Genomic DNA, 433,164 nt, shown 5'->3' with positions numbered 1-433,164 from the left:
TTAAAAGCATCATAAAATTAGTCCAAACGACTCAAGTCTTTTTAAGTCATAGCAAATATGTCATTGAATGAATCGTAACTCTCACGAACCATTAGCTGGAGGTGGGTCTTTTTCAATCTTTTGGTTCGACGGGAATTGTTTTGTTATGAGAACTGACTCGGTTCTCAAACTCAACTCACTAATTCAGTGATTCATTCGCAGCGGTTAACGCCTCACTAATGTAGAGGATTATCAGGCAATTATTCGCTAATATATGACTTCATAAGGCTTGACACTTAGCCTACCCTACCACATAACTCATAATACTTTTATGGTGATTTTGCATCGTTTTTGAAGCTTGACATCTCCCAGTTATTGACGATGTCTCCTAACAGGACTGACTTTTCTGACTACAAAAGAAGTCATACGGATTTGGAAAGAGGTTAGGGTAAATGAAAACAGAATTTTAATTTTTAGAGTGAACTATTCCTTTAAGAGGACTCTTTGCATAGCTCATAATAGTAAAATACACAAATTGACTGGATGCCTCATTTTATATCATGCTCAGTTTTATTTATTTAATTATTATGCCCAATACATATACCCGAATTTGTTGTTTCTTGTGCGTATCCCTAAGAAGGGACAGGACAGATCTTGTTTGGCACGTGCACGCGCGCAGCAGTGGCATTTATTTCTTCTGTCATCCATGCGTGCGAGGATGCTGTGGCCAGACAAGGCGCTCTATGTTGACAGGGACAAAACTGCAGGAGCTCAGCATGGATAACCAACAGGCCTCACACATCAGCGCACATGGGCTGCAGCAATAGGATACCTTTCTTTAGCAGAGAAAGGAGGAGTTTAAGATGATCACATTCTGTTTAATGTTGTCTGTGTGTGTTGGTCCGGTTTTGCTTTTACTGTATTTTGGAGATCATATATTGCAAGGATAGTCAAACCAGAAAACACCTACACAGATGAGATCTGAAATCTGTACTGAATGTTAAAAAATGGTACAGAAAATCTAAAAAGATTTCATGAGGGTTAGGTTACTTAGATGAAGTTAGGAGATATCACAGTAAAAATATAATTAGCTTTGTACCAAAACAGTATAAAGTATAAAACGAAAAGTTCCCATGATAGAAAACCAGAAGTTTGCAAGTGCATGTTAGTTTACAGTTACAAAAAGTATGCTAAATCCCCCTTTATGGGGTGCTGTGAAGGGTGAAATTGATTCATAAAAAATAAATATTTCATATTTTCACAAAGCATTTTGTTATCCTGAAAATGCATTAAATGCAATAAATTGCTTTAATTTGGCATTACCAGTCAGGAAAAATCCTAAAATATAGTGTATTTCTGTGCTCTTCTCCAGCCCGGGGGGAACAAAGGAGATTGTAATGATAACAGCTAAGCGCTTACGATACACATTCGCTCAAATTAGAAGGAAGATGGATTTTTGCCCTCTCCCGCTGTCTCGACACTAACCCCTACTGGTTACATTATGCTGCAGATTACAGCTGGGCTGAGGTGGCAGAGTACTTGCAGGCAGGTGTCGGAAATGCGATTAATACGGATCTGAAATGATATTTGAGTAGATAAGATTTTAATCTCAGGCAATTAAGCACAAGAGAGTATATTCTGAAATTGACTGTATACGCATAAATGCATCTTTATTTGCATACTGGTTTTCTTGCATGCACAAAATTGGAAAAGTAGGAAAAACAATGACGAACAATGGCTATGTATTTCAAGAAATAAATGTGCGATGCAACAAATGTGCATTCATCAGAAAATGGCACATTTATTTTGCTGACTGCTAGCTTTCCTCTTAAATTCGAAATCCGTAAACCCTCACTAGTGACCTTTTCGCATGATCTAGACTTCCCAATATAAAAGATTTACAGCCCAGGCTATTGATGGCTCAAACATGTGGTTGATACCTCTAGTAAAATGGCAGTTCACACAAGAAATCACTGTTTTTCAACACAACTGTTCTCTCGTCATGATTACAAGCTGCAAAGGTCCCATTTTTAAAATATACTGCGCTCAGACTGAGCAATAACTTCCTCTGCCATGTTGGATCATTCCCTGAAAATAAAGACTTGCCTGTCTCCAAACAACAATCAAGGCCTCTTCAGGACATTCAGCTGGTCTTGTTTCTACAATCTCAGTTGGCTGTCGAACAGTCGGATTGTGTATTTTGCCACCCAAAGCTGCTTTTAAAGCTCCATTAAAATGTAGTACCAAAACACATTTAGTCAGGTTTCTCTTTGTTAATATAATTGTCACACTGTGCATTAGCAGTGGTAGCTTTGACAGGTAAAATCTAACTGTATGTGTTCAGCGCTGCTTAGGAGCACTTAGGTTTTAGATTGTAAGATTAAGATAGAATATTTAGCTCATGCTGGGTAATAATGCTTTTTTTCGTTTTCATGAGGGAGTGTTTGACAGTCTGAGCAGAATTTTAATGGCCAAGATGCTCTAAAGAAGAATAAAAACACCTTTGGAAAGAGTCACACCCCTTTGGTCCTTCTCAGCCTATATGCCCAAATATTTTCACGAATCTTCAGAACTTCATTAAGCAGTGAGCAGAGAGAAGCTCATTCTTCCACCTCCTGTGCCCTTGATGAATTTTATGCAAAACTTTTTTACATTTAAAGTCCCAAATCGTGCAAAGATTTAATGCCACTTCACATTGTACCATGTGGGATGGGTCTAAGCTATTGGATTCTCCCACACTTAAGTGACTAGGTTGTGTTGTTTTTATATAAATATTTGATATAAGCCAAAAACAAGTTCTGTTTGTTATGTTCTTGCAGATCTTTATCACATCACACGCCAAAGACTGAAAAGATGTTATTCTTTACCAGACTGCCCCGCTTTCTCACAAATTCATGCATCACTTACAACTAAACAGCCTGTACATAAATGATGTGTGCTCATGCGGTTTTATCTCCCTCATTCCTTCCTAATTAAACTGTAAAATGTCTTGCACCTAGACAAGGCAAAGCTAAAAAGCCGCTAATAAATTCTCAATGGATTCCTCATGCTCCTCACAGATTTTTACCAATGATTTGCACCAACTTCATTTACAATGTGGTTTATGGATTGAATATTTTCAATAAGATAAGAGGGCAATGTTCTGCTGAACACATAAAATATGCATGCTGTTATTATTCTCAGTTGTATAAATTGAACTCTTAAGGACTAATAGGTGATTTGTTGAAACTGCCCTTTAAAACTAATATGAGAATTTAGTTAGTTTTTTTTTTCTTTGTTTTTCTTTTTTTCTTTTTTTTAAACCCCTCTGGCCAGCCATTACCTGCATCACAACTCTGGACAGCAAGGAGAATGCAATGCTAAATACAAAAACATAAACTGCATCTGACATTACTTGGCAAAATAATAGGCTTATCAGTTTAGAAAATGTAGGAGGAAACACCTCACATATCTTCTGTTGTCAAAGGCGATTTGTCCAATCAAACTCTAAGGTACTTTGGCACAGATTCATCCACTTGGTGCCAGCAGAATGTGGTAAGTGCCAACATGAGCAGGTTGCTCATACCCTCAAACTTCAAAAAAAAAAAAAAAAAAAAAAAATCAATCATTCATTTGACATTTGCCCATTTTAGTAAAAAAAATAATAATAAAAAATAAAAGTAAAAATATATAAATAATTAATTTTGATGGGAAAAAAAACTCATACATTGTATAAAACAAGTTTTGGCTTACTACAACAAACATTTCTATAATTTGTCATATAAACTAACTGTTTATTTACAATGCCGTTAAAATATTTTGACCCTCTCTACAACATTTTTCAAAAGAACCATTTTAATTCAGTTTAAAGAGCACGCTTTTGAATCAACGTATATCTAATCTCTGTTTGCCCGGGGAACACAGCTGGTGAGCTCCTCAGGGTTGCATTTCTCCAGGGCCATTTTGGAAGCATTGGCATGTCAAAATGTATCTCCATCCAGTCAATGTAGCCTGAGGGAACAAAGCCTGATCGAGAGCTGTAATCAGAACACAGCTGGAGAAAAAGAATTACAAATTGGAGACTTTTCTTTTAACATACCCATCACAACCAAGAGGGAGATTATAGAATTACAGATAGGAGTAAACAAGATCAAAATAAAAGCTAGACTCTGAGAAAGACTTGTGGAGGAGTTCTATAGAGAGAATAAAAAGATTGCAACAAATATAACTTTGACATTTTGATGTTATTATGCTTCACAGGTTACAGTTAAGAGATTGTCTTTCACTTTCAGAAAATAAGGCCTTGCTTATCATTTATGTACTTAAGCTAAGACTGCATTTATTTCCTCACAATTACTGTAAAAACAGTAATACAGATAAATATTTACAATTATATTTCATTTAAAAATGTTTTGAGAACTGTTTATTATTATTATTACATTTTTGGATATAGCTAATATAATATATATTATATATTGTTTTTTTTCTGTGATAGTAAAGCAAAATTATCAGCAATTTCTCTTGGCTTCAATGTCACATGATCCTTCAGAAATCATTATAATATGTTGATTTGGTGCTCTAGGAATATTTTATTATTACCCATGTTAAAAACAGCTTTGCTGCTTAATAATTTTGTGGAAACCATGATCCATTCAACATTCTTTGATGAAAAGAAAAGTCAAAAGGTCTGAATTATTTTCTTGTTGTTGTTGTTTTAATATACATATGAGAGAGAGAGAGAGAGAGAGAGAGAGAGAGAGAGAGAGAGAGAGAGAGAGAGAGAGACTTAGTGAAGTAACATATTTCTGTCCATTAAATCATTTTTCACATTTTTATATTAAATAGTGCAACATCATTACACATTATTATTATAGTTTCTGAAGTCTACTTATCATAAATTATGAAAGATTATGACATTTATTTAAAAAGACATGGTTTGTTAAAACTTTATCCTTCAATCTAAGGCATTTCTGAAACCTTCCTCACTTGCATAGAGTTGTCAGTTGAGCCGTCAATACAAATCTACAGCTGGCCAATTGCTTGTTAATGGAATCGACAGCTCAATCAAGGCATCATTGGGCACTGCCAACCCAACCTTGACAGGGGACGCCTCTCATATTCAGTTAAGTAGTCCTTAAATGGGGAAAGAGTCTAAATGTCCAAATGTGCTTTGCAAAAGCCCAGGCAGAAGTCACTTGGCTCTAATCTTTGACCAGACGTCCTTCTAACACAATTCCAACTGTAACAATCATAAGGTAAACCGCGTAACCGTTCTTAATTCAGCACTATAAGGTAACTCCTAACTACAGCTCTTACCCAAGATTTCTTCCTCTGTTCGGAAAGTTATTTCATTACTTTGTGGATTTGGAGGATGCTTTCTACCCTCAGGCGAAGTTGTGTGGGTTGTTTTGAGTCCCTGTCTTAATTTCCCTGTATGTTTGAAAGAAGAGTTTCGCTCTTGACATATCCGACTCTAGCGTGAGTTTCTTCTGTTGCTTATAAAATGCAGTTTTACTCACATTCGCTCTCTGTGGAAAACCAGAATATAAGAAAATAATATTTTGAGGCAATCTTTAGGGTGTCTGTAGGGCGTTTTGCACTGGAAACCAAGTATACATTACTTAACTGACAGGGTGATTCACAAGTTAGAAAGACAGTAGGCCTATATTACAAAATCCTTGAGGCCAAAATAATATTATCTGATGGAATACTCACTGATTTCTCTGACTGGTAGGGTGCTGTTGTACATATTGAGAAACTTTTTTTCCTAAGCACTCAAAAGAAGGTCATGATTTCCTGGGTTCTCAGAATTAGCAGCTCATGAATTAAATAGATTTGCGCTGAAAAGCCATTCCCATCAATGTCACAAAGGTCTTTTGTCATTTTATTTAATGGCTTTGTTTGTTTTAACAACAATTTGCCTTTCTCGCCCTTGTGGCAGGATTTGCAAACACATCTGAGGTCATCATATAACATCAGTGTAAGTGATTACAGTAATAGTCACACTACAACTGCCATTCACACCGTCAGCTGCATGCTAGTTCTCATTAAAATCTTATAAAAATCTTTCAAAATGACATTATGATTACACAGCAACATGGAAAGGGGGAAAAGCCAACGATTACCATGTTATTTGCTGGTTATGGCTGGATCCATTCAGCACTGCTGTGTTGCTAACAGGCTTATTTGCTAGTAGCAAGCTGGGGAATACACACTGAGGAAAGGATATCCCCCAACTTCCCCCTAGGGCCCTCTCGATGTAATGCGAAACTTATTTGATCAGCCTGTCTGAATCAGGATGAGCTATTCTGTGCCAGGATTTGAGCTACATGTGAACCGCTCCCTTAATACACAGAAACTGTGCTGAAATAGACCCACAGAGGGGGAAAACAGCACCCATTACACTTATCATAGGGAGCTGACACAATTCACAGAGCCCAAGATGCACCTTGATGTTCGACAAAGTCACTGATAACATTTTAAGAGAAAAGTTGAGTTTCTAATGAAAGTTTTGGAAATGAATTCAGCCTTTCTTGATTAATTTGTAATTGAACATCAATCAAATTTCAGTTTGCTAGAGGCAAAATGCCTACAAATTCTACATAATAAATATAAAAAATAAAAAACAAAAAAAGGCCTTTGAAGACAAAATATAATGCATTAAAATGATCATAAATAACATTCTGCATTGTCGCATCCGTAGCTTGCATTTTGAAAATTAATAAAATAAAAAATTGGATCGTCCGTCATTTCAATCCATATTTTTTTGATAGGAAATAAATACAATACGAATACGAAACCAATCTTTCCAGTAGAAAAATAATCCATTCTGCATTGTTGGCATCCATGTAGCTTTAATCATTTTGATTTTTTAGGAATAAGGACCTATCGACGAATACCCTCCCCTCGAACACAGATGAAATGGCCTAAATATCACTTGCAGTAACTGGTAATCGGACATCTATAGGTTTGGTTTATTGTTTATGATACAAAAATGTAAAAGCTTGTCTCTGTATTTCACTTTTTATATCATGCGCAATAATGTTTATCCTAAACCCAAACAAAAGTGAGCAAAATAACCCTTAGCATTCCCCCCATCGAACACAGAAAAGCCAACATTCATGGCAGGTTGAGTATCAGTTGTTACATTTTCACCTGCTCAAAAAAAGCGTTAATGACATCTTGTTAGGGTTTCATTGGTTTGATAGTAACTTTTATGCTCCATGCTACAAAAAATCTAAAAACACTGTGATCTCAGGTATCATGAGAGGATGGGTAATGGAATCTATCTTATTCCATTTCCTAAACCCAAACAAAAGCAAGCAAAATATCTGTGACATGAGTCTACTCCCATTTGCACTGTGATCTGTATTTTTACATATTTATTTTTAAATCTTTTATCTATCCCTCCATAGCATACTTAAGTCCCACTTGAATGATGGTCCTTCTGTATCCACAATTGATCAAAAACATCTCGGGGCAAGGTTTTCACGCTGACAGCTGTCAGCAACTCCGTTTGTATGTCCAAGGGAGCTACAATAATGGACTCAAAATAATTCTGTAAAGCTGTATTTAAAAAAGAAAAGCATTTATCATTCTTAAATAAACTATTCCTTAAACTCAATTAAACATATTTTGTATTCTAGGTCTCTGTAAACATATTTTAGTAAAAGTACATTATGTTTAATTTTGTCTCATATTATTGAAAAATGACTGCTTTTTACTGTCTTCCTTAGCATAATAGCATCACAAATCAAACCTACTGGCCTAAAACTAGAGCTTCCCAGTCTATATTTTTCATCACAAGGTGGGAGATGAATGTAACAATGTACAGTAACATCTAGCAGGAGGTACATGATAATATCCTATAACGATGTTAAACTCTGTGTCATAAAAACCAGGTGATTTCTCTGTATTGAGGAGCTGTATGAGAATTATGAAATTTATCCATTTATCTGCAATTGTTGATGATAATCCAAGCACATTAAATCCACTTAGGCATGCTGAAAGGTACTCAGGGTTAGTGCATTTGACTGGTAAAAGTAAGAATAACACTATAAAGGCATTCATGTCTGTGAGCACCTGACCACCCTCGTCTCTAATTGCAGAAATAGTGCATTCCGATTCATCATACTTCAATCACAGAGCCAGAAGCCTTGCCTTGCTTTTCTCTATCCACATAAAAATGCCAGAGATGGAATGCTATTTGCCTTTCAATGCAATAAGCAAGGTAGCTATTTCCTTTGAGAGATCAACAACGTGGCTGCTATATTCCAGCAACTTTATTTCAAGATCAGTGTTAGATTATATTATGCTCTCTGCCAGATGTTTCTGTGAGTTTTCCTCTCTTCAATCCATCCTCCCTTCTGTGCTCTCTCTCTCTCTCTCTACTCTGTCTTACCTCTCTCTATCTCAATCTATACACACATGCGCACACATGTATATTTCCTCATGAGTTCAGATGTTCAGACCAGGATGGGGGCTATAGGCCCGAAGGTTATTGAATTCGGTCTGTCCTTCTGCTCAGAGTTGAGGTATCCTTGGCCAAGTGTATGCCTAATATGTCCAGAACTTCCTGGCCATACTTCCATTTTATATAACATACAGATATAATCTAGATTCTATGGGCTCTAGAGGCAGCAGGAAAGAAAACCCATTATTTGCTAGACATTCCTATGTGATGTAGTCTACAGTGCTTATTGGATAAACCATTACATCAACCCTTGCAATGCAACTATTTAATGTGTGAATGTAATAATAAACGGGGAAGAAGTTTGTTAGCAGAATAAAAGGCTTCATGTTCATTTACTTCTTTCCATGAGCTCATGCAAGGACTGAGAATGGTCGGACGACATCGAAAGATAAAGACAGAATTATGTGTTATTTATATGGAAGATATGGAAGGATGGGACAAAATGCAACACAGTTCCCGCTAATAAAGCACTTTGCAGTTTCTAATAATGGTTCTGGGCATTATGATCTCCAGTATTCAGTGTTTTCTTGGTGAGCAAAGCAGTGTTAAACTTCCACCTCTCTGTCTGGTGGCTGTCATTAAGACATATAGGCCCTATGCAGAAAAAAATTAGAAATTAATTAAAAAGAAAGTAAGATGGGCATAATCTCTGCCTGAACACAAGGGGATATTAAGAAGGGTCATATGAATTTGTAATCATTTCTGAATTGAGATTTATGATGAGCAGAATAAAAGCTGCACCACCTGACATTAAGGCTTTAGCACAAGCATAAGTCACATTAATAAAAGACATCAATGAAGAGTGACTCCATCTTCTCAGTCTGAGTTACTGATTGTCTACTGCTACACAAATTAAGATATGTGTAAAATGTTGGAGATGATTGGATTCAGCATAATTATTTAAACATAGGTATGGATGGAAAATAATCTGTGAGTAATACATAATGATTTTTTTATTGAATCTTTTTATTAAACCCAACAGTCATATATGTACAGCAGATTATATATTATGGAAATGTGAAGATATTGGTGGTTTTGAAATACAAACATGTCATTCTTTGTCAAAAAATAAATAAAATAAAAATAAATAAATAATAATAATTATATTATAAAATTACACAAACACACACACATACATACATACATACATACATATACAACAACTATTTACAACAAGAACAGTTTCTTGCGCAGCAAAACAGCATATATGTGGCTTAAAAGTGCAAATAATTTTTAAAACCACTTTTCTTTTTTTTTTAAATACGGCTTTCCATAACATTATTTTTAATAATTTAACAAGAAGTCTTTAATTATTTGTTTCACATCTTTCAACAGCAATAAAACAGCTAGCATTTAAGGAAATGCTTTCTTTTTTCAGAAAAATATTATTTGATATACTTTTTGTTCTCTCTGCACTCTTTATGTGCATCATGTAGAAAAAAAAAATAAGAATGGAGTAAAGCATGACTGATTTATCATATGTTATTACATTTTTGTGTTAATAGCGTCACACCATATGACTCTGGGTACTTCAGAGGCACTAAGCGCATGGAAGTTTGTTTCCATCAGTGTTTAAATTACAGTGGTTGTTACTTTTTCATTCCTGCGATTTTAACTTCGAGAACCCCATTTGGCAGAGTGAATGTCAAGCTACTGCTTTTACTGTCTTATAAAAACAAGTACCAAACTGTCATCAGAACACATGATGTGCACTTAAAGACAACTTCTTTATCGCTCTAAGAGAAATATTCATCATCACAGCCTTCATTCTTCATTTGTCTTAGTTTTACTTACAAGCACACGCAAAAGAAAAGAAAAGAGAGGGGGTGTTATTTTGCAATTTTGAATTATTTATGCCACGTTTTCCTTTGTTTCTGAGAAAGCGCCAATGACAAAGGGCTTCTTTTTTGCTTAAGGAGGAAAAGATGCTTGAAAACCTGCCCTCTTCTTCAGCCAAACATATAGTAAAAATCAAGTGAAGCTAAAGAAATGTACAAACAGCCTTGATCAACCTCCCCCCCCCCCCCCCCCCCCCTCCTCCGCGTCTTCATCCCCAAAGTCCCTAACAGATGCTTTGGGAAATAAAACCAAAACTAAAACCAATCCATGTGTGCTGCAGATGTCAGCTCACAGCTTTCAAAAAGACAGTGCTGTCTAAAGCCAAACACCTCTGAAAGCTAAACCTCCATAAGTGTGTGATATATACACTGAGACCACAAGCTGTTAGCCCAGCAGAGAAGAGCCTTGTAATATTTATGAAGTTTGTGGCTGAGAAAAAATGTCTCTATAATGCTCACAAAGGCTGCATTTATTTGATCAAAATACAATCCAAACAGTACTGTTGTGAAATATTATTACAATTTAAAATAAATATTGTCTATTTGGATAGATTGTAAAATGTGATTGTTTCACTTGATGCAAAGCTGATTTTTCAGCATCTTTACTCCAGTCTTCAGTATCACATGATCCTTAGGAAATTATACTCTAATATGCTGATTTGATGCTCAATTATTATTGGTTCTATTATTACCAATGTTGAAAATTGTTTTTGCTGTTTAAATATTTTGTGGAAACTGTGAACAATTTTCTTTAATAAATTACCCCAAAAATCTTAATAATATTTAAAATATAAATTTAAAATCTAAATCATCAAATACTAACCCCAAAACTTTGAATACTAGTGTACGTAGAATGGTAATTTCTTAAGCAGCAAATCAGCATAATGATTTCTGAAGGATCATGTGAAACTGAAGATTGGAGTAATAATGCTGAAAATTCAGCTTTGCATCACAGGAATAATTTTTTTTTTTAAGTATATTCAAATAGAAAACTATTATTTTATTAAGTTGTAATATTTCGTATTACTGTTCTGTTAGCAGGCTTGATGAAATTCTTTCAAAAACATTAAAAATAGTAATGTTTCCAAACTATATATATATATATAGATATATTATAGATATATAGATATATATATACTGTAATCGTATTTTACAATATTATTGATTTACTGTATTTTTGATTAAATAAATGCAGCATTGGTGAACATAAGTGACATTTAAAAAAAAAAAAACAAAAAAAAAACTTATTCATCACAATCTTTTAACCTACAATGTAGACTGAGATATTGTACTAGCATGACGTCCTGCAGTGGGTGTTTGAAAATAAGAGGAGAAACAGAGTGGAGCATTTATGAAATTCAATGATATTCCAGCATAAATATTAATGTCACTGTATATGCAGGCCTGCTTTGAATCTGAACTGTTTTCGTTGACCTCTGCCTTTTTAAACTCATGCCTTAAATTATACTTTTATTTCCTGCTTATTTCAAGCAGGAACCTAATCAATGAGAACGGGTTTAGTAAAAAATGTCCACATGTCTCTGAAACTGTATTCCCTCCAGCGTTATTCAAATCTAGTACTCCATTTGAAATAAGTGGAGTGCAAAGTGCATTTGCAATCATTTGGTTCAGCCTTTAACACCATATATTTAATTCAAGTTTAAACATATTAATGAGTAATTTGCTTAACCCTACAGTATTTGTCTACACTATAGTTCATTCAACTGCTCACAACTTTACAGAGAAGTTGCTTCTACAGATCTTAATACATGGTTATTTAGTACTTAGCACATCCTCGAGGTTTGCTTGATTTGATTCATTATAGTAACTTGCACATGAAAAAAAAAAGCATTTCTTTCCTTATCTGTGATAGATAATTCACTGCTGTGGTATCAGGCTTCCTTTAAGCAATTTATGGCCTTAGCCTCTGCCTTAGCCTTTTCTGGGCATGTGGAGTCTCTATTTGTTGTTTCCACGCCAAGTTCTAAGCTATTGTCAGTGTGATAGATCCATTCGTGTTGTTTGGGGAAGTGTAGCACGTCTGAACCCAGGCTACTTTAAATTCATCACCGTTTGGACCAGCAGGAGAAATGCACTCAAATCATGTCTCAAGAATGCACTCCCAGCCACTCTAGGCATGTTTACAGGGAATATCAAAAAGAGCCTTAAACCTGTCTGTGAAGTAAGCTTACAATACTACGTGTTGAGGAAATATATGTATATTTTTTCCTTTTTTTTTTTAGATCTGCCTTTGGCATGAACTTATATGTTTATAGAAACCGCATCAAAGATCATGCAATAAAAACACTAACAACTACACAAATAGTAAAAAATTAGAGTTTAAGACTTGAGAATGCTAGGCTTGAACCCTGAAGTCAACATTGATTAAACAATTGGTAACACTTTACAATTAGTCTCATTTGTTAACATTAGTTGTCCAGCACAAATATCTAAACATTTTGAAAATGAAGATATATTTACTTTAGAAGCAAAATGACTTGAAAACACAAGTCTTGTTATCTGTAAATAAATAAATAAATATTCATACTTCCAGTCTTTTTGGCAGTGTAAAACATTTGACTTAAAAAAAAAAAAAAACTTATATTATTATGTAAGATATTACATGCTGTAGATGTACAGTTCTTTGCTAGTTCATGTTAACTAATGTAATTATCAATTATCAACAAATGAAACCATATTTTAAACTGTTACAAAATAAAAATCAAGTGGTCCTACTTACTTAAAATGTCATGTCTTGGAATTATAACTCAAATATCACAACTCTACAGACTTCATAAACTTCAAAATTCATTCAATTTATAATTTAATCATTAATAATTTAAGATGATCAAGTAGAGAATTGCAACTATGGAGAATACCCATAAGCCCTTGAATAATTTATGTATTCTTGGTCAAAGCATGGGAATTCATGGGGACATTTGATATCTATTCTTAATGTTTTTATTATTTTTCCCCTCTCTCTTTTGACTATTGTTGATGTTTTTTTTATGTATGATTATGTTTATATATATATATATATATATATATATATATATATATATATATATATATATATATAGAAAAGAAAAGAAAAGAAAAGAAAAGAAAAGAAAAGAAAAGAAAAGAAAAGAAAAGAAAAGAAAAGAAAAGAAAAGAAAAGAAAAAGAAATTGCAGTTAAGTCTATTTGCAACTATCCTATCTGCAATTTAAATGATTTATAGATACATTAGGTAACTGGATGACCAAAGCATTTCTATGGATGCATAGACAAGAAATTTCTTATTCATTTAAATAGATTTACATCCTTTATGTATGATTATCAATCATTTTACAGTGTATTTTACAGTAAATGTACAATTTCAATCATAATTGAATTTACTGGGTTGGTATAACCACCAATATTTATCCAATACATTTCTGAATAATTGTGTAATATAACTAAAAACAGATAGCTTCACGACTGCCTATTAAATGTGCCCCTTTATCCACTAAATAACAATGACTGTTTCAGCACCTGGTAAATTGCACATTTGAATCTTTACTTAACTGCAAACAGATTAAAAACAGAAGCCGAAAAACATAATCAGGGAATAATAAACAGCAGGACAATAATAAATGGGGATTAATGGCTATTTGTTGCTAATGAGACTTTTCACAATCTCAGTTGTGCTCGTACGGCAGCATGAGCTGTTCTTCTACAGATATTTCACTTCAGAACAGACTCGCTAAAAGTGATTCATTTTGACCAGCAGGCACAAAATTGGGCTGGAACTGTCCAAGGTGCTGGCCTTTCATCTGCAGTCCTCACCTCGTCTGTCTCAAGACACCCAATTTAAAGAGAATAATTTGGAGGGAAAAATAGGATCATGGAGCACTTTTGTTAAGGTAAGTGTCTCTCCAGGCAGACATTCTTAATTTGTACCCCAAAAAATGAGGCAGAGAGATCAATTAGAATGTGGAAATATAAATCCATTTAATGTATGGAGCAGGATGACCAGAATGCAAAATAAGCTACTGTGCATCGAAATGCATTTAACTCTGCATTTGAGTGAGAAATACTGAATGCCAGGAGTCTATTTTAATTTGCATTAATAATTAAACTATGTAAAATGCAGTGTGATGAGCATTTGTGTTTATCAAGCCATTAAACACACTCACTCCTTGGACATGCACATGATGTATTTAAATTTGCTTATTAAGATGTTTTACCACTCATCAACATAATCAGACACTTTACGAATAAAAAGTATCTCTACTTAGTGCACTTTCAAGGAAAAAAACACTAAATTTGGAAGAAAAGAGTGGGAGCGAGACAAGATAGTTAGACGAAATTCTGATCAAGGCATTATAGGACTTTGCATTGGATGTAGCTGGGACCATCATTACAATGTACAGAAAATGAGGAAAGACTATAAATCTAACCAATAAAATGAGTGTAATCAAAAACTTGGTGTCCATGGCTGCCCATTAGTTCTTGCCTGAAGATTCTTAAAAGTGCCAAGGGACACTTAAAATAGTGATTCTATAGTTTGACAAGACCAAAACTGAAAATTGGCCTTCAGTGGTAGTCTTGGTGGTGATAGCATCAGGTTTAGGCATGTTTTGTTGGAGCACAACAAATCACAGACTGTGTTACTATATGTCCAGAACAAGTACAACAGAAGTGACCATGAACAATTATAAAAACATTAAATTCTGATTGCATTAACAATGAATGATTAAATTATGCCGGGATTGCCTAAAATGTCCCGACTTTTGCTTTGCTTGCTTTTTGATTGCATTGCTTTGACCGTTTTCTGTAGACTTCACCTTCTCACCAACCACAAGTGGTCAGCTGTATACAATGTCTGCATGCTATTGGTCAAACTACTTTTTAGTCATTACCTTCAGCAAGTATGAAAACAATATTATAACAAAGCCAAAACCTGAATATTTTAGGTAAGTTAGAAATCCTAGCTAGGACATGTCAGAAAAAGAGGTATACGGTCACCCTACTAATACACTGTTACTAATTGTTACACCCTTTCCCCAGTCTTGTCTATACTTGATATGCATCTAATATATTCTCACATATAATCATGGCTGTATGCTATAATACATAATAAAGTGAAAAAGTAGAAGGGAAGAGAACATGTTTTCCTGGAACTGAATACAGAAAACAGTATAGTGTCATTACTGACATATCTTTTATAAAAACAACGTCAATGTTTACAGTGTTGCCTATAAAAAAAGAAACTAAAGTATAGTCTACATCACATGCCATGAAAAAAAAAATCTAAATCGTGAATACACGATATATATATATATATATATTATATAAGAATACATATATATATATATATATATATAATATATATATATATATATATATATATTTTTTTTTTTTTTTTTTTTTTTTTTTTTTTTTTTTTTTTTCAACAAGTTTCTCAAACACTGTCATTGGTCAGGCAAGCAGAAGCCCCATCTCATGTCTTGCCATTGGTTGAGCTAACGTTGTGATGTTGGGCTGGTCAGAATCCTCACAAGTTAAAACCTACTAATGGCTTACTTATATTTGTCTTTGCATATTAAGCTGAAAAAAAAGTGTATTTTAAACATTGAAAATATTTCCACGCTTCCACTATAAAGCGCACTCACCTTTGTAAAAGGATTTGATAGTGCTTCAGAAAAGAGTGAACCGTTATATAAGTAGCTGTATTTCCTGTTCTTTTAACATGGAACTTTGACCTTTTTATTTCTTGGATATAATTAGGCTAACCTTTCAGAGCCTATATTCGGACACCAACAGACTTATTAACTCTCGAGCATTGGAATGGAGACTCTCCCTCTCTCCCTCTCTCTCTCTCTCTCTCTCTCTCTCGCGCTCTCGCTCTCTTACAGGTCTGAGCCGAGTAGCCAATCTCCTGCCCAGTCAAGGAATTCATTACAGGTCAAAACAACCTAGCGCTCTTTGAAGCAGTGCCCATTACTCTTTGCTAGACATTTTAGGAGGTCTTACTTGCATGAAGGAACACAACAGCTCTTGGGAATCTCGTCAGATCTAGGTCCAGCAGAGTGGGCTTTGCCCCTTTGAACCCAGCACTGAACCAGCTTCCCTTCCCTAATTTTTCATGTTAACCACATAAAAAGAAGCATTCGAACTGAACTGGGGTCCGGTGATAAATTCTTGAAGACCTACTTCTCTAAATCCGGTTGTTGGCGTTTGGTCAGACGTAGGCGTTGAAGTGAGACTTTACAAATATCTTTGTCTGAGTCAAGAGCCAAATATGCTAATGGTTTGAGTGTCTAAAAACAGGCCATTCACGATTTAGATTAATATTGCATAGAAGAGCACTGATTTTGCGCTCGTTACGTCTCTCAAGCTAAACAGCTTTTGACTGCTGTTTATATTCTCGCTCAGCTTGTTCCAAGTGTTCGCGACAGGCCCTCACAAAACAATGGAAAGCCAAGGCTAAAGTTAGCTAAGCAAACAAGCCATCCAACGAGACCTAATTTCTATTCTAATACGTGGAAGAGATTATCAAGGTCGCACATGCTAAGCTAAAAGCTTCCCGCTCTCCCACACGCTGGCGTTTAACCATATGTAGTGAGTCATGGGTGCCCAATCTCACAGCACTCCGAAGCATAGCCCGTTTGTGTTGGTGTGCAGCCAGCCATTCTTGTTTTTTGATAACCCTTTCAAACGGATAGCGTCGTATTAATAGGCACCAAGCAGTGTGGCAGCTCAGCCATTTATATATTTATATCTGTGCACAAAAGCAAGCCGCCGTCTGTCCCTATTGATTTATAGCATTATGGGCAAAAATTGCTTTGTTTGAACCTCTTCTGACCTCGTGGCCATTCTGTGATACATCTTTAAACGCTCGCTTCCTCTGTTCACGACCTGCCGCTTATACGTTCTGCTGTCAAATCACAGTTGTTTAGCTTATCTCTACCCCTCCACGGTAAGAGGGGCTCATTTTGGAAATAAACCGAGACTTTGCGGCTACAATAGCACAAAAGCGTACATGGCTGCAATGCTAATGCAGCGATAAGAGGGGTGTTCAGATTTACAGAGGAGAGACAGATGCTGAATTTGGACATCCTTGCATATCAATGGAGATACTGCGAGCAGAGCCCAAAAATCAATGCCACTGGATTGAGATAATTACAGAAAGTATGCAAATACCAAAGTTATGGATCGAGGATCCTGTGGGAATAGATCATCCTCGTTGGGCTGGATGGGTAACAGCCTGTGTTCATTATGATTAACCTTTTAGGGTCATTCGACATTAAAGCACAGTCAGTTATGGCCTGTATGAGGTAAGCTAACAGTGCAGATGTACAACAACCTCCATTATCATTGAAACGACTGTTCTGTATTTAAGCAAGAAAGTACTGTACAACAGCATAACCATGAGGGCCTTATTGCATTCATAAAAAGGCTCATGCTTTTTAAGAATTATACAGAATAAATACATTTGTATTTTATTTATTTTTTTTAATTTTTTTTTTTTTTTTTGTATTGCATTAAATAAATGCAATTTATTATTCGCCCAAAAATGAATACTCTTTGATGTACTCACCATGTTATTCCAAACTTGTATGACTTTTACATAACATAAAAGATTATATTTTGAAGAATTAAGTCATACAGACTTGGAACAACAAAAGGGTGAATAAAAAACAGCATTTTTACATTGAGGAGATTTTTAAAATTCCTTTCTTCCACTAGAAGACATAATTGTTTCTTGTAAAATATGTTCAATGTAGTGTATTCCAAAAGTCTGAGAACACTAGTAAAAATGCTTCTATTTTGATTTTTCCTTCTATATTAACAATTTCTACTTCAAATTATATTGGTTATACTTACTGTGTTGCTCTTTTGTTTTAATGACAGCAGCATTCAAGACTGAACTCCACAAGTTTGTGTAAATCTTCCAAAAGTTTAAAAGAGCAAGAACATCTGATCTTTTGTGTTTCACATGAATAAAAGTCACAGAGATTTGCACAAAACATTTCATATTTTACACCAGAATGTTTTCTCGCATTCCATTATAGGCATGCATGCATGAACGAATAAATAAATGCACGAATGCATGAATGAACCAATGAACCAATGAATATTCGGTGTAGTTTCAGACTTTTGATTCCCATTGTGCATTGTAGTTGGATAAATGTGTTTCACATAATAGCTGTTACTCTGTGCATTTTAACACAGCTGGAATGTAATATTGACCAATCAGCATTCATGAATGAAACTACAGTATAATCATATTCATTAATTTAACCGCAATTCACAATTCAAATACTCTTGAATTATTACCATTGATTTAGATTTAGATGGGAAATCATTAAGAATAAAGTTCCTCCCACTGTAAACGGTTCAGCGACTAATTCATTAAAGCAATTATGCAAATCAGGTAACGGTGCAAGCATTCCCATAAACTATAGGCTTTTACCAGGCCTCTGGAGTGCTCAGTTGTGGATGATGGCGCAGACAGCTGTGATCTGGCATACTTTACTGTGACTGTGTTTGGATATATAACACTCGTTTCATGAATAACCGCTTTCTGGATCAAAAAAAAAGTGCATGTCTTTTAATATAAAATACCCTTTAATGCCTGCTTTCCACGGGTGGTAATAGCATTAACTGCACCAGGCAAAAAGGACTCTCACAAAGGCTTTGGTGAATAAGGCACAAACTAAGAGCCTAATTTACATAGAATGGAGGCGTGTTTGTGCTGAAAAGAATGACTGACTTAAATACAGGTGGACAACGAAGACGCAGGTTCTCACCAACTCTACCATGGCGCAACTGTAAATTCGTGGTATTTAATAGTTAAACTGCACCGATAACCCAGTCTTCAAAATCTTTATTATTCATCTGACATTTGTCATGCCAGGCGAAACAAAAAATTTTCAGAAGAACCACTCAGGGAAATAATTTGACTCTCAATGTGGATGTGATTCAAACACGACTCAATGTCTTTTCAGAAGTCAACCACTCTGCAGGAAAATATTGTGACTCTCAAATGTGATGCTGTGAAGAGGCCTTTGGAGCCATGAGTCAAGTAACATGCAAACACAAACCATGGCTAATCTGCAGCGAGACCTATTTTAAGTTCTCTCTCTCCATATCCATGTGAGAGACACCAGTCTCCTCCTTATTTAATGATGAGGCTTTAAACAGAAGAGGCCTTTGGAGTCATGCATACAAACATCTGTTCGAGTGCTAATCTTGCCAATGAAAGCAAACGGAAATGTTTGTTGATGCAGGATTTCTCGATTGGAGACTGGAGTTAAAAAATAAAAAAAAGTTGAAGAACAGTAATGGTGCACTAATAAAGAAAAAACATAATTGACTCCAATAATGTTGATGACTGACTTATGTGAGCTAAAAGAGCTGAACACTGATAATCTGAACTAACCTGTTACAAAAAGTTACACAAATAAAATACTTTAAGCAATCTGTTAACCGCAAGCTAGTCTTTAGTTGCTGACTGTTCATGTTTAACTTAATGAATGTTTGTCATTTTCAAAATGTTAGTCTGACAGATTTTTCAAACTAAAATTGTAATTTGAGAGAGAGCACTAAGTAAATTAATAATGACATGAGAAAATATTGAGTAATTTACAGGACGTGATTTCTAAAAGACAAAACCGTGACTGAAAAGTATTTAAAAAAAAATTCACATCATCTGTTGCAATACAGTTATCATCTGTGAAATCAAATACCCTGCAATATAATTTATTTAATTTGTTATTTACATCCATTATGACTTTGAGAATGTGGCATACTGACATTTGATGAAGTGCATCTGCTGTAATTTCCTCTCTCGCCTGCCAGTGTTTATAAGGGCCCAGTAGGAAGCTACAGTAACTTACCGCAGTTCACAGAGGTGTTTGTAACTGCACTTACAAAATCTTCTAATGTCTCTAAAATCACCTACTTACTGTCAGCAGTCAGAGGTGAGAGAGACACTCACTCAAGTATAACACTAAGCACTGCAGCATAAACAACACAAATGTGCACCGAGCGTATGCTTCAGAAACTGCAGATTTATCTAGATATAGATGACACATTGGTATTTGACAGATACTATAAATCTGCAGAACTGAAATCATTTATCTAAACATGCCAAAGAGGAAATGAAGTGATACCGATCAGGAAGCATCAAGTGTAATATTGTTTTGCTTATAAGCCAAGTAATTACCAAATGCTATGATTTTAAATCAACTTTAAATTGATATTATATATTTTAGATAGATAGATAGATAGATAGATAGATAGATATAAAAGGATAAATAATGCATTCAAATTAGCATTTATATTATAAAATATAATTATATTATAAATTAAATATCTTATAAATTAGGACTGCAACAGTACATTGAAAGGGGAAATCATTAAAATCTATTCCAAAAAAATGTCTTATTGACTTTTTAAAAATCTAATATAAATGATATATGTTACATATTTAATAAATAGGAATTTTATACAATATTTAAAATATCACATATTTAGACTGGAACAGTAAATTGCCATTGAAAACCAGAAACATCTGTTTTAATATATTGAAAATTAAAATTATATTTTAAATGTATTGCAGATTTTTTTAACAAATAAATGCATTTTATTTGGAATGCATTTATTAAAAGCAATATATATTACATATTTTATATATTACATTTGAAAATCAGTAATTATGTTGTAATATATTGAAAATTCTAATTTTATTATGAAGTGAACTGTTGATATTTTTAAATAAATTGATAAATCATACACAATATGTTAAAACACATGCATTAAGAAACAATGTGTGCTGATTTTAAACACTAAATTGATTACTGAAGAAAAATACCAGTGCACTAATAATGTTTTAAGAATAATATGGAAAGAATTGACTCCAGCAATCCAGTCATAGTACAGTATACTGATAACTGACCCGCATCATGAACAGTAACTCCAAGAAGAAGACCAATAAAGAAAGTGTGTAGATTTTTAGGACTGTATTGACTTAAACTATCCATTATTTCTATGCATTTGCTTTTACACAAGAACACCTTTGTGTAAGGCAGAAGAAAAAAAAGAACAGGTGATAAAGTTTTGGCAAGCTTAAGGTTTAGGTGATGCTTCTGCATAAATAAAATGCTGCATCAGAGCCTAAAATGCTCTCAAACCGTTGTCATGACAGTCAGTGCACATTTAGTTTTCTGTCAGAGCTCAGCTTCTGTGCTGCCTGTACAGAAGAAAAAATCAATCACAGTTCAGCATGCAAATGAATGCAAGACCAAATCAGAAACTATAGATTTCACTAATAGCATCACTAAATGCATCAGAAGGAGACCTATCCAAAAGTTCTTAAGAAGCAGGATGCTTACAGAAACCAAAATTGAACTTATTTACCACTTTAAACCTATGTTTTTAAAGTATATGAACATTTTTATCAAAGGCCATGAGAGTGACACACTCAATGCCACAATGCAAAGACTGTGTTATCTACCAAAAAAGTTTGAACCGAGTGTAATAAGAGGTCCAAGCTGAATGCATTTCAAAAAATTGTGGGGAAGAAAATGAAAATGATTATAATACACCAAAACTACTTTGTTATAAACATGAAATGTCGCTAAAATGCTACATTTCTCATTGAGGCAGCAAGGCTGACTAGGACAGTTAACATGTGTCCACTGCAACTGACATTAAGAACAAATACTGTACATTCTCAAAACCCTCAGTGTCGTCTTCAAATAGAGCGCAGAAAAAAAAAAAGAAAAAAAAACCAGTGAGTCAATAGCTTCTGAGAAAGCCGTTTAGAAGCTAATTGAAACAATTTTCCCTTGCTGCAGGGAAGGCCAAATTACATCGTCTTTGAACTGCGAGATTGGGAAAAGGAAATTCTTTGAGTGAACTTGGAGGTTTGCAATTGCTCAGAGACTGCAAGAAAAGGCAATTGTGAGAGCGACAGTTGTAAAGCAAATGGCCATTCCTCTGTCATTATCATTGCTTTACATTACACTTTCATCATATGTGACACATCACCACTGCCTTTAGCATATCTCAGATGGAACAAGAACAATAGCAAAAACAATAACGTAAATAAATATTGAACCGCAAAGAGAAGTCATACAGTGACTCCATATGTAGAATGTAAAGTGATATTTGTGGAATTCAGCTGGGAAAAGTCTGGAGCACAAGGCATCACGTAGACAAGGTAAGCATCCCATTATAACACTGAAGGCTACTCAAAAGTTAATGGGGATACAGCAGTGCCGACTGGTTAGAGAACGAGGGAAGACATTTGCATTTAAATTGGAACAACTTCCAAAATCCTATCGACCCACAGAAGTCGAGTGCTGGGGAGGATTGAGTGTATATAGTGATGGTGGGATGAAGGAGTGATTGTAGAGACACCATCAATGTGAATCCACTCTGAGGCAGGAAAGAAAGACGTTCATCCGTAGATCCTCTCTAGAGGGCAATGGATATACTGATGACTCAGAAGAACATTGTAGCTCCAATCGTGTGCACTTCTGTACTACTTAAACTACACTTATTTTTTCCTCCATCATGGCCCTGTTACGCCTCTAATGTCTCTAGTGGCAGACACCTTATTGATTTATTTAATTTAATTAAATTTTTTATTTTATGTAAAATATGTTTGATAATATATATAATATATATATATATATATATTATATATATATATATATATATTATATATATATATATATATATAATATATATATATATATATATTAAAAATCAAATTATATGATGATATTTATCATGCATAAAATAACTTATTTACAAAATAATATATTAAATATAAAAAAATTAACATGTATCTTTATCTTAATATAGAAAACATATATTATCATATAATTTGAATTATGTATAAAAATAAATTACAAAATGTTTAATGCATTGAAAAGATTAATTGAAAACCAATAAATATGAAAACATTTGATTTGAAGCAGGCATACATACATATATACATACTGTACATAATATTATATATAGTAATGAACCTTAAGTAATTATTTGACTTTTCAATTATAAATGAAAAATATATTATATATATATAATAATAATAATATACAAAATATTATATTAAATATTTTGGCAAGGAACATTAAATTCAATAAAAACCAGTAAAATCTGAATTTGTCCTGCATTGATGTCCCTGAGGTGGCACACAACTAATTAATAATAATAACAATAATATTTTTTGCCTGTAATGTTTTGAAAACTGAATTACAACATAAAGTGTAATATTAATAATGCATTTAATAATATATACAGTACACACACATATATGTATATATATATACACACGCATTCACACATATATACTTCTACATAAAATAATTAATGTGTATATACATACGCATATAAGTAAATACATAAAATACATTTTAAAATAAGAAATTATGAAATATATTTGAAATCGAACAGAAAAAAAAACAGTAAAACCTGCTGTGAATCATTGCAAATTCAAATTGTATTATTGATTTTGTAATAAAAAGAAATGATATACACTCTTTTTTTCCCTCTTTATGACAGTAAGTGAGACTCCTACCTCTTGCCACGTATTGACCTTTTCTGGTCAAGCTTTGGTGTTTTCCTCCCCACAAAACAATTCACTAGTTTTTCAAAATCTAACTGTCTGACAAGGTCTGTTTTTATTGACATAAATGTAGTAAATGTGTGTGGGGGCCCCAATGGCCATAAAAATCCATCCCTGCTTCCTTCTTCATCTTAGATTTTTTCTTTTCATTCTTCAACCTTCCTTCTTTCCTCATTTTTATCTGAAGTCTTCCAAGCCTCTTTTTTTCTCCTCAAGTTGCTGTCATATCTAATTCACTGGAAGGCACAATCATACAGACCTGCAGCTGGTGTGCTAAAGAGCGGCGCCGCTTTCTCTTATCTCTATCACTCCAGTTTTGCAGGGACACCCGTCGCCAATGAGACAGCCGGCTGCTTTGACCCGACTTTATCTTGCCCCCACTGGACCCTTCTCACCATAGCCCAGCTATTTGCTACTCTCTTGAAGGCAAATAGCGGCTTCCTGCTATGAAATGGCCAGAAATACCTCAGGAGCCCGTCTGTAGTAAAGGGCAAACTGAGAGGACCAAATGAGTTGATGTGTGAGATGATCATTAGCATATGGTAATGAAGTGAGCTGTTGCACTTATGACAGATTATTGCCATGTGTGTGTGGGGTGGGGGGATGAACAGGGATGTTAATCAGATTTAGATTAAAAGAATATTGCACCCTCAGGTCATTCCAAGCATTTGTTACTTTCTTATGGGACAAAAAAGCATCAGAAAAACAATGCCATGCAAGCAATCAATTTATCAATCAATGAATGTTGTAAACAGTGCAGCTTAACGAAACCAAAATATGTTTCAAAATGTATTTTAGATGCAAGCAAAAACTTTTCCAATCTTACAGGTCCTACATTTAGACTAAATCCAATGTGAATGGAATATAGAGTAAATATTTACAATTAATTAATAATGCAATATAACACATTTGAATAAAATTAGCAAGAAACATATACTTTACAAACAAATATGTTTTGCTGTTATAGACAAAAAATGTATCGTATTTTCTTGGACTGAAATATATAGAACAAAATATATTTTTAAATATGTTTTTAATTTTTTTAATTATTTAAAACTTTAAAATACCCTTTGAAGCAGTACTGGCACAGTGACAGTTTTATACCTTTTTTTTTCTGAGAGCTGTAAAAGCTAGAGTATATGGACAGTCCGGTTTTCCTTAGAAAGGTGCAGCATTTCAAGGCTGGATGCAGACAAACTGAGAGCGGAGTGACCTGAACCCTTTCCCAGGGAAAAGTTCTCCATTGCTCTCTGTTAATGTCTTTCTGTAACTACCTCCATCTCCGTCTGTCTTTCTAGCTGATGGGCTCAGCTTTCTCGCTTCCTTCTTTTCCTTTCTTCTTTTCTTTCACGCCGGTCAAACCTGCTGAGTGCCCTGACGAGCTCTTACAGACAAAAGCCATGCTCAGACTGCACATTAAACAACCAGCCAATTAAAAACAAAGAATGGATTATTAAATTACAGCAAATTGTAGGGTTTGTAAAACATCTCTATAAAATATTACAGGTTAAGTCGCTTGCATAAGCATTCAGCCTAGAAAAAAGAAAAAGAAAAGAAACGGAAAACCATTTTCTCCAAGGACATTATTCAGTAATTTTACAGACATTTCCATTAACCCTAAAACACAATGAAATGAAAAATTCAAAACATAGGTACAACACCTGTTAATAAATAAATACTGATATATATATATATATATATATATATATATATATATATATATATATATATATATATATATATATATATAATATATGGGTTTACAGATAAAGCCTAATTTAATTTAATTTAATTTAATTTAATTTAATATGATGCTGGTATAATACAATATTTATAATAGTTTGGCTTTTTTAATATAAAGTAAAATAAAATTCAAATTATCGAAAAAGTGTTAACTATTGCAATTAACTATTATTAATGAATATTTACCTATTAAATAATATTTATTTAAATATAATACATAGAGTAATATAATGAATAATATAAAATAATCCATAACACTGATATAATATCATATTTATAATACTCTGACCTATTTTGGGAAAAACTCAAACTATTAAAAAAATAAATATTTATTAAATAATATAAATTATTATATATAATATGAAATATTATGTGCATAAAAAATAAACACCTTAGCAACTGTATAGCAACATCATGGTAACCAGTTGTTTTGCACAGCCAGGCACTCATCATTTAAACATATATATGTCATAATATAAATTAATAACACATAACGCTGGTAAATTAAAGTAATATTTATATAATAGTCTGAATATAATATAATATAATATAATATAATATAATACAAAAATATAATAAAATATAAAATAATATAATATAAAAAAAAATATTAAATTTTTAGCATGTTAACCTGATGCACCCAAACATAAATAAATAATATAAATACCTGTATATATACAGGAAGCAACCACTTAGCAACACCTTAGCAACCATGCTAAAACACCTTGGCAACCACTCACAACAACCTACCATCATAGCAGTGCATTTTGCACATTCAAGTGCTAATAATCATGTGAGAGACTCAGAACTACATAGAATCCATATAGAGCTCAGAATCGAGTTCCACTTACAAAACATACACAAGCTCTTGTTTGATATAAGCAGGAACACAGATTGATCTGGTTTCTATTGACCCATATTTTATGTATTCAAGAGCAGCAGTCTTCTGAGGTCTCGTTTCAAATCACAAACATTTGACGTCAACACTCTTAGACAGATGTCATTTTCACTTGAGAAAGGACATGACACTCCCGTCCAAAGAAACCAGTTCAGTCCAGTGTGCCACAGCCTCCAAATTAGATCTGGGAGGAAAATCATTACACAAGTAGATGGACGATCGAATCTTCTGGGGCCTTCCAACCTTCCCTCAGTCCCAGCCGAAATTTGTTTATTTGTATCCTAATGGCCAGCGTGACATTGCCTGTCACATGCCATCTAAGATATTTGACTGGTTTCCATCTGTGTCTACCTCCTCTGCCTCTCAGTATTTCAGCAGCATTAGAAGAGGGGCAGATAACTCCCATGACCCTTCTGGACATGAGAGTCACTGATAGCTGACCGATGCGTGGACTGCTGTACTCACCCTTGTCGAGTTGTTATTAGGTACATTTTTTTTTTTTTTTTTTTTTTCAAAATAGTTGAGATGGGATTTCAGGACAGAAGATATGTCTAAATAAATGGAACATCCTATCTGTGCTAAGAGATGTCTCAATAAGTCAATAGTGATAAGCTACAAAATAAAAGGCCTCTGACAAGCATTCAGGAAAAAAAAAGAAAGAAAAAAAAATTAGGTGCAAAATTCTGATTGGATGAGCCACATTCAAAGCCTTTTTAAAATAGCTTGTGACAAAACATGAATTCTGAATGTAAAACATATCTGGCTAATGGCCTAGATTTCCTGGACAAATAATTTTCTGTTTTGATTTTATTCATCAGGAAGGCTCAAGTATCCTTCATCGACATCAGCGCATTGGTTTTTAACTCATACTTGGAATCATTCAGCAGCATTATTATTATTACAGAGGGAGAAAAACGACTTGAGGAGCTTCATCTCCCTTTAATAAGGCACTTGAGCTTGTTTGTCTAATCACATGCTTTGACAATTCTGGGTGCAATCATGGGAAAACTATCCCTGAGAAAGCAGATTTAGTTGTAAATTAAATCCAGATGGAAGGCTTTAACAAATGTAAAAAGTCATTCGAAGATCAACAAGTATGAAATTTCACCCTAAGGTCATACAAATTACCGCCCATGCAAATTAACATGCTTAGCTTATTCGGTTTTATTGAAATATAGTCAATTTAATTGCAATTTGTTATTTTAACCTTTGACCCCGAGTCATAATTTCTGTTGTATATGTAGATTTAGCAAAAAGAATTTGGAACAGTATATATTACAATTATAATTTCTGCAATATCTTTATTTATAGTACTGTAAGTATATATTATTACAGTTAATACAAAAAAATTATTCCAAATGAAAATATATAAGAGAGTTTACCATACGAAATATATTGCCCTATATCATTGAGAGATAATGCCATATACTGTATGTTACCATAAGGCAATATATAATTTTCACATATGTTCTCTGGATAAATTAAAAACACATGAAATTCCCATAGTACATTTTTTAAATGTACATAGGCCTATGTACCAGGGGCATTTCCTCGGCGAATCCAAGGGAGTCATTGCCTCCTCAAAATATTGGATGATAATTTAATTTAATTTAATTTAATTTTTTTTTTCTCATGTGTGCAGAGAGTTTGGGGGGAGGGGGGGCGGGGGTCAGCTTGGTGACAGCTTGGTGACAATTAAGGTCAATCTCCGTGTCTGTGACCAATATTTACTGAGCTTTGATGACTGATGATCAGTAAAACTCAAAAATAATTAACCATTAAAAAGAATAGTTGAGCTTATGTTCAAACATAAAATATATTGTTCAAATTGTTACTGCCTCCCTTGCCTTCTCAGAGTTATTATTTTGTAATAATGTAAAATGCTTAAAAACGCTAACTTGATGAGCTTCATACATGGCTTTAATAATCAGAATATTGATTTCATTGTAATATATATATACAGGTCCTTCTCAAAAAATTACCATATTGTGAAAAAGTTCATTATTTTCCACAATGTAATGATAAAAATTCAACCAACTGAAATATTTCAGGTCTTTTATTGTTTTAAAACTGATGATTTTGGCATTTAACACACACACACAAAATATACATATAACTCAAATAGAAAAGCCTGAGAGACAAACTATGTTTTGAATGCAAAGAGAATGGGGTTAAAGACATGCTACAATGCTTACACACACACACTGCATAGACATATGCCTTGTTTTGTTAAGCATAATCTCTTGTCAGTGCTTCCTAGCATGTAGAATGTAACCTGTCTTAGACCACCAGTAGAGAATTTAGTCCCTCTGTCCTGTGGCTTATACACTGAGAATGTACTAGAGTCAATATGTTATGACAGCACTGGAGGCAGAAAAGATAAATGCAGACATGGTAAGAAACAGTGTACAGTAAATATCTTAATCATTCCTAAACAGTAGGTGTACTGAAATACTGAAACATTGATTTATAACAATGTACAACTAAGAAGGGAAAGTTTGACACGATTTTCTCTAATGGCATTTGAAAGAAAGGAAAATAAATGTAATAAAGTAATATATTTTAATAAAATAAAATAAAATGTATCCACAAAAATATTAAGCAGCACCACTGTTTTCAGCATTGCTAATAATAATAAATGTTTCTTGAGCAGCAAATCAGCATATTAGAATTCTTTCTGAAGGATCATGTGACACTGGATTATAGATGCTGAAAATCAGGTTTGCATCACAGGAATAAATTACATTTTAAAATATATTCCAATTTAAAACAATTATTTAAACTTGTAATAATATTTCACAATATATTGTTTCATTTGTAAGTGCGAGGGTTACCATACGTAACTGAGATTTTTCCTTTGAGTCGGTCACTCTCGACGTCACGTCGGTGACCGACGAATTGCGATATCCCCAATTTGTCGGTCACCGACGTGACATCTCCGTTCCCTCCTTCAGGGAACGAGGGTTACCATACATAACCAAAACGATCTCTCCAATGAAAACAAATTAACATTTTTGTGAATACCTATCATAGACATATAAAAACATGGATGTAGTGTTCGTGACATCACCTTTAGAATTCTGAACAGTGTTTTTGAAGCTCAAAGTAGGCAGAGCCAGTCGTCGCCATCTTGGCAGCGCGTCAATGCCGGATAAATCGAAAATGGACAACTGTCACTCAAGTGACCACGCCCTTAATTATGCAGAACTTTAAGGCTTAATATCATTTAAACGGATAAGTTATAAAAAATAAAATCACCCCCCTCCCAGTTGTCATGAATGGCAAACTTAGCTATATAGACCAAAACCACTTTTTGTACCAGGCTGTAAACATTTTTTTCTGCTGTAAATTTGGGCATTTTAACATGGGGAGTCTATGGGACCGACTCCCTTTTGGAGCCTGCCTCTAGCGGCCAGTCGATGAATTGCAGTTTTAGTCACTCACGAGAGAGAGCAGGAGGTTGTCGCTCGGTGCCTATACAACACTTAACTAGAGCAAAAACCTTACATGACTACTAAAGTTAAAAAATAAATAAATAAATAAATAAATAAATAAATAAATAAATAAATAAATGTGAATGCTAAACACTCAATATACTCTCCAAAGTTTAGACTAAAGACCTGCCTGCTCTATCAAGCATTCAATGATCCATCAAACAGTAATGGATCATGATGCCTTCATTCACCTCTGCCGTCCTCTGCACCCAAAAGAAGTTTGAATAGCATTTTTTTGCGCTGTAGACATCTCTTTTTGTCAAACATTTACCCACTACTTTTCTATATTTGTGTACTCCTCCTTGGAGTTCAGTAATTCGATTTAGAAAATTTTAACCTGCCATTTCAAAACCAAAAGCTGTAGGAACATATCAGAGCTATAGATATAAAGATCAAAGCAATGGTGGGGAAAATGAGTTCAAAACAATGGCTGGCCCCTGAGAAATTACAATGAATAAAAAAACTGAAGTGAAGTGAAAATAAACAAAAGATACAGAGACAACCTCCAAAATAATTCAACTTCCTGGGGTGAAGAGGATCATTATTCACAGAGCATACAAACAAACTGAAAATGGTGTCAAAGAGATACAACATCTATTAAAACAGGCGCAGGGAAACTTCAGCATCCATTAAAACTTATCCAGTTCAGCTCCAATATGTCTCTATAATTTTGTCAAATGCTTTACTATAATTCTGAAGCTATTAAAGCAGACACATACCATAAGCTAATGTACTGTACTGTAAATATTAAAAACCATATTCTAAAAGAAATGTTGTAAGAGACGGAGGGAGAAAGAGAGCGAGAGAGAGAACAGAAGGGATTATTCTCAGGAATTGTATTTATCCACAGGGTATGAGTTTTGAATATTTTATATAATCATTCACACATAACATTTATTGCTTAACTAATATTATGTATAGTATTAATACATTTGATCAAAAATTTGAAATGTGATAAACATAAGACAAATGTATAAAAAATATATAATATACATATAAAAAACTAATTTAGAGAAAATATATAAATAAATATATATAAATTTTTGTGTTTAGTTACATTAGTAACTAAATAGAATAGAAATAAAGCAACTGACTAAACGCCCTGTCTTTTCACAGGTAGCTAGGACAAAAACATCGATTTACATCTCACAAATATATTTTAGTGCTTGAAAGACTGTCAACTGTAATACTGCCTGTATCCATATAACTATTAAAACACCCCGTTCGTTATTCTGGTATAGCCTAGCAGATAAAGAACTGGGCTGGAAATCAAAATGTTCAATGTTCAAAGCCAGCTAAGGTCGATTCTTCAGCCAGCCTACCCTTGATCAAGGCACTTAACCTGAGGCAACTCCAGAGGGACCGTCCCAGTGTCTTAACATGACATTGCTCTATGGCGATGTTGCATGAAAGTACATAAAGCGAGCTCAACTGGCCCCAGTTGTGTGGTGATAAATAATGAGCCTCAGTTTTATTCCCCTGGGCTCCAGAGCGGCTTTACGGTCTCTTTCTCTCCCAGCTATCCTAGACATCACAAAACCCAAAACAGATCTAGGCAAAACCGTCATAATGAAGCACAAAGAGATGAATGCTGCAATCATCAGCCACTGATAGATGACGGGAATAGAGCTCACTTTAGATGGCAGCCGCTGCTCTTTAACAAAATATCATAACATTTGATATAAACTTGGCACGAGCTGTAACCATTTTATGGCACATCTAGTCTCTTTAAAAGGTTTTAACGCTTCAAAAACGATTACGGCTTCAACTGGGAAGAAATTTCCAATCTTTCCTCAGTAAAAGCGCTAATACATCAAAACACTAAAATATGTTTGAACAGCTATTTAGACTGAGGCACTCAATAACTGTGATGTTTAAGCTAACTGGATCCAAAAAACAAGAGGGAAAGACAGGAAAGCGTCCAATTCGCTCATTCATCCACTTGCTTATGTTATATCTGTTAATAAACACATATACTTCGGAAATGATTTGAACTTTCAGTCATGCAGCACATATCAAAACCTGAAACTGACACACTTGACATTTCATTCTGCTCAAGTGACTCATCAGTTCTGTAATCTGCAAGACAGAATTGAGCAACCTGTCAACAGTGGCTCTTTTTTCTAAACCTGGTGAGGTATCTATGTAGGCAGCCTTTTAAGGCATCAAAGCTGCGCTTCCAAAACGAAGCCGGTTCAAAAGGTATGCAGCATGATTGTGTTGCCTTCTGTAACAAAAGCTCAGGCAGAGCGAAGTTATAGAACCCAAGTGCAACTGTTTGAAACGAACAAACTACAAAGCAAAAAGCAAAAAAATATCAAACAACAAACAAGGAACCAGAATAACCCTAAAGAATACACAATGATTCACCAAAGGGCCTACAATACAAGCACATACCTTCAACACTTAAGTACAATACTAGACAAAGATCTGTGACAAACACTAGAATGTTTGTGTGTATATGCATTACCTGAATGCAGCTATCCATTAGCATTAGCATTCATCTCAATGGTAGATCTCAGAAGCGCATGGCTTGCATGCTGTCCTCTTTGTTCAAAGGGCACATTTTGGAGGTGCTGGAAAATTACAATGCTGATTGGCTGATGGTACCACACGAATGTGAAAAGGCTTTCATTAGTGACAGTGAAGAATCTACTTCATGCATTTAAGGATCCATAATATAGGCAAACCGGTTTGGGAACGATAATTATACAGAGGAACGCAGGAACAGAAACGTTAAGATATCGATTCTGCTCGGAGTGAACCGATTGTGTTTTTTTTTCCAGCTTTCAAGCTCTGATTAAAATACACCGTTAACCCAATATTTGTGTTATTTTTATGCATATTAGAGTATTTTGCCATAAGCTTTGCAGAATGCTAAAGCCAAATTGTGCCCTTTATGCGAAGAGTAGTACTTATATGATGCAAAAGCTTCTGTTTATGTAGAGCATTCCAAATTGGCGACTTATGAGACATTACAGTTAGCATGCTGCATATGTAGGCAGTTCACACTAAGTCAGCTCAATAGGTTTTGGTATGTGATTGTATCTCCAAAATGGCTTAGAAACAATTACAGTATGTAGGCTCTTAGACCAACCAGAAAACAATTCACTGCACATACTTACAAATCCAAAAAAGCCCATGTTCCTAAAAAAACACATGTACAAGGGTGTTGAGAATGGCAACAAGTACACCCAGTGTCATATTATATCCGGCAGCCAACAGCACCTGCACACTAGAAAACATAAGTACACTACATCTGAGAGTGACACAGACAAACAGAGCGACAGAGGACTAGCGAGGCAAATAGAGACAGTGTTTGTGTGTGGATTTGTGTAAATGTTTAGTACAGAATGAAACAGAAACTTCTGAGTGAAAATAATAGACTTTATTTATTCCAGAAGGCAAAAAGAACTGACTTTAGTGCATGACTTACAGCAGCTGACTGGGTAGTGGGCCAGCACCAATAGAGCTGAATAAATACAAGAAAATACGGTCTATCAAGAGGTGATGATGGGTGAAGAGGGTCCTCAGATGGCTCTGGCGGGCATCAGGACTGTTGTTCCAGAGCTTGAAGTGTCATCCTGTTGTGCTGCTTAAAACTGAAGCCTCCTCCAGTGAATCTAGCGCCGTCCGGACGCTGAGGCTGGATCACAGGCTGTCCTGCCTGGGAGAGATTTCGCTCCTTCTCCCTGCAAAGAGGACAGAGAGTGGAAAGATACAATATTAGGGGTCATACATACAAGATGTGCTGTCGAGTTCTGTCTACCCTGTCTGAATTTGTCTTCATGTGCACATGCATCAGATGTTTATTTTATTTTATTGATTTATTTTTCTTTGTAGTATTATTAGTGTCTCACTTCATTAGGTTTGAAAAAATAAAGTTAATAATAAAAAACACAAATATAAACAAACAAACAAACAAATATAAAAACTAAACACTCTGAAGTCAATATATTAAGTAAAAATAATGGTATCTCTGAAGTCTAATTTTTAATAACCGTAGCAGCAGCATTTTAGGTTTTACAGTTTTAAATAATGCAATAAACAAATTAGCTAATATAATATAAAATATACCAACCTTAGATGTACAAAACCTTTGTAATGTACCCCCAAAACACATGTTAAGACACATGATGACCAAAGCCCATCACAAGAAGAATATATATAGGTTAGTTTACGCAAACAAAACAAATGGTAACATATAAACTGAAATAATGCAAACGGAATTCTGGGAATGTCAACTGGTGGTTATTCAATGTAAATTATACATTCTTTTTCCACAAAATTTCATGTAATGTCCAATAAAGTTTTTCATCGTAATTCTTTTTCCACAAAATTTCATGTAATGTCCAATAAAGTTTTTCATCGTATATAGTAGGGGAATTTACCATTAATTTAACAGGTTTTTACTGTAGCATTTTCACAGTCTTTTACCGTTAAAATTTACTGTCATATTTTACAGTGATATGGAAGTTTGGGGTATTAAAACTGTATTTTATTATAAAAACAGCACACTAAATGTTAATTATATAATAATAATCATATGGCCTTCACAAGACTTAAGATACAATAATTGAGAAATTCCAATAATAATAGGCTTAATACACTTAAAACAGCATGTCAAAAAAAAGTTAAATGTTTATCTTCAAAGTTAATTTTAAATACAAAAGAAGCAGGCAGTGGGACAAACATCTTGAGTGTACAGAGTGTTCACACTGTAAAATGTATGTCTTCATTATGAATAACTAGTGACAAGTTGTTAAAATGTCTTGAGACCCTGAGATGTTCCATTCCACTGCACTCGTCTAACAGCTGTTAAATGCAAGAAAGCATCCTGAGTGTGTATGACCCCTTAAAGTGCAGAAAGATGCACGGATGGGTACACTTTTCTATTATCGTCCCACAGATAAACATCCACTGAGAGGTGAAGCACCCACATCTAAACAAATCACAAAAAAACATTTCAAGCTACACACACAAACTCACATTTACATACACTTTCTCTGTCCTCTTGTAGCTTACGCTCCTGTCCAACACCCACATGCCAGACAAAAAGAGCCACACGCTCTTTCTGTTTCCCAGGAGAAAACATCTGTTACTTTCCAGCTCACTTTCAACTGTGCTCCAGTGATCATGGATCTCTCATTCAACAAACTATTATTCCAGGACCTTTCAAACACACACACACACACACACACACACACACACAAACACACACACACACACATCTCTCACTTACTTTGTTTGTCCAAAACCAAATGCCATCAATTAATATTCACTGACTGTGTAATGCAATTTCACAGTGGGGCCGATGAAGACATTTGGCAACAAGCTTTAAACACGAGCAAACATACAACTCGTCCAACCTTTGTTTCTCCCACTGGTAAACAAACAGAATTAAATGAATGTTGTCGGTAAAATGAAATATGCTGATTTCATGTGCTGATATGCTGATAACATTATCTTCTATGATGTGTAACACACACCTTTGTTTAAATCTCAGAAAATGTAGTTTCATGACCCTTTGAATTGCTTGTAGTAAAAGAACAGTTTTTTTATCTTGCTAAAAACCTGCTTTTATCGATGATCTCCATCTTTTACAGCACAAGCAGACTTGTTGACAGATGCTTGAGCTCACAGGTCTCCTCTGTGTCAGAGCTGCACACTGATTCAACAGTATTTCTAGTTCTGAGTGTGACATACTTGAACTAGTTGCTGATATCAGAGCGTCTCAGCTGTGTAGTGGGTTAACCGTACATGTCCACTGGCGCAGAGTCGAATGTGCATTTCTTCAATGCATTCTCTAGTGGAGCTGACTCACGCAGAGGATTATGGGACCGACAAGCGGGGAAAGTGGAGAGAACGTTAAAAAGTTGATAAATGCTATACGGTGGGTGTCAGATAGTGACTGTGAGATGAAGGCAGTGGATTCTCTCATAAGGAAAATCTGTCAATAATGATGGAGATTCTTGAGGGTTTAAAGCTTAAATTGTACAAGTTAGGGTTTTTTAAGATTTTTTTTTTTTCTTTTTTTTTCAGATGATGAACATGTTTAGCAGCCATTACTCCAATCTTCAGTGTCAAATGATCTTTTAGAAATCATTCTAATATGCTGATTGGCTGCTCAATAAATATTTCTCATTACTATCAATATTAGATTGAAGATACACAGATTGAACTCTTATATACATGTTCAAGTTTGGCAAAAATATTTCTTTTCATTCAAGAGTTATAGTCGTTTTAGCAAAAGCATGTGTTTTATCCATCCTGAGCTAAGGAGTCCAATGATATAAAACGCCTGAGTCTGCGACTAACGGTTTAGGAGTTATGAGTGATTTCATACTTTTGATGGCTGTAGCGCCACTGTCAGGCCGATTGGGTCGAGTCTTAGGCACCGTTTACACTAGTGCGTTTTCGTTTTAAAACGCATAATTTTTTTTATGGTTACGCCTATCGTTTACACTACTCCGGCGTTTTCAACCTTTTGAAAACGCTGCAGATCCCGTTTTAGTTTAAAACTCTGCGGTTGCGTTTCAGTGTAAACGGACCAAAACTGATACTTTTGAAAACAATCGGGTGGCTGCCCACATTCTCTCTGCGTATCCTTGATGACCATATAAACAATAAAATCATGCGCATTGTTGTACCCATAGATGTATAGGAAGATTCCCCATTTGATCGCTCCAAGCGCGTAGACGCATCCGCAATCTAAATAATAGGGAATCTACCGATTCATATTTATGAATGTTCCTGCATGAATGGTCATGCCATTTTAAAACGAAAACGCACTAGTGTAAACGGGGCCTTATTGACATTGTAGACAGTTTGAGTACTACAATCCCTCTAAGTTTCAAGTCCCCTACGACTTACAGTTGGGTCTGCCCGATCAGTTTTAGATGGAGATTGCTGATCCTTGGCCATTCTAACAATTACAGTAGAGTTTCAGTGCTATGCGCTTGAACCCCTAAAAACAGTCAAATTTTTAAGTCTACAGCAAGTGTGGAAAATTAGACTATAGCAGCATACAAGAAAAAAAAAAAAAAAAAAAACTCAGATACAAACAGCCAACATTTTTGTCTGTTTTGAATAAAAGGTGGCTGAACACAGCTCTGAAAAATTCTGGCCCAATTTAACACCTGTTTATTTGTTTATTTAAAAAAAAAAAAGATATACCAGCAGTGTTCCTGCTGTCCCTGGTCTTTAATTACACAATGGCCTTCCATCAAATTACATCCATCTATTGTTTATTAAACGCATGATTAATTTATTGGAGCAAATAAATCAATCAGCATGTTTAGCAGTGCTGTAATAACAATCTACGGGAAGTTTAATAATCAGTGAATTAGGAATTTGGACATAACCGTATTATATGGAATTATGCAGAAAGCAGTTACATTACGTGCCAAGTTTATTCAATACATCCCCATGCCGGCAGGAATAATAAAGGGAAAGATATGATTATTTGCCTGTCTTTCAAATCAGTCAGCTCACTCCATCTGGCTGATTATACGTCCCCTCTACCACAGTAATTCAATTATGATCTATAGTTCCACATAGGCAGGCAGAAAGAGGGAAACAGAGAATAAAGTAAAGAGGAAGGGAGGGAGGGAAGAATGGCCGCTCTAGAGATTATAAATCAATAACAGATGGTGATTTGTGTGTGGCTGGAATGTGAAGGTGCTACAGAAATAAAAACAAAATCCACCCAGAGATGAGCATGCTGGTAATTTTAGTCCTCTACAAATAAATCAACAGATAACTGGGATCCATTTGTGCTATTTAACATTTATGCTAAAAATAAATGTAAAAATCGTTAACTTTAATTTGGCAGATGCACTTCTTTGGTCACAGCCAAAAAATAAAAAGATCTTGTTGCATCCATATTTTTAAGAAAGCTTGTCAAGTTAAAAATAGTTTCACAAACAATAGCAATCAGACTACAAGGCACTGCCACTCATTATTTTACAATTCCCCACTATGCTGCTAGTAACGACATTACACCACATTTTTAATCACACTCCTGTGTGTGTGTGTGTTTTGACTTTGCTGGTTCATTTGCTAAGACAATATAGATTTGCCATCACAAAACTCTATGATCCGGCTTGCAAAATTCTTCTCAAAGAAGCAGCTTCTTCTATGGACATCAAGGACGTGTCCCATTCCGCTGGAAGAGGTCAGAGCAAGACATCTCATGCCTGAGAGCAATTACACGGCTCTCCACGAAGCAGAGAGCTTCAATCCAGCAGACATCATAATGAGAGTCTATTCAGGAGGGGTTTTGATGTAGATTATAGTTTTTCAGTACCTTCAGCCTTCACATCAATGCTGGTGGCAGTTTAATGTAGCACTGAGAGTGTTTATGTGTTTGGTGTGAGCAATCAAACTTCCAACTTATTTTTCCTTTTCTACTAATTTAATGTCTCTGTGTATCGATGTAAGCAAATCTCCCTTTACAGATGAAATATCTAAAACTGATCCCACTTTAAATGAAGTTCACAGAGACGTCAAACAAATCTCTAAAGTCCAGGCAAACAGCCAAACAAATGATTCCTCTTTGAACATCATTGGGCACGTTACTATCAACCGAATACTAATGTAATCAATGTCAATGTCAGCTAGACATTGAAAGCTGCCGTCTGTGGAATGTAATTTCTCCACAGTGCTCAACAGAGGATCATTTGCATTATGTTTTGGCACAAAAACACTGACTTAACTGGAGGTTGCTCCAGACAGACAAGAACCATCTCGCCATCTTTCACTTAATTTCACTCTTCAATTTTTTTTTTCTCTCTCTACATCTCTCCCATGAGACTGTGATCTTTATTGTGATGGCCTAAAAGTGGCTACAGCCACATCCATGACTCAGCGAATCGCTAGAGTAGATTGGAGTAGACTACTCTTTAACCACAAGACTTGGCTAAATACCAAGATTCATTCCATAATTAAAGTGGAAGATGCTGCTTTTCATTCTGAAGACAGTAGTGGCACTATGGTTAGATACAGAGTGCCTCATCCTAATGACAGAGGAGGATTGACTGAGCCTGGTTCCTTTCAAGGTTTTTCCATCCATTACCCAAAAATGGTATGCTTTTTTTTATTCCCTTATCACAGTTGCTACAGTTTTTTTTTTTTTTTTTTTTTTTTTTCTATACACATGAACTGACCTGATCTTAATGCTAGCTAAAAAATACCAAAAAGTCCAAGCAAACCTCCCAAAAACCTTATTTTTTTCTCTCTCTTTTTCTCAGTATTATCCCTGTTTGGTTATTTTGATGACATCATAGACAGCATCAGGTCTAATAGGCTGCATTTACACTAATGTGCAGATCTATTTTAACATATCAAATGCTTTGTCCTGTGCTAAAGACATAACTCTGTAATTTTGCATTATACAAGCACTTTGAGATGGAAATGCATTTTACTGCACAAGCAGAGTTACACAGCAGCATACTGTAAGAAACACACACAAAGTATTTATCCCAAATGGCATGAATGATGCCTTCATAGAGCATTTGGAAGGTAAAACACTGAAATACTAGTAAGTGAAACTGCACACTGCCAAGTAAAAAAATTCTCATAGCGCATATCCTGTGCAACAAAGCCCATGACTGGCCTTTTAAACTGCTTCAACCATGAAGCTTTATGCAAGTTTATATACGTGTGTGTGTGTGTGATTGGCAGCAAGCAGAATACCAATCACATAGTGTATGGAAGTGGATCTCAAGGGCCAGATTTTTCTATGTACACAAAAGGCCTATTTCTCTCAAATATTGTTAACAAATCTGTCTTAATCTGTGTTAGTGAGCACTTCTCCTTTGCCGAGATAATCCATCCACCTCACAGGTGTGGCATATCAAGATGCTGATTAGACAGCATAATTATTGCACAGGTGTGCCTTAGGCTGTTCAGTGTATGAATGGCTGTTAAACAAAGAAGTGAAATATATTAATGCAATCAACACATAAAAATATTACGTCCATTTACACATTAAACGTTCTGTAACAGCATTGTTAGGTGACATTATTTAGAGAACCACCACTCTAAGAGAACCACTTTAAATATACAGTGAGATTTTTATTTTTATTTTAACTATTTTTTTTTTCACCTGCTGACAGCTGAATTTATCACAATTAATTGTGATTAGACTCCAAGGGGGAGTCTAAAGAATTGCATATACAATAGCATATTCTTGTGTCCACAACATCTTGTGAAAACAATGTGAATTCCAACAAATTCAAAAGGCTCCAAAACAGAAAGTAAACAAAAACAACTTGCATATTGGAAAATGTGGCAGCTGAAAGTCTTACAAGTAAGTAATTCTTATTTAAAACCTCCGACTCTGCTCTCAACCAAACCTCCACAAGATATTTCCAGTCAGTAAGCGCTCACTCAACTATGAGCCAAGAAGTTATTCCTGAAGGGCTGTATTTGCGCATTTGCTTATATGCACGCTGAGTGTTTCTGCACCTTGTCACGCTTGATCAACTCTCATTACTGCCTCTTGTTTGCATCACACCTCATAAACATGGCTACCGATGCTGCCTGTCTCACTCGCTACCCAGAATGCAATAATCCACATGTCCTCATTTGCATGCAATTTATTGTGAACTTGTCAGCGTTGTGGTTGCCTCCTGTCTATTCTCTCATTTCAAATGAAGGCATCAAGACGCCATCATTCATCGCACGTCATCTGAAACAGAGAATTTACAAGCCGAGCCAGCTTTGATTACATTTCTCTTGGTTCCATTCAGCAAGCAAGAAAGTCAGAAAATGAATGATTTGATGACAGGCAACATTAAAGGCCCAGTCAGAACGTTTAAAATGTTTAAAGTGATTTGTTTGTTTTGCAGTGGTTTGCGAAATATTGATGGCTTGCGATACAATACTGTCTAGGGACATAGAGCTGTTAATTGACAACACAAGTTTATTTCTTCTGCTGTGCTCTGATTCAAAAGAAAACTTTGAGTAATATTACTTCAGTGTCCCAAACTAAAAAAATAAAAATAAAAACTTCATATAACGTTTAGGACATCAAGCAATGGCATTAAAATATTCCTAATTGCTATTGATTTCTTGTTTTGCCATTCTGACATTTAGTTTAAACGGCCTACATTTCTTTGAAAGAGAGAGGGGAAAAGCAAGGTCTATTTCGATGTGCGGTCTGTTAGGATTTATTCAATCAATAGACTGAAAAAAATGCTTGGAGCTTATTAGGTATTTTCCCTAGGAGACAAGAAGGAAGCAAACAGTGTTTATTTGCTTTGCTCTCAATGTGTTCTTAACGGTTCTATAAATCCAGTATAAAAATAAAATTCGGTTGACTATTAATCCTGTGTGTGGTACTGCGGTTCAATACAGAAACTTCTAAGAAATGAAGGCATTGCCACCCACTCCCCTTTTGAAAATTATTTCGTGGTATTGCAATATTTAATTTGGACTTAAATGTCCAACATTATGAGTTCTCCAGCAATGCTAAAAAGGAAATTCGTGATCTGGAAAGAAAAAAAAAAGAAAAAGAATACATGAAAGTGTACACTGAAATAATGGTACTACACAGCAAATTGAATCCAAAAAGTAAAACAGATTACTCTTTGATAAACTTCTACTCAGATTAGTTCTTAAAAGAGCAAAATGGCCTGCACCGTTTTTTTTTTTTTTTTTTTTTTTTTTTTTTTTTTTTTTTTTTTTAGGACAATTTTGTTTCTTTAAGGTTCTTACGGTCAATTTCTTTAAACACTAAACATTTTAATTATTTATTTATTTAATGGATTTATGCACTCTGAGTTAGTAGATTACAGTGATGTTATCTTGTTGTTGTTGTTGTTCTTCTTCTTATTATTACAGATTAGCTCTTAAACCATTCTTCAATATCTAGATGAATGGTAAGATACTAGCTGTGTTATGCAGTAGCATCAGAAAAAAAAAAGTAATTCATGTCTGTGGGCGTCTAGCTTACTCTTGACACGGCACCAGCTTGCCAAGCCTTCATGTTTACAAGCAGGTAGCACTTTTTGCATGAAGCCAAGGTATATGACAAAAAAATACCACCATTGTGTGGTTAAAGCAGTTAATCCAAATGTCCTGAGTGAGCCAAAATGTCTTCCGGAGTTTTGGAGCAGATGGAGCCAGTAACCACACCTCAGTAGAGCTGAACCATGCAAGCAGAGAGAACAGAAAGGGCTGGTCGAGATTAAGTTTTAAATGGTCTGTGAGCACATCTGAAAAGCGAAGGAGAGAAAATGAAAAGGAAAAAAAAGACGAAGACAAAAGACATTTAATGGAAAACAATAGCATGAAGCATAAAAGCCTTTAAGTGAAAGATGGAGAATAAAAACCAACAGGACAGGAAAGAATACAGAAGAATAAACACACTTGAACCTATCAAAACAAAAACACAGTGGCTTTAGCTTCTGCTCTGTGCTGACAGATTATTTGATAGCAGGGGGAAAAGCTGGTGCAACTATTTTTAATCTAAAATTAATTAGGGGAATTTCATTTGGTCCTGAAAGCAACCATGCAATCATTAACATTAGGAGCAAAATTACACAGCGCCAAGCTTTTGATCAGCAAGAGACTGCTATTAGGAACAAAGGGAGTGTCAGTGTTCATTTACTTTATAATGCCATTGTCGATTCTTTGAAATGCCATTCACAACGTATGTACTGGAGTTTAAACCTTTTCCATTCCCCAAACTCCCCAAAAGCTAAACATATAAATGTGTAAATGCATAATTCAGAGTAGATTGTTACAATGCAACACCACTGATTGCTTTATGGCAGTGAACTCTGCCCCATCACATTTACACATACACTATCTGCTACAGACAGTCAGTTTGGGATTCAATCAAAATATAATTTAATTTTTTTTTTTTTTTTAAAGAAGTATTAAGATCCCCAAAAAAATCTAAACAAAGAAATGTCAAATAAATAAATAAATATTCAAAATGTTTTATTTCTAGGTCACTAGTCAGGAGTAAATTTACTGTATCCAGGTCAGCTGGAGTGCTGGTGCTGTTAAAGCAAGACAAGGACATACTGTACCAAACACTAAGAAATTAATGTTAATTTTTCAGTTAAACTCTAAATAGAGTGTGAAAATTAGAAAGTCTCAGGTTTTTGAACCCAACTGTATTAGGCTTAGTTATTAGGCAATCCACCAGTCAGTTACATTTACACACAAAGGTCCTGCATTATTTATTCAACCTTTTAACCATCAAAATCCATCCATTGACCCGTTTTGACCCATCTAAATCTATTCACTGATGTTGCTATAATTGCTGCTTTAAGCTATGAAAGATTTTCTGCCCATTACGAATGTAGACGGGCTGCAACATGCGCTAACCAGAAAGATTCAAACAAGCTAGGCAAGCAGATTATCACTCCCTTGATGCCGTGCGTGTGTACCTCTCATCTCCTGTCTTATTCAGGAAACACGACCATCTCTGTCTCATCCAGCATACTGAAAATGTGAAAATGCAAAATGCATAGCATGCAGCATTTGGCGTTCCCAACCACTTATTATTTAATATAAATAATTTAATATAAACATTGTTTTCCCCCAATATTTTAACGCAACTGACACTGTTTGTAAATGGTCAGAAAAGCTAATTATAACTTCCACACAAGCAGGACATTTACATTGGATTTTGCACTGCTGGGGATAATGAAATTGAATTGTACTACGGAGTCCTGCACATGACATGTGGGGGAAAAATAGATATTAATAATTTGTTGCTACAACTTCATTTGTTCCTATGATTTATGAAGTCGTGGCCACATTTTATTAATTCATTCCCTTGTTAAATTAAGATTAAGGAACAAATTACTACAACATGCCCCCCCACCCCCCGCATGTCATGTCTAGGGCTCCATACAAATAAACTTGACTAAATAATAAAAAGCTAATAAATAAAAAGCTAAAAGCTCGAAACAAAGAATAAATAAATACATTCATGGCACAATTACTCCATAACACTGATAGCATTGCGCTGTGAATGCTGTTTTTAGTGACTATACTGCTTTAAAAAAACTGTTTAATTCAGTCAAGATTCAGTTCGATATCAAGGTGCTAGTATTTTATAACAGAGCTGTTTCAGTGTACAGAAGCTGTTTTGTCTCAAATGGCCTTTGAATCACTTGTAGTGCTCTCCTTAAATACCTCTGTCCTTCAGCTAAATGTCTTCATCCCTCTGCTGGTGTGAGGAAAAAACAAGACCTTCTCCATTACTTATGAACGACTTGTTTTACTTGGTGTGAAAACACTGATGTGGGATTTGTGTAGAATTAAGTCATTGGTCTGAGCTCACGAGATGTCAGAGGGGGGAAAAGGAAATCAATATGCTGCCCATCAGCAAGGCTTAAGTGTAATGTTTAAACATGCAGCCAGGAGAATTCAAAACAGAGGAGGAAGTGATGTCTGTGCTTGGCCTGGACAAAGAGTTTAAAGCAGTATATGTATAAAAAAAAAAAAAAAAATAGACAAAGCTATGAGATTTTTTGCAGCATAGTCTACTTAGTAAATAGCATTAAGCCCCGTTCACACCAAGAACGATAACTATAAAGATAGCGATATCAGCGTCTAAGCACACACTCATCTGCCACTTTAAATTCTCAAGCTCGTTATAGCAGGATGGATTCTGATTGGCTGTCAATGTTTTTATCGATCATCAGCTGAAAAAAAAACCCTTTGAAATTGATTCCAACGATATTGTTTCTCTTGTGCCTTTAGAACTATATCTTTATCATTATCTTTATAGTTATCACACTTGGTGTGAACGGGCCTTTAGAAGATTTTGTGAAAAATGGTTGCAAGAACATTATATTAACTATATGAAACCTTGGTAAAATGGATAAGGTAATCGCATTTCTTGTTATATCTGATACATATGCAAACAGTTCTCCTGGAAAAGATAGCGGGAGACTCCAGCAATATGAACCTAATCTCATGGCACATTACTTCATCAGCATTTCACAGTGTTTATAAAGCCGAAAAGCTATTATTTTATATCTAAAAACACATTTAAAGCTCACATTCATTGTGTCTTATGTTTAGATTTTCAAGCCCTGCTCAAAAAGAAAACTGGTTTAACCAAGGTTATGATAGTTTGTAACAGTAACAATAATGTAACATTTTTATTATTATTATCAGTAACATGGTAACTATTATTATTAGCTTATTAAAATAATATTATAACAGTATAATACATATAATATACATATTATTTTTTATATATAATTTATATATTTTTTTTTTTACAAAAAGAAGTGAGGAAGTAAAAGTTAACAAACATTTATACTTTTTAGAACATTGGTACTTTTAAGAATATTCCTACGTACATTATTGTTGAGGTCACCATTTTTATTTTTTTGGGTGGTGTGCCGGTAAAAAATTCTTAAGCAAAGACACATTAAACTGATCAAAACTTGACAGTAAAAACAATGATACTATTACAAAAGATTTTCTATTTTAAATAAATGATTAAAAAAGTTCCACAGTTTTCATAAAAATACTGTTTTCAACATTAATAATATAAAAAATTGCTGTTTGAGCACCAAAACAGGGTATTAAAATGATTTCTGAAAGATCATGTGACACTGAAGACTGAAGTAATGGATGCTAAAAATTAACATTTGCCATTACATGAATAAATTACATTTTAAAATACATTAAAATAGAAACCAGTTATTTTAAATTGTAATAATATTCAGCTGTTTATACTGGGGGTTTTGATTTTTTTTAAATGCAGCCAGGTTGAGCATCAAAGACTTTTTCAAAAACATTAATATATCTTACCGACCCCAAACTTTTTTTCAACGGTAGTATACGTATTTCTTCTTCATTACTTTGATTAATAGACAGATCAAATGCACTGAATAAATCTACTGTGAGGACTGATAGAGAAAAGTAAATCATTAACTCACCTATATATCTCAATTAGAAATCAAGTCATTCTCTGGGATACAGTTATGAAATTGTAGATCAGCAGAGATGATGGATGCTATTAATTTCACTCTTATTAAGACACCACACAAAGTCAACCAGGCATTTTCCTTAGACTCCTACTGGTCAACCATGAAGTCTGAAACCTGTCCAGTTAAAACAGTGGGACATTCTGTGATGTGACAGGAAGTAGAGCAGTTGTGCTTCTAAACAAGGCGACAGAGACCGGCCAATCAGATCCATGCAATCTGTGTCTGTTGCCGTAGACGTGCCAACCTCTACCTGAAGAAAGCTTTATCCACTTCTATTTTGTTTTGTAATCAGCGAATCTGGTTACAATATATATATCGTTTGAAAAATTGGCTTCCTAAGCTTAATGTACTTTACTTTTTATTTTATTTTGGAATCTGAGGCAGATCGGCAGCGTGGCCTAATGGTTAATGTTGGACTTGTAACCAGAAGGTCGCAGGTTCAAGTCTCGGTGCTTGGCAGGAGTTGTAGGTGGGATCAGCGCTCTCTTCCACCCGCAATACCCACGGCTGAAGTGCCCTTGAGCAAGGCACTGAACCCCCGTTGCTCCCCGGGCGCTGGATATAGCTGCCCACTCCTCCGGGTGTGTGTTCACGGTGTGTACACTTCATTGTAGGATGGGTTAAATGCAGAGCACCAATTTCGAGTATGGGTTACCATACTTGACAAATGTCACGACTTTCACTTTCAGAAACCTACATTGTATGGGCCTTATTCAAGAAACGCCTGCAGAACTGATCTGTCGTTGTAAAAACATTCTTACATAAATCTGTCCTATTCAATTTAACAACGTAAGAACGGATTTTCACACAAATTTGCTCTGCTCATGTTTCAGAAATAAGGCCCAATGTGTGTGTTCTGAAAGATTCAGAAAGAGTGGCTGATGTGAGAAGTGTGCACCGTATGGGTAACAGCAGTGTTTAGAAGATTGCATACAAATCAATCGTCAACCCCCCTAAAAAACATCCTCTCCCAAGCAATTGCGTTAAAAAATAAGACTCCCCAGGATAAACAACATACATGCTTCCAAAATACCACACGATTAGTCATAATTTTATTAGATCGAAGGCCAATAGCAGTGGAATCTGGCAGGGTCCTACTAATCAGCGAGTAACAGAGAGCGTTTTTGCATCACTATGTAATTTTCAGTGTCACGATTTGCTCCCAAGAACACAGAGACGAAACAAGAGAAATCTTTCCAATTCACTGGCTCATTGATTTCTCTCCAAATGCCTTTTTCCTTTCTCACCGTTATCTGAGGTATCATTTTCATCCATGTCAGAGGGGGCTGTTCTTGTCTGCTTGTTGGCAATATCGAAGGTCGTTTGCTGTCAGGACCATGAAATATATGGATACACAGACACCACACACATACAAACACTATAAGTGCTTTCTGCCGGTCTGATTTATACTGTGGGTATAACGTTACATTTTATGCTGATCTGGGATTAACGTCTTGCACCTGAACCCACATGCACACACACATACACACTCAAATACTGGCACACAGTTGATTTTAAACGCTTATGAAAATTCAGTCATCATTTACTCACCCTCATTATTGGTGACTGATGCTTTCAAGCTTTTTAAAAGCATGCAAAAGCACCACAAGCATCATAAACGTGGTCTATACAACTTTAGACTTTATGAGCCATTTGGACTACTTTTATGATTGTGCTTTTGCATCCTTTTTTGAGCTTGATTGCTTTGGTCCACATTTAATGTCAATTGAAAAAGTTGTCTTTTGTTATTCCACAGAAGAAAGTCATACAAGTTTAGAAGGACATAATAATGGTGAGTAGATGATGACAGAATTGTCATTTTTGGGTTTCCGCCTTCCTTTCTCACCTGTGCTCCTGGTCTTTTCGTTTCTGTGCGAGGTATTTTTTCTTGACTTCTTGGAGTTCATGGGCCAGACGTTCGATCTCATACTTGTAGTCTTCTGATTGGGACTCGTGCATGTTGAGCTCTGCTGTTAGGACCTGTGAAAGAAAAGGTATGTTTAAAACTGAGAAAATAGCCTGACTTTACATGTAAATTCTATATTTATGCACTTGGTTGCTTCAAACTTGCCTGGCAACCATAACCGGGTCAAGTGCACAAAAACCTTCATGATTTAATTATATGCAATGGTACAGTACATATCATCATTTGTTCCAATTAAGTTAATTAAAGCATATTTTAATTCAAACAAACAAAAAAAAAATAGATGTATCTGGACAATGAGATTTTGTAAAGAGAAAAACACTGAAAAATTAGTAGGAAAATGTGTTAATTGAATTAAAACAAATAGGATTAATTTTCATGAAAAAAATAAATATATAAAGTATATATACATATATATATATATATATATATATATATATATATATATATATATATTAGTTTTTTTTTTTTTTCGTTTAATTCAGAGCTTAACGGCCTACAGATTAACTATATTGCTTTGCAGACTAATTGTTTAGTGATTAACAACAGTGATTATTTTAAGTACTTTTATAATTAATTTCACTGGAATCTTTTTTCATTTAATTATATACTGAACATTAATGCTTTTAGTTATGAAAGCAGTACATTCTTACAGTGATTTCAGCATGATTAGGTGCTCCACATAATCATGGTAAAACACTGTAACAACTGCCACAAGCAGTTCATTGCTTTTGTGCTTCCAGTTATGTTCCAAAACATCTAAGAGCCCATTTATCAATTACTTTGAAATGATTCCTAAAGCTGTGCCCACCCTTCAGTAGGCACCTCTTTGCTATAAATGTGTCCTAGTTGTACAGTTGTGATGTATCACTGAGGATGTGTTCCGATTGACACGGTCACCTCATCTCTTCCTCTGAGCAAGGAACGGAGTGATTTCCTCTGCGGCATCTCCTTGATCTCTGTCAATCTTTGCACATATCAGTCAAGCTCTAATTGTCATTCATCCAATGTGCTCCAAACCACCCACATAGTGCAGGTGACCCAACAGCCCAGAGCTCAGTAATCAAAGGAACAGAGAGAAGAGAGATGCTAAAGAGAAGGAGGAAGATGGACAGAAAGTGAGAGAGGAGGGAAATAGAGAGGAAGTAATAAATGAAGGAATCTCGGATGTGCTCTGCTGCAGAGCTGGCTTTGGATTGGATGATTTGCGAAGGGTATTGCACATGACAGGCATTCAAAATGTTTCTGCTCATTGAACGTTTTTTTGATTTAAATGTTTTTCCATTTATACAATTAAATACAAATAATTTAAAATAAAATAATTGTATTAAATAAAATAATAATTTTATTAAATAATATCATTTTAAAAAGCCATAAACAATAGTAATTTTTTTTTTTTTATGAATTCTATTGCATAAAATTATTCAAAATGTTTCTGTTCATTGATTATTATTGGTACTTTTTAATTACATTTATTTGCAATTTTTATTTTTATTATTTAATGAACACGATATTAATTGAAACAATTTGGAAAGATATTGCATAATTTACGGCAGCCCTGATATATATATATATATATATATATATATATATATATATATATATACATTTTTTTATGAATTTTATTGCATAAAATTATTCAAAATGTTTCTGTTCATTGAAAGCTTATATATATTATTATAAAAAAAATACAAAATAACAAAAAATAAAAAATAACTTAATAATAAATTTAAGTTATTATTTAGGGCTGTCAAATGAATTATCACATCCAAAATAAAAGTTTTGTTAACATAGTATATGTGTGTATACTGTGTAATATTTATTATGTATATATAAATACACACACATGCATGTATATATTTAAGAAGAAAGAATATTTATGTTTATATATTAAATATATTTTTATATATAATATACAATTAAGAATATAACTATAATAAATGTATATACATGTAAATATTTCTAAATATATAATTTATGTGTGTGTATTTATATATACATAATAAATATACCCTGTACACATACATATATTTGTAAACAAAACTTTTATTTTGGATGTGATTAATCGTGATTAATCATTTGACAGCCCTAAAAAAAATACAAAATAACTTAATATAAATTTAAGTTATTATTATTTTTGATTTATTTATTTATTTATTTATTTTCAGCAAAATTTGCATTGTTTAATCAACTTTCAAGCAAAAACTGCACTTTTGGCACATTTTTAAATGATCAAAATACTTCATCTGTTGTGAGCTTTTCACACAGTGTATAATAATATTCAGACTACTGGGTATTTTACAAAGAAAAACTCTGGAAACATCTTCCAAGCAAGCATGGAGAGTCAAAAGACCGGTGTTAATTAATGTTAATTTCCTAAAGGGGGCTGGAGCGGGAGGACATGCTTCAATCAAAACAAAGAATGGGATGACTTTTCTGTTTGGCTCATTAGTAAGGCTTCTGTTCTAATGTTAATTACGCAGAGCTTTGTTTATTTAAAGCTTTGCCAGTGATGCCTGCGGTGCGTAACTCATTTTAAGCTTGGCAATAAATTATCAGAAAGCAAAACCCCCCTATGCCTACCTTCGGGCCATTATTTTTAAGCTCAAGGGCGGGAGAAGGTTTTATACTCCACACTGCAGATATTATAATAAAACATCACCTAACTTAATCCCAGCCAAGCTAACTACTTTTGAGTCTTTAAAGTCTGTTACATCCATTTTTGTAAAGAATGGCGGATGTAATGGAGCACTTTCTACTGTCCTGACTGGTGTTTAGATCCAGGGCTAGTTTCCTGGATCCTAATGTTCCTGATCAAAACGCAGCTCAAAGATCAACGTATATCAATGCCATATGGACATTATAAGGTCACCGAAGGCTCAGCAAAGACTCATAAGTTTTTAACTGCTCTCATCTCTGCCTCTTGCCTATTTAATAGGACAGGACGAGGCAGCTTAAACCGAACAGACTCATTAAAAATGACATTAGTGGTCGCTGTCTCCAGATGGAGCTGAACTCTTAATTAAGTGGTGAAGTAACTAATTATTCATGGTGAGAGGGGGAATAAGGAGATGAAAATGATGGGAGAGGAGTGAGAGAAGGAATGATTTATGTGAGAAAAAGCCCTCAGTGAGTGGTACGCGGGATCCGGCTGACATATCATATAATCTTATATTGCTTTATTTCATTTAAGAGAAGAGAAGAGAAGAGAAGAGAAGAGAAGAGAAAGGAGAAGGAGTAAGAGAAAGAGAGAGAGAAGAGCTAGAGAAGAGAAGAGAAGAGAAGAGAAGAGAAGAGAAGAGACAAAAGAAAGTGTATATTAGCGGACCTTCAGTTGTTTGGTCTTCTCCCGGAGTGTTCGCTGATAAACCTGTAGTTTTTCCGCTGCTTCCGGACCAGGCTGCCGCGCAAGGATGTGTTTCAGCTCGACGTAAAGTTTCTCTTTCTCCTGCAACACAAAGTAAAACAAAATCAAATTCATTTTAAATATGAAGTTTCATAAAATAACACATTTAATTTAATTTAATTTAATTTAATTTTAATGTAATTTGTCATTGTATTTCATTTTAAACACAAAGTATCATAAAGTACCAAAGTTAATTTAATTTTATTTTATTTTTCAATACAATTTTAATGTGCTATTTTTTTATCCTGTTTCATTTCAAACAAAGTATCATAAAGTACCTGATTTAATTTAATTTAATTTTAAATATTATAAATCATATTATTTTAATTTTATTTAATTTAATTTAATTTTTACTTCAATTTAATTTTTAATAAAATTTTAATGTAATTTTTTCTTTTATTTAATTTTAAAGTATTGTAAAGCACCAAATTTAATTTCATTTCATTTTCATAAACTTGAATTGAATTGAATTAATAAAATTTTATTGTATTTTTTATTTAATTTAATTTTAAACAGGAAGTATCGTAAAGCACCAAATTTAATTTAATTTAATTTAATTTAATTTAAATGTAATTTAATTTTAAACAAAGTATTGTAATTCACCAAATTTAATTTAATTTAATTTAAGTTTTTATACAATTTTTAATGTGATTTACACATTTAAATTAACAAATAAAAAAATGTTTAATGTAACTTTTAATTTAACATATCATTTCATTTAATTCACATTAAATAAAGATGTACTTTTTTATCGTTTTTTACTTTATATAAAACAGTGAAAAATCCCGTGATATTATTCTACATAAATAAGTATTATAACTAACTCTAAAATGAATCAAATCCTCTAAAACACTGTGAAAATTCTCTGAATGTTCTAAATGTGTCACTCTTTTTCTCTTCTGAAAAGAGTTCAAAGAGATATTTGTTAGTTCAGAGTATGAGATCTTTTACCATCAGTTGTACAATTATAAGCAATGATGCTATTTTTCAGTGTCACATCACTGAAAAAAAGCTATATCCAGATTCAAGGGACTGACAGCTAATTCATTTTATAAGCTAGGTGTTAATTATCCAAGTGTGTGGAGGACAGAAATATGGACAACCTAACACTAATCGCAGCACTGACCATTTAATGACACACACACACACACACACTATCCATATATGGATCATCAGTGTCACTAATTAGGAGAGAGGGAGTACTGTCCAGTTTAAACTCATCAATGCTAATAAATGCAGACTGTCTGGTGTCTAAAATGATCACTAATATAAAGGCTCTAAATTTTCAATGGAATATAAATGATGTGCCACAGGAGAAATCATGAATTCAGGGGGCTTAGGATGACTGAAAGAAGATTGTTCATGATCAAAAGGACCAGCATTCAAAATGAAGACACACTCATGGCCTCAACAACCACAAAACAGTTCTTTGTCTCAAACACATTACGCCACACAGTACACACACACACATTATAGATTTATTGCAAAGCTGAAAGCTTAACACATTTTTCCTCTGAAGCTCCCAGTATTTTTCTCAAGATATTTTCTGTCCTTTTCTTTTCGCTGTTTCTTCTTCACAGCCATGGTGGCCGTCTCTTCATAATTTCATCAATAGTGAAGTGTGGGGAATGTTGTGTGTGTGTGTGTGTGTGTGTGTGTGTGTGTGGTGTGTGTGTGTGTGTGTGTGTGTGTGTGTGTGTGTGTGTGTGTGTGTGTGTGTGTGTGTGTGTGTGATAGAGAGCGAGTCAGCCAATGAATGATTTATGACTGAGAGGCGTCTGGGCTTTAATACACTGACTTTTATAAGATGACAACAAGGCTGAGATCAAATCCAGTCTCAGACTCCACCTTTCACCAACTCTGTGTCTCACGCAAACATCTGCACTCATGGCGCATTATCAAAGAATACATCACACCAGCATCCAAAAACATTTCCACGGTTTGATAATGTTAATCAGGGCCCTGAACCGGTTCAAGGAACGAGAACGAAAACCGGAAGCAAATGAAATTTTGACAGGAACAGAACCAGAAACGAAATCAAAGTTTTATAGTTCCCAACAGAAATCGAAAATTTGAAATGGCCATTAACCGGTTAATAATACGTTTATTTTATCGTTCCATGTAATATATGAAATTTGCTGTCAACCAATCATGAATTCCAGTAGTACGGCCTATGCAAATGTGACGCTGAAGCCAATGAGTGAAATGTCCACTCAGCTGTGAACTCATCATAGGCAAGTCGTTTATCTGAGGATAGTGTAAGATGAATTCAACAGATCACACGCACGTGCAGCGCTTCTGTGAATGGAGAAAACAGGAAAACTATAGGCTTACATAAAAAGGAATATAGGCATATACACTAAATATATTTCACTTAAATCATATTGACAGATTAACGAAACAAAAGAAAAAAATGTGCTAAATTCAGTTCATTGTGAATGTTCCAAAGTTTTCAGAAGGGAAAACGTAACAGCAGAGAGTGAGTTTTCTTATTCAGTTTTAAATTTTTATTTTGCAAAGCTTGACCGCTTTGAATAATGTCTTGCTTCTGTATAACCAATATGACTACATCACGCTGATGCCTTACGCACACACACAACATAATTGTTTGCTGTATTGAAGCCTGTCATTATCAAAATAAAATACAGTTAAACAAACAAAATAAAAGGTTACACTGCTCCGTTTTACAAAATTTGTCAGCGTGACCGCGCCTCACTGTGCTGATATAGCCGATGTGAAGGATGATGTTTTATGTCGATGAAAGTACAAACATTAATAAATAATATTTCAGCATCCAGATACGTCGAGAACACTGAAACATTTGGATTCATACCGAATGAGAGAAGTAGGCATCAGCTTCACCTTAAATCAATTTTGTTTTGGATTGAGGTTTTTATAGCCTCAACTTTAGAGTATTTGTTTCGGAGAGAAAAACTAATAACTGGTTTATAATGTTTACATTTTGCTTTAGCCTACAGGCATTTTATCATTAATTATTTCGGAAAGTAACAGGGCTAATAAAATGCGACGTGAGCCGTGACTTATGTTTTTTTTTTCAATCTCAAAACACAATCTTATACAAGTGTTTTTGTTTTTTTAACAATGCAGCAAACATTATTAAATATCTTAAAAATATTTTGATGTCTTTAAAGGTGTGGATAGAATGAATGTTTTTTTTTTTTTTTTTTTTTTTTTTTGTAGCCTAGCCTACATTTGGCCAAAATCTAGAAAAGATGATGCTGTATTTGGCTGTGACTAAGCTCAGCGGGTTATGGCTAAAGTGACCGAGATCTCTCTTTTTTCCTTTTCTTTTGAGTAAAGAAAATGATGAACTTTATTATTATTATTATTAGGCAATATTATAGGCAAAGAATTATTATTATTTTATTTATTTTATTTTTTTAAATAACGCTATTAACCCGGTATTTCTTCCACCCGAACCGGTTTTCGTAACGGTAATAGATCAGAGAAACGCAGAACAGAAACGTTAAAATACTATATAAATTCTGCTCGGAGTGAACCGATTGAATTGTTTTTTTTTTCTTTTTTCGTTTTTCAAGCCCTGATGCTAATGCAGTTACACAATGTCCCTCACGGAGACCCAGCAACATGTCTCGCACGTGTTCTGTCTGCTGTCTTACTCTATTTATTCATTGAACTATACACTAAGAATAATGTCAAAATACATTTTGGAGCTTTATTTCTCAGAGAAAAACAGGAGTTTATTGCTCTGAGGTTTAGTCTTATTGTGGCTCCACTCCAGATGGAGTTCAAACTAAGTTAAAGCTCTATCAATTATTTTTACTCAGACTGTCATCGCAGCAACTTGCCATCCGTGAGCAAATCTGAGTAAGGGGTTAGTGACATTGCTGAGATTTCTTCTGAAATCTACAAGGGACACAACGCTCCATATTAGACATTCAGTTTCCCTGGAGAAATTAACCAGGAATTTATCCATGTTTGTTTATGCAATTTTTTGGAATATTGCATAAAAAAATGTAGGATAAAAGTTCCCCAAATACCACACAAAAATAAAAGTACATTATCATAAATTGGGGAATGAGCTGCTGATAGTTATTGAAATGTTTGTACTATGAATAGGAAAAACACTCACTAGAAATACGGACTCGGATATATTGTATCATCCTCCCAGAGGAAAGTGAAAGAATATATGTTTAATGACCACACCACAGGGCCCTTCAAACTACTCATCTCCCATATCTCCACTCACTTTCGTTCTCTTACTCCATTGCCAATCTCTTCCCCCAAAATCATATTTAACAACAAGTCTACAGTCATCTCTTACGAAGAAGAGAAGCGAAGATACGAAGAGAAGGAAGAGAAGAGAATATAGAGAAGAGAAGAAGAAGAAGAGAAGAGAAGAGACGGAGAAAGAGAAAGGAAGAGGGAGGAAGAGAATGAGAAGAAGGAAGCCCAGAAGAGGAAGAGAAGAAGACAAAAGAACGTGTATATTATCGGACCTTCGTTGTTTGTTATTCTCGGCCGGAGTTGTCGCTGATAAACTTCTAGTTTTTGCCGCTGCTGCTTCCGGACCAGGCTGCCCGGGCGCCAAAAGGATGTTTTCAGCTCGACGTAAAGTTTCTCGATTCTCGCGGCAACACCAAAAGTAAAACAAAATCAAATTCATTTTAAATATGAAGTTTCATAAAATAACACATTTAATTTAATTTAATTTAATTTAATTTTAATGTAATTTGTCATTGTATTTCATTTTAAACACAAAGTATCATAAAGTACCAAGTGAATTTCATTTGATTTTAAATTTTTCACCATACACCATTTTAATGTGCTATTTTTTTATCCTGTTTCATTTCAAACAAAGTATCATAAAGTACCTGATTTAATTTAATTTAATTTTAAATTAAGTATCATAAAATACCTAATTTAATTTAATTTAATTTAATTTAATTTTTACTTCAATTTAATTTTTAATAAAATTTTAATGTAATTTTTTCTTTTATTTAATTTTAAAGTATTGTAAAGCACCAAATTTAATTTCATTTCTAATCTTACATTTCATTTTCATAAACTTGAAATTGAATTGAATTAATTAAATTTTTATTGTATTTTTTATTTAATTTAATTTTAAACAGGAAGTATCGTAAGCACCAAAATTAATTTAATTTAATTTAATTTAAATTGTAATTTGAATTTTAAACAAAGTATTGTAATTCACCAAATTTAATTTAATTTAATTTAAGTTTTTATACAATTTTTAATGTGATTTACACATTTAAATTAACAAATAAAAAAATGTTTAATGTAACTTTTAATTTAACATATCATTTCATTTAATTTCATATTAAATAAAGAGTACTTTCTTATCGTTTTTTACTTTATATAAACAGTGAAAAATCCCAGTGATATTATTCTACATAAATAAGTATTATAACTAACTCTAAAATGAATCAAATCCTCTAAAACACTGTGAAAATTCTCTGAGATGTTCTAAATGTGTCACTCTTTTTCTCTTCTGACAAGAGTTCAAAAGAGATATTTGTTAGTTCAGAGCATGAGATCTTTTACCATCAGTTGTACAATTATAAGCAATGATGCTATTTTTCAGTGTCACATCACTGAAAAAAAGCTATATCCAGATTCAAGGGACTGACAGCTAATTCATTTTATAAGCTAGTGTTAATTATCCAAGTGTGTGGAGGACAGAAATATGGACAACTACCACTAATCGCAGCACTGACCATTTAATGACACACACACACACACACACACATATATGGATCATCAGTGTCACTAATTAGAGAGGGAGTACTGTCCAGTTTAAACTCATCAATGCTAATAAATGCAGACTGTCTGGTGTCTAAAATGATCACTAATATAAAGGCTCTAAATTTTCAATGGAATATAAATGATGTGCCACAGGAGAAATCATGAATTCAGGGGGCTTAGGATGACTGAAAGAAGATTGTTCATGATCAAAAGGACCAGCATTCAAAATGAAGACACAATCATGGCTTCAACAACCACAAAACAGTCCTTTGTCTCAAACACATTACTCCACACAACACACACAAACATTATAGATTTATTGCAAAGCTGAAAGCTTAACACATTTTTTCCTCTGAAGCTCCCAGTATTTTTCTCAAGATATTTTCTGTCCTTTTTCTTTTCGCTGTTTCTTCACAGCCATGGTGGCCGTCTCTTCATAATTTCATCAATAGTGAAGTGTGTGTGTGTGTGTGTGTGTGTGTGTGTGTGTGTGTGTGTGTGTGTGTGTGTGTGTGTGTGTGTGTGTGTGTGTGTGTGTGTGTTGTGTGTGTGTGTGTGTTGTGTGATAGAGAGCGAGTCAGCCAATGAATGATTTATGACTGAGAGGCGTCTGGGCTTTAATACACTGACTTTTATAAGATGACAACAAGGCTGAGATCAAATCCAGTCTCAGACTCCACCTTTCATATCACCAACTCTGTGTCTCACGCAAACATCTGCACTCATGGCGCATTATCAAAGAATACATCACACCAGCATCCAAAAACACATTTCCACGGTTTGATAATGTTAATCAGGGCCCTGAACCGGTTCAAGGAACGAGAACGAAAACCGGAAGCAAATGAAATTTTGACAGGAACAGAACCAGAAACGAAATCAAATTTTATAGTTCCCAACAGAATCGAAAATTTGAAATGGCCATTAACCGGTTAATAACGTTATTTTATCGTTCCATTTAATATATGAAATTTGCTGTCAACCAATCATGAATTCCAGTAGTACGGCCTGTGCAAATGTGACGCTGAAGCCAATGAGTGAAATGTCCACTCAGCTGTGAACTCATCATAGGCAAGTCGTTTATCTGAGGATAGTGTAAGATGAATTCAACAGATCACACACACCGGCAGCGCTTCTGTGAAAGGAGAAAACAGAAAAACTATAGGCTTACATAAAAAGGAATATAGGCATATACACTAAATATATTTCACTTAAATCATATTGACAGATTAACAAAACAAAAGAAAAAAATTTGCTAAATTACGGTTCATTGTGAAATGTTCCAAAGTTTTCAGAAGGGAAAACGTAACAGCAGAGAGTAGTTTTCTTTATTCAGTTTTAATTATTTTGCAAAAGCTTGACCGCTTTGAATAATGTCTTGCTTCTGTATAACCATATGACCATCACGCTGATGCCTTACGCACACACACAACATAATTTTGCTGTATTGAAGCCTGTTCATTATCAAAATAAAATACAGTTAAAGAAACAAATAAAAAGTTACACTGCTCCGTTTTACAAAATTTGTCAGCGTGACCGCGCCTCACTGTGCTGATATAGCCGATGTGAAGGATGATGTTTTATGTCAATGAAAGTACAAACACTATATAATAAATAATATTTTAGCATCCAGATACATCAGGAACATGGAAACATTTGGATTCGTGCCGAATGAGTGAAGTAGGCATCAGCTTCACCTTAAATTAACTTGTTTTTGGATTGAGGTTTTTATAGCCTAAACTTTAGATTATTTGTTTCGGAGAGAAACTAATAACTGTTTTTATAATGTTTGTAAACATTTTGCTTTAGCCTACAGGCATTTTATCATTAATTATTTCGGAAAGTAACAGGGCTAATAAAATGCGACGTGAGCCGTGACTTATGTTTTTTTTTCAATCTCAAAACACAATCTTATACAAGTGTTTTTGTTTTTTTAACAATGCAGCAAACATTATTAAATATCTTAAAAATATTTTGATGTCTTTAAAGTGTTGATAGAAGGAATTTTTTTTTTTTTTTTTTTTTTTTTTTTTTTGTAGCCTAGCCTACATTTGGCCAAAATCTAGAAAAGATGATGCTGTATTGGCTGTGACTAAGCTCAGCGGGTTATTGGCTAAAGTGACCAGATCTCTCTTTTTTCCTTTTCTTTTTGAGTAAAGAAAATGATGAACTTTATTATTATTATTATTAGGCATATTATAGGCAAAGAATTATTATTATTTATTTATTTTATTTTTTTAAATAACGCTATTAACCGGTATTTCTTCCACCCGAACCGGTTTCGTAACGGTAATAATATCAGAGAAACGCAGGAACAGAAACGTTAAAATACTATATAAATTCTGCTCGGAGTGAACCGATTGAATTGTTTTTTTTTTTCGTTTTCAAGCCCTGATGCTAATGCAGTTACACATGTCCTCAATGGAGACCCAGCAACCTGTCTCGCACTTTGTTCTGTCTGTCTGTCTTACTCTATTTATCATGAATATAACACTAAGAATAATGTCAACATACATTTTGGAGCTTTATTTCTCAGAAAAAAGGATTTATTGCTCTGAGGTTAGTCTTTTGTGGCTCCACTACCATTTGGAGTTCAAAATAAGTTAAGCTCTATCAAATTATTTTTCTCAGACTGTCAATCGCAGAACTTGCCATCCGGGCAAATCTGAGTACAGTTAGTGACATTGCTGAGATTTCTTCTGAAATTCTACAAGGGACACAAGCTCCATTATTAGCATCAGTTTCCCTGGAGAAATTAACCAGGATTTCATCCATGTTTTGTATGCACATTTTTTGAATATTGCATAAAAAATGCTAGATAAAATTTCCCAAATACACACACAAAAATAAAAAGTACATTATCATAAAGTGGATTAGCCTGATGATAGTTATTAAAAATGTCTTTTACCTACTGAATAGAAAAACACTTACTATAAATACGATACTCTGATAATATTTCATCCTCCCAGAGGAAATGAAAAAGAATATCTGGCTTTTAATGACCACACCACAGGGCCCTTCAAATACTCATCTCTCCATATTCTCACTCACTTTCTTTCTCTTTACTCCATTTCCATCTCTCTCCCCCAAACTCATATTTAACAACAAGTCTACAGTCATCCTCTTACGTAAGAAGAATTTTGAACATTGTTAACAAACCGGAAGTCACGTTGCTTAGTCATTCTGACTTCATTTCCTTTATATGTCAGGCTGAATGATCAGAGAAAGCCTATGTGACATGAAGAACACTAGAAGTAACCGGAGTAGCTCTGCTGTCCCTGTTCAGTGTGATCGGTAGACGACAAGTATGATTTAAAAGCAAACAGATGTTCTGTGTGTCACTCCATTCAGAGATGAAGAAGACACGCTGTGACTGACAGTGATGGGAACACGCTCAATTTTCACACCCCCGCAACAGTTTTCTCTGCCAAAGAATTCGGACGACAATTGCACGTCTACCGGCTTCAGACCTGTCTTACGATGGAGACATCCTCCCTTGACAGCTAAGATTTTGACAAACACAAGACTTTATTTTGTTGCTCCTGCTGTCATGGCACAAGTTGTGTCACAAATGAGTGGAGAAAAGCTTTTGTGACTTCAAGCAGTGGGTCTCAATCAGTGGGTCGCAGGTCTCATAAGGTCAACAAAAAAACTTATCTTTAACTGTCAAACTTTCTTCATTAATCCGTTTAACACAATGCTAACACTTAAATGTTTTTTTTTATATATATATATATTTTTGTTACCAGAAGATCTTTTCATGTCTATGGCACTTAACATAACTCATAGTAGTGTGTACTAAACAGGTCTGTGTGTGTAAGCAGTGAGAGAGTTAGGACCAGAGTATAGTGTCTGAAAGACAGGAAGTGTTCATAAATGAGCTTTGGAAATAAGAAGTCACAATCTCTCCCTGAGTGCTGGATCTCCTGCGATACAATATTACCTTCCTTTCCCTTTTACCCAAATGAAAACTTTAGCTCAGAAAACTCAATCTAACTCTGTGGCACCCAATGCAAACCTATCGCAGACCTTACGACCTATCTGTGTTACAGCGTTATATTACATTAACTGTAGGGCATAATAAATTCCGCTGTTTGTTGCAGGTAAAACAGACCTTCCTGTCATACCTCAGCTTGTAATTCGGTGAGTCACTGGGCCATTTCTTACGGCCACCATGCATGAATAAATAGTTAACTGCTAATCGCCTGTCCAGATTTGCCTGCACGAATATTAACTGACATGACATGTTCTGTGCCTCTTTTATTATCGCACTGCCTCAATGCAAATAATGCAACAATTAGAGTCTGTTTCTGTGCGAAAAACAGCACCTACTGTTTGTTTGCCATAAAGTGCTGCATTGTGAATACTTCAAGATCGATAATGGGTATTATATTCAAAATGGAGCCTGTCTCGCATCATTTATGAATCACCACTGTCCCCCGTCTACAGAAGTGCAGCATTGTCTTGACTGCAATAGCTTTTTGCTATTGTGTCCTAAACGGTGCTATATTGCACACGCTGTCACAATTTTCACAGCAAACAGCTACAAAACTATACAACAAAGCCCTGCTGTCTAACAACTGTGGGGGGGCTGTTTTAGAAGGCATCAAAGGCAGCTCAAGACTCTCACAGCATCTGAGCCGATAAACAGAGCCAAGTTGAGCAACTTCATAATCACACAATGAGTTATATGGGTGTTGTAAGGCAGTCAGCTTTAACCTAATAAGCACTGCATCCCAATGTTCCTTCGAAGGTGGGTTCATTTCTTCTGCAGTCCATCGGCATATTCATTGATTTTCAGATTGGAACTGAATTTGTGAGAAATCACAAAATGCTGATTCATTCATGTATTCTAAAAGAAGTTCATAGCTGCATCAAACAGAATTGTACAAAGAATATAAAGACAACAACTATTTCCAAACCATACAGAAGCACATAGAGACTAAAATATTTTAAAGACTTCTCTTTCATCATTCAGAAGTTTTGGGGTAGATTTTTTTAAGTAATAAATTATTTTACGCAGCAAGGATTAGTTAAATTTATCAAAAGTGACAGTTAAGGCATTTATAATGTTACAAAAGATTTCTATTTCAATATATTGTTCATCAAGGAATCATGAAAATATATCAAAATGAAAAAATATATCACAAAACATTAGGCAGTACAACCATTTTTAACACTGAAAATAATAATGCTAAGAAATGTTTCTTGAGCAGGAAATCATATCAGAATCAGATCATGTAACACAAAACACAAGACTAATGAAACTAAAAATAAAACTCAGCCATCACATCACAGGAATAAATAAAAAAAAAAAAAAGTAATTCCTCAAAAAGAAATGTGGTTTATTTGACATTTTTCTAACTTAATACAAGTAAAAAAAACAATAAAAAAAAAAAAAAAACAATGCCATGGGCAAAGACGTTCTTATTAAATACATATCTTTACTGTATGAAATGAAAGACTGCATGGCTCTGGTAAAAGGTTTGTCCAATAGAAATAATGTGGGACACTATTATACTCTCCACCACAGCTTGTGTAAATATCAATAGTGTGTTCTGAATTGAGTTTAGGAAGAAAAGGTGAATCTAGTGACGACCTGAAAGAAATCAAACACGTTTTGATATGATCTGATCCCTGAAAACTGCTGCTCATGTCCTAAGATTGCGATCCAGTCTGTTAAGCTTCATTTGATACAGGCAGTGAAAGGAACCTTTTTAAACTGGCTGTCTGTCTGTCTGTCTGATGTTAATGGCATTTTGAAAGCCCATTTTATCATTTCCACTGCATCTGAGCTCAAGATCCGAAAGTGAGAAAAAACTCTTAACACATTATCAAACTGAACATCACAGCCCATGTCCACCCATCTCATAATGGTGAAAGTAAAGTGGACAGTTACTCCTAGAACATTTTGTCTGTCTCTTTCAGACAAACTGTGAACTTTTTCGTCTTAATTTTTTTCCCCTCTCTCAGTTCAGTAACATTTCTGATTAGTTGCTTTGGAGCCACCATTATAGTCTTCAAACAAACAAACCCAATTAAAAATCTCAAATACATAACCAAGAAAGCATAAAAGTTACCCTAGTCACGCAATCAGCACCTCTCTCCATCTCTCCATTCATAACCTAATCAGAGATTCCAAGTGCATTTATGTAAACAATCGTTGCTCCCTCGAGAAGCTCTACATCTGAGCACCTGCTACATCTGAGAAAACACATGTGTTTCTAGACTGAGCAATGAACAGCACAGATCACTTCATTAAAGATAATGGAGGGCTCTCTGAATACTAGACCATACACAAGGACAAAGAGGGAAAAATGACTAGTTCCAGACTATAGTGCAAGTAATGTATGGCTAAACGTATAAATGATAGACTCTGCTTGTTGTATATTATTAAACTGAATGGCAGGGAGGATATGAAAATTGGTCTCTCTCAGGATAAAGTACTTTAAAAATGGACTCCAGTAAAAATCACAAATTATCAGTCCAGACAGAATCTGCAAAAATTCTGTGGGATGGATTTTAATATGGTAAAAGTAGAGAGTACTTTAATGTTATTAGGAGCTGGAAGAATAATAAAATTAGTCCAAATATGTAATAATGGAACAAGCAAGGCACAGAGGAAGAGTAAAACGGTGGACATTTTGATTATGTGAAAATCTGTGGCGCTTTGTGCAAAAGTGCTACAGGCACAGAAAAAAAGTTATTCAGTAACCTAATAATGAAATATCACAATCTTAAAGTACAGTAGCACAATCTGTATTACTTTTAGATAACTTTAAATTGCCTTAAAGCAGCATATGCAAATGAAGAACAGAGAAAATCAATATCAATTAGATAACTTTCAAATATAACTAATCTATTTGTAACTCATTTAACTAATATGTAGTTATAGTTATCTCTAAGATTTATTAAAAAAATCAAGAAAAAGTAAAAACAGTAATGTTGTGAAATATTATTATAATTTTAATATAATAAGTGTAAACTGTTTTCTATTTTAATGTATAACTGTTATAACAAATCTGAATTTTTAGCTTTTTTTTCTTTCTTTTTTTTTCTTGTCAAAGTTGAAAACAGTTGTGCTGGTTAAGATTTTTTTTGGAAACCATCATATATTTTTACTGTCGCTTTTGAGAAACATAAATGCATATATAAATAAACAGATCTCTTGACCCCAAATGTTTGTGTATATCATTTTAATTTCTCTTTTTTCTATGTGAGCTCTGACTTTCTGTTTCAACTAATGATTTGAATCTGTTGTGGGACAATGATTGGCGAGGCAGAAGGGGCACTAGTACTGTTCCATTACTAGCACCATTTACAGAATCTTCTCACCTGTAGCATAAGCTCTTTCTCCACGACCTCCTGAGTCTTAGCTATCAGCCTGCGCTGAAGAGAATGAATCTTCTGAATCAGTTCAAAGCTGCTGGGATCACTCGCCTACAAAGAAAGAGAAGCAAAATCAAACTATTTTGGAAGACTGTATTATTTATACAACTGTTCCCGTAACAAGCCTATGCAAGCCCATACCTCTAGTTTTCTCCAGCGGTGTACATTCAAGGGATTGCCAAGCTCATCCTCTAGAGCTCGACATCTTGTCCTCTCTTTCAGCAGCTCCCTCTGCATATGAAACACTTCATGTCTGCCATCAGAACAAAGAAACAGCAGTAGAGTAACTCTGACTCTGATTTCCAGGCCACAATAAAAGCAACAATAATCTACTAATTTATAGTCAGTCATTTAAATTTCCTGCATTCTGGCAGGATGCACAGCACTTTGAAAATGAGTTTGCGTGAGAGGTTCTAAAAGCCTGCACTTCACTTATTTACTTATGCACCACAACACGCACAAACAGGGAAATGCAAACAAGAGGGTGAATGGAAGCGAGAGGGAGAAACAAATCTCTTGGATCTCATATCGACAGGTTATGGCTCACAGCATAATCCTAACTGACCTTTCCCTCTCTGCGGGAAGCTTGTTTGAAAAGACACTTGTAGACATGTATGCTTTTCTATAGGTGTACACACGATACATTCTAGCGTTCGCAGCTATTTTATGGTTGGTCTATGTACATATTTGCTGCATAGTCTCATAATTTTTCAGATTTGTTGTGCATCAATTTGAGATTTTTTACATTTTGAAGAAATTCTGTATTTTAGCATTAAAATTTTGTCTCCAAAACTGCTGTGCAGTTAGTGTGTTACAGGTGGTTGCTTATGACATTTTTGTCGCAATTTATTACTACACAATTTACAAAATTTATTCCTTTAAAATGCAAAAAATAAATTCTATTAATTTAATTTTTATTCTTTTAATTAATCATAATCTGATTTCTCAATAAATAAATACAATTAAAAATAAAAAACATAAACTTAAACATAATTACCATAAATATATATATATTTCAAAAACAAAAACCAGCATTACTTTAAATGTATTTTTCATCCAAAAATGAAAATTTGCTGAACATTTATTCACACTTAAGCCGTATAAAATGTAGCTGAGTTTATTATTTCATCGGAACATGACATCACTGCTTTATCACTGGATCCTTTGTATCTAGTAGGTGCTGTCAGAATGAGAGTCTACACAGATTAAACTGATAGAAACATCAATAATCCACAAGTAATTCACATGATTCCGTCCATCAATCTGTTTGTAATAAACAAATTAATAATTAATTAAGATATTTCAAATTTCAAAGCTCCTTTATCAAGAGTCCTCTATCCAAAATTGCTTTCTCCACTGAAAAGGCTGTCTTGTCTGAATAAGGAAAGAAATATGCAAAGATTAAGCACCCTTTACAAGCAAAAATTATCTAAAACAGATATGGTCTAAACAAATATGTCGTTGGATTTTGATGTAAGAGGAAAACAGAGAATGGACTTTTTCACTGGAGGAAGTGTTATTATGGATTATGACCTCATATTTCAACGTTTTCAAGGTAAAATGCCTCAATGATGGACATTTCTCTTCACAAGACAGTAATTGATGGACTGGATATATGTCAATTGCTTATGGATCATTGGGATGTTTTTTATCAGCTGTTTGGACTCTCATTCTGACAGCACCCATTCACTGCAGATGATCCACTGGTGAGCAAGAGATGTAATGCTTAATTTCTCCAAATCTGTTCCAATGATAACAAACTCATCTACACCTTAGTTATAAATTTTCAGCAAAATTATTTTTTTGGGTGAACTATTCCTTCACTGAACAAATCAGAAAAATGTCAGGGGTGGGACTAGAATTTCAAGGGTTTACTGTAGTTTGTAACATTTGTCTGTTACAATGTTTGATGTGTTGTGGTAATTATGGACAACTGGAGAAAAGATCCCAGTGCTCTGTTGCGTTTCGCTGGATTGCACCCACCTGTTATTTTGCACAACAGCGTATTCTGTGTGTACTTTACCCCTACAACAGTGTCACTTATGGCAAGTCTAGCTACAGCTAGTGTCTTCCTTTGACCTGCTACAGTGATTCAACTCCAGTAAACAACTTAAAAGCTCCTTCAGCCAACCTATAAGCACTAGTGGCTTGACAGAGTCTGGAAAAAGAAATTACGCCATTTCAGCCACAATAGAAAAGCCTCTTGAAATGCATTGAAAATAAATAAATGGCAAAATCGTCTCTAAGGAGATCTGAGGACACACACAACTCTTCATGGAACACAGGAACAGAAAAGTTAATGAAAGGTAGATAAAATAATACCCTGTCTATACCAGACACGACTGGCACAACACAACAAAACCATGAACACCCATCATATAATCAGTCTCTGTGTCCAAATATGCCTACTTCCATACTACATAGTAGGCAAAAAAAGTATGTAAATCAGGTGGTATGTCATAGTCATATGACTATTAATTCTACTAATTCTAGTCACTGATTCATAGTAACCATTGACTTACAACTTCCAGCAAGATTCTGAAAGGCACATCTGATGGATCTTTTTACTATCCCATGAGGCCACGGTAGAGGATTTGTGAATGGTTATAGAGTGACGCAATTGATGTTGGTAGGTCACCGGATAGTAAAACATGACAGATGTAGTACTGTACATCCGAATTTCATTCATACCACACACAATCATACTACTGTATATAGAACAAACTTTTTCAAACCGAATGGAGCACCTGCGTGTACTACACAGTATGCAGTTTTGGATGAAGCATGTAATTCTGGCTAAACTGGATGCAGAGTGATGCGATGCGACACAAAAAATAGTGTTAAAAAAGAAAGAGGGTAATTAAGAGGGTCTTTTAACCCTTGTATACTAGAAATAACAGAGAGCCATACTGTAAACAGTTGAATTCTCAACTGAAATGATATGAAGCTCTGTTTAAACAGTATGTCCTAGAACTTTTTCTGTGAAGCAATGGAAAGAGATGGATGATCATAGCACACAGCTCATTTACCTGAGCGCAATGCAGGTTGAGTTTATGAGGGTGTTAGCGATTAGCATGCTAAATTGATCAATAAGTCATTTCCTTTGGGGGGGAAAAACTATTACCAAAATCGTCAGTGTACTATCATTTGTCTAGCAATGTGAGTAAACTAAAGAGGTTTTTGCATATGTTGTTGTGCTAAAAGACAGTGGAATTGCTTCTAAATGGCATGGATAGATTTCTCAAGGCTTGCAAGGTCTTTTTTCGTCATTGATGATTCAGACAAAATCAATGTTGTTAGTGTTTGCTATGTTTGAGGGAGAAATATTGGCATTAGCTCTTGTTTTGGGTTGCTCGTCATCTTTAATATTTATAACTGTCTCAATGGCTCCTTTCCAAAAACCTACTGAGCTATACAGAGACTGTATGTTAAGGTGTCACAGCCATGCTCCTGACGCAAAAGCCTGTCTTAAATGGTAAGAAACTTTATTAATTCTGCCACATAAGACACAAATTAAGTAAAAAAAAAAAAAAAAAATATATATATATATATATATATATATTGCTAAAAAATCAACAAGCTCTGTGAAAACAAATACATTCAAAATGTTGAGCTGGGTCACACTTTATTTTAAGGTACAATTCCAATAATTATGAATTTTGCCTCAATAAACTTCTAATTGGCTGCTTATTAATAGTTAGTAAGATAGTTGTTAAGTTTAGGTATTGGGTAGGATTAGGGATCTAGAATATGATCATGCAGAATATGTGTTTTAAAAGTACTAATAAACAGCCAATAAGTTAATAATAGGCATGCTAATAAGCAACTAGTTAATAGTGAGAATCAGTCCCTAAATAGAAATGCTCATTACAATCTAGATTTCATTAAAGATGTAAAATTATCAATAAAAGCTGTATAGTGTAAATGATTATTTTATCTAGTAAATATTAGATTTGCTTATGCTTAATAACATAACTCCATTCTTTACCATGTGGTGCTTGGTGACTGTAAGCTCTCTATTACATATCAAGTGTTCATGTTTAGGCCCTAACCTGAGTATTTAATAAGTGTCTTCCTTCATTAAAATTGATGACAAAGCAAACAAACAAGACCTGAGGCACTTTGATATGAAGAGGAATCCTCTTGTACACCTGTTGCATCATTGTCAGACAGCGATGTACACACATAAACAGTTGCTGTTCTCTGATTTTGTTGGTGTACAGGAAAACTGTCTTTACAAAGAAAACATTACATATTACACATTACGTATTACATGTGTCTTGTTCCACCAAAGGAAATAGTTCCATACAAATCCACAACAGAACCACTGCACATATCAGAGCAACACACGGTTGGTGGTGTTTTATTCATAAATTAATTGTTTTGAATGGATAAGCAAATTGAATCAATGACTCACTCATAACCACACTCAAATGTTTCATTCCTGGATGAATCAGCTGTACTAAACAAATCATTTGGTGATTTGATTAAGTGATTAAATTTTTTGCTGAACAATTTTTTTTTTAACCAATCATTTAAACAAATGATTCAGAAACTTTATAAACTGTATGGTTCACACCCTGTGTAGGTTGCATTTGTCTGCCATATACTGTGCATTTCACACATGTCCTTTCAGAAAAGTAACCATTATTCCTTTTGAAGCCTAATTACTGTAATTTCTTATCTTCTTTGGAATGTAATGGCTACTTTTCTGAATTGAGACAGCCTCAATGAAGTATTCGGCTGACAAATGTGGCCTACGGAAGGTGCAGCCTTCTAAATTAGACACAGCAATAGGCATGTCGTCTGATACTGGTGTGCAGATGTAAAGTTCAGAAAGAGTCACTGGAAACCCCAACAGACAATCTGGAATGGAATGTGGATACACACAAAAAGACATGTATACATATTTTTTCATACATGTAGTCAATCTACTATTACAGCACTATTAAGATCAACCAAATGAGAAAACAACTTTTAAAAATATCAAAACAGGGATCAATTGGAAAGCCACAATTGCCAGTGCCCCTTCCATTTACTTCGTCCAAACTTTTATTAGGTGAGAGGAAGTATTCTTTGATCACTTTGCTCAAGACAGGTCTAATCCGACCTTGAATCACTAAGACTTCTTCACATTGCATTTCGATTACTCCTGTTCTCAACATAAGTCTGTATGTGGGAAATCTAGCCAGCACTTTTTCCTGGAGCTTTAATAAAATACTTTTAGTGGCACTGAGTTTGTTCTGTTCCTAAGAAAAGCTACTTAGTATTGTGTGTACATAAATGCATGATATCTCTTTGAAAAGAATATACTGTATAAGAAAGAGAATAACATAAAATGTGACACAAGAGCATACAGTAATTACTGACATCAGTGCTCCAGGGAAACCGTATTAATCTTAGTCATTGGTCATTTTACTACACCTTACAGCAGACAATAGAACCCTGAAAGGATTTCCTGTTCAGATTGGGAAAAATAAAGCAGCCTTTCCATTTGCTTGCCTTTTGCTGGCTGTGGCTTTAATTTATGCATTTTAATTGTGTTTTTGGCAAAGCTTTTGTTTTTCTGCTCTCACTATTCTCTCTTCTCAATTGTGTTTTGCATAAATACATCACTGTCCACTAAACGAAAGCAAGCCATCCATCTTTCGCCGTCAACAAATTAATTCCACTATGACAAATAAATAACTGATTTAGAATAGAAAAAAGAAACCCAGATGCATTTTATCCATATCTTTCTCTTAGTCAGTGTTTTAGTTTGTATTCCTCCTTTTTACTGTTGCTTCGACTGAGATCTGCATGGAGATACGGAAGGCGAGAGAAAGAGTGGGTTGGGTTATATAGATTGATTTATTTACGAAGGCAGGGTTGATATCAGGGACTTAAACTTTAATCAACAAGCTTCTAGAGTTCAGGACTCTCGCCCACACACACATTTTCCTGTGTTGCAGAACGTGGTCTTCCCAATGAAACTACACATATTTGCAGGCAATAGCAGAAAATGGTAAAATAAAAGGCAATGGTGGCATGAACTGGCCTTGCTAATATGTACAGGCCTAATTATCATCAGCAACATTAACACCAGCATCTTCCCACTAAGAAACATTAACAGCCACCTCCTATAGGCCATAGCACTTCCACATGTACCACCCTAAAGCTGCCGCAAGTGATTCTTATAAACGCAACACATAATGTATCTATCACCTGACATATATCACTGATATAGGTGTCTTGAGATATCCCACCTGTCTCTGTGACAGCCCCAGGCTCTGTAAGCGGCCAAAAACAGAATGTGAACGCAAACTGATGATATTCACAGTGTCAAACTAGTTGGCATAAGCTAATTGGTTCATGTTGCATACACAGCCAATTAGCTTGCTGCTTTACATTTAAATGGCTGGTTAGCATTCACTAGAGCATTTCCCAGCATGCTTTCAGGGTTCCTCTGAAACCCTCCACCTTCCCCAGCTCCACCTGTATGGATCTGCTATGGGTTATTTTATTTGCTATTTGTTCAGCAGTGGTATATCTTAAAAACACACAGAACCATATCAGCGTATGTATTGGCAGTACTTGGTACTTAAGTTCATGTACTTGCTTTGCAGCAGCAATAATCTACAACAACAGCAGCAGCAATTCAGCAACATACCAGAAATACTCCGCCAAGACCAAATACATTAACACTGTCATATCCTTTACCATGCTAAAATCTTCTGAGGGTTGTCATGACAGAACTATAATAACCCTGGTTTGGAAACAGCAGATTTGAATAATAATAATAATTCTGGAATACTTATTTTTGGTCAATCTCTGCAGTACTACATATCTATTTTATAGCTTTTTGGGAATATAGTCATGCAACAAGCTGGACCATCTTCAATCAGTTGGTTATTATTGCAAAACAACTTCAGGATGATGTAAGACTCCTCTGCTTTGGGATTTATTTTGCAATAATGACCGGCTGACTGATTATTTCTTGCATATACCAATTATTCTTTTTTTTACTAAAAGAAAGCTGGCATTTTTCTCTCCCTCATTTGATTTCGAGTTTTACCAGCTGCCATGTGTAAAGACTGCATGCATAAAACCTCTAATATCTGAGGGATTATATCTTGGTTTGTTTGAAGAAAGCGGCATATAATGCCAAGTTACAAGTTAGCGCAGCTAGCAGTTAGGCAATGCTTAAGGTACATTTATTTAATACTTATGAAATATTCATGCTGATCTTAATGGAAGCGGATTACTGGGAATTCATCTGTCAGGATGCCACTCAACTGCTTTTCATGTTTCCATTTTTTAATGAGCAAGAGGATGGGAGGAACATATGGTTCTGAATGCGTCACCTAGCTCAACCAGAGGTGAATAAAAGATGGAAGTCAATTGTTGACAGATTTTTTAACTTTTGAAATTTTTCATACTAATGACAGTTGGAGCATATTGTTGCCCGAGACAGGGATCTAAATATGCTAAATAATAATAAAAATAATAATAATAATAATGCCTAAACCATGGTTTCTAAATGATTATTATTATTATTACTACTATGTTTATTTTTACTGAGAACTATTGTACTTTTTAGCACCATGCCATGCAACCCTAGTGTGCAATGTAGACTAAATGCACTTTCGAGCAGGGTGAAAGAGCATAATCTTCCATACTTGATCAAAGTTCACATTTGCCATGATCGACACACACACACACGCACACACACACACACACACACACACACACACACACACACACACACACACACACACACACACACACACACACACACACACAATCTTCACCATTTTTAATTTGTAGAAAGTGACATATTTCAATGATATACCAACCGCTAAATTACAAATGTTCACGCTTAAGAGAAGAAATAGAGTAATAAAGGTAGAAAGAATGGAAGACAAGTGGTACTGGGCACCGGTATGAGACAGATATGGAGGCAAAGAGAGAGAAAAAATAGAGCAGTTACAGAAATGTGCCTACAGCAGTACACATATAAAACAATGAGCTGTGATAGAGTCCAAGGCCTCTGTCCGGAAAATGTGCAGCAGTGAGCTAAAATGTCAAAGGTAAGGTCTTATCTGTCGTAACCTCTCTCTCTCTCATTCTGTTTTTCTTTCTATTTCTGTCCTTATTTCAGAGAAGCAATTATATAATGTTCCTCTAATGCAATAAAAAAGGGGGGATGGAGCGAGGGAAAGAAGTTTGAGAGCAGTAGAACACGTACTAACGCTGTTTTAATTGACGTGAAGTGCACATAAGGGTAACCCTGTGATTCAGGCAGAGTTAGCCATAATTTATTTTGGAGTATGGGCTCTTTGAAATCATTTAAAATGGAAAGACCTCCTTATTACAGTAGACAAACACACAACGCATGAAAGCAATGCAAGAATTTGGTTCAAAGCTGGATCAAAGAAAAAACACACACACACAAAAACAAACACTTTCACATCACTGCTCCATGATCTGTATTGTTCATTCCACTCTGTGGTTTGAATCTTCTAATGAATATTTCAGGCAAAATGCAACAGAATTTAGTTCATTATGGTATTAATTATTATGGTCTCATTGACTGCAAAACATGTTAAGTTAAAAACCCGTGCTAATACTGTTCATGCAATAATATGAGCTCTGTCTAGAATGTTACTTTAAAACTTGCATGGTGTGAAACAGCACTGAACACTTCTGGTGGCTTCACAGTCTAATGATGGTTTAGAATTATATGAGTCATTTATATAGAACAGTGGCTAATATACATGCTTCCAATTGACCACTGCATTCATTCACACAATGGACATTCAAACAAACACAATAAAATGCCTTGAATGCAATCATCACTTTTCAAGATTTGTTAATCACAGCAGCCCCAATCTCAATGATTTATTCTAGCAATTGTGCAGACCTATGGTTCTATCTTTCTAAAACTTAATGGGAAGGTGCCAAACCTTATCAAAAGAACACACATGTTATCTCTCAATTGTAATATACATCTGTTACAGGAGCAGATTTTAAGTACAGTACCTTATCATGATACGGGGTGACCTTGTGGGTAGCATGAAAGGTCTGAGCATGTATCTATGTATGATTTAAAACTGTATACATTATCATTATGTATATGAGACTTGATTGCAATCTCTTTTGAGAAGTAGAGTTCAGTCGGCTGTCATAATTAAGAAAATGGTTGCATTTACATTCCAATCATTCTCTGTCTCTGTTGAGTGGATGTTGGGAGGAGCTTCCTTAGCACATCTGAATGCAGTTCTTATGGCCCAGAGTTTTTGACCATCTTTTCTACAGCTTTATTTTTGGTTGTATATAGCACAGTTTAATTGCTAAGTTGCACAGAGGCAGATCATTATTTGTGACTGAATCACAAGCTTGTTGACAAGCATTCAGGGGCCCATGAGTTGACAAACTAACACAGAGATGTCAAGTCAAAGTTATCACCCTAGCACCTTCCGCCTCAGTAGGTGACAACAGCGGTACAGCAACTCTCCTTAGGACACTCTTCAGGAATAGATGAACTCCCATCTGAATGTGTTAGGGTCTTTTTGGAGTATCACTGACATAGACTATTTTGAAATGGTTCAAGAATCTTTTCCTTTGAGATTCCTGGAGATTCTTCTGTTAAGTTGGATTCAAAGTTTGAAAGTTTATTCAAAAGTCTGGGTTAAGATTTTTTATTTTATTTAATTTTATTTTATTTTATTTTATTTTATTTTATTTTATTTTTATATTTCATGAAGGATGCAGTTAACTGGTCATAAGTGACGGTTAAGACACCTTTTTTCCTCAACAATATGAAGCATCGCAACTGTTTTCCACATGAATATTAAGAAATGTTTCTATTAGAATGCTTTCTGAAAGATCATGTGAAGTATACCGACCCCAAACCTTTCAATGGTAGAAGGAATTATTCTTGACATAGTTTACTTGTTTTGCTCCAAACCATTCTGTGGACGACAAAAGTAGATTTTTACACATTTCTTGGTAGACAATGACAGTTCACAGAGAGCATGTCCATCAAGCTTTAAAGTAATTAAAGGTGCCATAAAAGATTCTCATTTTCTCGAGAAATGTGAAAGCAACCATTCATTTTTAAAGGATCTACAGTATAAATATATATGCTGAAAGCACAGATGTACATTTGAAATGAGCCAATCACACAAAATGTGCAAATGCATTTCATATGTCATTTATGTAGTATCCTGAGCCATGAGTAACCGTGTTTCAAGAAGAGTTAAGGAGTATTACCAATAAATAATTAAATTTAAAAAAATCTGGTTAAAAGGAGTAAAAAATAAATAACCACACTATAAACACACTGTTTGCTTCTGTTGTGCTCAATCTAGCTGCTCTATAATGCAAGAAGCAGTTTTGAAACTTTGTTGTATTTGTGTTGAATTCCTCATTTGTAATTTGCTTTGGATGAAAGCGTCTGCTAAATGTATAAATGTAAACACAGAAGGATGTCAGTTCCTCATGAGACTTTGCTTTCATGACTTGTCCCAGAAACCCTTAAACCTAGAGGAAATATTGCTCCACAGCTAGGCACCGATATGCTACAGTCAGCGTCTTTGAGGGAACTACATTGCACTGATGACAGCAATAATGACAAAAATTTGCCACCTGTTTACCATAGAGGCTTGTATATCAGCAGAGATCTTGGCATCTAAGCTCGGGCGCCAAGTCAACCCATCTGGCACAGCGGCTGCTGACTAGTCTCTCTGAAACCTTACCACTAGCTCATTGATTTTCACATATGTTTCAGGGTATAGGAAGCACATTGATACGTGTATATTTTCTGTTAAGAGTTTAGGGTGCTATGGGGACATAGGTGATTTGAAGAGTGCTCATTTTTTAGCAGAAGGAAAGATGCTCTCTAAAGTGAGAATGCCAATCCAACTGCAGCCGACTAGAATGTAGCAAACCATAGTTTGCAGAAGTGAAATAAATTAAAGTCGATGCATTAATAAAAAAGAGCAAGCCCTTAAGTTTCCACTGAGCAACACACAGTAGTTTCATTCTTGAATGAATCAGCCATTTGAACTAAATCATTTGATTGATTTATTCATTGAGTCACTCATAAAGACAGCTGCTTCTTGAATGAATCAATGTTTTGCATGAATCATTCAAGCAAATGTTTAATTGACTCACTAATAAAAACAGTTGCTTTGTTTGGTTTTTGAATCTGTCAGTGTTGTGGACAAACTATTGGAGTCAATGATTCAATTACTCACTCATACAGACAGTAGCTTATATTCAATGACTTGCTTATAAAGACATTTGCTGAATTCAGAAGCACATACTAGAATACTACTCTTACTTATTTATCATATCTAACTATGGCAGAATCAGTAAGAGTAGCATGCTAGTACATGGTTTGAAATTCAGCAACCACTTGTTTCATTCATGAATTAATTAGAGGTGTGAAAGAAACATTTGAGTGAATGATTTAAATACTCACACATAAAGCAAGCTGCTTGTTTTCCTCTAGAATCAATTAGTGTTGTGAATGAATCGTTCAATTGAAGTATTCATTGACTAGCTCATAAATACAGGTTAAATTTAGAACCGTGTACTGCTTTTTGTTAAATAGTTATATGGCAGAAATAGTAAGAGTAGTATGCTAACATGTGATTCTGCATTCAGCCATAGCCAGTTATTTCTTTCATGAATGAATCAGAGCTGTGAAAAATAATTAGAGTGAACGATTCAATGAGGCACTCATTAAGTCAATAAATGATTCAACAATTCAATGATTCAATGACTTGCTCCTAAAAACATTTTGGTTGTTCCTGAATCAGTGTTTTTGAACAAATTGGTTGCTTGTTATCACTTCTTTTTAAATTTCTGAATGTATATAGAGATTTTTGCTCAGTTGAGTAGTTGATAAAGATCATTGAAATGTAACCAAAAAAAGGAGAAGAAGAAAAGTATTTTTCGGTGACTGTCTTTCTTATTCACGGGAGAGAACCTGGTTAAATTAATTAAATCATTTTGGGGCGATGGAAATTTCAGTACATAATTCAGGCTCTGACTCACTGAATATTTAGAGATTTTGCATTGGCTTGAGATATGGAGGAGAATGTGAGGTCATCACCACCCCTTATGTTCCTAAAATAACCAACAGGAGCTTAGTAAAACCCATCTATTATAGATCTGGTTTGACTTCAGATGCGAGACCTGCCAGTGCTTTCAAGCGCTCCCTCATTTTCCACAGCGAGCTGTTGCCGCCTCCTTTTTACTCAGCTAAGAACTCCATTAAAAGTGATTTTTATCGCACTTCTTTTGTGACCGAAAAAGTGACTGTTATTGAGAGTGGTGAATTACAGCTTTTGAAAACATCAATAAACATCTAGCGGGGGTCAATACTGACAAGAGAATTATCTGACAAGCACTCAATTAGCTCCATCTCTTTGTGCTGTATGTACCTGTGACTGAGGCATAATCATTATGTCATTATACCTCTGAAGAGTATACATGAGTGTAGCGGAAAAGCAATCAAGCACCTGCTTCCATAAGGTTTAAGAGCAACAGATGTTTTAAAAAAAGAAAAGATAGCTGTATATAAGTCATAAAGTGGTTCAAAAGTGCATCAAGACTGATTCACTTATATGACATCAAGCCAGATTACTTTCAGGCTTACTCCATTCCACATGAACCGTAAACAGCCTTCACACCAACCAAATGAATCAATCTCTGACATCACACACGTTTTAGTGTGAAACAACTCTAAGCCTATTCTTAGTGTGCAACGTCAAACCGAAACACTTCCTTATGTGGACAGATACTTTGAAAAGAAATGTGTTACCTGAGGTCCTCCACATTAGAGACGGTTTTGTTGAGGATGTTCTTTTCTCGTCTTTGCTTCTTGATCTCTAGCTTCAGGAGTCTGATATCCTCCAGTCTTTCATTGTACTGAATATCACCCTTGTTCATGATGGAATGCTGGATTTTGATCTTTTCGTACAGTAATGCCAGTGCTTCGTTTCTCTTCATCAACTGCATCCCTAGGAGGTCACGCTCATTTCTCACTTGAAAACAAACACAGAAATACACAAATCAATACACAAATGTACACAAGTGTGTACATACTAAGTCATTAGTTAAACCAAAAAACAGTGAAATTTCACTATCCTGTCAGTTAATAAACATTGATTGTTTGTAAATGCTGGTTCTTTTGTTATATTCCCTTTATTTTTTAAAAGCTTGGTTCCGAAGTTCTGGTTCTTTTAACAGCTCTTCAAGCATCTGTGAGAAAACCTTACTTTCACCTCTGACTGAGGTGAGACAATATATTATAGAAATAAAAGGCAGGCCAGTGTTTTCTGCAAAGATTTGATGACTCAGCAGTGTTAGTCTTTTCAGGATAATAGCCAAAAACTTCATGCAACATGACAAATGTTGTGAAGGTTTGGGAAAATTTCTTATAAAGAAGTTTTAGGGTGTTTCTTTAATGGATTTTAACCAAAAAAAAGTCAGTCTGGAAACATTTGGAAGGCCATAAGCAATACATAAATATAACATTTCCTTTTACATCTAAATCATTTTTGTGTTATTCTAAACACCAAATATACTAGGAAGGAAGTTATGTAAAATGGTAATTGACTTTCTTTCTGAACTTTCACTAAACTAAACTTTATGCACAAAATTCTGCAATGCTGAAATGTACAGCTATATGTGTAATGCATGTTATGTATAAGGTATTAGTTGCATCACATACAGTATACAATACGGTTTGGGGAGCTCAGGGATGTACAGATGATGTAGCTTATTTAATGTGTATGGATAGCCAGAAGAGTATGGAAGCTGGTGTCAGCAGAGGTGACTTGGTCAGAATGCCCTTTGAATGGGTTAACCTTTACCAAAGAACCAATGTCAGCAATGTACAGCAGCAGATATTAACATTACATTCAATTTATGATCTCTAATAGTGACCTGAATGACTTACCAAAGATGCAGTGTAAAAAAAAAAAAAAATGATGTTATTGAATGTGTTAAAAAAGTATTTATGAAGCCTTTTTTTTCTTCTACATAAAAACTAATAGTCAAGCCTACAGCCAAAGCTACATACACATCTAAATTTAATTCAGCTAAAAGACAAACAAGGATATCTGAAATAAAATTAAGTCATCTTTGGCTTCATACATTTTTGTTATGATTTGCTGACTTTTCCTTACATCTTGAGTCTATGTAAGTGTATTCATTTTTTATCATTATGATAGATAAATTAATAAATTAATACATTTAAAGGTAAACAGTATTTAGTACAAATATTATCATTTTTAAATCTTCAATATCATGATGTTTTAATAAGGTCATTCGCTGAATGTATTTATCTGAAAGCCTGAACTAATATTGGCACATCATGAAAAGGGAAAAAAAAAACTGACTGTGATACACAAACATACCCTCAAAATTTTCTAAAATAATAATAATAATAATAATAAATGATAAATTGGAGCGCAAAAAAACCAACAACAACACTTTTAAGAAGATATATTAATAAAAGATTAGGCTAAACTTCTTTTAAAGCCTTTCTGTAACTCAATAAAGCCTAAAAATAACTTATTTTTTCTTCAAAACATTCTCCTGACATCACCTAGATTTTGTCAGGAGACGAAATATGTCAGGAGATGTCAGGAGAATGTTATAAGAATATAAAACTAAACTTTAAACCAGTAACTGAAAGTATGTTCATCATAAAAGGCATATTCAAATTGTTTTTGCATGAACTTAATAGATTTAAAGGAGCATTGCGTAGGTTCTGAAATTTCTAACCGTTACTGACACCAGTGGCCGTTAGAGGAACTGCAGCCAGTCTCATGCTCATTCTCAGTGCGCACGCTCTCTCTTTTTGCCACACTAGATACGTTTTTTTTTTTTTTTTTAACTTACGAGGAGTGTCCGTGGGGTCTGAATTGTGCTGCCGGAGGCTGGTCGCTTCTTTCCATCCACAGAGTCCATCTGAAAACACTATTGCCGCTGCTTACTATAATGGCTGGCGTGCCGTACGGTTGTAAGCCCAAGTAGACGAGAATGTGCATGACGTCACATTTTGTGAATTTTCGCGCCAATTCGGGCCCGACACCTCCACACACAATTGAGCCTACAGGCTGATAGAGGCAACCGTGGTGGGGCAGTCGAGGTGTCTTTCTTTTTTTTTACATCATGGTTGGCTCATACATGTACAAATGAAAACTCTATCTTAAAGATTTTTTTAAGTAAAAACCTCCACATAGCTCCTTTAAGACACACACACAAAAAAAAAAAAAAAAAAAAAAAAAAAAAAAATCACCACAACAGTGCCTACTATCTGAATGATTTGACTTGTCATAGTTAATCATGTTCGACTGCTGACTTACTGAGATCAGAAGCACTAAATGTTTCAAAATGCCAAGACCAATTTAGGCCTCCCCAGTGACTCAATTTCCTTTTGCTGTTTTAAAGAGAGGTTGACCCTGTTCCCGCTGGACTTTGTCAGAAGTGATATTCCAGATCTAATAACTTTTAAGTGAACCTAGATTACTGTCTCTTTAATCTTTAGCGTAAACAGCCTATTGAAGAAGAAACACAAGGAGAGGCGGACACTCACTGAAACCTTCCACCTGTCTGTACCTGATCGAGCTCTTTTTTCTGCCGGATCCTCTCAGCATCAGCCTCTGCTATGATCTTCAGCAGCTCGCGTTTCTCTGCCTCCTGTTTCTCAATGAACTGATTCGTCTCCTGAGCCTGTTGCCTCATCCTCTGTAGCTCGGCCTGTAGAAACAAGGCAATCGATGCAAAGGAGAACAGAATAAAAGTTAAAAACAAAACTGAGAAATTACCTCTCTTTATGTCAATGTGTTTTTTTTTTATGCTCTACATGCTCCAGTCAAAGTTTATCATGTTGTATTCACTATAAAGTGCTGGGTAAATTACTTACAAATCGTAGTCTGTTACTGATTACAAATTACATGATGGAAATTATAGTTTGTTGGAAGACTTTCCAAATGTATAAAAGCGGTAACATTTTGACAGAGATGAAAAAAAGAAGAATTAGGCTAATCAAATTATGAATAGTTTACTGCCATTGTGTGAATAATATGTAATCATGTAATCTATAGTAACTGTAATCTGATTATGAGCATTTTAAAATGTAATATATTGTGATTACAGGTACTTTATTTCTGATTATGTTATCCAGATTACATGTAATCACTTAATATCCAGCACTGTAATTTTTTCATTGGATTGCATTGTAAATTCTATATATCTGATTTATGTTAATGAATACAACTCGATTCTGTATTTTTTTTTTTTTTTTTTTTTCTATGTCATTTTCATACATCTTAATTTTTTAAAAAGCATTTCACTGTGTTAATACAATGTATGGTTGTGTGTGTGCGTGTGTGTGTGTGCGCGTGTGTGTGTGTGTGTATGTGTGTGTGTGTGTGTGTTTGTTTTTGTGACATATCAGGACACAACTTTGTATAATGACATGGGTATGACACAGGTATTACAAGGAGAGGGTGACTTATGAGGACATTATTTTCTCATCAAAGTTTCCTGTAAGGCGCTATAAACCATACAGTATTAGTTTTTTTGAGAAAGTAAAAATGCACAAAGTTTCCTGTGAGGGGTAGGGTTAGGTGTAGGGTTGGTGTAGGGCCATAGAATATACAGTTCGTACAGTATAAAAACCATTACGCCTATGGGATGTCCCCACTTTTCACAAAAACAAACATGTGTGTGTGTGTGTGTGTGTGTGTGTGTGTGTGTGAGAGAGAGAGAGAGAGAGAGAGAGGCAATTACAATGTGAAATTTAGTCCAACTTTAATAGGACAATTATTTAAAATATATATATATATATATATATATATATATATATATATATATATATATATATATATATATTAGTCAACAAAAACATTTAAGTTGATTACAGTGTTAAAAATGACAACATTTTCATTTTTTTTTTTAAATCTCATAATTATTTTCATCTCATATTGATTATTGCTGTCAAAATATATATAAAAAATCTGTATCACATAATTTTGTTTGCCATTTAACACTGCTATTATTATTCTCTCCTCTCTCTCTCAAGATTCAAGATTAAAATGTGCTTTACTGACATGATAAACTGGTTTAGATTGATGGAGCATTAGTAAACATTACACATACATGCACAATAGATGCTCTTCATAGCGGTTTGCATAAGAAGGACAGAATATGTTGCTGATTTATGTGTATTGAGTGAGGTTCAAAATTGCAATTGTGTCTCATTGCATCTCATTTTGTGTGCAGCAGGAGCACAGTGTGTCTTTCTTCAGAAGCAAGGAATGTCTGTGTCTGACTTTCTTTGTGTGTATGCTACGTTTGCTGAGTCTGTAAACAGTCAGAAGTTTAAGTTCAGGGTTGGTTACGGTATTCTGTTATGGTGTATTCTATTACAATTTCTCTCCTTTTGTTGTAATTTCCGCCTGGAGTACAAAAGAAAACCTGAAATAAAAATGGACTCTAATTACTCTCCTAATAAATGTCCCTGGTTTTATTATGTGCAATTCATCAGTGCATAGGCTATTATTCAAAAGAAAACAATGTTTGTTTTTTATAGTCATTCATCAAAAGGCAATCATTTTCTCTTCAGCTTTAAAAAGCTTTTCTTTTTTGCTGATGTATCCAAGGCAGAACCGTGTGAGTAAAATAACTTGAACTAGTAATAACAAAGCCTTCACTTGTTCACTTTTTAAACCTCACCCTGCATTACTTCCTGATGAATACACACTATTAAGAACAAATTGCATCAGCTTTAAGTAGTTTTGTTTCATTTCATGATAATCTAATTTGGCTTGATTAATTTTTTTTTTTTTTTCCTAGGCTCAAACTGAACATGTTTTGCTCTGACTCGGTGAGAACAAGGCTATTTTAAGGCCAATTCACACTGCACCGACAGACGGCAAACGACATATTCAGAGTGTTATGCCTGTTGCCACTGGTCAGCGCTTATTTAGCCAATTAAACATGTTGAATCTGTATTTGTCGGGTCTTGGAATGTCTGAGAAGTGATTTACTGTATTCGGTCAGTTATTGGCATTGGTCTGCGTCTGATGGTGTGCTCTGACCTGATCTCATGATGAAAACATTCATGTGGGAAATTTGTCGCGAAACGCAAAATACTTACCAATAAGTACATATCACTGCAGTTTCCAACAGAAATGAACTTTAGATTTAATCGATTTCGAACACAGTTATGATTATAGCTCCATACAGTATGTTTTACTTTCCAGATGTAACAAGCTTGCTCGGTAGCTCAGCCGGCATGGAATTGGACTCACAAAGAAAGAGCTGAAAGATGAGAGATCAATAAACAAGCTAAAATGACATGTTTTTATGTCACATCAGCTTTTGTTTATACTATAAGTAAGGTTCAGGTGTAGTGCAGATGGTATGTTATTTTAAAACGTCACAGAGCATAAAAGTTGTATGGACATTTCAATGGACATTTCAAGCCAGATTTGCGGTGACACGTAAAAAACCAACGTCACATAAAAAAGTCCATGTGTACATTTATCTGTTCTGAAAAAAAAAAAAAAGACTCTTTTAGCACCACTTAGTGGAAATTTCACGTCAAATATATCACGAAACGCACATGGCGGTACATAGTTACCACAGGTACGTTTTCATCATGAGATCAGGCTCGTTAATACGCCTTCAGAGGTCACAGCCAAAATTTTGTTCTGCAGGTATTATCTGGTGTTTTATGTTGCATTTTTGCAGAATTCCACTTGCAAAATTTTGTCTCATTTAGTAAAATCTAAAAATGCTACAACTCTTAAGTAAATAAATTGAATCAGTTAATTAAAATGAATCCATTAATTTAGTCAGATTCTGATTGTGATGTCAGTTTTTATATTCTATTTGTTGGCAAACAAGGCTCTTTGTGCCTTGTCTTTAAATTTATCCATTGCATGACATTTCATTTTGTTCAATATTGTAGTTATGCACAGAGTTGACAATAAAGTAGTGTTTCAGAAGTTAATAAAAGTGAAACTGAATGTTTCTCAATATCTATTTTGATACCTATTGAACACACTACAATTTATATATTGGTAGAAAGTGTTTAATAACTTTTTTATCTACATATTAGTCACTCTTTGTTTATTATCCTTTTGCTCATGTTATCGGTAAAATAAAATAAAATAGAATAAAATAAAATCTCTCTAATAAAGTTACTATTCAAGAGGATTAAACAGAGCCAGTAATAAAATGAATGAATAAGTAGTCATATTATTTGCACTGCATGAATCATAGCTTAACACATTAATATAGATTGAACACTGTCTGACTTTGAGAAGCAGGAGGCTTGTAATTTAAATTAGCTTTACAGTTATTTCATTTAGACTTAACTATGTGTTCATGTTTGGTTTTAAAGGGCTTATTAAAATGACTAAATTAATCCATCCAAGAGCAGTGGGGGGTTTCTCTTTTTTCTGCAATGTTGTTTAATGAATATTAATGACATAATAGATGCTGACAGATCTGTTAGGCAGATTCCATATTCTGACATCTGATTTTTCTTCTGTTTCACCTATTCATAGAGACTAAGCTTATTGTGTTTAACCTAATTTCATGCCAAGACAGGCATTTTGACCAAGAAGTCAGGATGTATGTCTGTCAAAAGTTGTGCAAGAGGTCGAAACGTTGCAGTAATTTCCCCTTGGTGGGAGACTGTGGTACGTCATCAAGACATTTGACTTCAAATCCATCTCTGTCTCTCACCCCTCTTTGACACTTATTTGGTCGCCTGCGGCAGATGCAGTGGGGTAAACATATAGGTCTGCCAAGAAAGTAGAAAACAGACAAAAAAGGGAAGGATAAAAAGAGACAGAGGGAAGACAGGCGTGAGTGCTTTACACTTCATTTGATACAAGTCTTAACCTTTATCCCCTGAGAGAGAGAAAGAGAGAGCAACAGAGCCATAGTCAGGCTGCAGGAGCAGCAGGTGGGTTCTTTTAAAGACCAAAGATCCTGTTTTCAGAATCAGCTCAGGTGCGTGTCCCAAACACTAGGCCCATGTTGACACGTGTGATAAGTGATAAGTCTTTTGTATTATAAATGTCTTTACTGTCACTTTTGATCAATTCAATCTTTCTTAAGTAAAAGCATGTTTAAAAAACAAAACAAACAAAAAAAATACTTGAACAGTGTATATAAAAAGTGAGACTTGTAAAAATGCTATGGCATATAATTATACTATGAGTGTTATCTACACAAATCAGTGAAACAGTTTCTCCCTTTTTTCTTTTTCTTCCTTAAAAACTAAATGAATGTGTTAACTACAACAAATTATTAAATTAATTGCAATTTTATAATTTAATAGATGGACAGCCATTTGTCTTATTTATTTTTATTTTCTCATATTAAAATTATAGAATGAATTTGGGCTCCAGACCAAAATGGTCAATAATTTATAAACTAATCACCACTGGCAACTATTGGGGAAACTTTAAATCTAAGCTTTTTTATTCAGCTTTAGGCATTTTTATGTCTAAGGGTTGATTTTTATTAAAACTAAGCGATTTTTTGTTTTATTTTTACTTTTTCTGTTACAGGATTATTGTCTTGGGACATTTTTCATGCCTTTTTCATTTCTGCTTGGTGCTTTTAAAATAATAATAATAAAAAAAAAAGTTATAAAATATAAATAAAATAAAAGAGTTTAAAAAAAAATATTTCTACTTCAAAAATTCACAGTTTATTCAATAAGTTACTAGCAATTTCTGAGGGACAAATGTTTCATATCAAATCCTACATTTTTTTTTTCTTTTTTTTTTAGTGTATGTACAGATTATTTTTTTTACACGTGTCCCATAAATGGACTTTCTATCTTAAAATATTACAATTCATTATTAAATTGCCCTTTTATTTTAAAAATATAATAACACTGAAATATAATATATCATTGGAAAATGGTATGTATGTCCACTTTGAACACTGTTAGCAGACAAATTAAATAAATGTACTTTCAGAGACTTCAGAGGGTGTTTTCTTCTTCAGGAGCATTGATGAAGGGGCTCTGACAGCATAATAAATGGACAACAGTGTGCATATAAGATGACAAGACCTTTGACTCCGTCTAAAATCTGGCTTGTTAACACTGAACCGGGAACAACTGCGCAAGGTCATTTTAAAGGTCGTTTGCCACATCTCCCGTTTACCGTGAAACGCTGATGAAATTTCAAAAGAGTGGAGAACATCGTTTAGAACCTGGCTGCATGCTTTACACATCATCACTTCCTTTTTTACGACATTAAATTCTGAAACTTTTTCCCCTCCACTCTCGGTTCAGTGCTAAACATTTGCAGACAGCGTCTGGAGCATGTAATAAGATTTCTCCGAGATCGATGTCGCCTCTCAGCATGCATAACAACCAGCTGGACGGAGCTGGTGCTGAGAGCAGCCTCTCCCCTCATTACCCCCTGCCGTAGCCTCTCGTGATGAGAAAGTGTAGCCCATTCATTAACATGCTAATCAATTCTTATGAAGTGGCCTAATTGTTTTTTCATGGGGTGAGGGTTAGCCAGTAGACAGACTCGGTGCTGGCCAGCTTCAAAGAACACAAGAGCTTCTTTCTTGGTACGTTTGTGAAGGCTTGAGGTAATAAACAACAAGAAGAGCTGAAAGGTCATTGTCTTGGCACAATAGTCTTTGTGTGTGGAGACAGGAGACCAGAAGGACAAAAGAGCATTGCTTCCTATGAAGCCGTCTGTAAGGGAACCCATAAATGCTTGAAAATGTCCTTTAAAATAATAGTTCATATTTGTATTTGTACGTAACTGTGTATGTGACAAATAAAAATCTTGAATTTGGAATCTTAAAATCTTGAAACAATTTTCATTCAGAAATTGCTAGTAAATTCCAAAAATAATTACAAGGAAGTGGCAGGTAACACATTGAATTAAAAATGAAATTCTGAAGTAAAATACCTGAAATAGTATTTTTGTCTGTGTAAAAAAATCTATTTTAAACTTTACAATGTAGTCAATATTTTGTCAATACCATATCCATTTTACGAAGTATACACATTTAATTATGCATCAATAATTAATATGTTAATTTACTTCATTGCTTGCAAAATGTAAGTTTTAATATAATGTTTATGATGTGGATATAGCTTATTTATCTTATTTATAAGCAGTTCATATCACAGATCATGCAAATCTTTCATCTAAAAATATAAAATCTAACATCTATAAACATGTCAATATACATAAATATTCACCTAATTATGCATATTATTGTGATCAGCTAATTTTCACGTTATTAGACAAATTATTCATCACTCCATTATGTGCAGTGTAGGAGGCATATTATGCATGTCTCCTTTGTCAGACACACCCGTTTTACCATTGGAGCCTCTATTAATGAGCTGATGAGTTGAATCTGGTGATTTTAATTAAGGAAACATGCAAAATGTGCAGTGTAGGAGGCTTCAGGAATGTGGTTTAGAAAAACTGGACTAGATCACGTTGCAAGCATTTGGAGTAAAATACGCACCCAGATATCTCTGATTTCAGAAAGATTTCAAAGCAGATACTTCAGAGCTCAACCTTCCTCTTAGTTTACTGCATTTCAAAGACACAGAATGGACTTCACAGGGGAAAAAGGCAAACAAGTGGATGAAGCAATAGAAAAACCATGTATTTTTCATTTCTCATTTTTCGTATGTGGTAAATGTAAATCTGAAAACTGCTATTCTAGGTAAAACAAAGATTTCATTGAAGCTTAAAATTAGGATGCATATAGTTTTATGAAACATAGAACAAACCCTGGCCGACATAATGCAGAAGAATATCCAAGCCAGTATTCAAGGTCAGTACAAAGAGATCAAAGATAAATCAAACTATGTAAATGTATTTTTAAATTCCACTGAGAGTGCCCTCTGCTGACCGAATGAGGTTTTGTCACAACTACCATCGATCTGCTATTTTATATATGCAATGTTCACAAACAAATACAAAGATTAACAAGAATGCACCTGGCTCTCCAAGAGTAACTTTCACACTTTCCCAAACTTTACATGGTATTGTGACAAGTGTGGCAATGACTCCCATCGGCTGCCTGGGTTATGCTTTGACATTGACGCATCCTGACAGGATTGGAGGTAAAACGTGAAGCCGAGAATGAGCTGCTGTGACAGCTGCTCCATGGAAATGTAATGAACCCAAGTTTGTCACCATTTACCAAAGGGTGATATTGACTTTCCGTCATAGGCGTAATATTGCTGACAATTGGTAGATATGTGGGTTGGCTGACAAAGTGTATCTGACAAATGAATACCAGAGGTGACAATGACGGAGGTGCAAATCACCTTTTTTTAACCAGTCAGCCTGAAGAAGTGAACGAAGCGTGACCTTTTACACAAAGAGTTGTGTAAAGAAAAACACTCAGATGTCTTACAATCAAGTCTTCCAAGTATTTTTTCCACAATGAGTTCCTTGACCTCATTTTTTAAATGAGGGTTAAAACACTAGAAAAAAAAAAAAACATTTATCTTTAATGTAATAAATTATTATCAAAGACTATAAAATACCCAAGACGTGTCACTTGTATAGTTTTGAATGGGGAAAAATGGCGTTTCAAAGATGGCGGCCGAGTGACATGACTTGTCTAAAAGGGACTTTGATTATTATAGACTAATTTGTGAGATGATCCATGTTCTCCAGCACGATTTGAGAATGTTCCAAAGAGCATCTTGTGCTTCAATGGAAGCAAGAAAATCTGACCTTTTGTACAAAAGAGTTCACATGATCAGTGTCACAAACCTGCTTAGTGAAGCAAGGTTTTCTAAGGTATTTAGTTATATATTTCCCTTGCTAATTCCATAGACATTGTTAATTTCTAGGTTCAAATATAAATAAACCTAGATTTTCAATGTTTTCTAAGAATTCTGAACCCCACTGCAGATGTATATACTCCAATTGTGAGAAGTTCAATCGGTTAATCACAAAATCTGGCCCAAGCTTGTCAAACGTATAACATTTCCTTGCTTCCCATGTCTTCTTTCACAGATCATTATGGGCACAAACCCAAGACTAACCAAGAGACATCTCATAAGAATAATAAATTAGATCAATTAAGGTTTTATGAGAAAATGGGCAAATGGCATGTTCTCCTGCCTCCTTCCATCTGCATGTGGCTAAGATCTTTATTGAATAATGAATTTCTCACATTTTATAGCCTTTCATCTGAAGCAAGTGAAGCAAGGGGCAAATGACAAATCCAGAAGAAAAAAAAAAGCATTATGAAGTAAAAACTAAACAGAAATGACTGTTAACGACATAATAAAAGGCTTCCAACCACTTTATGTAATTACATACTCTTCAGAGTACAGAGGGTGAAATGGACAATGACTTCCTATGTTTGCAGTGTTTGGGAAGTTGCTTTAAAAACTGAAACATCCCAAACTACAAGCTGCTCTCAAATCAGTAAAATTACAGTAAAGCTACTTTAGAAACCGGACTCTGCTAAAGAAGAGATCCTAATTGTACTGAATCTTTTTAAGTACTGATTTTTTATTTATTTATTTATTATTTAATGATAATTTTTATTTAAAATTTACGGACCCAAGGTTTCCAGCAGAACATTGGCCAGAGCATAACATTGCCTCCATCGGCCTGGTTTCTTCCCATAGTGCATCCTGCTGCCATCCCTCCCCACACACATACCCAGCCGTCCACCTGATCTAAAAGAGAACATGATTCTCCAGACCAGGCTACCTGTTTTTTCACGGTCCAGACCTTTATTATTATCCTTTATTGCACTACAGCATACCAGGAACTCCCAGTAGGTTTGGAGATACCCTGACCCAGTCGTCCAGCCTTCACTATTTGGTCTTTGTCAAATTCACTCACTCATTCACTTGCTAATTTCCCCCCCCTCCAAAAACATGAAATTCCAAAACTGACGGTTCACTTGCTTCTCAACATATTCCATGCCTTGACAGATGCCATTCAAACAAACTGATGGTGAAGTGAACCACTTGAACAAACTGAATCAGTCTAAAATGATTTAGATTTCCCAATTGTGCATAATGAGATTAGACAGTTTAGAAGAAACTTGCAGGATTTGTAGCATTCCACCAGTATCCCACTTGTTTTGAGAAAAGCTAGAGTGTTTTTAAAAGATTACTAAAAATATAAGCAGTAGCGTCACTAGTTTTGGCAAATGGTATAACTCTAAAAATGCTTCACAAGATTTATGAATGCACAGCCTGTCTTCATTCACATGTTCTGGATCTTTCTTCCTCTTGTTAAAGAGGGAAACGGATGATGGTTTTGACTTGAGAAGTGGTGGGAAACAGGAAGGAGAAGGCAGAGGAACCAGAGAAGAAAGCAGAGGTAAACTGCAGCTCTGGGGCACCTGTATGCTTTAAAATACAAAAGGCAAAGGGTGAGACACAGGCTCACAAAAACCAAGAAAACAAATGAATGAAGGTGAAAGAAACGAAATGCCAGAGAGGGTTACATAAGCCTGCAGTGAACTCCCTATCAATTTAAAGTTTTCTGCATCATGTCCCTGTAGCACCTCAAAACATGAAAGATTGCCTTTGTTCGTCATTTCTCTCTCTCTAGTTGTTTGTCGATCTTCTTTGCTCTGATTTTCTTTCCCATCAGTCTATTTAAGTTCCGTTTGCTTTTTGTTTGTAAAGTGATGCCTGAAAAAATTATACTCGGATGACAGGAAAAAATGAGTAAGTCAGGTTTCCATGCAACACAATTTTACAGTGTTTGAACAGTTACAGCAATTAGAAGAGGCAATTGCTTAACGTGTTTGTTAATTGTGCATTTACTTTCATTTTAACTTTTTTTATTTATTTATTTATTTTGGCCTTTAAGTATAAAGTATTTCTTTCAAAAACATTTTAAAAAATCTTACCAATCCCAAACTTTTGAAGGGTAGTGTAAATCTTGGTGAATGTTGATTTAAATGTTAATAATGTAAAAAACTGAAATAACTGCTAGCATTGACTTTAACATCTACTTGGCGTAAGGCCAGACTTATCATAGGAAAACAGCTATGGATGAAGTTGATTTGATAAATGAGAGAAAGAATGGAAGAACGAATGAAAGAAAGAACAGATTGAAAGTTCAACTTCTGCTATTTTTGCTGCAGGATGTACAGACCTTTATGACTCATGAGTCTCCATGATTATGAATTGCATGACTATGCATAATGTTTACCAAAGGATCTTGTCTGAAATTCTCATCCTCTAGAAGTTATTGGGAGTGCTCTTCTGTTCTTGATGATGACTGGTCTTTCTCTACTGTTCTCTGTGGCTTTCCTTCATTAGTACAGGAAACGAAACACAGGGAGCACTGAGCTTGGCTGAAACATGCCTCTTACTTTGATTAGCAAGAGTGGCGCGTGCTATCCAAAAATTATTTGGATATCTACCATTAGAGCATCAGCATCTGTCAAGTTCACAGACTTTAGTTTGCTCTGTAAAGTTTCAAGACGTTTCAGTCTTCAGTGTATTTTTCGTTCTTGTCTCTCCTTTTCTCTTCCATTGGGTGTTTTGCCTTTTCACTTCATGGTTCAAAGGAGAGGTGAACATCACAGCCATCATGCTTCCTGAGAACCAGTCAGGGAGCCAGACAGCACCTCCTGTGGCATGCTGGGTAAGCTGCTCAAGTTGGGTAGCTGCCCACCAGCCCTCGAGACCCATTTTCTTTTATTAATGAATCTTTCTAGTTCCTTACTAATGCACACACCATATTTCACCCAGAATGAGCTTTTAAAGATCTTCAACAGTGCTTAACGCAGTCAGATACCAAGAGAGGATGTTTAAGAGCATGTGACTATACGCTTCCCAAGACAGCATTTGGATTAATCAAAACAGACTTTCAGTTATCCAGGGATCTGTTTAGTTCTGAGACAGCTCATAATCTGTGATCTGATGAAATTTTCCATCCGTTTTTGTCCAGAACTCCACAACCTTCCACCCCATGTGTAGAGGAACCTTCCAGTCTGAAACCATCTGTTCAGACCACTGGTCCACACTCCTCTGAAACAATCTGTTCAGGCTAATGGAGCGATTTCACCATGCTCCAGATACAGTATTAACATACAGTGGGGTCCAAAAGTCCAGGTTTAACACTAGATGGATCTTGAAAAAATAAAAATAAAAAATGGCTAAAAGTGTCTAGCACTGGTCTGTATTCAGTGAAAAAGGCATCTTTTCTACTTTGCCTTATTTAGGGATTTGATTATACACAAACATTTAAATGTTTCTGTAATGTTTTTGTTCACTTTCAATTCAATACAACTAAAACTAATCACCATAGCATGATGAGTCAGCGTTTCATAGAAATTGCATATGCATTATTCTAAATCCGTTTTACTAAAGTTTTGGGATACTGATGATTTGAAAATGTTATTTTTCCTAAACCTATGACAAATACTGTACATGAATAACATTGCTGCTGCTCATTTACTTATGAAGAATATGTGGAATATCAAGAAATTTTAATATGTTAATGAGAAGAAGTCCATACATTTTTTTTTATCTATTTTATGCGTTCCAGTGTAAAATAAAATACATTTTTAATAATCACTAAATTTCATTGTGGTCTCAGATGTTTGGAGTATCAATCCACCGCTTCATGTATTTTGTTATAAAGGTCCATGATGCATGTGTGCATTATATGCTACATGTAGAGCTAATCTAGGATTAGTGGCTACTTTAGATCTGTTGCATCAGTCAGTGCTGGGCAATCACATACTCAAGCTGTTTCTCTCTTGCTTTGTCTCTCTCTCTGTGACCACACCCCTCAGTCTATACCTCAGAACAAGGTCATATATAATTTACAACTCCAATAACCGCCAAAAAGCATTGCATATTCATTAAGTCTTTCATGTCAGATGTTGAATTTGAAAGTGGTTAGAGTCAAAGCCCTCTCTGAACTCACATTTATATTTCTGTCATAAAATATGGAGTGATCTTTTGTGTTTTCTTTTATTTCTTTCCTTTTTTTGTGCCATACTATTTGATATTCCAATATTATCCTTTTTGAGGGTGATATTGAAAGCTTGTGACAGAGAGAAGAAGAGACGTGCCATTGTATTTAATAAGCACAAAGATCTGAAAAGTAATAATGAAAGGATTATGAAAAATATCTCCTCGAAGTTGAATGCAAGGTAACTTTTCTTATGCTGTCTGGTTATTTTAAGCACCACAAATGAGCACCTTTATGGACAGTGACTAGTATATCACTAAATTTATACAAAAAAATAAAAAATAAATAAAAAATAAATAAACATCAGCTTCACCCTTAATAATCAACCAGCTAAAGAAGTAAAAATAAAGGATGCATATCAGGTAATCACAGCTAGGATCATAGTCAGAAAAACAACAGAATTGTGATTGTGACATTACTTGTATACAATAGTGCAACCAACAAGAATTTAATATTGATTAACTTCATTTTAGATTGTGTTGTTGCCAGATAATTTGAATCAGTGTTTTTGAACCAAGTTGTTGAATGAGGCAATGATTTGCTCATAAAAACTGTACATTTTTGCCATCCACTAGTGTAAATATGCCATGTACAGACTGATAGTTTAAATAAATACAAATTAAATTAAATTAAATTAAAATACAATACATTAAATTAAAATAAATGATGTAAACCAAATATCACTCCATAAGGCTGAGGATACACAGGGCAACTTTTTGAGCAATTTTGCTGGCCAACTTTTTTTGAGCAGTGTTGCTTTGGTTCTTTCCCACTGAAAATAGGTAACAAATTTCTATATGGATACTTTAGATTGGTTGTGAGCCCTGTGTCTAACACGGTTGGCCGTTGATGGCAACATTGCCAAGAGCTGCCCGGCAACATTGCTCAAAAAGTTGCCCCGTGTATCATCAGCCTATAGTCAGAGAATCACTAAAAAATACTCGGCGTAAACCCAGATCATTTTTAAATTGTTTGAATGCTGCACAATTTAATGAGGTAAAAAATGCATTCAACTATGAATAATACTGTAAGTACGAACAAATTGTGAACTGCACTTGTGATATTAATATGTGAAAATCTTATACTTTCTTGTCATTTAATTATATAAATTAATTTAAACATTTTATTATGAATATTTACTAATATATCATAACTGGAGTTGGAATGACATAAACCATTTTTTGCATTTTCTCATTAGTTTAAAATCCAAAGTTGTGCATTTCTACATGCTTTATTAAAAAAATTGTATTGTATTTCCTAGTAAGGAAACGGACTAGGCATAGTAATGTTAGATTTGAAAGTGTACAGAACTAAGATGGCAGTAACGGATGAAATGGGTTACCTTGAGATTTTCCCTTTCTCTCTCTACACGCTGGAACTCCTGGCGCTCCTTGTCTAGAGCCACTTCTTTTGTGGTGATTTCATCTTTTAGCTGTTCGAACATGTGGTTCACGATCTTCACCTTGCGTTTCATCTCTGCATTCTGATCCTAGAAGTGAACACAGGGTGGTGTGTTAGAAATTGGCCAAACTTATGCACAAAGACAGCTTGGCAGACAGGTAGACAACCACCCTAGCAGATTCACACTCAAAACACAGCAGGAATGGGTCATCAGCAAAAAACCGACAACAAAGGACAGTCTATTATAGACCTGAAAAATAAGTCTTATACTTGAGTTTCTTACTGCAGCTTTCAAGGTTTCCTTTCCTGTGCTGACATATTTTCTATTGATACAGAAAGTTTTGGGCTTTCCTTTTTTTTAAATATATATAGGCAATAGTCTTTGTTCATATCACAGCTACAGTATAAATCATGATTTGCTTGTGGTTTGCATGTGTCATTCGAATGCTGAATATTCTCATTGTAATCTGATTAGGTAAAAATTTGTGTAGTGCAGGATGAGTCATCAATATACTGATCCATTTTCCTGAAAGAAAAATACTGTATATTTATGCATAAATGCATATAGTACAATTCAAAAGATACTACCAATTAAAAAAAAAAATAAAAACCACTAAATCAACATAAAAAAAAATATATATACACATATATATATATATATTTCTGAAGGATCATGTGACACTGAAGACCAGATCCTCTGAAAATTCAACTTTGCCATTACACAAATAAATTACTTCAAAGCTAATAGACATTGGCTAAAAGCCACTAAAATCAAATTTTCGGACCTGGATTTTATTGATATCAGTGAATGGACTAATTAAGGTTTCATGACTTCTGGAAAATTTTTGCTATTTCAACCAAAAAAATTACTGAAAAGACGTGGGGGTGAGCAATAGCAGCATTTTCATTTCATGGTGAACTTCTTCTACTAACTTGCATAGCAATAGTAACAGAAGTGGCAGTAGACATTCAAACCATGACAGTATCGGACCTGAAAGAGAAAAGTGACTATAGAAAATGACAGTTCACACTAATTCTCCACTATTGAGCTCCTCACAGCAATGCTGAGAATGCAACTTGTGTTGCATTTTTGAATTGCATTCTGACACATTTCGCAATGCATTAATGCGTAAAAATGGGTTTTGTGTAGCTAGAAGCTACATTAGTGTACTTTTGTAGTTTCAGGCCACACAGCAGGGAGGTTACCTGCTATTTCCGACTTTGCACAAATGGGGCGATTTCCTGGACAAAGATTAATGTTCACGCCACCCTACACAAGCTTCATTTGGGCGAATTTCCCAAAGAAGTCATCCCATGGATCCACTGGCCTCTACAGTATATCTGCTCTCATGCTCATGGGGAGCAGATCTGTAAGATGAAGGTCTATACACACACACACATATATACACACTTACCTTGGCCTCAATCAGGTTCTTGCTGAAGAGGTTCCTCTCTGTCCTGACATCCTCATAGAGGTTCTGCTGCTGCTTCAGTTTTGTTTCAGCTTCTGCGATTCTCTTCTTATACTCAAATATCTGCATCTCCTTCAATTTAATGTCCTCAATATTCTCAAGAACCTGAAAAGACAGACAGAGACAGTGGGGTTAAATCTGGAAAACTGCAACTAGTCTTTAGGTCTGTCTGTTGTCTACAAAGCAGCTAGTTTCTAAGCATCCTACTGTACCTTATGATTGACAGTACAACGGTAAATCACATTCACACAAACATAAAGAAAATTTACATTTAAAACAGACAATCCTAAAACCAACAATAAAATCAAAAATACCAAACAAAATTGTAATCTTAAAACCAGGAAGAAAATTTACATTTCCAAACACAGAACTGTTTTAAAATTTATGTTTAAGTCACGACTGTGTATGATTTATGTCGTAGAATAAAACATGACAGTCACTTTATATGTTAAACACAAACCTTATTTTACTCATAAATCAAAAAACACCATTCTAAAAAGCCATTAAAAACTTCCACAGGGTTCCCATTGCGAATTAGCATTACAAATTAACAACACGACTAAACAGCTCTATAGAGTCAAAAGTTAACATGTTGCCAAGCTAACACTCTAATCAGCACAAAATCAAGTACTGAGATACATTTTATTTAAATAGAACATTATAGATGACATTCTTAACTTAGATCATCACAGTTCATTTTGGAATTGCAGATAGATAGATAGATAGATAGATAGATAGATAGATAGATAGATAGATAGATAGATAGATAGATAGATAGATAGATAGATAGATAGATAGATAGATAGATAGATAGATAGATAGATAGATAGATAGATAGATGAATTCAACTCAACACTCCCAGTTTCTATTAATAATATATTATAGTTAATGTATAGTTAATGTATAGTTAATATTATATAGGAGGCTTTCAAATATTGTTGAGAATGTTTTGAAAGAAAGGTAGGCCACTGTAATGTATGATTGCTTTATCTGTGAAAGACAAAAGTGATGCGCCCATAGATTTTGGTCAAAACAGGGTATAATGTGTAGCAACATCATTTTGTTGCCTGTTGCTTCATACAGCCTTTCTGCCAAAATATTGGAAAAGTGTTTATGTTATTCATCGAGAGGTTATGCAACCTTGCACTGATGCAAAAACAGACCCAGAATTGCCTTTACCTTTCTCCTCACATGTCATGTTTTGATTTGCTTTCTTTAACTCCGATAAATTCACATCAGGAGAAGTTTAGACAACCAAACAACTTGCCTTTATTGAATTTCACTGCAGTCTGAATAGATGCCAATTCTTGTTAACCTTTACACTTTCGCATTTATCAAAGCGAAAAATACAATGTTTCAGTGCGGTTTGATTGAAATAACACAAAAAAATATATTTACTTTGTCCTTCGCACAGGCTTCAAAAATGCAAGGGAATTTAAAAGGGACATTAAATTGATAGCAGAATGTGTCCAAGACAATGCCATTCAAACTCATATATGCTACTGTACATTGCGGGTTAAATAGCTTGTGTAGTGATATTTTAACAACAGCTTTCAGACATACACACCAAACACATTGTGTCTGTAGAGATAATAAAGGTGCATGTGTCAGATGAGTCCACTGGTTGTAAATACTCAGCCCTTCTGAAAGTAGTGAGTATATAATCAACCAAAGCATAAGAAAATAACGTCAGTCACTTCCCGTAAATTCAGCAACTCACAATTCATAGTCAGCTTCGGGGCCTTATAAATCAAACTTGTGAACACTATAGAGTTTCTCCATCATCTCCTCTATAAATCTAGCTAAATTCACTGATCTGAACCTGGCAAAAGTCATACTTTTTATCCCCTTAAATGTCATCCTGTAGGACAATACATTGGTTTTGTCCAATGGGTGATTATGTGGAGCACCTCAATCATTACAGACATCAAACAATCCAAACTACAAAAAATCAAAACAAAAAAAACACAACAGAAAAATATCATTACATTACAACAACATCACATAACATATAAAAACACAAGACCTCTTCTAAACACAAAATCTTCTAAAGGTAAAATGAATTATATATCAAGATTTTGTGCTCAAAAGCCTCACTTCATCACACAGCTTCACATTTACTGCTCATATAATGTTTACAAATGATTTTTCATATACAGGAGAACATGCATGCTCTCATTATTTTAAAGGTTCACCAATAAAATGCTAAGAAATTTTTATCAGTCTTATTATTCAGGACTAAAAGACGATTACCCTTAATGGTTTTCTATAAATAACATGCCATTAATGATGGTGGAACATTGGTGAAATATAATGAGACAGTCTGGGGATGATATGAGCTGGCCTTATTACAGACTGAAGATCTACAGATTTGCATTTAAAATGATATTTGTAAAGACAGCTGTTTTCTAAATAATTACTGTATGTAATACAATGCTAGTGTGTGAAGGGGGCAACAGATAATTCTGCAAATAAATGTTTAATATCACTCTGTTTTTATGAAATGTCTCTAAAACTTCTGTGCCAAGAATTGAGAGCAAAGACGGCATTCTTGCACACTTCCTGCACCAGCTGAATGGGAATGCTAACGAATAGCTTCTAGACTTATAAACCTACTTGTTTGAACCGTGTTTCTTATTTTAAATCAGAAGAATTTTTATTCTCTGCAAAGTACGAGCAAGCTATAGTTGTGAAGTCAGATCTCAGGAGGCAATCTCAAAACCATTAGCTAAGAGCTTTTTCAACACGTGGCTTACGGCTGAGCTTTTTTTTTTTTTTTTTACCTGGAATTAGATTATTAACTTTTCAAAAAATCTTGCTGAAAGAAAGCAAATGTTAGCAATGCTGAATACATGAAAGCGATGTTGTGTCTCAAATAGCCTCTGGTTCCTAGGAAACTGTGATAGATGTTCCAAAATAAACACCTACTGCAGCGCAACCTTCATGTAGCTGAAAACTGAAGGCGACTGCTTGCACTTTTTGGTGTGTAAGACAGTATAATGAGTGCTGTAAGTAAAGGCAGAATCTATAAATAGAAACAGTATGTCTGTTTTTACTGTTTACATTGTGAATACACACTGAAATATATATATATATAGTAAAATTCTGATCATTTTATTGCAAAAAAACACTGTTCAGTTTTGTAAAAACCTGGCAATATTTTACAGTGCAGATCTTTGAAGGATGATCCAGCTACTTTACACAGAATCAGGAACACTATTATATGGTATATATTATGTTTGGTCTTATCCAAGACAGAAAAAGAGTAAGAAGATGTGCCTGGAGCTGAATGTAAACCTGAATCTTCCTGTTCATGCTGCAGTGCACTTTCTCAACATAAAACCTGAGAAAACAAATGTCAGGGCAAATGCCAGGATGCTAAGGGGTGTGTCAACAAAAAAAAAAATAAGACAGATTTTTCATGGACTACTGTTCAAGACAGATATTTTTAGTACAAAGCTATTTAATGACCATCACATCATAGTCTGTAATTATAATTAACACTACTGCTTTCTGATTTGAAAAAAAATAAAATAAAATAAAAAGCCAACAGATGGTTTTAATCACCAGAACATTTAATTTAAAAGAATAACTTGAGAGCAGCAGAAAGTTTCTAGCAGCAAATTAAATGTCTTACTAAGTGACTCTATCTGGCCAATAAGTAATCTTAAAAATACTTATTTTTTTGCATCTAATGCATTTCCACAAGTACATTATTTAAATGAATGACACATTAACTGAGAATAGCAGGTGATACATTAACCAAACTCAAATTTTCTCATGTTATAAGGTCTCTTATAAAAGGTCATGGTGAGATAATGAAGTAAACTGCAGAGCTCATTTACAGGAATAGTTTACCCCAAAATAATAATACTGTCATTATTTACTCACCCATATGTCGTTTCAAACCTGTATGACTTACTTTCAACCATGGAACACAAAATAAGTTTGCACAGTACATGATAGCAGAATTTTATTTTTGGGTGACCGGCGCTTTGAGAAATGTAGATTATCGATATAAATTTGAAATACCATGATGTAATTAAAACATGTTAAACATCAGACTCAATCAGACCGTTCTCTAATTATGTTGTTCACGGCACGCTTGACTTAACTTGATAGTTCCCCATTATACCTAAACAAGTTTGCTGTAAGTGCCTAAAAGTTACTGGCTTGAAGTGTGTATAGAGCGGCACACACACATCGCTCTGTTGCGATAGCAACAGTTTTATAAAGTCATCAGTAAGATGACTCACACAAGCATGCTAAAGTACTACAGAGTGAAGAAATGCCTTCAAGGATTACAAGACAAAAACCAAGAGACTCTTGACTCTCAACAGCTCTTAGAAAGTAAAACATCGTAAGAGAAAGAAATGTAAGGGGATTTGATTTTTTTTCACTCTTAGGCCTATAACATACTTTATGCAAGTACGAATGTAAATACACCAAATTACACAAGCTATATTTAATTTATCATGTTTTGAAATGGGTTCAAATTCAATACACATCTGAGTGCAATTATGTGTTGCATTCTCAGTACTGCCACAAGGGGCGCTATAGCTTACACTCAATGTTCAGATAGATAGATAGATAGATAGATAGATAGATAGATAGATAGATAGATAGATAGATAGATAGATAGATAGATAGATAGATATGACTAAAAATGAACAAAATTAGCCTTCACTGAGCAATAGCTAACTTGTGTGTAAGTGTATGTGTGTGTGTGTGTGTGTGTGTGTGTGTGTGTGTGTGTGTGCGCGCGCTGTACCTTCTTGGTGAGCTCACTGGCCTCGTTTATGTAGCGATCCCTCTCTTTCTCCAGCTGGTAGATGATCTTTCGCTGTTTCTGGGCTTCGTCCCTGTAGTTTAAAATCTCCTGTTCCAGACTCTTCTTTGACTGTTCGTGTAGCTTAACAATGGTCTGCTGTTTGTCTGTTTCATTGGCCGCCTTGATCATATTCTGGAAGAAACACGTACACAGAGACACAAAGAGGTTATGCAAAAGATCAATTTGTAAATATACTGTACTTAGCAATAGTGACTCAAGATTTTCAGAAAACAGACGCAAAAAAAAAAGGAGCTTTGGAATAGGATGATTTTATTCTGTGATATATTACTGTTCAATAGATCAAAGGAATGATTCTCCAAGGTAAACTGATATCAAAAGCCGTGTTTGTATGCCACAGTGTGTGTGTGTGTGTGTGTGTGTGTGTGTGTGTGTGTGTGTGTTTGTGAGACAGAGTGTCTCCTGTGCAATTAAATATGAATATCCTGTAATTTTCATACGCACAATAGCAATGCAATATTCAGCATGTCAGCAGAAACATCATGCACCTTCTCTTGTTTTCTGAAATCCATCTGTGCATCATAACAGCGTGGGGAAGCTATGAGAACTGTGAAAATGTAGAACCGCTGCAAAATATTAGCCCTTAGGATAAAAATATAAATCATAAAGACTCGCCGAAAAGCTTACCTGGTATTAATATTAGTTTCAAGACATCCAAAGCACGTCCAAAACATTTAAGATCAGATCACTCAAACTAGCAGAGCTAAAACAAAGATTTAAAGGGATAGTTCACCCAAAAATGTTTAATTCTGTCATTTATTACTCACCCTTATCCATAGACAGCAAGGGTCCTACCACAATTAAGGCACAGAAACGTTTCAAGGACATCTTTAAAATAGTCCATGTGACATCAGTGGTTCAAACGTAATTTTATGAGGCTACAAGAATACTTTTTGTGCGCAAAAAAATAATAATAATAATAATAATGTATTAATTCAACAATTCTTCTCCTCCGTGTTAATAGCGGCATTTTGGAGAATATCACGATGCATGTGCCTGCTTTTCCTGTACGTAAACAATGCAAGCGCATGGTACTGCTGACATAGAACACACATACATGGCGGAAAGCACGCACATGCGTTGTGGTATTTTCCAAAATGGCGCTATAGGTTTGCATATAAAAAGTATTCTCATGGCTTCGTAAAATGAAAGTGAAAAAAAAACAAAAAAAACACTGATGTACTATTTTTCTGATGTCCTTACTATGTTTCTGTGCGTTAATCGTGGTTGGGCTCTTGCTGTCTATGGGAGGGTCAGAGAGCTCTCGGATTTCATCAAAAAGGTCGTACTGCTTTTGAACGTACTGCTTTTGAAGTTTTACTGGTTTGAAATGAATTATTTTAAATAATAATAATAATAATGATCAAATAATAATCCTAAATAAACAGACAGGTTTTAGTGGCTTTTTGGTTTGTGGTTCATTTGATTATTTAATTGCTATATTATTTAATTACTAAATAATAATCTAAATAAATAAATAAAGGTTTTAGGGGCTTCATGATTTATTTGATTAGTTGATATATTGTTTATTTAATGAAATATTAATCTAAATAAACAAATAAATGTTTAAGGGCCTTTTTATGTGTGTGATTCAATTTAATTATTTGATATACTGTTTAAGTTTGTGATCCATTTTGTGGATTTGAGATATTAATTTATATTATTAAATTTTTAGGGGCTTTTAAACGTGTGATATATGATGTTGTTTGGTGAGTTAATTTGATTAAGCACTAAACAATGTAAATCTAATGATATATTATTTAATAAAACAAATTTGAAGGGCTTTTTAATGTTTGTGATCCATTTGATTAATTATTTGATATATTATTTAATAAAACAAAAAATATATATCATAATGGAAACAGGTATATAATCATATATAACGATATAACGCGAAAATGACCAAATTTTTTTATTTTTGGAACTGTTATTTCACTAAAGGGGCTTTTAACGTGTGATGTAATGTGTGTGTATGATTAAATAAATTAATTAATATAATACACTAAAATACAACTAAAAATAATGTAAATATATAAAGATGAGAGGGCCATAGATTGAAACGGAGACTTCGAGATTTAGGAACAAGGAAGCCGAAGGCAGAGAAAGTCCGGAGCCTGCGTCCTCGCATAGTGGGAGCAGGCGGGGAGATGAGCATGAGCCTGGTACCAGGGGACCGATGCGGGAGCCGGAGTGGGAGCCGAAATTTGATGAATTAGGGGACCCCGAGCCGGAGGGCGAAGGACCGAGACCGGAGAGAGTTCCAGATATATTAGGCGGAGGTGCAGGGAATAGGAGCCTGACGCTCCGGAGTGGATGGCGCGACGATGCGGCGAAACTTACTGACCATTAACGAGGGGGAGCCGGTTTGGCACCAGGTGGGATTGCGGGCCACGGTGGAGATGAGGGACGGAGCCAAGTGCGGAGCCGCCGGTCTAAAGGATAAAGGGAGGATGGAGGCTGAGGCAGGGAAGACAGTCCAGAAGGAGGTCTGGAAGTCCTGCGGCGTAAGGCTATAATGATAAACAAAAGATCTGGTATGGGCGGAATAATCAAAATAAACTAAAGAAGGATTGTATTAACCAGCGCGAAAGTTATTAATGGCGGAACAGCGGAGATGTGTGTGTGTGAATCAGTGGGCGGTGAAACAGAAGTGACGGAACCAGCGTGTGTGAACTGTGTGAGGGGACGGGGAGGGAGGAGCATGGGAGGGAAGCAACACAGAAGGATGTGGACGTGAATAAGGCGGTTGCGGAACCAGCGGAGAAGCAAACAGAAGGATGTGTTTTTCTGTATACTTCCCAGAAACCGCCCTGCCATGCAGCTGTGTGGGCGGGTGTGTGTGTCCCACGACGGCACGGGGGTTGCCGGCTCCACACTCTCGACCTGTCAAGTCGCACTCTGAGCTCTCCCAGCGGCGAGGCTATCCTCGTTCCTCTGCTGGTGCTAGGCTGCGGGGCTCATGCGGTCTGCGGCGGTCTCTAGCTCCGTGCAGCGGGGTGATGGCTGGCTGGTCCTCTGGGTCGGGAGTGGGCTTTAAGGTGGTAGCCTATACACCGCTCGCTCAGGCCAGCATAGTTATTAGCGCGCGGTCCGGGAAGTTAAGGCACGCCAGATCGAAAAAGTACCTCCAGCGAACGGTCCAGTTGCTCCAGGCATAGGAGTCGGACGCCTGGGATATCCATTCCGAGAGGGGGCAAAACAAACAAAAAAAAACAGAAAAGAAAAAACGCCGCTTAAACTTTAGGTCAACCAGGGCTGGGGGACGCTCGAAGAAGAAGGTAGAACAGGGGTTGATAGCGGACCAGGGAGATTTATTTAATTAAATAGTCTAAATAAATAAGTAAATCTATAATGATAACAAATAAAAAAAAAAATAAACAAAATAAAATAAATAAAATTAATAAAGATAACAAATAATAATCAAAATAAACTAAATTGTATTAATAAAGTTATTAATAAAATGTGTGTGTGTGTGTGTGGTGTGTGTGTGTGTGTGGTTGTGTGTGTTTTTTTTTTGTGTGTGTGTTCATTAAATTTAATTTATTACATATTACACATTTTAAACACAATCAGAAATCTTTTTCAAGACATTTTGATAGGATAAACATTAGAAGTTAGAAACACATGTGCACACACACCTTATTCAGGATGTCCCTCTCCCGCACCAGTTCATCTATAGCCTTCTTGTCCATATCCATCTGCTTTTTTGCAGTCTCCATTTCTAAGAAAAACAGAAAATGAAGCTCTTATTATTTATTTTTTAGTTCTTCTTTCAAAGCCAGCGGGATATATTGCTAATTGTTACTTTTCTTTTTAAAAGGCTTTCCGCTAATAGGGTGGTTTTCAGAAGCACTTTCCACAGTCTGTGAAGGACCAACGTAAAATAATTACACAATTCAAAAAGCCCATTATACGGCTGCAGGCATAAGAAGGTAGAAAAAAGAACTGGGACACGGAAAGACTAAAAGGAAGAGTGGGAATAAGCAAAAGAGTGTCTCGGCTGTCAGCGAGCAGGCGTGCATGAGTGGACATCGCGGGGCCGCGCTGTCATGTGAAATGGCCATTCCATGTTCTGTCCTCACATGACCCCGCCTCCTCTTCTCCTCGGACGGCCAGCTCACTGACCCCACTGTCACAGCCCATCTCATCAATCAGCCAGCCAACCCTGATTAAGATGACAACATCCATCACCGTGGAAACCCCGATTAAGATGACAACAGGGCTCTGGCTCCATCCATCAGCCGTCAAACACCCTCCGTTCGAACCGTCCAATCAGAGCCTGGAGACTTTCACTAATATGAGGATTTCTTTATAAATTACTGGCTTGATGACAAGTCTGATCATTTGTCAAACTGCACAGATGGGATCAAGGACACTGCGATAAATTAAGTGCAGAGTAAGGAGGCTTTGTTTTTGTTGTTCCATGAAACTTCCACACATACTATTTCCCCTCCTTATTTGGCAATTCCAAAGAGCATAAGAAATTAGAAGAAATGTTACAGTGAGTTCTAATTGGATCACAGAAAAGCAGGGAAAAACATGCTAAATGCAAATAATAAGAAGCAATTAACCATGTAGTAGATAAGAGCAAAATTAATAGCCATAACAACTGTTAAAGGGGAGGAGAAATCTTTCTCTTTTGTTTTTAACATCATTTTGCTTCTCTTTTGTTGTTAACATCAAAGGCTATGCATCCAAGAAACCTTTACTGTATTTTGGCACAAATGTTTCTCATTTATTTAACTAGGCAGATGACAAGAAGAAGAAGAAGAAGAAGAAGAAGAAGAAGAAGAAGAAGAAGAAGAAGAAGAAGAAGAAGAAGAAGAAGAAGAAGATTTGTTATGTGTGGTGAATTATCATCTGCCAAAAGCAGGAAACCAACAAAATTCAAGAGGCATTTAAAAAAGAAGATGTCCTGTTCAAATTTTCTGATGCTGTTAATAATAAATCATTTAAATAAATTTTATCCATTATTTATTTTATATAAATTATATTATAAATTATATTATTTTGATTTAATTGTATTATTTTATACATTGTATCGTGAATATTGTTGATCATATAGTTCAAATTAATATATTAATATATAAATATTAATATAATTAATATATAATATATAAAATATATATATAAGATATAAATAATATATAATTATAAAGTATTTTTTTTTTTTTTTTTTGACCCTTGACCACAAAAACAATCATAATTAGAACGGCTATATTTATAGCCAAAAATACATTGCATGGGTCAAAATTATCGATTTTTCTTTTATGCCAAAACCATTTGGATATTAAGTAATGGTCATGTTCCATGAATATATTTTTAATATCATCATGGATAATTTTAATAAAAATGTCCTACCCTATTTTTTATTAGTAATATGCATTGCTAGGAACTTAATTTGGACAACTTTTTTGCACTCTCATATTGCAGATTTTCAAATAGTTGTATCTCGGCCAAATATTGTCCCATTCTAACATACCATACATCAATAGAAAGCTTATTTGTTCAGCTTTCAGAAGCTTTATTAAAAAATAGTTTGTTTGCTTTTTTGTTTTTATATTCATTCATTCTGGTAATAATGAAATGTTGAAATTCCACTTTATGTCCAACACAAAATCTTGATTCAAAAGCCTTAAGCAAAACCAGCTTTGTAGATCCACTGTATAGATTCGTAAACATAGAGCACAAGAAACAGTTTCTAGCCACAGAGCATCATGAAACAGCCACATAAAAAAATTCCTTGAAAGTTTACATTCACATCAAAGAATAGCAGAAGTTCGGTCTTTTGTGCAGCAATTCTACTAACAACCTACTCAGACAAAGCTCTCTGGATTACAGGTCTTATAGTCAATAATTGATGCGACTGATGGAAGTGTCCAGCTACAATGGCCCTAGGGTTTCCCTGAGCAGTGCAGACTGTATGGTGTGAAGATAAGACTGAGGTTAAGCACCAACACTCCACAGACCTCGTCATTTAGCCAATGCTTTGATCTAAAGTGACCAGCTTTACAGGGACAGTCCCACTGCAGCAACCTAAGTGCTGTGTTCAATGACACAATGGTGACGGCTCAACCTGCAGCATTCTGGTTACCAGACCAGAGCTTTACCTCTGTGCTATCTAGCCCATCAGACACAGCTGAAGCCATTAGGATCCACTGTCTGTCCTGCACTGAGTCTGCTGAGAAATCTATCTTCTCATACTCAGCTGGGATGGACAGAACATGGTTATAATCAGGGTAATGGATGCTGGTGTTGGTGAGAGGTCATAATGGTTGGAAGAAGAAAGACGGAGTAAGCAGGTGTGGAGGGGAGAAGCAAGAGAAGAGAGACCAATCTGTCAAAGAACAGATTCAGATCATATGTCATTTACCGCAGGTGTATTTCACAAACTACTAGAAAATTAAACATTTACACATGTTTTAAATATATAAGCACATGGATCTCTTTAATAGTGGTTTTCAAATGGTTTTGCTTCACAGCTCAGATTTTACTGGACATCAATTTGCAAATTATCTACTGTATAAAAGTTACAAAAATGCTCATAAAGACTGAAATGGGTTAATAGATTAAAACATTAATATTACCATTACCTGCAAAACAAAACAAACAAAACAAAACATTCTATGGAATGACTAGAACAATAGTAGCATTACATAACTAAATATACTGAATAATATAATAAATTATGATTAAATTCAAACTGCTTTATTATTAGCATTAATATTACTATGACCTGCATGGCCCATATGCATTGCATTGCATTGCATTGCATTGCATTGCATTGCATTGCATTGCATAAAATAAAATAAAATAAAATAAAATAAAAAAAAAAAAAAAAAACAAAAAAAAATAAAATTAAACTTATTATTAATAACATAAAATAAAATAAAATAAAATAAAATAAAATAAAATAAAAATATAGCCTTAAACGTTAGGCTATACATTAGGCATTGTATCAGTATGGGGTATGGTATTAAGTGATACATTTAAGTGACGCATTTGCCTTTGAAGTGCACAACCACAGATTTGGTAAGTTTTTCCTGACTAATAGACCCATTTATTTTTGCTGTCCTATGCACAATTATATGGTTAGATGCATTTTATCATCTGCATTATTTTGTCCCTTTGCCCCTACACAACATTTTTAGAACAGACCTGCGACCCATTTTTGGGTCATAACCCACTGATTTACAACATAATCCCGCATGATCCTGTAAACATTGCTTTTAAAAATGATTTTGATAGTTAATGCCATTTCGCTCCATTCATTTCCCTTTTTATTGTTTCGTTATATCACCCCTGTTCAACCTTACAAAGCACAAATAAACAAACCCTTTTATGCCTCCAGATAAGCAGTCTTAGCTCTGAATTAGACAGAGAGGCTAAGGTCATTTTATCACCCCAGAGTCCAATGTTTCATTTCCCTGAAGACTCTGGAACTGCTGCACACACACACATGGCCTGTAGGGGTGTGCAAGGAAATTTTTTTATTTAACTATAAATTAACAGGTTTGACATGAGCTACTGTGTCACACATGTCAATGTTTTATTGAAAAATAAAATCAAGCATTATGTGAGTGTGATGTAAGTGTTTTTTAAGGCTACAATGTAACAGAAATAGGTATATCACACTTGTCTCTGTGACAGCCATAGGCCTTCTTAACAACATAAAAGAGTCAGGTGCCCAAGGTTTTTTTAGCTAATCGAAAAATTGGTTCTTAATCATTGTGTGACTTTGTGTTTGGGCGGGATTTTGGATTAAAGGCATGAGATTGACTCGGCCTGGCAGAATTTACCAAAACATGAAATCCCAGCCTTCAAGACCTTGCCTCAGTGTCAGCTACTGTTAATTTTATTACCAACACTTCTGTCACAAATGTCTGTGCCTAGTTTCATAATTAGCACAAGAGTTAATTAGTAGCCTGTGTCATTAAAATTTGCAAAAATACACAATTAATTACAGGTGGACGCCCTGAGAAGATATAATGATAATAAGACATGATTTAAAAGTGAAACTATCAATTAATCCCAATTGTTATGAAGCTTGCACTACCATGTAGATCTGAAATGTCTAAATATTCTCTGAAACAGAATGTTTCAATTTTGTTTGTTTGTCCTCAGTGTGAAAAGATGGATCTCAGAATTCTACAGTCATTGTTGGAAAGGGTTTAAATACACAAAAATGCTGGAAAACCAAATAATTTGTGGGAGTTGAAGGATTTTTCTGAAGAACAGCAGGCAGTTTAACTGTTCAGGACAAACAAGGGACTCATGAACAACTATCACTAGACCAAAAAAAAACAAACAGCTATGGATCATTCAGATAACAAAACAGTATATGTATATATGTATATATATATATATATATAAACTGAAAGTTACATAAATTTAAAAAAAAAATTGCCCATTAAAATAGCTTTGCTAACTGAGACTTGTTATACTGTAGCACTTGTATATCATTGCTCTTTTGTTGATTTTGATTCCTTCCATTGTCCTCATTTGAAAGTCGCTTTGGATAAAATCGTCTTCTAAATGACTAAATGTAAATGTAACTTTGAAGTAGTTTGTTACAAACAAGTTTAAATGTATGCTATTATAAATAACAAGATGCTTGTGTCTAGTAAACAACAGTTTAGGGTAAACCAACTGTTCAGATCCCTACTAGGGATTGATTAAATTAGAGGATTCAGAAAGACAGAGAGAGACAAAGAAACTATAATTTATCTAACCAAATACCTGCTATCTAGATTTTCAAATTAGTAGGAAAGAACAGGAGACCAACAGGAAAGTATGTGCCAGTGGAAATTAAAATCAGGCATGTGGAGAGCAGAGGAAAGAGGTCAAATGAAGGAAAAAAACTACATGTATTCATTGTTTGAATGTAATTACTCTCAGTTCCATCTTCCTTCAAAACTTATTACCTTTGTTTAGAAAAAAAAGAAAGAGAACAAAGAAATGAAGATGATGGCTTTTGAATAGATGTGGAAAAGAGGTCTTAACTCAGGTTGTCACCCCAATCAAAGCTGCCCAAATATGCTATTTCATTTGATGAAACAAGCAGCAAAAGAGAAATATTGCGAAGTATTACTACAATTAAAAAAAAAACAGTTTACTATTTTAATATATTGTAAACTATAATTTATTAATGTGATGACAAAGCTGTATTTTCAGCAGCCATTCCAGTCTTCAGTGTCACATGATCATTCAGAAATCATTCTAATATGCAGATTTGCTGCTCAAGTGTGATACGTTATGACCATTATGATTTCTGAATGTCTTATTTCTTAGCTTGTCTGCATAAAAACAAAAAGCATCACAAGTTCTGCTGTCCATGATATGGCTCGTTTAAATAAATTAGACCCTGCATGGAAAGAAATAATGTAGGCTGGACAGTACAGTACCAGTACAGTGGTAAAGATCTGAATAGAGCTGTGGAATTGTAAAGAATTTGAATAAATGTATAACTATGCTGTATGACTATGGAAATTAATTTTACTACAGTGTCATTTTATATTTATACAGATTTAAATAATACATTTATGGTGTAGAGTTCAACTATGGGTAAGTGTGTGTGCGTGTGTATGTTCTTGCCTCTATCCAGTCCAGTAATCTGATTCTTCAGTGTTTCTCTCTGATTCTCCACCTCCAGTTTCTGTTCCTCCATCTGTCTGAGTCTCCTCTGTACCCCTTCTCTCATTTTGGTAAGTTTAGTGATCTCCTGTTTCAGCTGGGTTACTTCCTCTTCTTTCATCTGAACCACACAGGACATGAGCCATTAGTGTACAGTATGTCGCTGTGTGTACATGTGAAGCCCAAACTAGTCATCACTAGTTAAAAACAACCAGGTTCATGCAGAAAACCTTTAAAAAAAACTCATAAATCAAATATATACACTACCATTCAAAAGTTTGGGGTCCGTAAAAAGTTTAATGTTTAAAAAAAAAAAAGCTGCATTTATTTGACCAAAATTCAGTAAAAACAGTAATATTTACAATAACTTTTTCTATTTATCATATGTAATTTATAACATATTCGATTTTAAAATTTAATTTATTCCTGTGACACAAAGCTGAATTTTCAGCAGCCATTACTCTCACAGAAAACTCTTGACTGACACTTTTGTTTTGATCAATTAATGAATCCAGATTGGGAAAAAATATATATTAATGTATTTTTTTTAAAAAATTATATACTTTATATTATAGTGTACATTAAATATGTAATTTTTACATGCTATTTTACACTATTGCTTCTGTGGGCTTGGAGTGTGCATTGTGGATTGTGTTTATATCATCACTGTGAATTGAATAACTGACTGATTGACTAATATAAATGCCAATAGATACACAAGATGATAATTGCCAGCGTATAAGCTGAACACATGTACATGTATTAGGAGCAAGAATGCTGTAGAATGCTAAAACTGTGCCCCCTTGTGGCCAACATGAGGTTTGCGATCATTACTCATTCACACTGACTCACAGGGCGAGCTGGGAGTGCCAACACTACAAGCAGGGTGCAATAAATTAGAAATTAGATTCTAGTTCGCAGAACTGTTGCGCAGGTTGACTTTGCCTCTCTCTCAAGGGTCCTGCAGATAATGAAGATAGAAAGAAAGCCGCACGTGTTCAGTCAGTCTGTGTGAAACAGAGTTTGTCTTTTTGTTCCCTTATTGGTCAATAATACTACACTACAAAAGATGTGCCCATATTAAACTGAATGCCTAACAATGCAGCTTCAGCATATCCTGCAGAGAGGTGTATTCATCCCAATGATCTCCCATCAGACTCAAGCCACTAGAATACAAGCCAGAACAAAGAGAATACAGGGCATTTCATTAAATGTAACATTTGCTGTATTAACCCCCACAGTGACTCAGTTGGAAGCCTGACGGAAGTTTCGAGCAGGAAAGATCCATCACTAGTCTGACGGGAGAGGAAGAGGAACGGAAGCCTTCGTCCTCTAGAGCTCTAATTATATAAGAGCGAGAGAATTTTGTCAGATTTAAAGAGGCCAGCTCCATAAATCTGTAGGTTTGTGTGTGTGCACCTACAGTTTGATGTCTTGAATTGATTGCCAAGTACTGTGGGGTAGAGATGTTTACATTCCCCTCTAGGAATTAGGTAAAGTACTACAGTTTTTTAACTGCTTACACACAAAATTTTTACTTGTCACACAATTTCTGAAACCTGACACTCAAACACCAGAACCACATACCAAATCTGCAGAACCATACACTAATTCTCAGTCTTTGATTCAGTTTTCAATTTCATAAAACACTTTTTGCAAAACACAACACACAATTCTCTATGTAACACAAAAATCTAACAGGAATTAATTTTATGATTCTTTTGAGATGTGTTTAAAAGTGCTTAATTTTGCAGGAGATGTGAGGCATTTTGCATTCTGTGTGTGCAATTCTGGAATTTGTGTGTAAAGTTTTGAAAAAAGAGGCAAAGTTTTGAAAATGTAAGTAGTGGAAAAAAACTGTATAATGATACTGTAGAAATAAAATTGTCCCCAGACTTTAGAAATTCTGGTCTCAAATTTAAAATGCAAAACATGTACACAAGTATATGTAATTAAAATGTAAAAAATACCTACATTATCTGAAACCAATCAATGATCTCTACTAGGAAAGATAGATGAATAAATTCTAAATAATGCTGTAATGAAAACCTAAAACTGCAAAATCCCATTGTGGGGCATCTTCATTTGGAAAACAAATCAAGTCCATAGTATGCCCTCATTTAGTTTACTAATTAAAGATGTCTGTGTGTGTGTGTGTGTGTGTGTGTGTGTGTGTGTGTGTGTGTGTGTGTGTGTGTGTGTGTGTGTGTGTGTGTGTGTGTGTGTGTGTGTGTGTACCTTCAGGTCCGATGCTCGCTGTTGATTCTGTTGGGAGAGTTGCTCTAGGCTGTTGCCATTTTGTTCATTATCCTGCTGGAGTTTAGTGTTTCGATGTTGGAGTTGTTCCATTTCTTTACTGGTTTTCTCATTTATAATCTGTCAGAAAGAATACAAATTACTTTCACAAGTTCTGCATGTGTGTGTACATTTTTTTTCCCAGCCTAGCTATTCTTTATGACAAAATAGTTGAAAAATGTCTTTAGATATTAGCTAAATTTGACAAACCCTCGCTCTAGAGAGATTCTTAATACAGAAACTTTTTACATAAAGTTAGTGTTTAATCCAGAAAGTTTTCTGTTAAGGTTATGGAAGTTAAAATGAACTAAGATGCCCTACCATTAACTTTCATGATACTTTATATCACTTTTTCACCCAGTGACCCTAGATCAGAGTTCCTTACTTTGTGTTCCTGGAGCTGTTGTTCCAGTTTCTGCTGATCATCCTGCAGACGCTGACTCTGCTGAGTCAGTGATTTAATATCAGATTGTTTGGACTCCAGGTCAGTTTGAAGCTGCTTCACTTCTTTTTCCAACTTCTCCTTCCTCCTGGTTTCCCGATGAATCTCATTCTGACGCACCTGGATGTCCTGCTGGAGCTGTGAGAGATAGAGAGAGTTTTGTTCCAAATGGCATAAATTATACCTACAATGGGCACTATCTATCTATCTATCTATCTATCTATCTATCTATCTATCTATCTATCTATCTATCTATCTATCTATCTATCTATCTATCTATCTATCTATCTATCTATCTATCTATCCGTCTAACTAGCAGCAGCCAGTCTGTGCAAATGACCATTACTTTCAACCCTTCTACCAATTTAACTTTTGGAGGCACTTCTAAATGGAATACATTCAGAGTTTAAAGTGGTTTGTCAGACCACTTATTGATTTTCTCACTGTGCTATGCACAGTAAACACTTTAAGCTAGTTTATTTTTGCCAGGGAGGTGACAGAGGAATCAAATCTTTCCAAATTTACAAGTTTAAGTGCCACATTCACAGGTTTTATGTTCCATTTCTCACAACATACAAAGATACAAGACAAGAACTGCTAGAAATTCCTATACGTTTGAAGAGTAAAAATCCCCACACACCATATTTCAGATATTGATTTGCTGACACAGATGGACATTTGAGACAAAAAATGCTTTCATTTATCCTAAAGCACTGCTGAAACTGATGCCTGATACATTTTTGAATTCATGTTTTTGCATGTTCTTGTACTTGCATATCTACTCTGCACCCTCACATTAAATTATCACAAGACCCACACTCTTAAAAAATAAAGGTGCTTCAAAATGTTTTTCAGCGATGCCATAGAAGAACCTTTTTGGCTCAACAAAGAACCATTCAGTCAAAGGCTTTTTAAAGAACCATCTCTTTCTTACCTTTTTATAATCTGAAGAAACTTCTTTTGCCACAAAGAGCGTTTTGTGAAACAGAAAGGTTAAAGGTTCTTTATGGAACCATTTAGACAAAAAGATTATTCTATGGCATCATGAAGCACCTTTATCTTTAAGAGTGCAGTGGTGTCATACACAACCTTTTTTTTTTATGTTATACCTGAGCAATTGTGTCCATCGCTTTGTTCTTCTCAGCCTCTATCTCCTGCTGAGCATCAGTGGCTTTAGTGAGGTTCTCCCGGAGAGTCACCACCTCTGACAGCAGCTTGTCTCTCTGTTTTGTCAGGTCCTCTTTGATCTTCAACAGATCGCCAATGCTAGATACATTCAAAAAGGTTTATGAACAAGCTTTGTTCTTCATCCTCACCAGAACACCTCAAAAAGCTTCTCTGAGGGCCATATACCATACATTACATACATTTTAAAAAAGAAAACCTATCTGTAAGATGAAAGCGTGTAACTGCCTCTATTCTACTAGAATCAAAAGAAAAACTGAGAATAGACTGAACATAAAGCTGTATGTTGTTCACCTGTATTCTTGGCCCTCAGAGACCCCAGCTCCTTTTTCAATGAGCTTGTTGAGACTGGTTATTTCCTCCTTTAGTTTCTGGATTGTTTCTTTTGCCTGCAACTCCTTTGCATGTGAAGCTTCAACCATTTTCCAAGCCTTGTCAATTTCCTAATTAACATTAAAATATACAGATTATTTGCTAGGGCAAATAATGTGATAGAATTAAGTCTAACATGAGGACATCATGCAGAGGTCATCATGTTTACTTCTGAAGACACAATGAGTACAACATCCATTTTAGAGTGCAGTAATTTCAGGCTAATGTACCATTTTAAGAGAGGTGATTGTGGTTTGATCTTCATCAGCTAGTTTCATGGCTGTAGAAACTTTGACGGTGTTGGACATTATCTCTGCGTTCAGCTCCCTGCATTTGGACATCAGTCTCTTTTCGTTCTCGTGGGACTTCTGCAGAGCTTTGGCGATCTTCTCATATTCCACACGGAACTTCTCGAATTTTTCGTCTCCTAATAGCTCATTCAAAACCTCCTGGATGTCTTTTTCCAAGGCTTCAAAGGTGCTTTCCTCAGTCTGAGAATCAGAAAATGTACAGTAAGTGATATTATAAGAGGTTGCTTGGTAGCTTAGGATCTATGCTGACAATGTTAATGTTGAAGATAGTCTGAAAGAGTTGAAGAGAGTCTGGCAGATTTGTAACAGTTTGCAAGTCTGCAGTACCACTGCTGATGAAATAAAGTACTAAAATATATGATCAAACACAAAGAAACAAAGAGGAGACAGAAGGTGCTGGTTTTAATACAGCTGTTGGAGATTTCACTGCAGAAACATCACAGAAATAAATGAAAGGAATAAACCAAAAAAACTCATCCAAAAAAACCTAAACAAACACATCTAAAAATACACTAAAGCTTTTATTCAATTGGCAGAAAAGAAATAACTGGTGAGAAAAGTAAAAGAACTGTTACTTTCAATTTGCAATTTCTGCTGTATAAATAATAATAATAATAATAATAATAATAATGCTTTTATCCTAATAGCAAATAATGAATACAGTTAAAATGGGACACTTTCTGATAATTTTCCATTATGTTGTTTCAAATAAAATTACAAATATCTGTCCCACTATCTGTATTTTGAAACCATAAGCCAAGTTGTTAATGTTGACAACAGTGTTGACGATTGTACAAAATGCAGCCTAGGCCTATACTTCTATTAAAAAAAAAAAAAAAAAAAAACCTTATCAAACTGGTAAAGGCTTATAAAATGAGGTAATTTAAATGTTTTGTTTTTTTATATTATTATTATTTGTTTGTTTTTAGCATATAAAATACAATTATATTTATAGTAACTTATATTTCAGCTATTTCATCCAGCATTGACTGTAGACTACTTTAAAAACGTGACTTCACTTTACTGTAACAATTCGAAATGCTTCAGGATATAGTGTAAGGTAATAAATATTGATGATATTTCCCTGGGACCACAGGAAAAATTTAGTGTTTGAAATGCTATTAACTAACTTAGTCATTAGCATCTCAAACACTACATTTTAGCGGTCTTATTCTAAGATCTAGTAGTGGTTATGTCACTCCACACAGTGTCAGATCAACATACCTCCATTGTGGTCGCTTGTCGTTCCTCTCTTAAACCCAGTAAGATGTTGTTGTTTTGTATTTAGTGAACTGTACCACACATAATATCCGTGTTTGGCTTTAACAACACGCACTGCACTGTTTTTGGTCACCAGGGATACGCGTCCTCGTTGCCTGGCAACCGAGACCCGCTGAGCACTTTGGTTCAACTATTGTGCCTCACAAAATGATTGTAAGCGCTCCCAAATATTATGGAGTGAATATTATACAGAGAGAAGACACTTTGAAATGAAGAATAATGAGTAAATAATATATAAGGTTCATCAAAGTTTTAGTGCATACACCCTGCTTTGTTTGTGTTGTTCTTTACACTAGGTGGCAGCTTTACACAGTGCAACGCCTTGTAATAAAGAACAGTGAAAGATATTTATCAGCTGCCAGTATCACCGAGTTTCATTAAACATGTGTATAACATATGTAGAGTTCAGCAAATATGGGACAAGTGATTATTATGACCAACTGCCCTTTAAAAATTGTAATTAAATTATCATTAATAATTGCACAAGGACACTGTCATTCTGGAAGTGTTTTAATTGATCTAACATCAAAATTTTAATTATTATTAAATAAAGTATGTACCGTTATAAGGATATGTTGTAATACTGGCTGTAGGGTAAAGGTGGAAACTTTTTTAAACTGTTCTGATGGATTATGGTCGTTGGTAATGAACATTATCCATCAGAACAGTTTTAAAAATTAGTCATCAAACTTTTATGAGCTTATATGAACCATTTTATTTAACAGTTGCAGCTTTGACATTTAATGAACCTGAAGGTTTTTTTTTTGTTGTTGTTGTTGTTGTTGTTGTTGTTGTTGTTTAATTATTATTATTATTAATATTAATTTTTTTAGGCACACTTTGCTGAACTTTTACAGTCATCTTGACCAAGCTAGTTAGGGCTGCTGACAAACCATCTATTGTACCAAATTCCAAAAAAAAAAAAAAAAAAAAAAAGGCATGGGTTGAAAAAAATTAAATAAAAATAAAAATCATAGACCTATGCCTACCTGATTGATTGATTGATTGATTGATTGATTGATTGATTGATTGACTGACTGACTGACTGACTGGTCGGTCGGTCGGTCGGATGTATAATTCAAATATATATTCTTATTTATGTTTTACATACATTAACATTTACATTTAGTCATTTAGCAGACGCTTTAATCCAAAGCGACTTACAAATGAGGACAATGGAAGCAATCAAAAACAACAAAAGAGCAATGATATATAAGTGCTATAACAAGTCACAGTTAGCCTAAATGCAGTATACATAGCAAGTGCTTTTAAATAATATAATATATAAAAAGAAAACAGATAGAATAGAAAAAGAATAGAGCAAGCTAGTGTTAGAGGATTTTTTTTTTTTTTTTTTTTTTTTTTTTAAATAGAAATTAGAATAGTGAGTGCAAAAGTTAGAGGGTCAAATAAAGATGGAAGAGATGTGTTTTAAGGCGATTCTTAAAGATGGCTAAGGACTCAGCTGCTCGGATTGAGTTGGGCAGGTCATTCCACCAGGAGGGAACATTTAATTTAAAAGTCCGTAAAAGTGACTTTGTGCTTCTTTGGGGATGGCACAATCAAGCGACGTTCACTTGCAGAACGCAAGCTTCTAGAGGGCAAATAAGTCTGAAGTAATGAATTTAGGTAAAGGGGTGCAGAGCCAGTGGTGGTTTTTGTATGCAAACATCAATGCCTTGAATTTTATGCGAGCAGCTATTGGTAGCCAGTGCAAATTGATAAACAGAGGTGTGATGTGTATACTTTTCGGCTCATTAAAAAAATTAATCTTGCTGCTGTGTTCTGGATTAATAAAGGTAACACACAAGACTGAAAATATAAAACTTTATCAGTGGTCCATCACAAACCAAAACACTCCACAGTGACATTTCTGGCTTTGAATACCTCGAAAGCTCTCAGTAAGACACACGTATCGACAAATCTGCAGCACATGTACTCAGGTACGCAACCGGCCCATTACATAACATGGATATGTTATTAATCACTTATAATTAGCTACACTTCACTGTCCCTAGCCACGCTGAATGACGTCAGATGACGCAACGAGAGGTGTGGAAGTTCCTAAAAACCAGCTGAGTCACTTTTAGATTGTGTCTAGCCTAAATGTGTTTTCTGAGATATTATATGGAAGACAATTTGTCATTTAAAAATTAAATATTATATAAATGTGATTCAAATAGTTTTTTGGCATGACTGTAAGCAATCAAACATTACCAAAGCTTGGAATATATGCAAAATAAATAAATAATTTTGATATTTGACCTAAACTATATATAATTTATATATTTGGTTGGTTTAACCATAATAAAGCCCCATGTTCTGGATACTACTTCTACTAATATTACTACAGTTGTTTTATTATTGTTATGGTGATTATTATGATAATGATAATAATAATAACTATTCTTTTTATTATTATTATTATTATTATTATTATTATTATTATTATTGATAATTTGTTTCTAATTTTAGACACATTCCATATTAAAGTCCAATGAATACTTAATAGCTTAAAAGAAGAAGATTGTGAAATGTGTAACTTCGAGTGACTATTACTGCGTGTTTTGGCTGTTCCCTGTTCTGGATCTCCCTTGTATGTTATGTTCGTATTTTCCTGAAGCAATGTTGAGTCACTGACGCCAATAAAAGTGACACATTGTCATCAGTTCGTGTGTCTGCACCTGAGCTTTTAAAGATCTCCAAATAGTGTTCATATGCAGAAGTTTTGATTGGTTGGCTAGTATTTAAACGAAAGCATCCAGTAGTAGCCAAATTGCATAGGGGAGTGGATTATATACTTACGAGGATACATTATGCTGATGGTTGAGGCAGTATATTGGATCTAATCTAAAGTAGAAGCAGGCGCGACAGATGCGCGTTAAATCCCCGATAACGGCGTGCGTAAAAAACTCACCAGAGCAGGATAACAAATCAAATATCTGAGGGAAGAAAAGTTAGCAAATCAAATTGAGCTGACCTACTTAAATTATCCGATTTCGTTCATTGCAAACCTCCCTCCGTGCCTTTTTTGTGCGTTTTCCCAAAGCGCAAACCCGCGTCTTCCCACCTGCAGCACGAGCGCATTTGGGCAGCTGATGTTTTTCAATGACAGTTCATCGAGCAGAGAAAAACTTGTGGATCTGTAGTCGGTTCACACCCGACTTGTCACGGACATAATAGCAACAACAGATCAAGAGAGGCACGATAAGGGAGTGTTATTAGATTAGAGCCTGACGCTCGAAGTGCAACATCTGGAGATCAGCAGCAGCAGGAGTCATGGGCAACAGTGTGTCCGGGATCAGAGCACTGCACAGGGGACAGCAGAACAGATTTCAAAGACTTCCAAACTCACATAAAGGTAAGTACTTTGTTATTGGATTTTTTTTCTACTCTTTCTGTGGTTCAAACAGAAGCGCATGAAGCCAAGTTCGTGGGCAGGAGCGTTTTTAGAGTTTTGGGGGCCCTAAGCAAGTGCTCCCTGGGGGTCCCCCTCGGTAGAAATCTCGTTTCGGGGGTGGGGGGTTAGCATGTGGATGGGGCCGCTGAAGGTAGAAATCAACTGGTTACATGCTACTGGTCATGGGTTCGATTCCTGGCAAAAAATACTTCGGAAAAAAAAGAGTCAGTCAAATTCATAAATGTATTATAATGAATTGGATTTGTACTACTCGAAAATCAAAATAGCTATATTATGGAATGTGGTTTTAGTTGGTCCAGTTTAGCTGCAATACAGTAGTTGACTGGTTTCCATGGTGATGATCCATCTTCATGATAGTTGGGCCAAGTTAAAGGATTAGTTCACTTCCAGAATAAAAAATCCTGAAAAATTTCTCACCCCGCATGTCATCCAAGATGTTCATGTTTTTCTTTCTTCAGTCAAAAAAAAATAAGGTTTTTGAGGAAAACATTCCAGGATTTTTCTCCATATAGTGGACTTCAATGGTGGCCAACGTGTTAAAGGTCCAAAGTGCAGTTTCAGTGCAGCTTCAAAGGGCTCTACACAATCCCAGTTTGGGAATAAGGGTCTTGAAGTCTTGAACATCTTGCATGACATGGGGGTGAGCAAATTATCAGGAAATTTTATTCTGGAAGTGAACGAATCCTTTAACTAATAGCATGTTCCAAATCAGAGTAACCAGCTCATGTTTTTTTTTTTTTTTTTTTTTTTTTTTTAGGAAAGAATACTTTTTTTTTCTGTCTAACGTTAATCATTCTTCACCAACAGAGTATTTTTAATTATGTTTTACTTTTTGTGTCTATCAAACATGCTTATTATGATATTTCTCATAACTGTTGAATTGATGTGGGTGCTGAAGGACAGCGCTCGGATAGGCCAAAGTATCTTTCTCTTGTGCCACATTCATCAGCTTCTTATGGGTGAAAGCAAATAGTAAAACTTTACTTTGTCCGTGTTACTCATCACAATACTGTAATTAATTATTACAGTCATAACAACAATAACAATGTGCAATTACGAGCAACTCTGCAAAACAATTAAACACTCAGGACATCATGTTCATTCATACTACTCAGCATTTACACTTATGTAAATACACACTGTATGATTATTGTACTGTACAGAGTGACCCAAGTTATAAATTATGAGAGCAATTAAGAAGTCCGAGCTATTACGTTGACCAATTTTTTCTTTCTGTGCCGGAAGTTCAACTAGGCCTGGTTCACCAGGTTAAAAGTTTAATGGTCTGACCGAATGTCCTTCAGAAATATTATTTTATGTAAGCCTCTCCTGAACTCCTCTCCAACTCCTAGTGGTGTTGCGTAGGAGGTTTGCGGCGATGGAGGTAATTTTTGAGATTCTGTTCTGTTTCAAAGCTCTTCTGATTCATGCATAACCGAGCATCTGATTATGAAGATTATGCCAGTGCTGATATAATTGCGCCCCTCATTAGCAAAAAAGCCATTATATTCAAATAAAGACATGCTGAAGAGGGCTTTAATTATCTGTGCCAATGACAAGGCACTCCGGCACATTTATCGTGGGCACCAGAGGGCCAGCAGCAACAATCAAAGGGTGACACAAATGATTTGTAAATGTAATGATTTGTAATTTATATAAAACACAGCATGAGAGCACATAAGCTGGGTTTTCCCTTCTAATGACTTTCCTTTCTTCGTCGTTACAGGAAGGCACAAAAAAAAAATGTGAGGTTATTTGCAAACAGATTATGCTAGAGGTGAATCAAAGTGCTTTTTTTAGGTGTTTATCAGGAAACACACACGTTATTAAATTGATAAATAGTGAGGCCATTTGCTGACAAATTTCCTGATTACGTGTTTGCATTCATGCTCTCTTGTGATGAATTGTAACGAGAGGCAGAAAGGACAGTGGAACCCATTATCCTGTCAGACGAGATCTCCTTGACAACAGGGGATAGCATGTAAACCGTTACCATGGTGATTGTCCCTCAGTATTATAAGATAACAGGCGGAAGGTTAGGTTCTTTTACATGTGTGTATTTGTACTGCTTGTTTTGCACCAAAAATGCAGCACACAAGATTCAGAGCTGGATAGATTACTTACAAATTGTAGTCCGTTACTGATTCCAAATTACATGACAAAAATTGTAGTTAGTAACGTAATCCATTACATTAGGCTAGATATTTTAGGTAATATAATCAGACTACTTTTAGATTACTTTTGACCTAACTCGTGTATCACATTGATTTAAATAGGATAACCTTATACCATATTGGTATAAAAACACAAATAATAAGAAAATGTGACCCTGGCTGTGAAAATCCAACTAAAGTCTTTTATTGATTTTATTGATCTCTATTGTGTAAATAATATGTAATTATGTATGTCATCAATAAAAAAGTACTTAAACGTAAAGTACTTAATTTTTGGAATCTGTTTACATAATCCACATTCCATGTAATCTGTTAATAGCTCTGGCAAGATTATTACTTAGAACCTCATTTTTACTTTAAAGAGTGAAAAGAAACATATTTAATGTTGTATTATAATGGGACTGAACTGTCCCCACATCCTTCTTATTCCACTCCGTTAAAAGTCAAATTGATCCAATTTCCCTTTTTCTAATGGAGAGATGTCACATTTCAAGCCTGTTTGTTTCTCATCATAAATGATCAGGATAAAATGTTTCATTTCCATAGCAATTGGCCCCACTGACACCAGCGACATCAAGACTCTATTTCTGGCCAAATGACTCACCGCAACGTTACACTTAATATAAATTTGATGTAAATGTGTGTCTGCATATGAAGTATATCTGCACATGCACACAACAGGGAGATATGAGATGATCCATGGCTTTATGAAGGGAGGGAATGTGAGAACAGGAGCACAGTAACCAGTCCAGAAAATGTTAGCCTTGAGGGATGAGGGAAGATTTGTGTTTGTGTGTGATTTGTATGCAGATGTGTTGATGTCTCTGCATGTTTTGTTTATTCGTGATTACATATAGCCTACGTGTTTATTTAGCTGTGTGGGTGGGTGGGAGGACACATCTAAAATAGAGCAGCTCTAGTTAGTGTTGTGATCTAGCAGTTAGGGCACATAATTTGATGCTAGTTCAAATCTCTCTTGTGATATTTTCTGATCCATCTTCACTGTGAACATTGGTTCAATTGGGAACAGCATACTAGCATAGTATATCTGTCATACAGAGATAAAGCCTAGCTGAAAAACAGTAAATATTGGGTAAACATTGTAAAAAACAAACCCACTTTTATTATTACCCAACCCATCCCTGGGTAAATATTGGACAGAACACATGCTGGGTTATTTTGACCCAGCTGGTTGGGTTAAACGTTTTTACCCACCATGCTGGGTTGTTTAATTTAAGTCATCTATTGATTAAAAATTATTATATTGCTGGCTTAAAATGGGCTGGAAATTAAAAAATCACACAAAGAATTACTATAGGCAACAGTAATAATCAAAAGATAAACATTTATTATTAAGGAAGAAAACCCATGAACAAAATACAAGACAAATTGAATTTATCTGGGTGAATACAGTTTACAATATTACATACATTTAAACTCATTTAACAAGCATTTTAGAAATTAAAAAGGCACATTTAAATGTAGCATTTTAATTTAAGTGTATTCAACCGTTCTCTGTAATCGCTTTTTACCGAAATAGTACTAATTCTCGTGCCGGTGTGTCGCTGAAATCTGAGCCGGTGAAGGGCTGCTGTTCGCAGGGGAACTGCGAACTTTAGACTCGTTTCACTCGTAACTTTCATAGAGAGATGCCGCGACTGACACAAAACCTGCCCAAAAACAAACAGTACTGTGATTAGAGAACATATTTAACTTACAAACAAAATTAAAATCAATAAAAAAAAAAATAAAGTAAAATCAAATGGCAATTCAAAGGGCGTTTCCAGAGCGAAACGACCGCTGCTGACGAAGCTTACTGGCTCGTCATTATGTTGCATTGCATAAAATAATATAATTTACACCACATTTAAGACTTCATAAATGAAATAAAATGTATAAAAACCTTTATTTCCTGGAAAGAGTGCACCAAATAGGCGGTGGCGGCAGCCTGAGAACCGCTCTCTCCTGTCGACTTAAAAAGCCAGCTCTCTCAGCAGCTGCGTTGAGAACTTTCACAAACTCAGCGTTAAAATGACCCAGCACCTGGGTAAAAATATTAAAAATAACCCAATAAGTGACCCAACAAGCTGAAAATATGAAAAACAACCCAAATAAAAAAATGACCCAAACAGTCTGAAACCAGCATTTGAGTTAAAAAAATAAATAAAAAAACAAGCATTTTTTTTATTTTTTTGAGTGTAATGGTGCGTTCAAAGTCATCTCGTATCGATCGTATTTACGAGTTGAATGCACAAGAAACGCCACCACAATATCGTAAATACCAGTGGGGAGCTCGGGATTTTCTTTAAGCCCCGATCTGTACGAGTTGGGGGCGTGTCAGTGATTAACATGGCGAAATCAATGGATGCAACGTCTGTAGTTGACGGTAAATTTTATTTGAATTTCAATGTTTACTAGTCTATAAACTGTCATTTATCATGATCATCATTAATCTTGTTATAAGCAGCAAGTTAATGAATTACAACTAAAAAATCCTAACATTTGTGCACCTTTAGACGAGAAATGGTTTGATTCGCAACATTTGCACATGGCTTTAATATTTTTTTTTTATCTCTCCGTTTAGCATTTTTCCATGATAACCAGTTGTAAGAAGGTACAGCGCCATCTTGCTCCGACGAAACTGACTTGAACGCACCTCACGTCGTCAGCACGACTTCCCTCCTCGTACGTACGAAATTCCAGGAGGACTTGAACGCACCATAAGAGTATAGCATTATAGTATGCTGTTAATTAAGAAGAATGTGAATTAAAATGTGATTATTGTGCTACTAAATAAATTTAATATCTAAATAAAGTGATTTTAATTAAGAAACTTAAATAAACACAAGATTAAACTAAATAAAAAAAATTTTACAACTAAAAAACATAAATCTTAATAGAAAATGCAGTAATCTTAATACTTGGCATATAAAATAATAGGCTGACACACACACACAAAAAAATCTAAATTCTTGAAAAGGAAGAGTATCATATTTGATACATCAAGATTTTAGGGTTTATTTAAAAATAAAATCCACATGCTGAACTTCAACTTAAAAACATTAAAAACATTTATATGGCCAAAATGTAAAATGAAATTCTGATAGTTTGTAAATGTAAATCAATGAGATCTTTAATACAGTTCAGCAGACTACTTACATAAAATGCATGTAAATTTCAGTTTTTAATGTAAGGGTAAAACATATAAAGCAATGCAATACAATGATGATTGAGAAATTTCTAAAGCCTGATCATATTTCATACTCAAATTTTAATATGATTTGTCAAAAAAAAAAAAAAAAAGAAAAAAAAAAAAAAAAAAGAAGTATGAATAATCAAGTAAACCTATTGTGCTATCTATTAGCTTATTGTAAATCTTTATTGAATCACATAGAAAGCAATTACTATGAGAAATGTGTTTCAGTATCCTTATTGCCAAGCTTGACAATCAGCCTTTTTAAAGTATTTGCAGATTTTATGCAGAATAAAAATGTTCTAGATAGGCAAACCTAACCATACTACTTTTTCCCTGGCAAAGATCTATTTCAAATACATGCTAAATATATGTTGTAAACTACACAGCTTAAGGAGATATATATATCCAGCTGATATTCTGTGAACAGTGACAGCCACCATGAAATTTTGTTGCTCACTTGGTTTCTATGTCTAAGCACAAACTCCACTGATGCTGGCAGAACTCACTCATTGCACGTTGCATTCATAATCATGTGATTCAAATCAAAGCTTGCAAGGCAGAAGGAGGCCATGAGGGAGATTGTTACAGATTGCTTTTTTAACATGCTGTACAAGCCCACACATACATTTGAATATGAGGACACACACACACACACTCACATAAAGACACAAACCAACATTTTATATATAAAATGTAAAGATATTCACAGATGAAGTTTTCCTTTGGGAACAACAGTTTAGTTCCAGTACATTTGAAGTCAGTTTTTAACATGAAAAAAAAAAGGTGCGGAAGAAAAATCACAGTAATCTGCTGTGAACTGAATGAATAATGGCTCACGGCTCATTTCTGACAGCTGCCTGATAGGCCTCAGACAAATTAAAAAGGTCAGACTCACAGAGAGTTGTTAATAGCTCAAAGGCTTTTTGTGGTTTATTAAGCATTGAAAAGGTGCACAGAATTGCCTGATATGTGAAATGAACTCCTGTGCAAGGCAATTTAACTGATCTGAAACCTAAAAGATTGGTTTAATACTGATGATGTCAAAGGGATAGTTCTGTCATCATTTTTTTACCTGCACATTGTTCCAAATCTACATGACTTTCTGGAACATAAAATTATTTATTTTGAAGAATGCTGGGCTCCAAACAACAGTGGACCCCATTGACTCTCATTTAATGGACAATAAGAAAGAAAGAAAGAAAGAAAGAAAGAAAGAAAGAAAGAAAGAAAGAAAGAAAGAAAAGAAAGAAAGAAAGAAAAAGAGTTACCCATGCAAAACTTGCTTAAACGAAACATCAAAAACCTACCAAAGCAAAAATCTCATCAAAGATGCTTGGGTGATCTTTTGTGGATTCAATCTCATGAAATCATCATCTGCCTTGCACAGCATCAATCTCATGAAAACTAATAAATAATCTCTCCTTGAGCCGAACAATTTAAGCTCTTGCTTGAGCAATAGCTAAACTAATAAAATGTTCTAAGAGTGTTTTGCTAACGTTTCTGTTAAGTTATAAAAATTTTCACAACTTTCCTTTTTTTAATTAATTTATTTATTCATTTTGGTTCTTCAAACATTAAGGGAACATTCTATAATTTCCCAAAAAAATATGGGAATGGAATGTTACTTTTGAATGTTTTTTGAACATTCTATTAACTAATATCTATTCTAATGTTCTATTCTATTCAAATGTAATAACTTTGAGAGAACCTTAGCAAGCATTCATGAAGGATGAACCTATTTTTTGTGTGTTCTATTGCTCAGTACATGGGCCTAGTTGTTTACTTAGCAGGTACTCTTGAATAAAGTTCTCATCTAAGACCAAGGTGTTTTCCATCCAAAAGAAAACACTCCACAGATCTGTTGGCAGCTCAGGGCTATTAATCAGCAGACCTGATTGTGGAGCCCAAGGCCGTTGATGGGAACATTTAACATTCCCACTAAGCTCATGAGCTGAAATCTTGCAACACACATGGCTAACCTGACTTTGACTGCGTCCAGACTGCTCTCATTCAGGTTGCCTTAACTGTAAGCAGAGAAATTACAACTAATCAAAGCTTGACCCTCTCCTCATTATGGAAATGATGTTTGTTTAGTGATTGTGTAGCGCTGCAGACACCAATTACCCACAAACTGAGTGTTTAACATTCAGAGTGTTGAGACTGGAATGCTGTGATTTATCCCCAACTCGCTGTGATTTCTTCTATAAAGGTGAACCTTGTAATTTTGGTAATATCTTATTGGCACGAATGCTATAATGTCGCAAAAGAAAAATCCTCAGTCATTTTTAACCAGTTTTTATCACATTTTCTTCACAATTCACAGACTAAAACAAATCTACTATATCTGTTAACTGAGAAATATGTGCTATATGTGCTAAAAGTAAAAGTATAGACTAGTAAGGTCATAGTAAAACAATACAACACAAATGCTCACAAAAAAGCAATAAAACAAAATCACACAAAAAAATTATTACAAATAGTTACAAATATGAGCACATATCAAATTTGGTCAAAATTGGTGGTGAAATCATTGTAAACACACTGGAAAAAAATGGTGTAGAAAAGTTTTCTTTCAGAAACTGATAGTAAATTTCACAAATAGTTACAAAGAAAGTAGAATTTTCTTTTAAACTACTTCAATAATCTTTTTTTTTTTTTTTTACATTACAACTTCAAAAAAAATTATTTACTGTATATTTGTAAATGTATATATATATATATATATATATATATATATATATATATATATAACATTGTGTGGATAAATAGGGACTTTAAAAAAAAAAAATAGAAAAAGCACAATAATTCCACATCAATAAAAGCCAGTCTGAGAAATTGCTGTAGAGGTTAAATGTGCACCATGTGCAGTAGTTGCACACCAGGGTTTTTTTGTATATTTCTGTCTTTAAAGCTGTTACGCAACACAATTCACCCTCCATTTCTCTTGCCATTACCTCAAAGAAACCCAGAATGAGTATGAAAATAGACCTCTGTTTCTCACAGCTAGTGATATAAAAGCTCTGAGGTCACTGCAGTACTCAAAGACACAAACACATGTCAAAAAAAGAGCTTCCAAATAGAATCAGTCATCTGATTAAGCCTTTTCATTTGATATTACATAAACAGAGTTGCACCGGTGAGCCAGGACATATATCTTGTGACAATTATTGTATTCAGTGCTGAAGTGCATCGTGTTTGTCTCAGTCTCAGAGTCTGAGATGACACACCAACAGTCCATGTTTGTGTTTACAAGGTGCCTGTATTCATACATTGGGCCATACTCATGAGACAACAGTGTAGCAAATTCTGTGTAATTCATACAGAAATTTGCACTCAATTTAATAGCATAAAATATGTACAGTTATTTTGTGATCGCTCAGTCAAATCAATTCAAATTAATAAATAAATAAACAAACACATGATCAAATGAGTGAACTAACAATCTGCTTTCATTTGAAGAATAAGACAACTTTTGACAATTTAATGATGGGCTGCCAATTTTGTCAGATTGGTGGCATATTTTTGACATTTAATTTACTGCTGGGTTGCCAATGTTTGTCAGGTTGGTGGCAATTTTTTTGACAATTAATTTACTGATGGGTTGGCAAATTTTGTCAGATTGGTGGCACTTCATCTTTGAAATATTATATGCTATATAAGTAACCATTCATGAGCAGAATTATTAGCTTTGACATGGACAGAATTTTTAAATGCAAGGTCAATACACATTTTACAGTTATTAAGTCACACCACTGCAGTGATATTTTAATATTATTTATATTCTATTATTGTATTTATTCATATTTTGAATGACCTTTTCTTTTTTATATTTTATATTTAATTATTTATTTGTTTGTTTTTATTTATTTAGTTAGTTATTTTAGTTTTAGTTAAGCTTTTTATTTTAAGTTTTAATGATTTTAAGTTTTTCTTCTAATGTTTTAATAATGTGTTGATATTTTTTTTAAATCAGTTATCAGTTCAACTAATACTTATATCTTAAACATTTCTTTGTTTAAATTATTTAAAATGTTTTTACTAGTTTTAAGGAACAATAATAACACACTGATTAATTTGTCCACACTCTTACTGTGTTCAAATCTATCATCAAATAAGCTTACACATAAAACAATACAAAATGCATTTATTCACTTTATATATCAGTCAAAAAGTTTATGGTCAGAACAAACCGTACCTTACATGTGTGTATTATAAGCAGAAGGTGTGCCTGCACAAGACTGCACTATATTTGTCCAGCTTATGTAAGCGCATAGGAGTGTGAATCATACGAGGCATACATGTGTGTGATTTGTTCTTTGACAGATGATTGATTGATTCTTTGTGATGTCTCAAGATGAAAAGTTATGTACTGTATGTAATGTACATACCACATAAGAGCACACACGCTGAAACATCCATGCACACACACACAAACACACAATATGTTAGATGTGTCTCTTTGACTATGCATTGTAATTATTATGGGTGTGGTGTTATCATGGCTTTATTTACTTGTCAGTTATACTTATCTTAGCTTGTGTAAAAGGTCATGTGTCTGGTCATGTGACCACGTCAGTTAAAGATGATCCCACTTTCCCATAATAAAACGGAACTGTACCATCTGCTGCTCATGGAAACAGTACAATAGTCCTTTATTTACTTTCGATTTACTAACAATCAAGTCTAGTCAGCTTTATTTGTATTGCACTTTTCACAACGCATATCGTTTTAAACCACAGTGACTAAACTAAAGACCACAGTTCCTGTATGAGATAAATCTTCAGTTCCAGGTACAATCAGACCAAAAAAAAAACGGTTGATTTTGTTGTCTGCACCTTACCTTATGCAAATATTTCACCAAATGTATAATGTGAGCTAATAGCCATAGGTAAGGTGATTCAAAAAGCAGTGCCTTGAGGATATTTACTGTAGCATGTCATGAAGTTATTAGCATGACTTATTGACTTTATGCATTAAAAATACATTTGAATCTTGCATACTGACCCTTATGGAATGCCAGTTCCCTTTCCACATGAAGAGCACTTTCTGTTCTACAAAATTAATTTATCAAGATTAAGAATATAGATGGTGGGTTTTCCATTTTACGCTGTTAAAGTAAGTGAGTGCTGTGAGCAAACAGACACATTATAACTAGATAAAATGGAGTTAAAATGAAAGATGAACAAGACAGGACAGAGAAAGATATGTAGATTAAGGCAGAGAGACAAAAATGTGTTCTTGACTCATACTGACCAAAAAACAAAAACAAAAAAACCAAATGCCACTGTTCTTTCACAGTCATCTGACTGAGTGTCTGAGTGTGCAGCTTTAGGCCCAAAACATACAATGCCAGTCAATTATGAAATCAAACATGCTTACTGCATAAATAAAAGTTTGATGTTCACCTTTAGACATTCTGTTAACTTAATAATATATATTATTAATAATAATGATCTCTGTTACACTCATGGTCGGTACATATAATATTATTAGTATCTAAAATAAAGCTTGAGCAAGCTTAAAACCAAATAGTCTTTTCCAAACCATTATCTAGCCTTTATAAATACATACAATACAGCCTTGATGAGCATAAGAGACTTCTTTAAAAAAAAAAAAACAACACTGAAAATCGTCCTGATCCCAAACAGCTGGACTGTCTAGGTAACTCAAAAATTTTGTTTTCTAGGCTTTAGCAGACTGAAAGTATAAAGTAGATGTACACAACAAGCACTATAACAGATGGTAACTCACAAAGTGAAACATCTTAATCCCCAGTTTTGCTGGACTTTTTACAAACTTTGTGTTTTGAAATCTATAATTAGATATACAGAGACAGAACGATCATTGTTCATTCCTCTGAGCTTGGGTCCAGACAGATGATACATGAGTTTATATTTGTGAAGCCGTGGCTATGAGTAACGGTGGGAACTGACTCAACGGAGGAACCTGACAATATGATTAAAGAGCCCTTAAAAGCAGCACTTATCTGACCCCCTGGCTGCAACAAGCTCTTTCGGAAGCCAAAAAGTAGATTTGTCTGTTTGTAAAGAAGAGCTCTGAATGCCAGCACAACACAAAGCTCATTTATCACAAGCAAACCGCAGTGCATAAGTAAGATTAATCAAAAATGTTAGATAGTTATGAGTTTTCCTCTTTTCACAAATGGTGTTAGTCTTATAAGTTATGTTCAAATTTGAAAACTAGTGTTCTGCACAATATTAACTGAAAGTATGAGAACTACTGTATAAAGATAACTAAGTATATAAGTCTACCACAACTATGACTGTAACTCTATAGATGAACAATATCATTGGAATAACTTTCAGAATTTTTTATGTATTTTTTTTTCAACTGATGAACTGATGTTCTCAAAACTATGTTCTGGCAAGGTTCTCTCTGTTATGAACAAATGTTCTTCCTATAAATTTAACAGCATGTTCATTCAAAGTTATGTGGTATTTCATAACCACAAAATATTCATTTTGCTTCAATCATGGACAGTTTTATTTCTAAAATGTTTTAGTTGGATGTTTTTTCCAATGTTACTACTTGTTTAGAGAACATTTAAAAGTAACATTCCAATGTTTGCTATGATAAAACTGAATGTTCCCTTGTCCTTTGCATAACAATGAAAACTTTTTTAAAAACTGGACATTCAAGAATTTATTCAGAAAAAAAACATGTTCATAACCTAATGGGAATGTTAGCAAAATGTTATTTTTGTTAGCTTTATAGTTATCATTCCTGTGAATGGGGCAACATAGTATGTTATATTGTTGTCATGTGAACTCATTGCATGCATGTTTATTTCCATTGTCATATTCATTGCAGACATACTGTAGTCTGAGTAGTAAGGTAGTATGCAAAGCCTTAAAGGGATAGTTCACTCAAAATCGAAAATGAAATTATATTCCTCCTCGTTTTGTTCCTGTTCCAAAAACAAACAAAAATTCATGTTTTTAAGAATTTTTAAGAATTTTTCACCCATTAAAAAACACATTAAAAAATAAATGTCATTAAAAAAAAACAAAAAAAAACATTAAGTATACATTTACCAAAAAAGAAAAGAAGAAGAAATGCAAATGGTGTGGAACGGTCATTTGATGGCAAAATTTTCTTTTTTGGATGAAATATCCCTTTGAATCGTCTCAATGTACTGGATGTGTATTTTCATAGTTTTAAGTAATGCCAGACTTGGAGTTTGCCTGTTGTTTATTTGCCTGTTGTGGGAGTTTCTTGCCAAGTTTCTCTTTAGAGTTGAAAGGGATTCTCCGTAAGTTTAGTTGGGTGATTTGTCCATGTTTTAATGCATTTCAGAGCTTTATAAGTCATGCATGATCAGTCAGGCGTTCGGCCCCCTGGTGAGACTCCCTGTTGGGGTTTCCCCCACCACGTCACAGGTGGAGTCCAAACCAACCAAGAACCAGATGCAGAAACAGATGATTTTTCCCCTCTTAGAGCACACTGCCTTCCCTACAAAGAAAAATTACTGTCAGATTTGGAACTGTTTCTTTCCATGCATATTTACACTAAGAATGTTGAAAAAGGCTGCACACCAAACACTGTTCGTTGAAACTAACAGGGCACAATAATTCACAGCGTTACAGTACACTGTGTCCACAGACCCAATGCCATATAACAACAACTGATTGAAATCTCTTCCGTAACTATAGAAAAGTAATAATATGCTTTGATTGGTTTTGACTGTCAATATAACATTTCTTTTTTCCAAGTCATGTGGCACTTTCAAGTTATATATATAGTTCAACAGTTATTTATTTATTTTAATTTGGTTTATGTAATTTTGATGTTTAGCACTAAAAAAAGAATAATATAATGTTGGTAAAGCTTAAGTCATCTGAAAACAAAAGAGCATGTATAATAGTGCCTTATATTTAGGTTATGCACTTTTCTCTGATCATTTGCTGAAAAGTTTTAGGCCCATTTTGTTTTTTATTCCTGAAAATTCCCATGCAATTCATATTGAAATGTTGTTTTGGCGATAAACAGTACTGCATTGTTTGTTGTGTAGGTGGTTCTTGGCGACACTGACAATATTTGTTGTGTCTATATGTTGGAGAACAGAAAAACCTACCATATTTTGAGTCTTTGGTAATATAACTGCCATATTGTGGGACATTATCCAAAGAACCAGCATTCTCTCTTTTCCTCCTCATCGCTGTCTTTATCCACCTCCACATCCTGGCCCTCGGGCCTAGACTGCACTGCGTGGGCCCTGGCATGTGTGCTTGTGCGTTTTGACCTATAGATGCCGTGTTGACATAGTGCTCAGTACTGCATAAGCTGATAAAAATACAAGCATTTGGGCTGCTGTACTCAGGTCCTGCAGTATTACACAATCAGAGCCCTGGCCCGTGTATTGTGATATTTTAATATCAGGGATTTTAGCACCGGAGGCATTTTAAATGATGTTTGTACTGCAGTATTCTTCAAGATAAAACTATATAAAGGAGTAGCTAGCATTACACAACCACTTCCCATGAGCCAATGGTATGTAATCTTTGACTTCACAGTAACTTTAATGTCTAACTTTAACATCATACGCAGCCACACACTGATGCTGCTTCAAAACCTAGTGAGCTGAAGTCAGAAGCAATATTTTAAGGAATTATGGCATTTACAAGCAAAATCCATTATTATTATTATTATTATTATTATTATTAATATTATTATTATATAAAATTTTGAAAATGTAATTATATTATATATATATATACATTTTGAAATATGTAATATGTATATATATATATATATATAGTTATTAATTTATTGTAATTATTAATAATTTACATTACAAATTATTATTTATTTATTTTAATAGCCTTTTGTCCATTCATTCTTTTAAGCCTCCTCTTCATCTATTTAGGAGCCAAGAGGACAACAATTCCTGCCTTGCCTTTGCCATTTACACTATACCTTCTCCACATCCTCTCTCTCTCTGATAGGATAATCTGGCGAGTGAGTGTCGACCCATGTGAGGACGGGATTACACTTTTTATTTGCAGAGTTTTTATCCCGCTTGCCATCTGTCAGAGGTACACGAGAGAGACAGAAAGCGGCTTTGACTTTCAGTGTCCATTTCTGACCACTCTTCTCCAAAAATTACCACCTCATGTGTGCGCAGAAAAAAAAATTGTAATCGCAATAATCACATTGGGACTTATCATAATACAAAAAAAAAAAAAAAAAAAAACTATTACTTATTGATTGTATTATTTAAATAATAATAATAATAATAATAATAATAATAATTCCTAAGAGGTCTTTAGAATTTTTTTTTAATTTTATTATTTTATTTTATTTTATTTTTGTTTATTTTATTATTTTAAATAAATTATCATCTCACATTAAAAAATAAAATAAGCTTAAAAATTGCTATAATCAAACTAATAATACATTTTACTTGTTGATTGTATTTATAAACAATGAGAAGAAGAAGAAGAAAGAAGAAGAAGAAGAAGAAGATTATCTTAGATTATTAATAAATAATAATATTATTATTATTATTATTATTATATGAATTTTGCTCCCAGGATATGTCATAAACATTAAAAAAAATTTAAATAAGATGTTTTTGATTTTATTTCAAATTTTCTGGAAGAACCTTTCATATTGAATATTAAAGTGTGTCTACACTGCCTTTTTTTTTCCTTTTGTGTGTGTGTGTTCAAAAGAGCTAAGAAAATCAAGTCTTCCATGATTATGTCCCCTTTAAATCTTTTACCCACTGTCCTTAAAGTCCTCCTGCAGCGCAGCTCAGCTAGAGGTCAACACTTCACCCTTCAGGATCTGTCTTGTCCTTCATCGCCTGCAATTAACAGCACTGCCTGCAATCTGATCCTGGAGCCCTACGGGCGACTCCTACCATCAGCTTATCACCTCCCCTGCCTTGTCTGCTTCAGTTCCTACAGCGCTCCAAAGTGTCTCGCAGGCAAAGGCTATTAGATCCTATAGTCCCCTCAGTAAAAGAGATTTATCCCTAGATAATTAAGTCTACTGATGTACGTCATGTATGGGGTTGCTACAGGTCCTGGTGTTTAATGTAATGAGAATGCCCCCTTAGGTGTGAACAGAAGATCTAGAGAACTAGAGTAAAGAATTTTCTCAGAGTGGAAGAGAATATGATATCTGACATATGGCATGGAGAAATGCAGAGGCATAGGCAGGTGTCAACACAAACACTCACAGTCACACCTATTCTTGTAAAAATCTTTTATAGACTTAACATAAAATACAATTATAATGATAATCTGTATTTATTTATTTATTTGTTTATCCAAAACCATTTTAGTTAAGAATAACCCAACATAATCAAAGCCATTTAAAATTTATAGTTATGAGGAGAAGGATTCTGGACCGATTTTACTGTGGGCGGAGCTACCAAACACAAGGCAGCTTTACATGGAAATCTGCCTTACACCTTTTTGCATTATTTACAGTTTAATTAAGACATAACTTGAGCCAGGTTTTATATTTGTGAGGAGACATTTGGCTCTCAAAACTATAACCAAACACTCTCGCCATCAAACACAGACACATACAAACATTTCACAACAAGCAAACCAAAACAGAAAAAATAAACCAAATCAGTTTTGTAGCTTTTGTGGACGTTCTGTGTCCATTTTAGTACATCGCTGTCCTCAGAAAACCTGCTTGGCTTGTTTGGAAAAGCCTCAGAGTATAAATGTTCTCTTTGTCCTTTCAACAACTCACTCACCTTAAACAATATGTAACATCAGGCTCTCCAGACCAGAACTGTGACCAACTCAATCGATAATTATGAGAGCAGCATTTGGCATATGCTTAATGTGGCTGTCAGGCCCTGACCAGATTTTTAAATATGTAACAGTTTTCTTGTATGCGCAGGGTCTTGAGGGAATCTGGGGTTTGTGATCAGATCTGTTGTGGTTTGTAAGTTTGACTGTTGAGCTTCTTCCACCGTGGTTTACAGCCAGATTTCAGTGACGGATTGGCCCAAATGTAATCCTGAAACCGCAGAGTGTATTAGAGCTAATACTTGTGGCTTCACCTCATTGGACATGCTTTAGCACCGACTCACAGTCAGATATATGTCCAATGCTTAAATCAGCGTGCCGCCAGAGAGTTTTAAAGAGAAACAGACTTTCTTTCTTTACTTCTTTCAGCTCTTTGTACGCTTCAGTCACTAGTGCACATAGCTATGCATTAAAGCCTTTGTTTGCAGTACTGTTTACTTTAGTTGATAGTTGTTCAATATTTAACTTTCTTTTTTAAAGTAAACACTGAGGTCCAAAGCTGAAAAGTTGAAAGAAATTAATAATGTTATTCAGCGAGGATGCATTAAATTGATCAAAAGTAACAGTAATGACTTTTAAACATTTATTTATTTACTTTTATTCATCAAAGAATCCTGAATTAAAACACATCATGGTTTCTACAAAAAACAATATTAAGCAGCACCACTTGTTTTCAACATTGATAATAATAAGAAATGTTTCTCGACCAGCAAAAAAGCATATTAGAGTGATTTCTGAAGGATCATGTGACACTGAAGTCTGGAGTAATGATGCTAAAATTTCAGCTTTGTATCACAGCAATAAATTACACTTTAAAATATATTCAAATAGAAAACTGCCATTTTAAATTGCAATAACATTTCACAGTATTACTGTTTTACTGTGTTTTTGATCAGATAAATACTGGCTTGGTGAGCATAAGAGACTTCTTTCAAAAACCTTTTTAAAAAATCTTCAACGGTTTTGAATGTTTCAGTTACACACTACCTTTCACTACTGATCTCAGGCTGAACCTGCGCCCTGTGTACAAGCCAAAAACCCTTTACTAAAAACCTGAAACATGTGCAGCCCAGTAAGCTGATATAACATCCATGCGGTTAGATGTGAGATAAGGTTGCTCTAACTGCTGCTATAAAATTCAAAGTAAAAGCTCTGCATGATTTTGTGGTGCATTATAATGCTAACAGAAAAGCAATCACAAGTGGTGCTAAAATCACAAGACATCAATTCTGAAAATGCTCATCTTGGTTATCTGGTCCAGTGCTTGCAGGCCTTTTCAAAAACCGCAATCATCAACACAGCCCATGACTGATGAAGAATCAAATTTACCTCAACGCAATATTTAAAAATATGGAACAGCTGGAGTGGATTAACACTGATATAATGAATAATAAACAGCTTGTAATGATCAGATCGGTCATTTCCATGATACACATGACTTCTGCAAGTAATACCATATGGACCTCAGGACGTAGGCCCAGCAATAATGGCTAGTAGACAAAAAATCTATCTATTCATCCATCTCTTCAGTAAGTATTTATCATTGCAATGATCTATGCTTTAACTTTAATAATACTGATCCTCCTTCTCTAGAATATCTTATTTTTAAGTCTCATACAACCAGCCATAAGGCTCCTTTTAGATATAATCCTGCTCAATATGTGTGCATGTGTGCGTATTATTAAATCTCAATGACAGATCCTATTACCAACTGACTTTCATCTCTGGTTCACTGTTAGCTCACAACTCTCTTTTCTTTTATTAAGTCCATTGAGTACAAGCCTCCACCCAGAATGTACTCTGAAATAAGGGCGCATTATGCATAAAATTAACACTAAAGAGAGTTTAAGGCGGGGATATTCCACAGGCAGTTCCCAAATTATAGCATGATCTTGGATTTTTTTTCTCTTAAACCTTTTGTGAAAAAATTACAATGTGCAAAAATGCAACATTCAATTCAGCTATTTAATTGCATATGAACAGACTGAGACCATGATAATTAATCTGATTTTTATTATGGTATGTAAATTATATTTGAACATAATAATCATTCATCTGATTTTTATTACCATTTGATACCACGGTTGCACCACAGTCATTTTTGCAAAGGGAGCTCCAGTATTGAGCTGTTTACTTCTCTCTCTCTTCCTGCACGTCTGTAATAATGATAATATTTTGCACATGGTATGCTGCTGTACTAGAGATCTGTATTTGAATTTTAATTTTCTTTATATACATAAACATTATGAGTGTGTGTGTGTGTGTGTGTGTGTCTGTCTGCAGTATATACTAAAGTGTGTGTGTGTGTGTGTGTGTGTGTGTGTGCATGTGTGCCTATAGACTATCCTCAGCTTCTCTCTGCAGCTGCCTCTATATTTGGTTACTGCAGTGACTCTGCAGAGAGAATAATCTTTGCTACTCTTGCTATATTGGATTTACTTCACCTACCTGTACACCATTTACTATGGTACGGTTTGCACACAATACAATGTTTTTTAGTATCATGGTAACACCAGGATGGTAATACCATGGTATTCTTTGATGTACCTTGGGGTACCGACAACAGTGGAAAATCCAGATGGCCATACCTGGCTGGTTTTAGATGGGCAATGCTGGTTATGAACAACATCACAAACCTGTGTAGTTAGAACTACAAATCTCAACCTGTGGTTAGAAGTCTAGTTTCCTTTAGGCATGAAAAATGGGGCCACACTTTATTTTAAGGTCCAGTTCTTACTATTAACTAACTATTAAGTACAACTTTTTCACATTTCATGTGAATGTACAGTGTATTTCTTTATCTGAGTGGACATGTGTGATTTGAGCACTGTGCAACCGTGAACGCTGGTTGTCGTGGAAACCTCCACTACTCTGCAGCTGCTGTTAAGCAGCAGATGATGGCTGTAAAAATGAGAGCATGCATACACACTCTCATACACCCAACATTACACACAGAGACATGCACCTTTGGGGGACAGCGAGTGTTTACTTGATACACTCCAGCTTGCACGGCATGACACTAGCAGCAATGTCTGTCCTTGATCAATATTATCAAGCTAAATTTGGCCCTGGCCTGCAGTTTTCGCATCTACCACCAAACAACAAAAAGGAGATACTCAGCTTGAGGCATCGTGACCAAACATATCATTCAAGAGTGTACTATTCACTCAAGCTCACAATAGCACATAATGGAGGCACATGCAGTCCAACACATCACCCCAATTGGACATTTAATTTATTTAACATCAGCAACTAAAGAACACTCAGAGTCAGACAGTGCCAAGCCATAGTGAGATTGATTAGTGTTTATCTATATGTCAGGAAAAGTCCCCCGTATGGCCAACATAAACGCCAGCAATTGGAGACAGATGCAAAATGCAGTACCAACAAGGGGATATATAGGGAGAAAAAGTCAAACGAAGGTGCTTATGTAATCAGATTTATTATGAAGAAAGAAATGTGGCATGGACTGTGATACAATAGTATCCATGGCTGAATTCCAACACATACAATCTGATGTATATTGGTAAAAATAAGTAATGGATAATGTATAGTCAGTTGCTGCAGCCGAAACCCAGAAAAAGTCATCTTTCTTAAGGGTTAATTTTGCAATAATGAAGGAGATACATTATTTTGCTTGTCACATGCCCATTTGTCAAATATATAGAACATAGATATGAATTATTAAATTAGGTTGAAATTATTTTACTATGTGAAAAGAAAGATATTGTGGAGCAATGCAAGATCAAAATGTTCAGAACTGCTTTTCTGTGCAAAAAGCCTAATGAATATAGGTTTTTGTGGAATAAAATAAATGCCAGTTCCTTACTAAAAACAGTTTCAAAACAATCAATTAACTAACTGACTGTCAATGCATTGTAAAACAGATGACATTAAAATAATTCGAGGTTGAGACTGTGTGCAGGTTTAATGTAATTATGAGGTGTAATTATACAATGTAAACTGAAGTATTTTGACATAGGATGTGGAATATAATAGATGGCTCTATTAGCAGAGTCTCTATAAAACATTTTACTCTCTCTGAGTGTATTATGTAAGAGAATATGTATCTGGAATTTAAAGGAGAGAGGGGCAACCTCGTGATAACCTTACACCGCATGCACAAACACAATACACACACAAATATTCAGCCTCAGCAAACTCCTCTGTGACTGCAGCATTGATGGCATATCTGCAAAGGAACATCCCCACTTTTGGATCTGAATCCTAAAGGTCAGCATAATAGGGCTGGGCTGTCTCCCCAGCACTCAAATGCAGGCTGGGGTTCAGCCGCAGTGCTTGTCAAGTCATCTATAAGTGCTGTTCCTGCATTGCCTGTCTCTTGGTTCTAACGAGGAAGGTATCTCACTTTGGCAGCCAATTTCAATGTGCTTCCAGTCATTTCAGGTTTCAGAGTTTATTCAGTTTTATAGGTACATAAAGCAATTACCATAAATCTGTTTACCCAGAGTATATGGTGGTGAGAGTTGAAATCCATTTGCTCTTTGCGGTGGCGCCATGTAGCAGCTACTACTTCCTTTTCAATTTCAACCTATATATAGAGTATATTACATAACAGAAATTGTATTTAGTAATGAACACATATTAATACATATTATACATGTATTGTGACTACTTTTTGATTACCACTACTATTTTTTGATTACTTTTACATAATTAGTAATATTTTTTTCTGTTATTTTTTATCAACATCATAAATTACACATTAAATTATGCCAAGGTTTCCCAAACTGAAAGAACTGAATGGTTTGAATCATAATAATGACTAATTTAAGGAAAACTAAAAGGAAAACTTAAAGAGAAAAAAAGGGAGAAAAATTAAGGCAAATAAATATCTTATAAATAATTTACTGCCATTGTTTAAATAATATATGTAATATATAAATAATAATAATAATCTGATTATGCGCACTTTAAAATGTATCATACACACACACACACACACACACACACACACACACACACACACACATATATTATATAATATAGATAGATAGATAGATAGATAGATAGATAGATAGATAGATAGATAGATAGAGCCTTATGGAAAAGAAAAAGTATTTTAAAAAATCTCATGAAAATAAATCAGCTGCATGGCCTTTTGTTACCTCTCAATAATAATAATAATAAAAATAAAAACACTAAATGGCAAACATACACTGTCATATTTCTCAGAGGAGGTTTTTGTAAGAGCATCGCTAATTTAATTTTGTCGTGTATTGTAAAAGGATATCAATTCATCATTCATAGCGGTGCTAATGAAAGTCGTATGACAATCCCCTATTCCTGAAAACAAAAGTAGCACAAGCGCTTGTGAGTTTCAGGCATGGGCTCCCAAAAATGTGTGCACCATGTGTGAGCGAGAGAGCACCAATCAGCCCATCATTGTGGAGCAAGCGATGATTTCATTTTGATCAAAGTGGTGGTGTTCTGGAGCGAAGGCCTGTGGTTTGTTATGGTTCCCTTCAAAATTCCAATTGTTAAAAAGGGGAAGGCAAAAAAGTAAATATTATTGCTAACGTGATTTTAGTGGATAATGTTTTCTATATAATCAGAGAGGCAATAGTGAGAATGAGTTTAATTGAGTTTTTGTCCTCCCTTCCCTTTTTTAATCACATGTATTTATTAACTTGTAACAGCGAAACTCTCCAGCTCTTTGTTTATTTATGCACTTGTACTATATTTATATCTTTAGGTAACATAAATGAAATTCTGCCATGTCAATTCTAAAGTGTAATGAATTAACCACTCTTTGAACTGTGTCAGCGATAGTACTGGCTGAAGAAACATTTCTTGAAGCAGATGAGGTTAAAATCTGGGTTATGAGAACCTGGTCCCAGATCAGTGAGGCCATTACATTAAGAGGTCATAATTATTAACAAGGGTCAAAGAAAAGAGAGAACAATATTCCCAGAAAGTAAGGGAGAAAAGAGTTTTGGGGTAACAGACTAACTTAGCCATTCTTCTGATATGTAGAATAGGTTATCCATGTGTACTTTTTAGAGTTTGGAGTTTTACTGTATCTTAAAGACGTAACAGAAAATGTCCATAAACATCATCTGCCCATGTTTTTTCCATTGTTTTGTGTTTTCTTAAAAATATTCCTCTTTTGGCACTTCCTCTTTTCTTCAAATTGAAAGCTGTGCTTCCTCTTGAGATATTGCTAAAAGTCAACCGCATCAGAGAAGTGTGCATATACCACATCCTCCTGACACGCAAAAGAGCATTTTTGTTCACTATATGTTTTTGTTAATACCTGAGAACAAACAAGCCATATAGTAATATGGTAATATAATAGGCTATATATTTTCATTTATTAAACGATACAATATTTCATTAACAAAGCAAGGGTTGTATATATATATATATATATATATATATATATATATATATATATATATATATATATATATATATATATACACAACAGTTTTCAAAGTTCAAGACAAAATGTGGTCAGACAAAATGATTAATAAATTAACACTGGCTGTAGTTGAGGGGCGTGACTCCCAGTGAAGCGCTCTCAGACTCCGCCTTCTATGTAAATGAGTCAGTGTGGCGCTGGGTGTCCGCGCGCTCAGTCAATGAGTACCGAGACAGGAGGAGTGTCCGACTGTTTACATCTCGTTTCGGGGGCCGAGAGATCTTTTCTCCAGCATGATGTCGGTGTGGAATTATCGCACTCTCAACCTTTGAGAAATAAAGGCGTCCAGCGCAAAACAGTGACCCTGCGTTGAGTCATGGGAGGCCAGATAACCCGAAACGCCTTGTACGGTGAGGAACTGCGTTAAGGATATCCATGCAACCGCTGAATGATGTTCATTATGTTTGCCTGCTAATGAACGCTCCGATATAGACAGATAGAAGAACAGATAGATATAAGAGAATTTAGAGAGAAGATGTCTGCCTCTAAATACCACATAGGCATCAGAATAATTGGAACACAAAACACAATCGAGCACTAGACGGCATTTGTGTAGCTCTCTGGAGATTTTGCGCTCCAAGGAACGAACATACATGTGAATGCGCCTTCACATCAGACGTGTTTCCCCCACAGCAGCGTGAAAGCGTGAGAAAGGGAAAGGAATTTGTGGGGATTCCCTCTGTTGTCGGAAATAAGAAGGATTTACTGCGGGTTTTGTATTTATTTATTTATATATTTATATACAACTTTCAAAACTATCAATAACAAAACCAACAAACACCCGATTCAAAAGATAAAAAAGAGAACCAAATAAATCAATAAATCAGTTGAATAGTTCTACATAAAAATATACGGTTGTTGGTTGCACAGAGTCTCAAGTCTCAATTTATTTATAAAGCACAATTAAAACCAACTACAGTTGACCAATGTGCTAAACACAGTTGAAAAAAACACTTAAAAAAACCAAAAAAACATCAGACAGCAACATGTATACAAACCAAGCAAACATCAGACAGCAAACAGCATCACAAGTCATAGACTACAGTGAAGAGATACGTTTTAAACTTTGATTTATACTTTTCTTCTTTATTCTTTTTATACTGATATGTCCAGAAATTCATGTTCAGGCTGTTGTGCTGCTACAGTATTGGTTCTGGCAAGTCGTTCTAACATGTATTTCTTGTTCAACTTGCAACTACTAGGCTATTTATGTCAGTGCTTTTTTAGTAATCCACTAGTGACTAATCTTCTTGAATTTTTGTCTACTAACTACATAACTACTCATTAAATGCTAAGACTTCCAGTATGGATTAGTATATTTATCCAGTTAAGCAGTAGTTACTTTACCAATTCATAGCAAAAATGAATATGTGGTTTATAGATGCGGTATGCTTTAAATGTCAGGAGTTGATCTGGTATGGGATGTTTTGGCCATTGGCCTGCAGGGTGAATGTGTTGGACGGGTGACTGTGAAACAAACATGAGCAGTTGGTTTATGTAAATCTCTCTGTCTTACTCTAGCTCTGAGTGCAGCTGATTGGCCTGGAGTTAATCTGAACCCTTGGTGGATTTGACCCACTTGATCATTAATTCTAATTAAAGCACTAAATCACATCCAATTAGGTAAACCGGGACTAGAGCTATAACAGTCCAGAATGTGTAGTAGCACCTGGTGCTAGTAAAAAGCGCACTTACTCTATATTTTCATATCATGAGGAAACCCCTGAGGAAATTTATGAATTAACAGATAGGCTTAATAAATCACAATGAAAAACACAAGCAATGTGAGTGCAATAGCTTACATTCAAAACAAATCAGTCAGCTCTGAAACAAAAATATTACAACATTTGATTAGAAGCAAAAAAAAAAAATGTTTTTTAAAAAATTTAAAACATACGCGTTTGTTTGAGGGCTTGAAACTTGAGCTGAAATCTTTTTAATTTTATTTTTGGAGACTATTAAGAAGACAAAGGAAATGATGGGAAGAAGAGGTGGAAATGGGATTGGGAAATAACGCAATCCAGACTCAAACGTCGTTTTACTAGCTGCTGCTCTGAAATTTTTTGAAGTTTGTCTTTCTTTAAAAAATTAAAAATAAAAAGCATTTACCAGGAGCACAAATTATTTAAAGATGTCTGTAGCTCCTAACATTCTGGTTTCACCTTCCAGTTCCCATTTCTCAGTTTTTTATTTTTTTTAGTTCTTGCAGCAGACTGACAGTGGATATAACTTGCTTTTCCAGATACGCACACGTCTTTCACCTTAAATACAGTAAATTACAGTGGTTTATCTGATCTTTGCATAAAAACAAAAACTCACCAGAACTGAGAACAAGATAGTCTGGTTTGTAGTGTTTGAGCTGGATACACACGCTTGTGTTTGTGTGTGTGTGTGTTTAAGACTACTGGGAGATTCTCATGCACCTCTGGAACACATTCTGGCCTCTGAGGCAGGAAAGAGATGAATACTAAGTAGCATTTTTTTCATAAAGGCTGTTAAAAATGGAACATTACGACAGTTCCAGATATTTCCCACTGTCACTAGACCAAAAACAGCATCAGCTCTCCAAAATTTTTTATTTTTTGCAACGTTATCTGATTTGCATACGCTTATATAATAGATTTTGTACAATAAATGGGGCTATCAGACAGTGCAATTGATTTTAAGTAGGGATGCACCGATATAATAATCGTAGCTGGTACTGATAAACGATAAATGGCAGATATTGAAATTGTATAATATTTTGTCTAAATAAATTAAAACCAACTAGCTAAATAGAAAATCTATTATTTTAAATTCTTAAAGTGAACATCACATTTTAGCGTAAAATATGAAAAAAAAAATGGATGTTAATTTTGAGATTTGCTAAAGATTACATTCAGTGGGCATTAGATGACAACAAAGGTATGGAAGGTAAGAAATGAGCATGCGTAATTAAATATCCAACATAGCCGATATACAGTAGTCAGCTTTGAAGTGGATCAAAAAAAGTTCATCAAAGTTGTCCTAAGACAAGTACGCATTTTGGTTTTAAGTTTTAGGACAACTTTGATGAAAGGTTTTGATCCACTTCAAATGTTGACTAGTGTATATATCCAATACTGACCAGTGGCGGTACATTAAACCTAATTTCGGCTAATAAGCAATATGGTACCAATATATTGAGCATCACTAATTCTTAATCAATTCTCCTCTAAACATCAGCGTTGAATCAGTTATTTGCTGCTAATTTGTTTATAACGGCATGGAAAGTATTGAAATTACTGAATCAATTACCATGGTGTTATTCTATTGAATTCACAATAAGACAGCCATGCACAAACAACATGAGGAAACTGTTAGAACTGGAGTTTGTTTGGAGTGGAATTTTTAATGGGGCATGTTGGGATTGATTATCAGTGATTGGTTGACATGCAGACAAGGAGTCAATGCGGTGCGGTGACAGATTATTAAAAGGCAAACAGAGGAAGTGCTCTTATCTACAGTCCCTGCTTTGGTTACATCGCTCAGTTTCTATGTCGTGACAGAAACATATGTCTTCAGGTCAGGGGCTGATGCTGCTAAGTAACCATCCGCTGCACCTCTGTGAAGCACAACATCACTGATGAGTCATTTAATCCACCGCAGAAATGAAATGACACCACCACACACTGGTGTTTATGTACGGATCAGATCACTTACTGTAGGAGCAAGCCATCCACGGCGGAAGACCACAGCGCTTAGTATGTTCTGCACTCATTCACCATACTTTATTGCCACCTGACCAGATAGTTGCTAATAAGCTTTAGAACACAACTGCAAACATGGACATGCACTCCCAGGAACAGAAAAATAAAAGTGTTGACATTTATGTAACCAAAAATGTCATTAATTGTGAGTAATCATGAAAAAAGTCACTAAAATCTGCAAAATGTCTTTATAAATTATATTTTGTTATACATTTCAGCAGTCATTATTACAGTCTTCAGTGTCACATGATACTTCAGAAATAATTCTGATAGGCTAAAATGGTGCCCAAGAAACTTTTCTTATTTTTATCAATGTTGAAAACAGTTGCTGCTTAATTTTTATTTTTGTTTTTTTTTTTGGAAACTGATACACTAGTATGTTTAGGGTTAGTAAGAAATTAATACATTTATTAAACAAGGAAGCAATTAAATGAATCAAAAGTGACAGTAAAGGCATTTACAGTATAATTTTTTAAACGATTCCCAATTTTAAAAAAAAGTTTTCACAAAAACATTAGGCAGCAAAAACTGCTTTCAACACTGAAAATAAGAACCATTATTAATAACTGAGGACCAATAATAACTGAGAACCAATTCAGAATATTAGAATGGTTTCTGAAGGATCATGTGACACTGTAATAACTGCTTAAATTAATAACTTTTTACAATATATTCAGTTAGAAAATAGTATTGCACAATATTATTGTTCTTATTGTATTTTAGATCAAATAAATGCAGCTTTGGTGAACATAAAAGTCTTCTTTCAATAACATAAAAAAAAATTAAAAAGTTATATATACTTGTTTAATAATGTTCTGATCTGTTTGAATGTAAAATAAATGAATAGATATTAATGTATTCTTCTAGTGTTGATGTTTATACTAAGTGTGACCGAGTGTGTTTTCTGAGTTGAAGTGTGTGACGACACGTGAGCGAGGGTTTTGTATAAAGCAGAGGCTAAAGGGTGTTTGCTATGTTATTCTGTTTGTTTTTAACCAGAATAACTAAACATATTAGCATATGAATCTTTAGCCAAGTTTGCTACTATGCTCATGTGTTATGATCACATGATGTGCCTCTGACTTCAGATGGATAAGAAGCATTTTATAGTTGCCAAGTACGTGTACATGTTGCTTCCTAAGATGCTGCTTATGTTCCCATTTTATATAATTACTTTTATTTAAACATTTAAGCAAAAAGTCTCTTTTGCAACTACATTTTCAGTATTTGACATACAGCAATGGTTTTAGGATAATCTTTTACATGAGTTAATGAAATCTAACTGTTTAATGATTCAGGAAAAACAGATTCTGAAGTAGATTATTTACATTCTGGTGTCTGATACCTAAAAACAACTTTACTAATAAAGTTATATTGAGTATCAGGGGACATGTACTTACAGAAGAACATCTCAGGTTATGTTTGTAACCATGGTTCCCTGAGTAGGGAACAAGACACACTGCATCCTCTAGGGGTCGCTGTGGGGAAACTATAGGATGCTGTTCGAAGTTCCCTTGAAAGGGAACATCTCAGGTTACATTAGAAACCATGGGAACGAGATACTGCCTTCCTAGTTTCCCCATAGCGACCCCTAGAGGACGCAATTCAAAGTTCCCTTGAAAGGGAACAGTTAATGTGATTACCAACAGAGAAAATTAAAAGCTAATTCCTAGATAAAAGATTAGAAAGAAATTCAAAGCTTGACATAATTAAACATAAAATACATTTATTATGACAATTGTTAACACTTTTTAGAGTTTTAATTTATTGAAAATATTTGATACATATCCACTGCAATATATTGTATGAATTTAAAATCATTCTAAAATGTCCTCAAAACTTGATGAGAATGATTTTGCAAAAAAAATATTTTATTTGCATTTGGCCTCATGTGGCTTGACACTACTAATGCATTACAACAGGACAGTGTATTTTCCCACTAAAAAATAACACACGTCACCTTTAAAGGCAGATCTAAGAGTATTTTCCTGCTGTTGAACAGATGAAACAGAACAGATATTGTACTGTCTGCTTGTTGAATATATGTGGCTGTAGACTTTGCCTCCTTGTGATGTATGTAATAAAATACTCTCAAGTGCTCCTTTGCAAGTTACATTGGATCAAACTTTATGTATATTCAGCAAACGAAACTGTAGAAAGTCAGCCTCCGGATGTTCTGTTGTAAAAACAGTCCAGGAGTGCTGCTGGCCAAGCAGTTTTATTTTAACATTGAGTGTGTGTGATGTGAGGTGTTTACACATTACATGACATTCTCTGACCTACAGTCAGACATCTGAACCTGCCCTGAACACTTCTGCATGGTAATGAGGATGTAATGGGGATAAAGAAAGCAGCTACCTGACAACCTTATTCCATGCAACGAAGTTAAACCTGACCTTAGCATGTGAAGGTCCTCTTCTATAAAAAATACACAAGCATGCTTTACTAAACCTCTTTCCCAGTTTAGAAATGATCCAAAAACCTTTTTAAGACCCAAATACTGGCTTCATTCGGATTTTTTAATGTTTTTTTAAAAAAGTATCTTATGCTCACCAGAGCTGCATTTATTTGGTCAAAAATACTGTGAAAACATTAATATTGTGAAATATTTTATCATTTAAAATTTAAAATGTCTTTTATTCCTGTGATAGCAAAGATATATTTTCAGTATCATTGCTCCAGTCTTCAGTGTCACATGATCCTTCAGAAATCATTTTAATATGCTCATTTGCTGCTCAAGAAACATTTCTTATTCGTATCATTGTTGTACTGGGTTTGTGGAAACTGTAATACACTACCATTCAACAGCCTGGGGTAGGTAAGATACAAAAAAAGTTTTACAAATATTATACATATTTATATTATATTGTATTATGTTATATAATGATAAAAAAAATTTAAACACAAACTGATAAAAAAAAAGTCAACCTGAAATAAAAGCAACTCATAAATGATAAAAGCATCTCCTAAATGCATAAATAAATATTATATTATATTATATTATATTATATTATATTATATTATATTATTAGAAAAATATTTAAAACATCAACAGTATTCAATAGTCTGCTATTGGGTAGGTTGGAAACCAAATCCTTACGTGCTAATTCTATGCAATGATTATTCATATGCTCAAGTGTGTTGATTCAGACCCCCAGGCAGTTCTTTATGGGATAAACTTATATAAGAATCATTTTCTGTCCACTGGTTACCTTAAAAAAGAATGTCGTTACCATAGAAATAGCAACATTATGATGTGTTTGGTAGCCCAGGGTGGAATCTGCTTTTTGTGTGTTGGGAAACTGTTTATGGCACTGGCTTCTATTACTTAGAATGTTTGTATGTGTCTCTGCAGGTCCTGCAGATATTTTATGACTTGTATCTATCTTATATAATAAAATTTAGGATGACAACAGAAAGTTATTTTAGTCAATGTGAATTGCTATTCACAACAGATTTTACTGGGAAAAAATGTGCGGTGGGACCAGGAAAAGATTTCATCATAAAAAGTGGGTGTTATATTAAAGAATGGAACTGGACTTAATATGAGTTTGCTAAATCAATACCTAAAGCCTTTTTTGGGGGGCGGGGGGATTTGTAGCGATGAATGTTCACAAAAAGACCAGGAACATTGTTAAGAAACACAATAGGGTAATTTTTGATTTCACAGTGATTGAAATTAAATTATAAGTGAATTATTATGAATCTTTTGCAGTAAGACCAGAAACACCATTAAGAAGGTCAATTTTGATTTCATGTTGATTTTAATTAAATTATCATTTAATTATTTTGAATAATGAACCTACGTTGTTTGAATGAACATTTAACATTGTTTACGCCATACCATAACTTGTTCCAGTAATTCGTACAATGTCTCTCTTCTGCCTCAAACCCAGTTTAGACACAAAACAGAATTTACAGATATTTAAAAAGACATTAAGCAGATTAAACCGATCTGGGATCATCTTTCAAGACAGACTAAGTGAAAACACAGACACTGAACTCAGATCAGCAGAAAACAGAAAGCTCTCACCACGGCAGCGTTGCTAAGGAACATGAGCTGCTACTTAACCTCCATTTTCTGTCTGACAGCTGCAGCTCTTGTGTTAGCTAATGTATTCATTTCAGTGTGCTCAGACTATGAGTGTTACACACTATGTCCATCGGCTAACAGACCTGCCCACACACACACACTTACAGACACATCTATGGAACTTACAAGGCTGAAAAGACACCTGAGGCATATTAATGTTTTGATAATACAATATTTTGTCATAAAATGGTTTTATATGAGCCTGTGGTTGCCAGATATAGAAAAAACATCTAGTCTTTATTCTCTTCTCTTGTGACATGCATTATCTGCATTGCTCAGGAAACATGTCATTGCCCACTATCAGCTTCTACAAGGGAGCCACAATAGCTGAGAGGACTGGTGTCATCACTGACTGCTCCTCCAACTGTGCCATTACAGACCTGTGAGGGTGTGTTATCTTGTTAAAGGAGCCCCTTGCCAACTGGGTGAATGTTGGACATGAATGAATTGAAAGAGGAGCTGAAACTGCTTACGGATGACATTGTCCCAACTGAACCAATACTAAATCATAACTGTGCCTCTAACATAGATATTCACCTTCTGTTAGATCAAAACTGCAGAAATCATTACTTTGGCCACACCTGCATCTAGTCCACTATTAATGTTGCTGTGTGTGCCCTAGGGGTGGGCAATTTACCAGTAGTCAACCGGGAGAGATTTTGGACTATGGAGAGATTTTGTCTCTATCACGGTTTACACATTCACGTGATGTTCAGTCTCTTGCACATGTTTTTAAGCATTGCGGTTTAAAAACAAGTGATTTGAAGGCATCGAAACACAATCAGCAGCAAAAGAGAACTCATTTTGCTCTATGCATGCACTGTCAGAGAGGTGTTTTTCATAGTTCACGGGTGTATTGAATGGAGTTACTTTTTGCCGCTTTATAGGCCTTGAGCAATTAAAAACACAAACTTTCATGCGTCAAATTGCAAGTCTTTGCAAGTATCCTCGTAAACACAGTAATTTAGGTCAAACATATGTGTAACAGTATATTGGATTAGCTTTCAGATTAGCATAAAAGTGCACCTCTATTCAGGCGTGGAACTTCACACAAAAAAACCTTGTGAGCTTGTAAGTGAGAAAAAGACTGTTATGAATTAACACACGGCAGTGTTGTAGTCGAGTCACCAACTGTCGAGTCCGAGTCGAGTCTCGAGTCCCAGTGTTCGAGTCCAAGTCCAAGTCCGAGTCACCAAAGAAGAGTCCAAGTCGAGTCACCATTACCAGAGTTCGAGTCCGAGTCGAGTCTCGAGTCCCCAGTATTCGAGTCCGAGTCGAGTCTCGAGTCCCGTATTCGAGTCTGAGTCGAGTCTCGAGCTCCCAGTGCCTACATGTCTCCACTCTGGGACCTTCAAAGAACTGATAAAATGTATTAAAGAGGTTCTACATTAAACAAAAATGACACCACTGTCACAAATGCAAATTAATTACATATACTAAATATACACATACAAACACAAAATGCAACTTTACGACGCCATCAAAAGCATGTGTTTACTTCCATTGTGAACTTGTGATTGAGAACTAGCGTAGAAAATTTACAGATTGCATGTTTAATCATGCTGCATTTTCATGTTGCATTTTAAAAGTATCAGACACAGTGACTATCGCAACAGACAAAAAAAATCATGTAATCTGATCTGACACAGTGACTAGTAAATTATCAACAGACAAAAAAAATCATGTAATCTGATCTGACACAGTGACTAGTAAGTTATCTGATGCCAAATTGTCAAACATCGCCCAATCCTAGCCTTTTCTGTTTATTATCATACATGCATTAGTCAATAATAGTTTTTTTAAAAGCTAACGTTAGCCAATGGAAAGCATTTTACTTACTTTTCTGGGTGCATCCGTGACAGGTTTCTGTTAAAGTTTGAAGTTGTCCCAGTCTTTTCCTCAATTGTGCGATTACACACACAACATTTAGCGCTGCTCTTTCCAGCATTAGATGCAAAATTCGTGTAGGCGAAATTCACGATCCGGGGCACATCTTTCTGCATTTTCCCAAATGTGAACATTGAGCCCGCAAATCATGCACGAGCGTAAAGTGAGTGACGTCAGTGAGTGTGTTGTCAAGCAAAGAGAGCGAGCGGTAGCAGTGTCTGTGAGGGAAAAAAATAGATCCCGGCCGGTCTTGGGCACGAAACAGGAAAAGTGTAACACCTTATATAATTTTTTAACATATTTAGTCAAAAACAACGTGATGAATGCTCAAGTCCGATTTTATATATCCTCGAGTCTGAGTCCAAGTACGAGTCATCAGTCCGCGAGTCCAAGTCGAGTCACGAGTCCAGAGAATGGAGTCTCGAGTCGGACTCAAGTCCAAAGAATAGTGACTCGAGTCGGACCCATCACTGATACACGGACAATCAGTCAACACAATTTTCCATTACGTGACTACAAGCAAAGACAAATTTGCAGTGCAACATACTGTATGATTCATAAACACATCACAATAAAATGCTGAAATTGTACAGTTCAGTACAGCCTGTTGGGAAAAGCAAATTAGATTTATCTACAAAGCTAAAAATCACTTTGTCCAATGAAAATGCTGTACACAAATGCTGTGTGAAATGGGGTCAGACAAATCTCACCATGCAAGGGCTGATGCTGTTTTATGCGGTTCATTGATTTGAAAGTAAAGGCCAGGCTTAGTCATACCAAGCTAAGGTTTTAAACACGATTATAGCTGAGAGAAGACTTATTTTCACACCAATATGTTTTTATAGATTAATTAAAATGATAATTTGTGCTTTTTAATTACACTGGCGGACCATGTTTTTTAAAGCAGCATTTCTTTCTCTCTCCTAGACTCTCTGGGTGGACCATTCCCCTCAACAGCTCACCGATGCCACCACAAACCCAAACGCTGTTTACCCTTGCATCCATGCGGAGGTGTCCCTGTGAGCCCCCTTCTCTTCCACCCCAATGCTAAAGGCTCTCAGATAGTCATGGATCTAGCACAAAGGAGCGTCAAACGGCAGGCCAGCTTCTGCAACGGCATCACTTTCAGCAACCGACCCATTGCTCTTTATGAGCAGGTCCGCTTAAAGGTAGGAACAAGAAAAGGCGTAGATGAATCTAGGGCATGTTGAATATTTGGGAACAGTGGGATAATCTGGGGGAGGGGTGAATCGGGAAAACTCAAGTGGACGATACACACAGGAGGATGTGAATACCTCTGAGGGTCTGCTACAGCAAAGACAAAGTTTGTGTTACAAATATTTATCTGTCTTGTCACTGTAAAAATTTAAGTACTGTACAGTTTAGGCTTTAGGAAAATGGGTTTTCGCTTTCTCTATCCTTCTTAGGTGGTTCCTCTATTGTTAGTGTACTTTAAAAACACCATCCTAAAGAAGTTGCACAAGTTCTCGCTTCCCAGGTCAATGCAGTAACAACCCAAAATAAACACTCTTATCCCAGACTATGGCACTCAATCTAGCCCAACCAGTTATTCGACCAGCACACACAGATGGCTTTGTTTTTATACTCACTAGTTAGTCAAGTCTTAACCCTGATGTTTCTTAGCAGCGCAGAGCCGCTGTGATATAAGTCATTGTGTTCTTGAAATGTTTGTAGTGCTCATTCCTGGAGTTACTGTAAATCAAATAAAACAGAGCTTCTTTACTCCAAACACACCACACGACTACCTCATACATCCCCTCAATTGTTCCCTACGCTCAACCATTTATGACCATCACACAACATGCCCCTTTTTTGGCCCTCAGCACTGCTACAAAAGGAAAGACAAGTCAAACTTGGATAGAATTAAGTTGAAACTAATCACAAGGTTTTAACGAAATGAAGTGGAAACTAGCTTCAGCCTACAGGAAAGAAAAGACATGAAAGAAAGGTAAATTAAAATCCCAGTTGTTTGCCCAAAACTGAAATGAGATTATAAAGAAAGCGGATGAAGAATTTTGTCTTTGGGAAACAAAAAAAGTTCTGTCATGACAACTCTCAGAAAGTTTTAGCATGGTACTGTACATGGCAATGTTTATGTTTTTGGTCTTGGTGGAATAGATCTGCTACGCTGCTGTTGCTGCCAAGACTTGCTATTGTCAATACATCCACAGACATGCTGCTGTGAGCATGTAGGAAATACTGCTTCTGCTGTTGCTGCACATATAACATATATGAAATAACCTCCATATGTAATATACTGTACATGAAAACACCCCGTAGCAGATCTATACAGGTGGAGTTGGGGAAGGTGGAGGGTGGCTGAATTGCACTACAACTGCTACAGCAAGCACTAGCCAAGTATTTGAATGTTGAGGAGCAAGCTCATTGGCTGCTGATGTGTAAGAAACCAGTCAGCTGTGCCATGTGAATAATGAGATCAGATTGAGTTAGAATCTGTCGGCCTGCGCCATCTAGAGTTTCAGAACTTTGTATTTACAAAAAAAAAAAAGTTTTCTTGCTGCTAGTGGTACCATTAAAAAGTAACTTCTGCATAAAGTATGTCCCATATTTCATATATTGTATTACAAAAAGAAATCAAAGCCATGATTTTTAAACACTGTTTTCTACCTTATCAACCCTAAAAAGGTGCATATTAGTATTTCTGAGAGTAAACATTTATATGCTATGCAATGACACATAAAGAACATAATTTTCTTATAACTTTCACATAAAGTCTAATTTTGTAATGATAACAGATCCATTTTTTTCTTTAGATAACTAAAAAGCAGTGCTGCTGGAGTGGCGCTCTCCGCCTGGGCTTTACCTCTAAGGACCCATCTCGAATCAATCCCGACAGCCTGCCCAAATATGCCTGCCCTGACCTGGTATCCCAGAGCGGATTCTGGGCCAAGGCTCTGCCAGAAGAGTTTGCAAACGAAGGAAACCTCATTTCCTTCTGGGTGGATAAGAAGGGGAGAGTATTTTACCGAATCAACGATTCCAGCCCCATGCTGTTCTTCAGTGGCGTTCGGACCACAGAGCCACTGTGGGCCCTCATCGATGTCTATGGTCTGACCAGAGGAGTGCAACTGCTGGGTGAGAAAAATAACTGTCTGCATACAGCCATTCATGCCAAGTCTAAATGTTCTGCTCTAACAGACTGTAAAACGAAATACTGAAGTAGTGTTTTTTTAATGCTAGTTTGATTTTTAAATGGGAAAAACTCAATCAATGATAATTTACATAAGATTTTTACAATTTACCAAGATTTTTTCTAAAACATTTTTCGAAGAATGGTGAAAATTAGACAATCTTTTTTTGAACAAATCCTTCAGACCAGTTTCGTGAACTAGGGTGCATTTCCTCCAATTAGGTAATGTGCTAATGCTTAAAAACTTTTATTTTTACTGTTTATGTAAGTGTATGATCAAGAATAGCTCTTGCTCCAAACACATAGTAAATCAGAGAGCTTAAGCTTGAAGGCAGTGGTCTAGATGTATTGCTGTATATAATCACAGTCAACATTGTCATGAGCAGAACATACCATACGCCACGCTTTGATATACTGCCAAGTCTTTGTGCATGGAAGGGGGGTTTGGCAGTAAGAGGCGAGACATTCACATCTCACACGCATACATGCAGCAGGCTTTAATGCTGTCATCCCCCAGGGTTAATTATAGAACCAGGTCACATACACCAGAGATAGCTCCATTTATCCTAATTGAGCTCTGTGGCAATTGACGGCAGCCTCTCTGTCTGCTATCTGTCCACTGTGTGGGATGTGTTTCGTTACGTGTGCGAGTAACTTTATCTGTACCTTTGTCTCACGAAGGACAGTGTTGACATGCACTGCTGAACCTATGTTCTTCGATGGTCTACTGCCATGCTGAAACCAAAGAATGTGTGTGTGTGTGTGTGTGTAACCCGTTTCAGACTGCATGCAAAAGCAGTATGTATTTATTTCACCGCCTATCGTACCAGTATTAACACTGTGTACATAAGCAGTAAGTGTGAGCTCTGAAAGTGCACAATAAATTTATCAGCACAATTTTTTGTAACATAAACTATGAACAAACATTAAAAAGCAAACTAGTCATCCGTCATTTGAAACGCGCGTGTATGCACTCTTTTCACCTCCCAGCAGTACGTCACATTTTCTCTTCTTAGAAGGGTTTGTTAGTTTGCATAGAGCCTACGGAGAAAGATCAAAAGAGCTCTTCCTGTATTTCCATCAAACGTTGCTCCTGGAGTGCTGATGTCAGAACTGAAACAGTCACATCTGAGTCTCAATTTCCTGTGGGCTGACATGAAATGCCTTTATTTACAGGGCGTGGGAAGCAAGAACTTGCCTGAGGAATCGAAAACTTACCCTATGTATTATTTACTTTATTAATACGCTGTTTTGGTCTTGTTAAAAAACACACACACACAAAAAAAAAATATAGAATGAATAAATAAAAAAAGATTTAGTCTTTGTTTTAGGTTGCTTTTGTCGGTAATGATGCCTTTCGAAATAATTAATTCATTCTGGCTGATGTTAATGTAATTAACAAATGAACAAATTGCAATAACTTAACAAATAACAAAAAACCATTAACATTGGGATACATTGTGATGCTCTTGAGAGTGAACTTGACCTTCAGCCACCACGTCCCAGTTAAAAGTGGCTCCCAGCAGTGTTTCAAGAAGGGGTAGGCCTACACAATCAAATGCAAACGCAAAATCGGGTCTAGAACGCCCACTTTTCTCGAAGGATGAAAATCCCAATGGATAAAAGTCCTGACCTACATTTTTCTTGTTGAATATAATTTCTCACTCAGAAATGTCGCATTAGAGATGAAAAACAGGTTGTGAATGCAGTTTCATTTTAATCTTAAAGAAATGCTTTCCTGTTTTTCTCAATTCATGTGCTAGATAAATACAGCTTTGATTAGGGATGGAAAAACTGGTCTAAATTGGTGGTACCATTTGTAAACCATTAACAGAATGAGGTTTGAAGATGAATTTGAACGCTCTATGGCCCATTTGTACAGATGCCATAAATTGTTCTTTGTAATTCTAGCCCTTCTTATCTTGTGAAACTGTGTTTTGAGTGCCTCAGGCTTTAATTTATGATGAAATTTTATCATGCACCTGTGAGTTCGAAACACACACACATACAAATGATTAAACTGTACACAATAACAAACGCACACACCCACACTAACGACACAGCTTTCACTAATGATTGAGATCATTTCAGGTACCAGCATACCATGCTATTTATGCTGGTGTGTATGAGAATGCTTCGCTGAAACTTAAACTTGCCTGAAGTTGATGCTACGGTTGCCAGACATGCATTTCAGGATAGTAGTATGTGATTGATAGCACTATGATAAATTCATGATTTAACACACACATACAGTTTAAAGAAAACAAATAGTGAAATAATTAGACTATGATAAATTCATGATTTATCATAGTCTTGAGAAATGGTTCAAATACAGTTTGGAGAACACACACAGTGTGTGTAAGGGTATTAATTACTAGCCTATTTAGAAATTCAAACCAGCTTTGTTAAATTATTTTTTTTCTATGGTCAAAAAGTATATTTTGTCATGTGTGTATGTATATATATATATATATATATATAGATAGATATAGGGAAACATGTTTAAATGCAATTCCATTTTGTGATACTAGTAGTTGGCAGGGGGTTTAGGGAAACATGTTTAAATGCAATTCCATTTTGTGATACTAGTAGTGCAGAAATTACACGTTTCACCTTTAAAAGAAGGATTTTGAAGACATTTTAAAATAAGCAGTGACACTGACATACTGTCTCCTGGCTTCTGAATGGTGCTAAAATTCTTTCCATCACTAATAAAACTATGACTGGGAAAAATATAGCCATAAGCAGTAAATCAGCCTCCTGCATGTAAATACCCATTCCTTCCTTAGAGGCAACACTCACTCACTGTGATCTTCTGTCTGTCCAACTTCCCTTTCTCCTGTAATATCCGCTCCTCAACACTCTTTATCGCTCCTGCAGCTAGGAGGTGATACCACGATGATCCTGCGGGCTTCGTTCTAGTATGATTAGAGTCTGGCTGGACCTTGAACCTTGCTAGTGTGGTGTAGTTTTCAGGGTTCTAGAATGTATTGGTGAAATGAAATCGTCCCTTGAGGCATTTGGAAATGCAGTGAAGCTGGAATCTTGTTTAATAAATAACCCAGCCCTCAGTAACCCTCTGCTGAAACACTGGCCAGGCTAAATGCAGTAAAAGCTGGTGGACCAACTTATTGGGAAGCACCAATTTACAAAAAAAAAAAAAAAAAAAATAAATAATAATAATTGTCTATGTAATATTAGTAGAATATTACATAGAAGTGATTAACAAGACCAAAGTCAGAAGAGCCCACAGTGGACTAAATCTAGTACTGAGTACAATGAAGATTTTACAGACTACATACTTCATACTGTGTGTCAGCCATCTTTATCTTATGACTCAGACAGACTTTATGGCTCGTGTTGGGGGTTTTCATGGTACATTTCATGCCTTTAACTTCGAGGCTTTGTGCTTCCAGTGTCCAAGCAATGTTGTCAAAGAAATCCCTCTCTTAATGCACATCCAGAGCAGCTCCTAATGGGATTTCAAATAGCTTGTCAAACATCTGGTCTTTGTAGCAAGAGCATAGTGTCTGGTTTCTCTAGCATTACATAGGCTTAACTGGACCCTTGTGGTGCTAAATGTAATTTGGCTACAAGAACAGCTAACTACAGTCTTAATGGAATTCTATGAATGGAGTTCTAAGTTTACAAATATGTCTGTATACATTGTGTTCATAAATTTTGATTTAATATTGAAAGTGGAAAAATTATAAAACTGCGTTTTTCATTTCATGTTCAGGGGTAGAAAAAAGATAAGCAGGGCTTTCTCCTGTTATGAATGAAAGCAGCATACATGGACCACTTCTACCGTATAATATTTGTTAAGAAATATGCAGATTATACAGATTTTCTTGATTTATTTGATTGACGTGCAAGTTTGACTTGGCTGCGGAGGGTCATTCCAGGCTAATAAACCTAATTGAAAGTCCCCCGCTGAAAGCATAATCCTCCAAAAGTAATATCTTAAATATGGACTATTTAACCAATTCAGCCAGAAAGAGTGAATAAGTGAGACTGATGGGTTGTTTCTGTGCTAGCTCACATAATGGGTATTAACAGAAGTAATTGCATTTGTTTGGCTGGCCAACTGCTTTGGGGTGGAACAAATTAAAGAAATTAGAACAACAGATGTTATACCATTTGGCTATTTGACAGTATTTCATGTTTTGAGTACAAAGGATGAAAAAAAATGAGAAGAAATGCTTGTCAAGAGGTCAGATTCTGTTTTTAAGAGCTCGAACCATCACAGGAAGTTCTGGGAAGAGTGCTCAAGGTGGCGGGAAAGTGTAGCGTGACCCCTTCCAAGACAGAACACCTTCCGTTTCCTGCTGTTAAGTGTCCTTGTATCCCTTCTCCAAACTTAGAACCCCCTTTTCCTTCATTTTGCTCGCGCCAAGGCCTCGGGACATCCAAACATGGACAGTGCTGCTGAGATAAAGTGTGGCTGTCTTATATATAGGCAGAGCTCTTCAGGGCCTCTTTGAGGGAGTTATGGGCAAACATCAGTTTATAGACTGCTAGATAAACATCCACATATTTAGGACTACACAGACCTTCTCATGTTTCTTGGGTTCAGATTCATAGTGCAAAATTTCAGTATGTCTCCAATCATCTAGGTTAAAATTAATAAGTGGTACAGATGAAAAAGCCTCGGACTGTGAATGCTGTTGGGGAAAACAAGTAACTGATCAAAACAACATGGAAGATAATAACATAATGGGTTTATAATCCATAGCCTTTTTACTTTTTGTGGCTTGAAGTGGTTAGTGTGATTTCCAAGATCCCCAAAAAATTAGATCAAATATTATCACGTATTTCTTCAGAATTAGCTTCACCAATGAATCGTTCACAATAAGACCAAGAATGTGTATTATAAAAGTAAAATGGGTCAATTTGCATTCCGTGTTGACTTCATCCTTGACATGAGGCACGGAAACCATAGTTGGCCTGCTTAAAATTTGAATATGATCCACACAGAGGGTCTTTTGTGGCTTTCTGAGTGTACTTGGCTGTGTACGTGTGTGTTTCTGAGAGAGAAAGTGAGAAATGACCTCAGGGAAGGAGGTTTGCGACCCAGAGATCATTTGTCAGTGGGTCCACGTGTTGCCTGTTTGGCCATTATTCCAAACAAAGAGACCCAACAGCCAAGCATGGTATAGAGCCAACAGGCTGCACTGAAACCTCTCCTGTCTCCCCCTACTGTTTCCCTCAAACACACACTTACATGTACCATATGCATCAGCATCACACTGCCCTGCAGGGCCCCACACTCTCTTCCCAGTTTTTTTGTCCACATTGAACGTCTGACAAACTGGGATACAACCTTGAGATTTGTAAGACAGAACTAAAACTTTCCTTTCATTAAAATGGAAAAATGATATACACAAAAAGAGACATAGTTACTTGTATAGTAGTAGATCAAACAGCAAAAAGGGGAAATGAAAAATCAGTAAGAACAACCTTGTACAGTGCCTCGAAGTAAAACAAAAGCAAAGAACGTGCACTTCCATTTTTGGGCATTTCAGTCCTATCCAGGCTCTTTCTGCCTGAACCAAGAACCGCTTTTGTTTATCAGAAACCTCATCTGCTTATTTTCCACTGCCTTTTGTGTTTAGCCCAACAGGTGCTGGAGCCTGGTGCTAAATAAAAAAAAAAAAAGGACAATCAAATTGGGTGTTTGCTTTTGGTCAGTGCAGCTGCGTCCCATCACTAAGGATTCATGTCTTCTTTTTTATAGAGATTTATAGTTTCAAAGAGATTAGAATCTGGTCTCAGCCAGTCATATTGCAGAATAGCCAGGACTTGTGTGAAAAGCTGCCAATAAGACAAAGGAAATGTGAGGATTGGCAGCGAAGCAGGTGCAGGGCAATTAGAGGGGCAGCAGCTGCCACCGGTCACAGACATCTTGGCATGAACGCTCTCTTGTTTTTGCCCCTCCCTTGGTTTTTCCCATCTCCTTTCCTTTAAACTTTCCACTCCAAGCGTGCATTTAATGTCCATGCTCTCTCAGAGTGGCCCAGCGAGTCCATTGAGTAATTAGCACTCACTTGTTCGCCAAAATATCAAACAGAAACTTTAGGCAAACCTTCAGGCGTTCTAACACCTTTTTTTTTTAAGAGTCTGTTGACGAATGGTCAAAGCAGACAGATTTAAGTCAGCTTTATCAGACATCCTGTCATGACTGACAAAGACAATTTGTGTCTCAGCTATATAAAAACTGCAATGACCACTAGACTCAAGAGTAGACTCACTAGACTCCAATAGACTGTTATGTGTTTCTGCAAACTCCCGTTATTTGATACTAATTGTCTGTTCGAATCCCTGTGTGAATGTCATCTTTGAAGACATTTAAGAGAACTGAAAAGGGTTTGACTTTGTTTATTTATTCATCCTGACAACATTCAAACTACTGTAAGCTATTGTATAATCGAAACCATTCAAGTCACATATTTTAGCAAATATGAATATCCATCCCAAACAATGCATGTGTAAATGTAGACGTTGTCACTGTAGAACTGATCTCATGCCTTGTCAACCATTAGTTTCCCAGTCCATGGTGCTTCCCCCTTTTTTCTGTTATGTGATTTATCCAGAGAGAAGCATCATGTCTGTTCAAACTAGACTTAGGCTTGCGTCAGTGCCTCCAGGTGTAGGGCAGTGTGGGACACTGAAGCTTGGATTAATCCTATTTGCAGCATGGCTTTACTCTAATGAGCCTGATCTAAGAGACACACTCCAGCCAGACGTCCTGTGGTGATGTCATTACCTGCTTCTCTGCCCAATCCAACTGGGTGGGTTCAGCTGTGTGTCCATTTTAACTGTGTCAGTTCATCCAAAACGAAAAATTCTGTCATTATTTACTCACCCTCATGTTGATCCCAAACACTATGAAAGATGTTTTGATGAATGTGCATGCTGGTCCTGGAGCTCAACAGTTCACATTTTGGATGTCTCTCTCATCTGACACAACAATTTCCGATCTTTAAGTCATTACAAACGAGCTGATCAGTTGAATCGGGTGTGTTTTATAAAGGGAGACATACAAAATGTGCAGAGTTGGGGGTACTCCAGGACCAGAATTGGAAACCACTTTGAAGCTAGCCATTAATAATGGATAAACAATGGATAAGCTGGGCGTGGATTGAAAAAAAGGCAACTTAAAAGCCTTTCATCAGTCAGCAACACCAATACCTTTTTGTGGCAAGTTTGAATATGTGCGATTAACAATACAGTTTGAAAGCTATGGCTGAAGGCAAGGAACTTGACAGCACCTGATCATATACTTTTGTTAAATGATAAAAAGCAATGTGAACATTCTTCAAAATGCATCTCTTTAGAAGAAAGGAAGCTGGTTTGGATCGACATAAAGAAAAGTAAATCCTTTTCATTTTAGTTACTGGGTGAATTGTTCTTTTTAAATTCTCAGAAGCCACCAGAAAGAAATTTGTTTTTTTATTTGCAACTAGAATTTTTGGGTGGAACATGATGCTGCTCCTATTATGTCTTCATTATCTCCTGTGACTTTTCTTCTTGCCTATAAATGACTGTAACAAGTTTAAATTCATCTTCATCTTGCCTTTAATAATTTTGTAGTTGTCTTAGAGTTAGTGCCCTTGGGCCATCCCCACGCTCTCCTTAGGAGTGTTTAATATTTTGCTAATTAGCACAGACTGCCACACAAGACACTTTGAAGCTCTTAGAAAATGTTTTTAAAGGATCAATAAGGAAAATTAAGTCCTTATGTTCAGACACTGATTTGCAGTTCAGAGCACCTTATGCAGCAGGCAGGGTTTTTGTAGGCAACACTTTACAAAAATAAACTTTGTGTTAATGTAAGAGCTAATATGAAAGGATGATGTACATTACTTTTAGAGTATATATTTATATATAAATTTCTACATATACAAATTCATTTTTAACATTTTAACATTTCATATTTAGTTATATTAGATCAGTGGTTCCCAATCCTGGTCCTGGAGAACCCCCAACACTGCACATTTTAGATGTCTCCCTATTCAAACACACCTGATTCAACTCATCAGCTCATTAGTGAAGACTCCAAGTCCTCAAATGTGTGTGCCAGATAAGAGAGACACCAAAAACGTGCATTGTTGGGGGCTCTCCAGGACCAGGATTGGGAACCACTGTATTAGATAATTACCTCAGTTAAAAAATAGTGCACATAGTTTTAACAAAGTTAACATAATTGCAAAGCTTTGCCAATGGAGATCTACAGCATCTGTTGTGATACATGCACATGCATTTAAGTTTCAACCTTGTTCAAGACCAAGACAAATAGGGTTAAGAAAGGTTTAGCAGCCTTATTTACATGTCCAAAATATTAATTCACTTAACCTTTTTTTATTTACACTTGCTGTACTATGCAAGTATTTCAATGCTTTAGTGATAAGTGTAATCCTAATTCTAATCCTTTGTTGACTCTTATTCTGAAGGATAGAAAGAAAAACAGTTGTGTCAGATATTACTTCATTCTGTTTGCACAGTAGCTTTGCGTATTATTAGGGAATAAGTCATTTGCTGACCTGTTCGCCTTGTATTTTAAGGATTAATCTCTAAGCATACCATCTTGCGTCCTTCATCCTGGTTGAAATGTGTTACATCCTTATAGAACTAAATATAGAGGGTTGGAGAACTGCTTTTTCTCTTTCGCTGTTGTTTGCTGAGCCACTCACACATACTGTAATGGGTCTAAGAGGGTTTATCTGAAATGAGAGCTAATCAACAGTCTCTGCGGGTCATTGTCGATATATAGAGACAGACACAGGAAGAGAAAGAGAGGCCGAAGGAGAGAGAGGCCCTCTGGAGGTAAAGCCTCTCACTTTCCTTTTATCTCCATCTATCACACTTCTTGACCTCCACCTTCTTTTTTATCTTCTGGTCATTTCCTTCTCTGTGTAACACTCTCTTCTCTCTCTTTCAAACCAACACTGATGTGAGTATGCTAATGCAAAGCAACTTACAGAGTCATTTATTCACAATAAATTTTGTAAACAAATATTGCACAGGGTCGATATCAAAATATTTAAACATCCATCCATCTATTCTCCAAACCTCTTATCTTAAATATGTGAAATTTTTTTTATGGATAGAAAACCTTTTTATGTGGATTTATATATATATATATATATATATATCTGATGCAGATGTTTAAGCTAAGAATGCAAAATCCATTTTACTGGGTAGGTTAAATAATGTTCTCCTTCTCTTTAAAAAATATCAACGGTGTGGCTCTTAGGAGGAATGGCTAATTTTAACAAGCTAATTAGCACTGGCAGGCTACTTTTAGTGCTAATATTTTTGTCTGGGGTCTGACTGTCTTCAAATGCACAGATGAGGTCTAAATACAGGGCACACTCCAGTGGGGCTATCAGTTACAAAAGGAGGAACGACAGTCTTCAGTTTGTTTGAGTGCTGAGCTACGATAAACTAAGTTAGCCTACCTCTAAACTACTGTAATATGCTATTTTAGGCTACTAGGAGAGGGGTATTAAATTTGGCGTCCACAAAACACTTCGCTAGCGAAGCATTTCATTCATATTTTGCACTATTTTTGGCAGACGGGCGAGGAGCCGTGGGTATGTTGTGCTTATAGTACTATGCTAGCCTACTATTACATTACTGTAAAGTTCTATTCATGGCAGCCAATAAGTAACTGGTATAAATGGTAAAGAATGTAAAGAGACACTCCCTAGCAGCAATTTTGGAAACAGCTTTAGCTCATGTAAAATAGTAATGCGTTACATGTATGCTAGCTGTCTTGAACTCACTTTTATTGTTTGCGTATTGTACTGATCCATAGATGTGAACAGTAACTAGGACTCAAGTTAGATTTCTGAATTTGTTTTTTATGTTTGTTGAACGAATAGCCTCTGTAGCATGTACATTTTTGATAGTAAAAGACTTGTACTGTATCTCTATGCTTCTGAAAAAAAAAGAGCATAAAAAAGAGCAAACCATCATAAAGTGGTCTAGTTTTTCTCACAGCCTGGTCAAGCTGATGTTTAGCTGGTCTCCTAGGTTTGCCAGTTTACAAATGCCTGAAAACCAATAATAACAACAGAAAAGAAAAAAAAAACATATCCTGGTTAGGTATGTTTTGAAGCATGGCAGCTGGTTTAAGCTGGTCCTTAGTTGGTCATGAGCTGGTTTAAGCTGGTCCTGAGCAGGAGTTAACTGCTTAGGACCAGCAGATGACCAGTTTAAACCAGCTCATGACCAACTAAAACCAGCTGCCATGCTTCAAAACATACCTAACCAGCATATGCTGGTTTATTTAACAGGGAACCCTCTAAAACAGTTGAGCCAGGGCCCACTTCGGGGCCTCTGCAAAAAAAAAAATTTTTTTTTCAGCATTGCATAATTAGTGTTAGACATTTAAATCTGCAGGGCTGATTAACCCCCCAGTTGTTGTTTATCATCTAAGATCAACCACTGAATAAAATCATACTGTGTAATACAAAATGCTAATCTGACAACTGATAGCTAACTTTATATACCACCTCTGTCCCACAGACAGTGAAGTCGTCCCTCCAGACCTTCTTCATCCACGATCCTTCACCACAGTACGTGGATCCACCTCGTTACGACGTGAAGCAGACACCTCCCGCCTGTCTGTCAGTCTTTGCGATCTTAACCTGCAACAAGATGATGCCAGACTTCGGCTCCCTCCTGCCCCCGTCGCCTGTCCCATTCCTCAAAATTCCATGAACTCCCAGCAGTCATCACTGCTTCCTCACACCTTGGAATGTGACCTGCGTTTCCACCAGCTCCGAGGTGCCCACATCAAAACCCTTAACGAACAGACCGTGACCCGATCCGAACACAACCGTGAAGAACGCACGCTGGTCTTCACAGATCGCCCACTGCGAATTGGCGAAACCATATTCATCAAAGTCATTAAGTCCAGCCCTGCTCGATCTGGATCCCTCTCATATGGTGTGACGTCGTGTGACCCAGCAGTGCTTCGCCCTAGTGACCTCCCTTACAATCCTGAGGCACTGGTGGACCGTAAGGAATTCTGGGCGGTTTGCAGGGTGCCTTCTGCTTTGCAGAGTGGCGATATCCTGGGTTTCCTGGTCACACAGGAAGGGGAAGTCATTCTGAGTCATAATGGCAACAATGTGGGGATGCAGGTGTGTGTAGACAACTCACGACCACTCTGGATGTTCTTTGGACTGCATGGTGCTGTCACGCAGCTAAGGATTCTAGGTAAGCATGCCAAATCTATAGTACTGCATTACATTATCTAGGTGTGTTAGTCCACTTTGGGTATTCTTAGACTAGCAGTTTAGTTCAAAACAGGGAACGATTCACATTAAAAACTGATCATCTGAAAGTTGTCATGAACTAGAGACTCCCTGTAGGAATTCGGTTGCACTAAAACTGTGGTGCATTCAACTAGTTCAAGTGTGGAACGTGGGTAAATGAAGGAGGAATGTGTTAGTCATTTACATATGCCACACTTCCTGCTGCCAGAAGGTGGCATTATGAGTATACAGTAACTGATTATTGGCCTTTAGATGTGTTCAGGCCAGGACTGACTTTGGGGCAGATTAGACATTGCATCTTTGAGTTACAACTAGGGTTGTCAAAAGTACAGACTTCAGTACCATTTGGTACTAAAATTTTAAAAACCTCCATTTCCTGCTAACATTTGAGCACTGTTGAGCGAATTCTTGAATACCGCTGATTGGCCATTGTATTCACGCGCTCAACAGATATGACTGTAATTGGCTACTATGATCATCACTTCACACTCTTCACCAAGCGCTCACACAGAAGCACATGAGAGCGTTTGAAATCCATGTCTATCAGCGGATCCCTAATATTTCTGCACATAGACGGATCCGCTGACAGACACCTTTTTCAAATGGCTTTTGTGTGAACGCTCGTTGAAAAGCATGAAGCGATGATCATTGTAGCCAGTCACAGTAATATCTGTTGACACATTGGTCAATCAGTGGTGTTCAAGAATCCGCTCAACAGCACTCAAATGTTAGCAGAAAATGGACATTTTTAAAATTTCAGTACCGGTTGACAACACTAGTTACAACAACTTCTGGTTTTATGGATTTAATAGCATGCTTTAACACTTATCTAAGTGTTTCTAGCATGGTTTAGCATGTTTATAGCATGTTTGGGACTTAATGACATATTTTAATATGTTGCAGGGAGTGCATTACAGTATAAAACATGCCATTTCCTGTTGCAAGCAGGTGGCGCTATTACTGTAACTGAATAGTGGCATGTGCATGTCGTCTGGCCAGGACTCTTAAGAAACCTGTGAAGTTTAGGGCCGATTGAACATTGTATCCCTGAGTTGCAACAGCTTCCTCATTCTGAAACCCAGATGTAAATTTTCACCACTTCCGATGTGCAAAATTTTATGAGTTTTGGAGCATGTTTAGGCCCTCAAAAATGCATTTATTTCAGATGAGGAGAAGAAAAAGATATAACCCCTAAGATATACAAAGTATGTAAAGAACTTTAAAACCCTGTGCTGTTGCTATTGTTGGTATCAACAGATTCATTTCAAAACTTTGTTCATTTGATTTTAATCACTTGAATTTTGTTAATACCACAAATACAGGCACATTACAGTAACCTTTCAGAACAGCAGACAGTGCTCCAGGTCTTACCCACGCACCTGCGACTGACACGCTCCCAGTAAAGTTTGAACTCAACAAAGTATGTGCACACAAAAACATACACAGCTAAAAACAGGAAGTATAACAGGAGTTTGTGTGGGTGGTCTCTGACCTCTGTTAGCTTTCTATGCACTCTCCAAGATGTCGATGTCACTAGAAGTACAGTACATTCCCCTCCCTCCACCAACGCACTCACCCCATCTCATTAGCATGCCGTGAAGGAAAGGAAATGAGAAAGTGAAGAGGAGAGTGGGCGATTCACACTTCATTTGAGAACATTCATTTGAGAACATTTCTCTCGTTTACATCTCTTCTCTCTATTTCTTATTCCTATTTCCCCTCTTAGCATAATGTTTTTGTTCTTTCAAGATTCAAGGTTTAAAATGTCATTGTAATAACACTTTACTTGTTAGAAAATGGTCTCATTGTGCTCATTCAACAGTAACGGGATGGGGAATGTACAATGAAGTCATGACAAATGAGGAAACCTGAAAGAAATACCAAAGCTTGCAAAATAATTAAGTTTTATGTAAGCTTAGGCTTTAGGTTTTGGTTCTAGGTAAATGATTCTAATTAATATAACAATATTAATCAATATATTATTACTAATCTGAAAGTGGATTACCATTTTAAATCACAAAATAACTTGCGAAAAAAGAGAGACAGCATAATGATACTAAAGATGTAAAAGTTGTAACTGTGTTGCCATAGACAATGGTTGATCAGGAAAATCCATGATTGATGCCATGATTGATCAGGAGAATCAAGTATTCCAGAGAGCTGTGTAATAAAGATAGCCACCAGAAAGACTAATCATAATTCAAAATGGAAATAAATCCAAGTAAGAAGACTGAATCGCAATTCAGCATGCAAATATTGAATGTTGGTATGCATACAGTGACTGTCGGTTAGATTTTATCGCCCTGCATCCAATTTAATTAAATCTAGTTGTAATAAATGAAATGCACAAACACATTCATGTAATAGACACAATACAAACACTTCCTTCTTGATGGTACAGTGACGGTAACAGAGACTATATGATTGGTGTAAAGACAGAGACTGTACATATGAAATATACATCAGTGTCAATGTTCACTTGTTCAAATAGTGTGAATATTTGAAACTGACTAAGTGTGATATTTACTTACTGTAAGTACTATTCAATTTTATGTAACAAATCGCTTAAACACTGAATGCAGTGCACTGCCCCTATTAGCCACCAGTAATTTCAGTTCGAGACCCCTAATGTTGGACATTATGTGAAGACATGCAGCTCACACCTTTACTAAAGCATAAACAGAATTATTTGACAGATGCACAATGTGACTGTTTATGCCATGCAAACTGGTATAGTCAGTACCCCTTTGGTGTTCAAGATACTGAAAAGCCTTTCTGCTATGTTTGCACATAGTGCTCATTTTACACATGACAAAAGGCTTTACGGAGGCCTTACTTTCTCTAATAGGTTTTTTGAAGTCTTTCCCGGGTGGAGGTTAGAGAGACTTAACTGTTCATGTGTCCCTGTTAATCTAGTAGAGATGCTCTTGAAGAGGCCTGGCCCTTGTGATCCAGGGCCAGTTGCTGAGGCCTAGAGAAGGGGATTTATGATATGTCTATGTGTGGAATGACAAAAAGGTGGAATGGCATTTTTAGACTCACAAAGGATCATGCTCAGTGGACCCCACCCCATATATAACCCCTCACCCTGTCTCCATCTTAATAAAGGATCACGCTGTAGGACTAACATACTGTGTGCAAACGTGAACACAAATGTAAATCAAACCACTGACGGACCTAAAACAAGACCTTGGGGAATCCCACTGACTCCCATCTAATATTGTCATAGACCTCATCTAGAGTAAATGCACACTACACACACATATAGACTAACCTCAGAGGATCATATATTCATGGGTTTTAGGTCAGGTTAGTTTCAGTTCAGCCAATTCTCCCTCTCATTTACGCACACATATATCAGAAGATCCAGTAAACTAGAAATGAGGTCAGTTCAATTTAATTCAATATCAGCTCTACAGACTACATTAAAAGGCGCAGAAATATTACCGTGGCCCTTATTAAGGGTGGAAATTGTTAGCAAATTAATGAGTCCAGTTCTGATTCAAATTCCAGTTAATGACTTCCCTAATGATTGCATTAACATTTCTATTAGAACTTGAACAGAACCCACCCCTCCCATAATTGATCATATATGTACACCATATTTAATCAAATAATCAAAACAATCTGTATCAACATGTTTTCCTTATAATAAAGTACTATTTAGTTCAAAACGGAAAGTGTATTTTTCACTACATGTTGCTATATGAGCAACCAAACAGTAGGCTGAATGTATTTGCAGTTCAGTGAATATGTCAATAAGTGCCCCAAATGGTGATCTATCACCGAGAGAATTGCTGTTCTGTTTTATTCAAGCTGTATAGATTTGGTCTGCTGTTAAAATGCTGGTTAATGCAAGGTGGCTTCCCCATTTTGTTGCCTGAGTGTCAGATCTGTTAATGAATCATAGGCGATCATAGTCTTTAAAGGTGTCAGATTCAGATTTCATCCTAAGGTTCTGCAGCCAGAACAATGTACTGAGATTAGTGAAACAAACACCTCCATAACATTCACAAATGCAGCACCTGTGCCATTATACAGTACATTATGTTTTATGTAATTCTGCGAAGAGGTTGACATTGTTACAATAACAGCTTCAGAAATAGGCTACAGCTCCTTGAATGGTCTCTTTTTTTAAATGTCATTCTCAGTGTTCACTGACCATCTAATCTATATTACACACACACTCAAAAAAAAAAAAAAGATTAAAACAGTGATTGGCTTTACACAATATCTGAGACTCAGCACAGGTCTACGGGTCAGAAGCCATGTTTAAAGTACAGGGTTGCATTGAAATGTTTGTGCCATTAGAATCATAGTCAAAAGTTTGACCCTGTCAGCTAATTACATACAGTTATTTAACATTATTTATAATAACATGTATTTTTCTTGTGTACAGAATATACACCATTATTAGTAGAACTAAAAGGAACTGAATCATCTTGCCTGTTTATATACTATCTGCATTTTCAGGCTCCACTTTCTTGGGTGATGCTCGTGACCCATCCAGTCCTGGCTCGCCCTCTGCCTCGCCCCTCTCGCCCTCAGGCCTGTGCGGTGGAAGCCCAGAGCCCAGTCTCAATGAACGTGGCTGTTCTGCTGCCTTGTGCAGCTCTACTGAAGGTCTGTATGTTCAGATAAACTGTATTTCATAACTGCTCCAATTATAAATGAGTGAATTGTAATCAATTTTTTTTTTCCTGTCACAGGAACAACACCCAACTCACCCGTCAGTCTCCCCAAATCTCCCACTTTCCCATCTGCCTCAGGCTCATGGCAGGACGAGTGTTCTATCTGCTATGAAAACACAGTGGACACGGTCATCTATGCCTGCGGACACATGTGTCTCTGCTACACCTGTGGCCTTCGCCTCAAAAAAATGGCCAACGCTAGCTGTCCTATCTGTAGGAGAGCTATCAAAGACATTATAAAGACCTACCGGAGCACTTAGGGGGGCCCCCTCACCCCCAAACCCAAGTCTCATAAGGGACATTAAGGATCTCTAATGGATCTCTGTTTCAAGAGAGGGTTGGTGTCACAGTTCAGGGACTCGCTCTGGCACTGCATGGGTCTCCTTTCCCATGGCGATGACTTTTGAACCCTTGAACCTTCAAGGCTCAGGCATCCATTCACAAAGGTCTTTTGTATTTCATGCTCAAGTCTCTGTTGCTATGGTAACCAGTGATGTTGCTGCTTTTTAGAAGCATCTGGCTTTTCATAGAAAAATCATAGACAGTATCTCATCGAATTCAGGACATTTCAGGTGACACAGGAGATATTCAAGGTTGCACATCTCCCATTTCTTCTACCTTCTCCATGAGCCATAATAGACTCTTATTCATAGCATAGCTGCATATCCTTTAAAGCTGGAATCATATTCAATAGGGGGTGTTACAGTCTATTATTTTTTCCTTCTGCTGTCATCTCTAGTCAGACCAGCTAAGGCACTTTCACCATTGAAATTCAAACAAAAACGTCTCAGTGTTTCACAATTTTTGTCTGTGCTGGGCTGAGACTTAGGCAGAAAGACAGATATAAAGGTACGGCGCTTTTCATACCTCAACATTTCATGCTAGTTGTATAACCGACAGCTTGCCCATATTACATGCTATAAAGTGAGTTGATCTGGAGGTCTTTGTGCATTGATTACTATTTGATCATGTGTTTTGTAATGTAATATGAAGCTTTGGTAGGTAGCAGGTAAAGTCAGCTAATGATCCGCTATAATTTTGCTTATGTGTGCGTTCAACAAGCAGGACATTGTGGTGGAATTAAAGAGATATAATTTGTTAAAACAATACACAGGCATGATTAACCAATGAGTCATGTGGCAGATACACATATATTCAGTTATATAACAACTCATTTAAAGAACATTAATATTGGATATCTTAATTGATCCAATGTAATCGCCACAGACAAGTGTGGTTAAATAGAGCACCTCATCTCACGACCCTAAAACATGTTGGCCTAATCAAACCTTGATTTACTGTGAACTTGTTCTCGATTGTCGATTGGAACACGCACACTCTGGGTTTTCTGCAAAAGCAATTGTAATGTTGCCATGGAGAGCAAAATCTAGGAAGAAGGAAAACAGCCTTGAGGCGTTAACCAGTGAAAGAGTCATTTGTGGTGAGAGGATATTTGATTTGCCCGGTTAATCCATATTTCTCCCAGCCCCCCAATGCCAGCATTTTCTGTTGGCCAAAAATGGTGTGTATTGGAATAATAGCGAGCACAGGCCACTGATGAAATAGCAAATTGATTACAATGGAATATGTTTGGGAAACAGGCCGGCTCAATGTTCCTGCTGGCTTTGAGAATGAAAAAAGCAGGGTCAAAAAGATGATCAATTTCTTTTTGACTCACCCCCAAAGCCAAATTCATGTTAAAAGACTTAAAGCTGCATCCAAACAGCTTCTCAAGGTAATTTAAGGACAATTAAGGTATAGAAAGTATTGCTGCTGTACCATTGACCATTGAAAGGTGAACTACAGTACATCCCTTATCTCGCTGAGAGATTTAGTTACTACAGTTTTATATTGTAGAGGTGAAATGCATAGCCATAGATGAATGTCACAAAACAGGTCAAGAATATGTCTGTCATATTTCACCTCAAATATCTAAAGAAAGAAATAGGAAATTGTATTTTGATTTCAAGACAATGAAATAATTAACATTTGCATTTACAGTATTTATGACAATTAAGCAAATATTCCCTCTTAATTATTATTATTTTTTTTTAAATTAAATGTCCATTGCAGTGCATAGTCTGCACACTGAATAATAATAATGATAATTATAATAATGGTATATAGCCAAAATTGTATTTATTGTTTGTATATAGAGTATGTATAGTACCTTTAATTTAAGCAGATACAATCATGACAATCTATAATGAAAATCAAAAAAAATAAAGCAAAACATGTGGGAAATATGCTTAATTGTACATTTGTATGTATTTTTTCATTGTCTTTATAATCTTGAAAAATCTTTGAATGTGACATGACCATGTTTTCATGAGATTGGTGAGGTCAGATCTTGATGTGACAGATAATTTGCATTCAGGTCAGCGGACAGCAGGAGCAGGTTTGATTTTTGGTTCTAGACCCACTATAAACATCACTTTAATATCCCGCACAATCCATAATCAATATTTTTTAGAAATACTATTTTTACTATTTATGGAAAATAAGCAAAAGAGGGCACAACAATGTGCATTTGTGTGCGTGTGAATGCTAAAGCAGCTCAAGAGTAATATCAGTGAACTACAGTGGACCGCGGGCTAATATTCTTCATAACTAGCCAGTTAGCTTGTGTAAAGCAATTGTGATGACTGGCGCTTAAATTCATGCTGCTATTAGTATTAGCCAGCTCTCCTTCGGGCAATGCTAACACCGTGTCGAGAAAATGTCCTGTCAGTCTTGACAGGATATTCTGTTAAGAGTTTTACTCTATTGTTTGAAGTGGTGATTCACTTTTGAATGTTAATTTATGTTAATTAGAAGAACCTATTAGCATAGCTGTATCTGAGGTGTTGCTATAGCGCTTTGTTTTTATTATTATTATTATTTTTCCTCTTTTTTGAATTATTGGACCGAAATTATGATTGTATAGTTTGCTTGTCAGTCCTCTGTGGTTTATATGGAAGTGTATTTCTTGAATTTTGTGCTGGTTTTCTTGTACCCAACAAGCTGTGAGCAGTACACCAATCAGGGGCTTCGCAGTAAACAATCATAACCAGCTTTTAGTCGGGAGCAAGATGAACTAAAGATTATGTACACTCCCTTTTGATATCAGGTGTTTTTGATTTCATTCGGCAACATATTTTCTTCTGAGGTGTCTATTTATAGTGAAATTTTACTGAACTTCATACAGTTCTGAAAAGGCCCAATATTTAAGTTTAGAGCGTTTGTTTTAAAGATTTTTGAAAAACTTTATAAACATTTTAAAAAACCTTTTGAAAAACAGCAAAATGACAAAGTCTTTCATCAAACAAACCTTGCACTTTTTTTTAAATACATTTCTGTCACTTTAAAAGAATCAATATTTTTCTTTTCACCCCCCGTTTTGTATTTATGTCTTTTGCACAATTTAGGGTGTAATATAAGGGCAATCTTTGTGTTTCTGTCACTTTATAAAATTTGATTGTAGTTTGTTTTGAAAACATTTACCAGTTTTTGACATCATATTTCTGTTGATATTTGGACAAAATGAAATGAATCCTGTTTGAATAAGTGTACTAATCTTACCCCACATTTAAATCATTTTATCATTTAAATGTTTCCAATGAAATTTCTATAGAATGGGATCATTTATTTTACATTCTCGCTACTCCACCTTGTTTTTCTGAAGACCTTCAGTCCTTACCCGTGCGCCACAGTTGGATTCACTTTTGATTGTTGTCGACCCTGTAATGTACTTCATTTATGTGTCGCGTGTAGAGTACGATGTGTTGAATCTGAAGTGTGTTGCAGATTCTGTGGTAAATGTTATTTACCTTATTTAGCTTTCCTGTTTTGGAATTATTTTTAAACAAAGCTATAGATAGGCCGAACGAAAACAGCCATATTCGCACACTGGACAATAATTTTGTTTGTTTCAGGAAAAAAAAAAAGTAGGTTTTGTGAAGTAACCACAAATGGGATCAGGGATTGCATCAATTATCACCCCAACCTTAAATAATTTCAATTTCAATGTTGAGAAAAAATCTGAATATTTTTTTCAATGGTGATAAAAACAGAAGGTTTTTTTTTTTTTTTATCTTATTATATATACTTGTTTTTAAAAATGATTGGAATTGTTTTTTTATCCTAGTAATTGTTGTTTCCAGTGTGTTTCGTTCACTCATTACCCATTGGTGAACAGTGGGACCAAACTAATATTGAATCAAAAAGGTATGATTCCTCTTTCCCAGGGTTCATTCAAGGGCTGTGTTAACTGAATCATTGATTCGTAGAGTCCATGAGGTCGGTAGTGATTTAGTCATGAGAAATGTCTCAGCTTTTTGTGGCATTTAGTTTTTGACTCAAACCCATGTTCAGATTTGTTTTCTTCTTAAAGTCTGTGATCAGTTTATGAAGCTTTCTTTTGTCTGAGTCAAAGATGATTGTCAATAAACTTTGCAGATGCGTTTCAGCAAGTGGTGTCTATTCTGTGCCTTCTTTGTTAAATTTATGACACGATTGCGCTTCAAGTTTCATTTATAACACAATACCCACATTCAGCTGCACCTCCTATGAAGTGATCTATAACTCACCGCATCTGACCAAGAATCAATTCAAAATTAAGTCTGAAAATATACAGTATGAACAGTGAAGGCAACCTGACCCTGAATCATACATTCAAGGTGGATTAACAGGAGCACTTGACATGCCAGAGATCAGAGGTGTGCAGATGAAGGATGAAAGGTGTCTTTGATGCTGTGGAGCTGAGAGGAGGAGGAGGAGGATGAAGATCTCCCCTCATAGTTAGGGTTTCTGAGACCAACCATGGCGACAACCCACTGTGAACACACTATTTCCATCTAGAGTTAGTCATTTGACATGTTGGTTCAAGCCTGTTAAAGGCTGCCCCCTAGTGGACAAAATTAGTGTGTCCTGCTCTACTTTATCTAATCAAATCTATCCCTCATATGACACTTATGACAGCGTCCACAAACAATTAGAAATTATTAAGTGACTTAATTCTTTACATATTAGATATGGTTCAGCACAATGTGTAGAAACTGACAATTCACCTTAAAAGCTGCACAGATCATTGTGCTTCACAAGTCCTTCTGTTATGGCACTGCAGTCAAAGCTTTTTCGTATTCGTACGCGTCTAGATCGGTCACGTGAAAGGCGAGAACCAATGGGTTGGCATCTGTGTTAAACTGAGGAAATGGAATGGACGTCAATTAACTGCCTACTTATTGAAACAAAACTGAGTATCTGATATTAATAAATTAACTTACATTTAGGATTACACTTATGCGTTTGGCAGATGCATACACTGCATTCAAGGTACACTTTATTCTTGTTTTTCCTGGGAAACGACCTTAGCATAGAGTGCTGAAGGGATGACATATTTCTAGGCCAAAACACAGATACCAGTTAGCATTTTAGCATGTCTGGTTTCGTCCTTAATTCAGTGGGTTTTTTTGAATAGGTTTTTGGTTATATGACTGACATAAGAGCTTCAATCTCAAGATATTTTCATTCTTATTTTATTCTACTACATAAAATACATCAGTAGCCCCATATAGGCTACCTTGTGTTTTTAAAACTTGTCTTGAAAAAGGCAGTTGCTAGCAAGTGGCTATGTGACTAGAGGTTTCGGTGACATGAAAACTTATCCACTCTCCAGTCCACTTTCACAGTTTATTTCTGCACTCTTGCAAACCAAATTCTAATTTAAACTTTCAGGGAAAATGTTCTTGAAATAAGAGTAAAAGAGTTGCTGGAAGTAGTAAATGTTGAAGTCGTGCAACCATCGTTTGTAGCATATGTTTAGCTTTTTACTTCTGCCAATTGTATAGGCTTCTAAATTAGTTGTGTTATCATGAGGATCAAAACTTAAAAGAATAGTAAACTTTTGCTAGTTATAGAGCTTAATTAAACTTTCTGCATTTGCAAAAAAGAAATAAACCAGTGATGATTCTAACTTTCACTTGGCCTAAAATAATTATAGAGCGCCAGAACTCTTTTCGCTAGTCCAAAAATAATATGTTCAGTCACTCATAACTTGGTAGGGAATGCATTTTGCCAGACATGACGGCTTCAATGCGGCGTTGTAATCAGCCTTCAAGGAGGCCCAGGTGCTATTCAGAGTGTTCTGCAGCTTTCTCTTCACAATATCCCACATTCTATCTTTGAGCAGGTGACAGGTCGTGCTGAAAAACACTCTGCTCCAAAATCTTCTGATAGCTAGCTGCATTGACCCCTGCCCTTGATAAAACACAGTGGTACCAACATAAAATATATCATCACTGGCCTAAAATATATCATCACAACACCACACTCATACAAAAGCAAAATACACTAAATATATATACCTTATTAATACTATATGCATAAAAAATCCAAGTAAACAATATATAAATACCTATGCCTGGGTATATAAAATATTTCAGTATATGTTTACAAAAGCTAAGTAGCCTATATATAAGTTTTTTGAGAAGGACCGCATATATCTTAATAAACAAGAGGTATATCACGTACTGAGCATGCTAGCCTTTATGCTAGCTGAGCATAACCTTTAGACTGTACTATACTATGCTAAATCATTGTTACATGGCCTCATCACGTACTGTATGTGAGTGCTGTCTAGTTTTCATCTTAGAAATGAATTTGGTTAGTTTGTGTTTCTGATTTCATTTTATCCAAACATCTTGGCAGTTCAGTTAAATAAGTCAAAACAAACGGTTAACTATCACTGGAATTTTACTCCATTACTTCTCACTGGAAAAGGAAAGACAGTCGTTGTAGCACTGCATTGTGGGATATTGTACTCCACAATGCTATTACAGTTTTGCAAATGTCATTAGGGTAATCCATGCCATGCCAATAGAAATGTGCATATTTTTGTTTAAAGTATACATACTACATACTGCAGAAATAGTAAGAGCAGTAGGCCTATGTTAATATGCTATTTCAAATAATACATGATTTTATTTTTATTTTTGTGAACTATCATTGCTCTATCATGTTCAAACGAAAAAGACAAATGGTGTTGTTGGATTTAGAGACATGATACCTAAATCCTTGACTGTCTAACACCTGACTCCTAAATCTCTACATATAAATCTATGAAAGATGAATGTTCTCTGCTAAATGTAGAGCAAAGCATGACAGTGAGATATAAGAACAAGGAGGATACATTTTATTGTGTTTTCCTTTAGGACAATGCAAGATACAATGAAAAACATAAAAAGGTACAAAAACAAAACGTAAAGTAAAAAAAAAAACAAAATGCTGAAAATTAAAACTGAAGCTTAGACCTTTAGAGCTTTAAAAGAAATGCATACAAAATGTAGATTTGGCTGAGCGCTGAATAATATCAATGCAAGGCCTTTTCTCAATATGTCCAAGAGTACACTTTTAAATATACCTTATGACAAGAGGGTTTTGCAAATATCTAGCCAAACATTCCTTACATCCAATGTTCTGTAACAGAGAAACATTGTGGCATATTATTTATTGTAGGCATTTTCACTTCCTGTCTGAGAATTCAACTTTGTTTGAAAAATCATTTGAGGAGTACTTTGATTAAAAAGTCTTTTTTGAAATAGTCCAAAGTCTGTCCAAGAATACGTGCTATACATGTAGAAGATCACATTTAGAAAAAAATAAATGAATAAGAACCCTTATAAGCAGTCTGTTAAGTGGATGCGTGATGAAAGCAAACCTCAATAAATGTACATTTCAGAGTGATGCTCATCAAAACATTCTTTTAAGCAAGATGTCACTGGCCCCACGTGCTGTTTTTTCGTGACTGTTAATTAAGAGGAGAAGAACGGTAATTAGTGCAGACAGCCAAGCAGAGACAGGGACAGAAAACAGCAAGAGATTAGACCGCCGCAGCATGTTCCCTTTTTGCACTTGTTCGCATCAAAGTGAACACATAAACACACCCTGCCGCCTCACACCAAACACTGATGCATCTGATCAAAAATGCAGATTAACACAGAAAAAGATAAATCAAACCTACCAAACTCCTTTCAAGCACTTCATACATCACAGCTAGCACACATACAACTCTCTCCACCGTAATCCATGCTTAAAACAGGCCTACTTCCTTCAAATCCAGGTAAGGTCACATGAAATATTAGTCAAATTAATGATAAAATGTATCAAATGTTTTCGGAGAAATATAACTAGTCACAGGGTACTTCCTGTAAGTTTAGAAAAATTAATTTCCATGAATTTTCCAGCAACCAAGCATTTCAGCAAATAAATGTTTTCATCCATGACTTTTCCAGGCTTGAAACTCACAATTGGTTTTCCAAGCCCTGTAAATGACATCTGATGCAATCGATCACGTACATTCTTTCAACTTTTGTTGTACACCAACACGACATTTAGATGCCTCAGTAAATCAAGCCATTCGCTGACGCAGGAAGCTCAAATGATTCCTCTTGATGATGTTAATACATCTCGACATGCTGTGAGCCATTAGAGACACGATCAATCTATCTCGGCATCTGATCTGAGCCCCCGGCAGCTCGACATCCACAATCAGTGTGACATTTGTATTCACGGCGCTCTTCTCAAGCATCTGTAATTAACCGAGCACTCGGGTAATGTGATTTCACATCGCGCTTGTACTCCTGACACCACGGTGGGTGAGCTGGAGACGAGCGGTCCTATTCTTTTACACATTCTGTCAGCAACTTTTTAATTGTTATAAAGAGGTTTGCAGCAGCGGCGAGCTCGGGTGGATATCCGTTTGCAAGTTTCTAAACCTCAGCATGTGTACTCAAGCACTAAGGCTTGTTTTGAGAAACAATGGCCTTGGAGACAAGGCTGCTCGATCGCTTGAATTAAGTTGCAGTCAGTTTTCCAACAGAAATAACTAGTGTGTTTCAAGAACACCGCACCTCACTAGTGCTGTTATGACAGTGCAGTGCCACTGTGACATCATAATGAGCTGCTGCTAGCGGGAAGCTTCTCTGAAGTGCTAATTATCGTAAAAAGACTTGCTTTTATTTCCACGGGGAACACTTCTTCAAGTCCATTAGAGCGGTTTAATCATGTCTAACCTTACCTGACTGCATTCTCTTCTAACCAAACATATAAACAAACATTCCCTCTGTTCACCTTCACTTTCCACCGTTTAAAAACTCCCGTACACAAACCACCAGAATACACCAAACAAACAGGAAAAATACACTCACAATCTTATTTTCATAAAGTAACGTTCTTCTATTTCAATTCAGGAGCTTAAGGGATGTTCCAGGTTCAATACTAAGTGTCTTGTACAAACACATGGACCATTGAAATCACGAAGGTGGACCTTCATGCTAAGATTTAGCCAAAAAAAAGTATGTTTCCGTATGAATAACATACAAATTCACGGACCTTTGAATTCCTAAAGATGGAGATTTGATGTTTAATTTTTCCTAAAAATCGTAAGTTTCTGTACAAATTACAATGTACAAATTTGTGAACATTCATGATAACTTTTCTATATGAATCATCCACATGAAGATCGTACAAATTCATTGACCTTTGAATTCATGAAGTTGGACCTTCATACTAACTTTTTTCTACAAACCATCTGTTTCCGTACAAATCATGTCATACAAATTCACTGACTTTAGAATACATGAAAGTGGACCTTCTTGCTAACTTTCTTTTCTTAAAATCGTAAGTTTCTGTATGAATCGCATCATACAAATTCATGGATCTTCAAATTGATGAAGGTGGAACTTCATGTTTCTTTCCTAATGACATTGTACAAATTCATACAAAATCACTGTAACTCATGAAATAGTTACATTTTCTCAAGAGATTTGTTTGGTTAAAATCATTTTCAACACCATGTCACAGAACCTGGAACATTCAAATATATCCTATACATTCTTCCAACATAAAATCTTAATATTTAAATGTGATAATACAAAAGGAAAAGAGAAAAGAAAACAGCATTAAGCAAGAAACTATAGCAAACCTACATCTGAGAGGGCCATTTTTAACAAGGAAAGGTAAAGACATTTCAATTCTCATAAAAGGCTTTTCTTGACCAGAAACTCAAAGACAGTCACTCATAACCCTCCTCATTTTCAACCAAAGTGAAAATCTCTGTTCTTATGTTCATGCTCTCAGTAAAAGCATTCCAATTCAATGGCGTTGTAAGCTCACATAATGAAATCAAACAGGAAGAGAAGCGAATATATGCAGCCCACACTGTTTTAAGGTGTGGAAAGTTAAACCTGGATTTTGAGAATAAACCTAAAGCTAAAAATTAACTTGTTAGTAGACCAAACAGATCAGATAAAGAAATCTGTCAGTGATACAGTATGTAAGTCGATTGGGATTTAGGATAGAGTTTGCCATGGTAACAGTGGAATGTAGGGGGTGGATGTAGAGAAGTTGGCAGTGTGTGGTGCGGTGCTTATATACAGTAGCTGCTGATGGATTTGCCCCAGCATCTCAAATTTGTAATTTGACAGGCTGATCTGTCAAATGCCTCAGAGAATTAGATATGCCCATGCTTCCCTATTATTTCCATACTGATTCACCATGGGTCTGTGAGGTCACTGAACCCCTTAAAGCAAGATGTGGTTCAGTAGGTAAAAAGTATGAATACAGAAATCAAGTCATGGTTGGCTGGCAGACTGAAGGTGTTCATCTATCAGGGCATTTTAACATTCAGCATAGCATACTGTATTTGAACACACATTGATATATTTTGACTTGGAGGATTAAAAAAAAAAACTATGGAACAAAACCAGGCATTATTTGACATAAAATTATCAGAATTTTAAGTAAAAACAAATATTTCTCCAATGCTATGGTTCTTGACTGGTGAGATGCCTGTTTTTGTATTGCACATTTCCTCATTCCATCTGAGTAATGTCAAAAGTGAACAGGAGAAAGAAGAAGAAAAAAAAAAACAGTAAAATACAATACTGTTCCTGAAAAAAAAGCATTAAATTTTAAATAAATAAAGAACACATAATACAAAGCTAGCAGATACACAAGTAATATAAGAACTAGTTTGACACACAACAGTTCCCTTGTAAATTGTATTGGCGCAAATGAAGAAAAAGCAAAGTGTTAATGGAGCTTAGCAACATCCATCACAAGCGCTGCGCTGTAGTGAATCGACACATTTCTATAATGCCATCGTCAAAAAGAGAGTTGCAATTGAGAGTGCAATGGCTTGATTTTCATTTTCAAATTTAAAAGTTAAAAACAAAATCACCCAAATTACAACTTTAAAATCCCATTATTGCGTTTTTTTGTTTGTTTGTTTTGTTTTGTTTTTTTAAATGATAACATTTAAATGAAACATTCAAATCAAATTTGGTCCAGTCACAATTAGGGATCCACATATACTATATAACTACAGAGCCCTGCTGTTTTATTATAAAACGTTATGTCATTTGATCATTCCCATTTTACTGCTGGCTTTTAATTAGGATTGACTGATTATTATTCAGATTTTTTTTTTTTTTTTTTTTTTTTGAATGTCAATTTAAAAAAAAAAAAATCTGGGAGTGATAGGATGATGTTACAATGAAATAAAAACTTTTTTTCTTTTTTTTAATAATCTGGCATTATATGTGGATCAATAACGAGAAAGGAAGTGTCCATAGTTGCTAAAGGTGCAGCAATCAGCTTGGTTGAAAATGCATTTCTGATTTAAAAAATTATGTGAAAGCATGTCCACATAATGAAAAAAATGTTCATAAGAATTGTTTTAAAAATCTGCTTCCAGTTTTAAGACAGTAGGAGACATTATTCATCTTCCTAATTAACAGAGGCCTACATAAGAGAAAAAAAAAATCTTGGTAGGGAAAAAAAAACAAAATCAGAATATAGCAGTAGCCAATTACTACAGACCTACCAAGAATTTCAAGTTTTAAAAGAGATGGACAAATGACAATAAAATGGCATCTTCTCAAGACAGAATTAAAAAACATTTAAAGAAAAAAAAAATTAAGTATAAATACTACGAAAAATAAATTAAATGCTGATGAAGTACACTGCATCTTTAAACCAGTGCATTCAAGAAAAAGCTAAAATGCATTGATTCACAACAAATGAACAACTTCATTCATCATTATTGTCCATGTGTGATCACACAGCAATGAACAAACAAGACATAATAAACAATTTTCTGCTTAATAGAATATAACTGCAATCTAGCAGGTAATTAACGTTTTAACTGTTTAACACTAAAATACTGTCCAGCAGAAAACTAAATCAAATAAAAGTAGTGTTAAACTCATTTAAGAGTTCACACTGTTCATTAGAAAAATATTTCAGCAGTCTTGAACATCAATTGTTTGATGCTGTTAGTGAATATTATTTGACTGAATAAGGGGGAAGTAATCATTCTGAGTTCAGACATCTAAAGAGAAGAGAATTAGAGATTGGACTATGGACTAAGATAAAGTTCATGAATTTATTTTAATATCTTTGTCGAAAATAAAACACTGTGATAGTAGTTTAAACTGCTTATTGTCTAACTTCAGATTCAATACTGCCCAGCAATATCGTAACGTAAAAATTATCCTTGCATATTAATGTGCTTTTCTTTGGGTAAAAAAAAAAAATCAAGTGCTTCCAGATATAATAATTAAATATACTTTGTTCTCAGTTCTGAAACCTCGTTTAGGTTTTGCTGAATACACTGTATTTATTTGTAGCCACAAAATAAATACTAACTCTAAAACAAACTAGCAAATGTGTCTGTAATTCTTCTTTGGTTTGATCACATTTTGGGCTCAATGTTCTGTCACTACTTCCCTGGGATAAAATGTTGAACAAAACAAAAGATTTTCCAGTCCTGATTTCTTGAATGAACAGATTTAGCACACAAAGAGCAGCAATATCTAAAGTCCTGTCCTCTCAAGCTGTCTACCCTCCTAATATAAACAGATGTACATTGTAAACTAAACCCAATAATTAAGTGGGTATGAGGTGATCTATGCATGTAGCTTTCACAGACTATTTTCCTTTAAAATGTTTTATTCATTTTGGCCTGTGCATGTTTAAAGAATGGGGAAGACAAAAGAGACTTAAACAATAACTTGCAACTAATCAGGACAGGATGTGACTCAGTGAACTGTTTTGACGTGTTAGGATGTTACAAGAAAGCAGAAATACATCTCTAAGGAAGATATAACACAAACATCAACACAAAACTATTTAAAAAAAGGATAGTTTTTAAAAAACGACAATCAAAGTTATGCTTTGTTTCTTTGAGCGCTCTCAATGCTAAGATAACATTTGACGTTGGTTATTTGTTCAAAAATTTTTAAACAGGAATTTCTTGTTTACAAGTGCTTAAGATTGGATTTGCACTTTTGGTTATGCACCTATGCTGAAATGATCTTTCTCACTGGTATTTGTTGTAACAAAAAATAAGTTTGTTGCTTTCTGTACTTGTAGGCCTATGGCACTAAGTTGAAGTTTGGTATTTTCGTTGCTTCACTGGTATTTGACCAATTCCTCTTAACATTCAGTGAAAGATGTACGAAGGCACCCATTTGGCATAAAGTTACGGCAGGTATTTTGCTAAACATTCACCTGCATTACTCTAGTTTTAATGTAAACTCCTTTCTAAAAGGCTCTGTCCCTCTCGTTTCAAACCAAAAGTCCTTCAGTCAGTTCGTCTTTTTACATTTTGTTTACAATTGTGCATGTTTAAAACATTTTTGGGGAGTTACTTTTTTCTCTCCAGGTAGTTAGATGGTACCCAGCCTTTACGTCCCTGTAAGCCATCGAGAACCTGGCAGTACCACCATCCATTTGGATTCTTCTCCAAAACTTCAAGACTAGTGCCCTCAGAGAAACCCATGGTCTCTTCATCGCCACGGTAGTCAGCGATAGATAGGTAAACCTCTCGAAGGTTGTTGTGAATGAGATGTGTCTTCTCGATGGGCTTGGGTCTTACTGTTGAGATTGGAATTCCATTCCTCTGGCCAATCAAGGGGCTTGAACTTCCGGCGGGTGCTGTAATGGTGGTCCCAGACCTGACCCGTACATCAGTTACCGCCTGTGGTCGAACGGCAGTGAAGGAGGAGTTTCGCCTTACACCGCCTGTGGACCTCAATTGGTCGCCTGCACCCAGTGATTCATTTCTTCTCAAAGACCCTGTGTGGATGTTGGTGTCCTTCAGAGGCTGTGGTGGAGATACATACACTGACTGTGGTCGCACTGCTGCTTGACGGACACCGTTCCTCATCCGTACGCCTGAACCGTTCAGCATTGCGGTTGGTTTGCTAAACCCCCCCGGTGGTTTGGATGGGATTGGTGGACTAGGGTTGCTCATACTCCTCAGGTTCTGCTGGTTTAGGTTGTTAAGGGCCTGAACACGCTGCTCATTTTTCTCGAGGCTGTTGGACTTGTTGGTGCTACCAAGATCAACAAGAGGGCCATCACGGGATTCTTGTACAGTGACATTTTGGGTATGCTTGACTGGCTCGAAGTAGAAAGTAGGTGCCCATCCCTCATCATTGCCCCAACGGACATACCACCATCCACTTTCCTGCTTCTCCAGTACCTCAACCTCTACACCAGCTGGGAAGCTGACCTCTGACTCTTGGGTCCGTTCGTAGGCATCTGTGGTCCTGTAGAGCACATTTTCATGGTCAGATTCCCCACCTCGGCTACCTTTGGAATAGACGCTGGAGAGATCGGAGGTACTTCTTGAGGAGATGGAATCCTCAGAGGACACAACAGAAGCAGTCTCGGAATCTTCACCACCACGTACTGCACGGATGGGGCCTTGACGAAGACTTCCGGTGGGCCGAAGCTGCCGGCGTAGGCTGCTGATGTCCATTCTTTCAGGACTTTGTGGCTCTGATTTTGTAAGCAGAGGTTTGGGTCGCACCACTGGTTTGGGCCTGGCTAAGGGACTTTGACCAACCCGGATCTCCACATCTTTTCGCATGACAGGCTCTCTTTTGGGATTGCGTCCTGATTCGTCTGATGATGACTTGGGGCTGTGTCTCTCAGCACGGCCAAGAGAGTGACTCCGGCTTAGATCTGGCGTTACTTTCCGGAGGGGCTTCCCTCCTCCAGAGGAGGACCCGAAGGGTTTACGACCCAGTGTGAGACTCCTTGGGGTATCCGAATCGCAACCACTGGCAAAGTCATCGGAGGAGAACCTAAAGCCTTCATTTTCATAAATGACTTCCTCCTTATTGACATGCTCCAATTTCTCCAATGAGTTTCTTTTCCTCAAGGGGGAGGTCATCACTTTTAGTAAAGGCGATGCTTTGCCAGCCTGTGCAATTCTTTCGGCAGCTGCTGGGTTGCTTTTAATTTCAAACTTACGGGGCTCTGGTTTTGGGGAATTATTTATTTTTTGTTTTGGAGGATTACTGTCCAGATCAGAGTCAAAACCAATGGCGGGAACATCATATTCCGGCTCCTCATAGACACGCTGAGTGGGAGATTCTGGAGCTTTGGGGGCAGAGCCAGCCAGAGAAGGGGATTCCTCTGAGTCTGGTTTCTTGACTGGTGGAGCAGGTGGTGGAACTTTAGGGCGAGTAAGTGTGCTGGTTCGCCGGCTCAGGTTGGGCTTCTTGCGTTTATCGATAAAGGAGCAGGGTGCCCATCCCTCCATATTCCCGATCTGGACGTACCACCAACCACTAGAATTCTTCTCAATGACCTGAAGACCACATATTACATGTTTACTTAATACAATTATATGGCATATATTTATTATACAGTGGGTTTCAAACGTCACTAATGACCACTAATTAATATGCTTATCTTACAATGAATGTCACAAATTTGTTTGCATTATTAAAGTGTGCATAAAACCCTTAAATAATCCTAAATATTTCTCTTCAGAAATAGTAATTTTTAATTTTCAATCCTGAAAATTTGTTTATATTAAGGTTTAAATTTATATATATATATATATATATATATATATATATATATATATATAATTTAATTTATATATATATATATATATATATATATACAGTTTATTTATACTTTTTAATATTCTCATTAGTCAAAAGATGTTCCTATTTAGTTTTTGCAAATTAAAATAATCACATTTTATAATAAGAATTTATCTGCCTTACATCAGCCTTTTGTCCTCCACGGAAGCTGATGCCATCTGAGATACTGGATTGAAACTCTGCTATGGTGTAGTACTCCGCTTCCACAGTAGGGGCCTCTGGAGGTTTGGGCAACTGGAATGCCTTGAGTATTGAAGAAAAAGACAGTACTGTCTAATAAGTAAATGCTGCTCTCTATGAATTCAAAATATCAATAAAAGATTTTGGTCTGCTTACCAGATTTGTATCTCTTCGAGGAGGAGGTTTCTGCCTGAGGTTTGGAGATCCTGCCAGGTGAATACAAAACATTTTAGGAACTGTCTCTCAGGTCAAGGCAGCAAATATTACTGTAGCTTAATCAAATTTAGAACTTGGAAATTAGGATATTCAGCATTCCTTTCCTCCAAAACAAAATTTTATTAACTTAAAAAAAAAAAAGGTCAAATTGGAGCCAAACTGGATTACAGTGCCATCAGTAATCCTCATTAAGAGAGAGAAGTTTAGAGACATGTTCCACCACACTCAAGCATGCGTTCACATCAAGCATATTAAAAATATTGTAAAACAAATATTGTAGTGTGAGAAATGCAATGGCCTGGTTATGACTGAGAATAATGATAGCAATAGCCAATGAGAAAACAATAAAAAAAAAAATTAGAAGCTTAAAACGAACATTGCCTCTTTAAATTTCATGTTTCGTCTTTTTTGTTTTTTAGCACAAAGTGCCATGCATACAGCACATCAGTCACTGCAAGTTTTAACCAACACCAGGATTTTAGGGGAATATACTGTATGCCGTCTGTTAAGAACCTGTTAAGGTGAAATAGTAGTCTGTTCATCGTACCATCCACAACAAAAAAGATTTAAAAGAATGAAAGTCATGTAATGTGAGCAGTACAGCACTATGGGATTTTTTTTTCTTTTTTTCTGTTGTATAGTGTACATTTGGCATTAGACAAATAAGTAAGCACAAGAACAAACAAATAGCAGTTGACAGGCTGAATGTTGAGCAACAGAGACAGTGAATGTGTCACTATCAAGGTACACAACACCCGGACAAAATGTTAGGAAACATCTGTTTACCAAAAAGAAATGTTACCTATGGCATCAAATCCTATGTGCAAAAATAACAGGAAAATAAACATAATTATTATATAAAATTATAATTGTACAATTATATAGGAAAAATAAGATAATATTATAGCTATATATTTTTATTAGAAAATAATATACAATTTAATTATAATTGTCAGAAACTTTCTTTGAAGTGAATAAATACTTCAAGTTTTGTGTGTATATATAAATATTTTTTCTAACATTCTGAACATGTGAATGCTGTATATATTTAGTTAAACATGTCTTAACTCTTTACTCACCTATTTCAACTCTGTGTGGTGCCACCCGGGCTATAGCAGGTGACCCCGGCTCTGCCCTGCTCTTGTTCTCTTGTAGGGCAGCACTAGATCCAGAGTTCATTCCCAAACCAGTGACCACTGTGGGTGCCACTCCAGCCTCTGGGGCATATGAGATAGGTAAACTGATTTCACTTTTGGAGATGTGGCGCTCGGGGCTGGTGGCCTCTCCATCAGTTTGAATGTCCTTCTCGCTTACAGCCTTCTTGTTGAGGAGGTTACTGATCTCCATTATGTTTCCGATGATCTCAACAGGGCCTGTCAGAGTCTTCTTCCTTGGGGAAAGGTCATCTTTCAGTTTCTTCAGGTATGAGGCTGGGGCCCAGCCCTCTTTACCCTGATACCTGCAACACATTAGTAGCAGTATTATCTTTCCAGACATGGAAATAATAAATAATTAAATAAATACCAATGAATTGTATAACTCCATGAATTTACCATTCTCATACTGACCACTAGATGTCAGCATAATGTTTTAAGTAAGATGAAGTTGTAGTGCTCTTTATGGACACATTATCTCGCCTTATGTAAAACTGATGTAACATACACACTGATGTAACTGATGTATAGGCTCACACAACTTGTATATGTACGTCATGTAAAACATGTAAATCATATTGCAATGAGGGAATTGAAAAAAAAAAATCACATCTTAAACATCACCTTAAAGTATGAGGACCAGATTGATTACCTGATGTACCACCATCCCTCCAGGTTCTTCTGGATGACCTCCACGGTTACTCCTTTCTCGAACCCGATCTCATCTTTTCCCTGACTGTTATATGGCTGGACAGTGACATATTTCTCCTCTAAAAAGACAGATAAGGGAAAAAGAATGAGAAAGGATTTTTTTTTATTCTGTACTTGGGCATATGCCTTTTCTGCGGTCTGAAAGGAGGTCGACAAATGGATTCAAATGCTAACTTTCAAACCTACAAATTTTAGGACTTTCTTTAGGAAAACAGAGCAGAAGTAAAACCACAATGTTTGCAGTAAGACCCTTCCAACACTCACCCTTCACCACAGGTACAATAACACAATCATCTCACAATCCGTCATTAATATTAACCCTAACAAATCCTCCAGGAGACAGTGGGCTAAAGTAACTAGAGCAACACAGCCCAAGACACAATAATAATGGTAAGCCTCCATAGAAAATACCTAGTAGGGTCAATCAATCAGAAGTCAAAAGAAAAAAAAATGTATGCTTTGCATTAGAAAATGTGAACCTTTTTAGTAATATAAAGTCTTTTTTCACTGTGACATTATCATGACAATTCTCTTCCAAAATTCATCCCAAAATACAATTACTGCAATGCTTCTGGACATTTCCCTACCCCATATATTAAAGGTAGGGTACAGGCAATTTCAGAGAGGCTAGCAATAGCAAGCTAGCTTTGAATGCATAAGATACCACCCTCCCTGCAAATCACTCTCCAAAGTCATGCCCCCTCCAAAACACATGGATGAACATTTTATGGTTCTAAAACTGGACATCATTTTCTTTAAGTGTAATATAAGTCTTTAATATTTATTTTTACCTTGTGTTGAAATATGATCTGGACAGGTTTAGTTGGATTCACCCAGTAAGAGAAATACTTCAATTTTGTATTGAACCCTCCTGAGATCCTATAAAGCATTTCCCTTCCCAAAAAAGCTCACATAAATCATCATTCAGTATTGTTTACATACAACATAACTATGTTTAACATCTACATATCAAACTCTTTTTCCTTTATGACTAAAGCTTACAGTCTGTTCAGAGCAATGCTATAAATTTAGATTTAGTGAAACCGCAAAAGAGAAATAGAAATAGTGCTGATAAAAGTTATATTAGTAGTGGGAGAATTTTTGAAATAGATAAACAACTACAAAAAGAGATGAATGTCTAGTATATCTAGTTTTTCTGAGCAGTGAATAACTTAGTCTGCCAACAACAGATGACATGAGGTCAGGGCAGTCACTCTCACACTTAATGCTTTCCCACCAGCAGACAAGCTGGGAAATCTGATAATTGAATATACAACAGAGAAAAAACTACCCAGTGCTGATCTCATCCTGAATTTCTGACCTACAACCAACACTAAACTTGAGCACAGGCATCTCCTTTCAAGTTCCACAGAAGAAAGTCATAGTGTGGATTGATAAAGACCAACAGGAGTGAGAAATGTCAGGGTAAAAATGCAAGAGCCTAAAAAAAAGACATGCACTTTTTCCACCAGTCAGCAGTATTTTCACAGAGGACTGTTCTGGATGGTGGAAAAAGTCAGGTGGGTCCAGAACACATTACTTCAGTTTTGCATGCACTTTTGCAAGGAATTTTCTCCCTCAGCCTCTGTGACCTAAAAACCACTGCTGTATGTACAAACGAGTTGAGAGAGAGAGAGAGAGAGAGAGAGAGAGAGAGATATTGTGGACAGATCATTCTAACTATCACACTGATCTTTCTGAATCTTGCTTGCTTAAACAAGTCATACAAGCTAACCAAATGCTTTACTGGATCTAGCAGGCTCTGTCTGAATCTGAGCTGTTCCCACTGCTGAATTCTACACTCATAAAACAGAAAAGGAGAAGCTTAGGAGAATGCTGATGTTGCTGATTGAATGTGACCATGTTTTGTCAAGCTCCAAGAATGACAAAAAGGACCATGCAGCATTTTATGCTACTGTATATTCTGAGTTAGTCTCGCCTAGCCAGACCTTCAGATTGAAGGTCTGGAATTCATGGCAGCTTTCATTTGCCAAGGCATTGAGGCCATGAGGCAATTTGACCGACATGTTCGTCACAGTTCGTTCATCACGTTTCGAGGCGTGGAAATGTCGCCACAATAAAAGACTGATGTGTAAAACTCTCAGACATATTTTAAAGATTCTAAACTTTAAATATTTCACATACAGCGTTTAGCTGATCCTATTAAGCGCTCGTCGTCACAGTTGTAAACACTAAGGCTTTCTTCTTTCGTGAGGGGGTTTGGTGCCACGGTATCTTTGTTTCCAGGTGGAACGTTAAAGAACGGGACACACACGTCTCCCGGAAATCCTGTAGAATTCAACCAATCAGATGACGACTTCGACACTTCTGAAGTGTTTCCATTTTTTTTATCCCACATGCATCAGATGTTTAGCCAACAGTCCGTGGGCATGACGTCTGAGGCTGAGACTAATTCTGAGTGTACTAAGGACATATAACTTTGTATGAGTAAAATACAGAAGTTTAAAGGGATAGTTCACCCAAAAATTAAAATTCTGTCAATTACTCACCCTAATGTCGTTCCAAACCAGTAAGACTTTCATTCATCTCCATAACAAAAATTAAGATATTTTTGATGAAATCCAAAAGCTTTCTGATCCTCCAATTGACAGCGATACAACTACCACATTCAGGGCCCAGAAAGGTAAGAAGGACATCATTAAAATAGTCCATGTGACATCAGTAGTTCAACCTTAATTTTGTGAAGCTACAAGAATACTTTTTCTGTGCAAATGATTTTATTCAACAATTGCTTCTTTTCCATGTCAGTCTTCGACGTGCAATCTTGAACCTTTTAGCCCTTTAAATCATTATCCACTCGTAAAATATTCAACATCATGACTTCTGTGGTGTTTTATGGTGTATTTTTGTTATTTCTGGAATTTTACAGCTCCTGGTCCCCATTCACTTTATGGAAAAGAGCAATATTGCCTAACATCTCTTTCTGTGGAATATGGAAGCATAATACCTAAAAATCAAAAATGAAATTATACTGGTTTGGCGCATAAGGGTGAGTTAACAATAGAATTTTCATCTAAAATCAAATGTATTTTGTAAGAACTTGCTTAGTTGTAACTGAGGCTCTACAAAATATGAGTTTTGAAACCAGTGCTTTACAAAAGACAAGTTTTTTTTTTTTTTTTAATCTACTCTGAAACACTCACTACCCCTGACCTGTTTTGAAGGTTGCAATTTGCGTTTATGGAGAAAAGTTCCCTCTGAAACCACTGGCTGCTCTTTGTCTACAGATCATCCATGGTGCTCTCTGACTCAGTATGTATACAGTAAAAAAAAAATCAGGATTAAATGCAGTCACATACAGCGAGCCAATGACCTACTTCTATACTTTCCACTGTGAGTTTCCAACAACTGTTCCAATGATGCAGAACAAAGTAAGGAAGAAATAATGAGGGAAAGGTAGCCACAGAGTTACTGTAACAGTGTCACATTGAATCTGAAACCAGATTTTTTTTCCAAATCTACACAAGTCCCTATCAAAAGAGAAGAGAAAAACAGTCCATGTAAAATTTTAACCCGATTTCATCCAAAATATCAGTGGTGGTTTCTGAAGAACAGCTATTTGAACAGACTCATCCCATAAAACCTGGGATTTCATATCTTATTAGTGTCGGTAGATATTCACCTAGTCCCAGACAGGTTATTATTCATCCACCTGCCAATAAAGCATGGAAAAGCTCTTAGCATGTTCTTCCACCAATTCCAGATCCAGCATGCTCTACTTAGAGGCGTTTTCATGGTGTCCATGGTATGTTAGAATACTCCAACGCTACACAAATGGAAAACTGTGGAAATTACAACTCTAAAGCTTGGAGGTCCATTCTTCTTATGACTCAACATGAAATGAAAGATCTCCAAGGAGACTCATGACCATACAAACACACATTTCCAGCAAAGGTCTAGACATTAATCCTTATTTGAGGTCTGGGTGTTTAGAATCAAACACTGTGATTTTGAAAGGTCAAACCTCATGCATGATTCAACTCATCCTCTACCTCGAGTTTAGAGTTTATGCACTGTTTACATTCAATTATTTGACATGTATCCAAACTGCAGGATGCCAGATCTGACTAAATGGCATTCTATCTCTGGCAGAACACCAACAAAAGAAGGATTTAATTTTAAAGAATGTTTTTGCCCATTCAGTGGAAGTCAAAAGGAGTCCAAAACAACATTGGTCCCCATTGTTCAAACATCTTAAAAATAACTTCTCTGCTTTATTTTAAAACTGTTTTCTTCATCTAATAACAAACTTATTTTGAATTCATACACATATAAACACACGCAGAGACATAAAGCAAGCAAAGTATAATAAAGATTTTATTATGGCTTGCATATGAAACAGGCCACCCAGCATGATCCAGAAGTTGGATCCAGAAAGAGAGTTTAGGTTTCTAAAGAGTGTGTTTGTGTGGATTTTTAAGCTAATCACTGTGTAACACAGCACAAACACACAAACGCACCATACAGATTGGTCACACAGGTGAGTGCTTGCATGTGATCAGTCTATGCAGGCATGCGTGATTGCATGTGTGTTCACCTCGACTCTGTTGGCGGTTGACTATTCCCCCTAGTGTCCATCTCCGGTCGAGCCTCTTCAGATGAGCCTTACGTCTCTTAGTAACTGACACGGATGAATGAGGACAGCAGAAAAAGAACAGAGACATGACAAACTCAACATAAACAACTCAAGAGGAACACTGGTATTAGTGTAATGAAGACATTATTACATGAAAGAAAAGAGTTTTGTGATTGGTTAGGAGGGTTCTTGGCTTTAACAATGATGGCAAAGCAAAGGAGGACTTGGATTAATACATGTGTTATTAGATTTTAGTGGCGCACGTTATACGGTGGGATGGTAAAGTCTGAAAAATTTATGGTGTTTAAAATTTTTATTGTGTTTACAGAATGGAAACTTAATATATTTAACAGAGGCTTTACCACTCATCAACTCAACTCATAGATTCAGCACCAAAGAAAAGTCGAACTAAAGACAGTCTAGTTCAAATAAAGTTCAGCTTCAAAAAAACTGCAGCTGCATCCAGAAATCAAGCCGTAGTGGCCATATGGGAAGGTAAATCTCCTCAGGGATCAATAAATTGTGTGCATGTGTGAGGATGTATCGATCCATCCTAGACAAAGATAGTAGCAAAAGCTTTATCTCCGGCCTGACGACTCCTTATCTTACACATCGAGTCTTTCAGCTGCATAAATTTCAAGACGCAGCTAAAAATGTGGTTGGCTTAAACAGGAAACTCAACCCAGGAAATGCTGATGGCAGCAGATGATTGAAGTTTGGACAGTAGAGGAAGACATATTTATAACGATACGATTCTTAATGTGTGTTACATTGCAGTGAGATAAATGGGTGTTTCTTCAAATTCAGTCAATTTATGTTCCAGGAGTTGATTTTTATTAAAGTTGACATGAAATGAAAATCCACCATATTTCTTTTGCAAATACATGTTATGGATCTTATGATGAATGATTCATCCATGTATACTTTTCATTTTTATTTGATTTGGTTGATTTATTTAGACATTGTAGTGTTTAATCAAATTGTCAATCTTCCAAGTCAGAAAACTCTCTCTCTGGTGACGTATGCCAGACATCTCCAATCCAAATGTAATTTTCTTAAACCCTGTCCCTCCACAACCAACCGCAAACTCACATTCGTTTTTGAGCACAAATGTGAAAATCTTGTTTACTTTTGTAAACTATGGACTATGACAGAAATGTTTGAAACCACTGTCATTTCAACCACATAACGCTAATAAATACAACGTAACTTAGAATGTGGTAGAAATGTGGTGGGGATTTTCATTAAACAAATAAATACTTTTGGGTGAAAAAAACTATTAGCAAATAAACTAATTAATTTAGATTTCTGTCTAAATGTCCACAGGGCCAAAAGTTCTTATAGTTGAAGAAGCACCCAGATTCAATGTGGTGTTCAGTTATGACATGCTATGAAATAAAACCAATGTACTAGTGCAACCTCTTAGAGAAGTTGTTTATTACGTAGATTAAGTAGATTCAAAGAAATAATAGCAACACTTTCATGAAGGAGCGAGAGAGCCTTCATTCTTTCCTTAATTTCTCCTTCTGCAATTGATGATCTCTCACAGTCCCAAAGCCTTCACTCCTTCTCATAATCAAGTGGAAGTTGCTCAAGGAAAATTTGGGATACAGAATTTATCCTCCAAGATTGGGTATTGATTGTTCAATAAATGTGAAGCAAATCACTGTATACTGGTGTTGATCAAGCCTTCTTGGGGTATAAGAATGTTTGTGCAGATGTATAGAGTATATTTAGTGTGTCCTACCTTCTCCAGATCTAGATGTTCCCAAGTCCAGATCATCTCTGGTGCCGCTCTGAGAGTCCAGGTACGTGGCAGGAACCCAGCCTTGTTCTTCAGCTGTGCTGACAAACCACCAGCCTACAGACACAACAGAAGAAAAAAAAAAACATAAAATATTATTTTTGACCTAATACAATGTCAAATACTGAGCCCGCATATGATGAAATGATCCTGTTTTAACCACCCGGACAGAAAGACTATATTTACAGAATGCTTTGCAAACAAACACTAATGCACAAACATTTGGTTTTCACTAATCTGATGGAAAGCAATGTTTTGGCTCCAGTCATGCTCACAAACACACTCTCTGGTGTTATTTAGTTTCAGGCGATGTGTTTATGAATTCTGTGCACTTACTGTGTAACATTTGGGATCAATTAGACCTGACACTATCATAAATATCAAAGCGGGTGGACATGGTTTTATTTGTATGCACAGTCAAACACGAGGAAGGCTGGATGTGTCTGACATGTTTTATGAGTTAATATTCGTGTGCTTGCGTGTTTTGGGCCAAAAAAACTTCATCGATTAAATTTATGTCTTTCGTTTCCTCCTTGATGTGTCTGAATAAGTGCTGAATTTGTTAAATGTAGTGTCAGCATTGTGATTTGTTTCTGAGATGTGGATTATGATGTTTTTACACATTTCCACTATTACTCAAAGATGATTCTAAACAGCTTTAAAAACAAAGAAGCAAAAAGTGATATACCAAGAGAGACCCATACAACCTTCATGAAAAGGTCATTTGGGTAAATCATTTGCGTTATGGAATTAAAATCATATATTTGGCACACTTGCATAAAAATGTGAAGCCAACATAAGTGAACGCCAATGGATGAAAATTCAAAACGGTTCTCCAGCTGAAAACCAGATCCTTCTGAACGAGCCTGTTGCCAAGGTAACAAAGTATTACTGGCAAGCTGTTCATAACAGTGTGATGTCATCAGTCAGCGATAATCCAGCTCTGACATCATAATAATACAGAAGCAGGTCTTTTGACAGGATGCTAAGTGATTAACACCAAATGTTCTAAACTCCCACTTGGGCCAGTAATGACGTCACAATACCGTAAACTCCAGAATACATGTATTCACCCACATCACACACATCAAACATGTAAAAATACCTGCATATACTGTATATATATATATATTGCAATATGTACCCTTCAAGACCAAGGCCCCATATTCAGTTCATCAATATATATATATTGCAATATGTACCCTTCAAGACCAAGGCCCCATATTCAGTTCATCATCTGAAATGAGAATTTACTGCATCTTTCCTTTCAAACCATACTTTGTACAATGGCTTTGTAACCGTTTACAGTCATGGAATTCTTGTATATCCTTTGCAATGGTGAAAATGCCGCACCGACCTGTGGTGGACATAATTATCATGTTCAGTGTGTTGGAAATAGACTCTGGTCTTGTCTGTGACCATAAACCAAGATCTATATCCATACCAAAACTCAAGTTGAGACCCAGACCCAGACCATGTTTATGTGGTCTCAAGACCACAAGATAAAGATTTCAACTTTGGTATAGCCTTTTATAATACTGAAAACAAAACAACATCCAAATTCAGTGTAGGGGACTTTTTTGCTCATTTATTTAAAAAACGGGCCTCAAATCTCAATTGAAAGGCAAACTTAAACTAGTCTCGTCAGTACTTTTTTTTTTTTTTTTTTACAGAAATTAAAACTTTTATTCAACAAGCATGCATTAAATTAATCAAAAGTGAGAGACATTTACAAGATTTTCCGTTCAAATAAACATTCTATTCAACAAATAATCTTGAATTTTGAGGCAGAACTGTTTTCAACAATGTTAAAAAGAAGTGTTTTTTGAGCAGCAAATGAACTTATTAGAATGATTTCTGAAGGTTCATGTGACACTAAAGACTGGAGTAACGATGCTGAAAATTCTGCTTTGCCATGATAGGAATAAATTATATTTTAAAATATATTCAAATAGAAAACAGTTACTTTAAACTATTAGTATTTCACAATATTTCTGTTTCAACTGTGTTTTTGATCAAACAATCAAAGGAGAGACTCCTTTAGAAAACATTTTTTTTTTAAACTCACAGACCCCAAACTTTTGAAGAAACACTGACTCTCATTTTTAAAACTGAATTCTGATGCCAGTAGTTGGAAGTCATACACAGAGAGACGAAAACAAACTAGTGTGCCAACAGATCAGAACAGTAATTACAAACAGAAATCATAAGATACATTTGAGCCAAATAGACCACACTGACATCTATACCACCCTGACACAGCAAATCTCTCTCACAAATGCATGCACACACACGAGTATTTTGAATTTGCTAATGAATTTGTGAGAGAGCTGAGATAAGGCTGTGACCACCCTGCCTGACTGACCCTCTTTGAATAAGATACTGTCTCCCTGTTTGTGCACACCAGGAACCGTCTACGGCAAGCACAGAGGGTCAATTCAAACAAAATGCAAAATGGCAAGGGTTGCACGCAGTTTAGCCATCACAAAGATGCTTTTCATTGGATTTGGCTTGTGTTTGTTTATCTATTGCGTATTTGCTATAGGTGGGTTTTATCAGGCTTCAGTACAACCTCTGAAGTGCATTTTCATTAAAACCTAAAAAAATTAATAGTACTTTTAAGAAATTTGTTTAAAATTATGTTTACACACATACTGTAAGATGAAGACTGTAGTCTTATGTCTAGCTTGATGTAAGATCCACACCATTAGGTGTCTGTATACATCTAAGAAGACAAAAAAAAAAAACTTTTAAATACTGGACCTCTAATCAAGAAATAATGAATACTGACTCAGTTCCTCTGATCTGAGTTCAACTGGGAGCTCAGATTGATACTATGTGTTATGCCTGCCAAATTTCAAAGCTAAACTCTTGCTTAACAGAGCAGAAACAAATTCTTTCACCAAAACAAAAGACACGCAGAGCGCAAGACAGACAGCAGGAATGCTTCTGTGAACGATGTACTCCTCTGAATTCCTCAGTGGTTCAGGACGTTACGATCATCTCACACAAAAACAGACAACAGAAGACGTTCTGCTGAGATACAGGTGGGCTTGCTCTTCAAAGCAAAAGATCCAGGCTTTTCTGAGAAAGATGGTGTTCCTGCAAAACAGACTAATAAAACGTGTGTATCTGCTTCTGAGAAATGTTTCTTCTGAAAGCTGCATGTGTGTGCCATGAACTTTGTTCTGATACACATGGTAGTAGGTCATGTGAGCTTTTGTTTATGTACACGGTAAGATAAGATTTGGTTTTGGTGTTAAAATTCTGTTTTCTATCAAAATTCTTGTGCAATTCAAATTGTGAACTACTGGTTCAACCAATGAGATCATGTTGTGCACATTCACTGTTGTTGTAGGCTACTGAATAGACTAGAGCAATGTGAACATTATTCAAAATATGTCCTTTTGTGGTCAATGGAAGGAATAATAACATGACAAAAGGGTTCAGTGCAACTAAAAATTGATTATTTCACCTGATATTTGTGTGTATATATACTATTATCAAAACAATGCTTGTGTTTGAGCAATTCAACATGTCAGCAAAACCAATTGTAGGCCAGTTTAAAAACGATCATAATATATGCAAATTTCCTTTGCATCACAAATGAATGAAAGAAGTTATGAAAGAAAGAAAGAACAGACAAACAATGAATAATGCACAGAAAAAAGGAAACTAATAAGCATTCAAAAAGAAAACAAGCAAAAAAAAAATGCATGCACTAAAGATATAAAAACAGCTTTGCTACAGCTGTTCAGTTAACTCAGCTCACTTTTACTCATTTTTCACACACTCAGCTGTTTTTGATTATTTTGTTTAGCTTTAATTTGAACGTATTTCAGTAAAGACAGCAACATATACTGTAATACACTAAAGGCCTAAAAACGAAGGCTTGATTATGATGTCATAATGCCCACAGGCAAGGCCATAAACGCCAACAATCCCAACATTAATGGGTTTCAGACATTTCGTCCCCCCTAGTCTTCAATATTTGGTCATATCCTGCTGAATGACACTTTTTGATTTGAGCTCAGATGAGATATAGTTTTGATGTTTAGCTCTGATGATCCAAAAATAAAAAATACGGTGAAATGAACTGAAATGAATGAGAGGAAAGTAAAGGCGAGAACTGAGAACAGCTGAATGAAAAAGACAAAGACAAAAGAGAGTGAACAGATGTTTGGCCTGAACTTCAAAGCTGAAATTTTCACCACACATTCCCTCCATACACACCAGCAAGAAGGAGAAAAAACACCAGACAAGCAGAAATACATGAGCCTTTCACTTTCTTATCTTGGAGCTGAAGTAGCAAACAAAAATGAAAACAATGTATGAAAACATTCCTATATTACTGTATTTACTGTATTACCATATAAGTGAATGTTGTTGTAGATGAGTTACAGAGAGAGAGAGAGAGAGAGAGAGAGAGAGAAGAATGCTTAAAATAGGTCCAGAAGTGAGGGGGGGGGGGGGTCCAAATGGAACACATTGCTTTTATTAACTTCACACTCTGGCCTGCAATCATTCTTGACAGAAGAGAGAGAGAAAGAAATTTTCTCACAAAAAAAATAAGTTGTCTTTTTTAGGCTTCTAAATACACTTACTGAATTCTGCTTCGCCATCACAGGAATAAATTACATTTTAAAATATACTGAAAAAGAGAAGTTATTTTAAACTGCGATCATATTTCACATAATCATAATATTTATTAGCTCAATAATTAAAATAAATGCAGACTCAGTGAGTATAACAGATTTTTTCAAAAGCACTAAAAAAACTTACTGAACCTAAACTTTTGAACAGTAGTGTAGTGTTGGAATCACTCACGATCACCTCCATTATGATTAGGAACAGCAGTAGACAGCAAGGCGGAAAAAAAAGAGCAGAGCATTTATCTTTCATTAATAATAAAATGCTTTTATTTGACATACACATTTGGAATGTCAAAAAGAATCACTGTCCGACTCGTTTTTACCACCGTATTATCTATCAATATAACTGCCTACAATAAAAAGTCATTTGTCTGATTCCTAATCTAACAGAGCTCAGGTTGAAATCACTGGAAGGATATTTCAGCTGACGTTTTCTAAAATCCATGCCAGCAGAGAGTCTGGCCTAGATTCGGTCACACTCAAGTTCTTTCCTGAAAAGCTGGAGTATCAAGTTTTGGGCTTAGGACCAGAATGGGTTTTTTGTAATCTGACAAAGCCGAGGCGGCGGAGGGGCTCTCTTTGGTCTGAACTTCAAAGGCTGATGATGTCGGTCGCTCATGCACACTGATCTGAGATCACTCTTGTGGTTTTTATTTCAAGAGCTCCAGTGGTTGATTTTTTTTTTTTCCGAAACAGCTGGTCTTAGATCAGCATAAACATGTTATTTCTTTCCTAGATTTGTTTTCCTGGACCGGTTCATAGAACAGAGAGTGATGTTTTTGAGGAAGCTGGCAAGTACGGTTCAGAAAAGAAATCAGTGAGAGAACGATGGAGATTTTGAGGAACAAACAATATCAATCAAAATCAAAAACACACACATGACAAAAAAAGGAAAAATAGAAGCGCAACATTTGAATATGAGTGCATACAGGTTTGAAAACGTCACAAGGATGAGGAAATGATAACAGAATCAGAATGATTTCAGTTTTGTTTATGTAAACATGAAAAATACAATTAATTAACTAAAAACTCCAACAATGTTTTGGACCCCATTGACTTTCATTATATGGAAAAACTTCTTTTGTGTTGTGCAGAAGACAAGAAGAAGAAGAATACATGTTAAAGGGTGAGTAAATTACCATTTTTTTTTTTGGGTGAACGGCTGGATACTGATATAATAAATAAATAAATGTACTGATAAGTCAATTTTCAAAATGTTTAAAGCTATATCAGCTCTGTGGTCTTCTTACTATCAAGACTATTATCTCAGTGACCTTAATCGATTAAACAATAGAGACCCCTGAGAGTTGTAGCACCAGGTTTATAAAGATCCTTTCAGACGCCCTCAGAGCTACATGCAGGTTTGAAGCCTTTGGTCCAGGTTCAGCGTGGCTCTCTACGGACCGGATCTCCAATGGGAGCAAGGCCAAGATAAACTAGTCTACCCGAGACCGTGAGCAGCTCTCTATTGATTCTGTTTCAGTAAGCGGGGGTTACCAGCTGAATGAATGGACCCAGGGGAGAGAGAGGCGAGAGGATGGGAGGGAACCTCACGATATTGATGGCACAGAGCAATTTTCATAGTAGAGCATTGTTCAGGAAGCACACAGCAGCCTTGGGAAGAACCAAATGAGCTTAAAAAATGTAAACATGCTTAAATACTGACTGGAACAAGAAATGTTTCTTTAGAATAATCACTAAAAACTTACTAAATTTAAGAATTTACACTACCATTCACAAGTTTGAGGTCAGTAAGATGTTTATGAAGCTTTATTTGATCAGAATTACAGTAATACAGTTTACAGTAACTGATATTTTGTAACTGATTCTTTGATGATTAGAAAGTTCTCATGAACAGAACTTCTGTAACATTTTTAATTATTTTACTGTCACTTTTGATCAGTTAAATACATCCTTGCTAAAAAAAAAAAAAAAAAAAAAAAAAACATCTTACTGACCCCAAACTTTTTAACAGTAATTCATAAATAAAAATTTGATGACCATATCAGAACCATTGGAACTATCGAAACTAGCATCAAAACATCAAACTTCGCAACTGCAGAAAATATCAGGACATTTTTGCAATTCAAAGAGACTACTTCTTCAATGCAAGGCTGTATTAACTAACTTTAAATTATACATTACAATGTTTTAAGGCCTGATTTGACCAAAAAATTTGAGATGGGAGCAACGTCTTTTTTTAAGATGACTATTCACAGTAGCTTCAAAAAAGAATCATTAAAGTACTGTAAAAATAGAAAATACAGCCACATTCCATGTCTTCTAAAACCATACAATAGCATTGTGTGAAAAACACACCAAAATGTAACTTGCCATGTCAAAAATGTGGCATGCCAGGTTTAAAATCAGTGGTAGTAAACGCCATTGACTATTCCACTATCAAATTTATTTGGAGAATTTGTTAAAAAGCATCCTTGTTCCATAAAATAATGAGAAAAACAGTGCGCTGACCTAAAAAGTCTTGTTTGCTTTGACTGTTATCTATATTACAGACATTCAACGAAAACTTCTAAATGCATTTTGCTGGTATTGGTTTGAGATGCGTGACACTGTAACCGCTCTGTAAGACTCTGAGGCCCTGCAGGATCCATTAGCCTATTATGGAACTAAGGACAAGGGGGATTTTTCCATCGTTCCCTCTCCATGACCTAGAGGGAAGCCAGAGCAGCCCGACTTCTGCCAATCGCTTCTTATAAACGCAATTTCAGCCACATTAAAAAGTTGGTTTGAATGATATCCAAGGGTAATAAATATGCTGCCTCTGACAGATACACCAGGGTAGTCATTTAATACTATGGCACAAAAATATGGAAGCCTGCTGAAGAGATTGGATTTTGGAGGATGGCCTTCTAGTGCTGAGATATCAAGCTGCTGCAGCTCATCTTCAGTTTCAACAAGTGCTTTGAACATTCGAGGAATTCTGGAGTCAAAGGAGGACAGACAGTTCACTCCAGGATTTGGGCCTAGGCTACTTTAGGTTGATTTAAAGGAATAATTCACTCAAGAATAACAATTCTGTGTTCACCTTCATAACAGCTCAAACATGTATGACTGACTTTCTTGAGCTACTCCTTTAAACGAGTCTGTGTTTAGATTCCATTCTTTTCTCCCAGACACTCTCTGCTTCTGTTTCTGAAGCTCATTAATCCTGAAGCCTTGCGTGGTTCATCTCTTCCCAACCCAAGTGAAGTTGTCACGCTTTTGCCTGCACTGTAAAACAGCTGGAGTTTAACCAGCGCAGAGGAAGCCAAGTGTTTCTTTCTCAAGGACAAGCACATTCTGAGCAAGAATCTTAGGCCTGGATGTCTCTAAATCTTCTGTGATTAAAGGACTTTTCCAGTTGTGAGAATCAACTAGTATAATTCATTGTGCCTGAAAATCTGTACTCTGCTTAAACAAATAAACCAGTGATCTACAGTAAAAAGAAAGGCCAGTCACACCACAAATGATAACTATAAGGTTTCAAAAAAATAATAGTGGAATCACTTTCAGAATCACCTTTTTTACAGATGATGAACAGTGTTGGGGAAAGTGACTTTTCAAAGTAATGCATTATGATATTGCATTACTCCAAAAAAAGTAATTGCATTAGTTACTTTTTATGGAAATTAATGCTTTGTGTTACTTTTGTGTTACTTTTTGTCACCTGGGCTGGGTTGCTTATTTGTTCTTTAATCACAAAAAAAAAACTTGATTAATATTTTTAGTTTTTTAAATGCTCTTTTACACCAAAAGTGAAATTAATAGGCCTCAAGCTAAAGGAAAAGCCTCAGCTTCAATCCCAACACAATCTCAATCCCAAGTATCACTGAATAAATGGGGAAACAAAGTAATTTACGTTACATATTTGAAAAAGTAACTTAGATATTTCATTGTAAATTTAAAAGTAATGAAAGTAATTGATTACATAACTCGAGTTACTTATAATGTGATATAATGAATACATGAATTATAAAAACATTGAGAGTCAGCCAAAATCCATCTAACTTTAAAGAAAAAATATCACATTATAGACATTTGGGGATTATAGTATTGTTCTAGTTTTTCTCTTTTTTTCAACTTTTGGCATGATTACTCTATGATGGTCATAATGTATTTTAGCTTTATTCATCTAATGCAAAAGCCGGATTCCTGTATATAATCTGAAAAACTGGCCTATATGTTGTCATTGCAAAATAAAAATTGTATAAAGAAAAGAAAACACTTTTCTGAATTTGCAGTATGAGAGCACTCAAGGTCAATAGAACAGGCAGCAAACAAACTTCAAAATAAAGCTTCTCCCAGAGAACACCCATGAGACATAGTCTAGACTAGTTTTGACAGAGCATTATGTTTGAAATCAGAAGGTCACGCTCTCTTTGAGTTGGTCTTGCTCAATTATGTCATTAAGTTCAAATGGGTTTACTGGATCTTTGCTCATCTTGATAACTCCTGACAACTCCGCCTAATCCTCCCCACCCTCTTCTGTATGATTTAAAGGAAAAGATCAAATGATTACTCACAACAGTAAGAGGCTAATTTTTAATACCCAGTTTATTATTATTTATTTATTTATTTATTATCATTGCTAGTTCTCTAACGCTATGTTCAAATGTTTGGCAACCATGTCTACAGACATAGTTCATAATATTGGAAGATTCGATGTTCAAACTCTACTGAACAAGGCCATGAGATACGCTAGCATGAACAGTTTGCACTAAGTTTGAACATTTACTGCATTAGCAAGGACATTAATCTGGGAAAACAGAAACCAAAGGGATAAAAACAACTCAAGGCTTTCTTTCTACACTTTCAATTGTTATTGTCAATCTCTACATTCTACATGAACTCTTAACTGTGTGACCCCTTGATCTATTAGCACACGTTTCAACCCACTAACTTCTCATGCCTATCTCATGGACATTCCAGGTCAATCTGGCCTCCATCCCAGAGACCTAGAGGGGGATCAAGCCGACCAACCGCCAAGAAAACTGGCCATATGACACCTCCAGGTGGAGCCAAGAACGAGACTGTAGATTTACATGGAGAGGGGGATGTCAGAAGAGGAAACCAGGGGATCTTAAGGACAAAGACCGAAGGAGGGGTTATACATCAAAGAGGAAGAAAGTATCGGAAAAGACGAGGAGGCTAAAAACAGACCTGCTTGACATTTTGCATCTGAAAGCATTCATGTGTGGAGGCAACTCTACGTGTTTGTGGTTTGTGTATACACAAGCTTTCACCAATAAAAACCACGTGGTAAGCCAATTAGCTGCAGTGTGTGTGAGGGACTCACCGCTTTCGCTCTTCTCGATTACGTCCACCGTCTCTCCAGCCTTCAGGCTGATCTCGGAGTTCTCCTGCCGCTCGTAGTTGGCCACCACCACGTACTGCTCCAGCACCATGGGCTCACCACTGTCCAGTCCTGCCGGCGAAGGGAAGAAACAGGCTGTCAGCCACCGTCCTGCCATCCCCGCACTTCCCCCGCCAACCCTGCCCTGCCAGCGACCTCCGGCTTGACCCCTGTACACCGCCATCCGCACTCCTCAGCCTAGCGCAAATCAAACTCCTGCTGACTGTGCATGCTCCGCAATGACAGGCCATTTAGATGAACCTTTGCCCCCTCGCTGGACGCGCATTTGACTGGGGGGAAAAAACGATTACGAAAAAGCAAGGCGAGGTAGACGTCTTTCAGGGACTCGAGAGCACGATAAGGTCTTGGTGATGCTTGGTCTCCATAATACAGTGAAGTTTTTTGGGAGGAAACAGGGAGGAATGTAAGGAAGGGAAAAGAGGCTGGGAGAGAGCTGTTTAGGGTAGGGGACGTGACTCGCGAGTGGAGGGATAGAAAGTTTTCCTTCAACAGACGAGCAAGAACAGGCCTCCCTCCCTCTTTCCGCCCTCCCTCCCTCATTCTCTCTCTCCGTCCCTCCTCCCATCTGGCTGAAACGGTGAGAGAGAGAAACGCCAATCAGGGTAGACTGCTCTCCAAGCCTTAAATAGAAACATATGAGTGGGCCGAGTAAAGAGAGAGAAGCTGTGTTTATGTGAAACGCAAAAGAAAGCATTTCAGCTGGGGTTAGGCCACGCTCTCTTTCTGTACCCATCTCTTTCTTTTTGTATGTCCATTGACAATCTCTTTAACCTGTTCCTCTTCATCATTCAGCCAAAAAATTAAATTCTGTAATTATTTACCCAGCCTTATGTTGTCCTAAACCTGTATGACTTACTTTATTTTCTAAAACCCACGGTAGAATTTCCATAATTCTAGTGTGTAAAAATCTATTTCATATAAATTCTGTTCTTTTGAACATTCTATTTATCAAAGAATCTTTGAAAAAATATGTATCACGATTTCCACAATAGTATTAAGGAACTATTTTCAACATTGATAGGAATGTTTCTTGAGCAACAAATCAGCATATTACAATCATTTCTAAAGATCATGTGACACTGAAGATTGCTGCTGAATATTTAGCTTTGCCACTGCAGGAATAAATCACACTTTTACATATTAGCTATTAACTATTTTTACATAATAGTTTTTTTAAATTGTAATAATATCTCACAATATTTCTTTTTTTTAACTCTTTTTTTTATTATTATTTTTACTTTTTTGTTTTTGATTAAATAAATGCAGATTTGGTGAGAATAAAAGCCAAATTTACACTGCACATTACAACAAAATGTTAAAAAAATATATATATATTGATGATTCAACATGTTCAATCAGCAAAAACAAGTGACAACCAACACCAATAAACTACAACAATCTGTTGCTGTTTGTCTGCATCTGTTAATGCCTTAAGAGACTTCTTTCAAATAAGTTACAAAAATCTAACTGACTCCAGACTTCTAAGTTTTTGTAGTGTATTTTTCATTGAATATCCTGTTTAACTCTCTTAAAAGCTAAAGCTGTTTAATGTTGTTTTTAAACTAAAATTTCAAAAGTATAACACATCAAACGTTTCTGGCTTGTTGCTAAAACTTCAAACTCTGTGTGGTTGCCTTCTCTCTGTTTTTCTCATGGTGTGGTCTTCTGGAAACCAGAGGCTTTTAATAGAAAATGTTTCAAATGTTCTTACAGAAACATGAAATATATCTTTTTTTTTTTTTACTTTTACATTTACTGTACCTCATGCTAGCACACATAAACACTTACTATGGTGTTCATACGTCTTTTTTGGACACAAACCATGGTAAAGGAATATACTATGAAACTGGCATTTGATATTTAATGTACCATAAAGTTTGCTCATTCATAAAGCTATTAATTAATATTTTTAAACCAAATCACGACTTTTTGTTCCAACCAACCTTGTATTCAGTCAGCGTCAAGCTGCCATGTGTTGCTAGCGCAATGTGTTTTAACACCATGAGCTTTTAAATCAGGATTACTGGGGAATCCTTTGAGTGCAGATGCTCAGTGCTGTGAGAAGCGAGAGAGCAGTAGTTATGTATCTTGTCACTATCACCATCGGCATGGAACAAACTAATTAGCGATGCCTCACACTTCATGGCGCCATCTCATGCTTACATGAAAACATACTGTATTGCTCAACTGAATGCTTGCAGCTGTGCTCAAGCGAACTGTGAAATATATTTCTGACATTTTAACGCTGTTTGTGCCGATCGCAGAAATATTTCACTTCAATCTGACAGTCACCACAACACCACAAAGAACACAGTGCTAATTCCAAACTTTCCATTAGCATCCTTTTACTGTTAGCTTACCCCTGCGGAAAAATCCATCATAAACCGGTAGCTGTGGTTTCTTGCTGCTCTAAACTGGACATTAGCTAGTCCATGATGATTATTAGCTTGTATTCAGTCTTGGACTAGCAATAAACAAGCTATAGTACATTAGCTGGAACATGGAAGGTCGACCAGCCACAAAAACCTGATTTGACTAGCTAATGACCAGCTGGAAACCACCTTTCTTAAGACGGATTATGAAAGCATGTACACAAGCAAATGCTATGAGTTATATAATCAGTGTGTTTTCTTTATTTTGCAGTAAATTGACAAATTATGTAGGGTGTGTGCGACGATCATGGTAAAACACAGGCTCCACATGGGCTACAGTTCTGTTAGCGTCAGCATTTATTTCCGAAAACAGAGCGCATTCTTTTCTGAAATGTTTATTTGCATGCTGTCGTCCGTAAGACTTCCCAGGAGAGCACTGAGGAGAGACCACAATCTCTCATGTCATGTTTTACATCCTCCGTTTTCACACTGAATGTCTTCCTCTTCGCTGCTGGCCTTGCAACACCTAAATATTTCGTCTTCCAGCATAAACTTTATAAGCCACAAGTAAACCTGCAGACCTATGAGATCTTGCTCTTAAAAATAAATGTTCAGTTAAAAACAGTTTTACATCCTTATGTAAATGCCTTAGGAGAACATTATATGCCTCTTTAGTCAGTTAAATTCTCATAATCATGCCCATATACACAACACTTGCAGCCTATTGCATATACTTGTCCTAAATTAGTCATAGTCCATTAGTAAATTATTCATATTTACCATTATTCATTTCAAAAGTTAAATTCTGGATTGCTTACATCAGACTCATATCGCAACTAAAGCCATGTATTATGTTGCATTTCCTAATGGAGTTACCAGCCAAATGGTGATTAATGGCTTTTCATGTCTTCGCCAAAGTCAGTTTTCACTCACATTTGGCACTTGACGAGTGTTAATTTTGGACCGTGGGTAAGAGCTGTTTTAGGAACCGGAAAAACAGGAAAGGAAAAGTGCATGCACACATATAAAGCATATCTACCTGAGGCCTCAGACTTGGTTGGACTGTCCTGAAGGCCATACATCCAAACTGAGGGCAGCGGAAAAGAGAAGAGAGGAAAAAAAGAGGAAAAAAGGAGTATAAATGTCAGTTAGAAGAGAGTGGAAAAAGACACAACAGCCAGCATTGAATGTTTTCATCAAAGCAGCAAAATCCAGCCAAAAGTAACAATTACCTGTATATGTACAGAAGTACAGCTCACTTCCTTCAAATCTGTGACTTGTGCACAGGCCATTAGCATTAGCTTTGAAATTTGTGTTATTCCTGTAAAGTTTGCTGATGATAGCAAACTTTAAACAATTTAATAAAAATAGAAATTATATGCATTATAGAAAATGAAGCCCATTTTAGGACCATAATATAATTTTGAGATGTGAATTTTATATATATATTTTACATATATATATATATATATATATATATATATATATATATATATATATCTTAAAAATTATATATATATATATATATATATATATATATATATATATATATATATATATATATATATATAGTTAACATTTGTTTGTGTAACAAATAATCAATATTAACCATATCCAAAATAAAAAAATTTGAAAAATAAAGTGTGTGTAAAATACATTTAAATTAGGGCTGTCAAATGATTAATCACGATTAATCACATCCAAAATAAAAGTTTTGTTTACATAATATATGTGTGTATACTGTGTATATTATATTATGTATATATAAATACACACACATGCATGTATATTTTAAGAAGAATATGTTATGTTTTATATATTAAATATATTTATATATAATATAAAATATAAGAATATAAATATATAAATGTATATACATGTAAATATTTTCTAAATATATAATTTATGTGTGTGTATTTATATATACATAAATATACCCTGTACACATACATATATTATGTAAACAAAACTTTTATTTTGGATGTGATTAATCGTGATTAATCATTTGACAGCCCTAATTTAAATATTTAAGTGACATCATAATAGTGTGTTGCATTAAATTTTATTCATAAAAAAAAAAAAATTATACAGCACAATATTGACTATTTAAATGTATTTTGTTTGCAAATGACCCTGGTTATTTTCTACTTTTGATATGGTATTAATTAATTCATTTATTTTTAGCAAAAATGCAAGATATGTTCTCTTTTTTCTTTCTTTTTTTGGAAACTTGCTTTTTACAATTAAACTGAAATGTGACTTGTTTATAAGACATCTTCATTTCAAGCAATGTGTGCTTTGATTTCAAAATATTCAACAAATAACCATCAATAGTTTGTTGTTTCCTTAAATCATTTTAAAATCACAAAGATAAGAAATGCACTCTTTCATTAAAAAAATCCCACCATTAATAGCTGAATATTTTACAGTACAAACCTTTAATAAACTATGAGGGCAAAAATAATAAATAAATACATACATAAATAAAATAAAATAATCGTCCATTAATGGTAATCAAGGTAATTAATGTTCCATTAATCGAGATTTTGATTTTAGGTCATATCGTCCGTCCCTATATAGTGATGAGCTTGGCATTTGTTCACATTACATTAATGCAAATTTTGTAACAAATCAACAAATGCTAAGCTCATCACTGTAACACAGCAATCAATATCATTCTGTCAATAAGTTTCTTTTTTATTATTATTAAAAACTGTATAAATAAAATTTTGTGCATAGTATTGTCCCTTAAATATGTTTTTTTTTTTCTTTTTACAAACAGGCTTCATTGATTTAATGCAAAATCTTTTTGCCAAAAAAAAAAAATATTTTTCAGGCTTATTTTTTTTTCTCGCTGCGCAACACATCTCACCAGTATAACTGTATTTGCCAAATACCCCATACCAGATAAATAATAGTTCAGTGAACAACTTAATAGTTATTAAGCAAGGCGCCATCTGGTTACAATACCCATAAAGCATCACATGGTGTTGAAAAACAATGTGCGTGTGTGTCTGCTCTGACAAATCTATTGCTTGGAAAGCAAGTATGTCTGAGTTGAAGTGTGTGAGGTCACAGCAGAGTTTCCTAATATCTTCTCTTTTATCACACACACACAAACACACCCATCTCCATCAGGAAATTAAATGTCACACGTCACTATCGGTAAAATATGAGAAGGCACCGGGGAGACGTCTCGGCTGACAGGAACAATTACTTTGTTTCTATAACTTATTTCTTTTCAACGCTTCAATGGACTCCCCACAAAGGCATGCATGCCACCAAAAAATGAGGTGTAATATAACCTCTGTAAACAATGAACACACTCAGCACCGGCAGAATTCAAGATCTAGGTACTCGCTATATTGCATTTTTACCCCACAGGACGAACCTCGCCCAATATCCCTCCACCCTTCTGGTCCATTCAACACCTCCGACTCTTAATCCATTAATTTCTTCCCTCCTACATTCTATGTGATTGTGAGCTGAACGTTATAAACAACAAATAAAAACATAAAATTTGATCCATGCTGTAGTTAGCCTTTCATTCTCCTATAGGGATTGTTATAGGGGTTGATCTTGAGGTCAACTGTACTTCCAAACTTCATGGGGTTTGAATTAAACGGACTCAAGTGCCTTGGAGGTCAAATCATTTACAAATGCACAGATCCATCCCTTTAGCAAAGCTCTTCACATCTGACAGATATTAACTTGCCACCTCTCTGACCCTTCCTACACACAGAAACGCTGAAACACTCACTGTTATGAACATATACTCAATCTCTCACACTCCCACCCATGATAAATAGACACACACGGCAACGCTTACACACACTAGTGATTAAGCTCGGGTCAGTGGTGTTAGAACCGAGTGAACGTCTGTTTTGGTTTCTCTCACTGTAATTTACGTCTCTTTCCTGACCCCAAAGAGTCGACCTCCCTCCATTACAGGAAACGTATATGTCTTTCTTTCTGAATTGTGTTTCACACATGCTATAGTATTACCATATACATATCTGAAGAAAAACACAACACCTATTTGTTATCGACACTCTTAGATAGGACTTGTGCATTATGGACATCTTTAAAAAAGAGAGCGACCCTCTGATCTGTTTGGTTTTAGACAGTACTTGGCATGGGCATCGCTAGCACACTGGAGATATTATGGTCACTATGAAAAAGACAGCTATGTTGATTTGAATATTATGAACTGATCCAGTTGTTGGATATGAAAGCTCAGCATGTAGACCGCAAAATCAAGAAAACATCAACAAATGAAAATCAAACCTTATGCTGACTGTGTTTTTGCAGAGAGGTCACATGAGACAGAAACACATGCTAAGCAACATGCATCTATTTTTGTATTTATGTGGTACTTTTAAAGAAATATTATGCACCAGGGGTTGAAAAAAGTCTGAAATTAAATTTCCATTATTATTTTGCCTTTTATGTTCATATTTCATTGTTTTAGCCTGGTTCTAGACACAGACCAGTATTATTTTAGAACTATTTGTTGTAGTTTTTATTCATATTCTGAATTAGTTTTCATTTTTAAGTTCAAAGCAGACCATTTTGGTGTGTGCCTCAAATTAAAAAAAAAAAAAGTTTTATATACTTTGAAAACATTAAGTGCAATTTAAGTGTTTACTTTCATTTTTTCAACTTTTGTGAAAATAAAATGTCAAAATATGGGTGAAATAATGTTCCATCCTCATTCAGCATTATAGATTTATTTATGCAAAAATGAAACAACACTTATTCTGACCTGTACTTATTAAAATATATAAAAGAACAAGTGATCATACTAAATTTAACTATATTTTAAATGACTAAAAACTTCTTGCTGACAAATGCCTAAAACCTAGATTTGAAGAATAGGAGCAACGAGCGGTAACTATTTAATATTATAATAAAATTGTATTTGGTGGCTGCACTGTGATCCTTTTAATGTCATCTAATGGTTCTTGTTCAAAATATGCCTGTATAATATGTTTGTTTTATATACAAACTATTGTTACACTGAATGACATTTTTATTTAAATCATGGTAAAAATGTATAATAGTCCTTTTTTCCTACTCAGAAAAAAAATTATAATTAACAGGACACATTCTAACGTATGAAAAAAATGAAAGCTTTATTACATTTTTTTGTTTTGGTGCTTGAATACCCCTTTTCATCTTTGAAATTCAGCTTTTCTATTATTTATAGTTTTCACAGCGATAAAACTATTATTTTTACAATAATTACATTCATCAACTTCATCAAATAGCTAAACATGCTTAGAACAAATTGGAACTAAACATCCTTTCATTTTCCAGTAGCTGACATCTCTAATCAGTCAAACTGCATTCATTAAACGCCATTAAAAACCACACTGACCTATTTAAGCCCATTCCTTTCAATGGAACAGACAAACATACACCACACATACATACAACCATTCCTCTCAAAATAAAACTATCCCTCCTCCCCTGAAACTCCCATCTGTTCCACACGCCTCTCTCTCTCTCGCTCTCTGTCTCTCTCTCCGCATGGCCCCTCCACTCCTCCACAGAGCCCTGAGTCTTGTGTAAACAAGATTAGCTAGTCCGACGTCACACTGAACCCACTCTGCCACGTCTGACTGACCCCATTCCAGCAGAACCCCACAATTCCCCCTCCCGTTTTTCCCCTCTCCACATCTGAGTCTCACATGAGGAGAAAAATGAGGTGAACTGCAAGTAAAGTGTGTCCTTTCCCCGCCAGGGAAGACATCTGAACAATCTGAGAGGAGTGTCTGTAAGTTTCTGGTTAAAGCTCAGGACCCCAAAGGTTGCAAGTTCAAATCCAGCAAGGTATGATCTGTAAAAAGTCTTTAAGATACTTAAACCCATGCAGACTAAACTCAAGGGGGATTGGATTAACAGACTATAAGATGCTTAGGACAAAAGACGCCGCTAAATGACAAATTCAAAGAAATAGAATAGCTTCCATTTTACGCCAAAGTTCAAAAGTTTTGTGTAGTATTTCTATTCAGCAAAGATATATGAAATTGATCAAAATGGTAGTTTTCCATATGGAAAAATATACTATGGAAGCCAGTGGCTAACAGTAACATTATTCAAAATATCTTCTTTTGTGTTTAACAAAAGATCATACAGGAGTATCCCTTTAATGCATGTTGAAATAAATCTAACTCTGCCAATTTTTTTGTATGATGATAACCATTTAAATTGCTATTTCTTAACAATGGATTTAAAAACGGTTTGAAACATTAAACTCTTGGCCAAAATGACTCACAATGATGGTGCAGGTCACGTATAAATTTCCCCTATTGTGAAGGACAGATCAGACGGTTTTGGCGCACTTTACCTAATCCTTAGGGCTCTGAACTTCTGAACAGGTGGTTTATGTCTTCAGGCTGACATAAGAGCAGTTCTGAGAGGACAGAACCAGGCAAAACTGATCCCTATTTGGGGCTTAAGTGTCTCAAACCCATCTGCTTGTCAAGATGGTCTCCCGAGGAAACGTGACTAATAAGCCAAACTTTGGGTATTAAGGGTCTTAGAGTTATGTAACTCTTGCTTGATGTATTACAACAGCCTTCAATATTGACCAGGTAAGCAAAAGTACTGAAAAGTATCCTCAAAAAAAAAAAAAAAAAAAGCATTAATGAAATGAAAAAAAGACAAAAAAAAAATCAATGAAAAGCACAATTGACTTCCTACAAAAAAGTGTCAATAAAATCCTACAAAAACCAAAAGCATGATCAAAAAAAACTATGAGAATCACAATGCGTCTAATCATTAAAATCCAATGGAATGCAAAAAGCATCAATAAAATGTTTAAAGTATTTACAAAAATCTATTAAAATTGACTAAAATTGAAGAACATCATCATTTTGTACAAACAAAATCTTACAAAAAGTATAATTGAAAACCTATTAAAAGTGAAAAGCATGAGCCAAAAACATCAACAATAATAATAATTTTAAAAAATAATAATCTAAAATCACCAACGTAAACCATCGCTGATTCTGGTTACTTTAAGGAGACAAACACTGTACTTTCCCGTTTTATATGGAATGGTAAGCGCCCCAGAATCAAACTTACCACGTTACGGCATCCTATATGCACAGGAGGACTGGCTTTACCAAATTATGAATTGTATTATTGGTCGTTCCAACTTAAGGCTCTTCATAATTGGGTTGACACTCAATCTAAAGTGTCATGGAGAGTGATTGAAGCTGACAAGGTTAAACCAAACAGACTTCAAGATATTTAATTTGCTTGCACAGGGAAAGAAGGCGATAATTACACATTTGGCCCAGTTATAGCTAATTCTATTAGAACCTGGAAAACGGTTGACTGTCTGATAGGAGGGCCCTTCAAATTTTGTAACAGTGCACTGTTATGGCACAATTTCAATTTTTTATGTGGAAATTGTCCATTTATCCAACCATCTTGGTCTTCTTCAGGCATAAACACGTGCAGTGCTTTACATGATGACCAAGGCATTTGTTCGTTGCAGGGATTAAGTTTTGTTTACCAGCATCATCATATTTTGTCTTTTTTCAGTTACGTTCTGCTCTCAAAGCATATGGAGTTCCTTGGACATCTCCTATTTCCTCTCATCCTATATGAGATTGTATTGCACCATCTTCTGGTCGACCATCTGTTTCCTTAATATATAGTAAAATTAAAAATATCAATACAAAAACAAAACTTTCTTTCTATCAAATCTGTTTGGAATCGGGAACTATCTGACCTTAATTTATCTGTCGACTGGGAGAGGGTGTGGTATAAAAAGTTTTAGCTAAAAGTTTAACTGCCATATCTGTAATACTGTGTCATCAGGTACTTTTTTTTCATATGTTTTGGGAGTCTGTGGACACATGTAAACTTTGTTTTATCCTCTTTACTACAAATTGATTACATGGTTAAGAGTTTATGTCTTCTTGATGATTCTGGCTTCTGTATAAGCTCCATACAAAAAAGAATGTTGTTTGCTGGTTTTACAGTGGCAAAAAAGACAGAACTGTTTACACCACACATGTGTGGGAAAACATATTGGATCCATAGTCTTCTTAAAATAGAAGTTTGTTTTTTTCCCCTTCCTTCTCTCTCTCATTGGAATATGTTAATTGATTATATGTCTGTTGTTGTTGTTTTTGGATTCTATCCTGAATGGATGTTATGATGTTATTTGTTATATGAAAAAAACTAATAAAAAGTTGATCACAAAGTAAACCATCACTTAAGTCCAATATGAAGAATAAAAGCATCAGCGAAATCCCAAGAATCAAGTTTTTAGTAAAGTTTAATGAAGACAAAATAACTTACTTTAATGGATCTGTAATGGACAGACTGTGCACTAACCACAGAAATTACCCAAAATTCCATGCAGGTAGCAATAAACCATTATGACTATCAGATCCATTTAAAACATCAACTGGAGGTTCTAAAACTGATATATAAATGGTTCAGTCAGGGCTCTGCTGTTTATTTGTGTAAAGTCCCACAGCTTTAGCGTAATGCTATTGAATTATGCTCTGTGTGAGTGATTATATTGTAATTATACACTGTTAAGGGCCACCTCAGAGGGAAACAAGATCCCTGTCTTCCTGCCACCACAAAGCTATGAAAGTCTACTTGTGACCTCTTTCTCTAAACTGTTTACCTAAACCTACAAGGAAACTCTCCATTACTTTGTGAGACTCTATGGCAATATCAAAGTTTGTCTCATGATACACATAATTTCAGTTTGATTATACTGGCCCTATTTCCATTGCAAGAAGGTATGCTGTACTTGCACTTCCTTTCATAAAGCTGTTAGCAGTTTGTCACTACTTAAACAATGGGGTACATTATGAGATCCCATGCTATATTGTGAATACAGATACAACTATATGCAAATGATTATGTATAAAAAAATAAAAATAAAAAAAAAACATTGATAAATATTATTTAACCAATAAAACATGAACATATGTACTGTTGTTACTGAGTATGAGCCATCTTTCATGCCCTTGGCCGAATGACAGCCATGCAGGCACTTCTAAATACAACACAATTGCAAGTGTGATATTGCTTTTACACAGCACTTTAATAATAACAAGTTATTATTGGGCAACTTACAAACAATATTGCCAGTTACTTGTTTGTATTTGCTACAGCAATGGTTTTGTTCTTGAATGAATCAGTGTCTTTAAACAAATCAGTTGAGTGAATGATTCAATAACTCACTCATAAACATAGTCAATTGTTTCACTCATGAATGAATCAGTGTTTTTGTGTTTGAATGAATAGTTTGCTCAGAAACATTACTATTTGCCACCTACTGGTGTAACGAGTGCATCAGATTGTTATCGAAGCCAGTTTCCTCCACTGAATAAAAAAGGTAATTGCAACTTTTTTCTCACAATTGTGAGAAACTGTATTTACAATCTTGCAATTCAGAACATCATTTACACAAAACCACAATATATAAACAAATAAAAACTACCAAAATATAAACTCCCAAATCTGACTTTTTTATCTTTTTTTTTTTATCAAATACTCAGCTGCAAGTTATAAAGTCTTCTTCAGTTGATATAAATTGCAATTGTAAGAAAATAGAGTCTTTTTCCACCATAAAAGTACCAATTAAACCGAATAATCAAACAAATAATTCGAGTTTATACAAGGCAAATTAATACTCATTACATAATTCGAGTTTATACATTTTTTTTTTTAATCACTTTATTTTTTAAACAAAGTCAGAACTGTGAGATATAATTTTCAATTACCTTTTTTTTTTATTTAGTGGCAGAAGAATATTTATATTTATAATATATAGATATAAGTATACAGTTAATATAAATATACAGTATCACTGGATTACAATTGATGTAAAAAAAAAAAATTAAGAAATAATGTTTTTCATAATCAGTCATTGCTGACACAGGAAGTGACGCCCATTTGTAATAAAAACACTATCATTGTCATTTTCAAAACCATTTAAAATAAATATATATATAATATATATATACATTTTTTTTTCCTTTTCACATTGTCATTTTCAAAACCATTTAAAAAAAAAAAAAAACATTACTCATAACAGCGTGGAAGCTCTGGTAGATGGGAGCTACCAAGCCCACGCCTGGAACAAGTTTGTTTTTGATAATGACACTTCCCAGCTGCAGTTTCCACCTGCTAAACCCTCAGAGATAATAAATTAGGATGGAAACCATAGAGCCAAACGTTCTAACTGACAGAAATATGGGGACAGAGTGAAGCCTCAGATCTTTAAACATTAAAATAAATTACAAATCTTGCAAAATACATATTTGAGTAATTAGGATAACATCTTCAGGATGTTATTAACTTGTAGCAAACATAGATGATTACTGATGTCTGACAGATGCACATCCAGTGGTCATCTAAAAAACTGAATGGAACAGAGGATGATGATGATTCCAATGATCCAAATCACTAATGATAAATGGTTCCACATTTATTGATTTATTGTCAAACGAGAGGTTGGGGGGGGGCAACAGCTGGAATTGCTCATTACATCACCTCAGCTGCTGGTCAAATTATAACCCAAATGTAAGCAATTTTCAAACATTGTGAGAGCAAATAAATGTAAATGAACAAACAGACAAACAAATGATCAATGGACAGACAAATATTTGTACAGACATTGCAGACCTAATAAATACTGGAAAACAATTGTCTGTTTCTTAAGAATAATTTACCGGTCTAAAAAAAAATAACAATCACTAATGGATGTTTGTCTGGATCAGGTTTTGCCTACAACAAACAGATCCAATGTTCCCTTACGGATAATAAAACCTAAATCAAAATGCACAAGGATATATTTAATAAATGTTTTAATCAATGTCAGAGGACGTCAATGGAGATCCACAAAATGATAGAAAAACAAATGTGCGTGTATGTGATGATGTTTTTTCATAGTGACATACTTAGTGACAGATCTTACTGCATATTTGACCTTATAGCATGAGCTAAACACAAATTCACAAACCTTAATGTTTTCCCTTTTTACACTCTGGTCCAACATCATCTATAAAACTAAACCTGTCTGTCTAGCACTTTGCCTCATCACAAATGTACAGAAATAACTACAGTATGCGACCAGAACGCTGGTTTTTGGAGGTAAAAAGACCAAGTCGTTTTAAAATGGCTTTATATATTAAAAAAAAATTGCATTCCCATAATTCCCTGTGTGACACTTTACATTTGTGTTTTCAGTTAAATCAATGGTTCTTCCTGTTACACTATATGTTGTTAAATGAATGTTTATAGTAAATATTTCAATGCCATTTGTGTTACTATGATGTTGTTTTTTACTTGTGCATGACACTGTGTGCATATTCATATTCACTTCAGCTTGTGGAAAAACAACTTGTGATTAACTTTATTTCATCATGTCTTTCTCTTTATTATGCTAATTTAGCAGAAAAAAAGCTGTTGGATCTACTGGTTTGTTTATGATTTTGTAATGAATTTGTTCATTCATTTTTGTAAATTAAATAACAATTAAAATGTCAAATTTGCAGGTTCCTCTGTTACATTTTTATTGTATTTTTAGATTACAGAATTCTTCTGGCAACCATGCTGGCAGGTTTATTTCGTAAAAACCACAGGATTGAGGGTTGCATCTTAAAACAACTTTTTAAAAATATTTTGTTGAAAATAAAGTTACAAATAAATGCAAACAGGAAATAGAACAAAATCTGGAATTATTTAATACATCACTCAAACTTCTGATTACATCTATATTGCATATTTGGAACCAAAAACTAAATCCAAATGTTAGTAAATTTAAAAAATTGTCGGAGCAAATGAATGTGTGTTTACAAAGCGGAAAGCAAACAGATCAAAAACAGAAAATGTTTCTAAGGGATGTGTGTGGGAGAGACGACAAGAACTCCAACGCTCACTCCAATTCAAATTACATTAGTGTTCAACAGTGTGTGTGTGTGTGTGTGTGTGTGTGTGCGCATGCATCTCTGAGTAAGTCCCAACTGCAGAACGGCTGTTCACTCACTAAACACACACCCTAGCATGCTATGCAAAGGAAACTTGGTCTAATCCTTGTCATAAATTCAGTGCCTCAACATTATAATAACAGCCTGAAAAATAAGTATGTATATTTATTTGTACATGCACAAATAAAATAAAATAAAATAAAATAAAATAAAATAAAATAAAATAAAATAAAATAAAATAATAAAATAAAATAAAATAAAATTACAAACAACTTGGTTCAACCGGACCACTTTTCCAACACCTCAGACTAACCAGTTATTCCCAAACCTGACCACTTTGGCAACAGCGTGAAGTACAAATGCACATACTTTCAGGTGGCTTTCCTCCAAAGTCCCACCAGTTATTCCCAAACCTTTTACAGCTGACACTCCCAGAGCTCCAAAAATCTCTGAGTCATGTGCAATTCTCTAAAGAAACTCAGCTGAAACCCTGAGCTGAGTGCAAAACAGCAAGTCATTCAATGCCGCAATAACAGAGAGGGCATGCAGAGTTAGTGAGCGGGGCTTGAGTTAGTACTTAAACCCGGCAACAGGTTTAACAATCACATGGGAGGTAAATAAAAATCTGTCTTACCTGACTTGCGTTTGGATCCATAATCCCTGTAAAAAAAGCAACAGCAGAGTGACATGGTAAGTCACAGTGAGACAATGTCCTGCAGCAGACAGCTGTCACACTCACACACCCACACCCTCACACACACACACACTAGAGATGCAGTGAGAGCAAGATGTGTGCCAGGGGAAGGAGCGAGTGTCTGTTAAGATCGAAGGGGCCAGCTGCTATCGCCACAACATCTGATCATGTGACCCAAACCGAACCATAGCTCTATCTCTATCCTTTTAGCCCCCGTCCCTCCTCTCATCCTCCAACTCTGGGATAAAAAGGGCGGATCACTTAACACACCCTGATTAATAGATCAAAATGACACCCGGCCTGTGTGTGACACTTATCCATCAGCAAAAAATCAAGTTAAAAGGTGAAAAGGGATGAGATCTATTTATGGAAATTGATGTCAATATGGGGAACTATCAAATTTAGTAAATGTGCAAACACATACATTGGACACACATATTAGAAAGATGAATGGAAAGAAGACAAAAGTACACAGAATAACCATATTTTTAAATTTTTTAAAGAAAAAGAGTGGTACGTGTTCTTGCAAAACTTAGTATTGAAGTAAGGCTTAGAACTTATCAACATTTTTAGGCGGTTTTTAAGTGGTTGCTCTCTCTATGATATTGTGGTCGATGTGCTGAAGCTTAATAGCATCACTAATAGCACCTAAAACCATTAAAGAACATCTTAAATGTGTCATTTCTGCATTGTAATGAATGCTAAAAGGCAAGATGGATCTCAAAATCATACAGTCCCTATTGGGAATGGTTCAAATATTCAGAAGATGCTAGAATTATTATGTTAAAAAAAAATTATAATAATAGATGCAAAGATGCAAAAGTAAAAAAAAAAAATAAAAAAAAAAATAAACTATTAAAATGAATCCAATTATAATAATATTTATTTTAATGCAATTAAATTTAAAGTATTAACTACAGCAATCCTTGGTTAATACAGTTCATTAGCCTAATGGTGAATGCTGTTTAGAATTTAGAATGTACAGTGACAGGTGCCTCACCCAAACATAATTTAATATCTAATAAATTAACAGAATTTATAAGAAAGAGTTTAATAAAAATGCAATAATGCCAAAGATGTTAGTGCACAATACAAGCATACTGTAATAGGAAGTGGCTGATGTAGCTCCATTTGGATAGATTAAGTTTATTACATGACATACTGTACATATTATGAAAATATGCCAGATGCAATATTTTTGATACACACACACACACACACACACACACACACATTCATGGCCGGTATTTCCCTAAAAAACCCTTAAGGGCATTTGCTTAATATCCACATTCCCCCCATCTAGTCCAAAATATGACAAGCCTTCCATCTTCTCTCCTTCCTCTCATCTGTTTCTGCATCTCTTTCTTTTCATCGTTCTCTCACTCAATCTCCTCCTTTGTGACTCCCGTGGGAGAATGAATACTCTCTTTTTCAGATCAGCAGTATGAGGTCACTGCAAACCTTCAAGAATGAGCTCCTTTGTAGCCGAATAGAGGCAGGACAGTGTCCTAAAAGCCCTAAATCGGAGAGATCTGTTATCTGTCCATTAAGACGGATATAGGACATGACATTTATGAAAAGAACAGTAGGAAAATTCTCAGTTTTAAGAGGCGTAAGCATGCCAGTATGTGTAGCAAGTGTCATACTGAGTCTTATAGGGATAAAAAAAAATATTACATAAAAGACAAAAAATATAAGTATAAATGCATTTTGTAAATAATTGCCTCTTCTTTAATTAATACAGCACAAACCGCATTTACATTCATCAGTCTGTGGTATTTATTGTTTTTTAATTACTTAAAAGAAATTAAAAATGTGAAAATCGAATTCGATCATTTGCATTCTGAATTGTGATTGGTCTTCTTCCATTTAAAAAGTAAACTGGAAACGCTTTGTGTGCTTTCTTTACATACAACCAAAGCCTAAAAACTTCAAGGTTCATTTTAAAGGCATGTTTTGCATGGCAGAAATTCAGTAAATAGTCTCCGCCAAACCTCTCCAGACCGATTGTTCCGGTTGTTAACCTCTTGAGTCGTATCTAATAGTAAATACTTCACATTTATCACTTGAGACCGTTTAGTAGAGGAAGTGTTATTGGAAGTGACAGTTCACCGTTCCCTGCACTGGGTCTGCAGGTAATATACGGCATCACTTGGGTCGGCCCAAAAGTTTCAGACAAGAAATCTACAGTTCTCAGCTTTATCACTCCCAGAGTCGCTATTAAACGAGGGGCAGCGTATGATGACGGGTGAGGAAAGGCAGGAAATGGTAGTTCGTACCGATTGGGCACTGCTCTGTTCATTCACTCCACTTGACCATAAAAGAGTAAAGTAATATACTATAAATCCACAAGTGATGCATTGCATTCAGTGTCTTGGTGATATCTTCATAAAGTCATCTCTGGCATGTGCTGTGGTCTATTTAAATAGCAGGCCTGTTCAGTGTTTGTCAAACTCATGGTGACCACCAGCTTAGACACAAATGAAGCGTATGAATTATGCACTGGCTTTCGGAAAGGTCAACTATCTTAATATTTGACTTTTAAACATACAGAACAGTATGTTAAAGGTAAATTTTGATGTGCAATCAAGCAACTGAAATTTCAATTTTCAAAATTTTTAATACTGTTCTTAAAAATAAAGGTCCATCGTTTTCATCCACATTCTTAAAATTCTTAAAAAACTGGAATTTTCACAGCGATGCCAAAGAAAAAAAAATTTGGTTCCCCAAAGAACCTTTTGTTGAACAGTTCCTAAAAGAACCATTTTCTCTTAGTGTTAAGCACATTTTAAAAATCAGAAGAACCTTTTCCACTATAAAGAACCTTTTGTGGAATGAAAATGTTCCATGGATGTTAATGGTTCTTTATAGGAACCATCAATGCCAATAAAGAGCCTTTATTTTTAAAAGTATATAGTAAGGTCTTACATGGATTCGTAGATGCCAATAAAGAACCATTACTTTTAAGAACAACATTAAATATTGCACAAAAAGATTATTTATAGTGAAAAAGGTTCTTCTACTTCACGCTAAGGAAAAGAAGAGTTATTTTAAGAACTGTACATTGAAAGCTTTTGTGAGTTCTTCTATGGCATTGCTGCAAAAACCCCATTTTAAAGCCTTTATTTTTAAGAGTATGTAATAAAAAGTCTTCCCAACCTTTTGTTTTCTTCATTTGAGGGTCTTTGGCCATAAACAGGGAGACAAATACACAGTCACACACATTCACAGGGTTATGTTACTTCTTGAGTTGCAAAGAATAGAATGTGCTTGACATCTATTTTATGCAGTGAAGTTATATGGCTCTCAGAGAAGTGTGCTACTTCTGGAATATTCCTATCCCAGAGAGTCCTAAACTGCAGGAACGCTATGCTTGCCTCAGTTGAAGCACAATATTTTTTTAAAACAAATAGCTCTTTACAGTGGAATAACACTGGAACATTAACGATTAAAAATGAACAAGACAAAGAGAAAAAGAGAAAGACCGAGCCAGCACTGAGCTTGGATAATTCAGTTACATCATTGTGAATATGAGATGATTAGAATATCAGACTGAAGTAAAGGAATTCGATTAAGTTCAGTGAAACAGATGATGTGGAAGTAGAGCTGAGAGAAACAAAAAGAAGCAAAAGAGAGTAATAGTAAAGTTTGCTGGACAGGTAAACTTTACCTTTCAAAAGTTTGGGGTCAGAAAGATTTTTTTGTTTTGTAAATGCAAAGCTGAATTTTCAGCATCATAACTCCAGTTTTCAGTTTCACGTGATTCTTCAGAAATCATTTTAATATGCTGATTAACTGCTCAAAAAACATGATCAATGTTGAAAACAGTTAATATTTGTGTGGAAACCGTGATGAACAGAAAGTTCAAATAACCGCATTTATTTGAAATAGAAATCTTTTGTACATTGTACATGTCTTTACTCTCACTTTTGATCAATTTACTGAATAGAAGTATTCATTTCTTTCACAACGTCTGAACAGCATGGTTCATCAGCTGTAGTTAAAGTGTGTTTAATAGAGTTCAGAGGTTCTGTATTTGTTCCAAACACTTCAGCAAAGCTTAAAGTCAATGACATCTCCCTCGCTCTGCATTTACAGGAGTGGTGGTGACTGAAGGTGGGAGTTAGACTGAAGAAAGACTCTGAGAGAGCAGCGGTGAGGTGTATTTACTGGCCTGAGCATCTGCAAAGCATTAGAGGGGCAGAGGGGTGGACGGTCTCTTGAGGTGAGAGCGGGACGGGGAAGAGGACAAGAGGTGTGGAAAGGAGAAACGGGTGGACCTGCATGCTAACCAATGACCTCTGACTCTTACACAGAACTTTTACCAGACAGAAAGAAAGCAAGAAACTAGCTAGCTAGGGTGTTCAGAATGATTTTAGCTTGCTATGCGGTTGGTAGTGTCTTGGGTCATTTCTAGGTGGTTGCAAGGACCAAATCAATCCAATCTAGAGTTACAATTTTTTTTATATTTATGATATTTTTTTTCCTTTTTACAGCTTGGGTCCCTCCTTTAGTGCAATGTCAAAGAACAGGAAAAAACACACAACCATATGCACACAAGAAGAACAAAAATACCAAGAAATGCCAAGCAATATTTCATAACTTGAGCCTCTGGCTGCATACTCTGGTTTCTGTTATTGGTCTGTTTCTGCGTCAGTGTGGACGGGAAACTGGACCATGTGTTACAACACAAGACTTCTGAGTTACAAACAGATCTAGCATTTACTGAAACTAAAGTCTCATGATGCATGTTTACGGAGAGCACAGAGATCTTCAGTGGAACTTCACACTCTCAGCTCTTGAACTTTCTCAACGGTTCACTGATGGTTAGATCTGGTGATTGAAGAAGGTGCCTGAAATTAATCTGCTGTTTACAAGACCATTCTGTGTTTATATGGAAGACATTATCATTGTGTAATATGGAAAAACAACGAGGAATCTGAGTCATGTTTGTTGGCTGTAGCACGACCATGCGTTGGAATCACAGAGGCTAACGGTTCCTAACAGCAAACCCATGCGGTTTTAGGAATAAGGCTGAAAGATGATTCAACAGAGTGCAGAGGTTTTTCCATCACCTGGGGGTTCTAACGGATTTGGGACAATTTTGCAATGTTTTTGAATCTGTTCTGCCAGTTTCATTTCCCATTTAATTACAGTGGAAGACAGTGGTAACTGAAAATGGTTGGTTATCAACATTCTTCAAAATATCTTATTTTACATTCCACACAAGAAAGAAAATCACACAGGTTAATTAAAATATTAACAGAATTTTCATTTTTGGTTGGACTATCCCTTTAAGAGCTAGTGCACATTCTTGTGGTGCAATCAGCCAATCAGCATTGTCATGATGTCATTTTCCTTCCATTTTTAACATCAATTTGCTCCATGAAAATTCCGTTGCCTAAAAGGACCTCAACAGACATGCCACATGAAACAAGCCTTTAACTTTGAACTAAATCACAATTATTTTCGGCTATCCTTTGTTCTTACTCTGTGTCTCATTGTCTGTCTCTTTCCTTGACTGATAATCTTATCAGTCCCTCAGGCAACAGCACTTTAGATAATTAACTAGTTTTATCTGGCATTAACCCCCTGAAGAGCCACACAATAATCAGTCACTGTGACCAGTGACCACCTGGCTTTGCACCTAAATCAGCCATTCATGACAGACTCTCCACTGAATAAGTCTTTCATTTCATACCAAAACACTTTACAGTTTGAGACCTGCTTTATGTCCAGACAACCTATTACATAAGCCTTTCATATTTTAAATCAGTCCTTTTAGTGTTAATAATACAGTATAATCCACATACAATTTATATATACACTGTTTAAGGTCAGTTTTTTTTTTATTAATTAATACTTTTATCCAACATTAAATCTATTTAACTTTTTGTTCATCAAATTTTCCTGAAAAAAAACAAACAAACAAAAAAACGTGTCACCGTTTCAACAAAAATATTAAGCAATAATAAACTGTTTTCAGCATTATTCAAAATAACACTTAAAAATCATACAACATATAAAAAATATACCTTAATTTAATGCCTGCTGAAAACTCTTTCAATTGTTATAATATTTACTGTATTTTTTTTATCAAATAAATGCAGCCTTGTAAAGCAATACAGATTGCTATTAAAGACATATTTAAAAGTCTTTTGAACGATGGTGTACATTAAAAATTCAAGCAAAATATTTAAATAATTAATAATATTTAAATATTAAAACACTAAATATACTGTTCAAACTAAAAACAACATGTTTAAAAAAGACATATTTGGCCATCTTGTGGTTGTCACATTAATGTAAAAATATAAGATTTTTTTTATAAAGTAATAAAAATAAAATAAAATAAAAATGATGATCTAAACTGAAAATATGGGTACTGAAATATACATTTTACCAGACAATGTAATTTTGAGTGTATTTATTTCCAGCACAGTGATCAAATGTCACTTGTTTTTCTAAGAGGTTTAAATCAGAGCCCCCACCCCCATTTAATTACACAGAAAGACTATAGGATAACCAGGTCAGGATTTACAGCACTCCATGTGGGAATACACAGCCTACCAACAACCATCCATCATACCAGCTAATAAAAAATGTCCCCCTGTACACAGTCGGCAAACAGAGAGAGACAGCGAGAGAGGCTGCTCAACATCAGATGGTCTAAAATAGCAAACTTCTGTTTGTGGAGGAAACGCTGCTCTGATCATTGCCATCTGTCTCAGATCTGATGTCAGTGCATGGGTTCAATCCATGGAATAATGGACAGACAGAGAGATACTGGAGGGATCTTATGCTAGAGATCTATAAGATATTCTCTCTGTGATTTTGAATGTTAATGCTGTAATTTCTTGTGCAATTGTGTACAGTAATACAGCCATGACATCTAAATTCTGATGGTACTGGATAGCAGCTTTTGTGTGACACTCTGTTGCACACTTAAGGGTAAAACACTCTCCAGTGTGCTGTGAACGCATGCTGCAGTGTTCACCGATCTCCTGGGACTCCAGTCGCTTGTCTGTGAGCTCAGGATATGTAAAGAATTCAGTCTGGGTGGAAAAAATGTGTCTGACAGGAAAAGCAACCAGCCACAGTGTATTTAAATTATGTGTGTGAGTGTGTGACAGAGAAAGACTAATAGACAGCAGACAACTGTCAGCTAGATATATATGCATATAACAAATGATATTTCTTATATTCCAATTAAAATTTGGTTTTTACACCATGTAATAAAATTTATAAATTCCATTTTCAGCATGCCATGTCTAAAATGTACACTCAGCAAGTCCCGAAATGTGAATAAGAATTGACACTGTCGAGAAAATAAGATCTAAAATAAACATTCCTACAATTTTTGAATGGTAATTAAACAATAGATAAGAATGATAGTAGATGCTTTTAGAGTGCCCTCTGGTGGTCATAACAGGTCATTTACATTTTAGGACAGCATGCCTCTATTTGTTCACAGTGTAAATAATGAAATATTTTTACAATCTACACTTGCAAACAAACAAATTAATAAAATCAGAAAATAATTATTTGACATTTGCCTGTACAGAAGTAATCTTGTTTAAATAATTTAATCAGAATTAAATGTTTTTCTTTTATTACAACAACAACAACAATAATAATAAACAGAAAATTGATAAATTAAATCTCCCAAATGCAGAAATATTTGAGGAAGATTTTCACTTTTCCATTTTTGTCTGTTTAAGCTGCAATTTGAATGTCTTCCAGCAGATGGCTCTAAATAGTCAATTTCCCCTAAAAAAAAAAAAAAAACCTTTATGCTTTAGAAAGATTTGCATTTATCTGATATTTAGATTTTTTTTTTTTTATTGAGTCAAGACTGTCTGAAATATTTGTTTTGCAAAACATACACCAATAAAAACTTTTAAAAGAAAGAGTAGACTGTCTGAAATATTTGTTTTGCAAAACATACACCAATAATCTTAATTTCATTTACAACTTCAAAAACAAACAAAAAAATAGTTTTATAGTAGAAAACTTATCGAATATAAAATGATTTACTACAGTCCTGACAGTGACAATCATGATATATACTGTAAGCATAAAACGTACTTTTTTTCTTCAAATGTAGGCTAAATCTTAAACCCAAAATATCCGCCTCCCTGATTTCACTGTCTAATGTTGTCTAGCAGCAATCCTGAATTAGTCGTGGCTTATTGTGTTTTCAAAGAGCATCTTTGTCTGTCTTCCTCAGATGGATGGAGTTCTTTCCCTCCAGCTGTGTTAACGGAGGGGTTTCATTGTCAACAGTGCCCTACATTGTCCCTGAGAACAGCCTTGCAGCGCAAACACACTACAAGTCTTATGGCACAAACTGTGGTAGTTAAAAAACAAATCCACTAAACAAAATAAATGCCATGAACACGGAGGAAGGGAGAATCAGTTGCACGTTTGAAATCTGATCATAGATCAGTGTTTGCTGAAAGTGGCCAAGCTCTAAAGATCAAGAGTGCTCACGTGTGTGTTCTTCCTCGGGGGAATTTATTTCCCGGTGGAAATCTTCAGCGAATCAATAATTCATATCCATCTAAAAACAGAAACACTAGCAGCACACTTACACGGCACAAATGCATCTCAGATTTCACCTTCACTTCAACCGCCCTGACGACAGACAGACCACATTCAACCAATCCATTATTCCACATCATTCAATGAACTCCATGACTCCACATCTCGCCTAGAAGGCGAAATGACCATCTGTTTCCAGTGATAATAATCTGGCAACATGAGTTTAACAGTTCATAGTGGCAAATGATTGTAATATTTTGCATGTAATACAATTTAAAAGGCTAGCTTAAGCCAGACATCTGCTCATTTAAAGGAAGAGTTCAATATATAGTCATCCTTTTTTTAAGTAATGCAAGCTTCCCAGCTTCAAAATGACAAAGAACCACTATAAAATAAGTAGATTACTAAAATTACATAAATCTCATAATACTAATCAAACAAATCTACCAAAAAGCCTCAAAATACTTTAAATAATCGTACCAGTCGTACTATTATGATTCTTTGATGTGGGTACTATTTTGGAGCTACATACAGCACTTACTATAATTACTGTACATGGAAATGAGTGATAAGTACATTTTTCAACAGCAGAAGAAAGAAAGAAAGTCATACTGGAATGATATGTGGGTAAGTAAATGATTAAAGAATCTGAATTTGAAATGAAACAGTAGAATAATACTATAATATAGTATAATAATATATATACTAATATATAAAGACATGTCAAAAAGTTTCCTATTTCCAAGTTCAGCCAGAATTTTCATTTTTAATACAATAAATGCTCAAATGTTGTTGGGGGTAAAAGTCCTTTATGATCTCCAATGCTGCATTTCTTTGATACGTAAAATCAGTAATATTTTAAAATATTATTACATTTTAAATATCTGTTTTATGTTTGAAAATATTTGAAAACAACAAATCACCCCTATGACAGAAAATCAAAATTCACAAAAACTCCACATATATCACAAAAAAAAAAACAAAAATAAAAACACATTAAAAAAACTAACTAATTCATTTAAAAAAAAAATAATAATAATATAATTGATTCCTGTGATGGCAAAGCTGAATTTTCAGCAGCCATTACTCCAGTCTTCAGTGTCGCACAATCCGTTAACACTCAAAAGAGCAGCATTTATTTGAAATAAAAATATTTTGGAGCATTATAAATGTCTTTAATTTTGATCAATTTAATGCATCCTTGCTGAATAAAATTATAAATTAAAATAAAATAAATTAAATTAAATTAAATTAAATTAAAAAGAATAAAATAAAATAAAATAAAATAAAATAAAATAAAATAAAATAATTAAATTAAATTAAATTAAATAATAAAATAAAGCTAAAATCTGCCTGCGTTTACACAGGTTACATGTTCTAATAACACTAATCTCTCCTCCACTCACAACAAAGCGTGCTAAAATCTGCCTGCCTGCAGACATACATCTGTGTGACAGCATTTGAATGATGCTGTAAGCCATTTCAAGTGTCTCACATAAGTTAAGAAACAGACACCTGTGAAATCACACCACTGAAAAAGATCAGCACAGTGTGAACAGCTGAGCAGAACATATGCTGCTGCTATAGAGAATCGATATCTACAGAGAGAGACACACATTTGTGTGACCAATTACAGTATATCTACTGCTAGACACATACAGTACAAATTTAATACAGTACAATCTAAAGTGTAGCGGGTGTTTGCCAGGGAGTGAAACTTTAATAATGATACAAAAACACACACAAACACTGATGACTGATAGGATGCACACCCACACACACACACACTCTTAAAGAGCCTGTTTCATTTTGATTTACTAACTGCTGGACTCCAAATCTGTATATCTGAGACTGAGAGGCGTACTCATCCGGCTTAGCCTGATATAAATCCGTCAATCATACACAGCTCACTGTAGGCCGCAGTCTGTAAACCACACACATGCAAACATGGAAAACGGCCAGGTTTAAATTTCTAGCAACTAAAGCAGCATAACAAAAAAGCCACAGAGGTGAATGACATTAAGCTGTTCCACTATTAGCAGCAATGTGTCTGTTCTAATAGAGCTCTGAGAAATGAACGCTCAGATTTGTGAATAACACATCACAGCAACATGAGAGTCAAGACAGTCAGTCCTCCAACATCAGGTCCATAAACGCTAAAACGATTATAGTGTCTGCCATAAATAAATTGAGTTAGAAAATTATTGTATTTTTTATTTTATTAAATAAATAGTTTAATTACAGAAGGACATGTTAAACTGATCAAAAGTGACAGAAATAAAATAAGTTCTATACAGTATGATAAGATATTGTTGCATAACATATTACATATTACATGACATTATGGGACAATTTTATTCGCTTTTATAATAAAAAATATGCCTATATACTGTAGTTCTCTCTTTTTCTTTGTTCAAGTACTTTAAATCGAAGTAAAATAAACTGAGAGATTATACCTTGCCAACTAACTGAAATAAAAGTTTAAACATATATTATAACTTAAATTTTCTTTTATGTCAGTTCACATTCATTTTAAGTACCAAAAAATATATTTTTTTATAGTTGTAGTTTTAGTTTTATTAAACAATAATAAGCCTGCTTTGAGAAGTGATCTCAACAATGCCTCAAAATGTACTTGATATATAAATACTCAAATATTGGAGCCTATGGACAAGCAGTTTATAAAATAGTATTGTTAAATACTAATAATATAATCTCTCTGAAATGGCTGGAATGCTGTACAGACCAATTGGCATATACAATCTTCTTTTAATATACTTCAGATGAAAGCGTTCTCAGAAATATGAATGAGGTACATTTTACATGTATGTCCTTGATTGTAACATCCTGTAAACACACACACTCATAATTTGTTGTCAGAGTCGGGCTGTTATAATATAAAGAACTGTCCACAGATACGAGCAGCCACATAAAATCACGAGAGTGTTCAAGGTTGCACTGTAGATGACAGACAAAATGATTATGTTTTTCTGGATAGTAGTAAAGAGTGAGCAGTGTGTGTGTTGGTGTGTGTACAGTAAGTGCGTGGTTTTGTGTAGCCACTGCAGCATATGATGAATGTGTTTTGAACATGAAAATAGATTGCCTACTTCATATCACTAGGGAGAAATCCAGATAGAGGGAAAGAAAAGCAGAGAATTTCAAATGAGCATGTGACGGACAGCTCCGAGTACAGAAACAGTGGCCAAGCAACAGAAAAGAAAAATATAAAGACACGAGGATGAAAGTAAACGCTCACAGACTCGTGTTCATTTTTTCATTCCACTACTACAGCAAACAGAGCTGCTTACGTGATTACAAAACAATCCGGCAGCGACTGAAAGATTAAAACTCATTTAAAATAAAAATACATAAAAAATTATAACAAAAATAAAAAAAAGGCTTCGATGCCCAAGTCATTTGTACTGCTTTCATAGAGCCATTTATTTATATTTAAAACAAAGAAATCTAAATAAATAATTAATTTAAATATATTGCCTACACTATTGTTTAAACTTTGTAATGATTTTGAAAGGAGTGTCTAATGCTCACCAAGCCTGCATTTATTTGATCAAATATACAGTAACAACAGTTATTTTATGAAATATTTTTACAATTTTAAAAAAGCCGTTTTCTATATTTTAATATATTTTAAAATCTTCTATATTTTAATAAATTTTAAAATTTATTCCTGTGATGCAAAGCTGAATTTTCAGCATCATTACTCCAGTCTTCAGTGTCACATGATTCTTCAGAAATCATTCTAATATGCTGATGTGATGCTAAAGAAACATTTCGTATTATTATCAGTGTTTAAAACAGCTTCATATTTTTGTGGAAATGGGGACAAATTTACATTTACAGATACGTTTTTGTGAAAATTTTTGTAACACTAAATATTTTTACTGTCACTTTTGATCAATTTAATGTATCCTTGAATAAAAGTATTAATTTCTTACTGACCCCAATATTTTTAACGGTAGTGTATATAGCAAATAAACTATTCGCAACATGGTTTCTCCTCTTCTCTATTATTTTTTTAGGTTATTCATTTGGCTCAAATCTTCATGGGATTCATGGGAGCTAATTATGGCCCAGCCTGGGGAAGACGTTCATACAGTATATACACTCACAGAGGACTGCACACATTCACGTCAGTGTTAATTAAACAATACCATCCCTGTGATTAAAATGTGTCGGGTTGGGAGTAACTTCAAGCTGGATAATGAAGAAAAAGTGCAGTTCTTTCTCTTTCACACATAGAAACACATTTGCACCTCTCTTCACACACACATTCTCTTACAATTAAGAAGTCACATTCTTGAGAGCCAAATTATAAAAATCTTTACAGAGCTAATCAAAGGAAAGTATGTAAATACAGCACGAGGCTCAAAAATGTACACAACACCGTGCAGAATGTGTGGGAGTGTGAGAAATCAGGCGAGTCTGTATGCAGCATGTTCACTGTGTACGGCAAATTCTTTGAATATCCAGAAAGCATTGCATGGAATATTGTATCCCACAGTGCAACCCACTCAATCTTCCATTTCCAGCACCAAAAATAAAAACAAAAAAAAAAAATATCTAATAAAAAAAAAAATACTTTAATAAATAAAATAAATGGATCTTTTTTTTTTGTTTAGATGTTTATCCTCACTGATATACTATTATAGTTTTTATTATTATTTGAAATCATTTTTGTTATATTTTCCGTTTTCATTTTAGGTAATGTTTTAGAAATTTGTGTGTTTTGTACATTTTTGTTAATGTATATATATTAGTGCTGTCAAATGATTAATCGTAACTTATCGCATCCAAAATAAAAGCTTTTGTTTACATTATATATGTATGTATACTGTGTTTATTTATTATATATATATAAATACACACACATACAGTATATATTTTGAAAGCATTTATGTTTATACATTTATATATTCATATTGTTATATTTTATATTATATATAAATATATTTAATATATAAACAACATATTTACATATATATATATATATATATATATATATATATATATATATATACACTGTACTGTAGTGTGTATCAATCATTATTTCAGCTTAGTATTTTAGTACTTCAAGGTAAAGTAAAAGAAAATATTAAACCTTGGGAACTAGCTGAAAAAAAAAAACTAAGCTTTTTTTAAACTTTTTTATATTTCATTTCGGTTCATATTTTTTATGGGGTTTTTTTTATTTTTGTTTAATTTAACAATAATATCCCAGCTCTATAGAGTTACAGAAGTAATCTCAACAGTCTTTAAACTGTGCTCAAATATATAAATATATAAATAAACGCTGAAATATTTCCTTCAAATTCTCTTATAATGCGGATTCAGATTCAAATCAGCAAATTGTTAATTTTTCTATATCTTAATGAATTTTAAGAGAAACATCTGAGACAAAATTGATGTGTCAACCTTTGAACATTATTTAAAAAAAAAAATACTATGCAGTATACAGTGTTATAGTATCATATTTGTGTACATGCATTCATTTAGGTTATACCTCACTATACAATACGGAAACAGCGCCTGACAGACAGACAGACAACACTCACTCTACGGGAGGGTTGATATCATCTGGTTTGGTCTCGAAGAAGCGGAGAACTTCCTCACTCTGCGAGATCTGGGGAGGGAGCCGGACCAGCGCCTGACAGACAGACAGACAGACAGACAGGACTTGAAACCAGACGATAAGACCCCAAACAACAGAGCAATCATCCAGAAACACAGCCGACTAATGAATCTCCACTATACCGAATGTTATTTCCTTTGAAATCTCCATAAGGGTCAATGATAAGCACGACGTCCAAGGTGACAAGATGAAAAATCTTTTCAATTCAGCAAGAGAAAACATCAGTTTAAATGTAATGTTTTAAATGGATCTGGAACACCATAAAAAGAAAGAAAGAAGACACTTTTCACACAACATTTGTCTAATAAATACAGTCTGTGTTCCAACTGCTTTCAAACATGATTTGAAAATTAGCAAAAGAACAGAGGAAAAAATAAAAAAGGAAAGGTGGGGGAGAGAGAGGCAACTCCTCTGAAGAATCCCTGGAGTAAACCCTGTTATTTATTTATCTCTGAAGAACACAATGCAATTAAATGGAGATGTTTTGTCTAATTAAAGCTTTCAGGAAATAGCTGGTAAACATCATACGTTTAAGCCCTTCAAAGACACATCCCTCTCTCTCTCTCATGAAGGGATTTTGATGTGTTTTACAGTGAAAGGACAGAGGAAATCTGGAGGAAGTTAATTATCTAAATGTCATATAATCAACTGTCACATAATTAAAGGCTGATTTAGAAAATGTTAAACAAAAGCTGCCAATAGCTTAGTGATTTAAAAAATAAAATAAAATAAAATAAAATGATGGGCAACTTTAAGACATTTATGTTAAGATTAATTCTATGTTCTAAACTATTTTTGGAAGTGTCTTTTTAAATGTCCTTTGTGTGGATGTCATGGAGATTGTTGCCACCACAGCAGTCCATCCAAGACATCCCATAATGCTGCCTCGCCGTCTCACTATCTCAGCCCACTTTAACAGCTGCTCTCCACTTGAGTGTGTGTGTGTGTGTTTACACGTGCTGTGTGTTTGTCTGTGTGGATTGTTTAAAAAGAGGGCTCTATTCCATCAGGAAGAAGGGGGGAGGAAAAAAAAGGAGACAAGTCACTCGAGGGGAAAAGATAAAGAGAAGGAGAAATAGAGAGGAGGAAGAAACAAGTCGTTAAAGTCCCTCAAACATCATTTTAAAGGTGTTATTGGGTAACCTATAGCTATTGGCAAAGTAAACATGACAGTGAACACCAATTGCAAGTGTCTGTTTGCTGTAATTTATATACTTGTGTAACTGAATGTGACGTGTTTGTCAAAGACTCTTTTTCATGTGTGTTGCAAGAGTTTTGTTGTTCAGCACATTAGCATAATCATATTTCAACAAGATGGCAGATATTGTCTGATAATGAAGCAAATTCACTCTCAAAACAACATGCATAAAACACCAACAAAACTCCATCTCCATCAACTTTAAATCAAGTTAAAATTTTGTGATTTGACACCGCTATTTAAGGCTTGAAACCCCCTAGAGGAAGTCAAAACAATAGGCTGGGGGTCTTGAAAATACATAAACTAAATAGTTTCAATGCAACAAAGCAGTTTTACTGATATTAAAAGAACGTAATTCATAAAGTTGACCACCCTTAAATACCTTAATAATACATCTTACCAAACTCATAGTGAACACATATCCCTTATGCTGCTAGATAAATTTATTTTACTGCACATTTTTTTATATTTATATTTTTTGATTGAATTTTCTACTTTCTAAGTAATTCTTCTTTGAACAGCAGAAGGACTTCAAAGAATATCAGTAAGAACGAAAAGGGGCTTAATGTTGAACCCTGAGGAACGCCACTGTCATGACCACACTCCTAATTATGTTATCAACCTCATATGCTGAACACACACACATATGTATGTGAGCACACTTCTCCATGACAGCATGTGACACGCACAAACAACGGTGTTTGTTAAAGGAAAAGGGCTATAAAGAACCTCTCACAGTTTAATTATTTTCTAAATAAAGTAATACAGCCTACACACATTAAATACGAGAATAAAAGAGAACAAAATACAAAAGCACCGACGGAGAGGAAGGAAGGAAGGAAAAGAGAGACTTACTCTGCAATAATCATCAATAAAGCGTAGTCTCTTCATGGCCACGTCTCTCACATGACTTCGTCGAAATAGGATTTTGCCTTTAAAATAAAAGGTAGAATCAAATATGTGATCTACTTTATAAAATCATTCTATAACAAAGGTATGTAATAACATAATGATATCTTTAATAACATTATCTAATTTACAGAAAGAGCTTTTTGCTGAAATTGCAAGAATAACTTAAATAATAGTTTGGAAAGCGGTTAGAATGCATGAAAATAATACACAAATTTGTTGCATTTTATTCCACTGCTTTTCAGAAAGTCTGTGATTATAAATTTATATTGTTACATGATTGATTTTAGATTTGATTTGATTTAATTTGATTTAAAAAAAATACATAAATTAATTTACATTTAAAAATAATAATAATAATAATAATACTTTTTTAAATTAAATTTAATTTAAATATGCAGCTTAGATAATTATTTATGATATTTACGGCTGAACCAATGAAAATGTTAACAGGACAAGTAAAAATCAGACATACTGGCCCAATTGGAAATAAATAAATAATCTTTAATATTGAGCCCTACTCACTGCTGTAAGCTAAGTCCATTGCATTTTAGAATAACCCATAAGAAAATGTTTAGAAACATGATACACAGAGAAGCTACTGAAGAGAGACGCCATGTGTTATTCTTCAGATCTGGAACATCCAAATCAAATTCAGACATTTGGAGGAGATAAGATCACCACATAACACCAAGCTCCAGCTGTCATGCTCTCCTATATATCTCAAGCTGCTTACGCTCAAGGAAACACTGAGAGATACTCAGCATTGTGCAGATTGAACAAAACCCTTGTCAACAAAACCTTTACAAACCATTGATTCACCTTGACTTGTTTCATATTTTACTATTATGTGCATCCAACTAAAAAAATATTGGTGTAGAAACCAGAAATTTTACTCAGAAAAAATATTTACAAATAAATGGCAAGTTAAGACACTGAAATTAATGGCATTTAATCCAAGACTGTTAACTCCGAGGTGATCTAAAATTCAATGTATAAAGTTTTTATAAATATAGAAACCATTAGCTAGAGGAAAATGGAACAAAATATCAAGGATCACAAATATTTGCATTTATCACACCATGACATGAGGTCTTCTATAGTAATAAAAAAACAAATACAACAAAAATAGCAATAATAATATAAAACTCTTTATAGTGTTTTGACATATATTATCTGATCTGTCCCTCTTTAAGGTCCCAATGGAGTCTATTAATCAGAATGGAATTGAATGAAGACAGTGCACAGATTTAATGGTTTGACACTTGACACCCTATTATTCCCTTACAAATGCTCTGAATGGTTTTATAATCCACTTAATATTCTAGTAATCTAACCAATTACACTGCATTCCAGTAAATAATCGAATGGAGTCAGTGATAATCTGAGCTAGTGTGTTCGTATTGAGGGATGTGAGAACTAACAGAGAGAACCAGAGGGACTGCTGGAAAACAAAGAACAAGAGAGACACTAAATGTCCAGGGAACAGAGCAGCCGCGTCAGCAAGCCGGGAAAACGTGTCTCGATCTCTCTGTATCTCTGTCTCGCTCTTCTCATTTTCTTTTTATCGATGGCTTTTGTTCTCAGGGAACGGTGCTGCTCATCTCAATGACTCGTGTGCATTTGAGTAAGTCAAGAACGGAAGCACGACCCCATCCCAGCATAACCATGACTTATTGTGGACAGATCTGCTGACGCCATGTGTTTGCAGGTCTGTGTGTTTGTGTGTGTGCAAAGGAGAGGAAAGGGAGGACAAACTCCTCCTAAAATCACCTGGGAGAAAAGGGATAATCCTTTTTTTGGGATCTTTCTGCCCTCCCTCAATTGGGAACTTGTCGAGAATCTGCATCTGTGGGAAGACACAAGAAACACAACATGTAAAGGAAAAATTAGTCAATAATAGACACCATCAACTATCACCAATATTAATACTATAATCCAACTATTTACAATTCACATTACTAACAAAGTCTTTTGATTTGGTGAAGTAGGGAGAACACACAAATCCAAATCAAAATCCACATTACTTTTCATTGCTTCTGTCTGTAACTAATAAAAAATGTCATCATCTCTGTTTAAAATCATGTGCTCATGTTTCCTGAAAACCCGATCATTTTGTTCACTTTATTTTCCGTAACTCTCCACATTTGTCCACTTTTGGGCATTTGAAGTACAAACAGCTGCAGATTATTTGCAAGTATCCCACAAACAAATGTAAATCTGAGTTCTAAGAATTAAAAACAACTTCAGGAAACCAGCAACAGAAACTGGGAGATTCTTCTTGAGCTGCTCTCATGCAAATGTGACCATGTAAGAGCTCTGACTGGAAACTCCCGGTGGGCTGTGCTCATTAGTAAGAAACATTTACAAGAACTGAGAGATTGAGTAAAAGCTTAGGAGTAGCTGTTGTGGGAACCAAATGAAGAAGAGAAAATGATGAGGAAAAGAGGCATTTAGAGTTTGAGGCTCTCTTTCTCCTTCTGTCTCTTTTTACTGTCTTTCTATCTGGCTTTTCTCTCCCATGAGGCCTGTCAGAATGTCTTTTCTCCGAGGTCAGACTGTGGAGCGAGGACAGACCAGATGTGCAGCGTCTCTCGCCGTTTCTGCTGAAATATCTCCACCAAAACCTTCTTGGTCGTGCTTTAACATGAATCCATGGCACACAGGGAGAGGAGTAATTGAAATCTGAGCTAATCTGTAATTGAGGACAGACAAAGATCACCCACAGCCAACCCCTGTGTTTATATGAGTGGGGTCAGTGCAAGCTCAGTCGCTGGTGCACACTGATAGGGTGGTGAGCATCTGGGTCAGGTGGCATGAAGAATTGGAGGATAAAAACCAATTACATCTCACATATATCAAATGTCTTGCACTTCCATTTTCACAAGATCCTGAATTTATTCTGCTGATAATATCACACTATTTGTGCTTTTTGCAGATTATCTGAGTCACTCTCAAACTTAGAACAGCTACAGACATGAATGTTTATGTCATTTTTGAGATGTACACTACCGGTCAAAAGTTTGGAATTACAACTTTTTTATTGACTTGTTTGAAAAAAGTGGTGCTTCTTTTTTTGTGGAAATTGTGATACACTACCATTCAAAATTCTGAGGTAAGTTTGAGGGTTTTTTTTAAAGAAATTAATAATTTTATCAAAAATGGCAATAAACATTAAAGAATATAATTTCTATTTCAAATAAATGCTGTTCTTTTGAACTTTCTATTTATCAAAGAATCCAGAAAAACAAAATGTATATTTTTTAATTAATTAATTAATTAATACATGTTTTCTTGAGAACTACATATGCAAATTAGACTAATTGAGACTGGCATAATGATGCTGAAAATTCAGCTTTGACATCACAGGAATAAATTCAATTTTAAAAATATATTCAAATAGAAAACAGTTATTTTAGATTACAATAATATTTCACATTTTTACTGTTTTTTTTTTTTTTGATCAAATAAATGCAGACTTGGAGAGCATAAGTGACTTTCAAAAACATTTTAAAAATATTGGACCCCAAAATATTGAATGGTAAAATATTTACAATGTCTGTCAGGTGTTTGTACACAAATGTGACTCTTATAATGTTTTCCAAATTACACACGTTTTGACCCTGTTGATACCTAGTATTAAATATCCCTTTTGAGAGCTAATTCAACACGATGCATATTTACACCATATATACAAACCATGGCCAAATTAGAATGATCGGTGTCTAACTAGAGTAAAATAAAGAAATAAAGAAAGAAAATCACTTGCATGTAGAACTCTGGACACTGTGGAGGAGGAAAAAAAGATTCAATGTGCAGAGAAAAATGAAGGGAAAAAAAGAGGCGAAAAGGGAATGGAAAGAAAATCAAGATATAGAGAAAAAGAGTGAAGAATGTATAACGAAAGATATAATAAAAATGACATAATAGAAAAGGAAAATGAGATGAGCAGGATAAAACAGAAGAAATAAAATGACAGTGAACAGGAGAAGGAATTTAAGAGGCTGAGAGTGAAGAGGAAACATGAAGATGTGAGAGAGGACAGACAAAACGAGGAGAAGGTGCTGTATTTCCCAACCACCAAGGCACCTGGAAGACTTCCTGAGTCTCCATAGCAACAGGGGGCGGGGAGAGAGGAGAGCGAGCCAGTGATTGGATGACAGGGTGTGTGTGCAAGAGAATGGATATGAAGAATGGAGACTTACACACATACATACATCTATACCATCAACTCTTCAGATACAGGGTTTGCATTCATATCAGTGTTATAGCAGTGCTTATGTGTCTTTATCACTTAAAAGCTCTTAGAAGTGTGCAGCACATTCATTCCCATAATACACCTCCAGTGGTCACACAGAAACAACATTATTTTGAGGGTGATATAAAAAAAGAATTGCAATAATCTATAATGCTATGCAGGGTCACTGTAAATAAATAAATGTTATTGTTAATACTTATTATTGTTATTAAAATGTTTCTAGAGAGAGAGTGAGAGAGTTGGAAATCACTGCTCAACTGATATGCTTATAAAGTCAACTACAAAGCTATAGGCCTACATCAAATCCAGCTCCATGTGGTCTCCTATTCGAGATGAGAGTGATTGTAACTCCAGCAAAGTCAGAGATAAGTGTGTGAGCCGCATAAACCTCATGATTAGCCTTTTCAAGGAGCTGCACCAGGGGGCCCTTCTGGTAAAACACAGCCAAAGAGTTTGAGGACGCTGTAGGAGAGTGAGCTCTGTCATGCAGCTCCATCAATGGCCTTATTCAAGTCAAAACTTCAATGCATATTTCAAACACTTAAAAAGTGATCCTGCTATGGAGCTACAGGGGGGCTGCTTCTATATAGTCTACACCTTTGTAACATTTCTCCCTTAATTAGTTTAGGGTTTCTTGTACTGAATGTAGCAAGGACAATCTCTTCCCCATTCTGTCTTGCTCCTTTTATACACGTGTACATGTCTCATGACCCAAATAACGGCAATGGCCATGTGACTTCTTGCTAATGCTTGTGAATTGAGCTCAAGTTGCATGATGTCATAAGCAATCAATTACAGAGTTCAGTTTGTACAAATTCTTACTTTTTCTAAAGATGTCTACTTCAAAGGAAAACTATTTTCGAGAAGAACTGTGAAGTGTTTAGAAATGAGTCAAACAGACTCTAAAATGGCTTGCTAAGTGAGTTTCAGCAGGGTGAAAGATTTCAGAAAGATTTGAAGAACTCACACACGGTATAATCCACCTGGAACCACACAGAACGCGCTCAGAACATCCAACCGATAAGACGCTTTTGCACAGAGAAATTACAAAAATAATCTTTCACATTCTATGAAGAAAATTAAAGTGCTGTGGAAGTAACCGCTATGCAAGTGTGTGTGCTTGGGCATTGCTATGAAGTTTCTAGGGTGGTTGGTGGTTGCTAGGGTACTGCTTGATGGATACATAAATAAATAAATAAATACAATATACAATTATATTTAATTATTTATTATAATAAACTGTGTTGAAATAATAATAGTAGTAATAATAATAATAATAATAATTATTATTATTATTATTATTATTATTATTATTATTATTATTATTATTAAATACAACAACAACAACAACAACCGCTACTACTATTATTACTATTATCATTATTTATTATTAAAAGCATAACAACAACAACAACTACTACTACTACTACTATATTATTATTATTATTAAATACAAACAACTACTATTATTATTATAATTAAATACATAACAATTATTATTATTATTATTTAGCAACACTAAAATTATTCCACAGCACAGTATAATAATAACAATAATAATAATAATAAACGCATGACAAAAACTATTATTATTATCATCATCATTATTATGCAGCTAATGATAATTATTAATATTTAGTTAATCTAAAATGCTCACATAGCACAGTATTTTTTTAATTAATAATCTAGTTTATAGATTGATATAAATAGCTTGGATCTCTCCTTCAGTGTAAGTCTGTGATTTTGCACCTTTATATATATATATATATATATATATATATATAGTATATATATATATATATTATATATATATATAAAGTTTATTTATTACTTAGGGTTAAAATACTTATCAAAAAAGTAATTGCATTTGAGGAGTCAAATCATAAAGGGTTACACGCTGAAGTTTATTTATTACTTAGGGTTAAGAGTTTGTTCAAATCCCTAACCTCAAGTATATAAGCAATAGTAATTCCTTAGCAAGCAGCAATAATCAAAGTTTCCCTGTTTGGGTACATTGAAATAAACCCTCTGGCTTTGGCGTTTCAGACGGTTTTTAGAAACTGCTTTCAAGCTGATCTAAGATCAGCTCTTTCCCTTCCAAAACACTGGAGCGCCTGTCTTAAATCAAGGTAAAAGCTACTGGTAGCCAAAGGGTGAGAGTAGTTACACTGATCCAAGAACGCAATAAATCCCCTGATTACAGCATTTACGAGCAGCTTTATTGATTCCATTTGCGTAAACAGTGTGAGAGATGGAGTAAAGCGTGAGAGAAAATGAAAGAGAAAGGTTGAGAGGGAGAGAAAGCTGTTTTCCTTTAATTATTCCATTGGCCGGAGCACTGACTGACAGGACACACATGGATACAACTGCACATGATCACAAAAGCACCTCCACTGCACACATGAACACACACACATTTGTGGAACCTAATAGCAAGCATGACTCACTCCAGACCTGCACACACACACACACACACACACACACACACACACACGTATATACAGGTTACTAATGGACAGTGTGAATCAAGTCCGGACATGCATTAGTGAGCACAGTATCAGATTTCAGGAGACATATGTGCACTTGGACTGACAACACACTTGCACACACATCTACACACTCTATATATACAGATCAGGGCTCTTTCTGGTGGGGAGGTTGTTCTGTGATGCTGAATGAGTCATCAAAGCATACTGACTGCCACACGACCACAGCAAGTCAAATTTGCTACAGACCCTGTGAAATCAACATTTTGTGGCTTTCAGTCCATTTGTGTTCCATTTGAGGTCAAATATATGCTAGTGCACTCTCTGCAGTGACAAAACTCACTTTAGCAGACAGACACATTTCAAATTTACAGTCATTATCTGGTGTGAAATAGGACCAAAATTATTGATGACTCATCCTGGGTTACATACACTAGCTTTTAAAAGTTGGGGGTTGGTAATTTTTTTTTATGTTTTTGTCTCTTATGCTCACCGAGGCTGCATTAATTTGACCAAAACACAGCAAAAACAGTAATATTGTGAAATATTAGATTAACTGTTTTTTTAACATGGTTTAAAATGTAATTTATTTCTTTGATGGCACAGCTGAATTTTCACTATCATTACTCAAGTTTTCAGTGTCACATCATCCTTCAGAAATCATTCTAATATGATGATATGGTGCATTGCTGATTATGATCAATGCTGAAAACAAGTGTGCTGCTTAATATTTTTGTAGAAACCATGATACATTTTTTTTCAGAATTCTTTTATGTATAAAAAGTTTAAAGAAATCATTTATTTGAAATACAATTTTGTTGCAACATTATAAATCTTTTTACTTTCACTGTTGAATAATTTAATCCATTATAGGTGAATAAAATTATTATTATTATTTTTTTAAATCTTTTGGACAGTAGTATAGACTTCTATCCAATCAAATGCTCTAGAGTGAAAAGCTCTGACAGTCACACACTTCTTTGCAATTTCTTTTACAGTACTCTGAAAAACAGAAAAAACTATTTATGTAACAATGGTTTTATAATTCACACAAAAGGTCATGCCACTCACGTTTCATGAATGATGGTTAGTTTGTCAATAAAACACTGAAAAATTGTGTTCTAGCCAAGTGCCATTTGAAAAAGCATGATTTTGTCAATTGCTTGGTTACCATTTCCATCACTCTGAATAGCCCCGCCCACAGTGAAATGTTACTGGTGCAAAATCCTCACGCTACAGTTCATTAAGTGGTTGGCTGTTACTTAATGTCATGCTGTGCAGCAATTTTAAATAGTTAAAGATCCTGGACAAATTGTTCTTCCATTCCTCTCTAGCACCAAATTACAGGAGCAGTCTATTTCTGTCATTATTACACACCCTTGTGTAAATCCAAACAACTTCCACGTCTTTGAATAACTATTACATATGTAATGTAAAAGTGATTTTATTGCACTACCTATACATACTAACAGGTCAGTCTGAAATTCAACCACCACAGACAAAGAGGGAATCCAATGCCATTGATGTAACCCCAAGCCTGAAACTGCAGACCAGCCGAATTCAACTGCAACTTTGTAAGATATCAAGTCCCGATTATGAGAATCTCTATGGCTTCATTTCTTTGTGACTTTATGTGACTTTATGTTTCTCTTAAAAGTTACTTTATGAGAATCTTAGCCAATGAGACTGCCGTTTGTGCATTAGCTCCGCCCACTACCAGAAAACCCAGCAGTTCTTAAAAACTGAAGAATTCCAAAGGAACGCCGTTATTTTGACAACAAACAAAGAATACAACAAAGAATATTGTTTACATGTAGCGCGTCAATTCACTCTCTCTCTCTCTCTCTCTCTCTCTCTCTCTCTGTGTGTGTGAGACAAAGCTCTATTTCTCCCAGTTGTGACATTGTGTCTCTCCATGTGATTTAATATCATGCAATATGACTTTTAAATTTCACAATTGCAAAATTGTGACATGGAGTCAAATAGTTTTTTGTAATTGTGATTTTATATGTTGCAGTTGTGACTTTGTATATCCAAATTGTTACTGTTATGACTTTACTTCTCCTAACTGTGCCTTTGCATCACACAGCGTGACTTGTCTTATTTTAAAGTTCATTTTCACAATTAAGATGTCAGATGTTCTGTGTCACCAGAGACGCCTGATTCAACTTATGGGTCCATTTTAAAATGAATCACACATTGACACAAAATTTCCCAAATGTGTCATGTATTCCTCACCTGTTTCTTGTTACATTTGGTGAATGTGTGTTACATACATACATACACACACACACACACACTGGAGACTAAAGAGAAGCAAGAGAGCAATTTGGCACTGGCATACACATGAGTAACTGTGGGTGTCCACGCTGACTATTTCAGCAGCATATGCAGGGCAGCCAGCAGCAGGGACGGAGGGCTTTGGGAGTCTCGTCTGCCCACACCCAAATTTAGCCCCCGTTCTCCTGAATCTCTCCATATGAGGAGCCAGAACTGGCCTGCACCCCAATGACAGCTCTACACTGTCCTCAGATCAGTGATACAGCGCTGGGCCAGGTATGGTTGTGAAGACACAATCAGGGCATGCCGTACTCTTACTGACTTTGGACTTTGGCCTGACATGTATAAGGACCTGTGTTGTGTTGGTTGTATATGGTGTGTATTCTGTAAAGAAACAGGAGATTGATAAAGTGTGGTTGCACATTTTGGTGTCACAATAAACAGATCTGAAAATTCTATATATGCTTTTATGGAAGCTTCTTTCCACTATCAAGTGGAATTTACAAATAAATAAAAACGGTAACTGAAAATGTATATCTCACCATTCTGACTTTGGTTCTCATTACTGTCTCCTAATTTTGTCTTCAATATTTCAAATGCGATTTCATTTCTCATAAATGCGGCTTTATATATCACAGTGTGATTTCCTGCAATATAATATAAAACTTGTAACTGTGACTTTGTTTCTCATAAAAGCAACTTTATCATTCAGTATAATTGCAATCTTCATATTGTTATTGTATATCTTACGATTTTGTTTTATCTTACAATGAGACTAAATATCTCACAATGACATTAAATATTGCAATTCTCATAAATGCAACTTTATATTTCACAATGTCACTTTTGTATATAAATCTCACAATTGTGACTTCATATCTCAGTTTGACTAAATTTCAGAATATTTTGCAGTTTGAATATACATTTCAGAATAGTTTGCAATTTCACTTTATTTCAGAATATTTCACAATTTAAGTTTCACAATCTGGCAAAAATTTCTTAATGCAACTTTGTGAGATATTTTGCAATGTGATTATAACTTGCAGTTGCGACTTTATGTCTTCATATTGTTACTGTGTATCTTACGATGTATCTGTATATATATATACACACCAATAATAACTTTATTTCTCCCAACTGTGACTTTTTATCTCACAAACTGATCTTGTACAAATTGATCTTGATCTTGTTCTATCTCACAATGACCTTTTTACACAATTGATCTTTTTTACTCTGAGATGACAACCTATTTCTATCATTCCAATTCAGTATAATTTAATTCTAATGCACAGAAAGAGGATGAAAAAATGCAACAAAATTACAACCACTTTGGTACAAGAAATCTTGACCTACATTGTGAGTTACCTTCAGGGAAAAAATTTACACAAAAGTAACAGTAGGAAGCGGACCTTGAAAGAGCCTCAAATAGAAAAAGAAACTCAGTCCATGCTTTGTTGAATGTCTACTACAGCAAGAGAGCAAGCGAGAGAGAGAAAGAACATGTGTGTATATATCAGTGTGTGCCAAGGGACTTCCCCTGGGAGAGTGGCAGTGCCCAAAGTAAGTGTGTGGTTCTCTGTGTGTCTACTGTAACCAGGTGCAGAGAAAGCCCTAGCAAATCTGGGTCACCCGAGAAAACCAACACTTCACATACAACCTGCTCTCATTCCTGCCAGCGACATAATTACATATTCCACATCTGTACATCACAATGACTATATCCACACAGAAACAGTGCTTCAAATTCAGACACATTCATTATTTCGAGCTTCTCTGAATAATTTCCATGTTTTCTGCCAACCAGTCTAACTTCAGCACACAGGATCAAACGGAGGGACGAGCCCATCCCAGCGACAGTGTGTGTATAAATTGTACAGTGAAATCTCCAGAGGGAAGAGTTTAAACAAACATAGTACTCCCTTTCAGAGAAAGACTTCTACAACTAACTCAGTTTAAAGCTGGCTTCCCGTGCACATCCTTCCTTTTGGGGTTTTGTGTGAGTGTTTGGCTGAATTGTAGACCAAAGAGAGATCCATTTATTTACTGAGTGACCTTATTCACAAAATTTGTGCCACACAACTTAAATAACATTATCAACTGACTAAAACGTTCAGTAACTGTGTGGTAGGGAACAAGGACTCAGAGGCTCCAGACACAAAAGCTGTTCCAGTTAGAAGGCAGCAGCAACATTACATGGACAGTATTCTTTGCAGAGAAGTCAATTCTAAAAGACAATTAATAAATTAAGTAATTCATTACTGCTTGCATATTATGGGTAATAATAAATAATGTCAATAACAAATCTAGTTCAAAATGCAAATGCCAGGTTAAAAATATAATCTTTGTAAACAAAGATAATCATGTTGGTTAAAATGTTTAATATATATAGGGTAAAAATAAATATATAATTTAATTAATATCATGTTTTTGGGGTCTAGCCCATTAACGTCACCTTTTCATAATAGGCAAATTATTATTATTATTATTATTATTATTATTATTATTATTATTATTATTATTATTATTATTAAGAAGAAGAAGACTGATCCACCACTACATATTGTGGCACATTCATTTTATTATTTTAAAATTAACAAAAATATACAAAAGATTTATATTTCAAATAAATGATATACACATATATATATACACATATATATATATTTACACACATATTTATTTATACACACATATATACACACATATACATATATATATATATATATATATATATATATATATACATATTTATATATACACACACACAATATATATACACACTATATATATATATATCTATATATATTTACACACACATATATATATTATATATATAATATACACACACACACCTTGCACACAACACATATATATATATATATATATATATATATATATATATACATATATTTATATAATAAAGACTATGATACACTACTTATGAAAACAGAAATAATTTAAGTAATTATCTTACATGAAACAACTATTCAACCAAAACAGATATTATTCTTTGACAAATTATTGTATGCAGTTCAATCACTCAATGCAGCTTGTGTTAGTTCCTACATGTACAATCTTAACCTCAGTTGTCTACAATCTGTTCCAGAACAGCTTAGATGTCGTCCATGAAGCCACTGAATGAATGGAAAGGAAATATTTTAGTATTTTTATTCTAATAGCTAACAGGCTGGTTTCAGTCGTACACTCGCTCAAAGCTCATTTGTGCGGTAATACAGACTGAAAGTCTACGAAAACATCAAAAGACATCAGAGAGGTGGTCAAAAGCCCATACTCTGGCACCAACAAAAAATGCACAAATAAAGCCACATTCTGACATGTGAATACACACACAAACATGACCACAGCCACAACAGCAAACACATCAAAAGAGTTCAATTCATTTCTAGACCCAAAGCATCCATCACGACGCTAGCCCATGAGTCCAGATCACAAAACTTTACATCCAAAGCTTAGTAGTTCTGGAGGCTCTCCAATTAATTTTCATTTAAGCATTCAACTTTTGTCACAGATGGTTCGTTAGGAAGAAACAAAAGAAACCAGCCCAAATTGGTTTGCAGGTCTTAGCTGATCTCACATCCTGATCAGGCGTTTTGCACATTTTTATTTTTATTTTTTCAGCTGAAAGACAAGCTTAGACCAGCATTTTTATAGCTATTAATATTTTGAAGAATGTTGATAACCAAACAATTGACCCCATTGACTTTCATTGTATTCTTTTAACGGGAATCGAAACTGTTTAGCTACTAAAACTTTTTCAAATTTTGTCTTTCACAAAGAATGCCACACAGTTTTTATTTTCTTTTTTTTACAAGGTTTACAAGGTTTACAAGGAATTTAATAAGGTTTAAGTTCATAAAGCAATTATCTCGTTCTCGCTCTCTGGTTGGTCTTGAAACTAAAACATCAACTAAAGAGTTAAATAAAGAAATAACTAGAGTAGGATGGAAACCTCCTTCTAAATGAACTGGACTGTGAAATACTAAATTTAGTCTCTCTCGCTTTTCTCGCTTGTACAAATCTAGCCTCAGATCAGGAGCCAAGGGCAACTTCTCTCTTCACCACAGGCTCAAAACCCTCCATTGTCCCTTTGAGCACAAGGCCAGTGTGTCTCTGAAGTGTAGGTGTCGGTCTTCTGACTACAACTTGACCTTGCTCATGAAAAAGGCCTTTATCCAGCTTCAACAATCAGGCTTCTTCTTCCCACACTGACATCAGTACAGTATGCAGAGCGGAGTGTCCCTGAACACCCCAAAGCGCTGAGGCCTTGAGTTACTCCAGCCGCTGGTGGAGATGTGGTGTGCCTGCCGTGCCTTGTGGTCTATACACCCGTTTTGGACCTTCGGGCCGGGCCATGCTGCCCACGTGTTCCCAAATCTAGACTGAATGACCCTCCATTGGCCAAAACACGTACTTGGAGAGATCATCCAGTGTCAGACGGGTTCATGTTCTGAAACATTCTGAGGACCGAGGAGTGGTAAGAGAAGTATTATTTAAAAAACATAAATAAAATAAAACATTACTTAATAAAATAATGATGCCTTTAAGGTATTGCTTAAAATACATCAATTCTAAAATAAAATAAAATAATAAGATGGTACCTTTTAAATAGATACCTTCACAAATTTATAATTTAATAAAATTTTGAAATAAAGAAGACAGTACTTGTTAATAAAAAAGATGTCTAATATTATTTAAAATATATAAATATATATATATATATATATATATATATATATATATATATATATATATATATATATATAATAAATATATACTTGTTACAAAGTGCAAAATAAAATAAAATAAATAAAATAAGATAGTGTTTTAAAATAGTATTGAAAATAAAATAAAATAAAATAAAATAAGATAAAATAAAAATTAGTTTCAGCCCCAGACATCATGCCTACGGACCGTTGGATGAATATCTGATGCATACGGCACACTCAGCTGGAAACACTTCAGGAGTTTCCAAGTCGTAATCGGATTGGTTAAACTACAGGTCCTTCTCAAAAAATTTGCATATTGTGAAAAAGTTCATTATTTTCCATAATGTAATGATAAAAATTAAACTTTCATATATTTTAGATTCATTGCACACCAACTGAAATATTTCAGGTCTATTATTGTTTTAATACTGATGATTTTGGCATACAGCTCTTGAAAACCCAAAAATCCTATCTCAAAAAATTAGCATATTTCATCCGACCAATAAAAGAAAAGTGTTTTTTAATACAAAAAAAGTCAACCTTAAAAAAATTATGTTCAGTTATGCACTCAATACTTGGTCGGGAATCCTTTTGCAGAAATGACTGCTTCAATGCGGCGTGGCATGGAGGCAATCAGCCTGTGGCACTGCTGAGGTGTTATGGAGGCCCAGGATGCCTCGATAGCGGCCTTAAGCTCATCCAGAGTGTTGGGTCTTGCGTCTCTCAACTTTCTCTTCACAATATCCCACAGATTCTCTATGGGGTCAGGTCAGGAGAGTTGGCAGGCCAATTGAGCACAGTAATACCATGGTCAGTAAAACCATTCACCAGTGGTTTTTGGCACTGTGAGCAGGTGCCAGGTCGTGCTGAAAAACAAAATCTTCATCTCCATAAAGCTTTTCAGCAGATGGAAGCATGAAGTGCTCCAAAATCTCCTGATAGCTAGCTGCATTGAGCCTGCCCTTGATAAAACACAGTGGACCAACACCAGCAGCTGGCATGGCACCCCAGACCATCACTGACTGTGGGTACTTGACACTGGACTTCAGGCATTTTGGCATTTCCTTCTCCCCAGTCTTCCCCCAGACTCTGGCACCTTGATTTCCGAATGACATGCAAAATTTGCTTTCATCCGAAAAAAGTACTTCGGACCACTGAGCAACAGTCCAGTGCTGCTTCTCTGTAGCCCAGGTCAGGCGCTTCTGCTGCTGTTTCTGGTTCAAAAGCACACGCCTGTGCACGGTGGCTCTGGATGTTTCTACTCCAGACTCAGTCCACTGCTTCCGCAGGTCCCCCAAGGTCTGGAATCGGTCCTTCTCCACAATCTTCCTCAGGGTCCGGTCACCTCTTCTCGTTGTGCAGCATTTTTTGCCACACTTTTTCCTTCCCACAGACTTCCCACTGAGGTGCCTTGATACAGCACTCTGGGAACAGCCTATTCGTTCAGAAATTTCTTTCTGTGTCTTACCCTCTCGCTTGAGAGTGTCAATGATGGCCTTCTGGACAGCAGTCAGGTCGGCAGTCTTACCCATGATTGCGCTTTTGAGTAATGAACCAGGCTGGGAGTTTTTAAAAAGCCTCAGGAATCTTTTGCAGGTGTTTAGAGTTAATTAGTTGATTCAGATGATTAGGTTAATAGCTAGTTTAGAGAACCTTTTCATGATATGCTAATTTTTTGAGATAGGAATTTTGGGTTTCATGAGCTGTATGCCAAAATCATCAGTATTAAAAACAATAAAAAGACCTGAAATATTTCAGTTGGTGGCAATGAATCTAAAATATATGAAAGTTTAATTTTTATCATTACATTATGGAAAATAATGAACTTTTTCACAATATGCTAATTTTTTGAGAAGGACCTGTATATAGGACTTCCAGGAGACGTGCGTGTCACGTTCTGCCAAGAAACAAAGATGTCATGATGCCAAACCCCCTCACGAAAGATGAAAGCTGTCGTGTTTACAACTGTGACAATGAGCGCTTATCAGGTTCTAAACTAAACACTGGATTTTCAAAAGTATGTGAAATATATAAAGTTCACAGCACAGAATCTTTTAAATATGTCCAAGAGTTTTACACACCAGTCTGTTATTGTGGTGACATTACCACGCCCCTAAACATGATGCGGTACAAAACAAAATGTGATTGGTTGCTTTACCTGTTCCATTCAAAGCGGCCAAGATTCCCAGACCTTCTGCCATCAGTCTGAAAGTCTGGCTATGCGAGACTACCTATAGAGCTCAAAAATCTCTGCATATACACAAAACCAGAAGTTTTCATTTTCACTGAAACATAGCCATCAAATGTGGTCCCTTTACACAACAGAGATCCTCTCATTCAGTGCGTGTTAAATCCTGCAGTCAGCTGATGTTGGTTTGGTCTTGGACAGCTTAAGCTGAGTACAGCTGACAGAGTCAGCTTAGATGAGAGGAAAATGCAAAGCAGATGTCATGACTATGTTGTTTTGTCAGGTGTATTGTTCTTATCCCCATCTCAACCAGCTTAGCAGCCCACACAATGACGCTCTTAAAGCCTAGAGAGCCTGCATATACAACTAGGCTTTCAGATCACTCAGAAGTTATCAAGAACCCCGGTACATTGATTACGGAATGACGCATTATGCTCCCTTGTGCTTCATTTGTGCCTTTCACAAAAGGCTTACATTTTATAGCAAAAGGGGTTATTCCAGGCTGCGCAAACCTAGCTACATATTTTCAAAACAGACTAGTCAGTGGGTTGTTTGAATGACTAGTCAACTACTTGTTCATATGGAAGCCCTGATGTTTTAAATGTTTTTGACAGAAATAGCTTATATATGCATTTATTTGACAAAAAATACAGTGAAACAGCAACATTTTCATTCAAATCTACATGTAATTTATTCCTGTGATGCAAAGCTGGATTTCCAGCATCATTACTCCAGTCTATAGTGTCACATGATCCTTCAGAAATCATACTAATATGCTGATTTGATATTTTTATATTTTTGTAGAAACAATTATAAATTTTAGGATTCTTTGATGAATAAAAAATTCCAAAGAACAGCATTTATTTGAAATAGAATTATTGTAACATCAGAAGCATCTTTACAGTCATATTTATATATTAATGCATCTTTGTTCAATAAAAGTAATAATTTCTTTTTTTAGCATGCTAAAACCCTTGCAGAAAGGTTATGTCTCTAAATTCATGCCATTTAAAGGATTTCTCATAAAAATAAAGATAAGAATTTAAAAAAAATCCAGTTTAACTCAAGAATCGACTCGCCAGTTGATGGATGACTAATCAAGTATCCCAATTTATCCCTAACACCATCAGACCAAATGTTTGTTTCCCTTTTCCCAGTTTCTGAACATCTGTACCATTTATTATTTCCAATTTCTCACCTTTTCCAAAAAAATATAGGCTTAAAAGGACCACAAATTTAGAGTGAGGGTGGAAAATCCAGGATGAATCACCTCCCACATTATGCAGATGTCAGGACTCTGCAGTGTTGTGCGATAAGATGAAGACCTGAGTGTACTACAGTACTGGAGCGCGGCCAGATCACCTGACAATGAGACACACCCACCTCCTCTAGGAGTAACCTAAGCAGCAGAGTTCACCTCTTAACATTCTGCTCACAATACTTAATTCTGTACCGGCATATCCACATGGGATAGAGGCCTTAGATTTGGCCTAGAGAATCCACTCTAACCAATCTCCAAGCTTAGAGGCAGATGCAAGCTTTACTTTTTATCACACATTTGCTACTAGTCTGCAGTTTAAAATGGCCTTTATGTACTCTGAGTTAGCTATACACAAGCTCTGTGGGTGGTTGCTCCACAGAGACCAGACAGGACAAAATAAACCTGAAACTTCAGACAAGAACCTAGAAGTACAAACAATACAGGCTTCCTGATATACATCCAAGAATATACACCCACCCTTTAAGAAAAACGACCATAGTGCTTGCATAATAGCCATAGTTTTACTGTGGATAACCATAGGTAAAACAATCATCACTACTTTTAGATCACTGTTAAGTTTCTACAAAACCATTTTTTTTCCACGTAAAACTCCAAAAATGTACCTATACATACAGTACAAATCACTACTGTTTCCAGCTGAAATGAACATCCACTAGTGGCAGTAACACACCAACAACCTTTTTTTTTACGCAAATTATGATAACAGGAGCAGATTAATGATTAATAAAGACTTTAATTATTTTTTTTATTTATTTATTTTAAACAGCTCCTTGAATAATACTTATGTTATGGCTTCAAAATGCTTGTACCATAATGCATGATTTGTACAGTAATTTTCGTAATATACATTTGCATCACATAGCCAACTGCATATGTATGGCTTTTCTGATGTACAGTAGTAAACTTGCTCGGTAGCGCACCTGGTACAGCACTGCTACGAGTCCCGTGAAAGACAATGAGTCATGATAAAACAGCTCAAACACTTGTAAAGGCAACTGAAAATGTCATGGGTGCTTCAGCAAATGTGTTTGTATCTCATGTTTGCTTTTAGGGCATGGTTTATTGTAGCGGGTATGTTATTTTAAAATGCCACAGAGCATTAATCTTTGAGCTCCACTCACTGGACATTTCGTTTCCAAACTGATACAATAACAAATGGGACAAAATGTTGCCAGATTCACACGCTTCTGTTTCGGATAAAACTGAACACAGTTTTAGCACTAGTTACTAAATATTTCACTTTGCAAGAAGCAGCGTAATACCATTTTGCAGCAATGTTGCCAGGTACCAATAATTTGTATTTATTATAAAAGAAAGAAGAGCTTAAGCACATTTAGAACTATAACTGCATCTGCCATTACTATAATAAAAATGAAGAAGATTATTTAGCAGGAATCTACAACATTTGCACCAAAATGCTTCAGTTAGTGCTGATAATAAGGATAAGTCAGATGGCTTATCCCTTCCAAACATTTACCATAGTTTCCTGTCAAACTAGCACAGTTCCTGCAGTTATATTGCTACGGTAAAAGCTTTATTGTGGCCTCTCTTTTAAACAGAGTAGGAGGCTTTCAGAATCTTTCTGGCAAGGCAAATACTGTACCAGCCTAACCACAGTTTTATTGCTCTATCAACTGCAGTAAGCATGGTAGGCTGTTTCATTGTAAACTTTAGTTACCATGGTAAATGTCTGTAAGGGATAATTAAAGGACGTGCAGAATATGATATCATTTGTGAAGGTACAATTAAGGCAAAACCTGCAGACGTTGTACATTTGAGTCTGCACGTGTATTTGGATAACTAAAGACCTCGGCTCAGCTAACAGAAAATTAGCTGAATGAAAGCGCAGGGCCTTTTTCTTGGCCAGCGTGACTGATTTTGTTTTAAATGAACTGTGGAGCATTAGAAAATGGTTAAATAGTGTTTAACCAGCTGCCAGTGTGCTGGGGAAGCTTTTAAGCACAGCTCACTTGCTTAACTTGGAGTTCAACTAAACTTCATAAACAATGAACAATGCTAATGCTAACCAGTGCATTAGATAACGCTGAACACTGAAAGATAACGGGATTGATGACTGTACTAATACAAAACAAAACCATGCATCTGCACATTTACCAACAAGTTTATCGCTTCCAAATTCTCTTTACTTCTGTTTCTGACAACAACGTTTGGCTTTATTCTTGCTACAATCTATATGTTGCTAATATTATAAGAGTAACTTTGGGAATTGAATAAATGAGAGCCTATCAGTCAGCTGCGGTTGAGATGAACACAGTGCTAAATGTGGTAAATAGTATTCACAACATTACTATTGATTCTATGTGCATTTAAGGCCTGTTTCTATGTGCATATTAGAACGCCTACATGATGTAAACAAAGGGCGCCACTGTGCGGTGTGCACACCGACGCGACGCCACGAAATTTTGGCCAAACGCGTCTTTTTTTTTAATCGTTTTTTTAAAAAAACGCTCACATGTATACAAACCCTCTTAAAACACAATTTGGACACAGTCTTTTGCGCTAGCTTAAGTTATAAACACAAAACTGTCTTGCTGAGCAACAGGTTTGTGGTTGCCAAGTAATTTTTTTACCACTGCCGGGAGAAATAAGAAATAAGACGAAGAAGATGCAAGGCAAGATGGGAATGTAGAGTTTGCTCTTACACTCACTAACTTTTATTTGAAACATAATTTTTAAGTGTAAAAGTTTATCTTTACTGTTTAATTACGCTTTTGAAGCGGGGGGTTTGCATGTTCACATCAGGCTCATTCGTTTTTACAAAAAACGCGTTTGAAAAACGCTGGCGAATAACGCGCGCGGTATATTTCGTCCCGGTGTGTACGGCCCTTTAGAGTACATGATGTAAAATTGCATCACATGTATACAAGTTCAAAACCTTTTCACAGTTTTGAAGTTGTAACATATAAACCCTTACTGCTCAACTCTTAATTTTTCTTAATGTCTCTTACACAAGTGTAAAAGTGCACTCGCTATCATTTTAAGGCATCCCAACACACAAACCCAAACCTTACTGGAATAAGCAAAGTCAGCACAATAAAACAACTAACACTAATAAACAAAGACATAAAAAAAAAGTACTCAAAAACTACTAACACTAATAAGCAAAGTCAGCACAATCAAGTACTTCATATGTTGTTAGAATGATCTGAAACATCTGTTGACATCTCATAAAAGACACTTCCCTTTTCCTTGCGTTTGTTATTGTTCCTGTATGGACAGGCAGGAACTCAAGAGGAGGGAACTGATTGACTGGGTTACTCCGTCCTCTCAGCTTATCAATGGAGGCTTTGACTTCACCCAGTACATAACATGGCCACCATTAGGCCTCTGTTAAACACTGGAGTCTTTGAGACAGAAGACTACTCACCTCAACAGACTGTAGATGGCTATGGAGGAACCAAGGGGGAGCCCTAAACTCCCTTCATACACAAATACTTCCCTAACAAAAACTGTACTGAGGAACAGTGTACCATGATATACGTATAGTGATGTAGTTCCAAATCATAACCATTTTCAAATACCATGGTATACACACTACTTCAAAGGTACTTTAAATAATACAGTAGTATTACTATGAGGCATGTCCAGTACAGGGTTGCTACATTTGACCAATCAATTTCAATAACTTTTAGAATTTCTGTATTTTACAGAGATTGTAGTCACAAAGTGGAATTTCAAGCTGATAAAATACCAACATATTTTATCGTTTTATTCATTTCCATGACTTTTTAACCCTGGAGGACAAAGTTTTAAAATGATCTGATAATTCCAAGTTTTGCAAATAAAGTTGTTAAAAAAATATCCAAAAATATGGCACTACTATGGTTTACGTACAAAAATATATATGGTATTACTATAACACATTATCAAAAACTGACATTGCCGTGCTATATTTATTTAAATTAGTTTTTAAAAAGTATAGGATCAGTAAGTTTTAACAGTAAAGAAAATAAAGATCATTTTAAAAGATTTCTATTTAAAAACATAAAATTTATCAAAGAATAACCATTTTCAACATATAATAATAAGATTTTTTCTTGAGCAGCATATTAGCATGATTACTGAAGGATCATGTGACACTGAAGACTGGAGGAATGATGCTGAAAATTCAGTATTGCCATCGTTGTTCATTCAAAGAATAAACAGTTATTTTAAACTCGCACAACCCCAAACTTTTGAACAGTGGTGTAAATCCAAAAAGACAGCACATACCACTGTACATGTCCAAAAAACATGACGATGCTATGAAACTTTGAACCTTTTTTAGTGATAGACACAATGTAAATAAACCTGTACTATACCAATTGTACAGACATGTTCATAGACACATGCTCACACTGCAACTAAATGTGCACAGTCATCTAAACCCTACACACATCCTCACACAACAACATACACACTCTTTCTTCCAGACTTTACAGAGGGGCCTCGCTGCACCTGAAGGGTTGGGTGTGAACGCTGTCTTTCCTTCCTTCTGCTTCCAAAGCAAATACTGTTATTGGCGGCGGTATCCTGAGAGCTCTGTCGCAGAGTTAGACTTTAATTTGTAAAATACACCCATAAATGTCATTCAGCATAACCACTCGGCTCCAGCCTGTAACGCATGCACCATTAAATAGCATTAGACTCATATCGCATTCTTTCTTCTCCTTATTATTCATTCTCCTCTAACTTGCTACTGCTTTGGGAATAAAAATGCACCATTATTAATGTGTCATGCTAATAAAGCACATTTAAAAGTGAGAAAGAGGGAGAAATAGGCATGTAAACGTAGCCCTGGCTTGCATAAGACCGACATTAAAAAGACATTAAACTCAGTTCTGATGTGAATAACCATTACCTGAGAAAATCATAAAAAATAAGAGAAGTTAGACAGAGAGAGAGAGAGAGAGAGAGTTTGCAACTGTTAAACTTAAGCAAGCCTACCTGAAGGTCAAAGAATTTACTGTATCTTCTGTAGATGATGTGGGATGTGGAGTCAGAGTATGTGACATTGATGAGATACACCTGAAAAGAGAAGAAAAAAAATACAAGGAAGGCAATTAGAATCTCTACAATTTATACTAGAGTTTAGTTACACATTTTGGTATAAACTATGATGATTTCAGTATAACGATTGCTTCTAGCTATGCAAGTCTCTACTCTCTGAAATGTGTCAAAAAGCAGTTAAAAAAGTTTTAAATATGCAAATGTACTTTATTTAACCCAATTTATTTAAATTTAACCCAAGAGCGAGATATGTAATGATGACTTCACAGCATGGTCAGGAAACGACACTGTATAGTCAGGGACAAGTATTTCCTGCACATACACAATTCCTAACAAACCCAGCTCTATTGTCCTGCAACAGAAATAAAGATCAGATTATTTACTCCACAAACAAACCAACAAAAAATACAATATGACATCATGTGGAACCATGTTTATATATATATATAGTACAGTAAATAAATGACACTATACCCTACAGTACTATCAAACATATGCATGTATATATGTATACTGCATATGAAATTCTAAAACGAATCATGATTTTTACAGTTCCCATTTGGAAATTGCACATTTTATTTTTTAACGGATCACTCCTCCTTGCAGTCTCACTAAAACAGATTCAAACAAGTCAACAGATCATTTACAAATCTAATTTTTAAAGATTTGCATTTGGAGTTGACCTAGTTTCCAGTGCCAATCAAAACAATCCATAACTGGGATAAACAGACTGACTACCTGACAAACAACGTCTTTTTCCTTTTTAACTGCAAGACATTTGATTTACATTCAGCACATTTCCTTGCATCTACTAAGTCTATAAGTCTATTACAGGCTCATTTCAGCTGATATTCTGACCACAGCTCTCTAGCATCAGTCCTTCAGATAAATTGCCCCACCCACTGTGGGCTGCAGGACAGTGTGTTGACAACGTCTCTCCAGTGTGTAACTCAGTCATGTCAAACCTGTTCAAGGTCTTCTCCAGTGTGAGCAGCATGTCTGAGCTGATCCTGGAAAGAGAAGTGTCTGGAAGCTGCATTTGTGACACTTGGGATCTAACAGCTTTGGAGATTTGCTGTGATCTTGAGTGATCTCCTGTCAACCCCCAACAAGAGTTATGAAGCACAATAGTACGTGTAATGTGTATGTGTAAAAATGGCTTGTTTTGTCCATAGATGTGAAAAAGTTAATACATCAATAAACATTGCCACATTTTTGCTCCATATTGCAGAGTTTTTGCATATCTGATTACCATGGTAACCACCAAAATACAAGTTACCCTATTTATTAGTGATTTCTGCTCAGGCAAGCATCACTCCTGCTCACTTAAAAAAAAAAAAAAAAAAAAAAAAAAAAAAACCTTACTATTAAAATTCTGCACTTAACTCATCATGTTTGTGCTACAAACATGAATGAGACCTGAAATTGTATAGCTTGTTGAGAGGAGGTGTGCTATCATCTAAAACATTACATTTCTGGCAAAACGATAAAAATGGCCAAAAAAAACATGGGCTGTATCTTAAATCATCCCCTATACTCTCATTCACTATTCCCTACATTACTCCTTTACATAAGTTATAAGTTCTAATACAGACCTTTAAAAGAATGAATGAAAATGAGTTCGGACAATAAGTCACACAAAAGTGCTATGGACAGCATCTTCTGACAAGACACAGGATACATTCGACGCCCACAGTGTTCTCTAGCATCTTGCCGTTCGGTTTGTACACTCGTTATTGAGGTGCATTGTGGGTTCGAATGAGCGCACTTGACAATGTCCACTATGCTTTCGGATACCACAAACAAAATGGCCGTCTCCTCAAAAAATGTGCTATATAAAGGTAAAAAGGGGCCGTGTGGCAAAAAATCTGAATGTTTTATTGTTTTATTCGATTTTTGTTACGGCATTGATAATTCTAGAACTCAATATAAATACAATATAAAATATACAGACAACTAACACATGTCCAAAGCACTAGCATTCACCCTGCAAACACATAGCAGAACGCTAACAGCCTTAACATCGTGGCGCCAAGTGTTGCACAGGCAAGCATCATTGACATTTTCATCAGTTAAAAATTTTGCAGTAACTACGGAAGAGATTGTTCTAAATGATTAGAAAAGCTTTCCAGTTCTGAAATACTGAAACATTCAAACTAGCAGAATTAAACCCAGTGTACTGTGCACACAGAGAGTGAGACACTGACATCTGTTGTGACAGAAACTATGGTAGCCGATAGCGCAAACTTTTTTCTCACACAATGTTTAGCACAACTGAGTCTGGGCTGGATTATAAGACAAGCTAATCATTTGATTTACCTCATCTCCATAGTCTGTCATGTATCAAAGCTTATGTCATGGACCATAAAGTGGGAAGCTGCATCAGCTTTTCTGTGGGTAATGAAATATGACCGCTATCATATGAAAGAGAGAGTGAGAAACAGATAGAGGAGGCTCTGACCTGTGCTGTGAGACAGACAGCTTACATGCTTGTGAGTATTTGCATTGTGCCAGGTTAAAGTGCCTCCCCTGTTAGCAGAATGCTGCGAAAGGGCCTTGACTAAACCGCCTCACGCTGCTTCCCACAGTGTGTGTGCAGCTATCCAAACAGATACATGCTTATCACACACCGCGTGCCTGGAAAAGCATGTGAATGTGTGAGATAGAGTGCATGAGAGGCTTTCTTTGAAAGCATGTGCTAAAAAGATACTCCATGTGTGTGTGTGTGAGTTACTCCTACAGGAGTTATTTAAAGACCCCTGACCGGACTGGCATGTGTGGTTGCTGATTCTGCCCTTCTCTGCCCAACTGTAATATGTTATTTCACCACAGAGAGCAGCCTCAATCATCTCATGTGTGTGTGTGTAAGATGCAAACTCATCACATCTCTGAGACCATCTTCATGGCAACCACAGTGGAAACAGGATTGCTGAAAGCCCACGCCCAAAATATCAAGAGCAACTTCACCATCCCAGAGAGCAAAAATAGCTCTGAAACAGAACAGACTAAGCCAACAGGACATCCACCACCAGGAAAGCTTCTATATTAAACCATGTTCACAATGTTTATAACCTTTGATCATCAGTCAAATTCTTCTCAAAACATTCAATTAATCAATTTCACTTTAACCATTTGTTAACATTAGTTACTATAGTATGAACTGACAATGAACAGTTATGTTTACAGAAAAAAATTATATTCATATATATTTTGGATGTGATTAATCAGGATTAATTGTTTGACAGTCAAGTCTGAAGTCCTATTTCTCATTTAAGTTTTTTTTTGCTACTCAATTGTTTGGTCTAGACAGATATTAGATTAATATGTAATGCCAGGGTCATTTCTAGGCATAGAATCTAAACAATGTCTCAAATTGTGCTCAAAAATCAGTGATTTCAAAATGCTCAAATGTAAGTACTCAAACATTTCTTACCAAATTCACTCAAAACCACTCAAACCCACATTTAATCCACGTCATCTGTTTTTATTTCTCCTAAGCAGTTGTAGAAAACAAATATGGAAGCAGATTTTTAAATAATTAGAATTCCATGAAGACTCTAGATCTATGAAAGGTCAAACTCTGAGCAATAAAATGTTCCCTTTGGTAAAAACAGTGGTGAAAAGAGCCTTTTCGTCTATAACATCTGTTCTCTGGCACTGGATTGATTATATCCATTGATGTTGTTGAAAAGAACACAACAAAGAGTCCTGATTTCAAGTGATTTTAAAATCTTTAGACATAAAAGAACAGACGTAACACAATGGAGACCTCTCTCTTCCAAATAATTATCCCAAGACGGAGTCAAGGAACAAGATTAAGACAAAGCAGCTGGATTTCTGAACGACACAGAGACACTGAATATGCATATATAAGCAATAAAGCACATTCAACCATTTAGTCTACATTTTTTCTTGTCATTTGCAAGAAGAAAACCCTCATTCTGTCTCAAATGCGATGCAGAGATGGCACACAAAAGCCTTCTTCAAGCAATTCAATACCTGCAGAATCAACAATAATCCTCAAAGTTGTGGCAGCAAACAAAGCACATCACCCGCTGATTAAAACTTCAACTAAACTTTCAAAGGTTTGGCCGCACACATTTTATACTGCTCATAAATAAATCAAAGTCAGCACAAACTCTCTGATCATTCGAGCAGGAAGTGTCCTGGAAGACCAAACTCAAAGAACATGCATTTCTGCATTTCATCAAAAACCAAAGCTTTCCTTATAATCATGCATTAGATTAACATCAGCAAAACAGACTTCAGCATGTCCAGCTGAAGCACACATTTCAGAATAAAAGGAGAATGCGGCGTTTTGAGGTAGACATGAAAAGTAAAGCCAGAGAAACTTACTGAAAAGCAGTCGTCTTGTCTTCAGATTTGTCATAAGAAAAGGATGAGGAGGTTTTAAGCTTGAAGTCTTGGTGGGGCTTTAAGTACAGGCCTCACCACTTAAGTAACTCAACCCCGCCTAAAGAGACTATTTAAAGAGACACATAAAAGACTATCCATCTACCATATTTCCAACCATGGTGCATTCATAGCCACAAAATGGCATTTTATTCAGCTGGTTAAATAGTTCAAATCTGTGATGTGAAAACAGCAACATGTCTATGCTGAGCAACAAGTTTAAGATCTTGTCTAGACATTAGGTGAAGTTAGGATTTTATATCATGTACATTTTTATTATTAATAAACCAAGCAAACCCACAATGTGTCGGCCAAGGCAAATATACATAATGTCACCTATGCCGGGGTCCACAACTGACAAGAGGGATGGATAGTAACTTAACAAACTTAAAATTCATAAAATTTTACACCATTTACTTTCTAAAAAAAATTTCTTTCTGGCTTTATTGTGAAATACAATTGGTGCACACTGTAAATAAAAAAAAACATTTAATTATTTAAATAAATGTAAAATTATAAAATCTTTTAAATACAAATTAATTAACAAAATAAAAAATACTAATAAAAAAAAATATTTCACTTACAAAAAAAAAAAATACAAAAATTCTAAAAATTCTAAAAATTCCACTATTCCACTATCCAAACATTTTTTTCATTGGATTTTCTATTTCACTCTGAAATACCATATTACAAAGTAAAATGGGTTGGAAATGAAGTTGTTATTTGTGTACTCAGTTTAAATAAAATTAAAAAACTGTACACATGCAATCAAATGGGAATAGATTGACAGCCATAATTTTTCTTGAGGTGGTGAAACTCTATTTTCACATAATTTTGTCCCTCTGTAAACTATAAATTTCCTATTAAATTAATGGTCAAAACCCACAACTTATAGTTCATATTCTCATAAAAAGTATTCAGAACTCTAACAAAACGTATAACAAAGGACTAGTGGAAACATGAATTGTCCCAAACAACATACTGACCAGAACCAAGACCCACAAACTTAAAGGCTAAGTACAGTAAATGCGTTCCTATCACAGCAAATCAGGCAGTAGCTCCAAGTCCAGGTCTCAAGGGGTGAGCATTTACTGCACAGTTTAAGCTGTGTAACTGCAGGTGGGTCCACTGGTAATGGGATTCTGGAAAGTGAATTTCCCACAGGAAGTGATAAACTTGTAAATCATTAATTAAACAATATGTAGATCAAGACAGAGAGAGCAAAAGATGAAAGGTAGCTTTCTGATCCTCCTCACTGAGCATTATGATCAACAAAGAACAAACCCATTCTCTCTCTACTTCCTTTGCATTTTGTTCTGGTCATTTCCACTTTGCCGGTGCCACTTCACCCTGATACCTACATGCAAATGCGCACACGCACATTCCTGCTTCCAGAAGGGATGCGGTACAGGAAGTGGAACTTGAGTGCACATTGTGTCCTGAAGAACTGCAGATTAAAAAAGTGTCAACTCAGCGTACACATCAACTTTGAGCGTCCAAACCTTTGGCCTTTCAGAGCAACCCGGTACAAGCCACTCATCTGAACCTCAAAAATATGTAAAAGAGGATGACATTTATTATCCACTGACAACGACGTGTTACTTTTAGGAACTGTAACAAACTGATAATCTGCAAAATATCATCCGATGAGTTCTAATTATTACCATTAGAGTGAGACACTCGCGAATGGGAGCAAACAGTCAGACCCTTCCCCAGACCTTATGCATCTGAATGTTGTAACTGGTGGTGTGTAAACAAAACTGTCAGCGAGTGAACACTGTACTGCTATTTTTCAGCTCCATTACACCTACGTGTCCTTTCAAACCTCCTCAACAATCCCATCTTTCATCATAGAGCCCTTTGAGAAAGCCAGGCCCAGTGTCCCCGGCAATAAAAAGCTAAACAAAACACGTCATTAGTTCACGTCATTCAAGAAACCAAACAATTAGAATGCACTGAAACTATGATACAATTCTGATAAAGCATCCCAGGAAACCGCTTGGTGGGATAATTTCTCTTTATGGGTGACGACATCATTAGTTACTACGAGAGAGAAAGCCATTTCCCATGAAGGCTGCTGTACTGTGGCAGAGCTTCACTTCCTGCCCACACATGTTGTCACCAGCAGCTCTGGCATCATTTGTTCTCTATGATGTAATCAAGCTGCATTGAAAGCAATAGCATTTGCTCTGCAACTGGCGGCGGGCAGAGAGTAACTCTACAGAAAGGAGCAATGAGCTTTAGTGCTCCAAGATGTCATGTTGGACAAGGAACAAGCGAGGAGGAGGGGAAATGAAAACGCGGAAATTGAAGACAGGCAGGATGCAGCGGGAGTCATATATCAGTACATGAACGTATGCGAGTGCTGGTATAGGAAGTGTGAGGGATATGGAGGGAGGGGGGATAGTTTAAAGGGAAAGTCTACCCAAAAATGAAAAGAGACACATACAGCGGATCACTGTTTTAAAGGTTTGGCCACAAGATGCAAATAATATGCATGGTAACATGGCTGCTGTATGAAAAAAAAAAAAAATTATTACTTATTTTTTCTATGTAAACTGCTGTTTAAAAAATCGAAGATGCCTTAAATTGATATTAAAGTGATAGTAAAGACTTTAAAATTTTTACAAAATATTTATTCTGTTGTTATCCAGAGAAAAGCATCATAGTTTTTCACAAAAACATTATTAAGCATAACAAGTTTCCAACATTGATAATAATAATAATAGGAAATATTTCTTGAGCACCCAATCAGCATATTAGAATGATTTCTGAAGGATCATGTGACGCTGAAGACTGAAGTAATTACGCTGATCATTTTGCTTTGCCATCATAGTAATAAATTACATTTTAAAACTTATTAAATATAGAAATCAGTTGTTTTAATTTGTAATAATATTTCACAATAGTCCTGTTTTACTGTATTTAAGTCTTGATGAGCATGAGACTTCATTCAAAAATATTTAAAAAAAATAAACTAAAATAAAAATACCTACCACCTTTTGAAGAGTAGAGTACATGCAACTTTACAACTTGACAAAATAACGCCTTCGACCTTAAAACAATCACAAAAATGGAGAGAACAACTTGACAGCTCAAATAATACGCAAGCAATGGAAAATGTGCTCAGTTTAATTCCATTATAGGTTACCTTTCTTGTTTTTCCTTTTTTAAAATAAAAAAAATCAACATTCTGCGACAAATGTTGTTGATTGAGCTTAACTTCTATTAATTAAACCTACAATCTTAAAGTCTGTTTGTAAGGCCAAGCTTACAGTAGTATAATATGGCTTCAAAAAGACTTGGAATAATGCACACAAGTCTTATGGACAACTTTTATGGTAAGCTATTTTTAAATCAGCTTGATCACCATATGCTTCTGTTATATGGAAAACAGCAGCAAGAACATTCTTCAAACCATCTCCTTTGGTGTTCCACTGAAAACAAGAAAACACCTGGAACAGCAGGAGGATGAGTCAACGATGAGAGAACTTTAATTTCAGGGTGAACTAAAGTGTTAGAAATAAAAGTGTTTCAATAGCCATTACACAGGGCAAACAATCATGATTCATGGCATGTTGTGGCATGAACGTCTTGTAGTGGCCTATGACAAGGATTTAACAGATGGAAACAGCCAAGGAAATGTGTCATATACAAAAGCTGACAAGACAGCAGATTGTCTAGGGAGAGCCTCAAGGCAGCTTTGTGTAACGTTCACACACACACACAAACACATTTCGGACATGTGGGGCTCTGTTGGGAACCAGTGCTCGCTAATGAAGTGAGTGTGTGAGAAAACATGTCACACACACACGATTCCCACAAAGACATAATAGAAGCAATTCTGTCCACCTTCGGAGGAGGGATTCAGTGCTCACTTCCTGTCTGGAAGCATGAAATTTTCCATCGTATGACCCCCTATTTTTACTCAGTCCTACTTCAAATTCTCAGCTGACTAATGATGACAAACCTGCACTCCTTTTCCGAAGCAGTTGTGAATACACTCTTTATCATCCTACCGATGCACATAAAACTTGTCCCAGATCAAAGCCACTAAGAACCTTGTCTAGTGTATAAAGGAGTTTTTTTGCATTTTCTGTAAATACAGCCAAGCTTCCATTCAAAGAGAGGAAGTCAGACCGTTCCTGGGGATCAAAACAAGGGCATGTGGGTTCACATTTCCCCTCCTCCTTTTCTCTCTCTCAAAAGGAAAACAGCTGTTTGATTAACATTATATACTAATGAGACTGAAGAACTGCTTTTCTTTTTTACTCTCTTTCCAGAGTATGTGGAAGCCTGTGGGATACAAGGCCATGCATATTCTGAAGAATCACTCTCTCGGGAGAGAATGTAGTGAATCTGTGGCAAAGCAAAGGACTCCCAGTGCAAGTTATGGGGGAGGATGCTGTACTAATGCTGATCTGAGAACAGCTCTACAGCTCTCGTGGTTAGGAGATTGAGACAATGGGCCAATGTTAAACAAGCTGTTCAAAACATTAAGCCACAACTACTGATGAATATCAAGGCTGTTAAAATGTACCATCATTCAGAATGATAGAATATATGGTAGACTGGCTAAAAACTGGGTTTCTCAATTTTTAATGACAAAAAACGTGTGAAAAGTTGAACCTTTTTGTTTCAGCATGCACTCAAGCTGGACTGAACTTCACAAGTTTCTAATGCACAACCTTAATTTATACCTGGAAATAAACTATGCTTGAGTATTTTGATTATGAAAAATGAATAAATATTAAGGCCCAGGATTCTGTACTAGGCCACTAATCAAGTGGTAACATTAACCATCTGAACTCTTTGTACAGTAGGTCAGCTATATTTGCTTCCACTGAAGTGCAAGATGCTCTTTGGATGATCATTCTCAAATCATGCATGATCATCGGGTTTCATGCACATTTACGGAGTTACACAAGGGAGGGATATGCAAAACACAAATAAATCTTAAATTCATACAGCTTTTAAAAATGCATTTGCAGTTAAATTGTTAGATTAATGATGAAATTAGTAATGAAAAATATGTATTCAATAAAAAAATGGGACAGATTTTTATTACAAGTCAAAAATTGCCCAAATTCACTCTAAGTAATTTATGTTGAACTAGTCTTTAGGTAATCTATATGGTCTGGTATGTGCTTTCAAGAAGTGGTATCATAAATATTTAAAACAAACCGCAGAGTCCATATTTTGCAGGAAATACATAAGCTTCTACTCCAGCCATATATGGGCACTTCTTCGGGCCACTAAACCCCGAATCTGTCACTGAAGTTGTGTCCTAAATTGCTGGAAAAGGGGGTGTGACAGAAAGTTTAATAACTTTGGAGGACAGATGATCAAAACACGCACGCCACTGATCATTAGATGCACAAATATTCTTCATAACATAGTTTTGGATTATCTCTCCATGTTCATAGAAACAATATAGCGTTTTCACAAATTGTGATTATGTTATTGTTATTGTCCTGATTGTGCAATTGACATTACCTGCAGACATGTTATTTCATTTGAATCTTACATAGAAATCTAAATCCACTAATTAAGTTGCCAAATGAATATAACTGAGCAGGCATATGCAGATGTTTAATTTGGGGTAATTCTTTAAGGTACTTTTTGTTAAGGTTTTTTAATCTTAAACGAACGTCAGTAGTTAGTAGGCTATGTGTATTATTCTCCAATAAAAATAAAACAACTCTCTGGCTCATCTCGGCTAATGATTAAAAAAAAAAACAGACTTTTATAGGAAAACGCAGGACCAGCTCAAAACGCATTTGGTTATAACGTTGCAGAAATGTTCTTTATCATGATCCAGATGCGTCTTTCTGTATCTCAGCATCAGGTTCGAGAAGGACGCAAGGTGAATAGGTAGCCAACTCACGTAATGTTTGGATGGATTCCTCCTCTTCTCCACATCCACCACTTTTACATCCAAAACTGTCCTAAACTGCATTGTGAAAACAGAGGCTTCGGGAGCACGGTTATAATCAGACAGCTACAGAATTAAATGGACAGTCACGAAGACGTTTGCACGAATAATATCGATGTTCCTCTTCTCAATGAAAGCGAACGATTGTTGCCCCCGGCCCGTCCGTCCGTTTAATCAGTCCGTTTATTCCCCCTGACGTAATATAGAAATGAAGATCGAGTAATAAATCATGCAAAACTTATATCCGTCTGCAAGAAACGCACATTCCCGCATCCATTTCTCTCACAACGCAGAGAGGATTCTCGAACCGCCGCGTCCCTGCTGAATTCGAATCGAGACGCGTTCTACAGTGGCATTCTGGAATCTGGATCGACGCGTCATAAAGGCACGAGCGCGTCCTTTGTGTGGACTACAGTAGTGAAGCTGAAGTCTGGGGGTTCTCCTCAAACGTGAGCGGCGCACGTCATATTCATCAAGGCAATCGCAGGAAGCGCGCGCACACTCTGGGATATTTGGAAAATGGCTCTGCTCCTCTACAAAAGCTCTCTTTCACATTAAAAGAGCCTCTACAGAGAGAGAAAAAATTAATTATATTAATAATAATACGAGACGAGTGTTGTGTTGATATCATTGTCCTCCTCCATAAAAAAGACAATGGCTGGATTTTACAGACTAGGCATTGTTTGTTTGGTTCAGCTTGTTTAAAGGCCAATTGTGTGAGAAAAGAATGCAGTAGCGTTATCTTGATTGTAATAAAACCATGTCACACACCAGATACGAACTGTCATTCTGTAGTCTATATACGCATTGCAAACAAATTTCACAAAAGTCTGCTGCACATCTATTTCATAATCTAAGAAAATCACAGACAGTGTGTCATATTTCCACTGAGCATAGAGACCTGAACGCGCACAGATAGTGATGTGCTCATGGACAGTGACGTATCTCACAGCTCACAGTGACCCCATTAGGCCGTTGAGTGTAACTTCAGTTTCAAACGACCCCATTTAGCTCACCCACTATAAAACCCCAGGGTCCGTATTCATGAAAAATCTTAGTGCAAAGAGTTGCTCCTAGTAACAAAATTCTGAGAAAATTCTTAGAAATGTGTTTGTTTCCTCTTAAAATGAAAGAAAAGTTTATAGTAAAGAAAAAAGTAATTCAGAAAGCATCTTAACCCTTAAAATAGGTCTGAAAAAATGTTAGGAGCACAGACGAGGACTTTTAAGAGGCTTTAGAGTTTCTTTAGCAGTGGAGAAATTTGACAAAACATGAAGAGGGGGAGGAAATGTGTTCTGTATTGCATGACAGACGCTACGCATAAGATCATCGTGCAGGGATCGTGTTTGTGACTCATCTTATTAGAGACATACTAACATCTCCAACAGCACAGAAATGCCATAGCATCAGAAATTAACTACATTAATATATTTGGCAATTGGAAAAAATGCAACTATGCAGCAGTGATGATTTGGGTCTGTCACAACCTTCTAGGAGCAAAGTGATCACACAAACAATTGGCTTATTGTGTCGCTGTTCATTTCCTGTCAAATATGTTAAGTAGCCTACGACGCTAACAGCATGGTAATTAAAAAAAAATAAAGAATATAAATATATACATATATAGTGTGTGTGTGTGTGTGTGTGGTAAAACAGGAAAAATTATGCCTATAATTTCAAAGTGAAGGCTTATAATAGACCCTACACTTAAAAGGGCTTTTATTTCCTTCTTGGACAACCAACCAATCACAGTCTTCAAAAGGCTGTGTCATACCCTTTTATACAGTCTATGGTCATACCCAGCAATGGGGTCAGCCCCGCCTCCTCATTAAGACATTTTTTTTTGTCTTTTCATCGCTCAGAGTTGCTCTCAGATTGGTCTCGAATCTCTCTTAAGTTAATACTCCTCCGTAGAAAATTTTAAGATAAATTAGGAGCTTTCTGAGAGGATTCTTAGAAGCTTTAAGAATATGTGCCCAGGACACTGTTTACCGTATAATGGAAGTGGTTGCATCAAGTTCTTCTTCTTATTATTATTAAATCTTTTTAACAGGGCTATTACATTTGGGTTAAACAGTACAAATTACTCAATTATTTGTTCAATCTATTAAAGAGATAATCTGGCATTAAAAATAATGCTTAAGTAAATACTGTATGTCTGTATGCTCTTCTTATGCTGAACCATTGGGGGGAAAACTGTAAAAAATAAATCAAAACAATAAATTATGAATGAAATTGACTTTAATGATTTAAATAAAACATGTCTTCATGATTGTTTTTTAACAATTTGACTATTTTATGGAAGTTAAAAAATGATGCTACAAAACAGTGTAGTGTGATTCTGTTGTGCTTATTATGTCACTATTGCATTCTAAAAATGTCAGAGCAACCTCCAGCATCTCTCGACTCAGATTTTGGCTGTAGCGCTGCCTCACGCTGGACAAAATATGCAGGACATGACATCCTTTCTCAGCATCTGCCAAAAAAATAAAAAATACTGCAAATGAGGAAGGTCCTCTTCTCATGTATGGGTATGACTTGAAATAATGTTGCCTGCCTATACATTATCTCACTCATTATACTAACTATAAAATAAAATACAATAAATCAAGATTTACAAAAATTAATACTGCTTCAAATTGAACCTATTATTTGAAATGAAAACAACATCAGTTAAATAGTTTATTATACAAAATAATCTGACCTGAGAATGCAGTTTCTGAACAATCAGAAACAAATATTATTCAAGTGTAATAATATTAATAAGATGATGTGCAAAAAAAGCCTCACATTTTTCCCGTTTGGTATCCTCTCGTAAAACATCCTTAATCGCTGTGTGAAGATCTTTGTCTTGCTCTGTTACCTAAAACAGCCAAGTTAATGAAAATATAATTATATTTTACACTAGTTTTTGACATTATATGTTATATAACATTTCTGTTGTGATTAAACCACATTAAATATTATTTTAAAATCCCAGTGGTACAATCTTGAAATGTGTAGAAAGCATGTGTAGGAAGCAAAGTAGAAAATTATCCCTTTAATTTTGTTCAGAGTCTCCTGAGGTAACTTTAACACTGTTTGTACTTGCTAAGAGGTGTGTGTATCCATTGCACATACATTGTAGACTTCATCCTGTGTCCGTATTTTCCGGAATATTTGTCCCTCATCCTGGAGAACGCTCAGAGTCTCTTTCAGAAGGTTTCGAATTTGTGTGGCAAATGACGTCCCGGGCTGATCTGACTCTTAAGACAAAAAAAAAAAAAAAAACCTTATGAAGGATGAGTCACCTCAACAATGAATCACATTCCTGTCATGCATCATTCAAAATTAGCATTTTATTTAAATGTCCTTTATTTGTTGGAAGATTTTAGGAGGCGGAATTGGTAATTTCATGCACGTTCTCATTTGACTACTAAGGAAGATATTGTTAGGCTTCTCATTAGTATACTTCTCATCACCATATGCTGCCGTCCTTGAATTTTCAGACTAGCAGCATCTCATAAAAGTGCTACAGACGATCACTCCCTGCTGCCATCAAACAGCACAACACATCCTCCCTGCCGTGCCCACCATAAGTTATTCCTGGCTCTTATATTCTGTTATACTCCAGCCAAGAGTAGTGACATTGAACAAGGACAGTTTACTTTGGTAGCTTAATGCATTCATCTTTTGTGTATGCAAAATCTGCATATCTATCTGCCCTAAAGAGACAATAAAGTCTAAGTCTATCTATCTATCTATCTATCGGAGTATAATGTAGGTCAAGGTCCGGCCCAGTACCTGTTCTGCTGAAGAACTCTGGATCAGCGGATGTAAGAGAAACTCAACATCGTATGGACGAAACCTGGCAACCTCTTTCTCTAAGAAGAACTCCTTAAGGGTGAGAACGGACCGAGACAGCAAATAGTGGAAACGTGACGAACCACCTGCTCTGTAAATAAAATTTAAAAGCACAGAAAGCACTTTTGTTAGTTTTTAAGTATATTTTATATATATATATATATATATGTGTGTGTGTGTGTGTGTATGTACACATGCATACAGATATACAAACATGATGCTTAGAACTGAGGTTCATCAGACCAGATAATCTTGTTTCTCACAGTCTGAGGGTCCTTTAGGTACATTTTTGCAAATTCCAAGTGTGTTTTCATGTGTCTTCAGTGAGGAGAGGATTGAGTCTTGCCACACTGACATAAAGCACAGATTGGTGGAGTGTTGCAGTGATGTTTGTCCTTCTTTAGGTTTCTACTGTCTCCAACTTATGATTAAGGAGCTCAATGACCATCAGCTTCTTGGTCACCACTCTAACCAAAACCCTTCTCCATCAGTTGCTCAGTTTGGCCAGGAGGCCAGCTCTAGGAAGAGTACTAATTGTTCCAAATGTCTCCTATTATGGATAATGGAGGCTACATGCATCTGTGAACCTTCAATGCAGCAGAATTTTTTCTGAACTCTTCCCCAGATGTGTAGCTTGATGCAATCCTGTCTCTGAGCTCTACAGGCAGTTTTTTTGACCTCAGGGCTTTGCTCTAATATGCATTTTCAGCTGTTAGACCTTTTATCTAGACGTGTGCCTTTCCAAATCATACCTCTTCAATTGAATGTGCCACAGTTTAACTTCACTCAAAGTGTGGTAACATTTACAAGCAAAATGAATGCTCCTGAGCTAAAATTCAACTTCAACAGATAGTGGTATGAATACTTATGCAATGGAATCAATTTTTTTATTTCAAGTTTTTTATCTTAAATAAATTAGCAAAAATGTTAAAAACGTGTTATTTGCTTTACCATTATGGTGTATGTAGTGTAGATTGATGTGGGAAAAAAAGTCATTTAAAGCTGTTTAACATAAGGCTGCAACATAAAAAATAAAAAAATGAAAAAAATTAAAAAAATATATATTTACAAATAAATATATATATATATATGTCAAATATTATTTCTATTATTTTTTTTTTTTTTTTTTATCATGCATATTCAATATATGCATATATTTTTCCCTGTAACAGAATTAGGTGCAGTGTAAGATCTTAGATAGCACAATCTTTCTGTCTGACTCACTCTGTGCCGCCCAGGTCATCTCCTGGCTTGAACGGCTGATCATAGCACTTTCTGTACAGCTGAGGCATTTCCAGCATACGCGAGATCTGCACCGCCATCACAGGGTCATTTACTTTATCTACACACAGAGTGATGATTACAGAAAAATAATTATAACTGAGTCCATCTGTTTTACAAACAGACTCTATCTAACTGATTAAACAAACTAATTATGTGTCAGAATAGAATCTGAATTCCTGAACATTTGACTCACAGAAGGAGGTGGCGCTGATCTCCCTCGCATCCCTGGAGGTTTTGACGGTTCCTCGTACCCTCAGCAGGTCTCCGATCTCCAGCACAGTGCTCATCTGTTCAGCCTCCTTCAGCCGTTTGAGTTCATCTTCAATGTTAAATCCTCTGGAGGATCCGCTAGGATCTCTGGCTGTATTAACATTAGCACTGGATTAGTATTTTTATTGGGTTAATGTCCATTATATATATTTTCTATAGCTTTATTTATTTTCTTTTGGTGATTCAATATTTACTTAATGGTATTAATGTTGTATCAGAGTTTTCATAACTTACATTTAGCTGATGCTCCTTGATCATTACATTTCTCATATTTCCAACAAAGACAGTTTATGACACCAGTACTATCATCCACTGTGTGTTGAAGTAAAACAGACAAGAAAGAGTTAGTCTAGGTTTCAAGTGATGTCTTGGGTCACTTGGTTCCCAGGGCAAGATAACACACAACCAAAAGCAAAATTACCAGTCAAGTGCTAAAATTTCCAACTTGACACTGACAACCACTCATTTTTGTTGTAATCTATTTGATAACAGATTTTTTTTATTATTATTATTAACTATATTTTAACTATAATTTATTTTACATTTGATTATGTTTAATTACAGTAATGATATTTTACTTATTATATTTATTATTGTTGTTGTTTTATTTATTTTTTAAACAAAATATAGATAAGTCAACACTAAAATGTTTACACTTTAAATGTTGAAATATTTAAAAATTAAAATAATAATAATAAATGAAAAACATGTTTTTCCAGACCCCCATAGCAGTAGAAATCTTCTCTCTCGCGCTTGTAAACAACCGTCCCCAGTACATCCACCTTGAAGATTGGGTGAGTCTTGTAGAAATAAACACCTACAAAACATCACATGCACATGTCAAATATGGGAGCTTTCTGGTAACAGTATATGAACAGATTCTTCTCATCTATGCATTATTATTTAAAAACAGCACCTGACAAACAAATAAGTAGCTGTCAAATAATGTGAACACTTTCCCGCTTATGCAAAACAACAAGTTGCGGGACTACATGTGTTTAGAAAAGTGCTGCAGTGATTTATTCCCGTGTAGTTAAAGACAAATCCTGTAAAGAAAGGGGCCAGGGGTTAGCTTCTTGATTTTACCCTACCAGGTACTTGTCTGGACTCTTTGATCTGCAGGATGTCAGTGATGTAGAGTCTCGAGTACGCAGAGAAGACGGGGTCCAGGCCCCACAGCATAGACGGCAGCTCATCAGCTTCAGCATCTCCGGGATTCACTGCCATCGGACATCACTGGGACACTACAAAACTAAGAGAAGCATAAACACGACAGCAAATCTCAGCGCTTCTGGAGTGACCCTGATTAAACTTAACTTGTTTTACTAAATGACGCAGCAGCAGGACATGAATAATGCTGGAGCCTGATGAACGCAAGGAGTCGTGTTTATGTTTTTCCGCTCTCTGCGCAGTAGACTCACTGCGCATATACGAAAGAGCTACGCTGAGCTCATGAATATTAATTAGGAGAACACGTGACAGGACGCGCGAGGAAAGTGACCAAACAGCTACTTCTATTAACTAAATTTAGTGTACATAAATGTAAATATAGGGGAAATAAGCCTTTGTTTTTAATTTTAAAGAAGTAATCAATATATAAAATAATAAAAAAGTAAAGCTGTAAAATATGTTACTATTTGATAAACGTTTATTTATTTATTTACTTTTTTTTTTTTACCTAATAATGTTATTTTCTGGAAAACTGATTGTGGGGGAGAAAAAAATCATAGGCTCGCATATGTGCCAACATTAAACGGCTGACCAGGCGATGGCGTCATGTGTCTAAAGTAAGCACATGTTCTCGACGGAAGAGCTCCACAGAATTACGCATCTATTACAAAACATCGTTTTACACGGAGTTTTCAAAGTACGGTTAAATCTCGTTTCCAGGATGAGTGAATAGTTCAAGGTAGGGTAAAATTTATGTTCCCTGACCGGGAATCGAACCCGGGCCGCGGCGGTGAGAGCGCCGAATCCTAACCACTAGACCACCAGGGAGCGCTGAGTGCAGGACACTTACCTGTCAACTTGATCTAATACTTCATTGATAATTTTAATGTTTTTAAACTATAGTGAAGGACCTTAAAAGAACACTTCAGAAAGTATGATAATCATCTCCATCAAAAGGTTTGTTGGACTCATTGTCCAAAATACACTTATGATCTTCTGGAGTTTACAGAGTATTACACTTGGTTCTTGTGAAACACTGAAGTAAGATTACATTTTCAGATTGTTTCTCCTTTTTAGTGTTTACCATCCAGAAGAGTCTTGAAATATGGGCTAGAGATCTTTCTTTCTGACAAGCTTGCTGGTTTAAGCTATGCTATCTGTCCAAGCCAGTGCCCAAAACCCTTTTTAAAAACAGCCAGGGACCTTATTTTTATTTTTTAACAGCAGGGTGGTTCTAGAAACTTACTCTTTTTCTTATTTCAGTTCTCTAAACCCGTTTATGTGTTTTGAAATGTGCTGAGTCAGACCTGTAAAGCTGAGAGAAGTGCTGACTCATCCTACCTTTGAGATTCCTTTGTAAAAGGGTCCCATTATTCCAGAGAGAGAGAGATGGACAGTTTCCTCCTCGTCTCAGCAGAGATGTTGCAATCTGTGTCAGGTCACTGTAAGATCGTAAACAATGATAAAAGACTGATATTTGCAATGAGAGTGATAGCTGCATCTGATGGGAGAAGAGTGCATCGAAACCGGCCATAAATGCAGCTGTCAGATATTGACGTGAACTCGCTAACCCAAAACTCTCAAAGTCATACATATTATGCAATACCATTAAAATAATCATCAACGTATGATCAAATAGTCAGACTGACTCAAATAATAACTAGTGCTCAGAAGAAACACACAAACAACAGATAAGTTATCATCAAGGAATATAATATCTGTTTTATTAGCCTACTATTAAGGCCATTATGAGCTCTTTTAGAGACAGTAAACCATTTAATACTGATCTGAAACCTGTTTGCTGTACCCAAACTTCTGAAAATAAGACTGAATACAAAAAAGCTGTCCTTTTGCATGTAACTATTTTTAAGGTTGTGTCATGGATGATAGCTTTCTATACATTTTCGAATTGTGTGATGTAGCATCATAGTCCATAACCTGACCTTTGGACAGAAAAGTTAGGGCAGATTAACAGTCAATACAAAGAAGAGGTCAAAGAGTAAGTGTTCACGTACTGATCACATTTTCCAGAAGTGCAAAGTGGTCAGTTTGTTCTCTGATTGCATGTAGGATTAGGTCTGTGTCAAGCTGACCTACTCGAAATACTGTAGCCAAGATGCGAACGTTTTCAGATGTCTTGTCAGCAACATTCGGAGGAATAGTTCACAGGTTGTATTATTTACTCACCCTCATGACATTTCAAACCAGTTTGCTTTTGTTCTCCATGTGGAAAAAAACAGACAAAAACATGATAAAAGAACTATAAAAGTAGTCAATGTGAATAGTCAATATCAAAAGTCTTCTAAGGTCATCCAAATAAGCATCTGTGACATGAGGGTGAAAAAATGTCATTTTCATTTATTTATTTTTTCTAATGTGTATTGATCACATTAAATAGCAATTGCTCTTATGTTGAGTCACTAAAACAGTTCTAAAACCCAGCTCTATTGAGTCAAAGTGTTTTTTATCATTTTATAGGCCTACTAAAACATGAAATTAAGCATTAAATGGAAATCCTGTGGCAGGTAACTGTCTCTGTTGGAGGTTTGTCCTATCCCAGCAGTACTCTCTGGAGCCTGTCTGCAGGGACGCTGTTCTCCTCCTCTGACTCTGCGTCGCTCTGTGGGTTCGAGCTGCAGGGAGAGGAACACTGCGGCGAACAGAGGTAATGCATGAGCGGCAGGCGGTACTTCCCACAGAAATCCACAAACTTGATGTGCCTCACACAAGAGTCAAAGTAAACACCTAGAGGGCATGATGGGAGAGATATAAAGAAATTTGAAGAGGTGGACAAATATTCAACACGTCAAAGACAACAATAAAAATCTGCAAATTTGTCAATCTATGAAGGTTTAGTTAAGAATCATCAACAGAATCAGTCAACAGCCATTGACACTTTGCATGGAGTACACATTGATTGACAGGTGATCTGACCAATCACAACGCTGAATCTGCCTTTTTTTGTCCAACAAACAAACCAGACGGGTGTATATTAACGCTGGTGGACTTAAACTTGAAAAATTGTGCATATAGACATTTTTCCACGGTTGAAATACGATACCTTCTGATGTACATTCATGTTTATATTTTTTAAATAACTAGTAAAGATGATCAGTTCACATGCTGCTTCGACTAAGGTGCAACAGTGATCTGTCAGGCACGTTAAAGAGCCACAAAACTTTATTTATTGTGAGAATTTCTTAGAAAATTACCATATTTGAAAGCTGAGACTTTGTTTCATACCTAAAGTAGCCTGCTCTGTCTTGTCTGTTGACGTGTTGTCAGTTTTCTCTTTGCTCCGTATTTGCTAAGTATTTTTCACTCCGTGAGAATGTGTGAGGCCATAGCTGGTCAGACATAGCAACGGTAACTAAAGGGGCGGGTTTTGTGAAGGGTCTACTGTGGCATTACCACAAAAATCCCCTCCTTTTTGTTAAAAAAAAAAAAGCACAAATTTTGGAGTGAATGGGTTCAATCTGTAAATGTTAAAGTTCTCACTTTTAGCAATTTAGTCGCAAACTTGTGTACCTTAATATGATTTTAGCATGAAAAAATCACTTACTTTACAGAGCCCCTAAAGGAACCTTTGCAAAAATAAAATTTCCATTGACTTTTGCATGCGAACAAGAAAATAAAAAATGACTAGCATGGAAAATGTATTTTAATTTCACATAAGCAAGCAAATGTTTCACATAAGTATGCAGAGGCTTCACATGCTCGTGCAAACTTTTTCTTATTTGTATGCAATAGTCTGATTTCCTTTTTTTTTTGGAAAGTTCTCTTTTGGTATGTCATACTAATCATTCACATTAGTTTGTTTCACACACTCCAAGCACTTGCGCTACTGTTATCCTAAATATGTCTTTTTCACAGATTATACAGCCTTATTGTCCTCCCCTACCTGCACACTTTGGGTTGGGACATTCGCTAGCCAGGTTTAAATAATGGATCAGATTGGACGGTAGGTCACACGAGCTGAACGGCAGGTTCTGGGACTTGATGACGCGTGCTGCCAGCTCCATCAGGGATGGAGGGTCGTAGGTCATATCCTTGATGAAGCGCACAACAAGAGGGTTTCCACGCAGACTGAGCTCCTGCAAATGGACGAGGCTGAGGATCTCACGAGGGAGGAAGGTCAGCAGGTTGTTGTGGAGACTGAGAGAGAGCAGGGAGTGTAGTCTGCAAGGACAGAAATCAGATGATACCATTAAAAAAAATCACATAACTTCTCTGACTTTACAACATACAGTAAGTAACAAAAGATCTCACTTGCTGAGCTGGGGTGGTATGCTTTGGATGCGATTGTCACATAGAACCAGGTATCTCAGACTGGTGAGGTCAGCCACCTCAGGTGGGATGGAGGAGATGAGGTTTCCTCCCAAATACAGCATCTCTAGGCTGTAGCATCACATAACAGAGGTCAGAAGTTGAAGACCCATGACATTAACATCAACGTTTTGTAGCTTTTAGTTTGCGTTAGCTTTAAGACTAGCTATACAGTATGCTAGCATACTCCTTCAAATTGACCAAATAAATTTTAGCAGATTAACTACCTGGATAATTGCACACAATACTAATTTCTCATCTTGTTTAAATCTTAAATGAAAAGCCTGAATGAGAATATGCCTGTCTTTAAATGTGAATATTAATATGGGAAAAGCTAAAGCGGAATTTCTGTAATGTAGAGGTGAGCAATCAATCATACAATGAGGATAAAACACACCAATAGTGGGAAGATCAGAGTTCATCTACTGTAAATACAGAATTTAGTAATGCAGTGTTGAAACAGGAAGATCTAATTTTAACTTTCTAGGTTTGAATGAAACGAGAGATCATTAACTTAAGAGTAAACAGACTGTTTTGTCATGTTTAATTATTTGCCATAGAGTACTTAAGCAGTTCTCCCATTCTATTGGTTAGTCTTTTACCCCAAAGCCCCACCAACCAACCCCAGGCCATGGAATGCATTCAACTACTGTCTAGTTTTGTAACACTGACCCAGGCCAGATACAAATCTGTACAAGGATCTCAGCAGCCTTCAAGAGTTACAGTATATGGTCTAAAGCAGTGCATCTATGTTAGGGTTATTACAGTTAACTATAATAAAATAAAATAAATGTTAGCCAAAATAAAATAAAATATAAAAACAATCCATTTTAACTAAATATTACATTTTTATATTTTTAATTAAATAAGTAAAACTGAAAATAATAATATAGTATATATATATATATATATATATATATATATATATATATATATATATAGTAGTTTGTTTCCTCTTGTATTAAGAGATGGTTCATATCTGGACAAAGACACACTCATACCTGTTCAGGTTCTCTATTTCTGCAGGGATACTCTTCAGTCTGTTTCCTCCAAGTGACAGGGACTGTAGTGTGGTCATTTTGAGAAACTGCATGGGAATGTCCTCAAACCTGTTCCCACTCATATTCAGAGTCTCTACCTGCATGCGTTCAAACTCTTTAGGGAACGAGGACTCGTCCAGAAGATTGTTCTTTGCTACAAACGTCTTCAGGTTTGTTAGTCGCATAATGTCATCTGTTATGACTGTGAGCGCATTATTGCTGATATCCAGATATTCCAGGTTACACAGAAAACAAACGGAAGGTGGAAGAAAGGATAAGCGATTGTAAGTGAGATGAAGCTGCTGGATTTGTTGTCTTTTACTGTCCGTGAGATGATCCAAGCTCAAGTCGTCCAGATGCAGACGCGATAAATATAAAACAGAACACTTGTCGTCCATGTTTGGGAAACGAGCCATATGGACTAATTAGTAGGCTATACGGCAAAACAATAAAATAGGAATACAATAAAGCAAAGGATCACACTTTTTAATCGTGCAACAATCTAAAAAGTTACCACCTCGGAATTCTTGTCTTGGGTTATAATCCATACACATATATTATATATAGATGTTCCCCTTTGACTAAAGTGACTAAACTGCAGCTGTGCGAGGCGCGCTCCTGACTCCTGACCGAACACTTTGGTTTTGTCTGTACCGGAGTGCGCGCACGTGTCACGATGCACGCCTCCTGCAGTCAGTGGTTGGTCATCCAGGGGCCAAACATGAGGCTCTTATGCGACCCTGCACGTCGGTGTTGTCAGGCGTACGATAGTTAATTATCGTATTTGTTCGATAATTTTGACCTCTGTACGATTAACGATCAATAGGCCTAATGATAATAATAATAATAATCCCATAATGTACGGTAATTTCAGAATTTTGTGTCACTTAAACACTTCACTTTCGCACGTGTGGTTGGTGCATTTTACATGAAATTCGGCTAGTTTTATGAGCAATAAATGCATAAAGCATAAATCCACTTGTAGATAGATCATACAAAAAGGCATTTGAGGTAGTAGGGCTTACTCTTTTTATCGTCATGAGCCAGGGCTTATACACAAGTCAGTTTGTGTAGTTATAAAACAACATGTAGCCTAGTCATATTTTATACTACAAAATAAAATAAAAAAGTTAAAGTAATTAAAGTAGCAATTATCCAAGTCTAAGTAATAATAATTTTGATTACACAATAATGCCAATATATACTGTACACGGTTCAATCAGACATGCCCATTACTCGATTAAACTTGGCCCTTTCTTTTAAGATTATTGCTTTATAGTTTTATTGATTGATTGCCAGTTAAGGTTAATACACAACATAGATGATTTATAAATAGCTGTAGTATTTTCCTGCTGAAAACAAAAACCAACCTAAGCTGGTTTGCTGGTTTAAACTGGTCTTAGCCAGTTTAAAATATCCCCTAGCCCAACCTGCTGAAAAAAATGGTCAAAATGAACAAACAGATCAACCTGACCAGTTTTATATGTTCTAAATTAATTCTGATTTTATTAATGCAAAGTCATCACAAAATAATGAGTGATTCCTGTTGACATTATCCAATCCCCACTTTTTGGAAGGTGAAGTAAATTCTACACTCTACTGTATGTCATATTACAATCCTCAAAATTGTGATAAAATGTATAATTATTTCACAATGCAAAAATCTTGTTGATGGTAATGGTCTTTATACAAAATATATATTCATATTTTCTTAACTTTATGGTAAAAAACGAATACACTGCTTTATAGAAGCATTAAAATAACACTGAATGTATAAAATTACTATTACAAAAAGGTTTGCAGTAATATACACTACAGGTACAAATCATACAGATGCTTTTATTGTCCCTTACAAAAAAAAAAAATAATCAAATTCCAGAAGAGAACACACATCAATAATTAATATAATAAACTAAACAAATGAAACTTTCTCTCTCTTTCCAATCAAACACAGGTTGATTGAAGCTGAAATCTGAGCAAAAGTTCATCCCACCTCCTGAATTACTCCTCAAACCTCTTTAGTGGCCATTTTCATCTTCTCCATTGTTTCCTATGGGGGGAAAACAGTTCAAAAGTCACACATTTTATCTGCTTTAGGTCCATGAAGACCCAGCCAAACAAAACAGATGTCAGGAAGGAAAGTTTCGGCATGGTATGATGAAAATGAACATCCCATTACACTTAAACTAGTGCCCTTTAAGCAGTACACGATGGTTTCGAACATTACACTCAGTCCCAACCTGATGTTTATTGAGTTGGGCCACTCGCCGAGTCCACTCCTCTTCTGACATCTCCTGATCATTTCCCTCCATTTCATCAAGCGCAGGGAACTTATTTGAACCTGTAAAGAGAGAAAGGACAGAAAGTGACACTATATTCCACAGAGAAAAAAAAATCTAATTTCATCAAGCTTTGCTCTCCAAATCCCAGCCTCAACCCCAGCTGCAGAAAAACAACAGTAATATCCCAGGTTTTAGCTCACCATCACAAATAACAGCAGTGCAGACCCAGTTCCCGCAGGCACAAACACAGCGGTTACATTCCATCTGAGTCTCAGCACCATCCTCGTACGTCTCGTCCTCTAAGGCACACTCTAAAAACATGTAACAGCACTCAATACATATATTTTGCAGGCTATATGTTCATACACAGGTCTACAGATGTATTATACTAGAAAGTGGAGCGAGTGGTTATAGATCTTACTCCTCTCTGGAGGGTTGTATCCAGGCCTGAGGCAGTTCAAAAACTCATCAAAGCTCAGTTTCCAGTCGGCATTCTCATCAGACAGCTCAATGAGGGCATCCACACACAGACTCCTGCAGAACACACAGTCACCAATGCCTTTAATATTTTATTGCATTTTCCAGTGCAATATTTTTCTTATAGCAATCTGTTGACATCAAAATGATTTTCATGGACGCAATCATCCAGAATTGTTACTGGAATAACTAGTTACCATTTAAAATAAAATTCTCAGCATTATTTTAGTTTCATATAATAGCTCTCTGTGGCAAAAAGGGTATGCTCTTGCGGCGCAAACGGTGATGGCAAAGCCGAATTCAGAGCAGTCTTCAGTATCACACAATGTGCGTACACTAATGTTTGGGATCAATAAGATTTTAAAAATAAAATTATCCAAACATTCAAATCAAATCCTAATTCAGAGAAACATTCACAATAACATGATCCATCAATTTTGAAAGCAGTTGTGCAGTTGAATAAATTTTTCTTGAAACTGCGATACTTTGGTTAAAAAGCAGCTTGTGGCAGTTGAATAGCGTTTTAACACTGAAACTGCAGATACTTTGTAGCTATCTTTAGAATATTCTTTGCTGATGAATACAAATATAAGGTAGCAAAATAGCGGCGTTTTCTGGAAAACAACTGATAATGGAATCAATAGATTTGCTACCTTGGAGCTTGCAAATATTTTGTAACCATATAACTAACTTACTGTAAAATAATGTCTTAGATTTTGGTTTCAACTTTGGTGATCAATCCATTGCATGACATCCTTGCTTTTATAAAAGTATAAATTTCTTTTAAATAAAAAAAACATGACTAGAAAACAAACATCATACTACCCCCAAACTTTTGAACAGCAGTATAACAGTGGTTTGCAATCAGATAGCAAGTCTGCTTTTTTGATTTGATCGTTCACAAAATTATAAGAATAAGCTCCAATTAATGTTCATCTCTAATAAGCGTTCTAAATTTAATCCTAATTCCATTCAAATTACAATGCCTATGAAATATCTCACAGAGAGAGCTTACAAAGGAAAAATGGGCGCCAATTACATTGGCCATTGAACACCCTCATTTACATATACGACAGTAATGGACTATGTACTGAAATATTGTGTTCAACAGCAATTCTGCATTTGTATTACAACCTACAAACTGTGTTACGTATAGCCTATACATTGGCCATTAAACACACTCATCTGTAGATATCAGAATACCACCACAAAACTCTTGAACAGCGGTGAATCTCTTGGGGTCTTTTAGCAGATTTACTAAATGATGGATTTTGTGCCCATTTTTATTGACCAAAATAAAATGCAAAAATTTTGTGCCCCCCAAACTTGACCAAAATAACATTGCAACTTAAATGCTAAATGCACAAAGTAAAAAATCATCTGTATTTGATCGTACCAATATCTTTTTTGTCTGTGAGATTAAATTGCACAGATAGTGCCGAGTAAAAAACCATCACATATAAAAAACCAGCCAACAAAAATATTCAGCTACCAAAAAGAATTAATCATAAAAAAATAATAAACAAAAAAAGCATAGAAAAAAAAAATTCCTAATATGAACTTCCCATAAAATGTGTTACAGATAGTGCCGAGTATAGAATGTGTTCAGGTTAATAAACCTCGCAATATTGTGTTCAACTGCAGGTCAAATAATTTAAAAATTAAAAAAAAAATGTATTATTAAAGCCTAAACCAAAATGAAGGTACACTTTTTCCATCTAAAATCCATTATCAGCAAAGACCTATGGTTAAAATGATCTATACTTTCAGAAGACCACTGGAAAAACCAAAGCGGTACTCACTTGGGGTCTTTGGCACCAAAATACAAATCAGATTTTGTGCCCATTTCTTATTGCAACACAAAATAAAATCACCTTTGCACTACAAAAATAAATGTTTTTAAAAAAAATATGTAAATGAGCCAAAAATCACAATATTACTGTCTTGTGAGATTTTTGATCAAATAAATGAAGCCTTGGTGAGAAGCCTCTTTCAAAAACATTTAAAAACGTTTACAGACTAGCCCAGAGATATATCGGTTAATCTGTAAAGAATGGCAGGTTTTTTTTTACCTGACCAGATTATTTTTCTCCTCCCCACCACAACAAGAGGAGACGTGTATTTCAGTGTAGGTGTGTGTGTGTGTGACCTGAGTAGGTGGTTGTTCTCCTCCTCAGCATAAGGAGACGTGACATTTATTGCAGTCTCATTATGTTGAATGAACTTCAAGAATTCTGTTGAATCCAGCTGAGCATCTCCGTTATCATAGTTCTGTTGAAACACGAACAGCATTAAATAAAAGTGTGGGACACACCGGCATTTCTGAAGACAAAGGCATTGTGTTCAATCAATATGTTGATACACACACACACACACACACACACACACACAAAAACCTGAAAGTATTTGAGGAGGACATCTGAGAAGTTGGATCCTTTAGAAAACCAGCCGTCAGGCTCCACCTCAGACTGCAGCCATTCAATCACACGACTCCTCAGCTCATTGCGGTCCGTAAGGTAACAAACAACTAAATAATCAAACAAACAGGACAAATAGGTCCAACATATGAAAACATCAACATATGTATACATCTGAAAACTAGTAACTTTATGCCTTTTCAAAACATACTGACTACCATCTTTGGCCCAGTCAGACCCTATTTAAATAGGTAATAATTAAAATATAATCAATTGTTTTCAATCACTATCTACTATTAGTAATTTTAAGTCCTATATCACATATTTCATTCTGTCCAAACAAAACTGCTCCGTAAAAACACTTGAGTATTGAATGTTATGTGGTAGACTCTAAAAATAAAATGGCATAAATCCACATTTTGAACAAAATATTGAATGATACTCAACCTAACAGATGTGTGTGTACTCACTTGGGGTGTTGGTAACTTTTTCCAATTTTTTCTCTAAATGAGAAGAGACAGAAACCAGGTCAGTGAGTTTCATCAACAAGTGAAAACAGGAGGTGCTTTTTCTGCAAAGTTCTTAAAATATCTTGCATATTTATGTATTCAAATGTGGCCAATTGTTGTGACATTTCTGAGAGGAAATGGCTGCAATTATTTAAATTTCTAGGCTACAATGACGTTTCCTATTAAAATCTATGATAGTGATTTGTGGTGAAGCACCTACACATACTGGTTATTGAAATGGAAAGGTCTGTTAACTGTAACTGTAATTATGTCATGCTATTTAGATATTTAGCTATTAAAGAAAACACTATAAATCTGTTAAATGGAGAGCACATACACACTTACCTTCACAATGTCCATCATAGGCAACCTGAACTTTGAGTCCGGTGAGACAGGCATCACGATGCAGCTCACAGTGATTATGGTACGTCTTCCCATTACTGCCACAAACTGGACGCTTATGGGGTTTACATTGCTGATCAAGACACACACACACACACACACACACACACACACACACACACACACACACACACACACACACACATTGAAATAAGTGTACATTCAAGATATCTATGTCATTTATTTCAGATGTTCTCAACTAGTAAATGTTGAATCAAAGATATTGGGTCACGGGTCTGTTGTAACAGAAAAAATGACCAAAAATGCAAATAATAATATGACAATTAACTATGTGAATATTTGGATAGCAAATAAACAAGCATACAATATCTGATACAGTGTTTGTTGCAGGATGGTAAATTACAATTCTGCTTTTATTTATATACTAAATGTGTGTGTACTGTGTGTGTGTGTGTGTGTGTGTGTGTGTGTGTGTGTGTGTGTGTGTGTGTGTGTGTGTGTGTGTGTTCTGATATTAAGGACATCTTGATTACTTTATGTATGTATGTTATTGATTTTCCAAATGTGGGAGATAATGCCACAGTGAGAAAAAGGGTTGCCAGTTCTCTGGTTCGGGCTACTTGTAAACTGTTTCTGCAGGTTTGTTGATTACTTTATGTATGTATGTATTTATCATTAAAGTTAAAAATTTAAGATACTGCAGAAATTATGCTTAACTGAATCGCTTGCATTGAAAAACTTATTCTGTATTATGTAACAAACAAAGAAAAAAAAAAAAAAAAAAAGAAATTATAAAAAAGAAAGAAATAAAATTTTTGTCAGTAATGGACTATGTTAGGAAAGCCTTTGAACTTTTATTAACTCCTAAGATCTCCTTTTCATAAAAACTATTACTACTATACATTGATTTTCAAGTTCAAGGGTAAAATCTATATTTTAGCTATGGGAGTGGCATTTGGAGTTATGGTAGTTGGTTTAATTGATCATTGGGTTACTTTAGTAGGCTACTAGTTTTGTAAAACAGATCTGGCAACCCTGGTGGGAAAGGGAAACATGTGTGGCTGAATACAAGGACTCACCTCGATACACAGACAGCTTGGTTCTCCTTTCTCTGTCACAGCACATTCTCTCCCAGCTCCACAGAACACATTGGCACAAACTTTACCTTTACTCCTTACCTCCTGCACAAAACACACAGAGAAACAACGAAATGTAAGTAGGCCTACAATATTATCACATCAAACAGCGTATGTAGGATTTTTTCGATGTGACAGTGACATGTAATGTTGTACTCTGGCTCGAGCTAGTGGTGAAGGAGGGGAAACGCCTCAGAAATTATAGGTCATAATTTAGGTTTATGCTGAAGGGCCTATACATTTATTACTTAGTTTTAAAGTGATACGTCATGTAGTCCAATTACTAAACGCCAAAGACTAACTAAAGACAAACCTGTATATTTTAGAAGTTACCACAAGATGGCAGGCTATACTTAATAAAATAGTGCACTGGTTCGCGTCTAACAAAACCTGAACACTTATCTACTAATAAGTTTACTTTAATGATCTCTCTGATAACAAATGATCCAATTACACAGACCCTGGTCGTGGAAAAGTGCACTTTATGTACTCTTGTCCTCCATGTCTTTACCTAAATAAACAGGACTTGCTCATTCGCTCTCTTCAGACATGTGCTGCCTTTTTGTTGTGCCGTCTGATTGGTGCAGACTAAAGTGAAAGCCACCCTGACACAGCTCCAGATGAGAGCCAGACCTGCTGACCTTTGCCATCTAATAGTGAGAGTGAGTAACAAAGAGTCTGGCCACCATGACAATACACCAGCACATGCTGTCACTCACTGAAAAACACACATATAAAAGCAGCACCACACGACTGCAAGACAGATGGCACACACACACAAAAATACAAACCAACTGTGTATCCTAATGTGCTCTGATCCTTCTACAGGAAAAGCATTTGTACTAGTATACTAGTGAAAAGCAGATGTTTTTGAGCAACCTCTTTGCAGTCTTTCACCTCTGGTTAAGTTTGATTTTATTTAAAGTGCAACCAAAAATTAATTAAATTAAAATTGATTAAAAATTAAAAAATTCTATTATATATTGTAGCCTAGCATAGCACAATCTACATTACATGTGCACTATATTTTTAGTAAAATAGGCTGGCAAAGATTTAATTCTTTTTTGGTTACTTAGTTTTAATTAAAGTGCGACAAAAAAGAAAGAAAATTGAACACTAGTAATATATTTTATAATATAATAAATAACTTCCAAGAGACATTCCTTCTCTATTCTACTATATATTCTGGCCTAGCATAGCACATTGTACATGACATATATGCTGTATTTTTTGTGAAAGAGTGGCAAATGGAGCATTACCTTTTCAAAACCCCTAGAGGAGGTGCACCAGTGCAAGTGCTTTCTTGCTGGCTCAGGACAGACTACATCTGTGTACAGAATGTCCAGGAAGATGCAGTACATGTATAGTTGGATACATGTTGACATACAGCCTGGGGACATCTGTCCATCTCTACATGCCCTGTGACCCCTCAACTCTGACCTTTAGCTTCTCACTGGGAAGACTGTGAGACACAATAGAATGGTATCTCAAGGAAGTGAGGAAAAGGCATTATGTTTTAAGATGATCATGTAGGGTGGAGCAGCACAATGTGAGCTGGCAGATGCTTCTTTCTCTCTCTCTCTCAAATGTGAATTTATGCATGTGCAATGAATATTTCATATAAAATGTGCATTGGGTGCCAATAATATGATCTCACTTGGGGAATGCGTCAGAGTTTTCCAGTGGTTAGTGTGTGTGTGTGTGTGTGTGTGTGTGTGTGTGTGTGTGTGTGTGTGTGTGTGTGTGTGTGTGTGTGTGTGTGTGAGAGAGAGAGAGAGTGAATGTGTTTACCCATGATGACTCAAGAGTGCCGGAGAATATGTACACAGAGAAAAGCAAAAAACAAACAGGCCTGTCCATTTATTTTGATCTGTTAACAGACCCAAAAACCTTTTTTCAGTTGAAATTGTATTTAAGTTTCTTGACCAGGTCTGATTTAAGATATTTCAACATAGCTGCATGGTTAGTCTTAAATATGAAAAGTAGCATATTCAATTCATCTCCTTTATTCATATGAGCATCCTAACCAAACAAACACAATAACAAAACCAGAAATATTAAGCAGCATAACTGTTTTCAACACTGATAATAATAAGAAATGTTTCTTGAGCAGCAAATCAGAGTGATTTCTGAAGGATCATGTGACACTGAAGACTGGAGTAATGATGTTGGAAATTCAGCTTTGCATCATAGGAATAAATTACATTTTTATAGTCAAATAAAAAAAAAATCACAATTTGTCACAATTATTATTATTATGTTTTTAATATAATTTATATTTACTGTATTTTAATCACCAGGTAGCCTTGGTGAGCAAAATAAATGTCTTTTCCTACACACTTACAGTATGAATGAAGAAATGAAATCTATAGTTTAACATATTAATATTAAATAAAACATTAAAGAGAAAGACAGAGCAGGTTAAACAGAAAGACAGAGGAATTCACACCATAACAGATGTACCAGACACCAGAGCAGTCTGCTACTGATTCAACAGAACATTAACACCAATAAACTGAGATGAGCGGAAACCCCTTTCACACACATCACACATCACACCTAACAGGCTGTATTAAGCACACACACCGAGCACTGACCTAAAACCAGAGGGCAGACGGCACATTCCTCACATTCCTGAGTGTGTCAGCTGAGATCGTTTGATGGAGATCAGAGCAGACAGACTCTGTAAGACGACACCACATTATTAGTGAACAGAAGTCTGTGTAGAATCACTATACTGATCCTGTCTTTTAAAAAAATCTGACAGCATTGCCTGTTCTCATTCTGGTTTTTGTTTGTTGTTTTTGCTCCGGGGAAGTCGTGGGCTTGTGGTTAGAGAGTTTGACTCCTAACCCTAAGGTTGTGGGTTTGAGTCTCGGGCTTGCAATACCACAACTGAGGTGCACTTGAGCAAGGCACCGAACCCCCAACTGCTCCCCGGGCGTCGCAGCGTAAATGGCTGCCCACTGCTCTGGGTGTGTGTGCACTTTGGATGGGTTAAATGCAGAGCATGAATTCTGAGTATGGTTCACCATACTTGGCTGTATGTCACTTTCACACTTTTTCACACATTTTGGTCGAGTCTCAAAAACACCAGGCCTTCTCTCATGTGGATGAGCTTAACTGTGAACACACGTTTACATTCTTTAACACCCATAAGAGAACCACAGTGAAAAAAAAAAAAAGTGCTCATCCACATTTTAACCACTTTGGTTCTGACACGCAAGAAGTATGCAACAATAACAACATGTAAGAGAAAATATGCGCACTGTAATATTCTGTGCCTCTGCTTTGCAGAACTACAATAATGTTTCTTTGCAACATGCTTAAGTAAGTGCTAAAAACCGTGTGTGTGCGTGTTGCAGCATAATCTGCAGTATTTGTCAGAAACGTACTCAAATGTGTCAAAAACACAGCCAAAACTGAAAACAATAAAAACACATGTTTGAGAACTTGAGTTGTAATGTTACATCATTCATGTTCAATCTCAGGGCTTCTGTATCAATGCATCCATATTTTCAACCTCTCAGACTTCCATCCTTATTAATACTACTCGATTTTACTAGAGGAGTGTAGTGGACCATCTACAGTAGAACACACAAATCTGTGGTAAACGTTTGAAGAGTACAATTCTTGTGAAAAATAAATGGACTCTTTGCACAGACTGTAATGACTCATTTCCGCAGTTATTAACACTGAAAATCTAGCAAAGTTTTCTTTATATTTTCATTTTTTAAAAATGTTATGTACATTTTTAATATACAGTTCTGAGAAGCTTGGAAATGTAAAAAGGGTCAATATGTGGGCTTCTAGGATCCAGAATGTCTTGTCTTACTACATAACAACTCACAAAACCCACTTGGCAACCACATAACAACATTTTAACAACTACCCACAACATCGTTTTGCGAATGCTAATGATCTGATAGCATCTTGTGATATCTTTGCTCTATTTTGGTGCAAAGCATTTAAAGCCTTTCAGGGGGGCTAGGTCTCATACTTCTTTCTGCCTGATGATTTTGCGCATGCAAAAATAAAGAATGCAAGAGTAAATGTGTTTTTGATGTTGGGAGAACTGGCAAATGTATAAAGTATAAGCTGCAAAATGTCTGTTCATACAGGTTATGCTCAAGTAAATTAGGCCCTTTTCCAATATTGGTATGACTGTCATAAGTACCCAATTGATCTGAAATCACCTTACCTTTAATATGATGATATAAACATGCTCATCCCTAACTTTTCTTAAGCCTGCATAGTTTAAACAAAATAATAAAAAATCTACAGAGATGGAAAAGTGGATTACAATATACAAAATATACACTACCGTAATGTTGTGAAGCAAATCAGCATATTATAATGATTTCTGAAGGATCATGTGATGCTGAAGATTGGAGTAATGATGCTGGAAATTCAGCTTTGATCACAGGAATAAATTACATTTTAAAAGATATTAAAATAGAAAACAGTTATTTTAAATTGCAATAATATTTCACAAAATGTAAAAAATATATATTTCAAGAAAAAAAACTGCTAGCATGAAAAAATGTATTGTGCGCACATGAAAATTTCACATAAGCATGCAAATGTTTCATGTAAGTACGCAGTAGCTTCTCATGCTCATAAAATCTTTTGCTTATTTGCATGCAAAAGTCAGGTTTATTATTTTTATTTTTGCAAAGTTCCCTTTGGACATAGTCCAAGCACTTGTGCTACTTCCGACAACATGACTAATGGATTTTGGAGCATCCAGTGTAGACAGCAAAAATTCATCTTTGCATTACATGAATAAATAACATTTTAAAACATATTGAAATATTTAATATAATTTCATTAAAATTTTATATTTTTTATATTTTAAATATTTTTATATTTAGTTTTTTTTTTTTACAAAATTTTATTTTATTTTAAATTGTAATAATATTTTATAATATTGTTAATTTTACTGTATTTTTTGATCAGATAAATGCAGCCTTGGTGAGCATGAGAGACTTCTTTAAAAAACATTAAAAAAATAATAATAATTAAATAAATAAAACTTAGAGGCACCAAACCTTTTTTTTCACATTAGTTTCTTAGACTTACCACATTCCTACATAAAAAGGATCAATCTGTTCTTTAACCATCTCATCATCAAGCAGATGGTACAAGTGAAGTCATCTCTAAAAATATACCCACACAACTGCTCTACTGGACACAGGAGCTTCTTTGTGTGAGCCCTGTTGTTTGGTTCCTAATGAAAAGGTTCGTCCTGATGATGTGCAGATGTAAACAGGCCTGCAGGCGCACACATGAAAAGACCAGCACATCTGCCGTGTCTAACTATGTGTCAGCACCTGAACACCGTACAAGACCAGCAGACTGATCACATGCCAGAGCTCTACACACACACAACACAGAACGGCTGTGCTTGTGCATCTGTGTGAAGTGTTTAGAGTTAGTGTTAAAATGCCCTTATCCCGCCCGTGTGGTAACGTCTGCTGTTGTTTGGCTTTCCATTACTCCACGTACCAATTACTTTGCTTTGACCTGCCAAGATAAACAGCAGCTGCTTATTCATCTGCTAAGCGCAGACGACTAGCTCACATCTGACACCTACAAATACTGGGTTTTCACTTCTAAAAAATGTGCTTCAGGGCTTCTGAAGTTATATTAAGTTCAAATGGTAACACTTTAGTATAGGGACCAGTTCTCACTATTAATTATAGTTGCTTATTAGCATGCCTATTATTAAAATATTGGCTATTTATTAGTGCTTATGAAGCACATTAAGTGTGACCATTCAAACTATTACAGTGAGAAAACAATCTACAGAAAAATGGAAAAGGTGGTAATTTTGAGCCAGAACATTGTCCATACAGGTATGAATATTAACTTTAGTCCTAAAACAAAATGCAATTCATAACTGAAAACATGGGTAAAACATCTTTTAAAAAAGATTAACACAGTACACTGGGCCCTAATTACATACTTTTTTAAACACAGTAGTATTGCACATAAATATAAATTTTTATATATAGTATATATATATATATATATATATATATATATATATATATATATATATATATATATATATATATATATATATATATTAACAATAAAGCATTAAAAATTATATATGATTCTCAAAATTAATTTAATGTCTATCAGAAATTATGTTTTAATATCAGACATGCCAAATAAATGTAATTCTCTGATGCCTGCATTCCTGGATTTATGGCTGTAATTATTTGCAGTTATTCAAATTGACAATATGCAAAATTGAAAATATAAGTGTTCTGTTCAACTCCCCAAGACACTTTTTCCTTTATTAGAGCACTTTATCCAAAGAATTCAGAAAGCTTTCTCTCTTACCTCTGCATAACAGCAGACAACGGAGAGGACAATGAATGGAGAGAGTGTCCTTATAATCTGCAGAAAGATATAAGTATGGAAGAAGATATATAAATGTGGAAAAAAATACAAGTGCAAAGATATCAGATGTACTGGTGCACATATAAGGTCTGTCTGGTGAAGCATGATAACTTACCATTATCAGGAAGTGAGAGAAGAAATGAGAGATGCGAGGAGCTGCTGCACAGACAGAGAGAGAACTGAAGGAAAACATTATAGAGTTCTGGAGAGATCCAGTGATTCACCCTCCCCCACACCCCCACCCCCAAACACACACACACACACACACACACACACACACACACACACACACACACACACACACACACATTTACTTATCTATCTAAATGGACATTCCATAGACTTGTATTGTTTTGATATACAGCAAGTTATTAATACTAACATTAATTTACATGCACCCTAAACCTAAAAAAAAAAAAATAACTCTATTTACTTTATTTTTATACTGTTTTTACAAATGAAGTCCCCTCAAGGAGGCTGTAGGAGGTTTGTCAGATCTAGTTCACTTCTGAGTATAAATTTGTCCCAAAAAAGTAGGTACACAGAGACAGGCTAATCTTAGTCAGAGTCAGTAAAACTTTATTGCCATGATTTATATGGATTACAATCGCCAACCCATTCAAATTCTTATAAAACAGGTTAAATTAAGTATAATGGGTGGAATAAAAATAGAATTTATATGTACATGTGAGTAACTTTGTCTTTTATTAAAAGTCATAAACAAGCATAATACTGCATGGTCATATTTAAAATCAAGGATTCAAAGAAGGAAAAACAGTCAGTCTCTCTTTATATTTATTTATTTATTTATGAAGAGTTAATTGGCAAAAACAATTTTTTTTTTTTTGTGCATTCCAATTCATCTCAATCAAACTGCAGTCAGGTTATTTTGATTAGGCAAAAAATAACAAAAAATAAAACAAAATAAACACATGAAAACAATAAAAAAAACCATGATTTTTGAAAATAAAAAATAAAAAAAGAGTTATCTGTTTTTGCAAATAAACTCTTCATATATTCAAATACATATATATTCAGTGTGGAAGACATTTATATTTTAATGTGCATAAACTACTTGAATCTGTCCAGTGCAGGAATAGTTTGCCCAAAATGTGAAAACATGGACATAAAACACTAAAAACAAAGTAGAAAACACAGAACACATAAGAAAAATGTCCTACAGGCTAGGAATTACACACGAAATTTCATTTTTTAACTTGTAAACTATACTTTTAATTTTTTGTTGTTTATGAATCTCACCTAATTAGTGATTTAGGCCCTCTTGTGGCCCTCTTATCGTGACCAATGAAAACAAAAGGTGTTTGCACTATAATACGTTATTAAGACATTTTTTATGACTGAAACAAGACCAGAGTTCATTGTTTTAGACTAGTTCATTTATTTGTACTCTACTGTGCAATCTGAATTGCCTGGTTTCCTATGTGGTAAGTGATCCGTAAACCACTCATAGTACACTGAGTTTACCCGCTCTTTGTAACTTTTATTTTTTTCTCTTTTCTTCATCTTTTCAGAGATCTAAAAATAAAGACAGCGTTATAATGACATTTTAACAGAATAAACAGATACTACATAGAGGCTTGAGGTTTGACAGCAAAACTGAGAAGTGTGAATTCGCAAAATTCATACCTCATTTAAAGAAACATCTTCTTCTGTGACCTTTCAAAAAATAACCAATGAATAATAAATAATCAAGCTATCTGCGTGTCTTTCTGTATATCGACGCACTGCTGTCCTTTGTATTTGCTAGAGCGATAATGTAGCAAATAGTAAAATATTTTACCTCATATCCATTCGGTTGTGATTTTTGCCTGTGAAATTGAAGCAGGAACCATTTTTCATTTTGTAATATTAAAGTGTTACATGTAGTTGATTAATCTGAATGAAGATTGTGTTGGAAGATATGACTTACTTTTTGTTCTGCTGAAAATAAAATAAAAACAAGCAGATACTGAATGCCAGAAAAAACACAAAACACCAAAGGATGGACAACACGACCATTTTTGAAAAGTTGGTTAAAAACCTGAAACTGAGAGGATGCGAAATACCTAGAAAGAAAGAAAGAATTTCTTATAATGTCTGTTCTGTATTTTAAAGCCACTTTTCCACCTGTAGCTAGTTTATATATATATATATATATATTCATACTATGACATTCATAAGAGCACTGAAAATTTTAAAGTTCAGAATTAGTGCAGTCATTTAATAAATGTCTGTCTTGTCTTCTGTCTCAGTGTAGTTCACAATGATATACATCACCAAGTCTCAGCTCACCCTCAGATTGATTGAAACCCATTGTTATCCACTCATCTGCTGAATTCAAAATGAAATCCTACAAAGTAGCACGAGATTAGTGAAAATATTCTGCACTAATGTGTTCCTCTTATAAAAATTAGGCTAAAAACACCTCTGTGGTGTAAATCGATTAAGACTGACAATAAAACTCACCTTCTGATATCTGCTACTTGGTAAAGCCTTGCAGTAGCTGTTAATGCAGTGGGTGAACGAGTTCTGCATGTCATGTTGCACTGTGGTTGGCGATATTCACACTTCCTGTCAGTGGCCTCACATAGGAAATGCTCTTCAAAATTTCACACCCTTTCAGAATTTTAATCAGAAAAGCTTTATAATAAACAAAACAAAATAATTAACCTAATAACCACAAGAGAGCAGCAAAGTGTTCTGAGTCTCAGCTTATCCTTGCAAAATGGACTTTGGCAATACCATGGTACAATGATGCATCAGGAGGTAGTACCCTGGTGATTAACTATTAACTAATAATTACATCTATAAAACAAATCAATGTTTAATATATAATTTATATGTACATCCATTTATATTAATATATTTCATAAGAATAATGCATATTCTACAAATTAAGAAATGTGGTTTAGTATTTTTTTATTTATTTTTTTAGTTAGATGTGTGTGTTTGTGTGTGGGAAATCTGTATATGTAAACTTGCTTGTCTTGGAAAATGATTTTTCACACTGTGATATTAATAAATACTGTCAGACAGTCTTGTTGACCACACATGACCTTTTATTGGCTATATCCACAGGTTTCAACTGACAGTCATTTCTGTATATGTGCGGTAAAGGACTACAAGTAAGTAAAAAACAAGTGTTTTTAAGTGTTCTTCTTGTTAAAGAAATCATAAATGGTGTGGGAAAAAATGTCAGAAGGCCTTAAACAAAGTTACGTCTCAATTTTTTCTCAATCGTACAATTTGCCATTGAAACTCACAGTTAAGAACCAATAATCAGATTTACGCTCATCAACCCAAAATCTGATGTTGTGCTTTTATGATTCATCTGTGACCACAGCTAAATGTACAAGGAGTCCTCTTCTGCAAATTCTGTGGTAATGTGTGTCACAGTGGCTCTTTCTTTTGCATTCACAGATCATGAAAAGCAAGCTTCCCTCAGAAATAATCTTGTGCTTTTATTTTATCAGTAACAGCCCTCTGTGTTTTATTGTTGTTTCTACTAACCAGTTCTGAGAAAAGACACAGTGAAGAACTGTTTATCAGAGACACAAACAGAGAAGATAAACCCTTTAATAACTGCTGCAAAAAAAAAAAAAAAAAAACTGCTTTGAGGCTTTTTAAACAGACATTAGTACAGTAGCTAAAGGGGTGAAATGATGACTATTCCACTGTTTATGTTTATGGGTGTGTTTTTTTTTTTTTTTTTTTTTTTTTTATTATTTGACCTACTTGATGATATTTGTGCTATTTAAGTATAGGTCTAATATTGCATCACCTCATGCAGTCTGCCCAAGCATCATGTGTGTTTTTGTCATTAAATAATATCATCCACATATAACATAGTGTACAGAATATTGGCCTTTCAATTCTAGTTTCATTCAATTATTTAGGTTCTGGAAAAGTTTACTTCATGGCAGCAACATGAAATAAAACAATTTTACATTCAGTTTAAACTAATATGAAATCATTGGCAGGGTAGAGAGGTAAAGAAAAGAAAACTTATTTGACATACCAGTTATCATAAACACTCATTTGACATGAAATTATACATTTCAGTAAATTATGTGTTATGACTTTGGTAGAACTGTGAGAAGGTTACAAACAAATGGACAATTTAATTGGTCAGAAGTAATAATTAAACTAAATAATAAAATCAAATAAACAATCGAAAACTGACAGATATTATTTTTTATTTTTTTCCAAATTTCATACTAATTTGAAAATGAAAAGTCAACAAAGGGGTGAAACCCTTTAAAATATTTAGAATTTTGAAATGTCATGGAGGACCAAAGTATGAAAATGTTGTTTCCAAAAACATCAAGGATGTCGGACTGTCTGCGGTGACATGTCATGTAATGTTGTTTTATTGTCTCTTGCTGAACAATACTTTGTGCTGATTGGGCGTGATCTTTATCATCAGCATCATGGCTGTATGCGCAGAGAGACTAGAAAGAATGTGGCCTACAAACTTTTCTATGGCTAATGTAATTATTACAGTTATCGCTAGATACACTCTAACCTACAGTTTATGAAACCAGAGACTCTTAATGTAAGTCCAGAAACAATGTGTTATGTTGAACGTATATCAGCGGTGGTCATTTCTCCAAATAGATACTTTATATTTTGCTACTATGCCATGATGAACGACTGTGCAACTATCAGCATTTGTTTCACCTCACGCATACACATATCCATAACTGTACTATTCACATACAAATCAATAAGTTTGATTGAGTATTTATCATCATGTATGGTTGAACTTATTGAGGTGAAAAGGATGATGCCCTGATAGTTTTCTTATCAGAATAATAACAAAATATCACATACAACATTCAGCTAATGGCTAATCCGAAAATGTAAACATCAGAATCTTACCTTCGAGTAAAATTCTGGATAGAAAAGACAGCACATATTTAGCTAAATCCCAACCCCTCCCTATGCAGATCTAGCTGCTGCAGATATCTAACTTTGGTTTGTTAACTGTTTGATAAAAACAGTATAAAAAATTTCTGCTGTATATATATATATATATATATATATATATATATATATATATATATATATATATATATATATAATATATATATATATATATATATATATATATAAACGAATCAAGCTCTCAAGTTTCCGAATGAAAATTGCACAGCATTATTTTTTTTAATCGTGTTCTTCCTCGAAATAAAGAGCTGGTATTATAAGTGTCGCCGCAGTTGCCGAAAGACTTTTGTTTTTACTTTTAATGGTTTTTCCAAAACTACAATTGGTACTGCTGCACTTCTAATCCAGTTCTTTATTATTTATACCATCAAGTCATCTGACCTTGCCCGACTGCTGGCTTTGCTCAGGCTGCTGAGCGGTCGCGTGTCTTCTATCGTCTCGCTGGCTTCCACATCTGCTTCGATGGCCAACTCATCCTCGTCTTCATCCCTGCGTACAACTCCCGCCGCCGCGCTCGGTCCTATCACGGTCATCTGGGCGTAGGAGGGCAGCGTTTCGTCATACACCTTAGACATGTCTTTCTTAGGTGTGGTCGACTCGTCCGTTTTCTCCTCAAATGGCTTGTACGGAGCCGGAAGCCGGCCAGCCTCCATTCCACCTACCTCAGTCAGGGGGAAGAAGTGCGACGTGGCTTTGTCCTCCTCCAGCAACTTGTAGCCTTTGGATTTCTGGATCGAGGAGGACGCTATGGAAGGCAAGGCCTTCTCGGCCGCCCCTGGTCCCTCAACTTGTGGCCGCACCGGTTTACGGAACACAAAGTGGATCTTTTTCAAGCCCAAATGGCTGATTTCCACAAAGTTGAGGAAAAGCGAGACGCAGGCCACAGCTAACATGAAGATAATGAAAACGGTTTTCTCGGTAGGCCTGGAGACAAAGCAGTCAACCGTGTTTGGGCACGGCCAACGGCTGCACTTGTAGAGTGGCAGGATTCGGAAGCCGTACAAGAAGTACTGGCCCACCACAAAGCCTACCTCAAAGAGAGTCTTGAAGATAATGTGGCAGATATAGGTCCTCAAGAGAGTGCCCTCTAGACGGAACTTCTTGCTGCCTTTTGTGCTCGTCTCCTTGGCCATACGGACGCTTCCCTGATCGGGCGCGATCGGCAGCCTCTCCTCGTTTATCTCTTGCTGCCTGTTGAGCTCAGCCTCCTCCCGTTCCTTACGCTTCTCCTCCATGTGTACATGGTGGACAGCGTGGCCCACGTACACCAAAGAAGGCGTGGAAACGAAGATGATCTGCAGCACCCACAGGCGAATGTGTGAGATGGGGAAGGCCTCGTCGTAGCAAACGTTCTCGCAACCCGGCTGCTGCGTGTTGCACACGTAATCCGATTGCTCGTCGCCCCACACGAACTCCGCGGCCGTACCCAGGATGAGGATTCGGAAGATGAAGAGGACCGTGAGCCATACCCTACCGATTACCGTTGAATGCTCATTTACTTCCTCAAGGATGTTGCCCAAAAAGCTCCAGTCACCCATGGTTGACTGTCAGCACTGCGGAGCAAACAAAAGAGATGTTTGAAAGCGGGCAGAGATTTTTTTTTTGACAATTGGGAGTATACAATCGGGACAATTTGGGAGTACACTTGATGTAGATTGTCCCAAGGAATATACTGTTGGAAATGTGTTGATAGAATTATTTTAAAATCACATTTGCAGCATTAGTTCTATCAGATAAGCATCTAGAGTTCGAAAGATAATCAAATCAAGACATGACATTTTATATTTTTTCACCCCGTCTAAAAAAAACGTCACAAACTCTTACATTTCACATCCGACTCTTTAAAAAAACACCCCAAATTCTCTACAACTGAATCAAATGCATAGCCAAAGGTGCTCTATAAAGAACAAACAGTAATACAGGAAAGAGTATAAAATGGGCAACTTGCCACAGTAAGAGCTCCAGAGTATTTGTGTTCCCCTTCTCTTGGCACACTGTGGTGTGAAGTGAACTTTTTGCTCTCTGATTCCCACCTATGGCCTCCTATCCTTGTCGCCCGAGTGAGCAGAAGTGAATCAATCCAGTCTGATGGTTGGTTTTTAGTTTGCTGCAATATTTAAGCTGGGAGCCAGACAGCCTTTATTCAGAGGGCGACGCATGGTGACGCATAGTACAATAGGATTCACAAACACAAATGGGAATGTATGTGACACTGGTATTGGGAAAAGGGTCATTTTAAAAGTGTAAACTTGACATGGTGCATAAGTCTGAACATACATTTTTAGATTCAGTACATTGTCACGAGTTTGAACTAGCAGCGTTATCAATTAGCTATTAGAAACTCTGGTTACATTTCTCAGAAACATTGGTTCTTTGAAATGGTAAGGTTGCCTTTATTCAAATTTGTTCATGTCAGTTTTTATGGATATATGCTAAACCCATCAGAGAAAGTGGTCACATCAAAATGGTGGATCTGTTTTTTGTTTAGTTTTTTTTTTGTTTTTTGAAGGCTTAAAACTTTTTTTTTTAAATAAATCCCAGTCAAAAGATTTTTTTTCATGTGACAAAAATGCATCAGGACATGGCTATAAAAGCACCATGTTATCATGAAGACAATGTACACTGAAACTAGTTTTATTTTTTCTCATACATTACGATACTAGTCCTCAAAAGCACATTACTAGTAATGTAAATATACAGGTGCATCTCAATAAATTAGAATATCGTGGGAAAGTTCATTTATTTCAGTAATTCTACTCAAATTGTGAAACTCGTGTATTCAATTTAATGCACACAGACTGAAGTAGTTTAAGTCTTTGGTGCTTTTAATTGTGATGATTTTGGCTCACATTTAACAAAAAAAACACCAATTCACTATCTCAACAAATTAGAATATGGTGACATGTCAATCAGCTAATCAACTCAAAACACCTGCAAAGGTTTCCTGAACCTTCAAAATGGTCTCTCAGTTTGGTTCACTAGGCTACACAATCATGGGGAAGACCAGAAGACAATCCAGAAGACAATCATTGACACCCTTCCTAAGGAGGACAAGATACAAACATTCACTGCCAAAGAAGCTGGCTGTTCACAGAGTGCTGTAGCCAAGCATGTTAAGAGAAAGTTGAGTGGAAGGAAAAAGTGTGGAAGAATAAGATGCACAACCAACCGAGAGAACCGCAGCCTTATGAGGATTGTCAAGCAAAATCGATTCAAGAATTTGTGTGAACTTCACAAGGAATGGACTGAGGCTGGGGTCAAGACATCAAGAGCCACCACACACAGACGTGTCAAGGAATTTGGCTACAGTTGTCGTGTTCCTCTTGTTAATCCACTCCTGAACCACAGACAATGTCAGAGGCATCTTACCTGGGCTAAGGAGAAGAAGAACTGGACTGTTGCCCAGTGATCCAAAGTCCTCTTTTCAGATGAGAGCAAGTTTTGTATTTCATTTGGAAACCAAGGTCCTAGAGTCTGGAGGAAGGGTGGAGAAGCTCATAGCCCAAGTTGCTTGAAGTCCAGTGTTAAGTTTCCACTAATTTTTTGCAGTGTCATCTGCTGGTGTTGGTCCATTGTATTTTTTGAAAACCAAAGTCACTGCACCCGTTTACCAAGAAATTTTGGAGCACTTCATGCTTCCTTCTGCTGACCAGCTTTTTGAAGATGCTAATTTCATTTTTCAGCAGGATTTGGCACCTGCCCACACTGCCAAAAGAAACCTGGGCTTCCATACCACCTCAGCAGTGCCACAAACTGATCACCTCCATGCCACGCCGAATTCAGGCAGTAATTAAAGCAAAAGGAGCCCGTACCAAGTATTGAGTACATGTACAGTAAATGAACATACTTTCCAGAAGGCCAACAGTTCACTAAAAATGTTTTTTTTTTTTTTTGGTCTTATGTAGTATTCTAATTTGTTTAGATAGTGAATTGGTGGGTTTTTGTTAAATGTGAGCCAAAATCATCACAATTAATAGAACCAAAGACTTAAACTACTTCAGTCTGTGTGCACTGAATTTATTTAATACACGAGTTTCACAGTTTGAATTGAATTACTGAAATGAACTTTTCCACGACATTCTAATTTATTGAGACGCACCTGTATAACATTTAACATTTAAATTTACATTTGAATATGGTCAAATTTTACACATGCGTTTATAGCAACATAAAGCCAAAAAAGTTTAAATACAAAAAAACAAAAAAAAAAACCCCTCTCTACAAAACTCTTTCCCCTGTGTACAACACTTCACACAACAACTAGAATGTGCTTTAGAAATAACATCATGGAGTGTTACCATTGGTTGATAATGAAGAATGATGTTCAGCGGGTGGTTATGTGAGTTTTTGGTGGGTGGAGACAGTGCATTTGCATATATTTTTTTTATATGAAACACTAGCAACGCCTCTGCAATATATCACAAGTCAGTGTTAAAACATTTTATAGCTGCTATAGACACGGTAAACCCAATGACCCTATTGCTTTTAATATAGACAAAAATCTCAACAATGTTTGCATTATGCATCCGAGTATGCTGGAGCAAACTGTTCTCATGTTAGCTTTACCCTGAAGCCTTCATTTAAAGGTGCTACTTGTTGATATTGCCAGCGCTGGGAGCCTAAGCCAGCAGCAGAGTGGTGAATGGGTGTTGGGATTTCAAACAAAGGCATGATGTCATGATGAAGTCTGCTGTGTCCATTAAACGTGAGCATTGAGGCATGATCCCAGATTGTGCAAATGAAGCAGGCCCCAGGCTATGGCTAATCATAGGACCGTCTCTCAAACAAAGTTATCTTACGCCGATCTGCCTACATGCTGTTGCACCACGTTTCCTGCTCCTGTGGGACGATTTAGCTGACAGCCATAAAACTACATAGGATACAGTGAAAGGCTAGCATTAGCATACAGGTAGCATTAGCCATTAGCAGGGAAAGGGGATGGGGGACACATCCCCTGTGCTCTCACTCTGTACACAAAAAATTGAGTTGTCGGATAATTAAGGCAAGTTTAGTGAGACATTGTAGCTTTACTTTGAATGACTGGGACTTAATCTCATGGATGTGTAAACTACTAAATAACTTGCTTTTGCAAGGATAGTATTGTATTGTATTTATATCAAAGAACACTTGCTGAAACTCTGGTCTAAGCAGGTTTATACTTGATAGTGTTGGTCTAGTTAGTGGACTTCTGTAGCCAAGTGGCTTACATGATATTTCCACTGGTTTATGATGGGAGTTTGTGCTATTTAAGTTAGTTTAGAATCCTGCAGGGAAAACTAGTGCACCATTCTAGAGATTATCATCCAAAACTGAACAATGACTGGTCTTTCCAGATGACATGTTAAGGATTTTTACTGGTTGTACATACCGGGTCACTCAAAGTGTTAGTTCACCCAAAAATTAAAATTCTGTCATTAATTACTCACCCTCATGTCGTTCCAAACCCGTAAGACCTTCGATCATTTTCGGAACACAAATTAAGATGTTTTTTAAGAATTCTGAGAGCTCTCTGACCCGCTGTAGACAGCAAGGATATGATCAAGGCTCGGAAACTTAGCAAGGACATCGTTAAAATAACCCATGTGACATCAGTGGTTCAACTGTAATATTACTAGCTATGATTTGGGAGAGTATCACATACATAAACAATGTATGCAATGTATGTACACGGATACATTGTTTACATTCAGATCAAAGCGTAAACAATGTAAAAACAGCTTATCTGCATACGGTGCTGCTGACACAGAACAGCATACACTGTTTACGTATGTGATACTCTCCAAAATGGCGCTAGGGTGACGTCGGGGAGACGAATTGTTGAATAAAGTTGTTATTTTTGTTTTCTTTGTGCACAAAAACAATTCTTGTAGCTTCGTAAAATTACAGTGTAATCACTGTAGCACGATATCCTTGCTACGTTTCTGAGCCTTAATCATGTTAGGATCCTTGCTGTCTATGGTAGGGTCAGAGAGCTCTTAGAATTTATCAAAAATATCTTAATTTGTGTTTCAAAGATGAGCAAAGTTCTTAGGGGTTTGGAACAACATGAGGGTGAGTAATTAATGGCAGAATTTTCCTTTTTGGGTGAACTATCCCTTTAATGTGTTTGTGAGCAATACTAACAGAATGTACCACATTCTCTCTTAAATCTGTAAAATGTGTATTTGCTTTCTAAATATTGTTCCAGACTCACATTGAACTCCTGCATGGTTCGACAGTGGTTCCCATCCTCTTGTTCTTCCATGGTAATCCCCATTAATCTCTATTCTAGCGCCAGCCATTTGATGCATCCAGTGTGGGTCTCTCTCTTCTCTGTTCTTTGTGCATGCCAGAGATACCAGCTACAATAAGGAGGATTTACCTGATTCAGTTCACTTCCATTCCATGTGGGAGACTAGTGAGTGAATGAAGCCTCGCTGCAGACTTGCAGTGCAGAGATACTGTGAATGAGGTTATTAAACTATCCTTATAATATCTCTGTACACCCCTTTCTAGAGTAGCACAACCACATGGAATACAATGGAGAACGCTCTTGGCTAACTATTGGGTTTAGTTGAGCCTTAGTTGTGGATAACAAACTTCCAGCTTTCACTAGAGATTTAATCTTTCACCTTCGATGGGAAACTGTCCAGTCTTTCTTGATTTCTGGATTTAGCCTTTCTAACCTGAAAAAACAAAATGTCCACACACATAGCATTGGGTTTTAAAATAGTTAATTTCGCGGAAGCATGGTGACAAACAACTATCTAACCACACCCTGACCAAGAGCTCCAGCTTTCCATGGGCTTTAATGCATCACCTACAATACTGAATTGGCAGGAAAAAGGGTGGAGAAAAGGTGATCAATTGTTCTGTCCAAACTCAAAGGAAATGGATATGAGACTTCCTGTGCATGTACACGTTGGTTAGGGTACAGCAAGAGGAAAGAAAGGCCCATGGCAATACAATAGAAAGACGGAAGGCAGAGTGGTCACAAGTCACAAAGAGGCTAGAAGACTGGAGTCTAGTGGCCCTGATAGAGTAAAAGAGGTTAAAAAGGGGCAAGGCGATCATCTTGACAATCAATCATGTTCATCAGCTCAAACCAGAGTTCACCGAGTTCAGAGAGCCTTGTTCTTCACACGTCACATGAAGTTGGCACGAAATGGAAATTCACCCTATTTTCTTAAATTGAGTGGGTTCCCAATTAGTTAAAATCACATTCTATCACATTCTGGGGAGGAAGAGGGACAGGGGCTTACAAGTCAAAACTAGGGCAAAAATCACCCAGTAGATAGAACAGAGTACCTGCCCTACTCTTCTTTTACATTTGTATCTCACAATACAGAAGAAAATATCTGTCGCTACTTGCGATGCATCACGATTTTACCTGACACAACATTTGCAGGTCTTCTAATTCTGTTATTGCTAATTCAGTTAGCAGTTACAGAACATTACTTACAAATTAATTTAATTTAACTTTAGTCTTGAATTTCAACAGGTTTTACTTCACATGTGCTCAAAAATGAGTTAAGGGCCTGGAAGATATGTCTTAATTTCAGAATGTTCTAGACTATATACAAGAAAATTCCAATTGAAAACAACCTAAGGTCAGTAAAACTGTCTAGAATGTTATTAATGCAGTTCTTTAGCTAATGTAAATGTACAGATTGTGCTGCAGTCATTAGCAGTTAAATCCAGTTAATGTGGAAATCTAAGTACAAAGAACAATGCATCAGATTTTACAGATTTTTTCTCACATTGCATGCAACAGTCACTGCCATGTATGAACGTGTGGCTGTCTGCCTCTTTCTCTCAGCCAGGATTCTGTCAGGGTCGAGTCGGATCGCTCTTTAGCACCAGGTTGTAGAAGGGTCCACTCTCTCTCAGGTGATAACCCTGATGCAAAGGGTGTCTCTATCACTTGCTAGCATTATGCAGCTTCACGGTGTCCAGTATAAATAGATAGAGGTGATTTCAGCATCATGATTAGTTTCACATTCCTACATAGCAGATGTGCAAAAATAACACTCAAACAATTAAAATATAATAACAAAATATGAATTCTACCATAAGTTTGTGTCCATTAACAACTGAAAAAGTTTCTTTTACATAAAAAAATATATATTGCTGAAAATGATCACAAAATGTGTGTGAACTTGAGGGAAACTATTCATTCATCTATTAAAAATAGCTAAGTTCTTAGACTCTTAGACTCAGCCACAGAGTTCTAACCCAGCAAAAAATAAATAATAAATCTACATTTTTGTTTTTAACCTTTGCCCCTATAATCTTGAAGCTGAGTCTGAATGTCAGATCTGAAAGGGTCTAAGGTTTCAACACAACCATTGTGATGGATAAGAATTTCGATAAAGATATTTGCTGAGTGTGAAAAGCTGCCATCTTTCTCCATTGTTTTCCAAAAAGTGAATGCGAAAATAACCATTGACACCAGAACACAAGAGCAGACGGAGACAGACACCAAGAGGTTGCTCTGCTTTTTTTTGTCTGTTTTAGAAAAAGCCAGCGATATCACTTTAAACACTGCCAATGTTTTGTTTGCCGTTTGCAGAAGCCTTTTACATAATAATCCGCTCGGCTGTTAGGACAACAATAAAGGTCAATATGAGGCACAGAAGCATGAAAGCAAAAAATAAAGGAAACGTTTGTCTTTTCATGCACGATCATCAAGTGGATTAACACTGTCTAGGTGTCTAAAATGTGCGGGGTCAGGGCAGGTCACTATCCTTACAATGGTCCTCGCAGTGACTTCAGGGTATAAATAAAGGATGGTTGAAATTCAACTGATATGACTATCACTTTTAAGTGGCATTATCTTCCTAAAATTAATGAACACATAAGGTGTGAGCAGAGCTGAGAAGAACTTCTTTTGACCTTTAGCTGTTTGAGCAATATATAGCGATGATCTACATTATCATTTACACCCTCACTGACCTCGTTTCAGGCTTATATGTGGTGTAGTGTGGTTTGGGCACACTGTGGCAGAGCTAAATGAAGAGAAAGGCATTTTATCGCTGTCCATATGACCAGGGCTGATGAAAGAGCGCTGTTAGTCACAGCGGTGTTGATGACAACTTCAAGTGCCACAGTCACACGTTTCCTTCAGTGGTTCCAGCAGCTCTGGAGACCCGATAAAGGAACAGAAACAATGTTCATTTGTATTATTAGTTTTTAGTTAGGTTTTTTAATTGATCAGAGATCTTGAGACTGGTGTCAGAAACAGAATCAAAGAAAGCAAACTCCAGACTGATAGAACTGAACAGTGGCCCACAGCTAGTTCAGTCACATGGTGGGTCTCTTCAATACACATCATGTGCCTGCATCACTCATATAAAACTGAAGGATTATAAAAGAGATATTTGTTGTCGAGTTGGTAGTGTGGCATCTTACTTTTTAAAAGGTTGTGGGAGAAACTTTGTAATCAAAGTGCTTTGTTGGATGAGTAAATCTTTGTTCTTTTAGAGACCCAAAGGCACTTTTAATAGCTTGGCAGACATTGAAGTATCATGTTTAATTTCTTCATCTTGATTATACTGATGATACACTGATTATATCAGTTTGATAATATGAGTCAAATGATCCCCATGCAAAATGTTGGTTTATTTCTAATAGTGTTCAAAAGCTTGTGGTCAGTTTTGTTCTGCAAGGATGCCTTAAACTGATCAAAATTGACAGTAAATACATTTATGAGTATTTATTTTTAAAATGAGTTCTGTTCTTTTAAATGTTCTATTCATTAAAGAACACTGAGACAAGTGTATCATTGTTTTCACAAAAATATTAAGCAGCTAAACTTTTCAACATTGATAATAATAACAAGAAGAAATGTATTAGATTGCTTATGATAAGAAGCATATTAGAATGATTTCTTAAGGATGATGTGACACGGAAGACTGGAGTGATGATGCTGAAAATTTAGCTTTGCTTCACAGGAATAAATTACGTTTGAAAATATATTCAAATATAAAACAGCTGTTTTAAATTGTAATAATATTTCACAATATTACAGTTTTCACTGTATTTTTTCATAAATAAATGCAGCCTTGCTAGGAATAAGAGACTTTTTTTAAACTTAAAAAAAAAGAAAAAAAAAAATTCTTACCAATCCCAGATGTTTTAGTCTATGTTTGTTATTTTAGAAACCACAGATATAAAAGAAATAAACAATGAATTTTTAACCTTAGTGTTTTGAGAGATGCAGATGAAGTCTCAAGGAATTTCTATGAATTGTATCACATTCATTTTAAATGTTAAGATTTCTGGACCTAAATAAAAATGTGTTGCTATAAGATACTGTGTAATGGATGAATATCATCCTTCTATAGGAGTCCATGATGCTAGTTTATGATAAAACAGGCTTAAAGCATTAATAATACCTGCCTATTGGGTTTTGATTGAGTTAGAGGCACATATTTAAAAAAGAAAAAAAAAAGAAAAGAAAAATGGAAAGCAAAATAAGTTAACTTTTCAGCTGAGTTGCATGAACCTTCTAGAGCTCAAAATAATTATCAGGAGACCACAAGCCAGAGCCGAATCCCCATTGTTTCTCAATACAATCTCACTTTCCTTCCTGATGAGGAGATATTCCTCCAACTAAAATAGAGTGGCAGTCCGGCATTGTGAGAGGAGAGGAGAAGGAGGAGTAGAAGGAGGTGGCGAAGGAAAGGGAGGGAAAGGAGGTGGTACTGCTCTGGTGGTATTTCTTAACATGTCCTTTGAGTATGAGGGCACTTCTAGATCGTCCATGACGGTGGTCGGCCTGCTAGCAGCTGTTTCTGATTATCAGCAAGTCTGTAATCTGTCGTCCCTGACACTGAGAGAACAAGGACTCATCTAAAGAGAAGACTGAACTGATTGGTTTATCTTACACTAGACGTATCTGAAGATTCATTCTGGGGTGAAACACCAGAGGTGCGCATCTATAAAGACATTCATCTTTCCATTCTCAAACCCAGAGACTGCGGACAGTTAGAAACAAACACAGCGAGTCATCCATCAATTCCAGCTTTATCGCTGAAGGAGACGGCATACGTTTTGTCATCCGGCTTAGTAAAGAGTCCATTTTCATCATCAGTCTGTGGAATATACTGATGACAAGTGAACAAGAGGCAATCTGTCTGCAAACAGCCTTGTGTCCACAACTCGAACCTGTCAGGAAGATACAACGAGAAGAAAAAGAGCAGCAGTTCAATCACCTTATTCCCACTGAGGTGTCAACACACCTTCTTCAGCTCTTCAGAACCTTAACCAATAGGAAAGCATCAACAGTCTGACTCCTATCCAGATTGTTCGTCTGAAACACTCACAATAATCACAGAACCATATATCAACGTGAAGCTTCGGCTGATGTTTGAAGGCCTCTGAGGCTCGGTGACTGTCAGCCCGCCAAGAAGTTCTGCCAACTAATCACACATCCTAAAAGCAGAAGAGACAGGAAGTGCTCTCAGGTAAAGAGGCAGAGTGATCAAGAATCTGTCAAGCATCATCACTAAACTGCCAGCTGTTCACCCATCAGTTGATAGAGACAAACACACACCTGTCGGATCTTTAACAGACACCTGTTGGTCCAAAAAACTAAAAACAAACAAAAAAATTAAAAACAAAAATAAATTAAAAAAAAATCATTAAATAAACCTAAAATCCAAAATATGTGACCAAATACAAAAAAAGCAACCCATAAAAAACAAAAAACAGTATACAATACAATATATGGGTCCAAATGATTTAATTAGGATATTATATAAAGATCATGTTGCATGAAAGTATTTTGTAAAAGTCCTACCGTAAATATATCAAAACTTAATTTTTGATTAGTAATATGCTTTGCTAAGAACTTCATATGGACAACTTCAAAGGTGATTGCAGCCTCAGATTCCAGATTTTCAAATAGTTGTATATCGGCCAAATATTGTCATATCCTAACAAACCGTACATCAATGGAAAGCTTATTTATTCAGCTTTAATGATGTATAAATCTCAGTTGCATAAAATTGGTCCTTATGATGGTTTTGTGGTCCAGATTCACAAAAATATATATCTCAAAGTACTTGTCCTCTTTAGTATAACTGGTAATATATAACAAACTGTGAACATGGAGCAACCTTTTATTATAATAAAAGTATATTACATATATTAGTAATAAACATATTCATTTTATAATAATGTAATGGGATGTAATGATTCACTCAAGTCACGATTTGATTCAAATCAGTTTTTTTTTTTTTTTTTTTTTTTTTTTTACAAAATGAGATTTAAGACAAATTATAAATTAAATGTGTTCTTTTATTATTGCTTGGACAAAATTCTGCATGTTTCTTTGTGAAATTAAATTATAACACTATAATAATATACTAATATAGCACTTGTAAATCACTTTGGATAAAAGCATCTGCTAAATAACAAAATTTAAATATAGTGTAAATGTAAATAACAAAACTAAATTGAAACTTTTAAACAAGCCCCAAAACAAATAAATAACACATATAAAACAAATCTCTTCATATAAAGGCATATATCTCTTCATAAGGCTTTGTCTGTGGTCTTTCCATTTAAAATTAGAGGCAAATACTGCATTTCAATCATGATCCAAACAAAGATGCTGCATACATACAACATGAGAAGTTTTTAATCTAAATTAGATTGTATAATTTTGAAATCTGAAGCAAAACCAGAATGATTTGACTTCAGTTTTGTGAAACTATACATAAAAAATATCTTTATAAAACAGAAGAGCTGAATGAGACACAGATTCACTCTCTGCCAGCAGGTGACGCTTAAAGCGTTTCCTTGGTTTCCGCTGTAAACAAAGCAGCATATGCATTATACAGAGGCAGGTGAAAAGAAAAAATACAATCTAAACTTTTCTGAAGACAGTAAGTTCCCCTCAGACATACATTCATATAAACTCCTACCCCTAATTGAATCACAATTTGTTTAGTATCTCGACTTCCTGACATTGATCAGAGTCTAAGGAGCTGAGGAATATTTTTGGCACACAGTAAAATTCTGAATATGAAATTCAATAGGTGTTTCACTGATCTAATTTAATCTAACCTTGCAGACTTTGGCTGTGAATCAATATTAGGTCTCTCTATTCAATTAACATGCTGGGAACTAATAGGAAAAGCTTGATGAATAAACGGTTATGATGGTTCCCAGGAGAGTGTCTTTGAATACATCGACACACAATGGGAGCCTTGAACGGACTTGTGAAGGAGGATCCTATGACAAAACTCAGTCTCTAAAGCTTAGCCTTGTTGCTCCTTTTGCTGTTTTTAGTTTTCAGATGTCATGAAGTTATTTCAGTCACGCTGTCAGCTGCATTAAATTGCTGATCACACTCTTATGCGTACACACCCATTCTTCTGGAATAGCACCCGCAGCTCATCTTCTGATTCTTGACTGTAAACCAGACATGTCCATCTGTTCAGGGCTATACGAGCAGACAGCCAATTTTATTCATACATTTTTTGGAGAAGCCATTCAGTGTAAGACCAATCCATCAGTGCTGATTTATCTTCAGGATTTTAAATCTAACTCTAAAAAGTCAATTTTACTGTATAGGCTATTAGTAATAGAGATTCTCTGTTTGCATTGCTACTGACTCTGAATTCTATATCTATGTAGCTAGCAGTCTTTCTTGATTGTGCCGTCTGCCACAGTGCTGATTGAAACAGACAGGACAACAGGCCGGAAGAGCATGGTTCTCTTCTTGATGGCTGTTTGTGCAGCTGTTTAGCAGCCGCTATCTATCTCCAGATGCCCCTGCCACAAAACAACATCAACAAAAAAAACACATTGTTCTCCTTTCCTCGGGTAAACAAGTGGAGAAGGGAGTAGGTCTCACCACCTTCCTCCTGAAAGTTTCACTGACACAGAAATAGCACTGAGAAATGTTCACATACAGTTAGACTGCTGATGTACAGTTTGCTGACCCATGACACACTTTTTGTAGCAACTAAAAATCACTACAACAAAAAACAGGCAAATGTTTATTTAAGCTTAAAATAGAATGATATGAACAAATAATCAGTTATTTTACTGAATTACATTAGAATTAAGGCTCAACCAACTCATTAAAATAACTTGGCCAAGTACATTCAGATCACATTATAGCACTTTCTCATGCTAAAAAACAAGACACTGAGCTTTCACATTAAATGTCGGAGCAATATCACACTCATAGCAGTGGGATATGGCTATATATGGTCATGGTTGTGATTCGGCCATAGAAAATCACATCGTGCTGATATACAGCCATAGATCACGGCTACGAGTGTGATATTGCGTTATGCAACAGTTCAAAGATACGTGTGTGTAAATGCATACATTTTTAAAACTTCCTCTTTTGTGCAGAACTACTTCCTTCTGCAACCGATTGAAATCTCAGTTTGACAGTTTAACCGCTGAGCCCAAGCCTCCATTATTAATTCGAAAACATCACTTTAGAACTAGTAATAAAAGAACATTGAGTTGCTTCCCTGAAAGCTTATTGTATAACTGTATTAAAAGCTCACTGTATTATGTAGAGAGTATTATGAGAGAGAGATGGACTGAGCGAGTCTGATTAACGTACGACTGAGATTCAGCTTTAGGCACAAGGCTGCAGGCTGTGGCCATGAGGGCTGAATGGTCACTGACCCTTTGGATGCTAGTCTACACATCTACATTCTCACCTACAAACTCTTAAACCTACATTGTGTGCCACGACAACGGTAGTATAGAAAGACGGAATTCACAGCACAGTCAGTAACCTCTTTGGCCTCAGTGTCTTGAACCCAGCCAGTTTCCTCTCAAGTGCCTTGTAAGAGGGAAATTATATTGTTTAGGATTGTTTCCTTAAAGGGGAGGGGAGCGAGACACACTTATATAGAGACTCTGGCACATTCAGTCTGTCTTTAAAGATGTGGTTCCCACATCTGATGCCAAAATACCCTTCTCAGTAATTGTTGGCATCATATATATATAGAGAGAGAATTCACAGAATAAGAATAGCAAACTAGCAATTCCTAGTTGCAAATAACATTATAGGAATAAAACTCTATGTAAAAAATAATGAATAGTCATTTGATCATTAATGTATCAAATCAGTCATGAAGCAATGAGCCTATTCTTCTGTATTTGACCTTTAGAGGAGGAAGTTGATAAAGGCTAAAAACCTCCCTCCTTGCTGAAATGTACTCTTTAAATAATGCTGGTGGGGCATCGAGGTCCAGACTGATGAACTTCTGGCAGATTGGATCTGAATAAGGTCTGTTTACACAGTGCATTTCTGCAGTTAAATTTATATCCAAATATTTTTTTCAGTACTTCCCACAGACAAAATGTTCTTTAAACACACAGTCTTGCCCAAGTTCTCACGTTAAAGCAATGAGAGTATTCTGGGCTACCTCTTCCCATAAACCCCCTTGAGGACTGAGACTCTGATGCTAAACTTTGCATTAATCCAGAGGGAGAGAGAGCGAGACCGATAAAGAACATCATGCTGTGTAATTTGTACATATATACCAACAAAAATAAAAAAGTCAAAAATCATACACATGATGTTTATCCAGCATCACCCTGTCCTAAAGGACAATTAGGCATTTCCCATGACATTTAAATTTGACAAGCTTTAGGACTTGTGAGACATACAGACTTAGGACATCATGAAAGTGAATATAATGTAATGAATGTAAGACTAGCAGAGTCTTAAAGGAATAATTGACCCAAAATGACAATTTGGTCATCATTTACTCACCCTCATTTTGTTCCAAACCTGTATAAGTTTCTTTCTTATGTTGATCACAAAAGAAGATATTTTGAAGATATTTTGAAGAACCAAACAGTTGTTGGATACCCATTGACTAATCTATGGAAGTCAATGGGGAACATGAACTCTTTGATTATCAGCATTCTTCAAAATATCTTCTTTTATATTCAACATAAGAGAAATTCATACAGGTTTGGATGGGTGAGTAAATAATGACAACATTTTCATTTTTGGGTGAACTATCCCTTTAATTGTGCCATTTTTAAATATTGTGTGCTGAAGTCTTTAAAAAACTTAAATATAATGCAGCACCATGTTGCACTGCATTGTTTTAAACACATTTAATGGATTTTAATATGCCAAAATACTTTAACTTCATTGATGGGCGATGTTACTTTGTTAAAATATTCAGTTGCTTTAAAACGATAACAGGAAACGCTCAGCCATCAAATACCCAGAAAATACAAGATCCTCTAAATATCTACGTCTTTGCTTAGTTTTTAGCTGTAGGTTCCTCAAATTCTTCTGTGTCCTTTTCCCAGACTCCCAGTACTTGAGTGTGTGGGAAAAGTTTGTATTGAATAACAGAAATCTACACACACAAACACAGCACAAATATACAGTCACTGCATGTTTGACATCTTTGTCCTTGTTTTATAAGAGCTTGAGAAGGCACTAGGCAGTGCAATACATGGCTATACTATCTAGGGCAGAGTTCAAAATAGCATACAACTAGCATTATTTTGGGAGTCACAAAGTAACACGGTCTTCTATAAAAAATGAAGGTTGGAATTGCGTCAAAGTCCGACCACAGTGCACAAGGCACTTTAACAGGCCTTAAATATAGTTACATTTTCAGTACATTCCTAAATTTTACTACACTATATTATTGTGAATAAGTACATAGAAGAAACTAGCATCAACCTCTAAGGGAATTTCATTGGTCAATAAGACTTCATACTGACACCTACTGGTGTGGATGGAATCTAACGCAAAAAACAAACAATTGGTTAACAATGCAGTATGCAATTATTAAAACACCATATTTGCAATTGTGTTAAAGCAGATAATTAGATAAAGTGAGTAGAATTTGAATGGTCATGTGACCCAACATGGCAGTCACCATGAAGATGGATCACCCTAACATAGAATAAAGTAGCTTTTGTAATCAATGCATATGACTCGAATTACACTTTATCGAAAGTACTATTCATTTCATTTTGGAAAAAAATTGTTAAAGTGGTTTAGAGCACCTCTAAGTCATTTAAAACTTTTAGCTGTTCTTCAGCACATGACTTTCTCATGGATAACAGTATTCAGGCCTATGCAAATGAGAAAAGGCCAATGCAAGTACATGAACGCAAACCCTTCTAGCTGTGTATGATTGATTTCACACATCGTTTAAAAAAAGTCCCAGAGCACAAATTTTGGTTAAGTGTTAGTATATTAGCATTAGCGTAAAGTACTTCTATGGCAATTTTTCAATTTCAGGTCATGGAGAAGACTAGTAAAAATGTAGCATAGTTAGTTTAACCAAAAATGAAAACACAGTTATTTACTTTCATGATGTTCTAAGTCTGTATATTTAATCTGCAGTACGCAAAACAAAAGAAGGTATTTTAAATAATGTTGGTAACAAAATACTTCTGGTTACCACTGTCTTCTACGGAGCCCTGCACATGTCATGCAGGGGGAAAAAAAGTAGGCTAAATTTTGCTCACGATTTACTATTTCGTTCACTATTTTTTTTCATAGTCATCCATTTTATGGACAAAAAAACCACAGACATTTCTCAAAATATCTTCCACAGAAAAAAAAAGAAAAAAGAAAGTCACAGGTTTGGAATGGCATGAGAAAAATTCCTTTTTAGGTTAAATATTCCTTTAAAGTGGGCATGTTTACTTCTACCCACCTCAATAACGATACTTTTGCCTCCTTTTGTACTAAGGTTTAGCACAACAAATATGTACAAACAGAAGACATTAACTTTTACAGCATACTTTACAGAAAGTAAATTAGTAAACAATAAGTTTTCCCTTTATTCACCATATCGTTTTTTTTTTCTAAGGCTCTTCTGACTAATCATGGCTGACTGGAGTCTACTCGGGAACTTTCTAGAAGAAGTCCAGGAACATTCCACCTCGGTGGGAAAGGTGTGGCTCACCATTCTTTTCATCTTCCGGATCTTGGTCCTGGGCACAGCCGCCGAGTCCTCGTGGGGCGACGAGCAGGAAGACTTCACCTGCGACACTGAGCAGCCCGGTTGTGAGAACGTTTGTTACGATCAAGCCTTTCCCATCGCGCATATCCGCTTCTGGGTGCTCCAGATTGTATTCGTGTCCACACCTTCTCTCATCTACATGGGACACGCGATGCACATTGTCCGCAGAGAGGAGAAGAGGAGGAAAGAGCAGGAAGACGGAGGAGCACAAAGAGACAGAGATGGAGAAAAGTACCCAGAGGAAGACAAGAACTGTGGGAAGGAGGACGAAGGTGGAGGTGGGAAGTTGCAACTGAAGGGGGCTTTGCTACAAACATACGTATTTAGCATCCTCATCCGCTCTGTAATGGAAGTGATCTTCATCATAGTCCAGTACATGATCTATGGAGTCTTCCTTAATGCACTCTACGTATGTAAGGCCCTTCCGTGTCCGCATCCGGTCAACTGCTACATCTCAAGACCTACGGAGAAGAACGTGTTTATTGTGTTTATGCTGACAGTAGGAGCTGTATCGCTGTTACTAAGTATCGTAGAACTGTATCATTTGGCGTGGAAGCAGTTTAAGGGTTGTTTGCAAGGATATAAGGCTTCCAAACAGCGACCGAATACACCATCTACGATGGTTGCAGTCTCACCAAACCAGTCCACACCAAACCGAGGCTGCACTCCACCTCCCGACTTCAACCAGTGCTTGACCTCTCCACCATCTTCCCCTACCATACAGACACACCCACACTCGCTTTTACACCCAACCTGCCCGCCTTTTCACAACCGGCTGGAGCACCAGCAAAACTCGGTGAACATGGTCACTGAACGCCATCGAGGTCAAGACTACCTAGGGGTCAACTTCTTGAGCTTCTCACATACACCTACAGAGACGCCCAACTCATGCGCCTCGCCTTCGTTTCTAAGCAGTGATTTTGTTGAGGACAAGCGAAGGTTTAGCAAGAGCAGCGGGACCAGCAGCCGCATGAGGCCGGACGACCTTGCAGTATAGCACTGACCCAGTAGCATCTGAAAAAGGGTCGTCTAGTGTGACTAGTCATAAATCTGTGATACGATTTTAGACTTGACCTAACATATTTACTTTATTGCTGTCTGAATATTGGTTCACAGATTTACACAGATGTATAAATGTGAGTGCAATGCATTTGATGCATTTTGATGCACAAGGAAAACCATTCGACCTAAAAAAGTCACCATGAAATCAAAATTTAGAAACTTGTTTGACCTCTGAAAAGCCTTTTGTCACTTTGCATTTGGACTAATGCATTGGAAACAAAATCAAGCCTTTTTACTCTGAAATGCACCGTACTACACCACAGTTTCACTGTAATAATGCACTATAATATACTGTTGCACCATAATGCACTGATGAAATTTTTTCCCCCTTATTGGTAAATGAGATGTTTGTATTTTATATTTGCTGATCTTAGCTTCATTTAAATATTCTGGACATTTCTTTCTTCGTCAAACGGATTTCTGTAATGGAAAATTGACATTTTGAACACTTACTGTGACTTCGCAACCCTTTTTGATTGCATAAAAAAGACAGCACAATGGAAAGAGACAAATGCGATGTGAATGAAAACATTACTGAAAATCCAGGGACTGTCATAACAGGCCAGCTCTTTGATAAAACCAAATCATCCCGACAGTGCAAGAGAGATTTAAACTGTGAAAATCTGGGGTGAAGAGCTCTTATAATGAGCCCAATTGTGTATACTTTGCCTGAAAATATGAAAGAAAACAGGAATGTAAAACAATGTTGTTGTTTTAACCTGTGCAGTCACATTTCGAATTCTAGTTGTAGAAACAGATGTGCTCGTTCTTAATTTTATGAATACGTTTTTTTTTAATGTTATTAATGCATACTGCAGTAAAGATAAAATAAAAAAACTAAAAATGTTAGCATACATCTATATACACACAACAAACACACTACAACTTTAATGTCAAATCTAACCACTTATGTCACCGCTACCACTAGATGGCGCAATCACTTTCCACAACAGTACCATGGTAGTCAGTAGATTAAAACATGCACTTATCAGAATGCTCTGTGTAAGCTAATATTTCATATGTTGTTATACTGACACTGAAGTGCTTTACATTTTGTGCTGGTGGATAAACAGGGACCAAATTGGTGAACTAATCTCCTTGCAGCAGCTGCTAAATCTCAGCTAACCTCAGCTAAAATTAGCCCTGCAATGGAAAGCACTCTCCACCATCAGTTCAAGAGCAACGTGCTGGATCACTGTTGCACCACAGCAAACATGCATTTTGAAAGAATTTGCTAAAAGACACTGAGGTTGGAATAGGACTGGTCCACTTCCAGGAGAATCAAGCCATGGTCAGCCAATCATGAACTCACCACATAAACAAAGACTGTAAGTGTAACTGAAAATACACATAATACACACTGAGATGTGCCATTTTTAATGTACTTTGCCTGTAATTCTGCCATATGCACAAGCAGGCTATATAGAATCCATAAACGTAATTTTTTAACATTTTACATTTAATATTTTTTTCTATCATTTGTTTTAAATTACCAATAAGAGTGTAGTTTGAATCTTTTCCATAATAAATAAATAAATAAATCAGATATTGCAAAATGGAGATTCTCCATAAATCCAAAGTACGCACATATTTGTAATTTACCTGATGGTTTTTATGCAAAGCAACTTGCAATACAGGTAAAATGCATTGCTCAAAAATGCCCAGGTGTGATCACCTTGTGGAATTTACATTACAACATTCTAGTACCAAATTATATCTTTAAAAATTTGCTACACCACCCCTAAACCAGATTTAATATGTAACACTGCCAACTTGATTATACAAATAATAGATTCCAAATAATCATGTCTTGTTGGCTTTGTGCAACTGATAGCCAAAACATTTTTTAAAAGGAAAACATAACCTGCCACTAGGAGGCAGAAGAAGACCATTAGTAGCCATGAGATACACACAAAGGCATCGACACTCTTTATACCAAACAATATATTTTATTTGTCGTCCAACACCACAGCCCAGCCTTAGGAAGTGGTTCAGTACCAAATTTAATGGAGTTACACATGACGAGCATCAACACAGGAGGGGCAGGGACAAGAGGACAACCTATTAGCTTTTTTCTGTTTTTGTTTTAATAATCATTTGTTTTCTACAAAAAAAAAAAAAAAAAGAAAGAAAGAAGAAGCCCACCCTCCAGTAGCTCAGATGTTGTCAGCGCTGCACTGTATAGCTGTACACAGCTAAGCAATTTAAAAAAAATAATAATAATCTTTTCAATGTATTCCGCAGTGGTGGCAAACAGCGACAGCCTGACTGCAGTCCTTGTCGGACAGACACGGATATGCAGACAGTAGCCTGAGTGTCACTGCAGAACGGAGTGCTGCTGGTTTATGGGGTTAAAAAATCCCCCTCCACAGTCACCCTCACCTGTACCCAGACCAGCTTACAGAGGTTTCTAAAACAGGAACGGGAGACCACACTGCATACATCTGATTTCTGCTCCTACTGACTGTCAAAGTGTTTTTCTCTACAATAAAAAAAAGGAGAAAAGAAAACACTTTATTCTTTACAGTTAATTCTTGTTTGTGCTTTTTTAATAATACTATGATCTGTACGAGGTCTTAGTTTGGTTTTATCATACACTGGAGTAGCAAAGAAAATTAAATTTAAAATAATCTGTACGCCCCACAGTACACAGTATTTTGTGGTGCTATTGTGTCACCTACTGTCCACAAACAACCACCTCAATCCCCCCTTTACAAATGAAGATGAAAAAAAACTATAGAAATCACTGGTAGAATCCCTTTAACAACACAAGTACAGTACACACATACAAAGAGCATTTCCTGTTTGGAGGGAAGTGATGCGATAAGATGTAAACATATAGCCAAGACGGTGCACCTTGTGACAAAATGTTCCTTGACTTTTCCACTTTCATGTCTATTCTTTCAGTTCTTGGACTTTTTTTATTTTCCAACAATCTTTCCTGGTTTCCAACTATGTATAAAAGTACAATGAAGCCCCTAAACGTTCATACTTGGTTTGCTGTAGACTTTATATGTGGCATCTTGTCCACAATGTCAAACAAATATTCTCGACATGAGTCGGTCTTGTAAATTCCATATACATTCCCAAGTTAGCGAAAAAAAAGTCCTTTCCAAACTGTGCCGGACCTGAGCCCAACTTTGAGGAAAGCACAATTAGCTTCTCACACTTCCACCTGTTAAATGACATTACCATCGTAGAAGATTCCCTGTGAACACATCCATGTGTATGTGATGGATACCCATCACTTTGTAAGCTATAAACCTTGTTCTAACCAGGTGTCAGGGTGTGTATGTGCACAGAAAATGTCCCGGTTTCCACAAGTATCTGCTTGACAACAGAGTTTCTTTTTGTCTTTCATTACAAAGGTTTTTATTTCACAGGTTACACAGTTTCCCGACTGTTCATAACTGTAGTGGAGGCTCAAAACATTATATTCCCAGGGTTTCCTGGGCCGGGGTTAAATCCCATGCCCATGTCTGCTGCCATTCCTCGAGGCCTCATCTGAGAGGGCATCATCATAGTCTGCTGAGGACCGCTCATCCCTTGTAGTGACATCATCATGTTAGGAGAGCCCACAGGGCCAGGGTGGTTGTACATCGGCCGTTCCTTTCCTTGCATCATTCCAGGGCCTCCCATCATTCCTGGCTGCTGGCCAGGAGACAACATTCTGTGCTGTGGCCCCATCATACCCTGACCCATGAAACCTGGGGGTCTCATGTGGTTGTGGCCTGGATTACCCATGGGCATGTCCTGTGGCCCCATGTGTCCAGGGCCAGGAGGACCACCCATTCCCTGCATGGGGAGGCCCATCCTCGGATTACCCTCACCCATCATCCCCTGCATGTGGGGAAAGCCAGGTGGGCCAGACGGATGTGGTGGCTTCCCACCAGGGGCGTCTCCACCACGAGGGAAGTAGGACAGAGTCTGGCTAGGTTTCTCAGAGGGGATAATTCGAGAGAGGTCAAACTCGGGGATACCTGACGCACCTGGTCGCATTACCTCATGTAGATCTGAGTCACTGAAGACACCCGGCATGTTATTAAACTCCTGGCCTCCTGGAGTGTTAGGTTTACACATAACTGGCTCACCACCAGGTCCATGAGGCATATTGCCCATCCTGCCCAGTGGGCCCCCTTCTCCCTGGAAACCCATCCCATGAGGGAAGCCACCCTGGTGCCCGGGACCATTGTGAGGAAAGGGGACCTGCTGTGGAGGTGACTGTCCTGGAGGGAAGCCCTGTCCTCGGTGAGGAAGACCCATACGCCCCTGTGGCATCATCTGGTTGTTGCCCATGCCAGGGTCTTGGGAGACTGGGTTCATCATCATACCATGAGGCATCATGCCTGGACCCATAGGCCCAGAGTGAGGAGGCATATTGGGGCCCATGGGATTGGGCGAGGGCATCTGGTTTGGCATGCCATGCGAAAGCGGCTGGGAACCCATAGTGTTCATCCCCATTGGGCTGAGGGAAGGCATGGGGCCAGAAGGGTTGGGTGTCATCATTCGAGGATGACCTGGGTGATGGTTCACACCCATACCTACAAAGAGAACCAAAAGTTTTGAATTAGTGGAAAAGACATCCATAAAATGCAACCATAACCAAAACCTACTGCATTTTCGTTAACTCTTATAGACTTTACCGGGCATGCTGTTGTTCATAGATGGCAAGTTTGGCGATCGAGCAGGCGGCGAGTCATCATCAGAGCTAGCCACAGTTTTGATCGCATCATGGTAGAGGGGCGTAGAACTGGGCATTGCGAACTTGGACATGCGGGACATCATGATGGAAAGAGGATTTTGGGATAACGTTGGCTCTGGGGGCATTGTGTAGGGGCTGCTGGATGGAAGACTTCCTGGCACATTCATGCCACCTGGCTGACTGGAGGAACTATTGGAGGGAGGAGCTGAGGGAGGAGGATTACCACCTGAGAACAGAATAGGACAGAGGAGGTCAAGAGAAGAGAATAGATGTAGGATGATGGAAGAAAAGCTTTTAAGAATGGCCTATTATTTGACACCTGATAGGTCAATAGCTGCTACAAAACATTACTAAAAAGGTCCTGCTGTAACAGTATAATTAGCAGGAATAATTGAGACCACATGAAAAAGTGCCACTAAATATATTCTTGGACCATGTTCTCAAAACATTGTGAGCCAAGCTGAGCTAAGAAATGGTTCTACGATCTACTTAGGCTTAAAATGCATTTGGGAAACAGAGCCCTGGTTATTTTGATGGTCCCTTTAGACACTGACAGTTAGTTGTGATAGTTGAAAAGTTAATTGTACTTAACAGAGTATTAGTAGACATGGTTAGGGTTAATAGAAGAAGTTGCACTTGCAAAATTACTTATAGGCAGTAGAATGTCTGTTCAACATTCCAATGTTGGGCAACCAATAAAGTGTGTCAGCAGATATTAAGCACTAATACTCTAATGAGTGGTGATTGACATGTAGTTGCAAAGTCACCTATAGTCAACCAAATGTCTAAAGTCTAAAGGGGACATCAAAAATGACCAACACTAGTACATAACGATAAACAAAGACTATCCACACAAAAAAAAAAATGCCACATGTACACTAGGGCTGGGAGAAAAAAAAAATCGATTCCCCTAACTACCACAATTCTTTTTAAAACAATTTAAAAATCGATTGGTTTACCTGAGAATCTATTTATATTTAATTATTGAACTTTTTCTAAGAGGTGGTGGGGAGAAGTTACCGCTTTTATTCCAACAGAGGGCAAAATGGATAGGCATGTTTGACTTGAAGCAGCAGTGCGCAGACGAATCGGCATATGACATCCAAGCTCTGCAAGAGAGATTTGAAAGCACGCGGAGCCATCTGCTCTCTGTAGCTCTCGCGGTGTTTTGATGTCATACAATGATCGGTCTGCATGCGCAGTGCCGCTGCATTATGTCGTATCCGTTTCAAGCCAGCATTTCAAGCAAAACCATGACGGTGACCGAGGATCAAACCGCTTCAAGAATTCTTTCTGCACCTTCACGTTTTAAATCCCCAGTGTGGAAACACTTTGGATTTTACACACTGCCAGGAAAACATGACTATGCAAAGTAACATAGCACTTTATTTATTTATTTATTTAAATTTTCTACTCATTTTGGTGAACATTTGACTGTTATATTCATGTGCAAGTCAATAAGTAAACAAAAATCACAATAAATTGTAATATCGAATCGCAATAGTTATATAACCGCAATACTCAATTTACCGCAATTTATATTGAATCGGCACACAATTATCGGGATAGTATTGAATCTGCAAATTAGTGTATCGTCCCAGCCCTAATGTACACTGCCTAAAAAGTAATCTTGTATAACATACATAATGACTAATAAAGACATTTGTTTAGGCAGGAATTTGTATTGTACCTTGCTCTACACTGCCCATCATGTTTGGTGACGTCATACTAAGGGGAGGCTTGTTGTTCTGAGGGATTCCTGGGCTTTGCATGGGCGGCTTGGGTGATGACGTCCAGCCAGGGGAGGGGACAGGAAGCGAAGGAGACTTCATGTGGACGGGTGATGCCCCTGCTGAGCCCATCATGGGAGGAGACTTAATGGCTGCTGCTGCAACTGCTGCCGCTGATGGTCCGCTTAGCATACCAGCCAGCTGGGACGGCGTCTGTGGAGACTTGAGGTTACCTGATGGTGAGCCCAGCATCGGCGACTGGACCTGCCGCAGTGTTGGTGACTTTAGCGGGTTGACATTGATGTTGGGCGAATTAGCAGGGCCAGACTGGACATTCAGGTCTGAGGGCTTGCGACTCATATTTCTCTGGCCAGGCAGAGGCCCTGAGCTGTTGGGAACTTGGTTCGGTGGTAAAGGAGGCATGTGACTAAGACGACCATTTCCACCCACACTGCCTCCTCTTTGGTCAGGTCCAAAGGGTGGCTCGCCTCTGGGACCTCTTGGATTTCCAGGGCCTTGGGGACCCATGCCAGGGAATTGTCGGTTGGGTCCCATGTTGAGGTCTCCTGCATGGGGCTGGTCAGGGAAAGGAGGCCCCTGCATTATTCTCTGTGAAGGAACTACATTGTCAGGCATTGGACCTCCACCTTGCCTCATCTTCATAATTTCCTCTGGACTAAGGTTCATTGGTGGATCTCTCATCTTAGGGGGCATCATCTGAGGACTAGGACCCATGTTTACATTGAGGTTTCCAGGTCCCATGCCAAATTCATTCATGTCTCGACCAAGACCTTTCACAAACTCCATTCTTGAGGAGGGGCTCATGGGACCATCACCTGGCATTCTGGGAAACATCATGCCACCTCCATTTCCAGGCTCCATGGGTCTTTGATTACCCATCATTCGATTCATCTCCATCATCATGCCAGGCGTCAGACCCATGCCTTGTTTATCACCCATACCTTGATGGAACATAGCTTCCTGTACAGACTGAGGATTAGGGAATCTTTCCACCCTCCCACCCGGACCTCCAAACATGCCTTGCCCAGGAGGGAATCCTCTCCCATCCCCCATTTTTGGCATATCATCAGGCCAGTTCATTCCAGGTCTGGGCATAGTATTGGGCCCTCCCTCCATGTCAGGGTTCATCATGCCAGGGAACCCAGGCATCCTCTGCATGTGTGGATGCATACCTCTGGGGCCCATATTCATCTGGTCAGGGAATGGTTCAGGGCCACCAGGGCCCCACACCTCTCCAGGATTCATCTGGTAGGGTGGTGGTGGACCTCGCATCATTCCTCTAGGTCCACCCTGATGAAGCATCATGTCTCCCATTGGCCTATGCTGCATTTGTTCCTGTTTGCGCTTCTTCTCCTCATAGAAGTCTTGCTGCAGTTTTAGCCAGGCCATCTGCTCTGGGGTCATATGGTCTCCATGCTCTCCACCAGGACCTGGATGCAAGTTCATAGGTCCTGGACCTGGTGGAGGGGGTCCAAGATCATCTGGAGAAAAGGGCATGTCTCTAGGACCATGCGGACCAAAGGGAGGCCCATCTGGACGTGGTCCTCCCGGACCACCTGGCTTCCCAAGGCTTTTTGACTGGGCCATCATGGCTTGGAGAGGCCCTTGTTCTATTTTCTTGGGTCCTCCTTCCATCATTGCAGAATTGGGCAGGGGTCCACCCATGTTCCCTTGTCCCATGGCAGCCATGTCCTTGTCATCTGGAAAGAGCATACGCTGTATATCACGTAAAGTCTGTAAGGAACGTTCCCTGTGTTCAAGTTGCTCTTGGGAAAGGCCCTCAGGGTTTTCCCCCATGCTAGACATGATTTCATGAGCCAGCTGCTGGTGGTGTTGAGCTGTGAGCTTGGCATCTGCCCCTTTAGGTAAATCTAGGGATGGGAAGCTCGGTTGAGGGACAGCATTGGGAGGTTGGTTGGAGGCCTGGCTACCAGGTGTCCCTGCAGAGTTGCTACCATCGTGGGATCCAGTACCATCCTGTGGGCTACTGCTGGGGAGGCTCTTAGAGTCCATACCAGCTGAAGGTGCATTGTCTGGAGGCAGGCTAGTTGGTTTTGCCCCCTGGCTTGGTTGCTGAGGTTGGGTGGGTTGCGCTTGAGGTTGTTGCTGCTGGCCTTGCTGCGCTACTTTAGAGGCTGCTTGGTGGTTCTGATCACTGGCGAGAGATGAGGGCTGTTGCTGGGACGGGACTCCTTGCTGTTTAGTGTCACTTCTGAGGGACCCAATCTGATTGTTCTAAAACAGACACAATAAAATATACATTTTTTATGTATCTGTGAAAATCTTGACATTTAGTGTAATCACAGTTCAGTGATGTCAGCAAATGTCCTTGACATTTAGTGTAATCACAGTTCAGTGATGTCCTTTCTTACCAGGGGGAGCTGGGGCTTTCCACCCTTGCCGTTAGAGATATTATTCATGTGGTAAGTGATGATGTTGTCTACATGTCCCGTTATGACTGCATCTGCCGCCCTGAGATGGGAAGAAAATAGTCAGAGTCAAAGCTTTGCATAACTCTTCTGACCAAAAACAGTATTCAATTAAATATCTAATTTAATGCTGAAGTGTGTATTTATTTTCACGTTAAAAACTTTCGCCAATCCCAGTTTAATATGTAGAAACAACAGTTGATTTTCTTGAAAGCGGTAAGCAATCTGTATCTATGGCACTACTATAAAATTGCTGTTTGTTTGAGCATCCCAAATAGACAGACAAAGCAACACTGGCTCAAGCTATTTAAAAACTTTTTAGCAGTTCTTTTCAGTGATGATAGTGGTAAAGAATTCACACGTTTCAGCTTTATTACCAAACATATTTATTTCACTCCCACCACATTACACACTAGTAGGGCTGTGCTATTAATCGAAACCGAATCGCAATTGCGATATGCAATTCTGCATATGCATGACTGCCAGCCCTGTCTCGAAATGCTCGGTTATACTCGCGCGCGGCTCCAGAACGCACGTCTCCATGAGCACATCTGGCAATAAGGATGCAGTTTATGCACGCGTACAACCTGTGGCAACTCGCGCCTGGCTCCGCGTTTAAAACAAGTGTAACTGCTTTGCTAATTTCACTTGGATGAAATGAAACATTCAGCACACTTGTTAAAATCCCAAATGCTTAAAAATTAATAAATCAGCCTATGTAACCTATGTAATACTTTAATAATTAAAGTAATACAGTTCTTTATTTGCACAAAATAAACTGACCTTTTCTGTGAAATTTAGTAATTAAAAATACTCTAAAAAAATAAAAATAACAATAAAATACCCCCCTAAAAAAAAAAAAAAAAAAAAAAAAAAAAAAAACAAAAAACAACAACAATAAAACAATAGAACCCCTCCCAAAACACAATAGAAAATGTAATGGATTTAAGGGTTATATGTACTGGGAATTATATTGGTTTTAATGATGTAAACTATAATGGTGTCTACTAGTATTTGATGGATTCTATTGGTGGGATGTAATCTGGCAGATGGGAAATAATAGAACAACAGCAATTCCTATTGGAATAATGCCCAAAACACACTAAAAAAATGAATTTTGTAATTGTTTTAATGGAAACCATAAGAATTTCTGTGTTGATTTCTATTGTTTTTTTTTTCAGCAGGGTAACGATACCCATACTGTGCTGCACACTATTGACAAATTAAGCTGAAGCTTTACTTTGCAAATCGCAATAAAAAAAAAATAAAAAAAAAAAAAAAAAAAAAAAAAAACGCAAATCGATATTTTTCCCAAATCGCACAGCCCTACACACTAGTAATGAGTACTGTGACCGTCCGTGCAGCTGGCCATAGCCACATTCACACCAGTGCTAGAAAAGTATGGACAAATAGTCACACAAGAAATTGACACTGGGCTCTGTCCAATCTAGTGTGATGGCAGAGCAGTAATGGGACTGCTCTGTGGGAGACTTTATGTGTTATGGTCACAACATCCTGACAAAGTTTCTGACACATCCTGTCACTAACATTTGGCATTCTAATATCTGCCATCTAAGGGTCTAGTTTAGGCAAACATGTTGCTGTCAGTGCTAAAACACTTTCATCTTTTACCACTACTACTTTTAGACATTTCTTAGCTAAGCGAAAAGGAAAAATGAAAGTGATGGAGGGATTTGCTTCTTTGAACTGACAAAACCCTGGCACTATGATTTAACAGAACAACTGCATTTTAGCAGTGCACCTGAGGGTGCAAAACATTAGCACACATTCACAATTATATTGTGACAAGCACCATTTATAAAGAACAATCAGGAAATCTTTACTTGTTGGCCATCTCTGTGGTGAAGACGTAAACGACCTTTGACCCTGGTTTCTGCCCACTCCCCAATTCAGACGCTGTGCTCTGTCCTCCAACTGTATTATGGGTCGGCGTAGAAGCAGAAAGAGCAACTGGATCTGCCTATAAGACATAAAATCTACATAAAACATAAAAAACAATAAACATAAAATAAAAAAGCATTAGAAACAATAAGACAATCACACTATTTAGTGATGCTTTTTTTTGCAGTAAGACTTAAAATTGAATTAATTAATTAAATTAAATTAAATTAATCACAAGTGCATTGCTTCTTATTATTATTACATAATAAATCTGTGCCACCAGGTGACAATAATTACCATTTCATACATACATTTTGAAGGTAAAACCTGTTTTACACTTTAAATTAGTTTTATTATACACAAAAAACGAAATACTGAAACCACATACTGAAGAATCCTGCGTCATCTTCATCACTCTCTCCCCCTGAACACCAGTCTGCACCGCTGTATGGCAACCGTCGCTCTCCAACACATAACCTTTTTGCTCTACTGCCCATTTCTTTAGAGAGACAGAAGAGTAGGATTACCATGATGTTCATGAAACGGTCATATGATTTCTATTGCTGGGAAGTAAATTACTACTAAATTGTAGGGTTGTTTCTCAAACAAAACGATGAATAGAAAATGCAACAAAATCACCAACGACCAGGATAGGTTTAGTCTTTGTGAGCAACATTTTTTACATCAACATGAATACATTGTGCATTTCTATTCATTATAAATTCCACATTTGTCTGGAAAGTGCTGTGCTTTCCTTTGGCATTCTCTCCTCATGCCATGTTGACTAATCCATGTTGTACTGAAACTTTTAAAGGTGTTTAGGATGGCTTAAAATGAACTTTGGACAACTTGGAGCCAAAAATACACACATTGCTCTCTCCAGAAAAAAAAAAAGAATAAAACAACAAAGAAAGTTCTTAGTCACCATTAAATGTCATGAAACCACAGGCCAGTTCTCAAAGTTTTAGAGAAGTGAAAGCACAATAACTGTATGCAACCCAATTATGTGGTTAAAACTCGATTCACACATAAATGTAGTTACATAAAATCCAAGACTATGCACATATAGTAGTTTGTAGATTTAATGCTCAAAAACAAACCAGCAATTTTATATCTACAACATAACAGTTATAAATACATTTAAGCGAATTACATACACTTTCAAGACTGATATGATTACATTTTTTAACCACTACATTTTTTTAATGGAAAAAAGTCTTGTCATATTTGTTCAGATTTTCAACATTTATGGCCAGTTGTGCAGCCCACCAATAACATTACGGCATCCAGGAGTTAAAAAGAACACCTACAACAAACAAAACAGCTGACCTCCAGTGAGGAGGAAGAAAAAAAATAATCACTGGCAGTGTGAACAAGGTTTGAAAGAGACAATACAGTAGCACTATTGTTACTGTCTATCCAGCTGGTTAGTTCCCAGACCACAACATCTCACTGAAACTAGGACACAGTCGGGACTCAGGTCAAAAGGAGAGATATAAGACTTCCTGTGTACAGACAACACACACTGCTCAAACGGCAAGAGCAAACTCTCGACAGCTTGAACAAACACAAACACGCACGCCAAACAGACTTACAAGCTGTCTCCCTGTGAGCATACAAGAACATTAGTACACATCGAAAACCAAACAGGTTGCTTCTGAACAAGCCATTTCTGACTTACACATCAACATCAGCATTTAAAACATTTAAACATTGACTGACTTTAATGCTGCACCTCAATAATTACCAATGAAGAAAATTAAATGGGGAAAAGCTGGTTCAACAAATAGAATCTAAAACGAAAACAAAAGAACAAAAAAAATGCTTGAGCCTCACATTGAAATATGTTTATGCAGAGGCATTAACAACCAGCAGGGGTCCTTCAGATCGTCAAGAACACCAACCTTAAAAAAAAAAGGAGGAAAAAAAAAGCAAGGTGGCTCCCCCTCACTCAGCAAACCAAATGGTTTGTTCCCTGGCTATCCTAAACCAGGCCTATCCTGTGATGCTGCCACTAGAAAACATACAGGGGTGTGAATGTCTTCATGCACCACTACAGCCCTCAGTGCAACCCTGCCAAACGAACAAACGCATACATGTGAAAAAAAAAAACCCAGCAAAAATGTGTCGCCCTTGGGATAAAGTGCGTGTTGGCATCATGGGTCGTTAAAAGGTCATTCGCAATGAAGCTTTGTCATATTCTATATATGGACACAAGATGACAGAATGAGCATCCAGAATAATCCACCTTTCTATTTATATTTCTAACATGTATTTTGCATTGCATCTTTTTGAAAGCTGCATATTTTTGACCATTATGCGATTTGAAATAAATAAAAAAAACGAAACAAGGCCATCTTGCATTCTTGGATCAGGATTTTATCACATTTACTTGGATTTGCCCCGTCAAGCAAAATACATAATTATCAAGTTTATTAATTTTTCCTCTAAGGTATTGTAAATTCATCCAATTATAATGTGTAATTTATTACAAGGCAGCAACAAAATAACCAGATACCACTAAACTTGTAAATAAAATAATTCCCTACTGTGACAGGGCTGCATAATGTAGCCAAGTGCTTAAGGGTTAGCGACGATAAATTAAAAACTGCTGTACTTTGCAAGGCTGTAACCACATTTTAAGCATTGGAGGAGGTACTTTAAAATTTGGCCGTTTAATAATAATGATAACAACAACAACAAATATTTGGTTGACCGCTAATCTCATTGTGTAATGCAGGTTACAGTGCTACAGTTCATGGACCTGAGGTGAGACCAATATTATTGCTTGGAAGTTCAGCCGTAACTTTTTTCTTTGGAATGAATAAATTAATGAAACAAAAAGGAATAAAAATGTTTAAGCAGAAACTGCTCTGTTTCCTGAGAATGGACCTAATGCACAAAATTGATGTCCATTCAATGTCAAAGCAAGGTGGTAACAGTATCACTCTGTGCCACAGGATGATCATAATATTCAAGACATACAAAAATAACTGCACATCATGACACCGCTCAATATAATTACCTGACCAATATAGTAATGCAAGATACTGGAGATGCTTAAAGCCACACTAGATGTCATCTAAAACCATAGTGGTAAATGATCCCTTTAATGAATGATACATTATGAATGCAAGAGCTCTGAACCAGCTTCATAATTCAAAATGCATATGAAAAACAAACAAAATCACATTTTATTTTACCTTTCTGGTCCCCTTCATTGTTTGGCGTTCCTGTATCCCTTTGTTCGAATGACTCCACTGAAGTGCTTCTCTCTCTTTTAATCTTGCCTTTTGCCCCATTGCCTGAACTCAGGCCTTGTCCATTTTTGAGTCCCATACTCCCTATGGGGCCTTGGGGACCTTTGGGTGTGTGGCTTCCACTCAGCGACTTGGGGTCACAAGGAGAAGGCTGTGATTGGCTGCCGGCACCCCCTTGCTTTCCCTGGTTGGGCAGTTTGGAGTCCATCTGTGCGGCGCTGGAGGGCGACATCACGGGTGGCGACCTCACCATGGCCTCCTGCTTGGATTTCGGACTGCTGAGAAAAGCAAAAGGAAAAATTGGTGAGATTGACCCAGGGCACACAATTTGGATGGTCAAGATCAATGATGTCAGCACTAAGAAAACATTGGCCCTGCTGAACAAAGACAAAAATGAACATCTAAATATTTTTTTTAATCAAACTATTATTCAAACATTTTAATTATAAAAGTCAATAATATCCAAATTTGAGAGAGTCTGGGGCCTATTAATGGTAGTGTAATTTGCCTTATTGTCACTAGATCATGCATTTGTTTATTAGGTACCATGGTGTTATCGTGTTTAAGTGTTACATGCTTTAATGTGTAATTTTCCATGATAAACTGAGCATTAATATTGCAAACTGTGCTGAATTTTTTTTTATACATTTTAATATTAGTTAAATATTTTTACAAAAATTTAAACTACCATTCAAAGGTTCCAGGTCTGTATGATTTTTAATCAGTACTTAATTATTTTGAAATAAGTCTCTTATGCTCACTAAAGTGCATTTATTTGATCAAAAATACAGTGAAAACAGTAATGCTCTAAAATGTCATTCAATTTAAACAGTTAAACTATTTAATATATAAATTTAAAAGAAACTATATTTTTTTAATAGCAAAGCTAAATTTTTAGCATCTTTACTGATAGCACCGACAGGTTGTGCTGTCTAATATTTTTGTGGAAACCCTGATACGTTTTAGAAAACATAATTAACTTTTTTAATAGCACCGACAGGTTGTGCTGTCTAATATTTTTGTGGAAACCCTGATACGTTTTAGAAAACATAATTAACGTTTCTGCCATTTCCACTTTGCCAGTGGAAAACCAACGGAATCCTATTAACGTTCCTTTCTTTGGTAAAGAATACCAGAAGGCCAGAATAAAAAAAAAAACAGGAGACGACTAAGTCATATCTTTGCAGCTGACTGACCGATTGCAGCCACCACTCCCTGAAAACATGCCATTTGATAATAGGAGGGAAATCTTGACGTCTACCGGTGACGCAATTACAGTACTCTCAGCGACCTTCTGTCCTAGCCCTGTTCTTTGTTGACAGACTGCCAGTTTAATATTTAATCAAAACTCGTCAAACCAGATCTCCCACAAGCTAGCCACCATCTATACTCTAAGCAATGGGTCCACAGCACCTGGTTACTGAGGAAACCAGTTACACGCCAATGGTAAGGGCTGGTCATTGTTGGACACCTTTGAGTTTGGCAGTGAAATTCATATTCTTGTCCATTTTGCCTTCATATTGGATCCTAATGTCAGCCTGAAAGCACAAACTGCTTTCCAAAAGGTACTGGTTTCACAGGCCATGGCCATGTTTCAGAGCTCTGCGCACAATGCAAAATATTTTCCAGCATTCAGAGAAAATCCAAACGCTTTGGACAGCAGCCACAAACATATACAGAATGGGTTGTGATTAGGCCATGGGCCATAGAGTTCACTGAAGGACTCCCAGGAGCCCCGCTGCCGACTCCTTAACCAATTCCAGATCTGTGAATCAGCAAGATCAGCCATTTTGGAACCAAGGTCCAGCAGGGTGGGATGTACATGCTCTGGCTGAGCTGAAGTGGGTCAGTTTCTCAAATGCTCAATAAGGTTCTGGAAGCTTTCCAGGTCCACCGCTGCCTTTAGGGCACAGTTAGCCCTGCACTTGTGCCACAGTTACTTCAGCTCTCACTGGTTTCCTGTCTATAAGAGACAGCTCAATGGCCATAAGCTGGATGGGAATTGCGATTAAGTGGGTAGCAAATGATTCGCTGGTGTGGTGCATCTCCATTTGGGAGAAATTAAAACAACAACTACTCCTCATACACTTAAGAACGGTTTAATATAAGATAGTGGGGAATTAATAGTATCCGCAATTGTGTCTGACTGCAATAAAACTGTTTGTTTAGGCATTTACCCAGGGAAAAAAAAACTAAGGCTGAAACAAAAACAATATCGATAATTTATTCAAATTAGGGATATGCAATACCACATGAAATCCGAGAGCTTTCTGACCCTGCATAGACATCAATGCAACTGACACGTTCAAGGCCCAGAAAGGTAGTAAGGACATCATTAAAATAGCCAATGTGACAACAGTGGTTCAAATGTAATGTTATGAAGCTATGAGAATACTTTTTATAGTTAATGTTATGAAGCGATTAGAATATTTTGTAGTTATTTTTGTTTTCTTTACACACAGAAGGAATTCTCATAGCTTCATAACATTAGATTTGAACCACTGATGTCACATGGACTATTTTAGTGATGTCCTTACCACGTTTCTGGGCCTTGAATGTGTAAGTTGCATTGCTGTCTATGCAGGATCAGAAAGCTTGCAGATTTCATCAAAAACATCTTAATTTGTGTTCCAAAGATGAACGAAGGTCTTATGGGTTTGGAATGACATGAAGGGGAGTAATTAATGACAATTTTCATTTTTGGTTGAACTAACCCTTTAAATAAAATCATATAATGCTAAATACTGCTTCCAGTATTGTTTAAAATTAATGTTAATCTTTCCTAAAGCTCTCAAATTTACTTCTATACATTTTTGCAAGCCACACTGAACGAACCAAATTATTTTTATTATTAATTTCAGCATTTTGTTCTTGTAATGCTATATAAACTTTCATTCAAAAGTTTGGGGTCTGTAAGATTTTTTTTTTTTTTTTTTTTTTTACTTTTTTGAAAAAAAGTTTGTTTATATTTATATTTTAACTCATTCCTGTGATGCAAAGCTGAATTTTCAGGATCATTACTCCAGTCTACAGTGTCACATAATCCTTCAGAAATCATTCCAAGATGCTGATTTGCTGCTCAACAACTATTTCTAATTATTAATGTTGAAAAGAGCTGCTTAATATTTTTATAGAAACCATGATACATTTTATATGATTTTTGCTGAATAGTTTAAAAGAAGAGCCTTTATTTGAAACTTAAATCTTTTGTAACATTATGAATGTCTTTACTGCCACTTTTGATTACTTTAATGCATCCTTGCTGAATAAAAATATTAATTTCTTTAAAACTGTAGCACATGTATACACATATAACAGTACAAAATAAAACTTTTGGTTTCAAGGAATAGTTTGTACACATGTACAGCTCTCTCACCTCTGAGTGTTAGCCGATGGAGAGTTCCTCACTTTGGGGTTGCTGGAATGCATTGACGTCAATCCCAGTGCGACAGAGGCAGGAGCAGTAGAGTGCTGGTGGGGACTGGGGGTGTATGTATGTGTGTGTGTGTGTGTAGTGGTGGGCGTAGCTTTGGCCCGGGTGCTCCGGGGCCCAGTATTGGGGGTTGCGACAGGGCTGCTGCAGTCCTGGCCCTCCTCTTGCCGTTCTTTGGCCCTCTCCTTCCTGCCCGAAGCGTTTCCTGTGGTTCCGGTAGCTGCGGTGGTTGCCGTGGCTGTGGCTGCTGCTGGTCTCTCCTCCTGCACCTCCAGCATTCTCTGTGTGGGCTTGTCTGGAGTCTCCCCGAGGAGCCCTCACAGCCCCTGGCCACACTAAACACAAACAAACAAACAAACAAACAAACAAACAAACAAGCAAGCAAAGAACAGTTAGTTTAGTCAGATTTTTTTAAAATGTTTTTGAAATAAGTCTATTATGCTCACTAAGGCTGCATTTATTCAATTAAAAGATACAGTAATATTGTGAAATATTATTACATTTTAAAATAACTTTTGTATTTGAATATATTTTAAAACGGAATTTATTCTTGTGATGCAAAGCTGAATTTTTAGCATCATTACTCCACGATTCTTCAGAAATCATTCTAATATGCTGATTTGCTGCTCAAGAAACATTTGTTATTTGTATGCAAACAGTGCTGCATTTTTTTCCCAGGATTTTTTCCAAAAGAATAAAAAGCTCAATAGAACAGCATTTATTTGAAATGTAAATGGCAGTGTATATTGGTCTACTTTTCTCATTGCATTGCCACACCTACATTAGCTTTGAAGCAACTAACTCCAAGTTACATGTTTACTTGTTTGTCCTCCTGTGCAGACATGTTCCATAACTGTCTGAATAACCTGAAGTGGCTATGAACATCCACACCGAGTTACAGCACCATGAAAACCAAGCAACATTACAAACACATCCAAGTCAAATTACGCCAAAAAAAATACCAGTCATGCCAAGAATATAAGCAAATTTCAAGTCATTGTATATTCTCCAAAACACCACTGAAGTTTAAGGTGAGAAAATGTGGAGCTGTGAATCTGCCAGGCAGTGGCCATCATCCAAAACTCACTGAAGAGTCAGACTGAAGGCCACCAAAAGAAAGATTTGTTGACAACAAGTGGTCGAGTAACATCTCGGATGGAGGCGTGTGATAGACTGAAAACAGTTCACTGGTGGATTTTGTTGTTTACAAAAAAACATCATGCTGAGAACACAGTTTAAGCGAGGAGAACCGTCATGCAAGGCTCTGTAATAGGACCGGAAAACTTAGAAATCCAAGCATGGAATTGATGGAACCATGTGTGGAAAACCGAAGTGTTCAAATAACCAACTGGACAATAGTTTGAAACATTTAGCAAAAGTCAGTCTCATGACGTACTTGGATTTGAAATACTTTGACTTGCTGGACTTGGTCCGAACCGTAGCACTTTAAAGCATTTTCTCCCTCACTGCTCTTAAACTAGGATGAATATTCACCTTTTTGCATGAAAACTACATAGCACATAAAAACAGTTAAAAAGTTTAAGGTCAGTAAAGACCGTTACACTTTACAGTATGCATACTTACAGTGTACTTAACCAAGAAAGTCAGTATAAATATTGTAGTAGTACCAAAGCCCAAATCTGATGTTAAATCCGACAGTAAATCATAAATGTAAAAGAAATTCAGATTGCATGTGTAGAAAGAGAGACAGAACGAGAGCACAAGCAGCGCATAATGTGTACCACCTTGTAACCCAGATCTCTCTAACAGAAACAGCTGTCGGTGAGTCGACAACTCAACTGATAAGTGACTAGAATTCTTAATACTTGACAGTAATGTAGAAAAATCACAGGAGTGGGCATGATTAAGTTTGTCTTTCAGGGTGTGCTAGTGCTTCCGTGTGTAAATGAAATTGTGTTAACATGTAGGGGGATTCTGTCTTTGTGCAAAATCTAGCTTTCATAAGATATGAGAACACTCTCAAAAAGCTGCAGTGTCAGACTGCGTTGTCATCTAGAAAATATTCAGGACAGCTTCCAAAACACTCAAATGATGTAAGCATCTCGCATATTCCCTCTTAGCCTAACAGTGAGCACTGAAAGACAGTGCTAACTCAACACCAAGACTCCATTTTGGGGATTTAATATAATTGTACACTAAACCCATAAGCGCTTTCATGAAGCGTTTCAGGAAAAAAAAGGGAAAACAATAATAAAAAAATAAAAACAATCAAATCCAAATTATATCCAAACATATATTTAGATCACATGAATTCAGTTAAATTTTTCACAGTTTATTATTCTATTTTCAAACACACCATCTAAATCCAAATGAAATCCAACTTAAAACATTTAAAATAACATCAAAGCATATTGCTTACATATTGCAAGTAAAATAAAGGCATGTGAATGTGAAAAATTATTTGGCCACATGATTAAAACAATATCAGCAGAATAAAAACTCCTTAAATGAACTAACAACACAAATTGCGTTTCATACTGTGATTTGCAGCTTTTCATTGCTTTCCATTCATGCCAACAACGAAAGCGCGCAGGTACATATCTAACAATCTGTTAAGTGTTAATGCATGTTATTGACTAAAAGTTATTATAAAAGTATTTACATATTTGTTTATTCTGAAGTAATGAGTCTGATTTTGTTTAGTTTCACCAGTCAGGTTACCCAGATTTATTTACAGTGCAAAAGTAAGCAAATACACTACTCTAAAGTTTGAAGTCGATTTTTTTATATGGATAATTTTTGTAAAGGAATATTTTTAATACATTTTTATTTATATAATATATATTGTGATATTTATATATATATATATATTAGTATCCTATTAATATAATTATGTCTCTTATGCAGACTATTTATTAGAGTAAAAAAAAAAAGACTTTAAAAACTATCTTACTCTTTTCTATTAAATATATTTTAAAATGTTATTTATTCCTGTGATGCAAAACAGAATTTTTCGTATCATTTCTTCAGTCTTCAGTGTCACATGATCCTTCAGAAATCATTCTAATTTGCTGATTTGCCGCTAAAGAAATATTTCTTATCAATATTGAAAACCGTTGTGCTGCTTAATATTTTGGAAACATTGGAAATACTGTGGAAACATTTTATTTTTAGGATTTCTTAGGATATCACAAAAAGTAAAAAGCAAGCACATAAAGAGAAACGAGCATGTCAACTGAGGCAGCCATTTCATTTTCTGTCATTTAAAGCGTGGTTTCCTTGCATGGCCCCTCTCTCTCCTCCTGAACCCACACTTGCATTCTGACATTCTCAGATTTCAGTGTTCGTAGTGTGAGAGCTCCGGTGTGCTCCTCTTGTGCCGAGCTCTAATGGCGTACAGTGGCAGCAGCATGGCCGCCAAGCCTTCTCCAGCCCGTCACAGACATTTCTCTTCGTGCACGCACACCCACAAACACCATTGCCAAGGCAACCCCGACCGACAGGCCCTGGATCTACAACAGCCTCAAAAACACACCCGCACCCACCAATCTGCGCCAGGATTTAGAATGCATATGCACTTAAAGCTATACTAGTGTAGTTTTACTACATTTCCAATTACACAGAGGGCTGGAATCCCAAGATCTACTAGAATGGTATTAAAAGGTCAACATGGATTGGTTTTTGAGGAAAAACAAGTTACCCAAATCCCCAAAAGTTTTTCTTTGAAACATGCATTTCGAAATTTCCAAAAATTCTAAATGATTTGGGTCTATTTTGATCTCATGTTGACTTGAAAACTAAATAAACAAAAAAGATAAATGAACATCCGATTCTGAATCCAAGAAGCCTGGAACAAGTCTTGAACTTGTGAAGATATAAAAAGGGAGAGAGAATGCACGTGCATTCAAGCTCAGACATTTCCACTTCTCAGAAATGGACAAACATTCCAGAACACTCTTACACTTCCTGTCCAGCCTTGAGCGAGTGGGAACAAGAAAAATGTGAAAACAGTGGCCAGTGTGACAAGATATCCGGTAAGATCTGGGATAGACTGAGGAAATAAATACATATCAATACACCAACTTAAATTAATGAAATATCAAATAATTATGAAAACCACAGCTTCAACAATGCAGGCTGGGAATATTCAAAACCAAAAAAAAAAACTATTAAAAAAAAAAAACTGTTACTTTTTCATTAAATAAAAGCAAAAAGTACCTACATATATATTTTAGGGCTGGTCCGAGTACGATTTTTTAAGCTTCGAAGCTTCGTGGGAGGGGGCTGAACATATTCTTCTCTCTAATAAAGGCAGGAATCTCTGTCTGTCTATTTGCATTTTTATTATGTCAAGAACCATTCATCCAATCGACTTCACGTGAGGCGGGTGTGTTGCTGAGAACCCAAGGGAGTGCAGTGTCACATTTTGGTGCAATATGGACACACAACACGTTCAGAATTAATAAACTTTTAATAAACTACAGAACAGAGTGAGCCAGAAGCGGCACGCCTTACGCGGGCAGGGCTTATATTCTCAGAGAACGAACGCTGCACTAGTGATACAAAACACACAGGTCTGTTAAGGGCAATAATTTTCATATAGACAAATTATTAGGCTGGGCTACTGTACGTTTTTTTATGACCGCCGTTTTCGCAAGTATTTTCAAAGCAAATTAAGTGCACGTTATTCTCAAATAAATACTGATTAACATGGCGGATAAAAGCTCTTTTTTTTTTTACACCAACAATATACTATAGGCGTACTACTTACAAAACTCAGGTGATTTTTCAAACTTGATGTGCTGTTGTGGTAGGCCAGTTTTAAATCGCGTATTTGGCACACTGCCTTTGTCTTGACCTCACACAATTTAAAGTGCTCCCACACAGCTGAGGTCTTCGGCATTTCGATTCATATTCATATTCAAGAGTGAATGAGAACCACTTCGAGTGGGATGCAAGGTGTTCGAAAAAAAAATAATAATAATTTGAATCTCAAAATCTAAAATTGAATGCCAACCCACCGAACGAATATTCGAATAATCGAATATTCTGGTCCAGCCCTAATATATTTTTGTATGTTATTAGTAAACATGTAGACATATTTTAAAAGTCTGGAGGCAGAAAAAGAAAAGACTATAAATAAAATAAAATAAAATGTGCTAATGTTTTAATAAATAAAAGCAAAAAGTACCTACAAACATCTTTTTCTATGTATTATTATTAGTCAACATATAGATATATTTTAAAAGGCTGGAGGCAGAGAAAGAAAAGACTGGGAATATTCACACTACTTAAATTTAATTGAAAAATAAAATAAAAAGTACCTAGATAGCAAGTAGCTTTACAAGTGGATCAAGCCTGTTCACTGTGCATTCCCACAATCCATTACCTCCAAACTGGCGCAGCAGTATCAAGGCGCTCGGGATGCACCCGGCCATCGGTGCTGCTACAGGGCATCATCAGGAATACAAACAGGAAAATAGAAAAATAGCAGGTGGTGTGTGGCGCACACAGACAGCCGCGCTGGACACCACAGAGCCGTGAGGCTTAAATGACTATATGAACTGTGTAATGGGCTGTTTACAGCAGAGGTCCTGCCACCCTTATTCAGTTAAAGCAAAGCTTCCTAAACTCCATTTCCATTTTGCATGGCTCAAGGGCTGTATACTCCCACTTATAAATCATAAAGAGAGTGTGCATGTGTGTAGGAGACGTGTGGGCCCAAACACACACGCGTGCAGCATCATGGTGTAAAGGATTTCTCATATTTTTCCTCACACAGACAAAAAGAGCTGCTATAACCTTGTAAAGCCATTGCCTTTGGGTGGAAAAAATAAATAAACACATGCACACACTTAAGTTGTCGTTTAATGCAAGCTGTGGTTTTCCGTACCCAAATCCTAGTCTTTACCAAAAAAGACAGCATATGAAACTGGTATTATATTGCTATTAGACGTAGCTTCTGTTAATACAATAAAGACAGCTAAAGAGACAGCTAGCATGATTTACGGCTGGATATAGCAGCCAGAACAAACAGTCAACATAAAATCCATCAATCTGAACCGCTCAGAGTTAGATGGTTACGCAGAAATGTCTTCATTCCTTTGAGAAAAAAAAAAAGGCCAGACATATGCATATCCCATTTATAATGCACAAATAATCGATAGGAAACAAGTCTAAACTGACTGTCTGCTTTGGCCGAGTGCCTGCAGTGACAAAGACTCAAACAAGTAGATCTGCTTGTCATTTGCAGATTATAAAACAACAGCAGGGCCGTCGCAGACCGACTAGGCATCCAGACATTGATGCATTCGGCGAACGCTTTTACATAAAACAACTAGCAGTGCATTCAGACTATATACTGGGTTGCTTGAATTAAACTCATGACCTTCACATTGCTAACTCCAGACTTGAGCTACACGAATGTATCTTCATGTATAGATGCTTCTCAGACAAACCAGCAAACATCATATTGTAGTGTGCTTAAAGGAAAACAAGGTGAATACATAACGCTCTCTGCGTACACTGTGATACGAGGCAAGTGTTCAGTGATATTTGTCCACACTGAAAGCATGCAACAAAAATCACCAAGCAAATCTGAAGTTAATGGCTACCGTGAACTGTTTGTTTACCAACATTCTTCAAAATATCTTGTCTTGTGTTCAACAGAAAAAAAAAAAAAAAAAAGAAACTCTTGAAACAACTTGAGGGTGAATAAAAATGAAACAGACGTTAGATGAAAAACCTGAACTTAAATGAAAATTAGAAATGTTGCATTGGCAACTAACTGAAATAAAACGATGAAGTACTGAAATTACTAAAAATAAAAATAAATAAATAAATAAATAAATAAATAAATGACAAAAATTAATTAAACAATTAAATTGGAAAATATAAAAATGAAATTTATAAATGAAAAAAATAATTCATAAAATTAAATAAAAAGTGATAAAAATGACATTACAACAAACTAAAAATAAACAATTTTTTTTGAAAATGACACTTACTAACCGAACTGCTAAAAGTACTAAAACTAAAATTAAAGGGGTCATATTATGTGATTTCAAGTTTTCCTTACTCTTTGGAGTGTTACAAGCTCTTAGTGCATAAAGAATGTCTGTAAAAAGTTGCAAAGACTAAAGTCTCAAATCCAAAGAGATATTCTTTATGAAAGTTAAGACTCATCCACACCCTCCTAAAATGGCTCATTCAAACCCGCCCCCACATGTCTACATCACGATGTGGAACGATTTGCATAATGCCACCCAAATGTTCACACAAAGAAAGAAGGTGTAACCTTTGATTCTTGCTGTTGCCGCTGGCGCCATGTCGTGAAGACACTGTTTCGTTGTGAAAGCGAAAATACTTCGTTTGGCATTACAAAAGAGGTCACAACTAGAAATCAGTCGTTAAGTTGTATTTACAACACTGTTCCAGAACAGTTCAACCCAAATATTCAGATGTGTGCAGCACATGTTATGGAGGACTGTTTCTTGATCCTGGGATAGAAGAAGACTACAATGCCGGCTGTTCTGACTCTATATATCTTACATATATAAAGGATTTGCCACTGATGATTCAAACGCAAGTTTTGATTATTATAGTACATCAGCTCTCATCATTAATTAATCCCTCCCCCCCCCCTCCTCTGCACATTTTGTATGTTTCTCTTATGGCTTCAGACGTTTGTTCTATTCGAACGTAAGTGCCCTGCGAAGTGGACATCACAGGATATTCCGCCATGATTCCAGTACGAAGTGAACATATGTTACATTTAACATGCATTAAAGTGTGCGATACGTAAATTTAAATTGTATTTATTTACAGAGGTATATGATGTCACACTTGTCCGTGTGTGAAGACGTTGCGCAGTGCAAATCCGTTAATGAATGTTCCGAAGTGAGGTAAACTTTAACAGATTTCCCCTGCTCATGGAGTAGGGAGCAATGAACACTGTGTAGGGACCACGTCTCTGGGAACACAGTTCATGCATGGAGCTCACTTCTAACAAGCTGATTATCTAAAGCAGGTGTATTAACAGAGAGACATGCAAAATATGCAGAGATGGGGGTGCAAGGACTGGAATTGAGAACCGCTGGTGTAGAGTAGAGCTTGCTGTTTGTCGTTTCTCTGATCAAAACTGCAGACATGGTTTTATGTGGCGCGATGCAACGCAACGTGTAAAAACACAGTATAAGTCATTATAATCCGTGATTATGTCCCCACTGCATGCAACAAATGCCTCGTTTGTAATGGGTTTTATTGTTATTGTCTGTTCTGACCGGGACACGCATCACAGTATAGTAAGGGGTATTGGTTAAACGGATCGTAGTTGATCCGTGATCCATACGGACCAAGCACCATGGTTCGGCACGCGGGTGATCTGTGGATTAATTGCAAAATTTAATCATAATAGAGTATAAGTTTATCATTTGTTCATATTTACACAAGAAAGCAAATTTTAAACAATTCCATAGAGAAAAGGCGAAAGGGAACTCAATTCGTTACTCGCGAGCATACCCATCTCAACAATCATTCAGGTAAACGAAATACTGCTGCTGTCATTAATGATCATTAAACAACAAAAATATCCCATCTCAGGTAAACGCAAGTCAGTTATGTCAGTTAAAAACGAAAAGACTGGATGCTGTCATTAATGGATCATTAAACAGCAATAAATATGCTGTGTCATAAAAAAACAACAAAACAACCTTACATATACTTAATTTATACAGTGAACACTACGCAGTGTTATTTTCCCTGATTATTGCATTTCTGTATTTGAACACTACCAACCTTACTTTATTTGTAACATATTCTGTTGTATTTATTTTATTTTATGCTTTAATTTGTGTATTTGTTCTTTTTTTATGGCTTGTTAATTTGTTTATTTTCTTAGTTAATTAGTAGTATTGCTCTGGTATCAAAGTAGTACTTCGCTTTAAGTAATGTTAAATTGAAATATTTTCTTAGTTAATCTCCGAGTAGTCAAAAACCGTAGTGTGCTGTGGTATCAAAGAAAGGCCAATTTATATCTTCGCTTTAAGTAATAGTGTACGTCGTGGAAAGCACGTAGGCACGCCGTAAATACTTCGAAATATTTGTCTTTTGCAGTTACGCCGCCCGAAACGCTAGTTGCTGATCCGACAAAATGGCATCTTTGTAATCCGTCATACAGATGGCTGTATTTCCTCACTTCTTCAATTAATCGACTTGGTCCATTTCCAACTGAATTTCGGAATTTAAAAATGGCGGGCGGTCCAGGGTGCATCATTCCGAACCGTGAGACTTGATGATCCGATTTGCGTCCGCGTCGTCGCGACCAGTTACTAGTAAGGGTACGGCGATACTACATTCAATGCGTATGCTACACCTATGCTTGAGGCATTCAGCCAATCACAATGCACTGGATAGCTGGCCAATCAGAGCACACCTCGCTTTTTAGCCCGATGAGCTTTGTAAAAAACTACATTTCAGAAAGGCGGGGCATAGAGGAGAAACAATGTACAGTATGTGGAAAATAAAGGGTTTTTTTTTTTTTTTTTTTTTTTTACCTTAAACCGCATAAACATTTCATTACACCAAATACACAAAATAATGTTCTTTATAGCAACATCAAATGACCGCTTTAAAAGTGAAATTTGAGGACAAAATTTAAAATATTAATAGTTATAAAAAACACCAATTAAAAATAGCAACACTAAATTTAACTACATTTCTCAGCAGCATTATAGTAGCTCAGCTTCAAAATAGTGGCGTGTGTTTTAACCACATTAATAGCTTGCCACACTGGTTCACACTCTGATTAACACTGACACTCAGAAGTTGAAAAGACAGGGTTTATCACATCATGCCTTGTTACAAAATGGTTTTACACCAAAGAGATGCTGCAGAGACCGGTTCACCATAAACACTTAATACGGCACACTTATGAACTGATAATAAGTCTATTTATCAGCTAGAAGGACTCAGTCCTGCACCTGCAGATTTTTCTTCTTATACACCTGACTGTAATTTGAAAGTGAACCAAAGACCCTGATTAGCTCCTTCAGGTGCACGTGTAATTACAGCCGCAGCTCAAGACTGCAGGAGGGCAGATCTCCAGCAGGACCGAGCACCTCTAATCTATTCTATGCACACCATAACACCTGTATTTTAAGAATTTAATTATACTTAATAATAAAAAAAAAACTAAAGTGGACTATATGCACAAGTAGGGATGTAAAAAGTACTGGTATGTGGGTAACATGCTGATACCAAAAAAAAATTAAATAATAAAAATTCTACAATATCTATAGTAGACAGAAAAAGTAGGCAGTTAACTTAGATTGAATAAGTCCTCTACAATATAAAAAAAAAGGTAGAAGCCAAACCAATCAATGTGACCTTATTAAATGATTTATAGCTAATAATCATGCAGTGAAAACTATTCTAGTCATTTAATAATTGCTTGAATTACATCAGTTTAACTTAATTATAAAACTAACAAATTAGACTTTAAAGAGCAGTATACATTTGTCATTTAGCATGTTACTTTGTGTTATCAGAATCAAATTTACCCACAGATGTAAAAAAAAAAAAAAAAAAAAAAAAAAAAAAAAAAATAAAAGCCGATGACAGAAGCAATGGACATCATCCAAGTAATCACTTTTTACAAAGACATATTGCACTGCTAAATTAAAACTGTAAACAATTCAGTTCAATCATTTCAAGCTCATTGCATTCTGGGAGGGAAAAAAAGATTGAGACTGCTGAAATGTGAGTGCCATCAGTCTAACAGAAAAAGGGATTCACTGGTCATAAACCAGCATTATTAGCTCAAAGTAAATTAATTATGAGCAGTTTTATTTCTCTTAAAGACAAAAACTCTCTCAATTGACAAGAGTAAACACTGAAGGACAAAAACAACTTCCACTAAGTCTCTTCAGAGACCAAAAAAATAAAGAAAGAATTCTGGACTATACTTATTGATTTTGGGATCCATAAAGAGGTCCACTTTTGATCATAACCACTAAGTTTCACAGAGAGTCAGGAGGACTCATCAATCCAAGTTTCTGTCCTGAATCTATTTAATTTTAATGGTCATTGTAATTTTAATACATCTACTGTTCAAAGCTTGATCGCAGTAAAATTGTTGTTTAAAATAACACTTTAATTCAGCAAAGACGGTTAAAACTAATTCAAAATGACAAAACACACATTAGTAATGTTCCAAAGATTTCTGTGTTGCATAAATGTTGTTTTTTTCTATTCATTAAAAAGCCCTGAAAAATAAAATAAAAACCATATCACAATGTCCACAAAAAAACTAAGTAGTACATACGTTTTCAATAATGATAATCATAAGAAATGTTTCTTGAGCACCAAATCATGATATCAGAATGATTTCTGAAGGATCATGTGAAATTGAATTGCATTGAGTTGTAGTGTATGTCACACATAAATACATCGCAGCTGCTGTTTGACATGAATGCATTAACAAAGGCATGAAAATAAGCCATGTAAGCTGCACTCACCATGTCCCTCTATGTCACGATATAGCTGTGGCCATGACTGCACTGACTGCAACAGAACACCACCAACCGCACTACGATCTGAGAGAGAAAGAGACAGAGAATACATTTATTAAACACACTCTGAGGGCCAATGTAACACTGCCGAGGAAATGCTTTAAGAGACAAGAGCAGTGTGTTAAAGCCAGATCTGCAGAACAGACTGAGGTAATGGCTTGATTAATAATAGATGGGTAAGCAGATTTTGATTGAATGACACTTGCTTGAGAAGTGTATCATTATAAAGAATTTTCAAGCTTGTCAAACCCGCTCCCACATTCACACTACATGCTGTAATATACCACAATGAAACATGTGAAAGAAACAGCTCAACCAAATCCCCATTTATATCATTTAATACGTGTATGATTCCACTTTTTTCATTTAAATCTAGCCGTCAGCAGGAGCTCTGAAATGTCAATTGCATCAGCACATATTCAAAGTTAGCAATCAAGATTTTACGCTCCAGGTTTGATGTCAATGACGATGACATTGTGTTTTTAAATATGACAGAGCAAGAACTGAATTTTAAAGTGGACACCAATAATTTCTGTGAGGTACCTATATTATATTTTTTCTCTCTTTCCTTTTCTTTATTTTAATGTATTTACTACTGTTTAAAGTTTTGGGGCCTGTGAGATTTTTGATTAATTAATTTATTTTTAAATTAATACTTTCATTCAGCAATGGTGCATTAGATTAATCTAAAGTGACAGCAAATTTCTCAATGTAACAAAAGATTTTTATTGCAAACAAATGTTCATCAAGAAAATAAATATTCAATAAAGGAAACCTGAAGAAACAAAAGATCTGAAAATGTAGCTTTGCATCACAGGAACACATATATATATTTTTTTCAGCCAACCAGACACTTTATGCATCCACCACATTAAAAAGAGCAGCATGAACATTCTTCAAAATATTTCATTTAGAATTCAATGTTAGAAAAATTTGGCCTTTCAAACCTGACAAGTAAAGTTTGAACAAAAAAAAAAAACAGCACTAAAATTAAAGTCTCTGGAACAAGCACAAACACGGTGATATAGACATGCAAAGGTGCAGTGACCAGATGAGAAGCACTGATGAAATCAGCAAGCTTCAAGAGAAGATGAGTGTATGAGAGTGAAAGAGAAAATGTGAATCTGTGTGGGTGTCCCCAAATATAATAAACTCATAGAAATAAGACATGAAAGAAGTTTATCAAAGGTTCCAGGCACTGATGCAAACACACGTCGCCCACAGTTAAAAACTGAGCTTCAAAGCCCACATTCAGACAAAAAGCAGACAATACAACGTCGTAAATAAATGACGCATTGTTTTGTTTCAAAGTGACACTCTAAATCCCATCAGAAGCTTCCTCGTCTAATGAGGTCACTTCCTACTCTAAACACGAGCTGATCTACAACCAGCTTCCTCTTTCCCCAAAGTCATTAAAAGAGTCTTCCTGCATTTTAGACATCTGGTTCAGTCCAGTGAGATTATGACTTTTTGTACTAGTTTTAATTGGATAGAATAGCAGCAAATGAGTGGTATGGTAAGTTAAAGTTGCCTGCACGCTATTCATCGAAGCATTTGCACGATTCACCAGGCCTCATCTACCACATGTGTGGGTTTTTAATAAATGTGAGCATAAATTTCAAGTAAAAAGGCATATAGTTGGGTCAGCAGAATATTATACCAAATCAAACAGGGAGAAACTGTGTATCGCCACATGAGAACCATTTCTCTGTTGTTTCTAACAGCGAAATGATTTCTCCTGATGTGACATCAATTGGCCATATCATCTGAGGAAGTCACATTCAGTATGAGTTCCACTGTGATGTGAAGCCACTACCAGAGACTGAACGAACTTGAATGTGTCTTGGACAGAGAGAGTGAGAGACAAACACTGAACTAATCTGATTGCAACAGCAGATTCTGTGTATGAGATAAACACATTAACAGACTATTTCATAAATCTGCTACACAAACAAACACAAAAACTATTTTTCAGACCAAAAAAAAAAAAATAGGAGTTCTCTCAAAATAACAAATTTGGTGGTTTACTCACCGCCTTATTTTTTCCAGACAGACAGATAATGAATAAATAAAAGCTATAAAATAAGTATAAAATAGAATAAGTTTAAATTAAAATAAGCAAGTATAAAATAAAAGCAATAAACAGAACATTTAATTAAAAGAAAGAAACAAAAAAAAAAAAAAACATCAAGGATATTTCTCTGCCTATTGAAAAAAATTGATTACAATTGATTTAAATTATTTTATCTGGCAGGACTAAAAATGCTGACCACTTGCTTTGTTTGAGGTGTTAAGATGGTTTGCATAATAAAACTATTTATTTAAAAAATAAAACATGACCAGTTGTGCATCATGATCAATTGCAGGTCTATACAACTCACACACACACATGCTATTAAAAAAAAAAAAAGCAAAACAGACAAAATTACAAATCTCCGCTCCACCATTTAGAACAACATGGGGTGAGTTATTAACACCAATTTTCCTTATGGAGCAATTGTTCCTTTAAATCTGCTATGAGATCATAAACAACACTCATAACCTTTTAATAATCTCACAAAACACACAACATTTACAACTTTCCTCGCCTTCCCTTGTTTTCTGTCAATCACTTCAAGGTGATTGTTGGCTTCTCTCATTCAAGACCTAAAAACATCCTTCAGCTCGCCCGTATCTACGCCCAGGATTATGTTATAGTCAATCTTTTTAACAGTTTTATAGTTATGTGCCAATTAAAGGCTTTCGCTGTATCCACATTGAGCTAGGTGACATCAGACATGCACACAGTACATGACGTGCATGAGATATAGCAAAACTGGCTGCCGTCATAAGTCTGTCAGATATTACTGCCTCAAATTACAGGTTCTTTTGTGTGCAAACACACATACACCCAGCCTCCCATCAGCAGACAGTGACGCAAGCAGACATGGTACGACTTAACCTTTTGCTGTACGGCGCTTTCACAATAGCATTCCACACATGCTCCAACAAACCAGTTTATCTGTTCAGAGAGAACTGGTGCAGAAACCTATATGCTCCCCTGCTGCTGGAAGGCAATGATTCCCTCTCTGTCTAGTACTGTCAAACAAAAATAAGCCTACTATACCTCTCTGGCCCTCACAAAGGAAGAAAAACTTATTTAGGGCCAACGGGGGACTAATGCAACTGATCATCTAGAAAGCATAAAGGTATTGCATATATGATAGGAAGTCTGATCCTAGACCAACACAGACCCTCAATAAACAAACCACACAAAACAAAAGCAGTGCTCTATGAATAATATTCGTACAGTCAGTGTTTGGGATTGACAGCTGTATTTCTTTGATTTTCCAAATCTGCATGGCTTTGTCTGGCATGAAACACAAAGGAAGACACATTCTATATATTTATATAGAAATGTCTTAGCTTGGACATTATGATAAGTATGTTCTTTTGTGTTCTGTGCAAGAAATAAAAGTTTGGAACAACATGAGGATAATTTACTGTCATTGGTCAATCCCCAATTGGCCAAACAAGAGATTAATATATCGTCCAAACCCATTTATTGGCAAGAAAGAGATCTACAAGGAAATCAAGAAGCAAAGAGAGAAATTCAAAGCATGTTCAAAATAAAAGTAAAAATAAACAAACAAACTAAACTTAAGCTAAGCTAAAATAAAATAGCCAAGATATTTCCTTGCCTTTACAGCTCAAGATAGGGAGATAGACTTCACCATCCATGCAATGATATATGAAAAGTGGTCTGGATGAAATGGAAACTAATTTAAAATGAAAAGAAAAAAAAAAAGTTGCAATTGCATTTGTATTCCACTGTTTTGCTTTTTTGCAGTGTGATTTTTCTCTCTCAACTCAAAAACACTGTTTCATACAATAGTTACACATGCTGTTCCAATGCTCAAATGCCTATTTCTACCAGGCGTGCGTCTGTTTCCTCCACAGCACCTGAACATTTTCCAAACGCATTAGCCGTAAACTGTGCAGGCCCGGGCTGAACCCGGCGAACTTAAAACAGTAGACAAATGTTCAGTGCCTTCATCCGTTCTCCTCCTCGCGCTCTCTAAATGCAGCGCTGCACTCTTGGCCGTGTAGGTTCCTTTGTTCAGTGGAGTGTCTGTGTCTGTCTAGTGAAGTGAGCTCTCCTGATCTGAGACCACCGCTGGCATGGATCACACTCGCTCCTGTGTGTATGTGTGTGTCTGCAATAGAAGGCTCTCCTGCTTGGCTACCAGAGTTGGCATGGTGTTCCCGCTCCCTAAATGCAAGACTAAACTCCTGTTTCTGTGTGTGCTGTTGGCATGGTGCTGCAGGCTTCTACAGGCCGCCAAAGGCCTGGCGCCATGGTGACATGATGTCAGACGACCAGCTGGTGAGAAGGGTGATGTGCGCTGGCACGTAAGTGTATGCACGTGCATGCATGCATTCACACACAACCGGAGAAAATGAGCATGCTCTCTCACACACACACACACGCAATACTTCATGTGCACAAATGTACAGAGTACCACTATACATTGTAAAAAAAATCTAACTATCAGTCGGTTGCCTGAACAATTAGTCAACTTACCAGTATAACTGGCTGTTTGCATAAGACTTATGTTTAAAACACAAAAAGTGCAACAGAACGGAAGAAAACGAGAAGAAAACTGAAAAAAAAAAACCTAAATCAAAGATTTTTTGCTTAAAAAAATAAACATCAAAATAAAATAAAATAACTTGAAAATGAAATAAAAAAAAAAACACACTATAAACAACAAAACAACTAAACTGATAAAAACTGGAATGAAATGAAAACTAAAATATAAAAATAAAAACTATATTTTATATTCTGGCCAATATATATCAATATATAAATCATTTTTGACTTAAAAACTTATTTTTAAAAAATATTTTCCAAGTGAATTTAGCCAGCACAACTTTACAATGTGTAGCAAAGAATTTATTTTTGTTTCTATTTTGTTTTATGCCATGTATCTAGCATCTAGAAGCATTTTCATAGCAAGAATGAAAATAAAAATAAATAGGTAAATGAACAAATAAATAAACAGAAAAAAGAAAAAAAACAAGAAAAAAAAAAATAAATAATAAACTACGGGAAAAAAAAAAATTCAAAAATTCTAGATCTTCTGCTGACAACACTATAAAAAAAATCCAAAAAACTTTCTGGATGGAAAGAAAAGCTGTCTTCCACATAAGAAAAAGTCTTTCCAGTTTGGAACAACATTTATCTGAACATCATCTCTTGACCCGTAACAAAGATAGTGTAGACTACTTCACATTAATAAACACTGTCGTAATTTGCTATTCTGTTTCATATAGATCCAGATTATCAGGACACAGAAAAACACAGACAGACGTCCAACAAAATGACACTGTTAAATTTTGGTCCATTTAGCAGGCTGGCACACAAACCCCCCACACACACTTCTGAACTGGCACACAGATGCTCTGGCCTGAACTGCTCTTGGCTTGGTGGGTGCAAGCTGGCACAGCTGGACCTCTCCATATCCCACAGAGGTTGAAACTGTGAACACATACACCATAAATGGCACAGCTTTAAGTCAGCAGTGCCCCCCACCAGTACCATATCATTACAAGAGGACTAAAAACAAAAGAGAGATCAGTCTTGTTAGCACATGAGATTATTTCTAAAGGAGAAACTGAGAAGGAGGGGAAAATCTTCAATAACACCTTTCCTGAGTAGACTCAAGTGCAGTAAATACAGTAAGCATGGTGTCAGAACTGTGATGCAACTGATGGCACACTGCATCTACAGTGACACTACAAGGAAGTAAAACGTGACGACGGTCCATTGAATTACTGACAGTATCAACAGACTGGAAAAAATTATTCCACATATACCTCCATAACCACACCTCAGGACACTGTTCAGATGTTTTATTTCAAGACATTCGTCAAGTATTTGTCTAATTCTTACACATCTCATCCCAAGTGTCCTTTGCTAATTCCAAAATATAATTTTAGAGCTAAAAACAGAGGCTTGAGGCACTGATATGTAAATTAATACAATTATTGGAATTATTTTATCTTTCTACCTTTTTTCGGCAAACGAGTCTTTACTAATAGCTAAAGTAAGTTTAACTGCATCAAAAACAGTGATTTTTATGTTTATATGTCATGTTGCTTTTCTGTTACCATTTTAACTATTATGAAAAAAAAAATCAATCTGACAACACGTTTTGTGCATGTTTTCGTACAGCATGTGTTGAAAGAGAGAAAGTGGGAGAAAGAAATCATGCTTCCATATGTAATAAAAGGAATTTTAACCAAAAAAAAAAAAACATGGAATAGTCATTTTTATGCTATTAAAGGCCATTTTTGTTTGCCTGGTCAGTGTCTTGGTTGTTAGTTTTAGTTCTTTTGCCGTTGTAGACAGTAAGGACTTTGAAACAACTGAAATAATTTTGCAAAGTGACAAAATTAATGAAGTCGACAGACGTGGAACTACTGCATTTGTGTGTGCTTTCTGGAGAATAATTGCACACCTTACAGGGCTTCTGACTGTGACTAAAATTTTTGACCAAAAATATTAATTTGCGAGTGAAGTTCTGCTTTGGTCACCACTGGCGACTAGATATATATATTTATTAGGGGTGGAGCGGATCACGAAAAAAAAAAAAAAATCAAACCATACGGTTCTCCACGCACTGGGACCGCAGTTCAACTTAAATCAGACTATGCATCTGTAATATGATTTGCTATGAATAACACTTAAAACAAACAGGGTTCGGCTAATGTATGTTTCTGTTGATGGATTCGCATTCTGGCTAAGTGCAGCTCAACCAGGCCTCGTCCCATTCGTCGATCTTTGTGATATCACAAATCCCGGAAAATATTTGTTGTATTCCAAACGAGTCATTCATTGTAGTTTTTAAAAAGTGATTTCTGTTAAATAAAATATCTCCTTCTGAAGTGGACCTTGAGCTTTGTAACTTTGCAGATCTTTTTTATGCTCAAACAGCAACATTACAGACTAACTAAAGCTGAAAAAGCGAAAGCATAATAGCACCCCTTTAAATGACACAATTTTCATTTTTGGGTGAACTATCACTTTAAGATTCCCATCCCTACTCTTAACTGTCTGTCTGCCACTCAAAAATACATGGTGAGTAAGTAAGCCAAGACAGACAAGATGGTTGGGGGCTTTGTCTACATGAATCAATATTACTCCACAGTCCCACTGTGCAGTAGCTTGACCAATATTACAATACGAAAACAAACACCATCTGTACAGAAGGTAAAGGAGCATCTCTGATCCTAATACCTAATTCCAAAAATAAGCTTGGCAGAATAGCAAGCGCACTAAGATTAGCAGAGCAGTATGGTTTCGCGCAGAGATTAAAAAGAATCTTTTTGGTTAAAGCTGCTCTGGACGACAGCTGTGAGGGTGGACAGATGGTGCGCTGGCCTGTAGGGGAGAAGCCAGCGAGACTGTGTCAGGACAGGGTTACTTGGTCACCAGTGAGAAACCATGAGACCAAAAAGCTTATTTCTGCAGCACAGCACCCAGCGGCCATGATTAGCATTTAATGATGCTTACATATTGAGAGCGCTACACTCTCAGATGAATATAGTTACGAATACTGCTAGCCAGAAAAAGAGCCTAAAAAGTCAAGACTGCTAATGCAAATACGGTTACTACTACCGTTGGCTAAATATATATATTTTTAATTTATACTGGCATGAAAAGTAGAATAACAATGCTAATACAAATGCTTCTGTATGTCAAAAAAAGCATCACTTTAGGGTTTTGCTATGTATCGCTATGAAATACGCTGATAAGCTTTGCCAATTCAAATACTAATTGTACATTATGACTAAATGCAAGTGCAAAAATTATGTCTAGGACGTGTCTAAATTTCATACTGATATAAAAAGCTTTTCAGTTAAAATATTTGATCATATGTGTGCACTTTACCACTGTATAAATGTGGTTAGCAGGAAGTAGAAGCTCCTGCTCTCTTCATTCGCTTGAGGCTACAATTTGGCTAACAGACTTGGTGAACTGCAGGTTGATTTAATGCTGCTAGATTCTGTCTGAGAACAGACAATGATTACACTATTACACAACACTCAACTTCTAATCTGCGAATTTAAACTACAAATTAAATTTCAGGGCATTTTCTGAACTGTTTAATAGATATACTCCAACACTCTACCAGCAAACCAACTATAATAAGGTAAAATGAAAAGACTGAAGAAAACCACTCTCACAAAACCGTACTATGGCAGCAGGACCATGGTACAAAGATGATATATGAGACATTATTTCAATATATATTATGGTACTGAATGATTACTGCATTCATATATCTTATTTACATCCCTCTTAAAAATTTTTTTAAAAAAAATAGCTAAAACTAAAAAATAGCTGGTTTTAAGTTGGTCAACTAGCCTGGTCAGCTGGTTTAGCAAGCTTGTTTTAGAGGGTTTATGAGCATTTTTTTAGGTGGTCCAACTGGGAGCAAATACAGGAACGATGCAACAATGCAAACAATGCAAATACAGGTGTGGGCTTCTGCTTTGTCTAACACAAACTGGATTAGACTATAATGAGTTCAATCTATGCCAGTCTACAAGAGAGTAATGCATTTTAGGCCCCGTTTACAACTTCAGTCTCAGGTGATCTGATTACAAGTGGTCAGACCTACATACAACGCATCCAGAAAGTTTTGTGATCCAAACCGTAGTGGGAGGTAGTCCACATCACATTTACACTATGCACACTGATGCAAAACTGCCTACTCCTGTCAATCAACCATTGCACTCATCTGTCAATCAAGCAATGGTTTTAAATTTTGCTATTTGTGTGTAACTTAAAGACTGATAAACTATAGAAAACTCATACATAAAAATGCACACGATTTCACAGTCAATATGTAAAGACACAGATAATATAAAGCGCACACACCTGAAGTTCAGCAAATACAGTTTGACAGACTTGTCGGGCTTGTCCAATCGTTTAATCTGCTCAAACTCCACCCCCTTTTTTCAATCTAACATAAGATTCTATTGACATTGGTATCCATCCAGTATAACCAAGTACCTGCCCTACTTTTTTCCTGTTTCACTCAGATGTACATCACAATACATAAAAAAGATCTGCCTCTTCTTCCATTACATAACATCTTTAAAAGACCAATTATAATGCAAGCTTGTAATGATTTATATTCTCAAAGATAATAAAATAAATCTAGTTAGCTCTATGCGACAAGCAAAAACAGTCTAAACATTTACACATGCAAATTAAATTTTTCCAGGAGAGACCAGCTCATTTTAAACAAACAACCTGCTTGTTTGCTTCCACTTTATGCAAAACAAGCATTTGGATTTTTGGTCAAAACTTTTCCAATGAACTCGATGCTATACCAGATTAACCTACAGGTTAAACTGCGACTATTATATAAACTTTAAAAAAAAACAGGGTTTTAGAAGTTTGGCAGTGATAAATGACACTCATAATTCAGTGAGGTAACCCTGGCAACAAGACAACCAATAAAGACAAGTATGACCAGCTCCAGTTAAAGGGCAGGATTTCCGCTGTGGCCAGTGGGGTTTATAAAATCCTCCTGCACATTTATCAAAATCACCTTTAATTATGAACTGCAAAGGAAATGCAAACCACAAACTAACATACACAGACCTGAAAGAGGGGATGGTACTAATCAAAGAGCACACAAACAAACGGGCAAGTCATCGCAAAGAATTCACACAAAACCCATTCATAGACAAACAAGCACTTTAAACTATTCTCACCATACTGGTTCCAGACATACAGTGACAACATTCAGCTCAAAGCACACACACATTAAAGAGCATTTCACTGGCACTGAGCAGGACAGGCGTAAAGGCTGTACCAGTGATTACAGGTTGGCATTTTGTATGTAGATGTCTGACGCCGTACACGGACAACTCAACTTTCAGGTTCCCAATTCAGTCACACAAAAACTTTGACAGTTCTTTGCCATCAACACAAACCTCATTCAACACTGCCAGACAATAACACTGATATATTCTAATTAGTAGTCTAGAAACACTTCATACTTCAAACACAGACGTTCACATCCAGACAATCATCAGCATGCACTCATATACACTCACAAGTCAAGTACTTACATTTAAAATTGCTCAGTTTACTTATCAATTCAGACAAACGCTAACACTATGAAACAAAGTAGGCCTATTTGTTATTGTATTTCAATGCATTGCCATACCAGCTTTGCAGACATAGATTCAAAATACAGCAGCAAACAAATTATTTTGCTTACTGATTAATCTAACAATTATTAGCACGACTAATCGACTTGTCGATTATTTCACAGATTAATTGGTAGGCTTTTTGCTTTCGCAATAAGTTAAAATATTGAATTAAATATTTTCTAACTAATAAATAAAACAAGATAAATCACTTTAGTTTTTGAACCACACTGGTCAATACATTTTATTGCAGGCTCTTACATTAGGCCATATCATACGACTATTTGACAAAAAAAAAAAAAACTGTCACCATTGTCTATAATACTCTTTTCAGCCCTAATTCAAACAAACACAATAAACAAACATTTTATACATTTCAATTAAAAAAAAAAAAAACACTAAACAATTGTATATACAACTCTATAAAAGATTATTTAAAGGGATAGTTCACCCAAAAATGAAAATTCTGTCATTAATTACCCTCATGTTGTTCCAAACCAGTAAGACCTTCATTCATCTTAGGAACACAAATTAAGATATTTGATGAAATCCGAGAGCTCTCTGACCCTCCATAGACAGCAAGGGAACTACCACGATCAACGCACAGAAATGTAGCAAGGACCTCAATGAAACAGTCCATAGCCCCTTTCACACTGCACGTCGGACCCGGCAAATTGCCGGAACATTGCCGGGTCGACTTCTGTGTGAAACCAAACACGTCCCGGGATTGATTCCGGGATTGAACCCGGATCGGGGACCTAGTAACATTGCCGGGTTCAGTCCCGGAACGAGCGCTGTGTGAACAAAAGCCAGAACTAATGCCGTGTCGTAGTGATGACGTGCGTTATCGCGCGACTCTTTTAGTGTGTTTTGAAGGCAGATCAACGTTCGCGACGAAACAAATATGCGCAAACTGTAACGAAGCAGAGATCAGTTAGTTCCTTACTTTCCGCGCTGAAGCTGAGATCTTTCACCAGCTTCAGTGAAAGTTAACGTGCCTAGCGTTTTCGACTTGTACATTACACGTACACTCCTGATGTCACGTGTCTTCACGGGACCTTTACGGCTTGTGTGTGAATGCACGCACATATTCCGGGTAATCACTGGCAGTGTGAAAGTGCAAAATCTAGCGACCCGGGTACAAATGCCGGGACACATTACCCGTGTATTTGCCGGAATCGCAGTGTGAAAGGGGCTCATGTGACATCAGGGGTTCGACCGTAATTTTAGGAAGCTATGAGATTATTTTTTTTGCGCAAAGAAAACAAAAATAACAGTTTTATTCAACAATTCTTCTCCTCATCCCGTCTGCAGCGGCGTGCTCCCATTGTGGAGAGTATCATCATGATGCATGCGCTTGCTTTCGATTAATGTAAATAAATGTGCGCGTTACGTAAACAGCAGCACAATGCACATGCGTTGTATACATGAACTGGAAACAAGCGCGTGTGTCTCTCCACAATGGTTATTTTTGTTTTCTTTTCACACTAAAAAGTATTCTTGTAGCTTCATAACATTCAGGTTGATCCACTGATGGTAGATGGACTCTTCTGAAGATATCTTTCATACCTTTTCTGGACCTTAACAGTGTATTTTACTTGGCAGTATATGGGACAGTCACAGGCTTCCCGGTTTTCATCCAAAATATCTTAAATTGTGTTCCGAAGACGAACAGAGGTTTTACAGGTTTGGAACGACATGGGGTTAAGAGATTAATGACAAAATTTTCATTTTGGGGTGGAGTATCCATTTAAAAGGTTTTTCTTGGGTCCATCTTACAAAATCAAAGTTTGTCTTATGACATTAACATTTGGGCAGACCAAAAACATGTTTTACAGACAAGTCAATGTTGTTTGCTACAACATTGATATTTTGGCGGCTCTTCACCCTTCAATGTGTCAGTCTAGTTTGGCCTATGAAATAAAGTATTCATTCACCCAAAATTAAAATAGCGTTTTTTTTTTTTTTAAACCTATATAACCTTCTTTCTCCAGTGGGACACAAAAGAGGAAATTAATCCCAATATCTTAGCTGCTCTTTTAATTATAAAAAATGGATTGGCAAATAAGCAATGAAAGTTATAAATTTAAAGGGTGAAGGAATCCTTTAAAACTCCTTGTTTTACTTACACATCTAAGTTTTGATTATTTCTGAGAATTTGCGTTTTCAAAACCAACATAAGACTTAAAAAGTTTATTCATGCATCACAAACACAATTCATAGTAAACGGCTACAGTTATTGTTGGCCAAAGGACAGTAGGTTGCTAGCATCAGTCACCTTTGGGCATACAGCCCAACTACAGCCAAGCCTGTGATACAGAATACCAGCAATATCTGCCAAATATGAGAGTGGGACAGACACTGAAAGAGCAAGACACTAAAATTGCATCAAAAGAAACAATCAAATAACTATTTCCCATAATCTTTCTCCCAAACTCAATTCCATTAATTGGCATGTTTAAATGCAGTGGATAAATTCCATAGGTGCTTTGTAAAATCTACGCAGTGAAAATAATCAGCGCTAAAAGCAAAAGAAATTCAAGGTCCCTATGTCTTATTAGACTTAAATTATACTTTCAAAAAAATAAAAATAAAAATGGAGTGATGCTTGCCTAAGCAAAACTCAGCAACAATGCTAGGGTGTTTTTGTTTTTTTAAACATGTTGCTACATGGACTGGATTTTTACATATTTATGCACCAACAGGAAATCCATAATTCTACTTAAATGAATAGTTAGGTAAACAATGAAAAATGTGTCATCATTTACTCACTCTCTTGTCATACCAAACCCTTATGATATATTATGGGGAAATTTTAAAGAATGTACTTGTCATTCTCTTCCATGCAATAGCAATTAAATGAGAATGGTGTTTAAAGCTTCACCAAGAATGCAAAAGCCAACATTAACAGCATTATTCTCTTAAGCAAATATTTTGCATGAATTGGTTAAGCTGATACACAAAACCGTGCTGAGCAATTCAATCACAAAATAGATCACTCTGGTTCTTGAGGAACTAGCAGTGAATAACGACTTCAATTTCGGTTTGTCTGACACATACACAAAAAAATAATATGAATTGGAATACATAGTCCATGACTACTTTTATAATGCTTCTACTTCCTTTGTGTCTCCATTAATTGCAACAGCATGGAAAAGTGCAGCTAAAACATTGCTCAAATTTCTCCTTTTGTGTTCGACGGAAGAAAGCAAGTTAGGAATCTTTGGGCGAACTACTCCTTTAAAACAAACAGAAAACTTCTCCTCAATGAAACTATCAGTCTTGTCTGTAGAACAAACTCATACATAATCTCAAGCATGAGAAATAGTAATGCATTCTTATACTTAAATATACATATTCTATCAATCAATATACCATTAAAATCAATCTAGTAGGCTGCCTTGCTCCTAAATGGACTCAAATAAATTAGCAGGGTCCAGTATGATGGTCCTGTAAAAACAACTGATTTTATGTAAAATAATCTTGTTAATCTTTCTTTGCCGTATTAAATCAAAAAGGTCTTAAATATGAAATCCTACATTACAGATCTGTGTCAAACAAGACAGTGCATGCATTGCACTATAGTTAACTTACCTTGAAAACCCCTCAGGTTTCAGAGTCTCCCGTTCTCCCTCATCTGAAGATCATGCAAATAATTTCCACTGTAAATAGCGTGTTAAAGCGCCTCTTCTCCCGTAGATTAAACCAGTGAGCTCAGGAGATCACAGACTCTATCCGAACACCTGTGGAGAAAAAAAGAAGTTCAGAGTCAGACCACATACACACAACCACACAAGATCTGAAGATAGCGGTAGATGCTTGACGGTGGAAGAGGTTGTTGTGTGATTTTTCTTATTTGAGCATTTATTCTTAGATGTCAAGTAGAACTGGATGCACTGAGATTATGTGCAAGTCATAAAAGTGATGATGAGATTTCATGGAAAGTGCAGAATTGAGGGCAAAAACAGGAAGCCATTTTTGTAAGCGAGGTTCCAAATAATGCCAATGCAGTTCAACATCATCCAGCAGCAAGAAACAAAGATTCAATAAAGAAAAACCAAACTGTTCTCATATATCACAGTATGCAATATTTCAGACAATTTGGTATCAGGCTTCTCTTTATTGCACAGTGACTTGAGACAAATACCGGGCATTATTGTTGCATGCTGTGGCGAGGTGAAGCCAAAACGGATAGAACGCTTGCTGCCAGAAGAAATCCAAGAAATTTAAGAAACCCCCCTCCCTCCCCCTCCAATCGTTCTAACGAACTTCACATGCTAATTCTTGACAAAACCAAACCTACGGCAGCAATTACATGACTCACTTTGTGGATAGGTACAACAAGAATTCCATTCTCTAAACACACACTCTGATGGTTAAAAGAATGGAGGGAATATTTCCCTCAGGTCTCCTATTTGCTGTAGTCTACAAGACTGCCAAAGTACATTCAAGGTTCAGAACAGAGGAAAACAAGCGTTTCATTAGCACACTGTAATGTTTCTTTAGCGATTTTAAGTAAAAGTGAACATCCAAAGTGGTTGGTGTTAGGCTCCCAAACACACAGTTAGTTAAGCTAGAAGAGCTTATTTCTTAACCTAAACAAAAAGCATCTTTATCTTAAAGGTCAGCAATTTCGTACACAATCTGATCATTTACTCCTGACTATAAAACAAATCTGACGCTAATAATAAACAATTCCTCATTAATATCTAAATTGTACTCTTAAGCCAAAGTCTCACAACACTACACACAAGACCAGTGTTTAATATTCATACATAATGCACTAAAAGTCACTTAAGTTCAAACTAGGGTAACCAAAGGTTGTAACACCTATAAATAAAGCATTCAAAGTTATATGTTTATGCTTGGCAAACCACACCCAGCAAACATGGGCTTTCCTTTTTAATAATATCACAAATATGCAAAGCATGAGAGTTGCTTGACTGTGACAACCTTATCTATACGGCACACAATTCAATCACCAAAACTTCCTACGGTCAAACACATTTTGACAGTCTTCTGAAGAAAATGTAGTTGAAAAGCACCTTGGCTGCTTATGTTTTTGCTCATTTGTTATATACCCTGCTGTGTGCAGGCCTGTGTAGAGTTAACTAGCCTCTCTCGAGTAACCCAACACAGATACCTGCACACAGAGGAAACTAATGAACAAAAACCATTTATATCTGCAGTCGAGTTGCGTATCACATTCAGCTGGATATACGGTTTCAAAACGAGGGTTTTAGCAACATTGTAAGAAAAGTAAATGGGGCTTGATGTAACAATGGAGAGCTGTAAAAACACGCAGCGGCGGCCTCACCAACTTCCTTGTAACCTGGTGGATTCTCTGAAGAGGACAAAAAAACGAGGAAAGTTGGGGAAGCAAAGGCGTTTATGAGATAAACAGAAGTGTTTGAAATGTATAAGGACGGTGCATACGGAAATAAGTGTTTTTAAATTAACAGTTGGGATTTGTAGCGATTAAAAGTAGGTATAAGAGAGAGAAAACCGCGGGGTGGGAAAACAAGCTTCCTTTAGCATCTCCAGCCATAATGGCATTTGCAAGAAAGTTATACGTGCCTTACTATGAATGCATGTTGATTAAGAAAAATATATAACACAGTCGATTTAAATTAAGAGCACTTGGACTATTTATTTTTGACGTTTAAAAGCGAATCATACGAAATGAGTCATTCTTTGGGGTTTCCTAAGTATAATTCAATGGGAGCAAGGCCAATCGAGCATGGAAGAAAAGTATGAACGAAAGCAAAACAAATCTTACCCATGTTGAGCACGGCAACAGCAAACATTCCTCATAAAGCACCTTTCCCATTGCATTTGCAATTGCTAAAATAAATCAGGGCTCCGGGAATTCCATTCCCACTGGGGGGAAAAAAGTGAAGTTATTCCACAAGCGAGCGCATTCCCCTCATTATAATCATCCTAGAGGTATCCCATTTTCCAAAGAAAAAAAATTCAAGAGCATGGATGCCCGAGCCTTCTCGCTAACAAAGGGCTCCGGCAATCCTAGGTGAAACCCAAAGTATCGGTGTAGGAAAAAAATCTCAGCTCCGGACTACAAATGGCCAAACGGCGGATCCAAGACGTCCCAAACTTGTGCAGCCCTTTTTTTTCTCTCTCAAAGAAGTTGTTCCTGTTTCGCCAAAGCTTGGGGGAGGGGAGCTGTTTTATCAAGCTCCCGGCCAAAGAGAGAGAGAGAGCTTAAATCCCGCAGGCTCTTGTGTGCTAGAGAGCCACTAGAATACACGCTTTAAATCAAGTCTGCAGTGTATTTGTAGAGCGAGTGATATGCGTTAAAAATAGCAGTGGATCAAATAATAACCGCAGCTGGCTGCAGCGACACAAAGATCTCTTCTGAGAATCAACGCCAGACAATATATCGGAACACTTGTAGGGCTATGTTTCTCGCTATAGTAATCGACATTATATGTTTTAGATGCGAAAAGGATACTCTGTTTTCTTTATCCTCTCCTTTACAGTGGTTGGGGGAAAGCCGCTATATTTTAATGGTGAAAAGTGTGCGGTTGGAAAAACACAGAGGGGTGTCCGATTCCGCGCGACGGGGCTCCGCGAGCGATTCTGTCTCCCCAAAACGTGCTAGTCACAGCCTTTCCGTATGAAACACGATTGATTAAAATAGCTCACGGCACTAACATGGCTTCCCCCGTCAAAGATGAGCGAGTGCTGCTGATGTGTGCTCCCCTCCCCCCTCTTTGATCCGGCCGGATGGTTCAGTCCATATTGTAATAAGTAGCAATTCTAGGTCAGTTTGACTCGCCATTGAATATATAGTGACGGACGGCGGAGATCAATCCGAGCGACTGTGCTCTGAATCCAGACGACATTCTTTGTTATTCAAATATGGGTAATGGCTAATCAAAGCGAGGAAGGGCTCACCAGTGTAGTAAGAACGTGTTGAATCCTGGCGTACAGCTGTTTTGTTGAGAGTGAGGCATTGTGAGGTAAGATAAGGTGTCAAAATTATAGTCACATTCCTACCATTTAAGTGATGTCAGATGCTGGATAAAAATGAATCTCGTGAAAACACTGTCTGCATTACATTTACCCAAATCAAAAGAAATTAATTATTACAATTCGAATTATTATTACAACAAATGAAAATACATTAATCTAAGCTTCTAAATTCCCGCCCACAACACATTAGCGAGAGAAACCCGCTCAGAGCGAAAGTAGAGTAACAATTTATTAATGTGATAAATTGACAAAATCATCCAATCGTTACACAATAACCAAGCCTAAATATTTCCCTACTATGTAAAATAAGTATGATGAGTCTGGATATGCAGTCAAGTGCAGCAAAAAAAGAGAGAGCAATACTGTAATTTAAATAAATACACTACCATTATGTATAATTACTTTAAATCTTAATTAATAGGATATTATTATTGTATTTGTGTTTCTGTTTATTCTTTACATTCTTCAGCAATGAGAATGAGATTTAGGCCTATCTGAAGAATCTGAGGGATGAACTGTTCTAATGCAAAAAGAAAAATAGCCTATGTAAAAGTTTATATATAATTTCCTTTTTTTTTTTCTTTCTTATGAGTGTAGGGTAAACTATAACATGTTCTTAACAAGTTTCATTAAAACGCCTGTGGCCACAAGTAATATTGCATTAAGAAATCTGCATTTTTGTCCATTTTGAGGGCACATAGTTCATGTCAAGCACCCTCCCACAGGAATATACCACATGTCCAACAATCTTTTCCAAAATCTTTTGCTGATCCTGTGTTTAAATGTCATTTGGAGACACATAATCCTTATATCACCCCGTTCCACTGAGACACTTCGGGAACAAGAGCTCATATAGAAGCAAAACCAGAGAGCGGCAGAATACAAACAGATTTCATAAGTATCAGCGCAAGAGCAGAAATATATTTACTTATTTAAACAACAAGAAATTGCTATTTATTTGAGCCTGAAATAGAGAGCGAGAGGGGACTAAAATACATTTCTCTTAATTTTAACGACACCAAAATAATAACTAGTGTGTGTGTGAGCGCTCGGAGGTGACAGTGTCTGTTGTTCACACTACAGAATATTAAACGCTGAGAAAAAGGAGAGGTGAGACTCGTGGGATTAAATGCATTTGCTGGCAATCTAATCCTGAACTGTCAGTACCACCAACAAACCCAAACGATTCCACTGCCTTGTTTTGTTTTTGGAGGGGGTGGGGGGGGGGCTAAAAACAACAGCACAAGATTCTCTTTCCATCCTGTGGTGTACTCAATTCCCCGTCATGTTAGCAATTGCTTTCTCGCTTTTTACCCACTGCTGTGTCCCGAACTGGGTCCCCCAAGGTAACAAAGGAGAGGAAAACCGACGATCTGTTGCCTTTTCCTCCAGCAGTGATACGTACAAACAGTGCTTCCCTGCTGCTAGAAAGGAAATGTATTAACTCTCTTCCAGGAGAGAAAAAAAACATGACAGTGTCTCAGCAGATTATGAAGCTTTTACCTCTCTGCTCTATGAAGGAGAGAACAGGGGCAGATGACACTGTTTACATACTTAAGTGTGCTCAACTGAGCTGTCTTGCTAAATACAAAACACTGGCATGGAGTCGGTGTTATTTTAGTATGACTAATAAACTCTTATAGTCCTTATTAATACAAGATTGTGTTTGTTAGCATTAGTTAACCTATACTAACAATGAGAAATGCTTAATGATCAAAGTTAATGTTCAATTCAACGAGCTATTATTAAAAACAAATGATGTATCTCTTAATATTATTTAATGGACTTGAGTAACAAAGGTTAACAAAAATAGGCTACTGTAACCAATGTGATAATCATTGTTAGTTAAGTTAATTAATGAGACCTTACTTTACCCACATACTTTCAATTAATTCTTGCATTATAATGTGAAGGTTATTTGAGTAGTTAACTTCAAATATCTGTCATTAAACTGGCTGAACGGTGTTTTTATTCAGGTGGCTTGTTAGCAGTTTAATCAACTTACTCAGCAAGACTCTTCTTGAAAGAAAAACTCTCTTAATGCCTGTTATAGCACCCCTTTACGGCAGTGACCCGTCAAATCCAAGTTGTGTAACTATAAGCCTTTCATGTACTTGTTTTGGACATTACACAAGTTTTGTTGGATGCTCTGATGATGAGGATGAAGATGTGTGAGGAACATAAGCCCTTGGAGGCATATGGCACAGGTGTGTTTAACCATCAAGTGTCACCTTGTGACATCTGGTTGAATAAAAAAGAGCACAAAGAGGATCTGGTTCATCACCAGGATCATCTTGATCCAGCTGTCAAAAGTTAAACCTGTAAAGCCCGACATATAAAATAATAATAGTTAAAAAAAAAAAAAAAAAAAAATATATATATATATATATATATATATATATATATATATATATATATATATATATATATATATATATATATATACACACACAAGTCACAAATAGAAGTACTTTTCTACACTTTTTTTATTTTATTTATTTTTTTGGTCTATAATCACCACATTTGTTTCTTTAACTGTCCCTTCTTCTCTTCCCTCTATTTTCCCTCTCAGTTTGCTCTTGCATGGTTCCCTCAGGGTCAAATATCAACTGCTTCAGCTGCATAAAAACGCATAAATGTGTTTTGAAAAGAACAATTAACATGTCATCAACATGCCACCCAATACCAAACAATTTAATCAAGCACCATAATTAATTTGATAATAGCATATCAAAGCCCTGAATTAAAAGAGAGTTATCAAAATGAATTTCTGTGTAATTGTCGTTTACAAAATTAAATAACACATTTACTTGAACTTGAGCAAGTTTTTTTAATTGTATATTAATAAGGGAAGAAGTGAAATGCTTGTGTGATTAAGTGTGCATTGGTTTAATTATTTTTTTTTTTTCATTGCTACCAGTGTGAGAGAGTTATGATCTCTCTTCAACTTTTGGCTGAAGTTTGAAGGAAAGATTTTTTTGGCCGCAGTCATATCCGTCTTGACAGGACAGAAGTCTTTCGACTCTGCACAAACGTCACAGCAAAACAAACTTCCTTTGCTGGGCCCCCACTCCTACTTTTTAATTTATTTCTACGATTTTGGCAGCGTGCATAGCTTAGTTGCACCATCCATCCTTGTCTGCCCCTCTCTCTCTCTGCATTTCTCTAAAGTTTATTTCCTTCTTGCCACTCTACCCTCCTTCTCCCTTCAACCTCTATCTCATTCATCTCTGTGTTACACGCTCTGTCACTGTAATAGGAAACATTTCTCTCTATCCCTGGTAAACACTTTTAGATTTACACAAAAAGACTCAAGAGCAACACCAGCATGCAACATAAGTGCCCTGTGCTCAGTATTTCGTACTCTACCAAGGTGCAGTGGTTAGCAACGGGTTGAGCCAGCGCTCAAATCAGTTTACCATCAAGGTAACAGACAGACAGTTAATATCTGTGTAGGAAATGGACATTCAAGTACAGCTTCTACTTGATTTGGGTTCAGATACTACCAGTCAAAACTTTGAAATTGGTCATATTTTGATTGTTTTTGAAAGTCTTTTGCTCAGCAAGGCTGTATTTGTTCAAAAAAGTTTTTATTTTGGTCCAGTTAATACACAACCTAGCTGCCATTCCTACAGCAACAATACTGAACATATGATTTCACGATTTTCAGTTTTTTCTTCAAGATTTCCTATTATACTTTCTCTGCAGTAGATGTGTCTTTATTCCATGTCATTTCTCTTTCCTAAACAATTTCTTGTCACTTCATGCAGTTTTTTTCTAATAATTTTTCTAATACTTTTTTTTTCTACTAAAAAAGTTCAGAAACTGTACATGAAGAGTTAATGGTATTATAGGAGGGAATAGGCGTGTATTAGTCATTGGCCCTTTCCCAAATTATTCCCTCAGCCCGTCTCATCCAATTTCATACTTTTTTCTTTCTATAGCCATTCGAACACCTTTGTAGATAAAATTCAATTCAGTAGTTTTGGTGACGATCCAAACAGCCATAGCATGAGATGTTATCTTCTACCTGTCTAACACAAATGGATGTGCTTGTCCCCCACTAGAAGGTGAGGACTGGACCACCAAGGCTGTGTTGATAGGGGGGTTTATACATGTCATCTGTTCAGGCAGGTATCCAGTCATTATGTGGTTGTAGTTCTGCACGCCAGCCCCTATGCCACATTTCAGATGCAGGTGTCTTCTGCCATCTACGCTTAGAGACACAAATACCTCAACACACTGCATTTGTGAGTTTCTGTGGGCACGAATAATCATCTAAACCTGGTAAACATTTACACAGACTGTAGCTGTTTGTTTCCTTCTCACGTTAACTATTGTCTCTCAGTGTGTATGTGAGTCGCAGAGGGTGTTTACTGTAATGTAGCTGTAGCGGTTTGTGGTTGTCAGGGCGGCTGAGGAGGCCATTGTGGCATTTGCTAAACAGACTTTGGTTTTCTTCACTCAACAACACATTTATGCCCACATCTTTTCTCTCAGTCAGCAACACGAGAGCAGTTTAAAGAGCTTTAGTGTTTTTAATAGGTGTCCTTGATGTTCCCGTGGATCTAAAACTGCTCCTAATCACTTGGATTTATTAAATGGTAACCACACACTAGAGTGCCTAGTGGTTAACAGTCTTGAGCTTGTAACCTAAAGATAGCAAATTTAAAGCGTTTTGGACAATTCTGTGGTTCTCATGATGATGGAAAATGTAAAATAGTGGTTTCCAGGTCTTGTTGTTATTGTTAGCTCAGCTCATTGTTAGTTTTTTGTTAATGGAAATAAAGCTGAAATAATATAGAGTAGAAATATTAGGTGAAAAAACTTCAACAAAAACAAAAAGAAAGAAAGAAAAAAAGCAATGTTACATTAGCATCTGAATGAAAATAAGCTTAAGTATTAAAACTAAAACTGAAATAAAAAAATAAAACTATAAAAAACTAATATAAAAGCACATCAAAATTACTAAAACTAAATGTATTAAAAAAATGAAAGTTAATATTAATAAATAAAAAGAAAATATATATTAATAAATACTATGATAGCAAATGATACTAATATAACACTTTCAATATGTGCAATTATCTTTTTCTGTCATTTTTTTATAAGGCCTGGAAATCAGCATTTTATGATTTCATTCTATATACACTTTTCAGTCCAAACGTTTTAGAAAATAAACTTTTTTAAAAAGTTGGTTAGGTTTCAAAATATGAAACACAATATTGTTAGTAGTTCACCCAAAGATTTTGTCATCATTTATGTTGTTTCAAACCTATACAAGTTTCTTTCTAATGTTGAACACATAAGAATATATTTTGAAGAATATCGAGGAACCAAATAGTTGTTGGTCCTCATTGACTTCTGTATAGGGAAAGAAATACAATGGAAGTCAATGGGATTACCAGCATTCTTCAAAATATCTTCTTTTAGGTTCAACATAAGAAAGACACATACAGATTTGGAACAATACGAGGGTGAGTAAATGGCAATTTATCAATGGCTAATGATTCATTTTTTGGGGTGAACTATCACTTTAATGAACTTCAATCTGCAAATCTTTTTTTCTTTTTTTTTACATTTACATGTACATCATTTACATGATAGATAGATAGATAGATAGATAGATAGATAGATAGATGGATGGATGGATGGATGGATGGATGGATTTCATAGTAAATACATCAACGGAGGAAAGAAAATTGCACTTGCTGAACCATATATTGGGGTCTTTAAAGTGTACTCAGAAAAATGTTGACTCTGTGAAACACAAATGTACATTAATACACATTAGAATCAGAATTAGTGCCTCCCTGCAGATCTAGGAACAGCTATCGAGAGCCCCTCCACCCCATGGACAGCGTGACTCAGCAAATCCTGGCAAATAGGCCAGTCAGCACGGCTGCCAGTCAGTCACTAGGTCATCAGGCCAGCCAGCCAACCAGCCAGCAGGATGTCTATATATACTGTGCAGAGCAAGCGTGTTGAGTCTGATAAATAATTGAAGAGCGCCGTCATTAGCCTAGATTATTTAGCTGAAAGGCTGGCTTCCATCCACTACAATCAGAAGTCATTACCTCACAATGAGCAGGAGGAACAAGTTCGAAGTTATGAGCCAACACCTGCCAATCAAACAGGGAGGAATAGATTGTGCCTGATGCTGGTGGAGGGAGAAAAGAACAGCAGTGCACACTCAGGCAAATGCTGCTAGAAAAGAAAGCTGTAAGGTTTATGAAGGCATACAGCAAGACCAGAGAAAGATATTCCTCCCAGCCACCCTGAAACAGTCTGCTCTCTGCTGGGCCCCTCGACCCACTTGGAGGAACGCCAGAACACATACATACAAACACACTGTCAAAGCCAGAGCACAACCAGAATTTCTAAAAAACATACACAAAAGCTTGTTCAAGCACAGAAAGGCATACAGGCACACACTCAAATTCTAAACTAGTAAACTGCAAATGTATTACTGTAAATAAAAGCAGTCATTTGTTTCATAAATTCTTTCAAAAACTCCTTCCAGGATTGCAAGTGTGTCCTTGCATTTAACCGTTTAATAAATACATTATGAACTGCTAAAAACAGCTTATATTGAAACCAATCTGCCAAAATGACAGGTTGTGGAATGTGCCACTTTATGACGTAATAGTGTGGCTAAACTCCACCTCCGCAGAAGATCATCAACGCCTGCATCTACAGCACTGCCTGTTTAGCCCCGCCCACCATTTTGTGAATATAGTGTACATAAAGAGAGCGGCAAACACAGGTCTACACAGAAATCAAACGAAAGAAATGACTCTGAAAACAACAAGATATTGAACAGTGCCAAGCTGTGGTAAAACAGTCTTGGCATTGCCTTCCTTCTGATCACAATATTAGGAAAGATTGAATATACTTTATTTTTAATGAAGTTCCAGACCGTGTTAGTAAGAACTTAGTATTTTGTTCACTTCACTTTACAGTGGATTCGTTTACAAACAAAGCACAATTCAAAGCAGGGTTGTTATGCTTTTTTAACCTAAAATAAGGTTAAAAATAAAAAATAAAATAATAAGATATTTTTATGGGCCTTTAATGCATTATATTTTATAGATAGGGACAGTAGAGATAGACGACAGGATAGCACTGGGAGGAGAGAGAAATCGCCAAAGGACCTCAAGACAGGAATCGAACTCAGGTCGCCATGAGCGCAGTTGTGCTGTATGTCGACACACTAACCACAAAGCTATTGGTGGATCTTGGAGAATAGTACAAAATAATTAGCCTAAAAAAAGCAGTTCATGACCCCTTTAATGTTAAACGACCCCTTTAATAAAACGTAATTTATACTGTAGATACAATATAGCTAGTTATGCCTCACTCACACTTGGTTTGTGAATGAAGCAGCATTTTCAAACAAATCTTCTGAGTTAATGATTCATTGACTCTTGGTTCCGAATTAATCAGTATTTGAAACAAATTGGCTGAATGAATGAACAAGGGCTCAGAAGCACAGTCACTTATCACCTGCCTGTTGGGTGTATAACCAGAAGTAACTGTAATACAGTATAATTTCGTAACAGTTTAACCAGCTCAGTTATTGTGAATCTTTTACGTTATCATTCAGGTTTTTCTCTTTGCAAAAATGCCAATAAAAAAAACAGTGTGTTTAATTGGGAAAACTGTCATGCAATATTAGAAAGCTGTATAAAAAAACAGCAAACAGAACCCATACGGTAAGCAACAAACAGTGTGTTTAATTGGGAAAACTGTCATGCAATATTAGAAAATGAGTGTGTTTAATTGGGAAAACTGTCATGCAATATTAGAAAATGAATGTTTTTGGTGCAATATGCTTTATCTGATATTATCAAATAACACTAGGGGAAAATATTTTTTTTTCTATGCTCTAAAAAACAAACTCCACTAATGCAGATAGTGAATTTGACTTTCTCTTTTCCTTTCTCTTCCGCCCATCTCTTTCTCTTGCAGGTCTCTGTCCCCTTGATAAAGAGCGGTTTGAATATCAATGAGGTTTATTCTCTCCCGGGTCTGCAGCCAGCTGTTAAAGAGTGAGCGCCATTCTGCTGCTATTTTGAGGCAAGATACGTAATTAAAAAATCAATATCTTCCGACGAAACCTCTTCACTATACACAACCAAATTGACCTCGTTAAAGCACATCCTGGTTCACTTATACACAAACGTACAAATAGCGCTAAACTCCAATAACACCAATCCTTTTCCGTGTTTTTTTTATAATCCTTCTGAATCCATATATGTTAAAAGTAATAACCAGACGAAAATACGAAGAAAACTTTTTGTAAATCTGTGAACTGTATGTCTTGTGCGTTTGAGATGGGGAGTAGCACCCCTGCAGTTATCGCTGGCACTTGAAGCTCGGACGCACTCGTCTGTTATGACAGCGACAAGACGTGGAGATCTCTGTATGCAAATAAGATGTAAACAGACCATCAGGGAGCCATCTGTGTGGCTGGAACTCCCCGTGGGGGCGGGGCCTCTGTAGCCAGGGAGACGGGCAAGCGAATGAAAGTTCACAGCATCAGTTAGGGTCACCATCAGTGTAGACCTCTACGGATGCAAACAGAAGTGTTATTACCTCAGTCTTTGGCCGTTTAAGGGCCACACTGACATGGCCGTGAATTAGTGTTCGTTTAGTGCTTACAAATGAGTCGACTGTCTACCATGCTCTTCACACACACAATGGCGAGAGCTTGGCCAGCCCTTGTAATTAACTATCCTAAACGAGGAAGGAAAATGAGGTTGAAGGTTAATATCTACAAGCTTTGTGTGGATACAACATGCTGTTCCATGAATGCTGATAGAGGTTGTCCTGAGTGGTACTGCTCTTAATAGACAAGTTTAAAGCTAAGTAACTTAAATACAACCTGAAATGGCATCCGTGAGACATTTAACGTCTGTAATGCTTCGTATCTGAACATTTAGTGGGAAATAATGTAGGGTGGGCTTGGATCTGCAATTGATTGACTGATTGTTTGATTTATAAATGGGTGTTTAGTACTGTGGCTGCACGATTATGAAAATAGTAATAATTGTCTATTATTCCCTTGAAATTGTAATTGCGATTATTAATTATGATTATCACAGTTTACATTGAAGGATGTTTATACCATTGTTTGATGCAACTGCATGCCGTATTTTTATATGACAATAAACAAGCTATAAACACTCTAACTGGCAAAACTTTTGGTACTTTTCTATAGTATTAAGCCTCAAATGTCAACTATACATCAGATTGGTTTCTTCTTTAAATTATAAAAAAGTACAAATATGAATGGTATTATATGATATGTTATACTAAAACTAAAATTAAAACAATGGAAAAACCCTTAAGATAACATGTCGAGAAAAAAACGCAGAATAACATAAGTGGACTTTGAAAGATTAATTGCTGCTTTGAAAGATTACGTAATTGTGGCATCCGTAATTGTAATCGTGATTAGAAATTTGATTAATAGTGCAGCCCTATTTAGTACCAGAATAAAGTTATGTTGACTTGAAAATAGCATGGCAATTCACAAAGCATTTAACTTCTGTAATATGAAGTTTTGACTACGACAGATTATTCAGTGAGGAATAATTTAACAATATTAAAATAAATAAATAAACATTATATATAAGAATTATAGAAGTAAACATTATATATAGGAATTGTATAGATGAATTCCTAAATAGCTTATATATAAATTATATCTTTCTAACGGTATAGCAAACTACTTATATAAGATGCATATAAATATTAGTTTGCACTCTATATATCCCAATATATATAAGTTTATCCAGTGAGAAATAATTTATAATTTTCTAATAAATTTCTAATATATATTAGAAATAATCTTTTGATCAAAATGTTTTGATCATGTAAAGTTTTGTTGCAGAACAGCTTACAGAAAAGCTTTTGTTGAATGTTGCAAAATAAGACCAGGGACAATTATGAAGTAAATTTTATATAGTCTTAATTTTTAGTCTGGACAACAGAGCAAATTTGGTTCTTATTATCTAGCTACAGAGGTCAAGCAGTCAAGTGGAAATGTATTAATAAATCACATTTAAAAGCAACAGAACTTGACCCAAAGTGCACACTTCAGCTATTAGAACAAATTCTCAAATAAAACAAAGAAGTAAAGACAAAATAAAATATTGTAAAGCATTTGTGGTTTTGGTGCCAAATCTGGCCAGTAGTCTTTTTAGGGGAACAGTTTGTATCTCTGTGTGTACATGTGTGAGCTGTGGAAGTTTTTGTTGGTAGCACTGGAGCTTGTTTCCGAAACACACAAGAATAGTGTTCCAGCAGCACACCCTCTCATGGAGGGAACAAGCTAAAAATATCACACACACACACACACTTACAAGAAAGGCAAGACACTCTCTCTCTTACACATGCAAGAGTTCTTTGCCCCCCTTTTCAACTACTTAGCGTTGCCACAAATGCCCTCTTAGCACTGAATAAGACCCAAACCTCAAATGAGTATCATTATTTATTAAAATCATTAGTTCTAGTAAAGTAGTAATAGTATACACAGTTCAGTTTTTCACCTCAACCTTCACATATAGTTTTTCTCCCCGTATGAATTAAGCACAGCACCTTGACTCAACCTTGCCCGAGGCTCTATACCTCCCTAGACCAGCAGATGAACAGCATAGACCACCGGCATTTCATTACTGGGTTAGAATTTAAAGGCTGTATGGAACACCATATCAAGTTAATTGATTAATTGACTTTAATTTTTAACATTATTTATAGACAGAGTTTTCTATTAAGGTGCATCCTAGCTTTCATATGATTATTGCATCAGTAAAGAATTAGTTCATCCAGAAAAGGAAAATTGTCATTTTTTCCAGTCCCGCACCATTTTCTTCCCTCTGTGGAACACAAAAACAATATTATGCAGAATGCCTGAGCTGATCTGTGCTATATGATAAAAAATAACAATCATTTCCACTTTGGAGCACTAGAAAGGAAAAAAGCACCATAAAAGTAGTCTGTATGAATGTTAATCTATATAAATATTTTTTTTTTTTTTTTTCCAGCCATACATTATAGCTTCATTTGAGCTATAACCAGCTTGTTTGTTCTTAAATAATTCTTTGATGCATCATAATTGGTCAAGAAACATGCAAGAAGCAAATAGACTTATTGATCTCAAACCAGAAACATTTCAGGTTTGTAATCAATCACTTTTGGGAATATTTTCAGCAAATAACAAGTAAAATTTTAGCCTGTTTCTCACATATCATAATTTCAGAATGCTGCACACAGCTCTTGACCTTCTGCTAAACATCTCTATTTGTGTTCCACACAAGGTAAAGTCATACAGGTTTGGAAGTACATAAATAGGAGACAGTGATGACAGAATTTCATTTTTGGGCGGACTATCCATTTAAGATGTTTTACCCCCCTAAATTATTTCCCCTTGCATTGTGACTGGTCAAGAAACATGCAATAACCAACCAGTCATTAATGTCAAACCAGGAACATTTCAAGTTTAACATCAATGACTGTCCAGCAAATGACAACTTAAATGGTCTGTTTCTCACACAAATTCTGAACAGCTCATGAAAAAAAAAAAAAATTGAAATACAGGTTTGGAGTGACAGAATAATGACAGAATTTTCATTTTAGGGTACAAAAATGAATTTAATCCTTTAATGATACTTTTTCAACAAGAGCCTAAATGAAGTATTTAAATTCCAGATTGTGATGGGCAATGGTCCGAGTTGTGAACACAGAAGTTGTGGGCTCAAACTCAAGCAGTGTTGACCCAGGAACTGAGAAGTGCTATGATTTCAGCCCCATTCTGTCACCGTTCTTCCCTGGAGCGTGACACTTCCTCATGTTCCGCCCCAGGTTGTTCCAGAGGGTCTGTCCTGGCAATTAGTGTAACTGAAAGTCACTTTAAATGAGAATGTATGTGCTACAAAGCTGAGTGACTAAATGGATTGCCTGTTTAAAATCCAGACAGACCATAGGAGGTTTGAAATATCATGTTAACATTAAACTGTGCTCATAACGTTTTATGCTTTGTATCCGTTTCTAAATACCAACCCAAGGTCATTGGAAAAAAACATGTCTGTGGTGATATTTCCTCAGAATGATGTTATGTTGCTTCCTGCACATTTTGTTACACTTTCAAAGTGGAATATCCAGTGAGTGGCGTTAAAAGCATCCAAAATGGATGAACATGAATATGGCGATATTTCATTCTGTTTGTTGTTGAACATATTGTGGCAGGTCAGAAATGAAATATCCAGTGAGTAGCATTAAAAGGATAATTCTCTATCGCATTTGAAAACGGCATACCACTACACTAAACCTAACTGGTAATGTTAACAGAAAACACATTCGCTGAAGCAACCAAGCCTTTATAAACTTGCTTCTATACCTGAGCACTCTGCATTGCAATTGCAGTGCTGTACCAGGTGAGCTACCAAGCAAGTTTACCACACCAGAAAAGCCGTACATATGGATTTGATTACATGAAAGTGTATTAGTTTATGAATCATGCATAGTATTGTGCTAGGAACCCTACAAAAATACATATTTTTTAATCAATTGATAATTGATAATTTGATAATCAATAAACTGTAATCATAATTTGCCCAAAACTTATACAATCAAATTCAATTTGAGTGACATTATTTCAGTGCTTTTGCAAGCAAATGCAAAGTTTCTCAGTAAACGCAGAAGTTTTGGGAGCGAACACAAAGATTTTTGGGGGAAATGCAAAGGTTTTACAAGAGAATGTGAAGCTACTCATTTCAGCTACAGTGAATTGTATGTATATGAGTTCTGCAAAAATGTAGGTAATGGTAGTACTATAGCATGAGATTCCGTTAAGTGTAACAAGCACAAGACGGAAGGACAAAGGTTTTGAATATCTCGGAAGAGTCATGGAATTGAGTTTGGAAAGCTGGTCTCGGATCAGTGCAATGTTTAAGTGGGGCTGGTACTTTTCCATGCATGATAAAATCACCTCATTGGCCCAAAGCTGTCATCAGAGACGAGGAGCGGTTCCTTACAGCTGGCCTACCTAAAGAGCCCCCTTTTCTCAAAATACACCAACACATGCATACGGGACACATATAACACAACCTCATAATGTGCTCGAACCCATTACACTGTGTGCACGCACATTCAGCTACACTCATAGAGCGACACACACACACACAAACAGTGTTTACATCTAGACTATACCCCCTCCCCTTGAGACCCATTCTACATTCCTTCACCAGACTCCCTGCATTCCTGTTCTGCCGAGGAGGGGGTCTGACCGACTTTCCCCATCTCTCTCTCTCTCCTTTTTTCTATCCTTCTCTCTTGGCCTTTCTTTGTCGTGCCCCTTTCTCCTTCTCTCCCTTAGTGAGAAGTGTGAGATACAGAGAAGTAGATGGGGAGGAGACAAACAACTGGTAAAACAGCAATGATCTGTGCCGTCAGCTAGAGTTGTGTGATTTAGAGTAAATGTGTGTAATAAAGATGTCTGCAACAACTGTAAACAGGAAAAAACACATGCAGGCTCTGTACCAAAACCTAGCAAGCTGCCTCAGTATCTACTGCCTGCATTGGCATCTGTGTTTGACCAATTTGAAACGCTCTAAGCTGACAAAGGCTCACAAACTATTAATTTCAGTAGTGTTTGATGTTAGCATGATGCTAAGCTAATCAGCATAAAATACACAGAAAAATGACTCTATTTTCATAAATGCATTGAATAAAACTGATTATAAGTGTTTTTATAATCAACATTTCCAAAAAAGTCTTGTTTTACTGAGCTTATCCCAGAGCATTATGGGATTGCCTTCTCTGTTTTCATGTTGGAGGCAACTTTCTAGGTGTTGAAATGGAGCAATAGATTCAACGTGGAGCCACACACACACACGCACACACACACACAGGCATGTTGTGAAAGACAAGAATAAGCGCCTGTAGCAGTATTGTCCCCACTGTTTTCAGTCTGGTTTTCCCATCTGAGCTGAAGCTAATTCCAGTGAAGTGTCCTTCTCAGAGAAGCAGCGGTAGACTTTTCCCCTCCTTCTGTCCTAACACTCCCTGCTGTTCACCCAGTCTACAGCCTGATTGTGTGTTCAGCTCACTGACTCTTTTCTAGGGGCAGACCCGCTGTGTGTGTATGTGTGTGTGTGTGTGTCATGAATCAGTCTCTCAAGATGGTTTTGTCTTCGGCTGCATATAACAATTCATCAGAAATACTTGGTGAAAACACACACCCACACACACAAGCGCATACAATACCTGAGATGCACTTTAACATTATAATACCATTTTACATACTGCATTGTACAGTTGCGTTACATTTTGTAGTGTAGAGTGAAATTAGTTTGAAGTTATTTGCCAGTAGTATAGTGTAAATTTCTAGGTTAAATATTTTGTAGTTTGTTATATTTACTATTGCAATGTACACTTATGTTAAATTATAGTGGTGTATTTAGTTATGTACAACTAACCCTTCGCAAAGACCCCCCCCCACTTAGTTACTGTTGCTATGTCCGACCAGCCATGGCACTCTCACGCCACACAAAGACAGATACACTTGTCTTAGATACACACTACAGTTCAAAAGTTTGGGGTCGGTAAGATTTTTTTTTATGTTTTAGAAAGTCTCATATGCTAATTAAAGGGTTAGTTCACCCAAAAATGAAAATTCTATCATTAATTAGTTATTCGATCCAAACCCGTAAAACCTTCTTTCATCTTTGGAACACAAATTAAGATATTTTTGATGAAATCTGAGAGCTCTCTGACCCTCCCATAGACAGCAAGGGTACTACCAAGATCATGGTCCAGAAACGTTAAAATAAAATAATGACATCGTTAAAATAATCCTTATGACATCAGTGGTTCAACCATAATTTTTTTGCTGTTCTGTATCAGCATCATCACGTGCTTACATTGTTTGCGTACAGATCAAAGCATGCGCAAGTGTCGTAATGTTCTCCAAAATGGTGCCAGGGTGACGCGGAGGAGACAAATTGCTGAATAAACTCGTTATTTTTGCCTTCTTTTGTGCACAAAAAGTATTCTTGTAGCTTTTAAAAATTACGGTTGAACCACTGATGTCACATGGTTTATTTTAACAATGTCCTTGCTACGTTTCTGGACCTGGGAACATTTCAGTTATGTTGCTGGGAGTATCAGAGAGCTCTTGGATTTCATCAAAAATATCTTAATTTATGTTCCTAAAATAAACAAAGGTCTTATGGGTTTGGAACGACTTGGGGGTGAGTAATTAATGATAGAATTTTCATTTTTGGGTGAACTATCCCTTTAATACTGCAACAAAGTAAAATATTATAACAATTTTAATAAAAAGAAACTGTTTTAACTGTTTTCTATTTCAGTGTATTTTAAAATATAATTAATTCCTGTGAGAAATGCTTAATTTTCAACAGCCAATATTTTTGCCTTCAGTGTCACATGACCTTAAGAAATCATTTGATTTGATTTCATTATGATTTGCAGCACAAGTAACATTTCTTGTTACTATCAATGTTGAAAACAGTTGTGTTGTGTAATAAATTTGTGGAAACCATGATACATTTGGTTCAGGATTCTTTGATGTATAGAACGTTAAAAAAGCAGTATTTAATATTTGAAGTAGAAATAATATTTTACATTTTAAATGTCACTTTTGATCAATTAAAAGCATCCTTGCTGAATGAATTTTTTTATTAATTTCTTTAAAAGAAATCTTACTGACCAGCGTAGGCTATTTGTATGTGAGTCAATTTAGTGCGACATTAGGAACATGTAATTATCTTACGTTCACTTGAAAACACAAGGTGTATTGCAATGAAACGGAAGAGAACGGGTCTCTAGACTCATCTTTAACAGTTAAACAGTCAAAAAAAAATGTTGTACTTTTTTATTTGGTACCACTTAAAAGCACGCCATTTATGTGCGAGACACTTAAGTGAAAAAAGGGGGGTGTAGTGCAACAGTCAAAGGTGTCCGTCTTACGTACGTTTACATAGAAAGACGATTAAAACTTGCCGTGTTTGGTAGGAATTGTGTTTACTAGATTACTAGCACTATACAGTATTTACTGGAATGCAAGATGAGTGTTTTGAGTGTCCATCGTCCAGCAGAGTCCAGCAGGTCCTGAAGCGAGAGCTGTGTTGGTATGGTAACAAGAATATCAGCGGAGGGGGGAGGGGAGAAAGGCAAGGAGATGAGGAGAGGTGAACGAAAAAGAGCAGAGAGACGGGAAAAGCAGAGGTGAGTTGAGTTCTCTGGGTTTCAAACAGAAATGTCTCTCTTTATTATCCATGACCACCTCCCGCATGTCTCACATAGCCCTTATTCTTTCTCTTACATACTATCTCACTCTTGCCTTGTCTTCCTCTGTCTTTCTGCAGTCACTGACACTTTTGCCCTGAACGGTGTTTGTCTCATACTCCTATTCATGTCCTCTCCATACCCGCCAATGTGTGTGTGTGTCTATGTGTGTGTGTGTGTCTATGTGTGTGTGGTGGCCGATTCCATTCTGAGATACTGAAATGTCTCCTCAGTGCACTATTTCTGTCATCATACTCCCCTGCTGCAGCGGTAATAAGGATCCGAGTTGTGAACTGTGATTCCAGCTCCAAGCAAAGCTCTAATCCAATCCTACAACAATACTTATGCACACATGTAAATTGAATACCAGCTCTTAATAGGTTTAAATTTCATTTTTATGTAAAATGCGACACACACCAAGGCTAACAAACAATTTTTACAAAAGCCTTCGGCTCTTCAGTAGACAATATGAGCCTTACACTAACTAACCAAATTGTCTCAATGGCAATGAAGGGTTTTGATATATACCCACTTATGACTGATTAAACAGATTTCATGTCTTTTCTTTGCGTTTTCTTATGCACACGTGCATAATAAGACCAACTGTTCAAAACAAAAGTGTTTGCATTCACTCCAACACTCGATCAAGCTCAAGAGCGACATTACTATTCATTCAGGGCTGTTTTGCTATGCTCTGCGTTGTCTGGCTCAGTAACAGCAGCAGTTGCATTTTCCCCCCACAGTGCTGAATGATAAGTCGAGCCACCAGCACACAGCACTGTCAATCAGAGCCGCAATGGCTCACGAGAAGGAAGCCATTTTGAAAATGTCCCTAAACACAATTACTTCATGCTCTCTTCAAATCCTCTTGGGAAGTTCCTGTTTGACGGAATCGTAATTGTGGCATCAAGTGAGTTTTGACAGAATAAAAATGAGTAAATGTGATATATATGTTTGTCAACAAAGGGAAGCTTTTTTTAGACTTAATGCATAAAAACAAAGAGCATATTTCATAAATGTAATATTTGTTTTTCTAATTTACATTTCCTTACAATGATAGGATGTTTTTTTTTAGCACTAATGAAACAAAGTAAAGAGAAAAAGATACATATTAGGTCAGCAAGTGATGCTTTGTGCATTTAATAGTTGTGCAGCCACAGAGAATCATAGGAAATGTGGTTTGGTTGCACAAGCTTGTCACTTAATAAACTAGATTAATGAGTAGTATTTTCTGGCTAACTTGATTGCTAAAAGAGGTGTTTAAACTAAACTGTACAATTAACAATCACCCGTTATTAGCTTCTGCTAATTCACATACCTCCAATTTGGAAATTCAGGGCTCAAGGATAATCTCACATTTTTGTACTGCCGTTAAAGTGGGTTTATGTTGTAAATATGATCATTATTACATATGACATAAGGCAGCATTGAGCGACAACTGCTTATATAGAACACATACAGATGAACGTTTACCTCCCTGACTAGCATTAGCACCATCCCATTACACATTAATCAAGAAAGCCATTTAGTCTCATTAAACAGCAAAATGGGTTGCTGACCTAAGGTAAAGAGGACAAATATATGCAAAGATTAATTACATATCCTGCCATTTGTCTTGCCATTTCCATGCATCTTAAAATAAGCAAAAGTGTGAGACTGTAACTTTTAACCAAATTCATGGTCACTTTGTGCTCGAAACACTACTGAACCGAACTACTCTCAATAACAACAACAGCTCATGAGCTTTCATAAGGAACCAGTTGACCTGCATGTAACTGCAATCCATCACTTGTTAGTTAGAGAATCAATGTGCTGTCACCGTTAGAGTCTGTACTGAAATATGACCGCAACACTGTCAGCGTCTGCGTTGGCTACTGAATAGCTCAGAATTCATAGAACACATCTTATTCACTAATCATGTGTGAATTTGAGTGTCTAAAACCTGTGTGCAAATGTTTTCATGTGGAAATCATGATTGATATGTTTACACATAGATTTTTCAAAATGAAACCCACATTTGCAAAAATAAGAAATGTTTTGAGCTAGTACGCATTCAGTATATATATATATATATATATAATATATATATATTATATATATATATTATATATATATATATATATATATATTATATATCAAAGAATTTTTAGAAATTGATTAATGATGTGAATTTCTGAAATTGAAAGAAATATCATTGCATGTTTTTTTTTTTTACATCTGGCTACTGTACAACAGGCTGGAAACTTGAAAAGGAATATGAAACAGTCTCCATTTTAACATTCTAAAACCACAAATAAAAATTCCCTTAATGATTTTTGGCACCAGCTAAGATTCCTCAAATTCCTAAGTGTCTGGACTCCATTTATCTCACTAAAGAGATGGATGCTGGCAGAAGAGGGAAAAAAAAATAAAAAACAGGACACTCACTTACTCTATCCGTTCATTCCTGTCCTCTTGTTCTCTTAAGAGTCACAGGTCCTGACAATACAGCCTCTGTTCTATGAGGAAGAACTCAGACCAGAAGAAAGGCACTCAGCAAGGAAATAAGTAAGCAATACTCCAGCCACAAGTACTCCATCTGAACACTTGCCTCTGTTTTAGTTTAAATAACAAGGATTTGTTATATATAAATATATATTTCCACCCCAAAATAAAAGAGATTTTAAAACAAATAGATAATAGAAAAAAAATTGCTAGCAAATATACTGCAGTTATAACTATAACTATTAATTCATGAACACTTTTTTTTGCACTGGAAGGCAGTGGCTTAACTCATCTTAGCTATATTTAGGTCTTTTTTGCAAGTTTTTAGTAAGATTTAAAACTAGTTGTGATCCAATTCCTGTGTGAGAAAACACAGACCCAGAGTTTTCCCTCTCGGTCACCCACAATGCAGCCACCATGCTTGCGTATGTTTCTCCTCACACCTGAAATCAATTAAGCCGCCCAACAAGATGATATACCCTATGACTTTCTTGCCACGCTAAATTTTAAGCGTTTAGCTTCTGTACACCAGCTCCATCAAACACGCTTTTCTCGACAGACACAAAAAGTTTGGGCTCAAGGAGTAACTCATTAAATTTACTGAAGCAGAACCATTATAATGATCTGAAATCAATATAGTAGTTTGTCATAAAACAGCTTAAGGTGTCCATATTGATAGGAAATCTGACTTTTGACTAGTGTGAAATAAGGGATTTAAGTAGACAGTTAAATAGTATATTTTTGCTGCAGTTCAGGCTACATCTTTGGCCTATCACTAACAGCACTAGGCAAATGGGGGATGGGAGGAGCGGGAGAGCTGTGAATGAGAGTGAAATCAAGAGAGATGAGGGGAGTTTTTGGGACTGGGGTGAGTCATGGATATGGAGAGAGTCAGTGTGAGGGAGGCGTCAGGAGGAGCAGTGTTTATGTGTGTTGCACAGTTTACTCAAGCATGTATTTGTATGGAAAGAACATATGTGTGAATGCGTGTGAGTGTGTTGAGGCCCAGTGGTCTGAAGCCTGATACTGGCCCCCCGTATGCAGCTGCTCCCTCTGTCTGTCTATGACTCGCTCGCTCTCTATTTTTTGGCTTTCTCTCAGCGCTGTAGGATGACTGGCGGTCACAACTATGCTTTCTAATTTCTAGGGGATCATGCAACTGGGTGAATCTCACGAAACCTCTCAGTCTTAATTCACCCCTAAAATCAAAAGAAAGAACATATGTTTTGAAGCCAGGGTTATTTTTGCATTGTGACATTTTTCATGAAAACTTATTCATGAAATTAGAATGGACTATTCCTTCCAGTATTTCCTTCTTTATTTGTGATCTATTCAGTCATGCAGGTTATGTTAATCTAATCAATATTAAAATAATAGCTGTAGTCAAAATATACAGCAATTTATTTGACTGGTTATTTATTTATTTTAGTAGTTTCCATTATTCTCAATGGTGATTCTCATTACTATGATATAGTATTTTATTTATTTATTTATTCACAAAATGCAATCAAAATATGCAACGCTCCATTTTATTTATTTATTTCCATTATTGTCAGTGGTTATTCTCATTGCTATGATACAGTATTTTATTTATTTTATTCATAAAATGCAATCAAAATATGCAGCACTCCATTTTATCTATCAATTCATTTATTAATTTATTTTCATTATTGTCAGTGGTTATTCTCATTGCTATGATACATTATTTTATTTATTTTATTCATAAAATGTCATCAAAATATACAGCGCTTAATTGTATTAATAATTGGATTTATTTATTTATTTATTTATTTAGTAATTTCCAGTTATTGTCAGTGGTTATTCTTATAATACCATATTTATTTATTTTATTCATAAAATTTAATCACAATATGCAGCACTTCATTTTACTAATACATTTATTTAATTATTTATTTAGTCATTTCTATTATTCTCAATGGTTATCCTCATTAATACAGTATTTTACTTAGTTTATTTGTAATCTTTAATCAAATTTTACAACACTTCTATTTATTTAGCTAGTAAGTTAGCTAGTAATTCCTTTAATGAATTTTAGTAATTACCATAATTCTTATTGGGGATCCTCATTACAGTAATACAGCATTTTGTTTATTTATTCACAAGCATAAAGGCAGTAAAACAAATACTTACATGGTGTATGAATAATTAAATATAATCTAAAATGTAAATATAATAATTTCACATTATAGATTTTTCTAAGATAGTGAAAATACTGGGGGAAAATGTGCTTAACTCTCATTAAAACAAAGATGCAATGCAATACAAATAAAACTCTCCATTTCCTTTTGAACAAACTAAAATGTCTTGTTTTTTAAAGTTGAATTGTGGGTGTGAAATGTGACCCAGGACCGTTCTTGACAGCTTTCGTGCGATTCTTCCAACTTCATGGCACAAGAAAATGAAAGACACACTCAAAACAGACAAACAGAGGAAGACAGCGATAAAGTGAGAGAGAGCGAGACTGTAAAACAGAACCCACTTGTTAACAACCATATTACAAACAATCTCTCCACTCATGTGAAAAAGAATAAACAGGCCGTATCAGCAGAAAGCGCTTTCTGAATAAGAGCTCATTCAGCATATGAAGTACAGATGTGCTCAGCGAGAGTAAGTGATCACAAAAGAGGAAGACTGTTGACAAGGTGTTGCACGAGGAAGGAGTGGTGGAGGAGAGGAAAGAGAGCGGGAGGAAAGCAGCCAAGTTGGCAGGATGAATGAAGAGTGCAGAAGGAGGGTAATGTGGGAGTTTGAGAAATTGTGTGCGTTTTCAAGTGTGTGGGTGTTTGTTTTGTGTGTGTGTGTGCGTCTTGCGGAGGTGTGCACATGATACTCTGTGTGTGTGTGTAGCTTGAGGCTGTAACACAGACACGGCGCTTCAGCGAGTCTAGCAGCAGAGACGGACTGGAAATGATTTTGCCTCTTCACACTGGTAGAAGCTGCTGGACAGTCTCTCGCTAAACTTGCCTGACTGGTTGCCAAAGTATATATGTGTGTTAGAAGGAGCGAGAGAGCACGTTTGTGTGGTATGTGATGTGACACCTCTCCTTAAACACACACACACACTCACAGCGTGCACCTCTGCTCCTCCCGATACTGTACCTACCCTGCCTTTTTTCAAAACATAAATATTATGGCTGTATGTCTGTTCATATGCATTGTTATTAACCACTTGGACAAAGCCCTGACCCAAAGTACTATCTCACACATTACTCATAAATCACTGTCTGTGCAACAGGCATGAATAATATCTCAAATCAAACAGTAACTGGGTCTTGTGATATTTCCACATTAAATAATAATGATTTAAATTAATACTGATTCATAAACAGCAATTTCTCTGTGTTCAAAAAGCCGTTTGAGTGTATGACAGTGATGAAGTGAGACTGATGGAAAGGTGAAAGCTGTCTGTCATCGGCACGCTAACAAAAAGGCATAATATTTGAGATTCAGTTTTGCCTCTGATTTGATTCGGTTTATACTAAGCAGCGTTTTTTGAAGCAACACTCTCTCTCACTCTACCTGCAGTGTGTGTTTGTGTGTGTGTGTGTGTGTGTGTGTGTGTGTGTGTGTGTGTGTGTGTGTGTGTGCTCTGACAGCATCAACACACCTCTGTGGTAAATCAGCAGCAGCTGCGAGCAGCGATCACGCGAGTCTGTCATCAAATCAGATGGCGTCACCATGTGTGTACACGGCATGGGCCACAATTCCCGCAGTGGGAGCTACACAGAACAAGTGACCCTGTAAAACTGGACAAACGAATCAGTGGTCTGAGTCTAGTCACCGTCGCTTTATAATCAGAGGTGTTCAGTTAATATGAGCTGCGTCTGAAACTGCAACATTCAATTCAATTCCAAAATGTGCATCCTTTGCTGCCTGTAATATCCCAAATCCTGTGTAAAGAATAAAGTTAGTGCTACACATACGTCTTATTCACCCACCCACAATCCAGTTTAACCAGGCATTGTCTATATTTCACTAGGTGTATTGAATTTAAATATTTATCTAAAAATTGCATTCAGGACTTTTCCATTTTGTATCTGTTCATGCTGTTTATTTGTCGAATTTCATTCATGATGCAGGGGCTAAAACATCACAGACAGCATTATTTTAGATCATAAGTTTTAGACCAAAAAATAAAAAACTGCTTACAAAAAATGTGCTTCTGTTTCGAACACTGAAAAGTCTGTACTATAATAAATAACTCTACCCTGCTCACTGTTTTAGAATATATCCAAACTGGAGCCTCTTAGAATCAGATTAAACGTTTCAAGTTGTTAATAAAAATTCATATAACAGTGTAAGTTGGGCAGATAGTGTGCTTGAGAAATCATTTTCTTTCTGTTAATCTCTCTTTCTCTCCTCATCTCTCTCTCTCTCTCCTGGTCGTGCTCTGGCTGGGTTGCTATGGGAACAACAGCAGACAGGTTCTCACATCCCCTCCTTCAGATTCTTCCTGGCTCACTCACCATTTATATTCATGCACAGCAGCTCCATAAACACACACACACAAACACATACACAAACGTGCAAAAACATGCTTAAAACAAACACGGTGTCACTGAGCATGCACACAGACACACACACACACATACCTATAAACACACTCATAAATACACAATCACACCCCCGTGTTAAAACACTATCGATTCTCTCCTGGGGAAGTGTTTGTGTTTGGATGGAGCATTAAACCACACTGGCAGTACAATTTCTGACACACAAAGCCGATAAACACCATCAGCTCAATACAAATCTGCATTTGGTTTGGGTTTTCGGGTTTAATCAGAACTAATGATTGCAGGGACAAACTAAAAAACACACCGATTTTATTGTTCAGGCATGTGATTATTACAATAAAACACACCTGACTAGAAATATGGAACACCAGTGATGGAGGTTTAGGTGTAATCAAAATTCATACCCTTAACACATTAGCCAATGCACACGTGACAGCAGAGGGATGGATAAATTTCTCCTCCTGTTCTTCAAAATGGGGTTATTAGAATAGAGGAGAGTAAGAACGCATGTGTGTGAGAGCAATAACAGCTTTTCTTGCTCTTTCTTGAGCTCATTTAGCAGGATAAGCATCGATAGAGAGAGGGGATCTTTTTTTCTCTGAATGGATGGAGGGGGATTGATATGCTGAACAATATTGCCATCTCCCTCACTACGTCTATACTAATAAGCGTATGTGCACAATAGCTAAAATGCTCATGCTATGATCACATAGCTGCATGCCTTCAGTATGAAGTGCAACAGCAGTTACGCTTAATTACAAACGTGATTTCAAATGATAAATTAATTATACGTTTATTGTGTTAAATAAATATTACGTATATTAAATCTTCACCATTTTTATTATTATTATTATTTAAAATATAATTGAATATTGATCTGAAAAAAAAAAAAATCGTGGCAGGCTAATTAGGTGAACGTGTTCATCCGGTTCACTAAAAAGAATCGTTTCAAAAGTGTGATTCATTTGCGAACTGGACATTATTCTGGAAAAATGTGTATTTCCATAATGTTAACGTGCTCTATTTCCATGCACTGATTTTTTACTTCTTAAGATAATGTCCACAACTGTGCTATTTTAAGACACCCTGAATGTAAAATACACTTGAATGTAGTGTATGAAAGATGGGTTTAAGTATACTACAACTAAATAATTTTTTAAATACAGAGATAATATGTTAAAAGCACATTTTAGTTCATATTCATGGTGTCTCAAAATAGCACACTTGAGTACACTTTTTATATTTTTCATATATTATGTACAAAATTAGTGCATAAAAGTAGAGTACATTATGGAAGTGCATTTTTCACCTGGGTGAGGCTATTGATTACAGGTAATAATTTGGTAAATAATGTTCAGTTTCTTGCACAGACTCAATCGTTTCACTTCATAAGACCAATATATCATCAGGAGCCACGGGTATTAATTTTGTTTTGCATACATATGCTTTTTTTTACTCTGAACTGTCAATAGCCACTAACTTTTATGAATCAGCATTTTATGAATCACCAAAAACCAAGAAAAAAGTCACCTATATCTTGGATAGTCTGAAGGCGAGCAAGTTAACAGCAACTTTTAATTTTGGGGGAATTACCCCTTTAACCACTTTCATTACCAATCAAAAGTTTAGGGTCTGTAATTTTTTTAATGTTTTGGCTCAGAACATACAGTAGAATCAGTAATATTGTGAAATATTGTTTCAATTTTATATTTCTTTTTACTATTTAAATATATTTTAAAATGTAATTTATTCCTGTGATGGAAAGCTGAATTTTCAGAAACATTACTCCAGTCTTCAGTGTCACATGATCATTCAGAAAACATTTCTTATAATTACCAATCTTGAAAACAGTTGCCGCTTAATATTTTTTTGTGGAAACAATGATACATTTTTATGCTTCTTTGTTGAACAGAAAGTTTTACTGTCACTTATGGTCAGTTAAATGCATTTTTGCATCTGTAAAAATATTAATTTCTTTCAAAATGAAATAAAAAATCCTATTGACCTATTGCTGTCATATTTACAATCATTACAAAAGTAGTCTAATATTCTCATAAGTAGTCATTGTACCATAATAACTGATTCAGTTGTGTCATTCACAATGCTTTATAAGATGAGTAGTTCATTGCCTCATGAAAGAATTAAATACAAAGTCTTTAGCTGTTGATTTTTCAGTGTCTTGCGACATGTGCATTGCATTTGTGAGACACAGAGTTTGAAAGATGTGACTCCTGCGTTAACTGTTACATTCTATTGCGAGGTGTTTTTGAAATGCAAGAAATGTCCTGCGTGAACAGCCCCGAAGCTCATGAGCTACACTGTCTGCATACTCATTAGAAATCATTAGAATCATATTTAACTAAACAATGAATGAATCTATATCCTTAATACTATGTAGACGGATTATATCTGCTCAGATTAACATGCATGTATGTAAGCCTTGTTTAAATATGTGCCAGCCCGAGGAGGTGGGCTTCCACTCATCTTCTCAAACATCTTTGGCAGTTTTTTCTCTTCTAACTCGCTAGGGGTTTATAAGCTACTATTCATAACAAAGCTGCTTTAAAACAACATATATTGTGAAAAGTGATATGCGAGTTGAATAGTCGCTGCGCATTAGTATAAAGCTGACCTCTGCTCGCTTCTCCAACGGTCGCTGTTGCTTGTGTCACCTCAAATCGCCAACCCTTCACTGCAACTGAACGACTTCCAGACGCTTTGTCGCTGCAAATCGGCATCTAGTATAGTTGTGTTGTTCGCTTTCAGAGTAGACGGGGTCTCTCTCTCACCATCATTCCTACTTTCTTAAATCTCTCTCTCTCACACTAACTCTCACACACACACTTCCATATGAATGTCGATATTGTTCTCAGAATACTAACCAGGCACTGAACGTCTGTAATAGACAGCACATCACTGCCTCTGAGATTAAGACGGACAGAGAAAGCGTGAGGTGGTTCGATGTAAATGAAGCTGATTCTGTGCTGAAGCTTGAGCTGTGTTTTATTCCGTCTGTGTGTGTGTTTCAGCCCGTTACATCAGCCAGGTTTCCTACCTGCACAACAGCACCAGCATATGCCATATTGTGCACACACCATTAGAGAGTAACCGTTAACGAGATTCATAGCTAATAAGAGTCAGCCACTGGATTTGATGAATAGTATGTTAATTTCTTACTCTCACAGTCTCCCAGGCTGATTTTTTATGCATTTCGTACATGCACGGCCACAGGAATTGATATGATTGTAAAGGTCTCGCTGTCTTGCTGCAGTTTCTAGAGTCAGATTCTGTTCTTTATTGCAGCTTACAAGCCATAGTCCTGCATGCTGAAAAATACAAGTAATATTTGTTCATTTTTTTTAGAAATTTGAATTTTTTTTTTTTAAAATGATGCATTCAATTGACCAAAAGTAACGTTAAAGATTTCTATTTCAGATAAATGCTGTTCTTTTAAACTTTCTATTCATTAACGATCATGTGACACTGAAGACTGGAGTAATGATGCTAAAAATTTGGCTTTATTAACAGGAATAAATACATTTTCTAAAAATATTACAATACAAAAACAGCTATTTTTAATTGTAATAATATTTAACAAAATTACTGTTTTTACTGTATTTATATCAAATAAATTCTGCCTTGGTGACCATCTTTTAAAAATCGAACTGCAATCTAACTGCAAACTTTTGAATGTTAGTGTTATTGTTTTCGTAAGAAAAGGGAATTTAGCCTATTCAGAAATAAAATAAATACATTTATTTGATGTGCCAGCAAATTATAATGCTGCTGTAGATTCTCTTGGAAAATGTCCTAAATTTCTAAATGTCCTTATGCAAACAGTCAAGGACAAAGTTAATGTACTAATTTGTACTAAATACAGACACACAAAAGAGCTCAAGTCCTCCATCTTTCTCATCATCTGACTCTCTTTCACTCTGTCACAAACACGTTACATGTTTAAGTGTTTGCATGCAATTTGTTTGATATAACAAACAAACAAACAAAAGTCAGTAGATCCCCTTCCCCTTTTCTTTTCTTGTCTTCTTTTCTCTTCTCCTCCTTTTTGTGTCTGCAACATGGAACCCATCTGGGATGGGCAGCTATCGTTGTCATGGTGACGCTTTCCACCGGGGCATCCGATTGGCCGGTGGACACTAAGCAGTCTCTGTCTGGTTTGGACGCAGCCGTTTGAGTCCTCAGGGACAGCGGTGGGGACGGGCGCCTCATGCAATGCAAATATGACACCTTTGAACTGACTGGGTGTTATAATTTTGAGTCATTTGAAAAATGAAAATGTGGAGTCCTTATGCGTGAACACCGCAGATGCGCTTGTAGGCAGTCACGCGTGCAGACCAAAAGTCATTTCACTAATGTCGAATAAGGATTCGTATACGTATAATTTATGAAAGCTTTTAGAAAATGGAAATTGTTCAATTTTACAGACAGAATCACTAAGTGGATCATGCCTGAACGAATCACTGTGTTCATTATAAACATCACCTTCCTCCTCTCAACTCTTTAACATTGTTTTCTCATTAAACTTACAAGGCACAAGGTGTCAGGCTTAACTTACACGTTCAGATGTAATGTCTAAAAAGGGATAGTTCATCCCAAAATGAACATTGTGTCATTGTTTTCTCATGTCATTTCTAAAACCATCATCAGTGAATCTTGAAAAATTTATCACAGTTTCCTCAAAAATACTAAGCAACACAACTGTTTTCAACACTAATAATAATAGCTTCTCGATGAGCATATTATCATAGGATTATTTTACACTAAAGACTGGAGTAATGATACTGAAAATTATCTTTTTCCATCACAGGAATAAATAGCATTTTAAAATATATGCAAATAGAAAGTAGTTATTTTAAATGTCAAAAATATTTCACAATATTACTCTATTTATTGTATTTTTTGTACAGTTTCAACTGTAAATTTTTTGCATACTTTATAAAAATTTTACAAACAAACATTGCAAGGCACAAGATATCAGTCTTCATGTATACTGTACACATATTAGTTCTTAAAAAGTGAAAGTTTACCCCCAAAATGAACATATTTGAACATACTTATGACTTTCTATCTTCTGTAGAGCACAAATCTAAACAATGAATGCCGCATTTTGCATTTTGTCCTGCAATGACGTTAATGATGGTTGGTGTCATAATGCCATCGGTTCTTGCATAGAAAGTGCAGGGGCGGACTTACCCATTAGGCAAAGGTAGGAGACTGCCTTGGGCCCCCAAAAACCAAGGGCCCCCTAAAATTCTTTTCATATAGGAGATGCGCATTAAGCGCGGACACGTGAACGGTTGCTGTTTACGGTGTTTATTACCACGACAACCATCTGTGTGTCCGAGTTAAACGTGCTTCTTGTGTATCCTGCTTTTAGCAAATTAAAATATTATGCATCTGAAGCTGACTGCCGCACGAGCGCAAGGTCTCTCTTTCCCAGCGCGCGCGCACACTTGTCTCTCTGCGTCTGCTCTGTTCTGCGTGCAGTGGAAAGGAGCTGCGCTTTCAGTTAAAACGCAGATATGTTGCTTCTCTAATTTTACATGCAAGTATAGCCGAAATCACACCACAGCTATTGTCTTTATCCTATGTGTAGCCTTAACATTATTTGTCCATGCCCATGTTTATCAGAGTATTAAAAACTTAAAGGACCGGTTTCACAAATGGGGCTTAGCTTAAGCCAGGACTAGGCCTTAGTTAAATGAAGATATTTAAGCAACTTTTAACACAAATGCCTTAGAAGAAAACGTTACAGATGTGCATCTTGACACATGACACTGACATATTTTAAGATATGTCAGAGCAAGATATTTTCAGTTGAGACAGCTCAAACATGCATTTTAGTCTGGGACTAGCTTAAGCCTTGTCTGTGAAACCGGGGGTGGGGGGGGTGTATTAATTTAAGGTACATTTGGAACAAGTGCGACTAAGTTTTGATTGTTCAATTAAATATTTTAATTGATTGACAGCCCTAAGTTAAAATGACTAAAATTAAATGTAGGCTTACGCTGGTAACTCATCAGTGGACTTACTCATCAATATAGGCTATATTTGTTTACATTTTTCTCATTCTCACTAATTCAAGGTTTTATATGAATGAACCTCTGAAGGGAACCGATTGTCTTCAGAAAAGTTTCGATAGCATTTTAATTTTACCTGATAAAGTATCATTTATGAGCTGAGCACTGCTTTGTTTACAGCCGTTACCAGGGAAACCACTATATTTGTGACGTTCCAAAATGCACCCTTACTGGCAGAAAATGAATGTGCATTTTGAATAATCCAGTCTGCAGTTTTTGTTCAGACCAATGTGAAAATTCACCCACAAAAATCCGTTTTAAATAATATAATAATTGATACTTCTGACTCATCCCTTTTCTTAAAAAAATGGTTTAAAGGTTCAGTTGTGAGGTTAATAATTTTATAATTTATTTAGTTTTTTGTTAAAACTTGTATCTCAATGGTAAATCAATTGCTATTTCGTGGTCTACAACATGAAATAATAAAAGTGTCTGCTAAAGGAAAAATGGTAATGTAAATGTAAATGAAAGTATCCCATTATAACATAAAATAATGAATAAAAGTAAATAAAAAATGTAAAAAAAACATTGGCCACAACAATGTGGAACCATTGTGCAGCAGCAAGCATCACGACAAAAAAGGAACCTCAAGGTTGATCTAGGTAAATATTTGTCTGGGGCCCCCAATTCACTAAATCCGCCCCTGATAAAGTGACTGATCACGATGCAGCAAGTTTGAACATGCAGAAGTGCAAATGACTAGTGTGATGTCAAAGAGGAATATTTTCATTGAATAACGTAACTTTCCTCGCACAAATCGGCCATATGACTTCAGAAGCATTGCAATACACTACTTCTATGATTTTCTTTCTATGCTTTTTGAGTTTAATAGTCACTGCTTCAGTGGAAAAAAATTCATACAGGCTTTGAATAACATGAGGGTGAGTAAATGATGACAGAATTACCATTTGTGGTGTGAACTCTCTGATCTCTTTTAGTATTTTACACACACACCTCAGTTACTGGTGATCTCTCAGCATTGACTCCATCAGATTGACTGGCCTTTAATCTAGGGGGGTATTATGGGCTGTGGTCTACTGCCCAGATTAGCATGATCAGCACACGATTGCTGTATTTCATTATCCGGACGGCACAGATCAATACCTCACAGGAGAAGACGTCTCTATTAATGATGTTTGCATGATTAACTGCTGAGTGTGATTTTACCAATTACCATATGTGAGGAAGAAAATGCCTAACCTGCACGTACGGGTCAGTGTTCGGATATCTGTATGCACGAAGAGGTTGAGAGAAGTTCAGATTTATCTGAAAGGTTCTTGTGGTGGTTATTAGTAAATATTTAAAGGGATAGTTCACCCAGTAAAGAAAATTCTGTCATCATTTACCCACCCTCATGTCTTTCTAAATACAGAAGACTTTTGTTCATCCTGGAAACACAAATGAAGATATTTTGAATGAAACCTGGAAGATTTCTGTCCCTCCTTTCGAAAGTACAATCAAACAAAGTTCATTTAAAAATGAATCGAGCAGTTTAATCCAAATCTTCTGAGGAGACAAAACTGCTTTCTATTAAAAACTGGTTACATTCTTTCACTATTTTTCATATAATTATTGATAAACACTCAAAGCTCATCAAATATGGCAAACAAAAGCTCAAACATGATAGCTTAAAAATGACAGAATTTTAATTTTTGGGTGAACTGTTCCTTTAAGGGCCATTCTCACTGCCAATGTACAGCTTTTTGGTGTGATTTGAGCTAAAGAAGCTACATGCTAAGCAAAAGCTAATATACTGTATCTTCAGCTTAAATAACACAGAAAAGTCGTTGCTTTTAAATATTTTTAAAATCTGACAACATTGGTGTGATAAATGTATCATTATTGACAGATATTACTGCTGATTTAGAATATATAATTAAAACTCATAAAGTTACAAAGATGGCCGTCGAGTAAACTGACTAGCCTTAAAGACACTTTGTCGTAAATCAGTGGGCACAAAGAGCCGTAAGCCTTTCATTGAACTTTGTACGACTTCAATTCAAATATTGAATAATATTGAATGGAATATTGAAGAACAACTCAAGTGTAATTCTGAGCAGAGACTCGTCTCTGTGGGAGATCTAAACTTTAACTATTCTCTGTGTTAGCATAGAGGGAAACAGACAGCACAACGACAGCCTGCAGAGTTTAAACGACTTCTGAGGGAAAATTATTTACTTTTCCGCTTTCTTGAGAGAGTGAGTGAGCAAAAGAAATCAAGAGAGGGGAATGCTGAAGAGAATGAGAGAGAGAGGGAACGAACAAGTGGCGGTCTTTGATGACGGCTGCTGATTTTCCAATACAGAAGAAAACTGAGGGCTTTTTAGCTACTGTGGAAGCGGTATTGATTGCACTGCCATACTGCACTGAGCTGCTCTCAAAAAATGCTTTGTCTTCCTTTATTTATCCAAGCCAAGGTGTGTGTGTTCGGGGGCCATCAGGATAGTGTGTATGTGTTGTTGTTGTTGTTGTTGTGCAGGTGGAAGGAACACAAAAATGTGTGTGTGTGTGTGTGTGTGTGTGTGTGTGTGTGTGTGTGTGTGTGTGTGTGTGTGTGTGTGTGTGTGTGTGTGTGTGTGCGCCTGTGTGTGTGTGTGTTGGGGCTGATGACAGAATGTGTGCGTGTACATTCACATGCATCCGTACAAACATGCATGTTAGGACAGAGAGACTAATGAAAGGAAAGTGTGTGTGTGTGTGTGTGTGTGTGTGTGTGTGTGTGTGTGTGTGCACGTGTGTGTGCGCGTGTGTGTACATGGAAAGAAAGCAGAGAAGGGTGAACTAAACTAGGCATGAGGTCTTTATTTATACCCTGAGTCTCATTATCAACTAAACAAAATTTGAATTTTTGATATAAAATGATATCTCGCCAAAACAAAATCAACAGCATTGCAGATTTCCACAGAGACTTTGTGTCATTCGTAAAGGTTACATGTCCTCTCCATCCCTTCGTGTTCATGAATTTTTGATATAAAATGATATCTCGCCAAAACAAAATCAACACACAGCACACACTACTACATTCTGAATCTCTCTTTATCAGATCTCGCCAAAACAAAATCAACACACAGCACACACTACTACATTCTGAATCTCTCTTTATCAGTCTGTCTCTCTCTCACACACAATTACACAATTTCTTCTCAGCATTTTCACAAATGCTGATTGAAGAAAAAGGATGCTACACACACACACACATACACACACACCACTAATCTCCATCAGATAAAACAGAGCCTTAAGGTGCTGGTGCTAACTGAGCCCTGTGCTGAAATGCCATTCAGTGACCTTTTATCTCTATCTCTATCTCTCTCTCTCTCTCTCTCTCTCTCTCTCTCTCTCTCTCTCTCTCTCTCTCTCTCTCTCTGTCTGTCTGTCGCTGAAACCCTGAAGCTGTTTGTCTTTAGAGGACGTGAGGACTGTTCCTGTGCGATTATGATTATTTATGTCCCTCTAAATTAAACATATACACATCCCAATGGCGTGTGGTGGACTTCTGAAACGTATTTCGGCATTACACCACTCATATTCACGCCATGTTTTAGGACCTCAATAAGTGTGCTTACATGCACATTAAAAGTTTGATTTCACTTGGACTAAAGCAATAATTCATGTTTTTAAAATGTCATATAAATTCCTAAGTCCAACTGGAATCATACCTGTCCATTTTTTCTAGAGTCATATTAACAGAGCTAGATATTGCGATTGTAGCTTGGCTTCATTCAGTATTTATGTTAATCAGAATACAGCTGGCCTCAGAGGTGTTCGCTTGCTCTGAAGACAGAGGTGATGTGCAACACATATTTAATACTTAAAATATTCTCCTATACGTGTGAAACGTATAATTGTACACACAGTTTAAGACATTAGCTATGTTTTCATAGCTAACCACCTATTTTTATGCACATTTTGGGATAGCACATAAAAAAAACGGCTGGATGGAAACGCCAAGATGCGCATAAATTCTACAAATGTGCATAAAACATTCTGCACTCAACTAAGTTGGATAAATTACTTATTGGTAAGAAAACTTGCATAAACTACGATGGAAACACTTTTACCGAAAAAAAAAAAAAAAAAAAATTACTTAATGCGCATTAAAAAAGACATGTGGCTTTGCAATGGCACAACATAAAGTGTTGGACCAACCAACAGACCGATCTCATTGTCCAGCACTTGAAATGCTAGTTTTGTCATTCTAAAATGCTTGAGCAAAGTGCTTCGTTGTAATTAGCTCCCAGAACTGTGTTTCCAAACAGCAGGCTCCAAAAATAAGATAACATGACCATATTTTTTCTGCACGCTCTGTAGCTCGTAATTTATTGTATACAATTTTTTTATATATACAGTGCTGCCTTCTACTGCAGCAAATACAATTGTTCTTCATGATATTTAACAAAAGTTAATCAGGAAGTGACGATTTTGTTCTCTTCGACTAACTGGATGGAAAAGTTTTATGCGATATTCCAATTTTGCACACAAATTTAATTCATAACTTTGGATGAAAACGTAGCTATTGTTCCAAACGTATGATTTACTTTCATCTGTTGAACAAAAAAGAAGATATTTTGAAAAACAGTTTTTGTCCCTAAAATGAAAAAAAAAAAACAACTCTAGACCCCATTGAATTTGATTATAATGACATTTTCAAAATATCTTCTATTGTGCTTCGCAGGAGAAAGAAACTCATACAGGTTTGAAATGACATTAGGGTGACTAAATTTGACAGACTTTTTGTTTTTGATTGAACTTCCACAGCAAAGCTCAAGAAAGGCAAAGGTCGCTGCCTCCCTCTGAAAATGTATCTGCAAGTGCCTCAGTTTGGCATTACTTCAGAAAAACGAATTTTTTTTAGCTCATATTTCGCAATATTTCCTTTGTTCTATTGTTGTACTGACTGCTATACATTTAAAACGCCCATGGCACACCCTAACATTTGCTGTCCAATAAGTGGTAGATAAGCTGTGTACATATCAGAATGATACTGTGTATGTGTTGTCTGTGTTTTCTCAGAAGAGCAGTCACCAGTACAGCTGCACAGATGCTTGTGTGACGTGCTAGACTGAGCATAAGCACTGCTGTCATGCATCACAGCACACACATGCATATGACTGTGACACCGTTTCATAGTGAATCTGCCAGTGAGTATTCACACTAAACACAGCTGCTAAATATAAATCCGTAAGGTATGTTTGTAAATCGCGGACAAAATACAGACGTTTCCAAACGGTGGTTAATGTACACTGCTCACACGTATACCATCTGATGCTTGCGCAGGATATGCAGTGTTCAGCTTGGCATAACCAAGAAACACCCACCCACATACACACGCAAGTTTTCTCAGTGGAGGCCAACTGGTGTTGCAGGTATAGCTGAGCTGAAAAATAAGACCCCGGTGAATGGCAGTTCTAAAGACCTGGTCTTCACACTGCTGGAGTATAATAGCCAAGCCAGTTTATTTTCACACAAATACACACACACACAGGAGATAATACCACTGTTGCCATGGGAGACAAGTCCTAAAGGTATTTGTCTGCAAACGCTATATTGAGAAGTGTTTCAGAAATCCATTCTCCTTGACTGTCTGCCTGAATATTCATCAAGACGATGGCTGGATCGAGATTTGCTCTGGAATCACATTGTGAATGAGCTCGCTAGAAGACAGATGATCAGCACGAATCAGACTGTGTGCATGCATTATGATGTCATTATGATGACGGAGAGCTGGTTTAACAAAAAGATAATTCTGGTGTCATTTACTCACTGTTTTAACACCTTTGTGCAATGGAGAGGTTCTATGAATATTAAAGGTTCCAAATAGAACCAAGGCTAATAAATAGATAATAAATAGCCACTAATTTTCATCAGTGATGAAAATTCTAGGTCTAATTCTATTTGGTAAGTAATCATTTTGAGCTATCTGAAAATAAATGGGGGGGAGGGCTTGTGCCCCTCAATGTCTATGGTGGTCACTGCCCTGCATGGAACCATCAATGCCACTGCAGAACCTTTATTTTTAAGATTGTAGGAGAAAAGCACCAGAAATGTAGCCTATACCACTCTTGCACTGATTCACAAGTCTTCTGAGGCCATACAATAGTTTTGAAGAACAGCTCAAAATCATTATTAATTGAAAATCTTCTCTTTTGCTGTAGCTCTCAAATCACATTTGCACTTATATTTTACACTTTGCAACTGTATTTTCATCACATAATGGACTGTTTCTCACACTGAGCAATTGGTATGACTTAAGATAACATGGTGCCAGGTTTCCTAAAAAAAAATAGCTGTGAAAAGGTGTGGACAATTATTTTTGCGACTGACCTTATTTTATATGCATTTGTAGAAAGTTCCATTTCAAACACAACATTTATGGGAGGAGAATATTTAAATTTTGCTATGTGATTTGCGGTACTCAATTTACTGGTATTTGTGCAATTATTTAACACCCCCATAAAAGCACGTCTTAACCCAATTTGCTAATTTGTTGCAAATAAGTAGCTAATTTGCACTGCTCTTGGTAGGCTGGTCATTATGGAAAGGAGCTGGATGCATGTGTTCTTTAATTTGCGCACCTGCAGAACTTTCCACTCCCATCTACACTTTTATTGTATTGAGGTCTCAGCTAATTTGACCTGTTTAGTAAATCTAGCCCTTGAAATAAAATGCAGAAGTCACATGAACTGCATTTATGTTGACTTTTCACCATAGCATTCCAGTACAGAAAAGAACTACATATGTGGGTGAGTAAATGATAACAGAAATGTAATTTTTGGCTGAACTATTACTTTAAAGATGGGCATATACAGAGGCTCTGGTCCAAAATCTAGTGAGCTGCATTGCATGTCTACTGCCAATAAAGGCATCAAAATTTAAATCAAACTACATCATGCATATAGCATATCTTACACAAAATGCAAATGCACTGGAATTAACTTTAGTTTGTAAATTGAGTTTGTTGTGGCAAAATCCAGTAATTTCTATAGGAATCTGTTGAGATTGGCAGCTTCACATGAGGGTGAAAAAGATCCCCAAGCAGATTTTGCTTGTTTTCAAGATGCTCATGTTAATTGGCGATGTTGACTGCTTGGTTTGAAGGTGACTTCTGTTCTGTGTGAGCACGGCTTCATGCATCGCTACATTATTGACAATTTTGTCCACAAGGGACCACACATTTATACTGAACATTTCTTTAAGCATAAACATATACACAAATGCTGGGTAAAAAAGCCAATTTTCTGAGCTTTATTGAATTTATACTAATAGTTTTCTCTGCTATCTTGGATGTCATTTTTACAAAGCTTGTTTCAGTTTATTATGGTATGTTTTGGACACATACCTATCCTTAATATGTAGGCATCTCACTAGGTTTGGTACAGATCCAAAGTCTGCCAAACTGTTGTGTTTCTGTAGCTAAACAGCATGGTCTTATAAAAACACCAAGGTCAAGGGTTTGATTCCAAGAATCCATGAACTGCTACAGTGTGTACCTTGAATGCATCTAACAAAATCCATATAAAGTAAATGAATGCACTGTATTTGTAAGATGCAGATTTCTAATATTCGTTCTATATACTATGAGCAGTTCCCTGATCAGAAGTGTGTTTACAGGAGTGAAGTATTTAAAATCGAGGGGGTTGGGTTGCAATCAGGCCCGAGACGTGAACACACACACACACACACACACACACACGGTGTCTCTCATTCACAGGAGAAGTGTCATTAGCATCTTTCCCGAAGCTTCCATTGGCCAATAAACGCTAGCAGTCAAGCAAGACTGCTCTGAATTCATCACTCTCTCGCCTTCTCTCTGTATCATCCCCATATTTCTCTCTCTCTCCCCTCCCCATCCCTTCTTTCTTCTTTCTCTCTGTCTGTAGATTTGAGCAGTGTGCCCCCTGATGAGTCACCTCTGTCATCAGAGCACCGCAAAGGGAGAGAAAGACATACACACACACACACACACATAGAGAGAGAGAGTAAGAGAGAGTCGGACAGCATCCCTTCTGCAAAGTCTCACCCCATCCTCAACCCCCACCACACACGTAACCAAAATCGAAAGACCTAAAGATGAAAATTTACATTTTTATCTTTTTTACTCTCTCCCTTTCGTTCACTCCACCTATCTGCCCCCTCCCCCATCTTTCGCTCTCTCAGAATCAAATTTCTAAGATCCAAAGCGTATCGAATGTGCGGCATTTCTTTGTGCACTGAGGAGAGGAGAGGAACAGTGATGCTTTCTCAAATACCAGAGGAAGTGGAAGACTCCCCCAGCAGAGCAGCAAAATTATGGAAATAGCTAAATAAATAATACTACGACTGGCAGTGTCGCTTCCCTGCTGCTGTGACTAATCAAGAGGGTGTGAGCGTGTGTGCTGATTTGGGACCTTCTGCAAAACACACACATGGTGCTGTGGCAACATCGCCGAAAAGCCTATCCTCTCTTAATTTGTGTTCACATTCATAGTGGTGTGAATTCAGTTCTGTTGGTTTAACTCAGTGTGCTGGCAAGACACAATAAAGTGCCAAACATATTATTTCTTTGATGGAAAATTGAGATTTTGTCCAAAACAACCACAACTGGGACAAATAATACATTTTGTCAACAATTTGGTTTCTATGTGGTTGAGATTAGCCCCACCCTCTGTGAAGTCTCATTGGTTAAAAAAAACTGAATTTCAAACATTTAATATATGATTGTGTTTGATTTGTGTTCTGTGAGGCCAAAATTAAAACTAAAACTATTAAAAATCAATCCGGGTACTTAAAATAAAGTTGAGACAAACAAAATATAAATACTAGATGAAAAAATGCTGCCTAGGTAAATGTACTAAAATTTCTAAAACAAAACCAGAAATAAATATAAAATGAAGCAAAATTTAATATTTTAAAAAAAGAGCTCATAACACTGTTAATAAAACAAATAAAAATGTAAAATTTTTTTAAAGTAATTAAAATTTACAAAAAACGTGAAAATATCAAAAAAGTCAAACTGTTAATAAACACTATAATAGCATATGGGTAATAATTAAATAACACTGATTAAATTGTCTGATTCTGTTCTCAATTGTTTGGGTCAGAATCAATGAGAAAAATGTATCATGAAAATCCCTTAAATCACTTGCATGCAAAACCATTCACACTGAATCCAGTACTTGGACTGAATTTAATGTGAACTGAATGACTTGTAAAGGAACAAGCCATTCAACCATACAAAATATAGTGCTCTCACAAGCAGCCTAACAAAAGTACAGCAACTACTTTTCTGGAACAATGTGAACCCTGAAATATAGGTACACAGAAAAAGTAGGAGGAAGATGATGGGGGAAATGGAGACCACCGATCCAGCTCTTCTGATTGCGCTCGTCAGCCGGAAGGATTCTTTCCTAGAGGCGTGCTGAAATTGGATTTCTGTCACCGCCGGAGAAGCATGGTGGCTGAGCATGGCAAGTAAAAATGGTGCTTTAAGCGAAAAATACGACACAGTGTGAACCAGAACGACATAAACGAACCCAATGTTCACCAACCACTCAGTGTTTATTCCTCTGTACAGCATGGCAGTTAGTTGCCAAGTTATGTTTTAATTTGATTAATTTAAGTAAACTATGTGCAGGTATCTGCTGACTATCATTATGACCTCTCAAAACACTTCTAAGAACTATCAGCGTTTTGGCTTCACTGAACAACATCACACCAGAAATCGCACTTAAAGCTTTCACGTTTTTAGCCACTTTATCATAATTTTTTTTTTTTTAAAGTACAACTGACAGTTTTTCATTCACAACGTCTGTTCTGGGAAGCTCAGTAAACCCCTAAACTCGACTACAGCTGAGATCCTTTGTAAATGTATAATGACTCACCAATACAGTGTAATACTGGATCATTTAGGTCTACAGAGAAGAATATTAAACTGTTAACAGGCCTTCTTGGGTAGTTTCAGACTGATGCAACATTGAGACATTAAAATCCACAGAAAGCCAGCAAGCCTTTCCAGTCTCAGACCTGATAGTTAGACATAGCCAAACTTCTAGCTATTGGCAAAAGTCTGCATCACTTTGCAGTGTATTCTGACCAAGAACCACCCACTTAGACAGGAAGAGAATTTCTGTGCATGAAAAAACTCATGATAATTTCACACAGTCAAATATATAACTCTGCTGTAGTTTACTTGATAAAAGTGTCTAAAACAAAACTTTAAACACTGGCTTCCACAAATCTAGCAAACTTTTAATTCTCCTAAAAAGTAGTAACACTGTATAAAACCTGTATACTCTGCATACAGCCAGACAATAATATAGAAACTTGGGGTTAAAATATCTTGCCTTTTTCTAATGTAATATTAACAGCATACTGTCAATAAACATCTATAACTGAGATAACAGATCTGATCAAAATTGCTAAATGCTAAACAATGTTATGCTATAACTACAGGTTTGAAAGTAATTTGGCTAAATGTACAAACCTTCATTAATGGCATCAGCTCTCAGAAAAGCCCTTGACGTTAGAACTTGAGAATGTCAACACAAGACCAAAACCTGCTTGAATCAGTGACGACAATAAAAGGATACTTGTTCTTTTGGAATAACACAAACCCTCTGTTTGAGAGGAGCCTTTTATCATTCAAGTCCCTCTCCCACTTTTAACTCTAATGTATTACATACTGATGAGTGTTTGATACTACTGAAGCAATCTGTTGATTGTAATCAAGTATCTGTTGAGAAGATGAGTCTCTCTTAGATGGTGAGGATCCTTCTAAAGTGGGAGGAAGAGGAGGAGAGAATAACAGACGTACAGAAGGAAAAGTAAGAGATTCAAAGGCAAAAAGGCATTAAATTGATTTTTGGTGCTGTATGCAGTTTGGTCAAAAAATGCAGTATAAGAGGCTTCTTTCAAAAACATTTAAAAGTCTTTACAACCCAGAACTTTTGAACAATACCATATAACCGTAATAATCATAATATGGCTTGTCATACTTTATAACTTAATTACCCTTTTTTAAATTAAATTAATAGAGTGGAATTTGGTTTTATCTAAAGAGGTTTGATTGGATTGTGAAAAAAAGCTTTGATAATGATTGAATAATATATATATATATATATATATATATATATATATATATATATATTTTTTTTTTTTTTTTTGAATATGATTATGTAATCTTTTAAAGTTTTAAAATTAAGGTATTTTAAAGTTCATAGATGAAATATGTACAAGAAGACCATCGACTGATTAAGAAGGTAAAGTGAGTCAGTTTTCATTTTGTATTGTTTATATAGGAAGGAAGGTAAAGAGGGATAGAGGGGAATATGATATAGATTTAGAGAAGAAAAGAGGGAGAAAGAGGAAAAGAGATGCAAGGGAAAGGGAAGGTGGAGGTGTTGGCATATCGCTGATGATTACACAGTGTCCGCGGAAACGTGCAACCAGCGACACCATGGCAACAACACTTTTCACTCGGCGGCCCAGAGATGTGATCTGCTTAGAAGATAAGTGATCTCTCTTTTTCTCAAATTTTCTCTCCCTCACCATCCCTAAACTAGTTTCTTTCTCTTCTCTTCCTTCTAGGAAACCTCAGTCTGCCTTTTCTAGTCTACTGTTAACACACACACTGGGAATCCGTTAGGTTTGTACTGTTCAACATTGAAATCTTAATGAGCATCGGTTGTTTCCAAAACTGGTTCCAAAATGGTCGCAGGTTTAACCGCCGAGACGGGAGTCAAGATGGCTCTCCACCTCTAATCACCTGATGTCACTGGCCCTTGAGGGAGCTCTCTGCCAATCGGTGCAAAGTACTGAGTAGTAATATCCCGGACCTTTGGATTTGAGTGCTTATGTTTGGATGTTCTGGTCTGACTGCAGTAACCGGAGCCAAAATGTCTCCAGGTGGAGTGGCCATGACTTGAGCCAAGATGGCAGCCAATGCAGCATGTCTGGCTTGTTGCGGAGGGCCTCTGGTCTTAATGGGGAAGACACAGACAGTCAGGACAAGGCTTGTTTCTCCTGAAACTGGACCTGAATGACTTCTCCAGTCTCAGAGACAGATGGTGAAGTTATTAAGGAGAAAGAGAGGGGAAGAGAAGGAAAAAGAGAGAGGTATGAACACCAGGGACAAATTTAGAGTGTTGCCAGCATGTGCCATTCACAGGATGGTTGGTTGGCATACGCTAATGAAAACTGGTCCCTCGTCATCCAAACCTCTGGAGCATAAACACAGTAGCATATATAGGGATCAGCCACAATGTCACTAGGGTATGTGACCCCCCTTCCTCGTCCTCTGTCTCTCCTCATCCTCTTCCCACCATTTCATCTGCCTTCCATCTTGACAGAAGCCACAAGCTGCATGGTTGACTGGGCCGGTCAGTGAAAGACTGTACAGTCCAAAGCAGGAAAATTGATCTACATATCAGTTATAGAGCTGCTGGGGACTTTTTCCTTCCTGGCTGGAGAAGCCTGGAGAAATTGCTTGGCTTTAGCCATGGCATATTTTTCACCACTTTGGGCAAAAATCCATGTCGATTACGCAGCCAATCGATGGCCTGCGTCTCTTGCTCAGCGGTGCTGCTAAACGCATCAATGATGAGCCCAGTGTGGGCGGCAGAGCCAGAGAGACAGGGATGGAAAAGAGAGAGGGAGAGAACGAGAGTGAGACGAGCAGGGAGGGAGAAAGACAAGGAGCTAAAGAGGGAGACTGACAGGAAAAGAAGGAGAAAGCGAGAAGGAGTGGGAGATAGACGGGGGAGAAAACAAGAGTGAGACAATGAGGGAGGGAAAATGAGAGTGAGACAATCAAAGAGGGGGAAATGACAGCAGGAAGAGAGAGAAATAAGGAGGGAAAGAGGGAGGGAAATTGACAGAGGGTAATTAAGTGTGGGATGGGGAAGAAAAGAGAGAAGGATACAGAGGGAAGGAGGGAGGGAATAAGACAGACAGGTACAGAGGGAGATGAAAGAGAGAGGAAGACAGCGAGAGAGACGGGAAATGAGAGTGAGATGAAGAGAGACAATAAGGAAGGTGGGAGACAGGGAGGCAAACTGAGAGTGAGACAGATAGGGAAAGATGAAGGTGAGACAGGCAGAGAAGGAGAACAAGAGTGAGAAAAGAAAAATTGAGACAAAAAGGGAGGAAGGTATACAAGAATGAGATAGACATGAGGAAGAAACACAAGTGAGACAGACAGGAAAGGAAAATAGAGAGAGTAAAAAAAGTGAGACAGACAAGGAGGGAAAGTGAGAGAGACAGATTGAAAAAATTAGAGTCAGGGAGAAAGGAAAACAGAGATGGTGAAAAAAGTGAGACAGGGAAAGATGAGAGTGAGACAGGCAGAGAAGAAGAACAAAATTGAGACTGATAGGGAGGAAGGTAAACAAGAATAAGATAAACTTGACAGTGAGACAGACAGGAAAGAAAACAGAGAGGGTGAAAAAAAGTGAAACAGACAAGGAGGGAATGCAAGAGTGAGACAGACGAAAAGGAAAAATGAGAGTGAGACAATTGGAGAAGAATAGTCAGGTAGAAAAAAACAGTTGGGGAGGACACAAGCTTGAGACAGAAAGGAAAGGAAAGGAAAATCAAGAGGGCAAACGAAAGTAAGACAGACAGGTAGGCGAAATGAGAGTGAGACAGTAGGGGTAGGAAAAGAGTAGGAGAAAGAAATTGAGACTGGCAGGGAGTAAACAAAAGTGAGACAGACAGGAAAGGACAATAGAGAGGGCAAAAGAGAGTAAGACAGACAGAAAGGAAAAATGAGGATGAGAGCTGGAAAGGAATAACGGGGAAAGCAAAGGAAAACAAGAATGAGACAGACAGGGAGGAAACAAGCATGAGACAGAAAGGAAAGTAAATTGAGAGGGTGAAAGAAAGAAAGACAGACAGACAGGGAGGGGAAATGAGAGTGAGACGATAGTAAAAGAGAGGGAGAAAGAAATTGAGACTGAGAGGGAGGAAACGAAAGAGAGACAGACAGGAAAGGACAATAAAAGGGCAAAAGAGAGTAAGACAGGCCAAGAGGGGGAAATGAGAGTGAGACTGTTGGAAAAGAAAACTGATACTAACAGTGAAGAAAATAGGCAAGGAAAACTAAAATGAGACAGACAGAGAGGAAACGAAAGGGAGACAAACACAAAAGGAAGAGAGGATGAAAGAAAGTGAGAGAATGAAAGGGAGAGAGGGAAAGAGACCCCCAAAAAGTAGGAAAAGAGAGGGAGAAATTGAGACAGACAAGGGGGAAAAAGAAAAGGAGAAAGACAGCAAGACAGACAGGAAAAGCAAATATCGGCAGACAGCAACAGAAACATTGAGAAGAAAATGAGTGAGAACCTTTTAAAGAGACAGACAGACAGAGAAAGAGAGACTTGGTGCTTTCTCTTCCTTAAATCAGTAGTTTGGTTTCACTGTGTTTGTGTGTGTGTGTGTGTGTGTGTGTGTGAGTTGCCTGATGTAATCGGTCGTTGGAGTGTGCGAGCATGTCCTGTGTCACTAGTGGAGCGTAGTGAAAGCTGTGATTTACAGGAGGCTGTGGGGGAAGCTGAGAGAGAGACAGACAGACAGAATACTCGTTAGAAGTATAAGGATGCTGTGACCAGAGCATCCAAACCACAATAAATTACATCTCTATTGCCATCTCTCATACTGAGCTCATACACAAATACCCAAACGCTCTGAACACCCACGACGTCCATAATAAACATACACACTCCCACAATGCATTTCTGCAACTGCTAGTTGTGGTAATGTGGCCCAATGATGCTACTCAACAATTCTGAAGTGTGTTGTTTTAGCATTTTATTTCACATATATTACACATATATTACATTATATAACTGACGATTATCACCAAGTTCGGTCCAAAAAAGAGCAAATGCCGCAGCTAGCCGGTGACAGCGCCCAGCTCCGACTGAATTATTTACATCAGAGTTATGACACAGTGTTCTGAGCAGATTTGCTCCGATCGGCAAATGGTCGGTTGTGACATCAGCACTCGACCTGAACCAGACGTTTGGCATTCTGCTAGCGCCTGACATGCTAATCTGGCTAGCCTCCTCCTAACGTCTGTCACGCTAAGGTAGCCGCCTCCTCTCTCGTTCTTTTCGCTCTCCTCCTCCATGACATGAATACAAATGTGCTTTAAAAAACCCAAGGCATCATCTCTCTGCACCCCACCCCCTCCATCTCTCCCTCCATCCCCGCATCTTTGTGTGATAGGCACCTCTAAATGAATTTGCAATCATCTCGGCGGCTAGGCACACAAGGCTAGTCTGCACATTTCCAGCTATTCAAAAAGATATTAAAGCGGAGTATACATTGGAAGGCGAGAGCGCTCAAAAGAGAGATGCTTTTCAAAAGAGCGACTCGAAATCTTTCTCCTTTTTTTACAGCTCAAAAATCCCTGCTGACCGAGATGCGCCTCGTCTCCAATGAAATAATGAAACAATTATGACCGTGCAGACGTGCATCCCAGAATTAACTAAACTGTCATCTAACTAAATGTGTTTTATGTTTGCTGTGAGTTATTAGCCGTCCCCTTAACACACTCGTAATTTATGCATTGGATATTTGACAACTGTGAAAAATAAATCCATTTATTTCCTTTGGTTCTCTCTCTGGAGGCACATCCCTCCCTACTACTGATCAAATCCCAACCCCTCCCTCCATTTCTTCTTCTCCTCCTTCGGTAGCAGATCTCCAAGGACTCTTATTCCTTCCATTTCAATCTTCCTACCTCATTGGCACACTCTTGGTATTTTTTTGGAAATGCAAGTGGATGGATTTACCTATGGCAGCTTTCAGTGTAGTCTTTAGTCATACTGTTTTTAATTTGACCCAAACAAAAATTAGGCTGTGAAGGATAGAAATAAAGTCATACTAAAATCTAAGCTGTTCTAAGTTGGTCTTCCAGCAACATCATTGGTTTTAGAGGGTTGTTGGGCGCTTATTAAACTTGGTTAAGTTCGTAGACCAGATGGCCGATGAGTTAAACCAGATGAACACCAGCTAAGGACTTCTATCCCTCACAGCCTTATTTTCATACACTTCTGTGTATGAATTTGATGGCCCAATAACGGTTAACAAGAATTTTGTTCTAGGGCCAACACAAAAACTAAATCTCTGTCACCTCCCTAATCCCTATAATATTCTGTATCAAACATTAAACTGAAAATGGAATTTAGTGGCCTTGTGTTTACAGCGTAGATTTGAGCAATATTTAATTTTACACAAACAAAATTGGGCTGTGAGGGATAAAAATACAGATGTTCTGAAAACTAAGCTGGTTTACTGGTCTAAGCTGGTCGCCCAGCCTAATCAGGCTGGTTTAATAGGGTTTTCAGGCGCTGAAATACATGATACATTGATGTGTAAAGACACTGAACAGTATTTATATAGTTTTTTTCCTCTGATTCACGCAATGTCCGAACTCTTCGAACTGTCCTGACATCTTCTTCTTCTTGCTCACAACAGGCTACATATCTCTCATCTTCTTCTTCTTGCTTTACAGTGAATCACAGATTTATAAGTGCATTAACGCTACATATCTCTCAAATGGACATGCTCAGGACAGTTTGAAGAGTTCGGACATTGCGTGAATCAGAGGTAAAAAACGATATAAATACTGTTCTGTTTCTTACACAGACCGATCGTTTTGTGTATTTATTTACACATCAATGTATCGTCACGAGCCGCAGGGTTAAATTTGGTTTAGTTTGTGTACGTTTTTTTGACTCTCAAAGCCGTGATTCCCATGAACTTCCATTATATGACTGACAGACTGCAACGGTTTGTGTTAAAAATCTTTGTTTGTGTTCTACTGAAGAAACAAAGTCACCTACATCTTGGATACCCTGGGGGTAAGCAGATAAAGATCATATTTTCATTTTTGGGTGAACTATCCCTTTAAATTTGGTTAGGCTACAGACCAAGTGGTTGATCAGCTAAACCAGACTAGCTAGACCTGATTAAACCAGCGGATGTCATATTGGATAGACTTCTATCACTCACAGCCTTGTTTCCATCCACTTTATGGTTGGAATATTCCATGTCAGACTTTGAATGTAAGATGGCATTTGGTGGCCTTGGTTTTAGGCATATAATGGTTAAAATTATGGTTTGTTTAATAGGAATAGGGCCAATGAAAGACAAAATCTTGGTCACCTCTGTTTCAAATCATGTAGGAGACAACTGACCCTGTGCTTTCTACCTTTCTTATACCCTCTGTCTCAACCTCTTGCTGCCAAGCACAAAACAAACATACAAACAAAAAAATGGCAAGTCAGTGAAGCTTCTACATCAAAACGGATACATTTACATTCCCTTATTGGCATGTGTGATGCTTTTAAAACATCATTAATGAGCTTGTGCAAACCACTGTAATTTTTATTCCACTTGACTCTCAGTTTGCGTGTAATTGCTATTAAACTCAGGGGACACATAACCATTATGTTCACATCAAATAAAACACAATTTTCATGTTCCTGTGTTCCATCTCAAACATCATAAAAATCTATTAAACTATTGCTGTAAATATTTTAACATGAACTATTCAGTATTACATCATTTATAAAACTGTAGCTATTTATACATACAAGGCCCATTGAAGCCATGGAAAGGATTGAGCATAATTCTATTGGTCTTCAACTACAGCAATACAACAAGAGCAGTGGTCTTTTCATGGTAAAATTCACTGAAAACCACCTGAACCATGGTAAAACACTGTAACGTGCCTTGTTTTTTATGTTTACATTTATGCATTTAAAGGACGTTATTATCCCGAGCAATTAAGCAAAGAGCCAACAATATTTATAATATACAATGCCAGATTTAATAGAGAACTAGATTAGGAAGCAAGTTAGATAACAGAAGAAATGCAGAAATTAATATAGACTGCTCAACCGCAACTGTGTATTTATCAGACTTATAGGTTTGAGCATGGCTCATCCAATCAGAATTTAGAATCAAATTTTTATAGTGAGATATTTATAATACATGATCTGCATATTTCTGTAAAAGTATTGCCATCAATTACTGACCTACATGTCACCGAGATTATTCTTAATATGAAACGGTGACCAGAATGTCCTCTGAAATTGGAATTACAGCTAGGGAAACCTGAGTTACCAAGAGTTCCAGTAGTCAATGGTAGACACCTATGAATTGTTTTTAAAAACAATTTCAATGTCTTGCAATTCTGGGCATACACATCACTGTTGCTTCATATTGTAAATTTTTACACAGTGAAATGTGCATGAACAGAAGTCCAACTCTTGAACATGGCATTCTCATAATTACGATTTAAGCAGTGCTCAAGTAGCATCAAGTGAAGGCAGAATATATCCTGCAACCTATGGAATACAAGATCATCATGAGAACATCAGCGCTCATAACTCCAAATAAATAGTTTTGTCTTTTCCACCTCAGCAGCTTGTTTATACACATCAAACAGCAATAGAAATTGCATGTTTGAGTGACACCAAAGACGATTGGATAACCTTTAGCATAAGGCAGAAAGAAAGAGAAAATCACTGCAGGTTTTCAGAACAGCTGGTAGTGTAAAAGCAGTCTGCTACCACCATGGAGGGCACAGACTGAGAAACCCCCCAGGCAGAATAGAACCGCCCCCAAACACACACACACACACGGCTCCAATCATTGCACAATTCACCTGACATAATTCACATTCAATCATGGCATACAGAAAGAGAAAAGCTCTTGTTGCTCTGCAGCTTTCACACACAGATGGACCCGCTCCTGAATAACCAGACAATCATGAGAGGAGAGGAAAGGAGAGCAGGGGAGGTTTACACTGGCATGAAGGGCAACTCATCCAGACTATCCAATGACACATTCCAAACCATCCACTCCCCCATCACCCCCTGGCCTTTCCATACAACCCAATATCTTTTCAAGGACTAAGAATAACGGTGCGTAATAGTAGTGAACGTTTTTACCCATGCTCACCTAGCCAGGAATAACCACAATAATAACAGCACGCCGTTTGCAGCCCCAACTTCGGCTCCAACTCTGGGTCTACTCATTTTTCACTGACCCACCCCCCTCAAACAAAAGAGAAAGATAAAGTAAGAAAAGGTAAAAAGAGAGAGTGATCTGGTGCTGAAGAAAAAGATACAGTGTACTCACCCCCTCTCTTTCTCTGTCACCCTATCAGCCCCAGAGTACGAGCGTCTCCTCCTGTTTCTCTCGCTTTTCTCCCTTTCTGTGTGCCCTCTCACACACAGCGGCCATACAAAAACACATTCAGGATCATTTGGGTTTTCATCATTTGTTTCTTCTCTTATTTCTCTCCAGGCTTTTGTACCCCTCCCTTTTGTCCGTGCTGGCCCAAAAAGTGCACACACATCCACACAAAGGGTTGCTCTTCCCTGCAGTCCCTGGTCCCCTTCAGCATCTAGACACTAGGACAACATCAAAGCAACTTGGGGGGAACACTTCAGGGGCCTATTGTCTCCAGTCTGATCGTTTTTTCTCGTCTCCGTCCCCCCCTTCGCTTTTGATGCCACTTGGTACGGTCCAGGCATTCAAGCCAAGCAGCTTTCACACATGCAGGGGAAGCTTGTCTCAGGCAATTGCTGACAAGCTACAAACAAGGCAGCCATCCCCCTTCACTGTACACATACACACACACTCACACATGAGTGTGTTAACAACTCGGTTCTCTTGCTGAGACTCAAGCCCTCACTTACGGGTCGCTGTTGAGCCCGACAATGTCATTCAACAACTTGTGTATCTCTATCTTACTATCTCGAAGTGTGAGCTTCAGCTTTGGGGAAGCTACGTTTAAAGTGTCTTGGAGAGCTTTAATGTAGTTTAATGTAGTCAAGTTTAGCTTTTGGCAAATAAGCTACACCACGTCCTACTTAGAAAATAAATGGAGCGATATAAAGAAGGAAACCACAGTGCTGTACATATCAGTAGGAAACTAAGTGCTGTACATATCAGTTAAGTTGACAGCATCAAACAAATTATTAACACTAGGGCTGTAAATATTAGGCCATTAATTCATGCAATTAATTTTTTTTAAATTATTAAAGATTTCTTACATTTCAAACTGTTATGTGTCATTTCTAAAAACTGGAGGTGTGGTGCGAAAACATTTTAATGAAACATTTTAATCAGCTTAGTTAAGTTAATTTTTTAGTTAATTTTTTAGTTAAACAAATACATAATAATACACATTGACTAAGCACCAAATAAATAAAATTAAACAAAAGATTGATAAAAAAAAATGAACTGGAAACAGTAGTTTTAAACAGCAGTATTTAGATAACTAACAATGTATTTCTACTGTGTGAACTGTGTACTAATTCAAATCGAACAAGAACAAACCGACTCACTAAAATGAATTAAACCTCCTATAAGAGTACTAAATATAGAGTGAGACAGTCTTGTGAGAGACTAGTAAATTTCACAATTGATTACAAAGAAGTGACATGTAAAATTAAACATGAACATTCTGAAGTAGAAAAACTTTCTTGGAAAACTTAGTTTAATGTAGACTAAGGTCCCTTAGTCTACAAGTTTTTCCAACTTGTTGGAAAAACTTATTGAAAAAGCTGACTAAAACAACTGTAATTGTACATTTCTGTGCTTCTAGCATTATCAATAAATGGAAAAATAATGACTGTTTTTAAACAGGTTTCCACAAATACTCCCCCACCGTCCATTGGTCATTAAAAGGATAGTCGCGCCTCAAACTCACACCATTGGCTGAATTTATTATTTCTGTTTTTTTTTTTTTTTTTTACTGCCCCTCCATAATATTCTGAAAATATTTTAGAAATGAGAAACGATACACATCACCTTTAAACTAGCTGCATTGCTAGTTTTACCTAGATACTTTCCAACACTGGTGAGTTACCAGTCATATGAACATACACATCTACGGATTGTTGAGAGGTTTATGGGATACAAGAGCTTTCTCTTTCTAACTTTCGCACTTTCTCTCCATCTCTGTTACTTGTGTAGCTCTCAGGGAGTGAAAAAAAAACACATGAGAGGGGGAGAGGGGGACAAGAAAAGTAAGAAGGGAAGGGGGGTAGGGTGGGACGGTATTTGTGCTCTCATCTGGCTTCTATAGCAGTAGGCAGAAAAAGAGAGAAATGGAGGGTCATGGGGCCGCAAAAGGAGAGAGAGAGAGAGAGATAGAGAGAGAGAGAGAGGGAAAGAGAGAAGGGGGAAAAAGGGTGATGTGAGGGTGGGGGGAGGAGGAGGATTAAGGAACAATGAATCCCAGACCCCAAACTGAGGGCTAAGAGTTCTCAAGTTGTGGGCCGTTAAAATCATGTCTCAATGTGAAGACCTCGTCGTCGTGCTCCAACTCAACACAAACATTTCGAAACATGCTTGTTTTCAGATCAAGATTCACTAGAGGAGTCTTTGCCAACATTTTTTGTCTTCTGAACTCCCAGCTCAGTGAGGCTGTACTGAATGTCATTTAGCATAATCATTAATAATGTTTATCCTTAGTAATTTGCTCATTCAAAAAGAAAAAAATATAATTTTTTTGAATTTTAAATAAATGTAAATAAAATCAAGTGCACTTACATGAGATGATAAAAGCAGTTTTATTTTACACGGAGAGGGTCGCCTCATGGGGGCCGCCATATTGAGATCAATATGAATTGAAGAATTGAAACAATTCTACGTTTATTTCAGTGTTACATCGCCGTTTCTTTGTAATTCATTGTTAAATTCACTAGAAATTGTTTTTCTAGACTCTCAGAAAAAAAAGGTACAAAATCTGTCACTGTGACAGTACCTTTAGTTTAGATACTAATATGTACCAATTTAAATAATACTAATAAAATATTACCTTTAAGATACCAATATGGACTTTGAGATACAAATGTGTACGCCCCAGTGACAGCTTTTGTTACTCGCCGTTTTTTTTTCTGTTAAATGTTACAAATTGTTTTTCTATTAGCAAGTTTAAAGAGATGAAAATAATAAAACCACACAACATAAGATCTCATACACAAAATATTTCCTTAAAAATAAATCATGATTACTCATTGTTAATTTATAATTTTTCTGTTTAGCAAGTTTAAAGAGATGAAAATAATCAAATCTGTCATCATTTACCATCATATAATTCCAAACTTTTCATTCTCTGTGCATAAAAGATAAATTAAAAATGTCTCAGTGTTATGTCTCCAATGTTATTTAGTTACCAACATTCTTTAAATGTCCTTTTTGTTCTGCAGAAGTAAAAGTCATACAGGTTTAGAATGACGTGGGTGATTAAATGATGACAATTTTCATTTTTGGGTGAACTGTCCCTTTAACAAAGCAAAATGAAAATGTTATCCCCTGAAATCTACTTAAATATCCCCTGGGCACACTTAGCCCTGGTCGGGAATCCCTGTACTAGAGGACGTGAAAGAGTGAAGAGAAATGAAGGAAGTAAAATAAGCATGGAAGAGGAGGGGTAATAGCTGGGAAGTAGACAGATGTGTCAATCAGACACAATTGTAAGCAGATGGACACAAAGACACCAACAGCCTTCCATGCAGTTACCACCACACCCTTGTATTAAAAGTTCACCTAAAACAAATGAATAAAGAGGAGGGGAGTTACTGAGATAATGATACAGGACATGTGATTTCATAATCAGGCTACTAAAATTGGATTCTTTATCATATCTCACGTGAGTTAAAAGCACCTTTCTACTGCATTACTACACAAAAGTACATCAGGAGGAAATCCAAAAGCATCCTTTTTTCTGATGTCTGAGGATCAAGACATAACAATTGTACTCCACAGCAAGGCATCTGTCTTTGGTTCAGGACACAGACTGTGAGCTGCAAGCGAAGAGTTAATATTTAAACGGGCTGGTTGCTGGTGTGGAGGGGGCGGAGCCACGGGACAGGCTTCCATTGAGAATTGAGCTGCCTGTGATTGAGCTGAACTATTCTGGGCCGCGGGGGGAGGGTCTCATTCTCGCATTTACCTTCCTGTGCATGTAGTGTTGAGAATGTCATATTACACATATTTACTAGTAGTCGTTACTTAATAAATAGCTGTAAATGTGTGAAAACTTTCTCTATGTGGGTGTAACGTCAAAACAATAGTTGAAAGTAATCCTATCAACCCTACGATAGTATTCCCAGCATCAATGAATGGTGGTGGATTTATAGGCTGGTATGTAGAAAAATACACTGTAGATTATCATAAAAGACCAGGCTATTAAAAAAAACCTTGGAGGTTTGTAATGAGCGTGTTTACGATTTCAACAATCTCAGCTGTCGTAAACGGCAATATCGTCAAAGCAATTAAAGTTGTTTATGAAAAGCAAACTGGCTTTTTGGTTTTGAGCCACAATTCTATCCCATCGAGACTTCGTATAGCAGCACTGTTCTTGAATCTGTTTCTCTACACTTTAAGATGATTCTGCACCAAAACTGATCTTGAGTCAAAAATCTTGAGTCCAAATTGAGCTGTATTGCTTCAGTCAATCACACACTTAAATTTTCTTTTATTTTCACATTAAAACCTCTTAACCGTTAAGATTCACTAATGTTCAAAAGTTTGGGTACAGTCATATTTCTTAAAGAAATTTGTACTTTTATTCAGCAAGGATGCATTCAGTTGATCAAAAGTGACAGTATTTGTATTTTAAAATAAAAATATTAAGCAGCACAACTGTTTTCAACATTGATGATTATAAGAAATGTTTTTTAAGCAGCAAATCAGCATATTAGAATGATTTCTAAAGAATCATGTTACACTGAAGACTGGAGTAATGATGCTGAAAATTCAACTTTGAAACAAAGAAATAAATTACATTTTAAAATATTTAAAAAATAGAGAACAGTTGTTTTAAATTGTAATAATGTTTCAAAATACTACTGCATTTATGATCAAATAAATGCAGCCTTGGTGAGCATAAGAGATCTTTTTTTCCCCCTAAAATCAATAAACACAATTATAAATGTTCTCCAAAAGAAGTCAACACTATGTCATTTTTCTTAATTTAATGACACACTAACACCCACAAAAAAACAACATTATGTTAATCTTAGTGTTAATCTGTAATAAATGATACCAAATGGGCCAGTCAACAGTGTTCAAGGCAAATCTGATTTACTGGACAGAGTAAGCTCAAAATGAGGCAGTTTCTAGCTGTCATTTAGACAATCGAGGCAATTGTATCCAATCACATTCCACTGCATTACAGGCCACTGCACATTTGGACAGTGTCCAGACGACGCTGTGAGACCTCATGCTGGCCGGGATGATCACTAACATGCCATCAGCAGAACTCCACAGCCTGAAGGGGAAATGCAGGAGACGCTGGACGGCTCTTGGTGCGGGACACACATGGGATGGCAGATGCATCAGCAGGCGTTCTCCTGCTCGCTACGATAACACGCTGTTTCATTCTGGATGCTGGGACACCACGTCCAGCACTGAAGTCAAGGGGGGCAATGCCATGGCATATGTCTACGCATATCAGAGGAGCCTTGGAAAGAATGTGCACTGCTTTAAGGAGATACAAGGCAAGAATATTCAATAATGTTCAAGTATAATCTACAATAATTCAGATACTGAGCGTCTTATTCACTATTCTTTGTCTCCTTACAAAACAAAATACAAAATAATTTTTAGCTTATTTTCCATTAAAATATGTAAACACTCTTAAAAGATTTTATGCAATGTATCTTGAATTAAGCTGGCAATTTTTTACTTGTTTTAAGCATAAATCTAAACTAAATTAAGTGAAGTTTAAAAATAGCAGTGCTGGGCAATGATTAATCGCGATTAATTGCTTTCAAAATGAAAGTTTTTGTGTACATAATATATGTGTGTGTATTGTGCATATTTATTATGTATATATAAATAAACACACATGCATGTATATATTTAAGAAAAATGTTGTTTATATATTAAATATATTTATATATATAATTTAAATTATATTAATTTAAATGCATGTAAATATTTTCAAAATATATACTGTATGTGTGTGTGTCTTTATATATATATATATATATATATATATATATATATATATATATATTTATATATATATACATAATAAATATTCACAGTACACACACGTTATATAAACAAAAACTTTTATTTTGGATATGATAAATAGCGATTAATTGTTGCCTAGCACTAAAAACAAGAACAAAAAAATAGCAAATTGAGTAAGAAAAATACAAGCTTTATCTCAACATCTTACAAAATATAACTTATCAAAAACTGGATCTTGTTTAATGAGGTGTTTAGACAAAAATACTGATTAAGTGCAGGTGATTTTTGCTTTAGTGCTTCCTGCACTCATCCTCAAAACCCGGTTTAAACTCTTCAGGGGTAAACTGACTATGAGATGTTTCAGATATTTCAAAGAGCTGAAGCCATTTCCAACTCATTGTATCTTTGATATGAGATGATGTAATGATCCTTAGTGCTCATATTGGAGCAGCTTGACCTTCTTTTGACAGAAATCAAAGAGCAACTTTTACCGTCACAAAATTTCCATCTATTAAGGTAGTTGAATTTGCCTGGATGAAGCAATAATGGCTCTCATTCTGGACTGCCATCACAGAATTACTGTAGATCAGGGGCCGTATTGCAGATAATTTCTATCTTAAGTAAAGATCTGACAAGTTCTAACTCAAATCACCATGGTAACTGAACAGATAAGATAGGATTTTACAGTTAACATGCTTCTTTAATACGGCCCCAGAGGACAAGGTTTCTAGTTTTTATACCACCTTGACTTGTGGTGTCAGATATGGGAGACTTGTTACACAGAGAAGTTGTCAGAAGGGATTTATCTCAGTATACAGGGACAAAAGTGCAATTTCATGCTAAAACACAAATATCTGAACAGAATGAACTGAACAGAATCTGATCCGGTCTGTCGGCTAGAATAACGCCTTATACATCACTGTTCAAAAGATTGGGGTCAGATCTTTTAATGATTTTGAAAGAAGAATCTTATGCTCACTGAAGCAGCATTTGTTTGATTAAAAATATAGTAAAACTTGTAATATTGTGAAATTTTATTTATTTCTGTAAAGCAAAGAAGCAATATATATATATATATATATATATATATTATATATATATATATATATATATATATATTATATATATTATATATTCTATCTGCTCCTCAACTGGTTTTTCAAGTTGAGACATGTGCAGTTTAGAAACACTGAGCCAGATATGAAACGAGAGGCAAAAATGTGTCCCGTTTTGTCCTCATTGTAACTTCAAAGCTGTGACGTGACCATACAGCAAAAATTCAATCATGTTCTCACTCCCTAGTGATGCTGCTGGTGCTTAAGGGGACCAGGAAGGGCACAAAACCGTTCCCTAAAGCAACATATGTGTTATTTAAACATTATATAAAGGCTACAGAAGTGTAATCATTTTATGGCATCTAAAGGAGGAGGAAAATGATGCTCGGGTTTGGAAAGAATTAACACTGTCCTAAAGGAGCTGCTCACTATCATCAGTACAGATATAGTCTCTTAAAAATTGAATAATTATTTAATTACTGCACACTGATTCTTGTGGATCTGTTGCTTTTTGTTGCTTTGGTATTAATAATAGCACCAAATGAGACCATAATGTAAATAACTGATGTTTTCTTGAATTATCCAGATAGAGTATGCATATTCTTGTGCATTCATTAGCTGAAATATATAATAGATAAAACTGTGATAGCTGTACTGAAGACTGAGTGTCCCCTTGTGGACATTTGAGGAAATGCATTAGGGTAGATCAACAACATCAATTTTAGGTCACTATTTACCCACACGCTACCGTTATTGACAAAATTACTCTCTTTACTATTACTATTTTCCACATTTTAATGGATTACGGCTGTTCTTTACTGATGGGGAAGTGTTTGAGTGTCTATTTTTAACTAACAAAAGCACAAAACAGCATATTACCAGGTACGGAGTCAATGCAATCTTGCTTCCTCAGGGACTAATTTGCTTCCTATCTTTTTGAAGGGCACGCTTGAATGAATCATTGTGTTAAGACAGCTAAACTGAGCACAATTATCTTGAATAGAATTAGGCTAAATGCCAACTTTACGGATAGTTTTCCAGAAAAGGGATGACGACAAGAAAACCATGTAACAGAAAACTGAAAATTGCCTGTGTGTTCTCAACACCTCCTTATATACCACTCTCACAGGCCTAGTACAGTTGAGATGGATTGATGTGAAGTGCAGAGTAAATTTGAGCTGGCTGATAAGCCTTAATCTTGAATAACTCTACTAATGCGACTCCATTAAAATCCATTTTGAGACCTGGATCTGGCTTGGCGTGTGGGCCATAAATCAACATGCAATATTCAGAGGGAGTAAAGATCGAAGAGAATCACATAACCCTCAGGTACTACTTAATACAAAACACTGAATTTGTAAGAAACTGACCTTTCTAATTCTGTAGAAGAAAAAATGTCTGACCTCCAGTCCTGGTGTGACAGTGGCGAGGCGGGTGACTTTAGGATTTGGGCTGGGTCATTTTTCAAGGCTATTTCATATTGACCTCCACTAAAATTCTGCAGAAAACAAAAGTGAGATGTATTTTAAAATGTCAAAACATTCCATATAGGTTCAGATAAAACACAACATGAAGGTTCTAATTAGATTCAAAAGAAATTTTTACTTCCTAGCTCCTTAAATCATCACTGGAACCAAGAAACCAATATGTTGACAAGCAAAACTATTAGTCACTTTTAAATTTTTAATGTTTTAAAAGAATCATACAGCCTACTGAAGAACCATATATAGTTAAGGACTTTTTTTTTAAGTCATCAACTGTCTTTTTCCCCATACTTTTAAAAATGTACAAACTTCAGAGTAATATTTTACTCCTTACCAGTTTGATTTTGATGGTCCAAGCAGAGATCTTGGTAGAAGAGACAACATCAAATCTGGCACAGGCTTTGACCTCATGGCCGGACATGACTGAGGCATCCAGAAGCAAAAGGATTTTGACAGATATCAAAGACTGTGTACTAGATAAGAGCTCAGCCTGGAGCTTTCAAGCTTCAAAAATCACTGTAAATGTAGCATAATAGTAGACCATACGACTCAAGCACAATAAAACCGACTCATGCTGGCTTGGTGAATTGGATCAAACAATTCACACAAAAGATCCAACTCAAAAAAAGGTTTGATTGTCAAACTAGACATTCCTAAGTCTCATATGAACTCTCAAGGTGAGCTATAGCAGGATTTTCAGTGAATAATGGCTTTAATTTTGGCCTGTTTTGTTGTTTGGCTTCAGAATATAATGCGTGAGTCATATGGACTACTTTCATGACCAACTTTTTGGTTCTTCTTTGTCATTTTGGAGCTTGACAGCCCTAGATTCTATTCTTACCTAGAAGGAAGAAAGTCATGCCGGTTAGGAACAACATGAGGGCGAGTTAATGACGACTTTTAGGTGAACTACTTTAAATCACAGTATTAACCCGGACATGACACAGCCATCACACTGATTACATTTGACTCTGGCAGGGCCAGTGTAATATTTTGGTAACCTTAGGCATTTAATGAGCCTGGTTGCAATAAGACAGTCACATAAGCTTCCCAAGAGTCGTCCATTATAACACAGACAGGTGTTGCATGAAATTCTGCCTCTCCATCAGATGGTATGTAAGTATTCTGAAGAATTGACATCTGCTGGGACAGTTATGCCTGCCTAGGGCATTGTATTAAGATTCAGGAAGAAAAAAAAAGTACACTCCTGTTCAAAAGATTGAGGTTGGTGAGATTTGCTCACCAAGGCAGCATTTGTTTGATCAAAACTACAGTAATATTATGAAATATTATTACAATTTAAAATAAATGTAATTTATTCCTGTGATGCAAAGCTGAATTTTCAGCATCATTACTCCAGTCTTCAGTATCACATTCAGTTTTCTTCAGAAATCATTCTGATATGCTGATTCGGTGCTCAAGAAACATTTTTTATGATTATCAGTATTGAAAACAGTAGTGCTACTTAATATTTTTGTGGAAAGTCTGATTTTCAGGACTCTTCAATAAATAAAAAGTTTAAAAGAAAAGTGTTTATGTGAAATATACATTATATCGTATGTATTTACTGTTATTTTTGATCAGTTTAATGCATCCTTGAAAAATAAAAATATTAATTTCTTTCAAAAAAATCAAAATCAAAAATCTTTCTGACCCCAAAAAGCAGTTTACAATAAACGGTGCTGGTCATTGTGTATGGCACTTGCAAGATCAGTACACATATGTGGAACTGAGTGTGAAAGGTCATCAACTTATCACCTTTAATACATAGGGGTATTTATTAATTTTTTAAGTTTGTCCCTCCCTGGCAGAAGAACTGACTGTGATGGTAAAAATAAAATAGGCCTTTTAATGATTAGGTCACATCTATAGATTTTACATTCAGCGCAAATGGATGTAAGTCGATAGGTCACTGCTGAGTTCACAGTGTACCTTTATTATGTATTTAGTGGAGGATGTCTTTAAAATGAGATTTGATTAATAGTGAGAGTGACAGTTTAAGTGGTAGATGGGTATGTGTTGAGGTCAGAAATAAGACAGCTGATATGTGTGTAAGGAGCAAGAAAGCATAAAGGTCATAGTGGAAAAGAACTTCATTAAATCTATGATAAATGAACATCTAGTACCTGAATGTGAACAAATTAAAGGGATACTTCACCCCAAAATGAAAATTTTGTCATTTATCACTTACCCCCATGTCGTTCCAAACCCGTAAAAGCTTTGTTCGTCTTCAGAACACAATTTAAGATATTTTGGATGAAAACTGGGAGGCCTGTGACTGTCCCATAGACTGCAGAGTAAATAACAGTGTCAAGGTCCATAAAAGGTATGAAAGTCATCGCCAGAATACTCCATCTGGCGTGCAATCTGGGTAATATAAAGTGACGGGAACACTTTTTGTTAGCTAAGAAAACAACAATAACTGTGTCAGCAGTCTCCTCTGTGTCTCTCCATATCACCGTATGCTGCGTATGCTCTTCTGTATCAGTTGCGCCACAAGGATGCACTGTTTCTACGTGTATTTAGCTTTTATTTGAAAGAAAACAATGCATCCTTGTGGCGCGACTGATACAGAAGAGCATAGACAGAAGAGCATGTTGACAAAGTCATTATTTTTGTTTTCTTCGCTTACAAAAAGTGTTCCTGTCGCTTCATATAACCCAGATTGCACATCTTATGACAGATGGAGTATTCTGATGATGACTTTCATACCTTTTCCGGACCTTGACACTGCAGTCACAGGCCTCCCGGTTTTCATCCCAAATATCTTAAATTGTTTTCCGAAGACAAAAAAAGCTTTTACAGGTTTGGAACAACATGGGGGTAAGTGATCAATGACAAAATTTTCATTTTGGGGTGGAGTATCCCTTTAAGTCTTTATTGGAGCAGGTCAGTTCAGTCGGCGGCCATCTTTGTTGTGATATTTTCTAGGCATGCAAATAAAAGTGACGTGACCTACAGACAGGTATGGTGACCCATACTCAGAATTCGTGCTCTGCATTTAACCCATCCAAAGTGCACACACACAGCAGTTAGCAGCCATTTACTTTACATGCACATTAGCTAGCCCAGCTAATGCTAGTTAAAAAAAAAAAAAAAAAACCAAGCAAAGCCTTTTTCAAAAAGGCTCTTTTGACTGAAAGAAAGACTTCTTTTCCCATAGCTGTCCTACTGAGTGATTTCTCCTGCTATACTGATATGTCTATCTAAAAAAATAAAAATAAAATGTAAATACATGACAAAGTATTTTAGAAATTGAAATATTTTCACCCAGTCATAACAATGAAATCCATTTTATGCTAACACAAGAGATTCTAGGTGAATATACTGTATGAATGTTTAGTCATTTCCTTCTTCAGTAAGACTCAGTCATAACTTTGAAAATCAGAGAAAGTATTCTAAGTGATGTGTTCTAGAACCTGGGTGAGGATGGTATCTATGACATCACTGTTGTAGTCCACATGCTCAAGACGAAGAGAGGGAATGAAAGACACCAGCAGACGCCTCTGGTTCAGACACAGTGTCCTCAGTTTGCTGTCGTCTTTCTCTTCCTTTCCTTTCTGGCTGTGTTCCACGAGCTCTAACAGTTGACTCCTCAGCTGATGACAGAGCGCAGAAAGCCTGCTCTTCTCTTCTTCTACACTCTCCAGCTAGACACAGCACAGACACACTTTAATATTTTTTATTCAAACATGCTTAAGTAGGTGTTTAATGGCCAAATGTCAACATATCCAACCCTAAATAGTGTTGTTATTAACACCTACAAATAAAGCTACTAAAATAGTTTTTGTTAACTGACGTAAAGCAGAAATAAAATATAAATATTAAATGAAAAGTTAAACTTAAAAAAAAAACTTCTTGTTGCCATGGCAACTAACTAAAACAAAATATGTTTAAGTTGAAGTACTTCAGTTAACAAAAACTATTTTAGTAGCTTTAGTTTTAGGTGTTAATACCAACACTGTTTAGCACCAAAAAAGAATATTTGCATTGCGTCACTCGCGCAAATATTGCTCTCCTCCATTTTCTGATAAAACTGGATGTCTCAAACCGGTTGCATCAATAAGCTTTTCGCTGATTGGCTTGCGCGACAATTCGTCATGTGAATTTTCCACTTGCGATGAAATTTTTCAACTTGTGCGGAAGACACGATTGAGGTGAATATTGCGTGTTCGTGGCAGACGTGATGCCTAATACGGGTCATTCGCGTCATTGCATTAACTTTGTATGTAATCTACTCCCGCAAATAATTAAATTCGCTTTTTGTGTGCACACCATAAAAATAAAATAAATCTAAAATTAAATCTACTGTAAATAGAAGTATTTAAACAAATAAAAAATGGTAAAAGCACATAAACAAAAATTACTAAAACGTACAGAAAATTTAAAATATAAAAGTAGTATATAAATAACACCAAAACAAATATCTCAGTTTTTTACTCATTTGCATCCTTTTTGAATAATGAAAAGTAACTCGAATAATATAGGTTATATTTTACAACTTGTTTGTCAATAAACTAAAACTGAACTAAAAATAAAAATAAATTAAACCTAAAAATTAAAAAAAAAAAGACAAAACAACAAAACAATCTAAAAAATTAAAAAAAAAACAAAAAAAAAAAACATTTAAACAAAAAAAATCACAAAATCACATAATAAAATTACTAAACATTAAACTAAACCTAAAAATATATAATCTTAAAAGACCATTTGAAAATCATAAAATTGTATCTGTTACATTAATGCACTATGAATTAAAATAAACAAACAATGAATAATTGTATTTTTCTAAACTAGTATTAACAAAGTTTAATACATGCTTTATGTATTGTTTGTGGTTACTTTATGTTAACTAATGCATTAACAAATGTTAACAAATGAGACCTTATTGTCAAGTGTTATTATCATAACTTCTAATAATAATCGGGAGTAGTGAAAAACATCTTACTAACAAACGTCCCACAGCTCAAATTGATCCCCTCTATCTCCTACCCTGCTGATGAGCTGGTTCCTTTCGTCCTCCAGGGCGGCGCTGTGCTCTCAAAGCCTGTCTAGTTCCTGACGGCAGGCGTCTCTCTCCTCCGGCGTCTTGTTCATCAGCTCCATTAGTTCATCCTGTCACTGTTGCACCTCTGCCAAGTTACATTCCTCTTCCTCCTGCTCTTCTTCATCATCGACATGACCTTCATGATGCACCACCCCTTTCTTCTCATTTTTCAGAGGCAATTCAATTATCTGCTCCGCAGCTGAGCTGTATTCCCTCCCTGTCCCAGATGATGCATCTCTTTCACATGTCTCTTCTGCAGCAGTGGGCCCCTGATGCGACTCAATTCCTTCCATCATGCCGCACGCGGCTTTGCTCACGAGTATTTCGGATTGAGTGAGAGGCTTTCTCTTCTCTTTCAAAGCAGGCCAGTGTGGGGTGAGAGAGGGGACAGGAAAGGATGGCATCACCTCCATCTGTGTTTCTATGTGCTCTAGAACAAATCTTAATAAATGTTATATAAAACATGTTGGTGAACAAACACCAGTTATATTATTCTTACCTTCTTAGAGAGTTGGAGACAGCAGTCAGGTTAATGAGAGGCAATGGAGACTTCTCATCTAAAGATAGTCCTACGAAAATAAATGAATAATAAAATAAATAAATAAAATAATCTTTTAAAATATATGGTAATGCAACACGAAATGAATACCTAAAGGAATAGTTCACCTAAAAATGAAAATTCTCTCATTTCATTCCAAAATTATGCATTAAATTATGCATTGTGTTACTCTGTGGATGTGTGTATATTTTAAAAAATGTTGTTTTTTGGTTCATTTTGGTTTCTTTCATTTTTTGAAAGATCATTTTATTTATAAATTTTATTATTAATTTAATTTAATAAATTATACATTAAATTGATAAAAAGTGACCGTATAGACATTTATAATGTTTCAAAAGACTTCTGTTTCATATAAATGCTGTTCTTTTGAACTTTTGAAAAAGTATCAGTTTCCACTTAAATATTAAGCAACTGTTTAAAATACGGTTTCTTGAGCACCAAATCAGCATATTTGAATGAGTTCTCAAGGATCATGTGACACTAAAGTTACTTATTTAACTTTTTTTGATCAAATAAATGCAACCTTAGTGAGCACAAGAGACGTATTCAAAAATCTTTAACAAATCTTATTGACCTCAAATTTTGTATTGAATTTATTTTTATTTTTTTTAATAAGTAAATGTGAAAAGGTACATTTACACAAGTTTATTTTTCACATACTTAACCCAAATGCAAAAAACACCATCACATGCTCAAATTTAGTATTTTTCAAAATGTGACCTTCAGTGTTGATTCTCCAAAACGACTGAGGAAAATACTAGACACACACTGACTGTCATGAAAAGTTTCAGGGCTCTCTAATGAGGCATTTTATTAACAAAACCAAAAGCCACATCAGAGCCTCTGAAACCTCGCAGTAAGGTGGGTCAAAGCTATTTTAGTACAGCTTTTATGTGGCATTGTATCTTTACCAGACATAACAGAGCCTGGTGGATGTCTGGGTGCATGATGGTTGTTAACTCTGGTCGCTCTTGAGTCTGTGTGCCCTGAAAGGAGAACACAAGATTCTGGTCTTGCTTTTTAGTGAATAATCAGTTTACAATGGCTTTTACAAATGTTGATTCATTAGCATTTGCTACTTGGTTCTCTAATTGAGTAGGTTGTAAATGTTCTTACATCTGGAACGTTCTCCTCAAGGAGACCCTTTTGTATTTCTCCTCCTGAATAAATACTGAATGTGACAAATATCATCATGGTTCTGGTATTCTTAATAACATCATGAAACAATCAGTAACAGTGACAGTATAACTTACTGGCATTTAAAGGGTTTAGGGTATGACTTCTGATCTTCCTCCTCATCCTCTAGTTCTTCCTCAACCAAGCAGCTCCTGTGTAGAGCTCACAATAAGGTGACAATAAAATAAACAATACGTATGTTGAGAAAGCCAGCAAGGAGGTCGACATAACAAAACAAAACTTCAAATCTTATGGGGCTCAACTGAGAATACTGAATCCAACGACCTAGAAGCAATGGCAGTTCTTCTTTCCATCTGTTGAACGCAAATATTTGGCTTCCTTCAACCTTCATACATCATCTCAGATATCCCAGACCCACTCAAACCCCTCCTTTTCACTCATGATATCATGGCATAACTATTCTGTTTGCCGTCACCTGAACCAAATTTTTTATTTATTTTTTGCATCTTATAAGCTAGTATTACTTCCATTTAAATTTAATTCATTTCAGTTTTAGTTTTACAAATTTTAATACCTAAACATTTATTTCAGTTAGTTGCTATAGCAACATTTAAAATTTTCATGTATGTTTTTCATCTAATATTTCTATTTTATTTTAACTCTGCTTTATTTTAATTACTGAAAAAGATTTGTAATAGTTTTAGTTAATAGCAACAGCACTGCTTTTGTGTTCCATAGAGACAGTCACTCAGGGGAAAAGTGACTTTTAAAAGTAATGCATTACAATATTGTGCTATACTCCATAAAAAGTAACTAACTGCATTACAATAGTTACTTTTTATGGAAAGAAATGTATTATGTTACTTTTGCTTTTTGTCACCTGGGCTGGGCTTGCTTCTTTGCTTTTGTTTTTTAAATAAAATAAAAATAAAAATAAAAAAGTTAGATTTTTTTAATTGTTAAGGCCCTTACACACCAAAAGTGAAATAATAAGTCTCGGGCTGAAGTAAGAGCCTCTGCATGTTACTCCCAATTTCTGTCAACAAGGGAACAGGAGAGGTGTCAGTAAATAAATGGAAAAACAAAATAACATTAGTCACTTATTTGAAAAAGTAACTCAGATATTTTCTTGTAAATTTAAATGTAATGCATTACTTTACTAATCACTTGAAAAAGTAATCTGATTACGTAACTCGCGTTACTTGTAATGTGTTACCCCCAACACTGTTGGGGACTGGAACAACATAAGGGTGAATAAATAATGACAGATTTTTATTTTTGAGTCAACTATTCCTTTACATGAGCTAGAAATGTCCTTTACTGACAGGTTATTGACTGCAATACTCACAACACATCCCCTATTCCTACGGTGGACTTCGGGTCCTCTTTCTTTTGTTTGTAGCAGATTTCATTCCAATACTCATCCAGCTTTATGCTGAGGTTGTGCATGATCTTCCTGTACAAAATAGTGCCTTTCCATCAAAGTAACCCAAGGGCATCATTTGGGGTAAATACCAGCAAAGTGATAAACAGCGTTTGTTGAGCGCACCTGTATTTATCGGTGTCATCAAAGTCTTGTTTGTTGTGAGTGGGCTGAAGGAAATTGCACTTTATAACACCAATAACACCCACACCTTTTCTTTCAGCCTGTTATAAACACAAACCATGGCTTTTAGTTCTGAATTTATGGGTAAAGAAGGCAGAAGAAACATGCAATCATTTCTGGTTACCTTACATTGGCAGCTCACTTTCACATATTCTGTTCTTATGGCACATCATAACCCATAATGCTCTTTGCTTTCGGTGTTGTATCCAAAAGTGATGCGTATACACTTGTTCTAAGCCCTGAGTTAAGAAATGCTGAAATGGTAATAATGTTATATGTGTGTGCACTCCAAAAAACAATATATTTTGTAAGGATACAAGGAATGAGGGTCTGTAGTTGTCCTGTGCAATATGAGCCAGACTTTTGGATATCAGTTAACTCTTTGCCCTCGAAAAATGATTTGCGTGTGAGGTTCAGGTATAAGATGCTACAGAATGCCTACAATTACAAAAACATAAAGAACTCCTAACTTATCACCAAACAGTCCTCCAATTTACATATTTGCCTCTTTTAAGAAAAACACAGATATGGTAATGTATATTTCTACTTATGTTTGCATGTCATACGTATTTTCCATGCCACAAATTTGTTTGTTTTTGTTTTCGTTCTGGAATTTTACATTAAAATGAAATGGTTAATTGTGACTTTATATCTGACAATTCTGACTTTTTTTCCTCACATTTATAATTCAGACTTTTCTTCTCAGAATTTCTGTGTAAATCTATAAACTTGCAATTGTGAGTTCATATCTTGCAATTCTATGTTTATTTCTCGCAATACTGACTTTTTTTCTCAGAATTGCAAGAAACAAAGTAAGAATTGTTAGATACACTATGTATTGCAGGAAAAATGTAATAATTATGAGAAAAATATTCTGTGGCAGAAACAGCCTTTATAGCTCAACAAGGCTGCAGTAATTTGATCCAAAATACAGCAAAAACAGTACTATTATTGTAATTAAAAGTAACTATTTCCTATTTTAATATATAATGTAATTTATTCCTGTGGTGGTGAAGCTGAATTTTCAGCATAATCAGCATCCAGTCTTCAGTGTTACATGATCCTTCAGAAATCATTCTAATATGCTGATTTTTTCCCTAGCAATGAACATTTCTATTAATGGTAAAAACAGGCATACTGCTTAATATTTTTGTGAAATTCATCTGTAGATGAGACATCTCTGAAAGTTTACTGCAATTATTTAAAAGAGAAATATTCTGTAACACTAAAAATGCCTTTAATGTCACGTATTAATGTCAAGTATGAAATTCTTTAAAAAAAAATTAGTCAAGACTGAAGCAGGAGTCCCACACTCATGGTGTCTGTGGTCTTCATGAAAACAATGGCATCTTCTCCCAGACGCATGGACTCTGATTTAAACCCATTGCCGTACACACCAACTGGAATGTGAAATTTCCCTGCTTTCTTCTCACTAAAACCAAAGCTTAAAAACATCAGAAAAATTTGTTAACATGCATTACATATACAAGCATTCAAAGGTTTTGGGTATTTTTCAAAATATATTTTTTTAAATTAATACTTTTCAGCAAAGATGCAATAAATCAGCACATTAGAATGATTTCTGAAGGATCATGTGACAATTAAGACTTGAGTAATGAATGCTTTGACATCAAGGAAATAAATTACATTTCAAAATATATTAATATGGAAAACAACTATATTTAACTGTAATACTTTTTTGATGCATTTTGATCACATAAATGCTGCCTTAGAGAGCACAAGAGATTTCTTTCAAAAACTTTGAAAATATTGTACCAACCCTAAACTTCTGAACAGTACATCCACAGCAGTATATCACACATCTGATCATATACTTTCATTAAGAGATTACTTAACCTGGTCGAAAGTTTACACTAATAAGCAGCTGCATTCATTCACAGCATGATAAGTATAGTGATTACAAGAAGCCAATTAGGTGTCCTTAATTATTCTGGCAGTGGGCCCCAGCACTTCAGTGTTGGTTTAATGTTATAGGCTTTTAGTGCTAATGACATAAGACCACTGTGAATCCCCTGAATGAACTGAATAAGAGTTTTTAATTCTCTCACAATTATAGCAACCAGTAATTACAAGTCCATTTCACACACTTTTTACTTGCTGTACTTAAAATGAATAATAAATTAGCTTAAGTGAATTGACAAGCTGTAGCACTGTGTACCTGAGCATCTTATGTAGTCTGGCCCCGTTATCCATAAACGAGAGGATGTCCTCTGATGCATGTCCAGTCTATCCAGATCTGTCTGGCATGAACATCTGGGTCATAAGCATTATCTGCAACACAATATTTCATCTGACTGGAACATCTAATGAACTGTTTCGAACTATGTCAACACCATAATGAGACACTCAAAATTTCAACTTGTTGTCTAAACATGTTTTATCAAATAAGTTGACATAAAAGAGGTTTAGACAACTCACCGATCAGCTCAGCTATAGCACTGAATGGCCAGGTGTGACTCGTGGAATTAGCATGAAGAAATTTTGGACTGATCTGCATAAAGAAAATAGGATGCTAATTTGAAAAATGCTAAAAATGTCATTTAAAAGTAATATGTCATTGCATGCATTTTGCTAATTATTTAACATGAATCTTGTGATTTCTACACTGATTTTTCAAAGTTGTAAAAAAAGTATAAAGATTACTGTACATTTTACTTTATACTTCATAATTTCATGTTTAATTCAGTGTTACTTGCCATTTCTTTGTAATTATTAGTGAAATTTACTAGCAATTTCTGAGACAAAATTTCTACTCCATTTTTTCAGTGTATTTGTATATAGTTTTAAATTATGGATATTGTCATAGAATTAGATTTTTTGAGGTAAAATATTATAAAGAGATTTTTTAAAATATCAAATTACAAAAAAAAAAATGCACAAATAAAAAATAACAACATTGTTTTAAAAATACAAGCTTAAAACCATTGCATTCTTTCACCTTTTTGAATCCAAGAAATAACA

General features: G+C 36.0%; 10 protein-coding genes and 1 non-coding gene across 22 annotated transcripts; 2 read left to right on the top strand and 9 right to left on the bottom strand.

Moving 5' to 3' along the window:
- Positions 1-33,368: 33,368 nt before the first annotated feature.
- Positions 33,369-115,797, bottom strand: LOC109064038 (cilia- and flagella-associated protein 58-like). Its single transcript, XM_042717447.1, has 18 exons — positions 115,642-115,797; positions 114,337-114,597; positions 114,029-114,177; positions 113,659-113,815; positions 112,493-112,687; positions 112,051-112,188; positions 109,774-109,933; positions 103,818-103,900; positions 100,102-100,293; positions 95,274-95,435; positions 93,800-93,946; positions 80,075-80,215; positions 77,268-77,491; positions 64,595-64,706; positions 64,400-64,504; positions 51,242-51,361; positions 47,836-47,969; positions 33,369-33,707 (listed from the first exon to the last, which is right to left on the bottom strand). Exons 1-18 carry the CDS (start codon positions 115,645-115,647, stop codon positions 33,566-33,568), a joined length of 2,628 nt encoding a protein of 875 aa, XP_042573381.1. The 5' UTR covers positions 115,648-115,797; the 3' UTR covers positions 33,369-33,565.
- A 2,668-nt stretch (positions 115,798-118,465) lies between these two features.
- Positions 118,466-175,040, top strand: LOC122136001 (E3 ubiquitin-protein ligase NEURL1-like). Of its 2 annotated transcripts, none has more exons than XM_042717445.1 (6): positions 118,466-119,059; positions 152,366-152,607; positions 154,234-154,555; positions 165,144-165,839; positions 170,372-170,521; positions 170,608-175,040. In XM_042717445.1, the coding sequence occupies exons 1-6, from the start codon at positions 118,978-118,980 to the stop codon at positions 170,847-170,849; spliced, it is 1,734 nt and encodes a 577-aa protein (XP_042573379.1). In that variant the 5' UTR covers positions 118,466-118,977; the 3' UTR covers positions 170,850-175,040. The 2 variants fall into 2 exon arrangements, with proteins under 2 accessions (XP_042573379.1, XP_042573380.1); XM_042717446.1 differs by lacking the exon at positions 118,466-119,059 and adding an exon at positions 141,862-142,080.
- Positions 175,041-177,890: 2,850 nt separating this feature from the next.
- LOC109047719 (SH3 and PX domain-containing protein 2A) lies at positions 177,891-269,641 on the bottom strand. Of its 8 annotated transcripts, XM_042717437.1 has the most exons (16): positions 269,101-269,640; positions 258,738-258,818; positions 238,343-238,418; positions 236,516-236,592; positions 234,386-234,477; positions 220,206-220,231; positions 208,636-208,683; positions 205,147-205,275; positions 195,142-195,255; positions 193,356-193,439; positions 188,739-188,856; positions 188,012-188,391; positions 187,735-187,749; positions 186,873-186,922; positions 186,660-186,779; positions 177,891-186,232 (listed from the first exon to the last, which is right to left on the bottom strand). In XM_042717437.1, the coding sequence occupies exons 1-16, from the start codon at positions 269,170-269,172 to the stop codon at positions 184,277-184,279; spliced, it is 3,438 nt and encodes a 1,145-aa protein (XP_042573371.1). In that variant the 5' UTR covers positions 269,173-269,640; the 3' UTR covers positions 177,891-184,276. The 8 variants fall into 8 exon arrangements, with proteins under 8 accessions (XP_042573371.1, XP_042573375.1, XP_042573373.1 ...); XM_042717441.1 differs by lacking the exon at positions 193,356-193,439 and having other exon boundaries at positions 269,101-269,641; XM_042717439.1 differs by lacking the exon at positions 208,636-208,683.
- A 1,730-nt stretch (positions 269,642-271,371) lies between these two features.
- LOC109084019 (STN1 subunit of CST complex) lies at positions 271,372-275,974 on the bottom strand. The gene is made up of 9 exons (XM_042717436.1): positions 275,637-275,974; positions 275,267-275,362; positions 274,780-274,857; positions 274,469-274,636; positions 274,216-274,333; positions 272,932-273,082; positions 272,269-272,394; positions 271,939-272,011; positions 271,372-271,624 (listed from the first exon to the last, which is right to left on the bottom strand). Exons 1-9 carry the CDS (start codon positions 275,770-275,772, stop codon positions 271,467-271,469), a joined length of 1,104 nt encoding a protein of 367 aa, XP_042573370.1. The 5' UTR covers positions 275,773-275,974; the 3' UTR covers positions 271,372-271,466.
- A 497-nt stretch (positions 275,975-276,471) lies between these two features.
- Positions 276,472-276,543, bottom strand: trnae-cuc. Its single transcript has one exon. It is a non-coding gene; the product is annotated as a tRNA-Glu (tRNA).
- An 864-nt stretch (positions 276,544-277,407) lies between these two features.
- On the bottom strand, positions 277,408-281,773 carry LOC109084025 (leucine-rich repeat-containing protein 58-like). The gene is made up of 4 exons (XM_019098747.2): positions 281,043-281,773; positions 279,985-280,113; positions 279,617-279,894; positions 277,408-278,460 (listed from the first exon to the last, which is right to left on the bottom strand). Exons 1-4 carry the CDS (start codon positions 281,495-281,497, stop codon positions 278,267-278,269), a joined length of 1,056 nt encoding a protein of 351 aa, XP_018954292.2. The 5' UTR covers positions 281,498-281,773; the 3' UTR covers positions 277,408-278,266.
- A 790-nt stretch (positions 281,774-282,563) lies between these two features.
- Positions 282,564-294,894, bottom strand: LOC109084020 (follistatin-related protein 1-like). The gene is made up of 11 exons (XM_019098745.2): positions 294,795-294,894; positions 294,620-294,676; positions 288,209-288,310; positions 287,112-287,241; positions 286,728-286,760; positions 286,237-286,367; positions 285,990-286,111; positions 283,785-283,897; positions 283,564-283,674; positions 283,322-283,422; positions 282,564-283,131 (listed from the first exon to the last, which is right to left on the bottom strand). The coding sequence occupies exons 1-11, from the start codon at positions 294,870-294,872 to the stop codon at positions 283,090-283,092; spliced, it is 1,020 nt and encodes a 339-aa protein (XP_018954290.2). The 5' UTR covers positions 294,873-294,894; the 3' UTR covers positions 282,564-283,089.
- Positions 294,895-299,799: 4,905 nt separating this feature from the next.
- LOC109084018 (gap junction alpha-8 protein-like) lies at positions 299,800-301,707 on the bottom strand. The gene is made up of 2 exons (XM_019098742.2): positions 301,575-301,707; positions 299,800-301,179 (listed from the first exon to the last, which is right to left on the bottom strand). The coding sequence occupies exon 2, from the start codon at positions 301,162-301,164 to the stop codon at positions 299,986-299,988; it is 1,179 nt and encodes a 392-aa protein (XP_018954287.2). The 5' UTR covers positions 301,165-301,179; positions 301,575-301,707; the 3' UTR covers positions 299,800-299,985.
- Positions 301,708-317,436: 15,729 nt separating this feature from the next.
- On the top strand, positions 317,437-319,018 carry gja5b (gap junction protein, alpha 5b). Its single transcript, XM_019098748.2, has one exon. It carries the CDS (start codon positions 317,462-317,464, stop codon positions 318,593-318,595), a length of 1,134 nt encoding a protein of 377 aa, XP_018954293.1. The 5' UTR covers positions 317,437-317,461; the 3' UTR covers positions 318,596-319,018.
- Positions 319,019-320,589: 1,571 nt separating this feature from the next.
- LOC109084023 (B-cell CLL/lymphoma 9 protein-like) lies at positions 320,590-329,527 on the bottom strand. Its single transcript, XM_042717429.1, has 5 exons — positions 329,387-329,527; positions 327,486-327,585; positions 325,053-327,348; positions 323,304-323,588; positions 320,590-323,201 (listed from the first exon to the last, which is right to left on the bottom strand). The coding sequence occupies exons 1-5, from the start codon at positions 329,395-329,397 to the stop codon at positions 322,084-322,086; spliced, it is 3,810 nt and encodes a 1,269-aa protein (XP_042573363.1). The 5' UTR covers positions 329,398-329,527; the 3' UTR covers positions 320,590-322,083.
- Positions 329,528-329,782: 255 nt separating this feature from the next.
- LOC109098557 (B-cell CLL/lymphoma 9-like protein) lies at positions 329,783-413,771 on the bottom strand. Of its 4 annotated transcripts, none has more exons than XM_042717432.1 (6): positions 413,436-413,771; positions 361,478-361,626; positions 347,615-347,692; positions 336,081-336,472; positions 332,648-332,982; positions 329,783-329,943 (listed from the first exon to the last, which is right to left on the bottom strand). In XM_042717432.1, the coding sequence occupies exons 4-6, from the start codon at positions 336,413-336,415 to the stop codon at positions 329,798-329,800; spliced, it is 816 nt and encodes a 271-aa protein (XP_042573366.1). In that variant the 5' UTR covers positions 336,416-336,472; positions 347,615-347,692; positions 361,478-361,626; positions 413,436-413,771; the 3' UTR covers positions 329,783-329,797. The 4 variants fall into 4 exon arrangements, with proteins under 4 accessions (XP_042573366.1, XP_042573365.1, XP_042573368.1 ...); XM_042717431.1 differs by lacking the exon at positions 413,436-413,771 and adding an exon at positions 363,663-364,354; XM_042717434.1 differs by lacking the exon at positions 413,436-413,771 and adding an exon at positions 363,663-364,354 and having other exon boundaries at positions 332,648-332,979.
- Positions 413,772-433,164: the final 19,393 nt, after the last annotated feature.

Source organism: Cyprinus carpio, chromosome B1 (assembly GCF_018340385.1).
Source record: "Cyprinus carpio isolate SPL01 chromosome B1, ASM1834038v1, whole genome shotgun sequence".
Classification (NCBI taxonomy): domain Eukaryota; kingdom Metazoa; phylum Chordata; class Actinopteri; order Cypriniformes; family Cyprinidae; genus Cyprinus; species Cyprinus carpio.
The sequence above is the reverse complement of the archived record's forward strand: the minus strand, read 5'-3'. Positions and strand labels throughout refer to the sequence as shown.

Excerpts from the sequence above, each read along its gene's own strand:
- LOC109064038 (XM_042717447.1), bottom strand. Across the intron at positions 103,901-109,773 it reads GATTACTGGACTGGATAGAG|AAATGGAGACTGCAAAAAAG; the intron begins GCAAGAACATAC and ends TGTTTTTCTTAG. Across the intron at positions 51,362-64,399 it reads AGAAAGAGCTTATGCTACAG|GAGAAAGAGAAACTTTACGT; the intron begins GTGAGAAGATTC and ends TTTGTGTTGCAG.
- LOC122136001 (XM_042717445.1), top strand. The coding sequence starts at position 118,978 with ATGGGCAACAGTGTGTCCGGGATCAGAGCACTGCACAGGGGACAGCAG. Across the intron at positions 119,060-152,365 it reads ACTTCCAAACTCACATAAAG|ACTCTCTGGGTGGACCATTC; the intron begins GTAAGTACTTTG and ends TCTCTCTCCTAG. Across the intron at positions 154,556-165,143 it reads CAGAGGAGTGCAACTGCTGG|ACAGTGAAGTCGTCCCTCCA; the intron begins GTGAGAAAAATA and ends TCTGTCCCACAG.
- LOC109047719 (XM_042717437.1), bottom strand. The coding sequence starts at position 269,172 with ATGCAGTTTAGGACAGTTTTGGATGTAAAAGTGGTGGATGTGGAGAAG. Across the intron at positions 220,232-234,385 it reads GATATCAACCCTCCCGTAGA|GGATTATGGATCCAAACGCA; the intron begins GTGAGTGTTGTC and ends CTTTTTTTACAG. Across the intron at positions 195,256-205,146 it reads AATCGAGAAGAGCGAAAGCG|GCTGGTGGTTTGTCAGCACA; the intron begins GTGAGTCCCTCA and ends TTGTGTCTGTAG.
- LOC109084019 (XM_042717436.1), bottom strand. The coding sequence starts at position 275,772 with ATGGCAGTGAATCCCGGAGATGCTGAAGCTGATGAGCTGCCGTCTATG. Across the intron at positions 274,637-274,779 it reads TCAAGGAGCATCAGCTAAAT|CCAGAGATCCTAGCGGATCC; the intron begins GTAAGTTATGAA and ends ATGTTAATACAG. Across the intron at positions 273,083-274,215 it reads GATGACCTGGGCGGCACAGA|AGCAGGTGGTTCGTCACGTT; the intron begins GTGAGTCAGACA and ends TTTTATTTACAG.
- LOC109084025 (XM_019098747.2), bottom strand. The coding sequence starts at position 281,497 with ATGGCTCGTTTCCCAAACATGGACGACAAGTGTTCTGTTTTATATTTA. Across the intron at positions 279,895-279,984 it reads ATACCACCCCAGCTCAGCAA|ACTACACTCCCTGCTCTCTC; the intron begins GTGAGATCTTTT and ends CTGTCCTTGCAG. Across the intron at positions 278,461-279,616 it reads TCCCAACCCAAAGTGTGCAG|GTGTTTACTTTGACTCTTGT; the intron begins GTAGGGGAGGAC and ends CATGCCCTCTAG.
- LOC109084020 (XM_019098745.2), bottom strand. The coding sequence starts at position 294,872 with ATGTTTTCCTTCAGTTCTCTCTCTGTCTGTGCAGCAGCTCCTCGCATC. Across the intron at positions 294,677-294,794 it reads TCTCTCACTTCCTGATAATG|ATTATAAGGACACTCTCTCC; the intron begins GTAAGTTATCAT and ends ATCTTTCTGCAG. Across the intron at positions 283,898-285,989 it reads GAGAACAACCACCTACTCAG|GAGTCTGTGTGTGGATGCCC; the intron begins GTCACACACACA and ends TGTGTTCTGCAG.
- LOC109084018 (XM_019098742.2), bottom strand. The coding sequence starts at position 301,164 with ATGGGTGACTGGAGCTTTTTGGGCAACATCCTTGAGGAAGTAAATGAG.
- gja5b (XM_019098748.2), top strand. The coding sequence starts at position 317,462 with ATGGCTGACTGGAGTCTACTCGGGAACTTTCTAGAAGAAGTCCAGGAA.
- LOC109084023 (XM_042717429.1), bottom strand. Across the intron at positions 323,589-325,052 it reads GATGGGCAGTGTAGAGCAAG|GTGGTAATCCTCCTCCCTCA; the intron begins GTACAATACAAA and ends TTCTGTTCTCAG. Across the intron at positions 323,202-323,303 it reads TATGAACAACAGCATGCCCG|GTATGGGTGTGAACCATCAC; the intron begins GTAAAGTCTATA and ends TTCTCTTTGTAG.
- LOC109098557 (XM_042717432.1), bottom strand. The coding sequence starts at position 336,415 with ATGCTGGAGGTGCAGGAGGAGAGACCAGCAGCAGCCACAGCCACGGCA. Across the intron at positions 332,983-336,080 it reads CCATCGGCTAACACTCAGAG|CAGTCCGAAATCCAAGCAGG; the intron begins GTGAGAGAGCTG and ends TGCTTTTCTCAG. Across the intron at positions 329,944-332,647 it reads CAATGAAGGGGACCAGAAAG|AAATGGGCAGTAGAGCAAAA; the intron begins GTAAAATAAAAT and ends GTCTCTCTAAAG.